Source organism: Myotis nattereri (assembly GCF_964212035.1).
Source record: "Myotis nattereri genome assembly, chromosome: 8".
NCBI classification, from domain to species: Eukaryota; Metazoa; Chordata; class Mammalia; order Chiroptera; family Vespertilionidae; genus Myotis; species Myotis nattereri.
Genome location: NC_138083.1, coordinates 60,077,636 through 60,654,351, shown reverse-complemented (window position 1 = coordinate 60,654,351; position 576,716 = coordinate 60,077,636). Strand labels below are relative to the sequence as shown.

Here is a 576,716-nt window from a genome sequence, read left to right as displayed (position 1 = left end):
TTTGGAACTACCATAGGAATTGTAGTAGTGGAACTTTTTATGGGTATGGGATTTCTCCTTGGAATTTTTTTTTTCTTTTCTGAACTACAGACTCACAATTTTAAATACCTGCAGGGTACTTCCTTGAATGCACTTTGGCCGTAACTCTGCCTCAAGATGTCCAACACCACAGTACCACCACCGCCAATCCTTCCTTGACATAGATTACTTTCAATCGCCTCCTCTTAAACCCTGCCCCTATTCCAAGTGCTGGTAGAGTGATTCCCCTAAAGCACAGGCCGGCCCCTTCTCAAGTGTCCTCAGGTGTAAACCACTTACTACAAAATAAAGTTCGAACTTGTTACAACAGCTTCTCCTTAATGTTTGGGTCACCTAAAACTTTCTCACTCCCAAGACCCTATGGCCCATTCACACTAGCCTGTCCTGCACTCTTAGTTTGCCTTTGCTCCTACTTGTCATTTTCCTATTTGGGAACCTTAAAAACCCTCTATCTAACCCCATAAAGGCTTCTCAGGTATTCCTAATTCAAAGTAAGCCCTCCTCTGGCCTCTTGTGAACATTGCTCTTACTTCTGTGGTAGGAATAATCGCATTCTGCCGTGGAGTAAAGCACAGTTACTCAGATTGCAGTGTGTACACGCTCTGCTCCTGTGCCCACCTCACACGTAACGATTCCATCAGACTGGTTTTTGCCACTGAGCCCAGATGTGCCCACAAAATTCTTCAAAACTGAGTCCCCAGCTGCAAGATAACTTTGAGACAGAACTATTTGCCCACCCAAGATTGTATTACTGTCCTCAACAAGTTAGTGCCTTTCCTTACATCATAAGCTAGTGTCATATTTTTGTCATTATATCATAGAGCCCATCGTGTTTTGCAGAGTAGGCAATCAGTAAGGCATATGTGTTCAATGAATGAACATATGAATCTAATAATGAATCAGTGGATGAAATAGCACTCTCTAGTGCAATATTTCTGTTCTTTCAGAGTAGCCAAGGAATTATTATTATACATGGTTCATGGGTCTATATGACACTGCAAACTAAAAAAAAAAAGTGTTTCACATGTATGTATTAATATTTTTCAACTGGGGATATACACTTAATAAAATACAACTCTGCAAGTATTCTTGAGTTTTCGGGTTTCATAAAGATGGTAGAGTGCACATCCTATATAATAAAAGCATAGCATGAAAATTGACCGAACAGTGGAACGATGGGTCAGCAGGGAGCGGGGCCGGCGAGCAGGGGGTGCCAGACCAGCCAAGGTGCATTCCAGTGAGCAGAGAGGGCGGGGGTGGCAGCAGCGGACAGTGGCGATGGAGGGGTGATGGGGGGCCAGCGCCATCCCCTGAGTGGCCCGCCAGTCGCCCCCTGCAGAGGGAGGCCAGACTGAGGCTTAGGCCTGCTCCCCCCAGGGAATGGGCCTAAGCCATCAGTCGGACATACCCTGAGGGCTCCTGGATTGAAAGAGGGCACAGGCTGGGCTGAGGGATCCCCTCTTCACCCGGAGTGCACAAATTTTTGTGCACCAGGCCTCTAATATTACATACTATAGAATACTCTATGCAAGACAGCCTCTGTTTGCCCTCCAGACCCACTTGCCACCCTCACTACCCTGCTTAGTCCTGGTGTCTGCATCCATGAGCCCCCTTGCCTCTACCTTCAGGAAAGGGGCACCCAAAGAGAGGTGCCACCAGATGATCTAGAGAGGGAGGAGGGCAAGCCAGGTGGGTGTTTATTTCCCAGGCTTCTTCTCTGCTGTTTTGCTGTTGTCTGGTTCCTTTTACAAAGTCATAGTTCCTGACTGCAGCTCTCTCCCCTGCTGGTCTCTCTGGAGTCCTGTAACACTACCTCTACCTGGCCCTTCAGATCTAGGGGTGGAAACAGCACTTAGTCCATCAAGAAATCCCTCTGTCTTCCCTCCTGCAAAATCCCTAATTGGTCCCTCACTCCACCCACACCTTTATAGACAGTCCCTTTACTGAGTGTCCCATCTCTTCCCGCCAAGATCCTGACAGATACATATCAGAGATTTAGGCAGTATCCCGTAGACAAAAACATTAAAATGTCTGCAGTGAGCTGTATGAATATACACACCATGAGGGATGAATACAAATAATAAACACTCTCATGTCAGTCAGTTCAGGTGTTTTTTCACCAAATAAGTTCAGGTCTGAACAAGTTTTGCATTCAAATTAGTTACAAAAATTTTTCAGATTTGAGCTTTTTGCATTTCAGAATTACAGCTATGGGACTGTGGACCTGGGGTCTGTGAACACTCTTGGCACGCTGGGAATCACGGGGCTAGGGGATGGCAGCACAGGACTGTGACAACGGGTTCAGCGCAGAGTAACCGGGAACCCTGGGAAAGATTCTTCATCTGGGAACTGGGCTGATAAATTGCCCCCCTGGTGGACAGTGGCCATTCAGGCTCAGAAGTAGCATTTCCAGTTTATCTGGAGTAGGGCAACAGTAGAGGGAAAGTCTAGTTTCTCACCCAGTGCTGCTCTGGGTGTCCCTGCAGCACCCAGCACTGGAGTGAGAACGGGAGACCTGGGAGTCAGCACCACCTCTACCCATAACAGAGCATGGAGCCAGTTGCTGACTGCACACCTGTTTCTCCCATGTAAAAGAAAGAAAACAGCCCACATCTGTGGAATGTATATCATGTGCCTGGTTCTGTTCTAGGCATCAGAACCCCAACTCATGAAATGCTCCCTGTAGCCTTCTCAGGCACGAGTTACAGCATCTTCATCTTACAGTTGAAGAAACCAGCTGTAGTAACCTTCCCAGACAAGGACATGGCAAAGCTGGGATTCAAACCCAGGCAGTCTGGCTCCCTGAATCCATGCTTTTAAATGTCATATTTCTATTTCATAAAAGAGTCGCTGAGATTCAAAATATATTCCTCCTCTATAATGTAATATGAAATAGGTAGGATCCATGTTTCTTTGTTGCAGCTTTCCATACATCTACTTAGCATATTGAAGGATAGATATCATTAGCATATAATAATGATGATGAAAACAGTGATAAGTGAAAGGATTGCATGTGTTTTCAATATACAATACTAAGGTTATTCAAAGACATATCTATTTCATTAACTGCTAAGAGCAGTTCACCAACTGCTCTTAGAATGTGCTGAAGGTTAATTCAGTGGTATTTCATCTGCCTTGTAAATTTGTGAGTAGATACACATAAATAAGTCATTGGAGAGTAGTGACATAGGTGAACTACAGGTGCACAAAGATTCTGCGCTTTCCAAATAAACAGAGGAGGCAGAGTGATAGACCACCAAACAGGGTCAGAGTTGAGTTGTAGTTTGAATTATGAATTTGCTAATGACTGTCTGTGTTACCTTAATTTCTCTCTGTTTCAATGTCCTAATTTGAAAAGTGGGGATTATCCTCAAATAGCTGTCGGGAGGGTAAATGAGATAGCATCTTTGAAACACCAGTCACAGTGCCAAGCATTCCATAGACACTCAATACATGCTGGTTCTCTTCTCCCTTTTTTACTATCTCCTGTCACCCATCTTCCACCCCAGTCTTTCTGGAAGCATCATTTGAGTTCAACCCTCCAGAGTAAACAACCTGATTTTGGAATTCCAAAAGTGTTTCTTAGGAATACCCAAAGGCGTTTTATAACCTTCTTGAGAAATGAGTCACACTCAACTGAAATAAACTTACCTGGGAAAGCCTCACAAACTCGGGCCCCGAGTGTAAGTGACATGGCAGTAAGTGTCATGAAGTATGGAATATTTCAGCAAATTCACCCTCACAAAGAAAGGCAAGAAAACAGAGCATTTATGCAAAACCTCAACATGGACAAAGAAAAGTGCCTCCTGTGGCCTTGGCCGCTTCTCTAGCAAAACTGCTTCCAGGAAAATCATTTCAGACCGGAACAGGAAAACAGGTGCAGCTGCTGGAATCTTTGCAGCCACTGACTGCCATCCACTCAGCAAGAGGGTTTGAAGTTACATAGTCACTGGCCCTATCTTGCAGGAAACAAGGGGAATGTGTTAATTCTATCAAAACTCCACCTTACCTACATGCACGCTTCCCCAACATCCTCTAGAAAGATTGGGTAAAATGAGGGGGGAAGAAATGCAAACTGCATTTAATATAAAGAGAAAATACTTTAATGAGGTGATCATTTTATAAAGTATTTTAAAAGGTAATGTGTAAATCTTGAATTGCTACCCTAAAATATTTTTAAAAACCTATTGGCACTACTTAAATTATTCATATTTATATTCTGAATCCTCTCATTATGACACAACTTTTAGGCTATTCTGATGTTTCCATTGCTCTTTCTTAGCATCAATTTTTAAAGAGATATCAGGGCCTATTTTTCCTCAGTAATTTTTCTGTGCTCTCTGATCAATTTGGTAATCAGGTTATTCAGACTATGTCTCCATGAGAACTTATCAGCCAGGTCAAGACTTTTGTTATTTATGTGATGGGCATATCTGAGTCACTTAAGTGACTTAATGTGATAAGTGGCTTCTACAAGTAAACTGAATCAGTATTGATTGGAAATGAATCACTACTAATAAACCCAGCAGAGTGGGGGAAGGGAATAGACCAGCTTTAGACATGAAGGTTTGGTCTTGTAAAGCTTTGCAATTTGAAATACTTTCAGCAGTGCCGTGTTTTGTAATTACACAAGGGCTTTATTTACTCATCCATCCATTCCAAGAACCTACAATCATCACCAGAACCCACAATACTAAGCACCGGGAATATAAAAATGAATAATCTGAACGCATAGTTTCTGCAGGGGCTGGGGCTTGGGGCTGGAGTAGGAGGTCGTCAAAGAACACTCCCCCGAGGAGGCAATGCTAGAGATGGGCCTTAAAAATGAGTAACAACGGGCCAGCTCAGGAGTAGGTGTCCACAGTGGGTGAGGAATGAGAAGCAGGGCATTCTGAAGAGAGATAACAGACTGGGAGAAAAGGCCCAGAAAAGAATCAGGTGGGTTGTACAGAGAAGCACCTTTAGTTTAGCTTTGCTGGATAATAGGTGTAAGGAAGAGAATGCTGGTGATGAAGCTAAAGGCAGAGGCCAGTTACTGGGGGAACCTGAACGTCATGTGAGGGTTTTAAACTTCATCCTTGAGTTCAGATGGGAAATCCACTGTAGGTTTCAAACAGGGTAGTTCTGGGGTCTACCTGTGCTTTTAGATAGTGTCCCCCCACCACCACCCGCCACCCCTACCCGGGGTTCTGCATAAACCGTTCTTCACTTAGTTATTCTGAACCTACATCTCTTATGCCTCCCAACCTCCTTTAGAGAAGAGTGTACACCAGAGCCTGGGAAAGAAGAAAGCCGACTTAAATGACCAGATGCTAAGCCCCAAAGTCCAAGATGGATTCTAAATAGCTGCTGAGAAGTTTAGCTTAATGAGTTAAATAAGTGCCTCAGAGGGGAGGCTGAGAGCAGGACCCTATCAATCCCCTCTGTCACTAGCTCATTATTGCCGACCAGTTACCTGCTTTGTTCACCGTCACTCCAGGCAGCACAGACCACCTGGCCTGGGAAGTGATGGAATCACATTAGATTTCCACTAATGAGGGAAGAACACAACAGTAAGATGCTTGGGGAGAAATGTGGCAGGCAGGGCTACCGATGAGGAGAAAATATTTATTACAAGAGTTCTTTGGTTGGAAACCACAAAAATATTCCTGATTCTGAAACAAGGAAGAATCTATACTAATAAAAGGGTAATATGCTAATTAGACCAGATAGACCAGACATCTTCCAGATGTCCTTCTGGACAAAGCCACAGCAGCTGTGAGGGCCGAGGAGGGCCGGCGCTGGCAGTGGCAGCAGCAGCAAAGTGATGGGGGCAGCACCTTCCCCTGATTGGCCCAGTCGCCTCCTGCAGAGGGAGGCCAGACTGCAGCATAGGCCCACTCTGAGCAGGCCTAAACCATCAGTAGGACATCCCCTGAGGGCTCTTGCCTTCTCTAATGGTAAAGCAGGCCAAGAGGTCATATACCATGTGGAGGGAGAGTCCCCAAATTAATACCTGGGTGTTTTTAGGTAACAAGAGGGAATGCCAACGTGCCATCAAATGACCAGTGTTCACTAGAGGGAAGTGGGTGCAGCCTTGGGGAGGCAAGGTTGGCCTGAAAGCGCTGGCCAAGAGGCACACTTGGGTCATGGATGGTAAAGACATCCAAGAGCTGAGACAGGAAGGAGTCTCCAGAGAGTGGGAGGAATAAGTGAGGCCCAGAGAAAGAATACATTTGCCTCTCTTGTGGTTTTGCCTATATGTGGCCCTGAATAAGGAGGGTCTTATTTCCTGGAGTTTACAAATCGAATAGACCTTGATTTTGTGATGAGCATAGGAAGGTTCAAATCCATATTGGCTAATCAGTCCTCAAATAGGGCCCAGACTATATCATTCAATAAGACTTACATGCCCTGAACTAAGTCTGGAGAAGTATTACTGAATGCATAATCTTAAAGTAAGTTTATGCAATGGGTGGTTAAAATGGTACAGTGGAAGGAAGGCAGGGTCTGAAGCCAGACAGGCTTATGAATAAATACCATTTCATCCATTTAGTGCCCTAGGATATGAGCCTTTATTAATCGCTCTGAGATCTGATTTTTCTCATCTGTAAAATGAGATGATAATACCTACCACACAGAGTTGTTGGCCAGGATTTGGAAAGGACTTGTAAAATCACTGTGTATATAATTTTCAATAAACGTATGTTCCTTTTATTATGCCATGCTTTCAAGAAATTGTTATTTTACCTTCTACTTTGTTAGTGATACCTATTTGATGTCCCAGGGGGAATTCAATAAACCCTAGCTATTTTATTAGTCAGCTAATACAGACATTTCAATACACTAGAGGCCCGGTACACAAAAATTTGTGCACTCTGGGAGGAGGGGAGGTCCCTCAGCCCGGCCTGTGCCCTCTCGCAGTCTGGGACCCCTTAGGAGATAACGACCTGCTGGCTTAGGCCTGCTCCTGGGTGGCAGAGGGCAGGCCCAATCCCTAGGTGCAGCCCCTGGTCGGGCTCAGAGCAGGGCCGATTGGGGAGTTGGGGCGCCGCCCCATCATGCACAGAGCAGGGCAGATTGGGAGGTTGTGATGCCACCCTCAGTCACGCTCAGAGTAGGGCCAATTGGAGGGATTGGGGCACCGTCCCCTGTCACACTCAAGACAGGGTTGATGGGGAGGTTGCGGCGCCACCCCCTGTCACGCACAGAGCAGGGCCAATCAGGGGGTTGGGGCGCCGCCACTCTCACACTCAGGGCAGGGCCGATGGGGAGGTTATGGCTCTACCCCATCACACACAGAGCAGGGCCTGTGTGTGGGGGGGGGGGAGGGGGGAGTGGGGAGCTCCCCCCTATCAGGCACAGAGCAGGGCTGCTCAGGGGGTTGGGACCCCACCCCCTGTCACACACAGAGCCGCAGGGCCATCAGGGGATTTGGGTGCTGCCCCCTGTCACGCTGATCCCGGTGCCGGGAGGCATATTACCCTTTTACTATATAGGGTAGAGACCTGGTGCATGGGTGGGGCCGGCTGGTTTTCCCTGAAGGGTGTCCTGGATCAGGGTGGGGGTCCCCACTGGGGTGCCTGGACAGTCTGGGTGAGGGGCTGAGGGCTGTTTTCAGGCTGGGAGTGACTGAAGTTCCCAACCGCTCCTTTTTTTCTTTTTTTTTTTTTTATTCTGGGCCAGCTTTACCTTGAGGCTTGGCTCCAGCTCTTAGGCCTCCGTGGCTGAAAGTAGGTTTCTGGCCTTTGCTTACAATGTTGAGAATCTGCTGGCTGAAGTCCGGCGGTATTTGTTACAATGTTTCTTAAACTGCCGCTCAGAGGCCTGCAGCCGCAGGCGGGGAACGTTGGTTTCCTCCAACGATCCTCCATCACTGAGACAAGCAAGCCTCATGTTAGTTTCAAGCTGCCTGGCTGCCAGCCGCCATCTTGGCTGATAGTTAATTTGCATATCTCGCTGATTAGCCAATGAAAAAGGTAGCGGTCGTACGCCAATTACCATGTTTCTCTTTTATTAGTGTAGATGTACCTAGTTGTTACTGATTATTACCCAGCTCAAAAAAGTCACAGATGCCTTGACGGCCAGGCCAGAGTATCGGCATGCTCCTGAGAGGAAGTCTTCACTCACAGCAGTGGCATTCCAGATCACTCACTTCTGGTTGGCTTCTCAGAAGCCTGTAGCACACTGAGTATAGCATCTGATGCAAAGTAGGCTTAAACAATGATTTCATGAGTAAAGACCCCTCTGCCACTCAATCTTCAGTGTTTATATCTTCCAATGTATAATGAAACTATAAGGCTGCTACCTTACTGTGACTTTATGGAAAAAGTGGGAGGACAGGGAAGTCCTAAGAGAAGAGTCCTAGAGAATAGGATGCTGTGAAAGTTACACCCTGTGGGCTGTGCATGCAGCCCTGTTAGGATGGCTTTGAAGGTAGGAGTGTAAGGCTAAAATTACACAACAGTTGTAGTAAAACTTGTGTTGAAGGGAGTGAACACTGTTCTTCCTGACTTCTGCTCTTTTTCCTGCTAGCGATGATGAAGCTGTGTGTGTGTGTGCACGCGTGTGTGTGTGTGTGTGCGTGCATGTGTGTGTATGTGCGTGCGTGTGTGTGTGTGTGTGTGTGCATGCCATGTATGTATATATACATCTTCCTGATCCCTTTCTTTGGGGGCATCACACTGAGTGCCTTTACACAGGAAGCCACCTCAGGCCATGTGGTTTGTCAGTGCTTGTCTCATGACTCAGGCCTCAGAACAGGAACGGGTATTTAACTAAAGCTGGGACCTCTGCCAGATCTTCACAATAAGATTTTTCTTTCTCTGTAAAGATAGCGCAACCATGTAGCTGCAAAGAGCCCCCTTGCTACCATAAAGCTGGTCTGATATATCTTGAAGCTAAGAGAAGCAAGCTGAGATGCTGGGGATCTTCCTAGCAATATCACTTGAACCTCTTTCCTCAGGCTCTTCTGGAGCAAATATTACCACTCTTTCTTTTGCTGCTTAACTTAACGAGAGTTGGATTCTTACGACTTGCATCCACAATGTTAACAATAGCCAGCACTCACATGGCATTTACTAGGTGCCACATGTTACTCGAATCACTGACTCACTTAATCCTCACACTAACACCGTCAGGTAGGTACCATTATTGTCATTTTCTCCACTTTGCAGTGGGAGAAATGGGAGCTCAGAGAGGTGAACTCATCCAAAGTCACAGACCTCAAAAAAGGTATAGGTGAAATTCAACCCAGGTAATCTGGCACCAAGGTCCAGGAAGTTAGCAACTACAGCATCCTGCTCTTAATTGCCCAGACTTAGATTGTGACCCTGGGCAAGTAACATCTCTGAGCCTCCACTTTATCAGAGCAGGCTCTGCGTAAGCAGTAGTGGTTGCAGTATTTGTAATTATTTCACTACTTCACTCGATTTCCTTCATTCTGAGTGGTGCCTGGTGGGTGGGAATAAATGAGTTTATGTTTACAAACAATGTTGAGGACTTGGAATGAAAACTAAGAATCATGATAGTCTGTTCTCTAAAAACAAGTAACAGTCTTGTTTTTTTCCACAGAGAAAGAATGGACTTGATTGTGTCTGTCGCAGTTGCCATCACACACAGGAATAAATGGTCACTTGAGGCTTGGCTGTTTTTAGAAATATCCTCTCAAAGTGAGTGAAAAGAGACTGAAGATGATGAGATACTTGAGAAAGAATTATTATATCCTTAATCGAAGTGCTGCAAAGAACTTAGAATCCCTTTGTTCTGAATTCATTTCAATTGCTAATGGTGGAAAATTTATTTCCTAAATTAGATGAACTCCTGTGGTCTACAGATTACAAATCAGATTGAAATGTAATTCTAATGGTAACTTGATTAGGAGCGATTTACCTAGGTAACTGCAGTCGCTTAGAGTCTGTTTCCTTTATGATTTCCCCCTGCAGCTTCCTCATTTTCATTTGGACCTGTTCTCCTCTGTAGGCACAGGACACACAGCCACTTCCCTCTTCTGGGCTGCTTTGCTCCTCGAGGTTCCCCGGGGAAAAGGGATGTGCTCCATGCTGAGGCATTCCTGGATGGAGTCACTTCCTTATAGCTCTTGAAGGGAAAAATCACCCAATTATCTTCCAATCTATAAAACCACAGTATTGGGGGTGAGTTGGATATTATCTATAGTTATACTTTTTCTATTCGTTCATGTATTTATTTATTACTTGAATCACTTATTAAACATGTTCATAAATGTATACATTTCTTGAGAACATATATGCCAGACACCATTCTGGGGTCTGAGGATACAAATATAGTGGAATTACGTTATGAAATGTATTCCTATGCTTTCTTTTTTGTATTTCCCATCATGATATTCTTTCTATTCAGCCAGAGATTACAGCTACTTTAGTGTGGATTCTCCATAGGAAAATACCAAACAGACAAAAGAAGTGCAACATGGTCTCATTACTAGCAGGTGACAGAGCACAGATCAGAATTGTCCTCTGCCTCCAACACAAGTTTATTACAACAACCGCTATCTAATTTAGCCTCACACTCCTGTCTTCAAAGCCATTCCATCAGGCAGCATTGCAGGGCTCCAGGGCGTAAGTTACATGGCAGCCTACTTTTGAGAACCTTTGGCACTGACCTCCTATGATTTTTAAGTCCTACTTTTTAGAGCAGCGGTTCTCAACCTGTGGGCCGCGACCCCTTTGGCAGTCGAATGACCCTTTCACAGGGGTCACCTAAGACCATCCTGCATATCAGATATTTACATTACGATTCATAACAGTAGCAACATTACAGTTATGAAGTAGCAATGAAAATAATTTTATGGTTGGGTCACAACATGAGGAACTGTATTTAAAGGGCCAGAAGGTTGAGAACCACTGTTTTAGAGGAAGTCACAGTAAGGTAACATTTTACATTTGCAGATATAGAACCTGATAGAGGTTGTTATAGTTAGAATAGAGAAACAGCTAAAGCTTTAAGTGTCAGATTTTCACTTTCAAGATTGGCTCTTGAAGGACATTTCAGATATATCAATCAAGAAAACTAGGTTTGCCTGGCAGGTGTGGCTCAGTGGTTGAGTGCCAACCCATGAACCAAGAAGGTGCTGGTTTAATTCCTGCACATGTTGGGTTGCAGGCTCCATCCCCAGTAGGGAGCGTGCTGATAGGTGCTTCTCTCTCATCGATGTTTTTATCTCTATCCCTCTCCCTTCCTCTCTCTGAAAATCAATAAAAACATATTTTTCAAAAGAAAGAAAGAAAACTAGATTTTTCATGCCTAGAGTTCAGCACTTGAGTTTCCTAAGTTTAAAAAAAGTCCCATTAATGACAAAACCAAAGTTGGGAAGACTGAATGTGGAGATTTTTAAAACGTGACAAGTAAGGCTGCAGACCGTGATGTAAAGAGAGGGGTAGCATTGCTTTTACACAGAAGGGACTTGAAGACTCTCAGAGCTTGGGAGAGATGGTAAGGAGGGAAGAGTGGGTAGCCAATCTGCCCCTTCCTGGGTTAAATCTCTGGGACACAGGGTGATATGAGCACTAGGCTTGAGTACCTGAAGATGGTGAAGCTTATGTGCCATCCCCTACCTGAAACTCTGGACGAGGTAGTCCTGCAGAGGATCTCAGATGGCCCACACCCCCCAGAAGGTATCATGGAGGGGATCAACAATTTCCCAGGTGCCCCAGCAGGAACTGACAGTCAAGCTCTCAGGACACTCACTATAGCTGAAGTGAAATGACTTGGTGGCAGAAGGTCTCGGGTTGGTAGCCCAAGCTGGGGAGCCAAAGGATAGTTCTAGCCAGGCAATAGGAGATCCTGAGGACCAGCAAGTTCTGAAGTGGAGACCTAATAAGCAGGGGGAAGTGTCAGAGTCCCCGAGGGGCACTGCCTACGCTGGCAAAGTGCATAAGGAGCTCCACCGTCAGTGGGGACAATGAGGACAACCCCTTCCCCCTCCCCCCACCACACACACACACACACACACACACACACACACACACACACACAACCAGAGTAAAGCAGATAAGCGACTTGGAGGACAGCACCAGCCCCGCCATGTTATATAATGTCTCCTGTGCCCAGACACAATTTCAGGGTACCAGGCAGAAGACAAGACCCCACCACTAGTTCCCCCCATGAAGGGAAGTTGGAACTTTGATTGACTGAGCTTAAATCCTGAATATAGTGATTTCCTGAAAAAGACATCTGTAAATCAGAAGACAGTGAGTAAAGTATCCTTGATGTGGCAGGTAGAACTAAGATGAGTTCAAGGATAGATGAATAAAGGTACATGTGTTTGTAGATGTGACTTAGGACTGTATTCAAAATGTAAAAGCCACTGCATAAAGAAACATAAGATAAAATGTCTGCTGTAAAAAGCTTATCATCTAAGGGTGTGTTACAAAGTGAGGCATGAAAGTGAGGAGTTTTCTGCCTTATAATTTTGCATATGATTGATCTTAACATTTTATGGCTAAAAACATGTCATGCTTGCAAATGAAGCCTGTGGGGGCTAAAGTGAGACTAGGTAAAGTCTAGAAAGACCTAATGTTCTACCTCAACCTGGTGCCGATTGAGAGAAATGTAGTAGAGCTGGGTGAGAGCCATAAAAGACAGTCTAAATAATCACCAATTAAGGAAAATGCTTTATGAAAAGAAGTATTAAGATGATAAAACAATCAAGAAATGCAAATGCTGAGAGGGACCAGCCTGAAGTCTCTCAGGTTTCTTTATTAAACAAAATCATCATAAGTCATTCTTCAGTCCCACTATAAAAATTGAAAATGAGTTGGGTAGCTCTGAGGTCTGATTCATTGTGGCATTTTTTGGACTCAATAAACCCCTCATGATACCAGAGGTGACATGATCCCAGGCACTTGTATTTTATATGCTTTTGCTAGGGAGGTGAGCAAGGTTCAGATAGTATGTTTATTAGTGTTGCCCAGGGAATGGCCCTACTATGGAGACCTGTTTCAGAACAGACCTCACTCAAGAAGTGGTTTTCCTCCAAAATACTTTAAAATCAGACACAGAGAAAACCCAGAAGTGATGCAGAAGAATGCTCATTCCCTAGTGAAATCCCAGTCCCAGAGACACTGTCCACTGGGGGAAGACGTAAAGAGCTGCGGACTTGTTCAGTCACCCCTGGAGCAGACAAGTCTCACATCTCAGTGTGGACTTTGGGCAAATGCATAAGAAATGACTTTGTACCCAGAACTTTGAAACCAGACACAGACATCTCAGAACAGAGCATATTTTGAGTTAGGGCTGGCATGTAGCAGAAGAGGTGACTGGGGCCAGCAAAGTCATTCAGTCACTCAGTGGTTCTCAACCTTCCTAATGCCGCGACCCTTTAATATAGTTCCTCATGCTGTGGTGACCCCCAACCATAAAATTATTTTCGTTGCTACTTCATAACTGAAATTTTGCTACTGTAATGAATCTTAATGTAAATATCTGATATGCAGGATGTATTTTCATTGTTCGCGACCCACAGGTTGAGAACCACTGCAGCACTGCCATCAGTCCCTTGGGGAGGAAGATCCAGACACCTGTATAAAAGTACACGCTGCTTCCTTTCACATGTTCTACGGTACAGAGATCTTATTACAGAGTATGGGTTTAGTCATCCTCCAGAAATGCTTTTGATGTTTTTTATAAAAATCTAAGTTAAATATCCCCCTCTGCATGGATTCTGACTGGTAATTAAAATGAAGATTCTGGTACAGAGTGGCAAGAATTTTTATGAGTGTGTTAAATGGACCCTACTTATTTATGTTTCTACAGCTCCTTTCTCTTATCATTTATCCAAGCTGTACATCTATAAAATGGCTTCTTTTTTAAAGGGTGCTTCTGATTAGCCCATTTTACAATTAGTTTGAGAAAATGACCCACTGACAGAAACAGTATCTTTTACTTCTTTGTGGCTGACCCACACTCCCATCAACTGGGTACCCTATCCCTGACAACAAGCACTGCCTAAAAATAAATATATATTGAAGTTTATTTAAACTCAGGATTAGTGATATAAATATTCTTGTGCTAGATGGAAGTATCCAATGAAAAAAATTTCTTTGCCAGTGCTGTTCATTGAAATAGTGTAAGAATAATGGAAGAAGTGAACACAATTCCTTAAGCCATTAAGACAAATAGGGGGTAACCCCAAGCAAAGTAGAAATTCTCTTGATCTTGGGAAATAATGAGAGGGAACTTAAATTGTCTTATAAGAATATATTAAGCAAGGGGGTGGAATTTAAGCAGTGGAGAAAAATCCATTGAGCACTGTAGACAATCAATAATTTCTTTACTCAACATTTTAAGAAAGAGAATTAGAAAATCAATTCACCCCTCTTAGGAAAAAAGCATAATAAAATGTATTTCTCTTCAGTATTCAGGCTAGACAAGGGGGAAAGATGACATAAACTAGGAGAAAGAAAAGAACATCACTTTCAGCCTACTCCAATGATCGTTTCTGTGATGATAGTAACCATATGTGGTATATATATATTTTTTAATCATTCCAGTTTCAAATATTCTGTGTTAGTGTTCAGATACATTCATTTGTATTTATCACATATTCTGATTTGGGGTTTGGAAAATGTAATCAAACCTACTTGTACCCAGGCCTCAGATTCACTCCTGTTGTACTCTAGTCCTCTCTTCTGACCAGTAACTGGATGAAAGTGATCTTTAGTTTTCCTATCGTTCCTCACTTATCCTCCCCACACCCAAACACCCCCCAGCCCTAATGTGTTTTTGCCTGGTAACGTTACCTTCCTCCTTGCTGTGACAGCCAGAATTCCTGACCTGACCAACTTCAGACTTCCAGCTCTGAACTACTCTCAAGGCTATCAATTCAATCCCATCCACCATCGCAACTGGATAAAATTACTTGGCCCTGTGCGCTGAACTCCCTAATAGCCCCTGGCTGCTTGTTGGCCACAAGTTCCCTTTCCACAAACCTCAACACAAAACATATTTTAGGTACTTACCTTTGGTCATCTAACTAACTTCAGTTCCTCCCTCTCTGAAAGGCTCTCTCACAGTGCAGTTAAGATGAGGAAATAATGACTAGAAAATCAGTTCAATTTCTCAAATATTGACTGAGCACCTACTGTATGTTCCATGGAAGCACTGTACTCTGCTCTAGCTGGTAGGGAATGGAACTGACACATCCCGAACATATAAGACATCCTTGCATCCAAATCGGATGGGTAGGGGACACGGGTGAAAACTTGACTAGAATATAAGGGCAATTCTTAAGTGAGCTAATCTAGCTTCATTGGCAGGATGAATTGTAGAGGGAAAGGACGAACTAGGGAAAAATACTTGCCTCTCTCTGTTGTGAGCTCAAAAGGGGAAGCAAATGTTTCTGACCAGAAGAATGGGAAAGACTTTATCGTGGAAATGGCTTCTGGACTGGACCTGGAAGGATAAGTAGGATTGCAGTAGTGAGCAATGGGAGGAAATGCAGGAGAATGCTCTTGGTATCCCTGCCTATCTATGTTGCTGCCTCCTAAAATCTATCTGATTACTCATTTCCATGGGGAAGTGTATTAGTTTGCTAGGACAGCCACAACAAAGTACCACAAACTGAGTAGCTTAAACAGCAGAAATGTATCGTCTCATTGTTGGTGCTGGAGGCCAGAGTTCCCAGGTTAATGTTCCCAGCAGGGCTGGTTCCTTCTGAGGGCTCGGAGGGAGAGCTGTGCATGCCTCTCGCCTCACTTCTGGTGGTTTGCAAGCAGTCTTGTCATTCCTTAGCTTCTACAAAGATCACCCTATCTCTTCCTTCATCTTCACATAGTTTTTTTCCTTCTGTGCATGTCATTCTTCAAATTTTCCCTTTTTAAAAAAGATATCAGTTATATTGGATTGAGGCCACCCTAATGACCTCATTTTAATTTGTTTATTCCTATAAATATCATATCTCCAAATAAGGTCACATTCTAAAATATTTAGTATAGGACTTAAACATATGAATTAGGTCAGTGATGGCAAACCTATGACACGCGTGTCAGAGGTGACATGTGAACTCATTTTTTTGGTTGATTTTTCTTTGTCAAATGGCATTTAAATGTATAAAATAAATATCAAAAATACAAGTCTTTGTTTTACTATGGTTGCAAATATCAAAAAATTTCTGTGTGTGACACTGCACCAGAGTTAAGTTAGCGTTTTTCAAAATGCTGACACGCCGAGCTCAAAAGGTTCGCCATCACTGAATTAGGTTGTGGGGACACAATTTAACCCTAAGAGAAAGATACTAAAAATATATAATAATATGTGAATGTTATATTAATGATATTGCTATTTAACACTAAAATGTATGTGTATATTATATTAATTGATACAAGTATATATAACTAATATATTAATACTAAATATAGTACAAATGTTAGAATTAGATATGTAATAACACTAATCTTTACTGACCACTTACTATGAGCTAAGTTACTTTTTCTATCTTATTTCATGTACTCCTCACAACACTCTATGAGAAAATTCCCATTTCAAGGTGAGGAAACTGAGATTTGGAAAGGTTAATAGCTTGCACATAGCCACATGTTTACAGCAGCAAAGTTGAAACTCGCACCAAAATCTTTCTATCTCTATATTCTGTACTCTAATCACTGCACTAAGTATAGTGTTAACATATATACACATTTAGAAATAGATAGCTATATAGCAATGAAATAAATTATTCTGTGTAATTCGTGAAAATCACTTTACATTTACTCTAGTTATTATGTAGATAAACTAGAAAGATTTCTTGTAGCACAAAGGCTTTTCATATTTACAGATATTTGTTAGGTGCTATATTGCTCTTTCTCAAATTCCTCACTTCAAGTCCCACAGCACCTTTAAGTAATATGTCAAGTTTCATGTTCTTAGATTCAGCATGAAGGACACATTTTATACCTACAGATTCCAAGTACACAATTGCCTTGTTTTCTTCCCATGAGAGGTAAACGAACAAAGAAAACAGATCATGTATTATGATACAAATAGGAAGCATATAAAAATATTGGAGACTTTGGCTCCTGAACAGTGATAAAAGGTTTATTATTGCCATCTACTTTTATGGTAAGTACCATTAAGAGGATACCAAGTTTAAAAGGGAGGAAAGCAAGCAAGGGTATTTTCATTTTTCCATTTTGGTAATAAGAGTTGTATTGAAAAGGGATCATAATGGTAATAATACTTTAGATTTAGAAAGTGCTTTAGAATTTTTCAAAGTGTTCTCATTTATTTTATTTCATTTGACTAAACAATTCTGTTTGGTGGGCAAAATAAGGGCAATAACCTCCATTTTATAGATAAAGATACTGAGGCCCATAGAATTTAAGTGGTCTCCTAACTAATAAATGCTAAGAAACACAAAGAATGTATTCTAGACCTTCGGAACAGCTTTTTGTTAGCCTGGGATTGCTAGTCTTTGGGAAGACCATATAACTCTTCAGTGTCAAACTGAACAGACTTATGAAGCTCTTCATCAAGAACTTTTTTGCAAAAGATGCTGAATTGTTTTCAGACCAAAATGCTTATTAGCTGTTAATCAAAGTGTTTCAGATAGAGCTTTGTGTTAGTTCATGAGTGGCTGCCAAACATCACATGTCAACAATGAACTACAGAAAAAGTGTCATTCATCCAGGGTATTACAAGGTAATATTAATTTATTGATTGATTCAACAAATGAGTTAAATAAATGAGTTGAATTTTGAGCAACTACTATGTGCTAAACATTGGGCTACTTACTAAGGATACGATAATGAGCCAAAGTGAAATCACCCATCTCCGTGGAGCTCTCGGGGCAGGCATGTGTGGTGTGTGTGTATGTGTATATGGGGAAGGAGGGACCCATAACTACAGATTTATAAAATGTGAAAGAAAGTTGTGACAGGGAGACCTCTTCCAAGCAGTTAGGGTGGGATGATCAGGAAAGCCCCTTCTGAGGAAGTGATGTAGGAGCTCAGGCACGAAGTACGTGAATGAGCTGACAAGGACCAGTGGTGTGCAGGCGAGAGCATAGTGAAAAGGAAAGAGACACTAGGTAGAGAAATAGAGTGCACACGGCTTGAAAATGGGATGGAGCATAGCACACCTTGAGCATGGAAAACTGTCTGTCATGGCCACCTCACCTCCGTTTCTCTTGAACACGCTTCATTTAGGTCTCCATTTCCACCATTCCACTCAAACTGTTCAACTCAGCAATGACCACCGTATTGTACTGACCAGGACTTCTATGTGACTTCATTAAATCTCTCACTGGCATTCAAGCTGCTAATTTGACCCCAGAGCCATGTTATCAAAGCTCTTCAAAGCCATGTCATCTCCGTCCACGTGGTGGTGAGGCCTGGGCAAGGCGCTGAGGTGCAGGAAGCATGGAGCAGGTGCCTGAAGGACTCGCAGTCGCAAAACTCACCGCCTCCCTATCCCCCCTACCCCCCACCCTACACCACACTTGGCCAAGGTGCGGCTGCCTTAGGCCTCCACGTGGCCTCTTCAGAAGGAGGAGGGGAGGTTTCAACAAGAGCAGGGGTCACTAAGCTGGGTTCTGTTTGGCATTAAGATTTTATTAAGAAATGCGAGTGTGTTTTTGTTTTGTTTCTGTCTTTCGATGGTGGAAATGTGTTTTAAGAATTAAAAAATTCTCTAAGGAGCAGAGCATGGCATGTGCATGCATATATTGGTATATATAAAGAATAGAAAGAGAATATAATCAGATGATCCCCCATAGGGAGGATTATGAGGAGGGAGAACTCGGTATAGAGGAGCTGAATCAGTATGAACACGTCCTTTAGCCGCTGCCAAGCAAGCCCTTGGGATTGCCTGCGGCCACCTTGTGTGCATTGTCAGCATCAGAGCGAGCCGCCCCTCTCCTGTCCTGAGAAGCCTTAGTAGTTGTGTGGCCCAACAGGAAAGCCCTATAGGCACTTAGAGACTTCTCAGCCCTGGACCCCCATGGGAGGAACAGTAGACTCCCCAGTGGCAGGGCTGGTGTGAAACGGAAAGTCCCTACTACCTGGACATGGTTGGGAATAGAAGGACACAGCTCAATATTTACACACCTCTCTATCCTAAACCCAAGCTAGCACAATGATGAAACCCCCTCTATTTCAAGGGAAAGAGGCTTCAAATGCAGAAGGACCAAGAGGACTTGATCACAAACCAAGGAAAGACAGTTAAGTTTGAAGGAGCCTGTCAGGACAGGGCTGAGCAGTAGTCTCCAAGAAGTTGAGTTCAAAAGGCAGTGGATTGGTCACCCCAATAATTCAATAAAAATTAAAAAATTAAATAAAATAAAAGGTAGTGGAAACTTTCAATAACCCTCAGAGCAAAAGGTACTACTGTAGTTCCCAAACCCCAAGCAACTCTGCTATAACAGCCTCTGTGTCTCCACCCTTGACATTCTTGAGCAGATATTTCTATTAAACAGGAGTGTTGGAAAGTCTACTCTACATTGTCTAACCATTATCATGTCTTATATAACTTTTGATACCAAAATAGGGTAACCTCAGCAAACTGTACTAAGCTTAGAAGAACAATTAGCAAATTAATAAATTATAGTTCTGATCTTCCTACTGTTAAGTCTAATGATTTGGAGGTCTATTTGATGTATATACAAGTGCATTCAATTTCTGCCCACCCAGAGTGATATACATATACATACCAAAGCTACATATTTAGAAGCAGGTGCCCTGGTAGAAATTCAAATTTTCATGGGCACTGTAGTGCTCATCAATGCTGGATATCTTACGTTAAACAAAAGATTCTCATTTCGAACAATAACATTCACACTAAAAATGCAACTCTCAAAAGTTTACCAATACTCAGTACCCATCAAGAACTGGGTGAAGTCAGACTATGTACAGGTTGGGGCAAAAGTAGATTTATACTTGTCCACATAGAAAATGATACAATAATTAATAAATAATAATACAAGAATAAACTCTGTATGGCAACTCACAGCTGTAAACCTACTTTTGCCCCACTCTGTATTATGTTCAGTCCTGTTCAACTTTTTCTCTGCCATTGCATTTGAGAACACAATAAAGGATTTAGAAAGCCGTGTCACATATATATTTTGACACCTGGAAGATTCTTTCACCTTAGCAGATTACGAATGTTATCAGACATCATTTTCAATGACACAGAAATTGTGGGATGTAAACGGATGACCATATTCTTAAAGCAGAGAAGCTGAAAAAGCAGGCAATTTACTTCTCCCTGCTTTGCCGAGTCAGCACAGCATTGGGGGCTGACAGCGAACCTTGCAAAGGCTGAAATAAAATACCAGTTTGCACAGAGGAAATACTGTTCCAGGTTCGTGAGGTTTCTTAGGAAATGCGAACTGTCACTGGGTTCTGTCTCTTGGGTTAAACATTACCCAGTAATGACTGATGCCGGAGAAACTGAACTGAGGGGGAATGGGAAAGGCGAGCACCAGAAGGAAAAGCAGCTTTCTTATTACTTAGAGGTTGACCAAATGGGATGATCATGTGACTTCCAGGTAGAAATTTAGAGCAAGTGGCATGATGGTTAAGTATTGTGCCACTTGCAAGTGAATTTCAACCTATTTAATAGGGATTGTCATCCTATATCATGAAAGGTTAATATGTAAATAGACCAAATGGTGGAACCACCGAACAACCAGTCACTATGATGTGCGCTGTTAGTGGGGAGTATAAAGAGCCACGTAACAAATGGAGTCCTCGCCCAGGCCTAGCTCACAGTAGGTCAGTCCATAGACCTAACCAGGGGCAATTTCCCCAGTCCCCACCTGTTTAGTTGGAATGGACATAGTTGATTAATAGCAAGAACCTCACATTGGTTCCATAGCTTGTGAGGTAAGATTTATCATAGTGGGCAGTGCTAAGTGGAAGCCTCTGGATCAATTCTCACTCTCCTTCACACACACACACACACACACACACACACACACACACACACACGTGCGTGCACTGGCCAAAACAATATATTACATTTGGTAGAAAAAGCAGAGAATAGAACCATGCTTAAAGGAGATAGAGATAGTAGACCCCTTCTTTAAATTCATCACTTTGAGCAATTTAAATGAATCCTACCAACAATATAATAAAGCAACTTTGTAAATAACCTGAACACTTCAGTTTAACCAATATTGACTCTAACCCCCTTTAACTATTGGTTAATTTTTATAGGCCAAATATCGCTACTACACATTATCTATGTGTATGATTGTTAAATAAATTCTGGTTGATGCACCACCAAATTTAAGACTAAACAGAAGTTGAGTAACTTTGTCTCATTGGAATCAAATTTGACATGATATCTCCATATCAACTAGGAAGATAGAGTTATCAGACAACTTTACTGTAATCTGCTTTACCTTTACACTTAAAAAAATAAATTTCTCATTCCTTCAGACTGGTTATTTCCAATTTCACTTGGAGATGAAACATTAATTTATATTCTAGAAAAGGCTGTCTAACCAGATAATACCATACGTATGAAAGGAAAACAGTAGTAGTAACCAATTATTCAAGAAAAATATGGGCTCAGAGAATGTAGAGATATAAGAAATGTAGAGAAGAGAAAATGGCAGATTAGACTTTGAATTTTATCATTGAGGAAAAACTCCTCAAAAATCTTTATTAAGGGTCTGATGCAATCTCTTTCTTTCTGATTACAAAAACAATCCCGCATAATCACTGTAGGACATAAACACAGTCATCCTACTGCAAAATTTAAAGCAGTTGTATGAAAGGAATAGGACTTATTTGCTAAACCAAAATTGTTGTAGTAGAAAAATTGGGGAATATACCTATTACAAATTATTCTACTAAGCCACCTCATAACTTTAACGCTCTAGACAAAAACTTCCATGGAAATCTTTTCAATATTTTAGCTTGGAACCTTGTAGCTTTCAATTTGATATATAATATTTCTAAAGTCATTGGGAAGTGGGATTTGAGCGTGCTGTTTGGCTCCAAAAGGAAAACAACATTGTGATTCATGGAGAATGAAAATGTATCTTGACTGGGCAACATCTGTCTGCTTGAAGGTGGAGGGCTAAATTAGGTAATTAATTTTTATTATGATATATGAATTACATACAAAACCTTGCAAAAACAAGTGACCACCACCCAGATTAAACAAGAGATGTAAGTATTACCTGGGAAACCTTACATCAAGAAAGAGAACATTGCCAGAACCCCAGAAGCCTCCGTGTGTACCATTCCAATATAACACCCTCCCTTTATTTCTCCCATGGAACAAAACAAACTACTGGCCCCATTCTCATTGTTTTCTGCAGGAAGGTTCATCTAGCTGGCCATTTCCATTAATGGAAGGTCTGGGTGAATTTTAGAGATCCCCTTAATCTTACCATTCAAAACAATAAGCTCAAAACAATAGATCAATACGAGTATACTCTGTATTGGTCTCCAATGTAATAACAGAGAGCTACAGTAAATTGAAGGCCAAGGATCTCCACTGAGCATTAGGCAAAACTCAGCTGACCTGAAGGAAGAGAAAAAAACTTGAAAAATCCTTATATAATATTCATGAATGTCTCCCATGATAAAGCCTAGTTTGCTTGAAGGAATTACTCATGGCTTCCTCTTTCCTTGAAACTGTCAGAGATTTATTCCACCTCCTCCCTCTATTCTCCTCTGCCTCCCCAAATCTCACTCACTCACTGAGCATTTCTTCAGGGAGCTCTAGAGACTTCCTAACCTTTACTTCTGAATTTCAAATTCCATTATAAACAAAGACCCCTTATTCTTATTGATTTTGTCCCAGTTTTCTGGAAGCTCTAAATGATTCTTGACTGTTATACATCCGTCTCAGAGTAATGTCTTTCTTTCCCCTTTGGAGCTTCTTAAAACAATTCAGCATAATTGTGTCTACTTATTCCTTTAGCATAAAGCCTTCATTCTAGTCTTTAAAAGCCACTCAGTGATCTTGAAACTGTTTCTTCCATTTTTTGTTGACTCTTTATTTTTAAAGCAAGTAAAAGCAAACAATCCAAATACTTGATTTATTTTTATTAACAAGAAGACCCAGAAAAAAACCCCTTTCTTCCTGAGAGGTAAAGGTTTATCTGACAATAACATTATTGCTTCAAACATAATTTCTTAAACTATAAGGCTGTCCTTTCTTAGGAGACAAGCACAGTCAAAGCTGTTATTATTTAGCTGAACTGTATGGGATGAAATGCATCTTTTTCTTCTCTCCAAGATCATTTTAATACCATACACAAAAGGAAAACTATATCCATCTAGACAAGAAAGGGCTTTTCAGAAGGAAATTTAAAACATTATGTGCTCTGTTTCTTGTTATAAAAATATATTTTCTACTTTGGAAAGGACAATATAGATCCTTGCAGTCATTGCTTAAGATCACAGGCAATGGGCTTGGCCAGTGTTGCTCAGTGGTTAAGCATTGACCTATGAACCAGGTCATAGTTTGATTCCTGTTCAGGGCACATGCCTTGGTTGCAGGCTGGATCTCTAGTGTAGGGCATACAGGGTGCAGCCAATCAATGATTTTCTCTCATCATTGATGTTTCTATCTCTCCCTCTCCATTCTTCTCTGATATCAATAACAGTATATTACAAAAAAAGACCTTCATTCTATCATTATCTATATATATAAAAGGCTAGCCGAGGCCGGTTTGGCTCAGTGGATGGAGCGTCGGCCTGCGGACTGGGGGGTCCCGGGTTCGATTCCGGTCAGGGGCATGTGCCTGGGTTGTGGGTGCATCCCCGGTGGGGGATGTGCGGGAGGCAGCTGGTCGATGTTTCTCTCTCATCGATGTTTCTGACTCTCTATCTCTCTCCCTTCCTCTCTGTGGAAAATCAATAAATATATTTAAAAATAAATAAATAAAAGGCTAATATGCAAAGTATCCCCTCGGGAGTTCGACTGGGAGACCAGGAGTTCGATCACTCACTATGACGCTCACTAACCACCAGGGGGCAGCAAGAAATGAAGGGAGGCCTGGCCAGTAGCCAGAAGGCCCGGAGTGGCCCTGATCTCCGGCCAGGTCTAAGGCCCCTACCCATGCATGAATTTCATGCATCGGGTCTCTAGTAAAAAATAAAAGATCACAGGCAATGGGCAATGTCAAGTCCACTTCTCAGGAGAAACAAAAAATAATTGCTTGGATATGTCCATGGGTTTCCAACATATAAATGGAATTTTACAAACATTTCACATAAGTTGTCAGATTTGCAAGATGTTCATCACAGTATTTGTTTTTTTTTAAAATAATAAATCTTAGAAGTTGTCTGATAATTCATTAATTCAGAATTATTAGTTAAACTATGGTCTGGTGTATATAAGAATACTGTGTAATTCTGATAGAAGACCTATACTATATCCATAGACAAGAAAGATCTCTATGCCACCTTGAGTTAAAAGCAGATTATGAAATAACACATATAATTCTATTCATTTGAATTTGTTTATGTGCTTCTACCCATGTAAATTGTATGTAGAAAGGTGGTTATAAGGATGTTCTAAATCTTTAGAATATCTAAGTCTGTGTGGCCTAACTTCCTCAAGTTTAAAACCAGCTGACTGTTTTGTGACATGAATTTTATCAAAATTTTAATCCATACAAGACTAACTATATTGTTTGGATTTTTTCCATGAGTATATATTATAATTAAAATTAAGAAAAGTAAACTTACCTTTATTTGAGAAAAAATTATCTGGTTAATTGATTTAGTTCTTCCTTTGTTCAAGAATACCAAATTGTCTAGAAAGTAAGAGATTTAGTGCGAGAATTGTCTTCAACACGGACTATGTACAATGTCTCAGAGATGTTCCTGTACTTCAGTTTGCCCAAGAATATTTTATGGCAGATTTTGATTTGGGTGCTTCTACCAAAAGTTTTAAAATTTGCATTAAATATAAAAGATGAAATGAAAATAAAATAGTTAATTATTACTTGATATTTTTACAACTGTATTATATCCATGTTGTAGCCTTAGCAGAAACTTATGTAAAAAGCACTTTGAGTTCCTCTCCTCTTGATTTTCTATGAAACTATTTTGGAAGCCTGCCAAGCATGTGTTCAACAAATGTATTATACTGGAAATGCTTAGCCATAATCACACACTGATTGAATAACCATGATAGTTTAACTGTTCTTTTGTTCTTATGCGTCAATGTTTTTTGCTCATTTGCTTAAAATATGTGCTTTGTTTTTAGCTGAAATCAAGTTCAGATGTGTTGAAAAATAAAGAGCTATATATTTCCATAGCCATATTCTTGTAACACGAGAACTGTAAAAGATGTTAGAAATAAGGTAATAATCACTTGGCATCAAGTGAAAAGAAAGTTATTTTGGGGAGATGTTTTCATAGTAAAAACATTTGATTTTGGTCAAAGAATTGAATTAGAATTAATGTGAACTGTGGTATGTCTAAGATAGAGACAGCCAGATTATTTTAATAGGAAACATATTTTCATATTCAGAATTGCTCACTCTGAGGCACAAAGTTTCTATTTCAAACACTATGGCCTGGTATAGTAAACCCCTCATTTATCTGAAAACCTCAACTAACCAAATGACCACTGAGAATCAGGAACAAAGCAAAACAGGCATCAAAATAGAAGTCACAAATCCTCAGCACACCAGCCCTTCTCTTAAAAGTCTCCAGTAGATTAAGAACCTCAAATTCAGAATGGCTCTAAAAAGTCAAACTGTAAATAGTGCAAAATAGTGAGTTTTGACATTATAATAGCCAAAGGAAATAGTAAAGCAGGCATTGTAATCAGAAAATTGAAGTCGGGAACCATTTCAAATAGGGTCTGTGCACTAAGGGCAGCAGTGTAGATTGAAAAATACAATAATGGATATTTTAATGATACTGATTATTTGCTCCTCAAATACACATCTTCCAGTTGTGGTTCTTGGATTGGGCCATGTATGGCGCTAATGCTTTTGTGGATTGGCTGTGATATACTACTCACCAAGTATACCAGCGATTCTGAAAGTGTTCAGAGCAAGGAAGGATCATGCAATTATCTACCCTCCTCAGTTACACTGCTTTTATCCTAATTGCTTGTACTTATATGAATTAATAGGATGAAGCTATCAAGAACACAATTTCAGTGTGCAGTGCCTTACAAATAAAAATATGGCTAAAACAATGATATATTTTGGTCTGGAGCATTTTCATATTTATATTGTGAGACATTTCTAGGTTTTCTAATGGAAAAAAATATTGGTCAAGTAAGATGTAATCAGTTTTTAAATATAGTTCACAAAATTATACTGTAATTTTGCAGGTGTACTGTTAGGTCCCATTAAAAGAAAGGTGATTCAGATGAGTTTGTGTTCTAGTGAGCAATATAATAGAAAGGTCATCAAAAAGAAAGTGACTCTTTCCAGACTTTGCTAACAAGCCTTTCTTTCTTTGCAACCATAGAAAATAGAGATTTAAAAAAACCCACTTGTTATAACCATCATCACACTTAAAAGTCCTCATCGGTAGCATGAGTGTCCCTTTGAACATGACATTGTGCATCTCTGGCCTTGCTGCCTTGCCACAGATAACACAGTAAGAGCACAGGCAAGCGAGTAAACCTAAATTTACAGAAAATTAGGCAGTATTCACAAGGAATACTCTTTTCTTGAGGAATATTTTTTTAAAGGCACAAGTCTTTTTATACAGAAAAAAAAATGTGAAATTTAACTTGAAAATTTCTTTTGTGTGGTTGGAATTTTGTAATAAAAATGTCTAGCATTTGCTTTTTTTCTGTTGCAGGGGAGGGCGAGGCTGCATTTTCCTTCTTACAGCAGTTGGAATTTATGGCCAGGGCTAACAAAAGCAATATCTTTCTCCCTTTGCTCTTCTGTGGATTGCCTAATCCTGAGTTGAGAGATTAGTTACAATGTTCTCTCTCGCTAAGAGGTGAGGGAATATGGGTTTCACATGCGTGGGCTTTTACATCTAAGATAAGGCTGGAGTTCATAATAGTCTTGGTTGAAATCATGTTATATTTTAACTAGAGGCCCAGTGCCCAAATTCTTGCATGGGTAGGGTCCAGCCGGCCGGGCCCCAATCGGGGCTGTTCAGGGCCTGGCCTGTCTGGAGGAGGAGACTCAGGAGGTAGGCTGGCTGGCCTGCCTGGATCAGGGCGATCAGGGCCCGATCAGGGCTGGGCTGGCTGGGGGAGGGAGGGGCTGAGGGTGATTGGGGCGAAGTCAGCTGTGGGGAGGGGCTGTGGTCAATGGGCCGGCCAGCCCCGCCCTCGAATAGGGTAAGGGGGCTGATCTGGGGTCAACAGCTGGGGGAGGGGCCATGGGAGGTTGGCCAGCCAGCCCCACCCGCTGATCGGCCAGTTCGCTGGCCACAGTGGGTGTCATAGTGACCGGTTGTTCTGGTCACTAGCTTTTTATATATATATAGATTTTATTATATTATTAATTTTGTTTTGGAGGAAAATACTACTTTTTGAACATTGAGGTGTTTTATTGAAGGTGAGGAAATGATGAGTGTAGAGCAGACAGGAGTGCTGAGTAAGTCTTATCACACATCAGAATGCCATAGAGAATAACGAGACTGTGATATGTTTTCCTGAATATACCTTTCTTTCCTCTAGCTTTCTATTGTTTAAGCTGTCTTTTCTCCGCAGTGGGGCACCACTGAGGCTGTTACACACACTGAGATGCCAATGAGGTTTATGCAGTCACCTAAACCTAATATGAATACAGGCACTGGGGAACGCCAGTGAGGAGCACAGGGACAGAAACAGGGAAGGACAGAAAAAGGACTAGTAGGCAACAGAAAAAGAATGAGAAAGTACATTTCTGTGTATTCTGCATACACAGCGTGGGTATTAAGTGTTTAACACCAATCAACAGTTATCAAAAGTACTTTAAAAATCCTTGATTTCTGAAATGCTAATTCCAGATTCAGTCATTAGCATATATTTGTAAATATTATTTACACTATACTTGTCAAGTGTGCTATTTTCTGCTTCAATACTCAGGAACACATTAATAAAGACTTGCAATAATTCCCCGAATTAATTCTTTTGAACTTGTGTTTCTCATAAATAAGAGGTTTTCCCTGCGCACAAGTGCCAACTCCCTGAACCCTCAGTTAGCTCGTTCCTCCTTCTTCAGGAATTTTGCTCAGATGGCCCTTGCTCTAGGCTGCATTCCCTGAAGCTCCAAGTGTGGATTCCAGACCACCAGCACATTACATTAGTGCCCTCCACTTCTCCTGAGCCCTTCACATGGCATTGTAATGGTTTATCTGTGGATCTTGATTCCCTGCCAAACACAGGAAAGTGATAGTCATGAGTATGGGCTTTGAAATGATAAAAACACTCTGTAGTGCATACCATGTGCCAAGTGTCATTCTGAGTGCTTTACAGATCCTAGTGAACTAATCTAAAACAACTCCTTAGGAGACTGGGTCAGGGGCAGGCTATCTTTCCTATGGTTACACGGCCAAGAAGAAGCAGGTCCAGAATTTGAGCCCTGCAGTTGTTTCCACAGACCATGCTCTGTACCATAATAAGGTGTTGCCTTCTGAATCAGGGTCCTGGGTTCTAAAACAAGAGCAGTCATTTACTAGCCGTTTGACTGGAGTAATATACTCTGCGTGAAACTCAGTGTTTTTTTATCTGAAAAGTAAAAACATTTACTTATTTAGTTGAAAGAGTTGAGAGGATTCAATTAGATAATACATCTAGTAGATAGCAGATAGGAGATAATTCACTCAACATAGTACTTGACGTATAATAAATGTTCAATAATTATTTTCTGCTGCCATTTAATTCTTATTCTTATTCTCCTTCTTCCCCTCTTCTTCCTTTCTGTTTCCTTTTCTTCTCCTTACTCTTCAGAATAATGTCTGCAGCTCTGAGAAGATAACGGACATATAATGGACATCAGTAAACGTTAATACTCAGGAAAAACATTAGAAAAGACTTGCAATCATTCCTTGAATTAATTTTTTTAAAGCAGGCATCATAATCAGAAAATTGAAGTCAGAAGCCATTTCAAATAGGATCTGTGCACTGATGCTTGAGGGAATGAGTAATGTAGCAGGAACATTTTCTTTGAAACAGATTTGCATTATCTTCCACGTGTCTTCACCATGTATTTTCCTCTTTGTAGACTGAGATTCTGGCTGTGACATCTGCAACCCTGGACAGGTTGACCTGTCAGACAGCTGTACCTCTTCACTCTCACTGAAGAGCAGAGCTTTCCTGGATGAAAAAATGGGTGCCTTGGCTAAACGTGGGTGAGTAGCCAGGCTGTTCTGCTAGAACCACAAAGTTGGAGCTCAGGGTCCATTTGTAAAAACTTCTGAAATGTTAAAATACCAAGAAGTATCATATAGCTCCAAATTCTAAATTATTAAGTGCTCAAAAATTTGAAAACAATCTCAAGAATTTATATTTATATTAAATTGACACTATGGATATATCAAAATTTTGCTTAATTAAGCTAATATAAGCATCCTGCAAGGCCATTACTATTGTATTATGTTATTGAACATTAATTTAAATAATCATAATGAAAATGGTTATTGTGATAATTGCTTAAATTTATGCAATTATCTTTTGGAGTTCATAGCTCCAAAATAGCATCAACATTTAAAAATATATTTTTATTGATTTTTACAGAGAGAGGAAGGAAGAGGGAGAGAGAGAAATATCAATGTGAGAGAGCAACATAGACCAGCTGCTTCCTGCACACCCCCACCAGGGATCGAGCCCGCAACCCGGGCAATGTACCTGGACAGAGAAATACAACTGCCAACCTTTTGGTACACAATTGAGCCACACCAGTCAGGGCTAGCATTAACATTTTTAAGATGCCAGATTTTATTGGGCTAACCATGATGAACAGACATTCTTTGCGTAATGCATTCAAAGATAAGACATAAGCTAGAAACCAACACCAACTCCAGTTCAGGCATTCCTGAACCAAATACCTTAGTGAAGGGAAATGATAAAATCTCAGGTCTTCTCTTTCTCAGCAAGCACTTCTACATATTTTTCTAGGATTAGTTATTAGGGACGATGCTTATATAGTAGGAATGTTCTATAAAGTGAGAATTTCACTGCTGTATGTTTTCTAGTGCCCCAAAGGGAATTCACAAAACTTGTTTCATTCTGTAATCAATGGACATGCTATGTATGTCATTCTGCCCGTGCTTATGTGTCCCGGCGCAGGCTGGAAACATGCCCTGGTACAGAGGTGAGCAGAAGCAGCACGCACATGGGGGAGAGCATGGGGAGTCTGGCAAGCTGGTTGGTCTTAACTGGGGTTTTGCTTATTCCTCCTTGTCCCTTAGTTCCCTTTGTTTCCCCTACTGCATTGTTGTGGCTGCTGCTGGTGGTTTGGTTTGGGAGAATATGCAGTTCTTGGCTTTCTCAATCCTAAATGGCAACTAAAAAGGAATCCAAATGTGTGTGGGAACAATGGGTAGGTGTTTTAGGAGATTCCCTCTTTAGATTGTTTTCATTGTTCAAGTGGAACATTCAGAGCCCTCAGCACTAAGTGTATTGTAGTGTTAATGGGGCAAAAAAGGGTGAATTCTCTGCTTCAATTCAGCTATTTGGCATTTTATATTTGTCTATTCCTTTCAGAAGAGTTCACTTGCCTTAATCAAATTTGGCATATAACTAAAGGAATGTAAGATTTACCTTAAATTTTAGTCTACCTTTGACATTTTTAGGCTCTATCCAGTGCCTTGAAAAATGAAGGCAATAGAACTTCTGGAAACAAAGTCAAGTGGGATTTTGTCTCAAACCTACTGAGTTCATGGAAATTCATCTTTTTTACCTGCAGAGGATTTTAGAGTAAATATATCTGCCATTATGAGGTTCTTATATATTTTCCAGAAATCTCTAGCATTAGCTAGTGATAATTAAGCAATTTTCAAAGTATTGACAAATATATGGGGATTAAAATAGTTAGCTTTTTAGGCAATAACATGTAGATTAAGATGCCCTCAGCTGTCTGGCAGCAAGCAATCATTTTATGCATCCTTTTTAGGTTTGGGGAAATGCTCTCTGCCATTTCCAGATGATTCAGCCCTGCTGACATGCTGGAATTGGCTTCTGGCAGTTGACCATGCTCCTTCTTTCTCCAACCTCCTCCTCTTTCATTTTAAAAAAAATAATATATATATATATATATATATATATATATATATATATATAATTTTAATTGATTTCAGAGAGAGGAAGGGAGAGAGATAGAAACATCAATAATGAGAATCATTGATTGGCTGCCTCCTGCATGCCTCCTAATGGAGAACAAGCCTTAGGCATGTGCCCTTGACTGGAATTGAACCTGGGACCCTTCAGTCCACAGGCTAAGGCTCTTTCCACTGAGTCAAACCAGCCAGGGCCCCTTTCATTTTTTTACCACCCTTTAACATGATTTTAAAAACAAAGTACTATAAAATTATGTATTTCTACCAGGCACTCTTGCTAATTTGGCTAAAAGTATATGCCACTTTCAATATAGACAACCTCCATTGACTATGTGAGCACACACATATACACACAAACCCCACCACCCCACCCATAAACACATCACAGCACACACTACACTACACACACACACCACACACACACACATCATACCACACACACACACACACACACCACACACACATCATACCACACACACACACACTCACACCACACACACATCATACCACACACACACACATCATACCACACACACACACACACACACCACACACACATCATACCACACACACACACACCACCGTGCACTTACTACACTACAAACTGTAATCTAAAATATATATGCACTAACTTTTATTTAGAATTCACAACTTTGCTTGAATTAACCTGTAAACCCACTTAAATCACCCTGGATGCTGTAAGGTTTGTGTAACCATATCCTGCAATTTGTGGAGTTAAACAGGGGAGCTGAGAATTAAACTTCCTTCCATCCCTGTGCTGTCCCTGACACTGAGGCATGTCAGAACTGTCTTGTCAGGGAGAAGCCCAGGATGGTTTCCAAAACTAGGGGCTTACCGGGCTTGAACTGCCTGATGCTGGAGGAAGCAGGCTGAAGGGCTCTATACTGATCTCTCCATGAACTACACCCTCACTATAAACTAAGTTCTCTTCCCAGGGGGCAGATTTTCGCCATTTTTGAACATTCGATGTATGTATAGCCATGTTTTCTAACTGTGCATGAACAAGAATGTCCCCACCTGTACATGTTATGATGCCGAAGCTCACCTCGATGTTTATGCACAATCTCCTTGAATTAAGATCCTTTGTTCAGGGGCACCCCGCTTTGGGGAAGTGACCCTTCTACCCCATCCTTGCCTGTGGGCTGGCAATGAATACATACCTTCTCATGAAATCTTCTTGGAGTTGTCTCTTGGCTGGCAACTACTGAGTGACTGGACCTAGTTTGGTCCAGTAAGAACACACACACACACACACACACATACACACACACACACACATGTTTCCTACTCAGTAGCACCCAAATTTGATCTATGTGATCATGAAAGACCTTTGTCTTTTTCAAATACATCTGGTATTTGTAACATTTGCGAAGAAATAACAAGGTTATTCAACATGTAGAATTCTGAATCTTAGATTACCCTTCCAGAGATGAATGCCCTTAAACCCCTACCACCAGGCTGTGCAGAAGCAGAAGGCACCCTTCATTTCTGCTCCATGTAAAGGCCTGCAGTTAAGAGCTCTGATTTTGTCTGAACCTTTACCTTTCCTCACCAGAGCAGAAAAGTTAAAAGAGAAGTTGCAAAATGCTAGTCTACGGGCTGAGTCTGGCCCTTGGATATATTTTGAATAGCCTGATTAGAGGTTTAAAGGTAGTTTAATTAGTGGCCAACACTTACAAATGAAGACATTTTACTTAAAATCTGGGTTGCTGGGCCACTTAAACAAGTAGAAGTTCTTACAACTTCAGGCCACTTTCCTTTTGGGGAACGCTTGGCAGGAGCCGCGTAGTAGCCCCTCTTTCCATGGGAGGTGCACTCCCTGTTTTCAGCAGCTTCAGCAGTTCACTTTCTCTTACATTCATCCTTCTACATCCTGTGGCCTTGACCTCTAGAGGCATGTGAGTTGTTCTTCTGATTAAGACACCTGGGTGAGAGAAACAAACAAAACTTGAAGCGAATCATGGGTCCTGGTAGGTATTGATGGTGAAAGTAGAGACTTTGGAAATATGGTTTAAAATAGAATTAAGGAACAAACTGAACAGCTTGTTCCTCATTGGAGTAAATTTCTGGCAAATAGCCCATTCACCAAAAATTGTTAATATAACGAAGATAGAAAATGGGGGGCAGGGCAACAAAAAATGAGGGGGAGACTGCTGTGTGCTCTCCCTAACCCCCAGTTCCTTTCCCTTCAGAGCAGACTACTTATCTCAGCCTTACCTGCCCATGGATGTGTCCACATGACCGAGAACTTGAGCAGAATGAAGGGTGCCACCTACAGGCCTGACCCAGAAAAGCTTCTCACACAAGTTTCCTTGCTCTGTCTTAGGCTCCAAAAGAAGAGGGCGCTAAGGACCTAGAAGAGGATGGAAGATGGAAGGAGTCTGGGAAACAACCACAGGCCCAACCCCCGTCCCCCACATCTAGACCTATGACTTGAGGGGGAAATAAGTATTTGCATTCCTTGGAAATTCTGGTATTTGGGGGAGGGAATATTTGTTAATATAATTAGCCTACTCCTGACTGCAAAGCCTAGGAAATGGGTAGAGTAAAAGGTTCCTGAAGATAGTAATGATTGCTAATAAGCATGTCTGTGCACAGAATGGATAAGGATCTGAATAAGAATGCTTAGTCCTTAATGGGCTAGAACAGTGATGGCGAACCTTTTGAGCTGGCCTGTTAGCATTTTGAAAAACCCTAACTTAACTCTGGTGCCGTGTCACATATAGAATTTTTTTGATATTTGCAACCATAATAAAACAAAGATTTATATTTTTGATATTTATTTTATATATTTAAATGCCATTTAACAAAGAAAAATCAACCAAAAAAAATGAGTTCGCTTGTCACCTCTGACACGTGTGTCATAGGTTTGTCATCACTGGGCTAGAAGCTTCCAGGTTCCAGCTCCCTGCTGAAGAGAAGGTGAAAGCTGTGGATGGGTTTAAGCAATCTTTTACACAACATTGCTCAATGAAGTTGTGCTTTTCTTGCCCAGGAGGAAAGGAACACATAAAAGAAAGCCCATCTGTTTGGGGACCATCAGTGTGCCTCTAGGCTCCTAAGTAACACATACCTGAAAAGGGCAGTAGAGAGAGAATCAGGATGAGGCCTAATTCGGCTTTAGAAATAGTGTCTGAAATCCATGGCCCCCTAGAGGGATACACAATCCCAGGTTAGAATTCTTTCTCAGTTCAGTACCATTGGAATGATTGGAGCTTTAAACTTCTGGTTTGCATTAGTTTTAAACTAGGGATACATTGTTCTAACCACAAATTTCTCTTTTCTGTAGCGTGTAGACCATGAGGGTGAGAGTTTCTATGGACTCAGCAATTTGTTGAGATAATTAGAAATAAAGAAAGAGATGGCATCCTAACTAGCTTGTTACTCTGCACTTTCTTTTTGCTCTCCTTGTTATGGGGTGTTTGTAATATAGCGATTTAATATAGAACATTTTAATGTTAATAATTTTATTTCCTGGGGACTTGCCTAAAATGAGAAAGTTGTTTTCCGAGTGGTTCCAGCTCACAAATGAGACTTGACAGTGCAGGGAATTGAGCCTTGTAAGCACGGCGAGTTTTGGCCTTAAAGGCTGAATGCATTACAGAATGACAAAAACCCAGTGTCTAATTCCGTCCCATGGCACAAGGCCATGGAGGAGTGCAGACCTCAACATTTTTGAAGGAAGTCCTTTGGGTAATTTATTTTAATGTGTGTACTCTTTGAATACAATGAGGAAGATAAGAACAAAGACATGTATGAGAAAGTTAATAAAAGAGAACTAAGTAATCAAGGCCAAAGGAAGAGGTTTTGCATATGGTTAGTATAATCTTTTCATAATGGTTGCTATAGTTGAATCAAATGTGGCTATGAGCTTCTGGCAGCAAATACCAAGTGGACAAGGCACACTATAAACTTGTGCTCCAGTCAATGGGAACTGAGTCTCACTCAGTTCCTCAAATTCTCAAAGAATTATGCATATTGTTATTGATGAAATACCCCCTCCTAGTCTATAGGTATGCGAATGAGCTTCTGAGCTTGCCAACAACTTTCCCATGTTCTCTGCAAACATACTTTTAAAGTAGGTTTTGCATTGTCTGCAAAACCAGGCTTTCTGTTATCTCAGGTTAAAACAAATAAGCTGAAAGGTAGCAAGGGTGAATTGCAGAATGTATTATTACCAAAAATTATTATTTTTTTCTCCCTGGCCTGTCTTTCATTAGCATGTCTGATCATCATTTGTTTATTCATCAGATGCTTCCCTGAGAACATGCTGTGTGCCCCAGTGAACTGGGAGTTCCTTTTGAGGGAGAAGGAAAGGAAAAAGCAATCATTTATGAGCCAGTTCTCTAGGTCCACGTGGGAGGCACAATCCCAAGCACAGATGAGGGAAAATATCTGATCATAAGGACATGATGGGGGCGCTGATGCTGTGGATCAAACCAAAGAGCATCCTGTTGCCAGTTTGCCAGTCTATGCAGTTTCTTTGTAGGGAAGGATACAGTCCAAACATCATGAAATAAGGTGGGGAGCCAATAGGTAGGGCACATGGGGCATGTGCCTTGCAGTGGTGAAAAGGGAAGGGGTAGAGATGGGCAGATGGGACTAGCTACCAACAAATTGAAGGGCAGGTCAAGACCAAATTCAGAGGATGCAACTCACTCCCTGCAATACCTCCCTTAGGAAATGGTTCCTCTGGCTTTTTGAGGCTGGAAATGTGCTTGTGAAGAAATAAATTGCTTCAAGCTTAGAACTTGATGACTAAAGGCAATGCATGACGTGGATGAGAAGGAGGAGTCAGGGCCGTAGTTGGAAGGCATGGTGAGTTCTACCTGCATGGCTGAGAAGGCTGTGCTATCCCCAGGTGGGGTAAACATGCATACCTGGTCTCAGGAAGTGAAGATGCAGGAGTCACCTGCCTATGTGCAGATGGCCTCCTACAGAGCACTGTTCGGCATTGATCCCATCGTGATGGCAGGGGTCTGGTGTATACACTACTACAGAATCGCTAATCTAGAGTCCTTTCCAGGATTATGATCCTGTGATCCTGTGTTTCAGTTCTCCTTTGGGTCCCTCACTCTTTAGGAAGAGAATTGGTTAAAACATTTCCTTTGTACACTTGAATTCCTAACTTGCTTTCAAAGAATTATGCATATTGTTATTGAAGAAATGACCCCTTTAGCATATAAAAATCAGATAAAGCAAATAAATAATCTATAGTGTTGCCACCAGGTATTTTTGGTTTTTGCCCTAAAACCAGGGAAAAATAAATTCATATTAAGAAATCTGACTATTGCCCTGACTGGTTTGGCTCAGTGGATAGAGCGTCAGCCTTCGGCCTGAAGGGTCTCAGGTTTGATGCTGGGGTTGTGGGCCCGATCCCCAATGTGGGTCCAGTCACCAATGGGGGGCATGCAGGAGGCAGCCGATTGATGATTCTCTCTCATCATTGATGTTTCTATCTCTCTCTCTCCCCATCCCTTTCCTTCCTCTCTGAAATCAATAAAAATAAAAAATAAAAATAAAAGAAATCTGACTATTTACCCTCCTAGTCTTAATCCCTCCTGTCATGGAAAATTCATGGTTTGGGGAGAGACTGATCCATAGAAGGCCGAGATACTTGTTAATTTGAATGGCCAGACCTATGAATCCTCATTATTGGGAGGGAAAGATGGAAAAGCAATATAAATTCTTGCCTAGCTTAGCTCAGGAGGGCAGTGATCATCTAGTACTAGGAAGGTAATTGGTGCATACGGCTCTGCCAGACCCCTGCCGCCTCCAGGTAGAAACAGACGCAGCAAGGGAAGGCATGCATCTCACAGAACAGAGAGGGTGCAGGAACTTATTAGCATCAGCTAAGAAGCAAGACACAGGAGATGTTCAAGAGTCATTTATACGGCAAATGTTCCTGACTTTGGGTCTAAAAATGAATAACCTCTAAGTCAGCGAAGAGAGGGATGAAACATTTCTATTTGCAATTTTTTAAATGCCTCCCACTTTTTTTTTAAACTAGTGTTTGTATTCAGTGAATTTGCTGCCACTTTTGTAAGTAAGGACGTTGTAGAGATGAACTGTTGGATACTTGGGATTGGTCCTGTCAGGCAGAGGGTGGCCCTGATGCACACTTGGTGTGGCCTCTGGGCAGGAGCTCTGGAGAAGGGTACCTGCTCCAGTCTGTCCTTACCCAGACTCGGTGCTCCCACCAGGGAGGCCTCTCACCCTCACTCCTGCCCCAGCGCAGCCCGAGCATCCGGGCAGATAGCTGGGCTCTGCGACCTTTCCCAATTATAAACCTGTCCTTGAATCCCTATTCCTAATTTTTAGTTCCTTTCCCCCTAGCTGTTGTCTCACCACCCAGTAGACCCATCAGCTGTCTCCCACAGGCAGTGTGTTTGGAAACGGCTGCTGAATAAACCCCCTGCTCTGGACGTGGGCGCGGGCTCTGCAGAAAGGCCCTACCCTGGAAAGCTACTCTCCTAAACAACAGCAAGCACCACCCAAGTAAAGGAAGGGAGGTTTGCTTCACCATCCCAAAGCTCAGGATGAAACGTTGGAAGGCTACGTGGATTCCAATAGGCAAATGTGATTCCAACAGCCTTATGTGAGCACCATTCGTTAGGGATGCTACTTACTGAAAACTGGGTGCCAGAGTCCACATTAGGTGCTTTTTAAAGAAGGCAGATATATCAACAAAGATGAGAAAATGTGAGCTGCCAGGTAATGCCCACCCTGCACACTGCCACCATCCTGATCAAATGGATCCCAGCTTTCTGCTATGGAGAACCTTCTCGATTGTATGTATACACAAAAGGTACTCAGTGGGTTAACCCTGACTGGCTCTTCATGACAATTTTCCCACTCGGGCAAGCTGCTCACCATGCCTTATACCTTTGGTCATTGGACCTATTTTGGTCTACTGAGTACGTCTCCTCCCCTCCTCATCAACTCCAGCTGTGAGTTTCTACAAACAACCTTGTTCTGAATACTCTCCTGCGTGGTGTCTATGGATAGAAAAACTTATCTCCGCCCCTCTCCACCAAATCCCATCAAGACCAAAGGCTTGATCTTGGCCTCTGCTCAGGCTGCCCTGGACCTCAGCTCAGAGTTAAATAAGTACAGTTACCAGGTGTGTCCTCTAATTCTGACGATCATCCTTCACATAACACTAAAGAGATCTTTTTCTAAGAATTCTATAAAAAGGACCAAACGTGCTAATAAGAAATGAAAACGATTAAAGTAAACTTATAGAATAAAGTATGGACAGTTCAAATAAAAACTGCGAATGTTGTATGCCACGGGTCTGGTCTTGCCTCTTGCTAAAACACTTGATTAAGTGTGACAAAGGAAATCGGGCCTCTGAGCTTAGCTAGACTGGCCTCTGCGCTCATGACTTTAACCCACAGGGTTCCTATCACCTGCTGATACGCACAGGCCTCGGGCCTGTGTAATGACTCTGGGGATCCTTTGTCTCTCTCATGTGCAGTTTCTCCGTGTTCAGACTTGAAGTACAGGCACTTCATCCACCATTCAGATAGTTTTAGCTATCTAAGACTCTACAAGCGATTACACAAATCCCTGCAAGTCTCAAGTTTAATTGCATTTGTTTCCAACAAATTACTCTCAGCAAAACATTAGCAGGAGCTGTGTGCTACCCACGGATAGAGTCTCTACCTTAAGGTTGGATTCTGCTGTAAAAGTCTTTGTTTCTAATACTTTCTGAATAAAGTAAATGGATGACAGTGGTCAAAGGTATAAAACTTCCACATATAGGTAAGTCCTGGGATATAATAAATAGCATGGTGACCACAGTGAACACTACTGTATGGTATATTTAAAACTTGCTAAGGGAGTAGATCTTAAACCTTCTCATCACAAAGGGGAAAAAAATTGTAACCATGTGTAGTTGTGGGTGTTAACCAACTAAAATTATTGTGGTAAGTTTAGTTATATCAAATAACATTTGACATATATAAAGTTATGCTGTAGACTTAAAACTAATACAATGTTTAAAAATGAAAAAGAAAGCAAAAAAACTAATAAAATATTATATGTCAATTATATCTCAATTAAAAATGCATTCATTAATGTTAAAAAGTGAGTAAGAGCCTGATCAGTGTTGCTCAGTGGTTGAGCATGGGCCCATGAACCAGGAGGGTACAGTTCGATCCCCAGTCAGGGCACATGCCTGGATTTCAGGCTCAATCCCCAGTGGGAGGTGTGCAGGAGGCAGCCAATCAATGTTTCTCTCTCTTTGATGGATGTTTCTATTTCTCTATTTCTCTCCCTTTCTCTCTCTAAAATCAATGTTTTTAAAAAGAGAGAGAGCAAGAGAGCAAATAATGACTAAGTATATGTTCCTGAGGACCAATAAAAAAAAATTAAGTGTAATAAATACTTATTGTAAAAAGGTAAATAAAAACATACTCATTAATCCTGAAAACAAGTAAACAAACTCCTTAGTCCTAATACTTTTTGAGTCTCACTACCAGAAATAGAGCCTGGCAACCTGAAACCTGTTATATAATTGTTTCACACCAGGCTTTTCATGCCTCCCTGTAATTTCTGTTCACTATGTGAACCAACCAGGGAATCCACTCCTTGGAGGTTGTTGAGAATTGGTCCTGGCCCCGCGGCAGCCAATAGTCGGAGTTGGAGAAGCATAATTGGAGGTCAAATGTGCCATCAAATCTAGCAAAGCCAGAGGTAGGGTTTAGCGGGAAGGTCAAGAGATTATGGAAGAAAAGCCCAAGGAATAGGGGGATGGAACAAGGGAGGGAGGGAGGGAGGGAGATCGAGTAGTAACCAAGATGAGACGATGAGAAGTGTTTGAGGTATTCAGGAATGTACAGCATGGCTGAGCTGATTTCATTTGAAAAGCCAGGACAAAAATTCTGCATTTTCTGCTGCCTAGTGGAAACTTCCAAGTTTGATAATTACATATGAAGTGTTTCCTTTGGCCACATACTTAAGGGTTCAATCTTTAAAAGGCTTACATTCTGTAAAGAAAGATAAATTGTATCCATATTGCTAAATCACAAGATGGTGTAAGTTAAAGTATCACATAAGTAGTATAAAGAACATATTTATTCAGAGGGAAAGAGATCTGAACTTTGAATTTTAAACCACGGGTTTTTTAAGAGAAGAGCAGCGTGCTTTGTGAAGAGTTTCCTGGAGGCAGAATACAAAAGAGATCAGAGAGGAGGTCACTGAGACACAGAAATCAATTAGGAGATTATGGTAAAACTAGAGGCCCCTTGCGCGAATTCATGCATGGGTGGGGTCCCTCAGCCTGGCCGGCAATCAGGACCGATTGGGGCTGCCTCACCCAGTCCCCATCAGGGCGATCTGGCCTCCGGTTGGCAGGGGAAGGGTGGTGGGGGAGGGGAGGAACCAAAGGAGGCTGGCTGGCTGCAGGAGGTTGGCTGTGGGAGCACACTGACCACCAGGGGGCAGCTCCTGCATTGAGCATCTGCTCCCTGGTGGTCAGTGCATGTCATAGCTACCGGCCAGTCATCCAGTCATCTGGTTGTCCAGTTGTAATGGTCACTTAGGCTTTTATATATATAGATAGTCCACTCATGAGTAGAGAAGTGCTTACTATATATAAGTCTTGACAATCCATATACTTTGGGTTCCCCTATTTAAGTTAATCTCTTTAGACCAGCGGTTCTCAACCTGTGGGTCGCGACCCCTTTGGCAGTCGAACGACCCTTTCACAGGGGTCGCCTAAATACATCCTGCATATCAGATATTTACATTACGATTCATAACAGTAGCAACATTACAGTTATGAAGTAGCAACGGCAATAATTTTATGATTGGGGGTCACCACAACATGAGGAACTTATTAAAGGGTCGCAGCATTAGGAAAGTTGAGAACCACTGCTTTAGACATTTTCTTCAAGAAATAATACCAAAGACAAGGTATATTTAACTCTTTAAGAGACAGTACCAAAGACAAAGTTAATTTAGCTCATTAACTCGACCGAATATCCTTTGAGTCATCTATCTCTCTTTACACACTGATCTAGCTTTGCTCAGAGGGGTTGGAAATTAGTAGGAAGGTGATAAACAAAATAGAGCAATTATTAGAGAAGATGATATTGTAACATATTTGTGCCTACGTAAGTTTTGGAACCAGGCACATCTGAGTTTCAATTTGTTTACCAGTTTGAAATCTTGGGCAATTACTTAATGTTCTCTGAAGCTCCATTTCTTCATTTATGAGACGGGAGTAATAACTAAGGAAGGATCTGAATGAGAGTGCGTAGAAGCTATCTCTCTAGACACCAACTCTCTAAAAGTAACCTATTGTTACTCCAACTACTTAAAAGGTCACATTTCTGTCATTTTACATGATAATGATGCCTCTAAGATGATCTGTAACTATACAGCTCAGGAACTGCAGTTGCAACTGACTGTATCCTGGTCCTGTTATGCAAGTTGTTATAAAATATTGCATCTATCTATCTCACGTTGTAAATATTAGTTTTAAATTTTAGTATATTCCTCATTTTTATACTTGAAGACTTATCAACTCATTTTAACATAGATATCAACACAAAGTAACGCTTAAATCCACATCATATTTCTTAGTACAAAGCTCTAACACTTAAAAAACTAGTTTTGCAATACCAGGCACAAAAGTGGTCTTACATTAGAATCTTACTTAAAGCCATTTATCCTACCTGCGCCTGTGTGTGCATGTGTGAATGTACGTGATTTGGGTGATTAGATACTAGTAGATCTAAGATACTAGTAGATACTAGTAGATCTAAGACATATCTGAATATGAGGCCTCAGCGAACGTTTCTTCTTTGGTTTCATATGACTAAGCTCAATCAAGAAAATAATAACCCTGACAACACTCTGATGTAGACTTTAGGCTTGGCGGGAGGAGGGGGACACCTCAAAGTAAAGAGAAACGGGCTTGAGAACAGAGTTGTAGGGACCTGTCAGGTGTTCTGGTCTCTAACCCATGATGACTGAGTAGCATAGGCGGCTAACAGAGTTCAACAGCCACATTTGGGTCCCAGTGCCCTGCATTAGGGAATGTTTATTCATGATTCCTTTTCTTTCTCTGTCCCCAAACCTGGCTCTAAATATCAGTGCCCATATACAGACACAGACAAAACCTCTCAGATTAATATCACTCTGAGACTAAAACCTATTTATTTTTGCAAGGCAATATTAGGATCCATCCAGAAATCAAAAAAGAATTACCTGCAAGAACCTACAGTTTCCCTTTCTATGCAAAGAATGAGGAAAAATAGCACACACAAATAAATTGAACTAATTAACTACCTCATATAATTTTGAGGTAGTGATAAGCATAAATCTGCCACATGTGTAATGTGATATGAAAAGATCTGTGATCTATTTTGGTAGCATCACAGGAACTTCTAATGTCACAGCGCTTTGTTGTCTTCATTCAAATTTGAATAAAATTATAAATTTTAGTTTGAGGTCAGTGAAAATACACTTATTATTTTTCTCACCCCGAAATAAATAAAAAAAAATTGGTTGGGCTAAGTTAAGGAAAACTTCAATAAGGACGTTAAACATGTTGATTTCCAGCACATATCCACCAAGGATGTTTCAGACCCATTGGCTCAAGTTTGAGGAGACAGAACAGAGAACAACAGAAGGAGGTCGCTGCAAAGGCCTGGCCTATGAAACAGCTCACTGAATTCCAGGGTGAAGTTTAATGATCTGTGACTCCACCAGGCACAGACCACCTAGTTAGTAGCATTGAATGCCTTTGATTAGCTGGGCCAGGGAAATAACCCACAGGACCCTGAGTAGACGTGGCAGACAGAAATCTAAACATCACCCAAAGCAGCAAAGTCACAGGCATTAACCTTCAACAAATATTTATTGAATGGTTGGCAGCCTAGATGCTCTCATCCCAAGAGGATCCGACACACCAAAGGAGGGAGAGAGGCATGCATGTGACCAACCGCAATTTATTTTCACAAGTGGTGCCTGAGGAACAAAGGAGTAGGACACATAAACAAAGCAATAGAGTCTGACGGGGGACTTGGAGTCTAGTGGTGGGACTCACAGCAGTGGTGATGGTCAAGGAAGCCCTTAGGAAGGAAAGAAATTCACCAAGCAGAGCAAGTGGGGAAAGACATTTTATACGAAGGTGGAAACAGCATGTGCAAATTATGGTGGCAAATAGCACATGGCCTTTTAATGGATGGAGTATAAAATGTGGAGGAGGTAGGGAGGTGGCAAAGGGGATTAAACAGTGATATTGCAGTAAAAAATGAAGGCGTCTGAATGCCATGTTAAAAAACTTGGGCTTTGTCCTGGTTGGGTGGCTCAATTCATTGGAATGTCGTCTTGTACACCAGAAAGCTTACAGGTTCCATTTTGGTCAGGGCACATACCTAGGTTGCAAGTTCAATCCCCTGCCTGAGCTCGAGTGGGAGGCAACTGATAGATGTTTCACTCTCATATGTATGTTTCTCTCTCATTCCTCTCTCTCCACTCCCCCTGCCTCTCCTTTCTCTAAAAAATAAATAAAGATATCCTCAGGTGAGGATTAAGGAAATTGGGACTTTATATGTATGATAAAATCATTGAAGCATTCATTCATTTTTTTATTTGTCCTTTCCTTTTCTCCCTCTCCTTCCTTTCCCCCCCCCCCCTTTCCTCTAAATCCCAAACTAGATTCCTCCAAATCCCAGGGTTCTTAGGGGTGTATGTGTGTGTGTGTGTGTATAAGTGTGTGTGTGTGTGTGTGTGTGTGTGTGTGTGTGTGTGTGTGTTTAAGGGGAGGACTAAGGCAGCTGGGGAGCCTCAGAGCCCAGGGAAGTCTCTTCTGCTCTTTGGTCCTCGCTTGCTGGTTTATAAAATCAGGATGGAGGGAGGATGAAAAGAGATGACCTCTAAGAATCCTTATGCAATCTATAATCAGAACACAGACTCCATAATGAAATAAAGCTGCTTCCAAAGTAATGATGAGGGAACATAAGCTCTCAGGGAACAAAAATAAATTGTATCTGCGGAATGTGAGACTCGGAGGCAGTGATTAGTAATCAGCAGAGCCTCCGAAGGATAGCCCTGAAGTGTAACGTGGGAGGACCCCAAACACAAGGTGAAATACACGAAATGGCACCATCTGCCTCTCTCAAGACCCAGCCTACATCCTTCTCTTAAAGGGTTTCTCCTGACCAGCTCTCAGCTAATCCCTGCTCACGTGCTAAGTTATAATAGCAGGGAGATTTACTCTAATGAGGAACACTTACACATTAAAAAAATCCTTGAAGATCAGAAGAAATAATGAGCTAATGGAGTGAATCCAGGCATGGTGACAGCATGAGGGAGGAGTTTTCATAGCACCATTAAATTTACCTCCTGTAGAGGCCTCCTAATCAATCTGTCTACTTGTAATAAGCCCTCCACAGCCACTGTCAATTCTCGGCATGATGAGGTGAGACATCAGAAAACAAATAATTTAATGAGCCTATACCTGCACTTACCCTCAGAAACCTCCAGAATTTCATGGAAGACAAACAGATTTCAAAAACCAACTTTGAAGCTTAAAAATAAAAGCAGTCTGAGGTTTCTCTGCATTGGGAGCGAGCCGACAACTGAGCCCATGGCAGTTACAGGGGCGGCTGGAGATAATCAGTTTCCAGAGGGTGGTGATGGGGATAATGAATGATTTACTCAGAGGCCTCATAGCCCAGGTGCCTAAAGCACTGGCAGTTCACTTCGGATTAGTGTGCTCATGGCAGAGCCTACCATGGCATTAAAAAACAATAAAACCTCAATTATAAAGAAAAGAGAAATATAGTGATAGTTAGGCATTTGCTTCAGCATAATAAAATAAAAATGCCATCAGTCTGATGGCCTTAAGGTGAACACAGAAGACACCATTCATCCCCACCACTGTTTTGTTGCCCCAGACATGATACTTTAGTGGGAAGAAATTTTGTACTGCAAAGACTACTTCTTATTTTTCTCTCTCATATTTAGAGAAGGAAAAAGGGCAGATAGGAAATTTGATTAAAAATATTCACAAAAATAAGTATCAGCTTTTCTGAATAACAACGCTCAAAATTAGTGGCTTAAAACAATCACCATTTATGTAGATTATGATTCTGTAAGTCAGCAGTTTGGGCTCATCTGGATGGTTCTTCTAGTTTTGATTGGGCTCTCTTGTGTGTCTGAAATCAGCTGCAACGTAGCAGCTAGCTTCTAGAGGCCGGCTGGCTGCCAGCGGGGCCACAGAGGCAACAACAGGACAGCCAGATGTGCATGCAAGGAGAGGTGAAGAATTGCGCCTATTTTTACAGTCTAATGCAGGTAGTATGCTATGCCCACATAAGACACAAAAAATAGTGAAGGTGGAAAAGAAGACAGAAAGCTTGGCTACTTACCTCTATTCTACTGGCACAGAATGAATTCTAAACTAAGCTTATTTGTATTTTTTTTTCACTAGCCTCTAGTTATCTTAGCAAATAATACTATATAAAATTATATATAATAGGCATAGGATATTATACAAAAGTATACTTTTAGCTTGTTTTGCCATCTTCCTGTGATTTGACCTTATTTTACCTCACCACTATCTTTCCATTCACCTGCACCTACAGTGACCATTAGATTATCACTGGAAAGAAAAGAAGGATCCAATCAAGACTAACATGTCTAATTCCTCCTAGCAGTGGAGTGATTCACTTAACCTCATATACAATTTGCCCAAAGTTAGTTAGATATGGAAATAGTACTAGAACCCCAAATTCTCGATATTTCATTCAATACTCTAACCACGCTGATTGCATGGCATAATTTTTATGAAATAAATCTGATTTAATTTTTTTTCAGATGACCAGAATGCTCATGAACATGTTGCCTGAAAAGGAGCTCTCTGCTAGAATAAACTAGATCTGCCAATAGGTCAGGACCCACTTATATGCTCCAAGTAGATATTGCTACTTGCTGCTTCCAGCTGCTCTGGCTGGCTTTTGTCCCTCCCCCTTTATCGTTGGCTGCGCTTCTTGGGGAGGTGTAGGGACATTGTAGCTGGCAGCAGTGCTCATGCCTCTACTCTGCTGGCAGTAGCACTTAGGATTATTTCAGGCTGAAGAAAAGAGGAAATCCTAAATAGTAGTATATAAGCATTATCTATAACAATAAAAGCATAATATGCTAATTAGACCAGACGTCCTTCTGGACAAAGCCAGGGCTGCGAGGGAAGCCCGGGTCCCAGGTGCCAGAGGGAAGCTTGTGCCGGCAGTTGGGGGAGGAAGGCCTACCCTTGCACGAATTTTGTGCATTGGGCCTCTAGTTCTATCATAACAAAACTGTACTCACATCATGGATGTTGAGTTGGGCAAATTGGGTCAGGAAGGCAGCTCCACAGGTTTCTTCTTTCTGCTTCTGTCAGCATCTTTACCTTATCACGTCTGTCCTCAAGAGCATCATGAGGCTTCTGAAGCTTAGCCATCACCTCCACCAGCCACGCATGAGAAGGCGGAAGGCAGGAAGGCAAAAAGAGGAACAGCTTCCTTTCAGCAGCCTCCTGGACGTCCCATCCAATATTTCATCTTATTTCTGTGGGCCAGAGTCAACCACAAGGCTCCCCCTTGCCACAAGGAAGTCTGGAAAACATAGTCTCTTCATTGGACACATCCCCACACTGAATAAAAGCAGACTTCTCTTATAAAGCAAGAAGAGACTGAATATTGGGCAGACAGTTGTCAATCTCCCAGATTTGTTCACTGGAGACAGCCAGCCTTTGGTGAAATTAAATATTATCTCTCCTCAAAACAGCACTCCCCTCCTCCTGACTGGGGAGGGGCCCTGCACTTCAGAACAGGAGGTTAGAAATTCTATCTGGTGACAAGGCCAAAATATCTGACAAAAGATGACAGCTGAGTTTTAAAATAATTCTGTATATTTAAGGGGGGCTTAATTTTTAAACTAAAATATTTTGAGGTCATGAGATTTGCCTCCATAAAAATTCTTTAGTACTGAACATTTAAAAGTAAATTTTGGTCAAAATAAAATAAAAGTAATGTTAAAACAATGAAAAATGCTAAATTAGCCATCCAGAAATACAAACTTAAATAAAAAATATTGACAATAGCAAGTATTAGTGAAGGTTATTTATTAATACTTATTAATAAAGGTTATTTATTAATACTTGCTCCATTGGAGCAATATATATTTGCTAATGGGAATATAAAGGTGTATGGTCATCTTGGAAAAATGCCAATTGTTTTAAAAAGTTAAATTCACTCTTAACCATACAATCCTGTAATTCCGCCTCTGCTATACATTCATTCTAAAGAAGTGAAAACACAGGGCAATACAAAGATTTGAACACTATTGTTCATAGCAGCATATGTATATACAAAAGGCTAATATGCTAAGTGTCCGATCGTCTGGGTAATGACCTCATATAGCAACACCTGGCTTCCTCTCTCTAGCAACTAGCCTCCTTGGAATTTCTTCAGCCCAGGAACACGACTTGCTTTATAGACAGGTGCAAACACTTTACACTGTAACCAAATGTCTGTGAAGCGTTTTCCCATGTCTCATCTCATTTGATCCTCACAGAAGTCCTGGAGTAGGTAGATAGGAGACTTGATGGAATCCTATTTTCTTTTCATTAGCCAGAAAATGGAGATTTAGAAAGCTTAGAAACTTGACCCCACTGAAAAGAAGTAAGAAATGGTGGACCTTGAAAATGACTTCAGGTTTTCTCACTGCACAGAATATAGTCAAACACTGCTGCAGTTAAATATTTTACCTTTTGTTCTCTCTTCGTGATCTACAATAATAATCTGCTTCGTGTTGATATTTACTACTGTATTGCTGACAATTACCTGAAAGAAAAGTTGGGGTGCTTCACTGGGCTGGAAAAAGTTTTGCTGAATCAGCAAGCAAGTCTAATTAAGCAAGTTGATTCTATATCTATAAAAGGCTAAGTGCAATACATATAAAGCTCTCACTGGTGCCAATCACATGCATGTGTTTCCATCTGTCATTGTTGATTGTGAATTTGATTGACACTTCTATTATAGAGAAAGGCTGAATAGCAATATTAAAATATTTCTTCTAATTAATTTCCTTTCAATGTGATGAATTTGTGCACTGGGTCACTAGTTGTTAGTAATAGCCCTAAACTAGAAACATCTCAAATGTCCATCAACAAGTAAATGGATAAACAAATTGTAGTACGGCTATGCAATGGAATACTACTCAGCACTAAAAAAGAAACAACTTTGAAATATGCAACAACATAGGTGACCCTCAAAATTTAAAAAATATGCTAAGTAAAAAAGACCAGACACAAAAGAGTCCATATTGTATTATTCTATTTATAGAATTTTCTGGAAAAGGCAAAATTATAGGACTAGAAAACAGATCAGTTGTTACAATGGGCCAGAGGTCAAGGAGACTGATGACGAAGGGAAACAAGTGTGATAGAAATGTCCAAATCTTAATTGTGATGCTGATCACATGGAGGCATGATTTGCCAAAACCCATAGAAGTAGGTGTATTTATTGTATATAAATTATATCTCAATAAAGTTGACTTTAAAAAGAGTATCAGGATATGCCTTGGAAACAGTTACCCATTTATCTCTAGAGAGCCTTATGTGAAGAAGCCCATTTGTGTCCACCCCTGGGACCACACAAACCCTATCAGGCCAAGGATCCTGGATTGCTCAGGGGGAGAAAACCTTATCTTCAACAGGTGCTGGAAGCAGTACAGGCAAAACCTGAGTTTGGTAAGTGTGGATTTGAGAGTGGTTAAAGGGACAGAAAAATCCAAGAACACACCCCAGAAATATCCTTTGGCTGATATGATGGAAAATTATACCTGCCTAAAAATTAATTTCTGAGTAGCTCCTATTCAAACGACTATGTGCATGGTTATTGCTGCTTCCTTAAACTGTATCTAGTAACAGCTATTAATAGAAAGATTATATCTGTTGTGCATGGAGGTGGCTTGAACCAAGGTATGTAAATGGGCTCAACTCCGTAGCCATAGTGGCTCCATGAGGCCCACCTCATAGAACCTGCTCACTCCTAGATCCTGTGTGGTGTGTCCAAAAAGGGGTCATATCAACTTTAAGACAAGTCTCTGAAAAGTTAGCTGTCTGGGTTAACCACTGAGACTGTCTTTGCATATATATTAGGAGATAAGTAAAATCTTTAACACTATTGGAATGCAGGCAAGCTTGTGGTAAAAGTTAAAAGTAATAATTATGATAACATGGAGGTGGGAATGAAAGTTATCGAAACAAATGTGTAGTTGGATTCACTAACCAGCATTTTTTTGTAGGTCCTACATGGCCAAATACATTTGGGAAATGCTACATATTTTGATGCCCTCTTGGAAATTCACGAAGATATTGACCCATCAAATGAGTTAAAAATCACTGAATTTTAAAACTCCAAGACAGTATTTCCCAAACTTACATGGCCAGGTCCTCCTTTCTCCCTTACCTTTTGTTTTCTACATAGGGCATTTTAAAATCCCATGAAACACACTTTAGGAAATATAACATAAAATGAAAAGTTGATTTAATTGCTACAGATGCACCCTTCAAAGGCCACTGGTATATTGGTGTCAATCTGTTGTGAAATGATGGCATGTTGAGATAGGATTTATGTACACATTTTGTCTTAATTCAGTAATTTTCTATCTAAGAAAGTAAAATATGGAACCACATCAAAATAAAAAAATGTAGTTTTACAGTTAGGGTTGTTTTAACACAGTATAATTTTCTAATTTATATTCATAATTTGTCCATTGGCAAATGAAAAATTTGGTAGTAAAATGATTGTGTAGAAAGAAACCTGATGCTGACACAATATACTACTGTAGGTACAATTAGCCAGCTGGCAATCGATAGATACAGTGGGCTAATTGGCATGCTTATAAGTGGAGGCTGGAATTAGTTTACTGTTTTTTCCCTGATAACATTTTAGAGGAAATTTTTTAGGCATAATTTTAAGAGAAAAATTAGAAATAGTAGAAGGACATATAAACCCTCCTCAAAGGCTACTATTTTAGAATAATTTCTTAATGGCTGCAGAAACTTATTTTGACATAAGCCATTTAAAAAACTTACAGAAGTACAAATAACACATTCACTGTACGTGCTTACTCTATAATTTTACACTCTTCTCAATCAGAAGAAAATACAATTTCTCTTTATTTATGTGAAAGGGCTAGATACTTAATCTTGTTAAGAGATACTCAAATCTAACTTCATGATTCCTGTTTATCTGGGTGTTTTTAATTTGAGGATCAGTTCATTACAATTATCAGTTGACTCATACCAGTGGCTGTCTAACATACATGTATATCAAGTCAATAAAGGAACTGTGCTGTGATTACCTGAATATGAGTATTTGATATAAGTGCAAGAGTAATAAACCTTAGTGCCTTTTCCTTTATTAAATCTAGATACATTGATATTTATATAACCAAAATAAAAATGGTTAAACTTTGCTTTCCAGAGTTACATGCAATTGGATATGTGCCCTGGTGGCACACGGAACTTCCAACTGTCCTGAGACTGAGCCAGGTATAAACTGGCATTTGATAGAGTTTATTAATTAGTAATGACAAACATTAACATTGAAAAAATGATAACACAAGATATTGACACAGACCACTGTAATCAGAAAGAGTCAATTTAAGCCCAGCCAGTATGGGTCAGGTTGAGTGTCAACCTATGAACCAGGAAGTCGTGGTTCAATTCCTGGTCAGGGCATATACCTGGGGGTTGCAGGCTCAATCCTCAGTGTGGGGAATGCAGGAGGCATTCTCTCTCATCATTGATGTTTCTATTTCTCTCTCCATCTTCCTTCCTCTCCGAAATCAATAAAAAAATTATATATCTATATATATAAAAGCCCAGCGACCAGAATGGTGGAACGACCAGAATGACTGGTGGCTATGACACGCACTATGGCAGCCAACCAGCCAGATCCAGCCCTGATCACCTCCTCTCCCCCCGCCCCCGCCAGCTGGCCTGGCCCCTGGTTAATCCCCAACACCCCAATTGGGGGCAGGGCCAGCTGGCCAACTGCTAGTGGCCCTTCCCCAGGTGGCCAACTGCCTGCTGCCCCTCCCCCCTGCTGGCCCGCCCTGATGGGCCCCCATCAGGGCAGGCCAGCCAGATCCCGCCCATGCACGAATTCATGTACCAGGCCTCTAGTATATATATAAAAGAGTCAATTTAATGAGAAAAATGATGAAAAGACACAAATTTAGGAATCTTTTAGCATTCCAGGGTTTTACTAGCTTGACACTAAGGATTATACACTTTATGCTATGTGTATAGAAATAACATTGCACCCATTTAGTATACACGAGAATATAGAAGGATTTACTTAGACTTTGCAAAAAGACATATCAGATATAAAAACAATATTAACAATTATGGACATTTCTTCTTAATCACCTACGATAGCTAGGAAGACTACATCATTTTGAATACTACCAAAAGATGACAGAAAGATAGAGAGGGAGGGAAGAAGATGAATTTTGGATTTCATCTTATTTATAATAAGGATTTTCCAAGGGGATCATTAATTTTAAAGAACATTACAATATTTCCCTGGCTGAAATTTATTTATAATAATTCACTTACAATTTTGTAGTTGCATGGTTTCTGAAATGTGATATGTGCCACATCAGTGCTCTGTTGTTGAGTCCACCTGACGGCTCAGTAGAATGATGCAGGCTTTGAAAGAACTGGGGCCTAGACCCCACTCTACAACAACTAAACCCTAAGTTGGAGGGCAGGCCCAGGCCTCTGTGTCTCCTAAAGATTCCGGTGATCCTCTGCCCAGACAAATGTAAAACTACTGGACTACAATTCTCATTGTTAAATAATTATTCCATGTAGTCTCATGAATGCTAAAAAACAATATTTATATCTTTCTGAGATACTTTTCATTAGAACAAGTGTATACACATTTTGAAAATAAATGATACGCTTGGATTGATCACAAGAGAAAAATCCTAAAATACCCCCGTAATTACCCTCATCAGTTTGCACTAGATCAAGTTTCAGAAAAATTGAAATGCCTATGTAAATCTATGTAAATTATGTAACTTTATAATTAGCACCTTGAAGTGCTTCTGCTAAATTTCTCCTAAGCCACAGCTATGAAACTATAAATTCTAAAATTGGCTGCAGAAGGTGCATGCTTTCCAATTAGGGGGTTTTCTCTTAACTAAATAATGAAGTAGCTGGGTTGATTTTAACAACCTTTAGGTAAGAAAAGAGAAAAATGGTAATGTCCTTATTAGAAGATAAAACGTTGATGCAAAAAAAGAATTCACAAAGGTGAAAGAGAAATGGAAATGACTTCTTAAGTATGATAACTCTGTAGTGGAATTCTGTCCTATGCCATCACTTAGTTATGAAGAAGTTTTGGTGTCTCCACATATTTAATAGTAATCCAAAGTGGTTCATTCTAATTCAGAATGTACCATCTCATTCAGGCCTATAGAGATTTAAACAATAGCAACAACAACAACAACACAAAATCAACAAATATGCATTGGAAATAAAATGTATTCTTTAAAATTTATTCGTTAAATAACTGTCTAAATATATTCAAAGAGTGAGTTCATTTAACGTTGCCTTTTAATCACTTAGCAGAGTATAGAGCTATTCCTAATATTGTTTCTCAAGCTTGAGGCTTTTCTCCAGTTGTTTCCTTCCCTTTTGGATCGTATTTGCTATGTTGGGAGACTATACAGGCTCAGATAACCAACTGCAGATTTAACTATTTTGGAATGTTATTTATCAACTGAAAATAGTTTTAGGCAAAAACCTCCCAATACCAAAAAATCTCTTTTAATTTGACAGGTTAACTCTGGGATGATTTATTCATTCAAAATGTTCTATACAGGATTGTGGGTTAATTAAATGGCTCATTTGGTAGAAATCCCAAAGTTCAGAGGACACAGTTAATCCAGCTTCAAAGAACATCAAAATAAGATAAATATAAGGAAATCGAAAATAAATGAACATAAAATGATGCTATACATTCCTCCTATGAACTGGTCATGGTTTTCTTCACATGTCACTTGGTGTTTTTCTCATATTAAGGATGAAAAGATGAGACAAAAGCAGAAAACACACACAAGTAGTTAAAATTAAAAAGTTTTGACTATGTTTAAAAGTGGAAGATGCACTCACAGAATGCTGATGTGACAGTTTAAAAACATGTGCTTCAAGACACAAAGACAAATGTTCAATTAACAAAAATTTTTCTTTGTTGTTTTTTTTTTTTTGATGGTTCTGGTTCATTCTGAAATATCAGGAAAGGAGATACGAATATTTATTAAGGGAAGCAGATTCTATGCAACAATCCCTCAACAACATTTATTACATTAAGGTATTCTTAAATAGAGAGCCAAGTGGACAAATCGGAGCCACTGAAAATAAATGATCAACTTTGAGAATGACAGCAAAGGCTTCCCATTACAGACGGCAGACACAGTGCTTGTACCTATGCCCACCCAATGTCCCTCTGAAATTACTAATAAGATATTTTTAAAACTATGCAACCTTAAATTTACCAAAATTGGTCCCCAAATATTAAGGAGTATATGGAAGATATAAACAAATGGGGTAAAATTAATAGAGAAGGAAGAAGAGAAAAATGTAACTGAATAAGAACACACTATGAAGAAAAATCAGAACTCTGAGTACAACTGAGAACAAGTAATAGACTAAAGTGAATAATGTTAATAACTGATCTCAGAGAAAATAGAGTTGGCTTAACAAACAGAATAGAACCTTAAAATTGTCATCATGTCTCAGGGAAGTTTTAATCTAGAGGATATTAGGGTAAAAATGTGAGAAGAGGTTATTCACTAATTCGTTTGCTTATTTGACAAATACGTATGAGTGTCTACCATGCGCCAGACACTCTTCTAAGTGTTGGGGATAAAGCAGTATTCACAACAGACAAAACACCCTGCCCTCTTGCAAATTATACAAGTGTACACAGCAAATCAATCAATCAATAAGAAAAACATAGCCCTAGCTTATTCGGCTCAGTGGATACAGTGTCAGCCTGCTGACTGAAGGGCCCTGAGTTAGATTCTGATCAAGGGCACGTACCTTGGTTGCATGCTCCTTCCCGACCTGGGCCCTGGTCGTGGCTCATGCAGGAGGCAACCAATTGATGTGTCTCTCTCACATTGAAGTTTCTCGCTGTCTTTCCCTCTCTCTTCTACTCTCTCTAAAAATCAATGGAAAAATATCCTCAGGTGAGGATTAACAACAACAAGTGTCATAAGTAAGTGAAACAATATGCAGCGGTTCTCAACCTGTGGGTCGCCACCCCTTTTGGGGTCAAATGACCCTTTCACAGGGGTCGCCTAAGACCATCGGAAAACACATATATAATTACATATTGTTTTTGTGATTAATCACTATGCTTTAATTATGTTCAATTTGTAACAATGAAATTGGGGGTCACCACAACATGAGGAACTGTATTGAAGGGTCACGGCATTAGGAAGGTTGAGAACCACTGAATAGAGAAACAGCAGAGAATTGAGTAAGGGAGTGAACTCTACAGCTGGGATTTTAAATAGAAGGCATCTTAGTTTGTTCAAGTTGTTATAACCAAATACCTTAGACTGGATAACTTATCAACAACAAATATTTCTCATAGTTCTGGAAGCTGAGAAGGCCAAGATCAAGGCTCTGGAATATGTAGTTATATTTTAAAGAAATCACTCTGGCTTGAGGGGAGAACATAATCTGGAGAGAGGGAGAGCAAGGAATACAAGTTAGGAGGTTATTTTAATAGTCTAGTTGAGGGGTGATGGTAGCTTCAATCTGAACATTACAAGTAAAGTTGATTGGAAGTAATTATATTCTGATTAGGTAGAAGTTTGAATAAAATATGATTGGAAATAAAAATAAATACGATTGCCTAAAATACATACATACGTGGATGTGCTGGATTTTTAAATTGGACAAAACTGAAGGTTAAATTATTAATCTGAAAGGCAAAGTTAAGGAGATATCTACACTAATAAAAGAGAAAAATGGTAATTGGCGTACGACGATACCCTTTTCATTGGCTAATCAGGGCTATATGCAAATGAACTGCCAACTATGATTGGCAGTTAACTGCCAACTAAGATTGGCAGTTAACTGCCAACTAAGATTGGCGGCTAATTTGCATATGTAGGCACAATGCAGGGAGGCGAAAGGGAAAGCAGGAAGAAGCCCCCTGCCACTGACAGTGATCTGAAACCCAGGGGGGAGCTAAGAGCTGGGGGGCAGGGCAAAGGCGGCCCTGGGGCCGCCTTTGCCCTGCCCCCCAGCCATGATCGGAGAATCAGGCGCCTTTGCCGCCCTGGCCAGTGATAGCAGGAAGTAGGGGTGGAGCCAGCGATGGGAGCTGGACATGGTCGAAGCTGGCAGTCCCAGGAGCTAGAGGTCCCTTGCCTGGGCCTAAAGCGGAGCCCACGATCTTGGGGCCGCTGCAGCTGCGGGTCCCCGCTGCCCGAGCCGGACGCCTCAGCCAGAGGCGTTAGGCCTGGGCAGGGGAGGAGCCTGCAACCACGGGGAGCTGGGGGTCCCCTGCCCAGGCCTGACACTTCTGCCGGAGGTCTCAGGCCTGGTCAAGGGGCAGCCGATCTGGTGATTGGTGATCGGAGGGTGATGAGGGTCAACTCCTCTGGCCAAGGCATCAGGCCTGGGTGGGGGGCAGAGCCGGGGATTGGGGGTATATGATGGTCCCCTTGCCCAGGCCTGAAGCCTGGGTCAGAGGCGTCAGGCTTGGGCGGGGGGTGGAGCAAGCGATCAGAGGGAGATGGGGGTCCCCTGCCCAGGCATGATTCCTGGGCCAGAGGCCTCAGGCCTGGGCGGGGGCCAGAGCCAGTGATCGGGGGGAGATGGGGGTCCCCTGTCCAAGCCTGACACCTCTGGCGGAGGCATCAGGCCTGGGCAAGGAGCCGATCAGGTGATCAGAGGGTGATGGGGGTCTACGCCTCTGGCTGAGGCATCAGGCCTGGGCAAGGGGAAGAGCCAGCAATCAGAGGGGTCTGGGGGTCCCCTGCCCAGGCCTGATGCCTGGGCCAGAGGCATGAGGCCTGGGCTGGGGGCAGAACCAGTGATGGGGGGAAATGAGGGTCCCCTGCCCAGGCCTGACACCTCTGTCAGAGGCATCAGGCCTGGGCAAGGGGCCGATCCTGCGATTGGAGGGTGATGGGGGTCAACGCCTGAGGGCTCCCAGTATGTGAGAGGGGGCAGGCTGGGCTGAGGGACACTCCCCCCCCCCCCCAGTGCACAAATTTCATGCACCGGGCCCCTAGTTTTATAATATTGACCAAAAAACAAAGAGATTAAAAATTTAAAGTTGAAAGCCAGGGGATATATATAGGGAATCCAAAATGTATCCAATAAGAGTTCCAGCTAGGAAGACTAAAGAAAATTGAGAAGAAATTTTAAAAAGTAATAGAAGGGAAAAAAGGACAAGAGCCTTCAGACTGGCATCACCACATACCAAGCAAGGCTAATGAAAGCAGTAACTAAAAGCTTTGTGGATAGAGAACTGCTGGAAGCAAATTCCAGCAGGGCATATTAAAATGCAAGAAGTTCATCAAAAGGCTGATGAACCTTGGGGCTTCAGCAGGGCTGAAGATTTGCATTATTATTGCCTGTTGCCAGACAGCTGAAGGCAGTTCTCCTAACCTGATAATACTTTATTGTTTACCAAACATTACCCTTGATATGTATATCTGCTTTGCTATATGGCAAAATGTGGGAATAAAAAGCCCTGGGTGTGAGGAGATTTGGGGAACTTAGTTACTAAAGCTAAGCCTCCCCTGGCTCCCCTAAAATGCTTCCCGATTTTATATTTCATGTCTAGTCTCTTTATTAATTTACGTCGCAGCCCCTTCTCCAGATTTCTGAACCCTTCTAGATGCGGATAAAACCCCAGCAGAGAACTCCAAGAGAGAAAGTCAATTCTCTAAAAAGAAATGAGAACAATCAATCTTTTAGTTAGAAACACTACGTTAGACATAAATGAAACAATCCACTCAAACTTCTGACAAAAAAATATTTTTATTCTAGAATTCTTCACTCAACCAAAATAACAATCAAAGGTGAAGACAAAACAAAATCTGTTCATACATGAATCTTATCATCTTCATACTTGAAGAGAAAATTACTCAAAGGTACTTGTCAAGAACCAGGAAGAATCTAGGATCTTGCTCTGTTTGCAAGCTGACAAGTTAGCCTGCCAGTTTCATAGGTGCTCACAAAAGACACAAGAGTCCCAAGTGAGAGTGAGAGACAAATGACTTAATTATTCATGGCATAGCAGGTATATTTGCATTGGTTCCTTTTGTCCCCATAGTGCCGAGGGAGTGATGTGGAGCAGCCCAGGTACGTGCTGTTTATACACTGTGTTTGCATCACAGTCAAGGAGCCCTGGTTTTAGGAAACCTCCAGTTGGATAAGGGGTTGCTAGAAACCTGACCAAATTTCCCTTGAAAGAAGACCTCATGTTTAGCCCTGCTGGGTATGCTCAGTGGTTAGAGTGTTGTCCTGTGCACGGAAGGATAGCAGGTTTGATTCCTAGTCAGAGCACATACCTAGTTTTCAGGTTCCATCCCTGAACAGGTGCATACAGGAGGCAACTGATCAATGTTTCTCTCTCACATGGATGTTTCTCTCTCTCTCTCTCTCTCCCTCTCCCTCTCTCTTTCTCTCCCTTTCCCTTCTTCTCTCTCTCAAATCAATGAAAAAACACACCAAAAAAAATCATATCTTTAGGTGAGGATTAAAAAATAAAGACATCATGTTTATTATCTAGTCAGGAAACACATCTGCCCTCTGCCTAAGAGGAAGGCATTAATGTTGCTTTATAAATGTCCTAGAAAAGATAGTCTTGGTCAAAGGCTGCAACAAGGCATGCACAAATGTCACGGAAGGCAGTCCCACAATAGTATTCTAGCAAGGTAAAGGAAGAATCCAAGAAAGAGGACAATATGGGATGTACTCCTATAAAAATTGCCATAGATGACTATGACCAGGAGAAATATGTAATGCTAGAAATAAATTCAAATGTAATTACTAAGTGGTGCTTGGAAGATTCTCCTTTGTCCTTCTGAGTTTAAGTTGCATAGCATTGCATTTATATTTCATTCTATATGACGTATAATAGAACCACATTCTAATTCTATAGTGAATGAAGTTTATATAACTTTTTAATATGATAAATAATATTTATTTGGTTTATTTGCTTCTTAGATTCAATCTTAAGACAAAGTGTGAAAGATCTAATTATGATTACAAATTGAAATCTCAACAGTATAAAAATATCTTAAACTTTCACAGCCAGGCAAGACAAAATAACAAGGACCAAATATAATTTCCCTCCACTAACAATTAAAAGCTGCACAAAGTATGTGAAATAATTGTTTTCAGACATTGGACAATACCTAGCTCGGGACTATGACCCCTAAGGGTAGGAAAACAAACAAAGCAAGCCCTACAATTGCCCCATATTTCTGCCTAGAATCAGTTTCCCAAACACAGGTGTAAGTAGGAGGACTCTACACATGGTCCACAATGCCTGCTGAGACGATGAAATGAAAGTTAGAGTCATGGGAGGCTGAGACAGGTAGAGATTGAAGGGCAGAGCCCCCTAAAAGGATGGAATGACACAGAAACAGTTGTAGAAATCTATACAGATGTGCTCCAGAGTCTGCTGAATACTGGGCCAGGCCTGCAGAGAGTGATTGTCTACAAAGGTGGGCAAGAAAAGACTAGGTAAATTGAACAATTCCAAATCTCACTCATGTTGGAAGGCAGTTCTCAATCTGAATAGCCAGAGTGAAGAATATGCAGTGATCACTCAAGGCATTCAGTAAAGACTCCCAAAGCGGTCACTTCTTGTTAGTAATATTAAGGCTGAACCATTTTGGAGAGAATGTAGAGAAAAAAGAACTCGTATAAACTTTTGGTGGGAATGTAAATTGGTGCAGTCACTCTGGAAAACAGTGTGGAGGTGCCTCAAAAAATTAAAAATAAAACCACCATATGATCCAACACTTCATGTCTGGGCATTTATATTAAAAAATAATAAATAAATGAGAACACAAATTCAAAAATATTTATCACCCCCATGTTCATTGCAGCATTACTTACAGTAGCCAAGATATAGACACAATCTAAGTATATATCAATAAATAAATTGTGGTGTATATATACGCAATGGAACATTATTCTGCCATAAAAAAAAAGAATAAAATTTGCCATTTGCAACAACTTGGATGGACCTCAAGGGCACTATGCTAAGTGAAACCTCAGTCAGAGAAAGGAAAATAACATATGATCTCACTCATATGTGAAATCTAACACACACCGTACCAAGCTCATTGATACAGAGAACAGGCTGTGGTTGCCAAAGGCAGGGGTTAGAGGGTGGGGGAAATTAGTGAAGGGAGTCAAAAGGTATCAACTTCCAGTTATAAAATAAATGTCATGGAGATAAAATGTATATCATGGTGATTATAGTTACTAGTAATAATACTGTGTGGCACATTTGAAAGTTGCTAAGAGAGCAAATCTTAAAAGTTTTCACACGCACAAAAATTTTGTAAATGTGTAATGTGACATGTTTAAACAGACTTATCCTGGTGATCATTGCACAATGTACACAAATATCAAATCATTATATTGTACACCTGAAACTAATATGATGTTATATGTCAATTATATCTCAATTTTTAAAAAAGGAATTTCCAATGAAGCATCCATCTGTACCATTTTCACATTGTCACATAGTGGTTCAATTCTTTGGAAGTCTCTGAACTAGAGTTTGTATTTGTGATAGAAACCTTGCCGCACCACGATGCCAGACTGAATGGGAATCCTGCAGGCTTTGTCCTGTCTGAGCTTGCAGAACACACATCCTTTTTTAACATATAATTAAATCAAATTTTATCTTAAAATATATATGATTCTAAATTCAGATTGATTCACGTAAATAATGGTAATCACCAAAATACCATATTTTACCATGTAAAAAGCACAGTATGCCAGAAAAAAGGATTATAAAGAGCTGGCATTGTAACTTTTTCTCATTTTCAGAATGCATAAATCATAGTCTTTGTGGGAAGATTACAGAGATGATGAAAATAAAATATTTGGTGCACAGAAAGCACTTAAATGTATTTCTATTTTTTTGAGGAAGATGAAGACATTTTACAGGGAAAAATTGAAGGTTCTGTAAAACAAAATTGGGATTTTGGTCACACTGGGTGAGTACCTAGACCGAGTGTTCAGAGTTCCTGTAGGAAATGATGCTCTTTAACAGGGAGGGCCTTGTCAGCTCCTTTAGGAGAATTTCTTCAGCCACGAGTAGTATCAGAACTTCCCAGAGAAAATGAAAGCAACTTAGGTGGGAATTCAATCGCACTAAAGATGGAGGGAGCTCACTTTCATCATGGCTTCATACAATCCTAGTGATTTTTAAAGAAATGTATCTTTATTGATTTCAGAGAGGAAGGGAGAGGGAGAGAGAGATAGAAACATCAATGATGAGAGAGAATCATTGATCGGCTGCCTTCTGCACAACCCCCACTGGGGATCAAGCCTACAACCCAGGCATGTGCCCTGACCAAGCATCAAACTGTGACCTTCTGGTTCATAGGTCGATGCTCAACTACTGAGCCATACCGGTTAGGCCAGCCGTGGGCAACCTACGGCCCGCGGGCCAGATCCGGCCCGTTTGAAATGAATAAAACAAACAAAAAAAAGACCGGTACCCTTTTATGTAATGATGTTTACTTTGAATTTATATTAGTTCACACAAACACTCCATCCATGCTTTTGTTCCGGCCCTCCGGTCCAGTTTAAGAACCCATTGTGGCCCTCGAGTCAAAAAGTTTGCCCACCCCTGGGTTAGGCAATCAGAGTAATTTTGATGACAGGGGCCATCCTACTAAAGCAAAGACTAAGTAGGCTAAATCTATTGAAGGATTTTGAGAGCATTTGATATATGAGCACCGTTCTTAGTATCTTATTTATTAGGAATCCCAATGTTTAAGACAACTTTAATGCACAGCTTGCAGTCTGCTGCAGGACAGAATTTCAAGCATTTTATTGAAAGAAACAATACAGCCCATTGAATTTGACTTTAAGACCAAAGAAGTTTCCAAAGTTGACTCACTTGAATTACCACAGTTAAAAGCCTGCTCTCACATGGAGACCCCTCAACCCCTCTTTTACATTCCACAACAGGACAGAACAGCCAAGCTGGCCAGATGACAACACTTCCTTTATTCTTCCCAGCACGCCAGGGATGAACACTTTTCTCAAGGTCAGTTCTCAATGCTAATTAAATACATAAAAAACGTTTTAAAGAAAGGATTTTCTTCACACGAACTTTACTAAAATGGCATTCCAGGGATCAAACCAGAGCATCCTAATCACTGAGAAAGCCATAATGCACAGCCTAGAATCCCCAAAAGACAGACTTCATAAGGGTGCTGTAATGGAATGTTCACAGCTCAAGGACATTTCCCTTCAAACTGCTGAACTAAGGCGGATGGAGTTCAGAATAGACCCTACGAAAGACCCCAGTCACAGAGCAGCTCTAACAGGGTTTCAAACGACTTACCCTGACACCTTCCCATCTACTTTTGTCCAGCTGCATTCATGTTAACTATGATTCTAAAAACACCTGATATCCTTAGCCAGCTCTGCCATGAATTTCTCCTGGCAGTTGGAAGCTTCCAGAAAAGATATGCTGAGGTCGGATGGAATACCTGCTGACAATATGTCTCTTGTTACTAGATTCTCAACCCTCCAATCAATGAGTCAGGCAGAAAATCTTAGGGCAGTGTGCCTCTCAATCCTCATGTCTTTATTTAGCCCACCTAATGCTCCATGTGGAGCTCTACAGCAGTTGGGGGGACTAATAAAAGATATGTCCCTGAAGTGATGAGTACATTAAGTCCTCACTTACATCACAGATAGATTCTGCAATTTTAAGTGAAACAACATATAACAAAAGCCATTTTACCATAATAAGCTAAGTGTAATAGTAATTGATATAAAAGAGTTAAGTTCCTATACAATTCAGCAACTTTATAACAAAACAACGTTGAATGAAGTGACGTTATTCTAGGACCTGCTGTATTTGATATTTTGGCAAGAGGGGATCTGTAAATATATCTCACTTGAGTACAAATTTATTTTCTCTTTATTTTTAAAATTTTCTTTTCTTTCATTTGTCTGCTTGTCTGGTTGGTTGGTGAAGACTGCTTGTCACTTTTGTGCTATAGAGTTTCAGGGCAAAGTCCTAATAACTTTCATTTTTTTCAGGTAGAAAATTATAATAGAAGCCCTGGCTGGGTAGCTCAGTTGATTAGAGCATTTTCCCACTATGCCAAGGTCATGGGTTCGATTTCTGGTCAGGGCACATACAAGAATCAGCCAATGAATGCATAAATCAGTGGAACAAAAATTGATCTCTCTCTCTCTCTCAAATCAATCAACAAAAAAAGGTAAAGTTATAATATTGCATTTGCTTTGCATTGAATATATATTTTTCTTTTTTAGCATTGGATGCAAATTTGATGTTATAGTATTTATTATATTATTTTCCTATAAATTTCAGAAAATGTAGCTTAACAAATTTACTTGATAAATACATGGGAGACATGTTGAAGATAGTGAAATTTTTACATTAAAAAAGTTTTTTTACAAATGAAAACCTTGATGTAATTCATGTCGTTGAAGTAGTCCATATCCTCACAGAGCATGTTCCTTGAGAGGCAGGGCTTCCTTTTCCCAGGGCCCAGCATTGATCTGGGAAAAGAACTGGAGTTTGGACCCCACAATGAAGGTGCCTGTTTACAGAGTTATCTGGGAGTAATAACTGAAAGGGCAGCTGTGAAAATGCCCTGTGCACGGCCTGACATCTGTGGGTAAATAGAGGTGAGCAAGGACTAAAACCGGTATCAACATAGGAAGATGACCTGAATGTTTCCCAAGCCTGAGAAGTGAACTACAAATAGTCTTTTGACTAAACTATCAAATTCTTGTGTTTTCATGCCCTGGCTTTTCACTCTACAGAGAAAAATGTTCAGCTATCTGCACTTCTTTGGTACTTAGACTCTGGATAATTAAAGTTTTATGTATCTGTCTATCCGTCTGGAAAGACAGACATAAGGTTCACTGTTGCATGATTTTTGATTTGATGGCTACATGTTTAGAAACTTCAAAAGCATGTTTTGAAAGCATGCTACAGACTGGATGGATGTTGTGGTCAGACAGAGCTGTTCCTAGCTCTTCGGAAGGGTGTGGTAGTCTCTGGAGCTCAGAAAATCACTGGAATTTGGAGACTCCAATTAAAGTAATAAGCACGTTGGGATTCAGGTTGAAACTGGAGAGAGAGATTTGTCTGAGGATATTTAACACCCATATCTTTTTTTTAAAATATATTTTATTGATTTTTTACAGAGAGGAAGGAAGAGGGATAGAGAGTTAGAAACATCGATGAGAGAGAAACATTGGATCAGCTGCCTCCTGCACACCCCTAACTGGGGATGTGCCCACAACCAAAGTACATGCCCCTGACCGGAATCGAACCTGGGACCCTTCAGTCCGCAGGCTGATGCACTATCCACTGAGCCAAACCGGTTAGGGCGACACCCAGATATTTAATCCTGTTCCTTGGTATCATTTCATTTTTCAGTTTGATGAAGAATGGATGAACATTCAGTCTCAAGTCAAATAAAAAGATATTAAAAACAAGACTATATCCTGAAACTGTCTGTGAGCTCTACCAGAACTGCTGGTTCCAGATCCATCGGAGTTTCTGTCATTAACTTCCATTGTTAGGTTTACGATTTTATTCTAGAAACTAGCTGTGGCCAAAACCTGGCAAACAGGTTCCGACTTCTGTGTTAGTGGAAAATTTGAAGGGGAAACAGCCAGCTGTGATTTTGTACACACTTTGCAGTTTCTTTGATTATATCTAGGAATACTGGCATATTTGTATTTGCATATAGGCAAGCAGACAGGTGACTCATATATTATTACAGCCCTCCCCCACCCCCCACCTCCGTACAGAAAAATTGTGAAGATTATCCCATAAGCCAGACATTAATGAATTTAGGCTGATGTGCCTCCGAGCCCTTTGCTGACTTAGATATTGGTAAGTCTTCTATTCTCCAGTTCAGAATTCAGACAGATGAGGTTTTTGATATCATCCCAGTACTCAGTATCGTGCTCACTCTATTGCTAAGGATGCTTTTCCATAACATGAAGCCCTCCCCCCATCCCTCTGATTGGCATCCATAGGGCTTTTGATTTAAAACAAATAATTTCTGATCAAATTATTTTTCATTTTTCTTTGCTTGCTCCTTCCCACTTGGTTGAAATGAAAAAGAAATGTGCTTGGAATGCTTATTATTTTTTATTTCAGTCCCCGCCCAACTTATGCAAACTGGCCCTTCTCAACCTTTTCTTTTTGTCTAATTTTTCCCTAAGAAAAATGAAGCACATGATGCCAAGAAAAACATTATCTTTACCAAGCTTCTCCCAAGAAACTGAGTTTTCCCTCCAAGTTTCTAAATTATGCTTCAAATTCTCAAAAAGTCTTCATATTTTATCTCAGTCTTACATTTGAGAAACCTTAATACCTTTATTTTTTGCTAGAGCAGCAGTTTCCAAATGTCGTGTATGATTTATTCCATTTTAAGTAAAGGATTTGCAGCTAATATACTTTTTCAAATCTTTCTATCTTTTGGCCAAAACCACAGCTCTCTCTTGAATGATTCCTAGATGGAAGCAAGCCTCTTAGGCTTATCATGTAATTATTGACCCCAAAACTCTTTCTAACTCCAACTTCCCCCACTTTTTAATTTATTTAGTTGAAATATCACAATCAATAGAATTCTATTTAGTTGTTAACATTCGATACTGGTGTGCATTTACCACATGACAATCAAATATGATTGCCAATAGAAAACTTCATAATCTTGGAAAGGTTTGCAAATCCAGCTGCAGTTTTTAAAATGCAAAAGGAGGTTAAATTCATGGATCCTTTTAGAGAAGTGATTCTCAACCTCCCTAATGCCGCGACCCTTTAATACAGTTCCTCATGTTGTGATGACCCCCAACCATAAAATTATTTTCCTTTGCTACTTCATAACTATAATTTTGCTACTGTTATGAATCGTAATGTAAATATCTGATATGCAGGATGTATTTTCATTGTTACAAATTGAACATAATTAAAGCATAGTGATTAATCACAAAACAATATGTAATTGTATATGTGTTTTCCAATGGTCTTAGTCGACCCCTGTGAAATTTGGGGTCACGACCCACAGGTTGAGAACCGCTGTTCTAGAGGAACAACCCTTTCCACCTCCACCTCCTGTAGCCATGTGGAGGCTGGTCAAGGCATGAACTCCCCACAGAGCAGGAGCAAATTAGGGAGAAAAGATTGAAAAACAATCCAAAATAAGAGATGGAGGCCAAACAGGCAACTAGCCAAGAAATGAGATAACTGTTAGAAAAAGGCAGAACTCTAACTTTTAACATTAATCATTCCTTGCCCTCATTTTTATAGTGCTCATTTTTTGTTTTGAGCACTGGGAAGGTTAAAACAAGATGAAATGAAATAGCTTCTTCAGCAATTCTGTACTTCTAATGGCAATCGCCCGTGTTCTCTCAGGGGACACGGACCCTGCTCTCTCCCTCTGCCATCACCGTCACAGAACACCTAGCCAGTGGTCGGCAAACTCATTAGTCAACAGAGCCAAATATCAACAGTACAATGATTGAAATTTCTTTTGAGAGCCAAATTTTTTAAACTTAAACTATATAGGTAGGTACATTGTTATTAACTTAATTAGGGTACTCCCAAGGAGCCAAAGAGCCGCATGTGGCTCGGGAGCCGCAGTTTGCCAACCATGGCCCTAGGCAATATTCAAGACCTTTATGTCTATACCAAATGTCATTGCAGGTGCCATATCTACAGGATGTGATTTTGAATGTGTCCCTTTTAAAGTAAGTTTTCACATTTAAATCACTGTTACATAGCAGCAGAAGGGCAGACTTCTCTGATGGTTGGCATTCCTGAGGCTGAGATCGCGGCCTATTGTCTTGTTTTGGTTTCCTTTAATGTGTGCTTCTCAAGTGTAGTCCCGTGCACCCCTGGGGTATAAGCAATCCACAGGATAAACGGCCCCAATTTTCCTCAAAAATGTGAAAGGGTGGAGGAGAAATTAAGGCAATATAACTTAAAGTGTTTTTATAATTAAAAACACAGTGGTTATATTTTCAACTGGAATGCAAAATCTCCACTTTATTTAATAGAACACAAGGCTACAACATTTTTAACATTTAGAGGGCTTGCAAACCTCAGAAGCATTCATTCTCTTCTTCAATAAAAATATGCCCAGTAGTGTAGAATAAGCTGCTTGGATCACGTGCTCATCTTTAGACAGGAATGGAGAGCCCGGTTCTATGCAAACCACAATCGACTGTGGGACATGTGAGTGTGTGGAGGGAGAGGGTGGGGGGAGAGGGGAGGTCATGGTGGGTTCAGAAAAAGTGGGAATAGATTGCTATTAGACAAGAATCATGTTAGTCCACTAAGATTATTTTTCAAAAGCATGTTTCCCCTAAGAGCTCTGAGTACCTCCCATGTGATGCAAGTAATTCCTTGGCTTGACAACACAGGGTTTATTGCAGAATGGAACTAACATTTACGGCCTCCTCTGGTAGATAATGTTAAACTTCATTTTACAGACGAAGAAACTAAAGCTCAGGGAGATGACAGGTGCTGTTTACAAAACAATGGCCATAATAGCAACTGTACCCATGGCCACTTACCAGCAGGAACAGGCTGGGAACAACCTGGAGTCGGGGAAGAAACTGCAGACTCAACAGTGGAGGCAGGAAAAAAGAACACAGAAGGGGTCGGAGGTATTTCCGGTTGGAGCAGACCTGCCCGCGAGTTCGCTTCCTGGTGACACTTTTCCTCTCTCGCTCCATAGCAAAAAGGTTTCAGGGGTCAGTAATCAAACTGTTCAAAAATGCGTGTAGTCTTTGAAGAGTTAAGTAGCTGTCAATCATTCTTACATTTGGATAGATTGAGTTAATCCACTGGCTTTCTTCGAACACATGGATGAAATTAGTGGACTCAAGGGATGGGGGTAGCACAGCTACCCTGGGGCAGCGTGGTTCTGGGGGAAGGGCTGTTCTGGGGGAAGGGCTGTTCTGTGGGACTCAGGCTCTGCAGACCTTGGGCAAAAACAGAGGCAGGTGGAAATCAACTCAGATAGAGGCAGATGGATCCCAGTGAGGAACTTCAGGTATTTTCACATTTTCAGCAGAGTTGGCCCTGATTCGGGAAACTGCACATGAGTGGAAGGAAGGGTTTGAATATTCTGTGATGTCCCATGTACTGAAATTTCTTTTTCTGTCCTTTATTCACCGGTCCACAAATTTGAGTATTAAGATCTAGTTCCCAGAATTAAGGGTTAAATAGTGCAGCCAGGCCTTAACTACCATTAAGAGCAAAATGCTTGGAAATCACATGGCTGCTTTGGAATGCAACCTCTTCATTCAATACCACCTTCTAGGTTCCTTAACTCTCCCCTTTCTCAGAAACCATTACCCTCTCCAGCATGATCTGTCCAAATTGGTGGGCACAGGCTCTAATGTGAGGTACCATTCAAGGTGAGAGGACAGGTGGGGGAGAAACAGAAGGCCGGAAGCTTGGTTCCGCTGCCCCCAGCTGACCTCCTCGTCGTTAAATACCTCTTAGGTGCCATACTGAGCAGAAAAGTTCCATCCTGTCTACCTATTTTACTGAGACAAATAACTACCAAGGGCTTACTTTTCTGTGTGCTCATGTTTGCTAGGACTGAAACCCCAGGGAGCATCCGGAGGCTGGGATGGAGCTCCAGGCTGGAGGGAATGTGTTTTCAAAGAGGCCAGTAAGTGAGAGGGGCCACCGAGAGCCCCCAAGGGGGAAGAGCTGTTGGGAGAATAGACCTTTGAGGGTCATTCTGGTGTAAGAAGAAAAAATATACACCCCAAAATCCCAAGAGCTGCGCCAATGAAGTGAGTCTTTTTCCTCTTTATACAGGGCCTGGTGACCTCTGCTCTATTTTTATCACGTTATTTTACTGAATTGGACGTGTTAAACATTTCATAATATTTTTCGTCTAAATGCATGATTGTACATGGTTACTGTATTCTTTTGTGGTCTTAGGACTGATTTCTTTTCTCTTTGTGGAACAAGTTGCTGAAATTAAATTGAAAATAGAATACAATTTACAATGATTTACAGTATAGTTAGTTTCTTAATAAATTTCCTTTGCAGAAGAGCCAGAGAGGACTCTCTGCCCCTGTCCTGCTCTCACACAGGAAGTGTGGGTGCTCCTCGCCCCGGGAGGTGTGGAAGTGCATGGAGGACAAAGGGACAAGGAGACTCTGCCCTGGGCAGACACAGAGGACTCTCAGGTGGTGACCGACTGAGAGGCACGGGGCTTCAGGGGCAGCTGGTGTGACTCTCGGCCCTCCCTTACTGGTACCCAATTCATTCTTTGGCATATCTGTCAATCTGTTAAAAAAAAAGGAAAGGAGAAGTAAATATATATATATATATATATATATATATATATATATATATATATTTGAGATATATTGGACTTGGGTTTGTTGAACAGTATGGTTTGTCTTTCAGACCCACCACTTTGTTGCAGAGATTTGGGCAGGTTGCCTACTTCCCTTGGGTCTCACAGGATGAAAATGGAGACTCGAGCTTAGATGGGACCCAGTGGTGGCTCTCACTAGGCTCTGTGGGTAGGTGGCTGTGCCCTTCTCTAGCTATGCAAGTACTGAAGTTTATCAGGCCCTTTTTTTCCTGCCTTTATAGAATAATGTCTAGTGGAAGTGGTGGGAGAGAGAGGGGTGGGAGGGGAGGAAGGGCTGCAATTGACTTAAAGGCTAAAAAGAGGATTCAGAAAAGGGTTACTGAGGCCAGTATCTCAGGGGCAGAACTGCAGTGAAACTTTCATGAAAAGGTAGTAATTGTAGCTCATTTTCATTGAGTACTGACCACAACACCTTATATAGTCGCCTGTTGATTCCTCACAGGAAGGCCATCAGACAGATGTCATTATCTCCCCAGCTTTACAGGGAGCTGAGTTTTAATGAGTTGAATGGACATGCCTGAAATGAACCAGCAGCTAAGTGGTGAAGCTGTGAATTCAAATCAGACAATCAGATGCCAGAGCTCCTGCATGACCGCCATGCTGGACAACGCCTGGCCACCACCACACGCCTTAAGTTTCTCTGTGACTGGTTGGCCCAGCAATAGCAGTAGATATTTTCGCCATATTCTAGTAACAACCATAAACTGACCCACTAATGTCAGGAAAGGGGAGAAAGGAGAGAAGGAGAAGGGAGGGGAGAACAGGTTAAGGCAAGAGCTGTAGAAGGGAGCTCCTGCCCAGATCTTGGAACCAGCTGGGGCACTGCTGAAGCACAAGGGACAAATACTGCCAGAGGGACCCCACTCTGGGGAAGGAGTGGGGTGAGGGGTCACGGGAGCACAGTGGCCCCTGATTGGGGCTGAGCTCCTGCAGGCTTGAAAGGGGGAAGGAGAGGAGGCCTCCATCTGTCAGAAATACTTCCCGAGCGGAAATGCAGGCAGCCTCCGATTTCCTCCTGGCTCCTCTAGTGTTTTCTTAGCACAGGCAGGCAACTTGAGCCATTAAGGACAATTTTTTTTTAATGTATTTTTTTGATTTTTAACAGAGAGGAAGGGAGAGGGATAGAGAGTTAGAAACATCGATGAGAGAGAAACATCGACCAGCTGCCTCCTGCACACTCCCTACTGGGGATGCGCCCACAACCAAGGTACATGCCCTTGACCGGAATCGAACCTGGGACCTTTCAGTCCACAGGCCGATGCTCTATCCACTGAGCCAAACCAGTTAGGGCAAGGACAATTTTTTAAAATTTTTTTCTATGAAAGACTTAGATTCTTATTCTTCTAAAAGGTTTTGTTCATTTATATGATGTTCCTAAATATGCTTGATGTTTTATTTCATATAAAACTCACCCTCTCACGTACATGTGAGATTAAAATTATTATAGCAGGTTATATACAGATGTTTTTATAATTTTTATATATATTTTGGAAAGCATTGGAATGGTGCATTATTTTTTTTACAATGTATAAAGTAATCAAATCATATGACAAAAATGTTAGAAAAAAGAGGAAAAGCTCACACATAAGTTCAGGTTAATAATATAAAGACTGTTATACTTTTGGTCTTTTCCTTCCTATCTGTTTTTTCATAGGCATGTCATCATAGTATTTGCATAATTTTCTACTCCTTTTTTTCACTTTTTATTTTAAACGTATGTCTTTATTTGGGTATGCAGTCCTTTTTTAAAATATAGTTTTCATTGATTTCAGAGAGGAAAGGAGAGGTAGAGAGGGATAGAAACATCACTGATGAGAGAGAATCATTGATTGGCTGCCTCCTGCACACCCCCTGCTGGAACCTGGGCATGTGCTCTGACCAGGTTTCAAACCATGACCTCCTGGTTCATAGGTTGACGCTCAACCACTGAGCCACACTGGTTGGGTGGGCATGTAGTCCTTTTGCCATCATTTTAAATTGTTTATTATACCACTAAGTAACTATAGCATATTTTTCTTAACTCTTTTATATTGGGAATTAAGTGGTGAAGCAAATTTTGATTAATAAGAATTTTGGCTTAAAATAAATACATGATGACTTTAAGGCAGAAGGCAAAAAAATAGTTATCATAGATAGTTAATATAGAAATGCTTTTGAAAATAAAACCATGGAATACTTCTACAGTCACCACTGTTTTCATTAACGTGCTACTAAAAATTATAGCAGTTGGTGTTTATTCATGATCTCCTGTGCTCCAGGCAGCAGTCTAAGGGTTTGACAATATTAGCTCATTTCTCACCCACAGCCTATGAAGGAAAGGCACTATTTGCAACCCCATCTTATAGATAACACCACTGAGACACAGAAGGTTGAAGTTACTTGTCCAAGTTTATACAGCTCACAAATGGCAGGGTGGGGACTTAAACCCATGCTGTGTAGGCCCGCCGCCCGTGTTCTTAACCACCACCATGTTTTGAAATTAGCAGAAAACTCTGTACATTGGTGGGAAAAGCTTGGCTTGGTGGGTTAGGAAGATCTGGGTCAAGTTTTGACTCTTCTCCTTTTCAGCTGTCCATGCTTAGGTAAGTTACTTAGCTCTCTGAACTTGAGTTTCTCTATCTATAAAATAAATTTAATGGAGTTGTTATAAGATACAAATGAAATATTTTAAGTAAAATGCTTGGCACAGTGGGAGATGCTAAATTAATGTTAGTCCCTGCTTCTTCTTTGTGAGAATAAACAAGTCATCTTTTCTGTCAAAGAACAATTTAGACAGTTGCCATGTTGGCCGCATGGCTTGCAGCTCCCCTGGGGGCCACCATCTTGAAACAGCAAAGGCCAACCCCTCCCTTTGAATTAGGCAATCATGAAAGACTATGTGCCTGAGCACCAATCAAGAGTGAGGGGCAGGTCATGTGCAGGGATTATAAAGCCAAGCAGATCACCTGCTCAGTGTGCACCTGCCTCCAGACCATGTGCTGCTCACCCTTCTACATAGAAGTAAAGATATTTGCCTTACTGCCTAGCTCCTGAGTATGTTTTGTGTTCTACCAAGACCCCTGAATTGGGGGGCTTGCCTTATTCATTACATTCTTGATAACCATTCTGATAAGCAGCACAAGAAAAGCAAGGGGTTAATTTCCCATCATTTAGACTAGATGAAGAAGCTGATAATAGATGCTAAATAAATCTAAGTGTTTAATATAATGTTTGGTTTTCAAATCAATCATCAAAAAAATATTGAGACACCAACGAAGGATCATACAACATAGAAAGCAGGAGTTAGCTAAGTGAATGGAAACCAAAAGCGTACAAGATAAGGCATATTGAAGGATGGTCTAAGTTAACCAGATACATTAAAAAGTCTAGGTCAAGACGTGGTAACATACCCAGCAGTTGTTGGTGCCTTGCACACAATGGACATTCATAAGTACATGTGGAATAATGGAGGAGCAATGCATTGATGCAAACAAGGCAACATCTCAGACATCAAAAGAATTTGCACTTCTAGCAGGCTGGCTTTAGGAAAAACTGTGAAGTGGATGAGGTTTGCCTTAACTCTGTAAAAAGTTACCCACTTCTGGCTCTGTTTTTGGCAACTTGCCTTAGGTTCTCACAGCTTTCGTGCTTCCTAAATACCCCATTCTGTATTCTTCACAGGCCTGCCACTCCCCTGCTCCCCACCCACCCCTGCTCTGTTGGAGGCCTTGCATCCTCTCTTAGCATTCCCTTTTCTTCCTTTACCTCTCTCCCCCATCTTCCCTTATGAAAACTTCCCTATCCTTTTAGCTCACTACCCCCACCTTCTGGAGTCCTGCTGGGTAACCTGATTGACTGAATCAAACTTAAGTCCTGTACCTGATCATGGCCTAATATATATTTCATCCTAAGAGGCATTTTAGTGCCTAGGAGGTGACAGGGGCTATTTTGAATGCACATCCCTTTTGTGTTGTTCAGTAGTGAAGTCAGTCCACCTTCCAGTGATTTGTCTCTGTTGATGGGAATTTCCAGCAACTTGTTCTGCTCTCCACAGCTGAAGAAGTAAAGGAGAACATATAGACAATTAGACAATTCCACAGAGAGTCGTAAGAAGGGCTTAAAAAAAGAGAGAGAGAAAATGTGAACATTTCTCTAGAGAAAGTGAGTCACAATATGCATTTCCACTGGTTCCACTGAGAACAAGCACAGAAGCTTACACCGCGGTCCTGTGTGCCTGCCCACTCCTGCACCCCTTTAAAGCACCTACTCTGCCTTCAGAGCACTCAGTAGTGCTGCTAAACTCAGATGGGAGGGTGTGATCAGACAAGGGTGGTTTCCTGGAAAAGACTTCAACTACTAGAAGCCATTATTCAAGGAAAATGTGAGATTTTTTTTCTCTGGAGGGTAAGACAACTCATTTCTCTGAAATGACTTCATTGTGATTGTTCCTAATGATAAGTGACTGCCCTAGAAATTTGGCTACAGCTTTTCCTGGTTCTGAGATGAGAGGATTCTAGACTAATAGGAGCAAAGATCAAGGAGAGTGCTTTCCCAGGTAATCCTAAGGCATCACTTCCCTGGTGTTTTAATCCAGTGCTAAATAATGGGGTTCTCATAGGGAGAGGGAGCATGCCCCAATATAGCACCACAGGATTGATGGTCACCTCATTTATATTAAGATCCTTCATGCATTTAAGGATAGCTTTAGCCTTGAACTGGGTCAGACTCTTCTTTCTCCTTTGGAATTGCCCAGAGCCTTGTGCCATTGTCCTGCTCTTCCTAATCAGACCTTACACTTCCATTAAGGCATAACTATTTCCTATTTTCAGAAGAATAATGAACAATGCATAGTACAGAATCCATGGCTCTAACATGTGAACAAGCTGAGGAGAAAACACCAGCGCTCCCCCGGCACTTCACTCCAGCCACGCTGGTCTTTTTCTGGTTCTTTCTCGAAGGTCCTTGGTTCAGGCTGGAATACTTTCCCCTGGATGGTTCTTCAAATGATGAGCTTCTTCTCCCTCAGGTTGATGCTTAGCTGTTGTATCCTTGGGGCAGTGATCCAAGACTTCATGATCTAAATAAAGGAACACCTACCCTGCTTGTTCATTGATGTCTAACAGCACCATGCTCCTTTACCACCCTCAATTCAAAAGTAATTTTGTGCATGTGCACACACACGTGTGTGTGTATGTGTGTGTGTGTGTGTGTGTGTGTGTACTAGAGGCCTGGTGCACGAAAAAAATTTGTACACTCAAGGGTGGGTGTCTCTCAGCTCAGCCTACACGCTTTCACAATCCGGGACCTTTCGGGTAAGGTCCAGTCCCATTGCAGCACGGCTCTGGTTCCCCAGGCCTGTGGGCTGTGGGGGAGGGACCAAGAGGCCAGTCCAATTGCAGCATGACTTCGGTTTCCTGGAGCCTGCAGGCGGAGGGTGGAACCAAGATTTCCAGAATGCATCATGGCTCTGGTTCCCCAGAGCCTGTGGGCGGGGGGAGGAACCAAGAGGCCAGTCTAATGGCAGCATGGCTCCATTCCCACAGCTCCCTCCCACTGCCACGCAGTGGGCAGCTGGGGCCCACAGCTCCCTCCTGCTGCCAAACTGCAGGTGGCCAGGACTCAGGACTGACTCCCGCTGTGCCGACTGGGACCCTAGTCTGGTATTCGGTTGTCCGTCCGGACATTTAGGTTGTGACGAACCCTGGCTCTTTATATATTAGAATATATATATATCTTATTGTTGGGTTCCTGAACTGAACACTTAAGTCTCTGAAAACAAGAAATGTGTGTTTGTTTCATATCCAGAGAGAAGCACAAAGTAGGAGCCCTCCATATATTCAGTGAATAAATTAATAAATATCGCTAAACCTCTCACAGGGAATAGCTGAAACTACATTGTCCCTACCTGTGCTGTCCATGGCGGCACCACCAGCCACAGATGGCTAGTGGGCAGTTGAGATGTAGCTCATCCAAACTGAAATGTGCCATATGTGTAACATACCCTCGACTTCAAAGACTTAGCACAAAAAGTGTGTAAAATATCTCATTAATAATTTTAGATTGATTATATATTTAAGTAACATCTTAGGCATATGGAGTTAATGAAGTGTAGAATATAATACTAAAATTAATTTTACCTGTTCTTTTTTCCTTTTTTCCTTGTGGCTTCCGGAAAAAAAATCACCTAAGTGGCTCGCAGTATTTTCCAATTGCTAGTGCTGGTCTATACCTTTGTGAGAACAATCATGAAGTCAGTGTGTTACCTCTCAGTGTTGTTTAAGCATCTTCCTCCCCATATTTATCAACCAGACTCTAGTCCTGGATCTGCCAATCGCTGCTGCAAGATGGGAGTTGAGTTGCTTCCCTCAGGGTCCCCAGTTTCCCCATGTGACAATTCAGGAACTGAATTAGACCATGTCAAAGGATTCTTTCAGCTGGAACAGAGCAGTATGTAATTCTGCCATTATTGCTTATTTTAGCTTAGGACAGCAAAGAAATCTTCCTGTGGAATTAATATATTTTATAAACCCCAGCTTCCTGTACCTCACCTTGTCCTTCAAATGCCCCTGCAAGCTGTGCTATGTGAAGTTAAATTTCAGCAAAAATTTTATTTTCCTGGATTTAATGTATCCAAAGTTGGAGCAAACAATAATTTGTTAATCAGACTCAAAGAGGTCGGTTTAGCTGGCTTCCTGGAGCTGCCTTAGTGGAAGCTGCTGACTTTTCTGCACATTTGCAGACAAAAGGCATCTGGAGTCCTAGCTCTCGGGTGGCATTTGGCCCCATCTGGCTGCATGAGCTCCACGCTGCGACTGGCCTCCCAGGGGAGCTGGGTCCAGAGTGGCTCCCAGTGTGTCTGAGATACTATGGATGGCCGCCTGCATTGCTGCTGCATGGATTCACACTGGGCTAAGTCACTCAGGACATTTGAGTTGGAATGTTTTTATTTTACGTTCAATGCTTATTTGGTAAGCCTAGAGAGAAAGGGGTGAGGCAATTTTATCGCAATTCATATATACTTATAGATTCTTTTGTCAGAGTATATTTTAAAAATACAGTTTTGATCATGTTCATTGCTTGGCAGACAAAGACAGTGTGACATGCTGTACTCTCTGTGTGGCAGTCAGTGGTGGCTGCTCCCTGGACTCCCTGCTTCCCTCCTCTGCCCTCTGCAGGGCCTTTCTTTTGCCTGGAGGAGCTTTCCTCCCCTTTCCATTGGTGAAATCCCATTCAGCCAGCAGTGCCCAGTTCAAGTACCAGCTCCTTGTTCGAGTCTTCCCAATTCTCCACAATAGGAAATGCAATACTCCTCGTCTGTGCTTTCATAGGAGCAGCAGAGGGAACACGTACTGACAATGCATCAGACACTATTCTGATTTTACAGGTATTACTGGATGCAATTGCTGAAGCAATCCCTTGAGGTAGGTAGCAAGGAGGATACCAAGGCATAAAGAGATTAAATAAACATCTTCAGGTCCCCTAGGTGGCAAGTGTCAGGCTCAAGACAAAGGCCCAGAGATTCTGTGCTCTTACCTACCAGCTCGCTCAGGCTGTCCTCAGAGGATGGGTATCACCCTTTCCCTGGGTTATGGAACTTTTGAGGGCCTGGACTATACTTCATTCATCTTTTTATTTTCCAAAGAGCATATAACATATATTTGAAGGAACTTCTTAAATAACGGCATTACTTAATATTCAATAGGAGAAATGTAGGTTTAAACTTTTAGAAATCACATAAAATATTCGATCTTCACCTAAAATTTGCCATGACTCAAGCTAATTCATTTTCTTTCTCCCTCAGGTGAGCTTTCCCACTTCGGCCCAGGCATAACAGCAAAAGCCCCGATAATGTCAGAAAACCCAATTAAAGTAATACTGGCACTAAGAATGTGTGGGCTTTCTGAGGACAGCAGGAAGTTTGATTTGAGGGGGAGACGGGCTTCTTTCAACAGAGTCCTGATTCCCTTCCCCTTTGGCATTCTCATTTTTTGGTGGTTCTCAGGTGCAATTGCAGGATTCAGGTCAACAAACATCAGGCAAGATATCACCAGTCTTTGTCCAACTCTCGCCGGTCAGAGCTCTCTGGTCAACCACAGATTCTCTCTCCTGCTGATCTTTAACACAGCCTCAGAATCTTTCTCAACAAAGCCACTAGTCATTGACTTGATTTAACACTCCAAATGAAACACATTTTCCATCACTAGCTAGGCAAGTAAGCACTACAGTGGCTGTAGCAGACCCTGCCACACCTGCCCATGTCCCTGTCCTTACAATTTCAGTGTGGATTTGCTGGACCTCCAGCTGCAAGCATCTGGATTCCATTGCCTGGAGGTCCTCTATAGCTAATGGAATCCACTTCCCACCTCCATAAAAAGGCTGGAAATGTTGGGAATTAAGAATAAATGGCTATATAGCTGGTGAGAATGATTGTATAAATACCTCAGCTCCCTCTCCCCTCAGATATAACTCCTTTGGGGGTACTCTGGGAGCCACATATGTAGTTATCATATCTGTGACTGTGGACTTACAATATTTATTTGCTTGATAATGAACCTTCACTTGCTTCTTTTTCTTTTCTACTCCATTCCTCTATGGAATTTCCTGGAATCATCTCCCAGATGAACAACTTGTACTCTAATGGTGAGCTTAGGGAGGGCTTCTGGGGGCACTAAGGCAATAGCTATATCAAAGTCTGAGGAATGAAGTCACTGTCGTAGCCTGAATTATGCTCAGTGTTGTTGGCAGGTTAAGTGCTTCTGATGGGATTTCATGAGTAGGGTTGGATGGCATGGAAAGATGAGAACAGGGTGAGGCTGAAGTAAAGGGCAAGAAGGAAAAAAGGGTTCAAGAAATTAGTTCTGCTGGAGGCTCAGGAACGTGGAGAAGCAGTTTGAGCTGGGCACGGGAGAAGTGCATGGAAGGCCAGTAGCCTGACACTAAATCATTGCTTCCTGGGAAGTCATGAAATCTGATATAAACAAACATATGGATGGGTTCTTTCTGTGCTACGCCCTATTTTTGAGGGTGGGAGGGATTTGCATATTCCCTCCCTAAAAAGATAAAGTGATTTGAAAAATATTAAGAAGTAAACCATTGTACAATGCCTTTAGTTTTGAATACTAAGAATGCCATTTGCTCATTTCCTTTGGAAATCTAATTGAATATTCCTTGTGAAAAATTGCTTGAGGATAAGCACTTAAAATTATTGCTACCAGCTGTGCTCCTAATGTTTTCTTATCATTATTTACCTACATGGAAAGCGCATAGATCATGACGATGGCCCTGTAGCTGCCAAGTGAAGAGCATTAAGATTATTTTGATTCACTATATTGAATGTTATTGTCTTTACTGTAAAAGAAATTACCCAGACCTAAGTGATTAACACAAAATCACTAAATCTTTTGACATAAAATGGCAAAATCTTTTAAGAATAGATGACATAGTAAGACCAAGGATGAAGTGAGTTCAACAAAAATCAATCACTCTGTTTAACTTGTCTAGATTGATTTTCTTGTCTTTTCTGCTGGGGGAGAGGAGCAGATATTCCACCAGAACTAAGGATGGGGAAGCCCCTGAGAAGTTGTTCTTTTGTCTTCTTCCATGCAGGCCTTCCTCGACCTCTTCCCTCTCATGGCTAAGGAAGGAGCTTGAGCACACCAGGGCCCTCGGGGAAGGACAGTTATGGTGTTTCTGTCAGGAGAGGAGGGAGCGAGCCTAGGGAGGGGAGAGGGGAGGATATAAAGAGATAATGCTCATGCCAGTTAGTGAAGGTGAGTGGGGAAAGGGCAAGCTCTGGGAAAGGAGGGAGCTCTGAGAAAAAGTAGAGAGAATAAAATGGGCTGATTTGCTTCAGATTGGAATCATAAGAGCACATGCAGCTCGGTAAGAACACATGTTCCCAGGGAGGCACAATCCCATTGAAGGACTTTAAAGAACGTAGGGAGAGCATTGTGTTGAGGAGAAGGGGCCCATTCGGAGCAATTCCTGCGAGCGAGGTCACTGAGGCTGCACTGCCTGGCGTGAACCTCAGTGGGAATTCTAAGGTGAAGGATGGAGAAACTAGACCCAGGAGGCTTTACTTGCACAGTGACGGGGGCATCTCAGAATGGGCTCTGGCTTGGAGAGAAGCACAGGGAAGGGAATGGAGGGCAAGCTCCGAGCCAGAGTGCCCTCCCCGAGCGCTCTGCTCAGGCCACCCTCACACTGCCTCGGAATAGTCAGAGGACCAGGCCACCCAGCTGACAGGTGGTGTAGGAGAAACTCAAACCTGGACTGTCTCGCCTCGATTTTGTCCTTTCTACTCCACAGTAGAAAAGATGAAGAGAAGAATGCTGTAAAAATCCCACTCGAGATGGACATGGTGACAGCGCGCTCACTTCTGAAATACTGGCGAGAGTGTACTTTGTGTCCCCAGAGCGAGCCGTGGGGTGTGCAGCTCTCCCAGCATGGAGGAGAAGGAAAGGGTGCACCCCAGGGGTGCCGTCCATGGAGGATGGAGGGAGTCGGTGGGGAATAGTGAGAAGAGGGAGCACGTGGCTACCAACCGTGGTCCTGACGTCTCTGGGCATTACTCTGCACACAAGTGCTGATGCAGCAGTAACATGTGCATGACAGAACTGGAGAACCTGTTAGGACTTCTGAAAACATCTACCGGATCTTTCTCGACTCCACGTCTGCCCTGTTCCCACTGTCCCACAGCTCGGAGCATTTCCTTTGCTCTCCTCCTGGCTGGCTCCTCCCCTGGCCTTGCTCTGGCACCTGCTCATCGGGAAGACTTTCACATATCAGCCTGGAGTACTTTAAGCACAAGGTGGGTATGGTGTGTGTCGATGCCAGTCACCTCTCATCCACCACGAGCCCCTTCAAACAGAGGCAGTGTCCTTCCGATGCTTCTTCTCGGTGCTTCAGTTTAGTGCAGAGCAAGTGCTCAGCCAATGTTCCCTTCCAACTCCGTCCCACATCACACCGTCCTCTGCAGGTTCCATCTATTCTTTGCTCCCTGGGAGAAAACTGTTTTTTTAAATGCTGCTCTGTCCATTATCTGCTGATGGGTATTGATGGAAAGGATGGAGGCAGCACATCTCCCTCAGAGACGGGTCAGTTCAACTGTCTGGCAAACTGGCAGATCACGCCGGTTTCGCCCCCAACTTTGACAGTCACTGTGACTTCCCAGCTGCGCAGTTACAGGTGCGGCTTCAGTCGAGCCCCTCAGTGAAACAAGGCAGATCACGGAGGCCATCGGAATGAAAGTCAGGCATCCGGACAGTTTAAATCTCAGGTTACGATGATGTGCAGCCAAGGTTGAGCATCTCTACTTAAATCTAGTCCCCTTGGTCTGCTCAGTACCGTCTGTCAGACTGTGAGGTGAGATTGCTCTTTTTTTATGGAAGGATTGGGACTATTTCTGGAGGGAACCGCATTGTTCCAATGTTCCCCACACCCAGATGGTGAATATTCTGCCTCAGTTCCCACCAAATACAACCGCTTTCAGCTCCACTACGTGGTGATGAGCCCCACTCCAATGCTGGTGAGCAGATTAGCCTCAGGATTTCTTTGTTGGGGAGGATGGTGTGTGTGGTGTAGTTTGTCTCTCTGCTGTTTAGGAGACAGAGGCCACCGCAGTGTCCCTGAGCTTAATGCTGTGTTCGAATTCGGACAATATGAAACAATGACTTACAGATTTTCCTCCTTGATTTTGTTCTCTGCTTCTTGGGGAGCATTACTAGACTAAGTGCTGCCCAAATAGCTGAATTTAGTTTCCTGTCTTTGATTAAAAAAATTTAAAAAATCTCAAGCTAGAATGAGATTCAGTCTCCTTTAGGTTCACTGTCAACTCCCAGGACTATTCCTCCCCTAAGCAGTCCTGACTACAGGTCTTGTTGCACACACAACAAATACCTGCGACCATCCCTGTGTTTTCTAAAGTGAATGCAGTCTGCAGATGGAAGAGCTTGTCAGATACCTATATGTATAAAAGCCTAAGCGACCGTTACGACTGAACGACCGCAATGACCAGAACTACCGGTTGAGCAGTCGACCAGTTGCTATGATGCACACTGACCACCAGGGGGCAGACGCTCAATGCAGGAGCTGCCCCCTGGTGGTCAGTGTGCTCCCACAGCCAACTTCCTGTGGCCTCTCCCTCCCCATCTGGCCAACCTCCCTTGGCCATGACCTCTCACCCCTGGCCAGCTGGCTCACCTTCCATGGTCCCTCCTCCCAACTGGCCATCCCTCGCGCCCCGCCCCCCCCCCCCCATAGGCCTTGATCACCGGCCAGGCCGAGGGACCCCACCTGTGCACGAATTCATGCACCAGGCCACTAGTTTGAAAATAAATCCTGTAAGCCTGTAGGTTCTGTGGTGCATACTGTCAGGTGGTCACATCCCAATGCTCAGATAGGCTCACACTGACAAAACTCTCTTCCCTTGGGGCTCTGAAAGGGAGCATGGGCTTTCAAATGGCACAGATCTGAGGGTCAGGCTGGGTTTTGCCATTTATGATAGGCAAAAGCTTTCTTTAGTATTTTTAAATGTAGAAAATGTTATCTCCCTAGTACCCTTGGGTTTGCCCTTGTAGGTGCCCGCCTTAGCATGAGGGGTCTCATTTCCTGCCTTAGCCTGGGGTGGACCATCTTCACCTGATCACTGCCTATGTCCTGGAACTGGGCTGAGTCAGCTCCATGGACAGCCGTCTCTCACCCCTGGGGGCTGAGAAGAGGTGGACTAGAACAAGCCCCTAGTGCAGTGGTGCTCAACCTTCCCGATGCCGCGACCCTTTAATACAGTTCCTCATGTTGTGGTGACCCCCAATTTCATTGTTACAAATTGAACATAATTAAAGCGTAGTGATTAACCACAAAAACAATATGTAATTACATATGTGTTTTCCGATGGTCTTAGGCGACCCCTGTGAAAGGGTTGTTCGACCCCCAAAGGTATCACGACCCACAGGTTGAGAACTGCTGTCCTAGTGCTTTCTGTCCCAGAGTTCTCAAACTTAGCTGCAATCGGCACCAGCAAGGCAGCAGGAGTATTAAAATCCAGATGAATTGCATTCTGGAGGTGAACCTCAGGCATCAGTACTTTTTGTAAAGCTTCTCGGGTCATTCTGATGGGCAGCCCAGGTTAAGCACCTCCACTTAGATGAAGTTCCTTTGGTTTTCCCAATATTGTTTATCAGATTGTGCAGGTTATTCCATGGTGTAGGTAACCACAGTTTATTTACCCATTCACCCATGGAAGGGCATTTGGTTTCTCCTAATTTTTAGTTCAGGTTTTTGTGTGATGTGATTTTTTCAACTCAATTGAATTAATACCTATAAGCACAACAGCTGGATTTTATGGTAAGACTATGTTTAGCTTTGTAAGATACTGCTGAACTGTCTCCCAAAGTGGCTGTACCATTTTCCATTCCCACCAGCAATGAATGAGAGTTCCTGTTACTCCACATCCTCACCAGCATTTGGTGTTTCAGTGTTTTGGGTATTCAGCATTCTAATAGGTGAGTAGCAATGTCTCATTGTTGTTTTAATTTGCAGTCCCCTAATGACATATGATGAGTGTCTTTCATATCACTACCAAGGAGGCTCTTCCAAATTGAGCTCTGAAGCCATGCTGCAGCTCCAGGACTGCTTCACCAATTCATGTTCCTGGTAATAAAACTTCATGCCCTTCAGCAATCTTCTGATCTCTGATTCTGTCTTTTCTTCAGTTCCTTACTCCAGATCCTATAAAGTGTTTGAGACACTTTCTATAGCTAACTTTCTTCTTACTTTCTCTTCTTATTATGCAGGGAATTAGCATCCATCCCTGGCTGCTTATGGTGAGCCCCGGGAAGCCATAGGAAGTGATGGGCAAGCACAGAGGCTCTGGGCTCTGATCGCCTCCAGCTCTGCCACTCAGTGGCTGTGTGACCTTGGGCAAGTGAACTGACCTATCCAGGGCTCTGTGCCTTCATTTGCAAATTGAAGATTATAGTCATAGAGCCTTTCCCATAGTCCCATCGGAGGATCAAAGGTGTTCATGAGAGTGAGCATTAGTGTAGTCCCTATCCCACTGCACGGTTGCAGTTGCCATTACTATCACTAAGGAAAAGGTGAGGGAAGGACCCCTAAGTGACACTGCGACCCTTTTCAGACTATATTCACACCCTTACTGGCCACACAGTGTCAACGTTATTTGTACATAGCACACAGATAAAAATGTTCTATGAAAACATAACATTTTTAGCTGAAAGGGATTACAAGATTACAAAAGCTTCCGTTTTGTAAGAGAGTGGAGACCAAATTGTTGAGTGTCATGCAAGAATGGACAGTGATTAAGACAAAAACTCAATCTCTCCCATTATTCACATTAAGGCACAGCTGTCCTACCTCTCACCCCAGGACAGCCTTGGTTCCATGCTCTGCTGGCAGCAGCCTTCCCTTCATTGCTCAAACCCCGTGGAGTCCAGGGCACAAATATTCCCATTCTCCCTCTGATTCTAAGCACTTCGTACTTGCCCCAATTGCCATTATAGTATATGGTTTAGTTGCTTCATCCACCTGGATATTCTTTGGGACAAGAACTATTTCTTATTCCTTTAGTCACTATCCCAGTATAGGCACAAGGAAAAAGTCAGCACATAGTTGTTAATCAAATAGCATTATACCCACAAGTTGTTTGAAATATGACAGGTGGGGCAAGACACCTCTATGACCCCAACAAGTAACTCAAATAACCAACAGTCAGGGCCCGTCAGGAGGTGTGGACAATTCTGGAGTTCCAGGGAGGCCTTAGCTGTCTCACAAATTGTGACTCACTCTCTCTTCTTTCTACTTTGGCACTTGGCCCTTAGGAATTTTTGTCCTTGTCACCTCTGGATGTAACGGAAACAAGTAGCTGCTGGTTAAGCCCTCAGCTGCCAGGTGGCTGAGCAGCTGCTGTCCAGGAGGCCTGCCAGGAAGTGCCTGTGCCAGGTGGGGGCCTGAGAGGGAGCGGATTCAGGCCCCACAGGAATGCTGTGTATGTAAGTGGCCTTCTTCCTGGCATTTCTCATTGTCTACAAAAAAAATATAACACTGCTTGCTGCTGATTCCCTGGCTGATCATTTTGGGGGGAAGTAAGTGACATCTCAGTTAAACAACCAGGTTAAGGAGTGGGGGGTCTTCTGGTAATGACATTCCTCCGCTAACAGAATACTCCTCTGGGCGGTGGCTCTGGCCCAGCAGGGCTGCCTAGACACAACTGTTTTAAGGTTCAGCCTTATATTTATTTCACTTTCCCAGCCACATCTCCTCTTTCTTTTGATCAGAGGAAACCATTACAATGTCATCAAAATACTTTTGAAGGCCTCATAAAAGAACAGCTTTGGTTTGTCCTTGGTGACTTTGAGGTAACAGAATCTTCTTGAGAGAAACCAATATCGTTTCTCAGTAGATAGGAAGAGAAAACAGTCCTGGAGGAAAAAACGTTGATTAGAAACGAAGCAGTTGCAGTAATTCTGGAAAACAATGGGGGAATTGTTAGCACAATGAGCAGTTAAAATGTAAATGTCAAGTTGCCTAGTAATCCCCTGGTTGAATAAACAAATTTGAAAAGGTAACATGACTTTTCCCTTTGAAATCAGAGCAGAAACCCAGAAATCGTTGAGAAATGTGTTGAAAATATCACGCATCCGCTAAATCTGCTGTCTAAAACAGAGATTGGACCGTATCTGCCGTAACTTCAGAAGCTGTTTTCTTTCCTCTGTGCTAGGTAGACAAAAAGCTTTCTACGGTGCCACTTTTGGGGCTCTGGCTTTCCCAAGCTTCCGCACTGGGCAGGAAGTTAGGTCCTGGTGGTGTAGACTAATTTGAGAATGTCGCTATGCTGCATATTCAGGTATGGGGGAAGGTCTACCAAACTGTTTTTGCTACACTGTAGCAAATTCCAAGTGGTCCTGTGGCTCCATCTTTGGATATATTTGTTCTTTCACGGTCTTATTTCTTTTGGATTCTCTGAAGAACCTAATAATACTTGACACAAATTAGGCTCACTATATGGCAGCTGTCTTTCTATGGTGCTTTGATGACTTTGGACATGGTTATAGTTATAGGAAGAAAGCTGAGGCTTGCTTAGAGGTTCCCAGCTGCGATGTGAGTTGTGCAACCTCTTGTCCTCTTCAGGGACTGAGCCTTCTCTGTTGCTTAGACGTGATGCCTAACAATACCCGGCACTGAGGAGGTGCTCGCTAACCCCAAATATGCAGTTTTCTTTCCTGCTGGCACGGGGTGGCCCAATGGACTACCTTCTTGAGTAATTGGTAACAGGTGAACCCTCAGACCTAGCTGCTCACTGAGCTGCGGGAGTAACTTTTCCTAGCTAAATTTCCCAATCTGTAAATTGAGAATAATGAAACCTAGCACATAGGGTTATTATGAGAGATAAATGAGACAAAGATATATAATGCCCCTGGCACCCAGTAAGAACTCAATAAATGTTCGATCTCTTCTCTTCTGTCCTATCTGGTGATTCATGTGCAGCCTCAGTTTCACTTGCCCCCTTGTGGGAGATTGGGTTCTGGTGATTGTTGCTTTTCCTGTTAGAGCTTTAAAACGCCAGCTGCCCCAAACGACTCTGGCTTCTCTACAGCACAGGGACACAGAGGCACTGGGTCCTCCGAGGGAAGTCTCTGTGCTCTGCAGGCAGTCAGGAGGTCCTGTTTCCCAGATTGCAGTGTGCCGCGTTTACTAAGCATTATCCATTTTTATGTTAGTTTGTATTTCAGAAATGATTTTTTAATAGGAAAATAAGAGTCTGCCCAACCCAAACTGCTGTATTATATATCCCAAATCCATTTTCTAGCTGCATTTCTGATATTGGAGAAACAAATCATGTTTTCAGGAAAGGCCTGGCCCCTTTGGAGATGCAGGGAATAGATAATACGGCTGAAGTGTGGGCGAGGATGGTAAGCCAGCCACTGGGCCCCAGCCCCTCCATGCTGCCTGGGAGTCGGTGTGGTGTCCACCACCTGACTGTCACGCTGCTGCTCTCCAGGGTCAGCCCATTCCACGGGAGCTTCTTTAATTTGCAATCTTTGGCTGGAAAAAGATTACAAGCAGTTTCTGGTGACTCCTCATTATGTTTTATAAATCACACTATTCCTCAGTGATTCCAAATTCCATAGTAACCGCAACCATATGATAGTAACCACCTAATTATTTTTCTATAATGCAGAACAGAAAATTTGATGGGTTGGAGAAAATAACTAAGGAATGGTTTTTTGCCTAAAGGGCGTGTTGGGCAGGGGCTGCAGACAGGTGAGGGCCTTTGTGACACCCTCTAGTCTTCCTTGTTAGTGCCTCTGCAGCAAGCCAGGCAAGGCGCTGTCAGTGTGGAGAAGAAAGCTGCTAGCATGGCATACATTTCTAACAGCAGAGGCAGGAAGATAGCTTGTTTCTCAGTGTGATCTGAAGATACATGTCATTTGTTCATAAATCTGTATAGATATTATTATTCTATTTTGTAGTATTTGCTTGACATCTACAAGTATACAGCATATTTTGTTTGGCTTTTTTTTTCTTTAAAGGACTATTAGTACTCTCATACCGTATCTGTTGACTGTCAGCTCTCTAAATACATGTAAATCCTCAGAGATTCTTTCTTAAGTGATATTCACAAACTGATATTTGAAGTTTTTAGGATGGTCCCAGGATTGCAGCTGCAGGGTACTCCACAGCTGGAATGTAAAATCTATTTACTTTCAACTGCCACACAGAATACATTACAGTATACTGTGCTAGCATATCAGATGTGGATAAAAAGATGGAGTTCTCATAGTGCTTGTCAAGTTTTATGTGTTGTGCAAAAGGGTATTACATTATCATTTTAATTGTGAATGTTAAATGCTTAATGCAAGTCCAATAGGATTTGTTTTATGGGCTATGTCTCCAGTTCATCTGTTTTGGGAGTTTAATAGCACACATCATAAAATATTCCCTAGCAGGTACTAATGTCAATCTAATGGTACTTACGGTACACAAGGTGGTAATGCTCATGGAGCAATGTTAGGATAATGTTCAGTGAACAGCTAGATACATAAAGTTTAATTAGTAAAGGAACAAATTTTTCAAGCTCTAAACAACTTAATTATTTGCTGGCTATCAGTGTAATAACTGTACAGTCAGCAATACCACCCTGAGAGAAAATGTGCAAGTAATGAAAATGACAGTAAGCAGCCTGTCAGAATTTCTGGAACCTTCCAGCTCCCACCCTGAGCAGTAGTCCCCTGTCCTCCTGCCCCACACCTCACACTCCTTCCTTCTACTGTGTCATGTGGAGGTTCAGGCCTCCTATTTAGCGACCATTTGTCATCCACGGAAGCCACCATTCATTTGCTTACCCATTCACTCAACAGACATTTGTTGAGCACCTACTGTGTGCCAACTCCCTGGTCCCTGACCTCACAAAATTTATAGTGCAGTGCTGGCCCTCTTAAGTCACTCTTCCTGGTGGCTTCTCAGCACCCGCTCTCTGTGTCCATTACCAGGTCTGAAGGATACTGCACAGTCTTCACTGGTCAAGTGGGGACGGATGATCTGGCCTTGTTGCTTTCAGCCTGAAACATCGTGTACTGCAGCTGGGGTCCCTTGCTAGCTCTCATCTCCCCATCCTGCAGAGCAGGCAGGAACCGAGAGAGGGCGGCATGGCCTTCAGTCCCAAGAGAGCCAGGCTGCCTTCCCATTTCCAACTCAAGACCTTGCTTCCCCCTGTTTTAAACCCTGAGCTGCTGTGGAGGCAGGGCCCCAGCCCAAGGTCGGTAGCTTAAGACCTTGGCTACCCAGATTAAAAGAGCTTAGTATGCTGCTTGTTTTATACAGTATTCAGTGAAACTGTTTGCAGCTCTTAGGAAGCACTCTGAAGTTCAATGAAGAGCTAATGACATGCAGCTGGGTTTTCCCGGCTTATGAGGCAACTTCATGCCAATTAGAAAAAGAAAAAGGCTCCCCTCTGAGTGGACAAATTAGAAACATGTGCCCCAGTGGGGACAAATGCAACCTCCTGGACACAGAGCCAGGCGGACATCCATGTGCTGGCCTTCTGCCCCGCTATCCCCCTCTGCGGGTGCCTTTTGCAGCGCAAAAATGCACCCCCATGGAGACAGCCCTGGTTTCTCTCACTTTTAGTGGGAACATGACTTTGATGGACCAGCTGGGTTCCAGAAGTTCTGAACTTGCTCAGCCTCAGCAGTGCCGGGAACTCCATGCCCCCACTCGGCCCCAAACACAGCCCATTGAGTTCAATGTCACTGTTGCTGGGAAGCTTCCCCCACATGCCCTGGTTTTAGAGGGTCTCCACGCAATCCCGTGGCACCCAGTGCTTCTCTTCTGCAGCCTCAGCATCCTATTGCAATAGTCTGTTTGCGAATTTGCCTCCCCATGTGCCGTGGCGATCCTACAGGAACAGTGACCTCATTTTGCTGAACTTTGGTCCTATTTCCTGACCATAGCTCACTCTCAGCTTCTTATTTAAAACAACAGAAGGAATTAGAACAGAACTTCTACATGCTCCCGTGACCAATTTACCATGCACTGCATTTGTAGGGACACCCTTTGCCTCTCTTCTGATACTATGACAAAAGAACACATGTGCTCTTCTCTGGCCCTGCCCTCTCATCTAATTTAGGACGTCATTTCCGAAATCACCCCCCGTCTTATGAAGTATACTGGTTTTCTCTGTATCCTCCCCCAAATCTCTCCCCAACTGCTGCCCAATTTCTTGTTTCCATTTTACAGCAAAATTGCTTTAAAGAATTCTCTATATTCTCCCTATACTCCTAGCCTTCCCATTCTCTCCTGAACCAATGGTGATCAGGCTCCTTCCCCTACCACTCCACTGACACTGGTCTCATCAAGGCCAAGGGTGGTTTCCATGTTGCCAAATCCAATGGCTGTCCTCAGTCCTTATTTCTTCATCTACCAGCAGCACTGGTTGGAGGTGATGAGCCTCCTTCTTGAAACGCTGTGTTCACTTGACTTCCAGAAGGCTTTCTCATCTCCTGAATGTTACTTCTCAGACACCTGCTGGAGCCTCCCGATCTTCCCAGATTCCAAACATTGGAGCTCCCCAAGGCTCGGTCCTCAATGTTCTCTTCTATCTACATTCATGCCCTCTGAGACCTTTTCCAGCCCCAGGGTCTTAAATATAAACTACAAGCTGGTGATTCTTTTTAAAAAAATCTATTGATTCTTAGAAAGAGAGGGTAAGGGAGAGAGACAGAAACATTGATTTGTTGTTCCACTTAGTTATATATTCATTGGTTGTTTCCTGTATGTAGCCTAACCAGGGATCAAACCTGCAACCTAGGCAAACCAGGACGATGCACTAATCAACTGGGCTATCTGGCCAGGGCCCTGGTGAATCTTAAATTTTTATCTCAAGCCCAGACTTTGCCTCTGAATTATATTCCCAAATGTTTACTCAAGCTCTTCACTGAGATTTCTAACAGACATCTCTAAGTTAACACATCCAAAATTAAACTCTTGATTTTTTTTTTAACCCTAAACGGATTCTTCTTGACTTCTCCCATCTCCATAACTGGTACCTCTGTGTTTTCAGTGTATGGTCTAAAAACATCATTGACTCCTCTCATGCCTTACCTCCAATTCATCAACAATCCTTAGGCTCTTCTATCAAAGTATATCCAGAACCTGAAGATGTCTCATCAATTTCCCACTACCTGTTGCAAGCCACTAGTGACTAGGCTAGTCTATAGCACTCAGGCCCTTGCCATTCAAAGTGTGGTGTGTGGAGCAGCAACACCAGCTCACTTGCGTGCTTGTTGGAAAGGCAAGATCTCAGTCTTACCTGAGACCATGAACTGGACTTGCATTTTATCTGATCCCTAGGTAGTTCATTTACAGATTCATGTTTGTGATGCTCTGACCTAGACTACTGCAATAGCCTACTAATTGTCTCTCTTCTTCTATCCTTGCTCCCCTCTTAATTCTATTTTTCACACAGCAAAGGATCTTTTACTAGTAAAAATGTAAGTCAGAGGATGTCTCCCCTTTGTCCCATACCCTCCAGTGGCTTTCCCCCTCACTCAGGGGATAAACTAACATCCTCACTATGGTCCACAAATGTTACTTTGACCTACACTTCCCTCTCCTCCCCTCTTCGGACCTCAGGACTCATTTCCTCCTACTCTCCTCTTGATCACTTCAGCTATAGTTCTCTTCAGGCTGTTTCACCATCTGCTAGCACGCATAAGACTCAGGGTCTTTGCACTGTCTGCCTGGAAACTCTTCCCCAGATATGGACAATTTTTTATTTTACTTTATTGAGATCTTTTCTGAAAAGTCACCTAATCAGAGAGGCCTTCCACAACATCCTATGTTAAAGACCATTCTTCCATCACCCTTTATCCCGTTTCCTTTTCCCTGCTTTATTTTTCTGCATATTTCTTCACATCAGATACTTATTTGCTTATTGTCTCTCATCAGTAGAATGCAAGTTCCAGGAGCCCAGGCACTTACACTTTTGTATTACTTGTGATTGAAATAATGATGGCACACAGTAGGTGCTCCTTAAATATTTATGGAGTGAACAAAACAACCTCCAGTTTCTTGTCGGATATTGTGTTCACTTTATATGACTGATAACATTTGGCGATTGCTGGGGATTCTTAGATAAAATCCTCTGAGTATGCCATGGTTTAGGACCGTGGTCGGCAAACTGCGGCTCTTGAGCCACATGCGGCTCTTTGGCCCCTTGAGTGTGGCTCTTCCTAAGCCTTAGGAGTACCCTAATTAAGTTAATAACAATGTACCTACCTATATAGTTTAAGTTTAAAAAATTTGGCTCTCAAAAGAAAGTTCAATCATTGTACTGTTGATATTTGGCTCTGTTGACTAATGAGTTTGCCGACCACTGGTTTAGGAGAAGGCTTTAGATTTCTTTGGAGCTTTGGGGTAATCAATTGATACATTCACTGCCTATCCTGCCTCAATGCGCTAAGCACTAGAGCAGTGGTTCTCAACCTTGGCTGCACATTAGAATCACCTGGGAATCTTTTTAAAATCCTGATTTCTGGGCCCCATCCTCCGGAAATTCTGTTTTTTGTTATGGGATGGGGCCACAACATTAGTAACAAAGAAACAGTTTCCAGAGGATGAGGCCCAGAAATCAGGATTGTAAAAAGATGCCCAGGTGATTCTAATGTGCAGCCAAGGTAGAGAACCACTGCACTAGAGTCAGGGAATAGAGGGAGACCTAGTGCTGATTAAGGGGGGGCGGGGGCGGGGGTGGGAGCGGGGGGTGGAACATACATGCTGTGGCATTGGCCTGGCCTGGCTGGAGAGTTTGCTGCTGAAAATGTGGTAATTACCCAGCCCAGATCCAGTCCTGGGTTTCTCAAGCGCTTACCTCATCTGCTGGCTGACTTTCCTTTCATTTTATGCTCAGCTGCAGGCTTGCATTCAGCAGCCTCCAGCTGAGTTTTGTAATCAACAGTGAAGGTGAAAAGTCTGAGCAAACCTGCAGTGACAGGGAAGGCAGGCCAGTGACACCAGGGCTGCCCACAGGTCAGAGCGGAGACAGCTGGACAGTAAATAACTCCGGGTTGGTGGCATCCAGAGAGCGGGGGCACAACCTCTTTACCTCAGTCATACAAAGGAGCAATGTCAAAAATGCCCTTAAATAGCTTTACTACAAATTACAACCTTAAATCATAATAATATTCTATGTTTATTAACCGGAGCGGGGAGTCGATGCAAGAAGATTGCTTTTAACTGGGCAGAGATACTTGGCAAACTTACCTACATATGAATTCAGTTTCTCTTGGGATGGAACTTGCTTTTATTTTACATTAAAAAAGGAAAACTTTCCTCAGTGCTTGTAACAAGCGGGTCTCACTTGCACATGACTGTTCTAAATACCTTCGAAGTTTCTTAGAGTCACACAGCACCACTGTGGACAGAGACCTGGGAAGTATTCTTGCCCAAACCCATAGTCCATGGGTAAGGAAACAGCAGTGAAGCAACTTGCCCTGCAGCTGGAAACAGCAGTGTGATTCTTGGGCCTTCAGATGGACCCACTGGCCCCTCTGCACCCCAGTGATGAAGTCACACTTAGACGTCAGCCACCCAGTGTCCTGGCACGGAAGCCACGGCCAGAGGAGACTCTGCAGCACCTGCCACCTTTCCTCAGCATGCCCCAGCTTCAGTGCCAACTCGCAGAGCCTTCCTCGGCCTTGGCCGGAGGCCCAAACAGCCCTCCTATCCTGGCTCCTTGTCTGAGTACAAAACCCAGAGTCCAATCTCTGCCTCTCCAAGCTTTGCTCTGGGAAAATAACTTCATATCTCAGTTTCTTCCTCTGAAGTGGGGATTAATGCTGCTAACCTTGTAGGGTGGCTGTGACATCCACAAGAAATGAAGTGAGAGAATTTCCTATAACCTTGTAGATAAATACTAAGCAGCGACTCCCCTCCCCCGTCAAACCCTACTTCATTGTCTTGCCTTCAGCTTTTATTAAGTAGGAAATGACTCCGATAAAAGAACTCACAGGCCTGTTTGACCTTGAGCAAGGTGCAAGTAAGTGATAAAGCTTACTGTGTTCAAACCAGAGGCTGTTTGGACCCTTTAGCAGAAAGAGCTGGCTCTCACACCCTAAAGCCCTAAAGCAGAGGTCCGGAGCTGCCCCCTGTCTAAAAGAGAAGTCCAGGCAATGGCAGCCAACGACACCTCTGAATCTCCCTCTCCCTTCAGTGCCCATGGTGATGTCATAGGTGCCTCTCCTCCAGGCCTCCCCACCCGTCCTTTAGTGCACAGGGGTCAGGACATTTGTCCGGCTTTAAAGTGGGTACAAAAGATTACGGGGTGTATTAGTCAGGGTTCTTCAGAAAAATGTAAGTTATACACATACAGTAAGGAACTGAACCATGAAGTTATGAACATGAGAAGGTCCTAGATATTCAGTCAGCAGGCAAGCTGGGGAACCAGGACAGTCCCCGGTGCAGCTCCAGTTCAAAGCCAGCAAAGCTGGAGGCCCAAGAGCTGACGTTTCAGTTGGCGAATGGAGTCAGGAAGAGTGATGACTCAGCTCAGAGCAGTCAGGCAACAACCCAAAATCATAGGTTGTTTTATCTGACTCAGTCTTTTTGTTCTATGCAGGTCTTCAATTGATGAGATGAGGCCCACCCACCTCGGGGGGGGGGGGGGGGGGGCGATCTGCTTTACTCAGGCTTCCTATTCAAATGCTAATCTCATCCAGAAACCCCTGCACAGAGGCATCCAACAAAATAACGCTTGACCAAGTGCCTGGGAGCCTGGTGGCCCACTCAACTTGCCACATAACATTAATCATCACAACCCGGTAATCTTTCAATGGAAGGCGAGGCACATTCCTCAGGGTTATCTGATTCTACAGGGTCTGTGCCTTTCACGGCCTTTGAGCTGATGTATAACTCTATAAATTACACAAAACTAATAGTAATTCCAGTGAATTTCTTTCCCATAGAGATGATTCAAAGGAATTTTGCCCAGGTGGAGATGCAATTTATTTCCCACCTGAGGAAGAGACCAGTTTTGCATCGACTGGCAGATTTAGTTCAGCATTCTTAATTGCATATAGATGTTCTTTGGATCCTCTCTGGGACCTTTTGTTTTCTTCTTTACATTTTAATGATTCCCTCATTAATAGTTGAAATAAAATATTGGATATGTGTTCACAAAATATTTTAAAGAGAGTTATGATTTTATCTTTTAAAAAATATTATCCTTTGATATTAGGAACCTCCTAGCCCATAGACAAGGACCCTCTTCCCAACCCCCCACAGAGGTCCTACTTGGCTTCTTTCATCTGAAATCCTATAAGCACCCATTGTCCATACATCATGTTTGACTCTGTCATCTTCCTAGTACTTGTTGCTTCCACATAGACTAGACTTCCCTTGAGAGTAAGGACCATACGATGTTACCTTGGATATCCAATAGCACTTGTCACTCTGCTTTGCACAGGATAGATACTTTGTCAACATTTTTTGCCTTACAAAGCCTCAGACATCTTGAAATCCTTCAATGAGCTCCAGATTGCTAAATATTGACTAGGCATCCAAGTGTTCATTTTGGTTGAAAATAATAATAAATGAAAAAATGCCCACATCTAACCCATGTATATCATTAGTTGTATTGCAGGAACTGTTGCAAGCATTCTTCATGTGTTTACTTATTTAATTCTCACAATAATCATACAAGGTTGTTCTACTCCACTCTGCATGTTATATGTGAGGACCTGAGGCAGGCAGAATTGAAGTAAAACTTCTGTGTATAAATATGAGCTCTCTGGCCGAAGCCGGTTTGGCTCAGTGGATGGAGCGTCGGCCTGCGGACTGGGGCGTCCCAGGTTCGATTCCGGTCAAGGGCATGTACCTGGGTTGCGGGCACATCCCCAGTGGGAGATGTGCAGGAGGCGGCTGATTGATGTTTCTCTCCCATCGATGTTTCTGGCTCTCTGTCTCTCTCCCTTCCTCTCTGTGAAAAATCAATAAAATATATTTTAAAAAAAAAATGAGCTCTCTGGAATTTCTGGCATCCTCCCTGCCTTCATTCAGACCTGCAGCTCCAGTGAATACACCTCACCTGTCTGCCTTATGGCTCCATCCCTCCATTATACCTCCATACCTGTGACTGTTGCTGGTGCTTATCAATTCTGGTAACCTTCCCACCTGTCACTGGAACCAGGGTCTTGTGATCTTTGGAGGCCTCCTGGGTCTGAAGAAGCCACCACCAAAAAAGTATCTGGGTCCCAGTGTAGGTCCCAGTGTGTCCTTTGGGGGCTCCTCAATTATCTTAGCGCTCTCATTCTTTTAAAGTGACTCATGAAACAGTCCATCCATGTATTCACTCATTGACTCCTCCATTCACAGGGGGCTGTGGGAAAGGCAGAGGGACTTCCTCACCATGAGGTTCACAGCTGGGGTTCAGTGGCTGGAGGTGGGAATCCAGCAGCCAGGGGGCTCAGGAGCCTTGCCGGGCAAGGCCTCCAGGTACCTGGGAATCTGAACCCACCCTGGGAATGTCCCCACACCATGAGGGAGCATATTAAATGCAAACAAAATCTTCCATCACAGGTCAAGAGAGGTTGAGAAAGAAAGGAAGAAAATCATTTGATATTCTATATTTTAACAGCACTTTGCTCTTTCTGTTTAAACAAGGGCCCCATATTGTTATTCTGCACTGGGCTCTATAAACCTTGCAGCTGGTGCTGGCTACAGAATTAGACTTATTACCAGAAGAAGATCTTTTCTGGCTGATACCTTTAATCTCAGACAATTCAACTCTTATGCCCCTACAAGCACAACAGAGTTCCAGGTGTTTCCGAAGCTGAACTCAGAACTAGGTGAAGCTTGGGCTGTACTGGGATCCCAGTTTGCATATGAACACACATAAAGGGGAAAAAGGTTGCCATTGGCTGTTCATTATATTGTGACGGTGTAACCCAGATTCTTCCAGTTACTACCATCTGGGAGACCACTGGCAATCTTTTTAGACTCTCTGTACTTGGAACGGAGGAAAAATAGTACTTACTCCATAGGCCGAGGCTGCAACCTCGTGAGCCTTCAGTAAGTGTTAGCTAGTTTTATGCTTTTATTGAGGATTTATCAGTGTTGAGGCCAGTGAATTAGATATATGTGTAAATCTACAAGGATTAAACTGATTGGGAATGGAGGGACCCTTGTAGGAGTGGAAGAAACTTGACCAGCTTAACGGCATTTATAAAAGGAAACACTGAGAGGCCAAAAAACAAATGTTACAGGACGTCATGGGCCATATTTACTGCATAGACCACCATATAAGGGAAGGTGATTATTTTTTGGAGAGGTGGTTTCCTGTTAGTGTTTCTTAGCCTGTTATATCAAAATGAGACTAAAGTAAGGCACAGCCTCTGAATGTATCATTCTGAACAATAGAAAAAGCAATATACACAATGGCATGCTGAGAAATTTTTTCCAGGGCTTGAGATGAAAATAAATCTATAATATTTAAAGTCTTCAATAATGCATAGTACAGATTTTTTAAAATTTTAAGCCTGGATACATTTATTTTAAGTTTGTTGCTTATTTTAAACTAGTGGCCTCTAGTAAATGATACTGTTTAGCTAAAGGTGATGTCAGCAGGAACAAAGAAAAATAATCCACACTCAGAATTTTGGACTGTCTGTCTGTCTCACTGGTATCCCACCCAAACCCGACCCCAGCCAGGTACATACCCACAAACTGCACAGATTTTTCTGCTCTGATTAGCTCCAGATTCTCTCTGCTCTTTACACCAGACTCGAATTTCTTCTGCTGACTTCCCAGCCATATATGGCCATAGTATATGGGGCTCCACCCTTTCTCTGTCTATTGTTCATCAACTCTTGGCTCATTAGCATTTGCAATCTCCATAAGCCACACTTTTAACACACATATAAGATCTGTCTTGTCAATGCAAAAGAACACAACTCAGATGTACCCTTGATTGGGGGCGTTCCAATCGTCACTGTGAAATGTATTAAATGATATACATTGGCCATTAGGTTCTGCAACCAGCCATGTAGCAATCACATACTTAACATTTACCAGAAGTCCAAGTAGATGCTGTGAAACATTGGGTATAAATATTTCAAGTGAGAGGGTTTGCCAACTGATACCAAATTGTTGATTTCCAGACAATATAGTTTTAAATAAATAAAAGATCTCTTCCTTGATATAAGCATATGCATAAAGAATGCATGCTAGATAAGACAGAGGATAAAACATGTGGCAGGCTATCTTTGAAGGATGTTTCAATTAGGACAGGATATAATGGACATTCCTGAAACTTCCAGGGAAAGAGATAAAACAATGTGTTCTCTACTTTGGTGGATAGGATGCTGATGTTTTCTCTTCCAGAGCACACATCCCTTAGGAAACAGAAGCACATGGTAACTGGTTGCATTTTTCATTAAGTTGCTGGCTCCCACTTCAGGCATATGCAGCTTTGGAAGTGCAGATTTGTTTGGCAGTTTGTAGAGGAAACCCACTTTCCTACAGATAGGAGTTTAGCGGCCTTGAGCACTGTCTTTAGCTGCTCCAAAGCTGTATTAGCACCCCCTGTATTTGTGTGTACACCACATACACATCCCTGCACATGCACACACACACACGTGTGGAGAAACATGGGCTACCTTGGACTTACACTGGGAGATTTTAGGTGGTATACAACATTAGGTTCCCAGCACTTGTTTGTCAAATAAAGTAATGTGTGGACTGTTTTTGTAAACTGTTCAGGATGGGAACTCAAGAATGGAAGCAAGCAAAACACAGAATGAGCGACTGGGGTTACAAGAAGATGGAGACCTCATAGATAGCAGGGATTGGATTTATTTAATTTCTCTTTGCAGGACACCTACAAGACAGAGTACCTCAGTGAGCAAGTCACCCACGCCTACTTTCACCCTGTAGTGAATCGTCCTTCTCCATCCCTGGGCTCCGTCATTGGCTCTGGTGGCCTCCACTTTCACTGGCCATGAGCAACTGGAGGCTGTCTTGTTATTCACTAGAGGCCCAGTGCACGAATTCATGCACAGGTGGGGTCCCTCTGGGTGGCCTGCAGGGATTGGGCCGAAACCCACAGCCCAACGCCGCCTGCAGCTCCTACCTGCTACTCCCGCTCATCCTGGCTGCACTGTGCCTGCCACAGGCTCACGCCCAATCAGTCCCAATCAGGAGAGGCTCGTGCTGCCAGCCATGAGCCCCGCATCTGGTGCCCTCCCCAGGGGAGTGGCCTCCAGGATCAGGCTGAAACTGGCTCTCCAACATTCTCCAAGGGGTCCCAGATTGCGAGAGGGCACAGGTCAGGTTGAGGGACCCCACTAGTGCACGATCAGGCCGGAGAGAGACCGAGGGAGGGCTCCAGGGCATGTTTGGCCCATCTCGCTGAGTCTCGATCGGCTGGACCCCAGCAGCAAGCTAACCTACGGGTCAGAGCATCTGCCCCCTGGTGGTCAGTGCACGTCATAGTGAGCAGTTGAACATATCATTAGCATATTACGCTTTGATTTGTTGTTCGGTTGTTCAGCCGTTCAGTCTATTTGCATATTGCCCTTTTATTATATAGGATCATGCTGTGGATCATCCAGTGCTGAGCAGCAGTGAGAACCCAGAATTGGGCACATTTTCTGGCATTTAGAAAATGTAAACAAAGAAATGTGGAGAACCTCCTAGTAACTCACCTGTGAGTCTTGCCTTCTCCTTTAACAAGGGGCAGAAAGAGAGATCCATGTGAGCTTAGCAATACAAGAGTAGACAAAAGAGAGTCACGGGAAGCATCCAGTTATGCTTTGATAATACTGCCCATTTATAAAGCTATTTACAGAACAAATGATCCTTTTCCATAAAGCCATTAGTCTTTCGTATTCTACGTCAACTGGATCCATTTGAATTCTTCAGCTTTAAAAATCAGACTCCAATTAAAATTAAAGAATAAGATAGAGTAAAGCTTCTTACAACCCAACCGTGAAATTACATTAGTAGCCAATAGAAATGTGTAGAAAATATAGTAGAATCTCCTTCTGTTTTGAATACTTTTTATGCATTGAACAATAATGACCATTTTTCTTTTTCTTCTGGCTCAAGAGTGTTTTCCTTGTATGAAACAACATCTACTTTACAGTGACAGCGAGTCTTGGCAGTTCCAAGAACCTTTCTATGTTACTGCACCATTACCTCTCCTCTGTGTGTTCAGGGCCAAAATTGCTTTTATGGATTCACTCCACATCTGTGGAGAAGTGGATTCCGGAATGATGGCATTTCCAGGAGTAACTATGTACTTAGAAAGTGACTAATGGATCATTAATGTTTTCTCAGTTTGAGATTTATTCACGTTGATTTCTTAGCAAATACTCATAGATAATAAGCAGTTGGGGCTGAGAATCCTAGGACAGATGCAAATTCCAATCACCAAAGAGTAATTAAAATATCAACCCTATGAAATAACACTGTTTTATTTTTTTCAAAAAAAGAAGATAAAAGAAAAAGATTAAATAATAGAAAAGGGTATTAAAGGGAAAAATTGTTATATAATCCTAAATTGTTGGGCTTTTTAAACTAAGAAATTGAAAGTAGTCAATAATATTGTAATAACTATGTATGGTACCAGGTGGGTACTAGACTTTGAGAGGATCACATCATAAATTATATAAATGTCTAATCACTATACTGTGCACCTGAAACTAATAAAAATCATATCAAATTTCAACTGTAATTGAAAAATAAAATTTTAAAATAAATTAATAAATCTGAAAGATATTATTTTATGAGATGAAAGTGAATGTGGACTCTATGCAAGGTATACAATAAAAGAAATGCATCCTTTGGCTGGTAATCAGGTAAAAACCAAATAAAATTGGTGGCAAATGGAAGTGCACAAGTGCTCTGTTTCAGAGATCTAAGTCTTGGTGCAGCCAGGTACAGTGGGGCCTTGACTTACGAGTGTCCCGACTAACGAGTTTTTTGAGATACCAGTTGTCTCTCGGCCGATTTTTTGCATTGAGTTGATAGAGTAATTTGAGTTAATGAGCTCCTTAACGAACTCGGTCTCAGAATGAATTAAACTCGTAAGTCAAGGTCCCACTGTACCAGCTTTTGACCTTAAGCAAGCTCCTTAATCCATTCACATCTTAGCTCTCTCCACAGTAAAAGGAGATTATTGAGAGGTTTAGGTGAGACAACATAGCAAAATGCCTAGTGTGGGGCCTGGAACATAGTAGGCTCTGAGGCTCATGGAACAAGGCAGGTGGTGACGGTGATGTGGGGGAGGGGGGTTGGGGGGGAAAGCGAGGAATTTGTAATTAGGTGCTTGACTGCGGTCAAGGGGAAGGCAGGACAGGAGCAGTTGGAGCTCAGTGATTGCAAAGTCCTAGGACAGACGACGGACACAGACTCCCAACCATCAAAGATGGATGGAAATGTCAGTGCCTCGGGATGACTGTACGGCTTAATTTACATAAAAGAAAAACCTATTTAGTTAGGAGATGAACGTTTTCTCTATAGAGGTTTCTTAGCCGAGGTGATTTTCTCTCCTTTTCCATAAGGAGACACAGCCTCTGTTCTTCTGCAGAGCCCACTGGGCCCTGCAGCTGCCTGCTGCCTTAGCGTTTCCTCAGCGGCTGCTGCCAAGGCATGAGCATATTCCTAATAGCTCTCCAACAGTGCAAATGGGCTCTTCACACTTTATTTGCTGTGCTTTTCATTAGGCAATTCCTGAGTTTTGATGGTCTCTTCCAGACCCAAATTAATTAAGCATATTATACATAACACAGGAACATCTCAAGTTCAGGCAACTGACATTTCTACTGTGGCTAATAAGTAGTCTTGGGTATCTTCAATCCAAGACATAGATAAGATATAGACCTTTAGTGTCTATTGATGAGAGAGCACATGGTTTAAAACCCTTTAAAGCCCTTACTTGGTGGTTCAGTAGATAGAGTGCCAGCCTGCGGACTGAAGGGTCCCGGGTCTGATTCCAGTCAGGGGCATATGCCCAGGTTGCAGGCTGGATTCCTGGCCCTGGGATTCCTGGCCCTGGTCAGGGCGCATGCAGGAGACTACCAATGGATGTGTCTCTCTCACACTGATTGTTCTCTCTCTGTGTCTCTCCTTCTCCCTTCCACTCTCTCTAAAAATCAATGGAAAAAATCCTTGGGTGAGGTTTAAAGACAAAAAAAAAAGCTTTTATAGTTTTTGCTCACTGTTCGTTGGCCACTTAGTCACTTGTTAGCTCATTAATGAGCTATTGGTAATTCTATCCATAATAGAATGCTAGGTGACAAACTGAAACTAAGTGGAAAATATCACAATAGAAGATTTTAGTGTTACATCAAGTTGTACAGTGGGGCCTTGACTTACGAGTTTAATTTGTTCCGAGACCAAGCTCGTTAAGGAGCTCGTTAACTCAAATTACTCTATCAACTCTGCAAAAAATCAGCAGAGAGACAGCTGGTATCTCAAAAAATTCATTAGTCGGGACACTCATAAGTCAAGGCCCCACTGTAATTAACTGAATCAATATAATGTTAAGCATATTTCAGAAACATTTAGTTAAACATAGTTATAAATAGAGACTTCATAGAACGGAGAAGACAGGAGCCAGGGCTGTGGAAGCAACTTCATCTGGGTCCTGATCTCATGTTCAAATTCTAAACTTCCCACGAGTTTTGTGACTTAGAGTAAATTACGTAACCTCTGTGTGCTTCAGTGTCCTCAACGATAAATTGGGAGTAATGATACCTACCTCACAGAGTTGTTTTAAAGATTAAATTTGATAACATATAAACTGCTGTGCACTAAGAGAATAGTGGTTTATTTTTAACATTATTATTATAAGTTCAAAAGAAATTCATAATCAGAATCTGTACTTTGTACATGCCACTTGGTCTTAAATTCAGCCTTAGGGAAAATTTAATATTTTATATTAGATTAGGTGTTAAAAATGGAAAAATATAATAACAATCAAGAATTATGTTATTAAAAATGATCATCTTTCTATTTTTTATAAAGTGCTTAGAGTTCACCTGAAAGCCAAGTGAAAATGTGAACTAAGACAACACAAAGTCTGCAACTAACCAGCGCCTAGGCCCATAGAGGTAAAGATAAAGAATGGGACAAAGAGATCAAAGGGCCAGACTATAAACAGGAACTGTGGTCTGTAGAAGCCAGAGGGACAGGCCAGGAAAATGGTAAATGACACTAACACCAAAACTAAGCACCTGAATCCCAAGGAAACAGCCCTCCTCACCCACAACTGAGAACAAAGACTATTATTGGCATCGTCACCAATATCAGCTGATGATATTTGCTAAGTGTCCACTATGTGCCAGATGCTACTTAAAGCCCTTTGCATGTAGTATGATTTCTTCAACAACCCTATAGGTTGTTACTAGTGTCACCAGTCCCATTAGCAAGTGAGGAGACTGAGGTTTACAGTGTTCAGGCTACATGACAGGTACTGAACCTCTATGGCAGAAGTTGGTCTGACACTAAACTCCATCTTCTTAACCAAACCAAACAAACAAACAAACAAACAACAACACTCAGAAAGGCATTCTGGGCATTTTTATTGGCCTCCTCTGAGTGCCTCCCAATCCATACACTACTGGCCAGGGCTAGAGTAGGCTCTCAGCCCAACTCTGTTTTCAGTGACTTCGCATTGGTAGCTTGAAGTTGACCCTGGTGGGAGCACTGACACTATGAAACTGGCAAATACTACAAAGTGGGGCTCCTGTTTTCTGGAGAGCTGGTCATCACCACTGCCTGGACACTTCCAGTGTTGATAGCCACAAACAGCTTAACTGTCTGGCCAATGAATTCACTTCGGCTCTGTTCATCAGTTCGCTTCCATTCTGGAGAAAGTAAACATCTCAAGCAATTAAATTTCCATACTGCCATTTATCCTTTTTTCTCACAACTTTTTATTATTGATTAAAGATAAACTTATTAAACCAAAACCCAAGTGATATTTATAGTTTAAGTATTGAAATGGATAACTACCTTTTTTCGAAACTACATACCACACTTCCCCTAGGTTATTATGAAAGGGTAAACTTATGAAAAAAAATAGTCTCCTTTAAAATACTCATTGTTACAAAAACAGCAAACTCTGTTTTGACTTGGCAGTTAGCACGTTGGCAGATTTCTTTACCAGGTCAACCTCCACTGAATATCTACCACTCTTATATCACGGGCTCTGTCATGGGCTGGTGATAGAAAGTTCTTCACATTAGGGATATCACAGTATACGGGTAGGGAGATAGAAATGTGAGTGAGCAACAGTTACAATTCAATGTGGTAAGTACTGCACTGGAGCTCTGCACAAAGGACTCTGGGAGACCAGAGGTTACATATTAACTTAGAGTAGGCAGGCTTTTCCAAAGATATGAGGTTGGAATTTCCAGGATAAAGATCAGAATGAAGAACGGCATGGAAAAGGGAAAAAACAGAATGTGATTAAAGATTGACTAGGCAGCATGGTGAACCTCAGATGGTAGTCATGGCTACTGGAATGATAAATTGGGCCCTAGGAAGGAGAAACTAGGGAACTAGAAAGGAAATGCCTTCTCTGTGCTAATGGAAGGTTGCTCTAGTAGCAGTGTGCAAGGAGGTGGAGGGAAGGAGAGGGAGGAGACCAGCATCAGATGTTGAAATATTCCATGAAATCAGACTGAAGACTGGCAGAAGGGAGAGAATGGACTTGAAGGAAACTTACGTTGTGTGAAGAGACAACCTGGAGGTGGGGAGAAAGTAGAAGTGTGTGTAGAAAGAGCCTAGGCTTCAGGGCTCTTACCACTCCATGACTTCAGTCATATAGCTGTGACTGTGTCCTATGGGACAAGTTCATGGTGATCTCACCTGGTGATCCAGAGCATCAGATGGCAATAGGATGAGCTGTAATATGGTCCCATTAATTTGGTGTTAGAGTGCTGGGGCTGACCAGCAGACCTTGAGGACTGATGAATGATTACTCTGACACATGTCTCTGTGAAAGAGAGGGCTAAGGGACTGCCTGGCTAGAGAAACCAAATAGCCCCATTTGCCTGCCTCCTTAGGCTTTTATTGCAACAGCAGCTTGAACTAAAATTAACTATTAAATACTATCAGTAGCATAAGCATCCTTGAAAAGACAAATGTGTCTGCAGTGTCCTTTAACCAAGGACATCTAAAGACTAAACATAAAGATTCCAGTAAACATTTGGGTGCTCACATGTACACAGACTTGCTTCCCCACATTAGGGCATGTGACCTTCCTTGCTACTGGCACATTGCTCCCTACATACTACAGGGTGGGCCAAAAGTAGGTTTACAGTTGTGAGTATGCAATACAGAGTTTATTTTTCTATTATTATTTATTAATTATTGTATCGTTTTCCATACAAGCAACTATAAACCTACTTTTCCCCCACCTTGAATACTCTCAATATCCTTGTTTAGTGAAGAAGAAAGAGGAATGAAGGATGGCTTGGAGGTTTTGAACAGAGAAGTTAAGACACACAGCTAAATTGCTTAGCTTGTCAGCAGGAAAATCGCATTTCTATAAAGGTTTAATGTAGAAGAAATGTGGGCATGGTTCCTGGGATGTGGCTCCAACAAGTGCTTGCTTCTGTTCTACACCATCGTAATTCATAGAGGCCTTCCCATTGTGGTGTTTGCCTCAATAGAGGCTGGCTCATTTATAGTTGTGAGGGTCAACAAAACACCTATTTCTAGATGTGGCCAAATAATGGGACTTCTAATCATTGATGTAGAAAGAAGCTTAGAAGTTTCTAATATGGTTTATGGCTGTAAAATCACCCACACATTATGGAACAGGGTGAGTAAAAACTTCTCCTGCCTCTAGACTTGTCCTCTCGTGGGCAGTACGCTTCTCATTCAGGTGGTCCATGGTGAGCTCAGAAAGCAGAGAGGCATTTCTGCAAGGAGCTATTTTAATCATTCTGCCCTTCGGCCACTCTGTTTTTGTAGCTGCATGTCCAAAGAAGGTGGCTCGAGTCCCAAAACATACTAAGTGGTTTTCAGGTGGTGTGGAAGAAAGATCAAAGCCTTAGGAATCAGAGGAACACAAAATCTACAGTACAGGTGAAGGGTATGTGGACTGTCTCCTAATAATCATTTCTGACCAATTCTCCATGTTTCCTCCCGGTTGTGAATGCCATGAAACATTCCCTAAACTCTTAAAGGCATACTAGCCTGAAAATTTAAACAGACTTAGTCTCCTTCTCATCCTGTCATATCAAGCCACAGGCATTTGAGTTTTTGTTTTTGAATTACATTGTTTTTTCAGTATAAGAAAATAAGCAAATAAAAAAGTGGTTTTTCTAGTGCATTTCAAAGGCATTTATCAGGTCCTCAATAATAGACCTTCTTTTACTTGAAGTGATATCAAATGATCATCATCCTTCCCAAACAAAGAGTGTCTTGATGAGCAGAAAGCTCAGCAAATCCACACAGTAAATTTATAGCCATGGCCTTTTCTGTATTAACGCTTTCCACTTCATCCATTCATAAGATGTAAATTTAATGGTCTGGAAATGCTGGCAAGCTCTAAATTTTTCTTTGCATGGTGTTATACCAAGATTCATTTATCCATGTCTTAAACTGTAATACAAGCTTCCTAGCAGTGAATGACTGTAATTACGATCAGGTGGCTGGCCATTTCTTGTTAAGTAGCTTTGATAGTCCAACAGATTGGGAGGAAATTGTTCTTCAGTCTATTCTATCCCCTGTCTCTCTCTCTCTTCTTCTCTTGGAATGTTCCCCCTGACAATTCAAGTGTTTCTATAGTTTATAATTTGTATTATTTTATCCCTGATCCCAATTCAAAACTTCTGAGACTGTATAACCTTCCTCTTGCTCGGGGTTAAACTGCAGACTTCCTTCCTGCCTCATACCGGAAATGAGGTTCAAAATATCTGGCCTTGGGACACAGAACCAACCTTACAAAAAATAAAAAAAAAAGCCAGCTTCATATACCTTGGATTATTCCACTTTAGACAGAACTCTTTTATTTTTAAATGTTTTCAATTTTTAATTGAAAAATAAAGGTTAAGTAAGGATTTTTATTTGATAATTTTTTTGTCTTGGGTAATTACATTTCAGGCAAGGTAAGTGACTAGATAGAAGGAAGGGATTGCATAAGTGGCTAATAGGTTGTGTCTTGGGGGAGAATAATGGATATGCCAATTAAATACTTTGGCAGCCATTTTTTTTAAACATTTTTTTTTATTGATTTGTCTTTTTTTTAGAGAGAGAGAGGAAGGGAGAGGGAAAGGGAAAGAGAAACATCAATGTGAGAGTGAACCATCAACTGGCTGCTTCCTGCACATCCCCCTACCAGGGATCCAGCCCACAACCCCAGCATGTGCCCTAACCAAGAATAGAACCAGCAACCTTAAAATGCACTGGACAATGCCCAGTCAACTGGACTACACAGTCCATGGCAGGGCACTCTTGCCTTCTGGATATGCTGGACCACTGACAGACATAGAAGTATATGCTCCCCACAACTGATAGATGCTCCCCTCAACAGACTTAGTCCAAAAGGAAGACACTGAAACCTCTGGGTTTTTTTGACTATTAGGGTCCCCCATGGCATGTCCAGGGGACCCTGTGAACTCTTGGGTCCTAACCCAGGACCTGGATACACAGGTGCCTATCTGAGCAGGTGTTAATCTGCCATTGACCTTAGTCCTGCTAATTCACCAAAGAGGATGACACATTCCATGCAAACCCACAAGTCACCTGAGATCATTTTAATGTCTTCTTGGCTTTCATGGCTTACCCTTGGCATTCGAAGTTTACCTGACTCGGAGGAACAGACCCAAAAGCCTGCACTGACGTTTGAGTGGATTTTAGGTGAACTTTTGTTTTCTTCAGAAAAATAGGTCTACTTACCCATAGCCAAGCCGCTCACTCTCCACCCACTTTTAAAGATATGGAGAAACTAGCCCATCCAAGGGCATCCTATGCTAGCTCACTGTACCCCATTCGACACTGCCACCTGAAGTCGTCCCAGGCTCCCTCCCCCACAAACACAGGTGTCATTAGAGGAGGACGTCTTTAGGTAGGATTAGTAGAAGTGAACTTGAAAATAACCAGTGAGATCTTACCTCCTAGGACCTAGGTCTTCCCTGGAAGTAGTGTCCACCCCTCTCCTTAGTATCAAACAGTGAAAAAGAGCTCCAAAGTTATTATCACAACAGGATTAGGTTCTTCCAGTTCCTTCATTCCCCTCACAGGCATGTTCTACGGTGTGATGATAATATGGGAGACTTTCTGGAAACATTAAGCTTGGGGTTTTGAACCCATCTCAGAATTTTTATAAAAACAATGGTACTAAGATGGAGATTTTCTCTGAGGACATCATGCTACTGCTTTTTGAGCAAATTAAATTGAAGCAGAATTATATCACAGAAAGAAAAAAAATTGGGTGGATTGCCATTTTTCTTGCCTAAAATCTCCTCACTTCTTAAAGTGCCCAAACCTTGCTTTCTGCTAGTCACACCCTCTCTGTGCTTCCACTTGCAAAGGTCTGCACTCTGCCTGAGCCTGGGGTGGGGAAAGGGGGGGCCGTACACAAGACACCCCTCCAATTAAAACCATCTGGCTTTGCCTGGATGGCCACTAGCTACTCATACATCTTCTATTGCTTAAAGCCTGTTTTGTTTTTAAATTGGGGATGCACCCTCCTGATAAAATTGTTTAGGGCATCTTCAATACATGAACATTTATTTCTATGCTCTAAATATATATTACTCTCAAAATACATTATATACATTGTTAAATACACACAAAAATGAAACTGTAGCAGTATTAAGGTTACCATAAATAGAAGTTCTAAATGTTTTTTCTTGCACTCCAACTGGGAGCTGAGCAGCTGATTTTGAGGACCCCAGAGCCTGGAGATGATGGAGATGATGGAGGGCACATGGTGAATGCCTTCAGACTGAAAGGAGGCAAAAGCGCTCTAATTGAGACCAGTGTTTGCGACCTGACTGCATCCACATTTATTCTGAGTCCTTTTTGATAATCCCAACTCCTAGGAAGCTTGGCGGAGTCAGGCATCAGAATGACTAATGGCTGAGCTAATAATAAATCTATCAAGTTCTGCATACCTCTGAATTATTTCAACAAAACTGAAAGAAATGGGGAGGATATGACAGTACTCAACTCTGCTGCTAGTGACACAGTTCCCCAGCTCTTTCTGAGATGGGGTAGAAAGTAAGACAATGAGGACATGCGAGTGTCATTCCTGGAAACTGCAAAACACCTGACACAAGTTACCCTGAGCCCATTGGAGAAGGATCCTGACCCCGCAGAGATACAGGCTGGGAACTTTCAGAACCGTATTCATCTGCATTTTAGAGAAAATATTTGAAGAGGTTGATTTTGTTGTCATTAACATGACAAAACTATGACAATATCAGTTTGGTGTTGCTGTTTTGTTAAATGAAATTAACTTACAGTGCTTTACTAGTTAAATGTTGGGGAGTTTGTAGTTGGTTAGAAAAAAAATACTACCACAGCTCTGCGGTGTCTCTGTTACCTCTCACATCACCACTGACCTCCACAAGGTCATGGAGAGACGCGCTCGGGCAGAGGCTGACTTCAAAGAGAAACGTGGAGAGAAGTGCTGCTACAGAGAAGGATCAAAGCTCTTTCATTTACCCAGACCTTCCTGCGCTCCCTGTTCATCAGGCTCCCGGATCCCTGGGCAATCAGGGAGCAGAGCAGAGAGGTGCCCTCCTGCTCCCAATGAACAAAGAGGCAGAGGCAGAGGCAGCAGAACTAGCAGTTAGCTCCCCACAGGAAGGGCCAGGGTGCCCCCTGGGCCCAGACAGTGGCCTGGAACAGCCTGCAGCCGTTAGGTGGCCCTCCATGCTTGCTGCCTAGACAGAATTCTAAAAAAATATGCTGAAGTTATGAAAGAAGATAAATCACAAGCATTCACTGAACAAGTGATGTGTACACTACTCTGCTACAAATTTAATGGATGTAGTTTCATGACAGGAATGTAATGATTATGAGGGGAGGCCTGAGAGGCAGAGTTCTTGAATTCATATCACAGCTGCAGCATCTACTACCTGTGCGTACTGGGGGTAAGCTAGCTCACTGCTCTAATGTCTATTTTCCCCATGTGTTAAGTGGGTAATAACAGCTTTTATTTCAGAGGTAAATGCTGTCATTATGAGGAACAAACTAGTTGATCTAGGTAGAGCACTTAGGGCTATGCCTGACACAGTAGATGTTCCATAAATGTGAGCTCTACTATGTCTGTTAACCCTAATAAGCCATGAAGTAGCTGTTATCATTATTGTTATTATCTCCATTTTATAGATGAGGGAACTAAGGCCCAGAGAGCTTTGGTGATTCAGGGAAAAAAGGCAAGAAAGGATGCTTGCAAAGAAAGGACTACTGTGATTATTTCAGAAAGAGAAGGCCGAAATTACAGTGTCAAAAAGAAGTAGGTTAGAGATACTTTTCATTGTGTGGATGTTAATAGATTATAGGAGTAGATAATCTTCATGAGTAAAGAATCTCAAAATTTTGGCCTTTTTACACAAATCAACTATAATTAAGATATAACTATGCAAACTGGGAGAGGACAAAGCAAGGTTGCAAGATTTTAGGATTAAAAATTAATGCTTGCCGAAACCGGTTTGGCTCAGTGGATAGAGCATCGGCCTGCGGACTGAAAGGTCCTGGGTTTGATTCCGGTCAAGGGCATGTACTTGGGTTGCGGGCACATCCCCAGTAGATGTGCAGGAGGCAGCTGATCGATGTTTCTCTCTCATCGATGTTTCTAACTCTCTATCTCTCTCCCTTCCTCTCTGTAAAAAATCAATAAAAATATATTTTAAAAAAAAAATAATGCTTAACATATACTGAAGTTTCCTTTTGTTTTTCCCATTAGTTCCATAGTTTGTTGTTATATAACATTTGATTTTTAATTAATTATTTGTACTATATGTTACTTATTTTTTTTGTCACACCAAACGTTTTTCTTGTTAGTTTGTAAAACATTGGCCTCTAGAATTTCTTCCCGTCCGCTCCTAAGGCTTAATTTTCTACACGCATATACTATACCCTAAGTTGCCATTCCAACCCAGTACTAGTGATGGTGACCAGAGAAAGAACAGAACCTGAGAGGACAAGTTGCCACTAACCCAATGAGACTATCCACTGAGTCTCCTAGAGTTGCTTCTGAATTGAGTACCACCTTCCTGTTAAAGGGCCCTTCCCATCATTACTAGAAGATCTTCTGTCTCCATAGAGACACTCCTAATTATGGTTTCATTCCTATTGATTCATTTATCAAACAGGAAAATAAAGAAAAGTATCTAATGAAACACTGTTAGTAGTTTTCTGTTTTGAATGATGGAAATAGCAACAATGAATCATTACTTCCCTCCTTGTATTTACTAACTCACATTTCCTAAGACTCAAGAGTGAGAAATACCAAGGTCTGACTAACAAGGCTGAAGTTTGCCATCATTATGACTCTTTGCTCTAATAAAGCTGACTGTTTTGATTCCATTAATGACCACTCGAGATAAGGAGCTTTTTCCCCGTGTGCCTAGATGCTTCCTTTACTCACTCAAAATGTTAAACTTGAGAGAGGCTTTGAAAACAAATGAGTTGCTTCTAAGGCCCCTTAGGAATAACCACAAATGAATTATAAATAAAGGAAAACTCTGCTCACAATTTTTCCGTACAGATGAAATAGAGTGGGTCTTTCTTGGACCTGTAATTGCAGCAGCTCAAACTTTGCTAATATTTTGTGCCAGATTTCAAAGATGTTCAGGAAATAGTTTATTACAACATAAAAAAGAAACCATGCATCATTTACTTTTATAAATACTGTAAATAAAATCACTAAACAATCAGTTGAACAAAAAAAAACAACACTCAAGCTTACTGGAAGATAAGCTAATGAATAACCTTTCTTTATTAAGAATACAGGGTGGGGCAAACGTGGGTTCACAGCTGTGAGTATGCGAAACAGAGTTTATTCTTGTATTATTATTGATTAATTATTGTGTTATTTTCCATGAGAATAACTGTAAACCTACTTTTCTCCTACACTGTATATTTATATAAATTATTTTCTTACTTATGTATGTATATATGTATGTATGTATGTATGTATGTATGTATGTATGTATGTATTTATTGCTATTGAGTTTTAGGGTCTCCAGGGAGCATATGTGAGGGGCAGGGGAGTGAAAGTGGGAAGGAGGGGAAGTGATACAGGACACCTATAAGGCTTAACCCCTCCACCTTCTTGAGGATCCTCATGAAATGTGCTCTGAACTGTCTGCCCAGAGGACAAACAAGGAAGTAATGGTGCTCAGTTGCCAACCCCATTGGTCAACTGTGGCCCATGGGAGTGGACTCTTCTGCACTCCCCAGCAGGCTCCCATTGGCATCCATAGAGAAACCCCAAGGAGGAAGCAAGAGGCATAGACAGTGGGCCTTCAGCAAGGAGCTGGCAGTTCCACCTGCTCCAAGCTGGTTGGTGCCTATGCGGAGCAGGTCACTTCAGCATCAGCTGCAGTGGGAGGAATGGTTTGCAGGGCACACAGGGTGTGGCCCACAGGGATGGAGATGGGCTTGTCATGGTACAGGAAAAAAAAGGGAGCACAGGAGAAGCAGAACACACACATTCTTAGTTACACTTAAAGCCTTAAGTTGTTGATAATGCTGGCTTTACTCTTCCTGGAGTCAGTTTCTCTGAAAAACCTTTCAAATAAAAAATATATACATAATATTCTGGGGACTGGATGAAAGAAGGAGAAGGATTAGCCAAATAACATATATATACGTAATCCATGGACACAGACAACAGTGTGGTGATGGCCAGAGGGAAGCGGGGAAAGGGTCTGGATGGAGGGGGACAAAGGAGGGTGTGAAACAGGAATATCTATAATAGTATCAAACAATAAAAAGTAAAGAAAAATATACACGTGTAATGTTCTTAGGTATTTGTTGTGATATGCACAGTAAATTTCATGGATATATGTGGGCTTTGAGATGCTCTCCCCAGTATCTCTCACCCATTGTGTAGGGCATGGTAGAGGGGAAATTGACTCCATCCTCCATACCAGAGGTGGGGCTCTGATTCTTTTAGTTCAGTCAAGGTCATCGTAGGCTCCTTCTTGCAAAGATTGGTTCAAGGAATTCAGGCTGAAGCCAGTTTGTGCATGATGGTCCCACTGTGTGTGACTAATTGGTACTTAGGTTCCAGAAGCCTCTTGCCCAGGATGTTGTAATATCTATGGATATGAGGCCCGTTGCTATTACAGCCATTTCTGCCCCCCATGAGCAAAGCCAGCTGAGGGCTACACCAGAGGGAGGGAACAGCTAAAAGGACACAGGCCCTGGATGAAGCAACCGGAAGCCATCCCATCCTGCACTTCCAGTTGAGTGGACACCTTTACTCATTTAAGCCGTTCTAAGTCAGATTTGCAGTCAAAAGAGTCTTAACTGACACTCTGACAGTCTCAGTCTCCCCCATTTTGAATCAATGATTTAATCCCACAGGAAAATTTTCATTCTGGAGGAGGAAAATGTGTCCCTCTCTTAGGCAAGGGTCGATGTCTTCCTTTTGGTAGACATATTGACTTGATGGAGTTGCATTGCTTAATAAATTACTGCTTAGTGGTACCCCAGGCAGAACTCTTTCAAATCACCATTTTTTTCCTTCTTCTGAAGCAGTTCGTTCAACAAATATGCAACTTTCCTTAAAAATACTTTTCACCCATGACCTGTGCAATTAGCCTGAGTTGATAGGAAAGAATTCAGGGTATTTTTCCAACAGGAGGATGGGGATGGGAAGAGGAGGCCTGGAACTCAGAGTTATTTTTATAAAAGTATAGCTTATATACAAGGAATATTAAATTGTTTTGTATTACAGAAATTCCTGTACATTAATATGTCATACCCCTAAGGAGTTTGTTTGTTGGCCCTATTTTGTAGTAGTTTCCTAAAACTCTGTCCTCAATTTATGAGGCATTTCCCAGGACAGCGACAATAGATAGTGGAGGGCAGATGAAGTAAAACTTTATAGGCAGGTCGCTGGGGATGCACAGCTTTCTCTGCTCCTAAAGATTGTGCTGTGGAAAACCGTCTGTGGCACCGTGTCCGTGAGTGTGACTTCTTCGCAGCCTTGGCAACATAACCGTTAGGAGCGGAGCGAGGGACCTTCCTGTGTGACAGACACTAGGACGATGAACCTATTGCATGTTTTAAGGTTCCAGTCTGTCAAACATTTAGACAAGGTTGTTGTCTGGCCTTCCTGCTGCGGCCACTTTGGCTTAGTGAAGTCTGACACCTGACTTCACATCATTGTATGATCATTTGCTGGTAATTCAAGGTGCCTTTGCCTTCTGACTCAGAAAAGCTAGTGAATTAGGAGGCATTGCTGCCAAGTTTCTGAAACTGACAAAAGAGGGGTTACATATACTCACTTTCCACCAATTTATATGTAATATCGTATGGAAATTAAAACCAATTTACTATGAGGACCTGAAAACTTTTAACAATTATGAGTTCTGAATCTAATTTTCTTATGGACTGCTGCATGAATAAATGTGACTATCACAAATACATATTTTGCTGTTTAAAGAAAACCCTAAGCTTTTTAGATGCCACAGCAAAGGCATGATTCATGAAAGAAATAATTGACAAGTTAGGCTATTAAAATTTAAAACTTCTGCTCTATAAAAGACACCGAGAGGAGAATGAGATGACATACCACAGACTGGGAGAAAATAATCTCAAAAGATAATCTGATGAAGGATTATGATGCAAAATATACAAAGACTGGCAAAACTCAACAAAAAGAAAATAAACAACCTGATTGGAAAAATGGGCAGAAGGCCTGCATAGTCACCTCACCAAAAAAGATATACGATTGACAAATAAGCATATGTAAAGATGCTCCACATTATATGCCCTCAGGGAAATGCATAGAAAAGCTGAGGTACATTTACACAATGGGATACTACTTTGCCACAAAAAAGAAGGAAATCTTGCTCCGGCCCATGTTCCTCCATTGGTTAAGTATCGTCCCATGTACCCAAAGGTCATGGTTGGATTCCCTGTCAGGGCACATGCCTGGATTTCAGGCTCAATCCCCAGTGGATGTGTGCAGGGGGAAGCCTTCTCTCACTTTGATGTTTTACTCTCTCCCTCTCCTACTCTCTAAAATTAATAAAAACATGTGTGTTTGTTGTTGTTCCTTTTAAAAAAGAAGAAAATCTTACTTTTTGCAACAGTATGGATGGACCTGGAACACATTATGCTAAGTGAACTAAGCTAGTCAGAGAAAAACATCCCTCACCACAGTGGTACATTTGTTACAATAAATGAACCTACATTGACACATCATCATCACTCAAAGTCCATAATTTACATTAGGGGATGTTGATAATGAAGGAGGTTGCCCATGTGTGGATGAAGAGGGAATATGAAACTATCTGTACCTTCTATTCAATTTTGCTGTGAACCTACCAGTGCTCTAACAAAATGTATGATGACACTGGCTGGTGTAGCACAGTTGGTTGGAAGGTCGTCCCGTACACCCACAGGGCCCAGTTAGGGCACATACCCAGATTGCAGGTTCTATCCCCAGTTGGGGCATAAATGGGAGGCAATTGATTGATGTTTCTCTCTCCCATTAATGTTTCTCTCTCTCTCTCTCTCTCTCTCTCTCTCTCTCTCTCTCTCTCTCTCTCCACCTCCCCCCTTTCCACTCTCTAAAATTAATAAAAAGCATATCCTCTGGTGAGGATTAAATATACTGTATATATATATATATAGTATGGCTAAAGTAGGTTTACAGTTATTCATATGGAAAAAATGAACAATAATAATACAAGAATAAATTATTTGCCATACTCACAACTGTAAACCCACTTTTGCCATACCCTGTATATATGGTGATGGAAGATTAATTTAAACGGATATTTTAAGATGTCCAACAAACATGAGTTTTAAAGAACATTTGGTTTTCCTGTGTCTCTGTGTTGTGGGAGAACCAGCCCTGGGGAGAATCAGCCTGCACCCCAGAATCACAGTGATGAGGACAAGTAACTCTTCTTTCCTGGGCCTTTGAACCTTTTTGTCCTCTGGGGAATGGAGATAATAATACTTTTAAGATTGTTGAAGAATTAAATGAGAAAATAGCAAATGTTAGCTTCTATTTCTATTTTTCATCTTTTAGAAAAACTTAAAAAGAAAACAAAATTGAGGTTTTTTTGCTCTTCATTCCATGCCTGACAGACAGCATGTCCCCCTGGCAAGTTGCGATCCACAAACACGGTTCTTGCAGAATTATAAACAAGCAGCTGGGACAGCTCAGCTTGGAATGTTTTCTAAGTCTGGCTGCCCAAATTAGGTGTGTGCAGACTGAAGCTTGTTTTGCAAACAAGTATGCTAGAAACTAAACAGGACGTGGAAGGTTTGCCTTCTTAGTCTTGAATACATTTCTTTTCAAGTTTTCTCATTACAAAGATTAAAAAAAAATGTTTTGTCACCAAACAACTATAGAACTTGCAAATAGAAAAGTGTTTTGAAAAAGATGATTTTTTAAAGCAAAAAGCCAGAACATGTTGTTGGCAATGATGATCAGATATCTTTCAGGAATCCTTTCTTCTACTTTCCTTCCTCCTTTTTTTGCTCAGCTTGAGTTTCACCTTGGGCGTGCTGTGACTATGTTGGGGAGCTGCGTGACAGAAGCACACCAGCAGAGGATCCAAGGCCTTCTAAGGTAAAGGTGTTGAGATCCTCTTAACCAGTCCATCCTCAATACAAATGACCATGTGCCAAGGAGTAAAGCATACAGCATCTATAACAAGAGGCAAATGCTCTGGGGGTCTTAGGCAAGTTACCTAAACTATCTGGAAAGTGAAGATTACAGTATCACCTAATTCACCATGTTGCTATGGAAACTAAGCAATGATATTTACATGAAATGCTTGATACAATGGCCAGAACATGAAGAGGTCTCAATACACGTCATTTCAGGACTGTAGATACTAGTAAATGTAGACGCTGCCTGTCTGTCTGGACATGTAGGATGGATTGATTACAGTCTGGCTTGGACTGTAGCTATAGAAAATTCCAAGCAGAGTTATTTGTTGCCCTGTTTCTCTTAGAGTCAATACCCTATAGAGATAGATACTTCAGAAACTTGTTAAAGAAATATTCTTTCTGGCTATTTTGGGATGTGCTCTGGGATCACTTGGGGGTCTTGGAAACTGGGCAGAATGTCCCTAAAGCAAAAAATATTAAAAACAATCTAGGGCAATATGGAAGAGAAAGGCCATGGGCTTCCTCTGAGTGGGTGAAATGAGACAGTTATGACTAATGCTGGATTTACTTGTCCTTGGCTGAGAGCACAGTGTTTATTCCATGTTGAGTCTAGAGTGAAAGAGACTATAGACATAGATAAAATGTAAGAGTTTTCTTGAAAGAGATGGGCTTTTCATCACAAATTTATTACCAGATGTATACCTATCCAAGAATCCACAGAACTCTGTGCCCCATCTAATTTCAAATATTAAAAAGGAAATGAAAACAGATCACTTCTATCTTAGCAAAGTCTTTTTCCTCATTACTTTTCATTGCTTGGATTATGAATTTCAATAGATGCAAAGGCACTCCTAAATCTAGGAATAAAAAAGTATGCTTATCTAGAGTCCACAAAAATCATATAATTTTAGAACTCAATTTATTCTACTTTTAGTTTTGCAAATAAGTAAACTGTGAACCATAGAGAGGAAGTTGATGAGTATGGAAAGACTAAACTAGCAAGTGGCACCAGTGAAACTAAATCTTGCCTCACTTGATCCCCAATTCAATCCTTTTTCTTTATCTCATCCTACCATTCAGAAAAATGATAGGTCAGTAAAACCTCATTTTTTTGAAGACAGTTTTGCATGTGAAATGGCTGCTGTATGAAGTAGGACAGTTTATTTCATTTGGGTGTCAAAGGCTGGTTTTCTTTAGACACAGGAAAACCATCCAAAGGTAAGCAACTTAAAAATACTTTTTCGGGATCAGGTAAGGCCTAATGCTGCCCTCAACACGATCTACCAGGTTCCCATGATGTCACTGAAGGCAATGCCAGTCTTTACAGACTGTGATTTCATCACGTTGCTATCTGTGGTAGGAAGAAAGAAACTGAGTTTCACAATAGCTAAGAAAGAAAATGGAAGTCACCCTTCCCTTAATCCACAGAAGTGTGAATTACCAGTATTGCAATAATTTCTATCTGGCAAGAGTGAAAAACAACACCCAAAACACTGTATCTCAATGGTTTCTTCTGCCTACACAGTTAGAACAATGGAACTTGCACTAACCTGCTTCAGAAAGAGGCAGCTTTTCAGATTTTCCCATGTGATTTAGTCTTATCTCATTTGAGATCTCTATTGTTTCTGAATGGTAATGATAGACACTGGGGGAAAGGCCCATCAGAGGTGGAAGAACTAGGCTCATTCCTTAACCCAGGATATTCTTTTCCAAATTTCAGTATTAGAATGTGTCATAAAAATGTCAAATTCTGGTAGACAAGAAAATAAATTTAAATCTGATCAATGATTGCCATACTGTCTTCGTTAACGCACGCCTAGGGAAGAAGCCTTTCTCCTTTATTTCGCCCTATTTTGTTTTTAGTCTTTCTGCTTTAGAGAAATTCTGCTCAGCTTCTAAGACTCCCAACTGATCCCTGAGCACAACCCAGAACAGCCAGAAAAAATACTTATTTAATAAGTTTCTAAAGTATATATCTGTGAAGGCTATTGACTTCAAGAGCAATCAAGTATAAAATAACTCTGCTTAGAATTTTCTATGGCTACAATCCAAGCCCGATTGTAATCAATCTATTCTAGGCATCCAGACAGACAGGAAATATCTCCTTCTATAGCAGGGGTGGGCAAACTTTTTGACTCGAGGGCCACAGTGGGTTCTTAAACTGGACCGGAGGGCTGGACCAAAAGCATGGATGGAGTGTTTGTGTGAACTAATATAAAGTCAAAGTAAACATCATTACATAAACGGGTACGGTCTTTTTTTTTTTTTTTAGTTTTATTCATTTCAAACGGGCCGGATCTGGCCCGCGGTCCGTAGTTTGCCCACGGCTGTTCTATAGTCAAAGATTGACAGCTATTGAGGCTTCTACATGTTCCGGCCACTGAAGTCTTAGGTTTCATTAAGAGTCCTTGATCTCACACACACACACACACACACACACACACACACACACACACACACGACTTTACCTCTGAGCTTTAGAATGCTGATCTCAAAATAGGCCCCACTTTTATACTTACCACCTGAACTTCAGTTGACTAAATCTCTGTTCCCTTTGCTAGAAAATTGTTGAGCAATGATGATGATTTTAAGTAACGGTAAAGAGCTTTGTATATCTCTCATTTAAAAAATATTGAAGCTTTTTATTTCATTAGGGAACATGATTTCCTAACAATATATTTCTAAAATTTCTGTTTAGTGTCACCTTAAGCATCTCTGGGGATGGAACTTCTGTTTTCTCCATACAAACTTGCTCATTCCATTATCTCACTTTTGGTCTAATGACTGGAAGGTAAGATATCACGAATATGAAGCAATATATTGGCTGTTTAGATAACAATGCAGTTCTATTGATTGTACACAACTTTAAGAAGCTATGCAAGGGTTTAAACCAAACACTTCCCTATGTTTGTATTAACAGTACTTAGTATCTCTGGAACTTTTTTTCTCAATTTAAAAGTTGTTGTGGAAGATTTGCTCTAACCATGTTAAATTTTCTGTACACTCTGAAGCATTTTGCTTGCCTCATTTGTTTACATGACTGAGTTAAGTTTTAGCCTTTGTATAACATTCTCTTGATACTCTAATTCAACTGGTTGCATTACAGAGGTAAACTTATAAACACAATGCACTTATTTATGAGAAGCATAAATTTTTTATGTAGAACTTTAAAAAAGTAAAGCTTTAAAATAGTTTAGTGTGGATTTTTCTTTTACGCAAATCAGAAATAGTCTGCTCTTTAACACAGTTTGAAAATTAAACCTCTCTCAAGAGGATAAAAACCTGATTTGCTCATCAAAATGGACAAAACTTATTTTGCAGGGTGAGGGGTATTCTTATTGCATCACTTAGTTTGAGAATCAGAAGCAATCAACAACCATGCTAGAGCTTTAACCCTCAGGAAATTCACGCTGTTTCTAGATATGGTGTTTGTACAACCTTGAGAAGATGGGAGAAAGCTGATGACATCATTAGACAAAAGGTTGGGTTCTGTGACATTAATGACATGACATGGGCCTGATGCTGCCCTACCTGGCCTTCATTCTCACTGGCCTATTATTCTCAAGTCAGAAGCTAGGAGGTTGTTTCAGTGCATTCACTATCATTTGCCTTTTCCAAATCCATTCTTAAGAGTTTGCACAAATCCCTGACTTTTCATTCCAACAAAGCATATAGACTTCTTGCCTCTCTCTATAGAACAAGAGGTTAGCATATCTTTCCTGGACACATTAAATGGTGACTTGCAAATGCTTCTCGTGGTTACCTTTACACATTCTATAGAACATTTGAGTATTTGTATATCAAGGGAAAGCAGAAATTCAATTATACCAAAATTTCCATCAGGGCATTACCCAATAAACTAATGATTTTCCTATTGCTTTTCATTTATTAGTAGAATAATATATAAGAAAATGCAAGTCAGTGAACATAGAACAAAATTGTCACAATTGTAATGCTTAAAAATATGATTTCTTATATTTACTGTAATTTGGATTAACAATGTTATTTTGATGAGCTTATATGACATTTTAACTGACTTTCCTAAACCTACAGATACCAAAAATTGTCACATAAAATACACAAAATCTTTGGGGGGCACATTTTTATATGACCTTATGTTTCATGTCATGACTTCATAAGAGAACTGTTCCAGGTCTGTTTCCTAGGAAAGTTTCTACAATTTGTATGCTGAGATTGTGTGCTGGAAAATTATTGAGAAGAGTCTCAAGATAAACACTGTGGGGGAGTGAAGAAAGGTTTGAGCAGAGGAAGGAGTTGAATTGTGATGTTAGTGTGAAAAAGGCAGAATATTTGAGTCTCTCCCACAGGAAGCTCTGGAGTGAAGCTCAGAGCTGTCCTACCTTAAATCAAAGGCACCAGAACATTATATGCCCCCTCCCCTGCACCCCTCCCCCCCCCCCAGCCCCACACCATCGACTATGGAAGAGGACGTGACCTGGGGTAAGGCAGCAATCTGCAGCCTGACAGTTTATGGAGAGAGGTTCAATGACGGCCTTTGGCTTCCCAAACGTCCTGTTCTGAAGTTAAGATCTGGGTGGAGCACCCCAGTATTCATTACAAAATCCAAAGGAAAACAGCTGGCTTGACAAGTTGTTTGGGCAATAAGCCCAGGGGGGTTACTGATTTACATTAAACCTTTCTTTACTTTTCTCTGGGAGCCACGAGATCACCTTCATAGAGTTCATCAGCTATTTACCTTCCCCTTTTCCGGTATGGCCCCTTTCTACTATTCATGAAATTGTGGGCATGAGTGCACGCATTGGATGGAGGTAGACATGAGTTTAAATTCCACCTCGTCCCTTTACTGGATGTATGTGGCCTCTCTGCACTTAATGGAGGTGATAGTACCCATCAAAAATTGTGAGGAGGGCTGTATTTTACCCTCCTTTCAGGCTAAGTTAGCCTGCTGATTTCATGGCTGTTGGTAGAAGACATGAGACTTCTGGGTCAGAGACAAAGGACAAAAAATTTATTTTTCACAGCAATACACTAGCTGGAGTATCAGTATTTGCTTTGGTTCTCCAAGGCCCAGTTCATACAGGGCTGTGCAGAGGGCCAGATGACACCTTCAGATGCAGCAGGTTGGGATATAGCAGTGGAACCTTGAACATAGAACGCGAGTCTTTTATCTAGGCACTAAGCAAAGCCTGCCCTTTTCCCTGGACAGAGACACTATCTCAATCTTACAACATCCTATACTAACAAACATCCTTGCTATGCTATACTAACATCCTTGAAAATAGTCTGAAACCAAGGCAGTCAATGACTCTGCTAGAAAGATGTGCAGAAATGCTAGAGACCTAAGAAGAATTGTCACCCAGCAGTGCCTACTGACATATACAGAGGGAGGTATACCACACTAGTAGTTATGAGCATGAGGTCTAAGACTACTTGAGTTTAAATACTAGTTCTACCACTTAAAAGATAAAAGAATGTGACTTGAGCAAGTTCCTTAACCTCTGTAAGCCTCAGCTTTTATTTACCTGTGAAATGGAAATAATAATAATAATAATAATAATAATAATAATAATACATACATACATACATACAGCATAGGTTTCTTCTAAAGATAAATTGAGATAAGACATAAAATGGCTGACATGTGGTAAGCAGATGTTCAGTCAATGATAATATTGTCATTATAGTAGCTTGGACACTGATCAACTGCCTGGATCTTTTCCCCAAAAAGTGCCAGAAATAGGAAAAAAGATATTCCTCAAGTCTTAAGCTTAGAGAAGCAGTTGATCATTCATAATATTCTTTGCAGGTCCTCCCTCATCTTGCATCTTTTCCTTGATAGAAAATAAACGCTTTCTTAACTTCCTTATTTCAAATTCGTCCTGCAACCCACTCCAATCTGATTTCTCTTCCGGCGGGCTAACTTGCCTGGGCTAAAACACCAGTGAGTTCCATTTGGCTGATGGGGCACTCAAACTCAATATGTTCAATGCTGAACTCTTTTTTCCCCCCACCAAAATTAGGCCCTCCTTTTATCTTATTCTCAATAAATGCTATCTCCTTTATCTATCCCATTAAATGGCACCTAAATCAAACTGGTTATTCACACCAGAAATCCAAAGACATTTTTCAGCATCTCCTTCTATCAATCTATCACCAAATCTAATAGATTTGACCACCTAATTTTATTCCAAATATGTACACTTTTTCCCCCACCTCCATTGGTGTCGCTTCAATCCAACCACCATCTACGACCTGGACAGTGCAATTACTTTCAGGATGACCTCTTTGCTTAATCTTCTGCCCCCTTCATTCATTGCAGCCACAATCCAGATCATTTCATCATCTGCTGCTTAAAACCCTTTAAGGTGTACCATTGCAATAGAATAAAAGGAGTCCTTCTTAGCTCTCCAAGCCTGTCACTTTCCCTCTTGTAAGTGTTCTTTCTACTCAACAGTGTCAAGCGCCAAGTTCTTCCCCGTGGAGGAGCCATTCTGTGGACAGCTGCCACGCCTGGAACAGCTCCTCAGAGCCCAATCTGGATTGGATGTAAATGAGACTGAAGCTCTTCTGCAGGCCATTTTTCTTAAGGAACGTATTTTAAAAAAGAAAATCTCTATTCTTTCAACATCATCACTTTCTTCAAATCTTACAAAATAACACATCAAAACTCAGTATCAACTTCAGGCTGTCTGTATAGCTTTGTTGTGTTTTAGCAGGGATTTGATAAATCTCAAAAGCTTTGACAGGCTGCTAGGTAGTAGGGGATTTAATTACTCAATTTCCATGAAGTCTGGTCTCTGAAGTGTTGCTACAAATAATCTGGCTCTAAGCTTTATAATGACATAAATGTTTGTCAGAAAATATCTAAAGCAATTTGTTTTTATCATAATGCCCTGTGATCTTCTTTTTTTTTTTTTAAAAAAAAAAAAAAGAGTAGATAGGTGAAAGGTAGGAAGAAAAGGAATAAGGAAAGAAAAGTCCTCTGAGCCTGTAAAATTAGTAGCAAATTTAAAAATAGTTATTTGTAGTGGGGAGGGTATGTTTTGTTTAGAAAGTATGCTAATAGTTAATCAGCTGTTGTTTTGATAACTTTAAAGCTATAGCTTTGTTAGCTTTATAAAGCATCAACTGTCCTGAATTATTATTGTCCTGTATCAATAATAATTTCCTGATTATGGTATTGTGTATATTGTGCAAAATGCTACCATTGGGGAAACTGAGGGAAAGGTACATGGGATCTCTCTGTATTATTTTCTTCAGTAAGATATATTATTATTACATAAGATGCAGAATATTAATACATGTGTACAGACATTACATTAAGATGAAATTTTGATGCATATCTGCATATATATATGTATATACTAGAGGCCCAGTGCACAAAAATTTGTGCACTCGGGGGTTCCCTCAGCCCAGCCTGTGCCCTCTTGCACTCTGGGACCTTAGGGGATGTCCACCTGCTGGCTTAGGCTCGCTCCCTGGGGGATCAGGCCTAAGCTGGTGGTCAGACATCCCTCTGGCAGCCCGGGAGCCCTCGGGAGATGTCCACTTGCCAGTGGGAGTAGGCCTAAGCAGCAGTCGGACATCCTTAGGGCTGCTGAGGAGGTGGGAGAGGCTCCCACCACCACCGCTGTGCTGGCAGCAGTCAGCCTGGTTTGTGGCTGAGCAGAGCTCCCCCTGTGGGAGTGCATTGACCACCAGGGGGCAGCTCCTGCATTGAGCGTCTGCCCCCTGGTGATCAGTGTGTGTCATAGTGACCGGTCATTCCCAGTCATTCTGCTGTTAGGGTCAATTTGCATATTACCCTTTTATTATATAGGATACATATACATATGTATATATATATATGCAGTATATATACATACTAGAGGCCCAGTGCACAAAAATTGTGTATTGACATGGTGGGGGGGGGGTGTCCCTCAGGCCGGCCTGAGCTCTCTCGCAGTCCAGAACCCTTCAGGGGTTGTCCACCTGCCAACTTAGGCCCTGGGGATTGGGCCTAAGCCAGCAGTCAGACATCCCTCTCACACTCTGGGGCTCTTAAAGTCCAGGACCCCTGCCCCTTAACGCCCGTCTGCAACTGGCTGTGAGCCCATCTTCTGGCTAAGTGGCACTCCCCCTGTGGGAGTGCACTGACTATCAAGGGGCAGCTCCTGTGTGGGGCCAGGGAGAGATGCGTGAGTTTGGCCAGCTAGGAAGGGACTGCAGGAGGGCTCCAGGGTGTGTCCAGCCCATCTTGCTCAGTCCCAATTGGCCAGACCCCAGCAGCAAGCTCACCTACCAGTCAGAGCATCTGCCCCCTGGTGGTCAGTGCATGTCATAGTGAGCTATTGAGCAGCCTTAGCATATCATTAGCATATTACGCTTTGATTGGTTGAACAGTCGACCAAGCGACTGGACACTTAGCATATTAGGCTTTTATTATATAAGCTATGCAATAAGATAATTCAATTATCTCAAAGTAAAAAGTTAAAAAAAGTATCATCTGAATAAGGCAATAAAGAATTTGATAGATGGATAGAGGCTCTGCTTTTTTCAGAAGCCAACAAAGTCAGTTAAATGTGTAACTATCATTGTCTTTTCATCTCACTCCCACATTTCATTCTGAAGTCTTAAGAGTTACTCTTAGAACTCTTTCTCATCCCTGGAAAGCAAACATACTCTGTTCTTTGTATTGGCAAAGGTCTCTTTTATAGCCATTAAGACTAATGGACTTATCTAATTCTACCAATTTTTGAAACAAAGTTCCACCTATATGTTGCCAGTCAGGGTGAAATGCATCTTCAACATAAATTTCGTCAAAATAGATAAAAACTTATCTTCATATTTCTCACTAAAATTTATACTGTTGGTTTAAACTACCCAAAATAGCCTCTGAACTTACAAATTGAAGTATACTGTGTCTGTGAGCTTTCATATTTTAGGTGCTGTGATAACATACCAATAATTTATAAAAGAATTAGCAAAAAAGTACACTTTGTCTTTTAAATGCTTTTAATTAAATTGTTTTCAAATTACAAATGTTAATTTTTTTTCAGTTTTAAAGTAGCATATTGTACTTTTCTCCTTTACTTTTCTAAATTTGTAAACATTAAAATTTTTGAGATAATTATAGATTCCCATGCAAGTGTAAGAAATAATGCAGAGAGATCCCTTGCATTAATTAACCCGTTCTTCCAATGGTAAAACCTTGTACAATATCACAGCCAGGACACTGACCCTGATATAATCCATGGAGCTTATTCACCTCAGTTTTGCTTGTAGTCATTTGTTTGTATTGATGTGTTTATTTCAATGCACGAAAATTATCTATGTTATTTTCCATTAAGTTTTCAACCAGAAGGACATCGGACCTCATTTGTGTTTCTGCTTCTGGAAATGGAGATAGATATTTTAGCCACAGAAATCAGAGCCCTTCCTGCAGTGTGCTGTTTCCTATGATAGCATGAACATGTTCCAAGCTGCTCCACAAAAAGCAATCAGCGGCCCCAGAAAACAAATGATGGTTTGCGTGGTTTTCCTGTCTCAGTCTTTTATTTCAGCATTCTCTATGTTAAAAGAGCAGGCTTCTCCTCCATTTTTTTTCTGTTCCACTCATATCAACACTCCCTTCCCTTCCTATTTTCTTTGTGTTTGCTTTTAACAGACACTCTAAATATACCCTTTGGAAAATCACAACTCAAGTGAGCAAGTCTACTCTTCAAAGAGTTATAAGCAGATGATTATGATTAAGTAAGAGAAAACTGTTTAATAGCAGGTTCTGAATAGATCTCATCTTCTGTTACATGAATCTAAAAAATTTTTTAAAAAGTAGGCTGTTGATACTTTAATGCAAACTGAAGAACACAAACTTATAAAAGGCCTGAGGAATAAAAATAAAGAACTCATTCCCTATAAAGAGTTGAGCTGATTTCTTACCTCTTTGATAATGTCCTGACCTTAAATTAACACACACATATATCCATACACATGCACACAACACACACATATATCCATACACATGCACACATCTTGAACACACAGCATCCAAGGCAAAATAAAACAAATGCCGCAGCTGGGGTAGTGCTTTTCCCAAACTGGATACTGTGGCTCCTATAATAAGTGGGACAGAAAGATTTGTTGGCAAAGCACAGAGGATGCTGATTATTTTCTCAGGAATAAAAGGGTTAGATGTCATTTTCCCCCCTGTTTTAACACAAATGAAAAAGCATTTAGAAAAACAAGATGCTTAAATCTTGTTAGGATAGGAAATCTAATGTTAGCTTAACAGTAAAACCCCAAATCTGCTTGCCCCAGAATTTTTCCCATCAGGACATGTCATTATCACTTGATACAATTTTCCCACCAGGCTCTTTTCTCTCCATGCTTCCTGAAGTAGATATGCTTGAGAGGAAAAAAATAGAAAGAAATACTGAAAAAAAGAGAAGTGATCCCATATGAACTATTCACATAAGGCAGCCCACTTTCCATTCATCGTTGAACAATCTGAGAATGTATGCAGCATGAAGCACAGAAAACAGACCAAATGCCAAATGGGCTGTAAAAGACCTGCTAAGTTTCAGGAGGGATTCCTGGTGCACAGTGCCGGGTCCTGCTCTCTCCCTGGGAGCCTTTGTTCTTTTATGCTTGAGCTTTCAGCTGAAAAGCGGGATGAGAGAGGTCCTCAGACTTGATGAGTCCCAGGTCCCTGTGAAGTGGGACTGGGAACTCTTCTCAACACACTGTGAAAGGGTTTTCTAGCCAGAAAAGGTATTCTGAACCTTCTCTAGTCAGACCCAGGTATTCTGAAACCTACAGGGAGATTCACAGGTGGGAGCAAGTAATGGCATGGATTCTCTCTGCACTCAGAGAACACCGGTTGGCAGCTGGGTCAGGAAGGGCCCGCAGTGGGGATGCCCGCTTGTACTCCAGCATGGATGGCAGGGAAGGGCTGCGTCAGCAAAGAGCGCTCCTAAACATCGGAATTTGTCAGCAGGAAGGCATTCCGCATTCATAATGAAAGAGATGAGCCTTTCAAAACCATCCGTTCCTCTTAATTCAGCAACACGGTTCAGAGACTGTGATGTGTAAGCCAGCAACATCTTTTCCAGTTGTGCTAAGACGGAGGCCTTCCCTGGCCGTGGCCAAGCCAAGCAGGACCTGGCAGCCGCCAGGCAGCATGTGGTATCCCAAGGTCAGGGCTCTCCTTGCCTTGGTGAGAACGGGCTGGCAACGCCCATGGGCCTGTCTCTGATTAGCCAGTTCACCCAGCCCCTAAGTGGAGCCTGGCTCGCGCTCAGTCCGGCAGCACAGTTCATTAGAAACAGACTTTGGACAGCATCCCGGGCGGCACTCGGCAGAAAGGTCTCCAACACTCAGGTCTGCCTACAGGGAGGCCAGAGAGAGAGAGCATGACTCGGCCTCCGGCCTGAAAGACCAGGATTAGGGGTTCACCTCCCAGTTAGAAAGTTGGACATGCAAGTCACACTGATCTGACTAATGAATCAAAGCAAGCGTTTCCGTGCCCCTAGCCATTGCAGCTGAAAATTATCCGTCTCTTCAGCTGATGGGAGCCTTCCCCAGTGTCTGGAATCAAAGGCTTGAGTTCCTCTTATCTCTGCCCAGCAGGCTGAGCGGCTGACGGGATGCCAGGCCAGGAGTGGCATTCCCAGGGTCGGGATGTTTAATGTCAGTGCGGGGTCACTGTGGCAGGACTCAGAGGCCCTGGCACTTGGACAGCAAAGCCACTGGTCTCATCTCCTCGGGCGTCCTGTACCTTCCTGAACCATCACACCTTTAGCCTCACTAGAGAGCCGGTCCTGTCTTTTTGAAGGCCGTCTGAGTGAAGGCACACACAACCGCTACACATACATATACACAAAGCCTCGGTGACTCTATAAGCTTCAAAGCTGATATCTGATCCTTTCTTGCAGCGATTTAATGATTACATTCTTTTTTTCCACAAAAATGGTCCCCAAAAGTACATTTTTTTCTTCCCTGATTATTCTCAAATAAACATTTAATTTGCAATGATACTTAATGCTCCAGGAAACTTTATAAGGGCTCAAACATGTTAATATAAACTTCTGATTTTTGCCTTAATTAAATAGGGAGGATAGGGTTAGTGGTTAAGCATTCAGGCACAAGAAGCAGACGTTTTGAGTTCAAACCTCTTCTTTCACTTCTTAGAGGACTGGAATTACTTGTTGCCAAGTTGCCCTGTACCTTGACTTTCTCATTTGTTCAATGGGCTGATGTGAACAGTACTTCCCTCCTAGAGCTATTTTGAAGACTAAGTGAGTTAATGTAGACAAAGGGTTTAGAACAGCCGTGGACAAACTATGGCCCGCGGGCCGAATCCGGCCCGTTTGAAATGAATAAAACTAAAAAAAAAAAAAAGACCATACCCTTTTATGTAATGATGTTTACTTTGAATTTATATTAGTTCACACAAACACTCCATCCATGCTTTTGTTCCGGCCCTCCGGTCCAGTTTAAGAACCCATTGTGGCCCTCCAGTCAAAAAGTTTGCCCATCCCTGGTTTAGAACCATACCTGGCATATAGGAAGTAGCCAACGAATGTGGCTCTCCTGGCTGTTGCTATTTATTGATTGTTCCTGACTGGTGCTCTACAAGCAGGCTGCTGTAGTAACACTTCAACAATTCACTGTTTATAGCATCCCCTGCTTTCAGACTGTAACCACATCCATCACGCTGTATCCAGTCCTCAGCATAGGCCTCAGCTGGATGTGCTGCTCAGTGTGCTCTTCATTTACCAGCTGCAGAAAATGACCTCAGAGGAGTTGTTTGCCCAAGGGTGCAAAGAAAGTTTCAGGGTCAGAATTAACCCCGGCTTTCTAACCTTTGGGTCAGACTCTTTCAATACTTTGCTGGTAGTATAAATTATAATTATGAATTTTATTTGCTGTAAATTTTATTAGATTCTAGTACTCACAAAAGAAAATTATTCCTATTTTTCATGTAAACACAAAAAGTACTCCTAGAAAAATGTGTGCACCTAGCAGGGCAATGATTCTCATCAGTGGACCATGATCTTGTGATGGATAATGACATCAGCTTAGTGAGTTGCAACCAACATTTTTAAAGAAAAATGAAATAGGATACATTATACCAGGACAGAATAGAAAATATCAGAATGTTTACTATTTTGTGAACCTCTTATTTCAGTTATTTTTCATTTTTATGTGTTTATAGTAGGTTACATGTGAAATGTAAATAAATTTTTAAATCTATTTTTTCATACCCACTAAGATGGCTATACTAAAAAATTAAAAATTATAAGTGTTGGCAAGGATGTGAAGAAATTGGAACCCTCATACATACCTGGTGGGAATGTAAAATGGTACAGCTACTCTGGAAAATATTTTGGCAGTTTGTCCAGAAGTAAAATAGCAATTTCACTCAGAAGAACTGAAAATAGGTATTCAAATAAATAGTTGTACACAGATGTTTATAGCACCACTATTTACAATCGCCAAAATGTGAAACAAAGTAATCAATGAAAATAAATCATAAAAAGGAATGAATTAATGACATACGCTACAACCTAGATCAGTGGTCGGCAAACTGCAGCTTGCGAGCCACATGCGGTTCTTTGGCCCCTTGAGTGTGGCTCTTCCATAAAATACCACATGCGGGCACGCATGTACAGTGAGATTGAAACTTCGTGGCCCATGTGCAGAAGTCGGTATTTTGTGGAAGAGCCATACTCAAGGGGCCAAAGAGTCGCATGTGGCTCACGAGCCGCAATTTGCCGACCACTGACCTAGATGAACCTGAAAAACATTACCCTAAGAGAAAGAAGCCAGGCATAAAGCTCACATATTGCATGATTTCATTTATATGGAATATTCAAAATACGTAAATCCATATAAACAAGAAGCAGAGTATTAGAGTCTAGTGGTTATGGGGGATGGAGAGTGACTGCTAAATTGATATTTAGAAGTCGAGAGAAGTGGTAGTTGTTCAACAGTGTCCATGTACTAAATACCACTGAACTTTACACTTTTAAAAGGTTAACTTTATGTCATATAAATTCAGCCTCAATTTTTTAAAGTGAAAAAAATCTCTACTTTTGGGCCATGATTAAAAGAATTTTGAAAGTCACTGAAATGTGAAGGTCATGTTGGGTTAGGTGTACCCATCCTCCTGGCACTGTGACCTCTCAATCTGTTTTGACCCTACATGGGAGAAGCCAAGCACCTTCCTTCTTCAGCTTCGGTCCTGCTTCTCCCTGCTCAAGGAAGGGAAATTGGATTTTGAGAAAGAGGCTCCTACCTATTTTGGATTTTCTCAAGAGCCGAGAGAGATTATGGACTCCTTCCATTTTGAGAGCAACATGGAAAAAAAGGCAGCAGCTTGAGCTAGAGAAATGAGTGTGGGATTTAAAATAGACCTAGATTCAGATCCCAGTTCTACCACATACTTAATTCATGATCTGTGAGAATATTGTATCCTCTGTTTCTTTTTGTGCTGATTTTGCATTTTGTTGTGAGGATCAAGTGGGATGATAGATGTAAGGCTCATAGCAGATGCTTAAGAAACAACAAAACAACAATTGCTATTATTATAATTGATATCATTCCAATATCTCATTGAGTCTAACCCCTTCATGTTTTCATGTTTTAACATCTCCAAAACCAGAATGTATCTTGCAATTGAAAACAATTCATAGTTTAATTGGCCTCATTTAAAAATCTTTGTTAGTAGCACATCTTATACTCAAAAGCATCTTGGACTCAATGAAATACAGATTCTCTAGAACAGTGTGTCTCAACACTATAAGACCTAATACCCACTTTTAATAAACATATTTTGTAATTCTCTTTTTTTTTACCTGAAATAATACTTACAGTTAATATAACCAACCTGTACACATACGTTTAAAACAATTACTATACTGCTCTGATAGTCATATAAATAAGAAATTAAAAAGTGATTTATACTAATTACATATGTCAACATGTCAAAGATTAGGAATAATCACACCAGAAGATAAAGTGGATAAATATTGTACCTAAATGTAAAATCACTTCAAATGCAACTTCAAAAATCTGAGTACTGTATTGATGCCTCATGGACTTAAACACATAAGTGATGTCATTTGATGTCATTTCCTGAAATAGTAAATAACTCAGTAAATTCGGAAAAAAAAAATTGTTCCCTTATTGTTATGGTAGTTGTATTCCTGAAATGTTTAGTGTGCATTAACATGGTACAAAATACTTTGTGATAAAACATAGCATGAAAGTAAGTTCTAGGTTCAGATATTTAAACAGGTTTTTCATCTACACATGAATGTCCAGTACTATATCCAAAAGTCACACTACATGGGAAATTTCACAGCACATGTGATTTTCTCATGCATTGCCAGATACTTATCATTCTATCCCACAAATGCCAGATGAGTCCCCCAACTATGACAACTAAAAATGACTCCCTTCAGATTTCCCAAAGGCTACCAAGGGCAGTACAGCTTCCCCTGGGAGGTACTGTTCTCAGGCTGGCACCTTGCCTGGATGGGACTCTTCAGTCCTTTAAATATGAAGGGGGCTCTTCTGTGCTGCCCCATGAGAAAGCAGGTTAAACTTGCTATGCATGAAGTTACAAGACCTCTCCAACCCATAAACGTACACTCCACTCCCCTGCGCTGCCCCGTACATGTCTGGACACTGGAAAGCTGAGTTCCTACTTGGGACTCACTATCCACACCTGACTCATAGGATAACAAAGCCTTCATTTACCTCAGTTACCTCATAAAGCTAAGGTGTTGTGAAAGATAAAATACGACAATTGTGAAAGTATCAGGAAAACCTACAACACTACAAATGTTAGACAGTGTTGTTGTCATTGTTTTATCACTGGTCAAAAATGTGAGTATGAAAGAAATTTTAAATAGGACTAAAAGAGTGTATATCATGCATAAAACTGATGCTACATCAGTGAAACTCCTGTCCATCTTATACTCAAATAGTTGTGGTACTAAGACAGTACATCTGTGATCTGCTGAAAACCTCATGAAGTTGCCTATGTGTAACCAACATCACCAATTAAAAATTAACTCTGGTTTGCAAATTACCAAAGTGGAAGTTATGAAAATAAGATGGACTAGGAAAACAGCATCCCAAAGATTCCTGCAAATGGTACATTTTTCAGTTAATAGTAGAAAAATATGTCCGTAGCTAGCATGATAGAGAACACAAGTTAGCAGCTTTTCTCTAAATTTAGCTTTTCCTTTAAGTCTAGTAGCTCTTATTTAATACTCAATAATAAGCAGATAAAATTACTAGATGTTTCTTTTTTTAAATTTGTGTAAAGCGAATTTATTTATTTAGTTATTTTGAATATTATTTTATGTTTTCCATCATCATTTATCCCCTATGCCCTATTCTACCTCCCCACCCTGAAATCTCCACACTGTTGTTCATGCCCATGAGTTCTCTCTCTTTTTCTTTTTTGTTCAATCTCTCCACTCCTCAAACCCTCTCTCCCCACCACCAGAGCTGTCTGATGTTTCTATTGGTTTCATTTTTGCTATAAACAAACAATTGTCCCATCAGAAGTGAACAATCTTAACAGGATGGATACATTATTTCAGAAAAGCATACACAAGTCTTACAATAATTAATAACTACTAATACATTTGTCATAAGAATTATAGGAAAATCATTTTGTTCAGAATTTACCCACAGTCAAAATAAAGATTCAAGATATGAGATAGCCATATTAAAAAATATACACCTTTCTAAATATAAAAAGATATACTAAAGAATGAATGTGAATAAAACATGAAGGATATATATTTACATTTGACATATATTAAAAAATGTAGTGTTTGCTTATATTTTAGAAGCAATGAATATACAAATACAACAAAAACAGTTGAAATTATTACCTATAGAAGGGGGGGGGATAGAATGGAAGGGACAGAGGTTGATACCAGATTTCTCTAAATATACCTAGGAAACATACAGATATTTTATAACTGTGTTTAAACAAAATTTAGCTCAAAGCAATAAATGTAAATCTTAAAATCATATATAACATTAAACAGTGAGCTTTAAGTATCTAGTTTAGGAGAGAATGGATGGGTGGAGAAGATTTGGAGAGCCTCTGAAGTTATGGTGGCATAACTACTTTGAACAACTCTAGTGGGCTATACCTTAAGTAAAAGAAGAATGGTTAATAATAATGATGATGATGATAATAATAATATAATTTTAAACCTTTTACTAGCAATCATAACGTTGATGAGTGTATTAGTGTTATTCTGAGATGATTGTGTGTAATGTGAGATAAAGTAAATGAGTAATTATGTTTCTATCTTTGAATACTGAGATTTTGTGTGCAGGAGAAAGGAGAGAAAGACAAAGGGTTGGTTCATTACTGAACTTAAAGTGGAAATATCAGTATGAAGCCCTGATGTATTTTATCTTTAAAAAGCAATACAGACCTGGCAGGGTTGCTGAGTTGGTTGGAGCTTTGTCCCATGCACCAAAAGGTTGCAGTTTGATTCCCAGTCAGGGCAAGTACCTGGCTTGTGGGTTCATCCCCAGTCATCAGGGCAAGTACGGGAGGCAAATGATCATGTTTCTCTCTCACATCAATGTTTCTCTCTCTCTCTCTCTCTCTCTCTCTCTCTCTCTCTCTCTCTCTCTCTCTTTCTCTCTCTCCCTTTCTCTAAAACATAGCCTCGGGTGAGGATTAAAAAAAAACAAAAGCAATACATATTTCCTAGTTCTATTTACTGAAAAGCATAGGAACAATGACTAACCCAGTAACAATGAGTACACACAGAGCCTATATTGTGGTCTCTAAATACCATAGCTCACTAAAAAGAATCAGGCCTTCCAACATCTTTTCAAACCAGATATCAAAGAACCTATCAACTATAACTAGGATCATACCAAAAGGACTCAGGATCCTCATTAAATAGCCTCCCATATTGGCTAAGTATAGAGCACCAATGAGAATAATAATGCAGAGGATTGAAGCATATCAACTTGGTTATATTTGGTTAGTGTTTAGAGGACAGTGAAGCAGCTCAAGCACTAAAAATCAAAACAAAGAACCAAGCATTTATCCTGTCTTTTCAAGTATCCAGCCAATGATCATCAATGTGGTTAACATTATATAAAGAAAGTCACCCAAACAGTATCTATCTCCTAATGGAAGTTCTATCTATGAAGAATTCCTGGGGTTAAAACAAAGGAAATAAAACAACTAGACTCTAATCAAGAATCTAGATATAATTACCATTTTAGCGGAAGTACAGGTTATGGAGGAACAAACATGTTAAATGACAACATAGAGATGTAATCAGCAATCCACATTGTGAGAAACTAACTGTAGAGGACAAACAACTCTGTTTAGGAGAGGATGGTGGGTGGAGAAGAATCAAAGAGCCTCTAAATCAGCGGTTCTCAACCTGTGGGTCGCCACCCCTTTGGCGGTCGAACGACCCTTTCACAGGGGTCACCTAAGACCATCCTGCATATCAGATATTTACATTACGATTCATAACAGTAGCAACATTACAGTTATGAAGTAGCAACGAAAATAATTTTATGGTTGGGTCACAACATGAGGAACTGTATTTAAAGGGCCAGAAGGTTGAGAACCACGGCTCTAAATAAACAGAGACTTCAATAACTGATTAATCAACTGTTATGTATGAACCTTTTCTGGATCCTGATTCAAAGAAACAAAATATAAAAACAATTTATGGTACAATTATGGAAATGTGAAAACTGACTGGATATTTGACAATATTATGGAATTACTCTTTGGTGAGGGTAGGGAGAGGTGGTGGTTATTGATATTATGTTTATGTTTGAAAAAGGGAAGTTCTTGTTTTATTTTAAAGATACAGAAATATTCACAGATGATATGATAAGACATCTGAACTTTGCTTTAAAATAATCCAGAGGGGCAGGTACTGGGGAGGAATGCAGAGGACAAAAGATTGACCATGAGTTGATAATATTTGAAACTAGATGTTGAGTACATGATGGCTTATTGTCTCTATTATTGAACATACTTGAAATTTTCCATAATAAAAATGTTAACTGGGTAAAAACAAAAATATTTTAAATAAAGCATTTTAAAAAGAAACTTTTAGTTGTTAACTAAAAGATAAAAGCCTTTCGAATAACCTTAGGAAAATATTATGGATTTTTAGGATAATAGTTTTGAGAAAGACAAACCATTGGTGAACAAAATTTATCTGTCTAAGAAAGACAATGAAATCTTTGTTAACTATATGCCTGTTGGCTGACATTTTTTAAAAAGTCAGTTAGAAAAATCCTCACAAAGTAACTAGAGAATTGAATATGGCAAAAATTTGTGATAAACTATGAGGTTGGAATTTTACCAAGTTAGACCAAAGCCATAATCTTCATGTAGCCAAGCTCCCTCTGGAAAATGAACCCAGTCACTCACATGGATGAGACATGTGACATTTGGCGGTGTGTTTGCACAATCAAAAATTTTTTGAGCAGACATATTTATTTGTACAGTTTAATTTGAAATTAATGCTGAAAAAACCAGACAGACTTAAATAAGAACCCCTAACATAAAGGTGTCGTCACAGTCCAGGGACGTTCCTGCGTGTCTGCAGATACAAGGAGTTCATTGATTCCCCCGTCCCCCGTCAGCCAATCTCTTGAAAAGTGGCCGCTAGAATTGCATGAAGCATATAAAGCAAAACTTCTGAAACAGTCCATCCCCACTGAGATTTAGCAAACTAAACTTCCTTTAATAATTCTTCCATATGCCTAACTAATTCCCTCTGGAATATTAACTTACCCAGTTGAGAGAAAAAAGAAACAAAAGCACACCACATTTTACATTCTCCACAGACTCACTTGGAAAACCATTAAGTGGTACCACATGGGGAGGCTGACACTAGAGTGAAGTGGTCTTTGTGCCTTTTCATTTGCAGGAGGCAGAGCCCTGGAAAGCACACTGGGTTGGCAGTTGGACACTTGATACGGGGCCAAGACGTTAGTACGGATTAGCTGCCTAACCTTGAGCTGGTCCCACTTTGCTCATCTGAAAATTGAGTAGAAGAGGGTAACAAAGGGACAGTCTCGTGCTCCTCTTTCAACATTCACCACAGATTTTATACTAAGGAGCTGGCCATGCTTGACTCAACTTTTTATCAGAAATAGCAAACTTATTAAATGTCCATGGATCTCCAAGTCCTGCTTTCTGTACTAGGGCGGAAAGGTAAGTTAAAAAGCACTCCTCCCCTCAAACCCATTATGGTGCACAAATGAACAGATAGAAAACACAGGACAATTAGAATGCTTTTAAATGCAATGTGCTAAAAAGAAACAAATACAAAGTGCTAAACATACATATACACATGCATACATACAACATACATACATACATACATACATACATACATACATACAATGTACTATGGCAGCCCGGAAAGTGTCCTAAGGTCGTGTTTACTTGTGCCGATCTGGAAAAATGAGGAGACTTTTCTAGCAGAAAAATGGAGAGAAGCATGAAGAGGAGAAAGGACATTCAAGGGAAAGCGAAGGTGCAGAAAATCCAAGGACATTGAGAAAATATTACAAAGTGCCTTTTAAGTAGGGAGGTGAGGCTGGGGAAGGGTAGGTTGAGAAGGCCCATGACTGCCCTCAGAAGGAATGCGGGCTTTATCCTATGGGCTTGGCACCATCAGAGACTTTTCACCCAGGAAGCTCACCATCAGTTTATTATCTGTTCACCATTGTCAGTCTCCACCGATGCAGGACTTGTCTCCCCAGCCACAGTGCCAACATGGCCCAATTTTGTTTGTTCAGAAACATCACGGGCAGCTTTACACAGGGCATTGTGGGCACGGTTTCCCCCCTATGTTACTGATTTTGATAAAACATAGCTGAAATCACCCCTAATGTATGCTACTACCATTTGGGACTAGTTTTTGTTTTAAATCTTATGTATACAACATGCAAGAGAAATCTTACTCCAGACTATGTTTAGGCAGATTTTATAGCTCATTTTATAAGCTGTGCCTCCAGCTCTTTCAAACCATTGCGATACATTTCTTATCCTGCGTTGTACATGACATATTTGCATTCTGAAAGAGTTAATGTAACTCCCAAATGTGTCTAACTTATGTCCTGAGAATATCTGAACTATGATGGCGGCATCTTTGTTATTTAGAGCTAAGAAAGCCAGCATGTATTTAACATCTTCTTCAAACACAGCTCTGTACAAGTTAAAAGCCTCCTAGAGATGACAAAGAAAGAAAAATGGGAGGAAGGCTGGTTTCTGTCCTTGAGGGTTGACAATGCACTGAGAGGCTGCATTAGAAAAAAATAAAATGATTGATTGAAAAGGTTTTGTTTGAAATATATGAAGGAGAAATGTAAATCTAACATACTTCAAACAATCTCCCCCCAAACAAGATTTCAATATCTCTTAGGTGATATCCCTCCAAAGCACATCACTATACCTCTATCAATTCTTTCAAAATAAAGCTTGCCAAGAAGAAAAATTTTAAATATAACTTTATTTGATAAATATTATCATTCTAATTTTGAACTCTTAATGCCTGCTCCAATATAAGCCCTTTTCTTCATCACGAGTTCTCATGCATGGGAACAGAAAGTGATGCATTTCCCCAGCTTTGTATGCAGCCAAGTGTAAGTTCTGAAAGCAAAATCTTGTAGAGAAAATAGTTGGCATCATAGTTGACCCAGAATGATGGGGAATACGTGGAAACAAAAGGGATCAGCTCAACGTTCCCACCATACCTCATCAGGCAGTTCATGCTAATAAACTCTGTAGCCAGCACATAGGACCATGAAAAAATGGCTTATAAATGAATAGTTCAGATCCAGACTCCCTTATCTACAATCCCCCAGCTTTCAAAAGCTCTGAAAATCAAGCATTTTTATAAATCACTAGTGGTAAAACCTGGCCTTTACTGATAATTAGATATGCTATTTATTTCATTTAGTATAAACATATTTTTCTATAGAAATATATGTTTGATCATAGAGTCTTGCCCCACCCCCACTGAGTACAAATATATAATTTATGCTTTATTTTATTACTTAAAAATGTTAAAATTCTTAATTCTGAAACAAATCTTGCCCCCAAGGGTTTCAGGTAACAAATCACAGTCCTGTAACAGCAGCCATTTATGAAGCACTTTTCACATACAAGGTGCTGTACCTGTATCATCTCATATGACCCTCACTGTGCCCTATGAGTAAGATGTTAATATTACTGTTTTAATGATGGGGAACTGAGGCCCAGCAGAGTTAAGCAATTCATCCAAGATCCTGTACCTAGCAAGTGACAGAGCAAAAGATTCAAACTCAGGTCTTTCAGATTCCAAAGCTCCTGTTGATTTCACTCTGTCTGGGGCTTCTCTGCTGCTGCCTTCTCACCAGGTCCCTATCCACCTGCCCCATGTGGTGAGCCGTGGTGTCTAGGATCCTTCTGATGATGTAGATGCTGAGGAAGAGGAGGATGCTAAGCATCTATGAACCAGATGTTTCTTTCTCACTTCTTTGAACTATTAATGGGTGCTTCTTGCAAGACCTGGATTTTTATGCTGATTCATTGCCACCTAGTGGTTATTTTTAAGATCAGGTTTGCATAAAATATTAGGATGATGTAGCATCATTTCTAACAGGCAGGCGATTTGATCATTGGATGTTGTTAAAAACAACAACAAGATTTACATTAAAAATCAAACGGAGAAAGAAACTAAACTAACCTGAGTGGATATTTGTAAAATTCAATAAATGTTAATGTTCACATCCTTTAGGTAAAGGATTAGCAAGATGGACGGGTTTTGCTAAGGCTTTATATAATCTCATCTATAAGAACTGACCTAAAAAATCAGATTAAATTTCTATGTAGGCTGCTTAGGAAAATAAAAGCCTTCTCTAAAACCATCTCATCAGCCTTTCTCTAAATTGCCAGAGATTGTCTCCGTTCTAATTACAATATTTACAATGCAAATGGGTGGTTGCAATGTACATTCCCTTCATGGAATTAAAAATAGTCATTCATATCCTCATTTACATATGTTCCTCTTCCAGACAGAGAAATTCTAGCTTATCTTTGGTAACAATGATATAATTTATAAATTTGAAGGTGGGTCAAAGGAAATATAATATGGCCCATCAAAAGAAAAGTTTTTAGGCATTATAAATACTTATGTAGTGTATTTTAGTTTAATAATATTTATTGAGCTTCTGGTAAATCCTGAAATAGATTCAAATATTGGCTCAGCAGTTTCTTGCCCTCAACTTACTTAGAATCTAGGTAAGGGTGATTGGCAAGTACACAGTTAAGGGGAAATACTAGTACAGATGCAGGAGGGTGAAGCAAGCGAATCTCTACACATATTTGAAAATTGAAACAGTACAGGATTAAAATCCTAGAGACACTCCTTAACTTCTAATTTCAGAGTCAGGGCCTGGGAACGTCATAGCACTAAATTGTTCTCAAATAAATTGAGATGGACCTTAACTGTTTAATTAAAGGACCAACAAGAGAGTTAAAGTTGCTTTGGGGTAAAAAAAAAAAAAAAGTATATTGTTGGTGACCAATGCACAACCTTCTACTTGTTCTTCCAGCCCAATCCTGCCAGAAGGAAAGTCATGTGAAGGTCAGAATCAGGTGAGTCTTCCATTACACGTTGTCTGCATGTTAAATGGTGAATTTTGTGAGGCGGGAACATGCTAGAATGAAGCATATTCCAAAATTCACTTTTTCTTTTTCTTTAGGTGGCTTAGAAGAAAAAAAGTGAAGGTTTCTACTTGAAGTAAGTACAAGGATATAATGAGGGGCCACCAGCCAGGAGACAGTAAGGTAGTTTCTTTTCTAAAGCCTAACAACCCTTATCACAGCTAAGTAGTAGCCTGGTGCCATTGGTCTCTGCCTTTTTCCCTTCGTCATGTCTCTCTCGTGTTCCTTGGTTTCTAGATTCTGAATCGAGACAGTGTCTTGCTTTGTTACAAATGTTTATTTATGGAGTCCTGTTCACAGATTTCATTCCATCCAAGTAAAAATGCAGTAGTAATGTGATTTTTATATTTTTGTCTCTGGGTGTGTGATGGCTCAATAAGATCAAAGGCAATAAAGGGCAAGAACAACTCAGTTTGCAACAGGGAAGATGGAAGGCACATGTCACACTGGCAAGGGGGGTCTGAAACCTTCCTGTGAGGCAGTTTATGTGGCTGAGAGCAGAGAGGAAGGGACAAAGGACCCCTTGCAGCACCTGGCTGTTCTGCTTTTAATGATGACTCAGTACACCCCCATTTATTCCTGAAATCTTCCAAATCTTCAGAGATTCAAAGAATTAGGAGGTTCTCATTTAGGGTAGGCTAGCATGGAATGCACCATTTTGTCCATTTGGAAAATGAAAGTAATGAAATTACCAAAATGGTTTCCAGAGTTTCTCATATATGTATAAACTTCATCTGAGTCTTTAAAAATGTGAGGCTTTTGATGAGGTGTACAACTTCACAATGTGTTTATTGGCACGGCTGCTCTATGGGAAGGCAGTAATAGAATCTTGTATAAGGGCCCCTACCAGCTCTAAACCCAGACTGCTTGGGATCAAACCTGGCCAGCAACCAGGTACTTAGCGTAGTGCCTGGAACAGAGAACTCTCTCAATAAACATTAGCTGCTTTCATTACTTGTTTATAATAAAATTTTGAGTTAGATTTAAATAATTTAGTTTATTTTACTATTTGTTGCATGTAATAGTCACTTATTACATGCAACAAATAGTAAAATAAATTTTATAGAAAAAGAAAAGATTGATGTTATCTATGTAGAAAGAGAAATTAACAATAATTAGTAAAGTACCATGAGAAATACTTTATGTATTTTAACTAATTTGATATTCCCTGAGGGAGATCATTTATTCCCATTTTACAGGTAAGAAAACAGAGACTCAGAAAAGTTAAATACAATAAGCACTGGATTGGAATTCAAAACCAGGTACATATGATTCCAAAGCATCGGTTCTTCCTACTATATCTCAAAGTCAGGTTCAATTGTTAAAACACAGTTGGGCATTAACTTTCCTTTTAGCTTCTTGGAATCCAAGATAAAAATAGAATCAGGATTTCTTTTTTTAAAAAAGGAATTAGACTATTCTATCAGAAAAACAATAACAACTAGGGAGTCAAAATCTAAAAGGAATTCATAAGTACATCCTGAAAATTTTAATAGGCAATATTCTCAAATGCATTATTGTATTATGAAAAAACAAACAAAAAGTTATTTGCACAATTAATTTTTTTTTGGTAAATGTCCCTTGTTGAAGTCCACCTTACTTAAGATATTTCCAGAGGCAGTGAAGTCCACCTTACTTAAGATATTTCCAGAGGCAGTGTTATAAAATCAAATAGATATTCATGGGCTCTAACTTGTTTCAAGGAGACATTTTAAAAAACTTAAAGGACCAAATGTTAAGCACATACTTTGGAAAATTTCTCCTCATATATCAAATTCTTCACTGGGATTGCTTCAGGGCTAGTCAGTAATCAATTTAGCATTGAGCTCTCAGAAAATTGTGAAAGTCCTAGAGAACTAGGGCCTAGCCCTGTTCAAGGTTCAGTGTAACTTTTTCAAATTTTTTTATTAAAAATATTTTTAAATGCCAGTACACACTCACTGTGCAAAGAAAAAGTCATAAAAATAAAACTCCCAATCTCCAGTGTGTATAGAAAATGGAGAGACAAAAAACACACACACACACACAAAAACAAACAAAACAAAACAAAACACCAAAAAAAAAAAACCACCACAAAAAACTACAATACAATTTTAGATTTTAGCTTCCATGGAGTTCCATACACCATATGTATATGGAAATATTTTAAGATGATGAAATCAGCAATGTGTGAGATATTCCCAATTGTACACTGGTTTAGTGGAAACTGGAGGCAGTACAAAGTGGACTACTTGTCACATGGAGAATATGGCGAAAGAGTTAATGCTTGAAAAATGTTTAGAACATTGATGAGCACTAGAGAAATGACAGAAACTAAAATTAGTTTTCTGCCCAGTTTTTTTATTTTTGTTGTTTCAGCCCCTCTCTGATCTTGGAAAAAAGTGTTCCCAGGCACATACTTCTGCTGCTGGAGAAATCAGTGGGTCCTATTTCCTTGACACTAGTGGGAGTGAGATGGCTCTTGTGGTATCTTGAGAAAATGAATTTTCTAAGACTTATACCGGAGAATGAATGGTTTTTATTGGTATGGAATTATATTTTTCAGGTTTAAAGTCCCATTGTCCTTAAATCAGCCCTGGAAAATATGTAGCTGGGGTCCAATAGAGCCAAAAGTAGGGTCTGTGTCCAGAGTGTTCGTTCCATAGTGGAATTGAGTCCTGTAGAGCATTAGGCTATTTACAGTCCATTACTCCTTTGTGTGGAGTCTACATGGCTGTAGGCCACGTGGGTGAATGTAGGGGAGCGCCCCACTACAACAGGAGAGCCAGGAGCCCCAGGGAGAAGCAAGAGAGAGAGCAGCTCTTTTATTCAGAAGCTTAAATATCAAATCCTCCCATACTTGCAGTGGCCACACCTATTCTGGCCACTGACTTATTCCCAGGTGTGACTGACAGTTAAGTACCTTCCCATGTCACCCAGACCTTACTGGGCCTGCATCTATTGTCTAGTCCAGTGATGGTGAACCTATGACACGTGTGTCAGAGGTGACAAGCGAACTCATTTTTTTGGTTGATTTTTCTTTGTTAAATGGCATTTAAATATATAAAATAAATATCAAAAATATAAGTCTTTGTTTTACTATGGTTGCAAACATCAAAAAATTTCTATATGTGACATAGCACCAGAGTTAAGTTAGGGTTTTTCAAAATGCTGACACGCCGAGCTCAAAAGGTTCGCCATCACTGGTCTAGTCCCTTGGAGAATGTTAACTGCAGTTTCCTGGAAAAGCTGTGTAAATGGCATGCCTGTATTATTTAGTCTTCTCTTCATTTCTTTCCTGTTATTTAACATACAGGCTATGACAATATTATTACTTCACATAGAAATCTCCCTTTCATATCTCCAGTCTACATGGCTCTCCTGAACATATATATTCAACTACCTACTTGACATCACATCAAAATTTATCTAAGAGGAACTGAGCAAACTGCTTTTGTCATAGTCTTACCCATTGCAATAAATGGCAATGCCATGCTTCCAATTGCTCAGACAAAAAATGCTGGAATGGTCCTTGGTTTCTTTCTCTCAAAGCCCCTGCTATTATGTCAGCAAACTCCATCAGCTCTGCCTTCAAAATCTATCTGGAATCCAGTCATCTCTTTCCAGCTTCACAGCCACCCTGGTTCGTGTCACCATCATCTCTCCCATTTGGTCATTGGATCTTCTAACTTACTCACTTGTTGCCTTTGATCTAATTTCAAAACAGCAGGTAGAATGATTCTGTTAACATTTTATGACAGATTATGTCAAACTATTGTCTAAAATCTTTCAATGAGTTCCTTTCTACTAAGTAATAGCCAATATCCCTATAGTCGCCAAAGGACTTGCCCTTTCTGTGGGTCTCTGCTCCTTGGCTCTGTGAAATAATTTCTCCAGTCTCTCTCTCTCCCCCTCTCTCTTTCTTTCTCTATTTTCCAGATACTCTGAAGTATAACATACACACCAGTTCACTTTTCAGAATCTATGCTGGCCCTTTCCTCTGCCTCGATGCCCACTTTGCCCAACAGCTCCTCCCTTCACACCTCCTTTATAGGTGGTATTTGGCTTCTTAACAAGTCTTTCCTCCTGGTCTCTAAAAATTGCAAAACTCACCTTCCATATTCCTTCATTCTCTTTCCTTATTTTACTTTTCTCTTAAGCATTTATCATCATCTTACTGTGTGTTTTATTTTACTTAGTTGTCTAACAATAGACCCTGTCAGAATGCAGTTCCAGAAAGTAGTGTGGGGGGGTAATTTTTGTATTCTCAGTATCTGTCACTGGTGGTTGTAGTGAGAGATCAACAGAGCTAGATACAGGTCTATGAGGTCTAAAGCTTATACATACATTCTGAAGGGTCCTCTTTTAAAAAAATATATAAGTAGTATAAAATGAATATTTAATTATAATTAGGAATCACAATAAATTATTTTTTAAATAATCAAAAATAGCATAAAATTACAGTCCAGAAAAATGACATAATATATTTATTAATTATCTACTCATATCCATAATACATTTTCTTTACATTTTTGGCTATATCCTCTTAATATCTCTTTTTATGATAATATTTTATGATATTTTCTATAGAGAAAATTGAAAGGTAATTCAATCTTTTCTTTGGTATAGTTGATTCAAGTTTTATTTTGTTTTTCTGTTATTGATTGTGTGATTGATTTATTGTTTCATTTGTATTGATAGTTCAACTTTATAAGACATTATTGGTAATGTCACATAAGTTACTAGGATTGTTGTCAATTTGGAAAAGCATTAATAAGGTTTTCTTCAAATATAGAGTTGTTCAAGTTCTTGTGCTGTAACCAAGAGGCAGGGGACATTTGTAATACTCTCAACAATAAAAATTCAAAATACTATTTGAAATGATGACATTCAAGCTTGTCATTATGTCCTCATCATAATGGCCTAATAAGAATTTCTATCTTTTAAAATGTCAGTATTTAATGGGCATAAAACTTGCAACTTGACACATACATTCACTGTTTTTAGTGTAGAGGTTGCATACTACAAAACTAGGAATTCTGATAAAATCAAATATATATAATTCTCATGAAAAAAATATTGCCTGCTATATTTATAATTTTATCTGCCACATTGTTCAAATATTCCTGACCAAGAAGAACTTCTGTTTTGAGCAGAAGTCAATGAGAACTGAATTTTTTACTTTCAATTTTACATATCTCCAAAGGCTAGCTAGCTCTGGCTAGTTTCTCCTCTATTAGCCACATGCTTATGGTATTAAGCACTGTAGGACAAGTTAAAGATGACCTCTAGCCTTGCACTTTTATACCCATTGGGCAGCTTGATAAGTAGGCAGTAGGGGTATTCCTAAAAACCCTTCCTACTGGTGACACATACTTGGTTATTCACACAGAAGTGACTGTGGGTTACATACAGTCATGAAACTCAATCTAAATGCATCCTCAATCAGTTTTCCCTTAGCCAGCCCTACACCCCCCAAAATGCATTCCCAGAAAATACAAGGAGAAATATGAGTGGAAAGTGACAGTGATCTTAACTGAGAATGGTGAAAATATTTTAGTATTAAAAATTTTACAAAAATACATGACAGAACATCTCCCAAGACTTTGAAAAACTTGTACAAATGAGGAGCCCTAAAGATTAAGTTTTCATTAACTTTATAATAAATTAGCTTTTGACACTCAACAAATATCTGTTGAATAAAGTAAAGAAGGAATAAGCAATATCCAAGACTGAAATCCGCATCTCCAAAATCCCAATATCATGATATTTCTATAATGCTGCTGAATGTGCTGCAATCTTATGTGATGAAGAATTCAAGCTACACACCTACTAAGCCATTAGGAGGCTCTCAGTGTCTCTCTAGGTTAAGGGGCCAGGCCGTGAGGATATGTGGTGGTAGAGAGGACAGCAAGAAGAAACACTGAAGATATGGTAGGGATAGTATTTGAAAACTGGTTAACATTCTCTTCATGCCCCTGACACTGGCATGAAGTCAGAGAGCCCAGGAGAAAAATGACACTGTGACTTTGGGCAAGTTACTTTACCTCCAAAAGCCTGAGTTTCCCTGTCTAAAAATGTCTGGCCCACGGTGGATAGTCACTAAGTAGTCGCCGCCATTGTCATTGTTATTGTTGTAATGAGAAGACTGCTCTGACACAAACTTGGTTATTCACCTTAACTTTCTCTGGTCCTTCTAGATCCTGCCATCCCCTCCTTTATAAACCATGCTACCAAGCAAATGAGGTGGAGTGCCACATTTGGTTGTCCCTTGTGTCTGGTACACCTAAAACCCCTCACAAATCAGGAAATCAGTTACTACAGTCATAGTCCTGCATTGATATTTTGTTTTTGCCATTCAGCTAAGAGCTTTTTTCTGAAGTTACTCTCTCAGTTGGCTGCCTTAGATTAGTCCCATATTGTCCTTTCCAAGACGTTAGACTGATACTAGAGGATGAAGAAAATACCTAGCACAAAATATTTTTTTCTGCCTACTATGTTGGAGAGAAGTTGAAAACCTCAAGATCAATGAGGTTTGACTAGTTGTAGAATGCTCAGTGGGCCTCTAGTTGACCAGTCCCTGCTAGCTCACCATTAGCATTAAATTTTCAAAAAGAAAATAAGTTGAAGACTCAGATGACTTAAAAATTAAATATAATTACTGTCAAAATATTATAGAAATTAACAAAAATAGATATCCCTCTTGAAGTCAATGATATTCTTTGTGAATTACATTTCAAAGCTAAAAGCCTGTTCTAAACTAATTGCATTTGAAGTTTTTTTTATTCATTTGTTTCTTACAGTGAAAAAAAAAATCCTAGATTTAAGTAGCTGGGGTTTTTCAGTGGCCGCTATAATGAGAATAAAAGGCAAATGACACTGCCTTAGGCAGACATGGCCAGCTGTAATGACAGATGGATTGGCCACTCTGTCACTATTAAGTTGAGGCTTTCCCAAGCACAGATAAAGCTATTATTGTCACAGGGCATAAGTGTACACAAATCCACTGACGATGAGATTTGGGGGTGTCCTATCCTGATGATAAAGGTAAATACCATGATAGAATACATCAGTGGGCAAGTAGACATGTGTACTCTTGAAATCATCTCTGGAATTTATATGGGCCTTGAAGTAGATATGTAAATCTAACCCAATCAGTGTCGATTTTCTGGCCCCATCTGCACATTACGTTTCTAGTTTCCTTATCCAATTTTGCACCCACTTCATAACCTATACCTGCAACGACTCGACATTGACAGTTGCCCATGTTCATTTTCAAGGCAAGTGCTTTTCCCCCAGTGCTTTTAAAAAAATTTCTAGCCAAATTCATGATCAACACTGGCCTCAATTATATACTTTCTAAAATCAATGAGAAGGATGTATTGCTCCCTTCTCCTGTTGTAGCACACAAATTAGTGAGACAATACTCTTGTCTCACTTTATATATTTTTTTCTTTCCAGGAATATTGATTGTCCCATTTTTTTTACTTCTCTCCATGAAAGCCCAGAAGAGAGAGGGGGAGAGACAGCTGATTTGTTAAATGAGCCCCAAGGCAGGTGAAATTAGTTCATACTTCTTCCCAGGAGCTTTCTCTGCCAGGGTTAAAGCCATTCTTTAGTAGCAAAGCACCACAAATGCCAATAATATGTTTTAGAAATAATGAGTCCCAAGACCAAGGATGACAACAATTACAATAGGCTTGCCTGCAATTCTGTACAATTATTTACCCCAAAGGTTGGCCTTTAATTCCCAGTAGGAGATTTTAAAGATGTTGCAAAATTAGAACAGATTAATTATAATGGTCTATTCTGAAAGCCTTTAGCACCCACACACTAGGCTCACAGTCTAGAAACCCATAAACTTTAATCTTCTACCACAGCCTGAGAATATTTAAATAGTATGGGTGAACAGATCATCTTTCTTATGGAATAAACTTTCTCAAACAGCCTGCAGAGTGTCTCTCAAAGGACAGGACTAATGTTTAAAAGGCATATCTCTGACTTCTATATATTTCTGTTAAACAGGGATTAGTTTTTCTCTCTTCCTATCTAGCACAGACCTCATACAGGCTACAATTAATGTTAACAACTTTAAAGCTTATCTTTTACAATGATAGGTATAATCAATAATCCAACCTCTGAGGCGTTAGTGCCTGGCAGAATGCTCTGGTCCAGAGGAGAGGTTTCTGCCGAGGGTTGCCAGATAAGTATGTCCCAAATGCTACATGGTGAATATTTGTACTAAACAATTATTCATTGTGAATCTGATCTTCTTGTTAAATTTGAATTTCAGATTCACAATGAATAATTGTTTAGTACAAATATTCACCATGTAGCATTTGGGACATACTTATACTAAAGAAACCTACTGATCATTTATCTGAAATTTAAATTTAATTGAGTGTCTTATATTTTACTTTAAATCTTCAACCCTATTGGAACCCCTTAATCTAAAGACTCAAAACATGTATCATCAATATTCGAAAATATTACACAACTATCCATCATCAGTGCAGGAGAGTCAACCCCAAATAGTGTTGACATGTGGAAGGGAAAGGTCTAGTCTGGTTCCAGCATGTCATTTGGTCAGTTCCTAAAAGTTCTGGGTCTTGGGCCAATATTCGGTTCTACCTTTAAACAATTACAGCAGCCAGTAAGGATTGACCACCCACAGGCCATTCACAATTGCTTGCATCCTTGCCTTCCTCTATTACTGGGGCTGGGAAGATAACATTTTTACTTTCCCAGGCCGTCTAGAGGAAGGGGAGGCCATATGATCCAGCTCTAGCAGATGAAATGCAAGATGGAGTCACTGGGCAGGACTTGTAGGAATAAAGGGCTAAGAGGGATAAGCCCTGTTTGCCTGCTTCCTTTGGACTTCTTGCTCCCTGCCCTGGGACATGCTTCCTGCCTGGGACATGGTATGTTGCCTAGAGGGACAGCAAACATGCACTAATGAGGCCACACAGCCCGAAGACGAAAATCTTGGCACTCTGTAGGGAGGAAAGAACAAGAGATGAGGGCTTCTTATTACCTGAGATATATAATGGGTTGATGGTGGCCTCCAAAGAGTTATGTTCACATCCTGACTCCCGGAACCTGTGAATGTGAGCTTATTTGAAAAGAGGGTCTTTGCAAAAAGGGTCTTTTTGTAAAACAACTTTGTAATAAAGTTAAGAATCTCAAGATGAGGTCATCATGGTTTATCCAGGTGGACCCTAAATCCAATGACAAGTGTCCTTATAAGGACAGAAGAAAGAGAAGACAAAGGGATAAGAGGAAAGGGTCATGGGAAGACAAAGGCAAATACTGAAGTGATGCAGCCACAGCCAAAGACACCTGGAACCACCAGAAGCTAGAAGAGGCAAGTAAGGACTTCTCCCCCTGTACTCCCCACACAAGTGCCTTCAGAGGGAGCATGACCTTGCCAACAACTTGGTTTCAGACTTTGGCCTCCAGAATTGTGAGAGAATACATTTCTGTTGTTTTAAGCCACAAAGTCATTTGTTATGGCAGCCCTTGGAAACGGATATACTTGATTATGCCATTCTTTCTCATATCGTCTGTAATATGCTACCACACAATCCTGATACAATTGTCCTTATCATTTTCCCTTTTTCTCCTTCTAAAATCAAATGATAAGGATATGTTATATACTATATAGACCTGGATGAGCCAAAGAAAAAAGAATACACAATATAGTGTAGCACTATTTATCATTTGGTGAAAGTATATAGATTGATATCTATTTCTAATTATATGTTTTCCAATAAATCTCCTTTCTGTATACTCCCTACTGTGTATAGGTGCATGGGTCTTAACTTGCTATACCACCATTAAAAAATATATAAATTCTTTAAAATATCTCACCTTTTATGGTCATATATAAATATAAATACAGTCATAAGAAAAAATCCATTTAAAAATCACATGAATAGAAAAACTGCCTTAAAAATGTTAATATCATCATTAGAAAAATAAATTTTAGCTTCAGCTATAATTTTAGATTCTCAGCAGTATAGGTACTTTTAAAATGGAATTTAGTTGTTAAATTCACACCTGTATTGATCTGCAATGAAGAAGTGAGAGAAATGATAACTTACGGTTTTCAAGTTGGACTTTTTTTCCCCTGTCTTAGAAAATTCTAGAAACCAATATTGCAAAGAAAAGAAAGACCACTGAAACAGTGAAGAGTGCTTTTAGAGCTAGGGATATCCAGGCTGTAGGTCCAGGCAATGGACATGGGCAGGTGGGACGTAGGTGGCTGATTAATCTGGGTCTTAATGTTGACTATCCATGAGAATCACTTGAGGAAACTTTACAAAATATGGGCCCTACCCAGAAAGATTCAGATCCTGCTAGTCTGGTGTGGGAGCTTTTCATGGGTATTTTTTTAAAGCTCCTGAGCAATTCTCATGCATAGCCAAGGCTAAAAACCATGGTCCAGATGATCAGTTTGGAGAGTCCCCAAGTCTCAGTCTGAAGAAACTGTGCTCAAAACACAGAGGCAAGGAGGACAGTCATACCATTGTCAAGCTCCCACCATGAGCCATGTGGTATTCCAGTGATCCCACGGTTCACTTGCTCCTCACAGCAATCACACATGGCAGATGCTGTCTGCATCTTACATCTGAGAAAAGTGAGGATCAGGAATTTTAAATAACTTGTTCAAGAACACATCCCGAAAAGCAGTAGAGATGGGTATGGATAAAGCACCACCTTCCTCCAAAGTTAAAGCCATTTTCACTCTGTTAGTATGTTCCCTACTATTGCTGGTGCTGAGAAAAAGGTGTAAATATACGACTTATGGATCATTGCTGACCCTTTTGAAATATGTAGAGCTGCTAGGTATAGATTGCTTGTAGAAAGTAAAAGGAATTTTTTTTATTCCAAATGTAATGTTCATTCTTAAAAGCCAAACTGACTGATTGGTACAGAGGTATGTGATGATTGTGGGCTGTAGTCCCAGTTTTTAATGAAGCACTTAATTTAGTGGCTGCTGTGATGGTATTTTGCAAATATTATTAAGATTTCTAAACAGCTGACTTTAAATTAGTCAAAAGGATATTATCCTTCATGGGCCTGACCTAATCAGGTGTGCCCTGTACAAAAAAGATCTGAGGTCTTCTCTAAGCTTACAGACTCCAAATAGCTTGTTCTTTGTGGGGCTCCAACCTGCTTATGATATTCTTTTTCTGACCATCTGCACTATAGGCTTGCTTAATTAGCCCCCACATTACATTACATTTAAAACCTGGTTCTGCTTTTCTCTTTGAACCCTAACTAATACAAGTTCAATTTTTTAAAAAATATATATTTATGTGTACATATCCTTACCTCTAAAGAATTGCTTATAGAAGTTCACTTAAGCAAACCACAAATTGCTCTAAGATAACTTGTCAGCCAGAAAAGATCCTGTTTCCTTAATTTTGCTTTAGATCAGTGGTCCTCAAAGTGTGCCCCTACCCCACCCCACCATAGCATCCACAACAATGAAGAACATGTCATTAACAGAAATCTCTCTGGCCCCACCCCAGGCCTACTGAATCAGAAACTCTGGGTTTGGGGTTGTAACCATCTGTGTTCTAACAAGCTCTCCATGCAATTCTGATGCACACTGGAGTTGAGAACCAGTTTAGATAATTATGTAAGTTACAGTTATTTGTAAAAGTTTCTTAAGTCACGTAATGTAAGATTTCATGCTGAAGGATTCCTAAGTTTGTAAGCTTATGTCTTATTGGGTCATGCTAGAGCCTGCTGCATCTCTGCTTTGGGAAGGGCTCTCATGAATGGAATAGTCAAGCTTTGCCTACAAGACAGTGACCAATGCAGACCAGCAATCTCCCATTCCATAGAACTGGCATCAACATCATGGTGGCCTTATGACTTCATGTGTCATTACTCACTATCCAACTCTCTGTAAGGCAAGTTGTCACTTGGGCCTATTAAAGTCAGAGAATGCTTATCTCCAACCAGAATCCCTCCTGTTCCCTGCTTCCCATCCTTGTGTTCCAAGCTGCAAGGCTTGGCCTTCACCCAGCTATGGCCCTATATGTTTAGGAGTGATTATATTAGTGTCTCCTACGTTAGCTTAGCTGATGACAGGTTGGTGCGTTTGGAGCTGATTTAGTGCAGTTGATGCCTACTTTGGTCCTTTTGTTTTACTTGACACATGTCCATACAGTAGGTTGGATCCCTTAACCCAGCTGGTCATCTCATACAGGCATGATTTTTTGTCCCAAGTCGAGCCATTGTAAACACATCACTCCTTGGAAAATTAACTCAGGATGCTCGACAATGAGAGACCAGTGGCATCAACCTAAACCTTCTGAAGCATCAGAAGCAAGTCCACTCTGCACATCTCATCAGCCTTTAGCTGGCAATTTTGAATTCTCATAGGAATCCAATCCCTATTTTTGTACCTTGTTTTCTGTTCTGAAGCAATGTCATCTTGATGTCTCAGGGGAGGAATGAGAATGAGAATGACAGTGTTGATGCAAATTTGAGTAACCTAGTTTACTCAAGTTTAACATCTTTGCATTTCCAAATTCAACTCCATTTAAATAAGAGTGTTTTATTTCTTCTCTAAGATAAGAATTCATGTGCAATGTTCTTATCACCAGGCAAGTTTACAGGATGATTTGGAGCCAAGCAAAAAGGTACCAAAGTAGCATTATTATTCTAAACACACCTTATTCTCTTTTAAAGTGTATGCTAATTTTTATCATATATATTCACATCACACCCCCATTTGAAAATAATAAAAATTATTTTCTCTAAATAGATTCAGGGGGAGAAAAGAAAGAAAACCTAAGCTGAAAAAGTTAAGTCAAACCTCATACCTTGGTAAGTGAGGTTGGCTTCATTGATTCATTCAGACATTTGTTGTTTTTTTTATCCATTTATTTCTTCATTTGCTCATTAAGTGAATATTTGTTAAGTCCCTTCAATATATGTGCCAGGCTCCAGTTGTGAATAATTTGGTGTGGTTATGTTTGTGTGTGTGCATGTGCAAGGAAGATGTACTCTAAAAATGCTTGTAACTTTTAACATACCTGTCATTTAATAGTCTCATGTGTGCATAATTCCTTTACCACTAGGAATAATTAACTAACATTCTCACACATATGCAAGTAAGAAAATCTCATACTCCTAGAAAAGAAGCTTCACCCAACTTCTCATTTTTTAAAAATGTTTTTATTATTTCAGAGAAGTAGGGAGAGGGAGAGAGACATCAATGATGAGAGAGAATCATTGATTGGCTGCCTCCTGCAATGCCCCTCACTGGGGATCCAGCCTGCAACAGTGGGTATATGCCCTGACTGGGAATCAAACCATGACCTCTTGGGTCATAGGTCAATGCTCATCCACTGAGCCACACCAGCTGGGGCAAACCCTCAATTTTAAATGTCACTTTAGTGTGTTAAAATGTCAAAGATTCGTATTAGGAGGGTGAAAGCAAACATCAAGGCTGCACAGCACAAATAATCTTACCAGAGAGATGAATATTTCATCAATGCGTATTGTGTTCTTGTTCTTTTAGACCAGCCTGCGCCTGTGTATGTGGCTGACTTTGGAGGAATGGCAGTGGAGGGATGTTCACACTTTTTGAAAGTCCTGCTTGAGTAACACGGGCTACAGAATTTCAGATGTAAACACCGTCGGTCTGAAAAGCAAAATACTCTTGAGCTTCTCAAAGTGTCTGTAAACTGTCCCCACCTGACTTTTCTGAGCAAAGGCTCCTCCATGGTACATATTACCACAAAAAAGGATGGAGGGACTTAAATTAGGCAGCATGGTGGGATACAATGCTTTTTTAAAAAAGCCTTGAGTTGTGAAACCAATTATGTATGGCATGACCAGCATAGACTGGAATAGAACAGAACAAATTGGAGAGGAGTGGAAAGTATCAGAATGAATTGCATGGATGTCACAAGGGTGAGTATTGTTTTGGGAAAGTCTTTTTCTTAATATTAAATATCCTGCATCATCAGTTTCTCTCTCTCTCTCTCTCTCTCTCTCTCTCTCTCTCTCTCTCTCTCTCCTGAATATTCCCATTATTACAAACATGCAATTATTTCATATTAAAACAAAACCTCTCCTGATCCCAGTAATTACCCTGGTTACCGCCCCAATTCTTCCCTTTCCTTTAAAGGAAATTTCCTGAAGGTGGTATCTATCCTTTCTTATTTCCTTCCAGTCTATCCTGGCTGTCCTTTCCCACCTCTCCAGGAAACTACTATAGTTGAAGTCACCACAGATGACCATAGCTCCAGTTCAATGTAAGTTCTCAGCCCTCATCTTGCTTGACTGACCAGCGGCTCTGGGCTTGGTGGTTCACTCTCTTCCCCGGCCCGCCACTGCCGTCACTAGTCCACGTCACCTTATCTTTCCCCAGTGTCATTATCTAGTTTCTTAGCTGATCTCCTTGCTTCTGCCCTCACCTACTACCCCAATCCCCCCCCCCCCCACCCCAAATACCTGTGACCATGCCAGAGGGGATTTTCCTTCTAAGTGCAGGGACATACTTGGCTCTTAGCTCTCTCACAGGGTGAGCCAGAGTGGGGGGAAGATAAACTCCGGAAAAGACCCTCAATCAATGATGATCAGCAGCTGGAGGATACATACCCTCACTGTCTTGCTCCTCAGCTGGGTTAACTCCAAGGCGTGCTCTAGGCTGCCCCCTAGTGCTTGAGAACTTTATGGCCTTCCTTCCCTTCCCTGTTTCAATTACCCACCCCCCACCAGTATTTCCTGGCTTTACTTCTCAAATAACTGTGTTCAAATCCTTGTCTCAGGGCCTGCCTCTAAACTAAGGAATGTAAACCAAAGAACCACATTACTTAGATTTTCCCACGTAGTTTCAGTTTTGTAAATTCTACCCCCCACTTTGTATCACATCTTCTGGTTTAAAAAAACTTATTTATATGGGCCACGTATAATATCTACCAAAAGATGATCTTTGTTTATTTGGAAGCAATAAAAGTTCCCACACCCCCACCATTCCATCTCCATCTATGGATGCTAGAAATGAAATTAGAGTAAAGAGAGAAGATTGTTTTAAATTTTCTTTTTAAGACATTTACTTTATATCTTAATTTCTAAAGACAGACTCTGATTTATTTTTTTCTATACCTGGGATTGTAGGAAGTGTTCTGGTATAAACACTTCCAGCCACATTGAAGGCCCCTAGGTTAATAACGTCCATCGGGCTGGCTTTGTGCAGCCCTGGCTCCTCTCCACGTGCCCCTTGCTCTCTGGGGTGGCCGTGACAGCGAGCACCATGCTCACAGATTATCCTTGAAGGCAAAAAAATCATCAACTTGATTCTAGACAGTCTAGAAAAAAGTACACATATGGGATCCAAAATGGAAACAATATAAACAGTGAGCTTCAGAATTTGTTTAGTGTCTTGTTACTTGTCTCCCGAGTCTTGATTTTAGCCAGACTTCCCTCAGGCCAGTTTGAAATAAGGACATTTTGAACTCTTGACTCCTAACCAAGCTGCCTAAAAAGGCTGTTGATATGCTATTTCTATTTTTTATGCAAGGGATAATGAAAAAATGCATTTCTTAGTGGCTTTCTGTGACTGTAGCTCAAAGAAATCATAAAACTTTATGAAAATTTGCTCAAGTTATTTGGCCAGTTGCCTTGTCCTGTAAGAATTTTATTCACCTGAGAAAAAACATAATGGCAGCAATAAACACACACATGTGTACATACTCAACACCCCGCATAGGTTAACATTTTCTCAGACACATATGTCACTGTGTCGCACATTGCATATTTATCTCACAAAGACGAATTAAACTACAGCAGCCACCTACTTGGCCTCCACAAATTTGCTGCCGCATTCGACATGGCTTTCACCTTCAAGGTGATGTGTGGCCTCATAACATGGGGTTACAACGGGAAGTGACAGAAGCAGACAGTTTTAAGAACAGTGGCTTAATCTCAGCCCCTGGGAAAAAAGAAAAGAAAGAAGAGATTATGAAAAAAAAGACTAAGGGTTTTTGTTAAAATACGATTACCATCGAACACAAGACGGAATATGTTTAGAAAATGGAAAAGCAAAAGTGAAGTTACATCATTAAATTATGATAAACCAAAGCTATTAAAGGTGCCAAAACATTCAAAATAGCTAAATATGCAGCACAAGAGTTTTATTTCATATTCTTTTGAAATCATCATGTGCCAGTCTGAAACCAGTAAAATTAATATAGAAATATATTTTTACATGTGTCAAAATCAGATAAATACCCATGTAACAGCCTATTCCCAAAGGGTAAAAGTTAATTCAATCTAGCAACTATTTACCAAAAACTTACCAGGAGCCGGATACTGTATTTAACCTCCTCATGCTTTAGCTTCCTTATCTGTAAAATGGGGATAGTTACAGTGCCCTCCTCAAAAGGCTGTCCTGGTGATGGAATGAGTTAATAAATGTAAAACACTTAGAACAATTCCTGGTAAACAGCGAGCACCATGTATGTTGGCTTTCACCACCACCACCACCACCATCCCCATTATTAGTGTACTGAGCTCTACAGGAGATGGGAAGTTGAAGTAGTCCTGCCCACATGGGGTTTGGCACATTTGCAGGGAAATATGCTCACTACACAAGGAACTATAACACAAAGCTCCATTTGGAAAACTCCCTTAAAAAGTGACCACAACACTCAGATATGGAACCTAGACAAACTTATGTGAGGGCGATAGCTCACCCGATATCCTCACTCTGGGTGTCAGAACTTTCACTCTTAATAGTCAAAGGGTCCACCCAATTCAGGTGTTTAACACCCAGAAGTGTTCTTTTTTTAAAAAAATATATATTTAATTGATTTTTTACAGAGAGGAAGGAAGAGGGGTAGAGAGTTAGAAACATCGATGAGAGAGAAACATCAATCAGCTGCCTCCTGCACACTCCCTACTGGGGATGTGCCCGCAACCAAGGTGCATGCCCTTGACCGGAATCGAACCTGGGACCCTTGAGTCCGCAGGCTGACGCTCTATCCACTGAGCCAAACCGGTTAGGGCCAGAAGTGTTCTTTAAACTTGGGACTTACTGCAAATGGTAACGGGGCTGCTTAGAATGAGTAAACGTATACTCTGTAATGAGAACCACACACCCTGGTGTACAATGTTATCTAGGATAACGCTGGTGTTGGTCTCCAGGCCACTGTCGCTAGAGCTGGTGGGAGCCCTTCTGGGGGGCTAGACATCCGCTTGCATCCTCTTCTGTGACGTCCATACTCTGGGGTGTCTGCATCTTACTTCAAGGGAACTCAGGTTTGACCACAGATGGGTTTCAGTTCTTGCTTTTTAATCCAGAAATGGCTGCCTGTTGAATGCTGCAGCTCTGTCTCTGCCCAGAGCACGTGTGGAGAACTTCCGGCCCGCATCACTCTTCCGTCTGCGGGATGTGCAGCGAGCTGTGCCACTGGCTGTGCTCCCTGCCTGCAGTGGCCATGGGGAATGCCTTTAATTCCTGAGAGGAAGCTTTGCTTCTCCCTTGGGATTAGAGCTGAACATCTATTCCTCATTTGTGTGGTGCCACAGAACTTCCTAGGCAACAGTATCTCAGCTGTGAAACATTTTGGGCTGATATCATGTGGGTTGTAATATGGACTGTCTAGTAGATAGGAGTGGAGGTTGGAACACAGGTCAGGAAAGTTATTTGATAATAAGGTCTTGGGAAAATGGGTCTGAGAATAGTGAAAAGGTAAAAGAGGAAGGAGAGAAACATTCTAGACATTGGGCTGCTCCATGAGAGCAGCACCTTTTCCACTCTACACCTAGTGCCTTGCACAGTACCTGGCACACAGTAGGCACTCAATAAATATTTAGTGAATGGGTGGATGATGGATGGGTGAGTCAAGAGAAGAGTTCATGCAAGGTGCAATAGTGAATAATGATTTTTCACAACACTATAATTGTTCTATTTTTACTCGACTATGAAATTCAAGTTGGAGACCAACGGGAAGCAAAAGGTATCTGTGTGTTGCTTAATAGTAATTCATCAGGAAGCAAAAATCATTTACTATTTTAAATATGTTTTTATTGATTTAAGAGAAGAAGAGAGAGGGAGAAAGAGATAGAAACATCAATAATGAAAGAGAATCATTGATTGGCTGCCTCCTGCACACCCCCTGCTGGGGATCAAGCCCACAACCTGAGCATATACCCCTGACTGGGAACCATGACCTCCTGGTTCAACCACTGAATCACCTGGCAGTGCTTATTTACTATTTTAAAGTCTAGGCTTCAGTTTTAAATTTAGTTAGAATGTCTGCTTTCCGCCTGATTTTCCATTCTTTTTTCTTTTCCTTCTCTTTCTGGTTCCTCCTCTCCCCCCTTTCATTCTTAAAATGACTGCTATATATTGCTTAATTTACAAAGCACACATAATTTGACTTATGAAAAATTGAAAACAGAACCCATGCAGCAATGTATTAGTTGTCATAATTGCATAACAGATGTGACTGTTCCAAAGAATGAGACCAAGATGACTCTTTGCTGGTCTCCCAATCACTGTCTTAAAGTCAGCCAAATGGAACCAGGCTCCTAGGGTATATGATCTTCAAGGTTAGAAACCTGCACAGAATTGTGGTTATAAATCAGAAAGCCATAAATAATACGGCATTTACAAATACACTTGAAAAAGGTCAGTGCATTTTCTCTGCTCTTTTAAAGCTGTTCTCTTTATTTATGGAAGTGTTTGGAGAACAGATAAAAGATTTGCTTTCTGCCTTTATTAATGTCTCTCCTGTCTTGAAACTGAAACTGTACTTTCATTGCATTTTTAAGTACCTTTAAAAATTGTTTCATTTGTGAATTTGATTACTGCCTTTTGGGAAAACATTTACCAGCCAAGAAGAAGAATGAAAAAGAGACAGAACCTAATGTTCAACAAGAAGTGAAGGCCTGTCACAGGAAAATCTATAATAATAAAAGCGTAATATGCTAATTAGACTGGATGTCCTTCTGGACGACCTTCCAGACGAAGCCGGGGCTGCGAGGGAAGCCAGTGCTGGCAGCCTGCGGGAGGAAGGCCTACTCTTGCATGAATTTCATGTATCGGGCCTCTAGTATTAGATAAAACTTTTACCTTGCCTCTTAGAAAAATAGAATTCATTTTTTAAGGACTTGGTGTTCTGGGAAAAACTTACATTATGAGTAATTAATAATAGAAGGTGAAGTTACCATTTTTTTTTTTTTTACTATAGCAGTTTATTAGCATACTTCTTGAAGAAACACCTTGAAAGCAAAAAAGGTGCCTCCACTAAGAACATAGACACAGGTTTCTTTCCTTTCCTGGGACCAGCTGACTCACCCTGCTTCTGAGTATTCAAATTCTGCCCCACCGCAGGGAGTGGCTGACACTTCTTCCCTGGGGAGTCTCAGTAGCTGAGCTGTGACTCTAGGCAACTCCCCAGTTGTCCAGGCCGGCCCAGTGTGGGGCAGCTTCACCTTCAATTTCTCCTTCACCAGCCCTGTCTTGTGAACACACACAGACTGCTTTTTGTTTTTGCTTGTCTTCCTCCCTCTCCCCTCCCCTTTCTTCCCGCCCTTCCTTCCTTCTTTCCTTCCTTCCTTCCTTCCTTCCTTCCTTCCTTCCTTCCTTCTTCCTTTTCTCCCTTTCTTCCTTTATTTCTTTTTTTCTTTTAAATTCTCTTCAAATGTATAAAATTTATTTTAATTATATATAGTATAAAAATATTTTTTCATTGTAGAAAACAAAACAAAAAAAAACTATATGCAAATTTGGGTTGACCCCTGTCCACAAGGGCAGCCTCTCTTCTTAGAAGTGAGGCTCTGTTGCCAGTGTGTGGACAATCTTCAGACCATTTGCTATGCAACAGCATACAGAGTTTGGTCTGTGTGAATATGTTCACTTAAAGGATGTCACACTACATATAATATTCTGCAATTTGATTAAAAAAAACCTATTTCAATATTTTATTAAATCTCAATAGATATAAATTACTCTGTAATATGTGTGAGGTATACAGAATAATAGTACAACAAACGTCTATGCATCTAACACCCAGTTTAAGAAATAGAATCTTATCTTTGATTTAGAAGCTCCTGTAGTCTCATCTCCTATCTTCCTCCTTCAAAGGTAACCACTCAAATTAATTTTGTGTTTATAATTGTATTACCTTTCTTTATAGTTTTTTCATGCTTATCATCCCTAAACAAATCTGTTATATAATTTTACATGTTACAGCACTTTATGTAAATAAGATCAAATCCATGTGTGGTGTGTGTGCGCCTATAGCTGTAACTCATTCATTTTCACCGCTTTATGATAACCCCTTGGATGATTAGACCACCATTCTATCATTGTCTATCATTTAGATTACTGTGAATATATGTACAAAAGTTAACAAGGGCATATACCGAGGACTGGACTAGCCAATGGGTATGCATATTTTTACTTAGTGGATAAATTGTTTTCTAGATCAGTTGTGCCAAATCATACTCTTACAAGCAGAACATAAGTGGTCTAGTTGCCCCACGTCCTGCCCAAGGCTTGGACTTTATTGGATTTTAAAATTTGTGGCAATCAGGTGGCTGTGAAATAGCACCTATTGTTTCCATTTTTATTTCCCTGACTGATAATGTGATTGATCAGATTTCCCTCTTCTGTGAACAGCTGACTCACGTTCATTTTACTAGATGGTTATTTGTCTTTTGGTGGCAGGATAATAGGAGTTCTTTCTATGACCACCAAGCCTTGTTGGTTATATGTATTGCAACTATCTTTTCCCTTTGGTTCTCTTCTCCTCTGGTTTATCTCTTCACTTTCTTTGATGTCTTGTGATAAATAGAAGTTCTTAATTTTAATGTAGTCAAATGCATCAATATTTTCCTTTAAAATGTATCATATTTTGTCTATTTTTAAAACTCCTTCCCCTCAGATTACAAAAGGAGACTCCCTTTTGTCTTCCATGAATTTATGGTTTTGCCTTTCACATTTAAGTTTTTAATCTACCTAGAGTTGTTTTTGTCTGATGAAAAATAACATTCAGTTTTCATTGTTTCCATGTGGATAATCACTTGACATTGCTTTGTTTATTAAAAAATCCATTCTTGTCAGATTGATTTGCAAAGCCAGCTCTGCTGTAACTCAAGTTTTTAGACACATGTGGGTATGTTCCTGGGCTTGATATTTGGTTTCATTTGGTGATTTTTTTCCTGTGCAAACACCACTGTCTTAATTGTTTTAGATTTAAAGTACAGGCTGATATTTGAGGACAAATTCCCCATTTTCTTCTTCTCTCTTGGGAGTGTTTTGTAAGTGTTTATTCTCTACTTTAGAACCTCATCAAGTTCCATCAAAGAACTCCTTCCCTGCCCAACAACAACAACAACCCCAAACCCATTGGGATTTGACTGGAGTACATTGAATCTGCAGGTTATAGTAGAGAGAACTGATATGCGTATGTTACTAGGTGTACCAATTTATGGACATGGAATATAGCTCATTTATTCTGGTCTGCTTTTACATCTCTCAATAAAGTTTTATACAATTTTCATAAAATTCTTTCACATCTTTTGTTAGGTTTATTTCTAGATAGTTTACATTTTAATAGTTTTGAAATGGTATTTTGATTATATTTTATATTTGTCACCAAAGTACAGACAAACCATTCTTTTCTAAAATTAAGGTTTAATTGACATGTAACATTATATTACTTTTAGGTATACAACATAATGATTCAATATTTGTATATATTGAAAAATAATCATCATAAAAAATCTAGTTAACATTTGTCTAGACGTATTGTTTCTTATATTTTTTGCCAATAATCCTATTAAAATTTTACTAATTGTAAAAATATATCTATAGACTATTTTAAGTTCTCCTTGTTGACAATAATATCATTTAAAAGCAATGGGCATTTTTTCTTTTTTTAAATAATCCTTATATACTCTCTTTTTCTGGTCTTGTTATATCAGCTAAAACCTCTAGTACAAGGTTGAATTAAATGGTGATAAATGTCAATTTTGCCTTGTTTGTGGTTTTAACAAAATTTGTTCATGGTAATGTTTCACATAGCTCCAAAATAAATAAGGAATTAAAATCTATCAGGCTGTGGGAGAACTCAAATGAATATAAACTGACAACTGAGCCTAACAGCAATACAGATGACTAGGAACCACACGGAGAGATGCAGGAAAAGGAGGACTAAATCACTTTGGGAAAGTATCATGGTGGTATACGTTTAGCTTTGCTAAAGAATTGTACACAAATCTTATATTCAAGATAGTGAGCTTGTTTTTTACTGGGATATGAATTAGAGATTCTAAAGCTAATTTAGGGGTGTACTATAATTGAGAAAGTAAGTGAATAGAATGTGGATTACGAGAGCCAGTTTTCAAATAAGGGAAGTGGGGAGAAAATCAGAATGAACCTGCGGTGTTGGATTGGAATCTGAAGTATCAGCAAAGACTTATGTGTTTTTTTAGTCCTATACAGATAGATATAGAAAGATTGATGTATACCTTGCACATTTTAAGCCCTTGTTTAATATTTTACCATATTAAACACATTTAATACTCTATATCTATTAATTTTAATATTTCAAAATCTTTGCAGATGTGATTGTGTTTATTCCTGTGATCCTTCCTCTTTGTTTTTAATTAGATAGATGATAGGTGATAGATGATAGATGATAGCTAGAGCTCATGTTTTTCAGATCTTTATGTGTCAAAGTTCTTTGGAGACTGAGTTGAAGATGAACTCCTCTGGAAGGTTTATATTTATCTGCTGGTTGTCCTGACAATTCCTTCCCAATTCTGAGTCACTTGAATTTAAGTTGCCGGTTTGAGATTTGTTGATCCAACCCAATAGTATGAATTCAGACTGGAAATGTGGGAGGTTCAATTTGTGGCTATAAAATATGGGGGTGGGGTGGAAAGAGTTTTTTCTTCCCAGTAACTACCAAGACTTGAGATAGGCAAATTTCTTACTGGGTGCTGGGGAGGAAAAGAAAGCTATATTTCTGACTCATCTTCACATTGAAGAGTTAACCCTATAGGGTGCCAGATTTAGGCGGGGGGTGGGGGGAGAGTGAGGGGGGTTGTTTATTTATTTTAATACAGATTCTCTGAAAAGCCTGCAAGAGAAAACACAATTATAGTGGTTAAGAACATGAAGCTGTGTAGGTTTAAACTCCACATGGGATACTTCCCAGATGTGTAACCGTGCTCAAATTTTTAAATCTCCAGGCTTCAATGTCCTCATCTATAAAATTGGGATAATAAGAGTGTATGCTTTATATAGGTCTAGTGGGGACTAAATGAGATAATATATAATGAGCTAGCCCAATTTCTTGGCACAATGTAAGTGCTCAATACTTTTTAGTTCAATAGATATAAACTTTACGGTAATAAGGTTGGGTATGCAAAAAATGCACTGTTTTCATTTCAAATTGAAGTCATTCCAGTCCCTAACCCTGAACTCTCAGTGCTGTGTGGTGGTAGGAAGTGCCTTCTCCTCTGGGGGTTGGTCTTATAGAGGGATCTGCAGCAGACTTATTTGTTCTGTGCTTAGTTCTATCCTCTTGCAAAACTCTATCCCCTACATGTCTGCTGAATAGGCCGATCTCTGACCTCCTGAGCCCCCACTGTACCTGTGGTTCCATTTTGAGAATCATCCTGTAAGGACTATAGTCCTTTCCTTAGCTGACCTCCAGGCCTCGGTGAGAACCAAGAGAAATCCCTTTGTCATCTGTTATACCACATGGGAGCAGGGGGTTTATTCTTATATCCTCCATCTATCCCCCAGGATAGGGCCTGGTTTTGACTTCTGTATCCATAAGCCTCCACAAAAACAAAAACAAAGCAAAGAAAAATGAAGCACATGTGCCCTCAACACAAAAGCCTAATTCCCTGTTCTGCTTACCTCTCTGGGTCCCCCTTTCATTCAGTGTTTAGCCCAGGATTCTTTCCCTCATGGTGGCTCATCAATACAATTTAAGACATTGATCTGTGTATTTTATGCAGAATGTGTAGTTGTTCTGGGCAGAAGGATTGGTGCTGTGCTGTCTCCAATAATACTTACAAAAGCCAGTACATGTTGAAGATTGATCCCATGCCAGGAATGTGCTCCTTGGATTATCTCACATAATTCTCACACCACCCCCAGGAGACGGAGATGGTGGTTTTTGCTATTTTAGAACTAGTTTATAAGTAGTCATATTTAAGGGTCCGATCATAATGGAATTCAACTGTAAAGGAAGTGTAGATACCATGATTCTTGGACAATTCTCTGTTCAGAATCATCTTCCAAATCAGCACAGAAACAGCAGTTTAAAGATGAGTTAAATCCTGGCTGAGTATTACCTGGGAGTGATTTCATATTTTGTATAACTTGTAAGAATTATTTGACTAGAGGGGGGAAAAAAAGCTTTCCCTGAGTAGGTAACAAGATGCACACATATCTTAGAAGGAGGCATTCCAGGCCCTTTTCCAGTCATCATTATTCAAGGCCTTTAAAGGATCATTGCATACATGGAGAAAGGGTCTGATAATCTGTGTACTCAGAAAAGTAAAAGATTCAGCCCCAAATGATCTGTTATTAAGTTTTTGTTTAAAATATCATACCTAGACAATGCCTGGCATTAGTAGGCACTCAATAAAAATAGCAGTAATTATCTAAATTGGTCTTCAGCTGTTGTACTGTAGTATACGTCTCTTGCTTGTTTAACTTAGCTTTAAACCGTCCCTCTTCTGATAAATTCAATTTTCCTTTGAGTTATTCTTGCTCTCAGGCCATGTGATTCTTTCAGAACCAAACAGAGTCCTTTTCCAGAAATGAGCACATGACCTAAAATTAATCAACCAGTGAATGGTTGAAAGATGGGCATTTAGGAAGTTACCCCACCCCCACCCCACCCTCAGGACTTCAAGGAATGGAACTAATTTTATATGAAAACCAAAGTGGAGATATTTCAGTGTGACTGACCAAGCTCCATGCAGTAACATTGCTGCCATTAGAAATTTGACTTCTAGCATTGCATTGGCTCCCAGGTTTCTAAGATTTGTTACAACATGAATGACCATAAACTTCACACATACAATTTCTCCATTATTTATAATGGAGAAGGTATTTCCTCACTGGCGGAGAAGAAAAATTTCATATCATCTCCAAGATACCACCCAGGAAAAGAGCCTGTGTTTTCAGAAGGAATGACAATTTTGTCATTATTTATTGGCAATTGGCTTTCAGCTTACTTACTATAATAGGCTAAAATTAATCACTATAGGACTGATCCTAATTCTATTAGGAGAATGATATAAAAACCTACATTTAGAAAGCCCTGCTAAAAAGATTATTTATTTGTTTTCATGAGATGAGATCCAGGCTTTCTCAGAAAACTCTTTGGGGGAACTTTAAGCCAGGGCAATTTCAAAAATTGCAGGTGCAGTATAGCCGTTGCTATGGAGATGCGAAGGGAGGTCTTGACAGTCCAGTCTTCAATAGGTGGCTGTAAGTGAGTTCTCTCAAAAGGTGAGGGATAAAGTAAGGCAGGAATGCAAATTCTGTCTGGGGAAAGAGAAGAGATGGAATTGCTTTTAGCATAGAGATTGCTTTAGTGGTTGTAACCTGCTTCACATTTGAGAATAGGGGTCTAGAATGAGCAGAGAGCCAAGAAGTTAACAATGCAAATCCAAGCTGTTTTTCCAGATTAGCTCAGTAGTCATTTAAAAGAGAATGGAGAAAGGGCTGTGGGCAAAGAAGAGAGAGAGAGGGGAGATTGTGATCTTTTAGAAAAGAAGCCAACCCCCTCCTCAAGCATAGGGAGATGGGAGTTTTGATGTTACATTAAATCACAGGGCCTGGAGTTATGAAGAAATGTAGGGGTTGTTGCTAAGGCCTGATAGACGTTGCTAAGGATTTCTCTTTTTGAAGTCATAAAGGAGAAAAGAAGTGGAATCATAATACTTAAGGATTAGTGAGCTGGGTACCAAGCATTGGCTTAGACCAGAGATTTTTCAAGTGGCAATGTGCATATTTCCCTGGAAGGAAAATCAAAACATTTCAGATCATATAGCTCATGGAGTGAATTAAAAGTCCTTCAGTGATTTTCTATTGCTTTAGAAATAAAATCCAACCTCTGGACCATGGCCTCCAGGGCTAAGATGAGCTGGTTCTAACCTTCCTCCAGGCCTCATCTCTTACCCTTCTCCTCTGACCAACCATCTGAAAGGAACCTCACTGTTTGTCTTCTTCCTGGACAACACCCCAACATTTTCTCTCTGGAACACGTGTTGTTGTACTCTGTGGCATACTCATCTTTGTGATACCGTTGTAATTAACCTAGTTGTTAATAACACGAAAGAAGCAAAGGGAAGGCCAAATATTATAGGCAAGTTTACCAGGAAGCTGCAGTTTAACACCTCCAGGGAGCCACCGGTCTATTTCCCCAAAGATCTCTGGGGGAAGGGACTGGACACGGGGAGAACAGATGCATGCCCAGTAAAGTCTGGGTGCATAGGGAAGGTACTTGCCTGTCAGTCATACCTGGGAACAGGTCATTGGCCAGAGTAGGTGTGGCCACTACAAGGGCACAAAATTTGAGACATTTAATCCCCTAAACAAAGGAATTCCTCTCTTGGCTCTCTTGTTGCAGGGGGTGCAGTCTCTTGGCTCCCCTGCATTCACTCACATAGTCTACAGCCATGTGGACCCCAATGGACCAGTGGACTGCAACTAGCCTGATGCTGGACCAGACCCAATTCTAATATCTAACTGGAAACTCTGGACGCTGGCTTTGCTCTTAGCTCTACTGAAGCCTCCAGCTGCATATCTTCTAGGACTGGAATAAGGAAAACAGTACTTTGGACCCAGGAATGTAATTTCACATAAATAAAAATCACTCATCCTCCTGTGTGAGTCTCAGAAAATTCTTTTCTCGAGATATGATAAAGACCCCACCCTCAGCACCCAGTGGGAAAGGGGATACCCCACTTCCACCAATAACACTTGGGTCTCTACTTGTTACCTCTCCCAGAAGATTCCCCTCCCCCCAGGGACTTCCCTAATTACTTACTTTCTCATCACTCAACATTTGTCACAACCTATAATTATTTGGTTCATTCATTCGTTTATTCATTTTTTCCCCATTAGAATAGTTATGCAATGTATAACTATTCAAATGGTTATTTGTTCACACAATATTTATTGAGCCTAGGCCAAGACTGGCGTTAAGGTTCATCAGCTGCAATTTGGACAGACTGTAATGTTTAAGGCCCCAGGTATAGCACAGTGTATTTGTTCAACAAGTGTGGGAGAGAGGGAGGAGAAAAGCAAACACCCAATCTAGGAATCTTAAAATTTCCACCGCATCTATAGTCTTAGTTACATCCTACAGGTGTGTTGGAGGGGAAAAAACGTTGAGAAGCACTACTGTAAATGTCATTTAAAAACTCCCTCTCTACAGCTTCCCAGAATGCAAGAATCTTGTGCTGTTGCTCTACACTAGTATAGCATTTTCTTGATTTTATAATAGAATTAACTGCAAAGCTTGCCAGACAATGACATGAAATTTTCATGTCAAATCTAAGATGCATCTTGATTTAAGAGACATTAAAAAGACCTATAAAATGTCAGTTATAGCTTTATAGGTGATTTGTAGGGAAACCATAATTTTAATTCAAATTTTAGCCAAAGCATTGGACTTGTAATTCAGTGCACCAGGAACTCTTGTTGCCCACAGGCAGTAACAGTCATTATAGGAAAACTGCCTGAGGAGAGAGAGACAACCTTGGTGCTTTATATGAAAACTCATAGAGTGCTAATAGCAGATGTTGAAGTCCCAAGGTGCAGTTGAATGGCTATGCAGGACCCCCCTGTATCTATGGTAGGCAATTACATGGACATGGGCAAATCAAGGACAATGGGCCAGGAACAGACGATCACCAGGCAGAAGGCCCCAAACACCTAGCACTGGGCACAACTTGGCAAACAATGGCCTCACCCTCAGGGTAACGTTACCTCCCCTAGCATATCACTGGTCACTCGGTTTAGACCCCCTGACCTTTCATACTGCTGGTCATGCGGTTTGGACTTTCCCCTTTTCTTTCTTCCCCTGGCATGTTGCTAGTCATGTGGATTAGACCCCCTTAGAAGCGGGGGATGAACACAGGAACCAGAGATTAGCCCTTAAACATGAAGGCCCCAGGAGCAATGAGGTCTGACCCGCATCAGATACACCTAGGTCTCAGTTGTGTTTCAGCTCCAGGCTCAGAAAAGAAGCAAAACCAGACAAGCAATGCCATGGCTGACCTCAGGCCCAGCCTCATCGACTAATGACCCCTGCCCTGGCGCCAACCAATCAGTAGAAACCACCACCATGAAAGAACACCCCTGTAAAGCTAATGAATATCCATTGGCAACCCCCCATAAGACCTCTAAATAAATATCTCAAGATGGAGGACCCAGAGTAACTCTCTCTCTATGGAGACCCCTGCACCTTTCCTCACCTTCTCCCCCACAGGTGTTTTCCTTGCCTCTCTCCTTCTCCTAAGCTCCAAGAGCCCTTCTTTTCTGTCTGTAACTTGCTTCCTAGGTCCATTTTTTCCCTACGGTTCACTTTTTCTACCTCTGTGACTTTCTAAAGAACGTTTGCTTGTATTTGAGTCTTGCCTCTTGAATTCTTTCTTAGCCAGAACTCAAGTACCAAGGTTGCTAAACCGAGGTCCAATTGCTGGTAACATTCTGGTGCTGTTTCACTGCCAACATAACATAAAGTAATGATTTCCTGTAGAAGAGACTTTTAGATACTAAATTACACAGAACTTCTATAGAGAGTGATGCTCATTATAGAAAACTCTCAGTGTATTTTGCATCTATAATGTCTTATTTGCATTTAAAACCAGTGTGATAATCTCCAAAAAGGAGTATGATAAATAGGCCAATAAGTTTTCATTTCCCTCCTCACCACATGCCACACTAACAATTAGGTGATTGATTTGCTCCTGGAATAACACTCCTTGTCCACCAGGACAAGAAATGAATAGACCACAAAATGTGTCCTTCGATGGCAGTGTTGAAGAACCCAGTGATTTTTGCACAGGGTTTAAACATTATCACAACTTCTAAAAGAATGCTCACGTAGTTTGCATGACCTGCAATTTGGTTGTATTGAATACTGCTTTTGCTATGCTATGGTTTTGGCTTAGAATTCTTTCATTGTAATGGAATTCAGCCTATACTTCCTTTGGATTTCTTAATTATTTTTGCTAAAGGGAAAAGGCTATTAATTATTCAATTAACCCCTCTTTGTGGTAAAATGCCCTTTAGGTCTTTAGACACAATTAGCCAAATAAGTGATAAGTATCTGCTTTTTTAGGAACCATTCATGCATACTCTTTGTTTCCAGAATGGATTATAAATATAAATATAATACTATTATTCTCAGCAAGACTAGTAAAGTCAGAATCAGGTAGAACACCAATCATGAGAAGTGATTAGGGATCATCTTTACTATGCAGATTGAAATGTGGCTCACCCTTATTTCCAGGCCCAGCAAAGCTTCTACATTTTTTCACCTCCTCAATCAATCAGTAATGTTTTAATAACTTAGGTGGTGATTAACAATCATCTATGACTTGTCCAAAATATCTTATTGCTGAGCTAAAACAGCATCATACTTGAACTGGGCGCTTCTTGCATACATTTCAAGATCCTTCAGAACCGCCTCTCTGAGAACCCCGAGTGCTTCTTGCAGGTGCAATCTCACCCCCGTGCACACCTCATCTTGCTTGCCCTGGGGCCTGCCAGAGGCTGCGGTGCAGGATGGAGGTAGGGGCCCACACTGTGTCTGTACCTGCACAATACAGATGGAGGGAGATGTAAGATGGTGTCTAACTTCAATTCCCTACAGAAGGCGGTTCTGAGCCGCATTTCATAATGCTTTTAGAAGACCGGGGCTGGACAGAGCATCAGTGGCAGTTGTAGAAGCCTTTGGGGGGCATGTTTGTGTATTAGCTTTCCCTCCATCCCTGCTTTATGTGCCTCATACCACATCCCACTCCAATGAACCACCCACATGTAAGCCTTTGTCTCAGGCTCTGTTTCATGGAGGAACCCAGGCAGCACAATACTATTGAGTTTATGTCTTTGTACAGGAATACATCTTTCATCTTCTCTTCCAAGCCAAACCAGATACAATTATGGTAGGAAACCACTAAGTGAATATATAGCCTGGGAAAGTGCTAAGAAAGGCCTTAGGAATCAGAAAAGAGGGGCCCTCGTTTATCTGGTAATTATGCACTCATTGGGCATCTGCCAACACTGGCTCTCTGCCATGGCGGGTACACAGGGGAGTGAGAGCTGGTGCCTGGCTCAGCCACCCTCTAGCAGGCATCTCCTTAGAGGAAACATGTATAGGATGGGGAGTCACAGGCCTGGACTGGGGTTTCGCATCTAGGTTATGTGATCTTATTGTTACCCACATTATATGCACAACAAAGTAATGATTATTCTTGTAATACGTAGAGCAATCATATTGTTTTGTATGTGTGAGGTCCTGTCAGGCTGGAACACGGTATTAACCCTTCATGTTCCTCCCAGCTTTCCACAACACAATGGCCCTACCTTCCAGCACCATTTCCATCAGGTCCTCTGATGAAGAGGCTCCTCCAGTGAGGTGAAGCTGCCAGGCTGGGCTGGGGTGGACGGGCCATTCCCCTGGGAGCCAGTAGGTGGTGCTGAGGCAGCATGGACCCCAGGCTAAATCAAGCTTAGCACTTTCCATGTAGGAGAAAGGAAATGGGATTCTTCTGTAGACTTTAAGCAGTGAGCAAATTTTGCAATCCTTAGAGAGTTTTGCAACTAAAATCTTCAGATCATTTGTCTTGAACTCATTTTTGGCCAATAGTTCTAAACCGTTCCAAGGTTCTTTTAATACCTATTAAGCTAGAGACCTTATCTTCGCTTTTCGTGGTGGAGACCTAGTATCTCTCAAAAAGCTTTTTGAATGAACAAAGCATCCACCTAGATGAGTCATTCATAAATGAGTAAGCCAGGATTCTGAGGGGCCGAGTGGCTTCTTCAAAGCCACATAACAGCCTTTGACTAGCTCTGAACTTGATCCAGAGTCCCCAAAGTCCTTTCTGTTGTTCCGTGCCACCCGACTGCCAATTCTGAAGTACTGAATTATTCTATTTATTTTATTATTATTTATGAAACATTTAAAAACATTTTTAAGAGTACAAAACCAATATTTAAATCAATGAGAATTTTGATTCCATGTGCAGAGAAATTGACCGAGGAAGCATAATCTGTTTATTAATGCATGTATGCCATATTTAATTTAAAAAGAAATTTTCATGGCAAGGTTCAAAAACTTCAGTTTTCATCTATTTCAAATTACCCAGTGTGACATCATTATAAACAGCAGGGGGGATTGTATGATGATAAAACTTCATTTATACAATATTAGTGTTGGTATAATAAGCTAATTAAAAATGTAGCCACCAAATTCTACTTAATTATGCCTCAAAATATTTTTGAAAAATGCTAACAATTTTGGATGGATAGCTTTCTTAAATACAGTGTATTTTTTCAGGAAAAATATGGCATATAATTTAAGTGACTCTTTAAAGTGAAGGGTTCCCGCTGAACTTTAGTCTTGCCCTCTGCAATAATACCTCCCAGGGCAGCAGAGGTCCTGTTTGGTAACCCACCTTGCTTGTCTGACAATAAAGGACTCTGGCTACCTCACTCATTCTAGTTCTTGTTTCTGTTTTGGGTTTCTCATCTTCCTTGCACTATCGCATTGTGCTCTGAGTCCCCCTGCCTACCCGTCTTCTTCCTGCCTCTGTCTCTAATGGCCTGCTCCGCCCTGCCACCGTCACCCAAAGCCACACTTAGACAAGCAACTACTTCACATTTATCATGTGTTGGAAAATAATTGTCTCTAAAAGTAGAACAAGAGTAAAACCCAAAACTGTGTACCTTGCATTAGAACACAGTGCAAGAAATAGTGGTAGTATTGTTGACTGGTGTGGCCTTTGAGACTTGGACTCTGAGTAGGAGTTCTGCACACAGTTCCAATGTGTGTGTTAGGTGGTTGGTCCCATACTGCCAAGCAATTCTCAGATACCAAGTGGGTGTTCTGCAATTCAATTCAATTCTGACACTATCTACCCGGAGACAGAGTCAGATCCCTCAGGTTAAATGCTCAGTCCTACAAGACGACCAAATCCTCCTCCCACCTTCAGAAACCAATTGGAAACCTAGGTTGTCACCTGTGCTCCTAACCAACTGGCTATAAATCAGGGGTTCCAACCACACTCTCCTTAATTTGTTAGAGTGGCTTACAAAATTCAGAGAAACATATTACCTACTCAATCACCAGTTTATTAAAAAAGGATGCAACTCAGATGGAAGAGATGTATAACACTGGGCATGGGGAAAGGGGTGGAGCTACGATGCCCTCTCACAGCCATCACTCTTTCTGGGTCTCCATGTGGTCACCAACCCGAAGCTCTCTGAAACCCATCCTTTTGGATTTGTATAGAGGCTTCATTACATAGGCATGCTTCGTTAAATTATTGGTCACTGGCTGCAACCTCCAGCTCCACTTGCTTCCCTCCCCTAAGGTCAGGTGCTGGGACTAAAGTTCCAACCCACCAATCACATTAGTTCTCCTGGCAACCAGCCCACATCCTTACAGGGCTTCCAAAAGTCACCTCATTGACAGACTCAAGTGTGGTTAAAGGCGCTTGTTATGAATATTAAGACACTTTTATTGCTCTCATCACTTAGGAAATTCCAAGGTTTAGGAACCCTGCCAGAAATGGGGACAAAGACCAAACATATATTCTTATTATTAGTCACGATATCAGAGAGTGCCTGCTCTTGCAGCACAGACTCTTTTTGGCTGACCATGCTCTGTGCAATTAACTTGCTCAATGAGCAATTTCCAGTTCTGTGACGTTTTCATTTTTCTTATTTATTATGTTTAATGCGCTTGGCACATCTATATAGCTGATTCTTAACTCCGGTGAGCTCTTGCCTAAACATTTGTAAAGTACAGCACTGATGGAGACAACTGGAACACCAACAAGGATGGTGTGAGTTTTAAGACCTTAAAAGAAATAAAATCTTATGATTTTCAAAGAGAAGAAACCAAGTGATATTTACTTGCCACAGTCCTGGAGTAAAGCCAGTATTTCAGAGGCAGCTATCACCAGAGCTGTAATTTCAGACAAGGGGGTGGGAGTCAAGGTTGCTGGCTGAGGACAGGATGTTCTAAAAGTATCCATATGTTCAGGAATGATGAGGAAATGTGTGGCTGGACTCCAAACACCTTTCTTTGGAGCAGGACTTCCCTTTTTTCTGAAGACCTATTTGGCTGTTCTATAATTACTGGTCGTTTTATCTTAATTGCAGAACTACATGGAGACTTTCTTTTTGTGTGATATGTCACACCCCTAGCTCAACTGCAAAAAATTCCATTTAAAAAGCCCTATATATAATAATAAAAGTATAATATGCCGGGGCTGCGAGGGAAGCCCAGGTCCCGGGTGCCAGAGGGAAGCCAGTGCCTGCAGCCGAGGAAGGAAGGCCTGCTCTTGCTTGAATTTCGTGCATCGGGCCTCTAGTTATTAATGATATTATTCAGCCAAAAATAATAAATTGAATATTTTTCATACCATCCTCAATTTCAAATCCTAAAATCTTCAGCCCCACACTTAGCTTCTGGGTCCTTCACTGACTGTCTCTTCCCTGTTGGCTCTTTGTGCTGCTTTGGCATCTCAGCTCTTCCTCTCTCTGCCCTCTGAATGAGGAGGCTCCCCAAGTGTGGCCACTGGCCCTACGTTCTCCTCCTACAGCCTCTTCCGAAGCACTCTTCCACGTTCGTGACTCCTCTAACAACCCGTGCGTTTCATGCCAGCCATCCCCTCCACCGTCCTTTCTAGGTCAACCCAGTTCTTCCAGTCACTCAGCCTCAAAATCTGGAATCATTGTTGGATCGTTAGCTCTTTCAACAGCCTTGGTATGTCAGGCAAAAAACTTCACATCAATTTCCCCTCCCCAATCCTGCCCCTTTCTTTTTGTTCTCTGCGACACCTGCTCCCATATGAGCCTCCAGATAATTATGTTTGCCTTCTCAATTATCTCTCTAACTTCTGTTCTCCCCTTCTTTCATTCCACCTGCATTATACCATCAGACTAACTCTAAAAATATACGACTTTAATTACATTAGTTCCCTATTTAAAAATCCCCATCCGTTCCTTTTTTACTTATAGTATTTAGTATAAATCCCCCTGTTCGCCTTGCCAGGTTGTCTCTATTAGCTGGGCATGGGCTCCAGGGTCAGTAGACACAGTTTCATATCCAGTTCTGACACTTACTATCTATATAGGAGGGATAATCACACCTGCCTCAGAGGCTTTTGTAAAAATTAAATAAGATTTGCAATGTCAAAACTGGAACCTGAAAGATGGTAAATGCTAAGGAAATATGCACCTTTTCCCACCCAACTTAGTTCTGGATGAAATAGAAAACAGTTACATTATTGACACTGGAGCAAACCAGGCAGAATGCTTGTAAAATGTGCCTGATAAATGGATACATGATGCTGGGAATGATCATTTGAGTAAGTGTTTTGAAGATGGCACGGTTTCAGAAATGACAGATTTCATGTTAAGATGGTTGTCATGGGTGGCTGAGATGGTGAGGGAGGGAGGTCACTGGTGAGAAAGATTGTGATCAAGGATGACAGTTACTTCAGTGATGAAACTGTTACTGCCTGGACCCAAGAGTCGGTATGACATCACTAATTGCAGGTATATCAGATCTCATGAGCCTTCAAAATTAATGGAATATCAGCTCCACAACATTTCCAATGACCCATTCTAGGCCAAAATCTTAAATTCAATCTATTAAGTCTTTAGATATAGTTTCCATTTAGATACAATTTAGATATAATTTCCAGGAAACACAGATATGGCTACTGGGCAATGTGAGGCTCCGATCTGCTAAGTGGGTGCGGTTGACTGAGGACTTCTGGATCCACACCTGCATGGCTGCCTTCTCCTTCCCACATCCCGCTTGGCAATAGCATACTCTGGGTTCCAGTGCAGGCCATTCCTGTGAGATGCAGGATTTCTCAGGCATGCAGCTTTTGTTCTCCATCATTAGCCCAGCTGGAACTTTCTTAGAAATGCACTGTCGTGTGTGTTATATTTCCCAACTCCGTCCGTTTCTCTGTCACTGGCTCAGACTGGCATCATGGTTGGACAGCTGTTCACCCTGTTCTGATGATTTCCTGTGATTTCCAGTGGTATATCTGTACAATAGAATATTATTTGGCCACAAAAAGGAATAAAATATTAATGCATTTTACAATGTGAATGAATCTTAAAAATATAATGCTAAACAGAAGAAGCCAGATGTAATAGGCCTCATACTGTATGATTCCATGTATATGAATATTCAGAAAAGGTAAACCCATTGAGACAGAAAGCCAATTAGTGGTTGGCAGGGACTAGGGGGAGGGGGCAATAAAGAGGAACTCCTTAAAGGGTATGTTTTTGTTTGTCTTTTGTTTAGTGATGAAAGAGTTTGGGAGTAGAGGTGGCGGTTGCACAACACTGTGAATGTACCAAATGCTATTTAATTGTTCACTTTAAAATGGTTAATTTTATGTTATGTAAATTTAACTTCCATAAAATAAAGAAGAGAGAGAATAGGGCAGGGGTGGGCAACCTTTTTATGAGTGCGTGCCAAAACCAGCAAAATCTCTGACTCAAAATTCTTCTGCGTGCCAACCCTAATTTTTTGAGAACATGTTACGCCTACTTGATATCTCTTAAGGTGTATATATGTGAAGAACCTTGAAGAAAAAATAAAATTCACTCGAGCGACAAAAACACAGTATATGATGATGAAAAATGCATTTATTTTTTAATGTATACATGTACACTGATAGTCCAACAGAAAACTTTATGACTTCGTTTGATATTATCAGTGGGACTTTTGCTGCTGCATCACTGATGACAGAGATTTTATATCAGGTTTATATTTCGTGACCTTCAGAGATATGCACGAGCTACTGCTTTCATCCGTCAGGCTACTCCTATTATGAGACTTAACAAAATTCATCACTGAGAACAAAGATTCACAAGTGTATGTGGATGAAACCAAAACACTGGTCGGATCTAGGAAGGCAGGGAGAGTTAAGGCAGAGGCATAGAAATTGCTCTTCCCCTCTCTCGTCAATCCATGTCTCTGGTCTTTAAGATAACTTATGTAAAATTATTTATTTATCTAAGATGCACCTACACTGAATTTATCTGAAAAATAAAAAAGTCTATATTAAGAAAAAAATTGTAAATGGAATATTTTAAGAGAGGGTTTTGCGTGCCAGCAAAAGTTACTGGCATGCCATGTTTGGCACACGAGCCAGGGGTTGCCCACCCCTAGAATAGGGAGAAAAAAAAGTTGGAGGCAGTGAATATAGACACTTTTAAAGAGTTTTGCTGTAGATGGGAATAAAGAAGTGGAACTGGAGGTGGTGTCCAAAGTTGGGGCCACTGGAAGGTTTTATTTCTTTTGTTTTAAGACAAAAAATATTTAACTATATTTCTTTGCTGATGAAAATTATCCATCACAGAGTGCATGACTTTGGAGAGGGAAGTAAGAATTGCTGTAAAAAACATCTTTGATTAAATGAAAAGGATGCTTTACATCCTACATAAACTCACCCTTAATAATATCTGCAAGGGCAAACCCTGAAGTGAGACAGCCTTGGGCAAACTAAAGGATTAATTGAACTTAATTAACAATGTATAACAAAAACATAGAGTTAAATACCATAATGGATATAAAATGAGTAAGCATGGCAGTGTCGTTCTGGAGTCGCCCATGCCATCTGGTTAGGGCACTGCTAAAGCTCCGGCCAGCACGGGCAGGGAAATGCCTGTTCAGGGATTCTTTCTCCCTGCCTGGGTGGTAGAGTCTATTGCTCTCCTTCCCTGTCTCTTACAGGTTGGTATCCATCCCAATCTGGTCCACGATGAATGGCTACCATCTCTTAGTACAAACTGTGCTTACCCTCCGGCTTTAGTTATTTCAATTTAAGTCATCAAAGTTCAGAGATGTTTGGTCCAGCTATACAATTTCTATCCCAGAGTTTCTATAACTATCGTTTTTCAGTTCCCATGGCATCTTACACGTCATGCGATATATACAGCTCAAGAGATGTGACTTTATCTAAATATGAATGCCCTCCGCAAATGCCGTCAGCAAAATGCCTGCTGTCACTGAATTATTTTTACAAAACTGTTTCCTTAGCCAGATTGGGCAGTGGGGGGTTAGGGTTCTCTCTGGAGTTAAGAGGGCATCACCCTCAAGTTTCAGTGCCATGTTGAAGATTTCCCCTGCCTTCCATTTCTCAGATGTCCTTTCACTGTGTCTTCTCCCTACATCTGTCTAACGCATACCTCTTGACTGTAGAAATTAATATTTAAAAATCTTTGTTTACGATTTCATAGGAATTTTCTGGATTTATCTCTTTATGTGACAGGTTTTACTAGTAGATGCCCTGAAGATACTACACTTTTCCCTAAGCAGGTACTACACTTTGTCATTTTCCAGGTATAGTTCTGGACACACTGTCTCCTCAGGATCCAAAAGGATGCGTAGTTACTGCCTTCTTATACATTCAAGATCGTTGGAATTTGATCAGAGCTTAATGATCTCAAACCACTTGTTGTCATGGTGCCCATTTGAAACCAAAAGTGCTATCAGGTTTCTTCTCCATCATATGGGTTAACTACATAACAATAGAACTAGCACACTAAGTATTTTTTCAATTGGGGGAGGGGACACTTTTATAGAGAGAAAAAGCTAAAACTGGAGTACATATTTTAATAATATAGTATATGCTCAGAAGTCAGTCTTTGTATTCTATTGAAGATATTTCAAGAGAATATACCTTATGTTCCTAATTTTCACAAAGGTTAGTATAGTAACTCAATTCTGATAAGAATCTGGATATCAACTAGAGATTCCTTTTTCCTGGTTTCACTAATAACTAATCTTTAGGAGCAGTTGATCAATGGATGTGTATTTCTAATTTAAGCTCACTTTTGGGCCCAACTCTGGAGATTTCCTACATCTGAGTACCACCCTCGCATATAGTCTGTAACAGGTATAACCAGGCCCAACAGGTCTGGTCTGGACAAAGAATGTAATAGTCAATCTCTGATATGAGGGCATGGTCTAATCTTGCAGAATAGCCTCACATATGCTGTGACATTTCTATCTTGGACATTTAGATGTTGCTTTAGTATTAATGTGTGATAGCTTCACTGGTGGGAATGCAACCAAACAAACATCTCTTGACAAGCTTGCTTTGCCAGATAATCACATCATGAGCTCTATGGGGTGAAGAGAACACAGAAAGGAGTCAAGACCTCAGAAAATGGCCGTGATGGGGCTTGTTTGGGTCACTGAAGGGAAATGTGCAAACAATTGTCCAGGAATTGACTACTACAAGGGCTTCCTGTCACTTGAACTTTGCTTAGAGGAAGAGGACAGTACCCCAATGTAATTCTTGGTTGAGTGGGAAAGTTTGGTTTTTCTGAATGCTTAAGAAGCCCTTTCCTGAAGGCTATGAGATCATCTAATTCCAAAAGTGCTTGGGCTTTGCCTAGTAGTAAATTGTAAACGATTCCAGAAAATGTAGAAATGAGAATACATGGACATTTTAACAAAATTAAATGTAGCTATTGTGTAAATGTTTATTCCCAGGCCATAGTCACCGAGTTATAATAAAAACATAATTAGACTCTGTAGGGTCTTTCTTGGGAACCACACTGTGGTCAATATTTGCCTTCTTAGAGATGCCATGATATATATTGAGGAAGAAGGATGGCTAGAAATAGACCTCAAATCTCTTTTCATGGGAATAACTATAAGGTTAAGGGATTAACATTAAAATAGGGATTCCAGAGTATGGCATAAATATTAAAACTTTCTCTAAGCATCTAGGTGACTAGATTCCAAACTGACCCTCATATACACAAAGACAAGATCTTTTCCTTCAGGAGTTACTAGTGACCATCATCAACTGTCGCACCTGATCTAAACCTTAAAGTTTTCTTAAAACTACCACATAATAAATAATTTTAATGTTTACTAACTCAATTTTAAAAATATAATAGTCCAAAACGTGTGTAAGTGGTAAGAGTGAGTCAGCTTTATAAAGCAATAGGCCATACAGCTGTGATAAAACCAAAGCAGAAAATTCACTGAGCATTAATAATGAAAAAAAAAAAAAAAAGGATTCAGCTTGAAATAAAAGAGCATACATTCGAGAACATTTTCCTGAAATGCAATTAATCTTATTAACTAATTTTAGTTTGAGATTAGCTGGAGGTGTTCAATTTAGATAGGAAAAGTTAGATCCATTTGAAAAAATAATGGTAATTAAAAGATGAAGATAAAAATGTGGTCTCAAGACACAGATAACAGCTATAGTTAAGAACATGTAATTTGATTTTAAGCAATGAAATAAAAAGGAGGCCTAATGAAAATGGATTGTATGCTTGTTTTTGTTGTTAACTGCATAATGAGACTGTTCCCTGCATAGTTCTTTTCCCTAGCAAACAACTTGGGAAATGAGCTTGCGAGGCAGGATAATAATCCCTGTAATAGAAATTAAAATTTGTTTTAGTAAATAAAGGCAATAATCTAAACTACAACAAGTTTGGAAAGTTAAAAAAATCACTCAAAGCATCACGACCATCGCATACTTGATGTTTTATTTTGGTGTTCTCCTTTTAGTCTTTTAAATGTATGCATATTTTGATTCATTCATGCAGCAGTGAACAATATGGACTAAAAAAACCCCTGCCCTCATGGATCTTACATTGGTAAGGGGAGACAGCAAACAAATAAATACCTTGCGTAAATATGCTTGTAGGCAAGAAGTACAATGGAGGAAATAAAAAGGGGGCGCTGTGTAATTTAATGGCATGATCAGAGAGAGGCTCAGTGAGAAGGTGACTTCTGAACCAAGGCAGGAAGTCAGTGGGGTGTGAGCAGTGAGCAGTGAGCAGTGAGCAGTGAGCAGTGAGCAGTGAGCAGTGAGCAGTGAGCAGTGGCAGTGAGCAGTGAGGCTATCTGTGGATTGACCAAAGGCCCAATCAGAGAAAGCCAAGCTTGCCAGGCCCTGGGAGAAGCTTGCCTGGAACGTTTGATGGCCCCAAAGTCACCTGAGCAGGCTTGGCGATTCCCGCTGTCCTGTCTCTCAGGCTGCTTCAGGGTCCCAGGAGTCCCATCCTCACTTACATCGCTTCATTTATTCTAATCTCTCTAAAGCTCCATGTTAGGACACAATAATTTTTGTTAAGACTGTATACTCAGGCATACTGTCACTCTAGTCAGTTTCTAGTATAAATGGAAACTTTTTAAAATTACAGTTTCTTTAAAATTGGTCATTGCTGATATATATGGACACTATTAATCTTAGCACATTATTTCATTGGATTTGTGAAATTCTCATAATTTTTCAGTTGATTCTTTAGATACTTCTAGGCTTCAAATTACACCATCTACAAGGTGTAATAGTTTTATCTTTTTATTTTCTATTCCTATGCAACTAATTTTTGTTTCATGACCTCTTGTTATTGACAAAACTACCTAAAAAAGTAAGTTGTCATCATTATATTGGGCTCCTTCATTTTATTCTGGATATGCATGGGGCTGATTCTAGTAGTTACCCTAAAGTACAGTCTAAACTACATAATCTTCATCATCCATGAATTTATTAGGAATAGGTACTGATGTTGATCAAATTCCTTTTTCAGTATCTATTTAGATTACTGGAGGCCTGGTGCAGGACATTCATGCACTGGTGGGGGCGGGGTCCTCAGCCCGGCCTGCTGTATAGAAAAGTTGGTAGAGGGATGACCTGAGTGTTTTCAAGTCTACAAAGAGCTGTAGAAAAAGTTTGTGGCTAGTGATTAGCCTTTTCTAGGAGGCATTTTCGAAGAAATAGACATCGTTAAGTAGGAGAGTTAGATAAGCTCTGAGATAATACTTACTGACAGTTAAGAGAGAACCACTGGAAAATCTGCAAAGGGACATAGGGGAATTCATGGGATTTGGAGAGAGGGCATGAATTCCAGATGGTTAAAGTGTCATTCTAGCAAAGATTTGGCTAAATGAGTGGTTTACAGTGTTCTCTGTGCTTCTCTAGCAGTTAATTTATTCTCTCAGTCTTTATTGAGTATCTGCCACTGACCAGTTACTGTGCACACTGCCTGGTTACAATGTCCAGGGAAAATGGATGTGGGTTCAGATTTCATGGAATTATAGTCTCATGGGCGATGGATAAAAAAAATCAAATCACCTCCTAATAAATAGAAAACGACTTGACTACATATCTTGATGGTATCCTCCTCCTTCCTTGACCTCCATTTTCACCTTCTATTTGTGCAGCCAAACTAGAAGCCCAGCTCATGGCCTCAGGGGAGGCAGGGCAGGGAAGAAAATCCAGAAAGTTCCAAAGATGGCTGCTTTTGTAAAACAAAAACACAAGCCCTCAAAGGATAAAGATTTCCTAGGGTAGAGGAAGTACCGTGGACTCTTGAACAACAGGGGTTTAAGCTGCATAATCTACTTATACACACATTTTTTTTTCAATAAAAATGAAAATGTATTTACCCTTCCATATGATTTTCTTAATAACATATTCTTTTCTCTAGCTTCCTCTATTGTAAGAATATAGTATATAATACCTATAACATACAAAATATATGTTAAGCAACTGTTTATGTTATTGGTAAGGCTTATTGGTAAGTTTTAGGGCATCAAAAGTTATACACGGACTTTTGACTGTGTAGGGTTTGCAACCTAACCCTCAAATTGTTCAAGGGTCAACTGTAGTTAGAGCAGATAATTCTGAAACTAGAAAGTGATTTCCTTAGGCTTGATGGGAAAAAAGAGAAAGAGAGAAAAAGATGGAGAAAGATGAGTAGTTCCTGGAGAGAATACTGTCGAGGCAATAAGATGCCTAAAAGTGTATGGGATCCAAGGAGCAGAGAGGATCTATGATCCCTACCCACTGGAGGGTGGTGAGACCATAGGGAGAGAAATATCGTCAGGTAGAACAGCTCCAGTTTTTTTATAGAGTCAGGTATTCTTAGCCCCACTCTCCAGAGAGGAAAATTCAGACATAGAGATGTTAGGTAATTTGCCCAACTTCACACAACTAATAATAGCAGAGGTGGGATTTCAACCCAAGCAATTTGACTCCAGAATCCATTTTTCTATCCTACCTCCAAGTAAATATTCACTTATTCAGTCATATTGGAGGACTTCCTTACATGAGTACAGCACTGCTCCTGACTGGCCATATCAACATAGTGTAATCATTGTTATCTTTCTATAAACCGGGTTCTCTAGTAAATTCTTGCATTTTCTAAAAAATACACAGAAGGTACTAGATGCTCATTAACATCTTTCCCAAAAAGAAAAGTGACTTTGGAGAATTTAAATTGCCTTGATATATGTTTATATTATATATAATACAATAATCCTATATAATAAAAGGCTAATATGCAAATTGACCAAACAGCAGGATGACCAGTCACTATGACACGCATTGACCACCAGGGGGCAGACACTCAACACAAGAGCTGTCCCCTGGTGGTCAGTGCGCTCCCACAGGGTGAGTGCCGCTCAGCCAGAAGCCAGGCTCACTGCTAGCGAGCGCAGCAGTGGGGCCTCTCCTGCCTGCCTCTGCTGCAGCCTTAAGGACCCCTTGGGGACTACAAGAGGGCACAGGCTGGGCTGAGGAACCACCCCCAGTGCATGAATGTCGTGCACCGGGCCTCTAGTCTATACATAACAAGCTAAAACTATGCAAAATATTTAATTTATAAATTTTTAGTCCCAGATTTTATATGCTTATTATTTAGTATAATTTATTACCATTAATAAGCAAAAAAATACATTTTATTATATTTATCAAGATATTGTTTTTATCTGTGAATTCTTTCTTCCTTTTTACTTTCTGTTGGGAATCATTGAAACTGGGGCCTGCTTTTGACATTTGGTGAATCCTAACCTTAGTAATATTTTGAGTTGATATGTATGTATATGAGTGTTTACACAGAGAAAAACAAATTCCATGTGTATCAGAGGATGAATTAGGGTATGTCAGAGTTACCCACAAATTTCAATACATTTCTAATACGTGGGATTGCCACCGAAACAACAGATACAAAATAAAGTGGAAAACTGGTTCAATTTCCTGTTTAATTCAAACCCAAAACACTTATTTTATATCACATATGTACCTAATTCAGAAAAAATATTTTGAAATAGACAATATATGTACATTTATTGGACTGAATTTTTCACGTTACCTTAACAGACAGCTCGTTTGTTCCGTTGCTTCTCAGAAGCAGGAGATGTTTACGTCTCTTCTTGGTAATGAAGCTAGAACACAGTTAAATACAGTGCAAGGTTGTATTAGGCTTTACAATTCACAAGACCTTTCACACACATGACTTTCTTTAGGCATAAAAGCAGGGCTAAGTGGTCAGCATAAGGGCTGTAGAGCCGAGCCTCATTTTAAAACTGTTCTGTTCCGCTAAATCCAGTGCTCTTTCTAATGTAATGCAGCCATTCAGTGCACTGGGCACAGCTTTCAAAAAATAGCTTTGTTTTGTAGATACATATCTTGTTGAAAATTTCCCTTTATCTGAAGAACCAGAAGACCAAAGGTTCTTGCTGTGGTGTTCAAGGGGTTACAGGGGATCCATGCAGGGAGGGATTGAGGGCTCTGAGGCCCCCTTAACATTAAATGCGAATTGTTTGTGTACCTGCAGGCAAGCATTTATTTGAGGAAACAGCTATTGGTTTTCAAAACATTTTTTAATCAGTGTACCCCTGCTTCCAAAAGGATGAAACCACTGAGTTAGATATTCCCAACTCAGTCTCTGCTTTGCTAATTTTATGATTCATTTCATAATTAAGGATTAAGTGTGACCTGGTCAGGTTGTGAAAATTATGAGTGAACGAATGAAACCACATAGCCTAAGTCCCATTGCTTTGTGTCCTGAATTGTTAGGTGGCTGGGAGATTGCATCTTGGTTCTTACCACTATTTCGAGGGGGAGAATCTAAGCACCAGTCCTGAAATTCCACTATTCAGTATTGCTCAGAAGTGAAATTTAAAAGGTAAACATTTTCCTCCTGATCTGGCTCAAAGCCAAATCAGAAATTAAGAGCACAGATCCTAAAATCAGTAAACTTGGTCTCTAATTTGGCTCTAGAACTCATTAATTGTGTAAAGACTGATTGCATACCCAGCTATCTTTTTAAAAAAAATTGTGCAGCAGTTCAGTGGTAACAAGCACATTCACATTGTTGTGCAACCATCACCACCATCCATCTCCACAACTGTTTTTATATTCTCAAGCTGAAACTCTGTACCCATTAAGCAAGTCCCCACTCCACACTCCCCTGGCCCCTGGTAACCACCGTTCACTTCATGTCTCTATGAATTTGATCACTTTACTTTGTGGCATTGTTTAGTATAGCAAGTTCTTGAATAATGTTGTTTGGTTCAACGTTGTTTCATTGTAACATTGCTGAGATGTCTTAGGACTTAACTCTTGCTTATGTCAATCAGCCTATGGTAAAATTGGTTTCTTTATATGTGGTTTTGCTGCAGTTCCAAGAACCTATTTGATGACGTTAGGTGAGGACTTACTGCATTTGTCCTTTTGTGACTGGTTCATTTCACTTAACATAATGTCTTCAAGGTTCATGCCTGTTGTAGCGTGTGTCAGAATTTCTTTTCTTCTGAAGGCTGCATAATATTCCATTGCACATATCACATCTTGCTTATCCATTCATTTGTCAAGTGCACACTTGGGTTGCTTCTATCTTTTGGTTTTTGTGAATAATGCTGCTATGAACATGGGTGTACAAATCCCTGTTTGACACTCTGCTTTCAATTATTTTGTACACATACCAAGAGGTAAAGTTACTGGACCAGGTAATGATTCTATTTTTAATGTTTTGAGGAAATGCTACACTGTTTTCCACAATGGCTGCCTTATTTTACAGCCTCACCAGTAATGTCCAGGATTTTAATTTCTCCATATCCTTGCCAACATTTAGTGTTTTCTGTTCTTTTATTTTCTATGATTGCTATTCTAACAGGTTTGTAGTGGTATTTCATTGTGGTGTTAATTTGCATTTTCCTAATAACTAATGATACCGGACATCTATTCATGTGTATTTTGGCCATTTGCATATTTTCTTTGGAGAAATGTGTGTTTAAGTACTTTGCCCATTTGTTAATTGTGTTGTTTTATAATTGTTGTTGAATTGTAGGAATTATTTGTGTATTCTGGATACTAATAACTTATTAAATATATGACTTGCAAATACTTGCTCCTACTCTGTGGGCCAGTTATCCTTTTAAAATGAAGATCTGTTAGTCCTCACTTAATAGGACTAACAGAATTATTTAATACTGGTTTGCATGGCTGTTGTAACAGGTGATCACAAACTTGGTGGCTGACGTAACAGAAATTTATTTTCTCACAGTTCTGTGTGCCCCAAGCCTAGAATCACTATCACTTGCTCTAAATGAAGGTGTTGGCAGAGCCACGCTCCCTCCGGAGGCTTCAGGGAAGGATCCTTCCTGGTCTCTTCCAGTTTTGGCGGCTGCTGGCATGCCTTTCTCTGCCTCCAGGGTCACATTGCCCCAGATCTTCTGCCTGTTGTCTAATTTCCTTCTGTCTCCCCCTCATCAGGACACTTGTGATGGCATTTTTAGCCCACCCTGATAATCCCGGATAACCTCCCAACCTCAAAACCCTTGATTCAATCACACCTGCAAAGAACCTTTTCCCAAAGTAAGGTAACATTTACAGGTGCCAGGCATCAGGACCTGATCTCTTTAGGCGGTCATTATCCAGCCTGTTAGAGCAGTGGTTCTCAACCTTGGCTGCACATTAGAATCACCTGGGAATCTTTTTAAAATCCCAATTTCTGGGCCTCATCCTCCGGAAATTCTGTTTCTTTGTTACTAATGTTGTGGCCTCACCCCATAACAAAGAAACAGAATTTCCTGAGGATAAGGCCCAGAAATCTGGATTTTAAAAAGATTTTCAGGTGATTCTAATGTGCAGCCAAGGTTGAGAACCACTGTGTTAGAGGATGGCTCTGAGGAATCATGAGAACACCTATGTTAACACTTCAGTATAGCACTGGGGCTGCAGTAAGCATGTCATGACTGTGAGTTGTTGTTATTATTATTATTATTATTATTATTATTATGTATTCAACAACAGTGGTGTTGATTTCCCTTTGAAATCACTAATGGGCCTCTTTCTTTACATTTATTTTATATATTTTTTTAAAAATTGATTTCAGAGAGGAATGGAGAGGGAAAGGATAGGAACATCAATGATGAGAGAAAATCATTGATTGGCTGCCTCCTGCAGGCCCCACACTGGGGATCGAGCCTGTAACCCAGGCATGTGCCCTGACCAGGAATTGAACCGTGATGTCTTGGTTCATAGGTCAACACTCAATCACTGAACCACGACAGCCAGGCTACATTTCTTTTAAACTTTTCTCAAAATTATCAGTGATGCCAAATGGAGCATCCGCAAGAGAGCAGGCTGGGGCCGATCACATGACCTGCCCCCTCCTCCCATCCATTTCTGCAGAGACTGGTTCAGACTGCTTCAGACCTTGAAGGAGAAATTAGCTCTGGAAAGCACAATCTGAGGGCCAAATGAAGGCTTGTAGCCCTGATGATTAGGTGGGGCCGAGCTGGGGCTGGAAATGCACAGGAACATCTAGTCTCATCTCTCCCTGGAACAGTGGACAGGGATGCATCTCAAGGGCAAAGAAGTGGGGGAGAAAGTACAATTTGTATCTGGTTTATTCACTGAAATTCACTCTCCTCTAGAGATGGGCCTAATATCAAGAGAGCAAAGAAATATGATTATTTTGATGATTTTGCTCAACTTGAATTTCCCAAAGTAGTAAGTCTATCTAAATGAAAAACCATATAAACATACATACTGATTTATATACATAATTCAATTTATAGTCTACATAAAATGGGCATGTACATAATAAATGTATGTATACATATACACATACATGTACTTCTATTTGAGATATGAAATTTGTAACATTTATTTTAAAATTCAGGAAATAATTATTAAATGCCTACTATGTGTCAGGCCTTCTTCCAGGACTGGTGAACAAAATTGACAAAGTCCTTGCTCTTCTGTAACCTACATTCTAGTGGAGAGAGAAAAAGAGCGAACAAATAAGTAAACATGCTATATATCCCATGGGGAAGTGGAAAGGGGGGTGCTGTTTTCTATAGGAGGGTGATTTGACCAAAAATAGATGTTCCTTATATCATGGATATTGTGACCATCGGACAAAAGTCTGTGCTTAAGATAGTCAGTCAGTTTCTAAAACTTTGGCCCAAAGATGTATAGACAACATAAAGTGTCTTTGTACATTGAGCACAATGTTTACATTCCACATTCGCAGGTATGTACACATGTATAACTTTCATTATTTTTCTAATAATGATCCTTAATCTACACTTACAGACATCATTCTTTCTAATGATATAAATTGTGGTTATTTCTCTGGTATTTCAGATTTAATCTGTAGTTAGCTTGTAATTTTGCCTTCTCCCTGAGGGGGTATATTCCACTTGAGGTTGACTATGGAGTCATGATTCTGGGACTACAGGAGTGGGGTGGCACAAGGCCTCTGCTGTGCTCAGCCTATTCTTTCTTTTGCTGGCATCTTCTAAGCCATCACCCATCTCTCCCAGGGTCCGCTGGGGCCATTCCTCCCACTGGCACCTACGACTGTTGACACCTGCAGGGTGGTCTGCAGCCCTGTTGTGGAAGCCAGAGTTCCATGGGTACGTCTTCCTCCACCTGACCCCAAGGCTCCTTTGGGTGCCTCAGCCTTCTCTTTTGTCACTCATTCCCCTTTGGGGGAGGGTGGTGGGAAGCTTTAAGATCTCCCTTATGCCCTTCAATGCGACTGTCCCCAGCTTGTGTTAGCCTACACCTGCCAACACCGCTCTGGATGGTTTTCCTGACATTCCTGAGCCTTACAAGTCATCTCTACCTTGAGCTCTCCAAATTTTCTGGGGACTCTCTTGTTGGACCCACCCAGCACATTTTCTGGAGCTGAACTGGCTTCAAAGGGGAGCAGTGGGGCACAAGACTCCCTTCTAAGATTCACCATGCAGCCAGCCTCAGGAGCACTTCTCTCCATCATGCACAAAAACTGAGCTTCAAGTGATCTGTCAGCTGACTTGCACCTTCTAAAACTAAGAACTTAAAAAAAAAATCTTTATTGTTGAGATTATTACAGATGTCCCTCTTTTTTCCCCCATCGCCCCCTCTACCCGGTTCCCGCCCTGCCCAGGCCTTTGCCACTCTATTGTCTGTGTCCATAGGTAATGCATTTATACATATACGATCTTTGTTTAATCTCTTCCCACTCCCCCAACCCCCTTCCCTCTGAGAATAATCAGTCTGTTCAATTTCCATGCCTTTGATTTTATTTTATTCACCAGTTTATTCTGTTCATTAGATTTTTTATTTGTTTACTTTGATTTTTAGATTCAGTTGTTGATAGGCATGTATTTGTTGCCATTTTGTTGTTCATATTTTTGATCTTTTTCTTTTTCTTTTTCCTCTTCTTAAATAATATCCTTCAATATTTCATGTAATACTGTTTTGGTGGTGATGAATTCCTTTAGCTTTTTCTTGTCTGTGAAGCTCTTTATCTGACCTTCAATTCTAAATGATAGCTTTGCTGAGTAGAGTAATCTTGATTGTAGGTCCTTGCTATTCATCACCTTGAATATTTCTTGCCACTCCCTTCTGGCCTGTATAGTTTCTGTTGAGAAATCAGCTGACAGTCTTATGGACATTCCCTTGTAGGTAATTAAGTGCTTTTCTCTTGCTGCTTTTAAGATTCTCTCTTTGTCTTTAGCCCTTGGCATTTTAATTACAGTATGTCTTGGTGTGGTCCTCTTTAGGTTCCTCTTGTTTGGGGTTCTCTGTGCTTCCTGGACTTGTAAGTCTATTTCTTTCACTAGGCAGGGGAAGTTTTCTGTCATTATTTCTTCAAATAGGTTTTCAATATCTTGCTCTCTCTCTTCCTCTGGCACCCCCATAATATGCATGTTGGTATGCTTGAAATTGCCCCAGAGGCTCCTTACCCTACCTTCATATTTTTGGATTCTTTTTTCTTTTTGCTCTTCTGGTTGGCTGTTTTTTGCTTCCTCATATTTCAAATCATTGATTTGATTCTCAGAATCCTCTACTCCACTGTTGAATCCCTGTAAATGATTATTTGTTTCAGCTAGTGTATGCTTAATTTCTGACTGGTCCTTTTCCATGTGTTTGACATTCTCACTAAGATTCTTAAAAGTCTCACTAAGTCCCTTGGAGGTTTCTAGAAGATTCTTGAGTAACCTTATAACTGTGGTTTTAAACTCTGTACCCAGTAGTTTGCTTTCTTCTATTTCTTTCATTTGTGACATGTCTCTGTCCCTGAATTTTGGTTGCTTCCCTGTTTTTGTTTCTATGTAAGGGTAGAGGGGCTATATCTCCTTGAGTTGATAGAGTGGCCTTGTGTAGTAGGTGTTCTATAGGGCCCAGTGGCTCAGCCTTCCCCGTCACCTGAGCTGGGCACTCTGGGTGCACCCCTTTGTGGACTGTGAGTACAGTCTTCTTGTAGTAGAGACTTGATTGCTCTTAGTGTCACTGGGAGAAATTGACCTCTAGGCCAATTGGCTATGAGGACCAGCTGCAACTACAGTGGGAGAGCTGATGTCCAGGAGACACCCTATAGAGCAGGACTTGTTTCAGTGGGGCTTTGGTGCTTACTGAGTCTGCCCCATGAGTGTGTCGCTTATGGAAGTGTAGAGTTGTAATCTGATATGGTCTGACACTGACCACTGGGTACACTGGCTCTTGGGTCTCCAGGGAGGTGCAAAGTCAGCCACTGCCTGGAGCCACCCAGCAGGAGCTCCAGAGAGATCTGCAGATTCCTCCTCTTTGTATCCACTTTGGAAGTGCCCAGACGAGGCCCAGCTGTGAAGCAAGGCAGGCTGGTGCTGGTGCCAGGTCTTGGGCCTTTAATTGATAGGTTTGGGGCTCCCTGACCCACCTGAAGCTTGTTTGACAGATTTTAGCCTGAGCAAGAACAGGTCCTTCATATGCAAAAGCTGCTGCACACAGGTTGGGTGAGGCTTCAAATTGGATGGGGTGGGGTATCAGGGAATCACCAGGGCAGAGCAAACAGAAATGGAGCCCTGGACCGGGAAGGTCCCAGCACAGGAACAATGATATATTAGAGCAACTCCAACTGGGAGAAAGCCACCACCAAATTCCTGCCCTGATGCCAGAAAATCCAGTTCCTCCTCGTATGTGTCTTTGTTCCCCAGAGCCTCACCCTGGTGCTGGAGCTTAGAGGAAGCAGGATCTTGTAAGTTCAGTTCATGGTGCCGGCCTTTTAAGAGGAGCAGCTGGGTCTCCAGCAACCTCTGTGTCACTGAGCCCCAATCCGCACTGGTTTTTACAGCCTGTGGTTCTTACTGCCCATTGAGACTTCTTTTCCCAGTTCTGGGACCCTGGGCTGGGGGACTGGTGTGGGGCTGGGACCCCTAGCTCCTCTGGGTGGCCTCTGCAGAGACAATCTCCCTCCCAGTTAAAAAAGTGGCCCATGTGGGTGCTGGACCAGCCTATTCCTCACCTCTGTGTTTCCTATCAGTTGCTGTGCTTTCTTCTTTATTCCTCTAGTTGTTGTACTTCCATTCAGCCAGCTTTCAGGTGGTTCTGAATGATGATTTTTCTGTATTTTAGTTATAATTTTGATGTGGTTGTAGGAGGCAGCAAGTACAGGCCACTAGCTTAGTCTCCTAAAACTAAGAATTTTAATGTTTCTAGTCTCTGTAGCACAAAAGACCTATCTCCAGCAGTCTAAAAAGGAGGTCCTGGGAACGCAAGAACAGAAATGCAGCGATGGCCTCAAGGTAGTTAATTTGTCAAATATTATTCTGCCACATATGTTTTCATTTTGATATGGTGCATTCCTAGTTCTCTCTTCTAGCAGAAATAGGTTTACTTCTTTTTAATGTTTTTTATTGTTGATAACAGCCTTTGTTTTCCCAGCGTTTACATCATGTCATGTTAGCTAGCTGAGTGCTTGAGAAAACATGTTCATTTGCAGGTTTAGAAAAATTAGTCATTACAATGTGCCTGCTTTCCTATTATTGAGGGATATATTAAGGAAAAAAGACATACAATTAATGATTAGTTATTAAGGGTGCATGTTAAGTTGAATATTTTCACTAAAGAAAAGGTACCATTTTAACTCTTACAATGTGTGCCTTAAAATTCAGCAGAGCAACCAATAAAACTGATTACCAAGTAATCTTTATTTTCTTCCTATACTAATATATATTTCATTCTTCAAAATGCATATAACGTATTAGTGTCTCATTTAAAAAATTTTGTTTGTTTATACCAAATCAACTGTAGAGTTAGAAAAGCCTTTAAAATTTCAGTTATAATTTTGTAAATTTATCAGATAAATTGAGGGTCAGAGAATTTAAATGTCTTGCCCAAGGTCATTCAGGAATCAAGATAGTCTGTTTCCCTGGGCTGAACTTCTTTTTACTACACTGTGCTGCCTTTTATACCAGATTTAGAGTTGTTATTTATGGGTGTTATTTATGAGGAAATGTTGCTTAAGATATGTCTGAATATATCTGCCAATGTAGTAATGGGGTTAAAAAACTTAAAATAGGGACAGAATCCATTTTATTAGCATGCTTTGCCAGTCACATATTGTTCTATTGACATAAAATTCCTCATAAATGTAGTTCACAGCCCTTCTGAGACACATTCTAAGTGCATATAAGTTATAAAAGATATGATCAGCATTTAATGGTATTTTTAAAAACAAAGTTTATAGTAAAACAAAATTGAGTCAGTTTTCCCATACATAAAAGTAAACCAGATTGAACTATTTGATATTTTCATCCACTTTCAAAAATAATCAGTGATATGATACAGCTCTGGTGACTGAGGAGTGGATTATGTATTATAGTATCATTATTTCTGGAATAATTGTTAGCACATCAGATAATGTAATTCAGGGAGCATAAATTAACTTACAAAAGAAGGAGAGGGTGAGGATTATATACAAACTAGAGGCCTGGTGCACAAAAATTTGTGCACTTGGGGGGTCCCTCAGCCCGGCCTATGCCCTCTTGCAGTGTGGGACCCCTCGGAGGATGTCCACCCCAGTGGGGACTCTCACCCCATGGAGGTTTGGCCAGCCTGTGTGAGGGGCCGATGGCTGGCTGTTTTCAGGCTGGCCACACCCCCTTGGGGGTGGGGTCCCCACTGGGGTGCCTGGCCAGTCTGGGTGAGGGGCTGAGGGCCATTTTCAGGCTTGCCAAGTACCCTGGGGACGTTAGCTCCCAGCCTCTCCTTTTTTTCTTTTTTCTTTTTTTATTCTGGGATTTATTTACCTTCTATCATTGAAACTTTGTTGCCTTTAGCGGAGGCCTGTGGAAAGCTTGGCTTCCTCCATCGCCAGGGGCAACCCACTCCTGCTCGCTCCAGCTCTGTGGCTACAGCTGGCTGAAAGGAAGTATCTGGGGTTTGTTTACCTTCTATAATTGAAACTTTGTTGCTTTCAGTGGAGCTCAAAGCCGGGCCGCAGCAGGCGGGGAACCTTGGCTACTTCCATCACTGGAGCAAGCAAGCCTCCTGCTCACTCCAGCTCCGTGGCTGCCAGCCGCCATCTTGGTTAGGTTAATTTGCATATAGTCGCACTGATTGGCTGTTGGGCATGGCTTAAGGCATAGCAAAAGTACGGTCAATTTGCATGTTTGTCTTTTATTAGTATAGGGTGTATGAAAAGAGGAGGTGCTGTAAGGAGCCAAAAATGATGATGGATATACGTTTTCTGAGATGGTAATCATACTTCCAAAAGATTAATTTCGAATAACGCTAACCAGTATGTAGCAGGAGAGAAGAGAGTTCAAGGATTTCAAATGTTGTAAAGGATGTTTCCTGCCAAGGAAACAACAGTTTGAATGCAAGATGAATCTTTTAAAAAATAACAAAGCTCATTTCCCCCTGTTCAGTAGGTAAAAGAAAACCTTTATGAAAGAAGGAAAAGAGAAGGAACATTGAAGAGAGCAAATTTGATGGCCAATGTAAAGGCATGCACAGTGTGAAGACATGTCAACTCTGCAACAGAAGAGGAGGCAGGGTCAGTAAAGCCCTGTGCTCATCAAGGAGACTCTTCTGGGCCCTCCCAAAATGAGCCCAGGTGGGGAGGGGCAGCATAGCTAGAGGTAGTGTAGTCAGACTGTATGGCTTCAAATCTTGTTCCATCACTTCCTGGCTGAGGAACTTTGGACAGATCATTTTACTTGCAGATTTATGTGGAGTATTTAATGAAACCATATATGTAAAGTGCTTAGCTGTGTGTATGAAACATAATAAGTTCTCATTAAATGGTAACTCATTAGTATCAACCATAGAATAAACATCTTATGAATGTTTATTCTATTCCTAACTTTCTTAGAGGGAGTTTTCTTAAAATCACTACAAGAAAACTTGGAGGCCCCAGAAGAAAGAGCTGGACCCTAGGCAAAGAGAATTTACCAACCTCTTGCAGTGGGATTGATACTTTAATGAAATGTAATGTCCGAGTTTGCCAGGATTACTATAACAAAACTAAAGGCCTGAGGCACAAAATTTGTTCAAGAGTAGGCCTTCCCAGCCGTGGCTGCCTGGATCCCTCCCTCACAGCAGAAATGGCTGCTTTAATCCAACCGCTGCAGCCCTGGCTTCATCCTGGAAGGATGTCTGGAAGGATGCCTGATCTAATTAGTATATTACGCTTTTATTATTATAGATACCACTGACTGAGTGCCTTAAATAACAAAAATGTATTTTGTCACAGTTCCGGAGGCTGGGAATCCATCGAATAATGCAACTGAGGGAACATAAAATAGGTAGAGAAGGTAGCAGCAGGGTTAGCTTCTCCTGAGGACTCTCCTCTTGCCTTGCAAATTGGCTCATTGGGTCCTCACAGGGTCTCCAGTTGATCTACATCAGGGTTCTCAACCTTGGCTGCACATTAGAATCACCTGGGAATCTAAAATCCTGATTTCTGGGCCTCATCCTCTGGAAATTTTGTTCTGAAAATTCTGTTTCTTTGTTATGGGGTGGGGCCACAACATTCGTAACAAAGAAACAGAATTTCCAGAGGATGAGGCCCAGAAATCAGGATTTTAAAAAGATTCCCAGGTGATTCTAATGTGCAGCCAAGGTTGAGAACCACTGGTCTATGTGTTTCCTAAAGTCAAACAATCAAATTACATTAGGCCCTACCCATGTGAACTCATTTTACCTTAATTATCTCTTTAAAGGCTCTGTCTTCAATACAGTCACATTCTGAAGTACTCAGGGTTAGGACTTCAACATACGAATGTTATGCAGAAACCATTCAGTATATAACAAGTAAATCAACAAAGCTATGTCAACAGTTAAGTAGTAAACATATATAAATAGTCACCTGTAGTATTTTTTAAAAATTATTTTAAATTAATTCCTTTGTTCCCAAGCTTTTATTGCAACCCCATCCCATTATTTATGAAGTAACCATGTATAAGAATGCATTTTAAAAGTTCAAGTGCTCTCACCTTGACTCACAAGGACTGGCTTGAATCCTCTATCAACAACATGAGAGTGTTGTGATTCTGGATCTCTTAAATTCCACTTCGTTGTCTGTATAATGGGAATCATAATCTTTACCTGAAATGGCTGCTGTAAAGATGAGATGAGGCAATATACATGAGATGAAGCAGTAGGAGTTCAGGGAATGTTCTCTTTGGTTAAGTACACAACCAAACTGGAGCACCAGCTACTGATGTTTAGTCATCAACTTGGTGCTTAGCCAGGGAATACTATTAACTACTTGGGCCATCAGTCACAAAGGCATCAGCTATACAATAATTTCCTAACAAGGATTTTGAATGGATGGCTGGCCCCTACTCCTAGTACCACCGTGAACCACGAGGTAGAAACCATGTGTTGAGGATGGCAGATGGATGTGACCGAAGAAGCCTCACCCCTAAAACTCAGGAGCTGCCATGCAGTCTCAGATGCCCAACTCTAGTCTTCAGTGACATGGGAAATAAATTAATTTCTGTCTTAGTTAGGTGACTATTCTTTTGAAATTTTGGCTGTTACAGTTAAACCTAATCCTAACCGACAGAGAAATTTTATTATCTGAATAACAGATAATATGTAATCCTATTATAGTGTCTATTCATAGAGTGTAATAAATTGCACCTATCATTATCATGATATGAATATAGATTTGTAAATTTACCCCAAATAGTAAAAATATGAGAATAAACATGTTCAACAAGATTATATTCATTTATATAAGTAATACAAAGCTAGAAAATAAGAGATTCTCTTCATTAGCAAAGGCAAAATATTTGATTCTTAAAAATGTTTTCAACTTGAACATCAGATTTCGTTTTTAAAAATTAAATCTTCATGGGAAAATAAATATAAGTACAAAAATGAGACAAATACCATATCTCTGCCTTAAAAGAATAAATGAAGACAACTAACGGAGTTAGCAATAATAACAAACATTTTCGGAAATCACAAGGTGTCTAGCACTGTTTGTTGTACTTAATGTGAGTGATTCATTTACATACCTTAACTCAAATAAGGTGTATTGAGTTAAGACATTATTATAATACATGTTTTATAGAAAGGAAACTGAAGCACAGAGAAATAAAGCAATAATCCCAAGGTCCCATGTACACTAGAACTATATTATAACACACACACACACTCAAAAATACAACTAAATCCCTACAAAACAGATACAAAATCCAGTTATTGTTAATTCAGTTTTTGAGATGGATATAAACACGAATATTTAAAAATAGAGCTTAATGCCTGGCTGGCATGGCTCAGTGGCTGAGCTTCGACCTATGAAACAGGAGTTCACATTTGATTCCCAGTAAAGACACATGTTCGGGTGGTGGGCTCCATCCCCAGTGTGGGGCGTGTAGGTGGCAGCTGATCAATGATTCTCTCTCATCATTGATGTTTCTATCTCTCTCTCTCTCTCTCTTCCTTCATCTCTGAAACCAATAAAAATATATTTTAAAAAACTAAAAGAAAACAGCTTAATAGAAAAAATGAATAAACCTGTTGGATAAATTATAAAGTAAAATGTAACAAAATAAGAAGTAAATTGATATTTTTATATCCCAATTAAAACAAAATTTTTATCCTTCACCAAAATGGCATACTGAGTTCATACTTTGAAGTGTTCCTTGAGTTTCAAATGCTTAGCAACAAGTGGACAAAGAAAAAAATGCCAAAGAAAATCCAGGTTCATAAGCAAGTAAAATGCTTTGTAAGAGCAACTCAGAGCAGTGAATAGGAAGGAAGACACCCACTCAATCTGCTCCAGGTATGGAATGAGAAGGTGGAGCCAAGGAGTTCAGTTTCTGAGCATAGTAGAAGGGCTGAAGAGTTCTCACATGGTATGGCCAGAGCAGGCTGGGGTGGGGCTCCCACGTTCCAAAACGAGGCTGAAGGAAAGGGTTGCTGCCCACCCTCTCAATTTGTGAATTTTAGCAAGTTAAAGACCTAGACACATAGGAGAACAGACAGCCCAGCAGCTGACCACAATATGCTATTCCCCAAGTTTCCAAGACATTCTAAGAACTCAAAATAGGAAAAGTGGCTAATTGATGCATGAAATAAAAACAATTTTTTTTAGAACTTGATAGACTTATTCTAAAATATGTCTGTTTGTGTGTGTGTGTGTGTGTGTGTGTGTGTGTGTGTGTATACACACAGAAAGAAGAGCAAAGAGCCAAGAATTGACATTAAACTTTTGAAGAACAGAGAGGGTAATCATATCAAATATCAAACTTATAATAGAGCTATAGTTTGGTGAAAGAGTCTTATACAAATAAACCAGAAGAAAGAGTCCCTAAGTACAACCATATATGTGGAAGCCAGATAGATGACAGAAATAGCATACTAGTGATAAAGGAAGAGTTCTGACAAATGTTAGAAATATGGTCAACATCACTTGCAATTGTGGAAATTAAAATTCACAGATTGATGAAAAATTATGACTATTTTTCAGAGCAATTGGATAATAAAAACTCAGCCATGTCACTTATAGGTATGTACAGATACATTTAAATTCTAGGTATATACATAGTATATGTGTGTATATATATAAACATGTATGAAAAAGATGCAAGAAAATTTTCATTGAGTTATGGTATATAAATTAAAAAGATTAGAAGTTGACATCATCTTCAATTAGATACAATGAAATAATTTAGAATAATATACAACTACTAAAATAAAACACTAGATATACATGTTTCAAAATGAATAACATTTAAATATATTTTAACATTAAACAAAGCAAAATTAAAACATGCTATATTAAACAATGCCACCTAAATTTTTGAAACATGCAAAATATAACTTATATGTTTTATGTTTACACACATATATAGGAATAGCATAAAAATGTGTGTAATTATAGTAAACACCACATTTGAAGTGATGGTTGCCTCTTTTTAATCCTCATCTGAGGATATGCTTTTATTAATTTTAGAGAGAAAGGAAGGGAGCAGGAGGGAAGAAAGGGAAAGAGAGAAAGAGGTTAATATGAGAGCAAAACATGTGTGGGTTGCCTCCCACACATGCCCAACTAGGAATTGAATCCATGACCTTTTGGTTTTGGGATAATGCTCCAACCAACTGAGCTGCACCAGCCGGGGCTACATCAATTGTATTTTATTTCTCCTCATATGTGGTGTTTCAAGGGTATGTTTTATATATTTTTAATACATTTCTGTGTGTTTGATAGATTTGATATATATTTTTTAAAAGCTTGTGTTCTAAAATATGTGAATAATTGAGAGAAATTATGAACAGCTAACAATAAAATTCCATTTGATAATTGGTTAAAGGAGTGAACTGAGCATTCAATGACAGGGAATGACAAATAAGAAATGAGCAAACAGATTAACTCATAGCTCTATAATTATGTAGTAAATATATAAATATATTTAGTAAATAAATAAAAATTATAAAATGTCAATTTTTGGATCTGTTAGATCTGAGAATGATATATATTTTAAATGTTTAAATGACATAAATTTTAAGTGTTTCTGGGTATATCTTCAATTGTTTTAATGTTTCTGGGCAAAATAACATGATGAGCTATGAAACTGTTGGATATGATTTGGCATAATATTCCTACTCTATAAAACATTCTCTAAGAAAATAGGCATATTAAAAAGTTATTTACTTAGAAATATTTATAGTAATGCTATTTATGTTTGCAAAAACAAAACTTGACAGAGAAAACCCAAATGTCTAAGAATAGGAGGTAGCTAAGCAAAACAAGTAATATTATGAAAGAAGATTACTGCAGAACTATAAAAATGTCAACTGTGTGGCTCATCCTGATTCATGAAAATATGAAATAAAATTAATTTTGTAAAGCAGAGCTATAGAAATGTCAACTGTGAAAACCATGCTGACACATAGAAATAGAAATTAACATTAATTTGAAAGAGCAAAACACACCATTTCTTGATTTCATGATTTCCACTATGGAAAAAAACACACCAATATTTGACAAAAATAAGAAGAGAATTTGGAGAGAAATAATAAATTGAGTTGGGGTTATTAGATTATTATTCTTTCCTTTAAAAGTGCCCAAGTTGACCTGTATTCATTAATAAAACAAGGCCACAGGGATTTTATCAGCAGTGTAATGATTTTATACATAAACAAACATGTCTGTGCCCAGGTGATATGATTAGAAAGCATCTTTCTTTTCTGACATTGTTCATCCTCTGGGCAAGTAACCACATGTACTGGGAAACACTCCTTTTTTCCTCATAGATATGTCCAGTCCGAATGAACCATGTTACAATTTTATAATGGTAATAGTTGTTGATTTGTTTCTTATTTTGAAAAGAATATAGCTGCTACAAAATTCATTTGTATAACATTGACTAGAATCTGTATATATAAAAGCCTAAGTGACTCTTATGACCGAATAACTGAAACGACCAGAATGAATGGTCGACCGGTGGCTATGACGTGCACTGATCACCAGGGGGCAGACGCTCAATGCAGGAGCTGCCCCCTGATGGTCAGTGCACTCCCACAGCCAACCTCCCATGGCCCCTCCCCCCACTTCGCGGGGCCCCTCGATAGACCAGGCTGAGGGACCCCACCTGTGCACGAATTCATGCACCAGTAGTTTATAACAATCATGTCACTGAGCTACAAACCTGTATTTCATGTAGAACTCCATAGGTCCTTCTATGCCATAGCCAATGTTAGGCTTCCACCTGGATCAAAAGGAAAAAATAACCTGAGTGAAAGGAACAAATATCCCACAAACAATCTAGCTTAGTACCCTTGCTAAAAATATTTTGTTATAAGTGACTGCATAAATGAAATTATAACGGAGGTAAAATTCTCAAAAAAGATAATATTAGAAAAATAAAATTAGCTCTCCAGGATAGAGAAGATGTAAATAATTTTTTTTCTAGAAGAACAAGATTATTTTTGAAGTCTCCGGTTTTATCTTAAAAATTCAGGCACATTTTGCCTCTATAATATATCCATGTTTATGTTAATATAAAAAGAATGTTTTAAGTCATCAGCTAAATAATTTAATTCTCTTCCCTGCCAAAGCTAGAGAAAAACTGATGTTCCAGAAAGATGCCCATAAATCTTTGTATACTTTTGGGACGCGGTTGCCCACTCCTGGATAAGGGGCACAAACTCCCATTTTGAAGTGGAGCTCAACCGTACACCCTGAGTGGGAGGATTTGAATGAGAGCATTGGCTATGAAAGGAGGGAGAAGAATTAACATTTACTTTGCTCATAAGCTTTTTACATTTAAACTTTATTTCAAAAAGAAAATAAAATCAGTATTTTTTTCCAAGGTATAGGACATTTATACTTACTATTAGAAAAAGAGTTTTACATAATTTTATAAATCATCTTCTAAAGATGAGACTTACATTTGATGAAAAATAACATATAGTATTAACCATTGCTTTATAATGTGTTTATTTGTTGATCTCCAAAAAAAAAAAAATGCCTCTGAATGTTTAAGCTATCAGATATCTGGTTATTTAAGATAGAATGTTCTCTCAAGGCTGGATTGTCAGAAATCTGTAAAACTCAGTTAATGACTTTGTAGAAATAAAGGAAATCCACAGAAATAATAATTATTTTTCCATTTATAAAATAAGAAAAAATTATGCTAATAACTCAATGTGGTGACAGATGATATTAAGACGGAGTGAAATACTTAGAAGGAAAGCAGCAAAGAGACATTGGGAAAAAGCCCATATTGTACAACTGTGATTTTCTATTTAATCACAGGGCTTAAAATGGAATATAACTATATTGAAAAAGAAACACCTCCATGAATTTTGACCAAAGCCTCTATGAAGAACATTAGTGCACAAATATTTTGAAAATACTATTGGAATATAATAAATACAGTAAAATAAAAGTAGCATGTATGACCTTATCTACATGCTGAGTAAACAGTGAAACAAATTAACACAAGTCAATGCATGGTACTTTGGCTTATTGGTAACTGTACGCAAGGTATCAATATTATTAAGACTTGCTGAAAAAGTAGGAGTCCCACCTTTTGACTCACGTTCCTAATTTATTTATTTTGGTGGTAGTTCATTCCAGGATGAAAGTAGAGCCTGTGTAAGAAAGATGAGAGAAGAAGATTAGCCTATGGATTGGAACTCTATAACAGAAACCAGAGCGAGTATCAAGATTAATGCGTTGAGATGGAAGCTCAGGTAAGATAATTGAAGATTCAAAAAAAAGCAATCAGATTTTGGTTTTGGAAGATGGACGTTATCAAGTTGTATGTGGAGAGCTCTATTTAATAGCTTCTGGGTCATTCTAAGTGCCATGTCCAAGAAGCTGGCACTAAACAGAGATAAGAACTAAAGGGAAAGAAAATAAGAGGTGGAAGAGAGGTGAAATTAATTTAGCTTGGGAGATGAGATAGTGATTAAAGATTATAACCCCAGACAAATAGGCTAGTTACTTGCAGACATTTCACCATAACAATGATTAGTGGAGGCAGTCAGGAAGAAGTCTGAAGATATAATAATGAAGATATACATAAGAAATATCAAATAGGTACCTTATGGTTGCATTGTAGATGCAGCAACTATTCTTATATCATCCTCTTATCTTCAAGTACTTAGTTATTGTCTGTTCTGGCAATTGTTTGAATGTGCCTCTCTCTTCAGAGCCACTCTGATCATGTATACAAGGATGGAATCTTAAAATCCTCAACACATAAATATTTAAAATTTATCCAAATCAAGCCTGTATTGATGAATGAATTTCCTCCACAGTATATTACTGATTAGCATTCACTGAGCTTCCCTTTGAACATGATGAAGTGGTTTGTATTCCAGAAACTTTTTTGGAGCACTTTTATATACAAAGTACTGTGCAAGACTCAACAAAACTCATAGACACAGATAACAGTATGATGGTTACCAGAGGGAAGGGGGGGTGGAAGGGGCAGTAAGGGTAAAGATGGTCAAATATATGGTGAAGGAAAATGATTTGACTTTGGGTGGTGGGCACACCAATGCAATATTCAGATCATGTATAATCAAAATGTAGACTTGAAATGTATATAATCTCATTAACCAATTTCACCCTAAAAAATCTATTTAAAAATTAGAAATGTAAACTTGGAAAGTCACTGAGTTCATCTTTGAAGTACCCATCCTGATGCAAACAAAGTTGCTAAAACAAATTAAAATGATAAGGCAGTCATTTCCATATTCCAGATACACAAATACAAACACACAGTGGAATGCAGAGGCTAACACGAGGAGTTTCTAGGTCCTGAAATGTCAGAGATGAATGGGATTGCCATTCCTTTCAACAGCATTTTATGCATGATGGAGAACTGGGGCCAGAATCAATATCTAAAACTGGGGTGTGGGTGCTCTCTCTTAGCCCCAAGGGAGCCAGAAAACTGCTCCTTTTGCAGTGCAGCCAGAAAGTGGAAGGTATAGGACCTGGGCCAGGCTCCTCCCTGTCTTGGTGACTATGTCTGCAGTACCCACAATATTGGAATGGAAGACCAGGGCTGCCAAGAAAAGACCAGAATACGGACAAGAAGGGGAGGGCCAGGTGAAGGCCAAAGAGGAGGCAGAGGAAAGAGGGAGAGAAAGAAACAGCTCTCTGCCCAAAGACTCCGAGGATCATTCACACGGAAAACAGCCAAACAATCAAAACTGGAAGAGAAATTTACCAGCCATAACGTACAAATAAGAGTACATCATCAAAATGACTTTAAATGAAAGATGTTTAAGATGCTCCCATAAATAAAGTAATAAAATCTATGAATAAAATTATGAAAGGGGGGAAAAAAGTGACTATCTCAATAGAGTTGAATGGGCACCTGATAATATGCAAACTTGTTCATGTAAAAACAAACAAAAATGCATAGTAACAAAACATAATAGAACTTTTTGAACCTAAAAAAACGTTTTTTAGCCGAAACCGGTTTGGCTCAGTGGATGGAGCGTCGGCCTGCGGACTGAAAGGTCCCAGGTTCGATTCCGGTCAAGGGCATGTACCTGGGTTGCGGGCATATCCCCAGTGGGAGATGTGTGGGAGGCAGCTGATCGATGTTTCTCTCTCATCGATGTTTCTAACTCTCTATCTCTCTCCCTTCCTCTCTGTAAAAAAATCAATAAAATATATTTTAAAAAAAACAAAAAACAAAAAAACAAAACAAAAAAACCCCAAAAAACTTTTTTTATAAGAGCCCACAGTACATATAGTAGCTTTAGAAGCATCCCCATTAGAGTGAGGAGTAAAATAGGGCTGCTCATAATCCCCTACTGGTCAATAAATGTTAGAGGTCCTAACTAATACACTAGAATTAAAAATACCTGAAAATAACATTATCTTTTATAATCTTGAGTAAAGGAGGGATTTCTTTAAAAGATACAAAGTTCAGAAATCATGTAGATAAAGGCTTATAGTATAATGACATGTACCACATTCTTCATAGTGGTTGCCTCTGAGAAAGGAGGCAGAGAGAGACACATAAAAGGATGATAAAGGAATTCAACTTTATATATAATGTTTTGTTTCTTAAAAATGGCAACCATAAAGCATTTACTAATGTTCCTTCTGATTGTTGGACACATGGGAATTAATTGCAATACCTCCTGCATTTTTCTGGGAAAAACTTTTTTTTAAAAGGACAAATATTAAAAGCAAAACCCCAGAGATAATTAAAAATATAAACATTACTTTAATTATATGATCCTCCTCTTTATAAAACCATAATATATATGTATTAATTATAACTTAGCAAGTCATTATAGTAAAAATAACAATAATATATATATAATATAAAAACAAAATGCTATGGATATGTAGAAGAAAAACTAAAGCAACAAAATTAATAAATGCGTTAGGGAAGATAATTAATTAGTGTTGATCCTCAGAGATATGTTGTATTTCAACATTTAAAAAAAAAAAAAGTGCTCCCATGGGCAAATTGATAAAATTTGCAGTCATTCTGAGAACAAGGAGTATCTTGTCCATTGCAATGAAAGGAGAGATGGAGCAGGTTGTGTTGTATGGGATGAAACATGGTGGCCTTGAAAGGTTTAGGGTGACATTTAGACTTGGAACTGTAGGCTAAGAACAGCCATAGAAGATTTTGTTTTGTTTTTTAAATCCTCACCTGAAGATATTTTTCCATTGATTTTTAGAGAGAGTGGGAGGGGGAGAAACAGAGAGAGAGAGAAACATTGATGTTAGAGACACATCGATTGGTTGCCTCTTGTGCGCACCTTGACCAGGCCCCAGGCCAAAGAGGAGCCTGCAACCGAGGTACCGGCCCTTGACCTGAACCAAACCCTGGACCCTTCAGTCCGCAGGCTGAAGCTCTATCCATTGAGCCAAACTGGCTGGGGCCACAGAAGTTTTTTGAGGGAGACAGTCTTGGGGATATAGTATCTTTCCATCCTATTCTACACCTATGCCACATGTGGATATTATAACATTTGAATATGTATCCCTGCTCACTTCTGGCTTAAGACACATTAGTCAAACTGGGCCAATTCATCTTCTCTCCTAAGAATGATAAACTGAAATCTGGCAAAGCCAATCAGTCCATTAGTTGCTTGAATTAGAAGGGATATGAAGTTGGGCCTGGAGTGGTGTGGGCCTGGAATTGGCCATGTGTATCTGCTGATGCAGAGAAAGACTGTGTCCCAACAGAGAGCAGAAAGGACTTGAGAGATAGGACCTGGAATGATAAGTCCCAGGGCCTTGTGAGGTCAGGCTGTGCTTCTAGAATTTGAGCTTGAATAGACCCAAGTCTACCAGATAAAGCTGCCTTTTTTCTAAGCAACTTCAGAGTAGTGTTGTCTCAGACCAAGGCCAAGGAATAGGATTTGTAGGAGATCAGGTTTAGTATCCTCAAAAGTTACAGTGGAGTCTAGTAATTGGATAACCAGATGGTGAAATAAATCTGGACAAGTCACGGGCCATTTATAAGGACTATTTAAGTAGAGCATTGGTGACAGATGTCCAGGTATAAATTATATATTATAGGAGTTAAAGCCCACGTATAAATTAAAGGAGTTTGGTAAATAAAGGAAGAAGAGGAATAAGGCTGCCTAAGAGAGAAGAAATGTCAAAGGAAGGCTTCTGTGCTATCACTCAGGATAAAACATTTGAAAATCTGTGTAGACTAAGGGGGAGTACTAGTACATAGAAGAGAATGGCTATATAAGGGAGAGTGATGATACTATATACTGCCCCATTTGTGCAAAACATAAATAGCTGCATTTGCTTCCTATGACTTTTTCCTGAAATCAGAAATGCTGAACGTATAGAACATTGAAGTTTTAGAGAAAAGGAACATCTAGCTAGTTACTGATTTTCTCCAAGAGAAAAGAAATAAAATTAATGTTATAATAAATAAACCATTTGTATCACATAGCTATTGTTGCATAAAAAAACAATAACTCTGCAACACTTGGGGATTTAACACCATAATAATTTATCATTTCTCATGAGTATATAGGTTGGCTGGATGGTACTGCTTATCTGGGCTCAGCAGATTTTGCTGGGCACATTCATTCATGCCTCTGTGGTCAGCTTGGAGATTGGTTGGGCAATATATGTGTGTGTTCTTTCACACATATAGGGACTCTGATGGGACATCTGGCCCCTTCTATTAGCCAAAGCAAGTCACAAGGGCATCCCTGGTTCAAGAAGTGGGGAAATCAGCTCCACTAACTGATGGGAACAGCACCAAGTTGCATTGTAAGGATATGGATAAAGAGAGGCCACTAATTGAGGCCATTCATTTAATTAATCCACCCCACTTACAAAGACATGGGTGTTTTTTTCCTTTTTAGTTAGAGTGATGGTATCAGAGCTGTCAATGAGAGTTTTTTCAAGGAGGTCAGAAGGAGCTCAGAAGTTTAGTGTTAAAATAGAAGGCTTAAACACTTATTAGGGCCAACTATCTTATTCTTATACTAGAGGCCTGGTGCATGAACTTGTGCACGGGTGGGGTCTGGCCAGCCAAACCCCACCAGGGCCGAGGGGGAGGGGCTGCAGGAGGTTGGCCAGCCACAGTGTGCATCATAGCGACCGGTCATTCCCGTCGTTTGGCTTTTATATATGTAGATTTTGTTATTGGCTCAACTAGACTAAGTTGATGAGCTTTGCTCCATTCAAGTGTGTGTGTGTGTGTGTGTTGTACACTTAGCAGTCTACAAATCTAAAGAAATATGCAACTTCTTTTCTTATGAAATTGTTGATTTACTTTTTCGTGCAAATGTCACTTTAGTAGGTTTAGATGAAATCACTTCTAAAATTAGAAATGAATTTTGTAAGAATTTGTATTTTTCTGTGCATATCCAATCCAGAAAAAGTGGACTCTTTTTGAATGATTTTAAGATAACATACTAAATAAAAAACTGGTCTTTTAATTTTTATTAAAGGTTTAATAAAATAGGGATAGTAAATCTAAAATGGAAAAAATTCAAACAGGTTTGAAGTTAGTACATAAAAGATAACAGTTAAGGTACTTTCAGATTTTTGAGATTGGGTCAAGAAAAAGTCATCTTCTGAGAGAGCCAAAAATAAATAAATAGGTAAACAAACAAACAAACAAGTTTATCATTCTGTAGAAGAAGCCCGCCCCAAAAGTGTGTTTGTAAGTATATTGCTGATGAGTTTTTTAAAGCCCTCAAATGCCATCAAAGTGACCAGGGAATAAATATCCCAAGGATTGTATTGCAAAAGGAAACGGGACCTTAGTGAGGAGTGTCATACCACATCCAGGTGACACAGCCTTTGGTTTCTCGGCTGGACACATCCTTCTATGAGGATGGCTTTTCAGACAGTTGTCACTTGTCCTCACTACACATTAAGAGGAGCCAGCTCTCTTGTCCTGATTTCATGATCACTTGGCAAACTTCTAACATAATTAGCCTTCCTTTGGAGACTATAAGTGGTGGGAATGTGCTGACCAGAAAACATTGATATTTTGGGCATTTATGTCTGTCAGTATAATTAGCATTCTTGTTTTTGGCTGGTTGCCTTAGCCTGATCACATCTGCTAGCATTAACAAAATCAAGTTTTTGGACCAATAATGCCGAGAACTAAACCTAGACCTGAAGTTGCTGATCTCTAAAGCAAGTGCTATTCTGTAAGACACATCCTGTGGAACCAGCTGGCTTCTCCCATGATGGGTCAACAGGTGAGGTGGGAATAAACATCACATTTCCTGGTATCTATGTGCTCTACATATTATGCTGCTGCTAATATTTCTAGAATGCATGCCTAGCTACACAGCTATTTAAGAAAATATAAGTTGCCTGCCTCTGAAGATTTTCTTTTTCTTCTTCTAGATCTCCCATCTTGGAGATGGTATGGTTGTATCACCAGTATCTATGAAAATGAAATTAAAGGGATTGCTCACTTTCCTTCTGCAGTTTTCATACTCTTCTCTAAATCCTATTAGTTTATTCAGTAGTGTTAAAATAGTGAGAAGTGAAGTTTGCCTATTGATGTGAGGATCCTTATTATGTTCAGTTTGTACAGACTAAGCATAATCAGAAATATAGTTAGCCATTGAATAACATGGGGCTTATAAGAGCCTCACAGTCGAAAATTCCTATATAACTTAAGTCAGCCTTTTGAATGCTCAGATTCCTAACTGCCAGTTGACCCTCAAAAAGTGAAGGTTTGTACTGTCAATTGAACTGCAAAAGTCAACTAAAAAATTTGCATATAAGTGAACCAACACAGTTCAAACCTGCTTTGTTCAAGGGACAACTGTATTGTGTAAAATTTGGATTTTTGAAAGTTCAAGGGAGTATACTGGAAAAACAGTGTTTTTATGCCTCTTTATGATAGCTTTGTTTCTATACATATTTAAGTCATTAATTCAAAATATCATATTGTACATATTATCTTGGTTTATGGATTTTTTGGTATATTTTTTAAAAATTAGTTTTAATTCTTCAATATTATTTACACAACTTCTTTCTGAACTGATATTTACATATAAGTAGAACTTTATAAGTAGTTACTCATATTTAAAGCCACTAAAGAAAGTTTAACATTGAATAATACACCATCCAATATAATGTGTAGCAGAACATATAATATGGTGCAGGTAAAATTATTAACAATGGCATTAATATGAAAATAAACTTGATAATAATACTTGGTGAAGATAGTGACCAATACTATAATTTTAGCTGCAATGGATAATCTGCTTATGATGCAAGCAGAGAATGATGTTAAGATAACTTCTTAATCACACTGAAGTGTGTAAAGGAACTTGCTCTGTTCTTAACTCTCACAAATGGTCCTAAGTATATTCTAGAAAACAATTGTGAATCTTAAAAACCCATCTGTGTTAACAGCTAATCCTGTTCTGCATCAAATAATAAATCAATGTAATTCAATTCTTAGAAAAAATTACATAGACATATAAAAATAACATATATAAATATAAAATAAAATAAAACACCCAACCAGAAAAAAAGTAAATACATTTAGCAAATTTAAAAATGGAGCGTTCCTCATATAAAGCCAATCACTATCTTAGCAAATGGGCAGGTTTCATTTCCACCCACAATAGACAGACACGGATACTGTATATTGCTAGATATGTTATAGAACTGCTTTGACTCTGTTCAATGTTTTGATGACCTTCAGAAAGGGGTTCTTCTGTGTTTACTATGCCATTGGGCTTCCTATCTCAAGGATAAACCATTTTTATCTATCTGGTTAAAGTCAACTTTGCTACTTAGAATATGTCTGATTCAATTGAATTATAAAAATAAAATGCCTAGTAACCATAGGTGTTGTAAACCCCATTAGTAACATTACAATAATCAATAAACGATGTGGCTATTTCATTTTAATCTGCAGTTGTTTAAATAAAAGGGACTTACTGCAAAAGCTTAAAAAATTCTGTAATAAGTGTACCAATGTGTACCTGCTTATATTTCCATATAATTTGAATAACAGTGTAGTTTAAAACAGATGTCAGCTTCTTTGAATATAATCATATTTTGTTAGTACTGTGCACCCATGCATTTACATTTAAGTAACCCTGGATGAGGTGCTCTGCCTGTGTCATCTGTTTTATTGGTGCATCCTTTGCTTTATTTTAACCTAACCCATAAAACTAGTGTTTCTGTTTTTCATAAAGGTAAGCCAAATATATTCATATATTATGTTATAAATAGAGGCCCAAAGCACGAAATTCGTGCAAGGGGCTCACCTCCCCCCACCCCCCCCCCACTGCCACGGCAGCTGGGGGGCCTCTGTCATCTGTGCCTTGGCTCCTGCTGCTGGGGCTTCCTCCGGAAGGTCGTCCGGTCTAATTAGCATATTATGCTTCTACTAGAGGCCCAGTGCACAAAAATTTGTGCACTTAGGAAGAGGGGGGGTCCCTCAGCCCGGCCTGTGCCCTCTCGCAGTCTGGGACCCCTCAGGAGATGACCACCTGCTGGCTTAAGCCTGCTCCCCGGGGGATTGGGCCTAAGATGGCAATCAGACATACCTCTGGCAGCCTGGCAGCCCTCGGGGGATGTCCACTTGCCAGCAGGGAGCAGGCCTAAACTGCAGTCGGACATCCTTAGTGCTGCTGAGGAGGCAGGAGAGGCTCCCACCACCACTGCTGTACTGGCAGCCATCAGCCTGGCTTGTGGCTGAGCAAAGCTCCTCCCATGTGAGAGCACCCTGACCACCAGAGGGCAGCTTCTGCATTGAGCGTCTGCCCCCTGGTGGTCAGTATGTGTCATAGTGATCAGTCATTCCCAGTCTTTCTGCTGTTAGGGTCAGTTTGCATATTACCCTTTTACTATATAGGATAGAGGCCTGGTGCATGGGTGGGGGCCGGCTGGTTTGCTCTGAAGGGTGTCCCGGATTAGGGTGGGGGTCCCGCTAGGGTGCCTGGCCAGCCTGAATGATGGGCTGATGGCTGTTTGCAGCTGGTCATACCCCCTTCAGGGTGTGGGTCCTCACTGGGGTGCTTGGCCAACCTGGATGATGGGCTGATGGCTGTTTGCAGCTGGTCACACCCCCTTCAGGGTGGAGGTCCCCACTGGGGTGCCTGGCCAGTCTGGATGAGGGGCTGAGAGTTGTTCTCAGGCTGGTGGGCGACTGAAGCTCCCAGCCTCTCCTTTTTTCTTTTTTCTTTTTTTTTTTATTCTGGGATTTATTTACCTTCTATAGCTGTCACTGGAGCTGAGAGCCGGCTCCAGCTCTGAGGCCATTGCCGGCTGAAAGCAGGTATCTGGGTTTGTTTGGGTTCTACAATTGAAACTCTGTTGCCATTACTGGCCGCTCTAAGCTCTGAGCTCTGAGCCCGCGCTGGCTGAAAGCAGGTACCTGGGTTTGTTTAGGTTCTATAATTGCAACATTGTTGCATCTGGAGCTCAGAGGGGGGCTGCGGCAGGCGGGGAACCTTGGCTTCCTTTGTCACTGGAGCAAGCAAGCCTCATGTTCACTTCAGCTGCCTGGCTGCTGGCCACCATCTTGGCTGGCAGTTAATTTGCATATCTTGCTGATTAGCCAATGGGAAGGGTAGCGAAGTTACGGTTAATTACCATGTTTCTCTATTATTAGATAGGATTATTATAGATGGTAATTCTGTTTCCTCAAAAAAGTGAACATAAGGTAAAATAAATTCATGCTATTTGGATTTCAATCCTGCTTTCTTTGATTTTTGTATAATAGTGATATTGATTTTTCTAAGGAGCAGGTTAAACTATAAGTGCCCTTAACTCTTTCTTTGCTGGGGACATTTTGATGTTTATATCACTAAGACTTATCTTTAAAGCAGCGGTTCTCAACCTGTGGGTCGCGACCCCTTGGGCGGTTGAACGACCCTTTCACAGGGGTTACCTAAGACCATCCTGCATATCAGATATTTACATTACGATTCATAACAGTAGCAACATTTCAGTTATAAAGTAGCAACGAAAATAATTTTATGGTTGGGTCACAACATGAGGAACTGTATTTAAAGGGCCAGAAGGTTGAGAACCACTGCTTTAAAGGCAAACAAACACTGCTTGGTAGGACAGGATTACTCTGCAATAATTGAAGTGTGTGTCCTTCATCAAAAACAACAATAATAAATGCACTGTTTGTGCTCATGTATGTATCAGGGAGGATGCTTTCTCATCCACTTACTAAGTCCCACTGTAATTTCATGTAGTTTTCAGGTAAGTAAGCATGCATAGGCAGTACCCTGAAGTGTGGCTGTGTTCACAGAATTACAACTCTCTGCTGTGGCATGCTCTGGCCTGGATTCTGTTTTCGCAAGACATCTTTATGTTTCAGCTCAGCCATGAGATTCTCAGTCTTCAGTCTTCTGTGGAAAGGAAAAGTGTGTTTCTATAGCTGAGGGAAGCCGACTTATGTAGACAAAAGTCCCTGCCCCTGGTCCCTGATTGTCCATTCTCATATAAATGATGACTTCAAATCCTCAAAATTTGATTGGTCCAAAAGGCTCTGTCCTGATTGGTCAGAATGGAATCATTCTGATTGGTGGGTGAAGAAGCTGATGGGGCTATAGACCTGTGCAGCTCCTACTTCCACGGGGAAAGTCCCAGTCCTATCGCTTGAAATAGGATCGCAGAAACTCCCTTGTAAGGGCCGGCTCAGAGGGCAGGAACACAGTGCAGGCAGGCAGTTCAGTGTAGGCCTCTCCCTGAAGCGCAGTTTGCATGACAGGTGCCCGCGTAGAAATGGCTGCCAGGCTGTTTTTGTGTTTTTGTTTGTTTTGTTCTCTCTCTCAAATTTGAGCCCATTTAACCACTGGGAACCCTTTTTAGTAGATACCTTCTTTCTCAGGGTCCACATTACCCATGGACCGGTTTCACCTGAAAAACAAAGTTTTAGCTCTGGGTTTAAGGTAGTCAACAACCAACTAAAAAGATCACTTTGGATATTACTGTTAATCCTGTGAAATTATTGAATTTCTTGCCAAAAGCAACAAACTAATATTTATTGTGAACCTACCAGCTATTATTTGTGCCTTGGAGTTTATACATAAGGCACCTCCATGAAAGAAAATTCCACTTAAAAATCACACCCTGGCTGGTGTATCTCAGTTGGTTGGGGGTCCCCCAGTGCACCTGCACTGAAAGGTTGCTGGTTTGATTCCCGGTCAGGGCATATGGCTGTGGGCTCCATCCCAGTATCTCTCTCTCGCTCCGTCCCCCACCTCCTTCCTTTCTAAAAATCAATTAAAAATCTTAAAATAAAAGGCACAAAATACAGTCTTCAAGTACCATCTACTTTGAATTATAAACCAAAATAAATTATTCAATAAGTCCCTCTCTATATCTACCACAATGGTCTGTAAAAGTCTAAAGTTAACCAGTAAGACTGTAAGTTACCTGAGGGCAGGAACTCAGTGCTCCTGGCTCCTGCTCAATCCCAGCAGCTAGCACGGGGTCAGTCAACTGTTGTTCCCTCACTAGAAAAGAGTCTCTTTTATTTTGAAATGATACCCGTGTAGGCGAATGTAGCAAAGTCAAGACTGGGAAAGGGCCTTTGAGAGGAGGTTGCAAAATCAGGAGGAGCAGCAGGACAGCGAGGAATCCAGAGGAGAGAGGCGAACATTGGAAGGTGAACCCTAAGAGCTGGGATGAAGAAGGGGTGAGGGCCCTGGGACAGTGTTGCAGGAGGGAAGGGGCGGGGGGGTCAGCCAGGAAATAGCCAAGATCTGGGGGACTCCTTCTCAGGCAACAAATCAGGAGAAAAAGGCACCTGAAAATACAGCCGCAATCACCTTCCTTCCACGTGCAACCCCAGTCCTCTGAGCCCCAGGACCCCTGCGGAGCGGAACCCTGAGCGGCAGGTGCGGCGGGAGCATGCGCGCGGGCGGGCCGGGGGAGGCTCGCGCTCCCACCCTCGCGCGCACCTCGCTCCCCCCGCGGCACCACCGGGCAACGGCGCCACAGCAGGACCGGCCAGCCTGGGCGCTGCGGCTCGCACCCCTGTCGCCGAGTGGGCACCACCGCGGCCCGGCTTCGCTGGGGTAAGGAGGGCGCCCCCCCCGAGTGGTCCGGTCGGAGGTCGCGCGGGCGCCCGCGGCCGCCTCGCCCGCACCGGCCCGGCCCCGCGCCGCGCCGAGGGGCGTGTGCGTCGCCCGCGATGGGGCCGGGCCGGGGGTGGGTGGCGGTTAGGAGTCGTCCCCGCCCGTCCCCGCTCTTTCTCTTTCTCTTTCGCCGCCGGGCACGCGCCGGGCTGCCCTCGAGGCGCTGCCCCACTTGTCGCCTACTTTGGACGGGCGCTGCCCGCTGTCCCGCTCGCCGGCCGGGTGCCTGGCGCCGCCACTGGGGCGGAGGGACCGGCTCCGCGGGCCGAGGGCCGGGGGCGGGGGCGGGACTCTCCGGGGTTCCCAGTTGGCCCTCCGGCCGCGGGGCACCCGGGTGGGTGTTCGGCTTTTGTTCTTTCTGGGGACGGACGTCCTGCTCGTCTTCCCGCTTCTCCCACCTCCTCCCCCTCCCCCCCCATCCCAGGCCAACTGTCGTTTGGGCTCCCGCGGTGATCCGGCGAGCGCTTCATCCCTGTTTTCCTGCCCCCCGAGTTCTGCCCCGCCCCGGGGTAGGAGCCTCGCTAGTGAGCGCAGGGCGGACGCGTGGCCGGTATCGGGCGGTGGGAACTAGCGCTCCCCTCGCCCCCAAACTGCGAGGGGGACGCGCCCTCCGAGGAAGGTTCCTTCGCCTCCCTGCAGGGACGGGCCGAGGTCCAGGTGGGCCGAGGTCGGGGCGAACCAGCTGGGCACCGCCTGCGGCCAGCGCCGCAGTTACCTGCGTGACGGGTGTAAACGGTCCCCCAAATTCCGGAACTTTGGGTTTTGATGGAAGTCCACAGAGTGCGCTTTATGTTACAGATGCCTTTCTCCACGTGGAGGGACAGTCTTCGTCTGTCCGTGGCCCGAAGCGAAAGCTAAATTGAAAGGACGGGTCTCACGGTGGGGAACAGGCCTGTGGTAGGCAGAGGTCAGCCCGGTTGCCCGGACCTGCGCCTCCCGGCTAGTTCCACGTGGACCCGGACGGCTCACTCTCACTGCAGAGTTACTGGGTCAGTGACGCCTTCTGGGTCCCGCTGGTGGGGCGGCCCTGGAAGATGCTCATGTCAGGTTCCAGAGTCAGTCCTGGGCTGAGATAAGTGCAGCGAGGTCTCCTGGTGTTTGCTAGCCCACTTAACTCAGTGGCAAACCGGGGGTGGTGGGTGGAGTTTGTGATAGCCCCTCAATAATACAAAGAGGTCGAGTGCATTTAGCTCTTCACAAGGTTCTTCCTCCAGGTTGCATAGGATCTGGAGGCGTGGTTGAAAGAGTAGAGGTTTTTGGAGCATATAAATTGATTGGACTCTGCTATATGCACTGGGTGTGTAATTGTTGATTTGGGAGTAAGATAAGCTTAACACTGCTATTCTGTTCTCAGGTCGTGAGGCACAGTGATGAGTTTGTATTGCAGGTAGTCCTTGACTGGGGAATTGTTTACTTAGCACTTTGCTGGACTATGTTGGGGTCAAAAGAAATAGTATTAAGCTTGGTCTACCTCTACAGTTAGCTCACAATTTGTTTTCTAAGAAAGCACATTGGTGGGAAGCTGATCTGGTGAAGACAGAATTAAGGAAAGTTAGGAGCTGCCTAAGAATCTTAGATGAGCTCTACATCCATGTATTTCATCACAGTAACTGTGTGATTTGTAGCTTAAATTACACTTCTAATTCATCTTTATTTTTCTTAGTTTCCATTGTCTGTACAGTAAACCGTTTACTCCATATGTTCAAACATTCATACGACAAGCCACTGAAAGTGTTGGGGAGATAAAAACATGTCAACCAAACCACTTGTGAACAAAATATGACAAGGAACTAAATAGGATTTGAGCCTAAAACAATCTACACTAATAAAAGAGAAAAATGGTAATTGGTGTACGGCGATACCGTTTTCATTGGCTAATCAGGGCTATATGCAAATTAACTGCCAACTAAGATTGGCAGTTAACTGCCAACTAAGATTGGCAGTTAACTGCCAACTAAGATTGGCAGTTAACTGCCAACAAGATGGCGGCTAATTTGCATATGTAGGCACAATGCAGGGAGGCGAAAGGGAAAGCAGGAAGAAGCCCCCTGCCACTGACAGTGATCGGAAACCCAGGGGGGAGCTAAGAGCTGGGGGGCAGGGCAAAGGCGGCCCTGGGGCTGCCTTTGCCCTGCCCCCCAGCCATGATCGGAGAATCAGGCGCCTTTGCCGCCCTGGCCAGTGATAGCAGGAAGTAGGGGTGGAGCCAGCGATGGGAGCTGGGCAAGGTCGAAGCTGGCAGTCCCAGGAGCTAGGGGTCCCTTGCCTGGGCCTAAAGTGAAGCCCACGATCGCGGCGCCCCCCCGCTGCCACTGCAGGTCCCCGCTGCCCGTGCCGGACACCTAGGCCAGAGGCGTTAGGCCTGGGCAGGGGTGGAGCCTGCAACCGCGGGGAGCTGGGGGTCCCCTGCCCAGGCCTGACACCTCTGCCGGAAGCCTCAGGCCTGGTCAAGGGGCTGATCCGGTGATTGGTGATCGGAGGGTGATGAGGGTCAACTCCTCTGGCTGAGGCATCAGGCCTGGGTGGGGGGCGGAGCCGGGGATTGGGGGGATATGAGGGTCCCCTTGCCCAGGCCTGAAGCCTGGGTCAGAGGCGTCAGGCTTGGGCGGGGGTTGGAGCAAGTGATCAGAGGGAGATGGGGGTCCCCTGCCCAGGCATGATTCCTGGGCCAGAGGCCTCAGGCCTGGGCGGGGGCCAGAGCCTGTGATCGGGGGGATATGGGGGTCCCCTGTCCAAGCCTGACACCTCTGGCGGAGGCGTCAGGCCTGGGCAAGGGGCTGATCAGGCGATCGGAGGGTGATGGGGGTCAACGCCTGAGGGCTCCCAGTATGTGAGAGGGGGCAGGCTGGGCTGAGGGACACTCCCCCACACACACACACCCAGTGCACGAATTTCGTGCACCGGGCCCCTAGTCTATAATAATAAAAGCATAGTATGCTAATTAGACAGGACATCCTTCAGGACGACCTTTTGCACTAAGCCGGGGCTGCAAGGGAAGCCCTGGTCCCAGGTGCAGAGGGAAGCTGGTGCCAGCAGCTGGGGGAAGGAAGGCCTACTCTTGCACAATATTTGTGCATTGCACCTCTAGTTTAAAATTAAATGCCAGTGATGTGAAATGACAGTGGCCAGAAGGTTTGGCAACCAGAGGGTCTTTGGGGTCTGGAGTGATCAGAACAAGATGCAGAGAGAATGTTGGGCCTTGGGCTGGGTCATGAGAAATGCATGTGGTATAGATTGACAGAGAGAAGGAAGAGGAGTGTGGGGGCCTTGGAGGTAGAAAAGTGTTTCATGCATCAAAAGAGGTGATTATGATTTGAAAGATTATTTTGTAGTGTCCAGATTGGACATTGTTGATATACATGCTCTTCCCACCAGTACCTAACCCTCCCAAACTAGAAAAACTTGAAAGCATTCTTCATGATCCAGTGTAATTCCTCCTCTATGAAGCCTTCTTTGGTTCTTAGACCAGAGTTCCTTCCTTTGGCTTTCACTTTTTCTGGTTCACTTACAAATGTATATATAAATACAGGTTTTAAAAATGACCTAGACCTTAGAATTTTCCATTTTCTGCTTGTTTATTTATATTGAGGTTAAATTGACATATAACATGATAGTAGTTTCAGGCGTACAACATAATAATTTGATATATGTATATCATAGTGTTTGGTTTCTACGTGGAAGATTAAACTCATGCTTATAGCTAAATGTGGTGTCTGCCAACTAAACTGAAGATACAGCATTTTATTTTATTTATTATTGTTTTACAGATTTATTGATATAATTTACATACCACACAATTCACTCATTTAAAGTGTATAATTGCCCTAATTAGTTTGGCTCAGCATCAGCCTGGGGACCGAAGGGTCCTGGGTTCAATTTTGGTCAAGAGCAAGTACCTCCGTTGCAGGCTCCTTCTTGGCCAGAACTGGGCTCTGGTCCGGGCTCATGAAGGAGACAACCAATCAATGTGTTGCTCTCACATCAATGTTTCTCTCTGTCTTTCCCTCTCCTCCACTCTCTCTAAAAATCAATGGAAAAACATCCTTGGGGGAGGATTAAAAAAATTAAGTGTATAATTCACAGAGTTGTACAACCATCATCATAACAAATTTTATATTATGGAAGTCACTGGATCTTCATCCTAAGGGTTTTGAGGGTAGAGATTTTAGGGGAGTTCCCAGGGAAAGATCTTAATAGAATATTCAGCAGCTTTCCAGGTGCGACCATTCAGCGTTGTGGTCTCTTCTGATTGGTCAGCACCAGAGCAGGGGATTATTATTCAATGCAGCTGGTCCTGAGGGCATCCATGGGGTCGCTGGCCTGGTTTTGTTGCTTTTCTGGGCCTGGAGCTTCTGTTAATGAATGCAGAGTTGGACCATCTTGAACCATCATCAACAGGAAGTGCAACACAAGAAATAAGCCAGTTAGAGAAGGATAAGTATCACATGATCTCACTCATTTGTGGAATATAATGAACAATGTAAACTGATGAACAAAAATAGATCCTGAGACATAGAAACATGGAACAGACCTTCAAACCTCAGAGGGAAGGTAGGGAAGGGTGGGGGTGGGGAGCGGGGGGGAGGAGGGGGGGAAGAGATCAACCAAAGGACTTGTAAGCATGCATATAAGCATAACCAGTGGACACAGACAGTAGGGGGGTGAGGACATGTGCTGGGGGTGGGAGCAAAGGGGGAAAAGGAGACATATGTAATACTTTCAACAATAAAGAATTTAGATTTAAAAAATAGGAGACAGAGGGAAGCTAGATAGACAGGGACTTGGATCATGGCATGGGGGAATAAACTGGGGAACCCAGCTATGTGGAGTTACTAAGGCATCCCAATTGGGCGGGGAAGGAAGTACACATGGGAGAGGCATGAACTTTTAAAGACATAAATTAATAGCACTTTGAAAGCTAAAACAAGTTGTAAAGTAATTGAAATTTTACCACATTGATAAGAAAAGTAAAATTACTTAATTTTGAGTTTTACCGTATGGCTTTACACTCTTTACCTACCTCTTAAATTTCTACTAATACGATAAAAAAATCTTGTCACGTGTTTCTAATGCAGAGATGCCAAAATGAAAGCTGATTTGCCCAAATTTATCCACCTGAGTAATGACAGAGTTGGAACTATGACCTAATCTTCCTGAACCCCAAGCCAGGCACTTTCTATTACAGTATGTTTACCTTTGTTTTGCAGTAAAGTTGTGTTCAATAGCTTGGTGAACTTTTTCTAGAGTAATAATTATTAGTGTGATTGCACAGTTGGGAATTATAAAGCTAGTAATACAAATATATGCTAGGTAAAAAATACATTTATTCATCCCATATGCATTTATTTAGTGTCTGTTTTGGTCAAGCATGTGCTAGGGTGTGGGAGATGAGGAGGCAAGCAGACACTGGGGTGCTAGTCCTGCCCCCAGGAAATTCACAACTAGGAATGGAGATTAAAATTTGAGGCTTCTCTGTATCACATTAGGAATGATGCACTTTATTGTTGTATTTATTCATTCAGCAGCATTTTTGAGTACCTGTTGTGTGTCAGGCACTGACACTGGGTACTCTATCCTTTTGTCCAGGAAATAAAGTTGGGAGGGAATGGGACTAGTGCGTGGGCCTTAGACTCTACAAGAGATGTGTGGAAAATACCAGTGCATAAGCTGATGAGAGGGTGACCATGCTTTCTATGTTATTGAGAGTGAGACTATCTCCGTCAAGTCCGTAATTGACAAGCTTTATGGTGCTGCTTCTCAGATTGCACATGAGAAGCTGGGTGTGGAAGGTGGTAAAATGAAGGGTAGAGTTTCCTTTATGCCAGTTCTGCTTTGTCAGCTCAGTCATATAGCACTCACCTCAGAGACCACGTGTCACAAAGAAACAGCCAACATTTTAATGAACTCTGAATAATATCTTCAGGATTGTGTTATATCTGCATTGTTTATGTGGCCACTGTTAGCATATGGCAGAAAGGAAGAAAGATAAGTTTACTTTGTGAAAATTGAAAAATCTGTCCTCATCTATGAATGTTCTGTTATATCGCAAGTGAAGACAATAAATTCTCTAGAATACGAGGGCCCTTCTGTGTGAGCATTAAAAAAGTTTTCTAGCTTTTCCTCAGGCTGAATAACTAAAAATGTCAGTCAGGACTGAAAAAAAATAGTTTATAGTTTATAACTTACTTGAAGAGATTATTTGATTCCCTCACATTTTAAAAATTATTCTGATTTTCATCTAATTCACTTCCCAATTTTTATAATGAAGGTTCCTCTAATTAAATAAAAGCACAGGTCCCTTTTATGTCCCTCCTCAAGGTCACACTTCCTACAAGCAACGATGAAGTTTCTTCTGGGACTAAAAATGAGCCACTTTTTAACGAGGGGACAAAAAAATTTATTTTTTCCCAAAGTTTGAACTTATTTCCTCCCCCTTATAGGCATAAAATAAAAGCTTAAATGAATAGCCTGGTATGTACCTGTCACCCCTATTTCTTTTTCACTTGTATGTTGAACCTAATATAGGAAGAACCAAAGTAGAAGAATGTTCATGAATGTGATAGATCAGGAGTTTCAACTTTGTCATCCCTTTGATAACATATTTGGAATATCCCCATTAGTAACTTGAAATGAAATTAATAGGTAAGTAACTTAGCTATCCATACTTTTAAAAATGTCAGTATAATACCCATCCTATCTAATAAAAGACAAAAAGGGTTATTAACCATACCTCCGCTATGCTTCCCATTGGCTAATCAGGGTGATATGCAAATTAACTACCAACAAAGATGGCGGCCAGCAGCCACGCAGCTGAAGCGAACAGGAGGTTTGCTTGCTCCAGTGATGGAGGAAGCCAAGGTTCCCCGCCTACTGTGGCCCGGCTCTGAGCTCCGGAAGCAACAATGTTTCAATTATAGAAGCTAAACAAACCCCAGATACCTGCTTTCAGCTGGCCGCGGCCTCAGAGCTGGGAGCGCCAGTGACGGCAACAATGTTTCAATTATAGAAGGTAAATAAATCTCAGAATAAAAAAAAAGAAAAGAAAAAAAGGAGAGGCTGGGAGCTTCAGTCGCTGGCCAGCCTGAAAACGGCCCTCAGCCCCTCACCCAGACTGGCCAGGCACCCCAGTGGGGACCCCCACCCTGAAGGGGGTGCAGGCAGCCTGAAAACAGCCATCAGCCCGTCATCCAGGCTGGCCAGGCACCCCAGTGGGAACCCACACCCTGAAGGAGGTGTGACCAGCTGAAAACAGCCATCAGCCCCTCACACAGGCTGGCCAGGCACCCCAGCAGGACCCCCACCTTGATCCGGGATACCCTTCAGGGCAAACCAGCTGGCCCCCACCCGTGCACCAGGCCTCTATCCTATATAGTAAAAGGGTAATATGCAAATTGACCGTAACAGCAGAAAGACTGGGAGTGACTGGTCACTATGACACACACTGACCACCAGGGGGCAGACGCTCAATGCAGGAGCTGCCTCCTGGTGTTCAGTGCGCTCCCACCTGGGGGAGCTCTGCTCATCCACAAGCCAGGCTGATGGCTGCCAGTACGGAGGTGGTGGTGGGAGCCTCTCTTGCCTCCTCAGCAGCACTAAGGATGTCTGCCTGCAGCTTAGGCCTGCTCCCTGCTGGCAAGTGGACATCCCCCGAGGGCTGCCGGGCTGCCAGAGGTATGTCTGATTGCCATCTTAGGCCCAATCCCCCGGGGAGCAGGTGGTCATCCCCTGAGAGGTCTCAGACTGCGAGAGGGCACAGGCCAGGCTGAGGGACTCCCCCTCTCCCTCCAGTGCACAAATTTTTGTGCACCGTCCCTCTATAAAGTAGAGATATAAATGGAAGGTAATTTATAATAAAATTATATATGTATTTCAAGGTGTTTGCACATGATTAGCCTAGAACAGGGGTGGGCAAACTTTTTGACTCGAAGGCCACAATGGGTTCTTAAACTGGACTGGAGGGCCGGAACAAAAGCATGGATGGAGTGTTTGTGTGAACTAATATAAATTCAAAGTAAATATCATTACATAAAAGGGTACAGTCTTCTTTTTTTTTTTTAGTTTTATTCATTTCAAATGGGCCGGATCCGGCCCATGGGCCGTAGTTTGCCCACGGCTGGCCTAGAAAATAAAATGAAGTAGTCAGATGCCTGTATCCATATGTATATTCACCTATATGTGAAAGTGACCAGTTAAATGCTGATATAGGTGGATTGTATCACAGAAGGGAAGTCTGAGCAGCATTGTGCTTAATGGTATCATTTTCTGTAACACGGACAATATTTGCTAAAGGTTCACATGAAACAAAATTAACATCATTCCTCAATTACACACAGTTGCATCCTGGGAAAGACACTAAATATTTTTGGTTATATATAAAATGGAGTTATGCTCAAGATTTAGAGGAGTATAAATAGGTTTTCCATATACTAGTATTTGAATGTCAAGTGAGACTCCTACCTTTGCAGTATCCTATTTCGTTTTTTAAATTTTAAAATAAAAATTAAGAAAAAAAATTAGTTTTAGTACATAGGGTTCACAGAAATATGGTTCAGCTAGAATATACTTGTCTTTATATGCAAATTATTTTTCCTCCTCATTTGTACTTTATACTAGTATGCATCTTATAGGCTGTTTTCTTGCCCCGTTTAGTTGTTACTCTGGGGTAGGTTTTGAGGTTTGCAGTAAGAATGGGGATGGGATTGGATTCCAGTACATTCTTAAGGCTTGAATATGATGTAAGAAGCAATAAGAATGAAAATTTCCACAAAGTATTATTTTAATGATGTTTGACAACTAGTCAGAATTCAGAGAATGAAATTTAATATGTAAGATGAATATATAGTGATGTCTATAAATGTACTTATAAGGACTAAAAAGTAATATGGGCCATGTACTGATACATCTACACACCTACACACTCACACTTGTATATGACAGTTTTTGGTTCATTATTGATTTGGTGACCGTTACTGTCTATGAGAGATATAAAGGTATATTCCTCTTTCAGTTCAGTTGCCGTTGTATAATGAGAATCAAATATAATTTAAGATTGTGTTAAAAGAGTAGGGCTTGTGGTGTTATGAGCTGTTTTTCTAATGATACAAATGAGGTGAGAGTAAGCTAACCCATCAGTAACTTTAAAGTGTCTCTGAGTTCAGTTGTGCAAAGGGGGTGCATTATAATAAGTCTTAGCTTTAATGTTCAAGTGTGAGGATGAGGAATACATGGGAATGTAAGAGGGTGGCATAGTGGGTTTAGCCTCTGTTACTGTCTGCATTGAGCAGGAAGTTCAAAGCCCAGTGCCTCTCTGAACCTGTCTGTAGATTACAGTTTTCAGGAGGTGTGTATTGATTTTGGGGGTGAGCATTAAGCCATTTTCTTGATTATAGCTTCTGTGTGCTGAGCTTTTGGTAAGCTTTCCGAGTAATTTACAAGAATCAGATCCACAGTAATTCCTTTTATAGTAATTTCTTTTTTATATCCTCTCTGGCCTTTCTTTCACTTTTTTTGTCTCCTATTTTGTTTCACTCTATATCTATAGGCTAATTGTGGAAATACCTGCATGGAATGCATTTGATGGTTTATCAACTAATATGAGTTTATACCTAAATCAAAAGTAAAGGAAGTAGGGAAAATTGGCATATCAAATTGTTTAAGGCTCATTTTTTGTGCTCTGGAAGGCTTATTGATAGTCTATTTTTTTTTAAATGCATTTTATTGATTTTTTACAGAGAGGAAGGGAGAGAGATAGAGAGTTAGAAACATCGATGAGAGAGAAACATGGATCAGCTGCCTCCTGCACATCTCCTACTGGGATGTGCCCGCAACCAAGGTACATGCCCTTGACCGGAATCGAACCTGGGACCTTTCAGTCCGCAGGCCGATGCTCTATCCACTGAGCCAAACCGGTTTCGGCGATAGTCTAATTTTTGGTAGACTTAACATAAAATAACTTTTCAAGATTGTGATGCAGAACATTCTAACTTAGGATAACCTTCCTTCACATTTTTTTTGTCATACTATACTGTATAAGGTGTATTGTTAAAGTTTGCTATTTCTGTAGTACTTTATACATTTACTAGAGGCCCGATGCACAAAAATTTGTGCACTCGGCGGGGAGGGGTCCCTCAGCCCGGCCTGTGCCCTCTCGCAGTCTGGGACCCCTCGAGGGATGACCACCTGCTGGCTTAGGCCTGCTCCCCGGGGGATTGGGCCTAAGATGGCAATCAGACATCCCTCTGGCAGCCCGGCAGCCCTCGGGGGTGTCCACTTGCCAGCAGGGAGCAGGCCTAAGCTGCAGTCAGACATCCTTAGCGCTGCTGAGGAGGCAGGAGAGGCTCCCACTACCACCTCCGTACTGGCAGCCATCAGCCTGGCTTGTGGCTGAGCAGAGCTCCCCCAGGTGGGAGCGCACTGAACACCAGAGGGAAGCTCCTGCATTGAGCGTCTGCCCCCTGGTGGTCAGTGTGTGTCATAGTGACCAGTCATTCCCAGTCCTTCTGCTGTTAGGGTCAGTTTGCATATTACCCTTTTACTATATAGGCTAGAGGCCTTGTGCACGGGTGGGGGCCGGCTGGTTTTCCCTGAAGGGTGTCCTGGATCAGAGTGGGGTTCCCGCTTGGGTACCTGGCCAGCCTGGTTGAGGGGCTGATGGCTGTTTTCAGCGGGTCACACCCCCTTCAGGGTGTGGGTTCCCACTGGGGTTCCTGGCCAGCCTGGATGACAGGCTGATGGCTGTTTGCAGCTGGTCATACCCCCTTCAGGATGGGGGTCCCCACTGGGGTGCCTGGCCAGTCTGGATGATGGGCTGATGGCTGTTCAGGCTGCCTGCACCCCCTTCAGGGTGGGGGTCCCCACTGGGGTGCCTCGCCAGTCTGGGTGAGGGGCCGAGGGCCATTTTCAGGCTGGCCAGCGACTGAAGCTCCCAGCCTATCCTTTTTTTTTTCCTTTTTTTTTCAGGAATTTATTTACCTTCTATAATTGAAACATTGTTGCCATCACTGGTGCTCCCAGCTCTGTGGCCACAGCTGGCTGAAAGCAGGTATCTGGGGTTTGTTTAGATTCTATAATTGAAACATTGTTGCTTTCGAAGCTCAGAGCCGGGCCGCGGCAGGCGGGGAACCTTGGCTTCCTCTGTCCCTGGAGGAAGCAAGCCTCATGTTCGCTTCAGCTGCGTGGCTGCTGGCCGCCATCTTTGTTGGCAGTTAATTTGCATATCACCCTGATTAGCCAATGGGAAGCGTAGCAGAGGTATGGTTAATTACGCTTTTTGTCTTTTATTAGATAGGATAACACATTCCTGTGGATTTCAATTATTACTTTTTATTTATTTTTTAATCCTCACCAAAGGATATTTTTTCCATTGATTTTTAGAGAGAGTGGAAGGTAGGGAGGGAGGGAGGGAGGGAGAGAGAGAGAGAGAGAGAGAGAGAGAGAGAGAGACATCAATGTGAGAGAGACACACATCAATTGGTTGCTTCTCACAAGGGGCCTTAGTGGGGATCAGACTTGCAACTCAGGTACTTGATGGGGAATTGAACCTGAGACCCTTCAGACTGATGTTCTAACCTCTGTACCAAACTGGCCAGTTACTACATTTTTAAAACACGTGCTTTTAAAAATCATTGCTACATAGTGATTTCTCAAGGTCAGAGGTATACTAGTAGTGGCCATTAACGCTTGGCCAGAGTGTCTAAGAAAACCTTGTTTTTATTTTAAAAAATCTTTAATCGAATGAAAACATTTTGCAGGTCATCAGCTACTCAGAATTTCTGTAATAGAAGAAATAGTTTTATGAGGGAACTAAAATGATTACTATTCTGAATATTTCAGTTTATCATAGAAAGAAAATTCATATGAAAAGTCTTAAGATTAGCTGAATAAAATTTATTCTGTGAATTCCCTGTTAGCTCTCTTATCTAAAAGAGTTTGAATTTGTTATTTTCTAAGATATATAGTGAAACTTAACATTTTGTTAGCTTTTAAGATGGCAACTGCTGAACTTTCTTTGCTAAATTATATCCAGGCACTTGAAATGAAAATGATTTGGAAATAAATGGTTATGACTAACAATTGCTATGCAGTAAAAAAAAACCCTTAAGAACAAAGCTACTTAAACAGTTAGGTGGCACTGTTTCCTTTTTCTTTTCAAAGGTTTGACTAAGTGGAATTAAAATATAAAGAGGTTTCATGTGGCCTTATTTAGGTCTAGCCAGATTAAAAGCAAATAGGAAAAGTAAATTAAATACCAGTTTGCGGTGAAGATCCAGCACCCATCTGTAACTGATGTATCTTCCATCCCATGAGCAAAAAGTGAATGGCTGCTGAACAGACATTGGGGTGCTCCCTAGAGTTGCTAAAGACAAACTTCAAGGGCCAGGGACATCCGTGTCTTCTGGGGTCCTGGGAGGGTAACTTGGGTAGGTGAAGTGGCTTGGGTTTGGGATGGGCAGGAGTCCTGGGCTTGTGGTGCCCAGTGACACATGCAGAGTCTGTAGATTGGTGCCTTCGGGAGTTTAAGTCTTTTGTTGACAGGCCTAATTTGCGTGTGTATTTGTTTTTTTTCTCCCCAGTTGAAGTCAGAAATTGAATTATTTAAAGTGTGTGTGTAATTTCCTGGGTTTTAAATAGTGTGAGGCACAAACAAAATATCTGCAGTACTGAAATGGGTCCAGATTGGCAGTCTGAGACTCCTGGCACATGCTCCAAGAGCAGGGAGGTCCGGAAGCGGGGAGAGAAAGGGCTGTTTCAGTGCGTTCCGAGAACCTGGCTTTTCTTTGCCTATGTGATGTTTAAGGAATTGGTGATGGGGCTCAGCTCCATGAAGAGTCTCTAAGCCTGACATGATTCCCAGGTAGTCCTGAACCCGAGATAGGGAGTTATATTTCACTCAACACCTGCTTGCAGGATATCAAACAGTAGTTGTCCAACTGCAGAGAAGGAAAGATATGACTTCCCACTCAGCACTGTAGTGTCTTAACCAGTCTCAGTCCATTCCATTGCAGTGGCATCTCTCCCTTTTGTGTGCTATGGGCTTAAAGCACTTAGAATCTGAAGCGGAGGTTCCCAGATTTGGGGGCTGTTTTACCATATACCAATAAAACTCTGTGTGAGCTTCTGGGGAGTTTCAAGCCTTTTATTTTCCATGAACAGATAAGAAAGAAACCAGCTCTCATATCTAACCTTCTCTTAAGAAGATCACCTTAACCACACAAATGTAGGAGGGAAATCACTTCAGAACAATGGATTTCTTTGTTCCAAGAAAAGATAGGTGGCAATCTTTAGGAAGCAGACACAGAAGAAGAAAGGGAACTATGATGAAACTTCTCAGATGTGAAAAGTTTTAGTATAATTTAAAAAATGATTTTTATGATATCACACTGTAACATCAGTGGTTTACGTAAATTGTTTTCTTTATATAGATCTTTCAATTTGGGGCTTTGTGGGGTGATACTTGAAATAAAGATGGATGTCCCGTTGTTCTAGTACTTTGATTTTTTTTATAACAACTAAAAAAAACCAGTTACATGTAAATATTGAGAAAAAGGGGCCAGTAGTTGCTCAGCTGGTACTCTGGAAGAGATAGGCTGCTTCTCAGTCTCCACAGATTTTTAAATGAAATGTTGTGTGTTTGCTGTTTTTAGTGTTTGTCCCAGTGTCTTGCACTGTGGCATTCGGGGGAAGTGCTCTGTGTTGTGCCTTCTCTGTTGGTTAGTCTGTGGATGCTGAAGTCCTTTTTGGATTGGTCTTGCCTCCTGCTGCACTTCTTTCCTCGCTGTCGTTGGTGCCTTTGTTCATCTGAGTTTCATCTCAGTACAATTTGTTTTTCTGCTCATTTTTGATCAGCAGTTTTTGTTTAATTTCTCAAAATTCCTAAACATCCGTTTTTTTTACTTAAAATGTTTACATCTTTAATTAAATGTTCAGAAATGCCCCGCTTGGCTCTGACTCCTTGCTCAACAATGTTTTGTAGCTGTGTAAACAGAGGCAGCTTATTTAATGCGCCTCAGCTTCCTCAGCTGTAAGGTGGGCATGGCAAAAGGATTTCTCTGAAGATTAAATGACTTTCTAAGCATAAAACCTTTAGAACATAGTCTGTAAATAGCTATTGTTCCTACCTGTCAGAATCTCATTATCTGTTTTTTATAAGAATGTACTTTAATATTGCCCCAAATGGGCCATATATTTAGTTACATACTTGCAGCATTATATGCTTACTAGATGCCCAGTACATGAATTCATGCACATTGAAAGGAAATTAATTAAAAGAAATATTTTAGAGGCCAGGGAGGGTCCATAGGAGGTTGGCTTCAGGACGTGTCCGGTCCATCTCACCGAGTCCCCATCGGGGCTGATCAGGGCCGGCTGGCTGGGGAAGGACCGCAGGAGGGCTCCAGGGCATGTCTGGCCCATCTCGCCCAGTCCCAATCGACCAGACCCCAGCAGCAAGCTAACCTACTGGTCAGAGCATCTGTGCCCTGGTGGTCAGTGCACATCATAGTGACTGGTTGAGTGGTTGACCAAACGGTTGACAAAACAGTCGACCAATCGGTTGGACACTTAGCATATTAGGATTTTATATATATATATAGATTCCCCAAAAGAATAAGTAAATATATTCTGAGAAACAAATTCTTTTCTTAAGGAAGGAGACTGTCTTTGCCTGTCAGTCACAGGAGTGGTTTTCACCTGGTATCACAGGGTGCTTCCTCATTAGTTGGTTACAGCATGCTCACAAAATCTTTTATTCCTTAACCTCATTGTGTAGAGCAATTTGGATTCTTCTGGGTGGAGTGAGAGGTGCCAACCAGGGCTCACCAAGTGGGTGATGGCAGAAAGGCACCTGGGTGTCCAGGCTGCAAAAGGGACTGCCCCATTCCCTCTCTGGGCAACACCTGGTATTCAGGGCCACATTGCAAAGTTCCAGGCCCCCAATGATCATTCAACACCGTGCAGTCAAAGTGCCCTCTGGAGATTTGTGGCAGGCCCAACTGGTCTACATGATGGGTTCCTTGAGGCTTTGTATTAACTGTGCAGCTACACAGCAACTGTTTACAAATTGTGTAAATGATATTAAAAGAATTGTGAAATTTAAAAAAGTGCTCTGTTCAAATCTGCATTTGGGAGATACTTTTTCATGACTCATTTCTTATATACTAATAATTCATCTTCAGAATGTGATTCATCTTTATTTACTACTAGTGGCCCAGTGCACGGATTAGTGCACAATGAAAGGAAATTAATTATAAGAAATATTTTAATATCGCTATTTGCCCTTTCTCTATAATAGAAGTGTCAACCAAATTCACAACCGACAATGACAGATAGAAACACATGCGTGCAATTGGCGCCAGCGAGAGCTTTATATATATTGTGCATGCACGAGTCAACTTAGCCTTTTGTATATATAGAATAAACTTGTTTAATTAGACCTACTTTCTGCTTTAGCTAAACTTTTTTCAGCCCAGTGAAGCACCCCAACTTCTCTTTCAGGTAATTGTCAGCAACATAGCAATAAATATCAACCTGAAGCAGATTATTATTGTAGATCATGCAGGGAGAACAAAGGGTAAAATATTTGACTGCAGCAGTGTTTGACTATATTCTGTGCAGTGAGAAAACCTAAAGTCATTTTCAAGGTCCACCATTTCTTACTTCTTTTTAGTTGGGTCAAGTTTCTAAGCTTTCTAAATCTCCATTTTCTGGCTAATGAAAAGAAAATAGGATTCTACCGTGTTTCCTATTTACCTACTCCAGGACTTCTGTGAGGATCGAATGAGATGAGGCACAGGAAAGTGTTTCACAGACATTTGGTTAAAGTGTAAAACCTGGCTATAAAGCAAGTTGTGTTCTGGGCTGAAGAAACTCCAAGGAGGCTAGTCGCTAGGGAGAGGAAGCCGGGCATTGCTACGGGACGTCATTCCCCAGCACCCACAGCAACCGTTTCCAGGCTGGGCTGGGCTGTAGGCCACATTTTGCACCATGGGGGTCTTGGCAGTGTTGGCTGCAATTTGGTGGGGTGTCACTCTGGGGTGGTGGCGGGGCCTGTGTCCCACTTGGGGGAAGCGGAGTGTTGCTTTGTGGGCGCCAGGTCTGTGGTGCCATTTCTCTGTAAATGACCAGTGCACATCATGGTAGCTGCTGTATTGAGCATCTGCCTCCTGGTGGTCAGTGCACATCATAGCAACCGGTTGATGGTTGGACACTTAGCATATTAGCCTTTTATATAGATAGATAATAATATCAAAATTATATATTTTTTCTTAATTCTTATGGGTTGGGTTTTTTTTTTTAATTCAAAACAGAGAAGAAAACATTGATTAATATGCATTGAGGATATGCCAGTGTTAGTACTAGATGTACTTGGGTTCAAATCTTGGTCTTCTCAATGCTAATTATGGGACCTTGGGAAAGATATAATTTTACAATGCTGTGCTCTTTTCTGCTCCTTTATTGCAGATAATATCCCTGGGGGTTAAATTATAAAATCAGTCAAAAGGAAAACTGAATATAGAATACCCATGTGATATGGTAATGTGCTTAGCTGTCTGGAGCAAAAGGGTTTATAGTGTTTAAATATGATTTTAAGTGTCTAACAGTGAAAGTTATATCAGCTTTTCAAATGCTGCTACTACTAATTATATTTTTGAGATCTGTGATTAAAATGAATACACCAAGCATATTGCAGTGCATATTTTAGTCCTGAGAACAGTAAATTGGGCATAGGTGCACTTGTCACAAGTTTTGTGTCAGACATATAACTTTATTAATAATACAATTCTTAAAATGAAGACAAATTTTCCAGACTCTGGACTGAATTGACTTTTAGGTATATCTTCACAATGCATACATATTTCCTCCTTTCGCCCCTTTATATGTTAATAAGGGTGGGTCAAATGTTTTTGTCATCTTTTCCATAAGAACCCAGAACAAATATTTAATGAAATATGTGGAAAGTGGAATATAATGAATAGAAATAAGACTAATGGTCAGCTAACCTAGCATGATATGATGGAAGAAACAAGTTTGTTGGTTCATGAATAATAATCATTTATCAATATCAGAGGTGATCCTGGAAATATCAGCCTCATGTAGTATTTTATAAAATAATGGAGCAGACATTAGAGAAAGAAATCTGCATGTATATCAAGTACTGAGAACAATCAATTTTGTAAAGAATGGGCTACATTCTTTTGTGTTTTGAGAGGGTATAAATTTATTTTCTTGAGATTACATTGGAAAAATCTGTAAGCAAATAATCTTTATCTGTATTTTGTCCCATATATGTGCACTAAGCAATCTTAAAAATAGTATAACTAGCACAGCTAGTGTGGCTAAGTGGTTGAGCATTGACCTATGTACCAGGATGTCACGGGTTCAATTCTCACAAGGGGCACATGCCCGGGTTGTGGTCTCGATCCCCAATGTGGGGTGTGCAGGAGGCAGCCAATCACTGAATCTCTCATCATTGATGTTTCTATCACTCTATCTCTTTCCCTTCCTCTCTGAAATCAATAAAAATATATATTAAAAAATAGTATAACTATGGGAGAATTGGACTAATTTATTCTTGGTGGTAAGGTAGTCGGAGCTCTCACTGTTTCTTTTGGGGGATGTTGGTTTTTGCTTAAAGCAGATTTAAAAAGTTGATGAATTAAGTAATTATAGTAGCACTATTTCAAATTGAATTATTTAATATCTGGTATATCTTATCTAGTTTATTCCACAAATGATTATTGAGAGCCTAGTGTGTGTCAGTCACTGTTGTAGGCCTTTGGGTACATCAGTAAACAAAATATGTCAAAATTCTTTTGTTATATTCCAGTGGGGGAGAGGCAGTCAAGAACTGATGGAAATAATAAATAGGTAACTTATTTAGTATTTAAAAGATGATAAAAGAGAAGTACTGGGAGTGCTGGGCATCAGATATAGATCTCCATGAGATGAGATTCCAGCGAAGAGAATGATATCTAGGAAAGTGTTCCAGTGAGACAGAGCAGCTAGAAGAATGCCCCTAAGGCCTGAGGGTGCTTGGCATGCAGGAGGGCCAGTATTAGACTGTTGTGGATAGGTACAGAGCTGCAGGTGCTAGTTGCAGGCATGTGTGGGTGGTCCAGGCCAGTGACAGAGTTGGGGCCAGATATGGGCCCTTGAGCTGCTGTGGGGATCTTGGCTATTGGTTGCACTTGTACCTCTGTAGGGATTAGGCTTGAGTACGTGCTCAGCAGTGAGGCCAGTGACAGGAATCTGGGCCTGGGGTGTGCAGGTGCATGGCTGCAGGGCCCAGCTGCAGGTGCACTAGTGTGATGAAGTGGTGACAGTAGTTGGGCTGGATCCGGGTGCACAAGGACTGTGAGGACCGGGGCTGTCAGTGTGCACTCCTGTATCTTCAGGGGCTAGCTGTGGACATGCATGTGGAAGTGAGGGTTGGCTGTGGCAAAGCCGCAGCTGGGGCTGGCTGCCGGTATGGATCTGAGGCCTGGGGCATTTGTGGTGTTACAGCTGGGCTGGCTGAGGAGTGGGGTATGGGGAGGACTTCACACAACTGGTGTCTAACACAAAACCTACGGAGTCTGTAGCAGCACAAATTCTAGGGCGTCTGTGGTGGCTGTGCTGACCCTTGGTGTTCTCAGTGGCAAAAGCTGCGGGGTCCTCTGCAGAGCCGTCCACTAAAGTCTGTGACTAATCCTCAGTGTGAAAGCTGAGGTCTGCAGAGAAGGACCCTGAGGACCACAGCTGCTCCGACCACGTGGCTGTATAGGTGGCCCCTGTCCTTCCTTTTTCCTAGCTATCTCCTGATGTCTGAGTTATGCCAGTCTCTGGGAGGGTGAAAGCAAAACAGATCCTTTGTGCATGTGTCCCAAAAGGCTGAGGAAGCTGGTGGCTCACCTCTTCTCCTCTTCCTGTGGCAGGAGCTCTGTTGGGCCTGGGAGTTTTCTCTTGGTGCTGAGCAGATGGGATGATGCAGGCCAAGTGAAACGTCTCCTTACTCCCTTTGTGTGATTATCCGCAGGCTTTTGCTCCATTGTGTTGATGAAGCTCCCTAAGTGGACTTCTGAGATCTCCCAGAGCTATTAACATAGTTCCTGGATAGCTAAATGCTGCTCTTGGAGGGATGAGGGCTCAGGTCCTCTACTCTGTTGTCTTGATGATGTCACAAATCTCAGATTGCTTTCTAAAATTACATCTGTGTCTAGTCCCAAGCAAGAGGGTACCTTTTCATCCACACGTCTCTAGTGAGAGCCCTTTTAAATTTAGTGCCCTAAACAGTGCTTGAGTATCATATGGGCTTCCTACTTTGAGAAACAGTTTGCTACTTTGCTTTATTTTATAGACAAGGGAGTGGTAAAAAGAGAGATAACATGATTTTCCCAAGTTCTCATGTCATACTCTCATCATGGTTCCCAAGACTAATTTGATAGATGAAGATATGTGGTCATTTCCAAGTTGTATTTCCAGCCTTACTTTTCTTGTGTATGCTCAGGCCATAACCTTGGAGTCTTTTCTTTTTCTCCATAGCCAGTTTGTCACCAGGTCCTGTTGACTCTACCTTTGAAATATATTATGAATCTGGCCCTTTCTTATGACTTCTGTTGCTGCTACTTGTACCCAACCGAACCTAGACCACTACTGCAGATTTCTAATTGGCCTCCTTGTTTATAGCCTTGCCCCCATAGGGTCACTTAAGGGCTTTTCTGTGTCCAGACCACTTAATCCCATTTACATTTTATTAATAATAAAATGAAAGCTCTTTCTATGATCTACAGGGTCTTTCATGATCTGATTCTTCACTACCTTCATGGTCCCATCTTCTACCTTCTCCCCTTACTTACTCTGTTCTACTGCATCGGTTTTCTTGCTATTCTTTGAGCAGATTAATAAGTAACCATCATAGAACTTTCTTTGCAGGGGACACTGCTCATATAGATAATGTCAAATTTTCACTAAGTCAATTATTCAGATTTGAGCTCAAATTCTACTTTATCAGAGAGAAATTTGACCTTCGCTCTTATTACTACCTGACATACGTTATATATTTATCTGTTTGTGGTTTACTCCCTGATTATAAGCTCCATGAAGACAGAGACTATTTTTTTGTTCATTGTTATATATGCAGTGCCCTGAACAGTGCTTATTAGTACTTTGTAAGTGCTCAATAAAATACCTGTTGAATAAACAAATGAATATTTCTATATTGTTCCTGGCCCTTGATATTTGACTCAAGTTGAACTAAACTGTTTCTGGTCAGTAATGACATTGCAAACATTGATTACATGACAGCTGTGCAAAGGCGTTATGCTCCCCTCTTGTTATACCTTTGTTCATGATGTTCACATTTTCTGTTTCCCATTCTTCAAGCTCAACTCAAATGCAGTTTCTTCAATGAAACCATCACTTCCCAAGTTGCAGTTAAGCAGTCTTCTCTGTGTGCCTAGTGTGCTATTTGTAGTTCTGTTTATTACCATCTGTCTTGCATTACAGCTATTTATATACATCACTTATCTCTCCTCCTGGATTGAAATAGCCTTTAGGAAATCCTTCTATTCCCTTAGTGCTTGTTCTGGTGTTTTGGCATGCCAGGTACTTGTGAAGTGATCATTGAGATGAATTATGAATGATACTTAAGCCTTTGCTCATGGCATTGGCTCAAATTTAGAGACAGGTTCAAATTCTAATTGATGTAAGGAAGACAAGCTTTTGTAATTTCCTAAAGATAATATTAGAAATTAAAGGACTGGCAAATGGACCATATGGGAATTGAATTCATCTGGCCTTTTGGAGAGTGATTTAGGAATAGGAAAGAGTTTTCTGAAAGTAATGTTAAACAATCACTCTTCCTTTCAAAAGGATAAAGAATTTATATAATAACTAAGAATTTAACTTTAACATTTGGAAGAACTGTGAACTAATAAATTTAAAGCTCTTGAAATATTTTCTTGGATATCTCTAAAAGTGATTAAACCACTGTTGCTTTGAATAAGGTGATAGTAGTAATTCTAAAGAGCTGAATTCTATAACTTCGTTGAAGATGGTGCTTCTGAATGGTAACCTAGTCATCTATTTTTCTTTCCTATATTTTAGTGACTGTTGGAAATATTTACCTTTTCTTTTTTGCTTTTATCACACTCTAGCTCCACAGAAACAGTAGGATCTGTTGTTTTGAACTTATCCAATCCCCTCCCTTCTACATCAACATCTCTGTCTGTATTTCTTACTTCTGTTCTACCTCAGAAGAAGACTCTCCATCTTCCCCAGGCTGAGGCTCTGTCAGAGCTGTTACCCACTCCTCTCTGTGTCTTCAGGTAGGTCTGTACAGTTCCCTTTTTTTCAAAAAGTACTTCCTCTTGGTCCCCCTCCATGTGTGCACAGACTGCCGAGTGTCCTCACAGCATGGTGGCTGGCTTTCCCCAGAGCGGGTTATCAAAGAGTTAGCAGGCCAGGTGGAAGCTCCTTTATGACCCAGCCTTAGAAGGCACAGAGCATCACATTTTCCCCAGTCTCTTTAGTGGAAGTGGCCTGCGCTCAAGGCTGAGGAATTAGATTCTACCTCTTGATGTGGGAATGTTTTGTGGACATAATTTAAAATGATTACAGCATTGTTGGGGATGATGTCTCAGATTCAGTGCAAGAAGAGGGAGCTTTATAATTTTATTGATTTTTAATAGGTAATAATATATGCATGCAGTACACAATTCAAAGCAGAGGTAAGTCTTTCTTCACCCTGGCTACCCACTTGCACTCCTGAAGATAGCCATGTAACCATTTTGTATCTTTCTTTTCAGAGAGATTCCAATTCCATGTGAATACAGGAATATTTATATGCATGTGTATGTATACATAAACACATGTATATATATGTATTTGTGTATATGTATATATAACCACTTAAGTATGATTATATATTTAAGAAGAGAAATTGTGATATGGAGGTTAAGGGCTCCAGCTTCCACAGTAGGGCAGCAGTGGCTTCCTCCCTCTGATTGGTGAAGACCACTCCTCTCTGTGGGAGGACAGCAGTTCCCAAATATGACTGATCGTCACAGTGACAAGGAGCTGTTTTATTTAAAGCCAATTTTTTCCCTCTACCTTAGAGTTTCTGATCTGATAGGCTTGGAGTGGGTCTGGGAATTTTTATTTTAATTATTTCCCAAGGATAACATGGCATACTCTGTATGGAGGTAATTTGGTAATATCTTTTAAAATATACATTATCCTAAAGTCTGACTTCAAGGTTTTTATTCCACAGTTATAGCAGCCAGTGCCTGAAATACGTGCACAGGTCACATAAGAGACTTATCAAAGCAAAAACCTTAGAAAACTTCCGAGGAATGGAGTGAACAGGTAAGGAGAGGAAGTGAGATTTCTCCATATGAAACTGTTTATAGTTTCAGTCTTTGAACCAGAATATGCCACTTATTCAATAAAAGAATGTATAAATATTTAACAAAATGAGCAAATAAAACAAAATAAACACAATACTTCTAGTGGTCAGCCTTGTGGAGGCCCAAGGAGGCAGTAGAAATCCATTACCCCTCTACTCCCTTTCCCCTTTGTTGCTCCTCTCAAGAGCTTTTATTTTGTCTTGTTTGTAGAAGTCTTCCTGGAATTTGTGAGATAACTAGTCAGCATTTTCAGTTTCCTTGTATAGTTGACACTTTGTATTACCTTTTGTATTTTCACAGCTATTTCATGCTAAGGCAGGAGGAGGGCAAAGCCTGTCTTGCTATCTTTATTCATCTGTTCACTTATTCATTCAGTGAACTTGCTGAACTATTAGCAAGGGCCAGATGCTATTCTAAATGCTGAGGGGGGGTAATGCTGGCAAAGAACAAGGATGAGGGGCCCGACTTTGTAGAATGTAGACAGGATAGACAATAACTGTGTAAAACAAGCAAATAAAATAAGTTTATCAAGTATTTCGTGATGAAACTAGAACAGACTGGCAGGGAGGACTGCTTTGGATGACTGTTATGACTGACAGGGAGAGCCTCCCTGAGGAGGGGGTATCTGAAATGAGACCTGTGTGATGAGAAGCAGGAAGCCATGTGAGGATCTAGGCAAAGTGTTCCAGGCGGAGGGCACAGTGAGTGCGGAGATGCTGAGGAGCACCTTGCTTATCACTTCTCAGGAACAGTGAGATCCAGGGGGAGGTGGGCAATGGGAAAACACATGGTAGAAAATGAGGTCAGAGAGTTAGAGAGGGCTAGTCCTTGCACGCTCTGGAGCACACAGTGATGAGCTTGGAGTTTAAGTGCATTGGGAAGCTGTTCATGTCTTCAGCAGACGAATGATGTGTTTTTAGCCAAGACCTCTCAGACAGATGTCTTGAGGGACCTCAAATTCAACATGTCGAAAACTAAACTCATTACCTCATCCCCTAAGCTTGCACCTCTGCCTATCTCTTGGTGAATGATACTATTCATTTTGTTACCCAAGGTGGAAATTTGACATTGTAGACGCTTCTTTAATTTATTATTGCCTGTGTTCTGTTCTGTCACCAGGTCCTTCTTGATTCTACCATGTTCTGTGTGCATTTTCTCTGTTTCTCCATCTTAACTGTTATGGTTAATCCATCATCATCTCACCCATTAAACTAATATTTATTTCCTACTGCCTCTGTGCCAGTCATTTTTCCAGGTGCTGGAGACACATCAATAAAGAAGCCCTCTTGGAGCTTATAGTCTATTAAGAAAGAAAGATAAGTTTAAAAAATAGTGATGCAGTATGGTGCCATGTTAAGGAAAAAGCTGTCTATGGAAGCCTGTAGCAAGTGTCCTTCACCTGCGAAGTACCTTAGGAAATGATACCAAAGGGCAGTGGCGGTGGGAAGGATGTTCCAGGTAGGAGGTGAGAAGAGAGCCAGGTATATTTGCAGTATGGTCTAGCAGGATTAGAGGTCAGGGAGCTGGTAGGGAGTTAGCAAGCGAGTCTGGACTTTACCTTGGGACAACAGGAGCCACTTAAGGGTGATCAATAGGGCAGAGATGAGTTCATAAGGGCATTTTAGGGCTGCATACAGACAGTGGATTTAGAGGGCAGAAAGACTAGAGTTAAATGATGGTTGGGGTTGATGCAATATTCTAGGAGGCTACCAGTGAAAAGCTCCAGTGAGTCAGAATGAGTTTCCTGTATGGATATCTAAATTAATTCATCAGATCAAATTTGAGTTATGATATAGTAGCAGCCCAGATTTCCCAAACACACTAAAGCAGAATTTTTTTTGAAACTAACACTTTTTTGTATTATTGGGAATGTCTTCAGAATATGAAAGCTCTATTGTATTGGATCTGAAATGAATTCCATTTAAATATGAAATTAATTGAAAGCCTGCTCTGAATATTTTTTTATAGATTTCACACTCCTTTAGAAATTTCATTTTGCCTCATGTTTTAGTATTGGTGATAAATACTGGCAATAGAAGATGTGGTGTTGAGGGCAATGACAGTGGGAAGTGTGGGTGATGGTGTAAGTGGGAAACTGTCCACTTTTATTATGGGAAGGGAGTGGCGTGGCAGAGGCAGGCAGATGAATGGATTTATGGTGCTTCCATTGGAACCAGTACTGACTGTGGAAAGGAAGCACCTGTTAGTGGTGAAGATATCATTCAGTCCCCAACTTACCACTTTGGCTATTGGAATTTAATAAGCTCTTTGGAATTTTAAATGTAATAGAAGAGGTGATTGTTTTTTCCTTTCTTCAGCTTTTTGTATCTATCTGTCCCACACATATTTGTTGACACTGTTAGGCATTACACCACCAAAAAATGTGGCTTTTGCAACTGAAGTGTCAATCCTGCCTTTTGTGTAAAAGGGGAAATATGAAGGGTTTTATCTTGTAGTTCTCTTCATGGGGTTTCATAAAAAGACTCAGGAAGGGAACTACAAAACCTGTGTGCCAGGCTTTGTTCTAAACACTTTACCAATATTAACACACTTAATCCTCATGACAGCTCTGTAAGGTAGATGCTATTATTAGTAGTATTTTATACAGAAGAGAACTTGGGCACAGAAGATCAATAACTTGCCTAAGTCACACAGCTCTTAGGTGGCAGAGCTGGATTTGAACCCAGGACTCTAGTCCCAGAGTCGGCTGTTGGGGAAGATTATGCAGGAAGATGTGCAAGTAGGGCGTGTGCAGCTGACTGCGTGTTCATGGGCTAAATGTGAACCCAGAGGGCTTTTTTCTACTTTCACTTGTTAGACGACCACTGGTACATGTGGAAAAGATTAGATTACATTTTTTTTTAATTTACTTTTCTTTTTATATTTTTCTTTTTTTTTCTTTTTCTTTTTTATTGCTTAAAGTAATACAAAGGGTATTACATATGTGTCCATTTTTCCCCCCCGCCCTAGACAATCCCCTAGCCTCCCCTATCCCCCAGTGTCTTATATCCATTGGTTATGCTTATATGCATGCATACAAGTCCTTTGGTTGATCTCTTACCCCCCTACCTCCTGTCCCCCAACCCTCCCCGGCCTTCCCGCTGCAGTTTGACAATCTGTTTGAGGCAGCTCTGCCTCTGTATCTATTATTGTTCAAAAGTTTATAATGGTCTCTATTATCCATGAATGAGTGAGATCATGTGGTATTTTTCCTTCATTGACTGGCTTATTTCACTAAGCATAATGCTCTCCAGTTCCATCCATGCTGTTGCAAATGGCAAGAGTTCCTTCCTTTTTATAGCAGCATAGTATTCCATCGTGTAGATGTACCACAGTTTTCTAATCCATTCATCTACTGATGGGCACTTAGGCTGTTTCCAGATCTTAGCTATGGTGAATTGTGCTGCTATGAACATAGGGGTGCATATATCCTTTCTGATTGGTGTTTCTGGTTTCTTGGGATATATTCCTAGAAGAGGGATCACAGGGTCAAATGGGAGTTCCATTTGAAGTTTTTTGAGGAAACTCCATACTGTCTTCCATAGTGGCTGCACCAGTCTGCATTCCCACCAGCAGTGCACAAGTGTTCCTTTTTCTCCACATCCTCTCTAGCACCTGTCGTTTGTTGATTTGTTGATGATAGCCAGTCTGACAGGTGTGAGATGGATGCTCAAAGTCACTAATCATCCGAGAGATGCAAATCAAAACAACAATAGATTACATTTTTAAAATCTGCTTTTTAAATACATAGTTTTATTGCTGCTATGAATTTTAAAGAACCAGCCTTAAAAAATACCCAATAGTTTAGTTTTGCCTCCTAAATTAAAACAAACACAATTTTTATTTTTAGTTTATTACTTTCAAGTTTACTGAACTTCCCCCCCCCCAGAATATTGTGGGTGCAAGGACCCATGTTTATATATCAACATAAAATACAATATAATGTACAGTTGACCTTGAATAACATGAGGGTTAGGGCACCCAACCCTGCCCAGTTGAAAATCTAAGTATAACTTTTGACTCCCCCAAAACTTAACTGTAATTGTCCCTCAATATCCAGAGGATTGATTCCAGGACCCCTACAGATACCAAAAATTATGATGCTCAAGTCCCTTGCATAAAATGGCATAGATCAATTTGGCCCTCTGCACCCATGGATTCTCAACTGTGGATTGAGAATACTATTGTTGGTTACTTTTGGTTGAATCTGTGGATATGAAATCTGGGGATATAGATGGCTTACTGTTTAGCTATTGAAAAAAGTCCACATATAAATGGACCCATACAGTTCAAACTGTTGTTGTTCAAGTGTCATCTGTATATGATTTTTACATCATTCCCAGTTTTAGATGATTTCCTAAATGGTAAAATAGTGCATGATTGAATGTACTTTTCAACAATAAAGCATATAACAAGCATTCATTGTCAGCTTGTGTCAGGAGGATAATGAATTTAAAGCTTTCTCTCCATTACTTGCCAAATATAATTATAGAGGGCTAAATTCTTGGTATAAAAGCTATTTTTTTGGTATTTATATTTCATTAAAATTTAAAATAATTTTCAATTACAGTTGACATACAATATTATATTAGTTTCAGATACAGCATAGTGATTAGACATTTATATAATGAATTCCAGGTGATCACCCTGATAAGTCTATTACCCATCTGATACTATACATAGTTATTACAATGTCATTGACTGTGCTCCCCATGGTAAAATGTGTTTTAAGAGAAAGAATTTAAGTCAGACCATGTTCCATTTTTTTAAGAAAAATGATCACAAATAATTGAAGTAATTTATGTATTTTCAAAAATATATGTCTGTCCAGTAGATTATAAGTGAGTGGTGGTATAATTTAATGTATGTTAGAACACTTTCAATAATACTCTCCAAGCCCATCCATGCTGTTGTACGGTAAGGTTTCCTTCTTTTTTTATGGCCAAGTAGTATTCCATTGTGTATATATACCCACAGATTTTTTTTGTCCATCCATCTGATGGACACTTGGGCTGCTTCCAAATCTTGACTATTGCAAATAATGCTGTGATGAACATAGGAGTGCATATATTTTTTTCGAATTAGTTTTTTGGGGTTTTTTTTGGACAAATTCACAGAAGTCACTGGGTGATAAGACAGTTCCATTTTTAATTTTTTGAGATAACTCACACTGCTTTGACAATGGCTGCATCAATCTGTATTCCCACCAACAGTGCATGAGGGTTCCCTTTTCTCTATATCCTCGTCAGTACTTCTTTGTTGATTTATTGATGATAGCCATTCTGAGAGATGCAGTTATGCACTTGAAACCTGTATAATTTTGTTACTCAGTGGCACCCCAATAAATTCAATAAAAAGGAATAAAAAAGTCAGGACACTTTTGAGAATGAAAGGGGGGCCTTATTGGATGATCAGTAGTAGGTCAATAGCAGATGTGAACTGGACTATCCTGTGTAAACCAGGAGCTTTGATCACCTTTAATATAAGAAAGCTTGCTAGAGAATGAATATTTTATTTTTTTTATTTTTTATTTTTTTTTAAATATATTTTATTGATTTTTCACAGAGAGGAAGGGAGAGAGATAGAGAGTTAGAAACATCGATGAGAGAGAAACATCGATCAGCCGCCTTCTGCACAGCCCCTACTGGGGATGTGCCCGCAACCCAGGTACATGTCCCTGACCGGAATCGAACCTGGGACCCTTCAGTCCGCAGGCCGACGCTCTATCCACTGAGCCAAACCGGTTTCGGCGAGAATGAATATTTTAAAAAGGAAAAGAAAATAGTTGAAAATTTCTATTTAATATTGAAGAGAATTATTGTTGGTTATGAGATTTTATTTTGCCCTACTTACAGACTGGTAACTTCCCCTGTTACTGTTTCAACAAATGCTGGCAGAAGACACAAGACTGCTGGGTCAGAGATAAAGGGATTACAACTTTTGGCACAGAAGTTAGCATCAGCATTTTTATGTCAGTTTCCCTTGCCCCCCCAAACCCCACAGGGGCAACTTGATATGGCCCAGATGGGAGCTGTGCACACAGTGTGCTTACATCACAGCTGAGTTACACACTGAGAGACATCTGCCACTTCTATACCAAACAGCAAGTAAGTCTAGTCTTGCTGGGGTGACAGGGCAGAGGAGGAGGTGGAGAAAGGGGCAGAGAGGTTGATTCATCTGTCAAGGTTACTAGCTAACTAAACCAGCGGTCACTACCTGGTGGTCTGTGAGGTCTGAAAGGTTGGCGACCACTGGACTAAACATCCCTAAGAAATGGCCTAGTTGAGGCCTTGCTTCCATCAAAGTAGAAGGTGAAGAAACACTATTGAGAAGGGCTCTTGGGATTCAAAATGGCTTATTTATGGTGATGTGGGTAAGTTTCTTGAGGAACTGAGCCAGGCATTTTAAAAAAGGTATTTCCTTTCAGCGATCTGAAAAGGAATACAAGGTTTCAGATCAAATTAGGCTTTTTGCTTCATTGTAGGTTGGCATCTATTTTCTTAATCTCAATTAAGTGATACATGAATTTATAGCTGACGCAGGAAGGTGCTCTAGGTACTCTTACCAACCACTAGTTGTCCTGCCTTGTCAAGTCCTGTGGCCCAGTTTTGAAAGATGAAATCTGCTGGTGTAGGGACTTGGGTGAAATTTCTGATGATTACTTTCCAGGCAGGGTTAGCTTTCCTTAGGATTGAAGAGTGTGTTATGCTTGCATATTTTGGAATTGGGACTAAGCTGGCCTGGGCTCTGAGCATCCTCAGGTCCCTAAGAGGCTCTCTGCAAGGTCTGGTGCCCATGGCAGCAGGGGTGGTGCTCTTCCTTTCCCATCACAGTGTGCTTTTCACCAACATTTTCAGAACCCTGTTCTTGAGCTTCTGCTAATCCTGGCCATTTATATTATTTACTCAGCTAACAGAAATGGTGTAAGCCACGGTTGGCAAACTATGGCTTACTGGTCGAATCGGGCCCACTGCCTGTCTTTGTAAATATTTGTGTTGGCACAAAGCCATGTCCATCATTTACATGATGTCTCTGGCTCCTTTCCCACTGTAGCAGTAGAGTTAAGTAGTTGCAACAAAGACTTTATTGCCCTCAAAACCTAAATATTTACTGTCTGGCCTTGTAAAGAAAAAGGTTGCTGATCTATGGTCTAAGTTAATAAATCAACTTGACAGTACGCTTTGGTGTGTCTGGGTCTTGCTCAATGCTGTGTGCACATAGAGTACTTTACCCATTTTGACAAACGATAAACATCTTCATACTGATGAAATGTTAATGAGAGAGGGCTGCTCCACAGTCACCTATCTTGAGTAGACAGAATAAAAACTTGATCATATTCTTATGGTCAGGGGCAATGTTTTAACCCAAATATGACTCAGCTGGGGAGAGTCAGTGGTAGGGCTGTGGGAAAGGCTCTGTTTGCACCATCTACCTCCCTTTCTCAAGCTTCCCCACTCTTCTCTTCAGTACATAGACCCTTTGTATCGAATGTTGATTTAATTTAGGTGCCTTCATCTCTTTTGGCCAGTAGTGGTTGTGACCCCTTTCCCCCCAGAACCTGAGGTGGGAGATGGAAATGCGCTTCTCTCCACTTGTGCTCAGTTCTCCCAGGCCTCTGAGCCTGTCACACTGCTGAACACCATGCATGGTTTTCTTGCAGCAGCCCCTAAACACAGGCCAGCTGGTTCAGCTGGCCTTCAGCTGAAGAACCAGCAGTGTCTCCCGCTGACTGTGCATTATTTTTTCCTTCACATGAGGACATCCTGTGAGATGTGAATCCACTGAGTTGATGATTCATGCATCATAAATTTATTCATGTTCTCCACTAAGCACTGTCCTGGCATGATGATGGGGTGCAAAATAAGAACGCAGACAGAATAAACCTGGCCTTATTCTTTCCTTCAGCCCTGTGTCTAGTACTGAAACAGGTCCATTCTTTCTTTATAATGTATTTTGCTACTTTCTTTCCTCTCCACCAGGTACTTTTTGTTACTTATACTCGTGTTATTATAATAAATCCTCTAGCTGGGCTCTGGAACTCCCTGACTATTGGTTGTCATCCTGTGAGTGTCATCACAAATCTGTTATATATCCCCATTTCCAGCCAAATCCAGCTGTAATTCCTCTGCTTGGCTTTCAGAGCCCTCCATGAAACCTTCCTAAGCAACAACATTTCCTCTTATTCCCCATAATAAATCATCTCCTGTGTATCTGAGCTCTTGTCTGTGGTGTCTGAGCCAGCACTTATGTTATTTTGTTGTCTGGAATGACCCTGTCTAAAGACTCTTCATTCCTTTAGCTTAGGGTGTCTTAACCTCAGAGTTATTAACATTGTTGGGCCAGATAACTCTTTGTTGTGAGGGGTTGCCCTGTGCTATGTAAGATGTTTAGCAGAATCCCAGGCCTCTACGCACTAGATGCCAATACCCCCACCCCCATCTCCCAGTCCCCTGGAGGACAGAATCATCCCTGTTGACAACTACTGCCCTTGCTATATTTTAGCCCTACTTCTCTTGAAGCATCTCTGTAGAGTCAGAAACTTACTTACCTTCTCTCATTTGAATTACTATAGGTCTTGCCCATATCATGTATAGAACTTTAATTAGACTGTTTTGTTTGTTAGTTGTTTTAAATGAATTAATCCTGTTTCCATAGTTGTGTTGTAAGCTTTGAAAATCAGGGATCATGTGGCATACTACTTTTGTGTAATTTTAGTTTCTTAAACTATGCTTTAGTTTTCTCATCTGAAAAATGGGGATAATAATAATAATAATAATAATATCTGTACCTCAGGGTTGTTTGAAGTCAAATGAGTGAACTGCTGAAAAGAGTCTTTGGTGGATGGTCATCACACAATGAATAGCTATGTAGCTGCTGTTATTCTTTTTTTTAAAAAAAATATTTTATTGATTTTTTACAGAGAGGAAGGGAGAGGGATAGAGAGTTAGAAACATCGATGAGAGAGAAACATCGATCAGCTGCCTCCTGCACACTTCCTACTGGGTATGTGCCCACAACCAAGGTACATGCCCTTGACCAGAATCAAACCTGGAACCCTTGAGTCCATAGGCCTACGCTTTATCTACTGAGCCAAACCAGTTAGGGCTGTTGTTATAACCCCACTGTCTCTAGCAAAGTAGATAACCCAATGGATTTTGCTTTTCCTTCTTTGGGGAAGTACCTGGCATGGGACTATGTGGGCTATGGCTTCAACAAAAATGGGTTGGTGTTGCCCTCGCTGGTTTGGCTCAGTGGATAGAGTGACGGCCTATGGACTGAAGGGTCCTGGGCTCAGTTCCAGTCAAGGGCATATGCCTGGGTTGCAGGCTCAATCCCCAATAGGGGGTGTGCAGAAGGCAGCCAAGCAATGATTCTCTCTCATCATTGATGTTTCTATCTCTCTCCCCCTCTTCCTTCTTCTCTGAAATCAATCTACACTAATAAAAGAGAAACATGGTAATTGGCATATGACCGCTACCCTTCCCATTGGCTAATCAGTGAGATATGCAAATTAACTGTCAGCCAAGATGGCGGCTGGCAGCCAGGCAGCTGAGAACAGGAGGCTTGGTTGCCCCAGCGATGGAGGAAGCCAAGGTTCCCCGTCTGCAGCTGCGGGGCTCTGAGCTCCTGAAGCAACAACTCCAAAAGATACAATGTTTCAATTATAGAAGCTAAAAGATGGTGGTTAATTTGCATACTCAGGCTCCAAGCAGAGCGAAGCCAAACAGCCCTGTAGCAGCAGGGCAGAGAGGCCTCAGGGACCCGGGATCAGCGGAGCCGAGAGGCCTCCGGGCCCTGTGATCAGCGGAGCCGAGAGGCGACCCAGCCCCGCGATCAGCGGAGCTGAGAGGCCTCCCAGCCCTGGGATCAGCGGAGCCGAGAGGCCTCCCGGCCGGGATCAGTGGAGCCTCGAGGCCTCAGGACCCCCAGATCAGTGGAGCCGAGAGGCATCCTGGCCCCTGGATCAGCGGAGCAGCGAGGCCTCCCAGCACCGGGATCAGTGTGACAGGGGGCAACCACCAAACCCCTGATCGCCCTGCGGGCTCTGGGCGTGACAGGGTGCAGAGCCCCAACCCTCTGATCGGCCCTGCTCTGTGTGTGACAGGGGGGAGCTCCCCAAACCCCTGATGGGCCCTGCTCTGTGCGTGACAGGGGGTGGCGCCACAACCTCCCTATCGACCCTGCCTTGAGTGTGACAGGGGGCGGTGCCCCAACCCCCCAACTGGCCCTACCCTGAGCGTGACTGAGGGTGGCATCACAACCTCCTGATCCGCCCTGCTCTGTGCATGACAGGGGGCGGCGCCCCAAATCCCCAGTCGGCCCTGCTCTGAGCCCGACCAGGGGCTGCACCTAGGGATTAGGCCTGCCGTCTGCCACCCGGGAGCAGGCCTAAGCCAGCAGGTCGTTATCTCCCGAGGGGTCCCAGACTGCAAGAGGGCACAGGCCGGGCTGAGGGACCTCCTCTCCCCCAGAGTGCACAAATTTTTGTGCACCGGGCCTCTAGTAACAATATATTTAAAAAAATGGGTTGGTGTTTTTCTCTCCGCTATTTGTACCTCACACATTTTTATGCTGTTGACGTCAGGTAAAAATAAGTAAAAAGGGTGCTTCACTCCTACTCATGAAAGAGCACCGTGAAGCAGATAGGTGGCTGAGGAGAGCTTGGAAGGCAGAAGGGGAAATAACACTACTGCGCCTAGGTGGAGGTAGGCCTGTGTGCTGGCTCGCCTTGTGATTCCCCTGTGAGCTCCAGGGCATTTTGCTGACGTGGCATCCTTGGGCAGTTCAAGGGGAAGTTTTCCCAACAAAATCTTTCTTCTACATTTCTCTCAGAACTTGTTTCTGAATTCTAGTTTCACCCTTATTAATTGTGTGACTAATTGTGGAGCCTCCATTTCTTTATACAGTGGGGCTGTGACATTAATATGTGCTCCACAGGGTCGTGGTGAGGACTAACTGAGGTAATGTTGCATCCATGTTTTGTGAGTGAAGCTCCTGGCAGTTGTTAAAAGGCAAATCACAGCCCTTTCTGACCATTAACACTGGACAGTCTGAGAATGGGTGGCAAATGGCAACAGCCTTGTCCTCGAAGTGCTTTATGAAACCCGCCCTTCGGCTTGGTAGTTTTGGAGATTTCTGATGAACACACACAAGCTGCTACAGCCACTTGGTGAAGGGCTGTGACAAGAGACCGCCAGCTGCCTGTCTTGTCCCCAGCTTTCAAGAGAAGGCTCAGCATGTTTGTTTCACGGAGAGGGGAGAGGCCAAGGAAAGAAACCCTCTGAGCGCGGGGCCGGGATGAAGAGAGCCCTGGAGGAGGCAGCCAGCCCTTCAGCCTGAAGCCAATCCTTCGGCCTCCGAGCCTCAGTCCCAGGAAGGGCACCTTTGCCAAGCAGCCTAGGCTTCTTCCTCAAGAGAGTTAATTTGAATTAAGCTAAATTGGAAATGGCAGCAGGGTGTCTTTGTGCTTGTTTCTTTGGTCTTTCCGGTGATTATTTCTAGGTAAATTGAAATTAGAACACTGGCTTCTGTATTTTACTGGAAATTGTGAGGTACATACATATACAGTGAATACATTTTCTGACTATTCAAAAGAGAAGGCGTGTTGAGCCTTCTGCAGGACTGTTAAAGAAAAGGTTAGCTCCAGGGCCTGGCGTCCAGGTTCTGAATCTCAGCTACTGTTGGGGGAGCATCCCTCCTGCTTGCCTTCTGGTGCCTGTGGCCCAAAGCTCTGTTAGGGAATTGTGCTTCATGCCTTGTTTGAGGGTTTGGTTAGAAACCTCTCTACCTCCCTAACCGGTTTGGCTCAGTGGATAGAGCGTCGGCCTGCGGACTGAAGGGTCCCAGGTTCGATTCCAGTCAAGGGCATGTACCTTGGTTGCTGGCACATCCCCAGTAGGGGCTGTGCAGGAGGCAGCTGATCGACATTTCTCTCTCATCGATGTTTCTAACTCTCTATCCCTCTCCCTTCCTCTCTATAAAAAATCAATAAAATATATTTTTTTTAAAAAAAGAAACCTCACTACCAGTTACTGCTGTTTCTTCTCTTTGTAAGGCAGAGATCTGTTCCATAGATAGTGGTTTCTTTGGATAGAGTAAAATGAGATCTTCCTGTGGTTGTGGAGATACAATTAATTCATACTTTTCCATTAAAAGCAATAGTTTACCGTTTTGAATCTTTTAGAAAAAAGCAGGCTAACAATGAGAAAATCTAGCATTTTGATAGTTTCCTAGTATTTATAGACATAAAACAAACATCTGTATTCAGCAAAATATTACTGATAGGACATAGTTTATTCAGTGAGATTTTATTTCTATGAGTAGTTGTTTTCAGACATGAAATTAGACCATTTACTAGTGAAGTTATATTCACAGCTTTGCTTTGCAACATTAATGGAGATGTTTAAAACTTCTGAGTATCAATTCTTTGTGTCATGAACTTGCTAGCTGTATGTATTATATAGAAATAATCATAAATATTCTCCAGTCTCCATGTTATGCACTTCTCTTTTCATGCTGAAAGAGCTATTCCCAGATAGTGTTATTATTTAAAAACATTAACATTTCTGCCTTAAGAATTTAGTGATACTGTGAACACTTTCAGATGTTGGAAGATGACCTTAAAATAGACACTTATCATACTCTGATACCTTTGTTTAGACACAGTTGATTCCCTACATGAGAGTGTTTATCTGTATACTCTGTATGGCTGCATTTGGGGAGGGGTCATATATTTCAGAGATGTTTAATGAGGAATGCGCTGATCATTTTGGACAAGAAATTTCATGTTAATACTTTGTCAGAAACTATATGTTAAATTACTTATCTGTTCTATATGGAGAAATTATTAAGTTTAGTTATTGACTTGATGAAATTGATACATAAATATGTTTCTACAGTTAGAGAAGGAAAAGGCTAGAATTGAAAGGTTGGAAGTTGCTGGCTAGACTGTGCACTTACATCATTGAATTCACAAAAGCAGGCCAGCACTGCCCTTCCTACCAGCATCCTAACAGCACTGGCCCCACAGGCTGATCCTCTCTGTGGTGCACTTGACCACAGTTATGTACACACCTGCAGTCTCCGTTTAATATGAAAACGTCACCCTGACTCAGTTAATTCAGCCTAGTAACTATAAAAAATGTGACGAGAGAAGAATCTGATGTTTCTTGAAGAACTTATGATAATTTGAAGGTCTTTTGATTCACAAACAATGCAGTGTTTCAAGTAACATTTTAAAAGCTGGCATTTTTGCAAAAGATGGAAGGGGCTGAAGAGCCAATTTACATTAGGAGATAGTGGCCTGGATTTTGTTCTTTCCTTGACTTACATGTTTTTCTTGCTCTGTGGGCATTGTTTTCTTTATCTGAAATGAGGGATCTGATGATTCAAACCATTGTTGCTGCCTTATCTTTGTAATAAAAGTCAGAACAATTTGTTTAGGTGGCTCAAAGGTCTGTTTTCAAATATGAAGGCAATGGTAGAAGAAATCCCCCATGTTTTTCTTCTTCTGAAGAGGATACAGATAATAATTTAGAGCCATTCTAAATTAGCCTAAATAAATCTCAATGTGCTTGTATGATTAACTTACATATATTTCTTTTTGACTTTATAATGTATATCTTTATTTCTAGGACATTCCATTGGATGGTATATTTCTTGGATCTCTTTGTCTCTGTGTATCCTATCTCTCTATCTCTGTCTCTGTCTCTCCTTTTTACCTATTAAAATATCATTTTTATACATTTTGTCTTTATATATTTTGCAATTTCTGTAAAACGTTTTGTCTGGAAGGAAACATGTCTGTTGCATAAAACATTCATAAATACTTTACATCATGATATGATCATCTTAGTCTTTAAAGGTTTTTTTGGCAATGATGATTGTCATTGTAACTGCATTTATTATAAGTATAAATATTCAAACTTAAGTTTAGAGTACTTATAAGCATATCTTAGTAATAGCAGCATGAATTAATGTTTTATATAATTGACTTTATGAAATTGATACATAAATATGTTTATACAGTTAGAGAAGGAAAAGGCTAGAATTGAAAGGCTAGAACTTACGTTATACATATGATTTTTCTTGCCATAATATATTAAAAATACCAAACCTCTGCCTCACACTTGGTTAGTAGTCTTTTTTATTGGATTGGAAGTCAACAGTGATTCTTATGTAGCTGCTTTTGAAACATGTTTTAAATTTTGTTTGTAAATATCAGCCACCAACCTGAATTACTTAGATGTTAAAGACTTAGCTACTAAAGTCTGAGATTAAAATTTTGCAGTTACTAGGTGTTATACAAGAAGTGCATATGCTAGACAAAACTTTTCAGTGTTTAATTAATTCTGATTAATTTTAAATATGATTGGCCAGCCACAGAAATATATTCTTTTGATTACATTTCAGAAATGTATTCTTTTGACTAAATATATGTGTAATTGAAGTGTAAGTTTATGGAGTCATTTAAGTTGGTCAGTTTTTTAAAATTATTATTATTTTTGTTAATCCTCACCTGAGGATATTTTTTTTTCATTGATTTTCTAAGAGAGTGGAATGGAGGGGAAGACACACACACACACACACACACACACACACAGCAAGAGAGAGAGAGAGAGAGAAAGAGAGAGAGCGAGTGCGCGCAATGTGAGAGAGACACATCAATTGGTTACCTCCTGCATGCACTCTGACCAGGGCTGGGAATCAAGCCTGCAACCAAAGTATGTGCCGTTGACTGTAATCGAACCAAGATACTCTAACCACTTAGCAACTGGCTAGGGCTAATTTTGTCAGTTTTTAAGTTTAGCAGCATGCTTTATTATGAAAATTTGGTTAAAAATGGTGACTCTTATGCTTACATGAAATACATGTAAGTATTCTTACATGCAATACATGACTATTTAATCAGGGGGCACTGACCTCTTTTCCTTTAGGGTGTCAAATAAAAAAATGACAACAGCCAAACCAACAATAGCCATTGGTGGAAATGAATCAAAATTATATCTGTTTGTCAGATTGACAAAAAATACATATTTTTGGTGTGCCACAGAATTTTTGTAATTTGTTTATGTGTGCCATGAGATGAAAAAGCTTGAAATTGCTGATCTGCAATGTGGGAACTATAAAGGTACCTGGTACCTAGAATTAAGGTGAGGCTTCAGTAAGAGAACTCGTGTAAAGTATTTGAAAGTCTGGCATATAGTAACAATAGACATTGTTTGTCTCTTTTGTTTTTTATTGTTGACAGTATTATAGATGTCTCCCATCTTCCCCTTCACCCCCTCCCATCCATTCCCTGCCACACCCCACGCCTTCACCACACTATTGTCTGGGTCCATGGGTTATGCATATATGCATATATGTTATTTGTTAATCTCTTCCTATCTCCCCCTCACCCCCCACCTCCCTTTGGACATCTGTCAGTCTATTCCATACTTCCATGCTTTTGGACTTATTTTATGTTTATTTGATTCTACATATAACTGAGATCATATGATATTTGTCTTTCTCTGACTGGCTTATTTCACTTAGCATAATAACCTCCAGGTCCATCCATGCTATCACACAGGATAACATATCTTTATTTTTTACAGCTGCATAGTATTCCATTGTGTAAATGTACCACAGCTTTTTTGTCCATAGCTATTACTATTTTATTGTTACATCTGGGTTTTCAAAAATAATTTAATGGTTATGCTAGATAGTAAAATCTACCTTCTTTGTAACACTTAACATCATGCTTTCACTTTGCTTTGTAATACATGTACTTGAGTATACTTTTCCTGATTGTCAACTTTCATAATATTGCAGTATGGAGGTGTTCTGAGAAGATGCAGGGGTTCCTGGATGTATGAGGCTTGGGTATATGTGTGGGCAGGGCCTGCTGTTAGATGTTTTATTACTGAGTTTTCCATATTAGAGTTTGTTTAAAGAAAGGCTTGCAAGGTCTGAAATACACTTATTGTTAACTGCCACAGTTTACTAGCTGAAAAATGGCACTGTGAACATGTTGGATGATTTTTCTCTTTAAATTATTTTTTTTCCATTAGAGATAGAATGTCTGTGTGTAGCATTTAACTGTGTCCCTAGATGATTATCTGTAAGGTTTTGTAGAAAATTACTTTTTTGTTTTCGCAGGAATCATGGGAAAGTGTTTTAGAACTGAGGTTACTCTGCATAGGTCACAGTAGATGAGAGCTTTTATTGGGCATCAGTACATAATACACACACACCTACCTACCTGTCTTCCCCACTTCGCTTGCCCCCCAAAGTCCAGAATAACTTGGAAATTCTGACATTTATAATAAAAAATTACATCTCTCCCCCCCCCCCCCGCCAATTCTATTGCTTTTCTTTACCCATTACTTTGCAATACCAAGTACAGAAAGTGGCCAGTAAATATTGTTCATAAGTTGAAATTAAAATGTTATAAGTCACAAGGGAGGGAAAGGAGCATATTGAAAACAGTATAGATTTTTAAAGTCAGATATTTTGGTTCAAACCCTGGCAGTATTATTTATTTGTTTTGTAATTTGGGGCAAGGTATTGAATTTCTTTAAGCCACATTTAAAAAATAGTTATAATGATAGTTCACAGGGAAGTTGTAGAGTCTGTAGGTTATATTAATAAAATGTAGCCAGGGTTTGGGGAGCATGCCCCCTGGAACCACATGGCCAGCAAAGTGGAAGGAACAGTTCCCAGTAGAGAGGACAGTGCTACAGAAGGAGAGACAAAATATAAGGACAGTGTTCGTGAGGTGTCCTAGTGCAGGGCTTGGCACCTGTTCATACCATTTGTTTTCTACAACTTAGGACCTTTGTTTGCTTGAAACAAGGACCCAAGTAGAGGTAGCCTAAGGTAGCGGGGCGGTAAACATAGAAGGCTCCTGAAGTATTCGTGGAATCCAGGGACAGATTTGCCCCTGTCTCAGAAACAGAATGAGGGATTGGTTCACTAGTGAACACTTTACTTATACATCTCTTTACGTTTCTCCCCCATTTTCCCTTCTTACCACAGTCTGGTTTTCTCCATTTCCACACAATGAAAATAGTTTCTGCCAACAATTCCCAGTCTACATGTTACAATCCACTATCCAGAGAAAGATTAATCTGATCTGCCTTAGCGCCTGTTACACATTTTTAGGGAGGAATCTGATTTGTCTAGCTTGGGTACAGAGACCACCCCTGTACCCATCAGCTGTCACCAAGCTAAAGTCATGTGGTGCACACAAGGCAAATCTCAGTATAAAAATATGGATGGTGGGGGTGGGAGAGAGAGGATAATTTTTTTTTTTAAAAAAAGAATGTTGGAAGGAGTGTCTGGCAGACTGTCCTTATAATTTATACTGGAATTTAGTGTGAGAAAAATCTGTGCTTGTGTCTTTCCTGTCTTGAGCTATAATGGCCCAAAGTATTTCTCTTAATGGGGGTGTGAATTTCACTGTTTTCATAGATGTCATATGCTTTGCATAGTGCAGGACATAGTTAAAAGAGCAATATGGTTGTTGTGATTGCTGTTGCTGTTTTTATTACTACTGGCTATTGTTATAATTATCATCATTTTCCTGTCTACCCAGTATCACTCTTGAGAGCATCAGATCAGTTCCTGCATGTGAAAGCAGATGAACCAAAACAGACAATTAAGGTGTTATTATTTAATCATTTACTCATAGTCCAATGTTTTTTCCCCCCAACCTTGGATTTCTCAGTTTCTCTCTCTGTAATAAAATAAATACCCTTTCAGAATTTACTAGCTTTTGTAAAGTGTTTGAATGTTTGATATATAAGATTCTAGAGAAGTGAAAACCTCTAGAATAGAGGGATGATTTAATGTCTCATCTGGCTTTCTAACTTATTCTTAGTTTTATTTCTATATTAAGTCCCATATTTATGAGAGAGAGAATTACCTTTTACCTGCCAACTTATTAGTATGTTATGTGGTGGTTGTGAATTATCAACTCATTTTCCAGTATTTTTGAAACACAAATAGAAAAAGAAAGACCATGATTTCCCAATTCATTTACCCCTTTAAGCCATTGTGGCCACAGACGTGGATGAACAAGGGGGGTAGGATGCAGAGAAGGCCCAATTTCTATGGTTTAAATATAAATCTGTAAAGACACTTTCAAGCTCTCTTTTTAAATAGGTATCTGCTTTGGTCATCTAGTGCTTCCACACAGTGTTGAGTCTCATTCTCTCCTACTCCCTGGGAATGTTTTCCAAGATTAAAATGGATTCATTGTAAAATTCTCTTGGATTTCTCTAGAAACATTCACTTAGAATTCTTTGTAAAAGTAATACCTTTTCTCCCCAAAATATGTCACGTCTTAACCCTTTTCTTTTGAAGGGTTATATATGTACAAATAAAAAAAATGTTCAGTGAAAATTTATTTCAGTAGTTGCTCAGGAATATACTGTTAAGGTTATGCTTTATCATCACATGTTGACCTGAGAATTAAGGAAATTATACAGTTTTATATTTTAAACCATTTCAGAATGTCTTAAATGACTTAGTAAATAAGCCTTTTATGTTGTAGGACTTGGCTCTGAATGTAACTGGCATAAAATGGAAATGTTAGATTTTTATCAGTAAATACAGAAACACCAAAATGCTTTTCATTTGCAAGGCATTTTCATCACCTGAAATCCTATCAGGACTGCCAAATTGAATATTTAACCGACAAGAAATGAAATTGCAATTTAACCCCTTCAGTTTAATATCATTCTACCTCTTGTACTTTGTACAAACTCTCTTAGCAGAAAGTGGGAGCCACAAGGAATGCACTGCAGTGTACCCCCTTTCCCCCTTGCCCTGACTTCCCTGGGGACTGTCCTTTCATTTGCTTTTATAAAACAAGGGCAGTTTGAATATTTGAAAAAGTCAAGTTTGATGAGTATAGAAATTGTGAGCTTACATTACAGAAAGGCTTTTTGATGCTTGAGCCAGCTATGATCTGATAAGGTCTTAGATTTGCCTTGAAGAGAACAGGCTATGTGGTGAGGAAACTACAGTAGCTGCTATGATATTGGAGCTGGTTACTTTCTTATCTATAAAACCTTGGCTTTTGCTACAGCTTCCTTCCTGTTTGGGTAAATCTTCATTTGGTTCTCTGTTCTAAAACTTTATTGGTTTAGGAGGAATCTGCTTTGCATGTGTGGTAACATTAAAAATGCCTTATCTTCTTAGAGTAGCGGTTCTCAACCTGTGGGTCGCGAACAATGAAAATACATCCTGCATATCAGATATTTACATTACGATTCATAACAGTAGCAAAATTACAGTTATGAAGTAGCAATGAAAATAATTTTATGGTTGGGGGTCACCACAACATGAGGAACTGTATTAAAGGGTCGCAGCATTAGGAAGGTTGAGAACCACTGTCTTAGAGGGTACTTGTAATTCAGCAGTGGGCATGGTGCGGGAACCCCAGGAGTGGACTTAGGTACAGTGTTTCAGATCCAACTCTGTGGTCAGCTCCCTGTTGAACTTGTCTCTGATTTTTTGAACTTCAGTTTTTTGTTTTTTTTTCTGTAAAGTAAGAAGGATTGAGTTGGATCAGTATTTCATAAACTGTTTCCATCAAACACAAGTTTATTTAATAGGCATTCTGAGGAAGAAGGATCTATTTTAAAGTTTGGATATTAAAAAATTTGAATGAAGTCACAACTTTTTTTCCAATTGCAGATATCATTTACTTTGTTAAAACTCATCAAGAAGAAAGATTTATTTTTCAAGGTTTCTTATTTTATGAACTCTAAGGTCATAGTGTAAGAGTTAAGAACTTGGGCTTTGAATCCTGCCTCTGCCCTTTACTAGCTATGTAACTATGGGCAAGTTACTTAACACTCAGTTTCCCCATCCTATTTTACAGGCCGGCAGGGGAGGGCAGTTAGGGGCGCCTGGGCTGACAGGGGAGGGCACGAATTTCATGCACTGGGCCTCTAGTTCATTTTATAAATGAAGTCACTAATTCCCAAAACAGGGAAGTAAGTACCTGGCTTAAAGCTGCATCATTTATATATAGCGAGATCAGTTTATCCTCATTGGTAGAGGGGAAAGGTAGGTTAGATTGTGAAACAGATTTTACCTTTTGTGAAGTTTGCCCTGCTTTATCTTTATCTGTCCATAGTTTACTTGAAGGAGTTTTTTAGTGGCTGCAGTTCATGTCTTCACATGAATTTCAAGAGAACAGTGAGATAATGAGATTATATTATGAACTTTGAAGCACTAAATGAAGTCAGCCTAAAGATATAGTTTAATGGATGAATGTATGAGTAATTTTATTTTGATGATTGTATGACAATTTATGCATCTTACACAATCTGTAATGGTTAGACAACTGATTTATCCATTAAGTGACCAGAAAATCCTGCCATTCTCTGTCCTTTATGCATTGTGTGACTTTCTCAAAAGTCCTGATTGTGATAATTGGGGCCCAGTAGTTGAAGGAAGTTTCCCCAGTTGCGTTTATGTAGGTAGCATTTTGATAAGGGTAATTTAAAGTCAGGCAATCAGCACTTGGAGGACTCCTGCATTCATATTAAGGAGAGCAATCTCTTTTTTCTCTTAAATCTTCACTACCTGGAATTTGAATGGATCATTTATTAAGGGTGATGAGGTTGGATGGTAAAGATACCAAAATTAAATGAACTGCAGAATGGAAAGAATGTACTAGTTATCTAACTGTTCCAAGATTTTCATTTATGCTTTTACATATTTCTAAATTATCTTTTATGAAATTCCACTCAACAAATTTCTAGAAATTTCATATAATGTTCCAAGAATTGATGGGAAAGTAACATAATATACACAAGTATCAAAGACCCCAACATGTCATCACCATTTCTCTTTAAGATACATGGGGTTTCTTCATTACAATTTTTGGGATAGACTTAAGCAGGCAAAACGAAGTTTCAAGTGGGAACTAATTTTATAAGTTATCAGTGCTTTAAAGAAGGTACAGCAAAAATTGAGTATGTTTAGATTGATCTAGAAAATCAGAAAAAAGCCACTCATATATGATAAGGATGTGCATACAGATTTTTTTTTTAAGTTGTAGAATATATAAAGTTCGAAGAATTCCGGTCTTTATTATGTTGATTCCCTTCTCCTCTCTGAGGTTGGCCCATGGCTTCCTCATGAGTAGAAGCAATATCCTCTTCTTCCCAAGGCATTCTTTGGAGCATAAATATCATCTTGCACTAGGTCCTGTGCAAGCACAGACCTATTTTTTATTTAAAATGTATAGAAACAGGAAGTCCCGATGACTCATGTGGCTTTTATTAGTAACTGAAAAGAGAGCTTGGGACAACTAGCATAAGGGTGAGGTGAAAAGAATGGAAGTTTTTTGAGGGCTGTGATTCAGTGACAGAACAGTGGAGAAGGCCCAGAGGTCCCAACCCTGCTGCTGACTAAGGTGGCCTTTGATTGTGGACTTATGAAAATGGGAGCGGCCAGCCCTATTGGGAATGATTCAGACACATACTGGCAAATCACTTCGCATGCACATAGTACTAGTGTAAGATCTCACTATTTTGGATTAAGAAAAATAATTCAAATTAGAATAATATGGGGTTGATAAAATTTATCTTTATGCAGGTCACTATCTACACTAATAAAAGAGAAACATGGTAATTGGCATACGACCGCTACCCTTCCCATTGGCTAATCAGCGAGATATGCAAATTAACTGTCAGCCAAGATGGCGGCCGGCAGCCAGGCAGCTTGAAACTAACATGAGGCTTGCTTGCCTCAGTGACAGAGGAAACTAACATTCCCCACCTGCGGCTGCAGGCCTCTGAGCGGGCATTTTAAGAAACTCTGTAACAAATACCACCGGGCTTCAGCCAGCAGGATGGCAACATTGTAAGCAAAGGCCAGAAACCTAAGAGCTGGAGCCAAGCCTCAAAGCTAAAGCTGGCCCAGAATAAAAAAAAAAAAAAAAAGAATAAAAGGAGCGGTTGGGAGCTTCAGTCACCCCCAGCCTGAAAACAGCCCTCAGCCCCTCACCCAGGCTGGCCAGGCACCCCAGTGGGGACCCCCACCCTGATACAGGACACCCTTCAGGGCAAACCAGCCGGCCCCCACCCATGCACCAGGCCTCTATCCTATATAATAAAAGGGTAATATGCCTCCCAGCACAGGGATCAGCGGAGCCATGAGGCCTCCTGGCACCGGGATCAGCGTGACAGGGGGCAGCGCCCAAACCCCCTGATCGCCCTGCGGTTCTGTGTGTGACAGGGGGCGGGGCCACAACCTCCCTATGCGCCCTGCTCTGTTCGTGACAGGGGAAGGCACCCCAACCCCCTGATCAGCCCTGCTCTGTGTGTGACGGGGTAGAGCCATATCCTCCCCATCGGCCCTGCCCTGAGTGTGAGAGTGGCGGTGCCCCAACCCCCTGATTGGCCCTGCTCTGTGCGTGACAGGGTACAGAGCCCCAACCCCCCTGATGGGCCCTGCTCTGTGAGTGACAGGGTGCAGTGCCCCAACCCCCTGATTGGCCCTGCTCTGTGCGTGACAGGGTACAGAGCCCCAACCCCCCCTGATGGGCCCTGCTCTGTGTGTGACGGGGTACAGAGCCCCAACCCCCTGATGGGCCCTGCTCTGTGTGTGACAGGGGCAGCACCCCAACCCCCTGATTGGCCCTGCTCTGTGAGTGACAGGGTACAGAGCCCCAACCCCCTGATGGGCCCTGCTCTGTGAGTGACAGGGGGTAGTGCCCCAACCCCCTGATGGGCCCTGCTCTGTGCGTGACAGGGGGTGGCGCCGCAACCTCCCCATCTACCCTGCCTTGAGTGTGACAGGGGGCGGTGCCCCAACCCCCCAATCGGCCCTACCCTGATCATGACTGAGGATGGCATCACAACCTCCCAATCTCCCTGCTCTGTGCATGACAGGGGGCGGCGCCCCAACTCCCCAATTGGCCCTGCTCTGAGCCCAACCAGGGGCTGCACCTAGGGATTGGGCCTGCCCTCTGCCACCCGGGAGCAGGCCTAAGCCAGCAGGTCATTATCTCTCGAGGGGTCCCAGACTGCAAGAGGGCACAGGCCGGGCTGAGGGACCCCTCCCTCCCCCCCGAGTGCACAAATTTTTGTGCACCGGGCCTCTAGTTTAATCATAATTGTGTAAGTTAATGAAGCTTTAATATTGCAGGAGGTTGACTTTCATTCAGTTAATAGATTTTAAGTCATTAGGATTAATTTATTGAAGCCAGCCCTATGTTCTTTAACATAATAAAATAACATTTTTTTATAATTATAGTATTCCATTTTCCAGAACTTTTACATGAAGATAGTGTTTGTAGCTAGATTGTTTTTTTGGGTAAATTTCTTGGAAATAGTCATCTTGCCTGGCTGGCGTGACTCAGTGGTTGAGTGTCAGCCTACAGACCAAAGGGTCCCGGGTTTGATTCTGGTTAAGGACACATACCTTGATTGCAAGCTCCTCCTTGGCCTGTGCCCTGGTCAGGGTGTTTGCGGGAGGCAACCAGTCCATGTGGTTTTCTCACATCGATGTTTCTCACATCTGTCTTTTCTTCCCTTTCCCACTTTCCCTAAAAATCAATGGAAAAATATCCTTGGGTGAAGATTAACAACAACAACAACAAGAAATTAAAAAAAAAAAAGCCATCTGGTTTTGAGTCCTGAGGTGCTCTGTGGACGAAATGGAGGGAAATTACCAATATCTAGCACTTTGGCTTTCAGGCTTAAAAGACCCTCCCACCCCCAAATATCCCTGTCTTATCTAGTGCTATTAAAAACATTTCAAGTGAACAAAGAGTTATGTATTAAAAGCCTTTTGAGAAACTTGCTTAATGTATTCTTGACAAAATTCATTTAAAAAATCTCACTCATAGTTTTATACCTTTTATTTCTTCACATCTGCTTCAGTCCATAGAATTCTTGCTGCATGCTGCATAATATTAAAATTCTGTGGTGAGGATGCTTATTGAAAATAATGAGTAGAATGCACATGCCATTTGCAGCAAACACATTTTTCTTGCCTTTGATCATGTTCTTTTCAAAGCCGAGGTTTTAGAGCTTCTTCACGAACAGTGAGTTTTGTTGAATTGTGTGACGCTGTGAGTTATGTCAGTGTCAGCCAGTTGGTATATTTTCCAGAATGATTTTTCAAGTATGTGTTTATTAGAGGTAAAATATGTGAAAAGTTTATGAAACAATGTGTATGTTTGAAAAGATACTGCATTAAGTTGTATTTGTGATAAGTTATAATTTACATTATGTTTTAATTGAGTTTACTGATAAACTACAATTTTATTTAGTGTATGCTAAAAGGTCACAGGAGATATTTTGATTTTGAAATAAGAATTTATGTTAACTCTGCATGATATTTAGCTCTTCTATAGGAAGATGTGAAGAACAATTTAGGAGAAAATGAAACCCACGGGGAAAAATATTTTTGATAGTTTGAAATGCCAAAAAAAAGTCTGTTTTCAGTTTCTTCTAGCTTCAAGGTTAGCAACTATATCTTCTTTTTAAAAAAATCCTCATAATGTAGGAAAGGAAGTGAACAGATGGAGAAGTTTTATCATCCGTGGTAGTTTCCCTGTGCATTTCATTAGCAGAAGCAAGGTAACTGCCTGTACCCTACTTTCAGTGGAGTCTGTGGAGAGATATAGGTAAAATGTTAGTGGCTCAAGGAGAGGCATTAATATATGACATGCTTTTTGGTGCTGTTGGGCTTCCATAGGCCTTTCAGTGATTTTTATTATATAGAAAAGGAGTATTCAGAAATTAATGAAATGATCTTATTTAACCTCGAGCACAGATTTGACAGAGTAAAGATGCAAAGACATGTCAATAGAGAGTTAAAATTATGCAATCAATATTTTAAGGAATTCAGCTCATATATTTTGGATAATCACAAGTAAATATCCGTACCCCAGAACAAACTGTACCTTTCACAAGCTAGAAGGTAGATTTGCTATGCATGACTTCTCTATAGAAACTACATATCACCCAATATAAAATGCTATTTATTGTAAGCCCCTTCATTATTTTAAGGGCCAGAGCAAGAAAAAACAATGCCAATTAGCAATTATGTCATATTTTATTTTCACTAAGAATTTATATTTTATTGAAAGAGGTCTCCTATGCTTAAACATATATTTTTAATTATTTTGTTGTTTTTATTTTTTTGTTAATCCTCACCAGAGGATATTTTCCCATTGATTTTTAGGGAATGTGGAGGAGAGAGGGAAAGACAGAGAGAAACATTGGTGTGAAAAAACACTTTGATTGGTCTGGGCCAGGGAGGAACCTGCAACCAAGGTATGTGTCCTTGACCAGAATTGAACCCGGGACCCTTTGGTCCACAGGCCGATATGCTCTATCTACTGAGCCAAACCGGCTAGGCCCATGTTTAATTATTTATAGCATACATATTTAAAAAAGAAAATATTAGCTTTAAGTTGAATAGGCTTTCTAAAATGTATCTTCAGTGTCCAAGTCTACTGAATCATTTTTCAACTCACTTATCATCCATCATCTGTGTTTTCCTACACAGTATCACCCTGTGTGCCTTCAGGAGAGTTAATGCTGAATCATTTCTTAAAAGAGTGTTTGAATTATATCTCTGGGATTTTCTTCTAAGCTGTTGGCATACATTTTGCACATTTTGATGGTATTATCAAATGGTTTATCTGACAACAACTAGGTCTCCTATTCCTTCTTCACATAATCTGCAAATGGTTTGTTGACCAAAGCATCAAAGTGTTACAGTTGTTCTATCCACCTGCAAGGAGGCACAGTCACCTCTGTACATGGGCAGGCAGTGATAATTACATAAGAATTGCTACCTGGCTGGCAGTGGTTCAAACCATACTGATTTCAGTTGTGTTAAAATGTAAAAATGTATTTTGTTAGCAATCAAATATGGCATTATTGGCATACATTGTATTATGGCCACTCAATAATGCTTACTATGTACATTTATGTGTTCTATATTTCTGGCCACAGATATATGTGTCTTTTGGCAGACATAATTGAGAGAAAGGATGAGTTTAGTGCACTGTTTGACATTAATATTTGATATTTAGGGGTTATGGGAAAGATCATTTTAACATTATTGAGTGACTCAAACATAAAGAGGCACAGGAGACTCTGAAAGTGGCTGACTGAAAAAGGTATGACTTGTTTCTATTGCTTTGCCTGGGAGATTTTTGTAGCCTCTGGTCATATAGCTGGAGTTATGTTCAAAGTTATGTAAACACGTATGTAAGTGTCTCGTCTCACCTCACCCTTTTCCTCCCCTTATATTCTAGTCTCTTACTATAAACTATTAGGTGTTTTGTTTGCACCAAAATCTCACCTACTATTGCCTGTACATTTTTCAAAAACCATTTATTATCATTAGTATTGATTCCTACTCTTTTAAAGCTTTAACTAAAACTTTTATTTTGTGTCATTTCCCTAAAATTCTAAATGTCATATTTTCTTAAATTTCAAATAATTAATAATCATTTTGTTTTGAAATTTTTCATAATTTTGTGGTCTTTTAAGATGATTGGAAGAGTGCTAAAACATTTTAAAGTCCTGATAGAGTTTACAGAGTATGAAGTATGATATGATTAATGAGTTAAGGAAGTGTGAGAATTACAGTCCAAATCTTTCTCTTAGTGTTTTACATTGTGGAAATATTTAGAGGGCAGCTATCCTCTTGCTGTTGCTGCTGTCATTGTTGTTTGCTTCTGAAGTTTTTATTGGTCCAGACTCTCTTTGTTGCAGTTGACAGAAATCCAACTCAAACTGTCTTAAGCAGAAAAGATACATTATTAGCTCATAAATCTAAGTCCTGGTGTGGTGCTGAATTTAGGGGCTTGTCACTCTCAACACTCAGTCCTGCCTTATTCTGTGTCGGCTTTGGTCTAAGTGAGGCTCTCTTTTGCTTGGTGCCCTCTGAAGCTCCAGATCCCTACTAATTTAACCTTCTGGGAACAGAGGTTCCTTTCCAGCGGTTCTCAACCTGTGGGTCACGACCCCTTGGGCGGTTAACGACCCTTTCACAGGGGTCGCCTAAGACCATCCTGCATGTCAGATATTTACATTACGATTCATAACAGTAGCAACATTACAGTTATGAAGTAACAATGAAAATAATATTATGGTTGGGTCACAACATGAGGAACTGTATTTAAAGGGCCAGAAGGTTGAGAACCACTGCTTTACACAGTATTTCCAACCAGAGTCCTAGAGTTGAATCTTTTTGTTTTTCTTTTTTAAGGTTGCATTTCTATTTCTGAAGCAATTACCACGTCCACAGTAAACATCCCTTTTGCACATGTAACAGTTTTTCTATATATCTAGAAGTAACTAGTAGTTATGCCAATTAATATTTAGCAATCTGAGAGTTACTGCTGCTTCATTCTGTCTAACACTTGATAAGACACCTTTGCCAGTCACATTCATGGCTGTAAGAGGATATTTATTTTTATACACATTTTTTTGTTTCTGCCTGATCCTGCCTTAGATGTTAAATCTCTGAGCCCTGGATGTTAAATCTCAGAGGACTCTGAGCCCTCAATCTTTGAGCCGTCAATCTCTGAGCCTTCAATTTGTGATTGATCTGATATAGGATGAACTTGCCTGGATAGTTTTAAAAGGCTTCAGGCTATTGGTTCGTTCCCAGACTCCTTCCTTGAGAATAGTGTGGTCCTCATGAAGATGAGGAGGAGAAACACATACTCCTGGCAATCTGCCTCTTGCTAACGGCACATTGTACATGCTCAGAAAGGGTCTAGTGAGATATTTTTTTCATGTATAAGAGAAAAGCAACAAGTCTTGATGACAAAAGGATTTAGAAATAGGAAAAATGGATTGTTCAGTTAATAGAAAAAGTACTATGTCCATTCTTTTACCTTGGTCAGCTTTTATATTGAGTGACGAGGGTGCACCATTTAAAATGACTTAAAAATTCTATAATATTTTTATATACAAAACAACATATTTTATATGCCAGGTATGAGGTATAATAAAAAAGTATACACTTACGAAGCCAACATCCATCTGAAGAATGAAAACATCATGATAATGTTAATTTTCTTCTCCAACTGCTATGTTGAATTTTAGTATATGTGCTGCCAAAGTGAGTACAATACTGAATTTTATGTTGATCATTTCCTTGCTTCTTCAAAAATAATTTGCCCCATAAGGATATATATCTAAGGTACATATTGAGTGTTTTGCTTGATTTTGTGTGGGAATGAGCAGGGAGAGGTCAATGGGGGGGGGGAAGGATTCATACGTAATACTTTAAACAACAAGGGGGAGAGATCAGCCAAAGGATTTGTATGCATGCATATAAGCCTAACCAATGGACACAGACACCAGGGGGGTGAGCTCATGAGTAGGGGGGTGAGGACAATGGGGGGGATAAGGACATATATGTAATACCTTAATCAATAAAGAAAAACAGATAAAACAAAACAAAACAAAACAAAACAAAAGTAGTATATAGACTTCTGGTTTGCTTATTTATTCAATATTACTGTTAATATTTATGTTCTTGCATATTTAGTTGCAGTTGATTAATTTTCACTATGTAATGTTATACTTTGTGAATATAATACAAGTTATTGTTTCAGATTCCTGTAGATAGATATTTGGATTTTCACCCATTTTTTCCTCCTATTAATATGAGCTTGTCTCCTAATAGAGTGTGAGTGCAGGAGTCCTGGGGTCATGGGATTTGTTGTATCATCTCCAACTTTCATATTTAGGCCAAATTATTGTTTTCCAGTAGTTCATCCAGTTTATCTTCTGTCAGCAGAATATGAGAGTTCCCCTACTCCTCAACCTTGCCAACATCTAATATAGTCAGAGTTCTTAATTTTTGCTATTTAATGACCACAAATTGGTATCTAAGTATGATTTTATTCTTTATTTCCCTGATTACTAGCAAGGTTGAGCAACTTTTCATAAATTTCTGTGTGAAATGCTTATTTATAGTTTACCGTTTTCCCCCTGTATGCATTTTTACATCTGACTGCTTTACCTACCAAAAATATTGCATCACAAGCCATCCCCAAACTCAATGTTTTTAAACAACACATGTTTATTTACACATAAATAAATCTTTGGGTGATTTGTGATTGAGCTGATCTAGGCTGGGTTTGCCTAGATAGTTTTAAAAAGCTCCAGGCTATTAAGATGCTGGGGTTGGCTGCAGGATGTGAAAATGTTCAGATGTGCTCTACTTGTTTTCCTTCTGGGACCCACTCTGAAGGAGCAAAGAATAACTAAAGCATGCTCTTTTAATGGAGGATAGTTGCAGTGCAACGAGGTCAAGACTAGCTGTACAAGCACATTTCAAGTCTCAGCTCACATTGCATCTGCTATTGGCCAAAGAAAGTGTAGACCAAGCTCAGGTTAAATGCGTTCATTCCAAATGGAGACATGGCAAGAGTAAGGATGTGTCATTCTGTCATAATTCTTACTTAGGTAAGTGAAGGAATGGAAAAATATATGTTATGTAAATGGTAACCCAAAAAGAATAGGGTGGCTATACTTATATCAGACAAAATAGACTTTAAATAAAAAATTGTCATAAGAGACAAAGAATGATAAAAGGGCTACTCAATCAGGATAATATCAACAAGGATACAGAGGACTTCAGCAACACTGTAGATCTAATGGACATAATAGATACAAAGAACATTCCAGCAGCAGAATATACATTCTTCTTAAGAGCACATGGAACTTTCTCCAGGATAGGCCAAATGATAGTCACAAGTCTTAAAAAATTAAAAAACATCATGCCAAGTATCTTTACTAATCACAGTGGAGTGCAAGGAGAAATCATCAGTATAAGGAAAACTGGAAAATATGTGGAAATTAGATAACCCACTCTTGAACAACCATAGGGATAAAGAGAGAAATAAAAAAGGAAATTAGAAAATACCTTGAGACAAATGAAAATACGTATCAAAACTTATGGGACACAGCAAAAGCAATACTACGATGGAAGTATATTGTGATAAATATCTACATCAAAGTGAAGGTCTCAAATAAGCAAAATTTGTATCTCAAGGATATAAAAAAGAAGAACAAACTAAGCCCAAAGTTAGCAGAAGGGAGAAAATATCAAAGATAAGTGCAGAAACACACAAAATGGAAGAAAATAGGAAAAACATAGAAAAACCTCTCCTAAAACTAAGAGTTGATTTTTGAAATGATTAAATAACAATATATTTGGCAAACCCTTAGCTAAACTAATTAAGAAACAGAGAAAATTCAAATAAATACAATCAGAAATGACAGAGAAAATATTGCAATGATACCATAGAAATAAAAGGTATCATAAAGAGACTCTCATGAGCAATTAGCATCAACAAACTATATAACCTAGAAGAAATGATACATTCCTGGTAATATACAACCTACCAAGACTAAATTATGAAGAAAAAAAAATCTGAACAGATTTATAACTGCAATGGAGATTGGTTCAATAATCAAAAAACCCCCAACAAGAAAGCCCAAGACAAAATAGCTACATTGGTGAATTATGTCAAACATTTTAAGCAAGAATAAATGCCATTTCTTCTCAAACTCTTCCAAAAAAAAAAAAAAGGAAAGAAAATACTTCCAAACTCATTCTTATTATCCCAATATCAAAGCCAATTATAGAAATCGCAAGAAATGAAAACCACAGGGTAATACCCCAGATGGAAAAATCTTCAACAAAATACAAGCAAACTGAATCAAACAGCACATTAAAAGGATCATACACCAGACCAAATGGGATTTATTCTTCGTATAAAAGGATGGTTCAATATACAAAATCAATTAATGTGATACACTATATTAATAGAAGGTAAACATCACATAATCACCTCAATAAATGCAGAAAAACCATTTGATGGAATTCTGAACCTTTTCATGATAAAAACTCTCGACAAACTAGGAATAGAGGGAATTATCTCAACAAAGTAAAGGCCATATATGAAAAGCCCACAGTTGACATTGTAACTCCTCTGATAATAAAGTTTTCATGTATACCTTTCTATTTTAGGGCTTTCTCATCTGTTTCATTGGTCTATTAGCCTATCTCTGTACAAGTACCACACTGCCTTAATAATAAGACAATATTAGGATATTGATTAGACTTACATTAACTTATAAATTAATTTCAGAATTATTGCCATTTTCACAGTACTGGGCCAATTTATCTCTTTTGTCTCATTTAAAAAAAATTATCTTGGCTTATTGTTTGTGTATAGAAATACAACTAATGGTTGTATGTTGATCTTGTAACCTACAACCTTGCTTAACTCACTTATTAGTTCTAGTATTTTTTTTTTGTAGTTCTACTAGTTTTTAGTTGATTCTTTAGGACTTTTTACATAGAGTCATGTATCACACACCGAAGTTTTGGTCAATGATGGACCTCATAAGATTATAGTGGATTATAAGCAAAAATTTGTCAGAGATGTTGAAAGAAAAGACTAGATCTGGCTGTGAGTTACTAATCTGATGGTTTAAATACGTAAAGAAGTTCAGCATAGTTTTTCCTTATAATCCTTTTGATTTATGTAAGATCGTTATTGATGTAACCTCTCTCATTCTGATTTTAGTGATTTAAATATTATCTCTCATTTTGTTTGTTGATCTAGCTAGAAGTGTATCAGGTTTGTTTATCTTATTGGCTGCACTTTAAATTGCAAAGGTTTTTAAATTTTTCATATCCAACTTTGTCAAGCCCTGGGGTATTATTAGTTATGAAATGCAAGCCGGCCTTGGCAGTGCTTATGTCTTGTGCAATCATATTTTGCTAAAGGCAGCAAGTCTAAGCTGTTCATTTGCATAGATGTTCAGAGTATTACTGGCAGCTAGGCATGATAAATTGTATTTACATTCTACAAAATGAATGCGATGTTATTGAATTTAGTAGGTAAGTACATGTTTTAAGGATAAAAATATCTGACTAGAAGCAAATCAATATGAGGAAGTGTTTTTGTTTGTTTTATATGAAAGAAAAAAGGAAAGGAGTTATTAAGTTTGAGACCTATGCTCACTTCAGTCATTCAGCATTCTAAAGAGTAATGTATGGATCAAAAACTAATATCCAATGTACCTAAGGCGTTTGAGGCTCTGTAATTCAGACATACTTATGCAGTTGGAACAAACACATTGAGAGTCTTCTGTGAGCCAATTACTATCTAGAGCAGCGATTTTCAACCTTTTTCATCTCGTGGCACACATAAACTAATTACTAAAATTCTGTGGCACACCAAAAAATACATTGTATTTTTGCCAATCTGACAAAAAAAAAAAGTAGATATAATTTTGACTCATTCACACTGGGCAGCCATTGCTGTGTTGGCTGTTGTCATTTCTTTTAACTTAACAATTGAAGGGAAAAGAGGTCAGTGCTCCTCACTAAATAGTCAGGTATTGCATGTTTTAAAAATTCTTGCGGTTGAAATTGCTGATCTAGACAGTGGAAAATAAAGATCAGTAGTTCACAATGTTTGTCTCAAGGGTAGACACATCTGAAAATTAAAATATAGTATAAAGCGTTGAATCCTGTGGCAAAGATAAGTATGGGTACAATGAATTTTAAGTAAGACATAATTGGTCCATTGGAAGTAGGGGGTAAGCAAGGAAGGCTTTTCTCAAGGATATGAAGTATCTTAGTTGAGTCATAAAAGATGAATAGGAAAGAGGTTTAAATGGTGCTGGGTGAGTAGTAGGGAAGTTATTCCAAGGTTGAGAGACCAGCAAAAGTGTGGATCTGGGAAGCAGCAGGCATGTCAGTATTCCAAGGGACTGTAAGACTTGAGCATTGACTAGAGCATAAGATTGGAGGTGGTCAGGGAGTTATTAGGAATACAGCAAGGAGAGGAATTCAAGAAATATTTAATAGATAAAATCAGCAGAACCTGGTGACCGAGTGTGAGGTGTGATGTACAGGATGAAATGATGTTAACTCCTAGGTCTCTAGTTCAGGCAAAATCAGGGTCTCCATTAGCCCCAAAGTTGTCTTTGTTTGAATTAGAAAAAAGATGCAGTTTCTTCCTGGCAAATATAATAACCCTGTAGCAGGGGAAATGGCATGTGTGCAGAGCTCAGGATAGATTTCAGCTTCCATCGCCCCTTAGCTTGGTGCTCTTGTGTATTGCCCATTATGGACAATTGTAAGGGGCAGATATGGGTAAATGAGTGGCCAATGGTGTCATTAGTGCAATTAGGAAGAGAGAGTAGAACTGGGAGGCAGTAAGAGGGGAAATGATGAGTTCAGTTGTGAATATGTTCAGTTTGTAGTATTTAGGGTCATTTGTTCAGATGGAAATACCAGGGATGAAGTTGGATATATGCTTCTAAAATATTGGGGACTATAGATGAGTTAGGTACATTAAACCTTTAAAAAAATACATGTCAACTGTAGTTAAAATTATTCAAAGTGAATGACTTTTTGAATTACAGCTCAATTGTACTTATATAGTACTAGTGATTGGTTCTCCAAAATGGTTCACTTGCTCTATCAAAAAACTCATTCAAAATAATTTTTCGAAGAATGTCTACAATTATTTATTAATGAACTGAAGAATGGTCATGACAAAATGGAATCATAATCATTTTGAAATTTTCTCTGTTCCAGATTGCTGTGCTATGCTTTGTATGACTAAGACCTCTTACAAAGAATACCTTTGCTTTGATACTTGAGGACAATCAGACCATGTGAGTACAGAGCTGTATATGCAGATTACAGTGAATTCTAATTGATTAGATCAGCTAAGTAAAAGTCAAACCACAAAAAATTCATGGTAGATAAGACCAAACGAAAGAACACCTATTTTCTTTTTCTTTTTTTAATATATTTTTATTGATTTCAGAGAAGAAGGGAGAGGGAGAGAGAGATAGAAACATCAATGATGAGAGAGAATCATTGATTGGCTGCCTCCTGCATGCCCCGCACTGGGGGTCGAGCCCACAACCCGGGCATGTGCCCTTGGCTGGAATCGAACCTGGGACCCTTCATTCTGCAGGCTGACGCTCTGTCCACTGAGCCAAGCCCGGCTAGGGCACCTATTTTCTTTTTGATATAAATTCTAGATGAGATGGAAAACTCATCTCTTTTCCCCATTAACTTATTGTTACACTAAGGGGTTATAAAACCAACAGTTTTTCTGTCAGCTCATTTATCAGAGTATTTATGGCAACCAATAATCCTATACTAATAAAAGACAAACATGCAAATTGACCATACTTTTGCTACACCTTAAGCCACGCCCACCAGCCAATCAGAGAGTCTATATGTGAATTAACCCAACCAAGATGGCGGCCGGCAGCCACAGAGCTGGAGCAAGCAGGAGGCTTGCTTGCTCCAGTGATGGAGGAAGCCAAGGTTCCCCGCCTGCCGCGGCCTGGCTCTAAGCTACGCTGAAAGCAACGAAGTTTCAATTATAGAAGCTAAACAAATCCCAGATACCTGTTTTCAGCCAGCCGTGGCCACGGAGCTGGAGCAAGCAAGAGTGGGTTGCTCCTGGTGATGGAGGAAGCCAAGCTTTCCGCAGGCCTCTGCTAAAGGCAACAAAGTTTCAATTATAGAAGGTAAATAAATCCCAGAATAAAAAAAGAAAAGAAAAAAAAAGGAGAGGCTGGGAGCTTACATCACCAGGGTGCTTGGCCAGCCTGAAAACAGCCCTCAGCCCTTCACCCAGACTGACCAGGCACCCCAGTGGGGACCCCCCACCCTAAAGGGGGTGTGGCCAGCCTGAAAACAGCCATCAGCCCCTCACCCAGGCTGGCCAAACCTCCATGGGGTGAGGGTCCCCACTGGGGTGGACATCCTCCGAGGGGTCCCACACTGCAAGAGGGCATAGGCCGGGCTGAGGGACCCCCCGAGTGCACAAATTTTTGTGCACCGGGCCTCTAGTAAAAAGTATAATTGAAAACATGTTGTTTTGTTTTTATTTTTGTACCTCTAAGGGAACAAACCCCCCTGAACTTTTCATATGGCACTATTTTGCAGAAAGACACAAACTACTAAGGAGTGCTAAAGTGGCAATGAAACAGCCCAATAGGAAGAGGAAGCTTAGTATGGATTCCAAAGAGAATGTGAATCAGGATGGAAGCTTGGTAAGATGTCAGTTTCTGGACTCTTTCTCGGAGTTTGTGCTCAATGTGGAAATTCACCCTGTAATTGTAGAATTTGTATAACTACATGGAAGTGCTTTTTTCAATCACTGAAAATTGTTTTTTTCTGATCGACTTTTATATACAGTGGAATAGAATGTAAGTTTCATTTCAGTCTGGTATATTTTAAAAGGTAATCTTAATTTTAAAAAGATGGAGATGATTGATCACTGTCGAATAAGGGAAAGAGCTTGTAAACTTCAGAGGGTTGTATTTATTAGGGTTCCTAGAGAAATAGAACTGGTAGGAGTAGTTGGCAGTCCTGTGACAAGTGCAGTTCACAATTTCTGTCCCTACTTGATGATGATGAATATATATCTATATCTATATCTATATCTATATCTATATCTATATCTATATATCTATATATCTATATATCTATATATATATATATATATATATATATATATATAGAGAGAGAGAGAGAGAGAGAGAGAGAGAGAGAGAGAGAGAGGGAGAGAGAGAGGTTTGTTTTAAAGATTTTACTCATGAATTTCTGTGGGCTGCCAAGTCTGAAGGCAGGGTGGAGACCCAGAAAAAAGTTGACATTCCAGTCTTGATTCCAAGGCAGTCTGGAGACAGAATCCCCTCTTCCTCAAGTGAAGTCAATATTTTTTTCTAATAAAGCCTTTAACTGATTGGATGAGGCTCATCCATATTGTGGAGAGTAATCTGCTTCACTCAGAGTCTAGTCTTTAAATGTTAATTGTATCTAAATACAACTCACAGGGACATCTCAACAACTAGAGGGCATAATATGCACATGCCTCTAGGTATGAGTGCTATTTCCTTATGACAACTTTTTGTATTCCCACAAATTTCAAGGTGGGCAGAAGTGACCAGGAGACCTCTGTTGTAATTGTTTTGGGATTAGTGGACTATTAGAACGTTCTCACTGTTTCTTGGGCTCTCATTATTTACTTGGATGTGGGTTTGAGGGTCTTCAGGTGGGTTGTGGTTACACATTTACACATTACAGTTGGTGAAGTGGCACAGTGCTGTACTTTCTTTGGTTCAATGCCAGGTTAGGTGTGGTGTGATGAACTCCATGCATTAAATGAGACCTGTCAAGCAATGATGTGGTTAGTGTTTGGTTTTAAGATGTTAAATATAGGTCTGTGTCAAACTATAGAGCTATTTTTTCAGGATCAGCTTCACTGGGAGTTGAGGTGGTTAACTTGGGGCTGAGGTCCAGTGCCTCTTAAGGTCCAGATTAGTTTCATCTCATAGACCAGGTCCATGAGAGTTGAGTGCTCCAAGTGTATCAAGGTTGCTTGGACCAGACTTGAGAAGGCCAACACCTGTCTCAAGCTTGTGAGGATGCCATTCTTCTCAGTATTTTTGGTTTGCTGTGTCATGCCCTCTGAGGAGACAGGGTATTTGATGTATTCCAAGTTATTTTTAGATAGTGATTCTACAGCATCACTGTGGTCTCCAGACTGGCAGCAACAGCATCACCTGGGGACTTGTTAGAAATGCAAACCCCTGTCCCTCACTCCATACTCTGTGAATCAAATACTCCGGGGGTGGGGCTTAGTAGATTATAGTTTACCAAGCCCTCCAAGTAATTCTGATACATGCTCATGTTTGAGAAACACTGTCCTAGGGAAATAGCTAGATATGTCTAACCTACTAATAGAGCTGTAGTTATAATTGATAATGGCTGCTGGATGTTTATTAATTGTTTAAATTTAATATTTGAAGCCACCTCTCCTATCCAACATATTTTCTACTTTTTCTTAGTATGATTTCTCTTTAAATTACTACTGACCCTTCTCAGCACTTCAGTTATCTTGCCCCCCTACAACATGAATATTTAACCTTTTGTCTCTTCCGTATTGGCACAAATTCCAGTTTTCTCTTAGAGCCCAACTCACCTTTGACTTAATGCTAATGCTTTTACCATTGTTTCCATCCCACTTTGGGATTTTACCTTTTTTAAACTCCAAAACTGCTCAACATTTAAATAGGTGTTGTTTTAATGTGGTGCTTTGTGTAGCTAGTTTTCTAAAACTATCTGTTGAATGATGTTCCTGGCATTTAATGGCATCTTCATGCAAATGGACTTCTTTGATCAATAGCAAGGAAATGACATTTCAAAGAATCATGTTACTAATTTGAGTTTTGAGGTGTTTGGAACATATAATTATTTTATAGGATCATTGAAAAGACACACATTTAGGATGAATTCTGCATTGTACTGTCAGTTTGGGGCCCATTGCCAGTTATAGTGTCAATTTTCTTTAGGTAAATGTAATAGTTTAATACAGTAAGCAGGTTCACATCTGTGGCTGCATTCACTATGGAGGGAAAGGGGTTCAATCCTGTTTGAGTTCTATCACTATAATTATGTTTGACTTTTGATTGAAATGTCAGTAACATCCTTTACTTTCTCTGTTAACCTTATAATTTTACAACTGACATTTTCAGTCAACCAAGCAAAATAGCACGGAAGATGAAATAAAACATCAAACTAATGAAAAGAGGGATACTTTCTAGACATCTATTTTTGAGACAATAACTTAATATCTTAGCTATCAAATAATTTTTAGATGCTGATAGTAATATCTATCAATGATGTATTCCTAGACTAAATATTTTCTCTGTATTCATTGAATTTTAAAAATATTTATTTATATCTTTCAATATATAGGCACATAGTTAAAAAATCAAATAGCACAGACAAGGATTAAAATAAGAATGCAAATTCTTTGTACCTACTGACACACATACTAACCCCTAAGTCTTTCCCTAAAGGTGTGACCACTCTTTATATTTTCTTGTGTATCTATATAGGAATCAAAAACAAAAAAAAGAAAGCTTAAAACCTTCTAAACCCTTTATGTACATATTCATACATATATAATACATACATGCATACACATATACAGATGGGTTCACACTCTACTTCTTGTTCTGTATCTTGCTTTTTTTCACTTAAGCATGTGTATCTTGTCATTGTTTTCAATGGTGCACAGTATTTCATTCTGTGAATGTATCATAATTTATTTAAGAGTGCCCTACTGTGAACATTTAGGTTATTTTAATTTTTGTTGTTATATACAATGTTACAACTAATGTTCCTTCATATATCTGGCATATTTTTGTAGTTGATTCACAGATAAAAATCTTACCATTAGAATTGTACTGAAGATATGTGCATTTAATACTTTGATAAGCCTTCAATGACGTAACCTCAGTTTATACTATCTGTGACAGCATTTGCAAGGATGCCTCTTTTCCTGAAGATTTCTTACATCTTTGTTTTCTAAAATCTACTGTGTGGATAAACATCTGTTTAGTGCGCTGGTCTCCATGGCGCTGCCGCAGTGTTGAAGAGAAGTGTTTCCCTGCTCCTTTTAGACTCTGTAACATGTTTTTTCACAACACCTACCCAAACACAGGTGTTATTTTGGTGCCATTTGCTCGATTTTCCCACCTTACACCTTTAAAATTGACCAGGGAAGTGTAGACATGTGATAATGGGGAAACTAAGCTTTTTGGTATTTTTTTTTCTCAAGGAAATTTCATAGATGTTTTCTGTGTATGTGAGTGTTCTGGTCATAAAACCCCAAAGTAAATTCAGGCCATAAAATTTCAAATTTCCTAAAATGCAAGTTTCCCAAATAAAAAAGGAAATTATATTTGACTATACAAGTATAAAATATGTGGTCTTTAATTATATATATATAATATATATATATATATATATATATATATATATATACACACACACACACACACACACACACACACACACAAGCATTCTTCTTCTCCATCTGAACCTCTTTGAATCTATACCTAATTAGTGAATTATGAGCATTGAGAAATAGAAGTATAAGACATTATATTTTGCCTAAAGGATTTAGCATTGCTGAAAGAAGAGCAGGAACTTATCTAGAGTAATGCAATACAACTAAGTACTTATGCACATAGTGCTCTTAAGGCACATTCAGCCTTCAGGAAAAAGTGGGCTTATTGGGGCTTGCGTCTGACCTTGAAGGATGAAGAGTATGTAAGATGTACACTTTTAATGCCTTATTTAACTTATTTAATAACTAAAAATGTTTATCTAACACATATTTAATTCTATTGTAAAAAGTGGCCCTTAAATCTAACTTGGTAAAAATGTAATATGAGAGAATACAATTTATTTGCATTTTAACATCCCCGTGCTCTCTGTAGGCAACTAAGTAACCTTGAGAGCTAAGAAAGTTGAAGGGTTATAGTAGGGATCATCTGGGCCAAGGAGGCAGCATGAGCAAAGGTATGGGGTTGAAAGCAAATGTCACATATGTGATGTATGATGACATTATAATGACTTGTCCTACTGAACAGATGTTGCTCCTGCAAGTTTTCTAAACTGATGGTTGGGCTAGAGACATCAGAATATTTGCATTTTAGTCTTTGGCTCTGGTGATAATTAGTTCTGTGACCAAGGGCAAGTCCTTCAGCAGACTGGGGCTCAGATTTTTTATCTGTAGAACAAAAGTCTTATTCTAGAATATTTTTAAAATATATATCTTTAAATTGATTTCAGAGAGAAAGGGAGAGGAAGAGAGCGCTAGAAACATCAATCATGAGAGAGAATCATAGATTAATCAGCTGCCTCCTACATGCCCCCTAACTAGGGATCAATTCATAACTCAGGCATGTGCCCTGACCAGAAATCGAATCATGACCTCCTGGTTCATAGGTCGATACTCAACCACCATGCAACACTGGCCAGCCTAGGAGATGTTTAAGGGTCTTTCTATTTTAATAAGTCTAAATGGTGGTACATAAGAGATAGTAAGATGACTAGAGTGGATTTGGGTGGCCAAGCTTAGATGGGTCTTGAAGGCAGAGCAGAGGAAACTATACTTGATATTGTGACTGTTAGACTTGGTAGCTGACAAGATGGGCTATGGGTGCCTTCAACTTGGGCATAGTGTAATGAAATATATTTTGTAATAACCTTAAATAGATACTGAGAACATGTTTAGGGTGGGATTATTTTTGTTTCTTATTTTCAGTAGTTCTAAACTTTTTATCATTTTGTTGCCCTACACACAACTGATAATAGTTTACATCAGCCAATGAAATTCTTTTATATATGGAGAAATCATGGAAAGATGTTTATAAAGCTATTTTAGATATCTTTCCCTTTGTTATTTTGTATAATTAGCAGTTATTATTTCAAAATATATCTGGAATTTTGTTTTTATTCAGCTATAGTGAGGCTAGCAGATCAAGAGACAACTGCTATTGAAAAGAGTTTGTTACTCACATTTCCCAAGAAGAGGGGCACATCACACTTTGCAGGACCATATAGGGAAGGACCAACATTGGTCAGGAGGCAGGAGGAGTGAGAGGAAAATGTAGGCAAAAAGCTTTTATTGTTCCTTTTTACCGCAGCATAGTATTCCATTGTGTAGATGTGCCACAGTTTTTTAATCCACGAATCTGCTGATGGACACTTAGGCTGATTCCAAATCTTAGGTATTGTAAATTGTGCTATGAACATAGGGGTGCGTATATCCTTTCTGATTGGTGTTTCTGGTTTCTTGGGATATATTCCTAGAAGTGGGATCACTGGGTTAAATGGAAGTTCCATTTTTAGTTTTTTTGAGGAAACTCCATACTGTTCTCCACAGTGGCTGCACCAGTCTGCAATCCCACCGGTAGTGCACGAGGGTTCCTTTTTCTCCACACCCTCTCCAGCATTTGTCATTTGTTGATTTGTCGATAATAGCCATTCTGACAGGAGTGAGATGGTACCTCATTGTCGTTTTGATTTGCATCTCTCGGATGATTAGTGACTTTGAGCATGTTTTCATATGTCTCTTGGCTTTCCTTATGTCTTCTTTTGAAAAGTATCTATTGAGGTCCTTTGCCCATTTTTTTTATTGGGTTGTTTGTCTTCCTTTTGTTAAGTTGTATGAGTTCCCTATAAATATTGGAGATTAAACACTTATTGGTGATAACATTGGCAAATATGTTCTCCCATGCAGTGGGCTTTCTTGTTGTTTTGTTGATCGTTTCTTTTGCTGTGCAGAAGCTTTTTATTTTGATGTAGTCCTATTTGTTTATTTCCCCTTTAGTTTCCATTGCTCTAGGAGTGGTATTGGTTAAGAAGTTGCTTTGGCATATGTCTGAGATTTTGCTGCCTTTGGATTCCTCTAATATTTTTATGCCATTTGCAACAGCATGAATGGAGCTGGAGAGCATTATGCTAAGTGAAATAAGTCAGTCAGAGAAAGATAAATATCACATGATCTAACTCATTTGTGGATTATAATGAACAACAAACTAATGAACAAAAATAGATCTAGAGACAGAGAAGCATCCATCAGATTCTCAAACTTCAGAGGGAAGGCAGGGGAGGGTGGGGCTAAGGGGGAGAGATCAACCAAAGGACTTGTAAGCATGCATATAAGCATAACCAATGGATACAGACACTGGGGGCGGGGGAGGGGTGAGGGTATGAGTGGGGGGATGGGGGGGAAATTGGAAGGATAAGGACACATTTGTAATACCTTAATCAATAAAGGAAAAAAATCTAAAAAAAAGAAGCCTTTATTGTGTTTTTTAAAGGAAGGAATGGTTGAGGCAGGGTAACAGGTTAAGATTGTTTGATTTGAGTATTTCCCTTGGTCTTTAGCTATAGGAGCTGTTGTGCTGTGGGTGATTTAGGAGGATAGTGTCCCAGACTGCAAGGGCCTGATAAAAAAGAGCAAGTCCCTTATGGACTCAGGATTCACTGATTTGCATATCAAGGGGAAGAAACACAGGCAAGTTGTTTGCTATCTCTAGGAATTAACTCTCTCTGGAAGGGACAATCCCTCCACTGTCCACAAGCTCCCAAAATGTCTGAGCATCAGAAAATATAGAAATTAAATGAAAAACCAGATTAATACAAACACTATGCAGAGATTTCATTCAGAGATAGTAGCTATGCTATTGAGTGTTTGAACAAAATGAGAGCATTTCCTTCTCGCTGTCTGCATCTGAATTCTAGGAGGGCAATGGAAAGTAATCCTCCCCTCAATTTTTATCTGAAAGGTTAATTTCCTTTACCTTCAGTTAGTATCTCACATTGGATCACACCAAAAGAGAATTTGAAAAGTAGACTTGAAACAGCAGGTGAAATACAAAAGTAGTTTATTACTGGAATTATTACATAGGATTTCAGTGTTTTCTATAGTTCATGAAACCATAGACAGTACTGTCTGTTCTTATGGAAGAGGAAGAGCAGGGTGCTCCCAAGTCCTTCTTTGCCAGGGATTCTGTCTGACAGGGTGGGAACGGAGGGGCAGGATCTGACATTCCAAGGCAGTGACTTGAAACTGCCAAACACAAATCAGTGGGTAAAACATTGTGTTTTGCTTCCTTGATTGGATTCACACTCAGGGAAATGTAGACACTGATTAATTAGAAAAGATCGCTCTTACTTATAGTAAAAGCACATGAAGCCTCCAGGGCCATCTTCCTGATTTTCTCATTTCAAATCCTCTCTTCCAATAGGATGGGTTTAAAATTGACAAATGGAAATACACCACAGCAGAGACTTACTTTATGTTCCTTAAATCATTCTCTCCTGTTTTTCAGAGCACTGTTTATCCCTGTAAAACTTTATTTTCAGTTTTCAGAACTAAAGTTTGAAGCCTGAGAAATCATACTAATGGTTTTATTTTTCTCAATTCATATTGATTTCCTTAAGTGTTCTGTCTGGGATGATTAGGTAAACTGCCAGTTTTTTTCTTCTGTTTTTAAAAAGAATTAACTCTCTATTAATAGCAGTGTTAATTTATTACACTCATGAAATAATTAGCTCAGACAGAAGTAAAGAATGTTAAAGGTAGTTGGAGCTTTGGAGAACATTTATTTTACAGACAAGATAAATCAGGTCCAGAGAACATATGTCATTTGTTTATCAGATCCAGAGAATATATAGTGCATTATGGGTGGAGTGGGGATTTGGCCTTAGGTTACCCAACCCAAATTCAGCATTTTTCTGTTTTGTTGTATGATATTAAATCCTTCCTTATTTGCAAAATTGTTCAAAAGTTAGGTTAGTATATCATAAGAGAAATGTAAATTTATTCTGAAGCATAAAATTATGATATTTGGTGTATATATCTATAACCTTGATACATCTAAAAATATATGGACATAAAGAACTTGGGTAATTTAACTCTGAAGTGAGCCGTAATTTATTTTTGTGAGGAATATTTTTTTTTCTATCTAGGCAGAATTTCAATAGCAAATAAAGAAGTGTGAGCCAAACATCCTAATCTAGAACTGAGTGACAGCATATTATATGTTTATTTTCATATTTGAATGATATAGTGATTATAAAAATGCTTCAGTAGCTGTGGTACTCACATAATCAACTCTTGAATACTATTTTGTTACCATTTCAGTTTTTTCAGTAGAACCTTTATGAGAAGAGACTCACATTGTTTTGAATTATGTAAATTTCCCATGTATATCATGGGCAAAGAGGGATGAAATTGGGGTACAGAGCTATCATAGAAAATTAGATCTGATTCAGTTCATCATTTTACATGCATAATGCTGGGACTTTTCAGTGATATCTTTGAGCAGGTTCCTCATTGTTAATTGAGGGGAGGGTGAATGCAAATTTTTCCTGATCGTGGGTAGTCAAAGGGATGGTAAGAAATAGTTTTTTAAATCTATTATAATAATAGGCCATTTTTGTGGGATTATGGCCAGGGAGGGAAGTCCAGGCTAGAGAGCCCCCATGGGTTGAATATTAGTATTAATGGCTCTTAAATCATGTAAAAGCCTCCACTTTTTAAATTTTGGGTGAATTACAAAAATAGGAGAATTCCAGGGGCTATTAGAAGGTTCTATGTACCCCAACTCTAATTGTTCTTTCACCAGTAGATGGGCTTGATTTCTTTTTAAATTTTTGCCCACTTGTTCCTAGAGATTAAGGTTTAGTGTTCCAGCATCAGGGAAACAAGGATTATAAATTATAACAATTTTTAATAAGCTTTTTAGTTGTTCTTCTGTAACAGAGGCATCATTTGCTTTTAATAACTGTTTCAGCACTGTGATATTTTGTTGCTCTTCTGTGGACAACTGTTGTCCCATTATGAAAACTTAGCTGAGAAAGATTCTCTCGAACTTTGAAATCCCAAACGGGCTCCAATTACTTACTGCACAGTTACTTTTGTTTTTTTCCTCTTTGTTTTTGAGGGATCTGCTGCATTTCTTTGCGTTCCTGGCTCCTCACATGGGGAGTCACTTTGCTGGGACTGACCAGCAGACCTGAATGTTGGATGAATAATTACTCTGACATGAGTTTCTATGAAAGAAAGACTAAGGGACTGTTTGGCTAAGCCACCAAGTAGCCTTGTTTGCCTGCCTTCTTAGGTTTTTATTATAACAACAACTTGAACTAAAATTAACTATTAAATAGTATCAACAGAATAAACATCCTTGAGAAAACACATGCTTCTACAAGGTCAGGTCTTAAAGACTAAACATAAAAATTCCAACAAAACACCTGGGGACTCGGACTTGTTTGAAAAAGTCAAAGTAAGGGTTGCTGCCTTCGACAAGGTCCCCCCAGAAACCCCTGAACTTTCGACGAATCCTTCTTACAGACTTTCCAGCCAAGTCCTATGCTTCCCCACACATTAGAAGAGAGGTGGATAGGATTGGGTTATTGCTTTCTGATGTCCAACCCCCTGCCTGGTAAATGATGGCCATGGAGCTCATCCTGTGGCCCACAGACCTTCAGTAGTATCATCAGCTGGGGGCTTGTTGGAAACTCATAACCTTAGGCCCCCGCTCCAGACCTACTGAATAAAAGATCTGCATTTTAACAAGATTCCCAGGTGGTTCGCATGCATGCTGAAGTATGTTTTATCAGGATGCTACCTTGCTAATTGCACAAAGATATCCACAGTAATTTTGAATGTGAAATCTGCCAGGCAGAACATACTATTCTGGACCTTGCATTCATGCCTTCATTCAGCAGATATTTATTAAGTTAGAGTACGTGTTAGGCTGTGTTTTAGGGATAAAACATTAAGACACTGTCTGCCTTCAGTAAGCTCATCAAAGCAGGAGACTGCAGAAGACAGATGATGGTAGTGCAATGTAATGGGCTCAATAATAGATATGTGTGTAGGATGTTTCCAGGCTTCAGAAGGTTACTCAACTTAGCTTGGGAGTGGAGGGAAGAAGTGGGATTAAAGAAAGCTTTCTGAGCTGACTCCTAAAGGCTCAATAGGTATGTAATAGTTTTGTATTGCTGCATAACACATTACTACAAACTTAGCAGCTTCAACCACTCATTATTATTACCTCACATTTATGTAGGCTGGATGTCCAGGCATGGCTTAAATAAATTCTCTGCTCAGGGTCTCAAAGGGTCTAGTTGAAGCATTGGCCTGGCTGACTTCCTTTTGGAGCTCAGTGGCCTCTTCCAAGCTCATGTGGTTGTTGGCCAAATTATGTTCCTCAGATGTAGGACTGAGGTTTCTGCTTTCTTGTTGATTTCAAGCAGGGAACACTCATGGCTCTGAAAGGCCCTGCAGTTCCTCTCCATGTGGTCCTCTCACACATGGTAGCCAACTTTTTCAAGGCCAGCGGGAGACCTTCTTGTTCTAGTCAGCTGAGGTGGAGTCATATGATGCAATGCAATCGAGGGAGTGACTATGCCATTCCCTTTGCTGTATTTTGTGCTCTAGAAGCAAGTGTTAGGTTTCACCCCCACTTAGGGGAGGAGGAAGTTCTGCAAGGGCATAATTTATTAGGGGTCATCTGAGAAGCCAGCCCACCACAGGGGATTGAGCTAGTGGGGGAGGAAGTGTGGGTGAAAGAAGCTGCAGAGTGACCTCAGGGAACTTTTAATGGAAATGAGAAGAAGCTTTGGGTATAAAATGATGAATTAATTTTGCAAATTATTGAGATTCATGAGCTCGTAGGGCATTCAGATGAAGCTGCACCGTGGGACTTTGGTTGTGCAAATTTGCAACTTGAGGGAGATAGTGATGCCCTGGTTGTCATGTTTGTGAAGCTGAGAGTGGCCTGGATGGTGGAACGGGGTGTCTGAAACAGACAGTGGGTGAGCTGGAACTTCAGAAGAGCGGCAGTGAGGGCTGTGCTCAGGGAGAGGCGCTGAGGTGGGAAGGCAAAGGTGAACCCAGAGCAGAACAGGGAGAACAGGAAGCTCACTGTTACCACCATCATGGGGTGAGAATGTGATAAGGAGCTGGCAACAGCAGAGTAAACCAGTCTTCATTTTGTCCTCTATTAGCACTCAGCATATGCTAGCCTCATGCCAAATGATGGCTAGTCAGTGCACACACACTGGAAATTGAATTTTATGTGCACCCTTAAAACCCAGCACAGTTCCTGGCCTATTAAAACATTTAGCAAATGTTTTAAAATAGGTAATTAATTCAGTTAGAATTTTAAGATTTTTCTTGACTTTTCTCTCAGAATTCTTCTCTCATCAGTGATTTTGTTCATTTGAGATATGTTTCTTCAGGCGGTAAATACAAGTAGGCAGACTAAATAATTAGGACAGTGTACATTCTTAGCAATTTGAATTTGGTAAAATAGCTGTAATAGCTACTGCCGAGAGTCTGCCATGTGCCATGTCTGTGCATCTCTAAATCTAAAAATGATCCAGTGAATACGTTATTATTATCTCCAAGACAGATTAGGAAACTGAGGCTCACAGAAGTAAAGGCACTGGTACTGGAATAAATGAACTAAACAAGTGAAGAGACAAGCCAGAAGTAGGAGCAAATGCACATGGAGTTTAATGTATAATCCACACATCTAGACTGATGGGGAGGAGAAGGACTATTCAGTAAGTGGTCTTAGGACAACTAAATGGTCACCTGGGCAAAAATATTGTGGCTTTACACCACGCCCTAGTACAAATTTAGATCTATCAAAGATTTACATGTAAGAAATAAGCTTTAAGTGTAATAGACATAAACGAAGGAGGTTTATTATCTAGGAATTGAGAAAGTTTTTCTATTACCCAAATCTAGAAGCCATAAAAGAGAGGTTCTATAGTTTCATGTCTTAAAAAACAACAACAACAATCTCTGCATATTAAAAAATACCATAACATAAGTGAAATGGAGAAATTACAAACTGGAAAAAATCAATAATGCATCTCATAATGTAGAGAAAATAATATTTCTGATTTATTAAGAGCAAAAGATGAATAATCATTCCAACAGAAAAATGGACCAAGCATGTAAAGAGCTATTTCACAGAAAGGGAAATACAAATGGCTTTTAAACATACAAAGTGATCTTCAACTTCCTCCTAGTGAAACAAGTACAAATTAAAACTATAGTGAGATATCATTTTTCACTTGTCATCTTGGCAAAAATCCAAACATTTGATAACACCCCCTCTCGACCAGGCAGTGGGAAAACAGGCCCTGATCTGAGGCTTGTGGGACTGTCGACGGAGCAGCTTGTGTGGAGCTAGACTTGGTGGCACTTACCAACAGGACAACGAGTCTCCACTTCTGAGAGACCACTCCCTGGATATCCTTGCGCATATGCACGCTGACATCTGTACTAGTTTCTCCTTGCAGCTTTTTATGACTGGAAAAACGATAGGAAACTACCTGAGCATCTGTAAATATGGAACCAGATAAATAAATCATGAAATATCCAATCAGGATAATGCTGTATAGCTATGAAAAAAAGAATGCTCTTTATAACAGGATAATGATCTTTAAGGCATTCTAAGTGAAAAGAGATCTAGGAAACAGTATTATGATGTGATACTTTCTGTGCAAAAGAACAAGAAAATAAGAATATATATTAATGTTTATTTGTATTTTCATAAAGAAAATTTCTCAAGAATATGTTACAATCTAATAACAGTGATTACTGGGTGGAGGTATTTTGAGTTGGCCGGATGGGGGAGGACAGGTAGGTGAGTTTTCACTGTACTATTTGTTTCTATGTACATTTTTAGCATTAACCATATGAACTCAAAAACTAAAATAAATTATATGTATGGAAAGATAGTAAGCTAAGGCACCTCAAGAGTAGATCACACTCAGTTATATGTGGCTATATCGGCAAATGGCAGCCTGATGCAGTCAGTTTCAAAATTGTTGGTTTGCTTTACCTATCAGTAAAGAAACTTTAATCACATATCCTGATATATGTGGTTTATTTGCTTATTTGAAAATTATATAATATACTACTAAACAAATTGCATTTTGTACCTTAAAGCCATAGACTAAAAAAGAAACTAAAAAAGCATAATATAAAAATGAAATTAATAGTACTTATTTCAACATTTATTTTTATTTTTTAAAATACATTTTTATTGATTTCAGAGAGGAAGGGAGAGGGAGAGAGAGAAACACCACTGATGAGAGAGAATCATTGATTGGCTGCCTCCTGCATACTCCCTACTGGGGATCGAGCCCTCAACCCGGACATATGCTCTTGACCAGAACTGAACCCTGTTGTCCTTCAGTCTGCAGGCCAATGCTCTATCCATTGAGCCAAACCAGCTAGGGCTTATTTCAACATTTAAAAATGAGTTTACTCTAACCAAAATATTAATATTCATGATTCTTTTTCAAAAACCTGATTCAAAGCTTTGTGTTACTATTATCAGAGGTTACTATTTTTAGGGTTGGTTTTAATGGGTGTCATAGCTAAGATGACTGACCATCCTGGTTTGTCTAGAATTGAGGGGTCCCTAGGTATGGGACTTCAGAATTGTGACCAGGATAGTTCTAAGCAAACTGGGAAGGTCAGTCCACCCTGGTTATAGTTTAAAAAGACATGTCCCAGCCTTAGCTGGTTTTTCTCAGTTGATAGAGCAGTCAGCCTGCAGACTGAAGGGTCTCAGGTTTGATTCCAGTCAAGGGCACATGCCCAGTAGGAATGTGCAGGAGGCAGCCAATCAATGATTATCTCTCATCATTGATGTTTCTATCTCTCTTTCTCCCTCTCTCTTCCTCTCTGAAATCAATAAAAATATGTATTTTTTTTAAAAAAAACATGTCCCAAAGATAGAGGAATAAACTGAAGAGATGATTATTGGCCAAAATTATTAAATCATGACACTCATTTTTCAGTGTCAGCCATCAATAATACAAAGGTTTATTTTTTAGATTTCAGCTGCTGAGTTTTTACCTTCTCTGTTAACAATTAGTTTTTTCTGGGAACTAAAGAAAAGTATTACATATTCGTGCTTCCAAAAGTGAGTTCAAAGCCCACCAAAACCCTTCATTTGGAAGATTTTTAAATTGGGAAACTGTTCCCTAATTGGAAGTGTACAATTATTATGAATTTTTATAAGGGGCATACATTGTTTATGGCCACAAAATCCTATATAATAAGAGCCTAATATGCTGAGTGTCTGACTGATAGGTCGACCATTCGACCAGACTCTGTGATGTGAAATGACCACCAGGGGGCAGACACTCCGACTGGAAGGTTACCTTGCCGCTCGGGTCTGGCCAATCAGGTTGGGTGAGACAGGCTGGACATGCCCTGGAACCCTCCCGTGGTTCCTCCCCAGCCCTGATTGTGTACTGGTGGGGTCCTTCAGCCTGGCCTGTGCCCTCTTGCAATCTGGGACCCCTCATGGGATGTTGGTTTCAGCCCAATCCCCGCAGGCCAGGCTGAGGGACCCCACAGATGCATGCATTGTGCACTGGGCCTCTAGTTATATAAATAAAACACCTGTCAGATACCCAGTAACACATGCTCTTTGCTGCTGCATCTTTCAGACTAGAAGTGATTCCCTCAGTCTTTGCTAAATGGTCAGCTTTCCTTTAGGTTGCTGAGTATGCCTGGTGAGTGCTTCTCCATGAAGAGAAGGCCTGCTGTCTTCTGATTGATTGCTTCTATTGTCTTCATGTTTGGTCTGTATTTTCTTCCCAGAAATCTTTGAAGTTATTTGTCCATTTGTGAAGGTCAGTTTGGCTAAAACTAGGGAATGTTTTCTTAACTGAGCCTAGGCTAAAAATCAAAGGAAGGAAGGAGGACTTGGCTCTGGTGTGGGACATCCCTCTCCTGTCAGCTGCCTCTTCTGAGACTATCAGATTCAGGGATCTCATTAGGGAGTTGCTCTGGTAAATGTGAACTGTCAGGTAACAGAGTTTTCCACCCCAAAATTTGCCTGGTTATTTTCAAGAAACAAGAAGATTCAGGCAAAACCTTTGACCTTCCCTTTAACTGTCCTCAAAATTTAGATAGAGGGTGTGCTCCAGGAAGGGAGCTATTTTCATAGGTAACTATCCTATCTAATAAAGAGGGAATATGCTAATTGACCCTCATGCTGTTGCATAGATGGCGGTGCCCACAGGCAATAAGGAGGGAATATGCTAATTGACTGCCCCACCCTCAAAGATGGCAGCGCCCACAGCCAATAAGGAGGGAATATGCTAATTGACTGCCATGCCCTCAAAGATAGCGACGCCCACAATCACAAGATGGCGGCACTCAGTCCCCCTCAGCCCCGCTGGGGCACGAGCCTCCCGAGTCCCCCAGTCCCCTCAGCCCCCCAGCTGCCCAGGGCTGGCCCAAGGCACAGGCAAGCCTTGGACGGTGGCTGCCTAGCCACCCAGGGCTGTCCAAGGTGAAGGTAACCAGGGCCGGCCGAGGCTTGTGCTGCCGGCAGTGACAGCAGCAGAGGTGTGATGGGGGCGTCGCCTTCCCCTGATTGCTGGGTCGCTTCCTGCCCCTTAAGGCTCCTGGACTGTGAGAGGGGGCAGGCCAGGCTGAGGGACACCCTTCCAGTACATGAATTTTCATGCACTGGGCCTCTAGTAGTTTAATATAAACTGGTGCAATAGGGAAGAATCTAGCAAGGTCCCTTTGAACAAAGTCCTCTCTATGTTTATTATTAAAGATGGTCTACCAAATTTCTATTTACCAAACATTTTCTTTTCTACCTCCCTGTGAATTGCCATCCTGTCCTTTGAAATGCCAAACCACAATCCCTGTACCCCTTTCTCCTTAGCTCAGGATGGCATATAAGCCTTCCCTGCCTATCTGTCCTTGGGTCTCCTATTTTTATGAAACCCCCATATGTACATATGTAATAAATTTTCTCATTTTCTCCTATTAATCTGTCTCATATTAATTTGACTATTAGTTCAGCCAGAGGAACTTAAAGGGCAGGAAGAAAAATTAATTTTCCTCCCCGCAACAGTAATACAGGATTCCTCCTGTGTCTGAATGGATTGTGGTATGCCTTTCCTAGGATTGGTACACCCACCAGGAGGGTACTGACTCTTGATATATTGTCCCCTTCATTACAGTGCTTTTCATGGCTTGGCTTCCTGCAAACGGAAAAGTTAGTTTTCAGTGTTTCAAACAGTTATCCAAAAATATGGTCTAAACCACATTTCCTGTGTTCTAGGAGCCAGCTGAAGAAGGAAAGCCCAGGGATGGGGCAGCTCCTCTGAGTCATGGTAATTATCACCACCATTTCCAGCTTTAGTTCATAAGAAACAGCTTTTAAATGAAACTTTTATTAGGTGGCCTTAGTTGTCTTAGTTTTATTAATTTTAGTCTATAATAGTAGTATTATTTATCAACAGTGCGCTGCATATTCTGTTGACTTTGTCAGTGTAATCAAAGATTTCCAAATATAAGGTGGGGCAAAAGTAGGTTTACAGTTGTGAGAACGCAAAACAGTTTATTCTTGTATTATTTTCCATATGAATAACTAACTGTAAACCTACTTTTGCCCCACCCTTATATTCATCAAGAAAAAGTTTGAAGTTCTTATCTCATTTAGTTGCTTTTTAAAAAAGCTTTAAGCAAAACAACTTTTGATTTGTAAACTTTTCCTGTGAACAAGAAAATAGGAAATCCCACTTAGTTAATTTATAATTCTTCCCTTAGCTTTTCCCAGGTTGGTTTACTCTTGTAATGATAGAACTTGTACTCTGCTATTAAAGTCATGTTTTAGAGATTATACATTTGCTCTAAGATGAATAGAACTTATTATGGTTACTAATACAGCTTTGGAATATTCAACTAATACTCTGATGCTTTAAATTTAAATGAAAAATGCAGATGCTGGTTGCCTGGAATATATATTCCATATATTTTCTGATTATTGCTACACAAGAGAATAACTGTTTTTAAACTTTCTGTAAAATGAATGTTCAACATTTGTGCTGTTCTCCATGGGAAGAAAGAATATAAATTTGATAATTTTTCTTTAATGATCTTTTAAAGTACCTTAAGTGATTGTTGAGTAAGGTTTAAATTTCTAATAAAAGAAAAATCTAAAAATACCTTGAAAAAATTACTAAAAAAGGATTTAGGTTTTTATTTTATTTTATTTTTATTATTATTTTTTAAATACGTTTTCATTGATTTTTAGAGAGAGAGGAAGGGAGAGTGATAGAGAGACAGAAACATTGATGAGAGAGAAACACCCATTGGCTGCCTCCTGCCTGGCCCCTACTGGGAGTTGAACCCACAATCCAATCTTGTTGATCTGGCAACCTCTTGGTTCCTGGGTTGACACTCAACCACTGAGAAACACCAGCAAGGCAGAATTTAGGTTTTTAAAGATCATTTTATATTGCTTAGTCTTGGGACAAAATATTGAAAATTTGTGGCCTTTCACCTAAATGATTTTTAAAATAAAAATTGTTTTTAACTATAAGAAAAATATGCTACTTTAAATTATTTTCTTCTCTTATTGTCACCCCAGTCCTATCTTGTTATTTGCTTAAAAAAACAAACAAACAAACAAACAAAATAGAATATGGTAATTGATAATTATATAACTTGATGTTCAGCTCCATTGAAATATACCTCAGTTATGCAACACTGGAATTCCAGAAATAAATTTGGACTGTACCTGGCCCTAACAGTTTTTTTTGTTTTGTTTTGTTTGTTTTTAAAAACAACACATTTATTTTCTTCTGAGAGAAAGGTTGTGATTTATTACGTTGTTGTTTCTTCCTTGCAGCCATATTTTCCCACTAATGTAAACTGTTTTAGATTCTCTTATCCCATGGAAGCATTGACTCCACAAAAAGAAAAGCAGAGTTAGACCAACCATTTAAAAATGTTTAGTCTCCAAAAGATTCTTTTTAGCAATTTATTATAGTTTCATTGTAGCCAACTACATTTTAAAAAATATAATTTTTCAGTTTTAATGGAAAGTAACTTTTTGCTATTGTCCTTCCATTGCCAGACTTGTTTTATAGTTAGTGATTCATTTTCAAATGTTTCATCCTGTGGTTTATTCTTCTCCAAATCTGATATTGTTATTTTCCCAGGTGTAGAACATAGATAGCTCAATGATTAGAAGAAGGATGAGATTTGGCTTGTGTATACAGATGCTACAAGCTGCTAGTTGAAATGCAAATTGAATTATTGGGGGCAAGGGGTTTGAGGTAATTTATATTTTTACCACTTTTAGTGGGATAAAGGGAACTATTCTCTAAATTGCCTGTTGTCTTAGTATTAAAGTGGGGATTTTCTTCCTATAGTTCCTGGGAATTGTTTGATCTTTTCTGTAGGATACTTGCAAAACAAAAGAGATCTAATAATTTATCTTATATCCTATATAATAAAAGCCTAATGTGCAAATTGTCCCTTTGGGTGGTCATTTGACTGGGAGACTGGGAGTTCAACCACTCGCTATGACATGGGGCTGTGACCTCTCACCAGCCTCCTGGGGGCCGCCGAGTCGCTCTCACTCCCCCTGCTACTCTCCCCCGGGACACCAGGGCTCACACGCTGGGGAAGTCCCCACGCTCAGGTGCCAGGTGCCTGCGAGGAGCCCACCCTGCACCCGCGCGGTGTCTTCCAGGTGAGCCAGGCCACAGCCGCTTGGACTACAGGGGCTGGTCGAGCTCCCCGTGGGTTCACACAGGAGCCGGTCTGCGAGGCCAGCCGGGAGAGTGCACTATAACCACCCAGCTTCCCTGTGGCGCTGCTGGGCAGCCCAGAGGCCCATACTGTGCCCTGGCTTGGCCCGTGGGGTCCAGCTGTGCTCACTGCATCTCTGCATGGGGACTTGGGCACTGTGACTGAGGTGGAGGGGGGTGGATTTGGGGGTCCACCCCAAATCCAGGGATTTGGGAGTCCAGGTGCTGCCCAGGGCCCAGAGGTCAGCTGGGACCTGCCTTTCCATGCCAGACACTTGCGCTTCAATTGCCAGCCAGGCCTAGGGACCACACACACACACACACACACACACACACACATGTGCACGATTTCATGCACTGGGTCTCTAGTATTGAAAATAATAAAACAAAAATTATGTACACATACATATTTATATGTGAACAGAAATTATACTGAAAAACACTCAGTTCTTGGTAGTGATTTTACAACAAGCAAGGTTATATTATTTGGAAATTCTATCAAAACTAATTTATTGAATGATCAATCTGTGTCATTAACATTGGCCCATGTGTTATCATTCATAAAGCCTTGAGAGGCCATTTAATTTATTTAGGGTGAACTTTACTAGTTAGTGATGAATCCAGGATTTGAACTCCCAAATTTAGCAAATTCTAAAGCCTGTGCACTTTCTATTTATTTATGAGCTTTCTACTTTAACATTTTCCCTTCTTTGTAGTTATTAAACTGAAAAAAGGTAGAAAAAAACTGGAATCCTGCTTGGAAATGGTATGGGTGAAGTAACTGCTAATAATTAAAATATTAATGGTGTCTAATATAGCCTCTGTTTCCTTGGGGACTGAACTAGATTTTTATTGATACAGTCATGCCATGAGATTGATTCTTTTTGGCTCTTTTGGAAACTCTCTGAGCTAACCTGGTAATTCAAAAAAATTTAACAACTATCATAGATATCCCTAAAAAGAGGCTTGTATCAGTAAGTATTGTTTGTTAATAAATATGTATGTTTAAAGTTTATAGAATTAGTATTGCCAATCACTAGGTAATTCCAGACGTCTGCATTTGAAGTCTCCCAAATGAAAACAACTGTTTTCTTCAATTGGGCAAGTGATCTGGCTTTTCCCCTTCTAAATTTTAAGAAGACAGAAAGGTAAATGATTTAGCCAGGAAAATTGAGTTTATTTGGGTATAAACTGAAGAAATGCCATTTGGGACAAGCAAACTATAGTTAACCGTAGGCAAGTCTGGAGAACATAGGAGGAGCATGCTTTGATAGAGGAGGGGAGGATGATGGGATGGGTGATACTGAACAAAAGTTTATTGGAGAGGAGTGAGAGTTTGGGCTTGTGGCAGCTTCTCATTGGCTGAGTTGTTGTGGCGCAAGGAGATAAATCTTCCTTCTTCCTGTATGGCATGTAAAGTAAGCCTCTTCCTGCCGGAGTATGTACAGTTAGGATGAGCAGTGTGCGCAGGAGAGCTCTTTCTTCATGGCTCCTGACTCCATTTTGAATGAGGTTTTCCTTTATTTTTACAATCTCTTCATAAAAATTTTAGGTTTAAATGAGAAAATGTTTATGATTTATTTGGCTCTTGATAAATACTCAACAAATGGTATTTTTCTTGAACAGTTAAATAGGGAATTTATGTATTAGTTTCTAATAATTTTTAGAATCCTTTTGGTATCAGCTGTCATATTTTATTTGAGATTCCTAAAACTGTTGTAAAATTATTTACTCTAGAGAATTAGCATTGGTTAAATCATTTTTTAAAAAGTGTTTTATCCGCTGGGGAGGGTTGCGGGGCAGGAGGGAGGGGGGTAAGAGATCAACCGAAGGACTTGTATGCATGCATATAAGCATAACCAATGGACATAAGACCCTGGGGAGTAGGGGAGGCCAGGGGATTGTCAAGGGTGGGGGAAAAAAAAGTACACATATGTAATACCCTTTGTAATACTTTAAGCAATAAAAAAAAATTAAAAAATACAAAGTTTTATCCTACTTAAAGAAGATCTTATTTTTCTTTAAGGAAAAGATAGCTATGAAGTTACACCTCTAAAGAGCCATTTGTTGTTCTTATCGTGCATAACTGCAAGTGAGTGGCACAATATATTTTTGACAGCCTTTCCTGAAAAGCCTCTTTGGGATGTAGCTTACTATAGAAAATAATTTTTTGTGTGAAACACTTTAAGTGAAAATAGGAGATTATTGCCCATATTTTTTTACTGTTCTGATGTAAATGAAGAGCATGAGAACATGATAGTGGCAAAGGTTTGGTCTTCAGTAAGTTGAGAAGATTTAAAAGATATATTGATTTATAAAAATGTTTGGAAGGTTGAGAAATATATCAGTTATTTGGGGATAAAAATCTTGTATTTGATTTAAAGTCATTGTCATCTTAGAAATTCTCAGAACCAGTGGTCCTAGGATATGAAGACCTCCCTAGTTGGGCACTTGGCCCAGCCATCATATGCCCCAGCCAAGATTTGGGTGGCCATCTAGACACCTTATTTTTTCACTTCCCATGAGTAGTCTGTCCTCAGTGCTATTGTTTCTGCTTCTGGAATATTTCTCCAGTCTTTCTACTCTTTTCATCTTTCCTGCCACCATCTGAGTTCAAGCTGTCATCCCTGTCACCCCTTGCCTGGCTGCTCCAGCTGATGTCCCATGACCTACTCTTGAGATGACCTAATCCATACTCCACATTACAGCCACATTGCCCTTTTCAAAGCACAAGCTGCATCCTGTCAACAACCCTATATTTTCTCTGCTTAAAATCTTTCAAATGCTCCCTATTGCTAGTATGATAGGATATGAGCAAATCCTTACTCAGGTGTCTAAAACCTGCAGAATCTGGCCCTTTCTTGTCTTCTCAGCATCATCTTCAGCTATGTGCTCATTCATCTCTTGTGCTCTGATAATACTGGCCTTATTTAAGGTCCTGCTACAGGACACCTGTAACTGCTATGCTTCCTGTCTGGAGTGTTCCTCCTCTTTTGTTAGGAAAGCTTTCCCTGATCTCCCAGGCTAGGCTGAGCTATCTGTTCTTTGCTCTCAAAGTGCTATACCAGTATTCTGTGAAATCGCTTAATATCTATACTAATAAAAGGGTAATATGCTAATTAGACTAGACATCTTCTGGATGTCCTTCCTGACAAAACTGGGGTGTGTGGCTGGCCTGCAAGCCACCCCAGGCCCCTCGCGCAGGCTGGCCCCATTCCAGTGGGGACCCCCTCCCTGATCGGGGGCAGGGACGGCCTGCAAATGCCGTGGCCCCTGCTCTGGTGGTCCTTTCCCCCAGTGGGGACCCCAATCCAGGGCCTCCTTCAGGTCAGGTCAGCTGGCCCCCACCTGTGCACTAGGCCTCTATCCTCCTATATAATAAAAGGGTAATATGCAAATTGACCCTAATGGCAGAATGACCAGAACGACCGCTGGACCAGTCACTATGAGGTGCGCTGACCACCTCTTGGTCCCTTTCCCCGGCCAGCAGGCTCCGCCTGCCTGATGGTGAACAGGGAACTGGGGGTGGGTGGCGGTAGGGGGTGGGGGCAGCTGCAGGCAGCTGGGGAAGATGGCCTTGATCACTGGCCAGGCCTAGGGACTGTACCCACACATGAATTTCACGCACCAGACCTCTAGTAGTTTATAATCATATTCTGGATTATTTGATTCTTCTCCACTAGATTTTAAAGCTTGTGAGTGAGGGGTAGTGTTTATTTTTGTCCACTGTGTGCATAGAGTCTAGCACATAGTAGGTCCTTCATAAGTATTTGTTGAGTAAGTGGAGAAACCAGTTGATAAGGGTGGATGTTGGTATAGGTCAGTGGAGAAGCACCTTGTTTGCTGTGCTAAGCTGGTTGGACATTATACTACAATTACTAAAGATACTGGGAAGCTTTGGGAAGGAGAGGATAGCCTTTCTTGTGGAGCGAGAACTCCAGAGATATATCTTGAGTAGGATGGGGGAGCGGGTGTAGACAGAAGGTGAGCCAAGAGGTCAGTGTACTACCAAAAACTGATGAGATGGGCTGCCCATGTACTACAGAGCAGGGGGTGGCTGAGAGGAGGAGACAGATTCCAAAACTATAGGAGGTAGGAGCCACAGGATCTGCTAAGTGGCCCACGACAAGAGCTGGAGGAGGGATCACTGGATCTAATATAGATACCATTCACTGACTTAAGGAACATATGGACCACATTTGAGGGACAGTGCTAGGTTTTCATGTGGAGATTGAGGGCCTATGGCACATTTGAAGGGTCTGGGTCAGAAGCTGGTGAGAAGAGTCTGAGGAGCAGGCTTGGATTTGGTGATCCTCAAGGGTGTGGGTCACAGATGAACCTGAGAGTGCGGAGAGCCCTCTCTAGGGGAGCAGTTAGCAGAGGCTGAGGATAATCTCTCAGGTGAGAGAGGAAGAGAAGCCCATGCAGAACAAAGATGGAGTTCTCAGAACCATGGAAAGAGCAGTGGTGGGCAGTACCTTGGGAGGGGCATGGTGTGCTGCTCTCCACATGCCCAGGGACCTGGCACAGCACTCTCTGCGAAGTTGGTACCTCGAATGAATCTGTCTGTGTGACAGATTTTGGAATAGAAAGATTTCCCCTCTAAATAAGCATGAAGTTATACAAAGGCAGGTTTTAGGAGTTTATGACATTGCTATTTTAATTTTGCTATATGTCAAAAAGTATTCTACCAAATATACTTTTAAGTATCTGTAGGTGTCTTCACAGGGCTTAGGATTCTAGGATAAATTATTTTTTCTCATATAGTTGTCATAATTAATGTCTTATAATAGCAAATCTGAATTCAGTAGTTCAAGATTTAATTTGACAAGGAAGCTGTGTTTTATTTATGGTTTTTAAAACATAGAAAGGTTGCTTGGGAATTGAAACCAGTTATTTAAATTAGTGTACATTTATGGCTTATCAAGGTAATGTCTCCATGAAATAAGATATTTATGCCAAAACTAAACCTTGGGGAAATCACTTTCTTCATCTTTAAAATGATTAGCTGATTTATTAGATGTCTTCCAGCCCTGAAGCTTTATGACTATATTTAAAACTATTTTGGAGAGTTAACATCATAAACTTTCTTTCTGTATTAAAAAAAAATGCTAAGCTAGTGAAGAGTTTTGGATGCTGTCTACATGTGCTATTAGAAATTAATTCCTGGAACATTGGCTTAAAGACACAGGAAAATATTAGCTATGGATGAATTCTCTTAATTGCTCTTTTATAATTTCTGTATTATCTACAGTGAACCCCAGTTTAAATCAGAGGGAATACAGTACCTATGATGTGGTAACTGTTGTCCTAAACAAATTTATTTATTTGTGGATTCCTTCTTATTTTTAATGCAAATTAAATACGATTATTTGGTCCATTTTCAGAATTATTATGCATTTAGTAAATTTGAACAGTTTACTAAATATCATTACTTATTATTTACTAGTGCCCCAGTGCATAGAGTCATGCACATTGAAAGGAAATTAATTAGTAGGTAGCTGATGGGGGCGGGACTAGGCGAGATAGGCCTGACACACCCTGGAGCCAACCTTTCGTGGTCCCTCCCAGGCTGGCCGCGGCTCAAAGGGTATCTCAGAATGAGTGGGGTCCCTCTAGCAGGTGGGTTCCCTTGACCTGGCCTGTGGGGATTGGGCCAAAACTGGCTCTCCAAGGGGGTCCCAGATTGCGAGAGGGCAGTTCTCGGGTGACACACCCTGGAATCGGGCTCCCTTCTCTCTGGTTCCAGGGTGCATCACTTGAGAACTGCTGCTGCCAAGTCACCGCATCTCGGCAGCTCCTGCATTGAGCATCTGCCCCCTGGTGGTCAGTGTGCATCATACCTACTGGCTGGTCGGATGGTCAGACGGTCGCTTAGCCTTTTAGATAGATAGATAGATGATAGATAGATAGATAGATAGATAGATAGATAGATAGATAGATGATGTATAGTTCTGTATTAGTTTCCTATAGTCATGACTTAACCACTCCAATAGCAGAAATGTGTCATCTTACAACTCAGTAGGTTAGAAGTCTGACATGAGTTGCACTGGGCTAAAGGTAACATGTGGGCAGGGCTGGATTCCTTCTTGAGGCTCTAAGGGAGGACCTGTTTCCTTGCCTTTTCCTACTTCTAGAAGACACTTTCACTCCTTGGCTCATGGCCCCTTCCTCCATCTTCAAAGCCAGCAACCTAGCATCTCTCTGACCCTTCTGTCGGAGTCACATCTTCTGATCACAGCTATGAAAGTTTCTCTACTTTTAAGGACCCCTGAGATTATATTGGGCCCTCCTGGATAATCCAAGGTAACATCCCCATCTCAAGGAGTTAAATATATCACATCTGCAAAATCTCTTTTGACATATGATGTAACATAATCATAGTTTCTAGGGATCAGAATATGGACATCTTTAGGAAGCCATTATTCTGCCAACCACAAGTTATAACTTGCAGATTCACTTTGGGCTTTCTTCCAGGAAATGGAAATTATTTTGTACCTATTTCTTAGGGAACAATGCCATTATTCACCTCCTGTAGCACATAGTTTAGGGTTTATTAGTTACTAGATCTACAGTTATTGCACTTTCTTGTGTTTATACAGCATTATAATTCAAGTCAGGACTAGAGCTGTCATTGTAAAAGTGTTCGAAAGAGCTCAATAGAGGAGTCCAGTGGTGACTATTGGAATCTCCACTGATGTCTTTGAGTGTACTTTCAAGGAATTTCATTTTATTGATTTTGGAATAGAAAGGAGGTTTTAGATGTTTATATATTATAGCTATCCTTTAAACAGTGTTAATTTATCTTTCAACTAATGAAACTACTCTTCGTTGCCGCAGATGGCCTACTAGTGAATGGCAACAGTCTTCTCTTATGGATTTAAAATTTACATTCACTAAGAATGGTTGCTGTTTTAAAAGGCTTGAAAGTTAAGAGATTAAGATATGATTTTGGAAAATAATTTATTTAAAAAGATTTTAGTGTAAAGAATAAAACAACAATTTGAATAATATTTTAAGTATGTCCATTAATTACAGCCTAGCAGTGAATATCTTGAATAGAGGAAAGTCTAAATCCTGATAGAACTATTTAAATTAATGAAAGTAACAATAACAACTGGAGCTAAATTATATTGAACAGATTTTATTAGATGTCTCCAGGATACATAGATGAAAAAGGTCAAGGTAAATACGTAGTTAATCACTTCCAAAGAGAATATTGCCATCTTATATAGATGTATGTTAATTTGATTATTTGCAGGGTGGTATTCATAGGAGAGTATTTGAATATCAACCCATAATTATATGGGTCTTCTTTAAGGAATCTCAGTGACAAAAATTATCTTCATAGACCTGTCTGCCCCACATCAAGGGGAAATCAGATAACTGTAAAATCTGAATATAAATGTGCTCTTTCCTGTGACTTTCACCATCACCTGATTATTTTAATATTCATATTTTTTGAGAGTCCTTAGTTCTTTACTCTCTTCTAGTGACAGTACTAGGCCCACTCAGGAATCCTGATCCTCATTCAGCCCTGTTGTTAAAGTGAACCCTTTATCTATTTGGCAATTTCTTCTTGGCTTCATTCTTCTGTTTTATAGTCACCCATCTGAACTGCCCTCTCAATTGAGGTGTTGACTATTTCTTCCTCTTTTCCACCTTCTTCTCCTTCTCCATCTACTCTTCCTTCGCTTCTTCTTCCTCCTCTCCTATCCCTTCTCCTTCTCCTCCTTCATTTGCTCTTTCCTTGTATTCTGATAGATCATTCTGTCCTGGTTTGTATATCTCAATGCTTACTCTTTTATCAGTTATTTATTTTCTACCTTCCATTTAAGTGTGGAGATTCCCCTGTGTTTCAACTTGCTTCTCTTTTTTGTTTTTTACACTTTTTCTCTTGGTGACTTCTGTTGTTGTCTTTTTTTGTTGTTGCTAATCCTCACCTGAGGATATTTTTCCATTGATTTTTAGAGAGAGTGGAAGGGAGCGGGAGAGACAGAGAGAGAAACATGGATGTGAGAGAGACACATCAATTGGTTGCCTCCTGCACATGCCCCGACTGGGACAGTATGTGCCTTTGACCTGAATCGAACCTCTGACCCTTTAGTCTGCAGGCCAATGTTCTATCCACTGAGCCAAACCATCTAGCACGTGTTATTGTCTTGATGCTACCCCAGTTGTTTCTACCTAGCTGCAGATTCATATCTCAGCTCCACACTGGAAGTGTACTCCACCTGGTTTTCCTTCATTATATCAATTCGCTACCTTCCCATTCTTCTCGTTCTCTTTGTTCTTGCTCTCTTCTAATGTTGTCACCATTTACCCATCTCCTAAGCCAGGAATCTTCCAAATGCATGTTCCGTATGCATCTTAACCTTAATTACTAATTGAGAAAGGAAAATTAACTAGCGATTTAGCAGGTTTTTTTTAAAAAAAAATAGCAGTGAGAGGGAGCAAAGGAAGGAAACTGGAAGACATCTGTAATACTCTCAACAATAAAATAAATTAAATTAAGATAAAAATAGATATTACTAGTGTAAGGAGTTTGTTATTGGCATTTTAAGTGAATAAATAAATAAATTTTGGGGAACTAAGTAGAAGTGAGAGAGAGTAATACACGTAACACATTTGGAACTCTGGAGGAACTAGATAATTTCCTAGCAAACTAATGATTGTCAAGATACACTGATAAAAAAGTTGAACATTTGAATAGGTTGTACAGTAGAAGAAACTGGAACATCTGAGCATAGTGCCAGACATAGATGTATGCTGAATAAACTGTTGATTTACCAAATCCTGAAATCCTCTTCTTGATCACACCCACTTGATCACATCAGTTGTTTTCACATCTTCAAATCTGTAGAAGCTTTTAAATGTATAGGATTCTGTATTTTAGATTTTTCCATTGCTTCTTGTTCCCTGTCAGTTGTTTTCAGATGTCATATGCCTCCAGGCCAGTTGGGGCCCCTTAAACATTTTATCTTCTGTTCTCCTGGCTTAGAGTCTCTTATCCACTTGGCCATCTCCTCATCAGTTCCCAGCTGTCCACAAACTTCACCATCTGCTTCCATTCACAGACTGCCAAGAGCTGATGCAGAAAGTCCCTCAGTGCCAGTCGCCCCTCTGCAGAATCTCCAGTTAATTCAGTGGGGCTCTCAGGACTGCTTTGTATTTCTTTTTCAGTCCTCGTTGAATTTCCGTAATTCTCCCTTTCCTGGGGCTCCCAACATAACCACTATAACCTTGACTCTTTGCAGATGCCCTCCTGCATCATGAAGGAGATGAAGGCTACTCAGTGTAATGTTTTCTGTCTTCTTCCCTAGCACCCAAAAAGTCTCCTGTTTTTAATCTTGTTCATCTCTTGCCTTTTCATCTCAGAGTCCTACCTATGTTCTTAAAACACTCTCTCTGTTCTGCTTCTCTCCCCCATTCTCTAAGAGCCTCATTCCTCTCTGTAGGTTTATCTCCCTTAGCTGTTGAACCAAAATGCCCTCTTCTTCCTATATTCCTTTAAAAAGGTAAAAAAGAAAATTATTTTCCTTTGTCTCTGTTTTTCCTCCTCAAGCTTTCAGGTTACTTGTCTCTTCCTCTTCAGTTATAAACATTCTGATATAAATAATGTCTCAAAGTGAAGTCCACACGTGCTGTTTTCTCGGTTCTCCTTTTTTAAAATTTGGCCTCCTGCAGTCTGACTTCTAATCTTATCTGTCCACTGAACCCTCTCTCTGAGGCCACAGTGACAGGAAGTTTTCTCTGTTCAGAAGTAATCCTTCTTCATTTGTTCCCAGACACATTGTTTGGGTTTATTAACTGGTGCATATTAGAACTCTTGCCTGCTTGTTTATTCACCTAGACATTGAATCCTGCCATATGTTAGGTTGGGGGTGACTTTGTCTGCACTGTGTGCCTATCCCCTAAGGTAAATGCCAGATGAGGACAAGAGTGAAATTCTCTGGTTATATCCCAACTCTCAGTACTAGGGAGATGAGCAACAATGATTTTTAAGTTCAATTGTACTGAAATGAGAAGCAGCCTGAATGTGCAAATGAAAAATGTTTTCGAAAAAGTCCTTGTTACAGTGATGTGGCAGAGTTATTAGAATGTGAGAGCATGGAAAGTGAGTTCTATTTAGGGAGCTGCTGCTGCAGGGGGTGATTACCCAGCAGTGATAAGTTGCTAAGATTAGGAGAATTGTATCATATCTAGTTGGGACAACAATAGAAGGCATTATTTATATCAGAATGTTGTAAAATTCGTTTGTTGCTACCCACAATTGATTTTCTCACATATTCTAAGATGTTACCTGAAGGAGCCATATGCAGTGTAACTTTTGAAATGAAGTTGAAATATTGGTGTGAAGGGTTGTTTTCGCAGCTAATGGAATTGGAAAAGTATTACTCTGAGGCATGAGTCTTAAGATTAGATGGCTCTCTCCTTAAGAATGATAATTTATTCATTCTTCACCCTCTGCCATTTTTAATTTTAGTTCAGGAAATTACTAATAAATATTGTGCAGTTTCCTAGAACTGGATGTTCTTTTTGCCAAAGTGAGGCATTTGTCACAGCAATTTTTAAATCTGTGTTCTCTGAGGGGGACAAATGGGAGACTGAGTGGGCAGAGTGGGAAGTGGCCAGAGTAGTTCCACACTGGGGCTGCTAATATCAGGGCTCCTCATAGGGTATCTTTGTAAGTAAAAATGAGGTCACGCACAGAGAAATTTAAAGTTTTTAAAAAATCATAGAATTGGATGACAATTAGATCTCTTTACATATTTAACAGCATGCTATTATGTTTTATATTTTTTATAAGAAGGATTGAAAACAAAAATGCTAGTGCACACACATGGACGAGTATTTATATCACAAATTGAAACACAAAGTAAAGTTTCTTAAATTAATTTAAGTAAACTCAATTATTCAGAACGCCAGATCTGAAATGATAAAGTGGGATACAGCTTGGTTTACATAATCTAAAAAATTCCTTCAGGATTAAGGGATATCTGGTCTGGGATGTGTCATACTGAAAGTGTGAACTCCTTTTACAAGGGGATGATACTACCCAGTCCCATTAGATATTGTGAGTGCGCTGTAAAAGGAATATTTTCAAGAGCTAAATCTCTGTGTATCTCAGTGTTCTGCTGTCTATAAATGCATGGTCTGGCTCAGGGAAGTGCAGCTGTGCATTCATAAAGTAATGCCATATGCATACACCTTTAAGAAAATCAGTCAATGCATAGCCTTCAACCATCCAAGCATGGGACCTGCCTTTTCTTGATTGGTGTTTTTGCTTAGCTCCTTTGTTTGGCCACACTCATAGCTTTGTTTCCCTCAGCAACGGACCCTTCTCCGTTATTGCCGAGTCTCTCCTTTCACACTGCACAGCTCGGTCCGTTATTACTTCTGTAGTTGATTCCACTGTGAAGGCCTGGTGGCAGCCCTGGCGGGGTCTACTGCAGGTCTTCTCATCTCCCTCTGATTTTATTTTATTTTATTTATTTTAGAGAGAGGAAGGGAAAGGGAGAGAGAGATAGAAGCATCAATGAGAGAGAAACATCCATGGGCTGCCTCCTGCACACCCTTTACTGGGGATCGAGCCCACAACCCCAGGCATGTGCGCCGACTGTGACCTTTCTGACACAAACTTTGCAGGTCAATCACTGTTGCTCTCATGGTACTGTTTTTTGTTTTTTTTGTTTTTTAAAAAAGGAGAAAACCAGCCAAACATTGTGTGTACAGAGTAAAAATTGTAATTAATAGAGCCTGTCTAAAAACAACAACTGTTTCCTTTTTTCTTGTATAAAAGAGAATTTATGACAAAAACTTTAGCAGTGAGCAATGTGATATGTGTTTATATTTCTGAATATGGAACAAATTGATTCATTGGGATATATTTTAATGTAAACTAAATCAGGTATGTAAAGCTGTTTTAAAATGGGAGACTATATAAGTAATTCTTTAAAGCTTTAGTTGGTTTGAGTATCGCCATTTCCTCCATGGTGAGCCTGCTTGTGAACTATTAGGCTTGTTTGCATTCTTTTCTTCACTCATTTCTTGCAGTGTGCTATGGACTTAATGCTGTTTCTGTACTGATGAAAATCAGTGTGTGGGCCAATCTTTTTATAAAATTATGCATATATATATAAAAAATTAACAAACTGTGACCTTTTGGTTCATGGGATGACATTCAACCAACTGAGCCACATCAGCCAGGCAACTCCCTTTGTTCATAGTTTCTGTAGGCCTATACCTGGGCTTGTAGACAAGAAAAATAATTATGGTCAATGGAGAACATTGGTTCATGGCCATGTTTTGTTTGTTTGTTTGTTTGTTTGTTTGTTTTTAAAGGCATGCTGCAGAAATGTGACATGTCCATGGTGCCATGAACTCCTGATAGTAGTAGCAGATAACAAGAAGCTAAGCCCTTAGAAGCAATTCCGTATCCTATCTAATAAAAGACAGAAAGGATAATTGACCATACCTTCACTACGCTTCTCATTGGCTAATCAGACGATATGCAAATTAACTGCCAAGAAAGATGGTGGTTAACCACCAACAAAGATGGCAGTTATTTGCATACATAGGCGCAATGATGGGAAGCGAAAGGGGAAGGACGGAAGAACGGTGATCGGAAACCCAGGCGGTAGGCAAGAGCCGGGTGGCAGGGCAAAGGTGGCCCTGGGAGCCGCCTTTGCCCTTCCCCCCAGCCCTGGATCAGAGAACCGGGGCGCCTTTGCCCGCCCCCAGCCAGTGATCATGAAGGGAGAGCCCCGGCCGCATGCATGGCGGCACCCCGGGCACCCGGGCACCCCAGCACCTGACATGCAAATCGGGGATGAAATGACTTTTCTCAACAACATCTGCAAATATCCTGGGGAAGGCATCACTGAAGAGTTCACAACAACTCTCTTACTTGGCAAGGAAGAAAAAAGTTGGCAACGGAAACAATCCCTTACATCAAAGTTAAGGTCCCTCTGAGTAAAAAAGAATATTTCCAACATAAAGGAGGGAGCAGGCAAAAATAATAGGTTCTCATGACTTCCACTGAAGTTTGAGCATATGACAGAGTCAAAACAAACACAAATTAAAACAGACAGTGGAAATTCAAATGACCCGAGTCAACTATCACTGTTTGTCCCAATAGCAGCAATGCTTACGTGATAATATAGTTTAACAAACATACAAAACAAGTCACATGATAAGAGAGGTTGGCTTCTAAAGTAAATTGAATATGTTCTTTAAAAATTCTCATGTCCTCCCCTTTGACTATAATTCTTAATTTTCCAATCAGAAAATTACCCCAGGTGATCCAGTAACGTAGAACTCCAGTAATCTAACTTATTTAAAAACAAACAAACATCCCAACCATTTTTAAAATATTTAAATTGATATTTTGGGGTTAAAATTATAGAAGATATTTAGATCCAAATATATTTTCTGATTAGAAAATATTTCAGTTTTTGATTTAAAAAAATAAACATAAAAAATATATAAGTGACACATTTTCCCAAGGAACTCTGAATTAGTACCTTTCCCTCTAACTTTCTTCAAATTAAGAGAATCTATGGAGTTCCCCATACTGCACAAGTTTTAATGAAAGAAAATAAGACTTTCTAAGGCATCAAATACATGTTTTCTTATTTACAAACATATATACTCCTCTCTCTCTCTCTCTCTCTCTCTCTCTCTCTCTCTCTCTCTCTCATATATTCTTACTGATTCAGAGAGGAAGGGAGAGGCAGAGAGATAGAAACATCAATGATGAGAGAGAATCATTGATCGGCTGCCTCCTACATGCCCCGTACTTGGGATCAAGCCCACAACCTGGGCGTGTGGCCTGACCTGGAATCAAACGGTGCTAAACCACTGAGTCACACCGGCCGGGCTCAATTCTTATTTATAAATTCATTCCAAGGACATATACAGCTTGAAAAGCTTTGGAAGTAGTTTCAAAAAAACTAGCTTTTAAGTAACAAGAAAACAGTTATAGAAGAAAATTTAAATTAAAAGAAAAAAATTGTTTTAATTTATTCAAGAGTGGGAATATCCTCCATGAAAATGTATACCTTGACTGTGGATGGCTAGGTGGCCTTACCACACCTTAGGAATTCAAATGCTTTTTACAATGAAAAGAAAGAGAGTTTCATCTCATTTCTCTCCCAGGGTAGATGTCTGTCAATAGAAGGTGGACATCAATAAAAGGAGGGGCTTGCACAATCAATCCAGAAAGTCAGTAATCTATGAATAATCCAGAACCGAGTATTTATCTCCTCTGCCACACACCCTCCCTCCCAGCCAGTGAGCAAGATAATTACTCTCAAGTCAAGCTAAGTAGCCCCCAGTCACAGTGGCCCAATGCTGACATACAAAGCATACAAATAATTCTCACTCTGGCATAAAATGACAACTTTCTTGGAAGAAAAGCAGATACTGTAAATTTCTCAAAGTCTTCCTGAAACATTTTTTAAATTAATTTTTACTTCTTTAGAAAAAATGCATACATGGGAAACCATCTGTAATAAAAGGCCCACTCTATAAAATTTTACCTGGTCCTACTCATATCTGTAATCATAATCATATTTACAGACAAATATATCTATACTAATAAAAGAGTAATATGCTAATTAGACTGGGAGACCTTCCAAGAGACCTTCCAGATGTTCTGGACAAAGCCATGGTGGCGGGGCCGCGGTAGAGGCAGTTAGAGGCCAAGAGGGGAGGGCAGTTGTGGGTGATCAGGCTGGTAGGGGGTGGGGCTGTTGGGGGTAAGCAGACCAGCAGGGGGGCCAGTTGGGGGCAAGCAGGCCATCAGTGGGGGTCAGTTGGAGGTGATCAGGAACGCGGGGGGGGGGCAGTTTGGAGTGAGTAGGCCAGCAGGGGGACAGTTGGGGATGAGCAGGCCAGTGGGGAGGGAAGGTAGGGGCAAGCAGGCCAGCAGTGGGGGCAGTTTGGGGTGATCAAGTTGGCGGGGCGTCATTTGGGGGCAAGCAGGCCCACAGCAGGGGGGACAGTTGGGGGAGAGCAGGCCGGCAGGCAGAGTGGTTAGAGGCAATCAGGCAGGCAGGCAGGCATGTGAGCGGTTAGGAGCCAGCCGTCCCAGATTGCGAGAGGGATGTCCGACTGCTGGTTTAGGCCTGATCCCTGTAAACTGGCAGTAGGACATCCTTCGAGGGGTCCCAAATTGGAGAGGGTGAAGGCCAGGCTGAGGAATACACCCTCCCCCATGCACGAATTTTGTGCACTGGGCCACTAGTCATCTCATAATGTTGCTTTGGTCAATGAGCTTGGCTTCTACCATCTTGCTTTCTTGACATTTTACTTTGGCTATCTTCAGCACATTTTCTTCTGTGTTCTTTGCTTTCAATTTTTGCCTTTGCTCTTGCTAGTCTGATGAATAGGCTAACAAATCTCAAGGTGTGTGTACAAGAACAAAGCAAAATTCAGTGAGTGGTAAAATACAAACCTGTCAGCTTGTCATTTCACCAGGCACAAATTGCTACTTTCTGTGAAAGAAGTTACAGTATTTGCTGATCTGCAAATTTGGCTGCAGCTAAGTAAACCTAACACCTCAGCCCTGCAGACCAGTGGAGGGATTCTTTCTTGCTTTTAGAAGAAAGGAAACACACACACACACACTACCTCATACTGCTCAGAGAAAAAAAAGACATGGTCCTGCCTATTTCCACACGGGGAAGGTGTTGCATCTCTCTCTATTTTGTAAAAGCCAAATCCATCCATTTTTTTGTAGGGGAATGGCTCTAGCATGGTTCCTGTAATGTTGCACATATCTAATTAGGCCAGGTAGACAAGGCCTCCCTGCAGGTGATCTAAGTCTTAACAGAATGCCCCGTGATCCTCCTGGAACATGACAACTTGGAGGCTCCTGAGGAGCTGCTACAGGTCATTTTTCATTTGCCTACAGGCCTCCCCCAGGAGTTTATCCTGAGACAGTTTCTTGTTGCCTCCTGGCAATGAGATTGAGGTATTTCACGTCACCCTCTCTCTCCATCCCCTTTGAGTGCTGCTGTAGGCTATAAAACAACATCGCTACAGCTGGAAATTGGCTCCTCAGGAACAGGGTAGTTGAGCTGACATCCACATTGCAGTAGCTGGTCCCTTTTGTTTCAGTGTCACCTTGTGCAATGGACACAGGGAGCTGGCCCCTTTAACTGCTTTTGTCTTTTGCTGTCTATGTAAGAAACTGAACATTAAAAGGGCTATGCTCATTTTTTCTTTTATTTACAAATCTTTATTGTTGAAAGTATTACATATGTTTGGAAGAAGAGTAATAATTGTAACATTTTACTATGGCCAAAGAAATTTGGGATTTATAAAACAGTATGTATATCCAATCTATCATAATAAAAGCATAATATGTTAATTAGACCAGACAGCCTAATGACCTCCAGACATCATTCCAGATGTCCTTCCGGATGAAGCTGTGATGGTGGGGGCCGAGGCAGAGTTGATTAGGGGCAATGAGGCAAGCAGGTGAGCAGTTGGGATGATCAGGGAGGCAGGCAGAGTGATTAGGGGCAATCGGACAGGCAGGCAGGTAAGCAGTTAGGAGCCAGCGGTCCCAGATTGTAAGAGGGTACAGGCCAGGCTGAGGGACCCCCCCACCCCCCCGCATGAATTTCATGCACCAGACCTCTAGTCCTATATAATAAAAGTGTAATATGCAAATCGACCAAACGGCAGAACAACTGGTCACTATGATGCACACTGACCACCAGGGGGCAGATGCTGAACACAGGAGCTGCCCCCTGGTGATCAGTGCGCTCCCACAGGGAGAGTGCTGTTCAGCCAGAAGCCAGGCTCATGGCTGGCGAGCGTAGCAGTGGTAGTGGGAGCCTCTCCTGCCTCCGTTGCAGGCGGGCGGTAAGGAGTGAGAGGTCCTGGACTATGAGAGCCTGAACTGCAAGAGGGATGTCTGAGTGCCAGCTTAGGCCCCTGGGGGATGGGGCCTATGCAGGCATGTGGACATCCTCTGACGGGTCCCGGACCTTGAGAGGGCACAGGCTGGGCTGAGGGATCCCCCAATGCCCCCAGTGCATGAATCTCATGCACAGGGCCTCTAGTATTTATATAAAATGAAGGTCATATTTTTAGTATGTCTGAGAATACCGCATAAAAAATAAAGTAAGTTTGCTACCTGAAGCAGTGCTGTCGCATACTTGGTTTCTTCCCTACAGAAAATTGAGAAATGAGTTGCTCAAAATAAATATCTTTGAATTCATTTTATTTATTTATTTATAATTAATTATTTAGTTAGTTGACACTATTACAGATGTCCCCCATGAAAGCCAAAAGTACTATTCTTCCTGCCTTCCCTTTAATTCATTAAGCAAATATTTATGCCAAGCATGATTATAGCTCCAGAGACATAATGATGAAGAAGGCCAAAATCTCTTCTTTTTAGGATCTTACGTTCTAAGTATGCAAACTGGCTCCTTTCAGCCAGTGCTAGTTTCAGGTAATGTAATCCCTGTGAAAAAAGAATGAAACAAGGTGAAAAGAGACAAAAGGGATGACAGAACACTTTAGAATCAGTGGCAAGTAAAGGGTTGTCTCCAGGCTCCAGGTGCAGGTGACTTGGTATTTGCAGGCACGGTATTGCTGAGTAGTTCTCTTGCTTTACAAAAATAATTAATTCATTGAAAGCTTTTATTGTTTGATATTATGTTTTCTCTTCCTGATACATTTTATTATCACTTATGTGATAATAAAAGAAAGTCTAAGATTTGATTTACTTCTGGTGAAATGATAATATATGACAATTGAAAATATGATTAAGTTGAGAAATTACCACAATCTTTTAAAGAACACAGCTGTGGTAGAAAATGAGATATCTATATTTGCTTTAGAGCCATCACTGCTATAATGTTTTTGCAAAGCATATAATTGTAATGTAGTAAAATGTCTATGTGAAAATAAGAATGTTGAACAATCTTACCAGATCATCTTCAGAGTTTGTCAAATTGCTTTCTCTGTTTAGGGAAATAAAATATCTCATGTTGTGGTAGAAATAGCAGCAAACCCTTAAGTGGTATAATGGCCAACAGACTGAGCTCTGATGGAAATCACACGATGATAGCTCACTGTTTTCAAACAAAACAAGAAAAATCATTGATGACAATTCTGTCAGCGTACTTGATAATTAAAACGCTTTTAAAATTCTCATGCTTTATTAAGTGCAATTGCTTAGCAATAATAAGTTAGTGTGTTGATTGATAGAGAGTAAATGTTATGTTACTGTGCATGCTCTGTTGTATCTATTTTAAATGTGTACGTTGAAGTTATTTTTTCTTTATTAACTGAACATAAAATATTCTCTTTTTTTTTATCAGTGATATGTATGGATACCAAAGGAAAATTTATTAATTTATTTATTTTTCATCCATTAGACCAGGGACTGGGTTATATTTTTAATCCAGCAGGCAGCACACTTCTTGGCACAGTAAGAGGAGCTCAGAAAATATTTTTTTGAATGATTAAAATGCTACATGAATTTTTTATGCACAACTTGGTAGATTTTTATGTTTGTTATTCCATCAAGTTGCTTTATTGTCTTGAGAGGTTTCAGATGTTTGACTTAGAGGTGTATCTTCCCACCTGTCACCACCAGTGCTCATGAAATTCGGACACTTTACCTTCTGTACCTTCTTCTGGAGCATTTTCCAGAAAGATAATGTTAAAAATGTTGATCAATCTTCTCCAAGGATGCGTGTATGTGTATGTATGTGAGTGTGTGAGTACAGAGTGTGGAGGGAAGGCTAATTAATAATACTTGTAGAGAATTTTAAAACTGTATAAGTCACAAATAAGAAAAGAATATTTACATTAATCTCACCACCCATGTATAGCCATTGCCAATATTTTGCTGTTTTGTTCCAACTGCTTTCCTATGCATGTGCTTGTATGTGTGGACACACATATATGCATAGTACCTGGCACAAAGAAGGTTCTTTATAAATATGTTGGATAAGTGAATGTTTTAATATATGTAATTTTTATTTCAAACTTTAAGATCATATTATATATACTATTATGTGTCCTTACTTTGATTTTTACTCATCACAAAAATTTCTCAAGATATTTTATTTGAAAATATGCATGCTTGTAACTTCATAATTATACATATATGTACCATAGTTTATTTAACCTTTCTCCCATATTAATTTTTTTTGCATTTTTACTATAATAATTTTATGTACATTTTACTATTAAGTTTTATCATGACTACTTTCTTAGCATGTAATAATCTTAGAGGAGGAGTTACTGGGGCATAGATTATAAACTTAAAACAATTATTAGTCCTTTTTGCCCAATTTTTATTATTTAAAGATGATATGTTATTGAATTATAAAGGATAGGTATTAATCTAGAAAATTTGAAAAGCAGGAAGATAAAGAAAATTATAAAGACATTTTTTATAAACCTGGTACATAAAGATGACTTCATTTAAGATTTAGATTTATATAATCATACTCTTTCTATTTCCACTACATATTTTACGCAAAAGGGTCATTTTGTTTTCTAAAATTGCTCCCCGCCCCCACTTACATAGCCTTCCTCTGCCATTAATAGTGTGCTATAATGTAAATTTACAGCCAGTTCCTAAAATAACATGTCTCTGCATTCATTTAATAACCCCCTCTTAGTGGGCCTTTAGTTTGTTTCTCATTATTATAAAGAGCTCTAGGATAAAAACTTTTGTGTTTGTCCCTTGGACACATCCACTGTAATTGTATTAAGACAAATACCTAGAAGAATTGCTGGTTCCAAGTTATGAATAATTTGTAAGGCTTTTGACATATATTCCACATTGCCTTCTGACAGGTCCCACTAATTGGCATTCACACCAAAAAAGAGGTAAAGTTAAAGGAGATGATAAAAGAAGTCCTCAAGTCATTCACCTTAAAATTAACCAAATCATCTTGTAGAGAACCTGTACCTGTTCACTCTTTCATGAAGAGTAAGAGGGTCCCTGTGTAAAGTGTTCCCCACCAGTCTCCTTGGGGTAGTCTATATTCATAAGCCTGTTCTAAAACAGGAAAGGCTGCATATGGGATAGTTAGATGACTTTACTCAATGCGCACAGAAAATGAGAGAGAAGGTTCTTTTTGGTTGCTGGGTCTTGTGATTACCAATTTAATTAATTTGCCGGCTTCTTGGGTTTATCTTCAAATTTCATTATTCTTCTGTCACTAATTGTTTCAAGAAAAGTCATTGTTTTTTGGTTTTGTTTTTTCCCAGTCCCTTCAGCGGCTGCACAGGACACGTGGTCTTGGGGGCAGTACTTGAAAGAACAGAAGGCTGTAGCAGCACCCGTTGAACTGTTTTCCCAGGTGAACTACTGAAGGTCTTATATTTTTATAAGGAATCAACACTTAAGCGAATTAATTAGAATTAAACTGTTTGCCTAGAGAGTACACCAACTTATCAGATTTGTAGCTGCTGGAAAGTGGCAAAACAAAGCTAATCATAGCCTTAGTGTTTCAGAGTGTGTGCTGCAGAGCTGGGCTCCTGGGTGCCATCACCTACCAGCTCCCAGTCCTTGGACAAGCCAGTTAGCTTCTCCGTGCTCAGTTTCCTCATCCATAAAGTAGGGAAAGTGCCATACCCACTTCCTTGGGTTGTTGAAGGATTAAATAAATTGTACATGTAAAGGACATGGGATGCAACATGCACAAGGTAAACCCTCAATAAGTGTTAGTCTTTCTTTTATTAGTTGATATTACTTGCACTTTCACCCAAGAATCAAGCTACAGGGATCTGTTTTGATATGTTGCTTGGAGGTGGTAGGTCAGGCAACATGTTAGAGGAGACAGTGAGACACCTACATCATGTTACCTGACTGTGAAGATGCCCAGAACTTAACGAAGTGACTACTGGCACAGGGGGCGTGCAGCTTCAGGGGATCATCTTTACCTAGATACCCAACCTTCTGTTGCCCTATTCTTCACAGTTTGTGTTTTCAGTATTTTAGGGACAATTTAATTTATAGTATGTAAGTCTGTTACCTGATGAACAATACTAGCAATGTCCAGACTAAGCTTTATTCTCTCACCACACAGCTTTCTAGTGCACTTGCAGCTCTCTCCTTTCCTCGCCTCTACTCCCAGTCTCTCTGCTTACCATCTTCACTGAGCGAATCCCTTCCTATCATTCAAGATTCATCTGTCCTTCCTCTAAGAAGCTTTACTGAACAACTACTACCACCACCACCCCCAAGATGTCAGGGAAGCATTCTCTGGCCTCAGAATTCTATATACAATTCAATCATTACCTGGATGATAATTTTCTAACTCTAACTCTATTCCTCTTTCATTAGGATAGAGAGACTTTGTCTAATATATCTCTGAATTTCCAAAGTGTTGCACAATGCCTAGTACATGGTAAAATATGTACTCAATACATATTTTAATGAATAATTTCTAAAATGGATAACACAGTCCACAACATAGTGACTTCTTCCACAAAGCCATGACATAGATATTTAATATATTATAATGAATGACTTCTAAGACTCCTAAAAAAAGGCAAGGGAACTGTAATTGATGGCAGACTGTTTTTCCCTTTCCCTTCCACCAAAACTCAGAGATTATTACATAATTTTGTTGAAAGTCTTTATTTAGGAATTTCCAATCCTATATAAAATTTTTGAATCCTTTTAAAAAAAAGACAATTTATATTTAAAAATTATGTCAGATTTGCATCATTATATTATTGCACTTTAGCTAGCAATGAGAAGCTAATACTTTTTATTTGCTTTACTTTCCATGATACCTGTTGAGTTACATCTAGTACTTTTTATTCTGTGAAAGGCCTAATAATTGTAATCCTGGACATGTAATAGAATAGGGAGAAGAGGTGGCACAAACAGGGAAAACGAAACCAAGTGCAGGCACCTCACATTTAAAAAATGCTAACTTTCCTCTCCATGTCACATACCTTTGTGGAACGTTGGAAAACGCAGATGTGTGGGTATTGCTGAGACCTACCAGATTGGAACCTCAGGGGTAGAGCCTGGAAATCTGTAGCTTGAGAACCTCCTCAGGGCTTCTGTGTAGAGTAGAGGGCAGGATAGAGGTCAACTGTGGTAGAAGGTTTTAAGAACTGTAATTCCTGCTTGAGTCAGATCCCTGCTACCCCACCTTGTTGTGACTTGATGAGATTAGGGTCAGCAAGCTGTGTTCCTTCTGCAGGCTGTAGGCAAGAATCTGTTTCCTTGCCTTTTCTTGCTTCTAGGCCACCTATGTTCTTTGGCCCACATCACTCCAACTTCAGTTTTTATCATCTCGTCTCCTTTTCTGATCCTTCTGCCTCCCATTTAGAGGAACCCTCGTGTGACATTGGGTACAGAAGTTAAGGTGGCCTCTCCATCTCGAGATTCTTTACTTAATCACATCTGCACAATTCTTTTTGCCATGAGAGAAAATATTCACAGGCTCAGGGATTAGGACATGGACATTTTGGGGGCCACTATTCTGCTGACCCACAAGTGTCATCCCCTTTCCATTGGTGGTGCTGGTCTGTCTCTGCCCTTGACCTGAGTGACTGCTCATGGAACCTCTTCCTCCTGTTATTCTCCTGTGACTTCTGCAATCCCCACCCCACCTGGTCATTGATGTCCTTCACCCTGGGAAGGCAACAGTAGCTAAACAAATGCAGTGCCCTCAACAGCTCAACATATTGGTCCTTCCTTTCTCCAGCCAGAATGCACACCTGCTCCTTCCCACCCCCTTTGCTGCCTGAGAGTCCACTGTACCAGACCAGCTTCTCCATCCTCTTAGCAGGGATGGGGAACTTTTTCTCTGCCAAGGGCCATTTGGGTATATATAACATCATTTGCGTGCCATACAAAATTATCAGCTTAAAAATTAGCCTGCTATATTTGGTCAAACATTTAATTAGCTCACCCCTAATGCCTTGGCAGGGCCAGACCAAATGATTTCATTGGCCTTATATGGCTTGCAGGCCTAGCATTCTAGTAGCTTTCCTTTCACGGCAACACTCAGCACCCTCCCCACTGAGGTTTATGCCATCTCATCACAACTTTTTCCATTTTTGTTACTTACGTGTGTGTGTATGTGTGTGTGTGTGTGTGTTTGTGCGCGCGCGTGCTCACACAACTACCCCCCTGTGCCTTCCCTCTTTCCTGCCACCTTCCTCATGCCCCCTATCCTGTTGTTCATCCTTGGACATTCCATTGGTCACCTAGTGCCTTGAGTACCTGACTCCCTAGTGCCTTGAGTGCCTCCACCAGGGACCTGAACTTCCTTTCAGTTCAGTCCATCTGCTCCATGGCCTCACTTGTATAAGTCAAAATTGAACCTCTTCTGTAATGTTGAACTTTAGATTTCATCATCTAATCTTGTCAACTGCCATTCCATGGCACCAGTTTTTCTTTTAATTAACACATGTAGTTGTTAAATTCTTCCTTTTTCTCCCTTTTCACTTCACATCTGCCCTAGCCAGTCTAAGCCCCCTGGTTCTCTCATTTCAGCCATTCTTTTGTCAGGATTTTCAACTCCTTTGTGCTCCTGTCATCCTTTCCTAATATATGCCTACCTAAATGTTAGCTCTGGGTGAATCTTGTTTGCTTTAAACTTCTGTACTGAGGCCACCAAACACTGCTGGAGAAGAACCTCAAAGCCTTACAAATTGGTAGCCCTGCAAATCCATAGTTACTGCCAAGCTGGACAGTTCCTGGTCATCCTTCTGGGTTGCCAGGCTGCGTGTTCCCTGTTTCCTAGGAGGGCAGTTCTCTAAGCCATTTCTTTCACTCCCAGCAGAAGGTAGTTATTCACTCCTGTCACTCCCTTAATGGATTAGAGACCCTCTTCCTGCAAACCTCACTCACCACACTTACCCTCACCCATCCCTGTTGTACTAGAACTAGTGCCCTCCACCTGTCCTCATCTCTTTACCTGTGCTCTGGATTGTTCCCATTTCTTCTTGTCTAGAGATCTCAGTCATCAATAATCTCATGCCCTGATTGTAAGTTAACTCTGCTTCTCTTCTGAGCCTTTCCATTTAGAACACAAACATGCTTAAGTCTATTCCATCTTTAAGAAAAAAAATACTGCCCCTTTATTCTGCATTTTCCTCTCTAACTCAACTCCTTACTCCAGTCCAGCTTCTTGAAATTTTAGGCTGCATTGTGTTTTTCTCTTTTCTTTATTTTTCTAACCTTTTCCTACTCCAACTGCTACAACCTGGCCTTTTCTCCCACCATTGCCTGAAACTGCGCCCGTGGAAGTGACTCCATGATTTCAAAGCCTATTAGGCTGCATCTTACTCTCACTCCATTCCAGAACTCTGTCAAAATAAGCTTCTGATTTTGCTTCTATCTAGCCACTCCTTGCCATGCTCTTCTGAAAGTCCTTTACATTGGCTATGATTTAATTGTAGGGCCCTTTTCTGCATGGCTCTCTGGCTGTCTCCTTTACCTCCTTAACTTCCATTCCACCCAGACACACTGTTCCTAACCTCCTGATCTTCCTCTTGGTCTTCCTCCTCACCTGGATGCCACATAGCTCTTAACACTCAGGGCATCCAAACCAGACTCATCTTCTCAGCCTCCTCTTCCTGGGCTCCTTGTCCCTGGGAATGGCCTTCTTTACTAGTCCCCTGTGGCCAGCTTGAGTCTTTTCTCTCTCTTTGCTCTATGTTTGACCATCTAGTCTGCTCCTTTTACCTCTTAATTCTTCAGTTTCTACTCTCTGTCCTTATCACTGTGGCCTTAATTTAGGAATAAGTCCTTGCTTTATTTTGTCATATAAATTGTAGCAAGAGTTTCTTAAATGGTCTCTCTCTGTCCAGGCTGGCTCCACCTTTAACCTTGCCTGCACATTATTGTCCTAATGATCTTTGTCAATTGCAGATCTGTTTACCACCTTTGTATTTAACATTTTTTATTAATTTTTAGGCCATTCTTTGTGATTACCTATAGGTGCATTTTGTTTCTTGGCAGAATTATAATCTCCTTGAAGACTAACGGGATTTCCTTTTTTGTTTTTAATTCCTTCCTGCTCTGGTTCTCTGGGAGAGGTACATTTTTGAGCACCTATTATTGGCTTGGTGCTTTTACATATGCTGCCTCACTAAATCCTTCCAGCTACCTTCCGCTCACTTTATAGAAGAAGGATTCTATGATGCACTTCTCTGACCCTTAGTTTATTTAACTGAAATTGGCAAACCTTCTCTCGGCCCTCCTTGGTGGTATTCATTCAGAATACTAGCCAGGCCCAGGTCTCACTAAACTTCACTGTTGTCAGGACTTGCTTTGGTTTGACCACAGTCAAGCTCCTGCCTGTGACCTACCAGCTGAAGGAATGTTGAGCTTGATTTCGTGTTCTTCTGTACTTCAGGGGGAGTGCCCAGTTAGAAAGCCACCCATCATTGAGCTTCATCTGGTATCTTAAAGTGGCAGACATTGGCTTTACAAATCTTTCATTGTCTCATTATAATGTTATTACTCCTGCTTTCAGAGTTTATAACTTACTTTCTTTAAGATGAAAACAAAAACATTTTCCCATTTGACTCTCTTCCTCTCCTAAAACAAAGCAAAATTGTTATATATATTTTGTTGTTTCTACTTTTCCTCCCCTGCTACTTTCAGTGATATCTTAGTCTAGGACTGTGGCCTGCAAACTGCGGCTTGCGAGCCACATGCGGCTCTTTGGCGCCTTGAGTGTGGCTCTTCCACAAAATACCACAAAATACCACGTGCGGGCACGCACGTACAGTGCGATTGAAACTTCGTGGCCCATGCGCAGAAGTCGATATTTTGTGGAAGAGCCACACTCAAGGGGCCAAAGAGCCGCATGTGGCTCACAAGCCGCAGTTTGCCAAGCCGCAGTTTGCCGACCACTGGCGACATTCCTTACTTGTTCTTGTGTCTTACTCTTTCTTCCCTCATTAAAATCTATTATAATCTATTATGATTTGGGAAAGAAATACTTTGTGTCCTGATAAGGAAATTCCAGCCATCTGTAGGATGACGGGGGAGCATTATTTTTAGAAGGGGCTAGAAATACTTGGGGAACAAAGACACCTTCCTGGTTTTACCTTTTTAATTGACCAAGATGGAAGAGAGCCTTATTTGAACACATTCCTGTTCTCTTAATCTTCCTTACTTAAAATAAAAAAGAAAGGAATGGCTCGCTCTCTCTTTCTATTAGTAAATGTAGCTTTTGCATCCAGACCTGAATTGTATTTTTAAAAATCTATTTTTTTTTCCTAAATATACCAGTACATTAACTAGAATTTGGGCCCCCCTCTATTTTGTTTTTTTATAAAGTTTGGATTTGTACTTATCTCTGCAGGTGAGAAAGATGCTGCTATGAAAATTCATGTTTGTTATAACCACTTGTAAAACTATGGGAGACATCTACAACCTTTCCTACCATAATAATTCAGTCAGATGTCAAGCTATTTGTGTTTTGAACATGCTTCCAAATTACTTAATAATGGCTGAGACCATTATCTTAGTTTTAATATAGATCCTTAGACAATACTTTATTTATTTTTTTTGTTTTATTTTATTTTTCTTTATTGATTAAGGTATTACATATGTGTCCTTATTCCCCCATTGCCCCCCAACCCCACACACACTCATGCCCTCACCCCCCTGGTGTCTGTGTCCATTGGTGATGCTTATATGCATGCATACAAGTCCTTTGGTTGATCTCTCCCCGGTACCCCCACCCTCCTCTACCTTCCCTCTGAGGTTTGACAGTCTGATCAATGCTTCTCTGTCTCTGGATATATATTTTTTTTTTTTTATAATCCATGATTGCTAAAATACAAAAAGACAAAGTGAAATTTTCTCTTAATTACAAGTATCAACATAATCTGATTAATGTTTGATTTATATACCTCTAAGACTCTTATTTTTATTTATTTTTTTATTTATTGCTTAAAGTATTACAAAGGGTATTACATATGTGTCCATTTTATCCCCCTGCCCTAGACAGTCCCCTAGCCTCCCCTATCCCCCAATGTCTTATGTCCACTGGTTATGCTTATATGCATGCATACAAGTCCTTTAGTTGATCTCTTACCCCCCTACCTCCTGCCCCCCAACCCTCCCCGGCCTTCCTGCTGCAGTTTGACAATCTGTTTGAGGCAGCTCTGCCTCTGTATCTATTATTGTTCAAAAGTTTATAATGGTCTCTATTATCCATGAATGAGTGAGATCATGTGGTATTTCTCCTTCATTGACTGGCTTATTTCACTTAGCATAATGCTCTCCAGTTCCATCCATGACGTTGCAAATGGTAAGAGTTCCTTCCTTTTTAGAGCAGCATAGTATTCCATCGTGTAGATGTACCACAGTTTTCTAATCCATTCATCTACTGATGGGCACTTAGGCTGTTTCCAGATCTTAGCTATGGTGAATTGTGCTGCTATGAACATAGGGGTGCATATATCCTTTCTGATTGGTGTTTCTGGTTTCTTGGGATATATTCCTAGAAGTGGGATCACAGGGTCAAATGGGAGTTCCATTTTCAGTTTTTTAAGGAAACGCCATACTGTCTTCCATAGTGGCTGCACCAGTCTGCATTCCCACCAGCAGTGCACAAGTGTTCCTTTTTCTCCACATCCTCTCCAGCACTTGTCGTTTGTTGATTTGTTGATGAAAGCCAGTCTGACAGGTGTGAGATGGTACCTCATTGTTGTTTTGATTTGCATCTCTCGGATGATTAGTGACTTTGAGCATGTTTTCATATGTCTCTTGGCTTTCTGAATGTCCTCTTTTGAAAGGTGTCTATTTAGGTCCTTTGCCCATTTTTTGATTGGATTGTTTATCTTCCTTTTGTTGAGTTGTATGAGTTCCCTATAAATTTTGGAGATTAGGCCCTTATCAGATATGACATTGGCAAATATGTTTTCCCACACAGTGGGTTTTCTCGTTGTTTTGTTGATGGTTTCTTTTGCTGTGCAGAAGCTTTTTATTTTGATGTAGTCCCATTTGTTCATTTTCTCTTTAGTTTCAAGTGCCCTAGGAGCTGTATCAGTGAAGAAATTGCTTCGGCATATGTCTGAGATTTTGTTGCCTTTGGATTCTTCTAGAATTTTTATGGTTTCCTGTCGTACATTTAAGTCCTTTATCCATTTTGAGTTTATTTTTGTGTATGGTGGTCTAGTTTTAAGTTGGTGGTCTAGTTTCATTTTCTTGCATATATCTGTCCAATTTTCCCAACACCATTTATTGAAGAGACTATCTTGGCTACATTGTATGTTCTTGCCTCCTTTGTCAAATATTAATTGAGCATATTGGTTCGGGCCGATTTCTGGGCTCTCTATTCTATTCCATTGATCTATATGCCTATTCTTGTGCCAGTACCAGGCAGTTTTGAGAACAGTGGCTTTGTAATACAACTTAATATCTGGTATTGAGATCCCACCTACTTTGGTCTTTTTCAGGATTGCTGTAGCTATTCGAGGTCTTTTTTTATTCCAGATGAATTTTTGGAGAGTTCGTTCTAGATCTCTGAAGTATGCCATTGGTATTTTAATGGGAAGTGCATTGAATTTATAGATTGCTTTGGGTAGTATGGACATTTTAATGATGTTGATTCTACCAATCCATGAACATGGTATGTTCTTCCATCTGTTTATGTCTTCCTCTATATCTTTTTTCAACGTCCTGTAGTTTTCTGAGTAGAGGTCTTTTACCTCTTTAGTTAAGTTTATTCCTAGGTAGCTTAATTTTTTTGGTGCGATGGTAAACGGGATTGTTTTTATAATCTCTCTTTCTGAAAGTTCACTATTGGTGTATAGAAATGCCTCAGATTTCTTGGGGTTAATTTTGTATCCTGCTACATTGCCAAATTCATGTATTAAGTCTAGTAGCTTTTTGATGGAGTCTCTAGGGTTCTGTATGTATAATATCATGTCGTCTGCAAATAAGGACAGTTTTACTTCCTCTTTTCAAATTTGAATGCCTTTTATTTCTTCTTCTTGCCGAATTGCAATGGCTAACACTTCCAGTACTATGTTGAACAGGAGTGGTGAGAGGGGGCATCCCTGTCTTGTTCCTGTTCTTAGGGGAAACGGTGTTAGTTTTTGTCCATTGAGTATGATGTTGGCTGTGGGCCTGTCATATATGGCTTTTATTATGTTGAGGTATGATCCTTCTACTCCCACCTTGCTGAGAGCTTTTATCAAAAATGGGTGTTGAATTTTGTCAAATGCTTTTTCTGCATCAATTGATATGACCATGTGGTTTTTTTCTTTCAATTTGTTTATGTGATGTATCACGTTTATTGATTTGCGGATATTGTACCATCCTTGCATCCCTGGGATAAATCCTACTTGGTCATGGTGTATGATCTTTCTGATGTACTGCTGGATCCGATTTGCTAAGATTTTGTTGAGGATTTTGGCATCTATGTTCATGAGGGATATTGGCCTGTAATTCTCTTTCATTGTGTTGTCTTTACCTGGTTTTGGTATTAGGGTGATGCTGGCTTCATAGAATGAGCTTGGAAGTGTTCCTTCCTCTTGAATTTTTTGTAGTAGTCTGAGGAGGATAGGTTTTAGTTCTTCCTTGAATGTTTGGTAAAACTCCCCTGTGAAGCCGTCTGGTCCTGGGCTTTTGTTTGCTGGAAGCTTTTTCATGACTGCTTCAATTTCTTCCATAGTTATTGGCCTGTTGAGATTTTTAGATTCTTCCTGATTGAGTTTTGGAATGTTGTATTTTTCTAGGAATTTGTCCATTTCCTCCAGGTTGTCTAGTTTGTTGGAGTAGAGCTCTCCATAGTATTTTTTAACAATCATTTGTATTTCTGTGGGGTCTGTTGTTATTTCGCCTCTATCGTTTCTGATTTTGTTTATTTGGGTCCTCTCTCTTTGCTTCTTGGTGAGTCTGGCTAGAGGTTTGTCAATCTTGTTTATCCTTTCAAAGAACCAGCTCTTGGTTTCATTGATTTTCTGTATTGTTTTTTTTGGTCTCTATGTCATTTATTTCTGCTCTCATCTTTATTATCTCCTTCCTTCTGCTCACTCTGGGGTTTTCTTGTTGCTCTCTTTCTAATTCTTTGAGTTGTAGAGTTAGCTGATTTACTACCATTTTTTCTTGTTTTTTGAGATAGGCCTGTAGAGCTATAAACTTCCCTCTCAGGACTGCTTTCATTGTGTCCCATAGGTTTTGGATTGTTGTGTTTTCATTGTCATTAGTTTCCAGGATGTTTCAGATTTCTTCTTTGATTTCATTGGTAACCCAATCAATATTTAATAGCATGCTATTCAGCTTCCAGGTGTTTGAGTATTTTGGGTTGTTTTTATTGTAGTTTATTTCTAATATTATGCCATCGTGGTCTGCGAAGACACTTTTTATGATTTCAATCTTCTTGAATTTGGGGATACTTTGCTTGTGACCCAATATATGGTCTATTTTTGAATATGTCTTATGAGCATTTGAGTAGAATGTATATTCCCTGGCTTTGGGGTGAAGTGTTCTGAAGATGTCTGTTAAGTCCATCTGATCTAGTGAGTCATTTAGGATTGCTGTTTCTTTGCTGATTGCTTGTCTAGAGGATTTATCCAGTGTTGTCAGTGGTGTATTAAAGTCCCCGACTATGATTGTATTGTTGTCGATCTCTCCTTTGATATCTTCCAGGAGTTTTTTTATGAATTTGGGTGCTCCTGCATTGGGTGCATATATGTTTACCAGAGTTATATCTTCTTGTTGTATTGATCCCTTTAGTATTATGAAGTGGCCTTCCTTATCTCTTTTTATGGCCTTCACTTTGAGGTCTATTTTGTCCGATATAAGTATTGCTACCCCAGCTTTCTTTTCCTTTCCATTTGCCTGAAAGATATTTTTCCATCCTTTCACTTTCAGTCTGTGTGAGTCCCTTCTAATGAGGTGGGTTTCTTGTAGACAGCAGATGTATGGGTCATGTTTTTTTATCCATTCAGCCACTCGATGTCTTTTGTTTGGAGCATTTAGTCCATTTACGTTTAAAGTTATTATTGAAAGGTACTTGTTTGTAGCCATTTCTGTTTTTGTGTGGCTGTTTTCTTTCTTTGCTTTTTATTTCTTATTTTTATACCAGTCCCTTTAGCATTCCTTGCATTGCTGGCTTGGTGGTGATAAATTCCCTTAGCCTTTTTTTGTCTGTGAAGCTTCTTATTTCCCCTTCAAGTTTGAATGATAGCCTTGCTGGATAGAGTATTCTTGGATTCAGTCCTTTGCTTTGCATCACTTTGTAAATTTCTCTCCATTCTTTTCTGGCCTGATGTGTTTCTGTTGAGAAATCATTTGACAATCTAATGGGAGATCCCTTGTATGTAACTTTCCGTCTCTCTCTTGCAGCCTGTAAGATTCTCTCTTTGTCCTGAACATTTGCCATGGTAATTATGATGTGTCTTGGTGTGGGTCTTTTCGGGTTCACCTTGTTTGGGACTCTCTGGGCTTGTGTGACTTTTTTCTTCCCCACCTCAGGGAAGTTTTCTGATATTATTTCTTCTAATAGGTTTTCTAATCCTTATTCATCCTTCTGTTGTTCTGGTACCCCTATTATTTGTATGTTGTTTCGTTTCATGTTGTCCCAAAGCTCCCTTAGGCTCTCCTCCTGTCTTTTAATTTTTTTCTCCAATTGCAGTACATTTTGGGTGTGTTTTGCTTCCTTGTCTTCTAATTCACTAATTCGGTCCTCCACTTCTCCTAGTCTACTGTTGATACTTTCAATGGAGTTTTTCATTGCAGCTATATCACTCTTCATTTCTTCTTGGGTCTTACTTAAGTTGTTGATTTTTTCATCTGTTTCTTCTAGCTTCTTCCATATGTTATCGATTTTTTCATCTGTTTCTTCTTGCTTCTTGCAGAGGTTGTCGATTTTTTCCTCCATCCGGTTTATGCACTCTAGGACCCTTATTCTGAATTCTTTGTCTGTCATGTTGCATGCCTCTGTATTACTTAGCTGCTTTTCTGGAGAGTCCTCCTTCTCTTTCCTTTGGGGGTTTCTTTGTCTACCCATGTTTGATCTCACTGATATATCTATACGTTGAGTCGTTCAGTGGTTGCTCCCTTGGTGGCAGTGACTCCTTGGTCTGTGGTTGCTCTTCGGGCGGTTGCGGTAGCAGCTGCTCTTCAGTTGGCAGCAGCTCCTCTGGTGGGTGCTGTTCACAGCTGTGGTGGCTCTTCTGGCTGGTGGGGCGAGGTTTCACATACAGCTGCTGTTCCTCAGCAGAGGGTGTTGGTGCTCAGGAGGTTGCTGTTGCTTGGATCTGCTGCATTGATTTAAAGGCACAAAATACAACACAACAAGGCACCACGTACCAGGCACTATACACAAATATATTCACTATATTAATAACCCCAAATAAAGGTGACCACCTGAATTAAGAGAATTAGGGGATAAGGAAGAAGGAAGAGAAAAAGATAAAAGAGAAAAAAGAAAAGAAAAGTAGGGACCAAAAAAAGGAGTGCAAAAATGAAATTGGGAAAAATGAGGGGGGGAAATAAAAGCGAGAAAAGAAAAGAAAAGAAAAAAAAAAGAGCGAAAAGAGAGAATGAAGTGGAAGAGGGGAAGAGACTTTTTTATATGAGGAGAATACTCCTATAGAACAGCCATTAATCCCAACAGATTCCAGCAACAGCTCCCTGGAGATGAATGCAAACTAGAAACAACCAATAATATAACGATGAAAATAGAATGGAGAACACTAATCCCAAAATAAAATAAAGAGAAAATAAAATGGCACTTTAAAAAAAAAGGTAAAATGGTAGCAGTAATAATACTGGTTAAAAATAAGAAGGTAGTAATTAAAAGGGTAGAATCAGGTGATGGAAAAAAGAAGAAAAGAAAAAAAAAGAGAAAAAAAGAAGAAAAGAAAAAAAAAGAAAAAAAATTGGTTTCTTAGTTAAAAGGTGAAAAAAGAAAAAAAAATTGCAGTAGTGAAGGTCCTTCGGTTCTTCTATTCTTCAGTGTGGCTCGCCTTAGACATGCCAGGTATTCAGGAGAGTGTTGAGTTTCCCTGCGATACACTGTTCCTCTGTGTTGTAAACCACAGTCCTTATTTTAAAGCAAGCCGCATTTGTTTCCCAGACTGCCTTATTTTGTGTTTAGCAAAGAGTCAGTTTGTGGGTCAGCCTCTGGGTGGCAGTGTTCTGGGGTTGGCCTCTGAGCCTATAGAGCCTCTCTGTCCAGTGGAAGTTCACTGCCCAGAGCTGGCTGCGCAATAGTTAGTTACTGGCGCTGTGTTGTTGCTGGGATTGAAAATCCCTCCATAGGCCTGACCCTGTTAACTCGCAGGGACTGATCAGGTTATTTTAATCCTTGATCTCCTACAGGGTGGAGTCTGGGTGTGGCTGTGCTCCTTGCCTGGGGGCTGGGGGGAGGAGTCTCACTCTCCGGAGAGAATGGCTGCCCCAGTCCTGGGCTCAGGGGTGTCTCAGCACTCAATTCGCTGCCACCTCTCCTGGCGCCCCCTCTCTCCTCAGTCTCTCCCCAGATTCCACTCCTCCGCACACTCTTCCTCTCTTCAGCACAGGTGAGTGTCTGTATCCGAAATGTCCCATGAACAGGATTCAGTGAAAACAAACAAACAAACGCCGTCTGCGGAAACGGGAAAGGCTTGGTTTCTGTAAGCTTCTTCTCTTACCGGAACTGCATGGTCTGGTCAGCTCTTCAGGCTGCCCCCTTTAGGCTCAGTCCTCTGTGATCACAGAACCCAGCTCTCAATTCCCCCGGCGGCGCCAGGAATCCCGCGGTTCTCCTTTCCCCCGTCAGGGGCTGTGCCTGTCCCAAGGGACTCGGCTGTCTGCCACGCGGTCTCCCTCCGACTCTCTGGGCTCAGAGGTCTGGCAAACTTTCCTGCCCAAATCCCTGGTTTTTTTTACCTTCCAGAGGAGTTCTGCTCTTCCCTGCTGCAAACTGTCTCACCAGCTGAGCAATTTCGCCAATTCGGGATGGATGTTACTAGTTTCAGCTGCTCACTCCATTTGCTCTGGGACACAACCTGGGACGCGTCTGCCTATACCGCCGCCATCTTCACTCTCCTCTCTAGACAATACTTTAAATATTAATCATGAGCCACATGATCATCATGCATGGCTTTCTTAGTGGCTGCATAAATGATATTCCTCATTATACTATAAATTCTAATATGCTGAGAATCAAGTATAGCTTCAGTCTGTATTCACTTTTTACTTGCCTAAGTGTTTGTTTGCTTCTTTGTTGACTTTTGTCCTCTGTATTTTCTTGCCTCCACTTTTAAGATAACTTCATGGATGTTTATCATTCTTCCTGTGTGTAATATATATGCATATGTATATTTTAAATACTGTGTTTATTTTATTTAGATGTTTGGCTGGGGGTTAAATTACAAATTATATTGAGGGCAGAGAAGGAAGTATATTTTAAAACTAGAATGTGGCCTTACAATGTGCAGTCATTCAGCTGATTAATTGCTGGGATCCTGAAGAACAGAGTGGATTCCCATTCATGTTTACTTCTCATATTCTCTAAAGCTGTAAGTTTGGGGCAAAACTGAAGATACATCTGATCTTATGGCTCAGAGACTTTCCCCTTCTCTGAAATGGTGTGACTCAGTGCCAGGGGCTGTGCGATGGTTTAGCAGATTTGAGGTATGGAGCCGACAGCAGATCAGGGTGGCTCTTTCCTTCTCAGGAGGGGCTTGTAGTCCCTGGAAAGGCTGCTTATCGGCAGTGCCAGCTGGAAGCTGAATGCCAGTTCAGAGCTGTTCAGAGGAAAAGAAATTGAAAGAAGAAAATAGTGAAATTCATAATCAAGGAGAGACAGTTTCCACAGCCTTTCTTCTTTAGTTAAAGGAAATTTATATTAGAAGTATCCTTGTCTTTTTTCCCTGGGAGGGTTTAGACCTTCGGGAAAAATAGTGGGTTCAATGTTTTAGATGCTGGACTCAGAGGGTTTGTGAAATCTGCTCAGTGATAGCCAGTGGTTTATCAGACAACATTTGAAGTTATTTTTAAAAAGTTCTTTCTATGCAGTTTTTTATTTTATACTGCGTGGGCTATTTCTCTTTGTGCATGAGATCTTTGTTGGTGTAAAGCTTCCTGAATTCGACAGTATTTCACCCATTCTAGTACGTGCTATTTTTGTTTTTGAGACTATAATTCAGTCAGTGGTTAGGTTATGGTGACTGGAGATATATACATACACACACAAATGTATATATAGTCTTTCTATCTATCTGTAGCCAAATTCTTACTATCAATAGGTCAGTAAGTTCTGGGGAAATGAGAATTTTTGAATCCGAGGTGGTAGTAGAATAGATTTTGAAATAACAGGAGGGATTACATTCACTAACTTGCTAATGTATACTCTGTTGTGCCGTGAATTTTTTTGTTCTCTATTTGTAGGATGCTCCGTGGTATAATCTTGGCAGTAGTTCGGCATTCAGAATTACTTTATTAAAATTGTTCAAAATAACAAGGAAGTACTCCCTAAAATGAGCATTTAAAAATACAGAATCAGCCTTCCTTCACTGCCATGTTAACTAAAGCTTTGCAGGGTTTTATATTTAATTATTTAGGTGATGATTTCTCCCCATTAGCTTAACAAATGGCAAAAATAGGTGTCACTTGGCAAAAGCAGAATTTGGACATGCCTTCCTGCCTGGCCTGTGTATCCATGGTGAACAGCTGCTGGGAACTGCTGTGTTCTGCTTATTGAAATCTCCTACATATGTTATGTAGTCAGTGGGTTGATTGATGACAGATTCCCTGAAGGAATGGCCACGTGGCTTTTAATCTTTTTCTAGGTCTTAGCCCCCTTTGAACATCTAATGAAAGTTATCGCTAATCTCCTTAGAGAGGTGTTTATATCCATTTGCATGCAAATTTTATATGAAATTAATGAGGTTTCTGCAATCTCTGAAGAAATCATGGATCCCACTCCTGCTTCATCATTAAAAACAGATACATTAAGGTATAGTTTAAACAGGAAATTTTAAAAAGTGTATACATGTGAGTGATGTGTGCTCTGTGTAATATATATATTTCAAGTCCTCCATTTTCTCTGTGATTATAATAAGAGAAAACTAGAAGGGTTTCCAATATTCTTGATATATCCCACTGTTAGCTTAGGTGAAAATCATAAAGCGTCTTATGGAAAAGCAAGGAAGGATTTCATAACCTCTCATAGTTTGCCAGTATTTTGCAGTGAATAGAGATTTATGATGAAAGATTCATTGCAAGAAACCTCGGAATACATTGAAGCTGTAGTAATGTATCAGAAAAATTGAATTGAAAAGTAGGTACAGAAATGTAGTTATTAATGAGCTTCCCATAAAGTCCTTGAAAGAATTAGTATATATTGATAACATGATAAAAGTAAAATGATCACATTATGGGAAATTTGGAAATTTTTCCCAAGCCTGAAAGTGGGTATCAGTTTAAACTCCCTGCCTTCTTCGACTTCTGCATCCAGCCAGTTATCAGCAATTGCCCATTTTACCTCCTAAAAAGCTATTGAATCTCTTCTCTCCATTCTAGCTTTTCTGCATTGACTGAGGTGCTTTTTATTACTCATCCAGGCTATTGCAGCATTTTGGAATGTAATGTACATTTGCAGTTAAGCAGGGTTTGAATTCAAATTCTAGGTTTTATTGACTAGCTGTGTAATGGGGACGTTTGTGTTCTCCTCTGAACCTGCTTCTTCATATGTGAAATGGAGATTGTAATAGTTCAAATACAAGGGATTTTAAGGCTTAGTAAGCTGAGTTAGATGCTGTACATAGCATATGAGAAGCTCTCAATTATTGGTAGACTAGAGGCCTGGTGCATGGATCCGTGCACCAGTCGGGTCCTTCAGCCTGGCCTGCACCCTCTTGCAATTTGGTACCCCTCGGAAGATGTAGCAGTGCATGAAGTGGCAGGCAGCTGCAGAGGAGCCCAAGCCAGGGCTGAGCGCTGTGCAGCTGCTGCTCATCATGGCCCCTCTGCGCCTGCTGCCACTGCTGCTCTGTAGCGCTGCTGTGGAGGTGGGAAAGCTTTTGCTACTGCAGCTGTGCTGGCCAGCGGTGAGCCTGGCTTCTGGCTGAATAGCGCTCCTGCTGTGGGAGTGTACTGACCACCAGGGGCACCTCCTGTGAACATTATGGCGACCAGTCCTAATGGTCGCTTAGACTTTTATATATAGAGATATTAATAGCCTCTTTAACCATTTTTCTTATTTCAAATCTTGCTACTTTTCTAATTAATTCTCCACACTGCCAGTAATACAATCTTTATAAAATGCAAGAATGTTTTTCTTCCCTGTGCTTAAAATCGTTTCCTAGAGTTTCATCAACTAAGAATGAACGGAAAGGCCCTTAAGACATATAAGGCTTCTTGTGACCTGTGTCCTGCCTATTTGCCTAGCATCATCATCACTTGATAGTGTGTTGATTTATATAAAAATACAATGCCATTAAAAATTTTTAACGAGACAGAAGAGTATAAAAATAAAAAAAACTTTCTCTCTGCAGGTTCCCTTTTCTAGCTGAACTACTCAAAATAATTTGATGTGTATATTTCCAGATCTGTATAAATGTTATATAGATATGTGAGTAATGTTCAGATAAATAGTTGTGTTTTACTGGACTAACATTCGCTTTATGTTTATCAGTATATTATGGCTATGATGCCACCTGAGCAGATCTAGGTCTGTGTCTTGCTTTTTAATAGTTGCATTGTATCCCATTGTATTGTGTCTATTTGCTTTCCATCTAAAATTATTTTTATATATGCCATTGCAATAGAAATATTATTCAATTTTTCTCTCCAAGTGGATAGCCATATGTCCTAATGCCATTTATCTTTACTCTTCTGCCTTACAATGCCACTTTCATTTTATATTAAATTCCAATATAAGTGGGTATGAAACTCTCTGTAGCACTGTTTTTAAACTTTTGGCATGTGGGGATCATTTATAGTCACAGACCACCAATATTCAGACCTATATTTTTAAAACTCACTCTAGTTGTTTTAAAATTTTATCTTTATTGTTTAAAGTATTATAGATGCTCCCCCCCCCCGTTTTTTCCCCATTGACCCTCTCTACCCAGCACCTGCCCCTCCCTTCACCACACTATCTCTGTGTCCATGGGCTATGCGTATAAGCTTATAAATCCCCCAGTTAATCTGTCTCCCTAACCACCCCACTTCCCTCGAACTTTGTGAGTCTGTTTCATGCTTCTGTATCTCTGGATCTATTTTGTTCATCAGTTTGTTCATTAGATTCCACATATGAGTGAGATCATGTGATATTTATCTTTCTCTGACTGGCTTATTTTTCTTACACACTCTAAGTTTTAATTATAGACTAAAAGCTTAAAATTTATGAAGTCTTTAGTAAGTGCATGGGAGAGTGTTTCCCTTAACCTTTCATAATCTACCAGAGTGACTAAGAAGCTATATGCTAAAGCCAGACACATTGTGGTGTCAGGCACATTATATAACCTCTTGTGCCCCAGTTTCATCGTCTGTATAATGTACATAATAACACCTATTTCATAGAGTTTTTCTGATGATTTAGTAAGTTGATACTTATTAAGTGCTTAGAACAGGATCTGGCCCAGATTTAAGTGCTTCATAAATGCTTGGTGGATAAAAGGCATCTTTATAAAGGATAGCGCAGGCTCCATAACCATTACTTCTCATTCCTTATTCTTCATTTCTGTTTATGGAGAAAATTATATCCACTCTGGGTTGTCAAGTAGGAAAGTAAATGTTTGGTGGTTCCTCAGATAGATTTGGATTGTCCTGATTTAATCATTCTGATCAAACAAACTGTGATTCCTTTTGTTTCATCAAATGCCCAGTCAAGAAGAAAATCACCCTCAAAACTGGGTAGGCTAATTCTGTCTACTTTAGAGAGAGCGGCAAATGCATCCCTAACTTTCTCTTTGGTTGTATTTGTTTTAGGAAAAGTTTCTTCATGTTCCTTTCCAAAGTTATTGAATTAGTTTTAGGCTACCAATAACATGATTTTTTTTTTTTATTTTTTACATTGAGTAAAGAAAATCATCAAATTGACAAAGAGTTAAATTCTCTATGCTCAAGCTGTTTCTTTTACAGTTTGCTTATAAGACTTCCTTATAGCTCTCTTTTCACTTTAAAACTGTGACTTTTCAGCCCTGGAGATATACACAGAGACCACTTAAAATTCTAAAGATGTTTCTGAAATAAACCATTTATGAAGGCCACTGAATTCATGGTGATGGTTTTTGGTGTTATAAGAAATTTTGTTTTTAATATCTATAATAATAAAAGCATAATATGCTAATTAGACCAGTCGTCCTTCTGGACAACCTTCCAGATGACGCCGGGGCTGTGAGGGAAGCCCAGGTCCTGGGTGCCTGCTGGTGATTGGAGGGAAGCCTGGGTCCTGGGTGCCTACCGGCAGCTGGAGAGAAGCCCGGGTCCTGGGTGCCAGAGGGAAGCTGGTACTGGCAGCCAGGGGAAAGAAGGCCTACTCTTGCATGAATTTTGTGCATCAGGCCTCTACTCTGCATGTTAAATCCATCTGAGCATCTGTCTCTTTGACAGCCATCACATGAAAGTTTGGAAACCAGAGGCCCAGCCTTGCCCAGACTTTTGTATAGCATGCTAAAATGTGTGCCTCAGTGGCTGTGATCCCATTGCATGCCCAGCTTTTCATTTATTTCAATATTGAAGGAAAATATTGTTGGCTGCCAACTCTTGCCTGTGAATAAAATCAAATGCCTATGGGCATTCAGATAGAGCCTTCCCCTGAGCATGTTGACACTCTTCTGTAACACACAAATCTAACTGATGCCCTGCTAGTGATGATGGTCAACGAAACTTCTGGGGTCTCTGTAATGGCTCAAAAATAATCATTGCAAGTATAGTCTCTCTGTTCTTACAATGGGGTGTTCAATGATAAACAAAGTAAAATGTCCAGAATTTCCCATATCTATCAATCAAGAGTCAAAGAGCTGTTCATGCTGTACATTTGTGACTTTGTCCACCCATGCACCAAAGGCCTGCTGGCACACACATGTGATACTGAATGCTCCTATGCATTGTATTTCATAAAGGAATTTTGCCAATAGCCTGTCTGTTTTTCTCTTGGCATGTTGCTTTGCTTTAATATCTTTTTCTAATGCTCTGACTCACTTTTAAATAATAGTATATAATTTGTACCTGCTTTTGCTCTGAGGTATGGAACTTCAAATAATCCTTCTCTATCACTAGTGACAAATTTATCCATTTCATACTAGAAAGCATTATTTTGCAACTATTTTTGGGGGAGGGGGGGGACCAGGCAAAATAGAACACCTTACCTTCTGTACCTAAGACACATGGCGCTTCCTTGGCAATGTCCTTTGGCCTTCCATGCCCTGGAGCCACATTTTGTTTTGCCTGTTTTGTAACCATGTCTGCCTCCTTATGTGGAACAAAGGCTTTAGGAAGACTTGGGTCCTTAGATATACTCTGCTGCTAAACTGGTTGTGTGACCTTTGGAAAGTCTCTTGACCTCTCTGAGCGAGAGTTCCTTTATCTTAAAAGTTTTATTCAGGCCAAAACTGGTTTGGCTCAGTGGATAGAGCGTCGGCCTGCGGACTGAAGGGTCCCAGGTTCAATTCCGGTCAAGGGCATGTACCTGGGTTGCGGGCACATCCCCAGTGGGAGATGTGCAGGAGGCGGCTGATCGGTGTTTCTCTCTCATCGATGTTTCTAACTCTCTATCTCTCTCCCTTCCTCTCTTTAAAAAAATCAATAAAATATATTTTAAAAAAAAGTTTTATTCAGGTCTACAAACCTTATGGTTTCTTATGACTGAATTTAATAAGCTTATTGTCTGTGTTAAGTGTGTGATTTCAGTTTCCTTTCATCATAAAATATAATTTTATAAGTACAACTCTCAATTATCTTTATAAAATATAAGCTTTTCAGAAAGGAAAACAGCACATTAAATTGCCTATGAATAAACCATTTAACACAAAAGAGATGGATGAAGGCAGTGATATTTCTCACTAAATGTTGCCTTTCAGATTGTTAAAAATGAATGTTTTCTTTTTTATTTGAAACCCCAAAAGAATGCTCTGTCCTAGCCATATAGTGTTCCTTGCAATATTATTTAAGGGTCCCAAATGCTCAATTGAGAAACCATTTGGAAAGGCTGACAAGGCTAATGCTGATCATTCTAACTCCTGACTATGAATTGTTGCCAGTGTTTTGAATTTATCATTCATATGTGATGAGAAGGTATAGTTTGCTAATATAATACTGGCCCCAATTTTGCATCAGTTTTGTCAGAATATGAAAATGTTCTCTCAATTTCTACGGCTTCTTAAATTTTCCTTCAACATTATTAATATACTCCCCTTGAGGTTTCTCCTTCCCTTTTGCTTTCCTATCAGTGTTGTGTGTATGTATACATATGTGTGTGGTGCTCTTGAAGTTAACTGAGAAATTCAAAGCAGTGACAGGAGGTAGTCACACAAAACTTGTTAAATACAATCTGCTGGAAAACATAGTAGATGTGAGAAGAAGGCTGGAGAGTTAAACACACACATGACATTTACTTTTGTAGAAATAAAATATTCCTGAGAAATCATTCATTCTTGCCATTTCATTTTTGGGTTTTGTCATCTTTTAAGTTTTTTTCTTGGAAGCTTCTAAAATAATCTGTGAATGTAAGAAAGTTTTTAACGACATTTTACAAGCCAGTTCATAAATATTTTAAAACAATTTCATCTCCCTATGAAAATGCATGCACCCAAGTATAGAAGAAGGGCAAATAAACTATGGTACCCACCCTCAGTGGAGTACAATGCAGCTGTAAAAAAAAAAAAAAGAAAAGAAAAAAAGAATGTGGACAACAGTTGTGACCTGACATAGAGTGGTTTCCAGGGGACATTCAGATGAAAACAGCATATATATATTATGCTACCTTTTATAGGAAGGAAGAGAAAATGAAGGAAAAAATAGCTGCTTATTTTTACCAGCAGAAACCCAGGAAAGCTAAACCAGAAATCAGCAAGACTGGTTATGCACAAGAGGTGGAATGGAGTGGATAGGATATGGGAGGGAGAAACACTTTTTGAGTGCCTTTTTCTATAGCTTTAAGTTTTAGAAGCATGTTAATATTCTGCATATTAAAATGTAAAAATAATTCATTATGAACTGAATGCAAATTGAAAAAAATGAACTCCACTTTATTTCAAATGAATACCATAACTGCATTGAAGAAAGAAAAAGAATATATCTCATTTCTTATTTGTAAAAGAGCAGAGTGGGAAAATTGCAAACAAATCCTGAACTCTTTTTGTAGGTTTATTTATTGTAGTAGTGTGGGTAAAACAATTCTGAAACTATAATAGATATACTATAGGATTTAGCAGAGGAGTAAGTGTGTTGACCTTGTTAGAGGGGAAATACAAATATGGATAGAAAAAGACAGAATAAGCCCTTTGGGGATGGATTGAAGTTAGATGAATCTGTTTGAATTTATGATTCCAAAAAAATACATATGTGTACATAGATTTGCATATATGCGTGCATGTTTATGTGTGTATGTATTTGTATGTGTGATCTGCATGTGATTGTATAGTGAAGGAACTGGACAACATTGTAGTTGTGTGATCAAAATTAACATCACCAATGGGGAGACTCATGATCATCATGTGGCTGCAGATGTGATATCCTAAAAAGGAGACAAACATCATCAACCATGTAGTATACTGGCAAAAGAATGTATACCTGAATCTAATCAGAAGGAAACATCAGACAAATCCAAAATGAGAAACTTTCTATTTTAATAAAATGAAGGAGAGGAAAGACTATTTTTTTTAAAAAAAATGTCAATGTTATAAAAGATAAAGAAATGCTATGGAGAATGTTCCAGATTAAGGAAGACTAAAGATACATGCCAACTAAATTTAATATCTGACCCTACACTGAATTTTATTCTGGATGGAGAAACATGATATAAAGTTCATTGTTGGATAGGTCAGAAAAAGTTGAATATGAATGGAAGATTAGTTAAAAGTGTTGTGTAAATATTACGTTTACAGAGGCTGATAAATTAGCTATTTTTATGTAAGAGAATGTTTTTATTCATAGGGAGAATGCTAGTATACTGCTCTTAAGGAAAATATTTAGTATTTAGGAGTAAAGGACCCTCAAATGTTTCAGAAAAAATCATATGTGCATGTATATGCATATCTATTTCTGTATACACACAGACACGAGAGCAAGGGAGCAAATGAAAATGGTAAAGCAAATGAGGTGGAATGCTAATAAGCCTTGGCAAAGGCTATAAGTATTCTCTTTACTGTTTTGTTCTTGCAACTCTAAGTTTGACATTTCCAAATGCACAGAGTTCTTCAAAAGAATAAATTTTACTTTAAAAATAGGCATTCATGTGTTAAGCAGTAATAAATGGTAATGCCATTAGTGGTTAGAAAGCAGCTCTTTGAATTAGATTTTAATAATCATTTTCCATTAGTATACTTATAAGTTTACTTGCAATTAAGAATAAATTGACTAGTAATGTTGAATCTGCTTGAAACTGCTCAAAATAAATTGTAATTCAGCAACGTTCTGGGAAATAATACCAGTATTAAACTAAATAATAATGAATGGGAACAAATTAGAAAGTTTATTATGAATTAGATTTCATTTACAATAGCAATAAGAATTAAAAGGTACACAGAAATAAGCACGGCACAGCATTTTTTAGTCTATTTGAAAATTTAAACCATCTTGGCCAGATAAATGATAGGATTAAGTGGAGGGGAGCAAGTTGCTGAATTATAAAACTCAATATGATGAAGATTGCTTTCTTGATAGAAAGACTCATTATAAACAGATAAGCCAGTGAACAGAATAAAAAGGAAAAAAATAGAGACCCAAAAATATGCTTCACAGAGATAACTGTACAGATAAGTGGACTATTCAAAATATTTTGTTCAATACTTTGTTTTCCATATGAAAAAATAGACCCCTACCTCACACCATAGAAAAAGTCAATTCCAATTGCATTGTACATTTAAATATGAAGAACACAACTTTAAAAGAGCACTAGGAGGATATCTGTGTAAGGTCAGGGTTGCTGGGGATTTCATAGGCTAACTGTACAACCTGTATAGGAAATAATTGATATATTTTAATACATTAAAATTTTAAAAAATTCTCCACAACAGAGTCATCATAAACAAAGTGAAGAGCCAAGTCACAAACTGCAAATAGGTTATATTATAATCAGCAAAGGATTGTTTCCAGAGTACAGGAAGAGCTCCTTCAAATCATTAACGAAAAATGAGCAAAAGGAATAATTGGGGAATTCACAGGGCATAAACTTTGTAGATGAATTATTTCAAAGCACATAATTATGATCAAACTGTCCTTCAGGGTCAAGTATGTAAGAGCATCTTTCTATCTTTAGCTCTAGTACTGAGCTTCCAGATAGTACAGTAAATTCCTGATTGTATGTATAGTCACACCATGTTTTAATATCAAATTGTGAATATATTTCAGTGGCTAATGTTATATCATGAAATCTCACAGGACCAATCCTTTCCAGAATACGAAAATGGTTTTCAGGTTGGAATGAGATTAGAAGGCATTGACCCCCGACATCCATCTGTATTTTGTGTACTTTCTGTAGCTGAGGTAAGAGATGGTGTTATCATCTTGAGCTAAATGCACAGTGAAGTGACAGAAGAGAATTTTCTAGAGAATAATGAATTGGGTATTTTTGTTCTAAACAAGTTCCAGTACATTATGGTTTTATTTTAGTCAATGATGGGTGAAATATGTTTCTTAATGATCTTTTTCCTCTGAAGATTAGTTTTTTTTAGTAAGTTCTTCATCCTTAGCAGGTAGTCTTGATTTAATTGGTAAATAGCTTTCACCTGAGGTTGATAACAATCAGTGAATCCCACAATGTTGCTTTCATCCATTAGAGGAGACAAAATTATTAAAGTTTTAGCTAAACTAATGACAAATGCATATGAAAAATATCCATGCATATGAATTATGTATTTCCCATAAATATATGCATTTTGTGAAAATTATATAAAGAGCCATTGATGAAAGTAAATGGCTTATAAAATGTCATATTTATTAAATATTTTATATTACTAAGTTGACAAAAGAGCTGTATATTTTTAATAGCATCAAATATAGAAAACTCTGTTCACTTAATTTACTGATTAATTATAACTATTAAACTTATACAGCATGTCTAGAGAATGTATTTCTCAGACTGTTTTATTATTTCCTTTATTGAGTATGCCGGATTTATATGTTAGAGTTTAAATAAGGCCACATCCATTTGGCTTTTGCTTTGTACGTTAGCTTACTCTGTCTTGGGATATGACTCTAAGCCAGACAGTAGGAGATGGGGTTTCTGAAAGGAATATTTGACAGGTATTGAGTTAATAAATAAACTCATTGAATAGATGTGTAAATTGATCTCATATTTCTAGATTGAAAATTTTTTGCAGAAAAAAATTTTAGGTACTTGAAAGACAAGTGCATTTTGTCTTATTTAGATGTTGTCTATAAATTTGTTCTATAATACAAACACATTTAGATGGAGGGATTGGGTCGCATATGTTGATAGCAATGATAGAATATATGAATATTTTGTTAATGTTTTGTATACTTCAAATACATAACACAATGAATGATTGCAAACATTCCATTTTGCAGGTGTGTGGTTACCGTCTAAGGCTTCATTTTGATGGTTATTTAAGCTGCTACGATTTTTGGACCAATGCTGGTTCCCCTGACATTCATCCAATAGGGTGGTGTGGAAAGACCAAACACGAATTGCATATCCCTAAGGGTAAGCAAGGATGGAAAGAGAGTGAGTGGTTATTTCAGCTTTATTTTAACAACATTTCATGAAAGAATAATGAGATCCTGGTGTGATTTGGTTTTTGAAATGAAAGTTTGGTCATCAAAAAGGAATAATTCTGTAAGGATATGATTCTTAGAAATAAATGTCTTTTTAATAAAAGCATCAATGACTGCCTGAGTCAGAGATTCTGATAAAACAAGTAGGTAACAGAATTAAAATCTTATGATAGCATTTAATTTTAAATAAAGTTTATTAAACTTTATGAGGAATAAAGAAACTAATGCTTAAATTGTGATTAAAATGAAATATCTAAAATAATGAAATCTCAGTCAATGATATTGTGCAGTGAGAAACTTGATTCACTGACACTGTTTCCAACAGAAATCACAGGAAAACAGGGAAATATGAAAGAGAAAATATTTCACTGGTCCAAAAATATTTATTGAACCTGTTTTCTTTGGGCCAATAACCTGATTTTGTTGTTGTTTTATACCAAAAGATAAAGCCTGGCAAATGTGACTGAAGCCATTTTTATTTGCTATGTGCTAGTGAGGTGAGGATTTGACCAGTTGAAATGCCAATGGGCTCATTTCGTTGCATACAAATCTACTCTAATAAAAGAGAAAGATGCAAATTGACCGTACCTTCATGACACCTACCACCCAATCAGGAGTGGGTATGCAAATTAACCCAACAAAGATGGCGGGTTAATTTGCATACTCAGGCACCAAGATCAGCCGGGGGAGGGGCAGGAGGCTTGTGTCATCGCCATGGTGACGACACAGGCATTTCCAACCGTCCCAGCCGCTCTGGGCTTCTGGGCAGCGTCGGAAGGTGAAAGGCAGCTCTGGGCCAGAGCCAAGCCAGAAAGGCGGCTCTGGCCAGAGTGAAGGCAGTGCCGGCAGCCAGGGGAAGGAAGACCCATTCTTGCACGAATCTTCGTGCATCGGGCCTCTAGTTTCTGTATAAAGTCTTCTTTGATATTAGATCAGCCGTGGGCAAGCTACGGCCCGCGGGCTGGATCCGGCCCGTTTGAAATGAATAAAACTAAAAAAAAAAAAGACTGTACCCTTTTATGTAATGATGTTTACTTTGAATTTATATTAGTTCACACAAACACTCCATCCATGCTTTTGTTCCGGCCCTCCAGTCCAGTTTAAGAACCCATTGTGGACCTCGAGTCAAAAAGTTTGCCCACCCCTGTATTAGATGATTTGATGACCCTGGAAACTTCTGGAGTTAGTATATAGTCATTTTATTCTTAGTAACCAACTCAGGGTCCCCTCTGGCATCTGTCCCTGAGACTAAAGCAGAATCCCTTAAGATTGCTGGATTTCGCGGAAGCTGATAACAGGCCGTAGGTTCATTCATTTGGTACATATTGATGGAGCCCTTACTCTGTGCAGGCACTGGGGATATAGCACTGAATAAGATAAACAGTCTCTGCCTTCATGGGGTTTTCATTCTAGAAGGGAAGTATAATATAAACAAAGACAAAGATTCAGTATCAGGCAGTGAAGGGGTGGGAGGTCAGAGAGCATCACAGGGACACTCTGACTTAGTGTGATGAGGAAACGCCTGAGAAAGTAGCGTCTGACAGATACGTGGGTGAAAGGAGAGAGAAAGCAATGTGGCTGCGTGGATAAGAGCAGTTGTTGGAGACAAAAGCAAGAGTAAACGTCCTGGGGTCAGTGTGCTTGAGGAATCACAAGGAGATGAATGTGGCTAGAACAGAGCAGCGAAGGTGGGAAACCAGGAGAAATGGAGATGCAGCCTGGCTTTGAAAGGTTTGACTTTTATTCTGAGTATAATACTGATCTAGAACCCGTTTTCTTTGGGCCAGCACCCTGTGAACCACTTTAGGGCACATGGATGGGAGGAGGATGCATTTTTTTAGGGGAACCTATAAAGCTATGGATCAGAAAGCTGGATGGTCTTTGGATTGTGAAGGTATTTCTGTAATTTACACCAAGTGTCTGGCACCTGGATTATTGCACCACCAGGACATCTGGTGGCCTCGATGATATGGCTTCTTCTGGAGTGATGAGGAAAACCTAGAGAAGTAGGAAAACCCTCTTTTAGTTACCAGATATAGGAGATATAGAACGTATATTTTCTAATTCCCAGGGCTGGCTAATTATAGTTTCATGAAAGTGGGGTTTTGTCATTTTAATATTTTGTAAATCATAGTCTTTAGTATTTTTTAATACTAAAAATATGTGCAGATAATAATATGTCTCCTTCCTTTGCCCATTTTGGAAAGTCCTAATGGGATATGAGACATCCGCCAAGCAACCAGGGTACCAATTCCATATCTTAATGAATTTTAAAAATTTGTAGATGGGAAATCAAACTCAACAGTTTTGAAGTTTATACATGAAAAACATTGAAAGATCCCTTACCACCACCACACTCTCCCCGCCCCCACCCCCCCGTCCCAGGGGAGGTGAGGGCATGTGCTGGGGAGCGGGAAAGGCCGGGGAGAGGTCAATGGGGGGAAAAAGAGACATATGTAATACTTTAAACAATAAAGAATTTAAATTAAAGGAAAAGAGTTGTAGAAATAACAAAGAAACAAAACAAAAATAACCAACAACATTGAAAAAAACCTAGAGATTTTAATTTAAATCTTTCGTGTTCTGCTAAAGGACATTTAATTTCTGGAAGAAGACTGAATAAGAATTATATATTTAGCATGCACATGGTTACATTTGTGGGTATCTTGAATAATCTATATTTTCTTTAGGTTATAGAAAAGATAAATTTGTTTGGATGAATTATTTGAAGGCCTGCAAATACCAAAATGCTCCCAAGAAATTATTCAGAAACAGAAGTTCTGTAAGTATTTTCTCCCTCAGTATAAATTAGATTTTTCTTTGAGCTTAAATTTTTAAATATCCACTATATATTATGTTGTACTTTAATTTTTAAAGAATTCCTAGCTTCCTGTTGACCTTTTTTCACTTAATATGTCAGTTTCTTATCGGCATATCTTTTTATTCCCTTTAAACATATAATTAAATACTTTGATTAGATGGACAGTTGAAAACTTTATATTTAAAGCCTTCTAAAATTTAAAATGCCTTTCATAAATGTTTTTTTTTTCCTGTGCTTTTTGTGAGTTAATCATTTAAAGTTAATTTTGGTGTTTTGAGACCAGTAAACGCCCCAGAGAGACTTTGAATGTACCCATCCTCCTTGGATTTTTGTGTAATGACAATGAGGGTAACATTTTATACAGATTCAAGAAGTGTATGAGAATTTGAGTAGAGTATACTCATACCACCTATGTCCCCAGCAACCTACCAAGTCTTAAGGAGAGAATGAGGATAAGTCACAGCCCTACCTCCTCTGAGCCCATGGGCCCAGCAGTGAGGCCACACATCAGGGAAAGGGGTGGGGAGCCTAGAGTCTTGCACCTGTGGGCCGAGTCCCTGTGTAGGACACCTACCAGCTTTACCAAGCTTCCGTGTCCTGATGTTGAAATCAGTGTTATGCAGTTTCTCTATATGGTTCATAGAATGTATCAGGGAAAGAAATGTGAAATTGCTTTGAAAAATGTAAGGTGCTTAAGGAAAACAAAACTCAGGGTCAGTATATATAGTAAAGAAGTAGGAAAACCCTCTTCTAGTCACCAGATATAGGAGATATAGAACATATACTTTCTAATTCTCAGGGCTGGCTAATTATAGTTTTATGAAAGTGGGGTTTTGTCATTTTAATATTTTGTAAATCATAGTCTTTAGTATTTTTTAATACTAAAAATATGTTCAGGTAATAAAGAGCATTTGGATATTTCAACTATAATTTTATTTGTGGGTTACTACATGTATTCCTTAAATATTGAAAAGCCACTAATTTCAGATCTGATCAAAGTAAATAATTTTGGTGCTAAAGAGTGGTATTTGGAAACAAAGCCTCTGGGGAGCCGAGGAAATTATTTAATACTACTGTACTCAGTAAACATCATATTTTAAAATTCATACAAATTACTGTAAGAATTGAAGAAGAAGGAAGATGACCCTGATAAGGGAAATAAGCCTATCTGGACAAAGAAAGGAACAGCACAATGTAAAAGCTAATCTTTCGATCTTTGTTCTGAATATAAGCTTCCTAACAGTTTGTTGGGTTATTTTTACTGGCATTTGCTGGCTTTATTCAGAAGGGGAAGTGTTGAGACCCTGTAGACTTTTCTGATGCTAATCATCATAGAAGTTCTGACCATGCTCTGTCCTGTTTGGTGTCCTGTTTCTTTCTGGCGCTGTGTTAGAACGGGCCAATGCCTAAAGAATTTCAGGTGGGAATGAAGCTGGAGGCTGTCGACAGGAAGAACCCTTCACTGGTGTGTGTGGCAACCATAGCAGATATTGTTGAAGACCGCTTGCTAGTGCATTTTGACAATTGGGATAATATTTACGACTACTGGTGAGACACCATTGTGTGTTTTATTTTTGTGTGTTTGTGTTTTGTGTTAAGAATTTCTTTTCATTCCAGTATTGTCGCTCTTCTTACTGTTTTTGATGTTATGAACAACAGGAATTCACTACCACACAAATTGTTGAATTTGAGCCCGAGAAACATTTCCTTCATTCCACGAGAGGTTGCCTAATGAGGCCCCATCCAAAATAATATGACCAGTTCAGGGCACTTCGCTGTATTTTGTCTAGTTTGTAAGGGAAGCATTTTCATGAAGAGGAAGATAAGAATTTGCAATATTTTTTCCTGGAAAATGTTGAACTCTCCCTGTCGTATTTTTCAAAGGAATGATTCAGGGAAGATGGAGTGAATTATTTGAAAGCCTGTGGGAGCAGAGAAGATGCTACAGTGCCATTAAACAAACATTGCATGAGTTAGAAGGGTTTTCCAGGCAAAAACCTGATGTATGGAAAAGGGCATGGCAAAATAATTTTAGTAGCATTTCTTCATAGAATGTGCTGAATAACCAACAAGTCCCTGCCTCAGAAGGATACCTTGATTCCTTCCTTGAACTAAGAAGCAGAGTAATGATCAATTGCTGTCTGTGTCTTAGGGAGTGGAGTCTGAATTCTTGGAAAAGGAGACAAAAGAAATGTGTAGTCATGTGGAATCTGATTGGGCTGTCCATAAATTTGGACTGGCCTATTAATATTTTTCCTTGCTGCTAGCAAGAAGGGGTAGAAGAGGTTTATTAAAATGTCCATTCTTTGGGGGTGTTACTGGAAGTTCATGTTTTAGTCAAATACTTTTTATTTTATACTTTTAAATTTCAAGAAGGTTATGTAAAAGAGAAGTTGGGTCACTCAGCTTGCAAAATATAGTACTAAAATTACTTCTAATTCTCTTTAGCTATAAACTAATGATTTAGCTATGAAATAATATTTTCCATGATATCTCTCCATATCCAGAATGTTCATTACTCTTGGATTATTTGTCTGGCCTTGAATAATATGGGGCCTAAATAGAATCCTGTTTTTGCAGGTGTGATGTAAATAGTCCCTATGTCCAGCCTGTTGGTTGGTGTCAGGAGAATGGAAGAACTCTGATAGCACCCCAAGGTGAGTGGACATGCTGGGTGTTCTTTTAAGTCATTCTGTGTGAGTGGTAATGGTCATTCTTATTTTCATTTATATAAACCACATTTAAATAAAAAGTGTATGATGAAAATACTGTGCAAGGTTCTGTTGGCCACCAAGTAACCCGAATATCTAAAATCTGCACATCCTTCCCCATAATGAAAATAGACTGTTTTGTAAAGGTGAATTAGACATTAAAAAAATTGCTAAATGTTTTTATCCAACAAAATGAGTGCTATTACTATAGATCAACATTTAAAACAAGCTATTTCTAGCTACATAATTTATCTCATAATTTATGTTAATTCATTAATTGAGCCTCAGATTATTAAATATACTTAACTTTGGAGTTGAATGTAAGAAATCTAAGAAGTGAGAATTAATAATGACTTGCCAGATCCCTTTACCAAGCCAACTTAATGACAGCTAAATACTGAAGTAAGGACTCTCTAGTTATTATATTTTTTTTCTCATTACAGGAATATTAAGAAACATTCCTTAGAGATTTGCTGTTTCAATTCCACCATTTTTTATTAAATTTATAAGGGTGATATTGGCTAATAAAATTATATAGGTTTCAAATGTGCAGTTCTAAGGTACATCATCTGTATATTGCATCATGTTCACCACCCAAAGTCAAGTCTCCTTCCATTACTATATATTTGACTCATTTACCTTTTTTTAAGAAAATATATTTTATTGATTTTTTACAGAGAGGAAGGGAGAGGGATAGAGAGTTAGAAACATCAATCAGAGAGAAACATTGATCAGCTGCTTCCTGCACACTCCCTACTGGGAATGTGCCCACAACCAAGGTACATGCCCTTGACCGGAATCAAACCTGGGACCCTTTAGTCCGCAGGCTGATGCTCTATCCACTGAGCCAAACCAGTTAGGGCGACTCATTTACCTTTTACTACCCACGCTTTCCTCTGGGAGCCACCACACTGCTGTCTATGTCCATGTGTTTCTATTTGTCTTTTTGTCCTGCTCATTCATCTGTTGCTTTCAGGTTTATATTCAACATCTTAGTGAAATCATATGACTTCTAACCCCTGTCTGACCTACTTTGCTCAGGATGATATTTCAAAGATGCATCTGTGTGTTTAATTTTAAAATGAATTAGATGTAGTGGTTGTGTAATCTTAACATTTTTAAAACAAGTGTTCTAGGAGAAATCTGTTTTATTTCAATAAAAAATATAGAGTAAGGAATGTGTCAGAATGGAGCAGATGCTTACCTTTTAATTTGAATGATTCTGGATCTTGCTGTTTTTAAATCTACCCCCTCCCCCTTAGTTATAGGAAAATACTAGGATTTCTCAACAATTTTTTTTTAATTCAGTGAAAAGAGTTCAAGAATTAAAGACAATCAACAAGCCAAACAAAAACCACACCCTATTAAAAATATTAAATTAGTCTTTAAAGGTTTTATAAGATAATATATAGTATCTTCTCAAACTCTGATTTTGATGCACAGATAGCTTTAGAGTTGCTTGTCCTATTTTTCTGTAAAACTGGCCAAGGCTAGCTTTAGACAGTGTTCTTTAAGATCAAGTGAACTGTTGGTCAGATCTCAGAATGGTGGTTGGAGTTGGCATGCCTGCAGATGGAGCACACACCCTTCCATTTTCCTCCAGAGAAATCACTTCCATGCTGCTTGCTACCTGCTCACACTAGACTGTACGATGGACTCAGTGTTGAAGTCCATAACCCATCTCTTGGTGCTGTGTGAGTCTAGGAATAGTCTGTGCAGCACATTAAGGATTAAAGGTCCAGATCACTCCATTGTTAACATGAACCAAGGACTGAGAGAAACCCATCTGCCACATCCCAGGTGAGGCCCAGGCTTAAGGCCCTGATTGGATGTAAATAGGAGACTATTTCCTTCCTAAAGTCAATAAAATAACAGCAGAACTCAATCCAGGCTTGTAGTTTTTACTGTAGAATTAATTGTTTATTTAAATATTGTCACCATCTGAAATCTGAGTGATGGTTGAAACCACAGACTAATTTAGTAATGCACATTTTTCAATTGAGGAGCAAATTACCTTCTCTAAGAGTTCTTAAAATTCTTAGGATATTTTATCTGACATATAATGTTTAAATTAGAATCTCACAGTTAAGCTGCCTCTAAACCTTACACACTTTTCAGTATTCTTTTTACTAATTAGAGTATTTTTATACATTTGAGTAAAATTTCCTGTGTGGACATGTCTTCATTTCTCTTGGGAATAAACCTAGGAGTGGAATTGCTGGGTCATATGATAAGTCTGTGTTTACTATATTGAGGAGCTAACACACTGTTTTCCAAAGTACTTGTGTCATTTTACAGTCCCACTAGCAATGTATAACAGCTTTTATTTCTTAAAATATTTGTCAATACTTGTTATTTTCTGTTTTCTTGATTAAAACCATCCTACTGGTTGTGAAATAGTATATCTCTCTGCTTTTGACTTACTTTTTTCTAATGACCAGTGATGTTGAATATCTTTTCATGTGGTTATTGGCCATTTGTACATCTTCTTTATCTGCTTAAATATTTGCCCATTTTTAAAATTGGGTGCTGTATTTTTTTTTGTTTATTATTTAAGTTTTATATTCCTTTACTATTCTTAATTATTATTGTAGGAATTTTTTTGTATTCTGATTATTAAACCCATATTGTATAAATGATTTTCAAATGTTTTCTATGTAGATTGTCTTCTTTACATGTTTTAATTTTTATGTTTTAAATAATTTTTTATTTTTCAATTACAGTTAACATAAATATTATATTAGCTTCAGATGTCCAACATAGCGATCAGACATTTATATAACAAGGGACCACCCTGATAAATCTACTACCCATCTGATACCATACATAGTTATTATAATACTAGAGGCCCGGTGCACAAAAATTTGTGCACTGGGGGGGGGGGTCCCCTCAGCCCGGCCTGTGCCCTCTCGCAGTCTGGGACTCCCCGGGAGATAATGACCTGCTGGCTTAGGACTGCTCCTGGGTGGCAGAGGGCAGGCCTAATCCCTAGGTGCAGCCCCTGATCGGGCTCAGAGCAGGGAAAATTGGGGAGTTGGGCGCCACCCTCTGTCATGCACAGAGCAGGGCGGATTGGGAGGTTGCGATGACACCCTCAGTCAAGCTCAGGGTAGGGCCGATTGGAGGGTTGGGGCACCACCCCCTGTCACACTCAAGGCAGGGTCGATGGGGAGGTTGCGGCGCCACGCCCTGTCACGCACAGAGCAGGGCCCATCAGGGGGTTGGAGAGCTCCCCCCTGTCACTCAAAGAGTAGGGCTGATAGGGGAGTTGGGGCACCGCCCCCTGTCACACACAGAGCAGGGCGGATCAGGGGGTTGGGGCGCCGCCACTGTCACAGTCAGGGCAGGGCCGATGGGGTGGGGGGGTTGGGGTGCCACACCCTGTCACACACAGAGCCGCAGGGCGATCAGGGGGTTGGGGAGCTACCCCCTATCAGGCACAGAGCAGGGCCAATCAGTGGGTTGGGGCGCCTTCCGGTCACAAACAGAGCAGGGTGGATAGGGAGGTTGTGGCCCCGTCCTCTGTCACACACAGAGCCGCAGGGCGATCACGGGGTTTGGGTGCTGCCCCCTGTCACACTGATCCCGGTGCCGGGAGGCCTTGCGGCTCCGCTGATCCCGGTGCTGGGAGGCATATTACCCTTTTACTATATAGAATAGAGGCCTGGTGCATGGTTGGGGGCTGGCTGGTTTTCCCTGAAGGGTGTCCTGTATCAGGGTGGGGGTCCCCACTGGGGTGCCTGGCCAGCCTGGGTGAGGGGATGATGGCTGTTTGCAGCTGGTCACATACCCTTCAGGGTGGGAGTCCCCACTGGGGTGCCTGGCCAGTCTGGGTGAGGGGCTGAGGGCTGTTTTCAGGCTGGCGGGTGACGGAAGCTCCCAACTGCTCCTTTTTTTCTTTTTCTTTTTATTCTGGGCCAGCTTTAGCTCTGAGGCTCCAGCTCTGAGGCCTCAGCTGCTGAAAACAGGTATCTGGTTTGTTTCGGTTCTATAATCGAAACTCTGTATCAACTCCAGCTCTGAGATCCCGGCCGGCTGAAAGCTGGTTTCTGGGGTTTTGTTTAGCCTCTATATTTGTTACTATGCTTCTTAAACTGCAAGCTCAGAGGCCTGCAGCGGCGGGGAATGTTGCAGTCCTCCATCACTGAAGCAAGCAAGCCTCATGTTCAGTTTAAGCTGCCTGGCTGCCGGCCGCCATCTTGGCTGGCAGTTAATTTGCATATCTCGCTGATTAGCCAATGGGAAGGGTAGTGGTCGTACGCCAATTACCATGTTTCTCTTTTATTAGATAGGATCATTAACCATATTTCCTATGCTATGCCTTACATTCTCCTGACTGTTTTTATAACTAATTTGCACATCTTAATCCCTTCTCCTTTTGCACCCATCCTCTTAAACCCCCTCCCATCTAGCAGTGATCATAATTGTTCTCTGTATTGATGAATTTGTTTCTGTTTTTTAAATGTTCATTTATTTTGTTTTTTAGATTCTACATATAAGTGAAATCACATGGCACTTATCTTTCTTTCTCTGACCCATTTCACTTAGCATAATACCATCTAGGTCCATCCAAGTTGTTGCAGATGGCAAGAGTTCATTATTTTTATGGATGAGTAATACTCCATTGTATATATGTGCCACATCTTTTTTATCCATTTGTTTATTTATGCTTTTTATGAGATTGAGGAAATTCCCTTCTATTCCTAGTTTGTTTTATCATCAAGGTATGGTTCTTTATTCTGTAAATATTGTGTTAATATGTTGATTGCTTTTTGTATACCGAACCAATCTTGTATTCCTGGGGGAAAATCTCGCGCGTGTGTGTGTGTGTGTGTCACACAAATATTTCCAACATGTTGTTGAACTTGGCTTGCTAATATTTTGTTGAGCAATTTTGTGTCTATATTTATAATGTCATTCACTTTTGAAAAATGTTTATATCCTAATAGAGTATCTAAAGCTGCTGTTAGTGCTAAGGAAAAACAGTATGAACATCATTTCAAAATTTTAGTTAGCTAAAATGTTCACAGTATGATTACTTGTCTTAATGAGGGATTTAACTCTGTCATAAGGGGTTTCCTCTTATGGCGTTGAGAGGGTTGACCCTTCCTGGTAGCCTTCTTTGAACCCCAGGACACTTCCCATTTGATAGGTGATATGTAAAATGAAAATACAAGTAGATTAACCACTTAATTGAGGTGTGAACAAGAGAGTGGAGTGCAAAGAAAATATACACAAAGAAAATGTGAGTAAAAATTTGGTTAAAGCAAAGTTTAGCAATAAACAAAATTGCTTAAAACTTGTGATGAGTTATGATTATTCTGGCCTATATGAGTGCACCAAAGATGATAGGTCCCTATTAACTGCAAAACAAAGGAAAGATGTGAATGAAATCATAGATAGTAGAAAGGTCCATGAGGCAGATTAATAGAATGCTGTGTACACAGGTAGTTCACAAACAGGAATTTAAACATGAGATTTTAAAAGGAAAACCAACCAGCTCTCTCTGTATATCTGTATCTATATCTATATGCCTGTATCTATATATCTCTATCTCTATCTCTATCTCTATCTCTATCTCTATCTCTGTATCTATATATCTATATCTATATCCACATATATATCTATAATCTATATATAGATCTGTGTCTGTGTCTATGTCTATATGTTTACATGTTTATATGTTTATATATATTTATAGTTTATATGTAGTAAAAATGAAAAGAAATTAATATCTGTTTCTGTTAATTACTTGGCTCCAAAATTTGTTAGCCATAGTTATTTTACTTAAAGTGAATTTATATTTTAAGCTGGGGTTTTGTTTAGCCTCTATATTTGCAGCTGGTCACACATCCTGACCCACAGACCCCATATTTATGCATATAGATTTTTGCATTACATCTTATTTTATGGTTTTATTGTCAGAAAAAATGTATTTACTATATCATAATATGTGTATGTGTGTGTGTGTGTGTGTGTGTGTGTAATTGCACTCCTGAGAGCAATTAAGTCTCCTGAAAGTGGAACAGCATGTTAAATCTGTACATGTGCCTCTGGTGCATACTCAGATTCTCATAGACGCCAGTAAAAGAGCCTCTTCAAAGATAAAGAGGGGAAAAAAAAGGCCAGTTCTTAAAACATGTAAATTATAAAATGTAAAGGTACTTTTCACTGATATAAATTTAATCCAAGCTGTTACATATTTTATTCAGTATATTTCTGGAGAGGACTAACAAATATGGCTGGGGCTTCTGCTCCTTCAGAATCAATCTACTGGAATTTTAGCTGAAGTTACAAAAGGAACCTTTGTGTACAAGTGTTTGCGTGAACGTGTTTTCAGTTCTCTAGGGTAGAAACGTAGGAGCAGTATTTTAGACTCTACCACAGGAAGTGCCCCATTTTACATTCCCACCAGCAGTTGTGAGGGTTCCATTTTCTCTATATCCTTCCTAACACTTGTTTGTGCTTTTGTTTATAGCCATCATATTTAGTGTATTTTGAACTTTTGTTTTGAACCTCATTTTTCTTAAATGTCCTATATGACTTCACATATTTAACTGTTTATGGCAACTTTGTGAATTTTTGTCAATTATTTCAATTTCCTAGTTGAAGAACTGAGGTCCAGAGAGATCAGGTAGCTGGCCCAGACCTCTCATGTGGTGTGTTGGGGACTAGTAGCAGGCCCTGTTAGTGGACTTCAGGAACTCTTTGCCGTTTCCTCCTCATCATGTTGCTTTAAGTCCTGTTTCTGCCTGTGATGGAAGGAAACTTTTAGTAGAGGGCTGGGAACACAGGAGAGGGAGAAGTAAATTTCAACTTCATATGTGGACATCTTGGTATTTGAAGCAGTGTTTGCAATAGTCTTTGAAGGATCTGCAAAATTTTAACTGCGATGTGGGGTCGAAGAGGATATTAGGTAGAAGGGACAGAATACACAAAAGCAAGATGACAGTATACACAAAACCAAAATGGGTTTCACTTTTGTTTTGGAGCATTGATAAGGAATTAGTAGGAAAAGAATTTTATGAAAGATCTTTAAAAGTGAGAATGAGGAGTGATAGTGAAATCTCTGCTGCAACCATGGTTAGGGAGCATTTATTTGGCAGTAGTAGGCCAGATGAGAAAGGGGAGTAACAGACCATTAAAGAGATTCATGGCATGTGAAAATAGGGGTATAGACCTTCACCAGGGTTGTGGGAATGGGGTTAAGAAGAGGTAGACTACTTGGATTGCTACTTACTTGATTTGGCAAGTGACTGAATAAGAAGACATGAATAAGCTCGTTAATCAGAATTTCTTACAGTCTACAGGGCTCTGCAAGTTGATGGGCCAGGGAATAATTTAGTTCTTGACCTTATAAGACTCTTTTCTTGTAAATACCATGTTCTACAGTAAATGCATTTTAATGTGATAACAAAAAGCCACTCCAAGTGAGAAAACAAATTAAACTTGCATATTTTGCTAAGTGTGAGACAGTTTTTATAGCCATTTGATACAATGTGCAATATTGTTTTATGTTATGTGTCTGTGCCTCAGGTAGACATTCTACTACCATAGTCCCCATAGGATATTACTGTGATTCCATCAGTGAGTGATCCTGCCGCTGCAGCATAAGATATCATTATTCGTTCTCTTGTTTAACTTGATTGCAAATCATATCACTGTTTCCCCGAGGCATCTCACACAGAGTGAATTCCCAACACTTTTTATAGTCACAGTGTAAAAGGATAGCATTCTCTTTTGCTATAAAGAGTGTTCAATCAACTAAATTCTACTCTTTGTGAACTAAATTTTGTTTTACCATTGAATTCTTATACATAAAGAATGAAGCAGTGCACATCTTATAGTTAAACTTCTTTAAAATAGAAATTAATTGTGTATTTTTCTTATTATAAAACTATAGGAAATGTATAAAATATGAAATGTTATAATGAATAAATTAAAATATAATCCCACCATTAGAGTTTACCATTATTATTTTCATTTATTTTTCAATATTTTTGTCTCTTTACTTATCTTTATGTTTAAAAATTATAATTGTTATCTTAGTGTTCATACTGCTTTGATAACCCTTTCCCCCATTTCATTTGAAAATATAATTTTCTTTAAATAGTCTTTGTGGACCTAGTTACCAATGACTGTGTACTTCTTTATATTATGAAGACAACACAGTTTATTTAGGGTTTTCCTTTGTATTTAACATTACCATTTTTCCAGTTTTTAAATAATGTTGGAAGACATCCTTTTAAAGAAATGGTTACATATATTTGCTATTTCTTTATGGATATATGTGGAATTATTGGATTAGAGAGTATAGAAAAAAATTTAAGCATTTGATAAATATTTCCATATTACCCTCCATAAAGTTTATTTCTTCTAACAACAATGTTAAAAGTTTAAAAGTAAAAGATAAAAATTAAAAGAATACCAGATATCTCAAATTATTGGTAAAATTTTCTATGAATATTGTGTTACATGGACTGTATTTATTTTGCTTACATTTTATCCACAAGTCCTAGTATATAAAACTATATAATAAATCCCATTTCTTTTTAAAAATATTTCAAATAAAATACTTTATATATACAGATTGAATTAGTAATCAAAAATCTTCCAACAAATAAAATCCTTGGACCTGGTGAATTATTTCAAATATTAATTACCATGAGCTAATGAGTATATCAAATTGCTCCAAAATTTTAGTGCCTGAACACATTAAGAATCAATTTCTTGCTCCTGTAGTAGGGCAGTCATGGTCGATAAGGGTTGGTTCTGCTCTATGCAATTATTCTGGGACTGGGTCTCTTCCAGGTCCTTGTGACTCTTTCAATGAAGTCTGAGGCTGGGAAAAGAGCTGCTGATGGCACAGGAGAGGGCTTTAGGAGCCAAACTTGAAGTGGCTTATTACATCGTTTCTACTTATTCCTTTCATGGAATAAGAGTCCAGGAAATGTAGCTGCTCAGTTATTTTCCCAAGAGAAAAAGGAAAACGTTTGAACCATTAGACATTGTATGCTATACATATTTTGCTAATTCCTATACAATTGCATGTACATGCACACATACACATTCATACATCCATATGTTCATGTCCTTTTAAAATCTGTTTGTGCTATAAAAATGGGATTATATTTATACATATTTTTCTATCTCATTTTATCTTGCTCAACTATGTCTTATAATAAATCTCTTTTAACTCATTTAATATAGTTCTAATTCTTTTTTTATAAAGGCTATACAATATTCCATGATGTTTTGTGTCAAAATTAATTCAGCATTTTCTCTATTGATAAAAAATTACTTAAAAATGCCTGTATTGATATTTCTGTGGAATTTAGAATGTAACAGAGGTATATGCTTATTTCTACATTTTTAAATTGTAATTCTACTAATCAGACTTGTTGTGAATGAGTGTGAAATGCAAGTTTATTTCCACAGAATAAAGCTATAATAATTAATACTTTGGGAACTAATGAAACATATTTTGTAGTAACAACAGCAATTGGTTTCTAGAATCATAAATTGGCTGGACTTGCTTATCAAATATTCTAGATGTTTGATGAGCAAACAGAAATATTTTAGTGAATTAATGTTTTGACAATTTAACTTTACTTCATAATTATCTTACAAAGCTAAAATTACATTAGCAAAATTTATAGTATAACTATTTTATTTAATTATAACATTAACCATTAAGGTTTTTTAGGAACACAAATAATTACTATATTTCAAATGGCATTGTGCAATTTCCTATAAATTCTGTTGACATAAGCAATGTAGGAATTCAAAGAAAATTATAAATTACTAATTAATTAATTGAACAGATATTAATAAGTGCCTGCTAAGTGTGAGGCACAGCTAGGAGCTGAGGATATAACAAAGAACAAAAAGGACAACATGAGGACCAATTACTCAGTGGAATGTTATGTAGTTAGTGAAATTGAGAGAAAATTAGAAGCAAAATAACCAGTGTGTTTTTCTATAATGTTGGATATTGAGAAAGAGAGAGAGAGAGAGAGAGAGAGAATCCCCCATTGCAAATGCCTGCCAGTTACCAAATGTTGGGTTATATTAGGTAGGTGCCATGCGCTTTTCAAAGGTAATTCTGCTCAGAGCTCAGCCATGTAGACAGGTTGGTTGTGTTTTTTTGTGTGTGATCTCACTAGACATAGAAGAGACTCTGTTTCCTTAGTCTGTTCTGAATATTCTTCATTTTGGCCTTATTTTAAAATAATCAGTTATAAAATGAGCTCTTTGACAAGTGCCTGAGATAATGAGAGTCCGTACTGTAGATCAAAGAGTTCTCCACGTGCTTTCAGACCTGAGTGATGACCAAGTAACAAATCTGGCATCCTGTTGTAAATATAATTAGTTTTCAGAAGGTTAAAGAAAAATAAGTATTTTGTGAAAGTTTGTCTAGAGGTCTAAAGCTGTATTCAGGGACAATGGTGACTAGTTCATAGTCTTAAGTGTCCCTATTATTTAAAAAAAGAAAAATTATATTACAGTTCAATTTGGCAAGACAAGTATAAAACAGACCTAAGGGAAATAAGAGGAAGGAAAAGGTAAGAATAAAATCAGCAAATGAGATAATTAGAAGAGACAAAAGAAAATAATAGAGCTGATGAATAAATCTAAGTACTTATTTATTAAAAGGAAAAAAAATTACACACAAGTTTGACAGTCCTCTGGCAAATGTAATTAGGAATAAAATAACACAAACATAGAAAAACAAAAAACCCCAATTAGATGGAAAATTTTAAAAACATAGAGGGTTTTATACCATGTTTTACCAATATATATATTTTAAATCAAAGTAATAATAGCAAACCTGGGAAATTATAATTACAAAACCGAATAGATGCAGCATTATTGGAGAGATTCTATTTTAAGTTCATGCTTTGACATCAGACTCTGCTTGTGAGTTTTTTAAAATTTGTGAGGAGGCTATCTGGGTGTGAGCTGGCTCTGCCAAGTACTCATATCCCCATTTGATCTTGGCCAACCTGCTTATCCTTGTTGAGTGAATGAATGAACCAGTAAATGAATGCTCTTGTACTTTAGTGAGTCAAAAAAGCCCTCTCAGAGGTTCTCATAGGTTTACGTTAGGTAATACATGTGATGTTCTTAGCATAGAGGCTAAATTGTGAGCATTCAAATAACAGTATGTGTTATGATTATCAAATGTCTTATAGTATAAGGGAATCAAAATATCAATGAGTAATCTTTAGATATTTATATGTATTTTTCAGGTTATCCTGATCCAGAAAATTTTTCCTGGACAGAATATCTGGAAGCTACTCAAACTAGTGCAGTTCCTGCCAAAGTATTTAAAATGGTAAGTTTGTATCCATATACATTCTCAACTTTAAATAATGTCCATGTTGAGTCATGCCTTTATTTGGCAGTTTTAAGTTATTCTAGTATATCCTTTTTTAAACTCAAGTGTTATTTTCATGACCAATCTGCCTTGCTTTTATTTAAAAATGCAAGGGAGGCGACTCATTTACTGTTGTTCCTGTGCATAAATATAGGTGATAATTCCCCAGCTTGAAAAACACAGGAATCCTACACTAGTGGTATTGAAAGCTCCTCATCAACCTCTGATGAGCAAGTCCTTCATTTCCGGTTCTATAAGTCCACAACTTTCATGTCTTGGCATTGTTTCAATGTCAATGGTGCCTTAGTAAAATAGGAATTGTTTGTAGCCTGAGCATTACAGTTTTATCCATTTTGAGGGAAATAGTGCTTTTAGCATTGGTTAGAATACCAATTATTTAAAGGTCAAATTTGAATTTATTTCAGGATTGACCAAAGTATAAATTACTTTGTAAAAGATAGTGCTTTGATAGTATAGTTAGAAATATTTATGTTATACACCAGTAGTTTTCAAATGTTGTTCTCTTTCAACCCTAATGGTTTGCTGCAGGCTCCCCAACTCGTCTTTAATCAGAATTTTATATAGTGAGTTTCTACATATGATTCCATTTACTGAAAGTTTTCTAGGAATCAAAAAGGGTTTAAAACAAAATGTTGTTTCATATATATACACACACACATACACACACACATATATATTGATTTTAGAGAGGAAGGTAAAGAGAGAGTAAGATAGAAACATGGGGATTGAGCCTGCAACCCGAGCATGTGCCCTTGACTGGAATTGAACCCGGGACCCTTCAGCTCACAGGCTGATGCTCTATCTACTGAGCCAAACTGGCTAAGGTTGTTTTATTTTGTTTTAAATTTTCTTAAAATAGGCTAAATTTGGCGGAAAGAGGTATGATTAAATTAAGAAGGCTAGAAGTTCTGAACTGTTAGAGAGGATTTTAAGAATTCTAAAAATATGCTTAGCAAAAATACGAGTTGCTTTTAGTCTTCCTCTCTCTTGCTTTCTGTCAAAAATTCATTTTAGTTTTCCAAAAGGAAAATTACAAGAAAATAAAATTATGAAAAAAATTAGCTAAGAAGGCAACTTGGGTTATTATGGATTCACCTCAAGCTTTAACATCTGCAGTACAAACAATCCCTGGGTTGTCAGGCCAGTGACCTTGGGGGAAAGAGAACGATTTTCAGGGATCAGAGACTTACTCATAGTCAATATACTCTGTTTACTAGATTTAATAATGCATTTTAGAAAGAAAATATGCTTCCACAAAAGCTGGAGAGAAACAAACCAGATCTTGTGAAAGAATTGACAGTTTATTACTCACAAATTATGAGGATTTTATTTCCTATCACCATTTCTAGGCTTAAGAAGTTCAGTGCACTTTCATTTTCAATGAAGTCAATCGAACACTTTTATGTGTAGTAGCTTTCAAGTGAAACTTTTTGCCAACCTATAAGTACTGTCAGAGTTGTCTTTTGACTTTGATTTTGTTAAATTTCCTCATTTTCAGTGTATGTCCTGGTATATTTTTCTGACTCCATTTTCTTTATTATTGCCTGAGTATTCATCATTATAGACTCCTGATTCCTGGCATTTTAAGTCTTGGAAGAAACTTAAACTAATACAGTTTAATATGCTTATGTTACAGATAAGGTAAAAAATAAAAAGTATAGGTTATATCTTTAAATTACATTGTGGCATGATTTTATAATAGTTTGCCAGTTTGAAATTATGAAGCTTTTATCTAAATATTATTTCAAAATTTAGATTTATAAAAGATTATGGTTATCTTTTCTAATTAAATAATTTTGCCTTCTGGATCATACACTCAAAAAGTGGGCAGTGAGAATAGTCAACAATTTCTTAATTTACAAGGTTAATTTCAGAAGGAAAAAATAAGTAAACCAATAGATAAACTGTAATAAGATCCTTTTAGAACAGTGGTTCTCAAGCTGTGGGTCGCGATCCCTTTGGCAGTCGAACGACCCTTTCACAGGGGTCGCCTAAGACCATCCTGCGTATCAGATATTTACATTACGATTCATAACAGTAGCAACATTACGGTTATGAAGTAGCAACGAAAATAATTTTATGGTTGGGTCACAACATGAGGAACTGTATTTAAAGGGCCAGAAGGTTGAGAACCACTGTTTTACAACCTTGATGTGATCATTAATGAATTATTTGTCTTTTTAGCTGTCTTGAAAATGACCAAAAATCATTTCTCTTCTCACAGGTTTTTATGAAACTGGATAAAATAGCATGCATAAAGTCCTATGTTCCCTTAAAACTAATTCCATCATACTAAAGATCTGAATACAAAACTAGAACAATAATATTTTAGGAAAAATTTAATAGCTTAACTAAATAGTTGAAATTTGCATGACTTATTGCACTTGCAATGTTACAGCGGTCGCCTCATGGTTTTCTGCCAAATATGAAACTTGAAGTTGTGGATAAACGAAACCCCAGGTTAATTCGAGTTGCTACGATTATAGCTGTTGATGACCACAGACTAAAGGTACACATTTTAGATTATTACATTATTACACTGGCATTTCCTCTCATGTGTCCTGGCATGCAGGCTACAGAGGCTCTGATTTCTTAGCACAATAGAAGAATAAAACTTTGGCTGACTTCATTTTTAGTCAAATGGCTTTGGGTAGAGAGATTTCCAGCTGAGGTGTCCTGTGATATGGTAAATCCATAGATCAGACATGACTGACTTTGAGAGGGATTCTAATGCCTTCCTATTTGGATTTGATGTTTAGACTTGCTGAGTTTTCTTTCTTTTTTACGTTTCATAAAATGTGAAATGAATTGCTTCCACCTACCATTAGGTCTGTCAGAATATATCAACCTTGAATGGACATAAATGCCTTAGGGCTTGTGGAATACAAGCAGCTTCTGGTCTCTCGCAGCTCATCTCTAGGAGACCCTGCCTTAAAGTCTTCACGCTCTACCCATCCCTCGTCAGTCCTGCAGTTGGGTAAATGGTTGTCCTGCTCCACAAGGAAGAGGAGAAATGATTGTCTGTGGGAGAGCAATTTTCTTAATAGAACAAACTGCAGAGAATATTTAGCAGTATGGCTTAAACTTCCAAACATCAGTTTTCCCAAAAAGAAAAAGGCAATGAAAATGAGCATCAGGTTTTTTCCGTGAATTCTTGTTTAAGGAGGGTTAAGTTAGTAGATGGGGCTATTGGGAAAGCAACTAATGCTTTTCTTGTCTCCTCTTTGCCTGTACATTCCTCTATTACTTTATTAGTATATTGGTCGTATTTCATAGTTTTCTCTTTTAAAGTTTTAAGTACCTTTCAAATACTATTTTTATCACTGGCACATAATAGATGCTTGATATACTTGTGAATTAGTAAATAAGTGAATGAAGGAGTAAATGACATTGCGTGTATTTTGGTATCCTGCTATTTGATTGCATGAATTGATCATGTTAGTAAAAAAAGTACCCTTCCCTCATTTTTAATTTCTTTCTTAATTACTCTTCCACTGGAAATCTAATTCAACATAGTGTACTGGCAAGTGCCATTGGATAAACTGATCTGGTTTTGAACTCCAGGTCTCACTCTTACTTAACTGTGATATAACTTGGTGGTTACTCAACTTATTTGAATATTCCTTATGTATAAATTGATGAGGTTAATAATGCCTACCTCATAAGCTTGTTGATAAAATTCAGTGAAGTGATGCATGTAAAATACCTGAAACTGTGCCTGACTCTTTAGAGGTACTTCACTGTACCTAGCATAGCAGATCCAGTAAAGACTGACTTAATTCCTTTCTGCGATTCCCCAAATATGTAGTTGCCCTTATATGTTTGATTAATTCTATTTCATCACAGCTTTTTTTTGGAATAACTTCTATTTTTAGGGCAAATGCCCTATGCTACTCTCCCTGGGTGCCTTTATTTTCTGTGTTCCTGAGGAGTCTCATGTAGCTACATGTCATCAGTAGATGGTGAAGGAGAAAAACACACAGTACTTTGTGAACAAGGCATAGAGTTTGGAATTTCCTTGGGGAATGCTAATCTGAGCATGTGATTATGCAGCATGGCAGTGTTTGTTGAGAGTAGAGTCAGCCTGTCCAACAATATTGTGTGACATAGGTACTATTATTATACCCATTTTGTAGATGAGGACAGTGAAGCCCAGAGAAGTTAAGCAGTTGGTCCAAGGTCACAAGCTAGTGTATGGGAGAACAACATTTTAAACCCTAGCTTTCAAACAGAGGTTTTCAATTCTAGAGCTTATAGTCTTCCTGTTCCTTCTGCTCTTATGTTCTAATTTTTATTGTAAATATCTCACTTCAGAGTGAGACAGCAGGTGTCTAGGATAGGGAGTAGAGTTCATTCATAACTGCACCTACCCTGTCTTTTGTGCTGAACTGCATTGCTGATCCTGCCTGGAGGTTTGTGTGTGGTACTGACACTTCCTGGCAGAGTTTAGCAGATCCAGTAAAGATGGCCTTAATTCCTTTCTGCCATTCTCCAAATATGTAGTTGCCCTTATATGCTTGATTAATTGTTTTTATAACAGCTTATTTGGAATAGTTTGGAATAGAAGGATGGGCATTAGTTCTTTGAATGTTTAATAAAATTCACCTGTAAAGCCATCTAGTTCAGGGCTTTTATTTGTTTTGAGTTTTTTGATTACTGCCTCGGTTTCTTAGTTGTAATCTGTCTGTCCAGATTCTCTGATTCTTCCTGGTTTCTTTTTGGAAGCTAAGATTTTAGGTTGTTGTGTTCTCATTTTCATTTGTTTTCAAGAAGCTTTTGATTTCTTCCTTTATCTCATTGTTAACCCATTCATTGTTTAGTAACATGTTATTTATCCTCCATATCTTTGTGTGTTTTTCTGTTTTTCATAGCATTATGGTCAGAGAAGTTGCTTGAAATGATTTTAACCTTCTAAAATGTATTGACACCTGTTTTGTGTCCTAACATGTGGTCTATTCTAGAAAACGTCCCATGGCCACTTAAAAAGAATGTATATTCTGCTGCTTTGGGGTGAAATGATGTGAAGATATCAAAAATCCATTTGATCTAGTATGTTATTTAAGGCTGCTGTCTCTTTGTTTATTTGCTGTCTATCTGGAAGATCTATCCATTGATGACAATGGGGTGTTAAAATCCCCTACCATAACTGTATTACTGTAAATCTCTCCTTTTATGTCCATTAATATTTGCTTTACATATTTAGGTGATTCTATGTTGGGTGCATAAATGTTTACAAGTGTTATATCCTCTTGTTGGGTTGTTCCCTTTATTATTGTTTAGTGTCCTTCGTTGTCTCTTACTATAGCCTTTGTTTTGAAGTCTGTTTTGTCAGATATAAGTATTGCTACCCCAACTTTTGTTTTTCCTTTCCACTTGCATAAAATACCTTTTTCCATCCTTTTACTTTTAGAATGTATCTTGAAGACAGTGTATACATGGGTGTTGTGTTCTTATCTAGTCAGTTACCTTATTTCTTTTGATTGGAGCATTTAGCCATTTACTTTTAAAGTTATTACTAATAGGTATGTATTTATTGCCATTTTAGTTTCTTTTTAATAAATCTTTATTGTTCAGATTATTACAGATGTTCCTCTTCCCCCCCCCCATAGCTCCCCTCCACCCGATTCCCACCCCACCCCATGCCCTTACCCCCTGCCACAGTCCTCATCCATAGGTGTAAGATTTTTGTCCAATGTCTTCCCACACCCCTCCTACCCTCTTCCCCCTGAGAATTGTCAGTCTACTCTCTTTCTATGCCTCTGCTTCTATTATATTCAACAGTTTATTCTGTTCATTAGATTTTTTATTGACTTAATTTTTAGATTCACTTGTTGATAGATATGTATTTGTTGTCACTTTGTTGTTCATAATTTTTATCTTTACCTTTTTCTTCTGCTCCCTCTTCTTAAAGAATATCCTTCAGCATTTCATATAATTCTGGTTTGGTGGTGATGAACTCCTTTAGCTTTTTCTTGTCAGTGAAGCTCTTTATCTGACCTTTAATTCTAAATGATAGCTTTGCTGGGTAGAGTAATCTTGGTTGTAGGTTCTTGGCATTCATCACTTTGAATATTTCTTGCCACTTCCTTTTGGCCTGCAAAGTTTCTGTTGAGAAATCAGCTGACAGTCGTATGGGTAGTCCCTTGTAGGTAACTGTTTTTCTCTTGCTGCTTTTAAGATTCTCTCTTTGTCTTTTGCCCTTGGCATTTTAATTATGATGTGTCTTGGTGTGGTCCTCTTTGGATTCCTCTTATTTGGGGTTCTCGTCGCTTCCTGGACTTGTAAGTCTATTTCTTTTACCAGGTAAGGGAAGTTTTCTGTCATTATTTCTTCTAATATGTTTTCAATATCTTGCTCTCTCTCTCTTCTTCTGGCACCCCCATAATTCGGATGTTGGTACATTTGCAGTTGTCCCAGAGGCTCCTTACACTATCTTCATATTTTTGGATCCTTTTTTCTTTTTGCTTTTCCAAATGGGTATATTTTGCTTCCTCGTATTTCAAATCTTTGATTTGATTCTTGGGATCCTCTAGTCTGCTGTTGGATCTCTGTATATTATTCTTTATTTCAGTCAGTGTATGCTTAATTTCTGACTGGCCCTTTTCCATTTTTTTGACATTCTCATTAAGATCCTTGAAGGTCTCACTAAGTTCCTCAGAGGTCTCACTAAGTTTCTCGGAGGTTTGTAGAAGATTCTTGAGTAACCTTTTCACTGTTTTTGAACTGTATATCCCATAGTTTGCTTTCCTCCATTTCTTTCAATTGTGACATGATTCTTTGTCTCTGCATTTTGGCTGCTTCCCTGTGTTGATAGAGTGGCTTTGTGTGATAGGTGTCCTATTGGGCCAAGTGGCTCAGCCTCCCTAATCACCTGAGGTGGACACTCTTGGTGCACCCCTTTGTGGGCTGTGAGCACAGTCTTATTGTAGTTAAGCCTTGATTGCAGTTGGCATCACTGGGAGGAATTGACCTCCAGGCTAATTGGCTGTGGTGACCAGCCGGGACTTCAGTGGGAGAGCTGCTTTGCTGGAGACACTCTTATGGGGCAGGATTTGCTTCAGTGGGGCTTTGGTGCTCACTGAGTCTGCCTCTTGAGTGTGTTACTTATGGAGGTGAGGAGTTGAAATCTGGTATCTGACCACTGGGTACACTGGTTCCTGGATCTCCAAGGAGGTGCAAAGTCAGCCACTGCCTGAGTCCACCCAGCAAGAGCTACAGCGAGATCTGCAGATTTCTCCTCTTTGTTTGGGGTTTGGAAATTTTGGAGCTCTCTGACCCAGCTGCAGTTTGTTAGGTTAGGCTGCGGAAGGACGGGCAATTCATATGTGCCGCTGCACACAACTTGTGTGGGGTCGTAAATTGGGTGGGGCGGGCATTTTAGTTTTTAACGATGTTCCTCTGTTGTTGTTGTCTTCTTCTTCTCCTTCTTCTTGTTCTTGTTCTTCTTCTTCAAGCAAGCCCTTTAACATTTCTTGTAATACTGGTTTGGTGGTAACAAGCACCTTTAGCTTTTTCTTGTCTAGAAACCTCTTTTTTCCCCTCAGTTTTAAATGATAATCCTGTTGGATAAAGTAGCCTTGGTTGTAGGTTCTTGCTTTTCATCACTTTGAGTATTTCATGCCAGTCCCTTCTGGCCTGAAATGTTTCTAATGAGAAATCAGCTGACAGTCTTATGGAATCTCCCTTGTAGGTTACTGATTGCCTTTCTCTTGTGGCTTTTAAGATTCTTTATTTGGCTTTATCTTTTGCCATTTGAATTATGATCTGCTAGGAGTCCCAGTCTTGGTAGGTGGCCTTATGTAGAGGGTAACCTGTGGGACCAAGTGGTGCAGTCTCTCTGTTCACCTGAGTTGGCTGCTCTAAGAATGACCTTTATACATGTGATGTGGGCCCTCCAGTTGTAACTGAGTCTTGATTATTATTGGCCTGTTTGTGCATTGAATCAACCCTCAGGCTAGCTGACTGTGAGGTTCAACCCCCAACACAGAGTGCAACCTGCTGCATAGGCACTGATCACATGAAGTGCAATTCGCCAAAAGAGGGTTTGGTGCCTGCCAAGAATTCCCTGTGGATATGCTGCTTGTGAAGCTTATTGGATCCTGCTCTATTGTCTGAAGCTGGCCATTGGGTGTACTGGGTCTGGGCCTCTTTGGAGGGACTCTAGTGAAGGCCAATATCAGACACTGGCCCTGGGTAACCTGTTTGGAGCTATTAGCGGTCCACAGTTTGGGGCTCCCTCTGCTGGGCCTGGGTGCTTGTGGAAAGGACCAAGTTGTGCCTCAAGGCCAGCTTTTACTAGCATCAGGCCCAGGGACATCTCAGCAAAAGTCTCAATGCACCCAGAGATCCTCCTCTGCATGCAGGCTGTCTGTTAGGCTCAGTCACTTAAGGCTTGGGCTGTACTCCTCAGCAGGGCTTACTAAAGGATGGGGCAAGGGGGATTCCAGTGGGTGGTGCTATTGCTTCCCTCCAGGCTAATACTCCATGGAGGGGAATGCTCTACCTGAGAAAGATGGCTTCTGCACTATGGGGGAATGATTCAGAAACAGGGACCCTGCCGAAACCGGTTTGGCTCAGTGGATGGAGCGTCGGCCTGCGGACTGAAAGGTCCCAGGTTTGATTCCGGTCAAGGGCATGTACCTGGGTTGCGGGCACATCCCCAGTAGGAGATGTGCAGGAGGCAGCTGATCAATGTTTCTCTCTCATTGATGTTTCTAACTCTCTATCTCTCTCCCTTCCTCTCTGTAAAAAATCAATAAAGTATATTTAAAAAAAAAAAAAGAAACAGGGACCCTGGTGGCTGACTCTTTAGCTTTCTCCCAAAAGCACCAACCCCAGATTCTCCTCATTCAGCTCTAGTCTGCTCTGCCCTCCCTCCATTGGAGCCAATGGTGAGTGGTCATGAAGGAAATTTTGTGTGTTGGCCTTTTAAGAGGATAACTGCGTTTCTAGCCATCTCTTCCTGGTGGACAGAAACCCCACTGCTTTTCACAGCCAGATGTTATGTGAGTTCCTTTCCCAGTTCTGGTGCTCTGGGCTGTAGAGCCCTGTCTGGGGTTCAGACCTCACACTTTTCAAGGGGAACCTCTCACAGCTGATATATCCCTCCGGTACTTGAACTGCTGCCTATGAGTGCCTAGCCAGCCCTCTTGTGCCTCCTTATCTCCTAGTCTCCATGTGGCCTCCTTTGTAAGTACTTGCTTATATGGCTTCTCTCCGACTAGTCTTCAGTTGGTTATTCAGTATAACAACATTTTTGAGATATAATTCAGACATCATAAAATGCATTGCTTTTGAATATATTCCCAGAATAATTGTGCAACCATTACAACTATTTAAGTTTAGAATATTTTCTTCCTCTGCAAAAGAAAGCTGATACCCATTAGCAACCACTCTTCATTGTACACCAACACCTAGTCCCTGAAATCACTAACCTATTTTCTGTCTTTATGGATTTGCTTTTCTAAACATTTCATATTAATAAAATCATATAATGTGGAACCTCTTGTATCTGGTGTCTTTCATTTAGCAAGCTTTCAAGATCCATTCTTGTTTTAACATATCAGTACTTCATTACTTTTTATTTTTGGGTAGCATTTCATTGTAAGAATGTACCACATTTTGTTTATCTTTTTACTACTGATAGACATTTGGGTGAATATATGTTTTTGTGTGGATGTATATTTTCATTTCTCTTGGAAATTTATCTAAGAGTGGAATTGGTGGGTTATATGGTAACTAACATTTGAAGGAATTACCACAATGTTTTCCAAAGTGACTGCATCATTGTACACTTCTACCAGCAGTATATGAAGGTTCCAATTTCTCCACATCCTCATAAACATTTGTTACTGTCTGTTTTTATTTCTTTTTTTTAATTTTAGCCAATCTAGTAGGCCTTATGAGTTTAGATCCAAAGAATCTGAATTATTACAGTTAACATTTGATCCCTAATAATATCTTGGCCAAGAGAAATGAGATGCAGTGACAGTTACTTAGAGGTTGCCATGGTAGATATAGTATCAGTAGTGGATGTGGTGTTGTAAGTTTCAAATCACAGAAGTAATAATAGTAGAGTAAGAAGAACAAGTTACTGAATGTTTGTATTGTTCCAGATATTTAACTAAGTATGCTATATATTGCAACTTTTCCTAACAAAATTTGTTTCTTCATTTATTTTTTGAGGTACAATTGACTTTTAACATTATATTAGTTTTAGGTGTACAATATAATTCAAATAATCACCACAATAAGTCTAGCTATACAACAACTCATATAGGGAGCGTTATTTCTTCTTTATAGTTGGCCTGGGTAATTTAAGTAGTTTTGCCAATGTTTCACAATGAGTTAAAGAAGAGCTGCGTTCAAACGGAGGTATTTTTAACTCCAAAGCCAGTGAGCTCTCATTTTAGCAATTAACCTATACCTGTGATAAGCCATTGGAATTAGAGAGTATGAATTACAGTGTTGGGGTGTGGAACAGAAGTAGCCTGGTGCCAGATATTCTATACTCTTACTCTTGTAAGTCCACTGGTACTAGTCAGGACAGATATTCTGATGTTCACATTGAAAATATTAATCTGGTCATGTATGTTTCATTGGTAAGTGACATGTGAAATATTTCTTACCGTGGCAGGTTTTTAAAATGCCATTTTCCCTTGTGTTGATTACAGTGTTTATTAATTGCCATGGTTACTCTCTAATAAATATTTATAATGACTCAGCGTGCATGTTGTTAACTTTACAGCCAGTTAGTACATTTAATACTTACTCTTTGTTTGGCTGCACAGTGTACTCTGTTATATCTGAAAGCCCATTACTGTCACCTTATCAGAAAATGCACATTAAGTTACAATAGATGGATGAATACTTTTAGGATGTTTATCTTGTACTTGGAAAAAATGTATTCTACACATAAATATAAAGGGAGGACTTAAAATAGTAATATTTGATAAATATTTGCCCTGTGGGAACTGCAGCTAAGCTGTGAAATGAATTATAAATGAATTTAAAATAGATGCTTTAGGAAGTTCTACTGAATCATTAATAAATTGGGTCTCTTTAGCAAGTCTTTTTATATTTAATGCATTAACTGAGTGTATTTGTGGCATTTCTAAATGAAATAAGAACATCATGACCAAGAGAAATTGTCATAATAAGTTGTCTTCTAGTTATATGACTAGAAACTCTTTGGAATTTTAACTCAGACTGAGAACTATAAAGTTTTTTGGAAAAAAAAGTAAGTTCAAATACAAGTCATAAATGCTGTGCTTTCACTGACTTGTGTCAGGTTATAATACTTTGAGAAAGTCACTTGACCCTGTGAGTCTTAATTTAATTATCTGTCAAAAATGGAGCAGAATCTGGAATATATCGTCTTACTTGCCACTCTTTCTAACCAGTACGCATTAGCCTTTGTGGTGGTCCTACTGGTTGGTAGGATCCTGTTTGGCCTGCGGGCTATAATAGGCCAACTCCTGTTTTCATAGATACGTGATACTGGTTAGACTACAAGATGAACATATTAAGTTGTTCCCTTAGCAGAAGCCGTTTTGTATCCTTGCTCTATTGTTTCTAATATTTGATTTTTTAACTAAGCTACATTTATTTTTAATTGTAGCTTTATTTTAGATATTCAAAGAAATGAGACTTACTATGTAATCAACAGCTTCTAGAATGTATTAAAAAATACATTTTTTCTAGTATTTATCACAACCCGTTTGATTTTCTGTGTGAATGCACTCAAGCCCTGAAATGATGTATAATCTTTCAGAGTAGGCTTCTCTGGCTTTGGGTTGTGTTCTCCAAGAAATGTAAGTGGAGACTTACCTTTTCCATTTTTATTAAAGTCAGTAGATCCAGGACAGAAACAGAGGCCCAATAGCACAGCAGTGAAACACTGCCTTGGCAGTGAGTCAGGTCCCCCCCGTCTGGAGCCACTGCCAGCACTCCTTAGGTAATCCTCATGCAGCCCTCCTCTCCCGGCCTGATCTCATGAGATTCTGACAGGATTATTTGGCTGGAGGCATCGGTTTAGTCATGCGCTAGATAGAATAGAAATAGAACATTTCACAGTTTCCCATGCAGAACACTGTCTGTGTAGAAACTTCTTCAATAAAAGATGACGCTGTTGTAGCACTAGTTATGCTTAACCCTTATTTTAGGGTTACATATTTCTTTCAGTGTCTGAGCAATGCTACAGATTGCTCTGCTGCAAAATGCACAGACATGTGTATACAAGCACTAAATGACATTTGTGTTTCAAGGGTTAATGGACTTTTGAGTGTGGATGTGATCCCTTTACTCTTGTCACTTCATTGGAAGCTCTATGTTTACTCAGAAAGCATGACCCTTGCTTGCTGTGGTAAGGAAGCCTCTGGTTTCTGGCACCTTCAGGCAGATAGTGCAGTATGGACTCCCTGTCTTATTTCAGAGCCAACAAGAGAGTCTGTTGGTTTTTTCTTAGTTCTGGAGAGACATGTACATTCTCTACTATTTTCCTGCACAGACGTGGACTATTTCTGACCAGCTGCAGTTTTGACATTCCAAATGCCCTTACTAATATTGATACTTAGCTAATTATGTGGAACATCATCTTTTTTTCTCACATTCTGCTTTATAGGCATTCTATTTTTACCACTGGAAAAATAGCTATCAAAAATTAATAAGTGAATGAAAACACCCCGGAATAAACTGTTCCGAAGTCTATGCCATTTCTTGTGATATAGGAAAAGGTTGTAGACTCATGGAGAGGAGATTCTTCGGTGAGAAGGGAATGAGTAGATCCTTACATCATATTAATCTATTGCTAAACTGTAGTTATATTATTTTCCTTTTGCTACTGTAACAAATCATCACACAATTGGTGGTTTAAAATAACACAAATTTGTAATGTTACAGTTTTTTAGCCCAGAAGTGTCAACTGGTCTAAAATAAAGGTGTCAGCAGGGCTGTGTTCCTTTTTAGAAGCTCTGGGGGAAAACTGGTTTCCTAGCCTTTTCCTGCTTCCAGAGGTCGCCTCTATTCCTTGAGGCATGGCCCCTTTCTCCAGACTCAAAGCCAGCAGTGAGGCATCTTCACACCTCTCCCTGACATGCCTGCCTCTCACTAATAAGGACCATTGTAATAACCTTGGACCTGCCGGGTAACCTAGGATAATCTCCCCTGTCTCAAGATCATTGACTTAATCTCACACCTGTGAAACCCCCCCAGCCATGTAAGGTAGCATTTTCACAGGTGTCAGGGGTTAAGATGTGGGCAACTTTGGGAACCATTATTCTGCCTATTGCAGTAGTATTAGATAAAGTTGAGATACTTATTAAAAAGAGGTGAAAGTGGTGAGACCTACTAGGTAACAAACAGCTTCTGTTTACTGAATGACAAGCAATCATTCCAACAACTGTCAGTTCTAGGATGAGGTTAAGACTTGGAACTCACAAAACTAGTTGGGAAGATAGGTGAAATTATAGTTCAGCATAGAATGTATGGCACAAACATCAGGTGCTATAAACACTCATTGAAAGTACAATAAGCTTTGTGAGTAAGGAAGCTGAGGGGCAGATGGCATCTCAGAAAGAACAGTTTTTCTACTGTTAAAAAAGTATATAACAGGCCTTGTTTTATTTGCATTTCCAAACACCAAATGCCTTTATTTACTATTATGTGGAGACAAAGGAGACTTCAAATATAATGTTTTATTATGTGGATATGCATCATGTATGTATATGTGCATGTGTATATACATATCTTTGGTTTACATTGGAAGCCCCTTGGGCAGTTGGTCTATCCAAGATCTGTATTTGAACCTGTATGCAAAGGACTCTTGGGAAGTTGCTTGGCTGTAGGAAGTATCAGGGCTTAGCTGTTGGAAACAGGGAACAGCAAATGAGGGTCCACAGCTTAAGCTGGATCTACTGTTTTGTCCTGCAACTTACTAGTTCTTAGAGGCATATTTCCCGCCCCGCCTACCCCAGGACTCCATGTGGAGTGTATGTAAACAATGAAAGCTATTTCATTATTGTTTTCTATAATTGGCAGCTGACAAAGTTCTTAAAATTGATTGTAAGGTACATCTGGATTTTATAATCACTATTGTGGTACAGGGGTGGGTTGAGGCATTTGCATGATAGAATCAGGGGAATACTAGAATTCTGTATTTTATATGTGTAGCTGTTTTTTCATCAAAGCTTTGCTCTGTGATGTCAGCACATAGGTTTTTTTTCTACTACATGGAAGTTGGCTTCATTTTATGTGAATGTACCAAATTTATAAATGGACAGTGAAATCTGTCAACCAATGGTCATTGACACCATTTGAACATCAACAAGAATCCCCAATTTGGGGTGCAGTGAAGAAGGAAACTTTATTCAGTGCAAACAGCTCAATTGTGATACAGCATGGCTGTGGAACAGCTCAGTAGCGTTCTAGCTCGATTATGAATTAGCAAGGCTGTGGAAAAGCATCGTGGCAAGGTAGTCTTGGGGAGAGGCCCCTCTCCAGCCAGACAGCTCTGCTCTGCTTTGGTCTGCCCACTCTGCTTCAGTGAGACATCTTTGGTGTTTCAGTTCAGCCAGAGCACATTGTCTTCAGTCCTGTGGAAAGGGAAAGTGCACTCCCATAGCTAAAGGGGAGCTGACATATAGATGGAAGTCCCTCTGCCTGGCCTCTGATTGGTCCATGCTCGTGCAACTGAGGACTCCAAATCCCAGAAATTTGATTGGTCCAAAAGGCACTACCCTGATTGGTCAGAATGGAGCTACTCTGATTGCTCAGTGAAAGTGCTGATGGGGATATAGCTGTGCAGCTCCAATTAGATGGGGAAAGTTTCAGTCCTATTGGTTGAAATAGGATTCCAGAAACTCCTTTGTAAAGGCTGGCTCAGATGGAAGGAACATAGTGGGGGCTGGCATTTCAGTGCCAGAGGCCTGCAGGCTTCTCCCTTAAGTGTGGTTTGTATAAAGAGGCCCCTGTGTAGAAATGGCTGCTAAGCTCTCTCTCTCTCTCTCTCTCTCTCTCTCTCTCTCTCTCTCTCTCTACCTCTCCCTCTCCCTCTCCCTCTCCCTCTCTCTCTAACATGAGCCCAGTTAAGCCACTGAGAGCCCCTTAGTAGGTAGTATCTTTTTTTTCAGGGTTTAAAGAAAATATGTACAATATTTATACATATGAGCCACATGTAGATACTTTTAAGGCCATTCAGGTTTGTGGAATGACTTCAGAGGTTTTGAGTAAAAAACCTTTAATACAGCAGATATTATGTTTTTTCTACAAGTGCTGAGTAACTGCATTGGTTTTCCTCCTTTTTTTTTTTTTTGGTAGTTATCTTTATTATTGAAAGTATTACAGATGTCTCCTTTTTTCCCCCTTGATCCCCTTCACCCTGCTCCCTCTCCAGGTCTTTCCCAAAATACCATCTGTCCATCTGTGGGCCAAGCATATCTATACTAATAAAAGGATAATATGCTAATTAGACCAGATAGACCAGACATCTTCTGTACGTCCTTCCAGACAAAGCCTCAGTGGCTGCGAAGGCCAAGGAGGGCAGGCAGCCGCTGCAGCTGCGAGGGCCGGCAGTGGCAGCAGCAGCAGAGTGATGGGGGTGGTAACTTCCCCTGATTGGCCTGGTCACCTCCCACAGAGGGAGGCCAGACTGTGGCTTAGGCCCACTCCCCATGGGCCTAAGCCATCAGTAGGACATCCCCTGAGGGCTCCTGGACTGTGAGAGGGGGCAGGCCGGCTAAGGGATTCCCCCCACCCCCGAGTGCATGGATTTTCATGCACCGGGCCTCTAGTATGCATATAAGTTTATTGGCTAATCTCATCCTGCCCCACTAACTCCCCTCTGAAATAGGTTGGTCTGTTGCATGTTTCATTGTCTCTTTTCTGAGTGTGCTGTCTTCTTAGTCTGCTTCAAGTGTTCTTCTATAGTCCCTTACTTCACTAGGTGTGTAATTCTTATCCCTTCTCAAATAGTTGCCTGTTAACAAATTTCTCAGTGAGGCCAAATTGAACCCTGTGGCTGGAGAAAAACAAAGAGCTATTCAGAGGACTCAAATTTTAAATGTTTCTCCACAAATGTTCAAGAAAGCCCTAAGTCCCTTCCTGTAGTTTTACTGAATTTACCAAACCAGTTCTTGTTCCCATTCTACAGGAAGACTGTTCCACACATCCTCTTTCCTCTCACCCTTCTCTTGCTTCTCCTCTCATAACTTTGCTTCCCATTCACTGGGGATATAGAAAAAATACAAAGTATCTTCTATTAATGTCTGAGCATACACACTCAGAAGTTTTACTTCCTGCAATGGGAGCATTATTCCTGCTTTTATCTATAGAAGTTCACTCTCCTCTTATATGAATTTAATTTTTATCATTGGACTTAGTTATTTTATGGTTGTGATTACATATTTGTTTGTGTTTTTTTTTTCATCATCTTTTTGGCCACCAGAAAGTAAGCTAATGGAATATACACTTTTCTCTCTTGATTACTCAAGTACTCTTTTTTTTTTTTTTTCAAACGAAGGCAATTACAAATTGTCTTAAAATATATTTGCATTGGTTTTAGAGAGGGAGAGAGAAAGAGAGGGAGGGAGGGAGGGAAGGGGAGAGAGAAAGAGAGAGAGAGAGAGAGAGAGAGAGAGAGAGAGAGAGAGAGAGAAACCATCAATGATGAGAGAGAATCATTGATCTACTGATCCCTGCATGCCCCATACTAGGGACTGAGCCTACAATCCAGGCACGTTCCCTGACCAGGAATTGAACTGTTACCTTCTGGTCTATAGATTGATGCTCAGACACTGAGCCATGCTGGCTGGGCTACCCAAGTACTCTTGTTATCCCAGTACCTATAGGCAGTACCTGGCATTTTATAGGTGCCAAATAAATATTCTTGCGGAATGAATGAATGAATGTGAGCTGTCCATAAAAAAATGTACAGATAGGTTATTTACTGCTAGTAAATTATTATTTACTATTAATTACTTATTACTTATGAAAATAAATATGCATTAATCTTTGGCATTAACTAGATGCCCTCTACATATTTCTTTGAAAAATAAAAGCTATTTATAACACCATGTGGAAAATTGGTTTAATTGGTGCTTCTCTATTACTAATAAACCTTTAATAAGTAATATGGTAGCTATATGCTTGACTAAGTGCTATAATATTGGAATAATTGAAATCATGCATTGTTTCAATATATGTAATGCTTTCTCTGTTGGAATATTGACATTGTGAATCATGGCAGTTATAACAGTGTCAAAGAAGCAAAGCCCATTATGGGCTATTATGCTAATAACATATGACAAACAGTGGTTCTGTGGAATAGTAATGGATACATAATGGATAATAAATGGTTGGTATTCTGAATAGTAATGGTTGCCAGTGATTTTCTAGTTATAATAATCTCCTTCTCTTAAAAATGAATGTCAAAAACTGCCAGCAGCATGAAGGGTCCATATTGCTTTTTGAAGGTGACCACTTCACTTAGCTTAAGCCTCTCTGTGCAGAAACCCAAGTTAATCTCTCTGCTTCTCAGCCTATGAGACAAGTTCCTCTGACAGTCTGGGTCCACAGTATTCAATTGTCCCTCCACTGGTGTATTGGTATGGCCTATCTTAATAAATACAAACCCCCCACACCTCAAATTGATGTATACTGTAATATACAAAATATTGTTACATCTTCTCATTCACTGTGCACCACACTATTCCTCATTTGCATCAAGATTCCTGAAAGAACAAAGACCTTTACACCATGGGGCTCTGTGCTGTCTTTAGGAAACTTGCAACCTTGACCTCTGCACATGCTCCCTGGTGCCCTGTTTACCACTCCTTGACATCTCTGACATTTCACAGTGGCCTCTGAGGCAGCTTCTTCCTGCCAGGGGGGCTGTCCCCCACTCTGTTGGCATTCCTGCCTGGTGTCTTGCTTTCACAAACTCTGAGGCTCTTTAGTTGCCTTGAGACTCAAGTATTGCAATGAGAGTCCAGAGACACGTGTTTGTTCTGCTCATAAATTATAATTTACCTATCACTACCCATGAGCCAGTTTGCTGCTGGAACAGTGCTCCCCTTTTGTTGAAGCTCATTTTAATGTTTCCATTTCCATTTTATTTGCTTCTCAAAACCTACATTTATTCAAGAATAAGGTCAACCCCAAATGTTTCCCTTTATCTTTCAGATTCCTCATTCTATTTAGGGCCATGGAGAGTGTGGCAGAAACCTCCTTCTAATCCTGCCATTCCTCCCATCTCATGGCAAAGGGTTTAACTGCCCACTTGTCCAGATGGTAAATTGGATTCCTATTTACTCCCAATAGACTCTGTGTAGTAATTAGATCATCTAGGGTAGCACTGTCCAGTTGAACTTTCCAAGATGATGGAAATGTTCTCTCTCCACTCTCTTCAGTGTGGAAGCCACTCACCATGGGTGCCTGGAGCACTTGAAATGTGGTGAGTATGGCTAAGGATCCGGTTCTTTCATTTTAGTTAAGGTTAATTAATTTAAATGGAAATAGCCAATTGTGGGCAGTAAGTATTGTATTGGAAAGTGTAGCTCTAGGGCAGTGGTCAGCAAACTCATTAGTCAACAGAGCCAGATATCAACAGTACAACGATTGAAATTTCTTTTGAGAGCCAAATTTTTTAAACTTAAACTATATAGGTAGGTACATTGTTATTAACTTAATTAGGGTACTCCTAAGGCTTAGGAAGAGGCACACTCAAGGGGCCAAAGAGCCGCATGTGGCTCGTGAGCCACAGTTTGCCAACCACTGCTCTAGGGTATTCAGTAGTTTACCTGAAGAAGTCCCCTGCAGGGTGGAGGGGCCGATTAGCTGCCCCCAGGAAGCTGATCCTGTATTGGATTTGGGGTCATCCATACTTTATCCCTGCATCTTCTCTGTCAACTTGGATCTGAAGGTCAGGCTTCTGCTGTCTCTCTAATATTACTAACAAAAATCACAAACATAGAAGGTTGAATAGATTTTTCCCTTTTTGGAAATCAAAATTATAATTTAAGGAGAGGAGAAAAAACGGTTAAACACTAGGCAAAATCAGTAATTACTCAGTAATTAATTGACAAGCTTGAAAACTGCCTAAATATTTACTTTGGTATTTTCATTTCTATTATAAAATAATTTTTCAGGATTGTGAACATCATTACAAATAGATGCTGCCTCACCAGACTAAGAGACTTTTGTTCACAGATCAGGAATTTAATAATTATTCTTTAATACTACCTGTGACCAGACCAGCATTGTCAACATTTAAATTCCTTGTCAATTAGACAGTGGATACCCTGTTTTCTTTGAAAAGACTGAGAGACCTTCACTTAATACTACTTACAACACATGGTTGTTTCTTTTCAATTTTGACTGATTTGTGGAATTTTAGAATATAGGCTTTTTCTGGTATCATTGAATTTGCTGAAGCTCAAAGCAGGTGTGTTCCAAGGGATAAAAATACCATGGAAACATATGAAAAAACACACAATAGAAACTCATGTTTTCAGACCTATAGTTATTCATTTCTATAAAAATATTTATTATACAATCAGTGGTCAGAGTACAACACATGAAGCAGAAATATAGCAAGGGACTCTGTTAGACTTGAAATCTCAATAAAGATTAGAGTAAGTGAAATACATTGAGAATAGTGCAGAATTTCTGGGTTTTGAAATAGTATATTATCTTTCCCTGATAAATATCAGAAGTCTTATAAACAGGGAATACATCTGATTAGCAGGTGGGGAGATGAAATAGCTAAGATAACTACTTTATTCATGTCAAGTATGAGTGGTTGCAGCCATGAGGTGATCTTTGGTGCAGGGATTATGTTACATCCAAGTTGTATTTACAATGAATAATATGATTTTTCATCAGCAATAAATTACCCCAAAATACAGACTAAAGAAAGATGAAAGCACTACTTACATTAGCTTGAGAGATCACAACAGCATCAAGAAAAGAGACCATCAAAGAAACAGGCTGAATTAATAGGCTCTGGAAGTAGGTGAGAAAGGAAGGGGAAATAAGAGGAAATAGACCTGAGCTGCTCTGACCTGCACTTGGTAGTAGATGCTCCTGATGCAGGCTCATCAGTATTGAACCTTTGTTTCTTGTCTTCCAATACTTAGGAGGGTTGCAGTGATAGCAGATAAATTCATACCTGTAGAAAGCTGGGTCTGGCAGTTGCTCTAAATGGAAGTCCAGGTCACCAGCATGAGAGGACAACAGAAGCATCTGCATTCTAACACTGCATAAGCAAAGGACCCTGAGAAAGGCCAGTTGCCGGGAGCCGGTCCATCCTTGCTGTTTCAAGGGACCTGGCATATATGGCATACTGTTCTTAATATGTTTGCTCACCTTCTTGGCACTATGTGTTTTAACCAAGATCACCTCTCTGAGAAAGGTTGTTTCCCCAGGTAGGGATTTTCCCCTGAAGTTAGGGAGGGAATAAAACCCCTTAACTAAGTGCCAGGCGGGTAGTTAATCACTTTAACTACAAACAATCACACTTAATCTACATAATCTTTACTCCCTGGAATAGAGATAAGAAACGCCCTAACCTTTGGAATAGAGATTGATGGGATTGAATCAACTGGTATAAATACAGATGTAACAAAACAACAGGAGACAGAACTTAGAACACAGAACCGAGACACAGAACCTACACAGAACCTAGAGACAGAAGAACTTCACGGGAGAGAACATGGCAAAAGATCCTGGACAGAAACTGGCCACAGAACCTAGAGACAGAACCTAGCGAGAGAACCTGGCTGAAGAACCTAGAGACAGAACCTGGCTACAGAACCTGGATAGAACATGACAAGAGAACCTGACTAGAACCTGGTGACTGAACCTGGCTGGAGAACCTGGACAGAACCTGGCTGGAGAACCTAGCGAGGGAACATGGCTACAGAACCTGGCTGGAGAACCTGGAGAACCTAGCTGGAGAACCTAGCAAGAGAACATGGACACAGAACCTGGCTGGAGATCCTAACCAGAACTTGGCTAGAGACCCTGGGTAGGCTGCTGATCAACTGAACGCTGTCTCCGTGTCATTACTTCTTCGCTGACTCTGTCCACACCTTTGGGGACCCCTGGACCTGCTGGGGCTGGACCCCAGCAGCCAGTGTCAGCCACTTGGGACCAAGAAAGTAGTATTGTTAATACCGTTAAGAATGGTACTTTAAAGGACTTTCTGCACCAAAGTTAACTCTCAACAGCTGTTGTGAAGCCCAATTTCCTAGCATTATCTGTAAGTTACTTTGCTTGGCTTGGGTGGAACTTTTAATTTTGTATGGGTTGCTTAAGGAATAGTTATTAAGGTTCCTCTTTTACAAGTGAGGGAAATTCAGGGTTAATCTAGGTAAAAATAAAGGATTTATGGGCTCACTGAAATAAGAGATGGTATGTAGATCTGGCGACAAGCATCGCTGAACCCAGGGTATCAAACAGCATTGTCAGCCTTCCTCCTGCTTCCTCACTCCCTTTTCTTTCAGATCTTTTTCTCCAGAACTTTCTCTTTCTTGTCTCTCACCTCTTTCCCACCTCTTTCCCACCTCTTTCTTGTCTCTTGCCTCTTGAGAAATGGACTGTCTCCATTTAGAAGTGGCAAAGCTGCCAGTGGTGCCATCCTCACATCATTCCAGCACAGTGACCCCCATGGCAACAGTCTTCCCTGCTGCTCCATCAGAAATCAGAGAAGTCATGGTAGGGTTCTGATGCGGTCAGGAGTCAATCCCTAGACCCACCATTGTGGCCAGGATTTCCAGTCCTCTGAGTGGCCCACTATCCCCTCGGGGCTGGGGGAGGAGGGCTTTGGAATGGAGCTAAGTCTAGCTGCCTATAGTAGAGGTCTGAACTCCAAAGGAAGTCAGCTCACTGGTCAGGTAAATATTGTACAACACTACAGCACCACTCACCCTATTATTAGACATTGTCTCTGTTAGTCTCCAAATCTCCAGGATGAAAGTCTGAAGTCAGAGCAATTTCTTCATCCCCACTGGGATATACTTGGGCATATTATTTTTTGTTGTTTTAATCTTAACACTAACTCTAACCCTTAACCTAACTCTAACTTGGGCTTATTGAGACAGAAAATTCAGACTTTGCATTTAGGTCTCTCATCTCCTCTTTGAGCATTTTTCACCTGGAGCAGATTTGCTACTTAAAAGGCTTTGAAAACTTTTTTTTGATAGTTCCATAGGAGCAAATATTTTTGTAAATTATTTGTCTTTTTTAGTGATTAATCTATTTAGGATTTCAGCCCAAGGCTCAAATTTAAGAATAGGAATTATGTGTATTCAAAGTCAAGTTAAGATTCTAAGATTTTATTTAAAAAGAGCTCTAGGTTAGGGACTAATTGGGGTATTGCTTCCACTTGTGGGAGAAATAGGCAGCAACAAAGTCATCAGTGATGTGGACATCACCAGTGTATGCTAGTTGCTGTAGCTAGTTGCTGTGTAACCGTGGGATGGTGACTGGAGAGAAGTGTGTGAGCCAGGGAGAAGGAATGAGGTACAGCATGGGTGGGGTGAGTGAGGCATGGAATAAAGACCACAGGCAGTCCCTGGGGAGTGGAAGCTTGCAAACTCCGCTTCTTATCTGCTGAGCACCCATGTCTACCAAATATATTATTACATTGTTCAGGTTTGTTTGTGAAGAGTTACTCAAAATTCCATTTCATTTTTCTAGCACTAAAAAACCAGACTTTATGAAATAACTGATAAGGCCAATCAGATAAGCAATAGGCATCTATAGAAATTAAACTGAGCAGGAGTATTTTATTCCTAAAATATTCCTATATAATAAAGAGCTAATATGCTAATTAGACCGAACAGCAGAACAAGGGGCTGTGAGGGCTGAGCCCCTTGCACGAATTTCATGCATCGGGCCTCTAGTGTTTTCATAATAAAAATAAATGTCTTCCATTTTTAACTGCAAAAATTTCAGTGAGGCTTTTCTGAATTTGCTGTTTGTGTACATTTGTATTTATGTTCCTCATATAGTCTGAGAATGGAAAGAGATTGACTCATCCCAGTGTGTGTGTGCCCCAAATGGAATTGTGTCACCTAACACACCGCAGCTGCTCTCAGCCAACACCAAAGAGAAACCCCTGACAAATTAATTAGCTCTTAGCTTTACCAAGCAATTACGCAGTTCCTAGTAGCGGGTGAGATATTTGTTGCCCCATATCTGGAGTGCACAGGTACTGGGGGGGGGGGGGGCTTGCTTCCACACTAGCAGGTGAAGGGGAATTCTGGGGCCAGGTGAATACCAGCCTCCCTTTCTGGGACCACCCACCACTCAGGGCCCATATCTCCTAGCACAGTTCAGGAGGGTTTGCTGTCAGTGCCAGAACACACAATCATTGCTCATCAACTAGAACTTCAGACTATGGTCTCCTGATGAATGTTATTGTTCCCATCCTACTGTCACTGTCACTTCCAAATATTTCTCTTGTTTTTCATTATTACATGATAACATTATCATCCACGGCCCCTACTTTCTGATACCTGCTCTGCATTTGGCACTTTCATATGTTACCAGTAATAGTTAGGAAACCTTACACTTAGGCAACTTTGGCATCATTACCGCCATTCCGTAGGTGAGGACGTCAAAGGTCAAGCTACATAAATGTCACACTCAAGGTCACTTGGTTGGCAAGAGGCGAGCTTGGCTTCCATGTGAGTCTGTTTTGAAAGGACCCAGGTGTTTCTACTGCCCTGCGCTCTGAGGAGCAGCCCGTCTGCAGGGAGGGCTCTCCTCTGCCCCACCCACAGAGGCAAGATGGAGATTGGGCTTCTCTGTAGCTCTCTGCAACCGCGGCATCTCCATTGCAGATTTCTTGTCCTTACCCAAGAAGGAAGGGATGCTGGGGGCTTGTGGTCTCACTGACCCTTAGGCAGTCTCAGTGGCTTGCAATTCCAAAGTAAGGACTGAAGTGCATTTAGTGGATAGATAGAGACCTTTCTGCTAGAAATTCTGGTTTTGCTGGAATAATTTTAAAGTCTAGGCTGCACAGCACATGGGCTATAATTCATTAAGTGGGTCACTTCCCACTGTGCTTGCCTTTAAATTGCTAATAACTATCATACCATAGTTGTCACTTTCTGAAAAATATATTTTTAAAAGAAATGGTAAAGATGACTATGATGGTGGCATTTAGCAACCTACCTGTGACATTTGTTCCAAATATGTATGGCATGGAGGCCAGTCTTCAGAGGCAGTTGGGCTGCTGGGCCTGTCACCCACCCCCACAGGAGAGCAGGCTCATTCAGATTCCCTCACTGAGTCACTCTCCTTAGCTCAATTATGGAATGTTTACTTATTTCGGTGGCAGTGTGGGCAAGTGTGCCTCTGAATTTCATTAAAACATGAAGCCGATCACTTTATATTGGGAATTTAACACTCACTGCCCTAACATTCTTAAAGTTAAAACTACAGGATTTCTTTAAATTATTTTCCATAAAGAAGGATTTAAATAGGCTCAAATCTTTTTTTCCTTTCCTGGACTTAACTTTGGAAAGCTTGATGGGAGGGCATTCAATGGGGCACAGACCTTCTCCCCCTTAGCCCACAGCATGCTGCAGTGAGTGCCAGGAGTTCTCCCGGGCTCTGCTGTCCGTCTGCAGGGTGGGAGGACTCCTTTGTCCTTATTGGCCCCTGGTGTGCTTTGGGCCAGATAGCAGGAGTTAGGGCTGTACAGTGAATCTGTGCTGTGAAAGAGTAGAGCATTTAAGTACATTCAGGAGTGGCCCACATGATGGGCATATGATTAGTCCCCACTCTGCTTCACTTTTATCCAAGAAGCCGGAAAGAAGGCCCGGTACTCAATCCTCACCAACCCCCAAGCTCCCAGCCTTGCCTTTGCTCATCCCTGTGATTCCAGCAGAAACTGTGTGCTTCACCCCTGTTTATGGTCAACCCTTCCCCACCCTTAATCCCAGTCATTGCCCTGTACCCTCTGGAGTCTTTTTTCTGAACATTCCTTTCACATTTCTACTTTAAACACAATCTGGCTCCCTCTTTTACAGCCCTCTCCATCTGGGGGCCCTGCATGAGCTGGTGGTGAGAGAATGGTGCTCTTTGCTCCTCATTATTTCCACCTTTGAATCTCAGGTCATCAAACTCAGTTCATCACTACCACTCATAGTTACAGTCACCTACCAAGGCCCCCTCCTTCCTGGGTTATTTTAGCTGCCACTTCATGACCACTCACCAACACTACCTCAGTCTTTATTCTTGGTGGTTTCAATATACACATAGATGATCATTCTAACACTGTCTTCTCAGTTCCTTGAAGTTCTCTCTTTGGATTATCTTGTCTTCCACTTTGCCTCAGTCAGTGAGCCCCATTGTCATACTTTAGTCCATGCTTTACTAGTAGTCCAGCAGTCGCCAATTGGTGGTCCGCAGACCACTGGTGGTCCGTGAGGTCCAAAATGTTGGTGACCGCTGTTTAGTCCATGCTTTAGCACATATTGTTAATGACAATAATTAGTATAATTACAGTATTCTTACCTAATAATAGACAAACATGTAAATTGACCATACCTTCACTACGCTAACCAGCCAATCAGGAGAGTATGCAAATTAACCCAACAAAGATGGCAGTAAATTTGCATAGGTAGGCTCCAACTGGTGGAGGGAAGCCGAACAGCCCCAGGCCAGAGCAGCAAAGCTGGATGGCCCCAGGGCCAGAGCAGCAAAACCAGATGGCTCCGGGGCCGGCTCCGGCTGGAGCCCGGCCAGAGTGAAGGCCTGGGTCCTGGGCGCCAGAGGCAAACTGGTGCCAGCAGCCAAGGGAAGGGAAGGCTTATTGCACGAATCTCTTTGTGCAATAGGCCTGTAGTGTTATTATATTTTATTATAAGTAATTATGATAAACATTATTAATGACCATAATGTAACCCTTTTATATTTATAATTTTGTTTGCATTCAACTCCCTGACAACATCATCATCTTTCTAGATAATTCCCTTAACACATTGTTTACGGGCAGTTTTTATCGTGCGCTAACAGGTGGCGCGGGCCATTTTTGCTAATTTTTTGCGCAAATGGCAACGTTCAGTAAAATTACGATAACTTTAGTTTTACATATTTTTTTCAATGAAACTTTTTGTGATTTACTATAAAATGTATACTGAATTATTTTTCTTAAATTTTAAACAGACAAATACTGGAAAACTCACTGGAAATTGAAATAAAAGTAATAAAATATGTAAAAATTCTGATTTATTGAAAAATAATTGATTATAGGCATGACTTTCACTAATCTTCCTGATTCTTCTGTGATGTCTTCATTATTATTGAAGTGCCAAGCTGCCCAAATTTGTCGAAATCTATCCCTTGACGTGATTTTGGAAAAAAAAATGGTGTTTCCAAGCACGGGTCTGTTGACCAATAATCATCTCGCTTATCTTTGCGAACTTGTCCCATCAAAATTATTAGACCCAAAAATTTCTTCATTTCTGCGATTGTAATATCTCACCATTTGATAGTTGTGCGGTATGTTTGGAATCATTCAATATTTTGATAGCGTTATCTGTTTGATTCATCAACTAAATATTGAAAGAAATCATCTTTTATAAATGATTCAACCGCATCAATCAGAGATTCTGGAGCAGCATTCGAAGTAACTCCAGGACGACCCATAAAATCTTCAAGAACTGGAGGTTCGTCAGTCGAGGACCATTCGTCTTCACTTTCATCAGAACTTGAAGATATAGTTCTGTGAGTAAAATTTGTAGGTAGGGGGATATCTTCACTGTCGCTTTCATTGTCACTTTCCAATTCTGAATGATCTTCAATATCGGTATCACACGAAAGATCCGATAAACAACCAACACACAATTCTTCATCACTTTCGTCATCAAATTGACTCATGTCTCTTGAAATAATGTCACTTTGATCAAAATTACAAAGATTTTGTGAAGTGTGCACCCTTTCCGATTGTTAGAATTGCACTGAATGCGTGGTGAGGCAGAGAATTGTGTGAAGGGATGACTCTACGCAGTTGAATAGATTACTGTTATACCTGAAAGTACATACATAATTCACCATTGTATGTGTTAGAGACCCAAATTTTGTCCTTTGGAATACGTATATCTGCATGTTAGCATCCCTTTAGAGCAATAAAAAAGTATAAAAATAAACGTATTTATACGTTACCCGCATTCTACCGCTAGTCTATAAAAAATGTATTAATACGTGTCCCACGCTCTACTACCAGTCAACATAAAACGTATAAATACATTTCCCGCATACAGTGTGTTAAATATCCAAACTATTTGCCACTGAATGCCCTATCACTCTTTCAACTCCATCAGGACCTGTAATTCATTGATCCTACCACCTTTTCACTGTCTCTCACCTTCTTATTATCTCCCCTCTTTCCACAGCATCAATCCCATAGATTATGGACATAATCAGATCACTGCATGTACTTTTTGCTTCCTTGCCCTTCAGTTCATCTTATTTTCTTGTGAAAACCACAACTGTGGCAAAAATATAACCCTCTGCTCCTTTGTACCTGCCTCATGAAGCTAAACATGGCTGGAGAAACACACAGTCTGCCAAGCAGACTTCCTGTACAACCACCAACTCATATGTTACCTGATTCTTAATGCTGACTGGGAACCATTGTTTCCCTAATCTGTTGACTCATTCTCCCAGGTAACTGTCACATTTTCCCCCTCTCTCCTAAAATTTCCCCCTCCATTTGCCTCATTCTTATTCTCAGCTGTTGATATTTATTACTTTCTATTCCATCTAGAAAATTGAAGCAATCAGAACTTCTACATATTCCCAGCACCAAGTATGCCCACCCATCTGCTTCTGTCCCCATGTTATTCCACTTGTCTTCCTGTATTTATAGATGAACTTTCCATGTTTCCATCAAAGGTAGCCGCCTCCCTTGTGTCCAGTTCCACCCCTTCCTGCTTCCTCAACAACTTAACCCTTTTCCTTTATCATCTGTTTTTTTATTTACACAATATAATTTCCATCAGCAAACAAATATGATAGTATTTCTGTTACCTTAAAAACATTATTTTCTAATTTCACTTCTCTGTTCATTTCTATGAAGAGGAAGCCTCTTTGAAAGGGTGGTCTATACTTCTGTTAACACTTTCTTTACCTCCACGGCACCACATTCTTTTAGTTTTTCTTTTGACTCATTGTCAGTTCTTTCTCAGACTCCTTTTATTTGATTCTTTTTCATCATCCCAAACTCTTAATATCATTGTGCACCAGGACTTGTCATTGGATCTTGTCTCCTTTAACTATATTTACTTCCTTTATAATTTAATCAAATATCATGAATTTAAATATTACCTCTATGTTGATGAACTCCAGATTCCTATATCAAACTACCTATTTGACATGTCCACTTGATATCCAATAGATTGTTCAGACTTGACATGTCTGAACAGCTTTCAATACCCAACTTTCTTCTCTAACTTTTTTCTACCCACTATCTTCGCCATCTTAGGTATTCTATTTTTTCCATTGCTTAAATCAAAAACATGGCGTTATCTTTTACTCCTTTGTCCTATAACAATATTAAAATCTGACAGTAAACAGTTTGGCTCTATCTTTCAAACATACATAGAACCAAGCTTTTTTCACCACTTAGACTAATACGGTTCCAGTCCAGGCTACCATCATCTCTCTCCAGGATTATAACATGAGCCTCCTAACTGGTTTTCCAGTTTTCAACCTGGCCACCTCCCGTCTGCCCCAGTAATATCAATGCAGCAGTCACACTGATTCTTGTAAGACATGGTCAGATATGTTACTCTTCTGCATAAAACCCTCTCATGCCTGTCTATTTCTCCCAAGAGTAAAAGCCAAAGTTCATAAAGCCCTACCTGAAATGGCAGCAATCTTATCTCTCTGATTCCAACATGTTTGTTTGTTTTAAATATATTTTTATTGATTTCACAGAGGAAGGAAAAGGGTGAGATAGAAACATCCATGATGAGAGAGAATCATGGATCGGCTTCCTCCTGCAAGTCCCCCACTGGGGATCGAACCCACAACCCCAGCATATGCCCTTGATCGGAATCGAACCTGGGACCCTTCAGTTTCCAGGCTGACGCTCTATCCACTGAGCCAAACCGGCTAGGGCTGCCTGTTTCTTTTTTAATTAAAGGATAATTTATTGAGAGTAAAATGTACACATCTTAAGTGTACAGTTCAATAAATTTTAACATATCTACCCATCCCTTCTCTCTCATCAGGATACTCTCAAGGTCAAAATAGAGAGCATTTCTATCACTCAAAAACTTTCTGTTAAGCTCACCTCAATCAATACCACTACCCCTTCCATATCTCTCCAGAGGTAACCATTATTCTGACTTCTCTTTTACTAAGGTTAATTTCTCCTGTTCTTTTGCTTCTTATAAGTGGAATTATACACTGTGTACTCTTTTGTGTCAGACTTCTTTGATTCAACATTTTCATTTCAACCTATTTATCCTTACAGACTGAAGCAGATATATAACAGATTTGAAAACAGATATAGTTGAGTCTTACTTTTCATTTAGTCTGGTAATCTCTAGATCTTTCATTTTCATTTTGACTTGATGTGTATTTTTTGCTTTGTATTTAAAATATAAACACTTTCTTTGTATTTCTTATGTTTGGAATTTATTTAGTTTCTTGAATATATGTGTTGATGTTCACAAATTTTGGGAAAATATAAGACATTCTCTCTTCAAATATTGATTATGCTCACTTCCTGTCTCTTCTCCTTTTAGGATTATAGTTGCATTGTGTTAGACTGAGAGAAACCCAAATCTCTCCAGATCTGTTTTATTTTATTTTATCTTTTTGTTCTTTCATTTAAGTAATTTGTATTGATCGGTATTTCATATATCTTGTTATTTCTACTGCTGTTTTTAGTCTGCTGTAAGCTCCATCGATGATTTTTTAATTTTAAATATGGAATTTTAAATTATAGAATATTCATAATTTTATTCTTTTTAGATAGTATACTTTTATGTTGAATTTCTCCATCTTTCTATCCATTTGATTATCTTTCTTCTTTTTCATTTAACATATTTAAAATAATTATTTTAATGTCCTTGACTGCTAATTTCAACTGCTGTTCCATCTGTTAGTTTGCTTCTATTGGCTGTATTTTCTTTTGATTACAGTTATATTAATCCTATTTCTTTCCATGTAAATTTTCATATTTGCTGGATGTTGTGTATAAAATAACTGTAGAGACTAATATAGATATTATTTTCCCCCAGAAAGGTCATGCCTTTTCTTCTACTAGGCAGCTAGTGCAAGGGACAATAGTGGGTTGAGTGGTAGTCGCCAAAATGATATATCCACCTCCCAATCTTAAAAACCTGTGATTGTGACTTTATTTTGGAAAAGGGTATTTGCAGGTGTTATTATGTAAAAGATCTTGAGATGCGGTCCCCATTGGCATTAAATTTAATTATGAGTGTTCTTACAAGAGAAAGAAGACAGAGGGGACAGTGGAGTGATGCAGGCCTGAGATGAGGAACACGTGGAGCCACAGGACGCTGGGAGTGGGAAGGGATGGTTTTCTCCTGGAGCCCTGAGAAAGAGTGCAGCCTTGCCATGACTTTCATTCCAGACTTCTGGCCTCCAGAAATATGGCAGAAGGCATTTCTGTTGTTTAAAGCGACCAACTTTGTGGTAATGGGTTATGGTAGTGCTACAAAACTATACAGGGACTGATCACTTTAAATTGGTTAGGAATTGAACTGGGTTGAGGATAGGTTGCAGGGTTAGTTTTAGTTCATCTCTGATTTCAAATGTATTGAAAAATAGGACTTTTTGTAGGCATTACTGGCCCTCTCTCTAGTGATCTAGGCCCAGGAGATCTCTCTGCTTTTCAGCCCCTCCCCAAAGGCTCCCAAGCACTGGCACTCTGCAACACCCAGGTCCCAGAGAACCAGCTTCGGGTGTGGAGTTCCTCCAGATTCCAGTCCATCCACCTTGCCCACACGCTTCTAACAGCACCACTGGCTGCCTTTCCTTTAGCCAGATCCTGTCACCTTCTTCAGGGTTGATCCTGTGCTTCTCCATGAAGTTCTGATGATCTCTGTTCACTTAGGAAGGGGCCCTGCCTTATCTGGTATTTAGATCATTTAGACTTCTTTGCATCCACAATTGATTAAAAAATGGTTTTACAATTTTGTAGTAATTAGTTTCTAGATATTTTCTAGTTGTAATACTTCTAATTGACCTGCCCTATTGTTCAGCATCCTATCCAGAAGCAGAACTCCCTAATATATCTATTGCAGTTTTAAATTACTAATTAATAATTAAACTTTCATATTATTATAGTATACGTTATGAAATATTATATAGTACATATACATGTATGTATTATTATGTTAAATTTGTTTCTACATACTTATACATGTAATTTAAAACATAATTAGTTATTAGTACCTTTGAGTATGATCTACATGGAGGTTAGTGGGACTAGTGTATGATCTGTATGAAGTCCAGTAGCTGCTGACTTCAGATTCTAGGCCCTAGTCTTTCAAGGTGGAAAAGTGGGAAAAAGGTATGGGATACATGGATAGGCATAAATATTTAGGAACATATGTACTGAAATATTAGAAATAGTTTCTTACTGAATAATAATGATTTTAGGGGCTTTTATCTAAAATAAGTAGAAGACTAGCCCTAAATGATTAGATCTTTGTATGATGTGTGTGATGCTCTTAATTTACATTGTGTTTAGCTGGCATGGCATGCCAAGGTTTAGAGGGCAAAAGCCAGGTTGTGACTGTTTATTCTGTACCAATTATTTCACCAGAAGTAATTTAGGCTTCTGATACTGAATTATGAACAAAAATGTAAGAAAACATGAACAAGCACATTAATTACAAACATTCATTCTCCTCTTTTGCTTGAAAGTTATTCACTGGCTTGGACATTATTTATTTTCTTGAGAAATTTAATCCATTTCCAGAATGCGTTGTTCTGGTTGAGATAATTAGTTATACATGAACAGAGACAGTCCCTGCAGTCAACGGGATGAATTACCTTTTCAGAGGGTACAATACATGTAAACATGAGAAATTTATACAGAATTTTAAATTTATAACACCATCTCCTTGTTCTTTAGAAGCAATTTATTTTATTTTATTTTATTTATTTTATTTTATTTTATTTTATTTTATTTTATTTTATTTTATTTTATTTTATTTTATTGACTGGGTGTACTTCATAGAATATGAATATAATCAGTTTGTAAATGAAATATACTAAACATAGATATTATTGAAATAGAGCCCAGATCTTTATCTATACATGTTGTGTGTGTTTATAAGTATATTTCCATTTTGCTGATGCCACCCATATAGTTGCAAAAATCATTATTCATGTACTACATCATGTTGTCATTGTGTTTTTCATTGTCCCTATATAAATGTCTGCACAATTTATCTCTATAAGTGAAAATTTTGGAACTTTAGATTAACTGGTGTGATTTTTTTCACATTATAATTGGATTTGTGCACTATTTCCCCTTTGCCATTGGTTTTCTGGAGATTTATTTACAGCAATCATCCTTAAGCTATCAAGAGTAATTATACATCATGTCCTGGATTATGCCTGTTGCAATTGTGTAATCATTGATAGTGCTCTCTTTTATCCTCAAAAAATGTCCCATTTGAGTAATACATTTTGTGGTCCCTCAAGATATAATTAGCCTTTCTTCTTTTTCACATGCCTCATGACCTACTATTATTTAGAAATCCAATGTTTGATTACTGTAAGCAGCTCACGTTCTTTTGCGTTGGTAGTTTATCAATAATGAGTATAAGTCATGTATGATTGAATAGCAAAACCTTGATGGCTGATGAAGGATCCAACCCAGAGATTCAGAATGTGAAGCTAAATGGAGAGAGCATGTTGAAACAATGTCCACTGCAAGAAGGAGCGCAGTAGCCTGGTGAATACCCAGAGAGGACATGGCCTTCCTAATAACAATGAATGTGTAGTGTGTGCTGTTCCCATGCTTAACACTATAAATCTTAGGGCAGAGCTTATGAAGATATTTGTTAGTTATAACTGTAAACTGATTTTGAGGTTGTTTGTCCTCATGGTGCTTATGAAGAAGGTTTTTCTTCCTAAGATATTACCCACAGATATGTGGCTGTGGAGCCGGGAATGTGGCTGTTATTATGCCAACTCTGATGAAATATTTAAGGATTTCTCAACAAGAAGTAAAGCCCCGGGGATTATGTTAGAAATGTGGAATTTGTATTTCTTGTGGGGATCTTTATGGGGAAAACACATCTTATGGGAAAACTAATTATATTAGTTATACCAATAACCATAGAAATAGAGAAATAGAAACTTGTGTAGACATATTTATCACAAATGAAAACATTTGGAGTTGAATGTTCTCTGCATTAGGCTTTCTACCAGGTTTCTCCTTGGACTCATTGTGTTTCAAAATTAAAAAAGAATGATCACAAAAAAAGTTAGGTTTTTCTTGATTGTTTTAGATAGAATTGTGAGTTTGATGGCAAGCGCAGTTAACAACCTTGTTGCCACGGCAGCACCCTAAAGAAACATTTTTTAAAAGTTTTATCCGAAAATCACCTTCAGCAGAATAATCTTAAGATGTGTGATTTAAAAAATGTGATTTCCAGACATCACTTCTGACCCCCCTCCCCAAAGAATTAGAATCCTGGTGGTAGCAAGAGATAGTTGATATTTTTTTTTTTGCTTACTAAAGTTTGAAAACATTGCCCAAGAAATATGATTAATTTGAGCAGTTATGTTGAAAAAATGAAAAGAATTTTAAAATAGCTATAGTGAATACTATTAATTTTCCAGTTTTGAGATTAAAATATTTTTTTCCTAAAATACTTATCATAGAGGTGGACTAGAAGGAAGATAGAAACAATTGTACTTGTTGAAAGAGCAGATGGGCTTATGGGGAGGTTAGCAGGAAGAGAGAATTGAGATGATTGATCAAGAGTAGGTGTGGAAGCAGTGGGAGAGAATGTAGGGGCCCTCAGCTCCACAACTACAGGCTCAGGGCCAGGAGAGTGAGGGTTTTCAAATCACAATGACTTGGAAATGGCAGCACATTTCTTAATCCTTATGCATCTCAGTAGCTTCATATGTAAATGGATATAACATACGAAAGTAAAATTTAAAAGTATATACACTTTTTTGTTATAATTTCTTTCCATTATGTTTTCTCCTTCTCCATTCTTGCCTGGATAGACAAGTAAATGGGTTGGCACAATGTGGAATTAATGTTTAATACGCAAAAATAGAGGCAGTCTGGACTGCAGCCCTGTGTTATTCTATGTTATTTTATTCCCATTATGGAAATGTCTTTTTATATTTAAAAATGCAATTTACCTCTACTATATTAGATTCTTAGATGTAGCAGTCCCAAATATCCCCACAAATTAGATTTTTGTATCATTTTCTCAGGAAACTGTTTTCAGTTTAAATCTGATTTTGCTATTTACTGGCTGTGTGATCTCAGCAAACCTTCTCAAAAGTTACTTTCATCACCTATGAAAACAACATATTGTGGACATTAAGTGAGAATACATCTATTTTACAACTATGCCCGGAATGTTAACCACACAATGAAAGTGAGTCCCCTGCCATACCCAATACTTGCTCTTGGATCATGGTGGTATTTTGTGAAGGCGTGACCTGCAGCGGAACAGATGTCTGGCTTTGGTGCTATTCCTGCATCCCCCCCAACACCATCCCACAGTAGAGCCCTGCATCATAAGAACTAAGATTTTCTGTAGCCTTATTAGCAGCAACGGTTATGAGTAAGTGGTATTAGAACAACATATAAAGACTCAGTTCATTCTTTTAGAATGAAATTTAAGGCCACTTTTAGGTAACAGAAAATGTATTCAATTAAAGCTTGGAGAGCTCGGGTACAATCAGCTCTCTTTCTAAATAAGTTAACCTCATATATTCTTGTGTGGTTTCACCATAAGCCTTTAAAATAGATTAGAGGCCTGTGACAGTAAAATACGCACATCCACTAACCTTGTTAAAATGGAAATTAAAAATTTTAAAACTATATAGGAGGAGCAAACAAGCATACTAATAAGCTAATAAATTGTTGTTATTGAGCATTAAATTTAGCTCCAGTGTTTCTAGATAAATAACTGCTTATTTTCAAATTGCCCCAAAGAACAGCAAGACGTGATGATTACCATCATGCATCTTATTAAGCCCATGGTTTTTTATGTCTAACAATGTGTAAGCCACAGTGCTAAGGATCATGGAGGCAGCAAAGATGATTCAGACAAAGTGGCAAAGCTCACAGGAAAGTTCCTGGTGTGGGTACTGGGCAGAAAATAATAAGACAAAGCAAGAAAGAGTCAATCCTGAGAATTGACAGCTTTGGATTTACACTAAGCATTGTGCCCGTGGCTTTCTATATGCTGATTTAGTTCTTAAATGTCCAAGTTATTTTCCCAGTCATTAATAACTCATGCATATAATATTAGTACCTTCAGGAAGCATCATTGCCGACTTAAGGATACTAACTTGAGATAGCAGTTGACTGTTTGCTGATCTTTTTGTTCCAGTTTATCAAAATCTGAGCAAGAAGAATCTATAAGTTTACTCGGCTTATTGAAACCCCAAATGTGAAAAAGTTATAAATATTATGAAATACAGCACTGGATATGATTTGGTTTTCAAAATGATTCTTTGCTTTAAAAAGGGACTCTGTAAATATTCTTAAAATGCCAATCTTCTTTAGTAATTTGACCATCTGGCTAGAATTCTTAAAATTGGATTTTCACTCGAGAGATATAAAAATTCAAAGATAGAAAAATATCTTTCATAAAGATGTATCTGGGTACAGATTTTCATTATACATTCCAAGTTTAGACTGCCTTTGTGGGGGAGGGGAGCAGCTCGTTGGATTTACAGGGGGCATTTTTAATTCTCATCTTTCATGGTAAGCAAATATATACAGCTTTGGAAAGGACAGATTAATATTTATTAATGAACATAAGGGAAAATGTGGAATAGAATACTAAAAGCATTGCATTAGCTTTCAAGAAAAATTGTTTAAGGTGTTATTTTACTTTTCAGTTTTAGATCAGTTTTATGTAGGATTCCCAGGTGCAGGCTCAATACCTGAAATAGAAAGGACTTGCTCCTTGAAGAAGAATCTTGATGGATCATGTGGCCTGTCTAGTTTGTGCTGAGAGATTGCTTGCTGGCTTTTGAAACATAAATACTTGCACTACAAACTCAAAAGAGAAGGATATTGAAATTAGATAGGTTGACATTTTAAAGCTTGAGAATTTTATTTTTTCATCCCATTCATTATACACACTTACATAAACTTTTTCTATTGGTAATTCCAAAGCAACCAACATCATTCTAGAAGGGAATGTCAGTTTTGCCTTTTCACAACTTGAATATTTCGTTGCCTGGTAGTATGATGCAGTTTGGCTATGTCTAGAATGCAGCAAAATCATAATAAATAAAATATAGTACAAGATCAGAAAAGCCCCATATGATAGCAGCTGAATGTAGAAATATTTTAAATAAGTTAACTTTAATGAAATATGTTACAAATGGTAAAATGTACAGATTTTATGTGTGAAATTTGAAACATGTGGTTCTATACTTATAGAATCACCACCCCAATTAAGATTTGGAATATTTTCATCCTACAGAAGATACCTTTGTGTTCCTCTGCAGTCAGTTCTACTCCCCTCTCCCTCCCAATAGCCATGGGTCTGATTTTTGTGCCTGTTGTTAAACTTCATATAAATGGAGTCATAGAGTATACATTCTTTTGTGTCTGCCTCTTCTGCTCAACATGGTCTGTTTGATGTATGCTTATGAGGCTATAAACTATTTTTTAATTGATGACTAACACTCATTTTGTGCATATACTATACTTGTCTGTGAATGGATAATCGTTCACCTGTTGTTGGGTATTTGGCTGTTTTGGGGGTTTGGCTATTATGAATGAAACTGCTAGGAACCCTTGCTTACACAGCTTTATGTTTTCATCTCTTTGGGGTGGAATGCTAGGAGTTACAGAGTTAGCACCTATTTAAATTTATAATGAAGTAGCAAAACATTTTCTATAGTGGTTGTGTAATTTTATGGCCTCTTTCCCAACATTGTATGAATGTTGCTGGAGCTCCACAGCCTCACCAATAATTGATGCTGTCAGTCACTTAACTTATTTGAATGGGTGTACAGTAGTGTCTTATCGTGGTTTTTCTGATGAATACTGATGTTGACAATTTTTAAAATGTGCTTATTGATCATTTATGAGCCTTCTGTTTTCAAAGATTCTATAAGTCTTTTGCCCATTATTTATTGATATTTATGTCAAGTTTTTGGTCAGATAAATGCATTATAAATGTCTGTGGCTTGCTTTTCCTTTTTCATTAATGCTAATTTGAAGAAAATAAGTTTTTTATTATGAAGACAATTGAATTCATCAGTTCATTTTTATATGGGCAGTGTTCTACATATGTTTTTCTGTTCTTAAACTTGTAAATTGGAAAAATAGGGAAATTTTTTGACATTATTCCTTCAACTTTTGTTTAACCTCTATTCCTGCGTCATCTTTCTGTCTTTTCTCCTTCTGGACTCCAAATGCATGGATATTAGACCATTTGCTGTTAGCTCCCAATCCCCTGAGGCTCTGTTCATTTTTAAAATCTTCCATTGTGTGCACTTTAGATTAATAATTTATGTGCATCTGTTTTTATGTTCACCCATTTATTTCTCTACCATCTTTGATCTCTTGTTGAGCCCACATAGAAACTTTTTTATTTCTCAGTTCTAGAACTTAATTTGTTTCTCTTTTATAGTTTCCATATTCCTGCTAAAATTCACTATCTTTTCAATCTAGAACATTTTTTCTTTTAAGTCCTTGAACATATTTTAATAGCTACTTCAAAGTCCTTGTCTGGGGATTACAACATCTGGGTCATCCCAGGATCTCTTTCTATTGACTGCATTTTTTATTTTTGTGATTATTTTTGTTTACTATAATATACTAATAATAGATAAGAATTTATTAACCTCTTTTTAAACTTTTTCCACTGGATAAAATGGTGTTGAGTTGCTTCCCCTGCCCCTTATATATTCTTTATAAAGATTTGTAACTTTCATGGCCACAAAACCCCTTTAATTGACTGGATATACCATAATCTCTATATATTAAAAGCCAGCATCCAGAACAACCAGTCACTATGACGCCCACTGCGGCCAGCTAACCACCTGATCAGGGGATGGGGCCCTCCCCTGATCACTTCCTCAACCCCAATAGGTGGTGGGGCTGACTGGCCAATCGCCTACAGCCCCTCCCCCTAGCCAGCCAAGCTCTCATCAGCCCCATCAGGGCAGGCCAGCCAGCCAACTTCCAGCTGTCTCCTCCTCCCGACAGGCCCAGCCCGACCCCACCCATTCACGAATTCGTACACTGGGCCTCTAGTCTATATACATAAAAGGCTAAGTGTCCCTCCATCCGACTGGTAGCTATGACACGCACTGACCACCAGGGGGCAGATGCTCAATGTAGGAGGTGCCATGACCTGCACTGGCCATTTAAAAATAAATGGCACTGCGGACCTGGCACTGACAAGCCAACACTCGGCTTCCCCCAAGTGGGACACAGGCCCCACCACCACCCCGGAGTGACATCCCACCAAATCGCAACCAATGCTGCCAAGACCCCATGGCACAAAATGTGGCCCACAGTTCAGCCAAGCCTGGAAAAGGTTGCTGTGGGTGCCAGGTAATGACATCACGTAACAACGCCCAGCTTCCTGTCCCTAACAACTAGCCTCCTTGGAGTTTCTTCAGCCCAGGAACCCAACTTGCTTTATTGCCAGTTGCAAACATTTTACAGTTTAACCAAATGTTTGTGAAACACTTTCCGATGCTTCATCTCATTTGATCCTCACAGAAGTCTTATAGTAGGTAGATAGGAGACTCAGTAGAATCCTATTTTCTTTTCATTAGCAAGATGTGAATAGTGATATTAAAATATTTCTCCTAATTAATTTCCTTTCAATATGCATGAATCCATGCACCGGGACACTAAGTATAAGATAAAGAATGGTATTTATAATATTATAGCTTGTAAAGTTTTATTTTGTATAAATTAAATTTCATTTTGTTTAAACTTTAAAAGCTAAAAGCTATAAATATACATCACATTTTTGACAATTGATGCCTCTCAGCAATGCAGTTCAACTGGTACTTATCTCTTTGTTTTCATAACTTCTCAAAGTCTGTGAGGAGTCAAGGAATTAGACACCGTACCAGGATACTACACTCTGGCATTTTAGGTCATATCTCAAGGGTCCATCTGAAAGTGACAGTCTGTACTGTCACATATGGATACCTGAAGGTCTGCTTGTGAAGCTCACATGCTTTATTCCTACAAGCTATAAAACACAGTTGATGCGTTTGACTGCATTTTAAAAAATTCAGATCATCAAAACCTCAGAGGAAACGTAGGAGAGAGTGGGGGTAAGGGGGAGAGATCAACCAAAGGACTTGTATGCATGCGTATAAGCCAACCAATGGACACAGACAACAGGGGGGTGAGGGCATGAGTGGCAGGGGGGAGAAATGGGGGTTAAGGACACATATGTAATACCTTAATCAATAAAGAAAAAAAAATAACTATGGCTCACATTCACCTGCTGATTTGCATGTCTAATAAATTATTGCTCTGTATTGGACATTATAAATGACATAGTACACATAGTTGGGAGTATTTGTCTTTCTTTAAAAAGGGAGAATTTGTTTTATTAGACAGTTAATTACTGGGCATTCTTAATATTTTTGAAGCTTGATTTTAACCTTTTTAGGTCTGGTCTACAGTAGCTCTTACAATGGCATGGTTCTTATTCCAAAAATATGAACTTTTTGGTGTCTCAAATTATCAGGGGATTCTTGAGATCTTTACACACTGGTCTTTCTATTCTCCCAGGAATGTGTGACCCCTAGTCTCAGCTCTGCATTAACTGCTCTCTGCCTGGCTTCACCATGTCTTTCCTTGCACATGTGTAGTCCAGCCTTTGACCAGGGTCTTATGAATAACTTCCATGGATTTCTAGATAGTAGCTCTAGCTTCTCTATACATTTTACTCCAATTTCCAGGTGCTTCATCAGCTCTGAGCTTCAATCTCCGTCTTTTCAGCACAACCTAAGTGCTTTGTTTATGTTTCTCCTCCCTGTGCAGTTATCAGGAAATTGTCTCCACTCTGATATTCTGGACTCATCTGTGTGGTACTTAGGGATTGCATTTGTGCTGCCTATTGTCCAGTGTCTAAAAACAATCACTTCATATGTTTTGTCTAGTTTTATAGCTATTGCTATGAAACAGCACTCTGTCATGTCCAGAAGCCTAAATCTGGAAGAAATAGTCTTTGAAAATTATTTCTAAGATCACTGGTTCTCAAACTTTAGCATATATCATATTCACCTGGAGGACTTGTTAACACACAGATTGTTAGGTCCCACTTTTAGAATTTCTGGTTCAATAGGATTGAGTTGGGACCCAAGAATCTGCATTTCTAACATGTGCCCAGATGACACTGATGCTGCTGGTCTGGGAACCACAATTTGAGAACCACTTGCTTAGAAAAAAGGATCTTAAGAAAAATATTGGAACTCATTTGGGACTTAATACACACAACTTTTTTCTTTTTTCTTTTTTGTCTTGTGCCCTGAATAATAAATGAATATTTCAGTTGGTTTAGTATAATGATAGGAATCTCTTTCTGTTTATTCAAAGTGTGATTTTTTAAAATTTTTCCATTTTTTTCCCATTGAAAAAGATATCTTCTCCATTTAGTTGATAGTCACAGAGAGAATATATGAAAATAGAGATAAAATAATGCAATATTGTCATTCTTATTTTTTGTTTGCACAAATGAATTTTTAATCTAATATGAATTTTCTAGAACAGCGGTTCTCAACCTGTGGGTCGCGACCCCTTTGGGGGTCGAATGACCCTTTCACATGGGTCGCCTAAGACCATCGGAAAACACATATATAATTACATATTGTTTTTGTGATTAATCACTATTCTTTAATTAAGTTCAATTTGTAACAGTGAAATTGGGGATCACCACAACATGAGGAACTGTATTAAAGGGTCGCGACATTAGGTTGAGAACCACTGTTCTAGAACATAGAATTTAATATTTCAAAAATAAGTAGTGAGAGAACCAAGATGGCGGCATAGGTAACCGCCTATACTTGCTGCCTCCCACAACCACATCAAAATTACAACTAAAATACAAAACAACAATCACCCAGAACTACGGGAAAGCTGGATGAGTGGAAGTACTGCAACTAGAGAGGTAAAGAAGAAAGCACATTGAGACTGGTTGGAGGTGCAGAGGCACAGAATGGGCTGGCCCGGCACCCTGGTGTGCCGCTTTTTTAATCGGGAGGAAGATCACCTCGGTAAAGGCTGCCTGGAGGAGCAAGGAGTCCCAGCCCCACACCAGATGCCCAGACCAGGGTCCCAGAGCTGGGGAAAGCAGTCTCTATGGGCCCAGCCATAAGGACTATAGACTGTAAAAACCAGTGCTGATTGGGGCTGAGTGACACACAGGCTGCTGGAGATCCAGCTGCTCCTATTAAAAGGCCAGCATCACAAACTGAATTTACAAGCTCCTACTTCCTCTGAGCTCCAGTGCCAGGCAAGGCTCTGGGGGACCCAGACACATACGAGGAGGAACTGGACTATTTGGTATCAGGGCAGGAACTCGGAGGTGGCTTTCTTCCAGACAAAGGTGCTTGCAGTGGTCATTGTTCCTGTGCTGGGACCTCCTAGGTTCAGGGCTGACTGGCAGCCATTTCTGTTTGCTCCACCCTGGTGATTCCCTGAGACCCCGTCCTACCCAATTTACAACCCCACCCAAGCTGTGCACAGAGGCTTTTGCATAGAATGGTCTATTCTTTCTCAGGAGAAAACTCTGTTAAACAAGGTGTAGCTAGGTCAGGGAGCTGCAAACCTATCAATAAAAGGCCCCAAAAAACCGGCACCAGTACCAGCCTTCCGTGCTTCACAGCTGGGCCTCATCTGGGCACATCCAAACCCCATACAAAGAGGAGGAATCTACAGGTCTCTCTGGAGCTCCTGCTGGGTGGCCCCAGGCAATGGCTGACTTTGCATCTCCCTGGAGACCCAAGAGCCAGTGTACCAGTGGTCAGTGTGAGACCATACCAGGTTACAACTCTTCACATCCATAAGCAACATATTCAAGGAGCAGATTCAATGAGCACCAAAGCCCCAATGAAACAAGTCGTGCTTCATAGGGGTGTCTCCTGCATAGAAGCTCTCCTACTATAGTTGCATATGGTCCCTGCAGCCAATTGGCCTGGAGGTCAGTTCCTCTCAGTGACACCAACAGCAATCAAGGCTCAACTACAACAACACTGTGCATACAGCCTACAAAGGGATGCACCAAGAGTGTGTACCTCATGTGATTGGGGAGGCTGAGCCACTGGGCCTTATAGGACAGTGGTTCTCAACCTTCTGGCCCTTTAAATACAGTTCCTCATGTTGTGACCCAACCATAAAATTATTTTCGTTGCTACTTCATAACTGTAATGTTGCTACTGTTATGAATCGTAATGGAAATATCTGATATGCAGGATGGTCTTAGGCGACCCCTGTGAAAGGGTCGTTCGACTGCCAAAGGGGTCGCGACCCACAGGTTGAGAACCGCTGTTATAGGACACCTACTACACAAGGTCACTCTATCAACTCAAGGAGACTTAGCAGCTACCCAATGGATAGAAACAAACACAGGGAAGCAGCCAAAATGCCGAGACAAAGAAACATGTCACAAATGAAAGAAATGGAAGAAAGAAAATGACTGGATATAAAGTTCAAAACCACAGTTATAAGGTTACTCAAGAATCTTCTAGAAAACTCTGAGGAACTTAGTGAGACTTTCAAGGATCTTAGTGAGAATGTCAAAAAAAAAAAAAAAAGGAAAAGGACCAGTTAGAAATTAAGCATACACTGACTGAAATAAAGAATAATATGCAGGGATTCAACAGTAGATTAGAGGATCCCAAAAATAAAATCGATTTGAAATGTGAGGAAGCAAAAAACAACCAACCAGAAGAAAAAAATGAAAAAAGAATCCAAAAATATGAAGATAGTGTAAAGAGCCTCTGGGAACACTTCAAGCATACCAACATCCGAATTATGGGGGTACCAGAAGAAGAAAGAAAGCAAGATACTGAAAACCTATTGGAAGAAATAATGACAGAAAACTTCCCCTATCTGGTGAAAGAAATAGGCTTACAAGTCCAAGAAGCACAGATAACCCCAAACAAGAGGAATCCAAAGAGGACCACACCAAGACACATCATAATTAAAATGCCAAGGGCAAAAGACAAAGAGAGAATCTTAAAAGCAGCAAAAGAAGTTAGTTACCTAGAGGGGAGTGCCCATATGACTGTCAGCTGATTTCTCAACAGAAACTATGCAGGCCAGAGGGAGTGGCAAGAAATATTCAAAGTGATGAATAGCAAGAATCTATAACCAAGAATACTCTACCCAGCAAACCTATCATGTAGAATTGAAAGTCAGATAAAGAGCTTCACAGACAAGAAAAAGCTAAAGGAGTTCATCACCACCAAACCAGTATTACATGAAATGCTGAAGGGTATTCTTTAAGAAGAGGAAGAAGAAAAGGGTAAAGATAAAAAATATGAACAACAAAGTGACAACAAATACATATCTATCAACAAGTGAATCTAAAAATCAAATGAATAAAATATCGATGAACAGAATAAACTGGTGAATATAATAGTATCAGGGCTATGGAAATGGAACAGACTGATGATTCTCAGAGGGGAAAGGGTGTGAGGGATGCAAGAAGAGATTAGACAAAGATCTTATATGCATGTATGCATTACCTATGGACACAGACAATAGGGTGGTGAGGGCCTGGGGTGGGGTGAGAACCAGGTGGAGGGGAGCTATATAAAGTTCAAAGAGGAACATCTGTAATAATCTCAACAATAAAGTTTTTTTTTAAAGTGAAAAGAGCCCTAGTCGGTTTGGCTCAGTGGATGGGACTGAAGGGTCCCAGGCTCGATTCCGGTCACGGGCATGTTCCTTGGTTGCGGGCACATCCCCAGTAGGGAGTGTGCAGGAGGCAGCTGATGGATGTTTCTAACTCTCTATCCCCCTCCCTTCGTCTCTGTAAAAAATCAATAAAATATATTTTAAAAAAATAAAAATAAAAGTGAAAAGAAAATAAGTATTGATTTTTTGTTTCACAAATTGGACTTTATTTTAATCTTATTCTCAGACTTGTATGTATGTGTCATGGGTGTGTGTGTGTGTGTGTGTGTGTGTATGTGTGCATGTTTATGTGTCATGTGTATTTTATAGTTAAGATGCATACATGGATAACCAAAAAGATTGGTGGACCTGGGCCCAATCTCTTTCTCGGGTTTTCTGAAAGCTTACACATTATTTTATAATAGCTATTAGATAGCTACCAATCCTTCTACCTCAGTAGCACATTTTATCAGCTCTCTTTGCCTCCGTTGTTCCATTTTTTTAGGATTTTGAAATGCATTGCTTCCTTTTATTCTAATATATTCACCTCCCATCTGCATATGGCTTGTTACTAATGTCAGGTGGTGACTCTTATTGATGATGCTGACATGGTTCTTTCAGTGGCTGCCAGCACAGAGAATATGCTTACAATATTTCTTAGTTGGTAATATGGATTGATCTTATTTCTTCAAGTTCTAATCAATCCTGATAGATTTTTTTGTTTACCAATTTCTTTAAATTCTTTGGGGGGAGTGGGAAGGCTCAATAAATAGCCTTTGGTTGCTAGAGTAGAAGGCTATTTTATAGTACATTTTAAATACAGTTTCAGCTCTAATGTGTGTTTAATAAAATTTCGTTCTCAATTTTGGATATCTTTTTTCCAATATTTTGATATTGGGGATAGTGAAATTAATTACTAAATACTAATTATTCAACAGGTCCATTTTGATGGCTGGGACCACAGATACGACTATTGGATGGATGTAGACAGCCCTGACATTCACCCAATTGGATGGTGTGACGTAACAGGGCATCCACTAGAAGTGCCATATCGTGAGTATTTTTTCTTTTAAAATACTTAGTCTGAATTCCTACTTTACTACTGTTTTTTCCATGTTATTATAAATACTTGAAAGCTAAATATAGATAGGTGAATTGATTAATCATCACTAGAGATACACTGAAAGCCATTTACTGGCAATTAAGCTTCATGCTTCATATAAATGAAAAGTTATAATCATTAAGAAATTCTTTAGATGGTATTATCTAAAAAAATCTTCAGCCCAGCTGGCTTGGCTCAGTGGTTGAGTATTGACCTATAAACCAGGAGGTCATGGTTCAATTCCCCGTCAGGGTACATTCCCAGTTTGCAGGCTCAATCCCCAGTGTGGGCTGTGCAGGAGGCTGCCAATCAATGATTCTCTCATCATTGATGTTTCTATCTCTCTCTCTCTTTTCCTCTCTGAATATATATATATATATATATATATATATATATATATATATATAATAAATAAATAAATAAAAGCATCTTCATTTTTTATATTTTAGTTTGGAAAACAGAGCCAGGCTTAAATCCATCTCATTTTGACCATTGCTTTTAACTGAAGTATGTTTTGTTTTTTTAAAAATTCCATCTTAATTTCATTTATAGAATAGATTTTAAAATGTTTTAGACAAAACAAATATTTTAAATTTCAGCAATTAAAAATAGTTGTAAAAATTTTATACAACCTCTCTTTTATTGCTATGTTTACTATTTCTGTCTTTCAGGCCACTTAAAGTTAAGGAGGAAATTAACCACTCTAAATTCTAATGAACCTTAAACCAAAGTATCTTATTCTTTTGTCTGAAGGATTCTTCTGATCAGAATAGGCTGTCGTGACTAACAACCAGTTTTAGGCCCATGTGCAAGCAGCTGCATTGTTGTGTGTTTTGTTTGCTCACTGCTTCTGTTGCTCTCCTTTTGGCTTCTTGGGATGAAGCTAGCAAGTTTTTCTGTTAATGAAGATACCTTACATTGAGCCAACCCAATGATGCTTGAACCTTAATTCCGAAAGGACTACATTTTTGAAAGAATTCCTTAACTTCCTGTAGAAATGAGAAGAGTCCCTGAAAATATGGCAAGCATTTTTACATTTGCTAGATTCTTCCAAAGCCACAAAGCCAATATGGTACAGGTCCTTATGTAAGTTGCAGTGCTTTGTCAGGCACAGGGTCTGTACACAGAGTGTAACGCAGGGAGTCATGCTCAGTACCATGCTGGGAGAAGAGTAGAAGCATTTGTGCTTTGTGGTTACTTTTTCCCTGCTTTGTATTTTCCCAGATTTCATACCCCAGCATGCTGGGAAATGGTCTCACTTTATGGTGTCCCCCTCCCCCATACCCACATGCACACCTCAGTCTCTCATTCCAGTAACTTTCTTAAGTAGGAATGATTTCAACAGGGGTAGAGATAGGTCAGCATTTCAGGTTTAGGGGCAGATCTCTTTACTCATTGCCTGTTCCTTTGCCAAGCTGCTTAATGGACTTCTTGACCTGAATATCTCATAAGTATCCTGAAGCCTATGGATGCTTATCTCAAATGTGAATATCATTCCAAACCAAAACTTCTTTTTCTGTTGTTGTTCCTACTTGCTTCCAAATCTCCTACTTCTTATTCAAAATCATTCTGGTCTCTGCCCCATCCTTACCCCTTCATCACCCCACACATACAACCAGTCATTACTTCTTGCTGATACTCTTTTTTAATTTCTCTAGAATCCATCTTTGACCTTCACTCCTCCCTTCCAACACCATTGCACTATTTGCACCCTTATCATAGTTAGAAATGAGTGTATGGATGAGTTGCACAGATCATCCTGAATAGCCTAGAATGGATCTAAAAATTCAAGTTCTGGAGGCAACATAGCCTAGTCATTAAAAGTGTGAAATGTGGAGTCTGAATGCTTGGGTTTGAATGTCAGTTTTACTGCTTGCTGAGCGTGTGCCTCTCTGTGCCTCACCTATAAAATGAAGGTGATATTAGTATGTCTATTCCATATCCTATGTAATAAAAGTCTAATATGCTAAGTGTCCAGTCCTCCGTTCAACCAATCAAAGCATAATATGCTAATGACATGCTAAGGACACTCAATCAATGGCTATGACGTGCACTGACCACCAGGGGGCAGATGCTCCAACTGGTAGGTTAGCTTGCTCCTGGAGTTTGGCTGATCGGGACTGAACAAGATGGGCTGGACATGCCCTGGAGTCCTCCCGTGATCCCTCCCTGGCTGGCCAACCTCCCACATCCCTCCCCATCCCTGATCCTGCACTGGTGAGGTCCCTTGGCCTAGCCTGCGCCCTCTCACACTGAAGGAACCCCCCCTCCAGTGCACAAATTTTGTGCACCGGGCCTCTAGTATCCTATCTAATAATAGACAAACATGGTAATTAACCAGAACTTCGCTACCCTTCCCATTGGCTAATCAGGGCAATATGCAAATTAACTGCCAACCAAGATGGCGGCCGGCAGCCACGCAGCTGAAGCGAATATGAGGCTTGCTTGCTCCATTGATGGAGGAAGCCAAGGTTCCCCGCCTGCTGCAGCCCAGCTCTGAGCTCCAGATGCAACAATGTTGCAATTATAGAAGCTAAACAAACCCAGAAACCTGCTTTCAGCCGCCAGCAGACTCAGAGCTTAGAGCGCCAGTGATGGCAACAGAGTTTCAATTATAGAAACTAAACAAACCCAGATACCTGCTTTCAGCCAGCTACAGCCTCAGAGCTGGAGCCAGCTCTCAGCTCCAGTGACAGCTATAGAAGGTAAATAAATCCCAGAATAAAAAAAAAGAAAAAAAAGAGGCTGGGCGCTTCAGTCACCCACCAGCCTGAAAACGGCACTCAGCCCCTCACCCAGACTGGCCAGGCATCCCAGTGGGGACCCCCACCCTGAAGGGGATGTGACCCGCTGCAAACAGCCATCAGCCCGTCATCCAGGCTGGTCATGCACCCAAGCGGGACCCCCACCCTGATCCGGGACACCCTTCAGGGCAAACCAGGCAGCCCCCACCTGTGCACCGGGCCTCTATCCTATATAGTAAAAGGGTAATATGCAAACTGACCCTAACAGCAGAAAGACTGGGAATGACTGGTCACTATGACACACACTGACCACCAGGGGGCAGACGCTCAATGCAGGAGCTGCCCTCTGGTGGTCAGTCGCTCTCACAGTGGGGTGCTCTGCTCAGCCACAAGCCAGGCTGATGGCTGCCAGTACAGCGGTGGTGGTGGGAGCCTCTCCTGCCGCCTCAGCAGCGCTAAGATGTCCGACTGCAGTTTAGGCCTGCTCCCCGCTGGCAAGTGGACATCCCCTGAGGGCTGCCAGGCTTCCAGAGGGATGTCTGATTGCCGTCTTAGTCCAATCCCCCGGGGAGCGGGCCTAAGCCAGCAGGTGGTCACCCCCGAGGGGTCCCAGACTGCGAGAGGGCACAGGCTGGGCTGAGGGACTCCCTACCCCCGAGTGCACAAATTTTTGTGCACCGGCCTCTAGTTTATAATAATGAAATAGGGTAAATATATGCATAACATCTTAAAGACTACCTGACCCATAGTATGTGCTCAATTAATGCTAGCTGCTTTCAGCAAATTGCATAACATTCTATAGATTTTCATTTTTATATACAACTGTAAAATATTAAGGATTACAACATTCAAAATTGTGCTAAAATTAGTATCTGAGTGGAGTTTCCAAAATATTTTACTTCAGTTTTTTTCTGAAGTTTCATGTGTTAGCAGTATTACAAGATTTCTGTTTTGAGTACTCACACTCAGGGGATTGGAATCCCTATAATTTGGGGGGAAGATAACTTGTAATTGGCTGTCTTCAGTTGGTCATGTACTTGCTTTTTTGTTATAAATTTGTTTAGATTAATCATTATTAATATGGCTTATTATAGGTTGTTCAGTTAACCCTATGGTTTATAACTATTCATATGTTCATCAGTAGTCTTATTAATGTTTAAATACCTAGACTTCCAGACATAATATGGTTCAATATATACCATTTGTGCAAAAATACACAAAACCACACACATAAACAGAGCTCTGCTCCAAAGTTTATTTGTCACTGAAAACTTTTCCCACTTGAAAGTAGAAAAAAAATGGTTAGTCTAGGTACTACAACAAAACCAAGTTTGAAAGTCTAGCACTTACTGTTGTAACAAGTTCCTGTTTTTGTCGTTTCTTCCTTATAATAGTCTGTGCAAAACTGAAATCATACCTCATTTTCTCCATAATCATAATATTTAATAATTTATAATATTCAATCACTAAGGCCTAATATAGAAGTTCTCAAAACAGTAACTGGTGATCACAAAAGCCTTCTGAGCATGAAAATTTGAATGTTCTCATTCATCTGGGAAGAGCGCCAGTTTGTATGGCCAGGTGATGACAATTACCCCCTAGGTGCCATTCTCAGCCACAGATGCTCACCTGCAGTTGTCCTGTATTCCTCTGCCAGAAGAAACTTTTCTTTTCTTGTACCATGAAGGCATAATTTCTTTCTCTAATGTATAGCCCTTCATGGTGGACTTTTTCTACACTTAGCATCCGAATTAAATACTTAAGATGTAGCACTATTAAGTTGTTAAGATCTTTCTGTCATGCTTTGCATTCCATGAGTGTCTTTACAAATATATAAAAACTAGAAGCCCATTGCATGAAGATTCACACAATAGGCCTTTTTTCCCCTGGCTGCTGGCACTGGTTTTCCTCCTGCAACCTGGACCCAGGCCTTTGGTCCGGCCACAGCGAGGCTTGGCTTCAGTCTTCAGTCTTCAGTCTTCAGACTTCAGTCTTCACTCCGCGCCTGCATATGCAAATTAACCACCATCTTTGTTGGGTTAATTAGCATAGTTGATCTGATTGGCTGGTGGGTGTAGCAGAGTGACACCAATTTGCATGTTTCTCTTTTATTAGTGCAGATGCCCCAGCTGGTTTGGTTCTGTGGAGAGAGCTTCCGCCTGTGGACTAAAGGTTCCCAGGATAGATTCTGGTCAAGGGCACATGCGTCGGTTGCAAGCTCAATCCCGAGCAGAGGGCGTGCAGGAAGCAGCCAATCAGATTCTCTCTCATCATTGATGTTTCTATCTCTCTATCCTTCTCCCTTCCTCTCTGAAATCAATAAAAATCTATTTTTAAAAAGATATAAAAACATCAAAAGCAAAAAAGCCATGCTTAACTTGGTCATCTACTTGATTTTGGGGGGCAATCTTTTTTGTCATATCATTGGGAAACTGTAATCCCAGTCACATTTGATGTTAAATTTCTTTAAATAGAGCTCATTTCTTTTCCTTTATTGTTAGTTATACTCCCACAGATTACCTACTCCATTGGGCAGTGGATGGCCAGTAGCTCTTGCTTTGGAAATTAACCAAGCTTGGATATGATCGACTTTGGAGTTAGAAAAACTTGGATTTAAATTCTATTCTGCTCTGACTGACTCCATGCCTTTGTGCAGGTTACTTTACCTCTGGAACTTGCAGGCTTGTGACATTAAGTGCCTTAATGGCTGCTTTTGGTTATTAGAGACACAGTGGCCCCTCAGTAAATAGCAGGGCTGGGTGAAGAGTGCAGGAACATTTGCTTCCCATGCCACCGTTTCTCTTCATTGATCCAGAAAATTGGGAGTTGACTTTATTTTCTAGAACTTACACAACCAGTATGGCCTTTTCCTAGGTACTTGTTATAATCACACTATCCATGAAGGGTTGCTGATCTCTGAGCAAATATTGAATAACATTTAGGACAGTTCATAACATTTAGAATTATTGACTTAAGCTTAGGATAAGTAGATCCTATAAGCCCCATTAAACTAAGAACTAAAGAACTATGCTGTTCTCTTATTAAAAAATCCTGAATATATCACTGCAAATTTGTACCCAATTCCATATGTGGGGTTTTTCCTCACACCAAGCAATTCTCTGACACCAATTGGATGTCCTACAATTCAGTCCATTCTGACACTGTCTACCTGAAGATTGCATCAGACTCCATAGGTGAAAGGCTCAGTCCCACAAGACCAGGGGTCCTCAAACTACGGCCCGCGGGCCACATGCAAATACAAATATTGTATTTGTTCCCGTTTTGGTTTTTTACTTCAAAATAAGATATGTGCAGTGTGGATAGGAATTTTTTCATAGTTTTTTTTTTTTAAACTATAGTCCGGTCCTCCAACGGTCTGAGGGACAGTGAACTGGCCCCCTGTTTAAAAAGTTTGAGGACCCCTGCAAAATACTGTCCCCACTTCAGATGTCAGTCAAAACTTCAGGTTGTTAACTCTGCTTGTAAAAAACTGACTATACATCATAGGTTTCCATGACCCCCACCTTGAGTTCAATTAAGGTGCTTGAGCAGCACATAGAATTCAGGAAACTAGTTATGAAGTAATATACGGGGTGATGTTCTGTCCTAATGTCCCAGCATGGTGGCACATGGATACATTCCAATGTACTAACCCAAAAGTGTTCCAACCCTGTCCTTCTGGGTTTTTATGGATCCTTTATTGCATAGGTATGATTGATTAAATTATTGTCCACTGGAGATTGAACTGTGTCCAGCCCCTCTCCCCTCCCCAGTGGTCTAGGGTGGGACTGAAGTTTCCAACCCTGTAATTACATGGTTGGCTCCACAGGCAACCCGCCCTCATCCTTAAGAGCTTTCCAAAAATCATCATCTCATTAACATACAAAAGACACTTATTATTCTCAACACAGGAAATTCAAGAATTTTAGGAGTTCTGAACCAGGATGGGTATAAATATTTTTTATTATAGATAACAATATCACAATTATAAATATACCACCAGCAAAATAAAATTATTCTCACTGAATTGTTTAATAGCTTTCTAGTTGTCAAATCAAGTGGATTTAACCAGTTCTAATAGCCTTCTCTGTTAAGCACAATTTACCATGTCTTTGTCCCTGTTTTAGGCAGTGCACTTTCGTTGGGTCTCCTTTTGCCTTGCTTCTCAGACCATACAGAAGGCTGCTCTGCCTCTGGGTAGGATGTATCTTCCCTTCCTTCTAGCCTTGGGCCAACAAGGTGAAATCATTTGCAGTCAAGAGTCACCTGGTCTCCAAAACTTTGATGTTCTTGAGGAGATGAGTTTTCTCTTTATCCTTATCATCCTACAGTATTTTGTCCTCTCCTTGTTTTGTTATTTATTTATTTATTTATTTATTTATTTATTTATTGGCCACTCTTGTGCCCAGAACCCTCCAAAGGCTTCTTGGCTCACACAGAGTTTGTTCCACAGCTCTTCCTCTCACTCACAGGCCCTCTGCAATTTGACCCGTGGGAGCTCCTAACAGAGTTTTGTATTCTTATCCTTGCTCACTCAGGGCTCTTCCCAGCATAACAGCACGCATCCACGTCTGCTCCTGTTGTGCCCTTGACTTGGAACCTGTGCCCCCTGTGCTCCCAAGGCTTGTTCTGAGGGTCCCCCCCAGAGATGCCTTCTCTGTTGAGCTGTTTACAAGACAACAACCTTGCCATTCTTTTTTTTTTAATATATTTTATTGATTTTTTACAGAGAGGAAGGGAGAGGGATAGAGAGTTAGAAACATTGATGAGAGAGAAACATTGATCAGCTGCCTCCTGCACATCCCCTACTGGGGATGAGCCCGCAACCAAGGTACATGCCCTTGACCGGAATCGAACCTGGGGCCCTTGTGTCTGCAGGCCGACGCTCTATCCACTGAGCCAAACCAGTCAGGGCAGCCTTGCCATTCTTTAGCTTTGTTAGCTGCCTTTGTGTTTCTTAATGACAGTTCTCACAGGCTGACATGAGATTATAAGTTTATTTGTTTCTGTTCTCATCCTTCTCCCTTACTAGAATACTTCTTATGGTGACGGACACCTCATGTTGCTGGTGACCTACCACTTCCTGCCATGGTTTGCGTGGCTCACCCTGTGCTCTCCACACAGCGTAGGCTCTCAGTGAATATTTCTCCAATTTGCTTGTTATTTTCCTAACCTCCTGCATTTTATAAATGTAATCTGTCTATATTATTTCCCCCTACCTACTCCTTCAGCCCTTGTTTTAAATACACTTTTAGAAATGATATTTAAAAAGAATAAAATATCTGACTGCACAGAAATGTTTTCAGGTAGGGATGGAATAGTAAAATAAAGTTATGATAGGTCCCAATACCTCTAATAAGGGAAATATAGCTGGAGACAAAAAAGAAAACCAAACCAAACCAGAAACAGTTTTTGAATTAAGTATAGACTTGGATGAGCCACTTGGTAACTGACTTTTCTCATAGGTATGTATAAAGTGTTTTTTCTGAAATGACAAAGAACAAACATAAAATGACAAGAGCTGATGGGGGTGTGGAGTGACATAGTGGGCTGCTGAGCCCTCCAGGGAGAGCCTCCCTGAAGGTGACCAGTTGTCAGAGGAGGCTTGCCTCACCGTTTGTGCCATGAATACCAACCACCACACACTTGAGAGGAGCAGACTGCTCTCTCAGCTGAGGTATAAAAATAAGTAGATGTAGGAGAGAGGGTTTGATTCATATTCTCGAAAAGTGTGAACCAACCTAGAAAAAGTGCTTTATTTTTGAGAGACACCAAAGATGTGGATGTCAAACATAAAAGTGACACAGTCCTCTGAGCTCACCAGGTCCCTGAAGACTCGAAGTTTGCCCAGCTTGTTGGGACAAAGGTGGTCCAGGGCCATAGTTAGAATGCATTTCTGGTTTGCCTGAACCCTACTGTGTGTTAATACTTTTATAATCATGTGAGGCTTCCCTCTCTGTCACCCCTTCTTTAGACAGGAAAGTGGGTGACCTAGCTGGTGTGAGGTTCCAGCCTTGGAGAAGCCTGTGGTAGTGCCAAGTCTGGGCTTCCAGAAAGGGTAGCACCTCTATCTTCTCTGTTCAGAATGGAGGACTCTCTCACCCTGTAGAGTGAGGGACTCTTTCTCACCCTGTAGAGTAGGAGACTCTCTCTCTCACCCTGTAGAGTGGGGGATTCTCTCTCACCCTATAGAATGAAGGACTTTTTCTCACCCTGTAGAATTCATCTCAAATGGTTTCTTCTGAGGAAGGCCTTCCTGGGCCACATTATCTAAAAACAGCCACCACTATTATATTCCATTTCACAACTTCCTTTTCTCACAATATGTAAGTATTACTTTAATCATCTATTTCCCAGCTTTTTATCAGTAGTGCTTATGAGACTGTAGGCTTCATGAGTGGAGGGTTGATGAGTATTGCATGTCATCATTTCTCTAGTGTTTGGCTTCCAGTAAATATTATCCATTTCTCTCTCTAAGGATTGGTTAATCACTTATGCCAAAACATGCATCTCTAGTGGCCGAATTGGGTTCTCACCTACAACCTTTATGAAGTGAATTATTTAGTTGTAGCTATGGAATTAGTCTAGTCAGGACTAGTGGTAAGGACATGGGCCAAACACTTCTCTTTACTAACAGAGGGACATTTCATTAATAAAAAGTTGGCTGGCAGAAAAAGGAAACTTTCTAGTGGCTTGCATGTCTAAATAACCTGGTCATTGTTCTCTCTCTGGTTTATTTGTGATTTGTATTTAGAACTAATTATGATGCTTTATTACAAAGTAGATTAAATGAAGCATTATTATGAAATTAAAGTATATATTAGTAAAATAGTAATACAAAGTATAATATGCATAGCCTTTATAAATAAAGACCTTAAGAACAGGCTAATTTATTTAATTGTTAAACAAGCAAAATAGAACATAACTGATAAAAAGATATAGTGAATCTTTATTTCATTTGTTTCATTACACAGCAGATGCATAACAGAATGACTTGTAAATGCACCATATGGCCTAATACATTGTTTATCCTATTAAGTGAGATGAAATTCATTAATCTACATTAAGAAATGAATAATGCCTAAAACCCTCTTTGATGAGCATTTGGGGTCCTGTTGAATTAGAGAAGTTTTATTTCATCAGAGATGGAAATTCACTTAGATTATAAAGTAAGAGTTAATGCAATTAGAGCCTAGATGTGGAATGAAACTATGATGGATAGATGTCATTCAGAGGAAAAAAAAATGGAGATTGTTAAGTAACAACACATTTTCAATTTTACTCTGTTTTAAAGACGATTTTGTAAGGAATCTTAGTACTTATTCTTCCAAAATACAGCAAGCAAGTAATCAGCAGTGTTTTAAGAGTCCCTAAGTAGTCATTGACTTAATAGACAATTACAGTGCATTGTGTTTTTAAAAAAAGTTAGCTATTTTAGAAGTCCCTAATTACAGATTTGCATGCTAGAGATATCAAGGAAAAATAATACATTTCAAAATGTACTTACAGTCTAAATGATATTATGTTTTAAATGGTCCTTGTTGAAGTCTTGTCCTGTGTGCTCTGCCTTCTGGAGGTGTGAAGACAGAACTCATTCACTTGGTTCTAAAACTTAATCTTTGAAATCCTAGTGGCAGCTCAGAACGATTTTACAGGTTGTGTTCCCATCATAGCTAGAGGAGTTTGCTCGCTGCTGTTCGGTGGAGATGGAATGTAACAAGGTGGGTAGGTATTAGTCCTCCCATTACCGACATTGGTAGGTTGTATCTTAACAAGGTACAGCTTTGTGCAAAGTTACAGACATGTAGAACAAATACACACTAACTTCTCAAAGTCATGGACTGACTCAGTAGTTTGACAGTAAGCTGAAAGAGATTATTATCCTGTCCCAGTCAATGAGTCACATCTGGCCAGATTGTGGACAGCAGCATTCATGCTTTCCCATTTATTTCAAACCAAAAAGTAAAAATTAGAATTTCTTTCTGAGCAAAGCAATGAGTTTCACTTCAACACATAAGATAACGATGGCAGAATAATCTGCACAAGTCTTTGGGCTAACAGCTCTCTGCACCTGTGCATCCAGCACCGGTGAGTATAGATCTTTCTCATGATCTGCTCACAGATCGACATATTTAAGAGCTCCTCACCCTAGCAGCTGCAGATGCAAAGCCAGAGCTACATGGACCAGCCAAAAGCTTCCCCCTGATATATTTGAACGTCTTCTGCTCCATCTCACCCCCCTGGAGCATTCTTTAGACTACTTCTAATTTTACTTGTATCGTTCCTTCAGAAATGTTATCTATATGTAATGTTATTTCTATGATCATCAAATAGTTAAAATCCATTAATGGTGAGAGGCACGGTGCTGATAGCATATCATACTGGCATTACATCCCAGTAATGCATACCTTCTGCATTACTGACCTTCCCTTTCAAGACATCCTTCCCCTTTAATAATCATAAACTCTTCATAATGCTCCTTTCCTTAACTGTTTTCCTGACTATCAAATCGTTTATGACCTAAGGAATTGTAAAACAGAGTAAAAGAAATAGTTTTCACCCAGCTGGTGTGGCTCAATGGTTGAGCATTAACCTATGAACCACAAGGTCAGAGTTAGATTCCCCATCAGGGCACATGCCCGGGTTGCAGGCTCAATCCCGACTAGGGGGCGTGCAGGAGGCAGCTGATCAGTGATTCTCTATCATTGATATTTCTCACTCTCTTTCCCTCTTCCTTCCTCTCTGAAATCAAAAGTACGTTTAAAAAAAAAACATACAGTTTTTACAAGTTTTCATTCTTTTTTTTAGTTAAATTTATTTGGATGACATTGGTTAATAAAATTATATAGGTTTCAAGTGTACAGTTCTATAATACATCATCTGTATGTTGCATTGTGTATTTACCACTCAAAGTCAGTTCTTCTTCTGTAACCATATATTTTCCTTCTTTTATTTAATTTATCTTTATTGTTGAAAGTATTACAGATGTTTCCCTCATTGACTCCCTCTACTGTGCCCCCACCCCGCAGGCCTTCACTGCACTATTTTCTGTGTCCATGGGTTATGCATATATGCATACAAGGTCTTTGGTTAATCTTTTCCTGACCCCTCTCCTCCCTTCCCTCTAAGATTCACCAGTCTTTCCCATGCTTCTATGTCTCTGTGTCTATTTTGTTCATCAGTTTATTTTGTTCAGTAGATTCCGCATATGAGTGAGATCTTGTGATACTTGTCTTTCTCTGACTAGCTTATTATTTTGCCTTCTTTATCTTTATTTCCTTCCCCAATCACCTTTTTCCATTGGTGGCCACCAAACTAATGGCTGTGTCTATGAGGTTTTTCTTGTTTGCTTGTCTTGTTTGTTCATTAATGCTTTCAGTTTTATATACCACACTAGAGGCCCGGTGCACAAAATTCATGCACTGGGGGGTGGGGTTCCCTCTCACAGTCCGGGAGCCCTCAGTGGATGTCCTACTGATGGCCACAGTCTGGCAGCAGAGGCTCAAAGCAGGCGTCCTGTGTGTGTGTGTGTGTGTGTGTGTGTGTATGTATGTGTCTGCTGGGGGCCTGCCCCCAGCCACACCGTGGAGGCTTGGAGCAGGCACCCCTCTGTGTTGATCTCTCAGGCTCCTGGCCTCCACTGTGTGTTTTTCTCTCCCTTGAGCTGTGGCCAGGGTGGGGTGCTGCCTGCAGGCTGCGCTTTCCTGCTCATGGATCACCGGATCACTCCAGAGACCGGGGTTAGGCCCTGCTTGGTGCTGCCTGTGGGGAACTTGACTGCTCTGGGATTGCCATGGCTATCCGTGGAGCAGGCCCACCCAGGGGCCGCCCAGCCTCCGCACTTGCCTGCTCTGGGATCGCCATGGCGACCCCTGGAGCAGGCCCACCGGGGGCCACCCGCCCTCCACACTTGCCTGCTGCTGGCAGCGGGGCTTAGGTGGCACATGGGGGTCCTGGCTGGGGGCGAGGCTTAGGTGCACTGGGCTTAGGCAGCACACAGGGGTCCCAGCTGGGGCGGGGCTTAGGTGACGCAATCGTGCCACCTAAGCTCAGCCCCCCAGGGCCGCACACGGGGTTTGGATGGCGTCTGGCGCTGGCCAGCCCTGCCTGATCAATGTTTCTCTCTCATCGATAATAATCAAAATAGTATCATATTTGCAAAAAAGTAAGTTTTCATTCTTTAATGTGCAGCTTGTGTAATGTCTCCAACCAAATGTTATACAATGCCAGGCAGCCATGGAAAATTCAGCAACAGTGGACTCACGTCTTATTCTAGGGTTAGTTTCTAAATTCGGCAAGTAAGGCAAAAAATGTTTTCAGTCACAGTTATTGCAAACTGTGTCTCAGTAAGCCCAGCACAGGGGTTCCCCATTGTCATTGAACTGAATAGTCAGCACCTGTTCAGCATTAGGTGATGTGTTGGTGAGCAGAAGGTCATGCTGTGTGAAAACCACATCTCATTTTAAATACGAGGACCATTGCCAGCTCAGGGATCTGCTCCCATTGGGAGGAACATGAGGACTAGGGGAGTAGTGATGGTCTCTGACTCCCATGTGTGGTCCTTACCACATTCATTGCTGACAGCATGGTGGGATCAGCCAGACTATTCTGTTCATTGTGTGTAGTTGGCTACCTTGACATTCATGTCTACCCTTGCTATCCTTTAGAGTAGGGGTCCTCAAACTACAGCCCACAGGCCACATGCAAATACAAATATTGTATTTGTTCCCGTTTTGTTTTTTTACTTCAAAATAAGATATGTGCAGTGTGCACAGGAATTTTTTCATAGTTTTTTATTAAACTGTAGTCTGGCCCTCCAATGGTCTGAGGGACAGTGAACTGGCCCCCTGTTTAAAAAGTTTGAGGACCCCTGATTTAGAGCTAGGAATTGTTGATTAATAAATTTGTGTAGCCCTGACTGGTTTGGCTCCGTGGATAGAGTGTCGGCCTGCAGACTGAAAAGTCCCAGGTTCGATTCCGGTCAAGGGCATGTACCTTGGTTGTGGGCACATCCCCAGTAGGTGTGCAGGAGGCAGCTGATCAATGTTTCTCTCTCATTGATGTTTCTAACTCTCTATCGCCTCTCTCTTCCTCTCTGTAAAAAATCAATAAAATGTATTTTAAAAAATTTGTGTATATGAACATATAAAAGTTTCTATTATAGCAATTGCTTATTGGGCAGCATAGCAGAGTGAAAGAGTACAGATCTGTAACTTAGGAACCTTAAGTTCTTGTCCTATCAACTGAAATGTGGTTTTCTATATAGCACAGATTATTTAACCTTCTAAAACTTTATTTCCTTGTTTGCCAAATTAAGTGGATAGGCTAGGTCAGTGGTTCCCAACCTGCATGGGGAATACTTAAGAAATAAGATTTACAAGCCCACCTCCAGAATTCTGATTTTGTGGGACCTGAAAATTTATATGTTTAAATATATCTGAGTCCTTCCTGCTTTGTATGCCAGTCATGGGACCTCTCTCCTTTCTCTAGTTGACTCACAGGCTCTCCTGATCCTGCTGTGTCCATGGCCTCTAACCTGGCAGAGCCTGGTCTGCTATTGCCCTGCTGCTCCAGATGGGACTGAGATGGCAGTCCCTGGGGCCCATGCTACCTTTGCTGCCACAGAGCCATAGGCGAGCTAGAATCTGGATGGTTGCACCTTGTGATGGGAGGCTTCTCTGAGTGGTTGCCTTTATGTCTGTGATGAACATTATTATTTGCTGTTTTTATCAGGCAACATGTAGGTCGTCTAGTCTGTGGCATCTCTGTACGTGGAGCTCCCTTGGGGGCAGCACTGACACTTGCAGTCAGTAAGGGCTTGTCTTTCTCACTAAATTCTATAATCCAGACTAATTCAAAGCCGCCAGTGAAGAAACTCCTGCACAGGTCCTGCTTCTTTCATTTCATCCAAGCATCAGTTACAGACATCAGGGAGAGGGAGAGAGAAAACGATTGAGAAGGAGAGAAAGGTGGTTTTGCAGCATTTTCATTTAGATTAGGTGGGAATAATCCATTTACATAAATCCAGTACCAAATTAGTCATTTTAAAAAAAATCTGATCCTCTATAATAAAGAGCTAATATGCTAATGAGACCAAACAGCAGAATGACCATCAGGACAATCGTCCAGACGACCTTCTGAACAAAGCTGGGGCTTTGAGGGCCCAGCCCCTTGCACAAATTCGTGCATCGGGCCTCTGTTTTTATATAAAAGACAAGCTAAACGAGGTTCAGAACAAAGAAAGTAGTTTTAGGTTTTTTAAATGATCTCTGAGACAAAATTATATAAAAATTAAGATTTAGAAGATAGTCTGTCTGTTGATTTCTTCCTTAAAAATAATGAAAAAAATTTAGTAGGAAAGTCTAGTGCGGCCGTGGGCAAACTACGGCCCGCGGGCTGGATCCGGCCCGTTTGAAATGAATAAAACTAAAAAAAAAAAAAAGACCGTACCCTTTTATGTAATGATGTTTACTTTGAATTTATATTTGTTCACACAAACACTCCATCCATGCTTTTGTTCCGGCCCTCCGGTCCAGTTTAAGAACCCATTGTGGCCCTCGAGTCAAAAAGTTTGCCCACCCCTGGTCTAGTGAAATAGTGTTTATATTAATTACTTTTTGATGCCATATTACCCTCAGTTCCTCACAATACATTTATCGGTTAGATATAGGCTTAGTTCTATTTAGTGACATGTAAACCAAATTTTTTAGTGAGCCAATAATCCCTAAAGCTTTTTCTAGTCTTAAAATCCGGTGCTTCTGTCTTATCTACATGGACCTCTCTCAGTTTTTTCCTGCATAAATCAAGAGTGTCATTTTCCTGATTTTTTTCAAAGTTAAAAACTAGGCAATAAAACAGGTTGGCAATTTATGAAGGCTTATGCTATTTAGTATTATAAAAAGAGCCTAGTTTTGTCTACTTAAATAAATATGGTATAACTGATGATATAAATTCCCTGCTTAAATGTCATTACAGCCACATATTGGTGAACACCATTCACATAGTCCTCACTGTCTTGTCTCTAGACCTTTACAGCAGCCAGAGAAATGATATTTCATCCAGATATCTCAGGTGGAATCATCCCATTTTCCAGCAAACCTATGGTCTCCCTGAAACTGTACCCATATTACACATGAGATCCTCTTGTTCTGGAATCCTTGTGCAATTATCCAATTACCCACCATACTATTCTTTCCCTATTTAAAGCTCAGCATGTGATAAATGCATTTTATCATATTTGCTAAGAAAATCTTTGCCAGCTGCTCTGCAGTCTTTTTTTAAATACTGAGCAAAACCCAACATACCATGTTTCGCTTTTTGTCCTCACTGCTCAGAAGCTCTGTCAGATCTGTGGAAGGGACCTCTAGAAAACTGTCCATTGCTTTTGACCTCTTTTCTTACCACATATTCCTGTGGGGTGGGATTAGTATCGTTTTCACGTCCACTGGTCCTTCAGGACTCTAGCACACTACTGAATGTTTTCCTGTGATAGGTGGATGGTTAATTTACCTTCCTCTACTAATATTGACATTGTTATCTTTAATGTTTTTTCTGAATCACCAAGTAAGTATAATATCCATAGTTTTAGTAACCTTTTAAAAATTATTTTGAATTTCCATTTCAGAAAATTATTGTTCTATTTTATTTATATATCATGAAACCCGACAGTCTGAAACCCAGTACAAGTAAACATGATGTTTAGTTACACTATTTCTTCTCCTTTTTTGAGAAACTCATTGTTATATCACAACGGGTATTTATTGTCCCCAATTTTATTAGGAGACGGAGAATAAGTATGATTAACCTATAATATTAGTTTGAAAGATATGCTTATTATTTGCATTCTCCAACAGTCAAGGGTAATTATTTCATTAAATCTTCTTAGCAAACTATAATATAAATTTCCTGGGTATGGGGTGAAAAAGAAAACAGGCTACAAATACAAAAGTTTCCAATTCAAAAAAAAAAAAAGATTGTGAAAGCTTAATTATTTGAAATGAGAACATGAGCATATTTGAACAGTTTATTTTTTTTCTCTAGATTTAATACTGTTGCATCCCTTGCTCCATTCTTAGTCTCAGCTGATATCTTGCTGCTATTTTGCTGAGAAAATAAATGCTCTCAGGGAAAAATTGGTCAACCCCTACCCTGATCTACCAGCACACCCTCCTCTGTACACATGCCCCTGCCACTGAAACTGCTTGAGTCCCTGCTGTCAGCACTCAGTCCCCACTGGCCTCCAGCTTATCCCTATGTGGCCACTCAAGAACCTTTCCCTATAATTACACCCTGTCTCTATGTTATCAAATTTTCCTTCGACTGAAACATCACCGTTATCACTCAAACAGAAACAATAATAACAATATATGCTTGACCACAAACCCACCTTTATACCATCCTTCATATAAAAAACTCACCAGAATAGTTTACGCTATGATTTCCCTCTTTCCTCTGCCATTCTCCCTTGCACTTCAGTCAGACCTGTTCCTGTCTGTTCAATGAAAATGTTCCAGGCACCCAGCCCTACTCACAGCCACTGACTCCCTACCTTCACGTGCTTCCTCTGTGAACAATGCGCTTTTCCTGGCTTTACTCTTACTCCCCCATCTGCTCCTTTTTGGCCCCTTTCTCATGCTTTCTTGTCTCTACATACTGTGTTCCCCAGGGCTCAGTCCCCAGGCTTCTGCTCTCCCCCAGGACACTAACTCACTATGGGACCTCGTTTAGTCCATGGCTTTCAATGCCAGGTATGGATGTCATCGCTACATTGGCACCTCTAGTTCCACCTCAGTGCAGAGCCTGCCCAAGACCTTTACTGGTTTCCAGTAGAAGCAAATGCTTCTCAAGGAACATGACCCCTGTATTTTCTCACTGATTCAGTCCCTCTCTATACTTTCCAGTGTCCTCACTCTAACCCAGAATATAACGCAGACCCTTTTGCTCTGGCTTGTCTGATCTCTTGCACCCTATCCAATGTCCATGTCGCTCCACCCATTTGATTGTTGATTCTGTCTTTGGCAACAGAAGGTAAGCTCCAAAGGGTCAGGCCTTTCTGTAGGGTATACTGCCTTATTCCTAGCACCTGGAATACTGTCTGGTATGTAGCAGGCACTTAATATCTCCTTAAATGAATGAATAATCCTCAGTGGCTAATTTATTTAGATAATAATAGTAAATAAAGTATTTTAACTTGTCTGTTATCAGTGAAATTTAAATCTGTTCCACTTTTCTGTTACATCCTCTGCAGCGGTTCTCAACCTGTGGGTCGTGACCCCTTTGGCAGTCGAATGACCCTTTCACAGGGATCACCTAAGACCATCCTGCATATCAGATATTTACATTACGATTCATAACAGTAGCAACATTACAGTTATGAAGTAGCAACAAAAATAATTTTATGGTTGGGTCACAACATGAGGAACTGTATTTAAAGGGCCAGAAGGTTGAGAACCACTGCTCTAGTGGATATTATCACCCATGCTAATGCCATCCTATATAATAAAATGCCAGCCACCATAAGCATAATGACTAGAATGACCAAAGACCAGAACCACCACGGCCCCTCAGAGGGCTGGCCCTGCCCCCAAGCAAGTGGTTAGGGGTGATCAGGTAGGCAGGCCAGCATTAGGGATGGGCAGTCAGGTAGGCAGATGGCCCCTCACCAGGCTGGCCCTGCCCCCAGCAAAGAAAGAGGGAGGCCCAGGCCACCTACCGTGACTCTGTGGCAGGTGTGCTGCCAGCTAGCAATCGCCCCGCAGAGGGAGGCCCAGGCAAGCCAAGCCATTGCACCCCATGCTTGTCGCCTACAGAGGGAGGCCACTGGTGGCGGGGGTGGGGGGGATGGGGGGGGCAGTGCTGCACAGATGGCAAGCAGTGGTAGAGGTGGGGGTGGGGCCAGCTGCCTGCCGCCAGGGGAAGGAAAGCCCGATAGGCCCTGATCTCAGGCCAGGCCTAGGGGCCCTACCCGAGGGGTCCTGGATTGTGAGAGGGTGCAGGCCAGGCTGAGGGATCCCCCCGAGTGCACAAATTTTCATGCACTGGGCCTCTAGTTTGTCTCTAAAACACCTCCTGAATGAATCAGGTTGAACTGCATGCTTTTTCAGCAGAGAGTGGACAGAGTTGAAATAAGGAGAAAATGCTGCTGCTGCCTGATCCTTATTTCTGAAGCGACCAGCACCGATCTGGAGTTCATACAGTATATCTGAATTTGTTTCTGTCACTGTCAGTATTGTCACTGTGCCCTGGGTCAGCTCTATTCCAAATACAATAACAATTCTAAGAGGAAACTGCTTCCTACACAGATGGAGGGAGATGATCTCAGCTTCCAGCACATTCTGTTGGGGGAGAAGGGGGTAAAATAAGCCTTTCCATTCACATCACACAGGGTTGTCGGTTTGGGCCACTTTGAAATAAAGGACAGTTCACTTTCTCATTTCCTAGAGAGGAGTGCAATCTCTTTTTTCTTGATTTGCCCTTGATATCTTACATCATGTTTACGTGACAATAGGTCTGATACCCACATGCAATTCTAGTTTTTGTTTCAGAACAATTACTTGATTTCACACACACACAAAAGAAACAAAATAAAATTGCTGTTTTACCCTAGGGAGTTTTTAGCTCCAAGTGACACAAAAATCGGCTCACAGTGGTTTAATCAAAAAGAGGGTTATTTTTTGTCTGTGACAGACACTGATGTGGTAGGACCCCCTGGCATGTCTTGAATCCAGGCTCAGTTTTCCTTTATTCTCTGCTTCCTTCAACACTTCTGCTCTTGTCCTTGTGCTTGTCACCTCATGAATGCTTAAATCTGAGTTCTGCAAAGGTCAAAGGAGGAAGAAATGGGCAAAGAAGATCAGCGTCATCTTTAGGAAAGAAGAGCATTTATAGACTTCTTCACCTTGCCTTTTCCTGAGATCTTATTGCTCAGGACAGTGTCATATGACCAAGTCTGGATGAGAGAGGCTGGGAAAGCTAACACTTTTAGTAAGGCATATCGCTGCCCTAAACCAAGTCATGGTTCTGTCAGCAAGAAAGGAGGGAGTGGATGTTGGAGGGCAACTACAGTGTCTGTCCTGGTGCTCCTGGCAACCGTGTAGTTCTGTGGGAAGGAGGATCCACAAGGACCTTTTGCTACAGTGAGTGTCCTGTTAGTGTGAAGCATTATTCATTACTCAGATAATTTCCAGTTTACAAGCATATTTTCCATTTCTTTGTTGTCTTGGCACCTGGAATACTGTTTGGCATTTATTATGCTAGCATGACAGATATCACTATCTGCAATTATATCAACTCCTGCTTGAGTAAAATTTTTATGAAATAACTGAAATAAATTAGAAGTTATTCAACTGCTTGATATAGCGAGTAGCGAATAATATTTAGATGTAGAGAACCAGATTGATTTTAGGCACGCTAAGCTCTGAAATGAGGATCAAGTGGTTATTATCTCACAGCGTTCTGGTCAAGATATACCAAAATAATGCCTACAGATGTTAATTGTTGTTGTCTTCATGATTCTTTATTCATTCTTAGAACATACTTAGTCCATATCTCTTTTGTGCTAGTCGCTGCTGTAGCAGGGGCTGGGATACAATGGTAAACAAATTAGATAATGTCGATGCTCTTACTTTAGTGAAGGGAGACAGGTGATAAACAGATAAACTAGGAAAATAATTTCTAATAAGGTGGTAAAAGGAAGGCAAGAACGGGCAATATGTTTAGGGACAATCTCTCTGAAGGAGTGATTTCAAGTGGAGAACATTTTTTCTAGAGACCTAATTCTCTAAATATCCAAGTTACAAATAAGATATTCTTGGTGAAAATGCAGTTATTTTTCTGGGGACCTAGGATAGAAATTAGTTTTATTATAGGTTCCCTTTATTCTAGAGGAAATAATATGAAGGGTTGTAGAATGTACAGGCTTCTTTTCCTGAGGATAGCTCTCTCTTATTCATCCTTGAGTTAACACATTAAGCATCATACAAAATTTACCAAGGAAATTGTTTGAGTCTGTGCATTTTTATTGCATCTTTTTCTCAACTCTTTTGTTGTGTTCCCTTGCTGTAATTCTTAATATATTACTTATTCTCCCAATAGCTGAGGTGATACTCTCCTTACAGATCTAACAAGGAGAGAATTATGACAGCCATGAGTGTTAAACATTTAAAAGATCCCTTTAAATCTTAATTTAATCAAGTGCATTAAAATGGTCCTGAAAAAATGCAAAAAAAGCATTGAGAATTTCCTGTAGTATTATCCACACAGAGTGACACCTGGGCTGGCTGCTAGAAGGTATATGGGTTAATATTCCAGGCCTTTGTGACAGTGGTCTTAGTAGTATATTGTGAGGTACAGTTAGGAGAACAGTCTCTTATATCTTGTGTCCCTTTATTTTCTCATAGATTCTTTTGTTTGCTGACTAACATAAGAATACTTCTTACTTAAGGGACTTGTTTACACTTTTTAAACTTCAGTTCCCTCGAGTTGTTTAAAAATTGTTGGGGTATTTTTTTAAGCGTTTCCAAAAGCCACCTTTGAATTGGGAGGTCTTATTTCTTTCTATTTTTTCTCTCAAGGTATTTTGTGAAGTTGTGCAAATGCAAGTGTGTGAGACATACTTTTGTATTTTTTGATAAATTTAATACAAATTTATATGAAGTATAAATATTCTGATATCACCACATATTGGGACCCAGCTTCAGTCAGTATTTTTGTACAACATAATCAAACTGTAATGCAAATTTCTGGGTTGTTGTTTTTTAATCCTCACCCTAGGATATGTTTTTATTGATTGACTGAGAAAGAAAGAGAGAGAAACATCAATGTGAAAGAGAAACATCGATCGATTGCCTCCCATGAGTTGGGACCAAGGATCAAATCCTCAACCTAGGTGTGTGCCCTGACCAGGAATTGAACCTGCAACCTTTTGGTGTACAGGATGACACTCCAACCAACTGAGCTACCTGGCCAGGGCAAAAATTCTGTTTTGTTTTGCTTTTGTGTAATAATCTTTTCTTACCCAAGAGCATCTTGAGGGGAGGACTGTGGGATATTCATCTGTTTATTCAATAAGCATTTATGGAGCACCAACTATGTGTCCACTAACTCTGTGTCAGTCTAGGTACTGGTCACGTAAGAATGAAATATACATAGGCATGCAGCTCATAGTCTAATGAAGAGATAAACAGTAAACAAACATTCAGTTTGTATTTTGGTAAATGTTATATGAAATGGGAACCTAACATACTCCAGGGAAGGCAGCCTGAGGAAGTGAAATATAGCTGTGATCTGAAATATAAATGGGAGTTATCTAGGCTTAGAAATAGGAAGGTCATCCCAACATGCACATGCTCTCCATTGTGGAAGAACCTGGTAGGTTAAGGAGCAGGAAGAGACCAGTTTGGATGCTGAATATTGAATATGGGGGAAAATCAAGTGAGATATAGCTGAAGAGGTATATAGGAATCAGATCAGGTAAACCAAGGTGTGGATTTTGGATGTAATCCAAACATCAATAAAAATCTATTGCTTAGATTAGACTTATGTTTTGAAAATGGCACTCTGGTTGCAAGTAGAATAGGTTGGACTGAGTCAAGATTGGCTACAGAAATGCTCCAAGGAGATGATGATGACTTGGATTAGGCCAGTCACAGTAGTGATGAAGAAAAATTGGCTGCCTAAATAAATATGTAAGAGATTGAGAATCGATTGGAAGTTGAGGCAGAGTGAAATGAAAGAGAGGAGAGGTCAAGAATTATTCCAGGTTTCTGGAATGGAGTGTGATGTGATTTATTGGAATGAGCAGCTCTAGCAGAAAAGAAGGTTGGGGGATAAGATCATGACTTCAGTTTGAACATGTTGACTTTGAAATGCCTTTGAGAGATCCCAGGGGAGGTGCATTGGAGTTGAATGTATGGAGTTAGAAGTATTGGTCTGGAACATAAAGAATGTCGGGGCTATCATCTATGAGCATGTGTAGCACAGTTGATAAATGGAGTGTTGAAATGGATAGCCCAAGAACAAAATGTGGTGCTCTGTGACATTTTAAGGTTAGCTAGAGGAGGGAAAGCTGGCAAAGGGAAATTGTCAGAGTATGATGTCACCAAAGCCAGTGGACAGTAACAATTCAAGAAGGAGACAGTGATTAATAGTACCAAGACATCTAGTGTAATGCATACTCTGCAGTGTATGTTGGGCTTAATACATAAAGGTCATTACTTAACTCAGAAGATAGAATGATGTGATTTGAGAAGCAAGATATGAAGGAATAAAGATAACTTCTCTGAGAAATTTGTCTATGAAGGGGGAAAGAGTGAACAACAATAACGGGAAATATGGGTGCCAAGTAGAGTTTTAAGCTTTTGTTTTCTGTTTTTGTCTTCATTTCTTTTTGTAATTGGAGAAACTGGAGTAGGTTTAAATGTTGGTAGAAAGGATTCAAAAGTCCAGGAGTGATTAGAATATCCAATCACCTAAAGATCCTGGAGAATGAGGTAGCTATGACTCAACATAAATGGTGATTGGAGAGGGAATTGTTCCTGCATTGTGATGGGAAGGAAGGAGGAAGATGGTGCACAGGAGGGCGATCTCCTGGTGTCTCAGTGAAGTAGCAGGCAAACTCAGCTACTGACAGCTGAAGGGTGGAGGTTGGTGGAAGGTTTAGAGAGTTTAGAGGAGTCCATGTGGTATTGAAGAGAGGAAGTAGTTTTGGTAACAGTCTACACTGTTGTGTAATTTTTTCCCAGGAGAATTTAGTTGCACAAAACACAGAGCAGCAGGGTAGTACATTTGATCCATGGTTGGCTTCTCCCACCCCCCAGGCACTTGTGATAAGGTCAGAGAGGGAAGGGAATTTAAGTTATTTGCAATAGAGGGTCAAATACTGGTTGATAGAATCTAAGATGAGGGAAGGGAGTTATGGTAAGTGGGGATTGATGACTGATGGTGGGAAAAAGAAGGGAAATTAGTGGCCTGGGAATTCTAGTGGTGTTGAAAACATCATCAGGAATTGGGTGGGATACCTGAGCAAGCAATCTGGAAGGATAAGATTTTGTAGTTAGATGGACTGTTTGCTTAGTGATTTTAGATGCAGTGTCATTTTAGTGCTGACAAGATCCAGAGGGTTTTCCTTGTGTTTGGCCCAGATGGATTCAGGGAAGAAGCCACTGGAGATGAGTTGGTTAATGATCTGTGAGGGCAGCAGATTAGATGCTATGACTGTGCATATTGAGATGCCTCGGTATTGCTGGAGCTGGGACAGAATGGAACACAGTGAGTGAGGGCTGCAGTCTTTTCTGAGTGGCATGGCTGGCAGGCAGACAGGTGTGAGCAATGAGAGGGCCAGTGATAGGGAGTCCCATGGAGTCAGCCTTAGAAGAACTGGAGTATTGAAGAACATGAAAGAAATGTGGTCCAGAAGAGATGCTGGGAGGAGAGGGGGGCCCTGGCTTCCCTGCCAATTCTGAGACACATGGGCCTGAGAAAGTGAACATTTTCTCTGGAAGAAAGCTCAGAATGTACTCTCTTCAGGCAGCAGCCAGACAGAGTTAGAGTGGGAATAGAGAAAACCGTGAAATGAGGACAGGAAATGGGGAGCTTGCACAGGAAGTGGAAGTATGAGAGCTGAGGAGAGAGAAGGAGAATGTGGGACTGTCAGGGAAATGAGACCCAGATGTCTGACAGTAGGGGGTAGAGCATTCTAGGAGGTGATATCTGTGTTGGAGAGAGGGAAAATGAGGGAGAGCAGACTGAGAAAAGTCTCAGAACAGAGCAAGGGGGTTAAATCCTGGTAATCTTTAGAGATGAATTGTTTCTTGTGCTTGACAGACTTCATTTCTGAAGTGGTTATATATAGTTTAGTGTGGTGTGTGTGGTGTGTATGGTGTGGTGTTGTGGATGTGGTATGTTATGTGTGTGTGGTGTGTGGTTGTGGTGTGTATGGTGTGTGGTGTGGGCGGTGTGCATAGTGTGTGTGTGGTATGGGTCAGGCAGTTCTTCAGATAGCTGTGACAACTGATTGAGGAAGCACATGTAGGGCCCTGTTGGTTCGCCATCTTTGGCATGCACAATTGCTCACCCTGTTTCTGTCTAGCATTTGGGGGTGCCTTGCTGTGGTCAGTGGGAGTAGTATAATGGGAAACCACAAACTAGACATCACCCCCTCACATTCTCACCTCATGGCTGTATTGCTTTTGCCAGTACTGTTCTCTGAAAGAGATAATGAATATTCTCACACTGTTTTTTTAAATAAATAATTTCTTCAGTGTTTATTTATTTTGCTCTGCCTCTGATATTAGTTGCTTTTAGTGTTATCTATTACAGCAATGATATTTTCTGCTCAATCATTTTATAAAACATCACAAGTACCCAATACATGTTTTTAATTTATAAAGTCTCAATGAATATCATTTACATATTTTAGTCTTTCCAGTTCTTCTTTGCTAAGGGTGTTTCTTTTACTGCCTGAAGGAGCAAACGATGTGAAAATCCTGCCAAGCCAAGCTGGCTGTCCTACTCCAGGCTGCCGAGGAATAGGCCATATCCGGGGCCCACGGTATTCAGGACATCACAGGTAAAATATTTTCTTCTTTAAATTTTTTCAGAGATGAATTAAAACATTATGCAGGCTATCGGCTTTTGGTTGCATCATCAATGACTCGTGTGAAGCCAGACATCTCCCTATCATACTGCCTTCTCTGTGCCTAAAGCCCTTCTTTGACATTTCTTACTGTCTGCTCACCTCTGCCTTCCCAGAGCCTGCTGGACCCCCGAGGTCTTGCCCAGACCCACATCATTTCCCAGTGCCTCTGCTCTCTAACTGATTCCTTAAGCACACCCTCCATAGGATATACTTACCATCTGGGTCCCACCCCAGCCCTGAATTGTCTTCAAACAGCTGCTGTGTCTTGCTTTCTTTAGAGAAATTCCAGAACCTCTTGTCTTTTCCCCTCTTGTTCTCACCTTGCCCCTATTTCTTTTTCTCTATTTTTTTATGCATTTGGAGATGAGATAATTCTTTGCTAGAATAGAAAGTAATAAATGTGGAGTTATGTTGCAGAATATACCTGTGCTTTAAATGTGTGACAACAGTATGGAAAATATGGTGCTTATAATGAAAAATACATACAAATAAATGTATATAAGCTCTTACTGCCTGTTTTGTCCCCATCAATTGGTAAAATGATGGATAGATGAATTACCTAGTTACAGAATATCTAAATTAAAACTGAACAGAGCTGACATCTAATGTGTCCAGCAAACAGGTATCTTGCCTAAGAAAATATAGAGAAGTATAAAGAGAAAAGAATAAATCATATAATATGTGAAGCAAGAAAACATATGTTTGAATAACAGATATACAACAAATAGAAGTCCTTGTTTGATGAGGTGGTTGCAGTTCCGAAAACTTGTGTTTGAAACAGTTCTAAACAAATCAAAACAAGTATTCATGTAAGAAATAATGGTAAACACTCCCAAAGAGCCTATGTGAATGTTATATATGTAAATGTAATATTAGCACTTAAAAAGAAGAATATCATATAGTATCCATAACAAATAAACTGAATATCTACAGATACCTTCGTTACTTGTTTAGATGTGTAGGAGTCATGGATGAGAGTGAGATAGACCTGGTAGAGATGCTGTAGTGTTTTATGAGGGAAGGGGGAGAGTGAGTAAAGGACATGTAGAGGATGGAAAAGAGAGAAGCAATCACATCATTGGGAGGGTGGTCTATATTAGGTGAGGACCCTGTTGGACTTGATTGAACCACTTTCCAGACCACTATGGGGTATGTGGCTACAAATAACATTCCTTAGGCTTTTATTTTGTGTGTGTGTCTTTGTTTTGTTTTTAAATCTAGAACTGCAAAGTCCAATATGGTAGTCACTAGTCACATGTGTCTGTTTAAATTAAACAATAATTAAAAGTAAATAAAATTAAAATTTAGTTCCTCACTTAGCACATTTCACGTGCTCAATAACCACGTATGGCTAGTGGCTGCCATACTGGACAGCAGATGAAGTTCCCTAAGAGAGTTTACCATGTTCTGCCTTCTCATGGTAGATTTTTGAGTGCATGTTTTTCCAGATGAAACATCTGGCCATCTTAGTGCCTCTTCACAACTTGAATCAATATCCTCAAAGTTTGCCAGACCATCATGTTGCAGTTGGCCTGTCCATTAGCACTCTCTGGAGTTTACTCCTGTAGCTCTGGGGCTGGAATAACAAATACCACCCTGGACAGCTCCTAAAGATTTCCAAAGTAGCTTACTCAAGGCCTCTTCCACTTCATCACAGCTGACTTGCCTCCCACACTGTTCTCATGTGTAGCTCATTCTCCTTTCCCTGCTTGGATTCTGAAAACATTGTGAACAAAGTCACAATGGACATTTCCACTTCATTCCCACAGCTCCCCTGAACTTTTCTCATCTAGTATGAGGCCTGATTGTTCCTACTTGTAATATCTAATTATGAATAGTATTGATAATATATGACATTATTTTTTTGACCAAGTAGCTTTTAATGGTTGACCTCATAACTTCTGAAGAAACTAGAATGTAAAAAGAAAGAAGAGTTTAAACCAAGGCATTCTATGACACTTAGAAAAGAATGAAATACCGTGCTGAACAAATGTGATAGTGAGAAGAATGGGACATTTTAAGGGAACTAGAAGGCACAAGGTATTCTATCTCCACCCTCACGATTCACAGGGCTGCTAGAGGTGCCACCTCTGTGATTGGGTCATGGCTCTTCTCCTGCCCTAGCCTTTGTTGTGATAAAGCAGGGCTCCTGGAGGGTAAGTAAGAGGCCTGTGGAACTCCCGTAGGCTCTTGACTTCCTAGACCTAGCTCCTGTCATCCTTGGGAGTAGCCTTTCCTCAAGGATAGTGTTTCCTCCTCCCTCCTCCTGCTTCTCAGTGGGTTTTGAGAGAACACTCCCTGGTTGCATCACATTTTGTCCTTGGAACACAAACTCCTCCATCTGACCTCTGGCCCATCTCAGCCCTGCTCTGGGGCAGGCTCAGACTCCTGCTTAGTTATCTCTCACCTCTAAAGCCCTTCTCAGCTGCAGTCAGACATACCTGATAGTCCACTAATCAATATCTACCCAAAGCAGGTGATCCTCCTGGGGCCCTGTCCTTGCCCCCCAGTGTCCCATTCTGAATTGGTTTCTCTGCAGGTTTGATAAACAACCATCTTATGAGGACTTACCTGCCTCCTGGAATTCCCTTTACCTCCCTTCTGTTAGATCCTTTGTTTCTTGGATTCTGAGTCTTCTTTTCACTGCTTTATTTTTTCCTAGCTTTTTGGGATAGGATTTGTGGGAGGTAAGTATGTATAGCAAAATACATTTTTATCTTTCCTGATCCACAGTTTTTTTAGTTGTGGATAGAATTCCAGCTGGAAACATTTTCATCAGAATATTTAAGGCATTTCAGATTTCAATTCACAAAAAGGATATTCTTCCTCTACCTACCCCAACAATCTCACTGGTCACATATTTTCAGAACTTTCTTGTGTTCTGAAATGAGCCTTCATTCATTGGTTCAATGTGGAAATTTATGTCCTTTATTTCTGGGAAGTGTTTCTATATTATTTATTAAATATGCTCTTTTTTATGTTTTCTGTTGCTTTTTTGCACTGATGCTTGGATTTTCTCTCATCACTTTAAATTCCTTATCTTTTGTTCTATTCTGTGGAAGATTTCCTCAACCTTGTCTTCCAGTCCCTTGATTGGTATTTTTAATGGTTCTATGATTTTCTTTTTCAGTTTGTGAGAATGAATCCTTATTCTCTGATTTGATTTTCATTGCATCCTGTTCTTATTTGATGAATTGTGGGTCTTTTCTTAACTCTGACAATTTCTGAGGCTCTTGTTTTCCTGCTCCCTGGATAGACTTTTCCTTCAGATACTTGTGTTTTTGTTTTTTGGTTAGGTTGGCCAGCTTGCTTCTACCATATGAAAGGCATTTCTAAATCTTGGCAGTGTTTGCTTGTGTTCACTCTTGAGAGTAAGGTGCCAGAAAGCTGGTACGTTAGGGCCTGACAGTCAGTGAGCTTCATGGATTGTAGTCAGGCAGGGGTCTGGCCAATACCAAAGAGCCCCTAGTCACCATTGATGTGCCCCTTCTTCTGAGTAAGCTCCTTTCAGCAGAGATGATCTTCCAAAATTTTCCCCGGTATGTCTTTATGGCATCCTTCCTTTCAGAATCTTGACTCACAGCTTATCCATTTTCCAGTTTCAAAACTGTGTTAAATTATTTTATCTGCTATCATTTCTTCTTTCATGCCTTGTCTTTATGCACTTTCATCCATTTATTCACTTTTTAGCAGTACGACAAATGATCTATTATCAAGGAGAAAGGATGAGTTCACATTTCCAATCTGCTATGTTTTCTCTAACTTATTTTTAAAACTTTGTTTACCCCAAAATAATAATTCAGCTAAGAACATATTACTTTATTTCTAATTCTCTGTAGTCTTTCTACCTGAGCATAATAGCACCTTGTTGGAGGAAAGCCCCAAAAGTCTAAATTTAGGGTCAATTCCAAAGAACTGACACATAGCCTTATTCAAATTAATAGGAGCTTTATTAGGAGCTTACATTTACGAACATAGCAGCTTCACTCCCAGTGGTAGCAGCCTGGAATAAATCCACCCCCTCCTAGCACAGGATCTCTTTTATAAGGGGTTAATAGTAAAAACCGATGGTGGGTAGTAGCTTAGACCACCAGAAAGAACAATGCATTTCTAAGTTAACAGATAACATCAGGGAGTTATCCACACTGTATACATGCATTAATCTCCTTCCTGGGGCATGGCCTTTGTCTTTGGACTGCATTCTGGTTTTCTGGGTAGTCAGTGAAGCCTGAGGCCACAGAAGGTTAAACACAAGAATCCAACATTTCCCAGATGCCTTTGCTACTAGAGCCATATTGCATCTCTAAGTTCCCCTATATACCTTCTTCTTGCTATACATAGAAAATAATAATTTTGCATAATGACTGTTTTGTTTAGTTTGGCTCTGTAAATTTTATGAATTTATAATGACTGAATACTATGTAGAAAGGATTTTTAAAGGCCGGGTTTTCATTTTATAATCACGGTACTTCTTAATTTATTGTCACTTTCAGTTAAAACTTTTAGCATGCCAAGAGAGTTCCTTAATGGCATGTGTTCACATTTATCTGATTCCTTTGTCACTTGGCCTGTCATTTTCTTTGACATTATGTTACCACATAGTGAAATTGAACTGGGTGGAAATTTAAAAATAAACTTGCAGATGTATTTTTACTTCAATAAGTAAAAAGAAAAAAAGTATATGACTTTAGATAACACATTTAATTCTCTAAATGACATGATTTATTACTGAGTTTAGTAAACGCTTTGATGAAGTAACAGAGAAGATCAGCCATGGATCTTTAAATCACTTCTACCCATTACTATAAAATTCTTGAAGGTTAATGTATATGTCTGATTTACTGAACTTGGAAATAATTATATGAGAATTCTCTGGGGTTTTTTTCCTAACTTTAAGGAAGATTACATATGGAATGTTTAGTTTTATAGCAACTGAAGTGTTCATTTCCAAAGATACCCTGTTCTTCGACACATTCTAAGGGTTTTCCTAAGTACAAAATTTCAAATTACAAGAATTGCCAAGACTGTATATGCTGTACCTTATTATGTTGGAAGCATATATCGCTTTGGTTTACTTTGATGTGAGAACAGTGTATAGCAATTAACTGGAGGTGATATCATGTAATTTTAAATCACCTTAAAAAGCAAAATCAAAGCAAAATATAAATGAAGAAAACTTATTATCATAAAAAATAGAAATATTACCATGTAATTATTTTATAATTGGTACTATTATATTACAAGATTAGTCCACGATCAATAACATTTTGGGTAATGTTTGAAGTACTCAAAAATAAATAAAAACCACTTGTACTCCAACTACAAAATAATATGCTTTAGGTCTGTTTCATTTTTTCAGGCTTTATATATATATTTTTTTGCCATGAGTATAATCCTATATAATAAAAGCCTAATATGCTAAGTGTCTAGTTGTCCGGTCATCCGTTCAACCAGTCAAAGTGTAATATGCTAATGATATGCTAAGGTCACTCAACCACTTGCTATGACATGCACTGACCACCAGGGGGCAGATGCTCTGACTGGTAGGCTAGTTTGCTGCTGGGGTCCAGCCAATCAGGACTGAGCGAGATAGGCCAGACATGCCCTGGAGCCCTCCAATGATTTCTCCCTGGCTGGCCAACTTCCCTTGTCCCTCCCCGGCCCCGATTGTGCACTGGCGAGGTCCCTCGGCCTGGCCTGTACCCTCTCACAATCCAGGACCCCTCAGGGAATGTTGGAGAGCTGGTTTGTTTCAGCCCGATCCCACAGGCCAGGCCATGGGACCCCACTAGCACACGAACTCGTGCACTGGGCCTCTAGTCAGATAATAAAATATCAATTAGTTCCTTGTGTTGTAATTGTTTTAGGTACATTAATGAGGTAATATTTGGTTGATAAGTTTCATGACCATTGTGTCTGTATGTTATGGATTCTATATTAGTTAGAAGTGACTTTTTGTATTTCCAATGTAAGGTCCATAATTGCAAAACTGTTGCTAGTAGAAGGAACTGGGTTGGAATAACCCCTTTCTTAAAAATACCTCAAGAATCAATATTAACATTTCTCCCATTATCTGCTAGACACTGAAAAAAATTGTAATTCCATATTTAACTTGCTGTGATTTCCTGGCGTTACTCAAATTGTTGAAGGATTTGTGCTAGCTAATCTGAAAACCATGGAAACTCAGTAATGTGAATTAAAATGGATTATTTTTCCCAAAAGGTAACATTACTAAGCCTGGGAAGTTTATCATTCTCTATAGTTTTTTTCTTATTTATAATCTAAGCTTAGGTATATCATTATTATGGAGACTCTGTTTTTAAAATTTTTAAATAAACATCATTGTTAAAAAGTGATGTCTAAAACCAAGTAGATAATGTAGTCAGGGCCAGTTTTCCTTTTGTGAATAAGAATAATGTTGATAATACAACTTATAGTCATGTGTCACATAAAAACATTTCAGTCAGCAAAGGACCATATATAGGATAGTAATCACATAAGGTTGTAATGGAGCTGAAAAATCCCTATCACCAATTGTCGTCAAAGCAGTTGTAATGTTATAGCACAATGCCTAAGTTTATGCTGGTGCAAACCAAGCTACTGCCCTGCCAATCTGTAAAAGAATAGCAGCTCCCATTATATACAGTACAGAACACTTCACAATAATACTAAATAGGTATGTTACCAGTTTATGTATTTATTATGCTGCATCATACAGGCAGCAACTTCATTCATCTTATGTTTACTATGTGTTTTCATTGCATCATTCCTTCTTATTCTTGGTTATATCTCATGTTGTTTCGCAAAGTAACATCCTGTACAGTCTTGAGGCCTAGGATCAATAGGCTCTACCTATAAAAGGTTGAACCTATATCATGTATTAGGCTATCTCATCTAGGTTTGTGTAGTATACTCTATGGTGTTCACACAATGATGAAATCACCTAATGATGCATTTCTCAGAATATATCCCTGTTGTTAAGCAGTATGTGGCAATTTTAAGAAATTACTTGCAGGTAGACAGTAGGGTATACTAAGTTTGATACAAAATTTTATGATGTTTTTCCTTTGGAAAGAGTCTGTTTTACAAGATCATAATAACAATCATAATATGTTATATTTTCATATTATTTAACCACTTACAGAATGTTTTCACATGCATTATCTTAATTATTACATAGAACAGCCCTACAATGTAAGTTTTAAATTTTTTATTTTATGAATCAAAAAAAGTCAGTCTTGGGCAGATTGTATCTTCTTATCATGGCACAGCTAATAAATGACTGCTTTTGAAGTAAATGTCTTGTAATTACTCCTCTGATACTCTTTTTTCTACTGGCAAGTACATATGTTAGAAAGGGAAATTGATACTAAATGACATACAAACCTGTTCCTCCTGGATAAGCAGGTGATTAGGAGACTGTAAAGAACTCCAAACAGAGAGATGGAGAGATGGAGAGGGAGAGGGACTCTTAAAGACAGTTGTAGGAGGTACTCACAGTTTTTTATAGAAAATAGCAGAGATAGAAGCTACCTAAATGTCTGCTTCCACTCTGGTATGTAGAGCTGTTGAAGTACATCATATAAAACATGAATTATCAATAAAAAAAAAAACTAACAAATAATGCTAAGTGAAATAAGTCAGACTGAGAAAGATAAAACCATATGATTTCAGTTAGATGTGGAATCTAAAACACAAAACAAAACAAACAGATATAGAGAACAAGCTTTGATCGCCAAAGGGGAGGGAGGTAGAGGAATGGGTGAAATTTAAAACATAAAGTAATATGAAAACAACATACAAATCAGAAATCTGAAATAAAAGCTTTAGTTATGAAAATATGAAGTTAGGTGTGATGATTTTATTATCCCTTGGTCTCGATTATTCCCATTTTGATGCTATTATACAGCATCATATTCCAACTTCTGCTGATATAATCAGTATCCACATATGTCATACTTATTGTTTACTTGCCTGCCTTTATATGGGGCCAGATGGAGGTAGTGCATTGCCTGTTTATAAGAACTAGCTTGTTATTACTGAATTTTCCAAATTCCTCAGTTATAACTGTGCAGGATTTCTTACAATTGCATTACAAATTCCAGAGCAACAATGCAGAGTAAATGTGGTACCATGTATCTGCAAACGATCATGCTGATTACTAAAATAGACATAATGCCATTGACTTATTATAATAATACATGTTGCAAAAGGTTCAAGTATGAATGGAAAACCAATAATTCTGGAGGTAAAAAATGGATTTTAGTCTTGGAGGCCTTTTGTAGAATATAGTAAGCATGAATTATATAGTACACACCTAAATTAACTGAGAAAGATAGAGCAATTCCATTCCAAGTTAAATGCCCAACAGAAATGTATGCATAAGTCCACTAAAAGACATGTACCAGAACTTTTATAGCAGCACATTTTTAATAACCCAAATGCCCATCAGCAGTGAATGGATAAATTGTGTCATATTCATACAATGGGTCTTAGCAAGAAGAAACAGGAACTACATGCAATGATGGATGAAGCTCACAAATGTAGCATTGACTAAAATGTTTGATCCAAACACAAATAATACTTAATGATTTTTATTAATATAAGTGCAAAATCAGGCAAAATTTACTACTACAAAAAACTGTGATTATCCTGTGAGAGTGCCTGGGAGAGGGAATGGAGAGGCTGTGGGGTAATATTCTGTTTCTTGATTTGGTGCTTGTGACAAGAGTGTGTTCAGTTTGTGACAGCAAGTTATGATCTCCGCATTCTGTAAGGTCTACTTCAATAAAACATGTTGCAAAAGTTAAAAGGAATGGAAGTAGCCTTCCCAGCTAACATGACTCATAAGTTCCTACAAGTTGACCCTGTCAGTTTGGTAAACCCAGCAGCAGTCTGACATGACACCGGACAAGAAGGAAGCCCTCCAATCTCTTCCTCTCCATAGAAATTTGTTTCCAGGGGAATCAAACTTATCCAGTGCAAAGGTTGCCAATGACCACACCCAGCCCCTGGGCATCTTGGCCAGCTTCCAAGGCTTACTATGAGTATAGTCTCAGAGCAACACAGTTTAGTGAGGTTCAAAACCCACCTATGCTATTTTAAGCCCATTGGGGTTTCATAGTCCACAGTACTCATCTTAGGTTTTATCTGCTTTGCTGGTCTCTATCTTGGATTAAAAATTAGCAAACAGAACACAGTAAAATGATGCAACTTCCCTGCATTAGGAATGAGAACCCTTGCTTCTTGGCCTTGTGTTCGGGATTACATTTTCCAGCTCTTGGCCTGTTTTTGCTTACTTAACGCTTGACGTTGGGTAGAAATATGGCTTTTTTTTTTTTTATGAGACAGCAGGTCTTTCAGACAGGCATGTTAGGATAATTAAACCTGACCTTAAATTCCTTTTAGTAAAATTTATATCTCATGAAAAACCATGGTTTTTATCCTGGAATTAATAAGCACATGCACCTCCCACACACATGAAAGAGGCATGCAGTCTTCTGTCAAGTGGTATTTGGCCTGGCTTCTGTGCTGTTTAAACTAGGTAGTAAAATCCTATATAATAAAAGGCTAATATGGAAATAGACCGAAAAGTGGAACAACCAGAACAACCGAACAACCGGTCGCTATGACGTGCGCTGACCACCAAGGGGCGTGCGTGGAACATGGTGGGCATCAGCTGTGGTGGGATGGTGGAGCAGGTGAGCAGGGGTGCCACCCCAAGGTGGGGCACTGATCAGTGTCATCAATGTGAGCCTGTGGCAGTTACTGAAAATTCTTTGGTCCCACGTGCCGCAGTCCCGCCGGGCGCTTGCACCTGCTGCTGGTGCCCGCCTCGCTTGCACCCGCTGCTGCCACTAGAGCCACTGCTGGCACCCACTGCCAATGCCCAGCGCCGGCTTCGATTGCTCGGCACCATCAGTGGGTGTGAGTGGCAGCTGCCGGTCCCAGTCGCCCCTCAGGGATTCTCCGCCTCCCCCTGCTCCTGAGAGGAGATTGGGGAAGCAGCTGCCACTCACACCTGCTGCTGGTGCCAGCCCCAATTGCTCCACGCCTTCAGGGGGTACGAGCAGGGCTGGCGCCATCAGGGTGTGGGAGCTGCCACAGCAGGAGTGGAGCTTCAGGCAGACAGGGGACCAGGGACGCGGCAGGAGGGGCTGGAGGGGGTGCACAGAGGATGTGCTAAGACCTGCCCCCTGTGCCCACTGCAGCTTCCTGGCCCACAGTTCCTTTCAAGGTGCACGAATTCACAGTCAACACAGGAGCTGCCCCCGTGGTCCATGTGCTCCCACAGAGGGAGCACCGCTCGGCCAGAAACCCTGAGCTGGGCTCACAACTGGCTCACAGCAGTGGTGGTGGGAGCCTCTCCTGCCTTCACAGCAGCACTAAGGATGTCCAACTAACAGCATCCCCCGAGTGCTCCTGGACTGTGAGAGGGCGCAGGCCAGGCTGAGGGACGCCCTCTCCGCACGCCCCACCGAGTGCATGAATTTTGTGCACCAGGCCTCTAGTAGAAGATAAAAATCTAAAGAAGGATGAAATAGTCTGTACCACTACTTTGAGTATTTCCTGAACAGTAAGCCGCAGACACACAAGCCTGTCTCTTTCATCCCTGCCACCCACATGTTATCTAAGAATTCTTTGCTGGTAATTCAAACATGGAAAAAATATTTTTAAAAGAACTAAGAACGATGTTTTTTTGAGCAGCAAACTGGTGTTATATCCTGAGTACGAGGAGACTCTGTGGCTGCACATACCATCTATTTGCTACCAGTGTATGGTCAGTGTTTCCACGCTCCTACCCTTTCAGCACTGATGGTTCCTTTTGACAGTAGCTCCAAACAGGTCCTAATTTTTGTTCACAGATATAAGTGCTAAGAATTTCAGCACAGTATCCTCAGCTGTTACATTTCTAAAAAATCAAGCAAGCTGCTGGTGGCAAAAGAAACAATGTTCTTCTTTTCCCTTCTGTGACTTCATATAACTAATATTGTTAGTAACTGGTAGGAATTCGGTGATGGGCTGGCTGCTTGTCACTCAGAACAGGTACAGACTCCAGGACAGGCACAGATCAGCCTTGTAAAGGAAGGCTAAAGGGAAGGACGCCTAAAGGGAAGGACGCTGTCTGGTAACAAAACAAACTGTGCCAGACTCATTAGGAACTGCCAGGTATACATTTCAATGTGTAAGTATACCATGATGGGAACATTTTTACCAATGATTGAGTCCTGCTCTTCTATAATACAGGAAGGTGAGTGGAAAACCCCTTAAAAAATGAAGCACTTGGTGTTCATGTAATCAGTTACTTCTATTGTTACTTAACGATAAGGCTCCATCAGTGGCTAATGAGATTTGTGTGTGTCTTAGGGTTTCTTCTGACTGAGATAGGTAGGAGCTTCAAGAAAAACACTAGAAATTTATGACTTAAAATAGTTAAAATTTTTCATTTACATCTTCAATTAAAATAATTACTTGTTATTAACAAAAATATATCACCTGTGATGGCTTATGTTTCTTTCTTTTTTCATACAGTTTTCATCCTTTCATGAACAAGCATTTACTGAATGCCTTTTATTTTATTTACTAGAGGCCCGGTGCATGATATTCATGCACAGGGGTGTGTGTGTCCCTCAGCCCAGATTGCACCCTCTCCAGTCTGGGACCCCTTAAGGGATCGGGCCTAAATGGGCAGTCGGACATCCTTCTCACAATCCAGGACTGCTGGCTCCCAACCACTTGCCTGCCTGCCTGCTTAATCACCCCCAAACCACTCCCCTGCCAGCCTGACTGACGCCTAACTGCTCACCTGCCTGTCCGATCACCCCCAACTGCTCTCCCCTGCTGGCCCAGTCACCCCTGACTTCCCTCCCCTGCAGACCTGGGTCCTCCCCCAACTTCCCTCCCCTGCAGGCCTAGTCACCCCCAACTTCCCTCTCCTGCAGGCCTCATCATCCCCAACTGTCCTCCCCTGCAGGCCTGGTTCCCCCAAACTGTCCTCTCCTGCTGGCCTCAACACCCCCAATTTCCTCCCCTGCCAGCCAACTTTAACCACATGGAGGCGTCCATCTTGTGTGTTGGAGTGGTAGTCAATTTACATATTACTCTTTTATTAGATAGGATTTTACTTTTTTAAATATGTATTTTATTGATTTTTTTTACAGAGAAGAAGGGAGAGGGATAGAGAGTTAGAAACATCGATGAAAGAGAAACATCGATCAGCTGCCTCCTGCACACCCCCCACTGGGGATGTGCCTGCAACCAAGGTACATGCCCTTGACTGAAATTGAACCCGGGACCCTTCAGTCCGCAGGCCGACACTCTATCCACTGAGCCAAACCAGTTAGGGCCTGAATGCCTTTTATATGCCCAGCGCTGTGCTAGGTATAAGATCTACTCCTGTTTCTAGAAGCTCCCAGTCTAGGGAAGGAGATGAATACCTATAATATTAATCAAAGGGCATGAGAATGGTGTGTTTGGGAAACTATGTATGAGTGGGTTCTTGATCCAGTTTCAAGGCGTTTCCTAGAAAAGGGGTTGTCCTCCCTGAGTGCAGAGTATGAGTAAGATTTAACCAGGCAAAGGGGAAAGGAGGAATACTCCAGTAAGAGAGAGTAGCCAGGACCCAAAATCAGTGTGGTACATGCATGCATGCCTGCATCTGTGTGTGTGATTGCACTTAAGTTTAAATACCTGGAGCTTGGAGATGGGGATGAAGGGTGACAGATGAGGCTGAGGAAGTGACCTAAGCCCCTCCCATTGTAGTCTTAAACCTTTCCCACCTTTCCTGGCATGTGCCCTCATAGCCACTCAGGTGGGAGGTTGAGAGGACAGATATTTCATCTGGCATTCAGGTCTGAGCCTGTGCACCCACCCCTGTGGTTGGTAGTCTTCCTTGGCTGCCTCTGCTGGTGGCTGACTGATGCTCTTTTAAGCACATCTGATATAGTAAATGTAAGGGCAGCTTTCCCTTCTTATGTCCCTAATACAGCATATTAGACATTCTTTCCATGAGTATACTCAGCATTCTCCAGCTAGCCCAGGATGTAGGCATGGAGAATATTCTTTTGAACAATGTCATTGTGGTTTTATTATTATTCCATTGAGAACTTTTTTTAATGACACTTCAAAATTGGGTCTCTGTTGCTGCATGCCAAGTTTTTGACATATGATGCTCTATATAATTATCACAACAAATGTTTTAAAATAAATATTATCTCTGTTTTATAGATGAGGAAACTGGTTGGTTTGGGAGGATTGGCCATCTTACTGGCTACCAGTAAGTAGCAGAGCCAGAGTTTTTATATATTTGTTTAAGCTCATCATTACACTAAGTATTGTCTCCCTCCCTTTCTGTTAAACTGAGGATGCCTGTGGCTGCAGAAGGAATTCTATTCCAGGTGGTGTGTCCCCACTGCCCTTTACCCCCAGACATTCTGGGTACTTAAATTCAGGCCCTGCCGGGCGCAACATTTTCTTAGAAGTCTGTGAACTTCCCTAACAGTAGCTATTTCATATAATTTCTGTGTCCCTTTCCCTTCCCTACACCACCTCTTCTGCTCTCTTCTCCAAGAAGAGAGCGCCTACTTCACTGAAAAAATATTAACCAACTGGTCATAATTCTTTCCCTCCCAGAAAGCAGAGGAGCCCTTCTCCTATTCACTGCTGGTCTCTGAGCCGCACCCCAACCCTTGTTACCCATTGTCTATTAGTCAGTATTTCCCTTTCTAAGTGCATCTTCCCCACAAGACCTAAACATACTCTTAAAATACCTATATAAAGGAAAAACATAGAGCAGAGAAAATGAAAACTACCATCAGACACAATGATTTACAAGAATCTCACAACATCATGTTAACTGAAGAAGACACACCAAAACAACACAGCATGATACAAATTATATTAAGTTCTGCAACTGGCCATCCCATCTGCTCAGTTCTGCCAGTTGTGCATGTGTCCCTATACAATGTGCTTGCTTTTGCCGGTTGCATTAATCCCACTCTTGAGGGCTCTACTCTTATGACCTAAGCATCTCCCAAAGGTCTCACCTCCTAATACCATCCTTCAGGGATTTAAGATTGAAATATATGAATGGGGTGGGGATGGATACAAACATTTAGTCTGTAGCATTGATTGATTAGTTATTCCAGAGCCATTGGTTGAAATGCTAGTATTGCTGTGTCCAGGACTATAACAGAAGCCACAAGAAGTGATCAAAGGAGTGTAGAGATTCTCAAGGAGCTTTTAGTCTAATAAGGTTGAGAGTATATGAAGTATATGAATGAGTACCTAGGGTCTCAGCGGAGGGAGAGATTAGTTTGCAGTGGAGCAATTGCAGAAAGCTGCCCAGAGAAAGTGATGTTCACAATAGGTGAGAGGAGTCAGCGAATGCACTGTGTGGAGAAGGAGGAGAGGGATACGAAGCTGAAGGGCAGAGGGAAGGCTTGGCTTGTTCCCTCACCTCTTTCAAAGTGACCTCAGTGAGGCCACACCCACACACATGAGCATCATCTCTCACCCCACTACTTTCTTTGCCATCATTGGAAATACATATTTACTTTTGTGTGTGAGTATGTGGGTGTGCACGTCTGTGTGTGTATTGTTCACTGCAGTATCTCCAATGCCTAGAACAGTTTCTGGCATATGGTAGGTGTTCAGTTAATACTTTTGGAAGGAAGAAGGGGAGGGCAGAAAGAAAGGGAGGAATTCACATTCAAAATTTGGTTTTAATCTCCAAGTTGGTAGACTATGGATCTTCAGAAGTGATGTCTATGTATTCCAGATTACATTGGATCCCCCACACTTTGCTTAAGTGTACATTGGAGCCAATTATAACACCCATTTCACATTTACTTTTATCCAGGCTTTAAATATCCAGTTTTGAAAAAATAATTATGACAGTAAACTCAAGTTTTCTTTGAGTTGTCCATTATTAGTAGGACAGGAAGAGAAAATTGCCTAGGAGTGAAACTGAGGAAGGCAGTGGCTTAGTGTTCTTGAACAAGTGAATCAATGAGTATATTTGAGAGATCCTTTTACATTCCTCTTGTCTGTATTTACCAAATAAAAAAGTAACAATCGGAGGACTCCAAGGAACCCATGAGAGCCACTATTAATTAGTTATTTGTAATTCTTTCAGCACTTTGGACGTGATGTGTTTTATAAATAAAGTTAATTATCCTTGCTTTTCTTTTGCTCTTTCCCCACACATCCCTTTAATCACATAGTTTTATTTTAAATGAAACAAAGCTTCATCAGTTTTTGTGGTTATACAATATAGCTTTTTGGACTCTTGAATATACTTTTTTTTTTTTTGAGTCTTTGTTCTCTTCTCTCACAGTTTCTGAAAACAGAGAAAGCAATTCCTATCTCCATGCATGAATATGTTAACCTTCGATACTAATCAGATAATACTTAGACATGAACAAAACAGGAGAGTAATTTTTATTTCTCCAGAGAGTCCTATCCATATCCTTTGTTTTGTTATCAGCACATCCAGTTCTGAAAAGTATTTTCTCATAATTTTATCTTTCCTGAAATTGCTTTTTGGGAAACACTGAGTGAAAGATGCAGTGTGCAAACAAACTGAATATAATATGAAGGACAGATGATCTGGGCTGTGTTCTTCTGATGTGCTAGGGAGTTAACCAAGCCCAGAGCATAAACATTATGGAAAGCTTCCTTACTTACCTTGTGCATTCTCAGACAGCAGGAACCATTTCTCCCCTTAATTTGCTGCATAACTTGATTGCTTCTAAATGTACTAACACTCAAAAAGAAGCTATTTTGTCAGTCATGCATCTTAAAGATTACTTTTCATTAATTTAAATTTGAATTCAATTGAGAACAGACATTCTTCCCCCAAACCATTGTTTATCATAAATACCTCTATAAAGTCCTACACACTATATTCTTATTTAAGTTTCCAAATAATGAGGGTACACACCTGTCATATTTTTGTTGTTAATCATTACCCCAGGATATGTTTTCATTGATTTTTTGGAGAGAGAGGAAGGGAGTGAAAAAGAAACATCAATGATGTAAGAGAAACGTTGATTGGTTTGCCTCCCGTGTGTGCCCTGACCAGGGATTGGACCTGAAACCTAGCCTTGATTGGGGATTGAACCCACTACCTTTTGGTGTAGGAGAAAATTCTCCCACTAACTGAGCCACCCAGCCAGGGCTACTTGCCATATTTTTAATCTAACTTACATTTTACTGTATTTTAAGTACTGCTCAACATTCAAAAAAAAAGGAATTGTTTCCTCAATTTCATTCAGAAATCTATATGGCTTAGAGATTTCAAAAAGGACATTTCTGCATATATGGAGAGGAGTTATTCACCAGCTCTATCTGTGTGGAACACAGCTGAGAAGAGGACGCAGCAGGGAGAGGCTTATGTATAGTCAGAGAATGTGCACATCATTTGTGTACTTCCCGTCCAGATCCAAAATGCGATGCACTCAATCTAAATACTTCTGAATCCGTGATCATTCACTCTTCTAGCTTAGTAATGTGAAGTTTCCAGCGTGGTAAACCTTTATAGGAAAGCATACTAACTACAGAAAAAAAAAAAAAGAGGACCCTCAGTTATCAAAGAATTTAAGGTTGGAAGGTGTGCCTTTTTAAAAACAGGTTTAAGTTTATATTATTATTTTAGAGATAAAAGAGGACTGTTTTGACAGTGACATGAGGCTGCATATTAGTGCTTGTGTGTGTGTGTGTGTGTGTGTGTGTGTGTGTGGTGGGTGGATGTATGTCCGTGTGTGTGCATGCAGTAGTACAGAAATTTGGATATTAATGTTATTTAGCAAGTGCGCATCTCTACTAGTTAACTATCAATTTCCCCTAATTAAAAGTGTGTTCAGAAACTCAGAAGAAAGGGCTGATGCTCATTAGTTCAAACACTAGGCAATGGAATCAGCTGACCCTGGCAGCAGGCTGTTTCTTGTCCCCTATATCTCTCTCCTTTGCATTTTCTGCCTCTCCTTACAGATTCTTCATTTCTAGTGACAGTAAAAGCCATCTGCCCTGGAACCTCAACGTGCAAGAGATTCTGTGGCCTGAAGGAGGCCCTCAGCAGAGCAGGTCTGCTATGCATAAAGTTGGCCAGGAGGCTGATGTGCATTAAAATATATCAATTTTTGGAGAAACTAAGATGGTGGCATAGATAAACACTGGGAAATTGCTGCCTCCCACAACAACTTCAAAAAATACAACAAAAAGACAAAACGGAGATCAGCCAGAACTACAGGAAGGCTGGCTGAGTGGAAATTCTACAACTAGAAGGAAAGAAAAGCACACTGAGAGCCAGAGGAGCTGCGGAAGTAAAGTGCAGAGGTACGGCGGCTCGCGTGCGCGGAAAGTGGCTGGCACCTGAGGACGCGGCTGTCTTTTTGAATCGGGAGGGAGTCACAAGCTCCCGACTGCACTGAACTCCAGTTCCGGGATGTCTCTGGGGACCCAGGACTCATATGGGGAGAAACTGGACTGTCTGCAAGCAGGCAGAACTCTGAACTTGAGGGCAGCTTTCCCTCAGAGGTGCTTGCAGCAATTATCGGGACACTGAGACACACGGCCCCTTAGGATAGGGCTGAGAATCCACCATAGCTGCTTGCTCCGCCCTTTGATTTCCTGAGACCCCGCCCCACCCAGGCTGAGGCAGAGGCTTTTGCATATGAATGCCCCGGCCCTTTGCAACCTGAAAATTACCTAACTGCAGCTGGGCCAGACAGACCCAGAACTTCCAAGAGAAGGCCCAAGGCCCTACAGCGGCTTGCATTGCTTCACAGCTGGGCCTCATCAGGGCACCTCCAAACTCCAAAAAAGGAAGGGGAATCTGCAGTTCTCTTCGTAGCTCCTGCTGTGTAACCTCAGGCAGAGGCTAAATTAGCACCTCCTTAGATCCAAGAGCCAGTATACCTAGTGGTCAGAGGGGGACCATCCAGATTACAACTCCTCAGATCCATAAGGGACACACTCAGGGTGCAGACTCAGTGAGCACCAAAGCCCCACTGGGGCAAGTCTTGCCCCAGAAGGGTGTCTTCAGCACAGAAGTTCTCCCACTGCAGACACAGCTGATTCTCACTGCCAATTGGCCTGGAGGTCAATTCCTCCCAGTGATCCTACAACAATCAAGGCATAACTACAATAAGACTGTGAAAAAAAGCCCACAAGGGGGTACACCAAGAGTGTCCACCTCAGGTAACTGGGGAGGCTGAGCCACTGGGCCCTACAGGACACCTGGCGCACAAAACCACTCTACCAACACAGGGAAGCATAAAAAAAGCGGAGACAAAGAAACAGGTCACAAATGACAGAAATGGAGGAAAGCAAATGACTGGATATAGAGTTCAAGGCCACGTTTATAAGGTTTTTCAAGAATTTTATGGAAAGCGCCGATAAATTTAGTGAGACCCTGGAGGATATCAAAAAAGACCAACTAGAAATTAAGCATACACTGACTGAAATAAAGAATAATATACAGAGATCCAACAGCAGACAAGAGGATCCCAAGAATCAAGTCAAAGATTTGAAATACGAAGAAACAAAAAATACCCAACCGAAAAAGAAAAAAGAAAAAAGAATCCAAAAATATGAAGATAGTGTAAGGAGCCTTTGGGACAACTTCAAGCATACCAACATCAGAATTATAGCGGTACCAGAAGAAGAGAGAGGGCAAGATATTGAAAACCTATTTGAAGAAATAATGACAGAAAACTTCCCCTACCTGGTCAAAGAAATAGACTTACAAGTCCAGGAAGCGCAGAGAACCCCAAACAAAAGGAACCCAAAGAGGACCACACCAAGACACATCATAATTAAAATGCCAAGAGCAAAAGACAAAGAGAGAATCTTAAAAGCAGCAAGAGAAAGACAGTCAGTTACCTACAAGGGAGTACCCATCCGACTGTCAGCTGATTTCTCAACAGAAACCATGCAGGCCAGAAGAGAGTGGCAAGAAATATTCAAAGTGATGAATGCCAAGAACCTACAACCAAGATTACTTTATCCAGCAAAGCTATCATTCAGAATAGAAGGTCAGATAAAGAGCTTCACAGATAAGAAAAAGCTAAAGGAGTTCATCACCACCAAATCAGCATTATATGAAATGCTGAAAGGTATTCTTTAAGAAGAGGAAGAAGAAAAAGGAACTCTTACCATTTGCCACAGCATCGATGGAACTGGAGAGCGGATAAATACCACATGATCTCACTCATTTGTGGAATATAATGAACAACATAAACTGATGAACAAGGACTGATCCAGTGACGGAGAGGCTTTGATTGGACTGTCGGGCCTTGGAGGGAAGGTAGGGGAGGGTGGGGGTAAGGGGGAAAGATCAACCAAAGGACTTATATGCAAGCATATAGGCCTAACCAATGGACACGGACAACGGGGGGGTGAGGGCATGAGCGGGGGGGGGGGGGCGGGGAGAGGGGGGTAGGGGGTAACGTGGGGATAAGGACACATATGTAATATCTTAATCAATAAAAAATATATTAAAAAAATATCAATTTTTAAAATGTGAGTTTACTTTTTTAAATATAACAGCTTCAGTGAGCTAGAATTCACATCATGCAATTCACCGATGGTTTTCAGTAAATGCAGTTGTGCAACTATCACCACAGTTGATTTTAGAGCATTTTCTTCAGCCCCAAAAGAAACCTTTAGCATTTGAATTTTCACCTTCTTTCACTTCTTTGCAGCGCTTTCTCTCTTTTTTCTTTTCTACTTCTCTAGCTCCATCTTTTCATATATTCTCTTTTCCTGCTCCTCCTCTTCCTGCTTGCCCCTTTTCTTAGTTTCTCTTTCTTTTCCTTGCTGCTGGAAACCACAACTTTTGTGTTTGGCTAACTTTTGGATCTGGCTATTGTTCAATGCCAGGGAAGGGGGATGAGGGAGAAAGAGAGGTCATTGACCTGAAAGTCTGAGAGCACCTGGGGATTAACGTACACAAATACACTTAGGCATCTTTCCAGCACCTTCCTCTTCTCATTTCTGGACATATTACCCTATCCCTCTGTAGTTCTGTACTAAAGGCTCATGTGCTGCAACAACACTGCATTTTCTCACTCCCGTGCTTTCCTTATTCTCCAAAGTAAGTGCAGACATATGAGTGATGCAGATGAATTGATATCAGCCATGTCTCCTCTCCCTCTCCCCCTCCCCCTCCCTCTCTCTCCCCCTCACTCTTTTCAGGCTTATGTTTAACTGTAACGTTTATTTGCTCTATCACCAGATTGAACGTGGATAAGGGTCTCTGACATAAATTGGATTAGAGTTTCCCCAGTGGAAGCAGAGACACTCCTTCCCAGGCTGCAAAGGACTTAGTGAACACTGAGCAGTTACAATTATCTCTTCCGACTGGTAGTAAATATTCACGATGAGATGTGCTTGGCCCCTCCGCCCAGTGCCTAACAGGTCACCTGCATTCACTGTGTGCAAGGCCATTGAGGACTTGTCCCAAATACAGATTCTGTGGCCATGGTACCCATGGGGGACAGGTGACTGAGGGCCAGGAAAGCCTCCTGGTGGCCTCCTCCTCCTCCTCCTCCTCCTCCTCCTCCTCCTCCTCCTCCTCCTCCTCCTCCTCTAAATGAAAGAAGACTATATTCAAAGGCCATAGGTAAGTCTGATGAAAATCTCTCTTGTTTTTAAAGACAGTGGAAAGGTCAGGACAGCTGTGGTTGTTGGAGGCCTTCTGTGCGTGGAGGCCCCTGGCCCAGAGTTTCCTGGGCTTCCAGGAGGGCTGTGGCTTCAGGGGAGGGAGCTGCTGCCTCTCCTGTATGTTGGCATGTGTGCACTTGTCCTCCAGGAAATCCACGCTATGTAACTGGTTCTTAGGAGGACTATGGCTCAGAGCAGGCTGTGTAATAATATTGCTTAATTACTCAGAATAGGCCTCCAGAGACAAGAGTGCACCTGGGAGAGTGAGGCCAGCAGAGGGTGCTCCCGCCAGGGAAGGCAGGTCAGCGCTTCTGTCACCCATGGGGCTGTCGTTGGTGCCAAAAATTTGGGAATCATCCTAGAAGTGAGAAGTTCAGGTCTCATGACAATGAGTGTGATAATGATTAAATCCATCACATACATGGATACACTTGAATGAGGCCTGCATATGTATGAAAATTAAAACCACAAGGAAATAGAGAAAATGGTGATGGTTTGCAGTGGGAGTAGGACATATTTCCTTTTAGTAACATTCTATACTAGAAATTTTATAATTTAAAAACTATATATAACTTTTATAACTTTCCTCAAACTATAAACTTCAGTACGTAGTTTGAAAGCTAAAACAAGGACAAGTAAAACCGTATTTTACTAGGTTAGATGCTAAGCTAGTAAAATCCCCAATACTTTTCGTGGTCTAAACAGACAAGTAAACCTTGCAGAAGTGTGGGTAGAAAGCATAGAGCTGAAGTCTGCAAAAAATCAGAACACTTTTTATAAATATTTCACTGTCAAACTGATAAAATTTAATGAGTTAGTGGAGATTTAAACAATTTTTTTAAGTCTAACAAAGTGAACAGGCAGAGTGCTTTGAAGCCCCAAAGAAACTGTTAGAAAGAGCAGCCCCTTCCAGAGTGGAGTCATAGGTTAATTTCCTATTTCATATCAAGTGTCACTTTAAAAAGTGGCCCATCACTGGTCTAAAAAGAAATTGAACGTTCACCAGAGAGACCAGTGTATAATACCATTGAGAAGATTTCATGTTGTCAACTACAAAGAAATCCTGATTTACCTCCACTAAGTTTCCTTCCTCAAGTCTCTCCACGGACGCAGACTCAGTCCCTTGAAAGCCTCACTATACCATAAATAAGGAGGCTCAGAGGCAAAGGGTGGGAAGGGAAGCAGCCAGCACTGCGAACTCCCACGTTCTAGAAAAACCCATCTGTCCTGAGACTCAGCTTCAACTAATTCTCAAGAATGGACTCCAGTCGGTGACTCCAGCTGAGAAATCCAGTTCCATAAATCACACCAGGAGCCATTTCTGGAACTGAATAATCCATGCTCCTGCAAATTGGACTTGTTCAGCTTTCTTAGAGGTTCCCCAAAACTAACACATCTAGAAGTTTAAAATGCCAGCCGATCTAGATGGATTTGCCAACAAAAAATGTACAACTGGAACATTTCTATTGAAACCATTTTTGAACAAGCAAGCTTTTTTCTTAATGGTAATTGATAAAATTCAGGACAAAAGCAACTTTTTCTACCGTTTTGAATATTAGTTACCCTCAGTGCCACACCCAAGTCCTCCCTCCTTCCTGGAATCTCCCCCTGTGGGGCGCGGCTACAGTGTTTTGGCCAGGTTCAAGCCTTGGACTAATGAAAGGACAGGGTCCTCTCATTTCCACGTGCAAGTCCCAGCTGGAAGGGCAGGGCCCTCCCAGCACAATCACAGCCAATGGCTGTGGTTGTAAGCTTGAACCTATGGTCCAAACATGTGGCTCCACGTGCCTGTGTGCTAGAGTTCAGGTGCATGTAATTGAGTGAGGTTGGAACTCACGAAAGTGCTGTAAACAACGTGATCATGCCCCTACTTTGCCTCGTGGCATCTGCTATAAAATAAAGACACGGCTTGTGGGCGCTGGCGCTGTCTCCTCATCAGGAAGCAGCGTCCCACCGAGACCCAGCTTTCATTCTCTTGTCTGTCTTTCCTTAATCCTTTCAACCCCCCACTCAGGATTACCTTTGGCCGTAACATCCCCCAACCATGCCAGTGACGTTTTTCTTGTACAAAGAGTGTTCTTTATTACTAAAGCACATACCCTTGTGCCATTTTAGCCTAAAGGAAATATGTCCCCATCCTGTTACAACTGGAGGCCAGGGACCGCCACACATGGGACTCCTGTTGTACATGGCATAGCAAGTGGCATTGCAGGAATGCTGAGTGTTTTCCTGCTCAGAACAAAAGTCCACGAGTGTCCGATGAGTGATGTAAAGGGTGGGAAGCCTGTCACACAATGTCCTTTCCTTTGTCATGTCATGAGATTATTTGCGGGCGGGGGGATCGGTGGTTAAATAGTGACTCAAAAGAATATGTTACTAGGCGAAGTAAACACAGTGAAGTGGGCAGTGGAGGCAAAAACCTTTGGAGATTTCCAGGCATTAAGATTTTCAGGGAACATTAACAGATGTACTAAACGTAAGCAGCAGCAGTGTGCATGCAGGCTGAGACTTGGGGATGCGTCCGTCCTCAGCTTCAGCCACAGGGGTCTGCTGGTGGCTCCCTGAAGGTCATCTTCCTGATGACATCTCACTCAGTGGTGTCTGTCTCTGCTCACCTGCAGAATGCGTCCAGAGTTGTACCGCCAGGCCTGCGGTTTACAATGTTAGAAACACACTACTTTATCTTACCCCTTCATCAGCAACCCTACCTTTCCCAGCTTTATCACTACACTTCCAAGGTTAGATTTCAGTGTTTTCCTTAACAATTCCTGAGTTTAGTGAGTCTTCAAGTCCCACTGATTACGTTTCTGCAACATAGAAAAGTATAGGAAGGAACTCCTCTGTTCCTGCTGCTCTTATCCAGACCCTCATGCCTGCTGTCCAGATGCTGCCAGACCTCAGGCCTGAAGTGCTACAATGACCTTCCAGACCTTTCTCTACTGCATTTCTGATTAGTTGAAATTCTTAGCCAGACATTTGGATCCCAACCCCCTCTCCTCCACACACAACCCAATCATGAGCAAGTGTTGCCCACAGTCTTGCCTTCCAGCCGATTGGTCTTCTCCTGCGATCTTTTGTCTCTGTCCACACCCCTGGGACTGATTGAGGCCAGTCCTATTTCAAGAACCTGCCTCTGCACCCTCCTGAGTCCTAATTTAAGAAATAATAATAGAAACAGCAAAAACAGTTTTCTGAAAACATTCCCTTTCCAGATTTTATTTATATTTTGAAATAATACATATAATGTGATAAGCACTTTTCATTATGCCTGGTTACATATTAATGTTTAATAAGTTAATGTTCCAATTGTTATGATTACATCATTATTAACTGTATACGCAATAACAATAAACCACAACATTCACTGTTTTTGCCTTTTAGATTTTTAATTTGTTGGTTTTTGATCTTTGAGGTAAAGACTGTTGAGGTGGGGTCTTTGCTGTACTTTGGGTCGCCATAGAGCCTATATAGCTGTGTGTAGTCACATTCTATAAATATCTGTGGATGGTATTAAAAGACAGTAGTCTGTGCCTCCTACTCCTGGCCTCCACTAGAACAGGACACTATTTGGATGCTTGTGGAGCAGGGTTAGGTGGAATGGTGCATTTGACCATGCCGATACCACCTTAGTGTGCGTATGTATGGGTATCAAATGTTTAAATTCTCATTTAAAAACATGCTAGGATGGAGCTTTAAAATCTTTTTCTGGTAGAAAGTCAAGACTATCCTCTATTTTCTTGTTCTTTCTCAGGGTTTTATAAATTACAGCCTGTCCCAAAAAAATTATCCAGATGGCCAGTTCTTCATATTACATTTCATCCCATGAAGAGAATGTCCCTTTGTTTCCTCTTTACCTTATTCTATTTTTGTAGCAACTCGGTAAATTTCAAAATGAAATACAAAAACATTAAGCAGCTTAAATTCTTTCAAAGTATTATAATTTCCCTGCTTGTTCTCTCTATGTAATCAATGCCAAAGGGGTTATATAAATATACCAATATCTTCAATATTCATTTGGCAAAGTACCTAGTGTGTGCAAGGCATTATGCCAAGTGTTTCATTGGTTTTATTTTCTCTTATGTATTCAGAGAAAATACAGAGGCAGTTTGGCATAGTACTTAAAAGCCTGGACCCCAATGTCAGGCTACCTGGATTTCAATTCCATCTTTACAACTTCTTAACTATGTGACCATGATTGACTTATTTAATCTCTCTGTGCCTCAGTCAAATGCAAATCATAATAATCCCTATTTCATAAGGATATTGTGAGAACTGTATGATTTAACATAAAAAAGACTTTAAATTATGGTTATAAGAGTAAAAACTATAAAAGCATAACCTGTTATTGGTAATACCTATATATACAAAAGGTTAATATGCAAAGTGTCCCCTTAGGAGTTCAACCGGGACACCGGTAGTTTGATGGCTCACTATGACATATGCTGACCACCAGGGGGTGGCACGGAATGAAGGAAGGCCCCAGCCTGCAGCTGGCAGCCGGGGAAGGGAGGCCCTGGCTGGCAGCTGGAAGGCCCCGATTGGCCCTGATCGCTGGCCAGGCCTAGGGACCTTACCCATGCATGTATTTCATGCACCGGGCCTCTAGTTATGAATATTAGACTAATCAAATTGTGTTTTGATGACATCTCTCTTTAATTTTAAAAATAATTTTACTACCTAAATTTAGCAGAATAAACATTTTCATGTGTATATATTAGATAACCCGATCAACTTTTATAAAGTATTTTACCTGTTGATTCTCAACAATTATTTAAAGCAAATGACTTGAATAATCTTCTAGAGGAGTTTATGATAAGAAAAATAGTTTGATGATATTTTCTTGAAAGAGATATTTGTTTTTATCCATAATTACCCTGATGCCCCCATCTTTAATATCTCAGGGTTATTTATTAAAAGAACAAAACAAAGGAAAACCTGTTTTTAAACAGCTCCCTTCAAAATATAATGAAGGATTCCTGTTGTTGGTTCTTTTTTCTAATTAGGACAATATTGCTTTACACACACTAAATTGCAGTACACTGTCTTTGGTGTGTTAACTAATTTAGAGGGTAGAGAATTAACAATCAACGTTTTTAACAAGAAGTCTGCCTATACATATTTGAGTCTGCAGATGAATTTTTATTTGAATACTGTAAAATTATAAAAGGCCACCTCTTATCTAAATGTATATTTTTTTGTAGTATTGCAAAAAAAAAAACAAAACAAAAAAAACACAAAACCCTCCCTAGCATATCGTTTGCTAGGGACAGTAGGACGTCTTAAGTCCTCTTTTATCTATTAGTGTTTGGGGCTACTTAGCTCAGGCAGGTGAAGGACGCTTTATTGTCTGACCTGGGCTGATTTGGTTTTGCTTTTTCTATCACACAGACTGTACTCCTAATCTTAGCCCATAGGTTCCTTGAGGTGACTATGAATTTATCACTTTAAGAAAGAACATCCCAAAACAACATCTAAATGCCCTGTTGATATTAAGTAAACATTAGCATTGAACACAAAGTTTAGATGTTTGTGAGTATATATGAATATATAAATATCTAAGCATATCTTCATGCATATCCAGATAAACTTTGCAATTTTATTGAAATTAAGTATATTGAATTTGAAGCCATCCAAAATATAGTTTTCTTTTATTATGATCTATAGCCAAAATGTATACCTTTAACCTATGGATGATTTTAAAAATTATGTTTGGAGCATTTTTTACTTCAGTTACTCTCCAGGTGCCCTTTGGACAACTGTCCAGAAAAATGCTTTCACTTCTGAGTGAAATTTTATCTTAAAGCAATGCCGATTTATAAAAAGAGGAAAATGTACTCTAAAGACCTTTGCAGAAGTTAAGTGTATTTCACACTAGAATATTCCAAATGAAAATGCATTTGTCAATTTAAGCTATAAAATCATCTCTGACATGTTCATACCACTTAACCAAAATATTAAAATGAAAATGGTAAATACAGTTTGTATATAGTTGCAAAAATGTTCATTGTCATAATAGAAATACAGACTTATTGCTGTAATTTTGTTTTCATTGAGTTAATAATATAGCATGTTAATTACCTTGTTTAATTTACTGCTTAATGTTAACTATGTAGGTAGTACTCTATTTGAAAATTTTAAACTGCAGATTCCATTCATCAGATCCTCTCCATGCATAGATTATAGAAATTACTTACTTAGTACACTAAGCTGGTTTCAGCATAAAATTTTAAAAGCCATTAGTTTGCTACTCAGTATACTATATATAACATTCCTTCAGAATAATTTATACCTTGGAAGTTTCTAGTAACCATGCACTAAAATACTTTAGAGGGAAGAGTACACACACACACACACACACACACACACAGAACACACAAACTTCAACCTTTACTCATGATGCATTTTTCTTCCCTGCCCAGTTTACTGAAAATATTACCTATAACAGAAAAGTTCAGATAACATTTTGTACACACTCAATTAAGGGATATCTCCTAATGCCTACCCAGTAAATGCCATATGTTGGACTTGACTTTTTGGTATTAGAAAAGACAGTAATGAAATGACTCCAATGAAACAAAAATAAATAGAAAATGCATTTAATTCTTTACTAGTTCTGTGCCAACAGGGTTCATATTCTTGGCATGCACTCTAGTCTTTATCAGTTTCAAATTTATGAATATTTTGAAAACCACATCAGGAATTAGTAGACTAAATTGTGATAGGAGCTAAATCTTCTCCAGGAAGGGGCAGGTTCTCCACCTCTGCAGTTGGGTCCTTGTTTCATCTGGACAATGGGTAGAGATGGCAAAAAGTGGAAAAGGCTAATCTAACCTTTCTGCAAGAAAAGAGGCAGCTTCTAGGAGGAAGGATTCAATCTGGGATAGTTAAAAAGAGTCACTGGAAAGAAAATCCCACTAGGCTGAGTTTGGGGACATTGATTAAGGTAATGAGATAAGAGATTGAGAGCAACTTTTGTGCTGATTGAGATATTCAAGTCTTTTTCTCTGAGTTTTATGCCTGAAATCCTGCTTTGCATCCATTTGAGTGACATCCATAAATGGGCAAATTACATGTATGACATATGGCTATTATATATGACTGTTATTTCTTTAGAAACTGATGTGCTACTGAGGTGCTGGGATATAAGGTAGCCCCAATTTTTTTCACACTGATATGAACAATTATGGCCTCTGATTTCAGGAAACATATAGTATACAAAATGGGTACATACAAATTAGTGTCCTGGTGCACACATTCATGCACATTGAAAGGAAATTAATTAGAAGAAATATTTTAATATCACTATTTGCCCTTTCTCTATAGTAAATGTGTCAACCAAATTCACGATCAACAATGACAGATCAAAACACACACATGTGATTGGCGCCAGCTTTATATGTATTGTGCATGCGTGAGTCAACTTAGCCTTTTATATACTAGTATACAGAATAAACTCTCTTAATTAGACCTGCTTTCTGATTTAGCTAAACTTTTTCCAACCCAGTGAAGCACCCCAACTTCTCTTTCAGGTAATTGTCAGCAACACAGCAGTAAATATCAACATGAAGCAGATTATTATTATAGATCACGCAGGGAGAACAAAGGGTAAAATATTTAACTCCAGCAGTGTTTGACTATATTCTGCACAGTGAGAAAACCTGAAGTCACTTTCAAGTTCCAGCATTTCTTACTTCTTTTCAGTTGGGTCAAGTTTCTAAACTTTCTAAAGTGTAGAAAGTTTCTAAATCTCCGTTTTCTGGCTAATGAAAAGAAAATAGGATTCTACTGAGTCTCCTATCTACCTACGCTAGGACTTCTGTGAGGATCAAATGAGATGAGACATGGGAAAATGCTTCACAAACATTTGGTTAAAATGTAAAATGTTTGCATCTGGCTATAAAGCAAGTTGGGTTCCTGAGCTAAAGAAACTCCAAGGAGGCTAGTCGCTAGGGAGAGGAAGCCAGGTGTTGCTACATGACGTCATTACCCGGTGCCCACAGTGACTCTTTCTGAGCTGGGCTGGGCTGTGGGCCACATTTTACACCATGGGGTCTTGGCAGCATTGGCTGCGATTTGGTGGGGTGTCGCTCCAGGGTGGTGGCGGGGCCTATGTCCCACTTGGAGGAAGCCGAGTGTTGGTTTGACGGTGCCTGGTCCACAGTGCTGTTTCTCTGTAAATGGCCAGTGTGCATCACGGCAGCTCCACCTGCATTAAGCATCTGCCCCCTGGTGGTCAGTGCGTGCCATAGCTACCGGTCAGATGGTCACATGGACACTGAGGCTTTTATTTATATAGATAACAATATGATGAGGTAAATATTCATAAAATTTGGAAAGTGTGTTTCAAATCTAAGGAGCATTGATTATTCTGATGTAACCAGAGCTTAGGTTTTATAGGTCATGAAGATGGAGATGGCTTGGAAAGGTGGCTGGGTCAGATCAAGGGGGTCTTTCTTTGAATGTCATGCAAAAGAATTTCAACTTGGGTCTAAGAACATACTTTTATAACAAGTAGAAGAGAGGGGGCAAAATAATGCCTCCTTTTTCTGAAATGCATCTACAATGTGAAAATTGAATTCCTGTAACTAACAGTATTATGAATTATAGAGGGATAAATTAGAGTTGGAAAGAAATAGCCTTTATTGATTGCACATAAGCCAGGTATTATATTCATATTCTGCATTCAATGCAATTTTTACGTTGACCCAGTGAGTGGAATGCTATTCTTCATGTTAGGTATGAGGAAGCCAAGATCTGCAGAGGTAGGGTTGGTGGTAGAAGGGGAACTGAAACTCAATTTGCCCTGTTGAAAGTATCTTTTACTACTTCAGGATTCCCTGGTTGCTTTAGTTGAGTAGAATAAATTCTTCCTTTAAAAGAAGAGTAAAGAAAGGTTTGTAGCCCTGGAGGAACTTTTAAAAGGATCATTAGGGCCTCCTACTTCCAGAACAATGGAGTATAATATTTTCCTTCATTACTTTCACTAATACCTAGACATTATATATAAAATAAACATATGAAGGCTCTAAAAGTGGAGAGGAAGAAGTAGACCAGCTAGAGACTTCAAGACCTGAGTAGCAACACAGTGGTGCATTTCCTATGTTTTCTTTCTCCTTATATATCTTGGGCTGGTTGTTGTTTCCATTTTTCATTGTTTCAAGTGTTAATAATTGCTGTTAAAGCATTTTTTTATTGATTTCAGAGAGGAAGCGGGTGGGGGGAGAGAGAGAGAGAAAAAGAGAGAGAGAGAGAGAGAGAGAGAGAGAGAGAGAGAGAGAGAGAAAGAGAGAGAAAGAAAGAAACATCAGTGATGAGAGAGAATCATTGATCAGCTGCCTCCTGCACACCCCGCAGTGGGGACCTCGTCCACAACCCAGGCATGTTCCCTGACTGGGAATTGAACCATGACCTCATTGTTCATAGGTTGAGGCTCAGCCACTGAGCCATACAGGCCGGTCATGAAGCATTTTTATTAAGGCTGCTTTAAAATTCTTGTAAGATAATTTTAGCACCTATGTCATCTTGATATTGGCATTAGCAACATGAAAACATATGAAAGTATAAAATTCACTGCTAAAAGAAAGTATATATTCAAATTCAGAATACTCTAATACTGTAATGGTAATATATCAGTCACTTTAGCAAAAAAGTTAAAAGTTAAAATATTTAAAAATGACTATAGCCACAATAACTTGTTATGAATACACAATCTTCAGAAAGAATAATAAAGCTGGAGGCATCACACTTCTGATGTCAAATTATATTGCAGAGGTATAGTAATCAAAACAATATGCCATTGGCATAAAAATAGACATGTAGACCAATGAAACAGAACAAATTCTAAAAATTAATCCTTGTATATACAGTTAATTGATCTTTGACAAGGATACCAAGAATAAACAAGGGGGAAAAGATAGTCTCATCAATAAATGGTATTGTGAAAAGTGGATATCCATGTGCAAATGAAACTGGACTCTTATCTTACACCATACCCAAAAATCAACTCAAAATGAATTAAAGACTGCCCTGGCTAGGTCACTCAGTTGGTTGGAGTGTCATCCCTTAAGCCCAAAAAGGTGTGAGTTTGATTCCCAGTCAGAACACATACCTAGGTTGTGGGTTTGATTACTGGTCAGGGAGTGTACAAGAAGCAACTGATCAAAGTTTCTCTCTCATATTGATGTTTCTCTCTACTTTCCTCTCTCTAAAATCAATAAACATATCTTTGGGTGAGGATTTTAAAAATGAATTAAAAACTTAAATGAAAGGTCTTAAATTATAAAACCTCTAGAAGAAAGCTTATGGTAAAAACTCCTTGACAATGACTTTTTTGACTATGATACTAAAAACAAAGGCAACAAAAGCAAAAATAAGTATGTAGGACTACATCAAACTAAAAAGCTTCTGTACAGCAAAGAAAACATCAACAAGATGATAAGGGACCCTACTAAATGGGAGAAAACATATGCAAAGCATACATCTGTTAATGGCTTAATATCCAAAATATATAAAGAACTTACCCAACTCAATAGCTAAAAACAACCTGATTTAAAAAACAGGCAAAAAGACCTAAATAGTCATTTCTCCAAAAAATAAATACAAAAAGCCAGCAGGTAGTTTAAAAGGTGCTCAACATCACTAATTATCAGGAAAATACAAATTAAAACCAAAATGAGATACCACCTCACACGTGTTAGGATGGCTATTATCCTATATAATAAAGAGCTAATATGCTAATTAGACTGGACTGCAGAATGACTATCCAGACGACATTCCAGATGACCTTCTGCATGAAGCGGGGGCTGCAAGGGCCGAGGCAGCTGCGGCTGTGAGGGCTGAGACCCTTGCACGAATTTCATGCATTGATCTTCTGGTTAAAAAATAAGTAAATAAGGGTTGGCAAATGTATGGAGAAAAGGAAACCTTGGGTAATCTCATTTTAAACTCACAGGAATTAGCGGTTGACCCTGAAACCTTATAATCTTACTGGAGGCCCAGTGCATGAAATTCATGCACTCAGGGGAATCCCTCAGCCTGGCCTGTGCCCTTTTGCAGTCTGGGAGCCCTTGGGGCATGTCTGACTGATGGTTTAAGCCAGGGGTGGGCAAACTTTTTGACTCGAGGGCCACAATGGGTTCTTAAACTGGACTGGAGGGTAGGAACAAAAGCATGGATGGAGTGTTTGTGTGAACTAATATAAATTCAAAGTAAACATCATTACATAAAAGGGTACAGTCTTTTTTTTTTTTTTTTAGTTTTATTCATTTCAAATGGGCCGGATCCGGCCCGCGGGCCGTAGTTTGCCCACAGCTGGTTTAGGCCCACTCCCCAGGCCTAAGCTGGCAGTCAGACATCCTTAGCGCTTCCACTGAGTGGGGAGAGGCTCCCGCCATCGCCGCTATGCTCACCAGCCCTGAGCCTGGCTTCTGGCTGAGCAGCACTCCCCCTGTGGGAGCGCACTGACCACCAGGGGGCAGCTCCTGCATTGAGTGTCTGACCCCTGGTGGTCAGTGAGCTTCATAGCAACCGGTCATTCTGCTATTTGGTCAATTTGCATATTAGCCTTTAATTATATAGGATATGTAACGTTTGGATGTGCCCATCTCTATGAGAAAAATATGATAAAATTGTGTTAGATCCTCAATAGATATTAAAATGCTATGATGCTTCTTCCTTCCTGGTCTATATTCCAACATGGACCATGTGTATTTTCTCTTAATCCTTTAAAATCAGCAACAACTTAAGTCACATGTAAAGAGTACTATAGGTATTCTGTAATTGCAATAATCTGCATTTCAGTATTTATCATGCCGTTTAGTACTGTTTGGCCAAGAAATCAATATTTCCTAAGAATAAAAAGTGTTTAACATTCTTATACTGTGTGAGTTTAGAACACCACATATTGACTAAAATGGAGTGATTTGTATTTATACATTTAAATGGCAGTGAGAATAAACGGTATTCAGTCTACTGGGAACCAACATGAGGTAGGATGGAGGCGTGCTGCTTTCCTTATGGGACAGGTATGATGTGGGCAGTTGCCAGCAGGATGGGGCTCCTGCCATCATCAGGGCTCAGCGCCAAAGCGCAAAGTATTTATTTATCTTGTTTCCTCCCATTTTCTTGCTGAACCCCTTTCTTTGTCAAGTTTCAGCACTCTCTCTTATGATCTGAAGGAGGCAGCCACTCAGTGCTTCCTCACTGCCATTATTTCTGGGAGGGTAAGATATGAGCCTTCTCTTCTATGTCATCTTGTGGAGGTCTTATAAGGAAAAGAATAAAATTGGCTCATAAAAAATTTGAGACTAAAATATAAAATACAATAGGCTTCATCAAGGGTGAATTAGTTGCATCGGAGAAGAACTCAGAGTCTAACTATACTCCCAACTTCAGGCTGTATGAGGACCTATTCTAGATCAGGGCCCCTTCTGGGGGCCACTTGCCTATGTTGGGTGATTTCACTTTTCAGGATGAGGAGAAAGGTTGTCAACAACTTGACACTATTCCTGAAATACTGCCGACCTCTGTTTTTTATTTTTATTTATTTATATTTTGAAGCACAGCACTCAAAGGACTGTTTCATCTTTGCCATTCTGCTTAAATTTGTAATGCTTCCTAACCTTCTGAAGTCATGTCACAGAGAGAAAAATGATAATCAGTACTTGGGAACAAGAAAGGATTTGACCCTGGAGGGGCTGCTCAGGCTGGAAGGATTGGCCTAGGACTTGGTGCCCAGGCCTCTCCTGATCACCCTGAAAGTAGCTGCAAACTGATTGGGAAGTTAGCATAAGGTATGTTGTGACAACTGACTTATAACCTCTGGCTCCAAACTGTCCATCTCTTCGGATTTGACAGACATAGCTCATTATTTTCAGTAGAACAGGGCTGTTAGAGGGAAGTAGGAACCAAACTTGCTGCTTGGGTATCAGAAAATGAACACATTATTGATACAAGATGATAATATAGTTGTATGTGCAGAATCTGGTGGCAAGGGGGGTTGGCCAGATTAGAAGAATCCAAGAAGAAGGAAGGGGTCCCCATTAGTAGGGAAAGCACAGTAATAGAGAGTAATTTGGGGGGAGAAGCTCCTGGCAGACTGACCAGGTTATATCTGGAAAATGGACCCCTGCTTCCTAGGTTGGGATTGATTAGGAGGTAGCATCATGGGAAGGGGCTGGCAAGAATAAAGTAGGAACACAAATAAGTCCTAGCAAGGCCCAAAATTCTAGTCATGACAGCAAACAAGGCATTTAGGAACAAGGACCAAGGCAGATGCCAAGCTAGGGGACCTGGAGCCAATGATGCTGAGTAGGTCCCATGAAAAAGGCATGAGCACAGGTATCAAAACTGGGTCCTACTTCAGGTTTGGACCTTCGGACTTTAGAATGAACAAGTGGGTTTAGCAACTTAGCTCCAGCCTCAGATCAGGATTGGTCCTGGGAATATGGGGAAACTGCACCAACCTGTAGAGTCAGGCACACCTGCCCTAAAAGGAAGAAATGGGAAATCAGAGGCTGGGCCTGCCACAAAAAGTGGGGATTCAGCATCGCCTGTTCATGCCGCTGCCTCCCCCAACCTCATTATAACTTGAATGTGGAGCATCAGTCAGGAACGCTGCACTTCAAAGGAAAGGAGTACAGGGTAGTTTTTTAAGGAAAAGAATATATTGATAGTTTACTTTTACATTTATCCTCAGATGTTAAAAATTATACTTAAATATCCTGAAAAGCAAAACCAGGATTTTCATTGCAGTCATTTTTATGTTTCCTCCTATTTACAACGTAAGAGGACAACTAGGATCTCAGTTTTAGATCCGTCGAAAAACCTCTTTTAAAAGTTTGCAACTGTCTAGCAGCTTTTTGCTTGTTCAGCATTTACCTTCTGTTTTGCTGCCTTGCTGTTGATGAGCGTGGAGCAGACACTTTTTAATAAATTACTCAGTTGAACCATATGAAATTCCTGATATTTGACTATCTGACTTTTTAAGACTGCAGTTTCCTATGGGTCAACTTAACAGTTCCTGCTGTCTTTCTCTCCCTAAAACTACAAATAACGGGAGTGAGGAGAGAGGGGAAATGGTCTGCTCAGTCTGAAGAACCGTGTCTCCCACAGGCCCTGCTGCTCAGGACTTCAGCCCGCAGCGTTTACATGTGCTTGTCTCCACCTATAATGAGTGCAATTTGAATATACTGTGTCCTTCTCAGTCAGAAACTGACATTTTACCTTGACCAACACAGCTTTTGGTCATAGACATTTCAGCTTATGTCAGCAATTTTCTAATGACAGTATGTCTTCAGACCATTCCCTCAATATTTGACTAAATTAAAAGTAAATTTTAAATGGTTTTATCATACCTAGGAATATCACTTCAATTGTGTTTTGTTTGTTTTTTTTCTGTGTGTAGATTTACACAGAATCATGCACGCTCTCCCATGCATGGGCACATGCGCATATACATGAGTAAAGGTCTGCATTTGGACAGTCAGGCCAGCGCTTGCAATGCTCTCTTTACCACAGCTGACCCCTGCAGAGAATGCAGGTAAGCCCCGGGTTGCCGAACAGAAACTGTTCACAGTGACCAGCTGGAAACCTGACCTTATACCTGAAAGCCCCTCATCCCCGCTTCTTTTGTACGTTCTTTGGTGGTATCCCATCATTATCTTCTTTAAAGTTCTCCAGCACTTCTTCTGAAAAGTATATTTTTGTCATTTAATATGTTCTTTTGAACTTTATGCTTTATTCTGATTCATATAATCTGGAGATATGTTCTCACAAACCTTGCCTCCCAGAGTCAGGAAATATTCTGTTCTAATGACACTCGGGGAGTTCCATCTAGTTTTCATACCTTAGTGCCCAAGTGATGAAGAGGGACTAGAAGGAAATTAGGAAATAGGTGTATGATTAAATGACCAAAGGAGCTGATTTATGAATAAAGATCAAGGGAAACAAAAGTTCTCTCAACTTAAGCAAGTTCTGAGCAAGAGGGTCTATGGTAGCACTCTGCACTATGGACAAATAAGTCTTAGGAAGAGATAGCCATTAATGCCATGCAGCACGAATAATGGAGGGGTGATGATCTGAAATTTTAAAAATTCACAATAATGGTCATTAAAAAAATCTCAAATTGAGAGTATATGTCACATGAACAGCAAAGCTTGTGAATAATAGTATCTTAATGAAAGCTCAGCTGTGACTGAAATAAACATTTCCCAATCTCCCTTAGGTTAGTCTTTCACCTTTTACTGCAGAAAGTTTTTTCTAAACTCTCCTTAAGTCTTGTGTGCTGCAGCTTAAAGAGATCACGCCTGCCCTTCTGTCCCTGGAAATAGTACTTTATCACCTCTCCACTCCTCACGAGGACAGCACGTGCTGGCATTTGTTCCCTAGCCATGAGCCATGGCTAACCCAGTACTTGCTTTTCCCGGAAAACACCTGCCTCAGCTACTCTTCCTGTGAGAATTATGGCAGTTTCTTTCCTGTGCCTTTTCCTTTTTTGGTGGTGTTCAAAACCTTGTTCTGCTTCTGCTCACCTGATTGGTGCTAAAGATTAAGTGATCAATATTGGAGCTTCCCAAGAAAGTGTCAGGCATCTTTAGGAAAGCTGCTTATCCTATGTGAGCCTGTTTTCTCACCTGTAAAATAAGTAATACTAATACTATCTTTGGGTATTTAGTAATAAGTTTTTAAAATAATGTATGTAAAACACCTTGAATTGTAATGGGCGTATAGTATACACTCAATAAGAGTAGCTATTTTGTTCTTATTATAAGTTGTATTCATTGGTATATATGTCTTAGCTTTACTAGATTTATATTTTCTAAATTGCTTATCATGTAGTAGATGCTCATTTAATGGGTTGTTGAATCAATGAATGAATAAACTAATAAATCAATGACAATTATTAAAAAGTATAGAAAATGCATATAAAGAGACAGTTCTATCTGTAGCACAGGCTGCTGATCCACCCTGATGTCAGTACAGATTTTCCCAGACATGTTGGGCTTGGCTGGTGTCATCCTAACCATTCCATCACAAATTCCAGATGTAGGTTGGTACTACAAACCCTCTGAGGCTAGACTGATTATAGGCCCTCCCTGGGAAATTCAGTCTACTTTAAAATAGAGGAAAAACTGCATTTGTTCTTGGTTTTATCATGATCTTAAAATTACAAAAGAAAGCTTTCACACATTCAGAAAGAATTTATTCAGCATGTATCAGCAAATTTACAGTAATTAGGAAATGAATTTCTATAAAGGAACCAACTGCCTAAATATTAATGCATTTGACTCTGTGCTTTTCTAGATGTGGATAACACTGTGATGATAGCAGCTGCCATGTAATGATGTGTGTGTGCATGTGTGCGTGTGTGTGTGGTGTATGTGTGTGTGTAAGAGAGAGAGAGAGAGAGGGAGAGAGAAAGAGAGAGAGAGAGAGAGAGAGAGAGAGAGAGAGAGAGAGAGAGAGAGAGCCCAGCAGGGCACGTTTCCCCAGGGTTGTGTGCCGGTGACCTCTGTCGCACCTGTGCTTTCACTGACTGTGGCTGCCCCATTCCTAACAGCAGCAGAGGTTTGGGGCCTCTTTGGAGACAGGCGTGTGCACACAGAAGTCTAACAGCGACAGTCAGTCAGCCCATTGAAAGAGCCAGATCATTTGTCCTGGCCATCCTCCTGCCCACACCTGACATTAGGCTCCAACCACATCCAGCATTCAGGGTTCAGCCTTAACTATAGTCTCTCCTCTTTCACCTACAGGTGCCCCTTCCCATTCAAACCCATAACTTCATAGCAAGTTTCAGGAGGATTAAGCCAAATACAGATATAGTATTCCTGGATATATAAATGTTAAGAAACAAAAGCATAATATTCTCTGATACTGGTAAATATTTTAGTTAACCATAATATTTTTTATATAAATAGTCAAATCAGGGCTTAATTATTGGAGGGAACTTTGAGTCGTGTTTCTGTAATATTTTCATCGCTCCATTAGGAGCACATATTTATGTTGTTCTTAGATTTTTAAGCTTCCCAAATTGTAAAAATCATATATTCTGATGAATCTATCTAGAATACCAGCTGACCAGTGTCTAGAATCTAAAAATATTATCCAGGGACAATATGAAACGAAACTTATTTCAGTGTGTTCATTGAAAGGAGAATGTCTACTCATTTTTTAAATATTGGATGTAGGTCTGTTCCAAAGACAACAGTCACTGATTTATCACTGTAAACTGCTCTCATTTTATTACAAACCAGTGCTTTTGGCTGCCCATATTCGGAAATGAACTTGAAAAAGGAGACAACGCTCCATGAATGTGTGAGAGAACAAACACAAGCAAATTTGGAATCAGACTCTTCACATTTAAAATTGAAAAATCTCTGTAATTTGAACTTCAACAGAAAACATGAAAAGGTGAACAGTCATCCCAGGTAAGGAACTTTTTGAAAATGTGAAGCAGAAAGTAAACCATGTAGAATAGTAAAAGAACAATTTTGTTAATAGTAATAATTCATCATATTTCTTTGAAAAATTTCTTTTCTGGGAATTATTATGATCACTGGCTCATAGAATTCATTTAAAATATTTTATTTTCATTTGATCTTCATTTAAAAATATTTTATTTATCAAAATGTGAATGTATCTCTTTGTAAATGTATATATTACATATAAGCAATAGAAAGCATATTTCCTTTACAAAATTCTATAAGATTTCCTTTTTCCTTGATAACTTTTTTATTCTTTGGATTCATTTTATAGAAATGATCCTTTTGGCACATGGCCTAGCATTTGTACCCGGCAAGTCATATCAGAATGTCCTCTCCTACCTGCTAACTCGTCTCTGTCATCTTGAATCCACATGTACCTCAGATACGATTTTTTCTGACTCTGAATAGTTTCCTTTTGATTTTTTGATAACACATCATCCTTTTGTTTGGAAATATACATTTACATTTAAAGTATCAGGTTCCAATGTTTATTTACATATAATCATTTCTAAAGAACCTTATTTGGCATTTTTTAACCTAAATTAGTAAATATTCTAAACAACATTGTCTCTATAAAGGAGCTCGATTCTCCATGCTGTGAAGAATAAACCCAGAAAAATCTAACACTAAGTAAATGATTGGAAACCAGACAGAGATGGAGCCAAGAAAGGAGAAGTGGGAAGTGGGTGTTCTCAGACCCGTCTGCAGGCAGAAGGCAGTCATGTTCAAGCCCTTGCATGACGCTGGCCCCTCCCTCTGCCAGCTCTGAGGGAGCTGCTGCTGAGGGCGGCTGTGTCCAGCCCTCCAAAGCCTCGCTCCTTGCACTTGGCAGGCGGACAGGGAAGACGTGCCTGCCTCTCTGTGAGAGCAGAGTCTGCACTGGAACAGCTTTCTGCCCATTTACACCTTCAGTCCCTACAGGGGAGCTCCTTCCTCCCAGGGGAGACCTGTTCATGGGGAGGGTACACTTTTCACACTCTGGACTGTGGGTTTCACACTCTGAACTTTGGGTTTTGTGTTTTGTGGGGGTGGGGGGGAGTTTCATGCAAATGTTGTTATACAGAATTTGTGTAGCATTTCATTTTTGTTAGTTTATTTTGATTTTGATCCTTGTGCACACAACTGCAAATTAGCTCCCCTCTAGCGCATGATCTATGTGCTGTGGACATGCGTGCCTCTGTTTCTGTTGCTGAATCTTGCATTTTTATTTGTTATACACCCACTCCTCTTGTTGAAACCTCACAGGTCTAGTTGTTCTTCACTGTGCTTCACACCCACACTGTTTACAACTCTAAGTAGTTGAGAGCTTGAACATCCCATTTTCTAGTTGAGGGAGAATTTTTTTAAACTGTTTTCCAAGGAACAATGCTTATTTATTTCCATATACTGTATCTATTTGCTTTATCCTGACTATTCTCTGCTTTTATCTTTTTCCCTACTAAAATCTCAGTCAGTCTCTCTTGTAAATATTTTAGGCATTCATCCTCAATGTCAAAAGCCATATAAACTGAGCAGATCTTTGAACTGTTCTAAAAAATAATTGCAAAGTTGTATTGTCTCTGAAGTGAGCTAAACTTTTCCTTTCAGCACAGATATATATATCTATATATATATAGATATATATCTATAGATAGATATATAGATAGATATATATGGCTTCCCCTGTCTTGAACTCCCCTTAGTAATTTTCTCTTTTCAATATATTATTATGCATTTTATCATTTTAAAGGGGCTTTGCACTGAAATAGCTCAGATAAGCGTAATTACTACAGATAGGAAGAAACAGGAGAAGGTTAGTTGATATTTGAGCAAAAAGTCACACGATCCTTTTCTATCAAATCCTATTTCATGTATGCACAGAACTGTGCAAGCAGCTGTATGGATAAGGGGAGTAGGGGCACACATTTGAATTCTTAAATCTTCTTTTGCTTTCAAATCTCAAGACCAAAGCTATCATTGCACTCCAATCTGTCCACTTTTACTTTGAACCAACCATCCTAACAGTGTTTAAACATTATTGACAGTTGTGCCCACTATGACTCTATCCCCCAGCTTCATGACACCCTGTTCATGGCCTAGAATTCCAATGGGAGTTCAAAGACATCAACAAGGAATAATATGTATTCTAATTATAAGGAAATAAAGTATATTTTAACCCAACTCACAGTTTCCTTATAGTAATTTCCTGAAGTTGCTTTTCCTCTAACCCAAGATATCAGGTACAGGACAGGGAGAATATTTAAATTCCATCTGTTCTACATGGTAAGAAATAATTTTTACTTGGTTCATGTACAAACATAAGCATGGGGGCTAAATTAGAGTAAATTAGAGTTATAATTTCCACTGGCCTCCAATCCATCCATCCGTCGCTGAGCTCTGGACAGGACTTCTGTAATTTCTCATACAAGCAACACTTGTCACCTTAGAAATTCCAGACTTTGTGTAATTCACATGCAAAATATAAAATTAATTCTTGACACTCTTCCAAAATTTAGATGCTGCCCAACAATTTAATGGATTTTGTCTTTTCCTTAACTGCATCCCAGTGTTTTGTATATTTTTAAAAAGTATGTTTGTTCTCATGTTAATCTTTGAAGAGAGTTATTAGTAAACATTTAGTCTCCATAATTTTGTAGTAGAAATAGTCTATGTTCACATTTTCTTAGTAGAGGGTCAAGTTTTAAAATTGAGTGGATTATATACTAATAGATGTTTATAAAATTAACCTTCATAGCAGTAGGTCTACATATTAATACAAGTTTAAAGACTAGATTCTTAATAGGTCACCACTACTGAAAAACTATGTAGGTCTTCCTTTTCCCTTGTACTAACAGAGTAGTGGGATAGTCATGGTGCATTAAATAGAGGCATATGACTTTATGCTTGAGTGTCTTTCCTTTGGGTATGTACTCTAGAAGGGAAAAAGCCTTTAATTTGTTTAACAGTCTATAGTTTTCACATACATTAACTTTGGAGCTCCTGTAGTCTTGTGATTTAGTCAAAGCGGAAATTACTGTCATCATAGCATTGCCATTTAGGTGAGGGAGTAAAAATCCTTACTTGTAGCTGATCTTGGACCCAAACATAGGTAGTTTCATTAAATTCAGAGTATTCCTAGTCTAGTAAATTAATAATAGTAACACCAAAATATTAATACCATTCACTTACTTTGAGCTACAAAGCATTGTGCTACACAATTTATATACATCATCCTGTTCATTTTATTTCATTGTCACAACCACCTTTTGTGTGGTTAAGTGTTCTAATTCTGATTTTATAATGTAGGCATTTTAAGATTAGAGAGGTTATTCAAAGTGTCCAAGATCACACAGATAATCAATAGAAAAGTTAGGATTGGAATCTAGAACTGCCTAACTCCAAATCCTCTACATGTTTCAACTTAAGACCAGCAAAGGAATGACAGTTTAAGACCTTGAAATTGCCTGGCTGGATTTAAATGTAGACTACTCTCAGCTGCTAGCTAAAATTCTCAAGGTCATCTCATGATGCATTTATTTCTTATTTTGTGAAAACAGAATACTAAAGGGGAAGAATCTTAACTATGTTTTTTCCCAAACTGTTTATTCTTATGTATATATTATAAATAAGAACATTTATAATCTACCTTGAACACATTTTATTGTAATATACTAAAGGATTCTATCTGCAACAAGGGAATACAATGATACTTATTAAAAACAGTTTTATCATAAAGAAAATTACTTTGAAATGCAACTCCCCCACCTCTCCCTATATTCTGTTAGTTAGCTTCTCCAGGCCAGAGCAGGACATTTCCTTTCTGGCATTTCCAACCCAGCTAAGTATTCTTTAATGACTTCTTTTGCCTCCCCAGAGCAGTGTTTTATACATTTTAATTCACACAATTGGTAGAACCACCATTAGTTAAAATACCTGTCATATTCAATCATTACTATTAAGAAGATCCAAGAAACTGCCTAATAAAGCTACTTTGTTTTTCCTAATGCCTGCCATAAAATAAATTTTATGCACTTCCCTAAGGCCTGTATTGATGATGAAAATGGTTGGGGAAAGTTATGGTAATCACAGAATGGCATGTAGTGGAATAACTCCTTAATGATCCTCATAATACATTCCACTGCCATGAGCCAACTAGTTTATTTCCACTATTTAAATTAACTGCAACATAAATACCTTCTCTGAAGTCCATTCTTGGAATTAAAATAGTGTTAGTTGGTTGTTCCACATATTAACTTTCCAGGTTATTGGATAAATTTTATTTAATCCATCAGCCTTTTCTCTCACTCCTTCCCACATAAATTGTCTGCTTTAGGGGATAAAGTCTACCCAGTGTCTCACCCCTTGTCATCATCTGCAATATTGTTATTTCCATTCTTCTTGCCTTGTTTATCCATGCCTGCATCTTCTCCCTTCTCCAAGGCTCATCTCTCTCTCTAAATTTTCTATAGCAGTTCCAACCCATATGAGATTCTTGAGGTTAGAGATTGTGTTCTACATGTCTCTGTATTTCTGACACTTAATATAATGCCAGACACTTCATAAGCACTCAGAAAATTAAGTACATTTTGAGCAACATTATGTGCCAGGGACTGCCCTAGGCTCCAGGATATAGATCAAATAAGAGACGGCCCCATTCCTTGTTCTTAGCTTATGCATGTGTGTCTGCATGTGCCTTTTTTACTACTTGTGTTGTGTGTGCCTTATTTTTTCAAAAAAATTGGAGGCTTCTAAAGGGTTATGAACCAGTTTTCATTATGGTTTTGGGCGTGTGTTTTTTTTCATTAATTTTTCCATTGTAGGACTTAACAAGTCTCAATTGACTGATTCAGATATAAACATTACCTCTTAGAATCTCAATTTCTTTACCTGTAAAGTGAAGATAAAATATGAGGCTTAGATTTTGACTATAGATATATGGATAAATATAGATGTAAGATAGATGTAGTTATAGCCATATAATTGGACCCGGCACATAGTAGAGATTATTGAAATAGTAGTTCCCTATATTCTTTTCGTTTTTATAAAAATTGTTGATTTTAAAGTCTTGCAATTCTACCTGTTCTAGTTGTGTATATATACCACACGTCTTTGCACCAATCATAGAAAGTTAGACCTTTAGTTATTTGAAATATTACTCAGCATCTGGAGCTACATTGGACCCTAATCAGTTGAGCAGTGAGCAAAGCACCAAGACACCAGTTCCTTTTGGGCCTGTAGAGAATGGTGGCTACAGGAAGCCTGCAGGCCTTCCACACCAGCTCCCGCCCAGATCACACTTCAGGTGCGATGATCCTGGAGCTTACAATGGGGCAGGACTCAAACGATGATCTAATCCAACTTTTTCAACGTAGAAATAAGGATATCAAAGCCAAAGAATTTATTTCCCTGTTGACACTGTTATTAGCTGCAACATGCCAGGACTACTCCAAGCCCTAGTGCTACAGCAGTGAACAAAACAGACTGAAATCCTGGTCCATCCTGGTCCTTTTTAGCCTTTACTTAATGATAAGAATGTCACACCAGCTAGGAAGTGGCAGAATGAGGATTTGTTCTCAAGCAAAATGACTCTAGTCCCTGCAGCCTTGGCAGTGGGCATGCAGATTCACTCACTGCATCAGCACTCATTCATTCAGCAAATATGTACGGGGCTTCTTCAGTTGCCAATTGGTGTGTTAGGGGCTGGGGATATGGAGGTAAACAAACAGTCCCATCTCAGCAGGGAGTATATTTCAGGTGGAGGAGATGGAGGAGTAAAACAAAAGTAAACCATGAATGAAGAGAAAAATCACAGATTGTGATGGGTGCCATGAAAGAAGTGAAAGAGTAACACTTGAAATGCTTTCAGCTGTTACCTATATTAGCATCTAGTGGACCATAAACAGATCCAAGCCTTAAAGAAAAAAGGGAGCAGTATTCTTTTGAATATTTTGAAAATTGAAATGAAATTAGGTGTGTCAAGATCAGCACAGGAGTGTAGACAGAAACTGTGATGACATGAAAGGACCTGGCCCTCTTTGGCTCAACTCATCTTGATTCCTTTGGCAGTTAATTGTAGTCTTATGTTTCCTCAACGAAGTTACTGTTTTGCTGAAATGTTATAAAATAACCAGTGTATACCTTAAAAAGACCTTTACAAATACTTTTCTGAACTGGTTCTCTTGCATTTTACAATTTATTGTGAATCTCTGGATTTCTGGAATCCTGTCTTGGCCCAGGCTCTTAGTAATTAAATCCCATCTTCTGCTGTAGAACAGTGTGTGCTAAAATGCTCATGGTTCTTTGCATAAAGCAAACATTGGTGTTCTTGCACCCCAGAAAAATATAAAGTTGTTGCCCAAGCACCAGCGGGTATTTTTTTTTCTCATCTACCTACATACCTAATCTAGCTTTAAAATAATTATTTCCCATTCATTGTAAATAGTAAAATGAGGAAATTAACATGTTTTCCCCCTATGTAAAGCCATGCTTGTGTATTATAGGAAAATGAGAAAATATACATTAATAAAAGTAGAAAAATTAAACATTGAAAACATTTAATAATACCCATACCTTTCCCTATCAAACAGTATAAGTTAAAGGCTTATAAGAATATGACAAAATTCCTAGCAATAATTCAGGTAATATAGAAGTATAAAAAAATAATAAATTCTCATTTCCCACTCCTGAACTCTGATGCTGCATCCTGGTGTGTGTGTGTGTGTGTGTGTGTGTGTGTGTATGTGTGTGTGTATGTGTGAATAGATTGTCATGTTGTCTTCTACACCTGTTCTGTGTTAATGTATGTATACAGATATGTAGATACACACTCTTTTTTAATTACATTAATTTTTGCTAAGGTTTCTTTGAAAGTTAGCTTGTATCTACTCTGGGTAGATTGCTATATAATCATGGTAAATATTGGGAAAGATGCTGCATTCCTGAAAGGTAAACACGGGGACACTAATTTCTGAGGCTTCCACAAGATACACGCATATTTTATCCCAAGTATATAATAGTGGACTGAGCAAAGCACCTGTAAGTAAACCAACACTTATCACCAAAAGAAACATAATCTGGTCTTGGACTTTAATTTTTATACGGAAATGTTCTAAAAACATAGACAACTAAGTACCCACAAAGAAAAAATAAATTTGCCATGCAAAATCATTGTTTGCTGCCTCAAAGAAAGTCTGAAGATAAAAGATATTAGCTAAAAAGTATGTTTTACTTATTTAACAATATATCATGGATAATCTGCCATGTCAACACAAGTGGATTCAGTGCATTATCTTTAATAGCTGGATCATATTCCACAGAGTGAATATGCCTTAACTATTTCACACATTTCCCTACTGACAGGTATTCAGGTTGTTTCCAGTATTTTTCCACTTATAAATAATGCTGCATAAATATTTTCATATGTGTGTTATTTATTGATAATTTATAATGCAGTATTTTTAAAGTTTAATTACTTTTTACTTACCAACTAAACATATTGAATAAATCCTTCTTTGGATTGATAGCATCTTATAGGTCCTTGATTCATTTTGCTTTACTATAAATAAATTCACATATACAAATATACATACACAGAAGTATGCATACAGTATGTAGGTCCATGGGAAGCTTTTGCAGTCCTTATAATTTACCCCCGCCTGCACACCCACCTCAGGGCACACCATGCCCCATGACTAATTCTTCTCACTCCCTACCTTCCACATGATCATGCCTTTGCTGTGTCCCTCTCAGTACTTCCCTTAGTAAAATTTGTTTTGAGGTTTAGCTCAAATTCATCTTCTCCTGAGAGGTTTTTCTAATCTCTCCGACCTTTAAGCAGGAAATCCCCCTCCTATTTTGTGATCCCACAGTGATTCTTCATTTCTCCATTGTAGCCCTTTCTCAGTCTACTTCATGTGAGAGTTTGCAGCATGCACAGCTGCATCCTCTCTTAGATTATCAGTTTCTCGGCAGCAGGCACCATCTTGGTTGAATGCAACGCCTGCATGTAGGAAAAGCTCCAAAAATGTTGATTGGACTTGGACGATTTGTCTAAAAATAAAAGACAGTCAGAGCCCAATATTTGCCTTTCAAGTCCTACTATAACTAAATGCAGTTATCAAGGCAATTTTGGGGAAAGATAGTAGTGTAAAACAGTCCCATGTGGTGTGTACATTCTGGCCTAGGGACCTTTTCCTTTCCTTCTAGAATGGGTCAGAAATGTTTTCTGTACAGGGCAGATTAAGTATGTTAGACCCTGCTGGCAATAAGATCTCTGCTGCAGTTAGCAATTGAAAGCCTTTGTGGACAGTGAGTAAACGGATGAGCATGGCTGTGCTCTAGTCAAACTCCACTTACTAAACAGGCAGTGGCCAGGATCCTTCTGTGGGCTGTCGTTTGCCAACTCCTGCTCTAGAAGGTGTCTAGCTACAGTTAAACTGAATTAAATTCAAACTCTAGCTCTTCTTTTTGGACTCTTCTGCTTACTATGTGACTTTGGGCCAGCCACTTACTCTCTCTTCATTTTCAACACATAAACATAAGATCCATAGTACCTCCTACAGGTTAGGCCTCTGGTTCAGGGCCTGGCATTTGAACACAGAAATGGTAGCCACTAACTGCGGTAAAAAAAGAAGGAACTCCTACCATTCACAACAGCATGGATGGAGCTGGAGAGCATTATGCTAAGCGAAATAAGCCAGTCAGAGAAAGAAAAATATCACATGATCTCACTCGTTTGTGGAATATAATGAACAACATAAACTGATGAACAAAAACAGATCCAGAGACAGAGAAGCATTGATCAGACCATCAAACCTCAGAGAGAAGACCGGGCGGGGGCAGGGGGCGGGGGTGGTGAGGCGGAGGAGGTTAAGGGGGAGAGATCAACCAAAGGACTTGTATGCATGCATATAAGCCTAATCAATGGACACAGGCAGCAGGGGGGTGAGGGCATGAGTGGGGGTGGGGGTGGGGAGGCAATGGGGGCATAAGGACATATATTTAATACCTTAATAAAGAAAAAAATAAAAAATAAATTAAAAACTGGAGAAAAACAAGTAGTGGTAGCATAGAAAGAGTGTCAGAGAACATGCAGTTTCCTTTTTCAACTGAAAGTAGAAAAATCCTAAAGAAAAGGCAAGAGGAAAAGCAATGGATATCAGAGATTATTGGATGACGGTGGCAGGTCCCACAACAGAAGCAGTAATCCTCTAAGTCAGTGGTCAGCAAACTCATTAGTCAACAGAGCCATATATCAACAGTACAACGATTGAACTTTCTTTTGAGAGCCAAATTTTTTAAACTTAAACTATATAGGTAGGTACATTGTTATTAATTTAATTAGGGTACTCCTAAGGCTTAGGAAGAGCCACACTCAAGGGGCCAAAGAGACACAGTTTGCTGACCACGACTCTAAGTCATATACACTCCTTTATGAGAATGAGTCAGGACAGACAGACAAGTAGCTTGACTTGCTGCAGCAACGGCAGTACTCTTAGTAAAGATTTTGAAGATTGTTTAGAGTGCTTAGAGCTCTGATAACTATATAAAATGTACAAGCCAGGCTTCAAGAATTATTGGTGAAATGCTAATATGTGCAAATTGCAATGGTATTACCTTTTTAGCTAAAATACAAACAAATATGAATCTCTGGCACCTTACTAGCCTAATCATCTGCAAGCATAAAACTGGCGGTGTGCAATAGGCTCTTTTATGATCCAACACTTCAGTACCTTTCCCACCGCCATCAGGATGAGCGCAAACACTTGAGAACAGCATGCAGGGCTCTCCACAGCTTGGCTCCAGCTTATTCTTTCAGCCTCGCTTTTGATCTTCTCTTTCCTCGCACAGCACAGATGCTTCATCCAAGTAAGTTGATTAGCTTATTCCCGTCCCAGAACACTTCTCCCTCCCATCTTGCTTATGCCCATTCTATTCCAGTCTAATTCCCTAGACCTTTGCAAGCCCATCAGTCATCCACACTCCCACTCGTCAGGACCAGCCACTAGCTGAGTCCTCTGCGGAACAATCCGACTGGCCCAGTGCCAAGTAGCATCCTCACTCCAGCTGCCAGGGGCATTATTATTATTCTCTCTCCTTTTCTTTTGGGCCGCGTGTGACATCTCAAAGCCTTCTGCAAATGCTCAGTACACCCTAGTGGAAGATGTTGTGTACCCTGAAGGAAACTGGATTTGGAGTTTGAAGGCTTGAATTTATGTCCTGGCTCCACCATCATCTCACTGTGTGCCCCAGATGGGCAAGTGGTTTAATATCTCTGAGCCTCAGTTTCTTTATTAATAACAAGGGTCCTAACCTACCTGTGGAGTTTTTGTGAGAATGAAATGAGGTTCAATGACATCCAGAGTCCTTGGAAGTACCTCTCTCCCTCAGAAAATGTAACCGAATCTGAACTGTTCACAGGGTTTGCCTTAGTGTATCTCCCTAGTGATGTAATAATTTTGAAAGGAGACTATGACAAAACGTATTTATGATTAATTGTAGTACCTGCTATGTTTATAAAAAGCCACTCAATAAATTTAGTGTATTTATTTTTACATTATTTTTTAAAGCCCCATCAAATTTATGTAAGGCATCTGAGCTTCCCAGGAGAATCTTACTACTCTGCACCTACATTGTGCCTTCAGCATTCCATGTTGACTAGCTCTCTCCGCCAGATGCTCGCTGCTCACGTTCAGGCCCTCTTTCTATAATTTATATTCTTCCCTATAAGAATGCAAACAAACAAATCTTGGTGATATGTATAGAGAAAAATAATGAAATTGTACACATTGAATTAATGAAAATATTCCACACATTTTATGCATGTCCACGATGCATAAGAGTTTGCATACTTTTTTATAATATTTTTTTCACTTAATTGTTCAGAGCAGTTAGTGAAATTGTACTGTACCCATTTTGCAGATTGGGAAGCTGAGACCTTTAAAGTTTAAATGTGCACCCGAGTCACAAGCTTAGGACACGGGTGCTAAACCATGCAGCTAGGTTTTCCTACACTAAGGGTACTGGTCTCTGCATAGCACCAAAGGTGGCTAACTACCTGGAGTTAGTGTGCTCCACAGTAGCTATGTAGGGCCTCCTTTCAAGGTCCAAAAATAGGATTTCAGTATTTCAGTAGAAATTCTTTCTCAGTTTCTTGGTGTGTGTTTTTATGGGGGTGGGGGGGAACAGCCTTAATTGTTTTTAAAAAAACAAAACACCTCACTTATAAGTTGAATGTATTTCTACCATGACATACACGTTTATAGAACCTATAGATAAAATTACCTCAATTATTGTACAATTCACTTATCTTGTATGTAAGGTTTGAGTAACTGAATGAGATTCCTCATTTAAATCAGAAATTGAAACAGTGTTTGCATGCCTACTTCAAAGGCGTATTCCTGAGGATAAAATGAGAGAGCTGCTATCCAAGTGCAATTACAAAATACATTTGCAAAGCAAGTTATTATCACTTTCATTAAAATCACAAATATTACAGATGAATTGATCAACTACCTCAAGTTATGTCTACCTAAAATTAATTATTAGGTAATTAGCAACACTGAAAAAGTTTCATTTTACCTGGTAGAAACTACCACATTCATTACAAACTCTGAGCCTCAAATTTTTATAAAGTTCCATTCGAGTTACAAAATTAGTCCTTACAGCATACTGGAACATTTAAAAGTTAATTAATTCTCTGACATTCAGCAATATGGGCAAATTACTTTATACACTTATTCAGGCACAATGTATATAATCTTCTGATTAAAATAAGAGCTAGAATAATCAGTAGCAATTATTATTTGCCCACCTACTCTCCCTAGTAGCTCCTTCTCAGAATCTGAAGAGATTATTCTCCAGAGAGTTTTAAAAACATTTGGCAATAATGGAGGAGGGGAGACCTTTAAGTCTTCATGTCAAAGTTAGAGTTCCTTAACAAAAATGTATTTTTTAAATATTAAATTGAAAAAAATTCTGACAAAGTTTCTGTGGAGGAAAATACCTACTAGTTCTCTATTGCTTACCCTGGCTTCTATTTAAATGTGTGCTGCTGTCATGAGTTATTCCTACCTCACAGGATAATGAATCCAGGTTTTATTTCTGTTCTTTGTACAGACATGTACAGCAGGCAAAGTGTTTGAAAATCAAAGAAAAAGAAGATAATGACTTGGATAATCTCTTCAGAGGTAAAAACACTAGCAAAACCACAGAGTATAATTTTTGTTGTGAAGATGTCTTGCTTGTTTGGTTGGTTGGTTTTAACATTCCGCCAGGGAATGGTGGGGAGAACTGCCTGGAAGTCAAGAGTCTTGTGGTCTAGTCCCAACCGTATGAGTAATAATTTCTGTTATTCACTGCTCTGAATGTTAATTTTCTCATTTTTAAAGTGAAAGGACTAGACTGTGATTTCTTTGGTACTCACTCATGATAGGACAAATCTAAGCTTTTGGAAGTAAAAGTCTCAGTGGTAGAATATTTTTCTGCCATCTGCAGAGGGCATGGAGAGAAACCAGAAGTGCTCAGTGCACTTTTATAAGTTGGTGGAACCTGGAAATGTACCTCATTAGTAAGACAGGCAAGAATGTTATTGGGGGGAAAAGTTTAATTATTTAAATCTGAGTATAGGAAAAAGAACTACATGTTTTCATTTAATTATGTTTCTTGCCAATTAAGGTGAAATCTCATCTATAATTTTGAGGTTCTATTGTAGCAAGCTAAGGAATAAATTATCCCATGTTTGCATTAATTTAGTGCAATACTTTTCACTTGGTCAGATTGAAGCATGTGTAATTAATTAGTATCATGTCTTTAGCCATAGTACTTCCTTATGTTTGTATCTCCCAAAACATGGTTGGAGATCTGTTTATCTTTTAGAAAAATAGTGAGTTTTCTTCTGACTTGGCCAAAAATGCAACAAATTAGCCCAATTTGGTAGCACTGCACTTCATCTCCAATGCAATCACCTGTTCTACTTTTCTTAGAGAAACACAGTGTGCTTGGCAGTCATTGAACAAAAGGGCTGTGACTTCTATGAGCAGAGTTCACCTGCTCATTTCAGGGAGGACCCAAGCTCAGCTTATGGTTGGGAACTCAGCCCCAGAGGAGGGAGGAATCTTCTCGGAAAATGGAGGGCAGTGAAGTTACTCCGGTTTCCTTGTGCACCTACACATTTCTCCATAACCAGAGGGGTTTCTATGTGACATAACTGGTTCTGAACAGCGCTTTACAGAAAATAAAATAAATAATTGATACTTCAGAAACTGCCTCATACAAATGTTCTAATCTATTCTGTAAACATGTTTTGGAATGGCACATGGAGCCCTAAAAAAGTGTCAGTGTGTTAATTTATATTTTGACACTTTTGAAAACATCTCCACAGAGTAATTATGTATATGTTCCTGTTAAAACAGATACACAATTTTGTAGTTCACATAGTAAAAGTAGTAATGAGGAGCATCTTTGTAAAAATAGAAAAGATCACTAGCAAAATGCATTTGCATAATGGGAAAGATTTTTAATATGCACTTGTTCTTTTCTGCATCATTTATAACCTTATGCGTTTATTTATTCGTGCTTCCACTGTGTTCTTTAAACATTTTGATGTCCTCATGGTGAAGGTTTATGATCACAGATTTGGGGCAATAATGATATAGGAGGTACAGGAATGCACCCTGCCTGATGCAGAGCCCACAGCTAGCTACTGGGGTCCATAACCCTCTCTTGTTGAGAAAATGCGTTCTGGGATCCATTCTAGTCCATGAAAATGAACAGGACTTATTTAGCACCTGCTCTCTATTCTAGCCTTTTGTCACACAAACTGGTTCTTCCTTATAGTAGACTAATCCTCATTATTTTATAAGGTCATTTTCTCTGGTTCGTAGCTGCATGGGACAAAATAATGAGAATCTGTTACTGTTGTGATATTAAATTATTATTTAATATTTTTCTTTTATTAATTCTATAAATCTGAGCAGAATTTCTAAATCTTTGCCTTTGTTTTGTGTGTTTTTGTTTTTTGATCTGGCCATTGATTTGAATATATTTTTGTTGTTGTTATTATTGTTGCTGTTTTAAGGAAAATGGGCTAAAATTTGTTATCTATTTTTCCCATGAGGGAAAATAGTATAACTTTGATTTTTAGAGATTGTGTACACATGTGTACACAACATAGGTAGCTTATGTTTTTCATATATTGGGTATGTTTTCAATTTTTACTGGGAAACATCTTTATTATCTAAATAGTTTCATTCCGATATAATAAAAATGTTTTTTTAAATGCTACCCATTATTTTTAAGTATTTTAAAAATATACTTTGTGAGATTCAACATTTTTTTTTCTCATAACATATTCATGTTAAACTAGGTGACAGAAAGCTTTAATTAATCTATAAGTAAAACTAATCTAAAAAAGTGAAACTAGGTGACAGAAAGTTTTAATTAATCTGTATATACAAAAGCCTAAGCGACCGAACAACTGACCAACCAAATGACTGGTCAGCCAGTCACTATGACTCGGCACAGATCACCAGGGGGCAGACGCTCAATGCAAGAGCTGCCCCCTGGTTGTCAGTGCACTCCCACAGCCCACTTCCCGCAGCCAGCCAACCTCACGCGGTCCCTCCCGCTGGCCAACCGGCCCCAGTGACCCCAGTCGGGACTGCCAGCCAACCTCCCATGGCCCCTCCCCCCACTGGCCAACCTGTTCGGCTCGGATTGCCGGCCAGGCTGAGGGACCCCACCTGTGCATGAATTTGTGCACTGGGCCTCTAGTTTATAATATAAATTGGTTGAGAAAAACAATTATCTAAAAAGCCGTTTAGTAGTAAAATTAGCACAAGTAAGTTGGAGTGTGTCTAACTAGAGTTTTGCAGACAAGCTTATTGAGTGTCACGCCTAAGACATGGCAAATGGTAGTTATCCTTTGTGCCTTTTGTTAAGTAAATAGTGCATGAACAAGTGGTTGACATGGGTGACTATACCACACGACCCTTCTCTGGGATTGAGTTGGGTATCTGTGCACTGGCCTTTGGGGTTTTTACCTTTGCTTGATGAGTGTTCCACAGGGACCTGCACAGAATTTCCTTTGAACATAAGTTGAGTGAGGCTAATGAAAGTGCATTGACATTGCATGTAGAGGACCTGTTCACCTTTTGTCCCTGAGAGAACTCTAGAACTAGAGCAGCTAAGACTCAGCTACTTAGTACCACAGACAATATGCTGTCAAGGACACCATACTGTGCCACTCCAGGGGACACATTTGGAAGTGTGGAATGTTTAACTAGAAAAGTGTTTCTTTATTACTTCTGGTTATTTTTGGATGCAAATGTGTAACTAATTGCTAACTCCCTTAAAAATCCAAAAATTTCATAAAGCAAAAATGCAATTATAGATTTATTTTGGATATAATAGTTTACCTGTTTATTTTTTCTTCCAGTATACAATTATATTATATTGGAGATCTAGAGTTCATTTTATTTTTCTACTCGCTATAGCATATTATGATTACCTCTCTAAGTCAGTGTATATACAGTGCTAGATTCTTTTCTTTTAAGTGAAAATTGTAATCAAGTACACAAGAGGTCACACCCATTTAATCACCACTTGGGTCATGAAATAGAAGCTAACTCGAGTCCCACCTCATGCCATGCACTTTCCCGCTTCTGCCAGGAAACTCATTCTCCTGATTTCCGTCACTATCAGCTTTTACTTTGTCCTTGTTCTGAACACTTGATAAATGAAACCATACAGTATGTACCCTTTTGTGTCTGACTTCTTTTGCTAACATTATGCATGATCCATCCTAATCATGGTTTGCTTATTCTCATTATTGCATTTCCGGTATTGTTATCCCTCCTACTTTATACTTCTTTCTCAAGATTGCTGTGGCTATTTGGGGTCTTTCTTGGTTCCATATAAATTTTTGGAGTATTTTTTCTAGTATTTGTGAAATATGCCCCTGTTATTTCATAGGGATTGCATTGAGTCCATAGATTGCTTTGGGTAGCTTTTCTTTCTGAGAGTTAATTATTGGCTCTGTGCAGGCTTCTTCCAGACATTGTTTGTTCATGAGAATTATCACAGTTAAAAGCAGATTGTTGGTCATGATTCTGACATGGGAAGAGTTTGTAAGTCATCACTCCCATCCTCACAACAAAAAAATGCTGAACAAAATGAGCAACAACTCTTCTTGGATACATCAGAGAACTGAGGCCCTGCCCTCAAGGTAAACTGCTTTCCCAGGGGCATGCATCCCAGGGGAATGGCGGAGAGCTCTAGTTCCCTCTAGCCATGTGTCTTACACTGGGGAAGGAAGGAAAAAACGCCAAGAAACTCTTCTGAAGGTCACAGCCTCGAGACTCAGGCCCTTTAAAAACAAACTGCTTTTCATCATAAAACTCTAAAACACTCCCCTCACCAATACCTTGACCTCCACATCAGTAGGGCTCCAATATCATATTGAAAGAGAGGCAAGGCTCTATTTCAGAAGGAGTTTCTAAGGGCTTTCTTTAAGAAACCCCAACACAACAGGGGAAAGTAAGAGTACACTAGAGGAAACTGAAGCCCTGACAGCTGCAGGCATTATACATTTGTCAGAACTCCTAGAATATAACACAGAGCCAAATCCTACTGTCAACTATAGACTTCAGTTCATCATAATAATGTGTCAATATTGGTTTATAATTTGTGATAAATGAACCATAGTAATGCAAGATATTAGTAAGGGAAACTGTTGGGGAGGTTGGGGAGTAGAGTGAGGGGATATGTGGGAACCCTTCACACTATCTGCTCAAATCTTCTATAAACCTAAAACTGCCCTAAAAAATAAAACAGTAATTTTTTAAAGCATCTTTGTAGTGACTCAGCAGTATTTGGTATGGTAATGTGGGCCATGTAGAGGGACAGGGACAAACTGGAGTTCTTGGGAAGATGAAGGAAATTATTTACATTGGGCTAAAAGATGAGTCTAAGGGCAGGAACTTGATACCCACAGTTAACTCAAGGAGGATATTCTGACAATTAAGCAAGAGGAGACTGATGACATAATGAGAGTTCATAATGAATATCCTCAGTTGTAGTCTAGAATAATGTGAACAGCTATGCTAACATCTGTACTGCTGTAAGACAACCAAGTGACGTGCCGGTTCTTATTAATGATAGAGATGGCATCTATTCATACAATACTGTCGTGCAGGCACTCGGCTATTTTCTTTAGGTATCAGTTAAAATATTAATAATAAGAGTTTTTAAGGTAGAATGGAATATAATAAATATTTCTCGTTAAACAAAAAAAGGAACAGGGAACTGTATATCAAGTTAGAGACCAGCTGCAGTTAGGGGTGTCGAGTTATAAATTGTGGAGATTTGAGGTTTGAATGACTAGTGTGTTTCCCTGCCAGATGCTCTGAAACACCTACACCCCCAGGCCTGCTGGGAGCTGCCTCACAGAGCACACAGGCTCTGGGCGCGAGGAGAGTTCTTGGGATGAGGGTGGGGTCTGGCTGCCTCCCATGGCCTTTTTAGGGTATCGTGAGTGTTGTTTTCAGCCTAGTGTTTAATCTCTTCTATATTTTCTTCCCCAAAATTCTCTTTGACCTTCTTTTAACATACACTCTTTTTCTGCAAGTACCAGAGAACATGGAAGTGAGAAAGCCAGTTTTCTTGGAATCAAGGCATAGATTATAGTTTATGGACTTTGCAGAATTGTAAGCGTTGTAGACAAAATATTTTGAAAATTCAATTGTGGAGAAAAGTAATAATGCAAAAATACAAAAGTCTGAATAAAAATAAATCTGCTTTAATGAGTAGATACTTATTTTTAGTTATGAGGCTGAGGGACTGACAGCTCTGAACACTATATGCAGCAGCACCAAGCCCTGGTGCAGTGTGGGCAGCCACACCATCCGCTTCCTCACAGTATTCCAAAAATAACCCTCTCGACCTGGAACCTGCCTCTGACACATCCTCCTGCCCACAGTGACCCTGCCTCTGGCTGTCTCAGAATGCAGCATTACCCAAAAAATCACTGCAGTCCACACCCATTGCTGGTCCCTTCAGCGTTGTCACGGCATAGTGACCAGACACCAGCGCAGCTGCGGGTCCTCAGCCTGCTCACAGTTCAGAGCTGTGGGAGAGTGGACAACCCAGATGCAAGCAGAGAAGCATCTTTGTTCAGGAATAGAATTGCAGCTTTGGGTTCCAGCACTGCACAGTATTCATTCCCCAGGACCAAAACAGGATGCCTAGATTCTTAGATTCTAGGGTCATCATCCCAAGGAATGTCCTAGGAAATTCTAGTAATTTCAGCTTCTTCCCAGTGTCAGATCTGAGGGATGCAAACATTTCCTTTCTTAGTTCTATGAACTCGTAAGAACTGTGTGGGTGTAGGAGGGTGGAGGGCACCTCAAAGTAAAGCAATTCTCTCCTTTATACATTTCTCCCAGGGTGTTGCCAGGCCTCTCTTCCATGTCTCTGACTCTAGCAGAGAACCTCTACCTCTAGAATGTATCCAGGACCAAAGGGAGGGAGCCCTGCTTCTCTCCACAGGTCAGGGGTGTGAGGCACCTTTTTGCCTTGATGATAGGTACCGAGGACTTGGAAAAACACAAAAAAATGCCCTGATACTCAGTCTCCTTGGAGAGAACATGCCTATTTTATGAGAAAAGTTTTTTGAACTTGGGATTTATACTCCATAAGGGTATAGTCAATGCAGAAGAGCTCAGGGGTTGTTCTAAAGCAGTGGTTCTAAACCTTGGCTGCACATTAGAATAACCTGGGAATCTTTTTAAAATCCTGATTTCTGGGCCTCATCCTCCAGAAATTCTGTTTCTTTGTTATGGGGTGAGGCCACAACATTAGTACCAAAGAAACATAATTTCCAGAGGATGAGGCCCAGAAATCAGGATTTTAAAAAGATTCCCAGGTGATTCTAATGTACAGCCAAGGTTGAGAACCACTGTTCTAAAGGATCCAGCAAAAGGGTTGGGTAGGAGTGCAGGTTCAAAGGATTGGAATGATTGATACCCACAACAGTGAGTGAGGCAGTGGATTTTGCTTTCTTAAAAGGCCTGTAGCCAAAGATTGCCTGGGTTTCTCTACCCAGACAGCACTGCTATTTTGACATTCCATTATTGCAGAGAGAGGCTTTTAAATAGTAATATCAAACACTTTATGTCTAAATAATTAGGATTTGATGTCTTAAATATATGTAAATTATTCTTTGCTATATCATTGTACAGTTGTCCTGTTAGATTTCTGAACTAAAATTATTTGGACTTAAAAATCATTACTGGGAGGTAGAAAATGAGAGTTGTTGCTGACCCTGGTTCACGGGTTGTGTGTTTAAAAGTTATGTTTATTTATTATATAAGTTGGGAGACCCAGAAATTTTCTTCTCTTCATAAATTAAAGGAGTAGCTATTAAAGTGAGTAATTTTACATCAATAAGGGGCATAATATAATTCAGCATCATATGAAAATATACATGAAATATATTTAGTATATTCATTGGGTATTGGATTGACTGACTCTGAGTACATTGCATCTCTTCTTGTTGCCATAGTTACCACTGCCTTGTGGGGGCACATCGAGTATCATTTTTGTTGTAGACTTTATTTATTAACAAGACATGAGTTTCTTCTATTATTTACATGGTTTTCCCTCACTCATGTTTTTGTTATACATTTCTTCTTTGATTTATTTTTCCTTTTAAAATAATTTTAGATGATGCCATTTTTCCTTCAAATTTTGACTGCCAGTGATTTTGATATGCAGAAAATCAGATTATAAAATAACTATGAGGCAATAAATAATAAAATAACAACTATTTAAGGAAATTATAAACTAAACTAAAAAAAAAAAAAAAAAAACACAGGGAAGAGTCCTGAGTTATTCTAGATGTAGCCACTCTGATGATACTTTTTTCTTTTACTTGCCTTTAGAAAAATGAGGCTTTAAAGAAATCTCCAGTGGTGGTAGGTTTTCATTCACATACTTTGCCTAGCTTTTATTCTGTAACTTTGAAAAGGACATTGTTTTTAAAAAACATTTCTTAGCAATAGCCCCAAATACTGCCTGTTTTATTAATATGCTCCCTATGATAGTGATAATGATAACACTTTCTATGTTATAAAGCAGATTTATATTTATTGGCCCAATTTCCCTGCAAATGATTGTGGTTAGCATTTCCTTGTTGAGGTGATTGAGTTGCAGGATAGGTCCAAGGTCACACAGCTGTTACAGCTTAGAGATACGGCTTAGATTTTCCTCGAAAATTCAAAACTCTTCCCCTTTAAAACACTGTTTGGTCATGATATACTCACGGAGCTGTGGTTTAGTTGCGGTACCATTTGAAGGAGAGCTGACCACAAACTCGCTGCCTGATGGGGCTCAGCCATTTAGACTGGGAGATGGAGACCATTTCTCTACTTCTAAAAGTGGTAGTTGAGTGGATCAAAGGAGAGAATTAATATGAAAGAGCATTTTAAAAGCACATATAGGAGGGTATGACCAATACACAAACATTTCTCTATAAATTCATCAGAGATAGATTAATACACCTGAAATTTAACCTCCTGCCTGGGTGGGGTGCCTCAGCACCACTGGGCCCATGGTAGTGGGGGTGCTTGGGATGCTGTGTGACTTGCTTTCTCTCTGACCACTGCTGAGTTCTCATTTAAACATGAAAGCAAACTTGTGCGGAAATGTTGCTAATTTTGCTCTGTGTTGAATAGGAAGTCTGGAATCAGGAGCCATGTCAGTGTCTCTGACCTTACTCTGTGTGATGACAGGCTTTCTTTTGTTAAGAAGAATGCCTTTCTGCTTGGCCAGAAATTTCTCCTTGCAGGTGACAGAATTGCTGTTTTACCATTAATGAATTTTACAGCTAGAACCTTTTTATTTTAAAGAATTATGGACATATCTACCCAAAACCATGCTTTAATACAAAAATAGAGGAAATTACTGCTTCCCTGAAATACCAAGGTGTTTTCAGCCTTGCTCAGAAAAGCACCTTCAGATAATCTCCTTCTGGACACTTGCAGAAGCAATTACTTTCACAGTTTATGTTGGAATGTTTTAAAAAGCCACAAAGTTGCTGTACACAGAGCAGAGGCGGAGAATAAAAGTTTCGTCATCTGTGTTGCACACATACATTCTGAAATGCAGTGGAAAGGTCCTGCCCTGAGTGTCTGAGAATCTGCATGCGGCCACTATTTCTGTGATATGTCCCCTCAACATCTACCAGGTGATGGGTTGCATTTGGCTAAATTGCGGAGGCTATTTCTTCATTAGGTTACATAATTTTTTTTCTGGAGGGGGCCTTCTGTGAACATATGTGTTAAGGAATAAGAAGTTTCAAAGCAATCCTTGTTTGAGTGTTGTTTACTGTTTAGTTTTAATATTAAGAATGTTTTCCTGAAAAATATTTCTAAATCACCCCCCCCCCCCGCAAAAAAAAAAATCCTCCTTCTTGAACACCTTACTTATCAAAGAAACCTTACTTCCAAGTATACCTGCTCAAGTGATGATCTTATCGGCCGTGGCACAGCATGAATTGAGCTGCTTAGAATCCTGCATCTTTGTCAGTGCTTAGCAAGTGTGAAGCCCAGTAATTTGAAAGGTGTGGGTGAGATGAACATGATATTACCAGATGTCACTAATCAATAGAAATTAATCTTGGAATGGATGCCAACATATTATACATTTTCTTCTGGGGCTCAATTCCACCAAAGGTCAGCACCTCTTTAACTACCTCTAGAAAATGTATTAGAAAAGTTGCAGCATTTAAAATGGTTTCTTTCATATATATATCAGGGTGAAGTAACTATTCACTATCAATAGGAGAGATGTGTGATTTGAGTTGCTTCTTCAATAACAGACAGTGTAGAAGTATCTGCTCATACCATAGATTCCTGGGGTAAAAGATGCAAGTCCTTGGAAGGAATATTGAAAACAAGTAGTTTTTAAACTAATTTAAGTGTCTTCCAATGGAGTCCTGGGGGCAGAGGAATAACCTAGAGGTACACATTTAAAATTTGAGCTGCGGGAAGCGGAAAGAGGCCAGAGCCACCCACTTGGGGCTGCCTCCCTAAGCAGGGGCCTCGAGGCATTTCCACAGAACCATTCTGTGGTGCCACACCGTTTGTTTGTTCATTTGGTCGTTGAACACCATCTTAGTGCGTGCCCAGTGTTATTCTAGGCCTGCAGAGACCTCAGTGAACAGAGCAGAGCTGTCTTAGTTGTCATGAGCTCACGGTCCAGGGAGAGTGAGTGGCATAAACCCATGTAAGGTTGCAGCTGAGATGAGTGCCAGGGAAGAGCAGTATGGGATGCCTGAAGGCCAGCGAGAACTCCTCTAGGAAGTGACATGGGGCCCACCTCTGAAGGGTGAGGAGAAGTGCATCAGGGGAAGGGCAGGGGCAGAGGGATGTGGGGAAAAAAGAAGGCATTTGCTGACTGTTTGGATTAGCTTACAGTATGAGTGCTGCATATGCTAAATCATTTACTGGGATTCTCAGGTATAGTCGCCTTAATCCTGTGTTTGGGGATGCCCCGTTGTACAGATGAGTGGAAGCTAAGGTACAGGAATTGAATCATGTACCCTTGGGCTCACAACTAACGGTGATGGAGCTAGGGTTTGAACCCAGATCTTGCTTCAGAGCCCACACCCCGGGCCACCTCCCTGTACTGCCTCCTATGTGAGGGAGCTGAAGCAACAGTGATGAATGAGGCAGTGTGTTCGCCAAAAAGACCATGAAGATGCAGGCTGAGACAGGTGCCTCAGCCCATTAGTGCTCACTCTAAGACACATGTTGTAAAGATGGAGTTTGAGAGATTTTAGTGGGAAAGTTGGGCTAAGAATGGGCACACACAGGACAGCACCGAGAGCCTTTGTCTCCAAGATGGGCAGAAAGTGGGGACTTTAAGAGCAACATCAGAAAGGAGGCAGCCCTGGCCAGTGTGGCTCAGTGGCTGAGCATTGTCCCATGCACCAAGGGGTGTCCGGTTATTTCCCGGTTAGGGCACATGCCTGGGTGTGGGCTCAGTCCCAGTAGGGGGCATGCAGAAGGCAGCCAAGTGCTGTTTCTCTCTCATCTTGTTTCTATTTCTCTCTCCCTTTCCCTTCCTCACTCTCTTAAAAAAAAAAAACAAAGAGAACATCTTATCTAATAAAAGAGAAACATGGTAATTGGTGTATGACTGCTACCCTTCCCATTGGCTAATCAGGGCGATATGCAAATTAACTGCCAGCCAACATGGCGGCCGGCAGCCAGGCAGCTTAAACTGAACATGAGGCTTGCTTGCTTCAGTGATGGAGGACTGCAGCATTCCCCACCTGCCTTGCCAGCCTCTGAGCTTGCAGTTTAAAAAACATTGTAACAAATATAGAAGCTAAACAAAACCCCAGAAACCAGCTTTCAGAGAGCTGGGATCTCAGAGCTGGAGTTGATACAGAGTTTCGATTATAGAACCGAAACAAACCAGATACCTGTTTTCAGCAGCTGAGGCCTCAGAGCTGGAGCCAAGCCTCAAAGCTAAAGCTGGCCCAGAATAAAAAAAAAGAAAAAAAGGAGCAGTTGGGAGCTTCAGTCCCAGCCTGAAAACAGCCCTCAGCCCCTCACCCAGACTGGCCAGGCACCCCAGTGGGGACCCCCACCCTGAAGGGTGTGTGAACAGCTGCAAACAGCCATCATCCCCTCATCCAGGCTGGCCAGGCACCCCAGTGGGGACCCCCACACTGATCCAGGACACTCTTCAGGGCAAACCAGCCAGCCCCCACCCATGCACCAGGCCTCTATTCTATATAGTAAAAGGGTAATATGCCTCCCGGCACTGGGATCAGCGTGACAGGGGGCAGCGCCCAAACCCCCTGATTGCCCTGCGGCTCTGTGTGTGACAGGGGGTGGGGCCACAACCTCCCTATCGGCCCTGCTCTGTTCGTGACAGGGGAAGGCGCCCCAACCCCCTGATCAGCCCTGCTCTGTGCCTGATAGGGGGGAGCTCCCTAACCCCCTGATCACCCTGTGGCTCTGTGTGTGACAGGGTGCGGCGCCCCAACCCCCCCCCCCCCAACGGGCCCTGCTCTGTGTGTGACGGGGTAGAGCCATAACCTCCCCATTGGCCCTGCCCTGAGTGTGACAGTGGCGGCGCCCCAACCCCCTGATCGGCCCTGCTCTGTGGGTGATAGAGGGCGGCACCCCAACCCCCCCCACACACACGGGCCCTGCTCTGTGTGTGATGGGGTAAAGCCATAACCTCCCCATTGGCCCTGCCCTGAGTGTGACAGTGGCGGCGCCCCAACCCCCTGATCCGCACTGCTCTGTGTGTGACGGGACGGTGCGCCAACTCCCCTATCAGCCCTACTCTGTGATTGACAGGGGGGAGCTCCCCAACCCCCTGATTGACCCTGCTCTGTGCGAGACAAGGGGTGGCGCCACAACCTCCCCATCAACCCTGCCTTGAGTGTGACAGGGGGCAGTGCCCCAACCCCCCAATCGGCCCTACCCTGAGCGTGACTGAGGGTGGCATCGCAACCTCCCAATCCGCCCTGCTCTGTGCATGACGGGGTGGCGCCCCAACTCCCCAATCAGCCCTGCTCTGAGCCCGACCAGGGGCTGCACCTAGGGATTGGGCCTGCCCTCTGCCACCCGGGAGCAGGCCTAAGCCAGCAGGTCATTATCTCCCGAGGGGTCCCAGACTGCGAGAGGGCACAGGCCAGGCTGAGGTACCCCCCCTCCCCCCCCCGAGTGCACAAATTTTTGTGCACGGGGCCTCTAGTATTTTAATAAAGAAATTAGGTGGTGCCTTGCCAGTGTCCTGTCAGATAGGCAAGAGGTCTGTGAAGGACTGGCCTAGGTGAACCTGGTCAGTCAGACTTTGCAAGGGCATTTGCATGTCGTGCCTCCTCCTTCAGTCACTTCTCGCATAATACTGATCATCTGCCCTTATTGTTCAGGGCGTTTCTGTGCCCGCTACACTTTGAACTTCTCAGAGGCTGGGAATCTTTGCTTATTCGTGCATCCCCTGGGCTTGGCTTGTGCCAGTTCTGCAGTGGACACTCAGTACTGAATGAATTTCGTAGCATTTGTGGAACCATGTTCCTTGCCACTTTCTCTACAGTGTTATTGCCTTATCAAATTTGTATTTCACCTATGCAAGCAGTTTTACATTAATACACATAAACAAATTATACGTTGTCTTAACTATACGAGCATAGTATCTTTTAAAGAGCTAACACTAGCTGGAAACATATACGAAATCTCTTTATACCATTTAAAAATAGGAAGACATAATTAAAAAGGACAGGGTGATAATTACATGTTCAAACATTGGACTCATTCTTCCAGATATTAAATTTGTTGTTGGGAGTGTAAATGGACAGATTTTTTATTATTATTATTGCAGTGGTTTCTGCCTGGCCATTTCGTGTGCACCTCTGTGGCACTGAATTTCCATAGCCCAACTTTGGGGCCATTGCGGTACGTTTTCCAGTTTGTTGAGTTGTTCTTTCTCTAAAAAATAATGATGTCAGAATTCTTTATGCCCATTAGCCTACTTGCTCACTGAATCTTGAAACAGAAAATTCTCCTCTATTGGCAAAGTAAGGAAAGAGTCAGCTATTTGCAAAACTTAAATTGAGATTCTCTTTTACCTCAGAATGTTAGATGTGAAAAATATATATGACTATTGTAAACCCACTGCCCTTTCAGCTTCAAAGGTCAAACAAAGATATTTGACCTTTTTTACTTTTGCCATTGCTTAAATATATGGAAATTGATGTTTGTTGTTCCACAAGAGGCATATAAAGTGCAGTACGCCCTATTGTTCATTGTCACCAGCATCTGGCAAGGTGGAGGCATGATTCATACTTATTGTAACCCAATATATTAATTAATTGAAAGTTAGATATATATCAACTGCCATATTCTGAATATTGCAATTAATTTGATACTGAAAATATGCTGAACATATTTTATTGCTTTATGATTCAGAAAGTACTCCAGAGTCTTCCTACACTTCTGAGCCATCATTTAACATCATTTTTAATTCTATTGATTATGTGATAGTGCCAGTTAATAGGAATTTCTGATCAATAACATGTTCTCAGTATCTATCTATATTCATCATTTTTAAAACAAAACATCAAAGAAAACATGTTTGTGAAATTGACTTTAAAAGCAATGTTTTAGTCATTGCCAGGTGTTTCCCTAAGTTCTTAGTAAGCTTTTGGAACTACTTCCAATTGCTTTCCAAATAACTCCAAGATAGACATTGAACAGTATGGCATTTGAGAAACCACAAAATAAGACCATCTGTAATCAAGCACAGAGCTCAGTGGCCAAATATATGCCATCAATGTTTAATGAGACAGAGAAGCTAACTTGTATTTTTGCGATACCTGTTCCCATAGCCACAGCTGCCGCTTTTAATTGTCCACACTGTTAACACTATCCTGAAAAGCCAGGAATTTTTAATGTAATATAGTGAAAGCTGTTGTGTGGCACCCATGGGACACCTTTCATAAGCACAGTACCGAGTCCTTCACTTCCAGCAAAATACAGTGGTCCCACCTTATCTGGAGGAATACTTCCTAAGACCTCCAGTGGACCCCTGAAATCACAGATAGTACAAACCCTATGTTTTTTCATATATATATACTTATGATGAAGTTTATTTTATACATTAAGCACAGTGAGATATTAATAACAATCTATAATAATAAAAGCGTAATATGCTAATCAGACTAGACCAGGGGTGGGCAAACTTTTTGTCTTGAGGGCCACAATGGGTTCTTAAACTGGACCGGAGGGCCGGAACAAAAGCATGGATGGAATGTTTGTGTGAACTAATATAAATTCAAAGTAAACATCATTACATACAAGGGTACGGTCTTTTTTTTATTTTTAGTTTTATTCATTTCAAACGGGCCGGATCCGACCCACGGGTCATAGTTTGCCCACGGCTGGACTAGACGGTCGAATGACCTTCTCGGCGATCTTCTGGATGAAGCTGGGGCTGTGAGGGCCAAGGCCCTTACACGAATTTTGTGCATCAGGCCTCTAGTCTATACTAATAAAAGGGTAATATGCTAATTAGACCGGACGTCTTCCGGACATCCATCTGGACAAAGTCACCGTGGCTTCGAGGCAGGGCGGCTCAGGAGAGGCGGGGCGGCGCGGGAGAGGCGGGGCGGAGTGGCCCCTTTTGCAGAAGCCACAGAAGAGGCACTGCTGCAGCTGCTAAGCCATCAGAAGGACATCCCCTGAGGGCTCCTGGACTGTGAGAGGGGGCAGGCCAGGCTGAGGGACCCCCCCGCCCCACACTGCATGAATTTTCATGCACTGGGTCTCTAGTAACTAATAATAAAATAGAATAATCACAACAGTATACTGCAGCAAAAGATATAGGAAGGTGTTCTTTTGAAAATTTCTTATTGAGCTGTACTCACCTTTTCACTTAAAGGAAGCACTTTACGGCTTCTCTTTGGCATATCCAAATTGCTAGCATCTCTATTCTTTCATTTTGGGGTCATCATTAAGTAAAATAAGGTTACCTGAACATAGGCACTGCAATACTGAGGCAGTGCAACTTAGTGACTAATGGTCGGGCAGCGTACACAGCGCGGAGGTGCTGGACAAAGGGATGAGTCACACCCTGAGAGGGATGGAGCGGATGGCGTGAGATTTCATGCTAGTCAGAATGGCGTCCAATTTAAAGTTTATGAGTTGTTTATTTCTGAAATTTTTCATTTAATATTTTTGGGCTGCTGTTGCCAGGAGTAACTGAAATCATAGAAATTGAAACCCAGATAAGGGGTGACTACTGTACAGGAAGGTGTGCTGCTCCCCAGAATGAGAGTCAGTGTCTCCATCAAAGTTACAGAATAAATTCAACCCACTACTGGAATTCTCAAGAAACAGCTGCATTCATCTACTGAATCCATCCTACCAAGAAAATGCACCAGGGTTTCCACACAAGTCTTAAAAATGCAATGCAGACTGTGATGGCCTCGGTGGCATCTCGCTGCTCCAGGGCCAGTAAGATTTTCATCAGAATTCTTCTACACTGACAACCAAATTAGATTGGGGCCGTGCATTGTGCTGACTGGTATATATTGAAGATGCCGCAGGGATAAGAGCACAAGGAGCTCCACAAAGGGCACCTTCGCTCTGTGGCAGGCGAGAAAGAGTCCCCAGATCAAAAGCAGGGCTCCTGCCACCACCGCCTTCCACATCTGCTTCCCCGGGAGACCTGCTGCAGGAGGAGAACAAGAATCACAGCATCGATGGAGACCAACTAGATTACCAACTGTGTTGACGTCACATAGCCACAATTCTTTAATGTGTAGCATATTGAGAGTTTAAGAGCAAATCAATACATATTCCACAACAAAATTTATTTTAAAATTTTCCCCCTTTATGAGCAGATCACCTACTGGGAGAAAAAAAATCCTTCCCTTTCCTCTCTCCCTTTTTCCAAAGCTCATTTCAAATCATTGCACTATGAGAAAAAGAAATCCATTTAAAAATTGAAGTTCTACACTTCACAGCAGTAGGGCTACTGGAGACAACATGGATCTTATTCAAATAACAAATCTGAGAGCCGCTGAGCACACTGGAGTCAGATTACATTTGCATTCTGGAAAATATTAGGCACTCATTTTGTTGAGTTGCTTGAAATTACATACTTTAGAAATTAATGTGCACAGATATTAATAATAGAGAATGTCACCATTTATAATGACTGAGGAACTTTGCTCTTAAATTATAAAAATTGCAGTGACATTATTAATATTTTTATCATGTTGAAGATGCCAAGGTTAATTGCTTTTCAGAGTGGTGAGACTAACTAGTTTTTGCAGTTTCTACCTAAAGGAAAGGCTGAGACTAGGTTTTCCAGGATTTTATATGTTGCTAAAGAATTTCTCTGACATACTATGGGAAGTATTTGGGGAAAGTAGGATTTGGTGAGAAGTTAGATTATGCAGAGTTCTCTATCTAGAGGAAAAGAATACAGATAATTAACTTTGAGTCCTTCTTTTGACCTCCAATAATTGTGTCACTTTCTATAGCATTTATTAAATAATGTCCTGTCTATGCGTTTTGCAATGCACTCCTGTTCTCACTTTAAAGTTGGGTCTCTTAAAAATTATTTTACCAAATTAAGTGACATGAGTGCTGTTATCAATCAATTTTAGTACTAACAATACTGTATTTATTGTGTTCCTGAACTTATATCTATGTTTTATGACAGTGTTTTGCTAGCTAACATTTTGACCGATTAAAAAATTTTTATTAACAAATACAGAACATAAAATTACATTGGTGTTCTGTACAATTACAATTTGGGGTTATTGTGCAATATTATTTTTCTGAGACCACTTTCATAATACAAGATGAAAGTTTCTATTGTTTTACTCCCTCCTTTTCCAAGAAATAATCAGGATAATGGATAAAGGAAAGATGCAAAGCTTGCCAAGCTGCAGTGGAGCAGTCCACTGGGTGTGTTGTGGGCCAGCAGGTGCTCTGGGGACTTATTAAGAACCTAAGTATGTCTTCTGGGGGATGTAAATTCAACTCATAGGCAAATACGTTGTCAAGACAAACTGCAAAAAGAAAGTTAGGTAATTGGAAGCAAAGCCAATTCTGTGATCTTTCTGAGCAAAAGTTACTTTTCTGATGAGCCACTTAAAAATGGAAAGAAGATTGGGTGAAAGCAAGGAGTGATCACTATGTGCTAGGCAGGCTCCAGGTATTTCTCTCAATTATTACTATTATTACTAGAGGCCCAGTGCACAAAATTCATGCATGGGGGGGGGGAGCCCTCAGCCCAGCCTGCACCCTGTCACAATCTGGGACCCCTCAGGGGATGTCCCACTGCCAGTTTAGGCCCGATCCCAGAGGAATCCCTACGGGATTGGGCCTAAACCAACAGTCAGACATTCCTCTCACAATCTGGGACTGCTAGCTCCTAACTGCTCACCTGCCTGCCTTATAGCCCCTAACCCCTCTGCTTGCCTGCCAGGTCACCCCTAACCATTCGCCTGCCTGCCTGATTGCCCCTAACCACTCTGCCTGCCTGATCACCCCTAATTGCTTGCCTGCTTGCCTGATCACCCCTAACCACTCACCTACCTGCCTGCCTGATTGTCCCTAATCGCTGGCCTGCCTGATCACTCCTAACCACTCTGCCTGCCTGCCTGATCACCCCTAACCACTGGCCTGCCTGCCTGATCGCCCCTATCTGCTCACCCACCTGCCTGATCACCCCTAACCACTCTGCCTGCCTGCCTCATCACCCCTAACTGCTCGCCTGCCTGCCTCATCACCCCTAACTGCTTGCCTGCCTGCCTCATCACCCCTAACTGATCACCTGCCTGCCTGATTGCCCCTAACCACCTCTGCCTCAGCCCCTTCCTGCTGTGGCTGCTGCCTCTGCCTCGGCCCCTGCCGCTGCAGCTTTGTCTGGAAGGTCGTCCAGAAGGATATCTGGAATAACGTCCGGAAGGTCGTTCGACTATCTGGTCTAATTAGCATATTATACCTTTATTATTATAGATTATTATTATTAATTATTATTATTATAGATAAAATGCAATATATAGAGTGTAAGTACCTTCCTAGGGCCCCACAGCTAACAAATAACCAACACTAACACACTTGGTCATTCGCATTGAAGGGCAGCATGGTGGGGTAATGTAGTTTGGCAGCAGAGGCTGGGATCTCCAACCTGCGTTAAATCTACATGAGAAACACCTTCCTGAGTGCCAGTTTGAGACAAAATGAGAAATGGATTGGCCAGCTCCCCACCACACTTATTTGTGGTCATGGACTCATATGAAAGATGTATGTATTTTCATCAAAGGGTATTGAACTGGCAAAGTGTTCTCACTCTGCTTTAGAGAGGTAGTGCCACATGTCAATATTAATGTTCTTTTACTGCATTCCTTTAGGGATTTTTCTTAAAGCAATCATCAGAGCACTTGCATTCCAACATATTCAAAATCTTGCCTACTCCAAGTGTCATCTAAAAACAAAGGCAGTTATCCCTTACTCATGCTCTTGAGAAAACATCAATGACAGTAATATTTAGATGATGCTTTTCTGCTGAAGCTGACATATATATGACAGACAGTATGTATATATTTTTATGTATTATATGTTTGTATATATAAAGTGTAAGTATAGTGAAAATAGACAATGAAAACTATCTGTAAGTTCATGCTCATATCATCTCTAATGGCAGTATTTCTCCCTGGCAGTGGTATCGTTGTGTTATTTCTAGAATGGCCGATGCTGTGGAGCCCCGCTGCCTGGGCAGTGCCCTAGGAACAAGGTCACACATTATTTTTAAGGTGTTTTACATGTGTTATGGTGTGGTTTACCAACCTGGGGAGAGGCAGCCAGCTAGCTGGCCCAAGAGACAGATGCAGTAAATAGATTCATTGTCCTTGTCCTTCTCCTCTCTAAGTCACTGAACCGGAACATTGCACAGATACTTCCAACTCCTTCCTTATCTACTTATCCTAATTTGTTCCAAAGTATTATTTCTCCTGCCTGTGGATGTGTGAGTTACGTTATGTTAGCCCATGATGCTTTTTCCAAGTTCTCCCACCAATGCCTTTTTCCTCAGTGCCAACTACTCCTCAGGAGCCTACTCTTACTTTCACTCCCTGTTCTGTATAAAACCAGCACTTTTATACACTAACTAAGCTTTTGCTGCCCTCATCTGAGAGACTGGGAGATAGTTGGGGGTGGAGATAAGTGCCGCCCTTGGATCTCTAGAGAACCACCATTCCCTAACTTTTATCATTAAGCCTCCCCAGGTGATCGCAAATGTCATAATGCAGAGGCCCAGAATAAAGTTTTCTAAACCAAACCCTTCAAGCCTATCTTTTCAGAGGCTACAGTCGGCTCTGCAGTTGCAAGGGCTGGAGTTACAGGTCTGTGTTCTACCAATTATCCATTTGCATATTGCAAGCAAAAATAACTTATTATTTTATATCAAACCGCTTTAACCTGGATTTGTAGAAATCATGTTTCCAGTCTTCATTACACCTCCAACAGAAGTATCCTGCACAGATTTTCATGTGGAGCATGGTACTCTATCCCTACTAATTTGTCCACGATGAGAATGGGATGCTTCATGGTCTCTATTAATTTCTCAGGAGGCAAAGGGTGATCCCTCCAGCAACTTGTGAATGGCTCAGAAGTTAGAGAAATTGATCTGCACAGAGAATAGAATTCCAGGTATATTCTATGCCTACCTGAAATGAGGTGAAGGGAGGGATTAATCCTCTCAAGAACATTGTTCATCATTCCAGTGTGCTCTTTGGCAGCCAGTGGATCCATTTGGAAAAGCCCCTTTGCACAGAAACTAAAATAATGCTTAGTGATCATTCTACTCCCATGGAGGGTGGAGATATCAATTAGAAAAACAGCTGGGCTTGGAACTTGGGTCACATGAAGCTTTTTTTCAGTGAGCAGAGGGGGTTCTCTGAGATTATAGAACTGTGTTGCCCACATGACCAAGAGGAACCCTGTAACTGCTTTTACTTAATGCTACCTTTGCTTTGTTTTTGTTTTTAATACATTTTTATTGATTTCAGAGAGGAAGGGAGAGAGAGAGAAACATCACTGATGAGAGAGAATCATTGATCGACTGCCTCCTGCACACCCCATACTGGAGATCAAGCCCACAACCCAGGCATGTGCCCTGAACGGGAATCGAACTGTGACCTCAATGCTCAACCACTGAGCTATGCTGGCCGGGCAATGGTACCTTTGCTTTTATTTTAATTTTGTTTCATTAGTCTCTTTCTTAAAGAAATTATAATAATTTACTTCTCACATTTGCATAGTACTAAAGAATATTGGGGTGGAATGTGGCACCACAGCTTTAGTGTTTCAAACTTTTATTGGTTTCCCTCTAAATTCTGTTTAACATTCAGAGAAAAAATTGCTAAAATTGCAGAAGTTTAAAATTACCCAGTTTAAGATATATGGAGTATTACTGTAATGCTGAGCATGTTTTACTGTATCTCTTTATCTGAAACTTGGTCATCTTGTGAGGACCTGTAACTTCACTCAGCAGCCTCCAGTAGTGTCATGCTTCTTTGGTTCACCAGCAGGCACATTATTTACTGTGGGGCATGCAAGGCAGTTAAGATTCTTGATAAGAGAGTATTAATAATCTTACTTTTATCATAATTAAATGTAACATAGGATGAGGAAAATTAATGTAAGAAGTTATGTGTTTAAACTTAGCTCAAACATCAGTTTGTTTTACAACCCTTTGATATTTTCAATTTTTGGATGTGAACATTAAAAATATTCAATTAATATTAAATATTAGTTCATATAAAATATTCAACCACTTATATTTTTAATCATACCAGGCAGTCATTATTGTGAGGCCTCACTAAACAGCCTTTTGCGTTGATATTACTACTCACTGAGGTTACTCTGATCTCAATATGGAATTTTAGATGAGGAAGCCGGACAGGTTTTCATGACTTCTCCCATGATCCATCAGCCGACTGAAGGAGCAGCTGTGATAGGAACCCACAGACATGGTTTTTTAGTCAGCTGCTGCCTCAAGCTTACCCTAAGTCCATCAGACTGCCCCCCTGCAATTTGTCTCCCGCCTTCTCAGGAAGTTGGTAAGGATTAACTCTTGCCTCTTGCTAAAGTCATTGCAAATTGGGACTGCTAAGGAATATAAATACATTAAGCCTCCTGAGGATGAGACACCAGCATTGAGAAGCACTGTGAAGGTTACAAATAATGTGACTAAGAAAAGTAAAGTCTATTTGAAATAATAGTCAAAAGGTGCACTAACCAAGTTTTCCTTTAAATTATTGATATCACCTTTTCCTTCTAATCTAGCACACTAGTATTTGTCTCTTGTGCTAGCTATACTTTTTTTATAGCTTTGTATGTCCTGTTTTCTACCTCCACTTCTAAGACTAGAAAGAAGTCTGTTGCAGAAAGGTCAATGAAAGGAAAAGCTGTGAAGTCAGTAATGTGTGATGAGTCTGTGAACTTACTGCGTGTGTGCTTACTCTCTGTAGCTGATGTAATTTAAGTGATACTGGGTAACCAATCATTGTTGTCCTACCAGACATTGGATAGATGAAAGGCAAAATATCCACCAACACTTTAAAATATAGAGAAGTCCTGACAGTCCTCCTGAGCACTATGAAACTACATATAGTAAAGGTGTGGGAGGGGGGGTGCTTTTAGAAATGGGAGAAACTGGAATGTATGCATGCACAAATGGGCTAATTGACAGCATGAAAAGATTTAGGTTTGTCTTTAAGTTATGATTCATTCTGAAAAGATCAGATGCAGCTTGGGTGAGGGCTGTGGGGAGGGGTCCGGGGACCAGTGGGTGCCAGTTCTGAATTTAGAAACCCCTCCAAAGAGATGCACAGTTACACCATTCTTCACTTAACCAAGGAGCAGTGTGTTAAAGTGGTTTTATTGTTCACTTTTAACTGGGAGGCCGATGCTGCAGATATCCAGTGATGCTTGGCTGGATATTCCAGTTCTGGAATGTCATTGTCCCAAGATTTTGTGTCATTTTGTTTTTACCAGATGCAAGCCAGGATTTCTGTTTTCTGATGCCCTCCACAGAAGTGTAACATTGCTGAGGCATTTGGAGGGATCCCATAAGTATGGCCACCCAGAGGAAGAGAGGTGCTATTGATGGGCAATCATGAGTGAGCAGGAACAAGGGAAGAAGCTGCTTGGAAGAGAGGAATGAGAATTATTTTTAAACACTTTCAGTGATTATTTGGCTAAATGTGGGAAGCATAACTGAACTTTATTTTCAGTTATGTGACCTTTTCACGATCATAAACTGTATGCCAGAATGTGCCACGGTGTGCGGTAGCTTTAACTAGCCACCCTATCATGTAAAACCAACAACCAAACTGAATATGAGGGCTTTTTTAAATACCTGATGATTTAAGTAATTAGGAAAAAAAGAATTGTTAGCAACAGTCTTCTGCTGAGTTTATCCTGGCCTTTTTAATTTTAACTAGAGTAGCACCAAAAAATGCAAATTGCACTATTTGGTTTCATTTCTTAGTTTAGTAAAAACAACTATGTCCAGCACTAATTAATTAGCACAAGTGCTTTTTATGTAATGACACCTTTCAGCCAGTGTACCTTATAGGGAGAGGTAGGTGGTTTGTGTTATTTTGTCTCTGTGGACTTAGTGACTATAATTGAGCAAGGCAATATCCTGGAATATATTCGGAAATAACAATGCCAGATTTATTTCGTATTTTGTGCCCTGGAAAGCCACTTATGTAAATTCTATATTTGTGATATAAAAATAGTAGGAAATTGCTAAGTCCTCAGTCAGGGTTTGTGAAATGATAGGAGAGGGAAAATTATGAATCCCTAACTGCATTGTGATCAACTCTATATTAATAATGCATGATATACCCCATTGTAAGGAATTCCAATAGATAATCATCCAAACTTCAAAATAAATAAATCAGGGAAGTTGCAAGAGTACTGTCAAATAAGAAATCAGCAGGAACTTATAGAGAGTAATACCAATTATTAATTTTATATAAGTGAGAAGTTGAGGAGTTAATTTCTGGAAAGTCTGTAGTATACAGCAACAAAAAAATAGCACTCTATCAAGAAAATGTTGATTTATGGACAATTTATCCATATGTTTATTTTTAAACTTAATATGACTTTTTTTCCAATGTGCAAAATAGTATACAAATAAACCATACTGATAAGTGTTTAAAATGAGACTAGCAGACTTCTTAGTAGTAGTTATGTATTTGCATTGGCATTGTATAGGAATGGAAAGCACTTTGATGCAAATCATACATCTGCCACTTTAAACAGCACAAACTTGGGCAAGTTTCCTTGATTCTCTGAGCCTCATTTCCCATGTGGTAAATAAGGGGTAACATACTCCCTAGTATGACTTACGACCAGGTGAGATGATATGTGAAGGTACAGATGAGTACTTGACAAACAGTTTATTGTTATTACCATCTTATATGAAAACTAGAGGCCTGCTGCACAAAATTCGTGCACTCAGGGGGGGGTCCCTCAGCCCAGCCTGCGCCCTCTCACAGCCCAGGAGCCCTCAAGGGGATGTCCAACTGACGGACATCTGGAAGAGGCTCCCGCCACCACCACTGCGCTCGCCAGCCATGAGCCCCCTGGCTTCTGACTGAATGGTGCTCCCCCTGTGGGAGCACACTGACCACCAGAGGGCAGCTCCTGCATTGAGTGTCTGCCCCCTGGTGGTCAGTGCACACCATAGTGACCGGTCATTCCACCATTCGGTCGACTTCCATATTACCCTTTTATTAATAGGATGATTTTCAGTTAAAATCACTTTAAATATTTCTTCTAAGCAATTGTAGTAGATTATAACACCCTCCCCATTTTTAAGTATTTCCCACAATGTCCTGCATAGCACTTGGCAAAAAACGGTACTTAATAAATGTTTGTAGCACATTGAATTATTTAATCCTAATTAATTTACTTTCCCATTTCTTAGAAAGCTAAATTATTTCACATACTATCAGCCATCTATTTCTACATTTTCTACTGGAATCTTCTCCATTCTATCAAAAGGAAAGGGAAGTTCACTTTCTGTAGATTTTTACTGTCTTTTCCATTTGAGGCTTAAGGACTATTAAAAATAGAGCTTTCTTTTTCTATTTCTGCACATCTTGAATCACTGCACTCAGATGCAAAGACCATTTTCCACTTTAATCATCTTTTCCCATCTTTATTATCATCCCAAAGCTAATAAGGGCAATTGTTCAATGTATTCTCTCCCACAGAAGTCAGCATGGCTAGCCACATAAGTGATTTTTTTAAAACTCTTAGTAGAGCCACACATTTGCCGGCAACCTAGGAAGGAGCAGGACCAGGGTCCAGGAAGTGATCTTATCTCTATCAAGCCTTGACTACCTACCAGGCTGCCATCCTAAGGCTTTCACTTCTGTAATCTCTCTGGATCCTCCGAATATCCCACAGGATCTGGTTTTGCCAGAGAGTAACTGGAGGCCTAAGGGATTCAGAAATTTAGGCATGATAACCAGGCCAGAGGTGAGGGCAGTGAAAGTCAAACCAAGCAAATGTCTCAGGAGTCACTGCTATGCGCAGCTGCCTCGCAATGACAGCTGTGCTGTCCCAACAGAAGGTCCATGTACGCTCAGTGATACTTGTTGACTTTATAAAAGTGAAAAACAGTAAAACATTGTGAAATATACATATTCTGGGGTTGACTCCTGATTCCCTGTAGCCCTGTGACCCTAAACCAAATCACTTCATCTCCTTGTTCCTTAACTTCTGTGAAACAACAAAAAGTTGTGGTACCTACCTTACAGAGGTGTCATTGGGATTAGATGTGACAATCCATATAAGGACTGAAGTACCTGGCACACAGTGGATGATGAGGTTGTAAAGATGAATTTTAAAAAATATTTTGAGCAATGCTAAATACCTTCAACTCTAATATATTGACAGTTTATAAACTTTCAAGAATCACTGAAAGTTTATAAACTTGTCCAGGAGATGCATGATCAGATTTATGGTTTTGAAACATTGTGGAGGACTTCTGGGTGGGAGCCAGACCAGAAACAATGATACATGGTTGGAGGCTTTATGGTGGTCCATTCAAGAGGGGATGCAAGTTTGAAGTAGGACAGGGTGACAGAAATTAGAGAGCAGAACCCTAAATACTTAGGGGATGACTTGAAGGAACTGCCAGTATAATACTGGGGTAAGGAAGTAGAGCAGTTGCATGTGACTTTGAGGATGCTTTCAAAAGGTGTACAGTGGTATTGTTCACCAAAAATAGGATGTATTAAGTGAGAAAAAGGTTTTGTGGTGGAAATAAAAAGGCTAGTTTGGGACATGTTGAATTTAGATTTCCTACCCAGAAAAAAATGTGAGAGAAAAACATCTATCAGAAATTGTCTCAGGGGTTCAGAGCCACATCTGAGACATGGATCAACATTTGGGGTTTATGGAGAGGATGGCATCTGGATGCCTGGGAGTAAAGGACCACCAGCTGGTCTTGATTCAATAGAAAAATCACCCTCACCACCACCTTCCTTTGTGGAAAGAAGGACAGGAGATAGGAATGGAATGGCCAGAAAGAGAGTGCAGTGCCAGAAGAGGAAGGGCCCAGAGCAGCAAGAGGAGGGGCTGGAAGTGGGAGTAGGTCAGGCAGTGGAGAAGCCACACTCACAGGAGAATGAGGAACCAAGCACCAAGGCTTGGCTTTGCTTCTCAACTTACTAGTGCATCCATTTGTCTCTATTGAACAAGATTTTACAAGTACCCCGAAGACCAATGCTTCCCCTTATTCATGACTCAGAAATAGTCTGAATACTGCTTCTTAGTCACTTCTGTGCAGGGAATGCTGTGAAAGGCAGCATTGGAGAGTGGCTCCTGCCACAGGTAACAAAAGGGAACTGCACAAAAGGTATGGTGCTTTCCAACAGATTGTGTCTTTGAAAATAAGTAACTCAGGATTCTAGCTCTTGATTTCTGTTAGTCCATTTTCCACTGTCCCTTTCTGAATGTGTTCACCAAGCATCCTTCTATCCTGCAGATATACCTGTTGGCTGTGTCTCCCTCAGCTACGTGGCTAAACATTGAAAAAGAAAAGAACTCTGTCTCATAATACTCTGTATTTCAGTAGGAGAGTTGGATTCAAGGTGTGGCTTTGCCACTCACATGCTCCTCCCACTAGGCCCTCAGCCTGCAGCAGTCCATGGCCCTAGCACTGTGTCCTCCAGGTGACCACTGACACCTCATGGTAAAGTTCATTGAACATTTCCAGGGCTTCACTTACTTGACAGTGGAAATGTGTTTGGCCCTGTGAGACCACTCGCAACTTCTTGAAAATTCCTGCTCTGTCTCCCAAGACCTATCCCTCTCCTGATTTTCTTCTCTGGCCTTGCCTTCTTTCCCAGGTCCTTTGCTGCCTCTTTTTCTCTGACTTTAAGTATTATTCCATGGAGCTCTTATCTCTACCAATCTCTAACTAATCTTGCTCAGTCTTACGATGAATGACTCCAAAGTTCTATCTCCAGCTCATATGTATCCACTCTTGACCTGCATCTGCTTAATGAACACACCCACTCCCAGCATGAGACTAGTCCACGACTAAACTCACTATCTTCCCAGCTTACACCAGGAAATGACTTCACCGTCTGTCCAATTACCCCATCAGGACCCTAGGATCATCCTTGGCTCCTCTCTTTTACTAACTACCTATATCTAATTAGAAACCAAACCTATTGATTCTGCTTCTAAAGTCTCCTCTCCTCCATTACCCTGGTCCAGCCACCAGAATAGCTCACCTCAGCTTCAAGACCATCTCTTCTTATCTGGTCTGCCTGCCTCCCTGCTTCCTCCTCTGCATTTCATTCTCTCCTTTGTAGTTAAAGTAACTTTTAAATCTAGTCATGTCACTCAATGTTCAAATCCCTTTTGTGGCCTTTCCAATAACCTTAGAATGATAAACTTTCAAGGACTTTCATGGTCTGGTCCTTGCTCATGTCTCCAGCCTCTCTCTCCCCACCACCCTCTCATTTTTGCTCTCACGCCTTTGCACATACTGTTTCTCTCCCCAGGACCAGCTCCTGCTTCTCACCTCCACCCAAATACCTTGTTAAATTAGAATTAGCCCTGTCACTTCAACCTAGACATCCTCACTCTTTAATCACTACCACCACTAGCTCCCTTCTCTCCTTCCTTTACCTCAATAAAGTAGGGAGCCCTGCATGTTAATCTCATAAACCCTATAGTTCCTATAGGAACTATAGGAACTTTTCCTATGGAACTTTCACCTTTCCTATGATAGCATTATTATACTGTCTTTTTTATTGCTGTCCATTTATCCCCTAGAATGGTCCCTTCATTTCTATATCTTCAGTCCTAATTTAGTGTTTAGCACACAGTAAGCATTCAAGAATGAGTGAATAAATGCTGTTCCCTGTGTTTGCATAGCTAGACAAGGAGTTATGCCTCTCACTTTTAAGGAACTTATCATCTAGTAAAGAGGAAAAGCTTATAAATAAATGTCACATAACAGCTACAGTAAATAGAAACTATACATCATCCAAATTAGCACAGAAAAGGGAAAGACTGACTTTCTCTGGAGACTAGGATTGGTTTTTAAAAACTGAAAGCCCTTGCCGGGTAGCTTAGCTAGTTAGAGAGTCATCTGGGTCTGCCAGGGGATAGGTTTGATCCCAAGTCAGGGCACATACAAGAATCAGCTAATGGATGCATAAATAAGTGAGCAACAAGTATCTCTCTGTCTCCCCTTTTACTTTCTCTAAAATCAAGCAATAAAATTGTTTTGAAATTAAATAAAATAACTGAAAGGAGCCAACATAAGATGCTTCAGCTTTGGACTTAGCTCTGCCACTAGTTAGCCTTCTCATCTTGGATAAATTTCTATTTTCTCTGAATCCAAATTTCCTCTGTAGAAAAGTGAAAAAAAATAATATCTAATTTCAGCTCAGCAAGTGTGGCTCTGTGGTTGAGTGTCAACCTATGAACCAAGAGGTCATGGTTAGATTCCCAGTCAGGGCACATGCTCAGATTGTGGGCTCAATCCCCAGTAGGGAAGCATGCAGGAGGCAGCCAATCAATGATTCTTTCTCATCATTGATGCTTCTATCTCTCTTTCCTTCTCCTCTCCTCTCTGAAATAAATAAAAATACATTAAAAATAATAATAATAATACCTAACTTCACAAAACTGTAGGGAGGATTAAATGGTAAGATTTAAATGACGTATACATATAAAGCATGGCACCTAATTGGTGCTCAGTAGATAGCAGCTGTTTTATTATTTTAATTAATTTAAATGTGTTTATTCAATGCTTTTTGAGTGAATATACCTGAAAATGAATGAGGAAAAAGAATCTATTTCTTGAATGTGACGAAAATTACAACTTCAGCCTGGGTCTACATGAGGAAAGTTGCTGAAATAAGGCCTAATATATAATTTATCATTTGCCTCCATTAAACTATAATAAACTATTAAGAACCAAAGGAGCAGCCTTTATACTAGAAAACAATTTCAATACAACCTCAGGGAATCATTTGTTTGTGTGCTCTCATACATAGAGTAACTTACTCGCCTGGGTCACCTTTATTCACCCACGATTTCAGTTCTGCATAACATTACGTAAGTTCCCCTTCCCTGGACCTCAGCCTCCCCTGCCTCGTATACTTAGGGTTACTTTAAAAGCATAGAGTCTGTGGCTGTCTGTGTAACAGTACTAATACATTTGAAGACATGTGCTATGACATATAATTCTGAGCAAAAGCTATAGGTAGTATCCATGTATTACATTTTCTTTCCTTGGGGAAAGAGCTGTGTCCTATAAGTATATTCTTTATGTTGTTGTTGATCTAAAATATCTGACTACTTTCTGAGAGATAATATCATGAAATTGTGAAACCCATCAGCCACTTTCCCATCACTTTAAGAAGCCAACATGTCGATTTCACTTCGTTTGGGGCCCCTGAGATAAGGTTAAATCATGACTTAACTTGCATAGGTTTAGGCAGCTTTGCTGGAATCCTTGCAGTGGTCTCTTTAGCTTTGCTAATCAGAACCTTTGCTCTCAGATGTTTTTCTAAACCTTAGCTCTTTTGGAGCACAGGCATGCCTTTGGTTTGAAGTTCTCTAAAGAATTATCCCGTTATCTAAGAATTCATTTTTCTAGTTAAATGCTTAGAGGTGGTATGTTTACAAGGAAGAACAAATTCCATTTTGCCCTCAGAATTCAGGGTGAGAAGGCAATGGTAGAGCTTTTTCTTGTTTCGGCACTTATTAAGAATCGCATTGCATGCTCATCACACATGAAATACCTATCACTTTTAGGTATAGTAGATACCACTGAAATCTCTATAAATAGTCAGTGGTAATTGCCGCTCTAGAATCTGCCAGTGTTCTGTGTCAAGACTTGGATTTGGCTTTCTGTGGAAAACAGAAAGGCCTGGGTTTGATCTTTACTTCAGAGCCTCCTGTGGCTCTACAGAGCCTGGGCCATGCTACTCACCCCTGCTGTAGGCCAGAAAAACCTTCGTAGCCTTTTTTAAATGCATATGCAATATTTGGAAATTCTAGAAAGGGAACCAGACATGTATATTTTTTACTCCCACCAGCAATTTGGAAATGCAATTAAGGTCAGAATCACTCCACCATGCAAGGCAGTCATGGACCTTTAAAACCAACCTTCAGTCCAACTTTCCATCTGCCTCTGCCTCTCTGAATCCAGGACTTAAACCATATCAGTCCCTTCCACATCTCCATCTTCTTTGGGTGAATATACCCCAATTCCCTTTCCCCATCTTCGGAAATCCTACTCAGCTCTTAAAATGGTGGCTCTTAAACCTGAATGTGCAAATAAAGACTCTGAAAAAGTCCTGTTCACAACACTCCCATCCCAGAGATTCACATTCATTGGGGCTGGAATGGAGTCTAAGAGGGATGGAGCATTTTTTGAAGCTCTTCACTCAACTCTGAGTCAGACATTGGAAACCCACTGCTTTAAGCTTTCTTCCACACAGCCTTCACCTGTTCCAGCACTCAGCATTAATGGCTCCTCCACTCCCATGGCCCTTTGCTCTTCACACTTGTGTACCCCTCTGCATGGTAGCAGGAGCTATTGTGCAGGGTCTGTATCGGGCAAGGACCAGGTTGTCTTCACCTTTGTGTCCCTGCCCTAAATTCCATGCCTAACACAATTCAGAAAATGTGTATTAATAGGCCCCAGTGTTTGCTGTCATAACATGTATTTATCATTTTAAACTACAGTGTAAAATTTAGAAAAAGTAAATAAAATTTCACAGCTGCTGCTCTGCGCTCTGTATCAGGATCAAGAGTAGATTGTTTGCCCTCACCCTGGGGCTGTGTGTGGCCAGCGTCTCTCACACTCTCACTGCCCCAGAAGTGTTCCATCACCAGCCCGCCCATAGCTGTGTTTAAATTCATTGTACATGTTTCTTTCAAAATCAGTTTTTAAAATATTTTTCTGTTGGGGGAATGGGTGCAGTCTTCTGATGGCAACAGGTGCTTGTAGTTGTTTCTTTTTGTCCAGTTTCTAGAATGCTCAGGACTAGAATTCTGTTCAGAGTGTGTGTGTACCTGGTACCATGTACCCCACAAAGTCTGTGGGCTTCACCCCCCAGATACCAACTCAGATGGGCCCTTTGCCACCTGATCCATGCTGTGCCTCAGTTCTGCCTGGGGAAAATCGGAGTCCATGGAGATGCCCACTCAGTATCCTCTCTAGCTCCACAGCCTTTGCACCCTGGCCAGCAGGTCTGCACTCTCCAGGGCTGCACACCCCCTGAGGCTACCTGCCTCTTTCTTTCAGTTGGTATCTTCACCAGGAGCACTTTCTTGATCTGCCTAAAGCAGAGTTGGGGCCTCCCACTGCACTTAGCACAGGTATGGCAGCTTTAGCACATCATAGTAAAATTGCCTGTTTACTTGCTGGCCACTCCCACTACACCCTAAAAGCAACCTGAGGGCAGAAACTGTCATTTATAGCCACCATTTCCCCAATAACAGCATACTGTTCCTGTCCTTAGTAACTATTCAGTCCGTATCTGTTGGAGGCTGATAGAGTACAAGAAGCCCAATTCAAAAGCCTATAAGGATGTCTGCTCCTGAGACTGGGGGAGGCCTCAGACACCCCACTGGCCCTGACGAAACCCATTTCTGTGGCTCTTTGCCCAGAGGACAGTGATTGTCACCTGTTTCTAGCTGAGCTATGTGCCTTCATGCCTGGCCTTCATAGGCCACAAAATTATCTTTGAAATGTTATCCATATGTAATACCCTTTGTAATACTTTAAGCAATAAAAAAATAATAAAATATTAAAAAAATATATTAGGTGAAACAGCAGTGTGCTGACTGGGTTGGGACTTGGAGAATTGGATTTATAATCTCTTGAAGCAATCTGTCCTGTGAAGGGTTGAAATAAAGATTTTTAAGTGAAAAAAAAAAAAAATACTGGAGTTAGAGGCACTGAACAAGTCCCTGTGGAACAATCAACGATTAAAAAGACAAGGCCCCTACCTGCAAAGTGCTTTAAAAGAAATTAGAGTCATAATCACATGGATAACATTACACAGATAAGAATTGAATGGTATCCAGAGAGTAGCCATTATAGTTGGCTTCCATTATCTGTGCAAGAAGTCCACAGTCCCAGCTGTCTTTCAAAAACCACCTTCACCTGGATCCTTGAGATGCTCTGGCCATATCTTCTGTTGTTCCCCTACAAGAGTTCTCTTTAACCACATGATCTGTTCCTTGCTCTTCAGATAAACTGTTCTTACTCCCATGACCACATCATTGCATCCAGTGATAACCTTCCTCTAGTCTTCTAAGCCAGGGGTGGAGAATGTCCGGTCCATGGGCCATATATGGCCCTTGAAATCATTTGGTCTGGACCTGCCAAGGCAACTGCAGGTGGGACTCGAAATTCAATAAATCTAGGAGCTTTTTTCAGAGCAACATAAATTTATATTGAGTGAATCGTAAATATCCAAATGGCCCTTGGCAGAAAAAAGACTCCCTGTCAAACCCTCCTTTCAGTGAGGCCTCTCCTGACAGCCCCGGAGGAGCACTCCCATAACATTCAGAGGACACTCGGTGTGGACTGACTTTTACTACTTATTTTCTCAAGGATCATACTTTATGTGTTTTCTGATTTCCAATGTTCAAGGTAGACAGTAGCTTCTTGATAAATACAGGATGGGGCAGCAGTAGATTTACAGTTGTGAGTACATGAAACAGTTTATTCTTGTATTATTATGATTATTCATGAATTATTGTATTACTTTCCATAAGAACCATTATAAACCTACTTTTGCCACACCCTGTATTTGGAGATGGTGGTCACTTCTGGCTGGAGAGGTCAAGGAAGATTCTCAGAGGACAGAGCATAAAGGAAGGCATAGAGGGTGCCCCATCTCTCCAGGGGCATAGTAATCCAAGTTCCATGTTTTGGCCATAGTGTTTAGAAATGCATCTTGCATTAGATTTTAGTTCTGGGTGGCACTCAGCATGATTGACACCCCCCTGCTTGGCAGCTTCACCAGCATCTGGCTTCACCACATCACCATCACCAGACGCTGCTTGGACTTCCTTACAGATTCATTTCCTCTGCCCCTTATTAAAGTTGGAGTTACTCAGGGTCCTCTCCTTTCTTTCCACATTCCCTTGGGAATATCGTCTACTCCATGGCTTCAGTGAGCAGTCTATATGTTGAACACTTTGAAATCTATCTGCATCTCCAATCCACATCTCTCTCAGACCCGGAAACTTAACAGCTTGCTGAACACTCCATTGTATGTGTCCAAGCCCCTTCACATTGTCACTGCTTTCTGTGTCAGTCGGTGGCATCCCCTTCCACAAATTGAAGCCAGAAGTCAGAAAATATCAATTTTACCAATATCATCCTATTGTTTTTGAGTCCTATTGATTCTTATTGAGTCATTTAGCATATCCGCCCACTTGTCTCCATTCCTACTGTGACTCCGGAATCCAAGCCTGATTACTGCAAGGGCCACCTGGTGCTCGTCCTGTTTCCACCATTGCCCCCTGTAATCCAGTCCTTACACTGCAAACCAAAGTCATATTTTTGAAAGTCAAATGTAATCATGTAATGTTTCTTCTTGAAGCTCTTCCAAGTTCCCTCATTGCTTTTAGTATAAAGTCAGGTTGTCTTCACAAAACCCTTCATCATCCATTGTCTTCTAGATTTTCCCTCTCCTCTTTGCCATGTCCTTTGCTCTCCTTCCCCTGCTCAATACTCTGGTCACAACAGCCCCTCTCTTGTCAGATGCCTCTCTGCTGCTCTCACCACTAGGCCTCTTCCATTACTGTGTTCACCCCACCACCACCTCTCTGCTGTCACATGCATGCACTCCCTTCACCAGCTAACACCTACTAATCTAGATTTAGAGCTCAGTTCTGACTTTACTTGCCTGGCGGCCTTCTCTGACCTCATGGTCTGGCCAGGACACCCTTTCCCGCTATCATGGCAGCCTCCACTTCTCTCACGGACCTCATCAGACTGTATTGTAGTTGCTTGTGTCATTTGTGCTCACTAACAGTTTTCCTGGAGGATGGGTGGATGGATGGATAATTTGTTTCCTGAAAAGGTAGCTTCTATGGAAATTCCAGGGAATTCAGTAATGGTATGTGCAATTATAAAAAATGATAGAAGTACTACAAAGCATTTTATTTTTAAAATGCATTATATTTGTGTATCTATATTTTTATACAGCACTTTTAAAAGTCAGTTTTATCACACTAACAGTCTCAGATGAGTCAGTACTCCCATATGAGGCAAAAGGAGCAGAAAAGATTAAACTTCATTTACTAAAGAGAAAATTGAGGCCCAAAATAATGAAGACTGTGGCTTAAGGTCACACTGGATTTGCAACTGTGAGTAAAAGAGAATCTATTCACAGTGGCCCACAGACCACTTCCCCAGGCTGCCTGCCCTCAGGCTGGTTGTTAGAAAACAGAGTAATCTTATATATAGAATATCAATCCCATTTATTCAAGCAGTCATTTAGCAAATATTTCTGGATGTCTGCTATACTCTGTCTAATCTGTGCTCAATACTAGGAATCGAGTGGTGGACAACATGAAAGCTGTGACTGCCTCTGCGCTTACAGTGGGAGAGGAAGATAAATAAAAACATGGAATGGAATGTGAGATTACAGTGTGGGGAGAGGTGTGGTATTTCAACTTCAGCTGATGGGGAAATTTGACAGATCAGGAAGGTTTAGGACCTAACAAGGAGTTTGCTGGTGAGGGTGGGGCTGGAGCTGGGAAAGGCAGGAGTAGAGTGAGAAGCAGAGGAAGCCAGATCCCAAGCAGGAACCCATTCATTTCTTGGGAGGATAAGGGTCAGAAAAGGAACACAGATCTTCATCATCATGGAATAAGGAAGGAGATACAGTATTCACTTTAAGGCTTTAAACATTCTATTCTGAGTTAGCACAAGACTGGTGTTCCAGCCAATTATAGCTAAAAAGTAGATGAATAAGACAGTGTAAGAAGCTAAAACAGTGATGGCGAACCTATGACACGCATGTCAGAGGTGACACGCAAACTCATTTTTTTGGTTGATTTTTCTTTGTTAAATGGCATTTAAATATATAAAATAAATATCAAAAATATAAATCTTTGTTTTACTATGGTTGAAAATATCAAAAAATTTCTATATGTGACACTGCATCAGAGTTAACTTAGGGTTTTTCAAAATGCTGACACGCCGAGCTCAAAAGGTTCGCCGTCACTGAGCTAGAAGAAGAGAAAGCTGGCACAGAAAAGGAGCAAATGAATTTTTCCTTCACTATTATGTTGAACGTTTAAAAAGCTGCCTCCTGTTGCCAATGGGCAGGTGTTTGCCTGCCAGCGCCTGCCTCTAGGTACTCATTGAAAGTCAGTCCAAACTAGGACATTTGCTCCTAGCATCTGAATTGAACCTGCAGGGGACCATGGGTAGTGGCTACAGAAGGTTTGTGATCTGGTTTCCCTTAGAAGAGTGAGCATGTGTACGAGTGATCCATTCGGTCACTCTGATCTGTCAGGCCTGAGGAACTGGGCAGCCATGACTGCTGTGGGATGGGCAGATGGGAGGGGAGGAGTCCAGTGCTGGGAGAGTGGACTAGAGGTGGGACAAGAGGGACGAGCCTGCATGGAGAGTGTGCTGTGGCATGACTAGCCAAATGCATAGATCCCTGAAAGACTACACGTATTCTCAGGGATTTTTACAGAGTTTAAGGTGGAAAATGCCAGGGCTTTTAGTGATTGCCCATTTTCAAAATATTTTCATGTCATTGCCACTAGTGAAAAGAGAGAAATGGTTACTTACATTGATTTCTGGCAAAACTGACTTCAAAATCAGATGCTTGTGTATCTTTTTAAAACTTATTTTCTATGTCAGGGGATTGAAACCTGCATTTCTTTTTTATTACCTTTCTGACAATTTGCCTTATTTCCCAAAGTTTTCTATTCTCCTCCTTGGCCTTTCTTTCATTGAGAGGCAATAAATATTTGAAATTTCCCCATGCCCTTGCTGTGTCCCTTCCAGACAGCTCTTCAGGATAGCTATCCCTCAACCCTTCATCTCTATTCTTTTACTAGAGTCCCAGTGCACGAAATTTGTGCATGGGTAGGGTCCCTAGGCCTGGCCAGCGATCAGGGCCAATCGGGGCATTTCTTTCCCTGGCTGCCAGCCAGGGTCTTCCTTCGTTCTGAGCCACCCCCTGGGGGTTAGACACGACGACATAGTGAATGGCAGTGAATGGTCAAACTCCTGATCAGTGGAACTCCCGAGGGGACAATTTGCATATTAACCTTTTATGATATAGGATGATCTCAACATTGTGAGTTTGTCTTCCCTCTAATTTGTATCTAGTGTATAGATGTTAGTTATACAACACTGCTGAGCAGGTGCCTGAGCTAACACCTGAAATATCAGCCCGCACATATGGGTAGTGACCAAAATATTCTGTTTTCAAGGAAAACTTGATTTTAATGTACTTCAGGCCAAAAGACAAAAGAAGAAGGTTTCTATCCAGAAGCAAAGTTGGCCAGTAATGGGAATTGGAAAAGCCGCCCAGGCCATTGTTTAAACAGGGAGCAATGGTCTTTTCTTGACTGGAAAAAAAAAATCCCTTTAACAATTCTCCTTCAACCAAAAAGTCTCTTATTTTGTACTATGTATTTGTGTATTAGGAGAAATTATGAGCATAGGGAGATAGTTTAGCCTCTGTTCTCTCTGTCTAAGAGCTCAGTTGCCTTTCTAAAAGCTACTGTGTTTAAGTTGAGCTGTCAACAGTAGCTGATGGTGGAGTGTAGCAGGGGTATTGATATGTTGCCACCTTCACAAGGGGAAATAAATACTGGTCAGAGGAAAAAAGGGAGATAGTGGTTCATTTTGAATAAATTAAATAGAAAGTTAAAAACCTTGGCGACCAGGAATGGGAATGGATTAAAGAACAATTCAGATGTGGATCAGTCAGAACACAACCAGATCAATGTCTTTATACACTGGCTTGTCACATGTCCTCTCCTAATTTCCATTTGAAATTATAAGAAATATCTTTGTCAGGTATCAGTCCGCAGAAACTTTGACCTCATCAGTAAATACAGCAGTTGTTATGAAATGGCAAGAGAATCTGCTTCTACCTCTTGTTTTTTATTTCTTTCTAAATATGCAATTATGGCTGACATACTAAATGAGGACTTGTCACATGCCACTTTCGCTTGTCTTCTAGCATATTTTCAACCAACATTAAAAACACATAGAATAGTAATTAAGTCTTCTTCAGAAATCATTTCTTACTGGTAATGTGCTTTTAGTTCCCTCAATGAGACACCATAGCTTGATAAATCCTTCTGTCAGCAGCAGTAACAACAACAGAGCCTGCATAATTGTCAACCCTTCCCATGCTGGTACTTAGCAAAGTAATTAACCAGCCTGCTCTCCTCACTTTGGAGTAAGGAGGCCACCACTAGCAGGTTTGCAGAAGTATTCCTTCATTCTGTCCTCTGGGAGCAGTCACTACTCACTGACAGATGAGATTCTGAAGTGATGGAGCCTTAGAGAAATGGTCTTGTTGCTTTCATGCCTCACCTCAGACTAATTTTTATTGAATTTGTATGGGTTGTGAGGTCCTGCTGGGTATGAATCTAAAGAGAACATCTGAAGTTTCCTTTTATGATGAAAATGTTTCCATTTACTTCCATTTTGTCTTTTAAAAAAAAACTTAGAATTATTCAGGGAAAAATATTATATTATGCAAATAAAAAGCGACAGATGGGTTAATGGGGGGAAAGAATATTTTCGTTTTAGCTCAATTTTCGAAATCTAGGCAAACACTGATAAAAATGAAACACGGATTGAAACCCGATTTGTCTTGCTAGGGAAAGGGCGCAGTATTAAGACCTCACAACACACGTGACTTTGACTGGAGACACTGTCTTCACTGGCTTCCGAGAGGTTGCTTTCCAATGAGACTTGTTCAGATTTGATTTCTTTTAAGAGATTTGAGTCATTACTGATCAAAATGAATCACAAGCGATTTTATGTGAAATTTGGAGGACATTTCAAAGGCATAAAACAGATCATATCAGACACTCCACATTCATCCTCTATTTCTTATTAGATTAGCAACATTTGAACATCTAAACTCTCACTTGGTGACATTTTCATTGGCACATCTTATTCCATGTTCTGGCTTTTAAGTGTTAATGCCTGTCTTATAAAGAAAGAGAGAATAGAGGGTAGTTAATCAGAAATGTATTACCTTCAGGTTACTATCTTTAAAAAATCTTGTTGAATAGCTAATCATAACTACAATTCAAAAGAGACGGAAAATATGAGGACAGGGAAGGCAAATACAGATTCTGAAGAGCTACAAGTAAGGATTGTAAAAGGAGGCTGAAGTACGTTTTTAAATTCTTGAAAAAGAAATGAACTAAAATATGATTCTTAGGCCCATGGCCGAGTCTTATAAGAGATGGTAGACAACTTTGTTCTTATTTTTAGTTAAGAGTAGAAATACCCTTTGTAATACTTTAAGCAATAAATAAAAAAAATAAAAAAGAAAAGATTGGAAAGGACTTTCCACATCCTGTTATAGAATGTGGATTCTTTCCTATAAATGAAAAGAATCCATTAAAGAGAATTAAAAAATAAAAAAAGAGTAGAAGTAAATTAAATAAGTTTAAACAATAAAGATGGAGGATGTGCTAAGAATACTTGCGTACTTTGTACTTAAATTGACTTCTAGAACTTTGATTTCTCCGTGTACTTTGGAAATACCAGAGTTCCAGTGTAGTGAGTTTGAGAGGCCTGGTGGACACAGGGAAATTCAGAGGCTCCTGGGGAGCTCTATTTGGCCCTGACCCCACGTTCTTCACCCAGTCCATCCTCTTCCTCTAGGGAACTGGGGACTGGCCTCATCCCGGGCTGGTTATTGCTCCTCCAAACACGCACTGTTACTGACAGCCTGAGGTTTCAATCCCTGAACCCACTCAGCCACCCTTCCTTTTAAGTTACACTAGACCCCCAGGCCCTGACTGCCCAATGGCCTTTCAGTAACCAGAGAATCTCTCCCAAGCTCTCCCAGGTGCCTATGCCTGCCACCCCTGTATGCCATCCCAGGGTGCCATCCCTGCCCTAGGACTTGTGCTGAAAACAATCACTAATGTTTATGGCTGTGCAAGAAGGAATTCCAGGCCCCCTGGGAGCTGTTAAACCCTGAAATAGATTCCTGAGGCAGGTCTGCAGAACTAGGAGAGCCTCTTGTTTGTCTGAATGGTTTCTGTCCGACAGAGAATACAGACTAACTGGTGCCTGCTCCTTAGAGTTAGCAAACGTCAGGTTTTATAAACACGTTGGCAAAGAGAAAGGCCAAACTGTAACAAACAGTACCTGGTTGTGGAATTTATACAGAATTCCTTGGATAGAAATTTGCCCCATTTTGCATCCTTTCTTTATCTGACATATCTGTGCCAGATACAAATAGACCCTCCTCCAGGTGCCCCTGCCCCTGATATACCAGAAACAAACCTAGCCCTGCTGGGAGGGAGAGGGGCACATGGTTACAGAGAGGAGCAGTGTCCCCAGAACACCAGATGGGAAAGGCTTTCCATTCTCATGCTGCATGATAGCTCCCCGTGACCCTCCACCCACTGACAGGAAAGGATAATGTTCCCCTGTGGTGTCTTTTTTTTTTTCTAAATAAAAAAAAAAGAAAGAACCATATTTTACAGATTTTATAGTAAAGCAAGACACAAAAGATTTCTATGTTAGCTTTTTTGCCTTTTTATTTTAATTTTTGAATAGGTAGTATATGTATAAAAAGGTAAACAGTGAAAAGTCTTCCACCGACTCCATCTACACAGTATTCTCCCCTCCACACACAGACATCACTATTATTAGTCTTTTGTAAGCCTCTAGAGTATTTTTATGTATACATAAGCAAATATAAATATATTTTCTTATTCCCATTCCCATTCCCATTTCCTTTTCTTTTCTTTTTTTAAAAATATTTTTAATGATCTCAGAGAGGAAGGGAGAGGAAGAGAGAGAGAGAGAAAGAGAGAGAAACATCAGTGATGAGAGAGAATCATTGACCGGCTGCCTCCTGCATGCCCCACACTGGGGATTGAGCCTAGAATCCAACCATGACCTTCTGGTTCTTAGGTCGATGCTCAACCACTGAGCCATACTGGCCAAGCTTCCCACTTCCTTTCTCCAACACAATAACTAGTATGCCATATACACTGTTCTCCCTGGAATTTTTTTTACTTAATATTGTGTCCTGGGGATTGTCCCCATTTGTTTATAGGGAACTGCTTCTTGGTATCTAGAGAGGAGTTTTACAGCTGTGTGGCAGTGTTCTTTTGAATGATGCACCATTACATAACTAGTGCTCTATTGTCATTCAGAACATTTGCAGTCTTTTGTTGTTACAGTGCTGTCATGAATAACCATGCACATGTCATTTTTCCCATGTACTGGTATGTCTACAGGATAAGTTCTCAAAAGTGGAATGGCTGAATCAAAGGGAATATACATTTGTCACTTTAATAAAACATTGCCCAACATATGAATATACTGGTTTATACTCTTTCCAGCAATGTTTGGGATTGCCTGTTTCCTAATACTAATAAAGTGTGTTATCAGCATTTAGAGTTGTTTGCCAACATAATAATTGAAAAATGCTATCTCAGTATAATTTTAATTTGCATTTTTAGTTATGAGTTAGCTAGGTTGAGCAACTTTTCATAGTTTAAGGGTCATTTGTGTTTTCCTTTCTGTGAACTTTGCCAATTTTGCTGTTGTCATGATAGTCTTTTCCTTACCAATTTCAAAGAGCTCTTTGTATATTAGGGAATTAGCCCTTTCTCCATGATATAAGTTGTAAATATTTATTCCCATTTTGTGTTTTGGCTTTTGACTTTACTTATAGGTATTGTGATTATTTGGTTGGTTTTGGTTTGCCTTGCCCTTCTTTATAAATTGTTTTCTTTTCTTTTGGATTTTATAACATAGTTAGAAAACTTTCTCCATTCCATGAGAAGATCCTGTTATGTTTTCTTCTAGTACTTTCATGGGTTTTTATTTTTTACATTAAATCTTGTATTCATTTGGAATTTATCCCAATGTGTCATGTTAAAAAAGCAAAGCTAGCTACACATCCAGATTATATAAGAATGTGTTTCCTTGACTGAATTCTGAGTTTCTATTTTTCTTAGTTTCAGAAATAAGAAAACCCATCCTGTAAATAACTTCAAAATATCCTTTCTATATTATGTGAAATTTTTAAAAAACTAAGTCTCAGGTTTGGCCTTCAGCATTCACTCCACGTGGCTGTAGGGCTGGAGCCTGGGGGAACACACAATGGTGAGACGCTAGATTTAATTAAATCCAGGCTCCTGCTGCTGTTTTATTTGAGAAGTCCTGATTGCTTCTTTGCCCTGCACATCCCTGCATGGTGTGGTCACCCTGTAGGAAGTACAGATAGGCACTGTCAGCCGTGCATCAAACCCATAGCCACCTGGATGCGGCCATTTCTCTAGCTGGTGTTCTCCATGTAGCTATTTTCCTACCATTTTGAAAATTAGCCTTAAATATATTTTTGAAAAACCACATTTCTCAATGCAGCCTCTTCTAATAATAACAGTCTCACTAAATCAGGATGATGAAAGGGAGGCTTATCTCAGCTTAGGGAGAAAAAACCTGAGTTGTGAGCTGTTTGTAAAGGCATATAAAGCTGTGACATAGAAATGTACAATAAGATCATGATTTTCTGTGTGGAAGAGAAAATGCACTATTTCAAGGCAATTCCCGAGAGCAGAGCTGGGCCTAATGGATGGAAGTGTAAGGACACTATTTTACTTCAACCCGAGGAAAGCCCAGCTGGCAGACATAGCCAGGCTTTGGCAGAGCAATTTACCTCGTGGGGGTGATGCTATTGCTAGAGGTGGCCCACAGGAGTTGGCTCCCATATCAAGAGAAACTGCAGGTCCCTTTCCCTCCAAGGGGCCAGGTCAGTGGAGTGGATGCCCACACCGAGTTTGAGTCCACACTGCCTGGCTCCTCCTCCTCACTAACTGTGTAACCTTGGTCACATTACTTCACCCCTTTCTGCCTCATTTTCTCCCCTGTAAATGGGGTTGATCATTTTGAGAAATTGATACTTGGGGGGGGTGGGGGGGCGGGATTTAGACTTAGAACAGTGCATGACAAGTACATGGTAAGCACCATGTAACTGTTAAATATGAGTAAGAAAAGTATTTTCTAAGGTGTCCTGGAGACTCCAGAGATCTTTTTTGAGCGCTTCCTTTGTGCTGAGCAGTAAACCAGATGGACACAGGCCCACACTCCATGCAGCTCACAGCTCTTGCTGGAGAGACAGGTGGCCCAGCCATGTCCTGCAGATGACTCCATGGCAGAGGAAACTTGGAGCAGGGGGCTCCCATCGGTGCGTAGAACTCAGGAGAAGAATTGCTGTGGACCAGGGAGGGGAGGAGATGGTGAGAAATGTTCCTGGGAGAGGAAGAAGCATGAACCTGGGAGCTGGAGCCCGATGATTCTCTTCCCAGTAGCCTAGGCTGCTGTGGGCTCTGAGAGGCTCTGTGCATGTCTTTTAGGTCCACGGTTTGTACAGCTCCAGGCTCATTGCTTTCTTCACTCACTCAACTTCACTAACAGGAAAAATCCTAGAACTTACTATTGCAAAAAGGTAATTTTTAATTACCAATAAGAATTTTATTTAGTTAGAAGCATACATAAGTTTTTGCATTATTACAAATTCTATTCTTGTGCTATTTGAATAAAACTACTGGGGGAAAACAGAATTTATCCACATTGTGTCCTTGTAGAAAGAATGGCTATAATCACAATTCGACTTTTAAATTATTTTTACTGCAGAACTTAAAATAACCAAAAGAATTGTATAATTATTATTGTAATGCATGATTTTGTAAAATGTTTGAAGATTTTCTGTGGAATTTTTTCTTTGGTGACCTACAAATGGTGAAACTCATTTGGTGTAAATTAACAGCTCTGATTATGCCTAATCCTAAGAAAATTGAAAATCAAAAAAAAAACACAAACATTAAATGCTCTCAAAGAGCTTATCCAGGATAGCTTATCATTACACTATGGGGTAAAATATGAATAAAAAGTTTGGAAATAAAGGGTGAAATAGCAAAAGCTATTTCCTACCTGTGACAGCGTGCATATTTTCTTTCAAATTCAGTGGAATGTCCTAAACTCTAGTTAGTTCATTTCTCAGAGACCTGCCATGGGCTCTGCGAAGTCAGCATGTGGTGCTCCGAGTCCTTTTCCCTGGGCTGAGTTGTTCCCACATTTATCTAGAACATTCACTCGATTTGGAAAGACAAGGGCATTCTTTAGAAATCATTGCTTGGAGACCTGGAAGTCTCTAGTGAGAGGTTTATATGGAGATGATGTAGTATGGGAAACAGAACAGTGGCATGGGGTCTTCCTAACACATCACAAATGCTCTAAAACAACTTTGATGTGAAGCACAGTAAAGGGAACAAGGCCCTGCTCGGTCGGCATGGCTCAGTGATTGAGTGTTGACCTGTGAACCAAGCGGTCACGGTTCGATTCCCGGTCACTGCATATGCCCAGTTTGAGGCTTGATCCCCAGTGTGGGGCATGCAGGAGGCAGCTGATCAGTGATTCTCATCATAGATGTTTCTGTCTCTCTCTCCCTCTCCCTTCCTCTCTGAAATCAATAAAAATATATTTTAGAGAGAGGCAAGAGAGAGAGAGAGAGAGAGAGAGAGAGAGAGAGAGAGAGAGAGATAACAAGGCCCAGAGGCTCCCAGAGCACCTTTCTCAGAACTTTCAGACACAGTGGGCTACCTAAAATGCAAATCTGCCCATACCCTGTCCCAGAGTGACCTTTTCAGAGCCTAAATCTGATAGAGTTCTCCATGCGTAAAGCGCTGTCATGGCTTCCCAAGAGCTTCAGGGAAGTGTTCACAGTGCTCAGTGTGGCTTAAGGCATCTTGTGGTCTGCACATACCTTGCTCTCCAGCCTCATGTCTCATGTCTCCCCCCACATCAGAGTTCGCTCTTATCATATCAACTTACGGTGGCTCCTCAAATATACCACGCAGTTCCTTATCTCCTCAATGAAGCACACGTTCCTCTGCCTGGAAGCCCCCAGCCCCTCCCACCTGAGAGCTTCTGTTCACCTTAAGACAGAACTTGAGCATCTCCTTCCATGACCCACCATCATTCCCTCTTTGCTCCATCCTTGAACTCAGCACATGTCTCTGTCATTGCATTTATTGCATTTGTCTCAACTAATTATTTGCAGTTCTGCCTTTGCTGTTGGACCATTAATTTCATAAGTCTGGTTTATTATTTTTCTTAGCACCTGGCATAGTTTTTAATGAATGGATGCATTCTTGAGAAAAGTCTAGATCCCAGGGGCCCTTGGATAAGAGGGAGGAAAAGGAATAGAAGTATGAGAAAGTGCCTCACCAGTGCCATGGAAAAAAATAAGCCAAGGATGCCCACCTTCCCATCTCTTAGGGTGGCCATTCCCAGCTCAGACTGAGAGAGCTAGTCATGAGTTCTTCAGAAGGCATAATGTTTTAGAGCTAAGTAGGTCCCAACAATTCTAATTTGCTAAAGTTAATATATTAATATTTTATTACAGAGATTTTAAAAGTAGGCTAGCTAAGAAAAGGGCATTTTTGTAATTCCTTGCTACTTTAAATGTGTTGGAACAATTTTTGACACTGCTGGATGTGAATTAGTCTTACCTCTATGATCTTCCTCTTTTCCCACTCTAGTAACAGTCGTATAAGTATGACAATAACTAAACAGGTAAAAAGAATGAGCAGCTCTAGTGTACACAAAAGATATAACTATCAAATGACTAATAGTGTGACTTGTGGGGAGTCATTTGAAGTCAGCCAACAGAACTTTTAAATGTCTATTTAAGTATAGAGTATGGGTATGAGAATAAAAAGGGTAAAATATTATCAGAGAGAATGAAAGTAATGTAGAGTAGAGACGAACCTAAATTATATTTGAGAATCAGAAAGGGCCTGTCCGTGGAAATTCCATTGCATCTGGCCTCCTAAGAGTCAGTTAAACACCGAGAAGGGTGGGGAGCATTCTAAGAGGAAAGAAAAAACAGTAAGACACATTCAAGGGATGGAAAGAAGCTCTTCTGTGGCTGGAACATGGGAACAAGGTGGACAGAGGTGTGAGATGAGGTCAGAAAAGTAGAGACATATATAAATAAATTATGGAGAAAGAAAATACTATTCCATCCTAGGTACCATGTATTTTATACATGTATTTCATCTAATCTTCACTATCACCCTTCACTGCTGCTATCATGTAAAAAGGTGCCACTGGTGGACACTGGAACAGAAAGGTAGTAGTCCATCTTCATTCAATGCAAAAAATAAATAAAACAGGAATTCTCAAGAGATCTACTGGGTTCGCAGGACTCAGCTCTCTAGGTTGTGCTGATGACTATCTTTGCTGTCTCAGAGGAAATGGCATTTTATAGAGAAAGAAATGTGAGGTTCGCAGAGGTTAGGTATCATGCCCAAGGTCACACAACTTGACTCTAGAATATCTGGAAGTAGAACCCAGAGCTCTCTGACTCTAAAATCTATTCCTGCTCATTCCACAACAATATGCTTCAGACAAAATAGTTGCTATCTCAGAAGTATTCATTGTTGTGGAAAAACAGGAAGGGTACTTTATTTGAGCAAAGAAAAAATAGGGATAGTGTTATAGGGCTTTCATTACAGTGAAGTGAGTGGGGCAGACTAAATGCTACATTAGCTTCTTCTACCTCCAAAAAGCTGTGGTTCTGTGAAAGTTGTCTGTCCTGCTAAAGGCAAGGTCTCTGGCTTATATTGTTGATAGTTCTACCTGAGCTCGTTTTTATTTAATAAATGTGATAAATTACAATATCTTATGCACATAAACAAAATTAATAATGATAGGATGTAGGGAGTAGGACACATTTATTTTCTTCACAGCAGCCCTTTTTTATAGGTAAACAGCTAATTCTGGCTTTGAGACTAAATTTCATTTGTTTGCAGATAATGTTGCTCAAATTTGCTAAAGATAAGATGCATTCTTTCTACAAGATAGTTGCAATGTATCCTGAAGTCTCATGTGAATTAATAGCAGCCAAGCATTGCCTTCTTTTTGTTCTATTGTTTTCTTCAGGTTTATTTCTTGTAAGGAGACATAGATTTCTTTGGGTAAGAGATTCTCTGGAATCTATAACCAGGCATTTAAGCAATAGCAGCGTTACAAAGCAGTTGCCATTTTAGAAGATTTATTTTCTGTAGCAGGAATAGAAAACTGATGGCACAGCAACCAGCAGGATAAGTAACCTTTCTACCATAATAAACTTGGTTTCTAATCTAAGGGTCTCTTCCTAGTAACCCTCCATTGAATCACTATCAAAATAATCTTCTTAAGATCTTTCATTGATCCTCTTACTTCCCATTTTAAAAGTCTTTCATGCCTCTGGCTGACATTGAGAAGCTTCAGCCTTGAGCTTCCATTTATCTTTCAGGTGCTGTCTCTGATGGTTCCCATGTTAGAAACTGCAAGTTGAACTCCCTTCCATCTGTCTGGATGGTTGTAATTTCTCCCCCAACTGGACTGTACAATCTTCTTTACTTGCCTTGTCTCCTCATCCGACCACACACACACACACACACACACACACCAACACACCCCTCCAGCAGCATCTGCCCAGCACTTTGCTTGCCCTGTAGTAGGAACTATCCAAATTGATTATTCACTCAGTCGTTCAGCAAGAATTTGTTGAGCTCCTTGTATGTGTGGGCATAGTGAAAAACGACAGGGTGCTGCCCTCAGCGAACAACTAACCTTCTTGTTTGATAGTCATGTGATTGTGGCTAGCCTATGTGATTTAAGGCTTTGCTCCTCCGAGTATGGTTCTTAGACCAGTCATATTGGCATAATCTGAGAGCTTGTAACAGCTGTAGAATCTCAGCTCCCTAAGCATCCATTCTGCATTTAACAAGATATCCACATGATCGGCATTGCACAGCAGAGTATGAGAAGCTGGGCTTTAAGGTTCACAGAGAATGGAGAGGCAGTTAAAATGGTGAAGTATGAAGATCCAGAGCTCACCTCCTCCCATGAACACACAAAACTATAACTACATATAGAATGACTATTGCTGAGGATGATCTGAAGACTAGCAGACTGTAAAAAACAAACAACAAAACACACACACCCACAAATGTGGAGGCTAAACAACATGCTACTGAAAAACAAAAGGTAACAAAGAAATCAAAGAAGAAATAAAAAATCTTGTGACAAATGGATATCCATTTGGAAATGGATATTCAACTTTCCAAATGGAACACAACAAAAGCAGGTCCAAAAGGAAAGTTTATAATGACTCATGCCTACCTCAAGAAACTAGAAAATCTTAAATAGACAATCTAAACTTGCACTGAAAAGAACTAGGAAAAGAACAACAAACAAAGCTCAAAGTTAGCAAAAGGGAGGAAATCATAAAGATCAGAGGAAAATCAATGAAATAGAGACAAAACAAGATAGAAAATATTAATGAAACTAAGAGCTGATTCTATGAAAAGATAAGCAAAAGTAATAAACCATTAGCCAGAATCATGAAGACAAAAAAAAGAGATGTGTGCATGTGTATATACATACATACATACATACACATACACACATAGTAGTGGGCAAAAGTAGGAATACAGTTGTTCCTATGGAAAATAATACAATAATTAATAAATAATAAGAGAATAAATTCTGTGTTTTGCATACTCACAACTGTAAACCTACTTTTGTGGACCTCTACAAATACACACACACACATATGTATACATATATGTATATGCATATGTACACATATATATGTATATGCATATGCATACATACATAAATTGATAGGATTTACATTGAAGCTTCATTACTCTGGACATTGGTGATTCAAGATGTATGATAATTTGTGTACTGGCCTAACATTTGCCTTCCTCATCTATAGAAAAATGAGTACTATAAGCAAGATTGTTTTAAAATGTTTTTTAGAAACTAGGTTGTTTTCTTTTAAGGATTTAAATTCAGATGTTAACTTGAGCTAAATATAATTTCATATTATGGAAACAAAAATTTGGAAGACACCAGCAAGCACTGTGAATATATCATACAGAGCCCCTCAAACAATCGCAGAATTACTTTCATTGCCTTGTCTATTATCACATATACTAAAACTCTATTAATACTTGAATTACTTTACAATAATGTTTATTACCATTGGAATTCAGCTGTTTATGCCGCAGAATTGTTCTTACAAGGACATAGTTAGCAGCTAACGTCCTCTAATGCTCAGCTTTAATGGGCCTTCCCCCTCCCAGATCCATAGATTTTCTGATGTACTACAGCAGCGATGCTTAGCCGTTCCTCGTCTCATGGCACACGTAAACTACTAAAATTCTGTGGCACACCACCAAATACATTTTTTACCGATTTGACAAAAAAAATAGGTATAGTTTTTATTCATTCACACCGGACAGCTATTGTTGTGTTGGCTGCTGTCATTTTTAATGACAACCTAAGGGAAAAGAGGTCAGTGCCCCTGACTAAATAGTCAGGTATTGCATGTTTTACAGATTCTTGCCCTTGCCGCAGTGTTCTGGCAAGTGAAAGCGTGCTGTTGCGGGCAGATTCTCTTGATTAAGTGTCTGACAATCACCAGAGTAATTCATGTGATGACTTTATGCAAGAAATTTCATTATTTCTAATAGCTTACAGTGGTTTAATCGTTTAATGTAATTATGTTTAATTATATATTGTAATGTGCTTTGGCCAGGCTTTGAATTTGGGTCTGAGTAAAATACAGCTAATGGAAAATTTCCCTCTGTTTTTTTTTTTTTTTAAACAACGAATTAAATCCTAAAATGAAACTGAATGCAAATCTAACAAGCAATCTCTTGCCAGAGAAAATATTGGCATAATTATATTTAAATGGCCTAGTTTATCAGTTCACTTGGCTAAATCCCCACATCCCAAACTGTTTTAGAATTATTTCTGAAGTTCTGTTTCTCACCTTTCCACTATCCTACTTTTAGTAATGTCTTTTGTGTTGGGTGAAATCTTACCAAAAGGCAGTCTGAGTATTATCTATTATGTTATTTATTATGATCACCAAAAGGCAGTCTGCATGTTATTTATTTTGATCACCATTAAAGGTAGAGCAGAGGAGGGAGCTGGAAGTAATGCCCAGGGTGAGGTTTGGGATTTCATTAATTGTGTTGCCAATTGTGGTTTGATGCTAATGATAGACATAAATAGTAAGACCTAAAATATCACTTGCTTCTAGTCAGTAGGTCCACTTGCTGCTAAGCCGCATTGCAGTGCTTCTGATTACATTTCCGAACTCCTGGGGTTTGCCTGCAGTCAGGGCTTGAGGGAGGGAGGGCAGTGGAGAAGTGTTAAGAATAATGTAAATTTGTTAAGGCTTAAATTTCATTCTACTTCTGAGAAATAAACCCATTTTAGAGTGCCCCTCCCCACTCTCTCTTCCCCCTTCATTCTGCTTCTCACTTCTTAGCACCTTTTCTCTTTCCCAGGGAGGTCAAGAAAGATTGAAAAAGGGTTCAACATGAGGGCCACGCAGACCCTTCCTCACCCAGGCCTCTACCCTGCAAGAGCCCCCTGGAGGTGTGGCTCCCTGGAGCCTGCCAGCCAGACTCATAGGCCTCAGCAAAGCACAAGCTCTCAACGGCATATAAACAGACAGTTCCAACCTTCCCACTTACGGGAGGAAGCACTACTTGCTCATTCACTTGGGAGCTACCTACTCCCTGGCCTGGCAGGGAAGGTAGAAAACATAAAAAGGGGGAGATAATTCCTAACACACATATAGTGCTATCCCATACCAGTGATTTAATTCCCTTAATAATCCTTTCTTACCAACTCCATTTTCCAGTTGAAAAACTGAGGTTCTGAAAAGTTTGACATCTTGATGAAGTTCGCTAGTGAAAGCACAGTGGAATCTGACTGGATCTGGGCCAGCTACCCAAGTCCAGGGTGCTCTCCATCGCGCCCTGCAGGTCACGGAGGCAGAAGCACACTTGGGCAGTTCCCCAGTCAGGGATAGGCTTTCTGGCACAGAATTTTTCACTTGGCTTTTAGCAGAATTTAAAGATGCTTATTAAGGGCACATATTCCAGTTTAGGCAAAGGAAAAACCTTCCCTACCAGAGGTGATGCAGGGAGATGAAACCTCCTTTTAGTTTTATTCGATGTCACCTCATGTTATGGCGTTGCTTGTGACCACTGACATAGACACCTTGGAGATGAGAAAACCACAGTAAGTTAATGGAAAGAACAATGAGATAGAAGTCAGGTGCTGATTTGACCCCTGCCTCTGCCATTTGCTAGCTCTGTGATTGACAAATCTGAGGGATCCTGGGCAACCTGTAGTTCGGGAACAATGGTATCTCACAAGATTACTATGGAGCTCAAATGCTATAGGCTGTAAATTGCACTGAACCCATAAAAGACTTGACAGGTGAAAGGTTTCCTCATTTGTATATATTCACCAGTCCATAGTCTGAGGGGAGCAGGCTATGGACTAGTAAAGGCATGCCTCTCTTTCAGCCTCTCTCGGCACCTTCTTCGTTTATCCCCAGGTAACTCACCTGTACAGTCTTTGTAGATTGGTTGCTCTCTTTGACCACAGGTCACTCTTAGTTGCAGACCTAAACCAAAACTACATTATTGCACCCCTTGTTTATGGCAGGTCCTAGCTATGCACACTCAGAGTTAGTCCTACACTATGTCCTTCTCTGACCTTCATCATCCGTCTTCAGCCCCTTACTACAAAATTTGCCCACTGAATTAGCCTCTCTCCTGCTGTGCATCTGTAGTGTCCTCCCCCAAACCCCTTACTCCATAGCCTGCTCTCTGTGTTCTGTGTCCTAGTCTCTTTTGCTCTAAACTCCACCCCATACCTCAAGGCCTGACCTCTCCCTCCCAGGTAGGTAAATAACTCTGTCAGCATGTTATCTACTTAAACCTCATCTCCAGAGCATTTTTTGCCTGTACGTTGACTATATTCTTTATAACTTAAATACCTATAAGTTCCTTAATAAAGGCACTATAATGTAGTGGTCAAGAGCACAGACCAGGAAGCCAGACAGCCTGTGAGTCTCAGCCACTTTCTATAAGATTTCTTAGGCAAATTCAATTCTCTCTCTCTCTCTCTCTCTCTCTCTCTCTCTCTCTCTCTCTCTCTCCCCCACTCCCGCCCTCCCTCCCTCCTTCCCTCCCTCCCCTCACCTAAAATGCTCAAAACAGTGCCTGGCACATAGTAAGTATGATGTGAGTGCTGGGCCTCATAGGATGGGCTCATCTTGGGAAAGCAAAGGGAAAGAGGACTGGTCCATAGTAATTGAGAACAGAAAAAGCAGAGCATTTTACCCAATGGCTAATAATACATTCTTCATGTTATCTTCCCTCCAGTGCTATTTCAGGTCAGCCTTGACTAAGATCTGTCTTGTGGTTTCCCGCTGATTCCCTAGTATCGTCTTTTACATTATTGCCTTGGGTTCACTCCATTGTGTACTTCCATCCCAGCTTGTGCTTCTCCTTTGTGTCTGCACTCGTTTGTCTTGCTCTCTCATTTGAACTTTTAGTAGGTAAGAGCTTTTTACTTAAATTTCAGAACAGTTTATAAATAGGCTGCTTAGTTGCAGCCAGCAGGTAAAAGCTCTCATTAAATTGTTCCTCCCTCCCAACGTGCTATTATCTGAAGCTCCCAGTCAGGAAACGTTGAGAATGTTTCCCTAGTCATTAAGGAAGCAGTTTTTGAAGCCCAAGCAGCAGTTTTCTTTTTCCCAACCTAGCCTTGACCGATACGACTTTGACTACAAATCTACACCTATAATGTTTTCCCTCTGAGAAAACTTCTCCTAAAGACACTTAGATCATCAGCCATGATTCAGGGAAGCCAAAGTAAATATGTAAATATATATATATATATATATATATATGTAAATATGTAAATATATATATATATATATATATATATATATATATATATATATAAAAGAAGGTTAAGACTCACTCTGAAAGCAACTTATTTTAGCTTATCAATTAATTTTCTCACCAAGAAAGCAATGGGAAAGCAGCAATAGCTACCTTTTATAGAATAATAATTTAAATGAGGGGTAAGGGACTACTCTGAAGTCTCCCTTTTTTGCTCAAAACCGTTTTTAGTTGGTATATAAAAGTTGTAACAATAATTGTATGGTGGGGAGGGGTCTAAAATCAGTTGTAATAATGGGGTTTAGCATTACCATCATACTTCAGAAATATAGCCACAATCATTTTCCTTGCATTCCCCACAAAGAAGTACACTGGTATCCTATATAATAAGAGAGGAATATGCTAATTAGCCATTACGCCCTGAGACGTAAGGACCAAGCACGTCAAGACCAGATCACGGATCAGCAGGAGGGTGGGCCAGCAAGGTACACGCTACAGGAGGGGGCAGGGCAACAAGCAATGGGGGCGGGGGGGGGGGGCTACAAGAGGGCGGGGCAGCAGGCGGAGAACTACAGGAGGGCAGCATTGACCTACTGGTGCACAGATTCGTGTGCAGGGCTACTAGTGTCATAATAAATTTGCATGGCCTTAAAAGTGAGTTTCAGCTGATCTTGCTATTTCCAGGGTAGAAGAAAATTTGATATAATGTGTATTGGGCATATTCAGTATGAGGTTATCAGCCCTAAGGAAGACTGGAAAGTGAGGGGAATCCCATTCTCTGAAATTTCACAGGTTATTGTGGAAATAGGAGGGATCATTTGGCCTCAGACACTAGCTGCTTCTCGTTTATTTCAGACACATTTCCCATTACTGCCATTGTATTCCGTCACTGTTCAATCTTGTTCTCAGTGTTTTCTCTTTCAAATGGTTTATTAGAAGCTCTGCAGAATGTTTCTAAATATTACCCTTTACAGCAAACAGGATTTGAGAGTGTGGTGACAGCTCACCTGAGTCAGTCTTCAAACACTGTGACAATCCTCTTCTTTTCTAACAGTTTTTTTTTTTTAATTCTCACCCACCCACTCAAACACACTGATATTAGCAGTTGACAATCAAAACGGTTTTGTGGTTGTGCTAAATGCCAGTGGAGTCACCTTACTTCTCTAATTCATAACCGGGGATCCAGCCATCCCGTGGCTAAATAATCCTTCAGCATACCATCCCTAAGCATGGCCTCATTTCAGTGACACCCCCTCCACAGTTTCTTCAGGGGAAAGTAGGCTGCTTTTAGAGAAAATCACTGATTCCCAATGTGGCTGTTTTCAGTGGAGGTGCAAAGCAGGGTTTTATGTACAAGCATCACTTACTTAACAAGGAGGGTTACCAGGTCATCACAAGGAAGGCATTCCCTTCGTGGAATAAAGGCCTCAATTCACACAAGATGTGTTTCCTCCTGACCTGAGAACCTTGAGGCTCAAAGAGCAAAGACCTGTGAATTTGTCCTATTGCTATCCTTGTGCAGAAGGAAAAGACCCAAGGAAATTCCTTCTGCTGAGGTGAGCCAGCCTGCAGCCCATTCCCTCTGTTCCCCTTCATTGTTACTTGCATTTTTGATGTGATAGGATTGAAGTGCTTAGTTGCAAGTTACCTGGAAATGTTTACTAGTTACATTTACTAATACTCATAAAAGTGTAATTTCCAAATTTTGCATCTATTGATATAGTCACATGAATGAGAAATAATAGTCACTTCATTAATTCCCAGATAAATAATACTATTTCTTATACCACCAACTTCCTACCCCTCTACTCACACATGCGATAAATGTGACAGCTTTGATACAATCTCTCGCATTTTTTAAAAATGGAAATTGGACTGTCATTTTTGTAAGGTATCATGAATGTGTAAAATTAGCATCTGAACCAAATGTATTCTATAAGTATGAGAGGATCATAAACTTAATTCTTCTGAGCTTTACTTTATGCTGGTTAGTTTCCCAAACAGCACAGAGCCTATTTTTCAACCTGTGTTTTCGAAAAGCATGCTGATGAATTGTATGCTGGGCATTTTCCATGATGTAGGCAGCCAGTTCCTGAATTGTTCTGTTGGCGGTTCCTTTAGTCCCGGCTTCACAGAATTCTAATGGAAGGATGTGCATCTCAGGCTACAGAGATCTTACATCAGACTAATTCAATGTTCTTGGCTCCTTGGTAACACTTATCATCAATAAACAACCTCTGACTATCCTCAGCTCAGCGGATCTGGGACGTCAGCTCTGCACCGAGTAGAGAACCCACTGGCTAAATGAAAAGAATAGATTGCTCCAGGTAGGCTATCAGGGGCATGTGGGAAAATGTGAAAGAAGAGGACCAGGTGCAGGGGCCTGGGTGGCCTGTTAGGGAGAGGGCTGCACAGATGTGCTCGGGTGAGAGTTGAAATTTCCGTCAGCCACACTCCCAATTTGCAAAAGAAGGCTAAAATGAGGAGTGGAGTGGCTGTGATGCTTCATTATCTCTGCTTAATAATTTGTTTTTAATTTGGGCTGCATACTTGTTCCTGCCATTTAAGTTTGGAGTTTTTTTCTCATTTCCATTTTTTTTTTCAAAGCATGCACACACACACACACACACACACATACACTGAGAACAGCAAAAGTTTTGTTTTCTGGAAAGCTAGTAAACTGGAAGAGGTCGGATACATTATCTGTGCACATTGGCATCAAGTGATGTTTGTTTTAGGAGAGAAAATAGATGATTCAAGAGAACAGCTCTGAAGGCTTCACCCCAGTTTCTGACCAGACTTGAGTCAAGTAACCAAGAGTATGGCGTCATTGCATGTTTTATCCAGCCAATTGTCTTACTAGTAAATGTTGGTGTAATTTAGCATTTTCAACAAAAGAAAGGATCCCAAGTAAAAGATGTGATGGTTGCCTAACAGCGGGGGGTGGGCTCAGTTTGAATTCCTGAGGGGCCAGGTAGCTACCTCTCAGTCCAGCTTCTCCTGGAGTGGGAGGGGCTGCCTGCAGGGCTGCCCTGGGCTGGAAGAGTCCCCAGCACCTCTCTCAAGTGGGAACAGCTCCAGTAGGGATGATGGAGTGCACAGGCCTGTGAAAATAGACTGGCTTCCAGGGTACCTCAGAGCACCCCCCACCCCCGGTATAGGACTGATTTCTCTAATTCTGTGGGCACATCAGCATCTCCATAAGGAGAGCCCTTGGCACTGCCTCAGTGCCAGTGTCTGTGCTGAGCTCCTTGCCAGGGAAGGAAGCAGCTTTCAGTACCAGAGACAGCAGCACCGTGTCCGCAGGCTCTGCTCACACACTGGGACTGCGGCTTGTTCACCCTCTGCAGGCTGGGTGCAGGGGCCTTCTTCTTTCCAGGGCTCCAAGTGCTTCTTTGATCAGGTCTCTGTGGGCCTCAAGTAGAACCCCTGAAACATTATCTCATAATTTTTATTATGAGATAAATCTGACAATACTTCCGAGGACCTGTCTGGACCAGAGTGGTCTTAGTATTGCAATGTAGAGGCTTTTCTTATTAAAGAAGAGGTGGCTCCTACCCCCATGAAAAGGCAGTGACAGAGAGAAGTCACTCTTTTTTTTTTTTTTTTTAAATATAGTTTATTGATTTTTTACAGAGATGAAGGGAGAGAGATAGAGAGTTAGAAACATCGATGAGAGAGAAACATTGATCAGTTGCCTCCTGCACATCTCCCGCTGGGGATATGCCCGCAACCCAGGTACATGCCCTTGACCGGAATCGAACCTGGGACCCTTCAGTCCGCAGGCCGACGCTCCATCCACTGAGCCAAACCGGTTTCGGCGAGAGAAGTCACTCTTAACCTTCCTAATGCCGCGACCCTTTAATACAGTTCCTCATGTTGTGGTGACCCCCAATTTCATTGTTACAAATTGAACATAATTAAAGCATAGTGATTAATCACAAAAACAATATGTAATTATATATGTGTTTTCCAATGGTCTTAGGCGACCCCTGTGAAAGGGTCGCGACCCACAGGTTGAGAACCGCTGGATTAGAGGAAAGGGATGTCCTCAGCGTGGTAGCCTCTGGGTCAGCCGCCAGCCCTTGCCCTTGCCCTTGCCGAGTAACTTCGCCAAGGCGCTTAGTGTCTCTGCGAGCACTGCATTATCTGGAAAGGGGGCAGACCGCACCACCCCTGCTGAAGCCACGTGGAGAAGGAAAAGAAACAGTAAGAGGGGCCTGGCACAGGCGGGCCCGCTTGGTTCCCAGCTGCTGCGAGCTCTCCGGAGCCCCCCGCGGTACTGGCCGCTGCGTGTGTATTCAGTCCGATGAGATTTTGTCATTGTGATTGATGCTCCAGGCGGGCATCGCAGTGCTGTGCCCTGGGCTGGCTGTGCCTCACGGTGAGCCTAGGAAACTGTGGAGTCTTGGGTTTCTCTGAGTGGGTTGAGTACCCACAGACTCTGCTCAAAGAGTGTGTGCAGGGCAGTATAGAGAAAAAGAAGGCAAGTCTGGTGGGGCGTGTACTCATGGCACAGAGGGAAGCGTCAGGCCTTCCATCCGTCAGGAGGGATACATTCTCTGTCCGCTTCTCACGATTTATACCTGCCCTGTTACTTGTCAGCAAACAGCTGTGAGCACTTCCTGTGCACCAGGTGCTGTCTGGGGAGTGAGGGCTTCAAGGATAAATAACATATGGTGTCTGTTCCCCCAGAGGTAGGCGGCAGAAGGTTTTAAGGATTACAACTTGTATTAGTTCATTTGCCACTCCCACTCTCCACATTAATGGCAGAGTGAGTCAAGACCAGCCTTGACTTCCGCACCATCACACTGGGTGCCCACACACTGCCCTCAATTCAAAGGGTTTGCTTCCAAACCCATTTGCCCAAAGATGCATTGCTCCTTTCAGTCCAGTACCACCATCCAAATGCTGGAATTTATAGAGAATTAAACTGTTTCTTCATGCACTGAGGTGTGACACATGCATAAAGATGGTAGGGCCTGTCAGTTTGTGAATGTCAATCAAACATGCTTGTCTTCATGTAACTACACGTGGAGAGTCGGAATAGGAAGTAACCAGAGAGGGGTGCCGCTTTGAGAAGAGCAACTCCATCCTCGGTCAAGTTGACTCTACTCTTTGTGCAATTATGGTTTCACTCTTATGAGGGAAGAAAATGGTCTTGCAGTGGATTAAAAATGCATGCTGGGTGATTGGTTGTGGTATTTAATCAAAAGGTAATTAATGATGTCTCGAGCTGTGTGAAGCAGATATTAAACTAGGTTACCTTTACCCATCAGAAAACATTCTGCACTCGAAGTGTTTTTTGATTGACTAATATATAAAAAGTTAATATGGATTTTTCTTCATTTGTGTTAAAATGAAACCAGGGGAGATCTGCCTCTTGAGTATCAAATCGAGTAGATTCCATGTCACAAACAATTCCCAGCCTTTTCAGCAATAAATATATTTGGCAAACAGAGCCCACAGCATGGACACTCATTGTTTTCACTGGCACAGACTACGCCAGCATTTGCCGCTGCATTATTGTCTCTGCAGTACAATGCCTCAGATGGCTCAACCCAACCGTCGTATCAGGTAATGAGCGCCTGCACTGTGCTGTGCCAGGTGGCAGCCTGTGCTGCCCCACGGGATGTGAGGAGGACTTGGAAATGACTGCCCTTGAATGTATACTCCACTAATAGAGACTGCAGAGTAGACAGACAGTGTCAATATAGGGTAGCAAGGTGCGGAGTAGGGAGGGGTCTTCCACAGGAGCCGCCCTGAGGAGGCATGACTCACCCCTGACAGCTGGGAGAAGACTGTGGCCATGATGAGGCCAGTGGGCCTCTGTGCCAGGGAACCCTGAGCCTCTGGGTTTGGGCACCTGATGGATAGGTGCCCAGGTTTAGGGACTCCTTAAAAAGGATATTTGCTGAAACAGGATCCAAAAAGGAACAAAAGCCCTGCCCTCAGGAGTAAACGCTGAGGGCTAACCTGCTGCAGGGAGCAGGAGACTGAGTCCCATTCTAGGACGTGCGTTTGCCACTTCTCCTGTTCACTAAATGACTCCACCCATCGTTACCCTGTTGTGTTTGGGACTTGGAAGCTCCTCTGTGGAGGCAGCAGGCAAGGGAAGCCAGGAAGGCTGTGCCCGGGGCCAGCAGGCTTGGGTCGGGTAGAGGAGCGCCCTGAGGAGCAGAGAGAGGGGAGGCCTAAGAGAGAGGAGCAGACTTGGGTTCCTGGGTGGGCATAGGGATGTGCCAGGAGAGATGGAGCAGTCTGCTTCCTAGAGGGGGGTTGCCCACTAAGTAGGAGCTGTGAGGAGAGGCTCCTGCGGCAGGAAGACCAGCAGCAGCTGTGGGGCCAGATGCTTCATGTGAGGAGTGAGGAGCCGGCTTCTCAGTCTTCAAACGCAGGACTGTGGGCAGCAGGCAGGAGGAGAAAGGGAAAGGTGCCCACGGCTGTGACAGGCACAGCGCCCTGAAGGGAGGCAGTCCTGGAGTCAGAGGAGGCCATGAGCTGGCTCAGTCATTCTTCCCTGTTGGGACATGGCTGAGAAGGAGGGCTGTTCCTGAGAAGAGGTAACCCTATATAATAAAGAGATAATATGCTAATTAGACCAAACAGCCAAACAACCTTCCGAACGTCATTCCGGACGAAGGCGGCGGGGGCCAAGGCAGAGGCAGTTAGGGGCCATCAGGCAGGCAGACAGAGGCAGTTAGTGGTGATCAGGCAGGCAAGCAGTTAGGGGCAATGAAGTAGGCAAGTGAGTGGTTAGGGGTGATGAGGCAGGCATGCAGAGTGGTTAGGGGCAATTAGGCAGGCCAGCAGTTAGGAGCCAGTGGTCCCGGATTGCGAGAGGGATGTCTGACTGCTGGTTTAGGCCTGATCCCCCACGGATAAACCGGCAGTTGGACATCCCCTAAGGGGTCCCAGATTGTGAGAGGGTGCAGGCTAGGCTGAGGGACATCCCCGTCCCGTTCCATGCACAAATTTCATGCACCAGGCCTCTAGTAAATTATAAAGCTCAAAAGGAAGCCGGGCTTTTTCTTGATGATTGAAGAGGATTACTTGGAAAATGGCAACAGGAGTCTAGAAACTTAAAATCTCTTGTTCCCTAACTCCTCTCCCAGTACCCACGCCCTGGTGAAGAAAGAGAAACTGAGTTGCCACAAACCCCTTTAGGATTCAGTGATTGGCGGGTATGAAGCGACACTTTTAAAGACAGTGGCTCTAAATCTGAATGGTTCCCGGTCTAATTTTGAAAGTCATTTTTGCTTTTGTAGCAATCAAAGACAGTTCCTACTCTGCTAATACATGCATTCAGTCAGTCAGTCATGTTCATCACTCCACAGACATTCACGGAACAGCAAGTCTGTGCCAAACAGATTGCTCGGCTCTCCTGGCTAACAAACTGTGGGGCTAAACCAAGGGCTCAGGTAGCCTGTCTGCAGCCAGACCCATCCTCCCCGACAGACTGTCCATGGCATCAGGCCTCCCAGCTTCTCCCACTCGGGGGGTGGCCAGGGCTGCGCAGAATGCAGGCCACCGAAGCCACATCGTTTTCACTTCAACGAGTCATGTTATTTCCACTGAACCAGCTACTGAGAGAGGCCAGGACCCAGCACTCTTCCGGGCCATACTGCCCAAAGAAATACAACACTAGCCACATATGGAATGTAAAATATTTTAGCAGACACACTTAAAATAATAAAAACAAATAGATAAAATTAAATGAAATATTTTACTTTTTTTTTTTTCTAACTCGTCAAAATTTAGGACTATTTTACACTTCCAGCCCATCTCAATTTGCACTATTCACACTGCAGGTGCTCCATAGCTATGCATGGCTGATGGCTACCCTGTTGGACAGTGTACAGATCTAGAACATTCAGTGTCCTTCATTCATCTTGTGATTCTCTTCATAGCCCCCTGGGAAGTCCCTAGGAAACCTCTGTCTTTTCTGTGCTTCCATCCCCCACATTTACATAAAATCAGGAAGAACAGGGTTGTGATGAGGGGTGATTAAGAGCTACCATCAAAAACTACTCTATAGATGTAAATTTGGAATTCTGAACAATACAGCTATGATAAAACAGAACACAGTACAGCACACAAGTCACCCCACTTATTGGTCTAGTGTGACCTAGCATGTAAGACTGGCAGTGTGCGAGAGCCACTCTGCATTAACTATTTGCACAGAGCCATACAGACTTGTCTTCCCATCTTGTTTGCACTACTCGTTATCTTTCACTTTTGTTTTGAGGAACATATGAGGTAAAAAGGAAATGAGGATGGACTTGCCCAGACCCACCCAAATCAAGAGAAGATGATGCAGCATAGAAATGACACCAACCATGTTAGTATGAAGACCTTGAAAACAGGTGGTCCTGGGAAGAAAAAACATTTCCAAGTGCAAAGCCTGGCCTGAACGTTTCCTTGCTTCTCCAGCAGAAGTCATTACTGGATCGAGCAGCCCCAACAGGTGACTTCCCAGTGAGTGCTGGGAAAGTGTTGAAAGCCCGTCAGGGACTGTTGTCGACTGTGCAGCAGGCAAGAAAAATCCCATAACTGGATGTCGGAACTGAGTGCATTCTTATTCTCTCCTTCCTTATTTTTGGAGCTGAGAACAAGTAGAATCACCACCTCTTTCATTGAAAGGAATGTTACTTGTGAAATGGGTCTCCGTTTTTAGTGGGATTAAAAATAACTTGAGGCCCAGTCATGAAGCCTCTGGTTACCATCTATGACTCACTTGCTTTAGTTTTGTTGTGTGAATTTTTGTGAAGAAACAGCCATATTTTAAAATAACATTTCCTTAAAGGATTTGTAGAGCAGGAGTGGGAAAGACAAGTGAAGGGGGCAGAGAAGAAATCAGGGGCCTACCTTCATTTATTTTAAGGTGAGTTGGAGACCTTTAATAGGCAAATACCTTTTTTAAGTCTGTGGAACTGGGAAGCAGACAGCCCTGTACACCATTTATTTGGTCATTTCACCTGAGAGGCAGCCCCTGAGTCACAGGCCACCCACAGTTGGCCGGTCTGGCCATCCCAGGGACTCGGAGAAGGTGGTCTGTGCCTGGCTGGGGTTTGGATTCCAGCAGGTTACTGCCCCTGCAAGAAAGATAATGACATTTTGGGGGATGAAACTATATATTTGCTCCTCTCTGAGTACTGCTGAATGGACTCAGACCCCTGGCCAAGTCTCCTGGTGTGCCAGGAGAGGCTGCCTTAGATCCTGGAAGTAGGCACAGGGCTGAAGATCCTGCCTTCAGAAACTTGCGAGTGGGCTCTAAATCTCCAAGCACCTTGACTGAAATCGTTCAACACTTCATTATAGGCATGAAAGCCAAAAGAAATACCCAATGAGAGAAAAACTGTAGCAAAAGAATTCTTCCAACAAAACAATTCGACAGATGGCAAACCACTGAGTGACAAGGATTGTGTGTGTCACTCTGTTTTATGGAAGGGTAGGGACAGTCTTGTATTGTCACTCACATTGGTGTTAAGGCAAAGCCAGGATTATATGTTCATTTCGTTTTCTGATGCAAAAGGCATTTTGAATAATTAAAATATTAAAACCTTCAGTAGGAGGGCTGCTTTTATAAGCTGAATTTCCTTGGCTGACTTTTAGGGAAGCAGAGTAGGAATCACTGCTACAGTGAGGCAGTGTATCTGAGAAACATCCCGTATCCCTCTGCTGTGTTGGGTGGACAAGGGGCTGGGATGCTGGGCCTCGTGGAAGAAATGCAGAAGTTACCCAGTTGAAAAGACCCTTTCTGGGCTCTGCTCATGGTAGGCATCCTTTCCTCATCTAGAAAACTGTTTATTTAAGGTGCCCCAAGGGAGAATAATCTGATTCTTTTGATTCAATGAGAATGGTTTCTGAGGACAGTACACCCTTCCATCAAAGACGTATTTAGTGATAACTGATACGACATGAGCTGTGCTGGCTTGGTAAAAATTAAAATCAGTGTGTTCACATTAGATAATAAGGTATGCAAAATTTTAATTGGATAATTTCAAAAGTCTAGTTTTATGCACAGAATTTTAAATAATGCAAATCATCGCACATTTTAAAAGTCTGTCAAGAGCCACAGAATTTCAAAGCTGGCAGGCTGAGCATGTTTTAACAGTGCTACATACCGGCATGGGAAATAGACACCCGACCCTGCACGAGCAGTGCCCTGGGATTCCTTCACTGCCTTCCCCTGGGACTTCTGCAAAGGATTTTGGTGACAACTGCACAGTCTTTCCAGGACCACTTGGGTGTGAAATCGGAACACAGCCATGGAGATACTGAGTTTCAGTCTGAATTTCAGCTTCACAGATTTTAGGCCAATCTAGCCACACTGGCTTTGTAAATATTATATGTCCCCATATTCATTATTACAATTTACAATATCTTTGCATCTTATAACAATAATGTAATCCTTAACATGGACTGAACACTTTTCATGTCCCAGAACCTGTTCTAATCCCAACACCTCACTGAGGCATAGTATTATTATTGGCCCATTTTAAAAATGTTAAACCGTGATACATAGGAGTTAAGTATCTCACCCAGGGTCACTCAGCAACTACGTGGGGACCAGGATTCACAACCAGGCAAGCTGGTGTGGCCCGCCCCTTCCTCTGGTGGCACAGTCCTAGGAGGCAAGCCTGTCCTAGCATTCTTTCAGCTAAACCTCAACCCCAGGCACAAGTTCTCCAAAACCACCATCTTTGGAAGAAACCACCCCAAAACGACCATCTTTGGAAGAAATTAGACCTAGTAAATGATACAAAGATGGCACAGTAACCACCCTGAAACACTAGAAAATATATTCCCTCTCTTGTGTTCCTATTGGAAAACTAGTCTTGCATTTTGTTAATTTCTAATTATGCAGCTTTCATTCATAGACTATCAGTCCTGACCGCTAGAACCTACAGTCGAGTTTAGAGTAGCATCTGCCATTTGAGTGGTTGCAGTTTGCTGGCACCACACTAAATAAGCCTTTCTGCACAGTCTGCCTCCTCCCACCAGTCCTGCTGGTGGGTATTGTCAACCCAGTCATGTCTTCGAGATGGCAGACTGGCATCCAGACTCCCTACTCAGGGACACTCTCTAACCTAACTCAAATCTTTCTGAGCAGGAAAACTCAACTTCCAGGCTCTCCATCTAAAGATATAAAGTTGTTATAGTAAAATTGGTAATAATAAAAACAATTTTTATGTTCAGCATGTTCCTGAGATCACAAGTGAGCAGGCACAGAGAACTTGGCACCAGGCAGGGGATCGGCAGCATAGCAGGTGGTTGCAGACCTTTCCCCACTGCGCGTGGCATGAAGGGCCTGTTCCCCTCTAAGTTCTCTTCATCCTTTGAAAAGATTTCACCTCCATTCAAAAGGGTAGTTTGACTTAATGAGGACACTGTTAACAGAATTCAGAAGCCATAGAAAGCACAGAGCTAGCCTGGGGTGAGTGAGCAGCATAGAGTTAGAGTTCCTGATGTGGTTGTGACCTGGAGGTCATGGTGCTACTTGCACTGACTGAAGTCCCCGTCTTTCAGAGCTCAGTGTCTTTCCAAGTGGCTGTCTCAGCAGCCAAGGCAGTTTGCTTCCAAATTATGGTGTGGAAATTTTTATTGCCTGGGAGCAGAATGGTCATGGCGCATACCTTCATTTATTTGTGAATTATAGGAATCTGATGATCATCACTCGACTTCTCTGTACCTCCACAGCACAAGATTCACTAATCGTGTCTTAAAAGTCCTATACATTTTGGAAACTATACGTAATTGATTTACAAAGGGCATGAGTTAGAGATACATATGTGATTTGTTTTTCTTTAAGTCCATGTTTTTCAGCAAAAACAACTGATTGATTGATTGATCCAGTGATTCTTTTCCAGAATAAAGCCTTACTTTGCTCAGGCCTTAATCCCTAAGAGTACACAGCTTTACCTCTTGGTTTGCCAGGAAGGCTCCCGGTGCCTCTGGTAGCTGGGCCTGCAGGCTCGCTCTGTGACGCCCTACCGGGTTTTCAGGGCTTGTTTTGTACATGCTCCTTGCCCAACCTGATAGCTTCATTAAAGAACATTCACATTTGTCAACATACTGGCTTTTCAAAGAAGATGTGAAGTTTCCCTTTAGAACCTGCAGCCTTACTTTGTTGGCTGAATTACACTACAAGGAGGGAGATAACCTATTTACATACTAAAAAGGTCAGTGTTGGTCAATCAGCATTTAGAGACAAATGTGCTGCTGCTTACAACTGGAGCATAAGAATGTGGGAGGCAGCCGCAATCCTGCTCTCTATCTGTGTAGACAGCAAGCATTGGTAAATATGCAGGATGTCTGAGCCTGACACCAGTGGGAGATGGGTGGGCACCTCCATGGCTTAGAACCTTTCCGGTGACTACCGGGTACCATGCAAAGTGCAGGTCAGCCTCACCTGCTATAAACTGTTAATTAATTTGAGTTGGAAATATTTGCATAATAGCTTTGTAGACTCCTGTAGTAAAACACAAGTCATCATAATAGACTTTAAATTATGTGGCTACTGCCTACTTAACCTTCCATTTACATTAGGAATGACAGGCTTTGCGAGGGCTTACAGCATTTCCTTCTGTGGTCTTTCTCTTCAAAGTCTTAAAATATCAGCAACTTTATTTTGCTAATGTGTATGGAAAGTATCTTAAAAGCTGTCATAAAGGCATCAGTTTTCTCTAAAATTGCTATGGAGTTTTTGCTCCTTACCTATTTGTACATAAAAGCAAAATAATAAAGGCATTGAGACCCAGGGCTCCACCAACATGTTGGATATAACATAAGGTGGAAAAGGAGTTCAGAAAGGCTGGGGAGAAGTATGAGGCTAAGGGAAGTCTTTCCTCCGTGGCAGCAGCCAGCCTTGGGCAGGCGGTCGCCATTGCTCCTCATGCCATGGACCCCTCAGCTTTGCTCCTAAAAGAGAGCTCCCTCTGAGTCCCCGGGCGCGGCAGTTACATCCAGCTCTGCCTGCTCTCCACAAGTCCCCGTGAGGTCATCGAGGCTGGGAGCCATGGCAGCAGCTGCCATCCAGGTTCTCAGGGAGACCCTGACCTGCATTCCATGTTCAGGGTCCCCCAGGGGGCCTGTGGGCCAGATGTGGACCTGGCTCATTCCTTCTTTGGAGACAGGTGAAGCATGCACATCTCAGTGTGCCCATCAGCTGGGTCACAGCAGCGAGGCTTTGTGCTTCCTGGCTCCTCATTTAGGGAGAGAAGGACCAGTGGCAGCGACATGCTAGCCTGTCATTGGCATTCAGCGTGTGTCATGGAGGTTATGTGAACTTGCTTAGCCACAATCTTCAGGGCCTTGTAGAGCAGTGGCATTGGCTGTGCCCAGAACCCCTGGCAGAGGTGCTGTGTGGCTAGAGACTGGGCTTTCCCCTGTGTCTACACTTCCTCTAACGTGGCTCAGGCCTCTGTGACTGTGTGACGAGAGGCTGACAAACCTTGTCTGCTTCCCTACCTGCCTCTCTTAGCGCACTCGGTGGAGCATACGCAGCGGACCCTGCACCAGTCCATCTTCATGACGTCTTTGTCCACCCACCCTTTCCGGGACCTCCCCCTGGGCAGGGAGCAACACCGCAAGCTGCTTCCGGGCGTGGCCGACATCCGGGCCGGTGAGGTGGCCCGATGGACCGTGGACCAGGTGAGTGGAACTGCCCTGGGACCGTGGGACGGACATGCCCAGCTGCTGAGAGCTTCTCTTGGGCACTGGATTCACTGTTTCAAGTTTAAGACCCACATTTGCAGGAGAAGGCGGGCATGACTTTGAGGGAATTTGGGGAGCCCAGGAGGTGTTGCCCGCCTCTCCCCATCCATATCCTAGCACCACGGGCCCTGGGCATATTCAGCAGAGGGCCAAGCCTCCGGTCCCTCACTGAGGTGCAGTGTGCGGAAGGAGCCCCACCTGTATAAGCATCGCAGCCGTGTGTGCTGACAGCTCCCGTCCCGAGCAGCACGCTGAGAGCCTCCACCCAGGGTGGCCTGTGCCCTGCAGGGATGCCGCTGCTGGTGCCCACAGGCCCTGAGGATCTGAGTTCTCTCTGCTGAGCAGCTAGCTCCGTGCTGCCCATTTGTCCATCGAAGACAGAATTTAAAGTAAATTAGATCCCAACATTGCCTAAGATGCTGCAGCAGAGAGAAACATGGGCCTGATTTTAACATGAACATGCCTTACACTGCTGGTTTTTAATAAAAGTCCCATTGCTTACTGCAATGCTGTAGAAATGCTTTACGTTTAAAAACAGCCACCTTTTGAGGAAGATGTCCTGGACTGGCATTGCTTTTGATAAAGGTATTGTTTTCATTAGTCAGGCCTTAATTACTGTTCTTAAATGAATGAAAACCCTTAAATGAAGGACAAGATTAGAGCAGGACTTAAATTAGTCACAGAATGTTCACTGAGCACTTATTGCATCAGTCTCACTAATCTTGGTTTAAGCCTTCCTTTCCAGCCTTAGACAAGCAGCAGGTGAAGGGCCACCCACAGGTAAAGGGATGGAGGAGCCCTGCCCCCTCCTCTTTCCCAGGCACCTCACACCAGCCACCTGGTGGGTTCCCCATGCCCAGCATCCCTGCCCAGCCTTCCTCCACCTGGAGCTGAGGGCTGGCATCTTCTCCCCGCACACCCGCCTGCTCGCCTCTCCTCCCACTCCTGCCGAAGGGCCTGGTAACAGCCAGTGGACTGAGTCAGGAGCTGGCTGGGTGTTTGGGGAAATGACTAAACATGATCCTGCTGCTTCAAGAGTATGCAGAGTCTGGCCCCCTACCCCCTGTGTATGGATTTTTACCAGTTTACAAAGCATGCATCAGCTTCATGACCATGCCAACTGAATTAAAATCTATTGTAGCTATAATCAAATCATGTATGGTTTTGCCCTTGAAACACTGCACAAAATGAGGAGGTCAACTGAGACCACAGTGGCAAGTCATTCATTACTGCCTTTCAAGCTATTCATCTGAAGTTTTACCTTTTTAAAGACTAAGAGTGGCTGAGCTCCTGGCCCCTCGCACCATCACTGTCCTGCTCAGAAAGAGGTGGGGAGGCCAACCACCCGATCCAGCCCCAGCCCTACCTGTGTGTGCAGAGCCACTACATCTGGAGAATGAGCGAATGTGGTAGAGAAGGGAGAATTCTGGATGTGTCTCCGCCCAACTTAAACCAGTCCCTAGCTCCCCAACCACATCCTCAGCATGGGCTGTCCTTGCCTGCATTTTCAGTCTGACCTTCCACCCTGCCCCACTTGGTCCTCCCAGTCTGGGCTACGGAATCTTGCTCCTCCCCAGCCCCTGCATGTTGTTCTCATACTTGCACCGCTGCTACCCTGCCTCAGATTCCCCTCCCTCTCTGCCTGCTGCCTCCACAGCCAACAGCCCCAAGCTCACTTCCTGCAGAAGCCTCTGGGCTAGGTCAGACTTCCTTCCTGTGCTCCCATTTCATCTGAGCCTCTGTCTGCCCTACAATGTGCATGTCTGACCCACGAGCACATGAGGAGGGACCTGATTTCACTCACTCCGCATATGTCTTGAGAACCTCATGCTACACCTGGCACTTAGTAAATAATACCGTAAACGTTTGTTGAATGAATGTTGCATGACAAAGGCATCCTGAGCTAGATTCTGAATCCAAAAGTGAGATACATCTAAGCAGAAAAAGAAGGGAAACCATTCCAGTTCCATTCCATAAAGAAGGGAACAGCCCTAGCCGGTTTGACTAAAAGTGATCCTGCTGCTGCAAGAGTACGCAAAGTCTGGCCCTGTGTCAGTGGGTATAGCATCGGCCCAGGAACTGAAGGGTCCTGGGTTTCATTCTGGTCAAGGGCATCTACCTCGGTTGCAGGCTCCTCCCCGACCTGGGCCCTGGTTGGGGCATGTACAGGAGGCAACCAATCAATGTGTTTCTCTCACATCGATGTTTCTCTCTCTGTGTCTCTCCCCCTCCCTTCCACACTCTCTAAAAATCAATGGGAAAATATCCTCGATATCCTTGGGTGAGGATTAACAAAAAAAGGGGGGAACAACAGGAGGTTGCATGGGAGGGAGTAGACATATGCAAGGGTGACCGATACACAACACATTCTTTACTAACATTGGGAATGATGGAAAACAGTATTAATGTAATAATGATAAGGCAAGTAGTCTTATTTTGCCCATTTACAGATAGGAAAATAGAAGCACCAGAGACTGAGTAACTCCAGAGTCAGGTCTAGAGCTGATGTATTACTCACCAGGCACACTGTGGACCTGGATACAGAAAGCAGTGACCTGGGATGGGGAGGATGGGTCAGGCTTGAGGCCAGGCACTGGGCATGTGTGTGAGTCTGAGCTATTGTAGGTTCCTTACGCAGAAAGTCACTTTGTGAAGATGATGCTTCAGGAAGATGAGAATGGCAAAGATCTGGAAAGAAGAGTAAAAGTGAGGTGAGGGCTAGGAGAGGGAGGTGATGGGAAGTCGCCAATGCTCCGGTGGGGACTAATAATCGGGGCCTGGACTGGACACCACATGAGAAGAACCACCCAAATCCAACAGACACTTTAAAGTCAAGTTGACAACACAGGGAAAGAGATACTGAGATGAAGAAATGAGTCAAATGTGATCCCAACACTGCAGTTTGGAGTCCGGGGCCCTGGAGTTCCTCGGAAAGAATGGGAAATAGTTGGTCGAAAGAAATGAAACTTTGGGGCAAGGATCCCATTTGGAAGGAGGATAAGATGATGAATTCACAATGGGACACTTTGAGTTAGTGAGCCCTGCGGAACACACCAGTGGGTATGGAACAAGGATTCCAATGGGCAGAAATAGGGGACGATAATGCAGAGAGAGCTGCAGAATGGGGGTCGACGGGACCAAGTCAGAAAGTGCAGGGGGCACTCTGAAGGGAAGGGGGAGTTGTGAAAGAAAAGTGTTGGGGGGGTGCTTCTGTGAGGGATCCACAGCTGGGGCTGTAGAATTGAGCTCAGAGGATTTGGAAAAATTGTGTACATGTGTATTTTTTTCCTTAAGAGGAGGGTCAAAATTAATAAAAGTTTTATTAGTTTTTCAAAGGGGACCATCATCCAAAAAGAATAGGTAGGAATCACTGTTTTAGGAACATTGAACAGTGAGTAGGGAATTTGCAGGAGCCTCATCTAACTAGCTTCAAGTCTGGCCCTGAACAAAAGTGAGAGATGAGAGGGTGATTAAGATGAAGTAGATGGTCCAGGGGCAAGTCTCCTTAGGTTAAAGGTCTCAAAAGAAAGAGACTCACGGTGAGGGCAACAGGGAGAATGAGGGAGTGAGATCCCCACTCCTGCGTCTCTATGGTGGTACACATGAAGCCCAGCCTGTCTCTCTGGAAGAGCCCTTAGAGTCTTTCTAGATTAAAAATAAAGCAACCACAGGAGAGCCTGTCCTCAAGAAGTGTTTCTGGTGCTTCCTCGCCATGGCCTCCCTCAGGGATGCGACCCAGAGAAAACTGCTGGGGTAGTTTTCTACTTTGTAGATCTCGGTCTTGATGTCTTCCTAACGAGATGCTCTTTAGGACCACATCCTAAATTTATTTCACCATCCTCACACTCCTTAGCACATTTCCTGGCACCAAACTAGGTCCTCAAGAAGAATCTCGGATGGGCTGAAATTGTGGGCTTTCTGATGGTTCTGTGTGCATCACTGACAATAAAGCAGCCCTCAGACGGGAGTTCACTTAGGGGCCATTCCAGAGAGCACCCAACAACCGAGTTTACCACTGTTACATGCACCACATTAAAAATGGCATGCAGGGGCCCTGGCCGGGTGGCTCGGTTGGTGGGAGTGTCCTCCTTTACGTCAAAAGATTGTAGGTTTGATGCTCAGTCAGGGCACGTACCAAGGTTGTGGGTTCAATCCCCGGTCAGGCACATAAAGGAAGCAAGGGATATCTCCTGTCTCCTCCCTCTCCTTCTCCCTCCCCCTCCCCCTCCCCCTCTCCCTCTCACTCTCACTCTCCCTTCCTTTCTCTCTAAAATCAATAAAAACATATCCTTGGGTGAGGTTTTAAAAATAAAAGGCATGCAGGGTAGTGAGGATTTAAAAAGGCAGTTCGGGGTCAGGGAGCTTTGGGAGGAGGGGCGTTTTGGGGCTCTGTTCCCATTGGAGCGAACCACGGGGCGTGTTGAAAATGGTCTTGTGCGTCTTTGTGTTAAGAGCCATTCAGTGAGACTTAAAGGGGGTGGCTGTCTACACTAGAAGATGAAGCAGCGCAAGAACGCTCCCTCGGTCTGCCTTCCTGGCCGGGGAGGAAGACCTCTGCTCTGCTCTGTGTCGCCTGTGGAGAGAAGCCGGACCAGGCAGGGCCTCCTAACATTTCCCAGAGCACAGGAGCTGGCTTTTAACACCTTTGTCGCTGTGGCTGTTTCTGCTGGAGCAGTGTTTGTCAAAGCACAGGTGGGCTTTGAAGTCCACTTAGTGGTTCTGAATGAAAGACAGGGCTGGATGAAGGTGCATAATTGTAGGAAAGGCTGTTGTTCTGTGAAACCTTTATTAGAAACGGGTGGGTGTGTGCACACTCTCAGGTCAAGGTCAGTGTGAAGTGTATTTATTACTCTGGGTCATGGAAATATTCTATAGAAGAGTATAGGTGTTTAAGAGTAGGGACTAAAACATCTTTAGAGCAAAATGTTTTGCTCTAAAGTAGGTGTCTGGCAAATGTGTGAGTGAGTGAGTGAGTGAGTGAGTGATGGGAAATAAACGTTATGCAGTACCCTCCTGCCAGGGGTCCATGGGCACACAAGGGCTGGATGCAACTTGTTATATGTGCATTACAGCCACGAGTATGACTCAGGTATATTTGGTTCACATATGGATACTTGTATTTCTTATTTTCAAAAATGCTTTACAAAGCTGCACGCATAAATCATGCTAGCCTCGCAAGTAAGTGCTCCCTTAGTGCCCATTAACTTTACAAGATGGCAGTCACCTTAAAAGCAATCTTTACACAGGAGGGAGTGTTCTGAAAAATTCAGGGTATTGCTAACTAAGCATAGCAGCCTTATACCATCCAGCCCTAAAAAAAAAAAAAAAAAAGGCAAATAACCAACTCCACTGTTAAAAAATGAGACCTGGACTGGAAACATGGTCCCCGGTGGACTTGGAGCCAGTACAGTCAGGCACACAGCTACGGGCTCAGCAAAATAGCAGACACCTCTATTAGGAAAGATTTAGGGGAGCCGCATCCCCAGTGAAGAGAACAAGGCCTGCTGAGCTCCAGGAGGACGCCAGGGAAAGTAGGTCGTGGGAACATGGCTGGGCACAGTGACGGGCTCATCTAGGAGCCTGCAGAGTCATCCTTCTTAGTCTTCTCCAAACTGCTGTGTCCTCCAGAGCGGGAACTCACTCAGAGTCCTTCCAGACCCGCTGGGCCTTTAGCTGTGGGACGCGTGCTCTCAGGAACTCAGGGAACCCCTGTGCAGCCTCCACACGCTGTGCTTCCTGAAGCCAAAGCCGGTCGCCCACACCAGGCGCCTGCAGAGCTGCCCTTTCCTGGGAAAGCGGGCAGGTGCAAGCGGAGGGCAGCTTCCTCTTCCTCGGAGGTCGCTCCCATCTATCTGAACCGCTCCCCACATTTACCACAAACTTGAAGAAGAAAAGTTTTTGAGGAGAGAATGAGAGGGAAACTCTCTGATGCTACCCCAGGGTATATTGAAGTTCATCAGTTTACATTTAGAAATTTTAGCAAAATGGGCTTTCTATTAAAGGCTAAGTATAGTTTCTTAGGGCACTAAGTACTAACAATACTGAATAATGATCCTGAATAATGATCAAGGCCTTTGGATATTTAAAAATTCTGGCCAGAAAAGTCTGCCTCAAAAGATTTCATAGAACTTGTTCTTCACTTTGGAAAAAGAAAAACAGATTGAATAGAATAAATCTCTTTAGAAAAAGACAGAATTTCAGGCACATGGTAAAGCAAATAGATGTCACTGCCCCCTGCTGTCTGAGGAACACAGACTAAATGGCTGCAGGAGGTGGGGCAGAGAGGGGTGCCCCGCCCAGCTCAGGGCCACCTTGCTTGGCAGCGCTGATGTGTTTACTCTTTGGTTTAACACATTATTTATTCCCATGTAAAATCCAATCTACCTTTGCCATGGACGGTGATTTCTTGGCTAATACTGAGAAGAGGGAATGTGACCCTGTTTTTCATTCGTTTGCTCAGAAAAGAACAGTTTAACCTATGCATGCCATCAACAACATGCAGCCGTGTGCTGGGAGCAGAAGTTCCTGGAGCATGTTTTTAAAGAGGCCACATCTCCAAACTGCACTTTGCCTGTGGCCAAGGTGTGGTCAGGGTGGAGCCCAGCCTCCTCTCTGCCTGTCCACCTCTCCCCTCTGCTCTCAGCCGTAGCCAAACTGGAACCTGCTTTGATGACACACAGGCCATGTGCCTGCTGCGGCCCTGGTCCTGGGATGCTCAGTGCTGAGGTTCCCTCCACACCCCGAGTCGCCCCTCTGGAAATACCGTGCAGCCAGCATGCCATCTCAGCTACCACCTCCCTGTGCTGTGTTTGCTGAGTTCCCACCCGAGATGCCATCTGTCCCTTCTAGAAGCCCATAGCTCACACCTCTCTTCCAGATTTTAGCATATTGGACCATGCGCATGGTGACTAGGAAGTTGTCCTTGACTAGCCATTTTCCCGCTACCTGCTACCACTAGTCAAACTTTAAACTCACTGAAAGTTCAGGCTCCACCTGACCTGCAGTCGGCCTTACCAGCACCCAGCAGAAGCCTCACAGGAAATCGTGGCTGGGACAGACTTGGCCAGAAGAGCAGCCTAAGGATGAAAGGAATACCTCTCAGTGTCCTGAGCCCCAGAAACACTAAGCCCTGCCGTCACCTGCCCCGGTGACCATCGGTATTCCTCAGAACCCTAAAAATACCAAACATGAGCTCCATGTGTCCAGTCCATCTAGGGAGCAGAAAACCTTTTAACTCAGCAAGCAGCCTGGACTTGGTGCGTGGACTGCCAGTCTCAGCTCTCGGGTGCAGTAGCAGAGGCGGCCAGATTGAGGCCCCACTGACACCTTCCTAGTGCCCCTAAGGCTTGAAGATGCCATTGTGTGGCAGCATAATGACTGGTTTTGAAGGATTTTTTTTTAAATTATCATCATTCAGCACTTTAGGATGATTGTAAATGATTCATGATAAAATATACGTGCGGCATCAGAGGTGAGTAAAGCAGACGTCAACATGCTGATTGCCCCTAAAAAGATGTTCTGAAACATTCATATTACACTGACTAAATGGAGCTGTGAGCCGATGGGACAGCTTTGTGTGCAGACACAGGTGTCAGGTGTCAGGTTCGCCCTGTGGTGTTGGCCCAGCCACTCTGCCAGCTGGAGATATTCCAACCCTGTGCTGTTCTTCTCTGCAAAGTGTGGGGAGGGGCCAACATCCACTCACACCTTGTGGGGCGCCAGCAGGGGGCAGGTGCTCCCAGAGTCTTGACTGTAGAGCACGTGGACACGGCCCTGCACTCCCAGCCTTTCTCCTGGGCCTTCCCCACGAGACATGGGAGAGATATGCAAGTGCACACTGTTCATCCACACCAGGCGCAGAGAGCCAGAAAGAAAGACAACGCAAAAACCAACAAGACAGCTCCTCCTAGGAACGTCTCCTCCCTGGATGCACTTGCCCTTGCTTTCCAGCTTGCCTTCGCTTCCTGCTCCAGCAGGTGCCAGGAGTGGCCACACCCAGTTGCCATTCTGGCTGTGGGACGTCTATACTTCATTACGTTTGCTCACTCACCCCCCGAAAGTATCACTTGGGAACACCCAGTGGCTTCCTGAGCTTACGGCCCGGTCTTAGTAAAAGGAATTCGGGGCATGTGGATGGAGAGGGAGGAAAAGGTAAGGCTGGGAAATTGAACCAAGAAAACTGATTTTCCAGAACTCTGGGTTAAGAATCAGAAAACTTTAGTTCCAAAACCGTCTTTGGCACTTACCGGCCATGCATGGCAGTGAGTGAGGTACTGAGCCCCTTTGGGCTTCAGTGTCAGGTATTCCATGGGAATTCACTTCGCATTGATCCCCTGAGTCTCTGTTGTTGGCCCGGACCCTGGGAAGGAAGTGGCCACTCAGGTGGATGAGACGGGCCTGGGCCTTGGGTCTGCCGAGAGGCAGCTGGATGCTCCTGCTCCCAGGGTCACTGGGATAAGTGCCAGGACCAGCTCCTCACCCTGGCCCTTTCCTGCCCACATGGCAGGTGGGAGGGGCAGGTGGAGAAGGTTCTAGAATGCCAGATCTCCACACAGGTGGAGACTGTCACAGTCATCACGTAGGTCAGCCTGGAAATCAGAGGCCAGGAGAGAGATGAGGAGCTAAGCTAATGTGGCTTGGTCGTTATTATTTAAATCCCAAGTGTTGGAGGGGTTTGAAGTATATTTTAGTCCAATGTTGAACTTCTACAACCCAGGAAATGACCTCAGGTGATGTTTTAAGTCTTCTTTCATCCTGGCTGCAGGTGACTGAGTTCGTGCAGTCTCTGCTGGGCGGTGAAGAGCATGCAAAGTGCTTCAAGAAAGAGGTAGGAAATATCCAAGTCTATGTCTGTTTTATGCTTCTAGACCCAGAGGGGCCTTGTTTCCATTTCCTCCCGTAGAAATGAGAGCAGTTTGGGAGGCTGGAGAGGGGGCCCCGGTGGGAAAGAGCCCGCAGCAGCCCGCCTGCAGGCAGCCTGTCTGGTTTGGGGTGTTTGCTGTGGTGCCTGGCTCACAGCCTGCGGAGCCAGTGGACCACTCGAGCATGGAGTTGGTACTCACAGCATCCAGAAGCCTCTGCACTGCGGCTCTAGGCTACACAGAGCAGGGAGGGGTCCCACATGTGCCTGCCCCCGGAGGGAGGGGCTTGTCTGCTCTAGAGTGAAAGTGACCGTCCTGTGTGTCTGGTGCTTGGGCTGCTCAGGAGGGATGCAGAGAAACCACGAAATCCTTCTGTGCAGGGAGGTGGGGGGGTTCTCTTCCCTCTTCCTCTCAATATGAACATACCAACTGCTTACCAATTGTCCTGGAATTGCTATCCATAGCTCCAGGGACCCCAGAAGAGACGGCCAGCTGCAGAGCAGTAATGCAAGTAGCAATGATAGCTATTGTGCATCAGGGGCTCTCCTGTGCCTGGCCCTGAGCCATCCCTGTGCAGTTGTCCTCCTGGGTCCTCGCAGCTCTACAGCACAGCTCACCAGTGCAGAACCTCAGGCGTGGGGAGGAAAGCAGTCAGGGTGCAGCCCATATGCACCCGGTTCCGGAGCTTCCATCATTGCTCTAGAACTCTCCAAGAACTCTGTTCCTGGGGACTCTGGGGTGCAACATAAACTCTCCCTCTCCAGGTGTCAGGGCCGGCATGGCTCAGGGGCAGCACTCTGAGTTTGGGATCCTGGACCCCTCAGAGCCCGGCGAGCCCTGCATTTTCAGGGAACTCAGCATCAGGGCCACTCGAGTCTCAGTCTGAGCAGCTGCCAGTGGAAACCCTGGTTCTGCCTAAGCCCAGCACAGCTTGGGCGTAGGTGGCCCAGCCTCACACATACGGGCCACTCTGCATTGAGCAACACCCAAGGCCCACCATGTCCACTAGTCTGCAGGTCAGGTCACTTGGGCTTGGCACTTTGACCAGCAGTGTCATCGGGGGCACATCACTTACCCCCTCTGTGAACACAGGGTTCTGAAGGGGCCCTTTAAGGATTAGGACTAGTATGTTTACAGCACCTAGCCTAGCTCTTTCCCCAGAGTTGGGGCTTAATAAAGGGCAGTAATTAGACCAGCAGGTCTCCTCTGGAGGCCAAGGAGCCCTGCCCAGAAGCCCAGCATATTCCCTGGGAGCTGTGTGGCCTCGGCTAAGTCATTAGGCTCATTAACTAGCTTTTCTCACCCACCTTCTGGGGTTGTCAGAAGATCAAGCATGTAGAAGAGAATAGGATATCGCTCCATAAACCTTAGCTGTTATTATCATCACCATCACCATCACCATCATTACCTGATTCTTAGGACAAGTGACTATCTGGCCAGTAGCTGTTGCCGGGAATGCTGGAGCCCAGCCCAGCTTAGGGCATGGAAGCGGGCTTCTCTCCCTTTCTACCCTGTGGGAAAGGTGCTCCATTCTCCAAGCGGACAGTTCATCAGGCAACATATCATCACACACAGGAAGCTTTTCAAAACTCTTAGAACTTTAACCCCTCACCAGGGATCCCTGGGCGATCCCGCCTTCCTCCATGAGACATTCATACCTAGGGTTCCTACCATTAATTTAAAAGGGTTGGAACCACACAGCTGGGTTCATGGGAAGGTATTACCATAGAAAACCATTTCAGTCTGTCCTTTTGTTTCTGGACCCAGGACTCATTCTGAGAGCCTGTGTGACTGGGTTATCTGGGCGTGGGTCACCCACTGCCTCCAGAGGCCAGCCTCTGAGGCCACACTGGGCCTCTGGGGGCTGAGGGAAGGCAGCCTGCACGGAGGCCCCTTGCCGTCACGTGACTTTCAGGAAGCTGTGACATCGCAGACCACAGAATGCTTTAAAGCTAATGAATAGAGCATTTATATGTATTTCTGCTTATTATAGCATTTATCATTGAAAAAATTAAAATACAGAATAGTTAAAAGGAGAAAATAACCAAACCACTATTTCACCAGCCAAAGGTAACTTCCCTTAACATTTGGTACAAAGATTTTAAATAGTTTAACTTTGGATATGTATACGTGGCGGTCATGCACTTTTAATCTAACAAATGAAACAGATCTTTCTGTATCCTTATATTGTGTTTTGTGCTTAATAGTTCATGAAAAATTTCCCAAATCATTAAGTGTTTCTTTGAGACATGAATTGTGGTAACAGCCCTAGTACTGCATCCTAGGTGAGACCAGGATTTATCTACTTCTACTATTTTTGAGATGCTGGGTTGTTTTTAATAATTCACTATTATAAATAACACTGGAGTGCAGGCACTGCCCATTGTTCTCTCAGGGAATATTCCTGGAGTTTTATGTGGTGGATGTAAGTGGGTTATTTTTAAGGCTCTTGATACAAATTCAGGCCAAGATATTTTATATGTAACAATAGAAATTTAGCCTGGGAGCAGTTAGTGTGTATTGAATTCATATTGAGCAGAGTGAACACCTTTTAAATTGGACTTCGCTTCAGAGTCCTGAGCGATGGATGGGACTAGGGTTGTGAGGGCTGCCATCCCCCTCCGCAGGCTCTGAGCTTTTCAGGGAGGCCCCAGGGTCAGCCCGAGCAGCTCAGCACCCGGAGACACCAGGGGGTGTGGGCTTTCCTTTTCATTTCTGTTTATGTACCTACATGCAGCAGATCGACGGCAAAGCCTTCCTGCTCCTGACGCAGGCGGACATCGTCAAGGTGATGAAGATCAAACTGGGCCCGGCGCTGAAGATTTACCATTCTGTCCTCATGTTCAGGAATTCCCAGGACCTCACTGAAGAAGATGCTGTCTCAGGCCCAGAGGTCAGGGGCTAAACGCACCACCTGAGCTGCCGCCGCACTGTGACCTGGATCTCTCAGCAATAAAGTCGGCCCACACTGATTTGATTTTAATGTCCCCACGGTCATATCCATATTTAATCTGGACCTTTTCAATGGCTGCAGCTTATACGTGTAGAGGGTTTTGATGACTGGCCAGTGTGGTGACACAGAGGCCCAGGTCTGTGAATGTCTTTACCTTTAGCAGGTCCTTTCAGCTCTGATGTGTTGCCCCAAACAGACCAAAGAAACCCACACATACACCTTTATTCATCTCCCTTGCCATTAAAGAAGCCATTTCCCATTTTGAAAGCATAAAATTCTCAAATGGTAAAATGTTAGAAAGATGGAACTCATAAATACATTGTTGGTGTTTTCACCAGGACGTCTGAGCTTGGCTTGGGCTTGCCATCTGGGTGCAGTGAGTCTGAGAGACAGAGGCTGGTGCTTTAAACAGATTTCATGAGATTTTTGTGTGCTTTACTCAGGAATGTGTGTCTTTAAAAAAAAATAATAAGCACATGTTTTCATGATTTGTTAATTCTTTTTGTTCCATTAATTGTTTCTTGGTTGGGCTCCAAGGAGTAGCATGAAAGCAGCCCCAGCATTTAGCAGGAGCTGGGGAGGCCCTCACCAGCTGCGGATCCCTCACCAGCAGTGCCCTACAGGCTGTCTGTGGGGCCGCAGGGAGGCCTGTCCTGACACCTGCATTAGCCAGTGGGCCAGACGCCTACCTGCACCGAAGTCCTCCCGGCTGCCACTCCGAGGGGCCTCACAAGAACGGGTTTGCACAGCAGTCTGTCTGGTGTGTGATAAGGAGTGTGGTACATGTGGGCCTTGTGTGCACCTTTACAGGGACAGGCCACTGAAAGGGAGGGGGAATCTCTAACAAGGGTGCTTGCTATCTGTTATTTGTTTGAACACTTCTGATTGATCAGACTTTACTTGTTTTGTGTAAGTGACTTTATCTGAGACTTAAGTTACCCACAGGGACCCAGTCCCACTGTTTTAAACACAGCACCTCTTTGCTGACACACACCTATAGTAAGAGCTGCAGGAGCTCTTGGGAGTAGAGTGCCACTGTTTTTCTTAGTGGGCAGAGGAGAGAAGTGGCTAGAAGAGACTCAGGCCTGACCATACCCATTTGCTTCATTTAGAGTCTTATGGTTTAAGAAAACGAATTCTGCTTGGAGAGTTTCTCCAATTGTAGGTCGCTGAAAAAATATTTTCTAAGAGGTGTTGCAAATACTACATTTCTTTAGATCCTTACTCAAATGAAATTTTAATAAGTTATTGGTTGATATAAGTTTTTGTTTCTGTGGACCTTTGTTTTGTTTTGTTCAGTACTCTGCTGTGTACAATTAAAATTCTTGCTTCTCCATGTTCAAATTTTAATATATTTTAAATGATAATAAACCGATAAAATGAAACATTCACCTCTCTGCCTGAATCTGTTGTTATAACCTGTTCCAGGCCACACCTGGAGGCGGCTGTCTTACAGCCTGCATGGATAAAGGTCTTCCCGCATGGTTTAGCCAGCTAATGAGTCACCATTTTTGAGTACTTGGGGTATGTTTCCTTAGGGACGTAAATTTGGCTGTTAGTAACTTGAGAGTTTAATTTTAAAATCTAAAAATTGCTCATTGTAGAGGTTCATGGATGACATGAGGTTTGGGCTTGTATATTTAATACCTGTCATTTCAACAGAAGGATCTAATACAGAACGGATAATATGGAGCCAAATTAAGGCTGAACTACTGTATTCCTAGAAGATATGTGTGATCAGATAGAAAGAGCTTGATCCACTTATCTACCTGCTCCCTGGACTTCCTCATTTTGTCACCCAATATCTCAACCTGGACATACTCAAAAGGTAACTCAGATGGCCCCACCCTAGTATTCCTCATGTAAGTGGACAATACCATCATCACAATAGCTGCTCAAGCCAGGAAACTGAAACCGTGTCAATTTCTGGCCTATAAATTCTTCTCCGAACAGGACCTCATTGAACATAGAGACAAGAGCTCCCTCCGTGGCCCCAGCACCTGAAGGCATTCACACCTGGCCACGCCCTGCCTCTACCTTTCTCTTGGACCCCTCTCACCTTGGTATTCGCTGATCCCTCTGAAGTGGTCTCTCCCATTCCCTCTCCCTTCTCCAGTAGACGCTCCTACACCTTGACTGTAGGTTCCCATTCATGGTCCCACAGCAGCTGAGCCCCCCCTCACATTGCTCCTCACTCCTCATTGTTATTACTTGCTTCTCCCTCCCCACCAGTCCACAGGTCTGTGAGGACAAAGACCACGGCCTTCTTGTCATCACTTAAGCATCTGGCATTTAATTGGCACATGATAAGTCATTTGTTGCATCCATGAATGAAACAAACCAATCAAACTCTGATTCAAATCTCAGTTCTGCAACTTCCTAAACAAGTGTAACTTCTCTCTAAAAGAAAATAATTCCTACCCCAAGAGGTTTTTCAAATTGTATTTGCCATGTACAATTAATGTACGTCAAGGTAACCGAAAACACACGTGTAAGGTGCCTGACACCTAATGTAGCTATCAAACAGGTGTCAGGAATAAACAGCAACAGTAATCCATTTCTTGAACATTCTTCCAGGAAACTCCCACATGCAAACCCTGTGAATTTTCATCAAACCTGACCCCCAGGAGCCCACTCTTCTTAGTGTGGCTGTGTGTTAGGGGCCCAGGAGCATACGGGGCAGACCCTTGGGGCCTTGGTTGCCCTGACTCAGCTCTCCCATACCCAGAGTCCATGCCATCCAGGTCCCCTCCCTCTCCCCAGGCTCTCTAGAAAGGCTGCAACATCATGAGTTGAAATCTTTGGCTCTGACAGGAGGACCCCTAGCACCCTCAGGCAGCATCCTGAAATGCCCAGATGATGTGAAGGCCTTGACAGCCTCTAGGTACCAGCCTCAGCCTTCACTCTCCTCCTCTTTGCCTGAGTCCCACTCATGAACCTGAGGGACAAAGCAAAACAAACTTCTAGGTTATTAGAAAGAGTCCCCTCAAAAGACCATTTGTACAACACATCCTAAGTACACATCATGATACTGGAAATTAGTCCATTAGCAAGAACCCTAAGGGAGTTTAGAACTTCTGAGACCACAGTCTTTAAATGCCTATAATTTCAAATAATTTTTGCAAAACTAAACTTCTCTCACTTCCAACAACAAACACATTCCAAGAAAAAATTATCCTCCATCAACTCTAAACATCTGTTTTCTCCCTCTGTGATTCGGTGCTAACCTTGTATAACCCGCATCCTAAACAGATTCCAGGAATGACAGTGCAGGAGCCGACTCCTTGTTAACGTGAAGCTGTGGGCTGACATCTTTCCCTGGCTGAGTGCCAGCTCTCAAACACACCAGGGATCTCTTGGCCAAGTCACCTTTGCCTGTGGAATCTCCATCTGCTGAGTGAGGGTGCAAAGCTGGGAAGTGCAGGGGGAAATACTTGGGCTTGGCAGTGGGGCCCAGGCTTGAATCCCGAGGCCTGTGCCTACTCAGTGCCTAACCTAGAAGTATTTCTTCACCACCCAGCAAATGGCTAACTTGCCACATTTACTCGTTTCTTTTGAAGGATTGAGTTTTGATTATGTTATGTTTTGCTTCATATCATTTTAAAGAATGTTCAGTTCGTCTCTACAATTCCCAGGACTGAAAAATATACTCTTGAATGTAAAGTGCTCCTATGAATATATTCTTAATATTATCTTTTATAAATAAATTCTTCTTAAAAACTTATCCTAATAAATATATTTATAAGGAATTTATTTGTTAATAGATCCTTGAATAGTCAATATCCTTAAATATTCTATGAATAAAGATATAAATGAATGTATAAATATTCACAAGAAATATGTCTTTTAAAATGTGTTTTGTTGTAGTCTCTCTGCCCTTCCGTCTCTAGCTGCAGCAAGGCGCTGGGGTGGCTGAACTCCTAAATGTGTTCCTGTGAAAACAAGGAAAATGGGTCAACTACCATGCACGTTCAATGAGTAAACTTGCTGACTGGGCCACGTGGTGGACTGGAAATCACAACTTGATTTCTCAGTGAGGTTGCCTGTTCCCAAGTCTTTGCACCCTAACTTCTTTCAGGCAGATGATGGATTCTGAATTCAGTGATCAGTAAGACACAGCCCGGCTGCCACTGCGGAATGCCAGGGTGCCCACATGCCCAGGCTGGGATGCCCAGCAAGCCCAGAGCGCCTAATAGCAGCCATGAAGACTCAGCTCTTAAATGATGAGAGCAGAGGACTCTGGGCACGGTGACCACAGCCTGGTCCTTCTCTTCGGCACCACAGAGTATGAGGGACAAAGCTTTGCTGTCCAAACCACTGTTTGCTGTTTGGTCATAGGAATTACACAGAGATGGAGAAAAGTGAGACAAAAGGATGTGTGGGGTTAAAAGGAAAAAAAAAAAAAAGAACCACCATTAAATAAAGAATGGAAAGCAAAAGGTGCAGAAATGAAACTGAGTTTAAAATATTGAGAGTTGTTCCTCCAAATAGTTCTATTTCATGGGATCGGAGTAGTTGTGTGCAGTTTTACCTGCAAGGCAACACCCATCAATTTCCCATTTACTTCAATTTGAAATTAGATTGTGTTCCCTTTGTTTGAGGAGCCTAGACATCAAGGCAAATTGATGCAGGAAGAACACGAAGTGCTGAGAAATCCCAGGTTATACCCAGATGTTCCCACAGTGCATTTTCACCATCCTTGAACTGCAACTGATAGCAATTGTATTAAATGCCACGGGGACCGTTGGAAACACAGGAGCCTGTACTTTACTGTGAAATGCTGGGTCTCAAAGGTCTCTTAGTAGGAAAATAATGTCAAGAACTACTGGTTATGATCAGCTCAAGTTTCATTTTTTAAAAACAAAGAAATAAAGAGTGTGTTTACAGGATAGGTTCTCCAAGGTGCCTGAGTTGCTTCGTCAACTAGTTGCGTGCCTGGGAGGGTGTGGGACGCGCTCCCGCGGGGGCGGCTGCTTCTCTATAAACCGTCCCATGTTTGAGGTGAGGGTCTGCTCTGACACGTCGCTTCACAAGGCAATGAGGACTTGGTTTTGTTTAGTTTTGTTCTGTCCAAGAAGAAGCAATTCGAATCTCATTTGGCCTGGCTTCTCCAACAAAAAAGAAAGCTAAGCCAGTCAAAAATCAGTTTATTAAAGGAAAACACAGACAGGTTACTTGGTGTTAGTGATGGATTCTTTTTTCTTTCATTTTTCAACCAATTTGTAAAGTTATCCTCCAGAACAAATAGCTGACATTTTTTACTCTTTTATTTTATTTTTTTAAGAATAGATTCCTCCCCCCCTCCACCCCCCGCCACACACACACACACACACACACACACACACACACACACACTGGTGCCTTTTAGGCTGGGAAAGTTAAAATTCACCCAGGCAAATATCCATAATGTTGTTCATTGTGAAAATTATGAAATCTATTCATTCAACAAATATTTATTGGGAGCCCAGTATGTGCCATGTATTTAGAATGCATCTATGGATAAAGAAATAAAAATGTCTCTTTATGTAGAGCTTAAACTCAAGTGGTGGAGACAGAGAATGAACCATAAGCATAAAATAAGAAGATGAATAGGAGGGGATAAGGAGACAAAAGTCTAGGGTCTCGGGTAATGGGAACGAGACCTTGCTGGTTTACCAATCACATAGTTTTGGTCAGGTGATACCGTTGGAGGGAATCTCCTGGCATTTAGGTGTGATTCACATGACACATACCTGCACAGGTGTTGCTGTGATTCTTTCTAGATCTTTGTTCTTGCTCTGCCATCGGAAGCTGCAGCGATGGTCTTCTACAGGGACCTAGAACAATCCTTTACACAGAGGTGCCTTTCAGTACATGTTGCAAACTGGCTGGCTCAAGAGTGGGAATATTATTTTGAGAAGCAGTTTGATGTTAGCAATTTAAAAATCTGTTACCTGGAAATGTCTGGACTTTTTTTTTTTTAACCTCCAGATTCTAAGTAGCATTAACCCAAAGTAATCAACGATACTTTTAATGTGATTAAGTAAAATTATCATCAAGCAGGTAATATTAAATACTGCCAGATGCATTAATTTTAGCTCAGGCATTTTCTAATATTTATTACACATATATAAGAATTTTAAATGTGAATATTTTTCACATTGCTATGCTTGGTAGTCCTGCCATGCAAAAAATTATTCAACTAATAATTCTCACAGCAAAAGGTTAATAATGTGATTTGTTAGTGCCACGGTGAACGATGAAATCTGTCTGATAGAAAGGTGCAAAGACTTAAAGGAAGCACAGTTTCAAGAAAAGTGACATTTATTTATCCAGCTCTGGGAAAGTGCTCTTAAACTGAACAGTCTACAACAGTTATTCAAAATCTGAATTTGCATGTCTGGGTAGCTGTCTGAAACTTGAAGAGTCATTTGACATTTGTGCTCACTCTTAGGAAACTGGGACTGATGGAAACTTATTTCACAATTCAATCTATATTCTGTGTGGAAGATTGTAGTATCTTCCTTCAGAAGAAATAAATAAATAAATAACTCACTGATTAAAAAACCTTAAACTCAATATTACATACTCCATTTTTTAGTAGTATTGAGCTGGTTAAAAAAAAAAATGTTCCCACAAATCCTTTTTTTCTTCATTTTCCATTTTCTGTAGACAAGTCATTACACACACCCATCATCAGAAGCAACTTCATAGCTTTCTCAACTTTGAGAAAGATCTGAATAGCCCTAACTGGTTTGGCTCAGCGGAGAGAGCATTGACCTGTGGACTCAAGGGTCCCAGGTTCGATTCCAGTCAAGGGCATGTACCTTGGTTGCGGGCACATCCCCAGTGGGGAGTGTGCAGGAGGCAGCTAATTGATGTTTCTCTCTCATCGATGTTTCTAACTCTCTATCCCTCTTCCTTCCTCTCTGTAAAAACTCAATAAAATATATTTTAAAAATTAAATAAAAAAATAAAAGATCTGAAAATAAAAGTAGAACATGACTTGAATTGTTGGGTCATGTTTTTATTGCATCCCACAGAAAGAGATATGCCTTGGCTTGGATCATAACTTGGTACGTACATGCACGCACCCACATTTCATGCTGGTCCCAACCCCAGTGACTCTGAGCCCTGGCTACACATGTGGATCACTGGGAGCTTTTTAAAAAATACCAGAGCCTGGGTCCTATCCCAGACCAAGTGCATGAGAATCCGGCGGTGAGGTCTGAGCACTCTGTGCTGTTAGAGCTTTCTGAGTGAGTCTATGGAGCCGTGAGAGTTAGCCATCACTACTTTACGTAACTGGAAATGTTCTTTTTAAATAAACAACTGCTATTTTATTCACACAAGTAATATGTGCACCTACTGAAATTTAAATAGTATAGTTGGTTATAAAATAAAAACTAAGTCACTGGCTTAACTCCTTATCCCTCACTTCTGTTGTCTAGATGTAAACATGGTAAACAGTTTCTTGAGTATCTTCCCCCAAAGTGTTGGGCAGGAATCAATGTAGTTTATGTTTCCAGATAATAGTAATATTATGTTGCCAAGTTATAAAAGTTACTGTTGGTATTTTGAAGAAGATGACATTGGATCTATGCATGAATTTGTGGTAAACAGATGTGTTTATAAGATTGAGTCTTCCTAAGAAGAATATGATAGATCTTTTCATTTATCCGATTTTACGTCCTTCAAGAAAGTGTTATTTTAAAAAAAATCTAGGTTTTGTATATACCTGGATGTTTTTTGTTTTTTTGTTTTGTTTGGGTTTTTTGTTGTTTTTTTGTTTTGTTTTTATTATTTTTTTATTATTTATTTTTTACTGCTTAAAGTATTACAAAGGGTATTACATATGTGTCCTTCTTTTTTCCCCGCCCTTGACAATCCCCTGGCCTCCCCTACCCCCCAGTGTCTTATGTCCATTGGTTATGCTTATATGCATGCATACAAGTCCTTCGGTTGATCTCTTACCCCCGCCTCCCTCCTGCCCCCCAACCCTCCCCGGCCTTCCCGCTGCAGTTTGACAATCTGTTTGAGGCAGCTCTGCCTCTGTATCTATTATTGTTCAAAAGTTTATAATGGTCTCTATTATCCATGAATGAGTGAGATCATGTGGTATTTTTCCTTCATTGACTGGCTTATTTCACTTAGCATAATGCTCTCCAGTTGTTTTGTTTTTAGAGAGAGAGAGGGAGAGAGGGAGAGAGCAATATCCATCAGATGCATTCTGCATGCACCCTGACTGGGATCAAACCCGAAACCTGGGTATGTGCCCTGACTGCCACCTTTCAGTGTACAGGACGATGCTCCACCCAATCCTGCCACACGGGCCAGGGAGTGTTCTAGTTTTTACTATTATAAATGAGACTAGAGGCCCAGTGCACAAAATTCGTGTGTGTGTGGTGGGGGGAGGGGCGCTTGGCTTTCAGCCCAGCCTGCATCCTCTCCAATCTGGGACTTCTGGCTCCCAACCGCTCGCCTGCCTGCCTGCCTGCCTGATTGCCCCTATCCACTCCCCTGCCAGCCTGATGGATGCCTAACTGCTCCCCCGCTGGCCTGATTGCCCATAACTGCTCTCCCCTGCAGGCCCGGTCACCCCTAACTGCCCTCCTTTGCCAGCCTGGTAACTCCTAACTGCCCTCGCCTGCAGGCCTGGTCCCACCCAACTGCCCTCCCCTGCTGGCCTGATTGCCCACAACTGCCCTCCCCTGCCAGCCATCTTGTGGGCCATCTTGTGTCCACATGGGAGCAGCCATCTTGTGTGTTTGAGTGGTGGTCAACTTGCATATTACTCTTTTATTAGATAGAATAGTTTGCCTTATTATATTGAATAACTAAATACTGTTTGTTTATTGAAAGGCTACTGAATGTGGATATAAATTTTGAAACCAGTCCACCTAACTGAATTATCTGTTGCTAATGAAATTCCCTCACATTGAATCTTTTTCATCTTCTATGTAAACAACTACATTGTCTAAAAATAGTCATAATTTTGTGTCCTCAGATGAAGAATTGATGCCTCATATTTTTCTCTTATCTAATAGCATTACAAGTGCTTTCAAAATAATGAGTTTTAATTTCATATGATTCCAAAAAGTAACATCTATTATACAAATGACTTATAACTTAGAATTATGTACATAATATAAATAAGCATGTTAAAACGGGAAAAATACAGAAAACTTGGTAAAATCATTTTCGATAAATTTCTTCAGTTACTTTTTTCATTAAAAGTCAGTCAATTTTAAGAAAAAATATATCATTCCCCTATATCTGTTAATGTCACTGTTAAGGTTTGGTCATGGATATTCCTAACAGATGTGTCCACAGCTGTTTTTTTTACTATCATCAGACTTAGTTTCAGTGTATTTCAACTTTATAAAAATAATTAAGGAGTGTTAATCTTTTATACTGTGGAATAGTTTAAGTAGAGTTAAAGTATCCTTTGAATTAGACTCTTACCATTCACCTGAAAACATCTTACCATGATGCTTTTTCAGCCTTTGACAAGTTCTTCACATAGCTCCAAGGTAATTTATTAGTTTTAGTAGAGCTGCCAGATAAAATGCAGGACATTTAAATTTTAAAACTTAATTTTAATTTCAGAAAACAACCAGTGATTTTTTAGTGTAAGTATCCCAAATATTTCATGGGACATACTAAAAATAACCCTTATTTACCTGAAATTCACATTTAAGTGAGGTCCTATTTTTCTATTTGCTAAGACTCGTAACCCCAGTTATTATAGTCTCTTATAGTGAAAAATTTTATAATAAATATTTTCCTGACATTTTTATTTTTCATTTAGGGCCAACATAGCTTTGAGCAAAGTGGCCTCTTAAAATATTTTCTTTTTAATTTCATGTGTTCTCCCATTTTCTTTATTGGGCCAGTTAATCCTTTATCTATTTTCTTGGTTAAATTCAAAGCAGTCCTATAAATCATTGTCTGTTCTCCTGCTTTTCTAATTGAGAAATTAGAAATGTAATATTAACGTCTGTGAGTTCCTTCCTTGTCCATTCTCTTGGTTAAGGTTTCCATTCCTTGAATAGGAGAGATTCAGGCTGGAGAGGAAATTGTGAAGACCCCAGAGAGTAGTTAATACTGTGCTGAGTGAGTAGAGGATGAGAAGAGAAGGGGACCCTGAATTCCAACATATACAGACCTGGTAGAGAAGAGATTTCAAAAGGAAGCCTGAGAAGGAGTAGGCAGCTGAGTCAGGAGAATATTGTTTCCATCACCCTAAGTCTTAATTCTTCATTCATGAGATGAGAATAATATCATCTGCCTTATAATCTTGGCAATAATGCGTGCAACATCCCCCATGCATAGTAGGTGTTCAAACACGATTATTAACAGCCACTCCCCCCACTGCAGGAATGTGATCTTCTGGGCCCAAATCCAAGTGTGAGTCCTTCGTACTTGTCCTCACTGTCCTTGGGTTGACGCTGATCTTGCTTGTTGGTTTCAGGGGTTCTCTGACTACACTCTGCATTTGCTTCATGCTCCAGCATTATGTCACAGGACCCGCTATCCTTGACCTGAGAGATGTCATTGCTGCAGTTGCTGCCCTGCTCTTGGCCATCTGCACAGTTCCCTGGGGCTCATTGGCCACGGGCGCAGCCTTATGACCACTCCAGCGTTCATTCCTAATGCTCTCGCTCACTGGAGGTCTGGCCAAGTCCCGGGGTTGTCACGTCAGAACCCTAGAATAAGTCATCCTACCCTGGAATTTGGGGCTTAAAGGAAGGACTTCTAGGTAGAAATATTATCTATGCTAGGAGATAACATACTTTTGTGTTCTAATGTGGTCTTTGACCTCTTTCCTATTTAAGAAAATAGACCATTATTCTCAGGGCAGAAAAATGAAGCAAATATGGTCATCCCAAATATTAAGAAAACATAAACTTTGAATATTTTCTTCTTCCAAGGCTTCTGTGGAAGACAAAAATTGCTCCTCAGGACTTTGAGACTGTCTCCCTTCCCTTTCCCCTCTTGTGTGGATACTATGCATTCAGCCAGCATTTGTGGCTGCCACTTGCAGGTGTAATGACATTGCTCCCCAGCCCCATCCAGTACAGTGGCTATTTAAATTTAATTAGTCAAAATCTAAAAGTTTTACATTAAATTTAATGAGTTGACTTTAAATTAAAATAACCCAGTTCCTCAGTCACAGTAGCCACACTTGCAGTGTCTGATAGCTAGTGGCTGCCGTGCACGTCTTATTCCTCACTGCCATCCTTGCAGAAAATTCTGTTGGGCAGCAATGCCCTAAGCTATCACTCTGGACATAGAGCCAATAACTTGATAATCAACCTTGGAAAGGCAAAGTCAGGCAGATTAACCCTCTGGGTCCTGCTCTTCCCCTTTTCAGGAATGACAACAGTTCACTGCTCTTAGAGATTAGAAATACAGATCTTTTATTTAAAACTAGAGGCCCAATGCATGAAATTCATGCAAGGGGCTCGGCCCTCACAGCCCCGGCTTCATCCGGAAGGTCTTCCGGACAGTTGTTCTGCTGTTCGGTCTAATTAGCATTTTAGCTCTTTATCATATAAAATATTTTCGTGCGGAAAGAAAGAAAGCATGTAGTGTCTATTGTCTGGATCAGCGGTCGCCAACCTTTTGGACCTCACGGACCACCAGTGGTCCATGGGCCACCGGTTGCTGACCGCTGGTCTGGATCATAGTTTCAGGGTTGCTTTTATATTTTTAGAGAAAAACCAGAGGAGACAATAATTCCTGTTTTCCGTTCCATGTTTTCCCTCTCAGTCTTAGAGCTGTGAAACAGGGTTAAGAACAATGCTCTTTTCTCTCCATCCTGCTCACCTCCCAGCTTGCAGGATGGAAGGGGAAGAATGGGGGGGCGGGGGGGAGGGGGACAAAGTCACCTTGTTCCTTGGGAAATGCTTGTTTAAAGTTACATGGACCAAATGTCCATAGCAGGGCTGTGCTGAAAGGCCACCGGGCCAGACCGGGCGTGGCTCAGTGAGGCCAGCTTCTCAAGGTGGAAGGAGAAACACTGAGTCCCTTCCCCTCCCCGCGTCCCTCCTTTCCCGGTTCTCGCTCATGCAAACAGAAAGCTGACAAAGCTTCCTCGCTCCGGAACACCAACTCCTTCGCTCAGCCGCCAGCGCATCCTCCTTGGAGCTGGACATCATCCCTGTACTGCGGCGAGGGCAACCTCTGTCCCTTCAGGAAAACAAAAATAGCAGAGTCCCGTCTATATATGAACAGAGCCACCATCTGCCTCAGGCCTGGGACCAAGAGACTTCTCCAGAAAGGTCGGGCTGCGTGACGCACAGACAGGAAAATGGAGATGTGACCTGGAGTTTCAGAGCGTCCTTGCCTTCTCATGGGGACTCCCCAGGAAGGAGCAGTGGACTTGGTACCCGCCACCACTGCTGCTGCTGGTAATAATAATAATAATAATAATAATAATAATAATAATAAATGTAGCCCTCTCCACTCATCGAATTCCTTCATTCTCTCAGCAGCTCTGCATAGTAGGTACTTTTACTATCCTCATTTCCCAGAGGGAAAAACTGGCTCAAGGTCACACAGGTAGCAAGTAGGATTTGTTTGAACCCAGGTGTTTGGGCACACAGGCCACACTACTTAATGAGGCTGGTAACACAGCAACAAAGTGGTGCTAAAACAAACAAGGAAACAAACAAAAATGAAGAAAAATTACCAAATTTTTCTACATTTCAGTTTTTGTTTTTTTTTCCTGATTGTCTCCTCCAGGGAGCGGCTGACAAGCCCCTTGAGGGTGAGTCAGACTTGCACAGAGTGACTGCATTAACACATCATCACACTGCACTCCCAGCCTCGCCAAATGAAGGCTCCCGGAGGAGGGACAGAGTATGGAAGGTGTGGTCCAAACCCTCCTGCTCTGAGGGGATTGGTTTCAGAAGAGCTATCCAGGCCTATTCCTGGGTTGCACAAATACTGGCTGAGCGCTCAGGATGTACTAGGTCTGGTGCTGGGCTTTCTGGGTAACAAATCCATGTGCAGGTGGCCAGGTGGTGGTAGTGAGCCTGTTCCCCCTCAGCACACCTGTGTGTGTTCAATCCATGGGCCTCTCCTCGGAAGGTCCTTCCCAGCCATCTCTAGAATGACGTTACCCCACTAAACCACATCAAGCTCTGGAGCAGCGCCAGTGAATCATACAGGGTTGGTGCTCAATGAACAATTTTAAACTAAATGAATGACTAAGTGAGCTGGAGAAACGTGTAGGATGCCTCCACCCTGAGCAGTAGAGCCCAGGATGTATTGGTAGCAACTGCACCGGCGGCCATCCGTCCCCCCACACCACCCCCCACCCCAGGACAGGCTGCGGCTGAGCCTCTGGCTCTGAGAACCACATGCAGAGCGTCCGGTCTGCAGGCGGCTTCCCCGGCCCCACATCACAGACAGCCAGGGCGCCTAAGTGGGTCTTTGAAGGGCTGACCACGCTGTCAGTTGTGGGCCCAAGGAGCAGGTGCGTGACCTTGTGGCCTTAAAGATCACGTGGCCTCTGCACCCCGAGCCCGCGCCGCCTGTGCTCCGCGAGCCGCCTGCCTTCCCCGCGGGGCACACACGCCCCCAGCCGCACCGTGACGCGGGCAGCGAAAGCCAAAGCCGCGATGGTTTGCAGTGTGGGGCTCAGCGAGGCTTCCTTCCTGCCGGGAGAAGCTGGTTTGCCAAGCCTCGGGGCATCGTCAACCGTGTCCTGTACACCTAGCATCAAGGGGTGTCTGCACTGGTCCCAGGGTGACCCGGTCTTGCCATATAGCTGCTTACTTTTCTGTTAAAATGCAGAACTCCACTGGAGAGTTTTATAAAATACAGTGGGAGCTTGACTTACGAGTGTCCTAAGAGTTTTTTGAGACACCAGCTGTCTCTCCTCCGATTTTTTGCATTGAGTTGATAGAGTAATTTGAGTTAACAAGCTCCTTAATGAGCTCGGTCTCGCAACGAATTAAACTCGTAAGTCAAGGCCCCACTGTAATATTATATGTTAAAAGCAGTAATAAAATTAACCCTGGAAAACATATTTACTCCAAATATAACTGCAAAGAGGCTATAATATAGAAAAATGTCATTAAAATGAATAACGTAATAATGAATAAGATATAAAAAATTGGGCAAAGGGCAGCAGTAAAAGAAAAGTTACATATCACCATAAGAGAAAATATCCAATATTACTAGTAATCAGACACATGTCACAAAGTTCAAATAAGGCAACACCCTATTTTGAGCTAAAAGGTCCCCTCCCTTCTCTGCCTGCCTGCCTGCCTGCGTTCTCCCTGGTTCCTCACACAGAGCCCCTTCGCAGCTCTCCCTGCTCCAGCACTCCCGCCCCACAAGAATCCTTGCTGCATCCTTATACCTGCGAGAAGTCAACGTTCTGAGTGCATGAGTCCCCCCACCTTCTAGTGAGGGTTGGGGCGTTCCCACCCAGGCTCACCCTGGCCACCTGCCCTCCAAGGAAAGTTCTGCTTTTGCCAACTCTGTCCTTAGCCTTGTGTGATACGGAACAAGGAGAAAGGGGGCAGAGAAAGAACAGGCATGCAGGTTGCAAGTGCGAAGAACTTCTTGATGGCTGAGAAATGAGAAACAAGAAGGGTGCTGCAGGCGTGAGTTATTTTAAAATCTGTTTGTTCCCGTGGTGTGTTTCCTTTTGGGGGTAGTCTTTCTTATACGGGGCCATGTGTAACCATGTGGACGATGGCTTCAATAGGGCTACTTGGAAAAAAATACCAATGAATACAGCGAGTGGTTTAGCCCTGTTCTTTCCCAAAATGTATCTCTGTCCAAGAAAGCATAATAATATGCCAAGTCTACAAAATTACCTGGATTTGGGGGCAACATATTAGAAACTGGGTTAAAAAGAATAACCTTCTTTTAAATATCCCTCACCATTTTGCATCTTAACCGTCCTAAAAATGCTACACGTTATATCTGGGAATTGAACTCGGAGGGCAGCTCTTGGGACCAGCATGCAATTCAATGTGGTCTTATTCTCCTCAGCCAAGAGGAACTAAGTCATGAATATCTTGTATAAAGATTCCCAGTTTCCACGTGATTTCATACATACTGGCTAATCTGGATGCTCAGAACAGCCTGAGAAGACATGGGCTATAACCGTAACTAAAACCTAATAAAACTGAGGTTCAGGAGGTAGTGAATAAATTCCTCAGGGTCATGTGGCCAGACAGAGCTCTGGTGGATGATGGGAAAAGTTGTCAAGAACCCAGATGAGCCGAATATTCCTGGATCCCTGATGAGATTCGGTCGAATGATTCAGTGCCTTTGATACTGTCAGAGAGTGAGAGTACTTGCTGGCTGATTGTTAGCAGGAAAGAAGCCATTTAGATTAGCATAGATGTTCAGGCCCCAAAGTGAAGGAATCAGATTGCTGGTTAACTTAATGACTTCATACTGTGATTCCCTAATACTTCGGACTCCCTGTGTCCAAGCTGACAGCTCTATCACCACAGAGACATGGGCAGGTGTGAGAATCACTGAAGTGACTTTGGGTCTGGATAATGACTCATAATGGCAGAGCAAGGCTCCTGTGCTTATCAGCCAGGCGGGAGGAGGAGGAGGCTAACGATTCTCAAGCCAGGAACTATGCAAAGTTGCCAACAATAGACTCTCCAGCTGAATTGCCTCCTGCACCTGTCATTTGAGTCTGCATTGACAAGAAGAGGAAGAACTGTTCTAAAAATTCCTCTAGTTGGTCGGTACAAGAAATACAGACAATGGCAGTGGATGTGGCAGCTGATGTCAGTGACCTCACCTTCTGGCAGTGCCACTCTCCTGCCGGTTGTTAAGGTTCATGCATAACACTGTGCGCAGCCAGGGAAGCCCATGCTTCTCTCTTCTCCAAACACGTTGTCCTCTTAGAACTACTTGAAAAAACTCTCCCACTAAATGCAATGGCAGCTGGATCCCTGTTTGGGATCCAAATATCTGAATTATGACCCTACTTCTATACTAACTTGGGGATGTCCTTAAAGTCTGTCTGTCCTTTACTCGGTCTACACAAAGCACAGGCAACTCCTCCTCTTTGCAGGGAGGACACAGTGGTCATGGACTAAGGGTCACTTTGATGATCATAAGTTAAGCAAGAGTTGGTTATCTGCCTGCACCTGGAACACTGGGGGCCATGAGCCCAACTCAGACTTGCCAGATAATAAGTGAGAGAAGCACCCCACTGGCCAGTCTGCTTCCCGTCTCTCTATTCTGAGACCTATTCCCTGCTCTGCCTCCTTAAAGCGCTCCCACCCCCAAATGCTCTTTGCATCTTTTCAATTCCCTCTGAATTTAAAGCTTCCAACTCTTTACCTCTGATTTTAAATATTCCTTATACTTTTTGAATATTTTTCTTTTATTTGTGACTGAAGCACATGAAATCATAGGAATTTACAAACTCTTTCTCCTTTCCCTTCTAAGGAGAGTGGGTCTCCCAAAAGATCTTTGTTTGGCCAAACTCGGGAGAACCTGGAGAGATGGGAGTGCACCAGCACGGGGCCTCAGAGAGGAGGGTGCACGGGGGGGGGGGGGGGGGGGGGGAGGGGGGGCAGAGCGGGAAGAGGAGGAGGAGAGGCATGGATGGATGCTATGGGAGTAATAACCTGGGAAAAGGCAAAAACCACTCTAAGAGGATTTTTATAAAATTGTGCTTTAGGATGTGAGATGTAATTCCCACTTGCATTTTCTGGCATCCACACTTCAGAAGCCTTTAATAAGAAACTTCAACAGGGTCGTGTGTGTGTGTGTGTGTGTGTGTGTGTGTGTGTGTGTATTTGATGTAACAGTGTCCTCAGACTGACCTTAAGATGAAAACTTTCTGGATACATTCAAATTATACAGTGTTATGGAAATTCTCTTATATAACTTCTCAGGTGTACATGTCTGTGTCTCTAAATTATACACTTTTTAAAGATAATAATTCGAGGCTCTGCAATTATTATCTGTATCTAGCATATTGCTTATCACTGTGTCTTACATATGACAACTACTCATTACATACTTTATTCTTTGATTGACAGGAAAGACAAGAATTATTATAATTTGGTGCGGCAAGGAACCAATACTTTTACAATATGAGAGAATTGAGAACTGCAGCAAAAGGACACATTTTTCTTAGGGTTTTTTAAAAGATACATAACTATATTCATATTAACCTTGAAAGAAAAGGCTCAGTACTCAGTGTTATGCTAAGAGAATCACCAATGCCTATAAGCCACCATGTGCAATTGGTGTCATTATTTTCCAGCCAAATTATCCTCAGTAATTGTCAGTACTTTATCAAATTTCCCAGCAGAACAGCCTCTCAGAGGACCCTGCCTTGGGCTTTGGGAGTTTGTCTGATAGGAAATGAACTGGGGCTAGGAACTCTGAGCAGTGGAATGCTGGGAACCCTTTAACCTGGCTTCAGGAAACAAAGCCCAGGCCTGTAGCGTGTGCCAATTTCCGTGGTGTAAGTGTTCTCATCATGGTGGGTTTCAATCTACCAATGTGATGTAACTGAATGTGGAATTGGGAAGAAATGTGCAGAAGCAGCTCTTCTGAGCCAGTACAGGCAGCTCCAGCACACCACGGACCCTAAGGCTGTCTGTGCCCTGATGGGCACCCAAAAGCGTCTGCAACCTGCAGAGGAAGGTGGGGGCACTAAGAATTATTTTTAAAGCATGACAGGAAGAAACGAATATATGGAATAAAAATATACATATGTGATACCTTCATCAACAAAGAAAAATAAAAAAATAAAAATCATTCATCCTCCCCCCAAAATAAATAAATAAATAAAAATAAGGCAACCAACCAGCTAATAAAATACACCCTCTTACAGTGTTATATTTGCAAAGACTTCTCAAATTTTATCTCCCACCAGGCTCATGTGAGACCAGGAGAGCCAGAACATCAGAATTGCAGACTGTTAAAACCTTAGAGGTCACTCAACTAGTCCTTGGAGGCATGAGATTTTATTCTGATAAACACAGAACAAAGAATGCTCCAGCCTTGAACTTAGGTCGATCATCTGAGGATTTCTCCTCTGCTTGGCCTAAATCCTCCTGCCTGTAATCACACTCAATTAGAATCCCTTTTGTGACTAACTTAGATGCGATAGGGCTCTAGTGACCCACAGAACTGGGAATAAGCCTAAAGCTACTGGAGATTTGTAGCAAGTCAATTGTTTGTTTACTAGCAAAACCACCTCTTTCTGGTATGTGTGTTGCAAGTTGTGTAAGTGTGTGAGCAGGTGCTACCCCACACCTGCTCTCCATCCTCAGTGCCTGGCTACTCTCTCCTCATCCCTGAGCCCAATCCCTGTACCTACCACAGGGAGCAGGGATGTGGATGGGGCTGGCTAAATGTTCTTATCCATTCTGATCAACCGATTCTTTTCTAATTAATTGATGAAAATATCTCCTCTAAAAAATTATAAACACCTGATTGCTGGGAATCATGCACAATAATAATTCTTATAAAAGCTACCAAAAAGAGCTTCCAGTTTTGTGTGCGTAAACCTGGTGACGTGCACAAAAATATTCTTGCCCTCTCGGGCAAAAGAGGTCATGGACTGAGCTGAGTGAGGGGGAAGTACTGCACATGCTCATTCTAATTCATATTTCCAATGATCTTGGTACCCTTTCCCCAATGTCTGTGTTTGACTGCAAACTTGTTGGATTTTCGGATTTCAGCCTCTCAGAGGACAGATCCTGATGGAGCTCTGAGTGAACTATTAATGAGCATTAATAATACCAAGGGGTCACACAATGAATTTCTACAATTTATACGCTTTCGTTGCACAGTCAGTTGAATAATATAAATAATGTTAACCTTGTGTCAGAAAAAAAAAATGACCCAAAACAACATTCTGCCTTTGACATTGGAACAGATATTTTATAGAAGAGCTTGGTTGCCCTCTTTAATTCTAACATTTTGACATTCAAAAACACATTTGTAAATAACAAATTTGGCTCTATATTTCATTTATCTATCTAAATTTTTGACTGAATACGTTTTTTTCAACCAAGAAAAACCATATCAGCCAAATTTTAATGTTCTCCATAAACACACACACACACACACACACACACACACACACACACACACAGCTCCCGTGTAAGTCTGACCATTAAAACTTCAAGAGAGTGGTTAGATTTAACAAAATTTATGGAATTGAATAAAACTAAAGCCCATGGACATAGTTTTATAAATGCTAATCATGTTTTTCTCTCAGCCCAAATATTTATATTTAAAAGTTCATATTTGTTATATCTTTGTTGTCTGATTATATATTTTGCTGCTGCTAGATTCTTGTTAATAATTTTCCCTTAAATTCTATTTTGCCTAATACTGGTATAAGTATAATGTAATACTAGCTACAGTATACTCGCTATCTTTTAAATTTTGGTTAATAAATATCTACTTGGTATATTTTTATTGTCTTTATTCTCTACGTATCAGTATCATTTTGCTTTATATATGTCTCTTGAAGGCAGAATATTATTGGACTTCGATTATTATTCATTCCAATAGTCTCTTTCTTGAACTAATAGGTAGATCTTCTCACAATTGTAATTACTCATATTTGAACTAGTATCTACTCTCACATTGTGTTTTCTTTTATCATCCTTGTTACCCACTCCTTCATTTTCCTTCTCCTATTCTCTATTGAATTGATAGGATTTTCTGTATCTCCAACTTTTGTCTTCCATGGAAACTAGAGATTATATTTGCTATTTTTATAACTACATTTAAACATGTAACATATACACCAAACTATAGATTTAGCATATTTAACTATTCAAAGGATATTTTTTTTTTGCTGTACTAAAATTAAGCCCCCTGTTCAGTTATTTGTATAATCTATTCTTAATTTTATTTACTAACATGTTTTATTAACACTTGTATTAATTGTTGCTTTTTTTCCATCTCATGTCTTTTCTTGAGTTTTCCTTTCTTCTCGATAAAAAGATAACAGTGCAGGTCTATGATTGGTGAAGATCTGTGTCTTTATATGCCTGAAAATGCTTCTATTTTGTATTCAACCTTGAATGATAGTTTAGATGGGTATAAAATTTAGAGCTGAAAATCATTTCCATCAGTATTAGAAAAGCACTGTTTTCTGGCATCTATTTCTGATGAAAAGTTCCTCTTATTGCCATGCCTTTCCCAATAATCTGTCTTTTCTTTCTGTCTATGAATTACTTTTTGTTTCTGATAGTCTATGTTTTTGTTCTGATGTCAAGTCACTGATTTATTTTAGTTGACCTTTATTAGCACTTGGTAAGTATTTTCAATATGAAGACACAGGTCTTTCTTTAATTCTGGAAAGCTTTTAGCCATTAGATCTGTCAATTTAACCACCGTGTATCTGAACTCTGGCATTCTAGAATAATTCTTCAGCACTATCCTCCAGTCCCTTATTCTCTCTTTGTGTCCAGTCTATGGTTTAAATTACTTATTAAATTTTTAATTTTAATAACATCTTTTCTTTCCAAAGTTTTGAATTGATTTTTAGTCATATGTATAAATGATTTTGTATTTCTCCCTGATTTTGTTTCACATTTTTAAGTTTCTTACTATAAACAATATTTCTCTACTTAACACTTTGAGCATTCTAAATATACCTAATGTCAGTGTGTTTCTCAGACTAATCACCTACTTTAACTCCAGAACTAAATTCATGTTACTTATTGATTTTGCTTTCTTTCTTAGCATCAAATGTCTTTGTGGGTTTTACAAACCAAAAAACCTTTTGAAGCCAATATATTTGCAGGATCATTTTGAAGTGTTTGTTTGTTTGTTCTGGTTTTATTTCTCCCTTCTTTTGTGTTCCAACTCCTGTCCATAGTTTGGGAGCTACCCTGGTCCACCTGCCTATGTCCACTGCCCAGGGTCAGGTCTTATATTATTACTGGAAGCACAGTGCAAGAATTTGTGCACTGGTGGGATCCCATGGCCTGGCTGTCTATTGGCCCGATTGGGCTGTCTCACCCAGTCCCAATCTGGGCTGGCCGGGGGATTGGACGGCTTTGGGAAGTTGGCAGCTCCTGCATTGAACGTCTGCCCCTGGTGGTCAGTGCATGTCATAGCGACCAGTTGACCGGTCATTGGGTCGACCGGTCCTAACGGTCGCTTAGGCTTTTATATATATAGATTCAGCCTTCTTTTTCAGTGAGATGCTGTCAACCTCACTATCAGTCAACAGGGGGCTTAATGAGGCTTCTTGTTGCCCCGCTGTGTCTTACTCTCCCTTGGTCTAGAACTTTCTTTGTTGGCAGAAGTTTTTCACAGCTTCTTCTTATAAAGGATGGCTTAGCTCTGCCTCAGCCCCAGGCTTCAAGCACCAAACCTGGTACATGCCCCACTTCCAATGGAAAGCTTTCGTTTCCTTGCTCCTATAGAAGCCAAACTGCCCAGTCCCTGCCTGCTTCCAGTCCGGAGATCAGCAGGCCCACATCTCTAGCCTAATCACTGTTTTGCATTGGTGTTCCATTTCTTGTCAAGGCGGAAGTTTATACTGAGCATTAAGCCAGCTGTGGTTGTTCACTTCTTTCTTTTCTTTTTTATCAATCATTGCTATATGCTTGGAGCACGTTATTACTTCAAAGTGTGAGTTTACTGCACCTTCCTATCCATTTACAGCAATAAAAATGAACATTCATTAAGTACTTATGTACAGGCATTCGGCTAAACATTTTCAGAACTTACTGCACTTAATTCTTAAAATACTTCCATGAGGCAGTTGCTGTTCTCTATCTCCATTTTACAGAAGAAGGAATCAACATTCTCTAGAGTTTAAATAACCTGTTCTGTGACTAGAGTCTAGCAAGTAGCAAAATGTGGTTAGAATCTAGATATGTCTGACTCCAACGCCAGAGCTCTTGACCTTAACATATGGTAAAGGTAAGAAAATGTCTCCTGTCACTGGCTTTATGACCCTAGACAAGAGCACATAGGCGGGTGTGGGCTAGGGTTCTGTGGTACTGGTTTCTAGCTGCAATTATTTTACTAACTACCAGAATAGCATCGGGGCATCACTGAAGCAACCTAGGTCTCAATTTGCTCCATAAAAGGGGATACTTAACAATTTATTTTTATCCCTGCTTCCTTATGAAGGTAAAAAAAAAAATAATGGACCAAAAACATCATTTAAAAAATAAAAATGAAACATGAACAATTATGTATTTTATACTATTTTATGTTGATTTCAAACTCCTTTTCTTGTAGTGAAACCGCGAGGTGTCATAAGCAAAGCTTATATTGTTTTCCCGAAGTGCATTACCTTACAGTCGCCCACGCTACAGCTCATTAGCTATTTCTCTACCCACACAAGAAGCCTCGTGAGATTTTACTAGTGTATCCCTGTCAGTTTGACATTTCACTTCCATCTTTAATTTTGTCGATCTCACTGGGTACTCTCCAGTCCACTCACTTATAAACTATTAAATAAACTCATACAAAATTTCCATCTGGAGAAGCAACTATTTTTTTATTTTTTATTTCCCATTAAGCCAGTTCTTTGTCAATAGCAAAACAAACACTACTCCCACCTCATTCCCTGGTTGGTGGTGAATGTCTTGACTGTTCCACAGTTTTCCATAGGCATCCCTTCTTTTCTCAAGGGGGAAACATCCTGTCATGGAAAAAGCAGATTATGAGGCAAACCCACCTGCTTGGATGTCTACGCGTAGCCTGGCTGGGGCCAGTTACTTAGCATCCTTACGCTGCTATTGAAGGTAGCCTATCAATCCTAAAGAGAGGATGCAATGATTTTATAACATCAAGTATACCAAACACAAGTACAGCATCTGGCACATAATAGAATTTCAGTAAATGAAATTATCTTTATCAACATCTGAAGCCAAAAAGCATGTATTAGCAGCAATCTAATGTATATTAGGTGGACCATACTCCAATGATGCAAATAACTTGCTTTTTCATTTTTTTAATCCTCATCCAAGGATATGTTTATTGATTTTTAGAGATGGGGAGGAAGTGGAGAGAAAGAGAGCGGGGGTGGGGGGGTGGGGGGGGAGAGGTAGAGAAATATTGATGTGAGAGAAAAACAACAATTGGTCGCCTCCTATATGGGATCCAACCTGCAACCCAGGTATGTGCCCTGACCGGGAATTGAGCCCGCAACTTTTTGGTATACAGGACAACCACTCTAACCAGCTGAGCTGCCCGTCCAGGGTTGCTTTTTCGTTTTTATTGCACTGTCAGGTTCAATAAAGCAGCAACATGCCATAATTTTCGATGTTGATAGATAATAATGACATATTTCAAACTCCAACAAGCATGTGGCTTCATTTTCCACATAAGCTGTGGTCCCTTTTAAAGCCACTCAGAAGTCTTTGCAAGGAGAAAAATGCAGGGTCTTGAGTAATGATGGTGAGTGTGAAGCCTGAAAACATGTTAATTCCAGCCCTGGACCCATCACAACCATCCTTTACAAACCAGGGACAAGCTGTTTGTGTGACACATTGCAAGGTGCTGGCCAGCCAGACACAATTCTATCCCTGAGAAACCGATTACCTGCTCCACCCGAGAGTGACAAGTCATCGGAATGAGTTTCACATCCCTTTGCCACCATCTTTATAACCTGTGGCTCCTTGGGTACTAGACAGAGAGTTTCCATGTGAATAAAACTTTTAAGAAATCTCTGGCTTGAGGTTTCCTAGGTTGTACAAGTGCATGATGGGTGTGTGTGTGTGTGTGTGTGTGTGTGTGTGTGTGTGTGCGTGCGCGCGCGCACACACATTAATTAGGGGTAATGGAAAGTCATGAGGGAGGGAAGGGGAGTGTAGAGATGAGGGAGGGAGGGAGAGAGGGAGGAAGGGTGAGAGTGGGGGAGGGAGAGTGGTGGGGAGTGTAGAGAGGGGCAGCAGGGCATCATTGCTGTCTCCTTTTACTCCCCCTTAAAGCAGTGTACTCACCACCACATCTGTGCTACCTTGCTAACTGCATCTTTCCAGAAAGCTACACAACCAGGTTTAATAATACAACAGCATTCTCTAACTTTCAATGCTGGTAGATAATGACGACTCATTTCAAACTCCAACAAATATGTAATCTTCCTTCTCCACATAAACAGTGGTCCCTTTTAAAACTACCTTGCTGACTGGATGTTTCTACACATTTTCCGGACGGTGTAGAGAGTCATGTTACTGTCACTGCATGTGGCAGGAAGTGGAAGGATTTCTCCCCGGAGGAGAGGAGACGCAACTGCAGCCTGCTCCTTCATAACCCTGTTTGTTTGCACAGATTTCTCTCCAAGTCACTGAATCATATCTTCCCAGACACAAAACTGAAACCCTCTTTTCTTTTATCAGGAGATTGGCATTCTAATATAACATCTGATGATGTGCTCAAAGGGTACACTTAAAATACATGAAATGAATATGAAATAAAGTCCTTGAGAACGGGAGATAGTACAAGCCTCAAGCTAACAGTCTGGCTTCAACAAGAACCACAGTAGCTTGCAGAGTAGAAACTCCGACGACAGCCTGGAATGGAGTCCCTCTCCCATTTCTTTACAGTGAGTTCCAATATTTTCTGTTGCTGCCCCGGGGAAGAATCTTTAAGCAGATTACTTCAAAATGATTTTATATTTTCAAAACTATAAAAGTGTGCTCTGTGAAATAAATAACATTAACTTTGAAATATGATGACTTCATATCCGTGATAGCGGCCTTGTAGGCCGCTTTGAGTTTAGCATAGTACGGAAAATTCCAATAACTTCTTGAAAGAATAACACCTCTCTGTTCAGCACTTACTGTCATTTCTCAAATGTTTATGAAACCCCTATCTTATCACACCTTCAGGGGTTTTCTTCAGTGAAATTACATCCGTGTTTCTATTATCCAGAACAAGTGCATGGGTAGGAATGTTGTAAAACTATAATGAAAACAGCTTCTGTATCGGTGTGCAGCATTAAACAGTCTGTCCTCCAAGTAAAGACGCGTAACAATAAGAGAAAATCCGTGGCTTCCCAGTGTATTACTGTCAGCGAAGCACCAACAACTTTTATTATGGGAACACACGAAAAGAAGCCCTTCACTAAAATGGGTTTTTCCCACCCACAAACCCCTGGATGCTCCTAAGGACTCATAACCCAGATGTCACCACGTCACTGTGGCTTTCCAGCCTCTCAGGACTCTATCAGATTAGGCTGAACGCCCTGCGGAGGGACAAGCCAAGAAACCGGTGAATCCCTGGAAGGCCTATGTTCTCATGGGCACTTTTTCACTCCTCTTGCTAAACAGATGTGAGATTCAGGTTCTTCCTCAACACACACACACACTCATGCGCACACATACACGCACACACTCACACACACTCACACACACACTCTCACATACACACACACACTCACACGCACACACTCACACACACTCACACACACTCACACACATTCTCACACACTCACACACACACTCTCACACACACACACACTCACACGCACACACTCACACACACACTCACACACACTCACACACATTCTCACACACTCACACATACCAATATACAAAGCTGGTTTTACTGAAGGTTAGAGGATCATGAGAAAAGGTCACACATTCAGAATATTTCCAAGGACATTGCATCTCACAGTGCATACCTCTGTCCTTAAATATCCTTTTGGCCATCCTTTGTTTATTGTCGCCCCTGAAGGAGTTTTCACTGGCCCTTTCCCCAGGCAGCCCCAGCCTCCTCTCCTCCTTCCAGCCCCGTCCTTCCTGGGTCACCCATGGAATTCTCCTCCCAGCTTTTCCTGAGGGTTCGCTGAGCAGTTCGGCCTCTCCAGGTCCTGCTCCCAAATGCACAGTGTGCTGGGCAGGCAGCAGCAGCGCTGCGTCCCAGGGGCCCTCTCCCTTAGAAAGGCAAGTGGTTATACACACCCATCTCCCATTTCACAGTATATGCTTTTCCTGCTTTTTAGTTTTTCAAATCTTTTTCTTTTTTTGCGTTCTACATCTTTTGCACTTTCCGCCAAAGATTACCAAATACTTTTGCAGTTTATAAGGCTTCAGCCTCACATTTTATTGGCATAACAAATAAACTTATTTGCTCACCAAGTGGAAATTTTAGGGGGACACGTTCTCTCTCATAAGTTGAGAGACAGTTAACTTGTCGACAGTAAGATTGATAATAATTTTCTCTTCTTCATCGGTCTTGATTGTGTTGTCACGAGCTTTCTTAAGTCTGGATGAGTAAATGCAGACTCATGTGGCTGTGAGAAGCTTAGAAAAACAGCTTCTCTTGTATTTCAGGGGCAAAGAACTACCATTTATCAATGCCTAACTCCGTATTAGCATTAAAGTCAGTATGTAGTTAGTTTTGAGAAATGTTCTAAATATATGTGTTTAATAGCTATTTTAGGATGGACTCATGGTATCATTTTTAGTATCAAGTAGCTTTTCTTTTTAAATAAATTAAGTGCCCGCAATTTAATGGCTATTTTTTATTTCATGCTGAAATTCATCCTTTGTCCTACTTCAAGTATCAAAGTCAAATGTTAATGTCAAACACTGTTAATTGGGGGGGAAAATTCCAAATGACAAAAACCTAGTGTGCCCTTAGCAACATCTTCAAATTAATATGCATGTTGTTACTCGCAATGTTAGCTGCATTAGGACCCAGTCTCTGTAGATTGGATTGTTCAGAGAGGCCTCTCTGAGGAGGTGGCAGCTGAGCTGAGACATGGGAAAGCTCTCGTGGGAAGATCAGAGGAACAGCCAGTATAAAGGTCTTGCAGTGCAAACGGGCCGGGGGTCTTCAAAGCAGAGAAAGGCCAGTGCGCTGGGTGTAATGAGCAAGGGTCAGTATTCAAGAGGCTCTCGGGGGCCAGACACCACAGGCTTTGAAGCCAAGGCAAGCAGGCTGGCCTTGATTGTAAATGCAATCGTGGAGGGATGTGAGCAGGGAAATGGCATTGATTTAGTTTCAGCTTTTACAGGATTTCCTCCGCTGTGATGAAGAGAAAGATGGTAGGGGCAGCGAGAGAGCAGCTCTACAGGAGGCTACTGGCCGAAGCAAGGGGAGCAATGTCGGGGTGTGGCTGAGAGCAGGAGCAGCCCAGGAGAGAAAAGGGCAGAACGGGGACATATACCATACATATATGTACCACACAAACTTGGCACCAGATATGTACCAAAATGACACGACATGCATGGCAACAGCCAGGATCCATTTGATGTTTTCAGTTAAATATATGGAAACACAGGTCCCTTTCAATAACACCAGGTCCCTCTTG

The 576,716-nt window shown here is 40.7% G+C and overlaps 1 protein-coding gene across 1 annotated transcript; it reads left to right on the top strand.

Annotated features, from left to right (window-relative positions):
* Positions 1-269,260: 269,260 nt before the first annotated feature.
* On the top strand, positions 269,261-549,424 carry L3MBTL4 (L3MBTL histone methyl-lysine binding protein 4; the record flags this gene model as incomplete). The annotated part of the gene is made up of 17 exons (XM_081096920.1): positions 269,261-269,332; positions 285,782-285,833; positions 308,517-308,608; positions 332,785-332,889; positions 333,934-334,069; positions 336,831-336,922; positions 338,355-338,509; positions 339,542-339,618; positions 350,925-351,010; positions 353,472-353,582; positions 396,113-396,227; positions 421,485-421,587; positions 459,576-459,749; positions 471,903-471,973; positions 537,426-537,595; positions 546,423-546,485; positions 549,257-549,424. 17 exons carry the CDS (start codon positions 269,261-269,263, stop codon positions 549,422-549,424), a joined length of 1,842 nt encoding a protein of 613 aa, XP_080953046.1.
* Between the last annotated feature and the right edge of the window lie 27,292 nt (positions 549,425-576,716).